At 41.7% G+C, this 543743-nt stretch overlaps 12 protein-coding genes across 24 annotated transcripts; 6 read left to right on the forward strand and 6 right to left on the reverse strand.

The window, feature by feature from the left end:
• Positions 1 to 2149: 2149 nt before the first annotated feature.
• LOC132329967 (adhesion G protein-coupled receptor A3-like) lies at positions 2150 to 257397 on the reverse strand. Its single transcript, XM_059851706.1, has 19 exons — positions 257137 to 257397; positions 214107 to 214178; positions 161335 to 161406; positions 157471 to 157542; positions 149710 to 149781; positions 148791 to 148954; positions 132895 to 133108; positions 122207 to 122371; positions 118600 to 118798; positions 117218 to 117367; positions 114475 to 114636; positions 111940 to 112152; positions 51191 to 51398; positions 50056 to 50264; positions 41788 to 41915; positions 40757 to 40880; positions 33998 to 34143; positions 8707 to 8802; positions 2150 to 5575 (listed from the first exon to the last, which is right to left on the reverse strand). The coding sequence occupies exons 1-19, from the start codon at positions 257355 to 257357 to the stop codon at positions 4354 to 4356; spliced, it is 3909 nt and encodes a 1302-aa protein (XP_059707689.1). The 5' UTR covers positions 257358 to 257397; the 3' UTR covers positions 2150 to 4353.
• A 54061-nt stretch (positions 257398 to 311458) lies between these two features.
• On the reverse strand, positions 311459 to 367446 carry LOC132330206 (gamma-aminobutyric acid receptor subunit pi-like). The gene is made up of 9 exons (XM_059852284.1): positions 367342 to 367446; positions 358740 to 358984; positions 345229 to 345332; positions 333496 to 333895; positions 332793 to 332875; positions 328249 to 328386; positions 318682 to 318834; positions 317615 to 317808; positions 311459 to 312099 (listed from the first exon to the last, which is right to left on the reverse strand). The coding sequence occupies exons 1-9, from the start codon at positions 367444 to 367446 to the stop codon at positions 311785 to 311787; spliced, it is 1737 nt and encodes a 578-aa protein (XP_059708267.1). The 3' UTR covers positions 311459 to 311784.
• A 15586-nt stretch (positions 367447 to 383032) lies between these two features.
• Positions 383033 to 415302, forward strand: ENTPD1 (ectonucleoside triphosphate diphosphohydrolase 1). Of its 3 annotated transcripts, none has more exons than XM_059851708.1 (11): positions 383046 to 383189; positions 386207 to 386281; positions 404578 to 404711; positions 405104 to 405221; positions 406441 to 406591; positions 407410 to 407569; positions 408201 to 408431; positions 408978 to 409244; positions 410235 to 410354; positions 410537 to 410674; positions 410819 to 415302. In XM_059851708.1, exons 1-11 carry the CDS (start codon positions 383174 to 383176, stop codon positions 411023 to 411025), a joined length of 1617 nt encoding a protein of 538 aa, XP_059707691.1. In that variant the 5' UTR covers positions 383046 to 383173; the 3' UTR covers positions 411026 to 415302. The 3 variants fall into 3 exon arrangements, with proteins under 3 accessions (XP_059707692.1, XP_059707691.1, XP_059707690.1); XM_059851707.1 differs by having other exon boundaries at positions 383048 to 383189; positions 408201 to 408437; positions 408984 to 409244; XM_059851709.1 differs by lacking the exon at positions 386207 to 386281 and having other exon boundaries at positions 383033 to 383189; positions 408201 to 408437; positions 408984 to 409244.
• A 3729-nt stretch (positions 415303 to 419031) lies between these two features.
• CPN1 (carboxypeptidase N subunit 1) lies at positions 419032 to 430297 on the forward strand. Its single transcript, XM_059851710.1, has 9 exons — positions 419032 to 419420; positions 422209 to 422405; positions 423083 to 423238; positions 423680 to 423862; positions 425319 to 425430; positions 426111 to 426250; positions 426546 to 426645; positions 428099 to 428217; positions 430039 to 430297. The coding sequence occupies exons 1-9, from the start codon at positions 419198 to 419200 to the stop codon at positions 430168 to 430170; spliced, it is 1362 nt and encodes a 453-aa protein (XP_059707693.1). The 5' UTR covers positions 419032 to 419197; the 3' UTR covers positions 430171 to 430297.
• Positions 430298 to 433143: 2846 nt separating this feature from the next.
• Positions 433144 to 467035, forward strand: DNMBP (dynamin binding protein). Of its 8 annotated transcripts, none has more exons than XM_059851714.1 (18): positions 433188 to 433242; positions 439994 to 440155; positions 441551 to 441729; positions 443923 to 444045; positions 444596 to 446524; positions 458557 to 458744; positions 459357 to 459456; positions 459965 to 460112; positions 460626 to 460643; positions 461274 to 461473; positions 462549 to 462679; positions 462906 to 463010; positions 463180 to 463308; positions 463744 to 464076; positions 464498 to 464680; positions 464752 to 464950; positions 465048 to 465490; positions 465783 to 467035. In XM_059851714.1, exons 3-18 carry the CDS (start codon positions 441585 to 441587, stop codon positions 465966 to 465968), a joined length of 4560 nt encoding a protein of 1519 aa, XP_059707697.1. In that variant the 5' UTR covers positions 433188 to 433242; positions 439994 to 440155; positions 441551 to 441584; the 3' UTR covers positions 465969 to 467035. The 8 variants fall into 8 exon arrangements, with proteins under 8 accessions (XP_059707698.1, XP_059707697.1, XP_059707696.1 ...); XM_059851713.1 differs by lacking the exon at positions 433188 to 433242 and adding an exon at positions 438498 to 438617; XM_059851715.1 differs by lacking the exon at positions 439994 to 440155 and having other exon boundaries at positions 433144 to 433242.
• A 468-nt stretch (positions 467036 to 467503) lies between these two features.
• ABCC2 (ATP binding cassette subfamily C member 2) lies at positions 467504 to 488392 on the reverse strand. Its single transcript, XM_059851712.1, has 32 exons — positions 485529 to 488392; positions 484800 to 484973; positions 484229 to 484351; positions 483075 to 483209; positions 482549 to 482671; positions 482171 to 482226; positions 481744 to 481975; positions 480935 to 481122; positions 480205 to 480382; positions 479473 to 479727; positions 478925 to 478990; positions 478335 to 478472; positions 477850 to 477996; positions 477497 to 477585; positions 477345 to 477407; positions 477031 to 477157; positions 476688 to 476864; positions 476414 to 476581; positions 475927 to 476113; positions 474956 to 475088; positions 474496 to 474601; positions 474042 to 474261; positions 473419 to 473573; positions 471885 to 472040; positions 471583 to 471782; positions 470827 to 470953; positions 470334 to 470435; positions 470092 to 470235; positions 469686 to 469844; positions 469294 to 469460; positions 468744 to 468938; positions 467504 to 468313 (listed from the first exon to the last, which is right to left on the reverse strand). The coding sequence occupies exons 1-32, from the start codon at positions 485568 to 485570 to the stop codon at positions 468184 to 468186; spliced, it is 4662 nt and encodes a 1553-aa protein (XP_059707695.1). The 5' UTR covers positions 485571 to 488392; the 3' UTR covers positions 467504 to 468183.
• Positions 488393 to 488530: 138 nt separating this feature from the next.
• On the reverse strand, positions 488531 to 493281 carry CUTC (cutC copper transporter). Of its 3 annotated transcripts, XM_059851725.1 has the most exons (9): positions 493197 to 493281; positions 492812 to 492883; positions 492676 to 492735; positions 492344 to 492553; positions 491160 to 491195; positions 490648 to 490781; positions 490036 to 490063; positions 489517 to 489622; positions 488531 to 488958 (listed from the first exon to the last, which is right to left on the reverse strand). In XM_059851725.1, exons 1-9 carry the CDS (start codon positions 493258 to 493260, stop codon positions 488847 to 488849), a joined length of 822 nt encoding a protein of 273 aa, XP_059707708.1. In that variant the 5' UTR covers positions 493261 to 493281; the 3' UTR covers positions 488531 to 488846. The 3 variants fall into 3 exon arrangements, with proteins under 3 accessions (XP_059707708.1, XP_059707709.1, XP_059707710.1); XM_059851726.1 differs by lacking the exon at positions 492676 to 492735; XM_059851727.1 differs by lacking the exon at positions 493197 to 493281 and having other exon boundaries at positions 492344 to 492542; positions 492812 to 492988.
• On the forward strand, positions 493277 to 498066 carry LOC132329974 (cytochrome c oxidase assembly protein COX15 homolog). The gene is made up of 8 exons (XM_059851724.1): positions 493277 to 493549; positions 494069 to 494191; positions 494427 to 494613; positions 495537 to 495704; positions 495934 to 496015; positions 496330 to 496484; positions 497386 to 497499; positions 497762 to 498066. The coding sequence occupies exons 1-8, from the start codon at positions 493332 to 493334 to the stop codon at positions 497891 to 497893; spliced, it is 1179 nt and encodes a 392-aa protein (XP_059707707.1). The 5' UTR covers positions 493277 to 493331; the 3' UTR covers positions 497894 to 498066.
• Positions 498067 to 498164: 98 nt separating this feature from the next.
• Positions 498165 to 499933, forward strand: ATP6V0E2 (ATPase H+ transporting V0 subunit e2). Its single transcript, XM_059851729.1, has 4 exons — positions 498165 to 498370; positions 498450 to 498497; positions 498710 to 498855; positions 499131 to 499933. The coding sequence occupies exons 1-3, from the start codon at positions 498171 to 498173 to the stop codon at positions 498801 to 498803; spliced, it is 342 nt and encodes a 113-aa protein (XP_059707712.1). The 5' UTR covers positions 498165 to 498170; the 3' UTR covers positions 498804 to 498855; positions 499131 to 499933.
• A 554-nt stretch (positions 499934 to 500487) lies between these two features.
• Positions 500488 to 505518, reverse strand: ENTPD7 (ectonucleoside triphosphate diphosphohydrolase 7). 2 transcript variants are annotated; one of them, XM_059851722.1, is made up of 12 exons: positions 505391 to 505518; positions 505147 to 505314; positions 504863 to 505068; positions 504629 to 504779; positions 504152 to 504255; positions 504025 to 504081; positions 503610 to 503758; positions 503367 to 503536; positions 502282 to 502606; positions 502100 to 502185; positions 501829 to 501990; positions 500488 to 501687 (listed from the first exon to the last, which is right to left on the reverse strand). In XM_059851722.1, the coding sequence occupies exons 1-12, from the start codon at positions 505396 to 505398 to the stop codon at positions 501459 to 501461; spliced, it is 1815 nt and encodes a 604-aa protein (XP_059707705.1). In that variant the 5' UTR covers positions 505399 to 505518; the 3' UTR covers positions 500488 to 501458. The 2 variants fall into 2 exon arrangements, with proteins under 2 accessions (XP_059707705.1, XP_059707706.1); XM_059851723.1 differs by having other exon boundaries at positions 503367 to 503533; positions 505391 to 505517.
• A 606-nt stretch (positions 505519 to 506124) lies between these two features.
• SLC25A28 (solute carrier family 25 member 28) lies at positions 506125 to 510018 on the forward strand. The gene is made up of 4 exons (XM_059851728.1): positions 506125 to 506442; positions 506553 to 506781; positions 507558 to 507614; positions 508894 to 510018. The coding sequence occupies exons 1-4, from the start codon at positions 506140 to 506142 to the stop codon at positions 509409 to 509411; spliced, it is 1107 nt and encodes a 368-aa protein (XP_059707711.1). The 5' UTR covers positions 506125 to 506139; the 3' UTR covers positions 509412 to 510018.
• Positions 510019 to 519185: 9167 nt separating this feature from the next.
• Positions 519186 to 521241, reverse strand: NKX2-3 (NK2 homeobox 3). Its single transcript, XM_059851731.1, has 2 exons — positions 520587 to 521241; positions 519186 to 519937 (listed from the first exon to the last, which is right to left on the reverse strand). Exons 1-2 carry the CDS (start codon positions 520927 to 520929, stop codon positions 519297 to 519299), a joined length of 984 nt encoding a protein of 327 aa, XP_059707714.1. The 5' UTR covers positions 520930 to 521241; the 3' UTR covers positions 519186 to 519296.
• Between the last annotated feature and the right edge of the window lie 22502 nt (positions 521242 to 543743).

Raw genomic sequence — 543743 nt, forward strand, 5'->3', positions numbered from 1 at the left:
AAATTGCTCAGCTGAAGTCAGCCAGGCAGCCTTTAAACTCAGCCAATGAATTCTGATTGATCCAGCTGCGTTCTACAGCTTCTTTCTGAATTGGAGGATGCTGCTACAGGAACTTGAATTTATGTTCTGGCAAGGAAGCTGCTGAGCTGCCAACATCTTCATCAGCCTGACATTTCTTTTCATAGGCAGCAAAAACTCAGTGGGAGTACAGGTGGTCTCCTTTTACTTGTTTCCATGCAAAGAAGATCCTATGATAAAAAGGTTACTAGCCTGGTTGTGATGACAACTTTCTTTTTTCCAAATAGTGAAATGTCAGATAATCTCTTCATTGTGAAAAGGCACATAATTTACAGTGGAAGCTACTTCTGAATTTGTGGAGTTGAAATCAGCTTTAGAAGCTTTAACAGTGTCTGCACAAGAGCAATTTCAGATCTTCAGACATGATTTAGTTCCATGTCTTCACACATAACCAACCTGAAGCATCTTTGTGACAGAGCATCCAAAGAGGTTTTCTCCACCTTGGGCTTCTCTAATTGTTAACTAGGTTGTGCTGTTTCACTCATTTCAGCTGACCAGGAACTTTAGGTCAGCTGCCTAATTTTGCCTGGGTTTGTTGGGATTTGGTAGCTGTCTGTAGGCAGTAGGTGTACCTAGTAGATTACTTGGTAGGTGCTTTACAGAGATGGAGGGAGGAGGACTTAAAACTGCTTAAATCCACGTCCATTACATTTTTCTGCCTTCATTGCTTAGTGTTCAAGTGGGGGCTGCCCAATTGCCTGTGTGGTTCATCAAAGGTGGCCTTGACTTTGCATTAAGCACAGACTTTGCTTTGGTTCAGACAGGATGAATGCTTTACAGCCCCAGTGAAGCTCCCGTGGTGGGCTAACACCTGGACAGGGCACTCCCAGGGTAGCTGGCAGGCAGCTGTGTGGTGGAGGAGAGCAGCTGTTTATGGCCACTGACGGTGACTGCTCAGTCCCATCAGCACAGACACAATCAGCAGATTCCTGGGAACAACACATATGACCAGACATGATGTGCAAAAATGTATGCTTTATTTTGACACCCAAATTCATTATATGAGGCTGGGTAGGAAGTTTTCTCATAAACAGCCTATGTGACTTCAAATTCGGTGATGAAAACTGGAATTTCTATATGCAGATAACAACACCACAGCAAGAGCATATTTTTATTCTGGTAGCAGCTATTCAGATTTCTGTTGATTGCATCATTCTCCCAAAATTATCTTTTTTTGGAAGAAATTCCTCTGGATTAATCTCGGACAGAAAGTGAACAGTAAAATCTGTTCAACCATTTTATTATCATCAATGAATCACCAAAACTAAAACTGATTTTAAAATATGTTTCGTGTGTCCGTGAGGAATTTACTAGGACAATATATCTCATACTCTGGTTATTTCATTGACTTTATTTTTATAGGGAAGAAAATCAGGTAAAGTAGTAATGGTTCACTGACTATAATTGACCAAAACCCCACAATAAATCAAAACCAGACTTCCAAAGCATTGAAATGATCTCATTTATCTTAAGGGAAAAAAAAAAGTCAAAAGCATAAAAAGCATTTTGGTCAAATTTGATGTTACAAAACATTTTTATATTTATTTAATATCATGTCTCCTACTCTGTAGATATACTGTAATATTTTCTGAAAAAATAATATGCAAACAGATTATTGCATAACACATCTCTTCCAAATTAACCCAGAAATATTCACTAAAGTAATTTTTAACACAATAAAAAAAGTGTTTTAATATTTTACTTTTGAATTCCAGAGATATTCTGTGGAAAGCAGCACCTATTTATTTTTTGTAAGCCATTATGAAGATGGAATTGGCCTCTCAGACAAAATAACAGAGGTGATTAAAACACAAGCTGAAAAAAGGAGCTTACTGAGTGGATTCTTGCAGAGTGAGTATTTCATCTTGGCTGTGTGTGTGTGTGTGTGTGTGATATTTTTTATAATGGTCTACAGACTTCCTACAATTTTACTGTTACAGAATATACACATACAGAGTGCTGAGACACAGAGAAGTGGATTTCACATTATGTCTATGCTTATTCAGGGTCACTGTCTATGTGGAATGAGTAAAAGTAATATTAAAAGAAAACAATTATGAAACAGAAAATATTTCAGTATGCAAACAAAGAAAAATACTGTATTTTAGTTTAGAGACAGTTCAAGCATATACAGCATATACATAATAAAGCTCAGTGTTTTGTCTTTTTTTTTTTTGTATTAGCTAAAGAAGCAGTCATGAAATTGTTGAATATTGGCTTAAAACTTGACAACCACCTAGTGCATTCTTCTTGCTCACCTTTTAAAAATACACAATCTGAGATGGATACATTGCACTGCTGGAGTTTACAATATATATTTCAAATTTACAAAAATACAGAAAAACAAGATTTCTTGCACTCAGATACTGAGCATTAACCCTTTGAGTACTAATTCCCACCTGCAACACTGCAGAACACATTCATCTGACTTACATGTTTTTATAACATTCTAACAATTATAATTGTCATCTTTATGTACACTATTAGGAAATTTATTCCTACATATTAAAAAAAAAGATTAATAAACTGCTAATAACAGAAAAATATGGAGCTTAAATATAGTGAAGATTTCTGCCACATATACACAGAGAATTGCAGACTGATGGTCTCTCAATGGAATTTTCTATTTCCTCTCTGAAGCAATTACATAAGTCTGTGTGAAGACATCACAGCAAACTTTCTTGTGTGGCTGTACAGAATTGTGCTTTTTCTCTCATTTCTGGATCCAGTGTTCACTTTCCACTGTGGGCATTTTTCTCACGGCTCTATGCTCCCATTCACTTTCTGAAATCTATTATTATTCTGCACCCTTCCTATTTGTAAAAAGCAGTTTTATTTCATATAGGGATCATTCTGATGCAGTTCTGTATTGTGAGTTGGTACTTTGTGTCCAGATGTTCATGGAAACATGAAAAAAATCTTGCCAAGAGCCTTGTTAATAGAGAATGCTACTGACCCTGGAATGCCCTACAATTCAGCAGAAATCATGAACATAAAGAACTTCTCTGAAGGTCAAATTTGCATGAAAGGATTAAGACAATCCGAAATTTGCTAGGGGAGGAAATGGGTTTTCAGAAAGCAAGTGGTGAAATTAATGGATGGATTCTAAGAAGGTGTTTTTAGAAAATTACTGAATTTCCTTTTTCTTGACGACTCTGGACTACATTGATCCTGTAACTAAATGGATAATATCATATATACAGTATCTCTGAACTAGAATAAGCTACTTTAAGAAAATAACTGTAGTCCTCAAAGAGTTAATGATAAAACTGCTCTACCTTAACAGATGTGGAAAGGTTACCGTGGAACAGCTTACAGGTTTGTTTAAAAGGCATACTTTACAAAGAAGTGTAAAATCTGTTGAGACAATTGCTATTACACTGCACAGTGCCACATACGATGAGTAGTGCATGCTCTGTAAAGACATTAGAGTGGACCCTTATCAAAGCTATCATATAACCTTATACAAAGGATTGTGCCACTTGAACTAGTGCAGAGTGATTTTTTTTCCTGTAGATTTATAATGCTCTAGATTAATATCAATAGGGTTTGTCACAGCCTTGTACCACACTTTTTTTTGTTCTTTTTTTTAAACACATGTAACACTATAAAACAGCAAATGGTATATCCTGACATATGTCATGCAAAATACAACCAATACAGCACCAAAGATGTAACAGAGACATTACCTAGCACTTCTCTCCAACAAGAAAAAGGACAGAACAGAGACTGTACATTACATGACTTTACAGGCCATATGCTACAGAAGGTTTTTAGAGGCAGTATCACTTTTGTATATCTAAAAAGCTGCAATTTTATAAAATCCTGTTTATCATTTCTACCATAGCCACTTCTGATTAAAATCCATGGCACAGTAATAATATTTTTCTACAAAAATAAATAAGTAAAAGTTTAAGATGCTGATATGTTTATAAAAAGTGTCTGAAGGTACTACAGAAAAAAAAGTGAAAACAGTGAATGAAAATGATGTTTCTAAAGAAACGTCAATCTGTAAAACAAAAGGATATTGCCTCTCTTATTCAATTTTCTAAACTTCATTTTCTCATTATCTTTCAGAATAATTTTATAACTTTCTTTTAAAAATAATTTCACTTTAAAACTGTCACTATCCCTCTTTCTTTGACACTTACAAAGAAAACGAAAAGCTGCACGATTTACTGATGAGCTACGCAAGCATATCACCATATTTATTTTGGAATAAAAACAAAGATAACGATGGTTTAGGGCAAAAAACACATTATGATGGCCCGTGAACTACACAGTAGTTTCATTTTTCCAAGGGCCAGTTTTGATATTTCCCGTACTATCTGAGCTGTATATCATGGCTTCATGCATGTTTCCCTTGAGAATTCCGTTGTGATTTGTCGTGTTAAATGGCAATGACTGTGTCCGTGGGTGCATTTCAAAGTGAGCTGGGTGGTGCACAGTGTCAGTGTCTGGCATTTTACCACAGCTGTATATGACAGTACTTGCGTCGCTGCTTTCGGGCTGGTTGACGGTGGGGTACGGGTCACTCTTGGAGCAGCAGGCCCGCCTGTGACCTGCCTGGCTCTCGTGTGTGCTGTGGGGACTGTCTGTGTGGGAGCTGTGGATGCTGCCGTCGATGCTCGAGGGGATGTGGTAGGCGTACTCCCTTTCCCCGGCAGACCTGTGCCGACTGAAGTAACGTGGCTTAGTTCTGCTTTTCAGACATCTGTGAATGTGCATGTTGGGTCTGAAGGTTCCCTCACTGTGGACATGAATGTGAGCTTCATCATCAAGCAGCTGATCACAGTGCATTTTTGCACAGCACGGTGTCACGGGCGACAGGCAGTTGACGTGGTTCTGCACTGCTTGCAGGTTAGTGAGTTTGCAGTGGCTGGCTGCTGGGTGATTGAACACAGCTGACTTGTTGGGACACGGAGATTCCTGCAGACAAGGCGCATGAACTTGTGTGTCGCCATTGACGTTGACCTTCGGGCGCACGTTAACTTGCACAGAGTAGGTGTTTCTTTTGGACGGGCAACAGGACCACCAGCAATGCCACACATCATCTCGCTTTGCACAGTGATGGATCAGGATGAAAAGCCCCAAGGTCACACAGAAAGCTCCATAAAGACAGCTAAATATCATATCCAAGAAATGGCCTTGAGACACTGCAAGTGCTCCAAAGGTCCAAGTGGCAGTAAACAGGAACAAAGTGAATGCTGCGGCTCGAAGTTGAGCCTTAAATGAATGCTCATTTTCCAATAAGGAAGAAGAAATCATGGGGCAGGTTGCCTGGGGAACGGACACAGAGTCTGAAATGTGACCATGGCCCATGTCAGTGCTTGGCATTCTCTGCGGATCTTCTGTCTTTTCCTTCAGCTCATACTTGCGTTCGGGATGGCGCTTCAGCTGCACGTACGTGCAGAGGAAGTAAACACAGGTCACCAGCACAATGAATGCCACCGGCCCGTAAAAGGCACCAAGGCTGGGCTCCCAGGCCATCCAGCAACTGAAAACAGTAACAAGAGAGAGTCAAGAACATTCCAGAGCCCACATCAGATGTGATGGACAACTGACTGTTGTCCGACTAGTATGACACAACAGTATCTCAGAAGTTCAGCTTGTGGAGAGAGGGAGCCTGTCTTTAATATTAATTAAGCTGAGGCATAACTTTCTAATTTTTTAATAGAATAGAATATATGGTATAATTTACAGATTATTAAAACTGAAAATTTCCAAGAAATGTAGGTCAGTTTAGACTCCAGAATTGCAGTGAAGTGTAAGAGCATTTATGTCAACCCTTTTTTCTACTATTAAAAATGTCAGCACTAATACTTTGATTAAAAAGCAAATGAAGCATAGTTTACGCACTCTATGTGAGCAATAGGAATGTACAGATTTCAGTGGTTTGTATCAATGAACATTGCTACAAATTCTTAAGCCAGAAGATTGCTCTTCCAGAATTTTCTTCTTGCGAGAGAACAGCCTGAGTACTAAGAGAGGATGAAAAGACTTCCAGTTGAACTGTAACCACTTTGCAGACCTCAGAGATATATGCCATTTCTGAATTCTGCACTGTTTCTAGAGTTCTTGGGAGTTCATCCATGTCAATTTGAATGTCCTCAGAAAAATTAGGGAAACTGATGATCTCTTTGTGATATGTTAGTAGCATAGTATCATTGCAGCATGATCATGGTTTGCTAGGCTTTAAATAATATAACCATAGCTGTTTTAGAGCAGCTTAAAGTAGCTCACAGGCCAGCATGAGTCTGGGAGGACTGTCTTAAGCACAAATGATCTGATCAAACAAACACGGGAGAAGAAAACACTAATGAAATCCTAGATGAAAACTGGCAGAACATGGGTTAGAGGGAGAAGGAATATTTGCCTCTTTTTGACTCTTCTCTGTGATCTGCTTTTAGCCATGGTTACAGACAGATATCTGAGATGGCAGCATATCTTGGTACAGCTGCTGCTAGGTTCTTATACCCCAAATATTGCATGGATTTCTGGAAAGAGGAATAAGTTACTTTATCTCTTGGACTTGGACATGAAGTAATGGGCTTAAACTGCAGCAAGAAAGATCTAAATTAGAATTATTTTTAAAGTTTATTAGCTGTTAGGACAATTAGGATAATACGCTGTTGGAATGAAATGTGGTCTATCCATTACGGGAGCATTTAAAGTACCTCAGATAAATAACTGTCAGGAATGGTTTGGATATAGCTAATTTCCCACTGGGTCAGAAAGACAGACCAGGTGATCTGTCATGATGATTCCAGCTCTAAAAGTGACACTGTGTGACACTTCATATTCATTTAGGCATGTGTGATTAGTTGCAGTTCCTCCAGTTCCAGTGAGGAAACTTCTGATATCAGATCCTTGTCAAGCCAGGAATTATCTGCAAGTTACTATAAAAAGGGCAGAATGACTTTTTTCTCCCAGGCCGAGAACTTCTCAGCTAAATAGAGACAGTCCCACTGGACTTTACAGCAAGAAACTGCAGAATAATGACTTTGAATTTTTAAAATCTGAATCTTAAACTGAAACATACACACATGTATTAATGAACTTAGAAACACTCCAAAGAGTATACAACTTACTGTTAGACAGGCACAAGAAAAGACATTTGTGAAAACATAGGTAAATAACCACCTACATTTAATTGGGTAAGCAGAGAACACAAAGCTAGGTGAATCCTTGAAATACATTTGAACCCTGTGTACTTGATGCCAAGTGGAGAGTAGAATGCTCCCAAGTGGAACAGTCTTATGGGATGCTATTATTTCAAGTAGAATCTCATTGTGGATTACTTACAAAATCTATTTGGTAAAAAAACGTTCAAGTTTGTGCATCTACCTTTACTTTACTAATTCCACAAGAAATGAATAAGGCATATAGCTCACTGTGCTGCCACTGAATTAGGAGCTTTTTACTCAATCTTATAACTATTCCTCATCTGTCCCTTGTTTTCTGTGCACACTGTGGCACCAGGTATTGATTTGCTACATTAACATGATTAAAGATGTATAACCCCAGTAACTGCACCAAAATGAAAAATGTCTCATATTTATGAACACAAATAATAGAGCTTTATAATTTGCTGTTGATTATAAACTGGCTGTTTAATTGGATGAATTTCAATAAGTATACAAATATGTGTTGGGCCTTGGCAGAGCATACAGTTAGCCATGGTATGCCCTGATTTCTTATTGGAATTTAAATTTCAATTACCTATAAAAATGTCTTTAAGGAGCCAGATGCTCACTTATGAACCATTCTCCTTGGTTGCCACTTCTCACGCCCAAAACATAACCAGTTTCAAACGTGTTACAATAGATGCTCAAAGCAGTAACTAAGAGTGATGTCCTCTGGAGTATTAGTGCTGCCAGAGTACTAAAATATCCACTGATGTGCCAGCCACTGCCATGCTGATCTGTTACACACGCTGTGTTTAACTTTGCAGTCCAATTCACTTTCTGCTATGCTTTTATGGAAAGACTAAATGGACTTATGGATACCTCATGCTTCATGCCAAGAATTAGGAATTAATAACAATGTGATGCCTGGTGAGCTTGTGGAGGTCTACTGAACACCTCCCTACACACAAGGACATGAAAGGATTATGACAGGATTGCCAGACATTGTGACTGGAAGATTTCCAGGTGGTGAAAATCCAAAATATTTGGGTTTTAATGGAGGGATGGGAGTGCAGGAAGTGAGGAAGGGATTTTCACTTGTTCTTTTCTTACATCATTATTTTTAAATTGCTTTAAGTTGCCAGAAGGATATCAAATCAAGGCAGATAATGAAATGAAAATATATAAATTAATAATAGCTGCATTAGATATGATATTCGTTAGGTATTTTTAATATGTTTCACTTATTCAGATGTAAATGAAGAGTAATTCTTAAATGAAAGGTGATTGTATTGCCAGTAATGGAGTCAAATTGCTGGAGGTGAAGCAGCAAGCCCCAGATTAAGACATTGTTCTTTCACAGCGAATATTTAATAAAATTTTTTAACAGATACCATCCCAAATTGCATGCCTGTACTCTTTATGAAGTCAGGTACATTTATTTGGATAAGAAACAGAATCTGTTTTCCTTAAAAGTTTTATGATAGTGGTTTATACTTACTATGGTGCATTGCCTTCGATCCCATAATTATTGATATTGGTTGCTGCTGTAATCCCACATATAATGAACGGGACTCCACCACTAATCAGGTAAAATCTGTGGAGAGATAATAACTGCTATTTTAATTTGCCTGGCTTGTAGTTGAAAATACTTTTAAAATAATTGTACCTTCCTGAAGTATTTTAGCAATAAAATATTGCTGAAATATTAAAAAAGTCCTTAAAAACAGAAAAGCAAAGAATGAAGTACTGTCACAATAAGAACTGTACTCTATGTAGCAAAGAGCAGAAAGTTTAATATTTATATGGAGCCACTTTTAACAAACACTCGATTTATAATTTCAGTAAATGTAGCTAGTATTGAAGCAATATGAAAAATAAAACATCATCTAATGCCAGAATCTAAACCCTAAATAAAGTTATTCTTTTCACCTAGATATTTATATTTAATAGTTATTAAATATGCAAGCATTATAAATTAAAAATATTCAGGCAAAGCACCTTTATTCACTTTAACATACAAATGCAACCAGGGAAATTCAGTGAAATCACAGAAACTTTTTCATATCTTCCACATGACAAAAGGAATGAAGGTCAGTTAGCCAAAGAGAAAAGGGGCAGTCCATTTAGTAAAATATTTTGGTTTATTTCTTCATAGGGAAAAATCTGAATAAATCAAAATGATTTTGCATATACCCCATTTTTCTTCATTCTTTCAATACCCAGCCTTGCAAATGCATTAAAATATGAGCATTTTCATAGCTTCAGCAAGATCTGAAAAGTGTTAGTCTTTCTGTAGAGACTTGTATTGTGAGACAGAAAGCAGAGAGTTTTGCACCCCTTTAACTGGTTAAATGCCACTGAACTACTTGGATGCAGCAGCCATTACAAAGCAGGATCACTGGGCTACCTTGAAGTCCCAGATCCCACTGAATTTGGCATCCTTCATGCCTATGTGCAAATTCAGCAAAATGAGCCATCATCACATTTTCCATTTATATAACCCAAACCCAGAACTGTGCCTGGAGCACAGTCTCTGAGGTGGAGAGCACCAGCTCCCATTCCTGCAGCTGGAAGTGTCCATGCTCAGTGGCAAAGGGAAAATCTTCCACTGCACCCAGGAGCTCAGCTGGTTCTCTGAAATCCTGACTCATCTCCTGCCTTGACCAACGCTCCTCTGTCGGCAGGCAAAATGAGTTTCTTTCCAAGCCACTCCCTTGGTGTGGAAACAGTGTGCAGGGATACAGACACTTCCCACTCCCTGCTGCTGTGTCCCACAGGTCCAAGAGGAACCTGGTAACCCATGGGGCACATTCTGATCACAGTCTAGCCACTAGTTTTCTATAAGATATTATAAATCATAGGAAATTTCATGCTCATTGCAAGGTAGGATTTTTACAGAAACAGAGCAATAGTAAGATTAAATAAATCAGCATTTAATTCAAGCCCAGAATTAGTGTTAGAATTTCTTAACCTCTTTTCCCACCTTCTTCCAAAGCAGAATTATGGGTCAGGCCTCAGAAAATTTCATGTTAGTACTTACACTCAATCTTTGTCCTAATGGTCTAAACTGTAAACAGACCAGAGAAAATCATATTTTGCATTCATCAGGAAGCCCTTCAGATTTCATAAATGCAAAGTCACTGAGTATATATTTTTTCTTCAACTTGGCTTATTCTGAAGAGCTCAACTAATTCCAATGAACAAGCTGTCTTCCTACAAAACCCATTCATCCACTACAGTTTAATGATTGTAAATATCTTTTGACTTGAGTATGTTGAATAAGCTAGCTTAATAGCTTTTTATTATTTTTAACAAAGACATTTTCAATGGCATTTTTGAAACCCAGGAAATTACTAGGGTACAGCAATGAGGCATGGAAAAGCTAATCCTAATTTATTTAAGAAATAGTAAGGAGCAGAAAAAATAGGAATACAGAAGGAAGTACAGGAAACTGCACTTCAAACTCATTTGAAGTGATTGCACCACAGAATTTACCTAAATTGCAACCTATAATTTCATTTTTTGCAGTGCCGCCACTTTTTACAGATTGGATACATACATATAAATCGATTCTTATCTAAAGTTTCAGACAAGCCAGTATTTGGGTGTTAGATAATCTGCTTCACAGCTCACACTCTCAGGAGGCTGCTGAGCACAACAGTAGCAACAGATGTCCTGGAAGCACTTTAGCCACACAGTGCTGCAGAAATGTGGCAAAATCTGGCCAAAATTGTGTCGTGGCTCAGAGCTAAGAGCAAGAAAATACATCCTAGAAATAACATTAAAGTGAACTCAAATGTTTTGGTGTACCTGAGGTGCACTACACTGATATCCAGCACATCACATTGCACACACACTCCCCTGTCTCACTGGGAGGGAAAAAAAAAGAAAATAGCAAATAGAAATGACAGTGTATACAAATGATTCTTCATTGGGGGGTTCAGGATTCTTGAAGGGCAAAGGGAAATAAAAGCTGTGGAATAGAAGAAAAGTCAGCAAGAGAGGAACAGGATTAAAATAGACCAAATAGAAAATATAATCAAAGATACAGAAGTTAAATTAATTCTAAGAGCAGAAGGGCAAGGTCTTGTCCATTTGTGTGACCTCGTGGATACCTTAAACAGTGCATAAAAAAGAAAAGACCATATTGCAGTCACCAAAGAAAAGACATTGATCGAGAAGCTTCATATACATGTTAGTTGTGAGGAAGTACACTTGAAATTAATAAATTTAGACCAGACTTTTCAAACATTACTTTTTATGCCATCATGAGTTGTTATCAATTTCTTCTTCATGCAGATGAGATAAACCAAATAATTAAAAAAAAAAGCTGCAGTAGAACTGATAGGGCATAAATAAAAATTGACAAAACTGTAGATAACAAATACCTAATTTTCATACTTCTAGAAAACCTTTTATCTAAGAGATTCAAAGGGTTTTTAACAATAATTAATTTAGCCTTACAGCCCTCTGTGTGGCCAATAAGTTGTATTGTTCCTGTTGTACAGATGAGAAAACAAGGAGAGATTATGTGTTCAAGGCCATGCAGGAAATGAGAGTCCTTAACTCCCATCCCATGTTTACACTCAAGGCACCTCTCTATTACTGTACATGAAGACTCTGGGCAAACCAAGGCACCTAGGATTGTGTCTCCAAGCCCAAGAAACCCAACTGCCCCTCTCTCAGTTCAGGCAGGAGCAAGATGAATATAATGCCATCTGATTGATCCCCTGGGAAGGGTGGTGCCTTCCCAGTACTCACTAAGCCTTGGCAATGCCTGACTTGGGCAGGAGCTGGTGTGGGCTCTTCCCTGTGCAGCCCTAATACCAATATTTACTGATATTTGGAATAGCACCACCTGGGCTTGTTCACAGAACAGGTTTTCTAGCCCAGTTAAAGCAGTCCAAGTGTAAGGGTTGTAACTGGAGAGATGCTGGTCCTGCTTCTAATGCTGCTGCAGCCAACATTTGGTGTCTTTCAGCCATACAAGAGGAAAAGTAAGGGGCGATGCTCCTGTCCAGTAATGCTTGTTCACAGAATAAAGGAGTAATAAACCTGTACCAGAAGTGTGAACCTTGTAGACTGAGCAAATACATGCTTTTCAACCTTTTTACCCCCACCCCAAGAATATTTTCCTACTAAAAAAAAAAAAAAATCAATCTTTTTCCTATAATGTTTGCCTACCTTTCATTTCCAATTTCCTCCTATAACTATCTTAGAATTTTAAAGCTTTAAAGGTTTATGTCCTTTGGTTCAGTCAACAGCTTTTTTCTTCCAATTACCTTTTCTACTTCTGAATTGATTTTCTAATTTTTCTCATTATGCCAGTGGGGTGTCTCTTCTTCAAAAGAGAACATGCAGTAACCCAGAGCCAATTTCCTCTGCTTGTGTTACTCTTCTAACATTCAAGAACACAAACAAGTGAGACTCAGGCTACCAGTACTGGAACCCTGGATGCAGCAGCAAGAAGAGCAATGAGACTGTTCTGGTGAAGGCAGTCAGCACAGACAGATTGGCTGTAGTCATGATAACCACGCATGCAAATCTTTAAAGACTAAGAAACGCCAGGGAGAAAATGAAAATTCTTTTTCCAGCTATAATTTTATCTTGACAAGCAGTTAACTTACATAATATTTTCAAATTGTTTTACAGGGAAAACTATAAACTATCAGTGGGATGATTTGGGGCTTTGAAGCAACTGCCAAGCCGTTGCTTCAATAGCCCTTGGGAAGAGGTTTTCAAGTTTGTCCATTGTTGTTGCTGGCCACCCAGGGATGTCCTGATGATTCCTAGCAGGCTTTTACATCAGCATACATTTATTTACTGAAGCTCATTCCATCACATCTTCACTAACATTGTTAACCAAGCTAATTAGATTAAAACCAGCCTGGGAGGCCTCAGCAGGATGCACTCTCACCTCTCAGCTGCAGTGCAGCAACACCTAGGGCCTGAGCACTGGGCTGTGATCTGCAGGAATCACTTTCCTTGAACATTACAGGGAACCCCAAAGTTTCTGCTGCAGAGGCTGCCTGAGACCAGCAAGCACAATATTTTTTATTACATGCACTGGCACAAACACAACCCCCCCCAACAGAGCAGCAGACACTGCTGGAGGAGATGCCCCTTTGTTGACATCCTGCCTTACTGTTCTCCAGCTTCCCTTTGGCAAGAACTCCTCTTGTAAGGCGAACTCGACCACAAAACACTGGGAGCTACAGAGCCAATCTGATAGAAACAGGATAATGTCAGCAGGAGTGACTGCAATGGCCTGCAGGCAGCATCCATCCTGATAACTTAACATACAGTATATTCTGCTAAGTTTATTTTCATAAATGTTGCTCAGTAAGTCAGCAAGTAAAAGGAGAGTTCTACCCAGTGGTAAATTTCTTGTTTGAGTGTCTGGCTCCAATGGTTGAGTGTTTCTAGCCCCAATTTTTTCCAGACTAAGAACCTTGACTCTGAATTTTTCCAAAAAGAGACCAGACCTTGGCTTTATGGGTGCAATGCAAGACTGACTATAAGGGTTTTTTTTCTGCAGAAGTTGGCAAAATGGCAATGTGTCACAAAGTCATTCAAAAGGCTTCAAATAGTCCTTCTGGCAGATACTCCTTGATTAAGATGTACATATATTTAACTTTATTCCTCTCTGCATGCACAAATCTAGAAAGGTACATGTTAGATATATTAAAGAAACCACTGAAGCATTAATTTCTTTTCTGCCTGTTGTATCAAAAAAAAAAAAAAATCTGTTTAGCTCTACTTATGTTTAGGGCATAGTTCATACAGGAAGACTAGCCACTTGCAAAATAAACATCAAAATAAAAGAACAGTCACAGCAAGATGACTTTCCCTTTTCTTTTTCCTTGAGCTTGGATTTGGGTTTAACATCTTTGTGAAAATAATTCATATAGAAAATGGTCATTAACTTCAGAGCTAACCAGATGCCACTGTTCAAGTACCCAGGAGGCAAGCAGACAGATAAGTAGCTGCTCTGTAGAAAGCTGAATTTATGAGCCTGATTTTCAAATTATTCTTCCTGAATCTTTCATGCATCACATCATTTTGTGATCCTTTTTTCTGGGAATTTTGATAAAATAAAAAAATACTTTTAGAAATGACACAATTCTGAGAATATACTTTTCCTTTAAGAAAAAGACCCAACAATTTTAAATCCTATTAACAGGTAGTCTTGACTTACTTACAAACATATTTACAAATACTATGTTTGTTTTTCTCAATGACCTTTTTGAAGAGAAATAACCTATGTTTCCTTCAGTGCTTTTCTCCTGTCTGCGAAGGAGATCTAAGGATGGAGAATACAGATTAAAACAAAACGAAAAAAAGGAATATACTAATAATGTTAAAATAAACTCTACTTTTGTAAGTCAAGCTTTAAATGGTAAATAACAGCAGAAGTAAGGGTTGTGTGAAAACCCTATTTATCACCTTTTATGTGCCACTATTGTTATTCTCTTTAATTGCCCATTCACAGTCCACTTTTTTTCCCCATAAGACATTTCACTCAGCACAGAAGAAACAAAGGTCACTGGACAGTTAGCTATTAATTCATTTTATAGATACCCCTTTTTTCTAGATCTTATTGCAACTTAAGAGCTTTGCAAACATTAATTAATTGTCAAAATGTCCTTCTGAGAACATGTATAATCTTTTCCTTTTAGAGGCAGACAGTAAACCACAGAAAGACGAATCTAAAACATTGATTAAGAAAAGTCTCTGCAGATTTATTTGCTCAGCTTAAGATGTCCAGGCCTCAATTAGACAAAACTATCCTCTGTTTTTTTATTAAAATTGGCCATGAGAATGGAGTTTAAATACCCTTTTTCATCTGTCCTTAAACAGTCATGGAAGCTGGGCAATAAAGTGGGACAATGTTAGTCAGTGTCAGAAGATCTGAAACCTCACCTAACCAACAGCTTCAAACCCAATTGCTTCTTGCCACCACTGAGTCAGGAACGAGGACAGTGACACACTCCATCCACAATCAGGAGGCAAAAAAGGTATTTTTATTACAGTCTCAATATTTATAACCAACATCACTCACCCAGAACCTGAGAGGTTCTCAGTAACACCTGTGACCCAATTGGTTAATTAAGGAACCACCCTTTGGTAAAGACCTTATGAGAAAACAACGTGTTCAAAACACCAGCTGCAGTTTACCATTTGTTTACCATCCTTTCTCTCTGCCTCCCTAAATCTTCCCAGACCCATTAATGGGAAAGCTTATCTGGCTTCCTCTCTCTCTGACCAGACTGTCGTAGCCAGAGCTCCTCTGCTGCGAGCCCACTGCCCTGGGTATTCCCTCATTCACTCTGTGTCTCTGCCCTTCCACCCAGGGCAGACCCTGCCTCCTGCTCTGCCAGGCAGGGTGAAGTTTAGGTCCTGCTGGTGGAGGCAGCCAAGAGTGAAGTGATTTACATTCACCTTCCTTGATTAACACCCTCCATGGAGAGCGTGGCCATTATGACTTATCCAGAATTTTGCAGATGAAAAGGAATTTACAGGCTGACAGTACAGTTGCAGTTTGCTTTACCAGGACCACATGAGACAGTCTAAGCCAGCAGAGAGGACAGAAAAATAAAAATGCATGTAACAAAAAGATAAAAGATTAATTCAAGAACTCAAAAAACCTTCAGAGAAAATTTAGAAGAGAAAGGAGATTGATTTACATAGAGATAACTGTATTGTCTCTCGGTGAACTAGACTAATTGAAGGCCTATTGTATCTAAGAAGCAAGAGACACCTTGACTTTTTTCCATGTTTTATTGGAGAATGCCTTGGGGGCTGTTGGAAATCAGGCAGAGATGATTCTTACAGTGTATTCCATGCTGTAGTTTAGCTCTATTGACTTCTATTCCTGCTTATTTTAGTGAATAAATAACTTAAGTCAGGGTAAGTAGGAATCCATCCTGAATGCACTTGTAAAGGGAAGAAGTAAGTAAAATATTAAGCACCATGTTGATGAGAAAGAAAATATATTTATTAGTATATCTTAAAGATTCACTATTTGAAAAATTCAAAGGTATGATGCTTATAGAGAGAACACTGTTTATGGTAATGCTTGGGGAGAAATCATGGGAGGAGAAATAACACTTATGCTTTGAGTATTTTTTATTTACACAATTATTATATCCCTAGAGAACAAAGCAGCCCTTTCAATTCTGTTTCCACAGTTAATTTCTAGCAGTAAAATGGCTGATACCCTTGTTTGGAGGGATTCATTGCTAGCTCATTTTTCCAGGTGTTTGACTACTCTGGCATGGAGCTGCTAGCTGAAATCACTTTGCAGTTCCAGTCTACTGAATCAAACACAACTGCTTCAGTGAGCATTGCAGTACACCTCTAGAAAGTCAATTACCACCAGGATGTCCTTCTGCCTTTCAAAGGGGAGGAAAGAACCATTAACTATCAACCCCCATCAAGACAAGAAATGTTGATGGCAGCCTATATGTGACAATAGCATTTTATATAATATGAAAGTGAAATGAAAAGTAAAGCATGTAAAAATAATAAGTGCTGAACTCCTATATTGTCACATATTTAATACTCAGATCACTTTTTATTAGTATCAATGTCCTATGACTGTCAGAAGAACCACCTTGCATTTTAAACAGAAAATATGGATTTCTTTGGTTTTACTTGAGTTAGTATTTCATTAAGGCTGCCAAAGGAACCAAATAAAATTATTATCATGAGGATATATATTATAATTTGGTTTGACTGTGAAAGTCACTGACAAGGGGTTCTGGTCTATGTTCTCCTATGACTAAATTTTTAAATCATATTTTTAAAAAGGAATTTATGTCAATCCCATATTTTATTATGGCAGTGACCAGCATAACTTCCTGAATTCCCCTGTGTTTCATGCATTTTAAATTTTTGACACTCACTTTCCTTTTAGGCAATGGGTTTTTTTCTCAAGAAGAATGTTATATCTTCTGCAGTAATTTTTAAAAAGTTTAAGCAGACCATTCAAGTCCTTGTTTTAAAATGATGTAATTCTCAGATGACCTGAAAATACAGTATTTTTAACTTTCACAGGACGAGAAGCTTTGAGAGTTGATTCAGAGGTTATTTATTCACTACTTTGTATATTTTTGGATTTAGCTATGAAGTATATTTTTTGTATTAAAAAAGATATTCTGAAGCACTAATTTTTATTATGAGTTATACTGCCAAATTAGAGCTAAATAATTTCAATTGCATGAGATTCACTGGTAACATAGGAAAAATACTCTCAGTTTTCTTTTAACTCTTTCACTGTACACACAATCATTCAGAAAATATTAATGACCAAACAATCAATGTCACAAAGATGGGGACTTTAATGGTAGACCCAGCAGCTTTGCTCTTAGATTTGCTCAGCTGAGCATGTGTGCAAACAGACAATGAAAACAGAATACAGGAACTCATGAGAAATAGCTCTGGAGAGACCATTCTAATTCTAGTCTTCAAATTCATGTATTCTTTTCCTTTTTCTCTGATATAAGTCAATGATCTTATATGAAGGGCAAGATCTTTGCCCAAAGTGCCAGGGGGAGGTAAAATTGTTTACAAGAAAGTGAAAAATATGAGAAACACTTCAAATATGTGCGTTTCCAAAGAAGCTTCATTGTTAATTTGCACATTTTTGGCGTGCCTTGTATCTTTTGATGCAAAATTAAGCCCCTGTTCCAGAGGGCAGGTGACAAAGAATCTTAGCTTTCTAAGCTGAACTTTTATGTGGAAAAAACTGAAATCTGATTTTCTACAAATTTTAAGTTTGTCTTTGGTGTTTAAAACATTGCAAAGTCCCTTTGAGATCTTTCCCACAGTTGTGCCATCCCTCTGTCACTTCAGCCCTCCTTTATGTCGAGGTATTTATCTTCATTATTCACCTGCCCAGGCAGCCATGTGGAACCTAGAGAAGTTTAATGATCTCTATCGACCTCAGACCAACTACAGCCGAGTTATTAGACACGAAAAGTCTCAATGACAGACACATCCTTAAACAAACTGTTCCTTTAACGAGATCAAATAAAAATAAGAACAAATTTCCATTTTTCCATTACAGATGGAGGTGAAATGTGAAAATGTGAGCTTTAATGGTTCAAAGCTTAGCAAAAAGGAATCTTAAATTCAGTCTTCAAAAATATCCTGCTTTTCTATATTAATATCACTATTTTTATTTTAGTTTATTAATTCCTGAATGATGAATGTTGGTGTAACTACTTACAGAAAGAATATAGTAGTGAGAAAGCTAAAATGCGTATTTATCTCTTCAGCTGGCTCTGAAACATTTCAAGCATCTTTTACAGCCTGTTTGATTGATACAAGCCATTAAAGTAATCAGTTTAGGAAATTTAATGTTGCCCCGGGAAATCTGCCATTTCTGCAAAAAACCCCAAACTGTCCTTCTTCAATGGAAATGAAAATTACAGCTTCAGACATAATTGTATGTAAAACTGCTGAGTGCATCAGCTGGTTTCTCTCACATAGCAGTGACTGGGTTGTTACTATTTGAGTCCTCTCAGAAAGACTTTAAAATTACACACATTACAGCCACTGTGCAACAGACATATTTTTAATATTTGATAAAGTCATATTTGATAGGTTGGTATGTCCTCATAAAGTGTTTTCCTATGAAGTGCACAGAACAATGGTAAATTTAATTCTTTTAGATTTGTTCAGCATACTCTATGCATATTCTTAAATGAAACCCATACACCATACTCAAGACATATTTAGACTGTGTACAGAAAATATATAGAAGTATCTCTTTTGGCTTTTACATATTAATACTTCAAAGTATTAAAGCATTCTTACTATTTCTGAGAATTTTACTAATAAGGTAATAAATGCCTCATCTTCAAAGTATTGTTAGTGATCAGGAACTACATCCCCAAATTTAAACATTTAGTGTTTCAAGCTTCTTCTTTTACAATTTACAAATCTCTTTACAATTTACAATTGTGAAGTTTACAATTATGTGCAAATCACAATTTACTGCTACCTTCCATTTAGTTAGGTAATTTGGTTTATTTTCAACTGCATGTATCTAAAATCTAATCACACAGCTATAGCAAGATGTATCCTCAGGCAAAGTGAGAGGACAAACAGTCTTGTTTAAGACATGAAGAAACCACACACTAAATAAAAATAATATAATTTGGATTATTAAATCTTCCTGGTCTACAAGAAGAATTCAGTCACAAACCCAGAGGGCCATTTAAAATTGAAGAGCATTTATACAGAAGATCCATGGAAACCACAAAACCCTTTCTCCTGATTCTTTTCAGCTACCAAGCTTTCAGCTATCAAACCCACATCTTTTGAGAAGACATCAAACAGTTTCCCAAAAGGAATTTTTTCAGACATGAAAAGCATAGATGCAGGTTTCGAATTCCTCTAAAGACCTCTGTGGTAAAGGAAGGGACCTTGTGTTTTAATTTGGTTCCTATTTTAAAATATTTTGATTTTTTTTAAATAGTTCTAGTATTTTTAGGGTTTGCCACAGGTCATAAATTGAGGAGGGAGCATCTCTTAAAGTTAAGAAAAAGTAGTAGACATGATGTTCATTCACACTGATGCTGCTTTCAATCATAGAGAAAACCATCTGGAAGCAGTCAGATAAAGCCAGCACAAGGCACAGACGTTAAAATCCTAAAATATAACCTCAGTGCTTTGACACAGAGATCCTGAAGGCACACATTTTTGCTTTATTTACCAAGACTGCACAAGGCAACATTGCAAATAAATGATTATGTACAAGGTGCCTGTGTAAGTTAGACATGTACCTTTTTAGTTTGGGGTTGTTTTTCTTTCTACCCTTGTATTGTCTTTGTTCACAATTACTTCCTGAGGAAAAAAAAATCTTAGTCCTTATACAGAGCAGCAGGGCAGAATACAATGTTTCCCTCAACAATTAAATTGCAGTCCACAAAGACTACAGTCTGAAAATTTATGCATCAGAAATCTAAAATGTGAGGCTGCAAAATATAGGTCAGGTGAAAAATTCAAAATACAAAGATAAAACATTTCAATTTTTTTTAATCATAATTTTTTCTGCATCTCTCTTGCATAATCACTTCTAAATCTTAAGTTTATTTTCCTTTTCAGAATAAGAAGACATAGCAAAAAAGTTGTCCTCTTCCATGAATGAAAATCCAGGTAGCAGTTGGAACATGCAACTATTCTACATGCAACCACTACTTACACCTTCATAAACTAATACAAAGAGAAAATAGTGGAAATCCAAAATCCATTTATTTGATTAATTGTGAATAACTTCTCTCCTTGACTTTTTTTGGTGGTATTCCAACATTTTTAAGCATATTTCATTACCTCCTATCTTTTTTCCCTCAGGAATCCTTAGTTATGACAGCTTTGCTTCCACGTATTCCAATTTGTAACATATTCCTGAATTTTGATGGGATTGGGTGATTTTTTTGTCATTTATTTTCAGGCCATTTCATCTTTGTGGTCCATCCAATATGAATGCTAAAAGGATACAGAGTCAGAACAAGAGGAAGAAGTCCTTGCGGATTTTCAAAACTGACCTAGGTGAGAACCTCAGCTCACTTTTAAGTTGGATCTGCTTTGAAAGGAGAGTAAAACTTGATGGTTTACAGATGTTTCTGCCAATCTTATTTTTTCATGACAATATAATTAACTTATTATTCATTGTTATCTTTTCAGGCTTATGAGAGTCCATCCATACCAGCTGTCAATGCTGAGAGAAGGCTCCTTTCAACCACTGCTCTTCTGGTATATATGAATATGTAATTTGAAACATATGTACTACTCAAAGTGGACTAATTCACAGGTGAATGAGCATAGCTTGAAATTTCCTAAATTTTCAAATTTATTCTGAATATTTTTCAATAGAAACATATTTCAAATATTTTCAAACCTCAAATATACTTGCAATATAAATTTTCAAATAAATTCTGAGTCCTTAAAAAATAAGAATAAAGTCTGACTTCTTTAGAACAGTGCAATGCATTATCAAAATATAACCAAGATAGGAGACAATGAAACTCAGAAGGAGACCCTGCTCCTCATCCCACCAACAATGCTGACACCTGTGGCTGTAGCCAGCCAAGAACAGCTGAAACCAAGGAGAAATTTATGCTATGTATGAACCCCATTATTGTGTTTAATGGGTTTTTAATCCATTACTTATCCAAGTGCCTTATCTTCACTTGCTTCCATCAAACTCCATGTGACATGCAGACTTGCTCAATTTTGTACTACACAACTGCATTATTCTTTTTCAGAAACTAATCTACCCTGTAAGAACCTTAGCGAAATTTCATCCCTGAAGTTTTCAAAAAGGAAAAAGCCAACTTTTTTGGTTTTTTGTGGAGAAAATATCACATTAGGATTTATGCAATGTTATCCATTTCTACAACTTCGAATTTTTCATCTTGACAGATATGCAGGTAGCCAAGAACTTAAAATTTAGCAAGAAGCTTTTATTAAATGTAACAAGCAGCAGGGAAGCATTAGAACATGCTGAAAATAACTTATTTTTTAGATGGTTTTAAGACTTCTGGCTTCTTTCTGGAACACTTTCTCTTTCACAGTCCATAGGACGTAATTCAATCTGCTAATCTAGAGGCAGCAAGGAGTATTCTTTTTAAATTTTTATATTAGAAAAAAATATTATGGATTAGCCTGCTGTTAACCCATAGAAAGTACTGTTCAATTAATGACTTGACTCCACAAAACTATGCAGATTTATTGACAAAAATTCAGGTTGACATTTTGTCCTTAATTCACCCTATTAAAAAGTAAGAAACAAAGGTACAATTGTATGAGTTCATGAATGTCAACCCTGATTTTTAACTTCAATGTTGTGGGGTTTTGCCGTTGTCAGTCTTCGTATTACTAAGGTGAGCTATGGAAAATCTTTTATGTGTGATGATGGCACGAACATTTGCTTTTCCCTATTTTTTAAAAGCTGACATACACAGAAATCTATTTCTGGTGATCCCTATCCCAGATTTTAACCTGAAGCAAAAAGAAAGGTTTTCCATCATTTATAAAAAGGTCAAAAGTAAGTTTTAAAAAAAATCAGAGGGCTTTTTTGAGCTTTCAACCGGAAGTGATCATGAAACTGAAAGAAAAGGAAAAGCAGGGATAGAGTTATTTTTATAAACATTAATCAATAAATATTAAACAACAAAAGCTATAGAAACTATGTGTCATTTCCATAAAGTTATGAACATGGAAAAAATAGATTTGAAAAGGAATAAACAGCCATCTTCACAAAACTGTAAGAGCACCTCATTGCTCAGTTTTCTGGGTCAAAAGGCTCCCCAGCTTTGCTAGGTACAATAATTATTTATTTAGCAATGCCAGAACCTCAGAAGGAAATGTTCTCTCTAGTTGGAAAACACTCTCTTAGAAGCATGAAGAGAGAATATGGATAATTGGTTGCTTCTGCAACATCTCTAATGGAAGACTGAGATGCACAAGTAGACAAGTTTAACACTATTCTTGTATGACAAATAACTTGAGTATGATAATCCACATTAAACAGCAAAAAATGCCTTACCTATAAGTAATAGCCAGCATGGGTTAGCTATTCTGCAAATAACAGAGGTTGTGATTTGCCCACAATTCCTGCTCCTTATCTTTTGGATTAATGAGAAAGAGCTTTAGAGACATTAGGAATTCCAGATATGGAATTCCAGTGTGGAAATGAACTCTCCCTGTAAAGGTACCTTTTTTTTTCTGGCAAGGTCTGCAAGTTCATCCAATACGAAGAAGCGGCAAGATTGTGTGACTGACCACTCAGGACTTTTTTTTTGACATTGCTCACAAATATTGAAAAGTAAACACAAATGGTCTTCTGTAATCATAGTTGTCTTACCTCATAATTAGTAGCTAAAACAATACTAGGTATCTCTTTTTATCAATAGATAAATAAGTCAGGTATCTCGTGTGCTCAAGTTTTCTTTCACAGAAAACCTCACCAATGTTCACTCTCTGATGAATTTAAAATCCTGGATGATTCTCTGAGTACTAAGTGTAATCCAATAATAATGGCATTACCCCTTTGTCTGAATGAGTACTCAATCAATACAGGCATGAAGCTTAACCTGGACATTCTATTTTACTAAGGTATATTAGATATTATATATTGAAATTATTTAAATCTGCATCATTAAAATTACAGAATATTTACCAAACTTTATTTTTAAGTAGCAATGAGCAGTATTTTCAACCTATGAACCAAAATATTCTTGTGACTAAATATGTGTAACTCCCACTGAAAATCCAATGTGAGTGCATGTGTTTCAGAGCAGAAGGTGGCCTAATTTTATGTTATGTTTTATATAGTAAGGTGGTACCTGAATAAAAATACCTGCAGGATCAGCAGCCAGTTTCTACAAGACTCATAACATTTCCAAACACTGAAGGCATATTTGGAACACATTAGTTTCAAAGTCTCTTCTGTCAGAATTTGCTTGCATAATGAAACACAGGAGTTTCTTATGAGACCAATGAGACTGTAGAAATTCAGCAGCAAATAAGGGTTGAAAAATGGAAATATTGTTAGGAAAAATCCTTGGTTTACTAGTAACAGAATTGTAGGGCAGGAATGAACATCAGGAGATCATCTTGTCCACTCAAAAGCTCTGAGTCAGGGTCACAGTAAACGTCTGTCATGACTGGCTTGGCCTTTTCTAATCTATGTTAACAAATTGCTTGGGACAGAGTTCCCACAGCCTTCCAGGGAACCTGTTTTAATTGTCAACTATTTTCACAGGTTGAAATATTTTCCTAATATTAACCTATTTACCCCTTGCTGCAATTTAAGCTTATTATTTGTTGCATGATTTTCACTTTAATGCCTTTTCATTTGGAATTTTCAATGAACATTAACTTGAGTCAACCACATTTCCAGTGATGGGTTTCAAGTACTTAGGATGTACAATGTCAGGAAGATCAGTGGAACTTTATGTATAATTTTCCATGGTGTCTCAACTCAAAACCAAGTGAATTAATCTAATGCAGCTTTTCCTCCCAAGACTTTTAAGCCCTCCTTCCAAACAGACATAAACCAGAGATTATCACACATATTTGACAGGAAGTATGCATAGAATAAGCCAGGTCTAAAACTGGATTTGCAGCAATTATACATAAATATGCTCCAACATATTTAATGTAATATGCATATCTGTGGACTTCACCAAATTTGTTTGTCCAAGGAATATAATTTAATTTCCTTGAATTTTACCATTCATTAATAAAGAAAAATACTATGAAACATTAAAATTTAAAATTCTGTATTTTAAATTCTGTATTAACATTTAAAATTCTGTATTTAAAACTATCACTGCTAATATATATACATATGTGCATAAAATATATATATTTGTGTTTTATTGCTAGTTTATTTTAAGATAAGCCATATTTTAAGATAAACATTTTTTGTTTCAGCATTTAGTTTTGGAATCTGATAATATCTTTTAGCCAAAATTACTTTATGGAAAAATGGCAATGTATTGGTAAATGCAGCACCTACTATGTCCTATACCACACTATAATTTAAATGCACAGTGATTGTGCTCTACTGCAGATATTATCAGACTATTTATTGCACAATCCTATATTACACTAGCTGGCTGCCTGCAGCCATTTCTGTGACATTGCAGTTTATCAGTCTGCACAACATACTTCATAAATCTTTATGACTTATGTTTTCTTGCAACATCAGGGCTTTCATTACAGTTAAGCTGGATGTATACAGGTGCCTACTTAAGACAAGTGTCCTGTAACAAACTTTAAGTCCTAGCTTCCTCACAGAAAAATTTTTGTAAGAAAGAATTTGTATCTAATGTGACTAATTTTTCTCACTAATTAATGAGTACAATCATCTACTATTAAAAGTCAGATATTCTTTTCTGTAATTGTGGTGGATATAATTTCATGCAGATGGGAATGCTTAGTTCTTTGTCCATACAATTAAAATAAGCATACTTGAAAAGATCTTATGCATTTATCTTTACAGCATTTTTGCATAATCAAGTTTAATCTGTATGACACCAGAGAATCTTATGAGAAAATATTTAGTTCTTTCAAATCTGATAAAGTTCCCTATAAAGCCCCCATTGGAGTCTGAATATATTATCTTCTAAAAATCCTTGAACTTGTAAAATTTCCAATCAGCATTTTACATTTTGCCTGGAGCAGCATATCAAAGCATGGAGCATTTTATCAAGCTCACCCACCCTCTAACTTACCCTCTACAATTATGTATATGAGTAGCTCAAGTGCTAAAAGCTACTGAGGCAAGGGACAGTGTGACAAGAATTCTGAATTTCCAGGAAATACCTAGATGTGAACTCAGGATAAAAGCAGCTGAAAATTCAATCTAGTACACAGTTCTGCAGATCAGCGTGTTGCAGTTCAAGCCTTTCAAAGCTGAAAATATCATAGAATTAATTTCTGAAAGCTTGCAATCACCATAACTACATAACTCATGTAGTTAAAATTTCTATACCAAACCCATCATTTCCTCATTAAATGCCCAGGTATCACTCAGGTGTGGTAATTTTCTTTTTTTTGGCTATATTGGTCAATAGCCATAGCATAGAAGAGTTTCAGTTGAATGAGTCTAAGTGACTTGCTATGCTGTTAAATACCTTGCTTACATAGTGTAACATATGTTTCTTCTGCAATAATCATAACCCATTTCTTTTCATCTATACTAAGTAGCTCAGACACTGTTCTTTAAAAAAAGAGGATAAAACTTCACCTTTTACCTCAATATCTCTCAAAGATTTGGTATTATTATATTTCTATTCTGAGCAGTGCCAACATCATGTGCACCTTGCCTGTACCTTAGCCAATGAAGTTATGACAGCTACAAAATCCTTTTTCTACCTTGATTTTGACATGCTCCAGAAATCAGTTCACATCAAGGAGGATCCTGTCCTCTGGGGATCATTCACTTTAAGTATTTGGTAATGCATTCAAATTGACTTAAAGCATTTGCTAGTGCTTTCAGGTCAGTTTTGAAGAATAGTATTACCAACTTCTCCATGAGAAGGAACTTTTGGAATTTTGATTCATAAGCCAGATGAAGTGGAACTACAAGCAAAGCAGAGGGCTCTGTTACCCTCTTTGTGTTAGTGGCTCCACAAGTCAATCACTCACACTGAAGGTGGAGCAAAAAAGCTCTGATCACTTCTCCTGTTTGATGAAGAGTTGGCAGGAAAATTCCTCCATGCTCTGGCACCATACCCTGGCAATCCAGTGCTGTCAGCAATGAATATTTATATGGCCTATGCAAAGTGCAACAACTTTCTCAGGATACCAATGACAATATATTGCTATTCCATACTACTCCATATTCCAGTGGACCTCCATACTCTTTTAATATTTTCATTTTACTGGAAATTTTCTTGTGTAGAACAATTAATCTAAACCTGAATTAAATGTTGTCTGTGACCAAAGATAATTTTATCCCCATGTGATGGAAATAAAATTGCCTTCAAGTTGAAATTCAGTAAAAAGAATTAATGAAAATGTTTCTCTCATCACAATGTTATACCCTTTTCCACTGCAGACCTTTCAGTTACATCCTTGACTCCATCTGAACGTATATCAGCATTTAAGACTGATCATGCTAAATAGCACATAATATCAGTGTGTTCTTGAAGCATCAAAACAAATTCCAAGTACCCTTAGGTTCTGTCTCTGCTTTTAATTTGTGATATACAGACTTAAACTTCTTGTTTTGTTTTTAAGCTTCTCTTTTTCATTATCTCTAGCTTTTATACCTCAAGGGGCAGAATTGTTCTGCTTGCTCTCGCTAGGGTTCCTTCCAGCATTTTAATTCTTTTTGTTTGAGTGGGATTTTTGGTTGATTTTGTTTGGTTGGTTTGGGGTGGTTTTTTTTGTTTGTTTTTTTCAGAACTTGCCTAAGTTGGTGGGCTGATAAGACAGACCACAATCTGCCTACAATGATCAGCATTTCTGTATTACTTGTGTTGTGTCATCTTTGAATGACAGTTACTAAAACTGTCTTCAGAAGCAATGTAGCAATGTTCAAAATATTAGCTCTATAATTAAATCAAACTAAATTTTCAAAAAGGCTGTTACCTTTAGATTATTTTAATATCCAATATAATGATACAATAATTTATTTTAATGTTGTGAATATAAGCCTTACTTTGGTGAATAAAATGAACACAATAGCTGGAAGGGAAACATGGCTTTTCTTACATTCAATTATAATTTATTAAATGCAAAAAATTTAGAAAGGCTATATTGCTGAAATAGCTTTTCTCCTTCCTGGGAATATGACAAATATTGAAACAAGAAACATGGGAATAGTGTTTTGCAGATAGTATCTAAGAAATATCACTACATTCTCTTTAAGGTCCTTCCCAACCCAAGCTATTTGATAAAAACGGTGTTACACACTTTGTTTTTAGTAACTTACAGTATGGAGGTGATAAGCAGCCTTGAGAATACATGATTGCAAAAATTTACTGCACAATTTTAAAATTATCTAATAATTTACATTTCTATTCTTCCCATATCTAAAATAAGAAATGTTGATTACAATATCAGAAATGTGAGATAAACCTCCTGATGAATGACCCTACCCACATCAAAATATTCTGTCCTGTAAGCAAAGGATACAATCAAGTACTTAAATTATAGCCAACTTCCTGGAGCAGATTCTCAGAGAGACTGTTGGCTCACCATGCCATGGTTCACCCAGCTGGTGAAAACCTTACTTGGAGGGAGACATCATTTTCACTTCCTCTGCAATGACCCAATTGGGTCTATGCTAATAGTAAAGAGTGAACTAGAGAGATCTCCTCAAGGCTCCTGAGAATTCTGCCCTGTGGCAGTTCCCATTTAATTCAACATACTCAAACCACAGAGAATTTTTAAGAAAAAGACAGATGATCCCTTGGGATAATCAGGTCTAAATTTATATTTTATAGAGGAAGTTTGATATGTTCTCTGTGGGAAGGAAAGATGGGCTTTCACGGATCAAAATTCTATGAGTTAATTTTTAAGAGCATATCATGAAGAAGAAAACAATGGATTGCAAATGATACTTTACATCTGACCTCTTTCTCTCTCCCTCTCTCTCAATCACTGTTCTGTACCAGAAGAAATGGATTCATGAGAGCCAGCACTAATGAAAAATGCACTAGAACTTAACTGCATTTCAGAGCTACTGGTGTCAAGGGGACAAGTAATGTCTCTGTCTGTCACAATGTAAATTATTTTGCTTCATGTGATTCAGTCTGAAGATTCAGAAAATGGCATGGCCAAAAATATAGCATATTTGCCAAACTTGATGTTTAACAAAGTATTTCTAAGGGTAGCCAAATGTTGATCCCCCATTACACTGCTATCACGCTGCAATAAATTGTAGGCAGCTTGTTACAAATGATAGGGGACATTGACAAAGATCATTTTCTGAAGACCCTTTCAGCCTCAGGAATATTAGAAAGCACTTTTTTTATTCTAGGGTTTTTCTCTGGACATAATCATTATTTAAAAACTAAATATAAGAAGTCTTTGGTCTTTATAACTGGAATTTTTTTAGTATCTCCATTATGGTGCAAAAATATCACGTGGCAGTTTCTAATGACATAATGCAGATTGCTGTCTGCAACTCATATTCAAGACACAGCCTGCTTTATTGTTAACTTACTCAGTAAAAATTTCCCTATAATCAATTTGTGACAGAAGTCAACATTTCCTGCCAGGCTCTCTCAGGACTCTCTCAGCAGTGAGGCAAACACAGCAACAGATCCATTTGCCCCCATGTGTTGGTTTCCAGCTTGTCAGATCAAGCAGCTAAATGTTCATCCTGAGAAAAGCAGGGCTAACGCTGTGAACAAAGCACTAAGTGGGTGCCATGACCCCTGTGGAATCATGCAAGTCTGTAAAATCCCCTCTCTGCAAGGCAAGAGCCTCATCACAGCACTAGTCGACAATAACAGAAGGAGAGGATTTTCTTGTATTTGAAAGTTTTGTGTGCTTTCTCCATTTTGCAGTGAAAGGATTTAGCATAATTCAGTGTCTCAAAGATACTTAGCTACTGTTTACCTGGGTGCTGCTGATTAATGTTTAGGTAGCTGAGAGAAATCATGAGCTTGGGAACGAACATGAAGAGCTGCTGCCACACTCCCAAGGAGAGGGGGAGGATGCAAGGGCAGCACCACCACACCTTGCAGGAGCTCAGGGGGCAGCCTGTTAGTCACCACTAGACCACAAACACAGCTCACTTGGAAGACCCTTTTCATTGCTGCTTTTAAGACATTGCTCTGTACTCTGGAAGCATATGTGTGATATACAGAAACTTGCCCATAAGCAACCTCACATAGAAGAGCAGACACCCAGACACATATCTGCCTGTAGACATCCATTAGCAGATTAGAAGAGTTTGACCAAACTGCCCCCATTCTCAACGATGTACTTCAAGCTCTCCTCTGTGTGCAGGTTTAAAGGACAGTTAAGACATTTCAAAATATGTGAAATAGGAAATCAGCTTTCTCATTCTAAAATTATTCTTAACTCTTCAAGTTATTTAAGGTTAAAAATAGTAAGAGGAGGGAATGGAAGCCAGTGATATTGACTGTAGGTACTCTGTGTGTGCTGCTGAAAACTGCTTCAATTTGCCTCAGTTATGATTTTTTTAGCTATAGTACTAAGGCTACAACTTTGAATACAAAGCAAAGGGCACAATCCATTCTGAAATTGCTGCTAAACCTAGATATACATAAGGTAGATTTTCTAACAGCCTCACAATTTTAAAAAGAACATTTTAAAAAGCTTATCAAAATATGTTACATAAAAAATAAGATGAAGTTCAACAGAGACAGTGACATCAACTGTTATCTGTTTTGCTGTTACTTCTGCAACCTTATTTATGCCCATCAATATTTTTTCATGACAGATATGGGATATTGGACTCTGTAATCTTGCCATATTAGTTATCTTGCAAGACATTCTTTGAATAAAAGAGGTGGGAGAACATTAGGAGATATATTTGTACCTAACCTTGAGATAAAACTTAATTATCTGTCTCCTTATCACCAATCTCTGGCCCAGCTAGCAGCTTATTTATTTTTTATTTTAAATGTTTAGAATGCAATTGTGCTCACTAGTTATCTTATTAAAAATGAAAGCAATCTGATTTTTTTTCCTGACACTCTAGGAAGAAATGATTTTACAGAATATCTTTCAGAAGTATTTTCTGCTGGTCTGTACTTCTGTCTAATCTGTATGGGCACAGAGCATCACATGAAAAATGCATGCACATAGCAGGCACAAAACCTAACACTACCTGTGCCTCAGCTTGGGCTGATAAGAAGTTCTGTACTTTGCAGTAATAGCTGAATCTTGCCTGCCCCTTTGCCTTTGCTGGCAAAATCTGCCTTCAGATGAGTCAGAAGCTAAACTCTGCCAGGTTTAACAAATGTCCACAGAGGATGAACAGATAGAATTATTTATTTCTATTAAGAATACCACAGAGTATATTTTACAGGAAGTAATTTCATTATCTGTTGAAGTGCTAAGGTTCAGAATTTCAATACACAAAACTCAATGATGCATTAATTTGATCCACCTCATTAGCATCCAGGCACATTTTGAGAAAAATTGAGCCAGAATTGTTACAGTTGGTTCCAGTCATCAAAGTGATAGGCCCTCGGGGGTTTAACTCTGTAATTAACAGATAATATATATTTCATGAATAATATAGAGAATAAAATATATATACTCTATGATGTACAGTGTACATAATGTATCTCATAATACATGATTAACATATAAAAAGAGGCAATATTTAAAATCATATTGCCATGAAGTCAAATTAGACTGCACAAATGTTCCAAATTTGATCACTATCTAGAAGAGAGAAAACTTATAAAGAACCACAGCTTTACATAATAGGGTACTTATTGCTACAAAGAAAAGTAGGAGAAAAAGATCAAGGGCACCTCATTTGTCTTGCTTCTGCAAATGAATATGCAAACAGCAGGCAGAGAAACCACAGCAACTCTTACAAGCCTACATCCTTTTCTCCTAACAGGTAAGGTCTCCTTTCAGATATTCTATGCTATTTATTTTCACTATTTCAGTTACTCTTTAGAATGGACCAAGCTTTGTGAAAAAAATGTGGTGAGACAATTTTTATGATTTCTTGGTAAATTCCACATGATAGATTTATGTACTGATTTTTGGCATTAGATCCCACTTCCTGACTCACAAAAGGTACCTCTATGTCTCCTGCAGCAAGGGCATATATAAGGAATACAAAACCACTCACATGTGAACTGGAAACACACTCTATCAAATACAACCTTTACCAAAGAAGACTGAAGGACAACAGCTGAGCACAGAGTTCTTGCCAAACACATTCACATATCTGTATTGCATACTGCTCTAAGTCTATAGAGAAGGATCACTGAAAAACCACCTCTTGTTTAAAAGTGTCTCATAGACTGTACCATTGGCTTCCTGTCACTGACACTCCTGACATATAAAAAAGCCTAACTCCATCTCCATTGGAATAAACTTTATACTATTTAGTTATCTACTGATGTCAAATGGAGACAAATTAACACCCCCTCACCCAAACTCAGATGTTTTCCCTTAAGTACCTGAGGAACAATATGTAAAAAGGCTGGCATTGACTTATAGACACATGAACACTGACTAGTTAAAACATTTCTTATAAATTACTGCCTTGAAATGTAAGCATCCTTAATGGATTTTATGGAAATATTATGACAAAGAATAATTCAGACTTAAATTTTATTAAAATCAGGAAAGGTAAAATGCCCCCCAAAATGATCATTATCATTCTGAAAGAAAAAACAACTACTGAGTTTAGCCTTTTCTTGCTTAAAGTGATTCTTAATTTTACATACACTATGCCTGTTTTCTACATGAAGTGAAACTGATCCTTACTATTTTGAATCTAGTGCTCACCATTGTGAAATTGCATTAGACATTTCAGTGCCTGTGTCTCTAAGATACATGGTGCCCTGTGGGAGAAAAATAGCTTAGAATAATTTTACTTAGCTATTAAACAATTATACCCATGTTCTCTTACAGCTAGAAGGTGGTTTATCATTTCTATTGCTAAACTTAAAATAGCTACTATTTATTTTCACTGTCTGGGAACCTCAACATGACTGGTACAACAAAGATTCTAATTAGAGTCATCTTTCCTCTAACCTGACTGTCTATTGTTTTCCAACTCAAAGGAGATTTGAATTTGAAGAACATACACTATGCTGGGTCTATGTAACTTGTAACAATTTTCTACCTTAATAGTCACATTGCACCATTTGAAAATTGGCAATTATTCATTTTGCCATGAGCTGGTAAGTGAAGGAGTGAAATTCTCATCTCTGAAGAATGGTGTAGTAAATCATGGACTGGCAAAGTCAGGCACTCTCAGTGAAAGACTACCCTCTTGCTTACACCTAACAAAGCTGAGGATCAATACGGCACTCCTTCTCATCACAACACACATTTTATGTTAACTTTAATCAATTTCATCTCTAGAAATTAAGTGTTTTAAAAAGAAGAAAACTGGCTAGTTTTCTAACTAAAATCCTGTTAGTAAAAATCTGACTCTGAAGAATCAGACAGAAGAACTCAATTCCTCCTCCTACAAACTTTTAACAAGCTGTGACACCATCACACAGTCATCTATAAATGCTACTTGCTAAAAAAAAAAAAAAAACACAAAAATTTTGTGTTTAAAATAAAACAATCTACATCTGTTTTAAAGAATACACTGTGGATTTTTTTTTTTTTCACAGAAAATACATAAAAGGTGGAATTGGTATTTCCTGACCTCCACTATAAAACTGAGGTCTTTATGCTAAATTGACCATTCAGACTTGTCCATGATCTGTGGGAAATGAGAGGCACCTCCATAAGACAATTCCTCCTGCCCTCACACAAACATTCAAGATGGACAGGAGGAATTGTTCTCTAGAAGTTCTTTTCCTGCCTCCCTCCTGTATCTGTATAGGGACAATATATAACTTTGGCTAATATGTAATTTTTTGATAGCTAAGCTTAAAAAGGATGAATTAATCTTCTCATGCCTTCGCCTTGAAATCCTGGTTTTGTGGTAAGGTTTTGCCACAGTTTAATTCTTTTTTTCTTGTGCAGACTGACTATTTTGGCTTGCAGTTTCAGCATCTCGGAGGCATCTGGCAAGAACTCCCACTGTCTTACACCTGCAATGCCATCAGAGACACGTTTGAGTCTGCTCCAGAGAGAGCTGACAGGCAGTGCAGACTCCCAGTGGCTCCTGTACAGCATCACATCTCTGGTGGGCACGGAGGAAGGTTGCTATCAGGATATCAGGCTTTCAATACAAGTGTGGGCAAGAAGCAGAGCAGAAGAGATAAAGGTAAAGCACAGTGACTGGTGATTAAATAAGGCTTGGAATCAAGCCAGTTTCTGGTTTGGGGGATTTTTTTTTTTTCCCTCCATAAGACATCAACAGAAACATTTTCAATTCTTCCTGTTCAGATAAAGGTATCTGAACTTAGCCAATACAAGCTCTGCATATTTCCATCTTCTGAGTGGAGTTAACTATCAGCACACAATAAATATTCAGATTTTTGTACACACCTAGGTGGGTCAATGCTGTATGGATGCTATTTATAGTCTATAAAAAGTAAAAAATACAGAAATAAGAACGAGAGTTTGCTTATAATTAATATTTTCTAGGATGAAATTAAAAAAATAATGTAACTAATATTCTATACCTGAGTAGAGGTTGCTTTGGATAAGAAGGTTGGTCACTGTTTTGGCAAGGCTGAGGTTTTTTTGTGACTTGCTTATAAATATTCCTGGCAGTTACTCCAATCCATAGCATAGTAGAGAGTGTAGAATAATGCAGTACAATGCCAACCTAAAAAAAGAGTGGACAAATAAACAACTCAATACATGCATCAGTAAAATAAGAGTTTTATAAGAATCTTACTTCATAAGGAAACAGGCAATTTTTTAAAAATTGAATTTATAAATGCATCTAACAGCTGCATTTAAAACCAGTTATTTAATCCACTATAGACAGTATTATCTGCAACACCAGAAGCAATGTTAGGAAATAGAGATGTAAAAACATTTGTTTTCTAAGAACCTGTTTAATGAAAACATTTTACACCTGGATTTAAAGTGATGTGACTCAGTTTGTGTTGCACTCTTTCTCTTGCATGAGAATGCAATGAGAGGCCAGAATTTTTGCTTGCTATTATGCTATTTCCTTCAACTTTTCAGGAATATCCTGCAGTAGTTCCCACTCTGCTATGCACAGGCAAGGCTGACTTCTGGAAATGGCATCAGTGCTATTTGCACTGATAAATCCAGATTATTTTCAGACATATTTTAAGAAAATTATAAACCTGTCTACAGAATTTAAAAAAAATGACAACTCTTGGCATCTCCCCTTAAAAAGAATTATAAATGCTAATAATGTTATTATCACTTTTCCCCAAGAAACTGGTGTGTTTATCATTGAAAGGAAAACAAAGTACAAACACCTCTAAAATGCTAACATCTTTGTTATTTTAGTAATTGTTATTCATTACTATGGAAGCAGTAATTGGAATTTTATCCAATCTCCAGTGCTTTATTACATCAGCTAAGTCTGCATCTGATTATATAAAATGAGGTTACCTTTGAAGCAATAACCTGACATTTTGCAGTGACAAGTAAAATATTGCTATAATTGGAAAGAACATAAAAGTTTAAGGAATACAGAGAATTGCTGAATAAAGCTAACACAAATCTATTATAATGATTTATATGATTTATTTATAATGATTTATAATGATCTATTATAATGATTTTTGAACCAGTGTTCATTTTTGCTCCACTTAAAACAAAATAATTGATGGGTAAAGAAAAAAAAATTTCTATGCATTTTGTTTCTGTTTAGTATTATAGCTCAAAACTTGAAGGTAGCAGCAAATATCACCAACAAAAAACCCTTTGTAATTTTCTCTGGGACCTGTTTGTCACATTAGACAAGGGAGGATAAAGCCTTCATCACTGCTGCTGCTTGAGGTAAAAGAAGCAGAAATAAGAGAATGAGACAATTGTGTATTATGAGCTGGCAGATGCTGCCAGCTCAGGGACTGGTGCTGTCTGGACTTGGTTCTCAGGCAGCTTGCAGGGTTTCTGTAGGGATGCCCTGAACAGAACCATGAGCAGGGAGGGGAGGCAGGAGGATAAGAAAGAGGGAAGAAAAAGAAGGCAGAAATAATGAGACAGAACTGAAAAAAAAAATCTAGATCTTTAGCTCCTAACCTCTTTCTCATTTCAGCACAGCCCTGCTGCTATATAACTCTGTTTTTCACACAGGTATGTGCAACAATAGGAACAGTTGAAATGAATTCCAGGTCAAAAGGCACCTACATGAGAAATTCTGAAAACACATATGACCATATAGATGGAAATCATCAGCCACTTAAATGAATGTAACACCAAAAATAGTACAACAAAACAATTTTATTGAACTTTCAAGCAGGCAACTGAAATGACTGAAAACATCACGGCCATGCCACACCTGCATCACATTGATCACATTGCTGTTTTTCACAGTGTGCTCAGGTTTCAGTAACTGAGTTACTTCTGCTACATGGAGAAATTGAACAAACATGGAGGAGGCAAAATGTTACCATCCTCTGTACTAACTCTTTAATGATCGGATTTCAGTGATTAGGACAAAACAAAACAAAAAACCCAAATCCCCAACCATTTGCATTTTTTGCTTGAAGGAAACAAGGATTTATCCTGAAGATACAGGACCTCCTTATGACTAACAGATTTGACATGACGCAGCAGAGGTGCGGAATTTGGAAGGGTGCACTGAGCTGTTACACTGAATTCTAGAATTTTTGCTTTTATTCATCCACTCATAACTAGTAAAGGAAGGCTTGTCGCACTCCCCATTGGAAGTTCAGTGTTTCAAAGTGCTGGGTTGTGCTCTCTGCCTCTTCCCTCCCCTTGGCTCCCCACTGATATCAGTTATGTCACAGAGATGCATCGTCCTCTTTGCTGTGCTTGGGGACTGTGACTGCAAGTTCTTTTGTCCCCTCCAGTGGGATCACCTCCTGTTAACTCTCTCAGGCCAGGAAGACACCTGGGCCCTACAGCAGAAATACATGAGATAGCAGCTCATGACACAGGAGGGAAGGATGAGGCTCAACAGGAAGACCAACGTGGCTTTGTTCAGTAAATTTTTCTTGACTCTCTTAGTAAATGCAAACTTGAGGTTATACATGAAAGGTCCAGGGTACAAATTTAGCTTTGTGCATCTTGTTACTGGATTGCTACCTCTGTAAAGCTTCAGAGGCCAAAAACTATATACAAATTAAATACCAAAGTGGTAACTTACAACTATTTCCAGTATTAGCAGAACTTTTGTCTTTCACATAAAATTGTATGGACAGGGTTGAGTTTTCCACACAGAATAAAGGCTTATGATTGGAAATACTGAACTGATGACCCCTATGTTTAAGAAGGTATTCCACTGATGGGCCAAATGGTACAGAAAAAACTGCCAGAATATATGCATTGAAAAGAGCACTGTACCTAAAGCTCTTTAATAACCACAGTTATATGGTAAAAATTTTCTTGTTTTCTTGGATTCATTTTTAACACGTCCTGTGTTCTCAGAACTCTTATCTTTGGGAATAAGCACTAGCCTTTTGAATAGAAGATTATACTTTTCTTCAGTAAGAAGATGCTGTCTGTTTGTGCTCCTTCAATAAATTTCAGTACCCTAGAGATAAGTTAAGTTCCATATGATGCAGTTACCATGGTAATGACCAGAATACACATTTATGCAAAGCATTTTGGCACAAGAGGGTCTCTTGATCAGCTTTAAGTTGCACACAATTTTCTTTATTTTCCCCAAATTTTTAATTTAATTTCTTTTATTTCCTAATTGTAATCATATTTCAGATAAGATTGTACTTCTTAATTCAGTTTTATTTAAAAAAGGACACAGATATGTGTGAACATTCTGATTAAATTTTTAATCCTGCAACAAAAATTATTCTTTTCTGTGAGATGAAGGGGCTCAGGAATTTCTCTGCAGTCTGTAACACTGAAGGAGGTGAATATTTCATAATCTTTAAACATTTAGCATTAGCAAAACCCCATGCTCCCTTCACAAATCTGTTAGTCAGCTTTCTGAGTTGAACTTGTAGGCTGCTGGCTAGTATGGAATGAGCATTGCCTTTCTTGCTGAAGATCTACTGCCTTACAAAAACAAATTCACAAGCAGCTTCACATATGACATTCATCAGGGAGAAGATGATCTGAGCCCTGCCAAAGCTTACATGGAAGCTTTTATTTTATAAACCATATAGAGGTTCCAGGAGATGTGATTGGAGTGATCATGCAATAAAAAAAATAAGATTCTGTCTCTCTCCATAACTTTTCTGCCTCCTGAATCTTGGGTCATGAAGTCCATTCTTCATGCTTCAACATGTTTAACTGATGATTTCATCCCCTAGCATCCATAAATTCATGACTCCCATCCTTTCCTCTAAAGCAGAAGCCACAAAACAGAAATCTTTGAGTACAGAATTGATGCCTCCCACACATGGGGAGTGATCCAATAAGAGTTGTGCCTCCTTCTCTCTCATTCTTTACATGAAAGGAGTGAGCTTCCTTCTGCCTTCTGAAGCAAACTAATCTGAGGCTGGGAGATGGAAGGGCTCACTGGCTGGCTCAAGCCCCTTTCTGGTAGTGTACTGCCCCTGATTTATCCCTGCTGCTCCTAAGACAACCTCTGACTGGCATTAAAGATTTTGCCAGTAAACTCAAGAGTCTGGATTCCACAGCAGCCAACATTCAGTGACACTCAGAATGAGATTCAAGGGAAATCTAAAGAGCCTGTAGATTCATTCACTCAGGAAATGTGCGGAGATGCAATCAACTCTTCTAGACCAACATTTTAACATCAGGATTTCTGTAAATCATAGACACTGTAGAGCACACATGCAAGCGAAAGGTCCATACAAAATCCTCTCTGAAACAGATATGCAGGTTTAAAAGGGAATTTTAGGCTTTTAGATTCCACATAAAAATAAATGTCTGATCATTTCTGAAAAGACTTTTTTTGTGTGACTGTTTCACCTTGAAGGGGATTTGAAAGTTCTTCCAGCTATCACAGAAAATGGGCCTATTTCCATAGCATTAATTCCTGATGTTTAAGACTAACCTGTAACTACACATTTATAGACAGAAGGTGATCCAAATAAAGCTAATTTAGAACCACCTTTTTAGGTTAAATTTAAAGGATAAAAGTTAACTTAGTCTATTATTTCACATTGATAAGTATGCCGCAGTGATTTTTTTCGTGGAAGTTTTAGGGATAGTCACAATAGGAAAGGGGGTGGTTGACTGGCTTTTATGCAACATTTCAGTGATTAGGACAAAAGATACTTGCACTTGCAATCTTCCTCTATGCACTCGGGAAATAAAAAGTGAAAATTGCATTGCTGCAGGTTGAAGTTGTGCTTTGAATTTTAGCAGAATGAAGAATACCTCTGGAATGGCAACTGATGGTGTTACACCTGTGGTATAAGTAACATTTTAGTGCTGCTTGAAGCAGTTACATTTTCACAAATACATTTTAAGCCCCAGTATCAGAGCTTTGGCACGTTGGATATTAAAGCATGGACTAATTGTCTCAGGGTTATCACAGGACACAGGCAGTGGGACTCAGAATTTTGAAAACCTTGCTGTCAGAAAGCAAGAAAGGATCTGGGGCTGGGTATGATGTTCTCAAAGTGAACAGTTTTTCAGCCTCTGTTAGCAGCTATTGGAGCCTTGTCTTAGATTCTTGGACCATTTCCTCCATTAGCTCTGTCTAATCACATCAGACAATTTCTACCAGGAAAGAGACGACAGTCTTTGTCACTTGTGTCTTTCCTATACTGTATCTACTGATGATATTATCAGGTAAATAAATAACTTAATGAAACTGGTCAGCAGACATATAGGGATGGTTCAATTCAGTTTCTCTAAGTGTGCACATTTCTCAGCTGCTCAGGATCTGGCCCTACCCCACAGCAAGAGACAGATGCCACTGATAATGCACTTTATTAAGATACCCCTGTAGTTTATGTGCTACTTATAAAAGGCTATTAATAAGACATTTATCTCAATCAATTTTTCATTATAGCTGTTAATACCACGTTGCTACCATGCAAGCTGCAAAGTAAATAATCAGACAACGACTGAAACAACAGATGGTCATTTGTGACCATGTAATTACATGGCCATGGCTGCCCTACAAACTAATCTGCTACTATCACTTGCAAACTGCAGACAAAGACAATAGTAAGTGATATTTCAAATTGCTAGAGCTTACAAATTAATTATGACACAATACACTAGATATTGTGAGATATTTCTCTCAATCTAATGGACAATTTTGTTATTTAAATGAGTATTATGTAATACACTTAGGTAGAGTTCCCAGGTAGAACATCACAGTGCTTTCAGACCCACATGTGCTGTTTACTGATGGTCATGCACAAGTATACACAAAAGGCTTCCAAAGCACCTCACTGAACACTGTAAGAGTCATAACTCTTACACTAATTGTGCAAGCTTTGCAGTGACTCTGCTGTTGGCTCCTGACTTGCTATTTTCACCCATTCAAGGCATTCTGAAGAACTGGATTTAGTGACAGGCAAAAAATTCAGGAGAACATTGGCTAAACAAATGCTTTACTACAGGAAAATACCAACACCATTCATGAGCCCTGGTGCACTTCTACAAAATCTGAGAGGAAGAAATGTTCAAGGCAAACAAATTGCAACACGCCCTCAACAGACACTACAGAAGATGGCTGAAATGACTCTCTTTACACATTGGACAGACTCAGCCTTTCCATTCAGAGCAGCTGAATCCAGCCCTGTCTGTGCATCTCACCACACCATTGCCCCGAAAATGCTGAGGCAAGAGATGTGAAACAGTCCAGCAGTGCAAACAAGGGTCCATAAATTACAAGTATGCTGGTCTGCAGTGTCTCCTTATGGATCATCCAGTGAAGCCCGGGCCACCCCCAGGCAAACAGTGTATGTATTGCAAAAGTCAAGCAGCAACTTTAGCCCCACACATTCAATCCAAAATATAGGAAGGACAGAAGTATAGAAGCATTCTGGATTTGTAGTTTTCAACTATCCTGTACAGCAGAGAAATATCAAGATTTTCAATGCTTTTCTTTAAAAAAACCAAAACAACAAGAATGAGGCAATCTGAGCCTCAGAGAAGTTAATGCATTGATCACCCTCTGTGAGAAACCAAATGACATATGACAACCAAACACTCAACATTCCCAGTGCTGGCCTTGAAAAGGTATGCTTATAATAGTTTATTTTGAAAAACTTAGGATCCGGGAACAATATAAGAAAAGAAGGAGAACTGCCAATATTATGTTAAGAACTCATATGCAAGTTTCAATTCCATTAGTAAGAATTACTGAGACAAATACTTACAGCTTGACATATAATTGGATATTTAATGCGATTGATTCCACCAGCAAAAACAGCAAATGTGAGAGCAGTATGGAAACAAAAGTTGAGAAGCATGTGCCATCCTTTTCTGCTTATTCGGATTGTGCTGTTGAAAAAAAAGTCACATTTTAAAATTAAAACCCCTAACATATGTATTATAAAGATTACTATTCAGGAAAAACAATTTGATAGAATAAAATTCTCAGATTCTTGAATACGTATGTTGCAATCTACCCATAGGACAGAGTCTGATCTACAAAGCATTGAAATAAATTTTAAAGAAGGTAAAATAAATGGTAAAAATCATAAAATTCTACTGATTTAAAGTTTCCTCTACCAAATCAAGCATTTAAAGTAGAGAACTAAAAGCAAAAGGCTTATTGCATAGCTTCACATATGCAGAACTTTAACAAGACATCTCTAAAGGACTAAATGGAAGCTGAAGATCAGAAGACATTGCATTACCTTCACATAATTAATATTTAGCAGCTTCTACAGCACAATACATTCCTACTCATTTAAATTGCTAATGGTCTTTCACCAGAAGTATGTAGTTAAAATGGCATTTATATTAATTTTTCATATCAAAGAAAACACAAGTTTTCTAAACCCAAAATTTAAAAGACAAAGAAAGTTCCTTTAATCCAGTGACAGTTACCAGTCTTCCAACCAAACTTGGTCTTAAAAGTCATTCTGGGAACTGTAGCTGACCAAAGGGCTGCTCGACAGGAATTTGCCAGAAAGCACCTTAATAGTGCTCATGGTTTTATATGTCGAGTTAGAAATCTTAGGAAAAGTGTACAGAAAATGTAAACATATATGTCAGGAAAGCTCAGAAACAGCTTAGAAGAGGTTGAAATAAACTTGGTTTTGATTTCTCTGGTGTAAATCACAGTGCTGCTGTTATTATCCAACAGTAACTCAAACAATTTTAATTTATCTTTACAGTAAGGTTTATAAAAATTCAAGTGTCATGCCGACCATGTAATATGTGCTTAAAATGGCATTCTTACCTGTGATGGACAATGTAGGTGATAATGGAAGCAAACAGGCACAACAACATAACTGCAGTACATGCATAAACCACAGGGTGCAGAAACTCCCCTGGGTACTGGGGGAAAGACAGCACTGTCTTAAAATCCTGTGGAAAGAGCAAAATGATTTAACATTGTTAGGCATGTGTGGAACTGGGACTTCATTCCAATACGTCCTGTCATTTCTAGCTGTTCCCTTTCAAAGGCAGGAAAAAAAAGATGAACTTTTAATGTAGATACAGTTCATGAATTTGCAATAACAAGACTGCTCCTTCCTCATCTGCATACAGTTTGTTAGACAGAAATTAACCTTTTTGTACAAGAAGACATATCCTAATTAAAAAAAAAGGTCTGAAAAAATACACAGAATATTCCATTTTCCCAGCATTAGCAGTATCTGGTCCTTCTGATAACATGAACTTTATGAGTGTATTTTACTAAGATATTAAGAACAAAATTTCAAATCACCATAAAGGTCTCCAAATGGCATATATATGGCTGCAGAAGAACCATTCAAAGTACGAAATAACCGTGAGAATACACCCCAATTATAAACTGACTCAAATATAATTACCAGTTAATACAACTCCTGTAACCCAGTGACCTTCACATAGTTGGAAGTACTCTACTCCCTATAGTAATTCAAAAGTAACTTGGACAGCTATATTAACAGTAGAGGAAAGATCCATGTGTTCCTTTTGAACATGTTACTGCCTAGTGACACAATTCTTCGTGAAAAACAATGAAAAAACTATCCATATCTTTGTAAAATTAACCTTATCAAATTCCCGTTCTAAATTACATATTTAGGAGAGCTAAATCTGGAGGTGTGATGGATGGAAAGCAAGAGGAGCCCATTACATAAAACAGGATGTCTTCAGACTGTCTGAATTAAATTTGGACTACCTGAACTACAGCAAACATTACATTCCCTGTAATAATGCATTAAGTCACATTTGCTTGTGGCACTACATTCCTGCACACAGATACTAAAATTTATACACAAAACCTATCACCTGAGTGCAAACACAATGTCACCTACATGCCACTTCCCATGTGCAGAGGCACTAGCTCTGCACATAAAAATGAATATACATCCCAGCAGACAAAGCTGAAATCTGAAATAGTACCGAATATGACAATCCAGCAAATTCTAACATTTAAAATATTGGCAAACATTTAAAATACTTTTTTCTTATTTGTCAGTTTTAGGTTCCCTTAGAAGATTCAATACATTACGTTCCAGAGGTGAAATCTGCCCTTAGGAAACTGGGACTGTAATGCTAATACCTCTGTTTAATTGCATTTGCATGCAGAGAGCTGATTTCTAGCACCATTATTTAATGAATATGAATTTGTCCACGTACAAGCAGATAATGTTCGTGAGTATATGCAATTACTAAATGGTGAGAATTTAGTTTACCTTCTAAAATGATCCTCTCAAGTAACTGATGCTCTGGTAGTTATTATTTTCCTTCATTATTAGCTTTAAAGTTTCTAAGATTGATGTACCAGTTTCTCCAGATGCATATGAATGTCAGTTCTAAACAGAGCAGCTCACAACATATATAAAAAGGACCATCAAAATGAAAAAATAACATACTAACAAAATGCCAACTGTATCTTAGCACGTCCCATTTCTCTTCAGGTACTTCCTCAGCTTGCATGTTAAACCTCAGTTAAACCTGCTCTGTCACTCCTGTCCTTCACACAAGTTTTCTCTCTGCCCTGCCCAGTTCCCCCACACCCAGGGTGAGAGGTGGAGTCACTTCTCATGGAGGAACTCAACTTATGCTCTCTCATCTAGAGGGGTCAGTTCTTGCTACTCTTCCCTCAATCACAAATGGAAAAGAAGAGGAAAAGAACTCTGTCTTTTGATGTGCCAGTTTTCTAACATGACAGACCTAGGCTCTTAAGGCCTTCTCATTCTTGTTTTCTTCCAGTGTGCAGGAATAAGCACTCAGGATATCATGACTTTGTAACTTTCAAATAATTCCTTAAAAGTCTGTTGGTTCAGAACTGTCTTTGAATGTCCACTCAAACACCCTTTTTCACCCTGATCATCTTTTTCTCCCATGTTTTTATTTGCATCATCTCCCCATTAATTCTTTTATAGAGTAAGTCTCTCAAGGTAGATGAATGAGTATTTAACAGGAACATTCAATACAATTTTAGCTCATGCTAAGAGTAATAATGCAAACAACTGGACAATTTAAACAGAAATACTCTGCTGAAAGTGATAAAACATTTACTTCTAGCTCTTACTGATGTATATTTTCATATACTATAGTACAGTTTGCCATAAATTTAGGTACACAATTTCTCTGCATTCAGAAATGTGTTACTGTAACTACACAGTAGTAACAGCACAGTTATTTAAAGAAATAAGAAAGCTGGATATCACTGTGAAAAGCTAAAGTTGTGAAAAAGGAAGCACAGTGAAGTTACACATTTGAAATGTGTAGTTACACATTTAAAAAAAATGAAAGCAATTTTACTTGAGTACCATTACTGTGTACTAAAGAACTAGCTTTTAATAGTGTAAATGCAAGGTTCAACATCTCCCTGTGTTTGATCATCAGTATAAAGGCAAATGCCAAGTGTCCTACAGGAATACAATCATTTTGCCTGCAGAAGAATGAAGAACAATCAGCATCTTAAAGCTAATTCCATTTTTAAGTACGAGTTTTATCTCTTATCTAATTTTCTACAGTAAATAAATGGCTAAATTTTGAGTATGAAAATCATTAATGCCAAAGTAGAATACCCTTTTTAGAAGTTTGGTGTATTGAAAACTGATTTCATTATAGATATGTAACAGATGTATCTTGTCTGCTCTCTGATGATAATTAAACCTTATTGATCCACCAACTTCCCTTGAGTAATCTTCTGGGGAAGACAATATGCAGAGAAGAAGCATTTTTTAAAATGCTGTATGCAAAGCAGCAAAATTGTATGTTACATTTTAAAAAGTTAGGTGTGATTTTATTTCCTAGAGGGGATTAAAATCATTATGATATTGAAAAATCACAGTAATTATCCCAAGAAAATGAATACTTAAAACACTTTGACCATTACAAGCTGGTGTCTACAGCTACAAGGCCCATTAGTTGTTGTCTAATTAGACACTGTCATTCATTCACCCTTTTAAGGTGGTGTGAAACAAACCAAGACAGTGGTGAGCTCTTGGGGCACCTAAGGTGAATCCCATATTGGGCCATATTACCAAGATTGCACACAGCAGAGGGAAATTATTATTCCCTTCTATTCACCACTTGTAATAGTTGTGTCCTGTTTTGGGCACTTCAGTACAAGAATGACATTGCTGATTTGAAAGGAGCCCAGTAGAAGCCACCAAGACAATAAAATGTCCCAAGGCCTGGATTCCAGGCCTTTAATTTCCATCTATCTTCCAAGAGTTGGCATATTTTACTGAGTTTTACAATCTAAATCCATTTACCTGCTGGCTGAAGTTGCACCATGATGAATGCAAGATCCATTAAGCCAACAGAAAGGAAGAACAGAAAGAAAGAGCTTGAGCCAGAGATCTGATTTGTGATAAAATCACTGCCTTTTGGAGGAGACAAGCCTGGAATTTTGAGCCCAGTACCAAGCCAGTTTATGCTTGGTACACGGAAGGAAAAAGAAATTAAAAGCAGATCTTGCTCTTAAGAGTACTCTAATTCCAAGGCTTTGTGCAAAAGAATGTCAGTCAGGAATATTCTTTAAAAAGTAGCCTTTTCTGGGGGCTGGAGTCAATATTGTCCATATGGGCTCAGCATTCTCTGATGAGCATGAGCATTACATGAGAAGAGAGCACTGCATGCCAGCTGAGGACTGAAGTGAGGAGCATGTGCCTCCTTGCAGGCTCTTCACGCTGGGAAATATCTATACATGTACAGACTAATCTAATTCCAGGGAATTCTGCAGTTCCCACTACAACAAATGTTAATTTTACATATAGCAGTTAAACTTTCCGGATCACTTTCACCATCTTTGGTGCATAAACTCTGCTAAGGTTTATGCTATAGGTGTTTAACTTCGTGTTTGAACATTAAAAAAGACTTGAAATGTTCATTCTTAAGCCTCTTGTTTGATTTTTCAAAGTACAGAGCAATGTTTCCACAACCTGTTATGAGAAAACCCTGTGTTCTCTATGGGGAAAAGTCAAATACTGTAATTATGTCAACCTTCTAAATGACATCTCTGTAATACTTCCCCGACTCATGAATTAATTTCTCAAAAGGCTTAGACAGGCTGCTCAATTTGCAGAAGACCTGAAAGATGGAAGTTTAGAATTCTGTGTTCAGAGCTGAACAGGCTTAAGAAATTCTGCAGTTGTCTCCAGTACCAATGAAAATGTTGGAAAAGTAGCTTTTTCCATACCAGATTGGAAAGACTACAAAGACTGGGGGGATGCTTGCAAAACAAGAGAAAAATGCCCTAACTCTTACTGTGATCCATTCCTAGTATCCTGCCTCTTCTCAGTTTCTCATTCACACCATTTTCCAAGGTTTGCTTCCAGAGCAGTTTCAAATATGCTCTGGTTTTGTCAGCTCAGTCTCCCCAGCCCTAATTATCTCATACAAGCATCCACTGAATGTATGCTACTTCTACAAATAATTACTCCTTATGCACATAAAGCAAACCCAAAAACCCAACAAAACCCACACCTATGTTGGTTGGAATAACATGACAAAGTGTGACAAAACAGGAAAGGAGCTGCTTATGATTTTATGTTGATTTAACCTACTTTTAGGATTACAATTAGAAGTGCTAAGAATATTTATTAATCCATTTTATGTTAATTGGGAAGTATAATACTTAGATTTAATAATTTTATTTGTGTTTATTTGGCAGATTTGAGGAAATTACTATTGACAAAGCAGTCTAAGGGGGAAAGGAAATGCTGCATACAATTACAGTAATATCCATCACTATTGAATTTCTATTGTGTTCTAAGAAAAATTAAAGGAAGAACAGAGGACAATGTATGCCAAAAACATATTTAGCAAATTTTGAAATTCATTGTTGCTATTGGATATTTTTGTCATCTCCTGAAGAGTTATTACTCAGATATAGAGGTCTCTGGATTGGTCATAACATACACACACATTGTCCTGAAAAATTAAAATCCTTGTTCACACAACAGCATAAACATTCAGTATTTAAGAAGCAAATACTTATCATTAGCTATGACAAAGGTTCAAAGTATATAAATTCATGATTTTACTCTAAAATAGAAAATCATATTGCAGAGTTCAGGACCCTAGAGGCTTTGGATGCCTCCAAAAGAAACTGGAGCGTAATGAACTCTCTTCCTCTATAGATAACAGAAGAAAAGACAAAATAGAGGACTAGTCTGAGCACACAGTACATGAAGTAAAATACAAGAATATAGTGTGGGAGTGAGATCACCTTATTTTACTCTCACCTCTAGGACATACTATTCAAAACCTGATCAGAAAAAGATAAGGCTCTGTTATGTCTGACTATTATTTGCCAGCCCAACCCAGAGCAAAGTGAAAGTGTGAGGCCACGTGAGGAAGGAGCATGTACCTCCTTCCCAACCCAACCTCCAAACTAAACTTTCTCTCTCACTGACATCACTTGAACAACTGTCACAGAGAGAAATCAAAGGGCTCTACATGACTCCTCTCACTTGAAGTATGCTCATGCTTATTAATTATCAATCGTAGTTGATAAATCCTTGATTGCTGCCTTTCCAAAAAAAGGACTCTAGAAAACATTTATTTTAACCCTTTTATGTTACATAGGCATCAACAACTTCTATGAAAGCACCTTAGGAAACTTTGTCTTACTATTTAAAAAGATGCCAAACCAGAATATGTGCTGTGCTAACCATAAAATGGACAGCTGGATTGACTGAGGCTTCTGTTTCAGCAGGATGTACACAATTCTGATGGCAATGTAGAGCTTTAGTGCTGCTTTTTAGTTTACAGATACTACGTCAGTTTTCTGCAATGATCCCAAACCATAATAATCAATTATGAATTTTTGTTGTTTAACAGATTAGAGAATTACAGATTAATGGCATGTATCATGATATTGTAGCTGATTTCGTTAGCTATTTACCATATGCCAGGTATTGTGAATTTGCTGATGGTTTGTTAGTGTTTTAAAATACATTAGGCATATAGATATAAATTCTTAAGGTACACATAAGCAATTTATACTGTTTATTTTATAAATTAATAACAATGCAGAACAATGAAGTATTTTTCATTTCTGGTACGAGAACTGAACTGCCCAGAAAAGTATAGTTTCTATCAAATCAAATAATCCTTGACTTTATGCCATAAAACAGTGATTAAGAAATAATACTTGAATGAAAATGTTTGGGCATAATGAAGCTTTCTATTATCTGTTTAGAAAGACAATGACTGGAAAGTGGATTTGTGTGTGTGCATATTTATATATGTATATTTTAAAATCACTTGTCATCCTTTTCCTTAAAAGTTACTATGAAACTTGAGCTAAGAACCATATCCCATTGTTTAGTACCATAGAAATTGCAAAGCAAGGGTGATTCCAAGATTCTACTTTCTTGTCTTGCACAGATAAAATTGGAAGATGCACACATGCAATAAAGCACAGTCAAATGCTCATAACCAAACAAACACAAGGCCTAAAGCAGAATTACATACCAGATACAAAAGCTCCAGTCAAAAGTGCCTTTACAGTTGTAGAAAAACCCATCTCCTACATTTTATAAGAGATATGAGCTTTACAACCCAAAAATTGACTGCAGCTCTTGTATCAGTATTCAACTCTTCAAACAAAAGAAACTGTGGAATTGGTTGATTGCAAACTGTTAGTTAACATTTAGTAACTGCTCAAAGTTTAAGAGCAACATGCTGAACTCAAGCAATTGAAGAAGAAGGAAGCCATTTTGGGTGTGGCACCTGCAAAGTCAACAGGTGCTTTCTTTAATTTAGAAAAACACCCTCAAAGCAAAATTATGATTCACATTCTGGGAAACAAGAGACTGGGGGAAAAGGGAGCTCACAGGAGCTGTAGAAAACGAGGTTTATTTGATGTAATCAAATCTGAGGAACAGCTCTTAAATTCTGAACAATTCTATAGTGGGTAAAAAAAATCTTTAACTAAGTCTCAGAGAAACCAGTTCTTCCAAAGTGGACGATAATATCTGCATTTAACTCGTGGGCAGCAGAGCTTTGTGCTATGATTGGCTGCCATCTGGGCTCCATCTGACAGCAGCAGATTGGTATTCTCTGCACACGTCCTCGCAATTCCTGTCGCCTGTGTTTGCTGTCCCTTACACATACACACAATACACTATTTACTCAACTATAAACATTTCTGAAATGTACACAAGCAGCATCTACAGTGCAATCGTGCATCAGCATTCAAGAGCAATCTAGTATTAATAGTACACACAACTACTCTTTTTACATCTGGTTTATAATAAATATTTTTAAGGGTGCAAAGATCTTCTAAAGCTTAGAAACCTTTCAATTTCTTGTTCCCTTTCCTCTAGTCCCTGAATAATAACAGTGCATAATTTTTTTGCTTTCACTAAGGTAACTTTCTGTTAAGCAGGTTAGTTAAATAACTGCAATGGGAACTGTAAGTGTGACTGAGAGCAGAGCAAAGCAGCTGATGTGCTAGCACTGCACAGGAATATTTTCCTTCACAAACAGCAATTTCGTAAGTAGGCTATCAGCATTGGTGCACGAACCAAAACTCCCACAGAATCAACAAGGACAGCTCTGTCCATACTTAAAAGAGCAGAAGATGTTATTCCTCTCCATTTATTAAATGATTCAACATTGCGGTATGCCTGCAACTAATTAGTATGATCAACACAGTGCAGGGCAGGAACAAAAGCAGACCAGCCTCTGAGATGTGCTGATGTAAAAGCACACAGGAGTATACATTTTTAAACCCTGACATATAATTCATAACCATTATGTACTAATCATTCCTTGATGGAACTTTCATTTATAGGACTGAAGTTAATGTCATTACTGATTAGGCCTGTCTCAGGATATTAAAACTGACCACCAGGTTTATTCACTTGCTAGCAGTTTAGTAACTTACTTTCTTTTAGACTGTTTTATACTAAACATTATAAAACCACAGAATGACAGCTACTGACAAATCAGAATGAAACGGATGCATGTAAATAAAACATAAATGCATGGCAAAAGAGAGAGAGAGAGAGAGAGAAATATAGGTATATTTGCTAAGTCATATACTTACCATTAGCACTGCAAAGTTACTGAAGTGTGTACTCTGAATGGTGGTAATATTGCCTGCAGAACTAATTATGTGGCACCCTTCTCCCCACCAGCCTCCATGTCCATCTAGAAGGTCAAAATCCCAGAAGGCTGCAATGGGGTCTGTACCCCGTGCAAAGTGCCTCAATCCTATAGTAAGAGGGCTGGTGAGGTTTCCAAAACTGCACCCATCTGCAAAAGGAAAAAACTGAATCAGAGAGACGGAGTGGAAAACCCTTTAGTGATGAATGCTCTGCAAAGAGTCCAGATACACTAAACTAGGGGGAAAAAAAGCCACTGGACATAAAATCTTAATGGTCAAAATCAAAGGTAGTGCTCACATCGGAGAAGTTTGCAATGTTATAAATAAATCTGAGCATTTCAAAAATGTATTGTGTCAAAATGATCTAATCATTCCTCACAAAAGAGACCTTTTTTATTGTTTCAGATCCTTCATTTATGACCACTATTACACTATTGCCCATGTAACTGCAGAAACGGCTCAGTTTCATGGCACGATTATTAGCTGAGACAATTCTGCACTTTGAAAGTAAGATTCAAAGATTTCAAAATGTTAATAGAAATAAGAGCACTATCCAGGGTCGGACAAAATTAGTAAAATTGCACAGGAGAGTAATTAATCAAAACACTGATTCACTAGCACATACAATGTATGTCATTTAGATAAAAGTCTTTAACAACACCTGTTTTACATCCATCGCATCAGAAACTATACTGCTGAGTATCGATACATGCAACAGGGCACTACTCCCACTCCAAAAGCCTTATTTTTACCAGTGCCTAGGACATTAACATTGCAACTGTAAAGAGTAAAACAAGGATCCTTCCGATAGCTTTAGGAAGCGAGCATCTGTAACAACACAGCCAACAAACAGTAGCCCAGGATTTGCATTCTAGTTGTAGCACAAGGGCATTTCTTTATTTGCAGGACAATCTGAATAAAATCGTGCAGACAGGAACAATTGCAAACATTGTACTAAAGGCAGAGACTGTTTGCAGCCCCCCAGCACACTGCACACTCAACCCCTCTAGTCTCTGCACAATCAAGTATACCGTAGCTTTTAGATGAAAGAAAACAATGCAGAACAGCTTCTCACCTATTTTAGCAAAAACAGCTGGTGTGGCAACCGTCCTACGTTTCCCATCATCGGCGAGGTTTGATGAGTTTCCTGTGCTAGGAAAGAGTTTTCCATTCCGAAAGACAATAAACTGTAGCTTGCAAGTGGAGTTATCAACAGATTGCCAGGCTGAAGACTGAGAGAAGACAGACTGTGGCAAATGAACTGAAGCTACTGCTACAGCATTCTGTACAATGAGAAAAAAAAAGAAACATTTAAAATGCAAATCACAACAGGGTTGCTTTCATGATGTTTTAAACTCCTGTACAAGAAATGTATGCTGCCTTCCTTTTCCAACAGTCTGGAAGCAACCAAAGAAGCACGGGCTGTAACCATGGGAATAGGATTGGTACAGTGCATATTAAACGGGAAAACGTTTTGATTGAATGTGAGAGTCTATATGGTCAAGCTCCCTGCTGCAGAGGTGAGAATGGTTCTTACCGTGCCTGCTAGAGGGTCCATCAACACTGCAGATCTGATTTAAAGAGACAACCTCTACCAGGTTTTCTCCTTCACTTAAAATAGAATCAGACAACTTACATTAAAACATTTCTCCGAAAGGGTACTTAAAGGGTATAAAAATAATTTTATTATTAAAACAAATTACATCTGCAGAGAACTGCAAGTGCAGTAAACAACACAGTTTAGGAATATGTTTTTCTTGCTTCATATAAGGAAAATCAGTTAACTATGTTCTAGTCATTCAGGATTAAAAAATATTACAAACACTAATGTAAAAGAAGCAAACAAGACAACACTGGGAGAAAAGGAATAAAGACTGTCAGATCACTATAATGTCTTTGAGTCTGTGTTACATATCCTTTTACAAGCAGATAAATCCCTTACAGCAGAGATATAAAATACACCAAACATTCTATTTTGACGACTTCACTCATCAATAATTTTTTTCCTACCAAAGTAGCAAACTAATCATTAAAGACAGAGATATTTACAAGGAATAACAAATGATGAGCAATGGAAAAATAAACAGGGAGTCTGTCCTGAGCCTTGATGTGAAAAGTGTATGTATTTAAAAACAAACAAACTACAAAATGTTCTAATTTGCATTTCCCCCAAGGGCAGAGTATGGCTCTGTGCACATAATTTACATAGATTATCACAGTTTGCTCATAGCACATGTGCACTACCTATTTCAGAAGTAAAACCATGATCTTCACAACAATAGAAAGAAACATGACATTTAAAATACATCCATGTGCTGCGAAAAATGCACGTGAAAGATAAAAGGTGTAACAGAGATCAGCAAACTAAAATGAGTATGAGAAGCATCTAGTGACCACATTATAAATATGGAAGGAAGGCATGAGTAGTCTGTGATGTCATTTGAATGCTTAAATAAAGAGATGAAGACTTCTGTACACCATTTTCCTTTTGCTATGTATATTTTAGGAAGGTTTTCAGATTTTAACAGTAAAACTGCAAAAACGTCCTTTTAAAAATAATAAAAATAAATATTCAATCTAGGCAATGCTGCTCATTAAAAGTACTGAGAAAAAAAGAGCAAATAGCAACAGAACATTTCTACATTAGAATTTTAAATTATTATGAAGGCTTTAATTGGTATTAACTGAGCTAAACATCAAGCACTCATCCTGAGATTGTTTCTACTGTCTAATTCACTAAAGCTGTTATAATTGGCTTTATTTCATGCTTCTGAAAAAGACATGTTTTACACTATGATATCCCAAGTATCTGCATATGCTGAACCTCTGATGATACCATTTTGGCCTTAAATTGCTGTCAAAAAGTATGCACAGAGTTTTTTAAAAGTGTCATTTACCAAACCCCAGATCACTGTTGAGGACTTATGTGGAGACGTACAGATGTGTAAGAGAGGTTACAGTGCAATTAACTTTATATTTTTGCTGGATTTTTATTATTATCCTGTGCTGGAAAAAGCAACAATGATGACATATTAAATTACACTAATTACTCATTATACACAAAAAGAGAAATAGAGAAGCATATGAATAAGCTTATGATAATGAAACTGACAGCTTAAGGCACTGGGTTAAGCAACAGTGTGCTATGACTTGACAAAAGCAGCCCTACACAAACCAGAGAAAACAGCAGGTTTACAGCACTTTTGCTAAGAGGGCAAATCATCTAATTTATTGTGGTTCTCTAATTGCTTCTGCATTGGGATTACTGATACCAATAGGAAAAAGAAATGGTGCAGACAGAGCTTGCCTGTAGGACTGGGGAGGTGCGGAGTGGAAGCTGCTCCCACCTGAAGCACAGGGAGCTGGAGCTGGTGGCAGTGACTGAGCAGGACCAGCTGCCCCCAGCCCTTCCCTTCCCTCCCCACCAGTGCCCAAGCAGGGCTGGGCAGGACCAGCTGCCCCCAGCTCTTCCCTGCCCACAGAGACCCTTCAGCACCCAGCAGGGAGGGAGGAACGTGCCCACGGTGCCCCAGCCTTACCCACAGCCTGCAGCTTCACATCACAGGGCCAAGGTCGAAGGCAGGGAAGAAAAGCTGCACACAGCCCACTGTGGAATTAGTGTGGACTGGTTGCACTGCTTGGGCTGACTGAGCAAATCTCAAACATGCAGCAACATCAAATGACACATTTACAGAAAACGTTTTCCTGATCAGACTTCAGGAGAGCGTTTTTCCCTTGTTGTCTGCTCAAAATGAATATGAATACCCATAACACAAACTACTTAATAAACTTCACTGAATTGCCTTCAGCCACTTCCTGGAGTACAGTTTTATTGTGAATTCTGCCCACTTATACTACTTGTTACTTCAATTATTTTTGCGTACAGACAGTCTGGTGGAGTGAAGGAAAAAGGGACAGGGTATTCCTTAACTGGACAAATGTACACATAAAGTCAAACTACTTGCTGCACATCAAATATTTGCTTAGCAATTCCTCAAAATTAAACACCCAACTGTCTGCTACAGTGACGTGCCTGCCAACAAGATCCTGTAGTAGGATATTAATGAAAAATGCACATAGTGAGAAGGCCCACACATTCACGGTGCTGTTTAAAAATATGAATAAATACATTCTTTTCATCTGAGACGTGAGAGAATTTCCAATAGTACTACTTATTATTCACATGGGAGGGAGAATCTGAGCACTGAGGTGGTTCCTATTATTGTGGTAGAGGATGGAGGGAACCCAGCTTAAGGTTCAGTCTTATATTCTGCTAATCTGGTGTGAAGTGAAGCATAAGTCAGTTCCCCACTCTTGCCTCAGTTTCCCTCTCACTTAAGTTATTTGCAAAATTATGGCATTTATTTTGCCCTGTAAAATGCTCCAGAGTTCAGAGACTAAATATAATTTAGGAACACATATTACTAAAACCAATGACAACAACATCAAGCTTTGAGGGAATTATTGTACTTCAGATGCTTCAAAATTCACATAAATCATCTCATTAAATTTTTTTTATTTGGTCACCATATCATCACACCACATGGAAACTAAAGTATCTGAGCATGCTAGTGGCAAGAAGCTGCCTGCACCTCTGAGAAGAGAGAAAGAGCAATGCAGACCCACCACAGGAGCAGCAGCCTGACAGTGACAGCATTAGCACCTCATATTTTCCTGGAAAAGCTTACAGTTTGTGTCAGCATTTCACCAGTCAGGATTTAGACATTCTGTGAGTGTTTTCAAAACAGAATGTCAATAATCCCATCACGACTCCATTTCAGTTTCAGTCCTATTAACTGGATTGTACTGGCATTGATTAGGAAAAGGGAATCCTGAACACAGTGTAGATTCTTCTAAGGAGCATCTTTCTTCTGGAAAATGCTTGTCTTTAAAATGAAAACTATTCATGGACATCCACCCATTTGCACACAAATATGATAGAAATTCTGCAATTTTCAAACCCTGTGAAGTGTCTTCCATGCCATCTGCCCAGATATCTGAAAATCTGCTGTGTGACCTGCAGTCAGGGAAAGAGGATTTATCAGCTCTAAACCAGCTCTTAGGATTTTCTGGGAGGCCTCCTAGTCCTCCTGGCTCCTAGGACTCCTTGGAATCTGGTCAACTTTCCAAAAAGCAGAATGAAAGTTTGTTTTAAACACTCTGAAGCATAATTTGGACAGTATGGTGTTATAAGTACTTTTGAAGTTTTGAGCTTTGTTTCCATTTTAGACCTATTTTTGTGTGCAATTTTTCAAAATATCTGAGGCACCAAAACAGAACCAATAAATCTGACTGTATTCTAAAAATTTTAAATTTGAATTTAAAAGTCTCATTCTAAAGGAGAAATGGTCCTCAGGATATTGGGAGCTACAGACTCTTGCAACTCATGCATGTGTGGGCCTTATTAAAAATGTTTTAAGGGAAAAATGAGAGATTTAAAGTGAAGTTTTTCCCTAGGCAGTTTTATTCTGGTAGCAGTCCACTTCTTATAACGAATGTTAGCATTTACAAGCAGTTTTTAAGTGTTTAGGAAAGACAGCCTCTTGCCTTAGGTGACTTTGTGATATGTTGGCCCTTCTATTTTCATAATTCCTTCAAGAGACCCATTTACTCTTGAAACTTTGCTTTCCCATTACAGTGTTCAACTTGTCTAAAATTTAGCATAATACTGAGAGACCATACTCATTATCAAGAAACCTACTTGGTAACCACTGTGGAAGGACAAAAATCAAACAATTTTCGGTAACTCTTCCTTGAGCATGCCTTGGTTCTAGATTGACTTTTGAGCTCAGGCACAGTATTTCTGTTTAAAATAAAATATATTTCACAGGAAACCATCCAATTCTTAGTCCTCAGAACAGTCTTAAGGCATATTTTTTCCAGTCAGCAATTTCCTTAACTCAAAACCCAGCACCTTAACAACAGGCCAGAGGAAGTCTGGAGGGGGAAAAAAAAGAGTAAATGAAGTCACCTAAACCTGGAGAGAACTGGAAAAGCAGCTTCACTGTTCCCAGATTTCCAAGAATCTGATAAAGTGGTGTAGAGATTCAGAAGCAAGACACCATATATTAAATTATTAAAGCTATACGGGCGCTGCCACAATAGCCACAAGCTAAATAAAGTCACAGTTAAAAAAGCAGAAATGAAGCTCTGTAGGTAATAGCTGTATTATTAAATACGTACTCAGTTAACACTGTGGTCATCATAATAAAATCAAGCTAATAAATTATTTATACATATATAATAGATTGTATTTAGTTCCTCAAATAAGACAGCAGATCCTTAGAAGCAATGGAAGATTTCAGCTTGTGGTTTATGTTAAAGATTTAGTTGTTAACAAATAGAAAGAGGCACAATTGTGTTTTCCAACTGCCTCTCCTGGTAGGTATTTAACCAACACTCCTTTGGAATTATCTCAGCACAAAATATATGAGATAAGGATAGGCATTTGGCCCAGTTCTGTGAGGCTTTAGGTAGTCTGTGCATGAGTTCTGATCTCTTTTTCTGGCATGAAAAGTATCAACAAAAAGGCCCCAAAATTCAGACCAGGTGGGAATATACCAAATAAAGGGTTTGTAAAAGTAATGAAAACAATGCCAGTTTGAAAATGCTTATACAAGAAAATCAACTTGCCAGGTGCTAAAAGAAACAGGATTTTGTTTTTTATTTTTTAATGGGATGATACCAAACAAGGAAAGTGGGAGTTCCCCCACCATGCTAACTTACCTACATAACCTTGCTCCTAATTTTTCATAGTTTAACTGTGCTTTCTGGAGTGCTGTTTAAACACAAGTCTGGAAAGGCTCAGGCATGACTAGCAGGTGAAAAGCAAAGTTTCTATAGATTCCCAGGATGAAACGAAGCAATACTTCCAAAAATGCAACATGAAATCACTTGGCTGCTGAGACAAAATTGCTAAGCATGTTGGGATTATTATGTGATACAGCCATTATGTAGTAATTCTGCAGTGTGCATCCATCTCAATTTTTGGAAAACTAAGTACAGAGTCCAAGATATCTTTGTTCCAGACAGGCATAAAAGGTGGTTTGACGCACAGTGAAAATGTGGCATAAATTGTAAATACATGCAAATTGCATCAAAAGATACAAAAAAAAAAAAAAATCTTAAAGTTCTTCCTAATTAATAATAAAAGGTTTTCTGGAAAATCTGTTTCTATAAAAACAGATACAGCAAACAATACTGAAATTTTAGAAAAGCTGATAATGTAAAATAATCTGAAAATCTGATTGTCAGTAGCCCTTTTTCAACAAAAGTAAAACCCAAAAGTCTCCAATTTATGATTTTATATTACATATTTGAACATCTTGCAGACTTTTTAAGAGAAGGAAAATATGTGCAAATCTACAAGCAACAGCTGACCTGTTAATGAGCTATTGTGAAGGAAAAAGTGACCAAAAAAAAAAAAAAAAGAAATTAAAGTAAAAGACCATGAAGGGAGACAGAGTAGGTTTACCAAAGGTGAATAATGCCAGACCCAAATGATTATTCTCCTCACTAAGTTTTTTTCCAGATAGAGCAATACAATTCACCTGATTTCTTTTGAGACATTAAGAACTAGCAGCAATTAGTTTCAGGTGAATAAGGAACAAGCTACAATTTCTAATACAATGATTTACTTTGAGAGGAGAAGACAGGCTGGAGTGAATATATCCAAAGTTTGTATCAAAATCAGCTTAAAGACTTCCAATTTTTGTTTGATGACCTTGAAACAAAGAGTAATGTCATCTAAGACAATGTTCTAAATCATGTTTTACATAATTATAATGAGATTGTCTATTATGAGCTGGTGAAACAAGCCACTTTGGAAAGCAGAAGAGAAGGACAAGGATGTGAAAGCCCTGGTTGATCACAGAATGACTCAGAGCTTCTATGATTTAACAATTAAAAAAAAGGACTACAAATACAATCCAGAACACACAAGATGACTCATTTCCATGTAAATATTCCAATTTTAAAGGCCTAATCAGAAATATAATAAACAATTTTGATCTTCTAGGCTGAGGAAAAGTCAGCCTAGTCCAGAATAGAATGGATGTAGAGGATGGTTATTAGGGTCACCCTTAGAATGAATAATTTCTTTCACAAGTGGAAAATAAAGGAGCTCAGCTTTGCTAGCCTGGCAAAATGAAAGCCATGTAAGCAAATGGCCAGCATGAGCACAAGGACAAATAGGACATTAGCCAAGAGCAAAAATGCAGACTTAAAATATGCAAATATTTCCTAGCCTTTATAACAGAGAGGGTGGGATAATTTTTTTGTGTCCATAATGCCTATACTCGAGGGAGTATTTGAAAGCTCTATGACAGAATTACAAAATGAAGTTAGAAAGGTTTGATTTATTGCTCTGTTTTACAAGAAGTGTTTAAAATTCCTTCTAAGAACTCATGAATTTCCTGAATAAAGGAATTTTTGAACATTCTACTTACATCCACAATATACAACTAACAGAGCTCATAAAAATCTCACTAAGAAGAAAAGAAGACTATACAGACATGGTAGGAAAAAAGTATGTTAAAAAAAGTGTGAAAATTTTTTTTTTTTTTTTTTTTGAGAAACAAGGTTTTTTGAAAACACGCTGGACACATGTAAGAGCTGCAGGCAACAAACTTTTTCAGGCAGCAATAAATTACTGCTTCAATTTAGGGTCCACAACTGACTTGCCATATTGCAAAAAGGTATGCCACAGAATGCATCAAATTCACCTTCCTGGGAATGCAAGAGTTCTTAAGGGTGGCCTCTGTGTTTTCAACTAGAATTTATTGGGGTTTTGGGGAAGATCACTGAAGTCTTCAAGGATTTTAGACTCACTCCAACATTCACACTATGAGCTGTGGACCTACAGAGACTCACTGCAGCTTCATTTTTGAAAAGGATGGCTTCTGGCAATGCACTTTACAGGAAAACTCATCCTCTCAGGAGTCTGGTTCACTGGGCCTTTCAGGGGTGAATTAGCTCCTAGAATTGCTGCACTTTCCTCTAGACAGCCTGTGATGGAGGAGTATTTTTCCTTTTTATTTGGAAGCTGAATTAATCTTCAGGCTTTAAACGTACGAATTTTTTCTGGAAAGATCATAAGAATATTCAAGTTTATTACATTGATACTGTTGCAGATGCATTCAGAGGATGGGATGGACTTCTGCTAGAGTTTTAAAATATAAAGGCAATGAAAAAATTTCATGAGCTCTCCATGTGGAACTTTCAGCTACACAATTGCAAAGCCATCTCCATGGATCTTAGGTGGGACATCATAATTATACAGAATACCTAACTAACCAAAATATCTTCTACAGCTCATTGACAACCAAATTCAATTACACATAAATATCACCACTTTAGAAAAAGGAATCATGTGAATTCTGACTTAACTGGCATACATAAGTTTTTTTGCCGTGGTAACTTTTAATTTATTTTTACCTAGGTGAATTGTGTTAATGTAGGCCTCACAATGGTATTTCTGCATAGCTTTGTAATTATCATTTATAACAAAATATTATGAATGAGAACAAAGAGAATGTTTCCCAACAGTCAGACAAAAAGTGTTACCAAACTTATTTTTCAAGTTGGAGAAGGACAATTTAATTAAAAAAGAAGATGGGCTACTCAGTAGCTTCTGTGCATGACAAAATTGATTTAGTACTAAACAAAATTCATATGCATTTTAGTGGAGTGTAAGACATACCATTACAGATATGACTTTTCTAAAGACTTAGGTAATTTGTATAGACACATTTATGAGTAGAGAGTGATGCAACCATTAGGTAATAAAGTAATCCAAAACTGAATTCAATGACGGAATATTGCAATGATTTAATCATACTATAGGACATGATGATAGGACTTTTGATTTCACTGATGTGATATTCACAGCTAGATAAATAGTAGTTCATCTAGTAATAAAAGTGGGAATATTGTGAAAAAGCTTAGTTCCTAAATTTTTAATAAAGTATTTTAATATCATTTTCCTGAGGCAAAGTGAGCTTCTACATTGCCTATGATGTACAGAAGTCCAAGTGTTTTTCTGATGCTGCCTTTTCATAAAGATGACTGCAATGAAATGCTGACATTGCTGCTTGATGACTACTGAAACATTGTCCCTCTCTGACACTGGAGGAAAGCTGAAACTGCTGAAAATAATTTTAGCATTTTGGATCTTTTAGAAAGCGAATTTAAAATTTCCACACCATGAAATGCTTCAATATTCTGATTTTGAAACATTTGGATATTATCATCAAGAATGACCTCTGTTGCCTATAATCATTAAACAATTCAGACCCAACATTCCTCTTGCACACATTTCTAGTGGCAGATGCAAAATCACTACACTCCTTTGCTTTCTTATATAGAGACAGTTAAGGATGAGAAAAAGAAAAGCAGAAGATGCCTTTTCCTTTAGTTCCTCTTTATGCACAGTCACACCTCCCTTCCCTCAGTTACAGGATACAAGTTCACTATCCTCACAATAATCAAGAAATTGTGCCTCCTCAAGAGGAGCAAATATGATTTCCTCCCTCCTGTTCCAAAACTAATTTTTCAATTTTGAAAAACTGATATATATTTTATTTCCAATTTGCCAAAACAATAATTTGCTCTCTGAGTTTCAGCCATGTAGCCAATTTACCAGTACAGTCATAAAGCACAAGTCATAAAAAGGAATGCAAAAAAAAGGAAGTGAAGTGAGTACAGTCACATCAGCAAGAGAGAGGCTCTGTGTCACTGAGGAATTTGCATTTGGATGAAAGTACTCAAGGGCCTTGAGCTGCATGGAGCTAAAGCACATTTGTATCAGTGATGGCAAGTGACATTTTCAGAGAATTCTGGTAACTGAGATGTTGAGTGTGAAGGAGAAGGACACACTCCACTGCTGCCAGTGCCCGAAGCCATCAGTACTGCTACTCCCCAAAGCTCCCATGTAGAATCCCATACTCTGCTCTGGAAGTCTCATACACATTTTCAGGATTCTGATGCACCCAGTGTGGACACAAAATACAAGATACTGAGCTCAGTATGACAGTGAAATGTTAGACAAAATTTCACCTCTGAAATTCAGTTCTGGCCAAATACCATGCATGCTGATACATCCACAGGCACATTGTGTCTGTAGCTCCTGTGAAAATCTGTTGTGTTGGTCCTTTAGCTCAGCCAGAAAACATTCAGAGCCAAAGAGAATTTGGCCAGAAAAGATTCAGAGCCAAAGAGAACACTTTTACCTCCAGCTGAATCACTCTCACTGTACTCATCACAGACCACTAGTTTATGTGGGCACACTTCTGTTCTAATAAGAGCTTAGGGACCACCTATCTTGACTGGTTCTGCTATGTTTTTCTAAGAGTTTTGTCACAAAATTATGGGAAAATCAAAAATATTTGCTAGCCTTATTCACAGTAACATCCAAATCCAACCACAATGGAAGTGAAGTCTGAGAAACCTTCCATAGGACCAGATCTCCAGCAACCTACAGATCACTGTATACAGTCCTGTTAGTTTAAGAATGTTGGAAGAAACTCACCTCTTATTTATTAATCTTTTGCAGATGCTAAGAAAACACCTAGGCATCTGTGAAATTTTTGTTTGTTACCACATAAATAATCACTTGACATAGTCTGTCATTTAAGTTCTAAAAGCTGACTGAATTAAAATCTTAATCCTTTAGTCAAATCAGGTTTTGTAGCTCAGCTGCTTGTGAAATAGTGATAATGTTCCCTTGATTAAGACTAAAATATTGCACACATTATCAGTACTTGTCACCTCTCATCACTTGAAAACTCCTAGTTTAAACTGGGTGAGAATGGTGTAATATTTCTGGGGCAGTGTGTACTCCATCACTCTCAGTCAAGTGAGTCCCTTGGATTTCAGACACCAAAAGTCACTTGATAATTCTTAAACAGTGACTGAATCCAGGTGAGGTCTGAACTAAGCCCAGGAGGAGAATCTCCTCATTCCCATTCAATGACTGTTGAGAATGAGGATTCCAATATAATACAAGAGATTTGTGATATAAGAGATGCCCTTAAATACTCAGACAGGTGCTAACCCAGCTAAAGTTACATGGGATGAGACCTACACAGTAATAACTAAGAACTCAGCTCAGTCTTCTTTCCCCATTTCTTAGATCAAAAAGAGGGAAAAGTAATGATCTTAATTCTTCCAAATATATAGCTGCTTCCAGTTTTTAGTGTACTACAGGACTGAACAGGAAAACATAGCCTTTTTGTCTTGCTCATGGCTTTTGAATTAATAGTTTCAAGTATTAGTGCTGCAGGGCTTGCATACTGAAAAAGCAACAGCAACATGTTCATTAAAATAGTGGTGCATATTCCATGAAGTGTTCACTTTTAAAGTCTTGTAAATTAATTATATAGGCACCAAGTTTTCAATTTAATCAGTAGAAAAATTAATTGGTTTACATTGTTATATTGTAAGTATTCACAATGGTTTGAATATTCTTGGTCTTTCCCTCTTGCTCTACTGATTTTCTAATCTTTTTCCATAAAGGTCAATTCTTCTGGCATCAGTATATTTAATGTGTTCAAACATTTTTACCAGAGGCCTTTATTTTAAAGGACTTTATTTTACCAGTCAGGCACATCAACAGTGTGTATAGCTCAGAGATTCTCAAGGCCTTCCCCTGCCACATTTGATGGATTTTTTTTTAATGTGTTATCACTCTTGCTGAATCACTTCCAGTCTCCTATTAAACTGATATGCCTTTATTTTGGACAGTAGCAATGTTCATTTTATAACATAAAAACTTAATATGTTCACCATTTCACAGCCTTTTCCTTCTGGACTTCCCAGCTTTACTTTGTGCATTAAATCAGATGGGAGTACTTTGGTGAATCCTACACATGCACTTCTGGACTTTTACTACTGCTATACCAGATGCTGACAGGAGTACCTGAGAGTATGAATTAATTATTTAAAGCAAGGATCTGAAAGAAATGTGCTCAAGTAGGAAAAGGGGGATTAAAAAAAATGGTTACAGAAAAAAGCTGAGTCTCTCATGCCAAGTGAAGGACTAACATCATGTACAAAATTAATAACTAACATTATTAGCTGAAAGACATTTTTAAAAGCTGGCAGAGTCCCAGGCTGTCTATCTCAGCAATGAGAAAGACAATTATCATCAGGAGTTCTGAGTCCTGGAAGCTCTATAGATCCACAATGAAATGGAAACACTGATGCCAAGGGCACAGACTCTACTTAAATTTGTATTCTCATTCTTCTCTATTATGTAACATAAAGAAAAAGTGTTTATCTAGTAATTAGGAGAGTCTACAAAAGAGTAATTCACAAACTAACAAGTGGATTTCGATCCTCTTTTCCCAACTACAACTAGAGTTATTGTCTTTTGTTTCTTTCACATAGGACACATTACCTGAAAAGCAAAGGTCTTCTCTTAAGCACAGCACTAAGTGAATATCTCAGCTTTAACACAATGAAATAACTACAGTTAAGGTCCTATTTTCTTCCACAAATAAATACGAAAATAAAAACTGATTGGCTATTTTGTGCTCTTCTGCCACCCTAAATTCTTATAATCCAGCATTTCTTCAATTGATGCACATAAAAAATGCAGTGACAGTCATAAGTAACAAAACCATATTCACTGGTTATAGATATCTTACTGTCTGTCTTTTAATTTTATCACCTTGTTGGGGCTCTTTGAGGGCCCCACCAAAAGTATATTCTCCATACAGTTTTGATATCTAGCTTTTTAGATACACTTTTAAAATGTCCTTGTTGAAAAGCAATAAGCCAGAAATGATGCAGTATACATATATCTGAACAAAGCATTTTCTTAGTCTGTAACACCAACGTGGAGAATTCGAGATACTTGTACTTGCTAAGCCATGGTCTATTCAGCAACATTGTGTTAGCATTACTCACCAAGTGGAATTAAAAACTGCACTACAGTTACCATGACAACCAGCTGTCTCCCACATACAGCATCAGTTTGAATTTGTGCAGGCCATTTCTAACAATGATTTAAGTCAACAAATTCGGCATTACCCTAAGGTAAAAATCTGGTTTAAGAACAAATAAATATTTTTGGTTTCATAATATTACTTATCTCACTACATTAATTCCAAGTAGGACTTGGGAGATTTTCAGAGAGCTGCAGTGACTTTTCTTCAAAATTAAAGGTGAATAGTAATCTTCTGCTCAATACAAAGTTGAGGACCATTAAAATCCCCTGAACATGCAGGAAGCGTATGGAGAAGAGACACTGCAACATTCATAGAAGAGCTTGTGAAGAAAATGCATTTGAATATTTATTTAATCATTTTCTAAAATTTACATTTGAATGATGCTGTTGATTACCTTGGGTAATATCACTAACATCATCAGTGTACACTCGCTGTACAGATTCTTACTAGAAAAGAAAGCTTAACGCATGTTCATCAAAAGTATCAACCAGCAATTCTCCACTGGGAAAATAACCTGAAACTTGGAATATCATTTCTGGGCAATTCTAAAATAAATACCTTTTCTAGTAAACTACTGGATTTGCTGGGTTTAGTTGGTTATTAGATTGGTTTTGCTTTTATTTTCAATAATCAATTTACATGGAAAGAGAAGCCTCAGTTGCTTTTGAAATAGCCAAGCAACATGAAGTAACAGGAATGCATCATATTTACAATGTCTGGTACAACTTCACACAGTTGCATGTCTGGTCATCAGCGTGAAGGAGCCACCTGGCTACTTCAGATCCTTTTGATTGCCAGGTATTCTTGCAGTAAATGGTCAGATTTGACTGTGGTTTTTCAGCTTGGTGAAAAGGAGGGTCTGGGGAGACCCTATGCTTTCTATAGGCACCTGAAAGGTGCTTGGATGAAGAAGGCTGGTCTCTTCTGCCAAGCAATAAGTTAAAAGATAAGGCAAAATGGCATCAGCCAGGGGAGGTTTAAATTGGATATCAGAAAAAATGCCTTCACAGAAAGGTTGTCAAGCACTGGAACAGGCTGCCCAGGGAAGTGGTTGTGTCACCATCCCTGGAGGTATTTAAGAGACATGTTAGGTGTGGCTGTTAAAGATATGGTTCAGTAATGGAATTGACAGTGCTTGCTTAATGGCTCAACTCAATGATTTTTGAGCCCTTATCCAACCAAAATTATTCTTTATTTCCATGATTGTCATTGGATAAACACATAATGGCAATGATGAACGGATCTGCTTTGGAACAGGAGAGTTCTGAGGGAAAACAGGAACCTCCACAACAACATAAAACACATTTCACAATTGTGCATTTGTACACTGACAGTGGGGACACAGAGAGCAACCTAAATGCTTAAAAATAGGTGGCTAAGCTGTTAAAAATGTAATATATAGTCAAACTAAAGGTAACAAATGAATAACACTACTTTTTATTCAAGCAACGAAAAAAAATCAAAGACAGAAAAAATAGAGTCTGTATTTACTAAAGATACTGTAAATATTGCATACTGAACTACACACATATTAATGATACATTATACACTCATTTTTGTGGGAGGAAGTGCCACAAGAAAACATTACTGCAGATTTCCCATTTGGTATATGGTATAGCACTTGTTGCATTACAGACCTTAAAAACACTTCAGGAAAGAAAAATGATCAAATAAGTTGAAAAATCAAAACATTCAGAGGCTGTAAGGAATCTAATGATATGAAAAACATTCTTAATCTGCAATTGAGGATTTTTGAACCCTAAACCTCAGGAAAATACATGCAATAAAAAGTTTTAGTTTTAATATAATGCTTTTAGTTTTAAATTTCATTTATGGGAGAATGCTGGTCAGAGGACAAAGTCAGAAAAATAACTATAATCATAATATAATATCTAAGAGATTGAGGAAGGAAATAGCACAGACATTCATTCAGCCCTGGATCACTGTGGACACATTTGTTATCAGTGACAGGCAATGTGAAATCAAGCACAGACTGAAATCAAACCCTTCTTTAAGGTTACACTAAACTGAACTGACAGGAACACTACATGCAAGAAAGAAAAAGAAATGGATTTTCTATACAGCACTTCGATCTTCAACAATGGGAGCACATAACGTTTAAATGTTAAAACAGAAAACTACAAGGGAGAAAAGAGGTAGAAAGCAAGAGAAGGAATAAAACATAACCTGGGGCTCCAAATCCACAAACTCAGACAGGAACAATTATTTTTTTACCTGCAAAAAGGCGGCAAAGGTAAATGGCAATGGGAAAACAATTTACTGAATTGTTACTGAATTTCAACAGATTTGTAATAACCCATTAACTCCTAGATTAAGCTGTAGTGTAATATCATAAAATAAAATTCAAATTAAAAGTAAATCAAGATGATAATATAGGCAGATGTGAATCATTTTGCCTTGAAGCTGCATCTATACTCTTGTGTTGAAGATGCCTTAATAGGGTTCAAGTAGCATTGCTAACATTAATGATATTTTCTTGTTACATTTCAAAAAAGTATTTACAGCACAGTTTTAAAAAAATATGGTTCTATGGTTATAAATTCAGGCAAAAGGTCTTTCAGGTAGCAATTTAAGAAAAATTATTCTGTTTCACAGCTGCATTCCTCTAAAATAGGTCTCACCCAAATTTTTGAATAAACTCGTCATACATATGCTTCTTGAATACAGTTGACTTACAGGTGTGTCTGTATTAAAATTTTAGATTAGATTGGGAAAACTGGTCTGATATTCTGGAATTATTTTCATTCTATCACATGCATATCTGAAAACCAATTTTCCAATTTTCTGATGACATCTCTACTGCCATGATTCCACAAAGCCCTCTCACAGTGCACAACACGGATTCCGTTCCAATGAAACAGCCACAAAATGCAACTGATGAGTTACATGGGAGAGGACAAAACCTAATCTGAAACAACTTCAAATACACAATACTGCTGTTGGATTCTCAGTTACACTCCACAGATTTGGACCTGTTGCATTGCATTGCCTTTTAAAGTGGATTAAACAGTTCTCACTTTTTACAAATTCCTTCTCCTTCTGTGATTCAGGCCTCTCCTGGTTCTCTTCCCAAGACTGGTTGTTATCTGTTTATTCCTAAGCCTCAAAACCAACTAAAATGGAGCTCTTTCTCTTCCCTACAGTCTAACCCTCTTTTTCTCCTTCTTCATGAAATTGTGGATAGCTCTGCAATAGTAACAATAATTTCAGCCTGCACATACCATTGGACTAATTGTGGCAGCTTACAACAGGTAACCTCACCTATTGTCTCACTGAAGGACAGCCAGCTGAACCAGAATTGAATGGCTTTTTCAAATTAAAGGAATCCACAAACCTAAATCGAGATGAGAATCTTCATCTCCAGACATTCACTGCTATCAGTAAATCCCCTTGAAACAGATGTCAATCAGGCAATTAAAACCTGATGAAAAAGATAGGAGGAAGAAAGAGGGAGAAGCGGGAAACAAGGAACCTGTGGTTCCCCAGATGATTACAGGGACAGCTGATGTGAACTTGCAAATGATTTTATTAGAATAATGGCATACTGGCACAAAATCTTGCACCTTTCATATTCAAGTGACTAATGCAACACTAGCTTGTTGAAGAAAACTGCCCCCATTTGTGGAGTCCTGAAATGTGCTGTGACTGCTACATTTATCCATATGTGGAAGAACTCACATGGGGGAAGGGAACACAAGCTTGCCACTCTCCAGAAGTAGCCTCGTGCTCTGGCTCTAAGTATCTGCAGGACAGAGTTTGAAAAGGCCAGGTTAAAAGCTGGAGCAAATCAGGGAAAGCAGCTTCACTCTGTAACTCCTGAATCAGGTCTGCAAAAAGCCAGAAAACACAGCTCAACAAGAAGGAAATACCATTAATTTATTTGCTTGATAAGGAGGGGAAAGCTAATGCCTGGCTTGCCAGTATTTTTTCACCTCGTAGGAAAGTCCTAGGATTTGTTTCTGAGACCTAAGTGCACTTCAGCCACCCTTTTTAAATCCAACAACTGAAGAGACTTGGGATAACTTAAGTTTTTTTCATCACTCTCTTTCCATCACTATTTTTATAGCAGTTTTGGCAAGCAGAGATTTGGATTACATGCTTTTTATCTAGAGAGGCTGGCATTTCCTCTCTGAATATAAATATTCTAACAATAATATGTTGCTATTTCCATTGCTGATTAGCTGCTGAAGGTAGACAGAGTAACTCAATTTTACAATCAGTCCCATATTCCTTAGAAACACTGACCTTTTTAATGTTTTAAAGTATCTGTTTATTTCATCACATTTTAATCTAATCCTGAAATATATTTTCCTCTGAAGCAAGGGAAAGGCAGTAATTTAAAATGAACATTTTGAAAGACATTTTGATGTCTGACTAGTTAGAGGATTGAATCAATGAACTGAAAAACTAAAAATGATTATTTTCTTCTGAGCAGTTAACCTCTTTTCAGATATACATAAAGGAATTGATACAATTTTGATTGGCATTTCCAGTCATACAGTGAAAATAAGATTTCCTGTTATGGAGATAATCAAATAGGATATTTCTAGAAAAGGCTGACTGTAGCAATTAAGCCAATTCAAAGGTTGTGTTTGAGATAGGTGAGTACATAATGAACTGAGAGTTCCTGAGAGAAGCCCATAATTATGTAAGGTGGGGAGAAGTGGACTGAGAGATTGAATCTGCAGGCAAGAGTTATTGTATGCACCAATTTGAATATGTAAAGCAAAACTACAGAATTTATTATATTGGAGAATTTCACAGATGATTTGGAACAGAATGTTATAAGGGTACAAAGGGTTTTAAAATGTGCATGACTTTTTTTTCCCCTGCTTAGGCTTCTATGTCCATTTTTCATTCATGATTTTAAGAAAATATACCAGAATTTGAAAGATTCTGCATAAATAAGGCATACGCAAAATGCATTTTGCAGTAACTTGATATCCTGCTGAAAATATATCATAAGCCTTAGTCAAGTAATATAGCTGGATTTGCTCTGGCAGAGTCCACTTCAAAAAAACCTTTAATTTTGTAGTTTGATGTACAGCACACATCCTTTTCCTCGGGTGTGTAGGAGAGTTTGCAATTTCACACCGTGAACATTAATTATCACTTGCTGTACATACCTTGTAGAAATAAACCCATCTAACAAAACATACAGAAAGAGTGCAAGTCAGTATCTGCCTTTTTCTCTACAGAAAGAGAGAGCATGTGCTCTTCATGCAGGAAATATTGATAAATGGCACCTCAATGATACCAACAGTTCAAGAAAGAATGCAGCAGATCATCAGCCACTCCACTCCACACTGCTATGCAGATTTACAGCAGTTCAGGGTGTGCTGCAGTCTCTTCTCTGCATCCCAGTGAACATATGGGAGTCAGTAAAAATACTGCGTGATTTCAAATCAAGACTCTGTGTTTTCATTTGTTGTATTTTTCAGCAGCCAGCAGGATTGCTTATACTAAACATTGAAGGTCTTTCCTGGCTTATCAATGAAAAACTTAACACTGGTATTGGAACAGGCAGAAGCACTGAATGTAGGCCAAAGTTTGTCTAATATAGAATCATTTATTGCTGAAAGCCAACTTTCTTCGCTTTGACAAAGCAGTGATGGAGAGGATGTCTACATAAAGCATGACAGGCTAGAGAATAGATTTATTATGTTTGTTTCAAACCAGAAGAACCTGCAGTATGTGTCCTTTTGCTCACATGGTAAATGACCAATTGATTTTCTTGTCTCTGTTCAGCAGTAAATAACCTCATAAACATGGCAAGGTAAGGGCAGACATCCAAAAAGTCCCAGTTTTGTGCAGCTATTTGTGTCTACCAGGTATCAGAGGCACACCACGAAAAGCTGAAACAAATCAGGAGCGCAGGCTTTCTTTCACCAGGGTACAAAATGTCTCTAATATGATATAACTTGACTTTGAAATTGTTTTTCCACAGATCTGAAAGGGTCATTTTCATGTAATTACACTCTGTCGTATTTGATACACACATTAACTCTGCAAACTTCTGAACTGGCATTACATCCATTCACTGCAGATCACACCAGTGTTTGCCCAGTGTTACAGAGGTTCAGGCCCTTTGGTAAATTCCTAATCCCACCATCCTGTAGCTCCACAAGTCCAACAGCTGAAATTCATCAAGAAACCCTCATACACTCTGAATTTAAGTTGAAAGTTTAAACCCACAGTTTTAAAGTCCTTTCTTAAAACCTATGATCCTGACAACAAGCTACATACAGTTCACCAGCTCTTTAACAGTGGACCACTTAAAAGGGGAAACTGCTTCTATACTTATATGTTGTTTCACAATTCTCTGATTTTCTGAAAACATGAATCAAAAGGATCACCACTGTCATGAGAATAAACAATATTGAAGTTCCAACCAAAGGGTAGATGTCAGAGAAAAATTTTCCCCTCTGCTCTGTGAAGAGTATTTAATGTGTTGCATGGAGAATTATATGACAAGAGATAAAAGAGAGAGATCATCTCTATGGAAACAGTGTGGTCTACATCATCAGTAATGGATAGCACAGAAATGAGCTATCCAAATGTTACAAGGCAGTCCAGTAATATAATTATTTGAACTAGTGCCTACATAACCAAAATGGAACTATAAAATGGTTCACACATATTGCCTGAGAGATTTTACCAGCCTTAACCACCAGAGATGTGATTAAACCTTTAATTGTTTTGGCCTTGCAGTGCGCAAAGTCCTTGAAGTTCCTTCACTATACTCTCCATTTCAACAATTAGAATTAAACTGCTATAGCATAATTTTTCACAGATTAATGTTGCAAATTTAGCACAGTCTTAGTAAGTGACCAGCTAAGTTCAGCCTTAAATCATGAGTCTTTGAAATAAAATTACACTCAAAAAACCTCAAACCAAAATGGTCTACGCTAAAATGCCATTTTTAAAATTTTAATCATGCTTATTCATCATGCAATTTTTTTGTTTGGTACCATTATTTCTGATTTTTTTTATTTTTTTTCAGTCCAGATGTAGTACAGCAAGAGACAGAGACAACTGGCTTTTACTTGTGCATCACTGGACTTGTACAGTAGGGTCCAGTCAGTCCAAACTAAAACAAATCCATTGAAGAAAGCAGTGTAAGAAGTGGTCTAATCTGTGCTGTTAAAAAAATTAGGTTTTGATTTAAATACACAAACTCATACATTAAAGTACATCATAACTGGTAAGGGCTTAATTCAGAAAAAAAAAAAAAACCTTTTTCATTAGCACAGTTTCAAAATGTTGCACAAGACCACGTTAACTGGTCCTTATTTTTATAAAGAAAAGGTAATGTACCTGAAAATTGGGATGAGTTAGAAAAACAGAACTGGAAAAAGTTCACCCAGCAGACAGAAGTTGGACTAGGCAAACTCATGGAGAAAATAAGAGCTGAGAACAGACAAAGTATATTCAATTACAGTCTTTGGCTGCATTAATTTTGGTCTTGTCCCTGAATCACTTCTGTCTGGCTGCTGCATTCAGGGCTGGGTTCTATAACTGATACAATGCATAATGGTTTTATAGCCCCCAGCAAAGATGCTGATTATAGTGTGCACAATTATCTTAAATCCATTCCAAAATTTAGCATGACTAAATTTTACTTTAAATGTTAACTACATTATTCTCTTTTTGTTTAGCTACATCAAACATTTTTACAGGTCTGCAGCTTTGGGATAATGCTACTTTGGCATGCCAAGCATTACAGCTTTTACCCTTCCTTGTGTTTGTGTGGAGGTCTAATGAATTTATATATTGACAGATTTTATTAAAACAAACAAAGCAGAAGAAATCCTGACTACACGGAAGTGCACATGAATTTTACTTTGACTTCACTAAGACTAGTATTTAACTCATTCTTCTGTTTCTCGAGGTTTAAGAATGCTGTTTCATAGTTATCTTTCTTCTAATGTGAGTTCAAAACACATTTTTCATGTTTGAAAACATCTCTGTTGTGTACAATGATGAGTTGATATGAAGTTATTGGAACATTATTTCTTTGTACATAAAATAATTACTGTATTTTTTTCTGAAAAAGTCTGAATGCCTCTGTTTATATTTTACATCTGATGGTAAAGTTGAGCTATATGCACCTCAGATATGTTTCACAGTCTCTTGCACAATTCACTCCAGACTGCATAGGAGTGATACACACATGACAAAATAGATTTTTTGGAACCTCCAAATAAGAATACTGTGCATTGGGGAAAATTATACTCTTAGTACAACTGAAAATTTTCTTGTCAAATTAATGGCTTAAGTGTTTCCATTCTAAAATTTATGATGAATTAAAAAGCATTTTATGAAACACACAGCATTCAAAACAAGGAAAATAACAGTGTGAAAAATCATGTTCAAACCTTCCATCAAATCTAGTAATTAGCTCCATAAATTTGGCAGTTTTTAACAAAAATTGTAAAGCTGACCATCACTAAGAGAAATATCTTCTACTACACTACTGATGAGTACTTGGCATCCAGGAGTTCTCAGTTGTACTGAAGCATAGAATGGGTATTTGGAAAAGTTCAATTGCTTGAATTTCAACAGCAAAATTTTGGAAAAAAACAAAACTCTGAGCTGCAGCTCTATACCTTGTTTCAAGAACCTCTAAATTGACACCCACACAGATATCTGCTGCTTAAAAATACAAAACTCTATTAAACCAAATTCTATTTAAGGCCCACATGAGATGCAGTTTGACTTTGCCTAAGTTTGCCCATCACATTTACTTCATGCCAAATTAATGGCCACAGACTGGATTCAAAGCTTTGCAGATGCAGATTCAGACCTGTATTTATGCTATGATTTGAATTTATCCAATAGGCTGTATGAAATAAGCAGTAAGTTGCATTGGGAACTGGTGCTTTCTAAGGGTACTAAATTTATAACATCTGGGTCAGAAAGAATCATCTGTGTGTCTTAGGTCTTTCTGTATGTGGTATTTTTTTCAACAATTGCTTTTAAACAAATTTTAGTAGGAAAAGTGGATGCCATGAAACATTTTTGCTTCTATTACTTTTACTGTTACTTATATGAGTTTTTAAGTTTTTATTATAGTTTCTATGGATGTACCTAATTGAGATGGTACTTGCAGGTCACACTTTGTGGCTTTCATGAAGCAGCATAACTAAAGTAGTCCCCAGCTGTCTGAGAGACAACAGTTATAGCACCTACATGGGATTTTAATCAGGCAGGGTGGCAGGTAGTCTGCTATGTGCTTGACCAGTCATCCTCTGCCTACACCCACCTTAAAAGAGAGGGTCTGGTTTCTGACAGACTCTCCACACCAGGTACCCTGCACAGCCCTGGAACTCAACACTGTCAGCACTTCTGCAGGCAAAAGCAAGCTAGAGGCCTCAAAAGTGGTGCAGGATAAATAGCAATCTCAAACTTTCCCAGGCTTAAGCAAAGATGAAGGTTTTCATACTTTGAAAAAACTCACATCCCATATACATATATCCTTAAAAGACCAATACCTGATTTAATAAAAATTTTTCTAGCTTATTTCTGCCAGAAACGTGTCACTGGCTTCAGTCAGCAATTGTTAAGCAAAGACCTACTCCAACATCCACTGTGTGCAAGCTTTGGATCAGGAAGAATTTAATATGAACAGGATTTTGTAGATAGTTAAATCGTCAGTACCCAGACCTGCCTTGAAGCATATAAAATCAAATTATTTGCATTCCTGAGCAGCCAAAATGTATGTATTTAAAATGGACTTCGGTGCACAGACCTGATAATAATGGTGATGTTCATTGAATAAGTATGTGTTGTATTACAAGTGCCTCAAAACATCACTAGCACACTTCCATCAAGTAAGAGAGTATCTTATTTGCTTATGGTATATTTAAATTATTAATATAATTGTTACCTCCCTGGTTGTACTTCAGATGTCATTTTGAGGAATGAACACTAAGTTTATATAATAAATTTATAATCAAATTAAATAATGTTTCATGATAAACGTAATTACCAATATTCAGCCATCATTCAGCAAATGTTAGCTGTGATAAACAAACTCAGCAAACATAGCTGTTTTAAAAAGTAATTTTCATTCTGCTCAGTACCAAAAATTGAAATTTCTGATCTTGGTTACTTAGCTACTAGTAAGAGCCAGCTGCATCCAGAGGGGCATTAGTGTTAAAACAACCTTTTTACTTGATATGTGACTGGCAGATAAAATCCTAATTGAACACACTGACATGTCTTTCCCTTCATGCAGTATGATTTTGTGAAAAAGCATAGTATATAAACTACTGTGGCTTTCAGCATACTCCAGTAGCATTTCTCACACTATTTTAGTCAAGTGATGAGCTGTAATTTATGCAAACTGACTGCAGATATTTTTCATCTGCTATTTGGATCATTATGATATTCACTAATGAATACAAATACTGAATAACAGGAAATAAGCCTTACCTCACTGGGGCTTTTTTTCAGATTTTATTAATAAGATGAGAAGTATTCTATTCATTTCTTTGATCAAATCATTATTTTGGGCATGATGGTGAACAACAGCTTTTATGGCTGGGATCATGAGGTATTAGATATATAAAAATACTCAAATACCTTAAGAATAGGTGCATGATTGAAGAAAAGAACCATGTTACCAAAAACAAGATACAAATCAATCATATAGCCAATCTGAACCACCATGCAATAACACAAGGAATGAAGGCATAGCAGGATCATTTTCTTCCATATATATTTACACATATACATACACTTTAAACAATGCTTTGACCTGGATTTTAACTCAGAACTGGAAACTAGCTTAGACTTATAGATAAAATTGTTTTGGAAAATACATGATCTGTATGGAAGAATAATCAGTTTAATGCTGATTTACCAGACCTTTCTCAGCAATGCAGCCAAACTCAGTAACTTCCTGAAACTGAGTAAAAGGTGAAAAGACATAGCTGAGGGTGTAAATATATGGATTATGGATCAGGAATTCCTTGCTGCTTCACAAAAACCACAATTTTTTTTTTCTGCAGATTGGTTCTCAAGATGGAAGGACAATATCACACTGTGAATATGCCAAGCCTGGTATTTTGTAAGCTCATGTGCTTTATGGCAAAGAATATGATTTTGCCAATTTGTTTGCATATTATGCTGAGGTTTTGTGTGTTGATGTACCTAATTACTCCCACAGAAATAACAAAAACATCTCTAGCAATTAATCTCATTAGAAACAGCTGCATTCATATACTACAAATAATATCACAATGGTAGAATTATGCTCTTTTAAAATGTTAATAGAGAAGAGAAATGACAGGTGGAAGTAAGTGATGTGCTTGGCCAGCAATGCTGGCCTTTGCTTATCGACAAAAGCAAAGTCAGAGATCAAAGCATCAATTTCAAGCTGTGGATTTCGCCATGTTCTCTTTACTAGCAGGAAACAAAGCCAGTTGAATTTTGGAACTTCTGCTTACTGGATATTTTGGCATTTCAAAAATTCTCCATCACAGGAGTTATGTTTTCTTCCTTTTTTGGGGATCACCCAAACTAAACAGCGTTCAGAGCAGCTATAAATTGTATGAAGATGAAAAAGTTCAGGACAAGATGCAGAAAAAGCAATGATGAAATGGCTGCTCAAGTGAGAACAAATGCACAGTTCAAATGTGGAGTTGACAGAAATGATATAATTGTGAAGAGCCAGAAAGCCAATCTACAAATGGATCTTTATGGTGGCAGTTTTAATCCTGCTCCTTATCTTCAGTGCTCACATGGAGTAGCTGTTAAAGAAATACATGAAGCACCTCATGATGAAAACTCCCAAACAATTCCAAAAGCACAGAGAGAGAAGACAGAAGCCAAACTTCAGATTTACATCATTTTGTTACATCATCTCTCAGCTACAAGGGAACAAAGTGTCCAACCTTTCCTGGGGGCAGGGAATCAGTAATTTTTCTCCAATCTCCTAGCAACACTTAAAACCCCCTCAAATTTCTGCTGCTCAAAGATAGAACAACTATTATGAAATTAGAATTCTGCGAAAAAAATCGAATTCACATAGAAGACTCTGAGTAACCAAACTAATTAGTTAATTTGAAATCCCCCAACTTCTATATATAAATAAGGAAAATTAACAACCACTTTTTTCCCAAGGACATGATACAGTGCTTTCATGGGGACTAGCAGTGTATACATGGTAATATGAGAGGAAGAGTTTATGCATTTCATTTCCAGGGGACCTTAATGCAATTTAGGACCCATTTACAAGATACCACTCTTACACAAGGTAAGTGCAGCTTAAATGTGATTTCAAGATGCCAGGTCTACAGTACTGTGCAAAAGTAGTTATGAGGCTGGATTTCAGAATGAATTCACAGTTTGTCTACACCATTTGACTCATTAGAGGATTTTTGAGGCAAGCACTATAGGGAGACTCAGACAAGCTCCTGGGCATTTGGCCAGGCAGTGTGCCTACCTGCCTCACAAGAGTCCAACCGTCTTCCTGCTTACATTCCAAGACAGCAACTCTGGCACTGGCAGTCAGAGCAGAACAGTTAGAATAACACTGCTTTTACAAAGCACAGGATAAGGAAATCTGTGCTAAGTACCAGAATTCTATTGATACCTCAAGCAGAAATATCCCCAAAATATGTCCTGATATTCAAGACACTAAACCATAGGTTTAGAAAAAGCAAAAAATAATCCTAAAGGTGAAAGAAGACCACAAGCTCTTTGTGGGATTCGGTCTGAGAAGGATGTATGTACTCTAATGCAGGAATGTGCAAAGAAAATTCTAGAATGACTGTATAATAATAATACTAATTGTGCTTTGCAGAGCAAGGCTTATACTCTTGCAATTCACACTTTTGACTGGAGAGAATTTGCAACTTGCAATCTCATATTTAACCAAAGTCAGGCAAAGTAATGCAGACCCCTATATACTGCTATCTAAAGAAAACCACTAGCAACAGCATTTGAGCAAAAAAAATAAAATCATACAAATTTGGCTCAGGACAAACTAAATTAAATTTAGTTTGTATACTCTGAAAACAAGAGTAGCACAAATAGAGACAGAAAACATTTCCTCACCTGACAAAAAAGTGATCAAGTAGGAATGTAAAATTTCTGTTACAGAATTTCTATATGTCTAATACAATGGCTTCCCTTGAAATCTTGCACTTGTCAGAGAGCATAACTTTATGTAATTATTTTAATTACTGTAGTTGATCTTACAGCAACAATCAAAAAGTTTGTATTATGTATTCTGAAGTTAAATTATTTACATCACTTTACTAAGTTTTGCCACATTAGCAAGCAGGGCCATGTAAATTGCTTTATAGAAATATTTATCTTTCATGAATTCATGGATTTGTTCAGCTTCCCAGTGAATTCATTTACAATCAGAGGCAACAAGAACTGAATATTGTAGTAAACTCTAGCAAAAGAAAAATTTATTGTTAATAAAAGAACACTTTTAACCCCTATAGCATTTTCTATTCAAATATTTGAAAGCACTTCATTAACATTTTACATAAACATACAAGATAGCAATTATCTCTTAATTGCTCAGAACAGAGTCTCAAAGAAATCAGGTTATTTAAGAATCATCATGCAGGAAGTGGTGTGCAGGCAAAAATACAACCCAGCTCACCCATGTCCTGGTCTGAAGCCTTTTGCAAAAGATCACATTTGTATTATCCTGTGCCTTGTCTTAACTAAACAGCTGAGGCTCCCAAACCCACCTACCCACAAAGCTCTCTACAGGAGCCATGAGAACTGCTGCTCCATCACTCCATATCTTCTCTACATCCAGTCTCTGATCCACCTTTGTGGCCCCCTGCCGACTTGCAACGCCCGTGTTGTCCCTGCTCTGGAGAGCTACACCTGGGAGCAGCATTCCAGCTGTGTTCCTACCACTTCTGGGGGACTGTGGGAGGCAGACAGCCTGCACTACCAAGCTGGGGCGTTCATGGTCTCTCATACAGTCCATGATCCTGGTCCTGCTGGAGTGCTGAGCACAGTCCTTCTACAAGCCTCTTTGGGGCCGTGGCTTACCAGACAATGGAAAATTAAAAAGGCAAATGCAACTAATGCTATGAAATAGCACCAGTATTCAAGCACTAAACATCACACCTTCTTCACAGAATAGCACAGAACGGGCCCCAAGGCTGTTTGTATGTGAAAGGCTGAAAACTTCTACTCTCTTAATTGTCATAGTAGAATTGAGTGATATTTCCGTCATTGATCTTTTAACTGAACATAGATCAAAGACCACCTTCAGTCCCCATACCCTGGAAGCTTGGACTGAATCTGCAAGAACTATCAAATATGAATGCAGATCTGAAGGAAAATGGATGATTACATAGATACTTTATAGAAGCTTCCACTCAGTTCCAGAAGTTTGGGAACACATACCCTCTTACCCCTTTGCTGTCCACCAATGTCTACCCACAGTCCAGCACTGTTTGTTAGTGTTGCTTAAACCAGAATGTTAAAATGTTATGAAATGAGAATTAAAAGAAGTCATAACATATGAGACGGAAAAACATCTAAATATTTACTAGGTATTTTTAATACACAGATATTTTGTTAAGTCTAACATATTTTCAGAATTATTTGTATCATATGACATTTTGCCTCAAAAGGCTCTAAAATGCCAAAAGAAAGGCAAACTTTATCTGAAACTCTGGTGTAAAAGTCTATGTTTTAATTCAACAACTACCTTTTTGAATGTAGAAGTAAGTATGAAGACTCCTACAGAACGTGGTATGAATTTGTAATGGCAGGATGGCCTCTAATGCAAACAAAACAACATAAAATTCCCCAACATAAAATTATTTTTAGTAACTCCTTGTAGATGAAGAACCAAGGGAGTGGAGAATGGTAGCACTCAAGACATTCAAGACCTCTATAAAATTGAAGTGCATGCTTTGTATTTACTATCTAATGAAAGAACAGTAACCAAAAAAATCTACATAGCTTCTTCTCTGATGAGATGCGCTAGATATTGATTATGGGATGCCGCTGGTATCCTTCCTGAACAGTAAGTTTTGTGTTGAGAGATTTTCACAGACTAAATAACAATATAAAGTGACTTACCTGTTATTATGTAACAAGCCCCCAAACCCTCGTTGCTACAGAGACCTGTAATTCTTAGGAAGCACTTCAGAAAAACAAGTAATGAAGGCAGTAAAAAGTAAGTCTCTACACCACAGTAAAATCTTACATATTGGTTTCAGAGAGATTAAATAAAACCATATATAAACTACAAAAAAAGTCCCTTTATGAGCTTATAAAACAGATGTTTACACTCCACAGACTATTTTTTGGAAAGATACTACCACTGATATAACCAAATAAATAATTGTGAATGCCTATAACAAACGTATGATATGCACATGACCACATAGAAATTTTTGAGTTAATTTTCTGTTGAGAAATTTCATTTTCAAGTAAGTATTTAGAAGCAAACTCTACACAGCCTTGCAAGGCAAAGTAAATTAGCTCTACATACTGCAGAGTAAAAGGAGAGAGCAAATTCCTCCCCTAGGCTTCCCAGCAGCAGCAGAGCAGCCATTCTGCAATCATTACTGTGGTCCACCGGCAGAGCAGCCACAGCTGTTACACATTACCCTGAGCAGGAACCTCGGACAGGAGATTCCTGTGATCAAAGGTTTAATGGGCACCTTCCCTCCCCCTTGAACTCATTAACTCCTTCTCCTCGCTGTTATAGGGCAGGGAACACTTGGAACAAGAAATTTCTTGTGGACAAGAAATGCAGATTTCATTGCATGCTAAGCAATGGCAAAAAATCTGTATGTACTGTCATGTGCATAAAGAGGAAATTTGCCTTTTAAGCAGCATCTTTAGTCCACATAATCTTCATTTTCCCTTTATTTTTCTGTATAGTTAAAAATAGTTTTTGATGTCTACATGCTTTTTGTTTTCTATATTCCAGCCATGTATTTGAAATGTGCTCTCAATAAATGGAATATTTAGCTAATCTTATTGCTAATCTGCACAAGCATTTCATACCCAATTCTATTCAAAATTTCCGTCAACAAAGCAGTTCTCTTTCAGATTTCAAGCCTATTTTTCAATTTCTAAGAGTTTCCAATAATTTCATACCCTATACTCAGACTTTTTCTAGCTGATCTTGTAATTTCTAAGTATCTTGGAAAATTTTGAGTTGCCACCCTTTTATCAGTATTGGGCATGCCCTTAGAAGAGTAATGTTCTTTTTTCTCATTCAGGCTTCTATACTTTTTCTTCCTCCTGTCATAAATGCTGTACTCAAAACATCGATCATGACATACTTCCCAGTCATTTAGCACAGTTCACTCAAGTCACTAGGTTTAGTTTATGAGCTCAGATTTTATTCTTTTAAATAAAAGGTAGTATCAATCTACCATTATATATAGTACTGTGATAGAGTGTCCTCTCCTCAAGCTATGAAACACTACTTAAGAAAGGACATACAAGTAAAAAATGGAGGCAGAGATGCAGCTGTGATGAATATATTCTCCTGCTATTCTAGAACAGGTGAGAGTTAGGACCTAACACAGACCATTACCCTTGGGTAAAGATAAAACCAAATTAAAAATGAGCCAATGCCACGGCAGGGATCAGTGATACATCCAATGCAGGCAGCAGGTGAAGAACCTGAGCAACTAACAAAAACAGCCAAAAGCTAGGAAGTGGGAATGATGGCAAACCAACTACCCTAATGCTGTTATGTAAGCAGTGGAGGATGTGGATTGTCTGACAAGCTCTTCTGGAAATAGCCTCGGACAGATAAACAAGGGGGTTAGTACTGGTCAGGACTGCTGTTGCAGTTCCTACTTGTACAGAGAACTTGGTCAAGAGCCAAGAGATTAAGTGAAAGTTGCCTTAAAACAGAGTTCTCAAATACTACAAAAGGAAAGAATTGCCACAGTGCATTAAGAACAATAACATTCCAAAACCAGACTTTAACAAATTGAGGAAACAAAAGACAGGATCTCCTGGGCAAACCGTCAAGGTTTCGTTCCTGAAAAAATCCTCAAAACTGAAACCTAGTTCTGGAGGCAGAAAAATAACTCATTCCAAACAGGAAGATAAAAATGAAGTGTATGAAGACACTTAAGAGTCTAAATTGAGATCTCTGACTGATTGACATTTAAAAAAGGAATAGTACCAAGAGTGTAAACAATACCACCTATAAAGGAATTTTATCTATTCCTTAGGGAGATAAGTAACGACAAGTAAGGTGCATTAAGCAAATCACGAAAACATTAAAAGTTGCAAGCAAAAGAGGCATGAAAGGTCCTTTCATTGCAACAAAAAAGTGAATCACTAATAACAGAGAAGTCCGAAACAATTTGGAAATTTTTTCTTTTCTCTTCAGAAAGCAAGCACTGGGGAATATTTTAATAAAATGGATATCAGAGTAGACAATAAAAAAGAGTGGAAGGGAAAGAATAAAACCATATTTAGATTTGCATTTCCACAGGACTTAGCAATCTGCTAGAGCTGTCATCAGCTAACACAAGATTTTTATCTGTTAGGCCTGACAACATTTGGAAAAGAGGGAGGGTTAGAATTAAGACAGCAAAACCAGTACTTGCCCTTCATTTCCCTCCTTCTTATATGCATCTTGGGATTCACAGAATGGTTGACTAAACTGGGATATCTGAAAATTTACTTTAAAAAAAATTATTCAAAAATCAATTTCCAAGCACCTGGGGATAACATGATAATAAACAGACAACACAGATTTGCCAGCAAGAAATCATATTAAACCATCCTAATTTAATTTTTTTGGTCAGAGTAACTAGACTAGTGGATAAGAATGAAGAAATGTTTGCAATGTATCTTAACCTAAGCACATAAGAGATATACAATTTTGCTGAAAGTGCTAAAATATGAGCTCACATGGGCTCAAAATAAGGAATGCAAAAAGCAGATTTTGACAGAAGATTACAGCAGAGAAGATTTTTGCTTGGATTCCAGAAGGCTTGACTGGGTCAGTCAATCCTACATATTGTCATGAATAAGACATAAAAGACATTGATATTCTAAATAATTTAAGAGCAGCTTATTCTGATTATTTTGATAAGTTCTGGAACAACAAGTGAAAAATTTCAGGAAAGGAAACACTATCAGAGTTTAAAAGAAAACATTCAAGCATGAAAGTGAGATGTGTGAAAGCGGTTAATTCAACAGAAACAGAAAATTGTAAAATTTTGAATAAAGCATATGTCTGAAATTTAAAGAAGTGGAGCTGTTGTCAAAATATTTGAAGGTCTTTGTTTAAGAAATTGCAGAGGGCCTGTATCAGACAAACATTAAAAAGCCTTTAGTTCTATTTAGGCTTATTAGATAATCTGATGACTTCAAGACATCTCAGCATCTTCACCCAAAGCTCTCTCAGGTCTTCATTAAAAGGACCTAACATTATTCTGTTAACCTTTACAAATTATCTCTGATTTTGAACATAAACAGACCTACCATTTTATAGCCATCCTTCTATTGAAAGAATAAACTATCTGTATTCTCACCATAAAATATTTCATCCACTCAAAAAATAAATTCAATTTATCCCAGTTGCAGTGTAGGCGTTTACAAATTTGTGGCAGCTTGTGCACAAGTCTGCTCTAGAACAAAAAGCCTAACAAAATCAGAAGCAAAGATTATATTGTTTCAATATTTTAATAAATTAGTTACAGCTCCATAGAATATCCATGTTTTAGGAGGCATGTTCCACATAATGTTGTATAGCCTGCACATGGGAAAATGGCTTATACAACATCGTTACTTTGCCAAAATAATGGACTAGTTTCAATACAGACAATTCATTTCTAATGAAGACCTTCCATTCACATCAAATTTATGTATTTCCTGGCTACATTTCATAATCTTACAGGTCTATCTTTCAAACAGTGACTTAGCCCAAAACAGTCCATGCCTCACTTTCACACTGCACAGGAAAGAGGTAACAGGGAGAGGAGCATTATTCCTACAAGGTAACACCCCAATCAACCATTTCTGAATAGCTAGTAAATACACTTTATTTCAGAAGCTTTATAACTCCTTTATTGCAAACCCCATTTTTATCAAAACCTAAAATATTTGCCTTTAAGAGGATAATAGATATATTTATATTATTTTTACTCAAGGAAGTAGCATTATTTAACAAGTGGTATTTTAAAAAAGGATCTTTGTCAACTCTTGAAAATATCTTCATAGGATTAGCTGTGCACTGGCTACCTTTTATGTTCTTAACCACTATAAAGTACTGCTTGGGTCTTTGATTACATTTCTGATAGGAAGCATCCTATAGGCATTCTGAGTTGTTCAAAGGCATGTCCTTGCCTCACTGGACTGAGATTAGAAAATAATTTTTTTAGCTAAAAACCCCAAATTTTTTCTCTGGCTCCTTGTGACAGGATATTTAGTTTTGGTGCTAACTTCATTCAATTTTTTTTTATATATTTAAATGAAAACTGTGTTTGAATATCTATGTTTAATAATTATGACAGAGAAGCAGCAAAAAATTCTTCTGAAGGTACATATCCCTGTGAAAAATGCAGCACAAGACCTAGACCTTGCCAAAACATAGTGTCTCTGTTCTAGCTAGCAAACAAGTCTGGGAATTAAGGAGAGATCCACTGGACAGACAAATTCTCTTATTACCGAAAAAGACAACAGAATACAGAAATTAAAGTTCCTTAACTTGAGATAACAAGAAAGCAAAAGATAATTGAGAAGAAACTCTGCAACATCCACACAATTTGGCAGTTAGGGTACATTTTAACAAATCTTGAACTCAACCGATGTTCCCATCATACCATATGGGTCTCATAGCTGGAAATTCACCAGCAGTGCCAACAGATGTCAAAAAGCTTTCAAAGTAACAGAGTTAGAAAAGATTGTATGTATTAACTTAAATCAATGTATAAACATGCCAAAATTTCCAAGTTCATGAGCTTTCTCTCTTCTCCCTGCACTTGCCCTAAAGACTGTGAAAGTATTCTGAAGCCCACATAAAAAATGAGGCCTGGCTATTTTCCATTGCAGGGCAGGAAAAAGAAGATGCAACATGCTAAATTAAATCCTCTCTAAATGAGAGTTCTTGGAATAGAAAAAAGAAAGAAGGGGATTTAGCAGCACCATTTAAAAAACAACACAAAATCAACAGTACAGTGGTGGCATAACCTCAGTTCCCTAAGCCGCATTTGATTCTGTGGGAAAGATTAAATGGAACAAAAATGTTGCATAAACACTAACATTACATTAGGGGAATCTGAACTTTTCAACCTTTCCAACAAATCTTTCTGAAGAGGGGTGTATTCAGGCTGTGAAAAAAAGCACTGATTTCTCTCTTTTTTGGCAAACATCCAGCAATGTTCCTCTTCATTCTTCATAAATGTTCCCTCCATCCATGCCATGCAGAGAAAACACATTCTGACCACTTTACTGGCCTCAGATGGAAGGGAATGGATTTGTCACCAAGTGAAAGAAGATAGAAACAGTCCATCTCTCCAATCTGTTCATTAAAATGTGTCTTGTTGGCTACCATGAGAAAATATGGGAAGTTTGCCTGAAATAATATTATTTCTAAAGAGAGGATTTTTGTTTACTGCATAAATTATGTGAAAGTAAAATGTAAGTGAGATACAGTGATTAATCTAAAGTCATTAATTCTTTGGCACTTCTCTTTAGAATGGAAAAAAATATCTGTCATAATAAAATAACAAAAATAAATAATAAAATATATAATAAATATTTTTAAAAAATCTATAAATATAATATATACATATAATAAAATACAATGAGGGAAATACCTGCCTACATGGAAAATCAACACCTAAGTCATTGCAGTGGTTTTATTTTTCCCCTTCTTCTGTGAAATGATTGTGCTATATTCTCAAGCAAATGAGATAAACACCAATTATCAGGGGAATTTTTATTTAGAACAAATGGATGCCTTTTGTTAGCAGTCTTCTGTATATGGGACACTTGAGGTTTAGAATTTGTCAGTATTACAGAGTGGAAGACAATATGGTCAATAAGTAAAGTCTTCCAGTATCAAAATCTACATTTTACTCAAACAACTAAAGTACCTTTTATTAAATAATCAGTTATACAGAATGAAGAAATTGTGATCTTCTTTTTTCCTTTTAGATACAACTTAGAAGATTCAGCAGATGACCATTGGAGAGAACATTAAGGCTCTACTCTACATGAAGCACAATTTCTAGTAACAACTTCTAGGTAAGAGTTTTAGATATTGTTTACTGGGACACCTTTCCTGGTACAAAAGACTGTCAGAGCATTCTAACCACATATACATAACTTATGGCCTACCAGAGTGAAATGCAGTACTTTGCAGTTGCTTCTAAAATGAATTTGTCACAGGGTATAAAGGAAAACTTAGTCCACTTTTATAGAATAGCAATTGTGTTTGACAAAATGATGAAGCAACCATGTATCTGATACAAAACACATCACTTTCATAAAAGGCAAGCTAGAGAACTAAGAGCATTCCACCTTTATAAAAGCAATATTAGTGCTGCGAGTCAAGAGAAATAAAATATGAAGAGAGCTCATTTTGTCTCTTCCCTCTGGGAAGAGACACAGGTAAAAAGCCAATAACCCAAGTTTCATCACCTGATGAATTATGTCAACACTACTGAGTCAACATATTTCAACACATGGACTACAGAGCCCTGAGAATCTGTGGACTAATTTCAAGAGGTCTATGAAAAAGTGTTAAGAAAAACCTAATCATAGATACTGTATGTGATCAGTGGAAGTTTCTAATTTGGTTGATTTCACCAATGAAACTCTACTAATGTCCCAGGAACAAGAACCACTGAACAATCGCTGGTACTTGAACCTGAAGGATCACACAGGATTGTATATTGATGCTTCTACATTAAATTACATTAATTTCTGAATGAGCAACCAGTAAAGTAAATAAGTTAGCCCATGCTTTTCATTTTCTGATCTACTGAAGGAGAGCTGCAGTGCACTCTAAAAGTATCTCTAACATGCTACCCAAATAAAATCACATAGATTAGACAAAAGAGTAGGACCTCAGCTGCAAACAAATCATAGTGAAATATCAGTGGAGTAAGCAGTAACTCTTACCTACAATAGACCATGACAGCAATGTTCCTTAACCATGAAGCTGTTCAGGAAGATATTTGGCAAGAGTCAAGACTATGTATAAATTTTTATACTTTTCCTGTCATCATACTTACATATATAGATGTTTAAGTGGGTATATACCCGGGTTTTATGTATATATACATACACACACACATATATATACATATACATTTTGAAAGATATTCAGTAAAACATCTCAGGGAGAGCTACACAAAAGCAAGATAATTTCTGCAGAACTCTGGAATCAGTGTATCACTGAATCTTTACCATATATTATATCAGAAAGTAAGTGTAGCTACTTCAAATCCAGTGCAGCTATTTTGCAGTATTTGAAAGATTATTTTTAGCTACTTATGTTAAGTAGTCATTTCCAGGAGCCTACAAGAATTACACAATTATTTATGATTTAACATCTTGTTGATAGTCTTAAATTAATTTCTCACACAGGATCACTATAAGATTTAATTCCTAAAATAAGGAAAAATAAAGTATGTATGAGAGGCAGCTCCTTTGACACGCTTGTAAATAGTCATGACAGAACTAAGGCAGTGCATATCATGCCTTTCAGTCAAGTATCACAAAAGATGCTGAGTATCAGATCTTAAGTATACTATTGTGGCAGAATATGCACTACGCAATACTGAAAGTGCTGTAATTTTCATTAGCAACAATAAGACTTTCTGAACTCTCCTAATTGTCTATTCTGGTAAAGTTTCTCAGCTGTCATGTACTAAAACTCATTTAACATCTGAATTTCACAGAAGTCCAGTGTTCCACTATATTTTCTAGTTGAGCTGTTAATAGTACAAAAAAGTACAGCAGTATGCCTGGCAGCTACAGATAAAGCTCATGGTTTAAAGTTTTGTTTAAGTTACAATTCTGCCTTTTTCTCTAAGAAGAAAGCTCCTAACAACAACTCATTCTAAGGTGTTCCCCTAGTTAAGACTGCACAAGAAAACCCAGAGCTGGAGAAATGTTCTGGGACACTTTCTCTTCAGACCTGCCCTGTATAAACATCCTTTCCCAAGCCCTTGCTTTTAGCCACTGCCAAAGACTACACAACAGATTGATTGGTCTTTAGTCTCTGTGTTCTTCATCCTTCAGTGATGTGTCCCAGGCTCAGGATCATTAATTAAGGATGAGATTTATACAGTTGAAACACTTCAACAAGTATCTTTACAGAGGCCTTGGAAATTCATGGGCTAACACCTACATGGAGAAATGAGAACAGGACACTTAAAAGATCTCTCTCCTCCCACAGTGTATGTACAAGGTATGGCTCTCAAGACATTCAGGAGGATATTCTGTTGTGAAGGAGCTGAGGCTGCTTTCACTTAGGTTGTTATGGTTTCACTGTCAGCCCTGTCCAGTGTAGATAAACATGCCCAGAGCATGTCTGGGACACTCAGGCATGTTCCCAGTTGATAGACATCATTATAGGGCTCTGGACTGCATTTGAGGAAGGATGTAGATATAAACACAGTATCTGTTAAATAATTTCTGAGTGAAATATGGATGTGGAAACCATATGCAAAAATTGCAAAGAAGATAGCAGGTAGATTTAATTTTTTGGAAGAAAACTAACATTGGTATATTTAGTCTATGGCATTAAACATAAAGCCTTTATTTCTTTTGCTCTTACTGACAACCTGTTACTGCCTTGATTGCAATTTCATTCCCTAGACACAGAACACCATGCTCCAGTCAGCAGTATTTTTACAAAAGTGCTTGGAGTCCAGGAAAAAGTTCAGCTTCTAGCTACATTTAAAATGTGTGTATGCCTGCACTTGACTTTCTCATCATTGACTTCTGCAGCTCTCTCTTTTGAAGACTTGATCAGTCTGAACCTCCAGGTAAATATAGTATGCATTTAACTTCTAACCATTCAAATATGTGACTGAAGGTCAAGCCTATTAGACTTGCTTCAACTCATACCAATTATCCTCTCTATTGAAGGTGATGTAACTATGATTCCAGCTAATTAAGTCCGTAATATTGAGATAGAGTGCTTAATAAGGCTCAACACAGGCAAATCAAGTTAACTCTGTCAATCTTCTTTGCTTTAATGCATTTTGTTATACAAACATTCCAGCAGCCTAAGATTTGCAGATTTGCATTTGGATGCTTTTTTTTCTGATAGAGACAGGCACATTTGCTCCTCCTGTGGTAAAATATCCTTCAGTGTCATTCAATGGCATTGAACTAAATATATCCTAATATTGGAAAAGGCAAAGCCTATTTTACATTCCAGAGAAAATTTATCACCTGTAAATGAGAAAACCAGAGAAATATCCTGCAAGCAGCATCTGGTTAATAACTGCAAACAGAGAAATATCTATTCAGTCATTCCTAGCAATCAGTACTAATTTTTACTGTCTCCGCATAGCTGTAGATAATCACATTCCTGTTAATTTACAGCTATGTTCTAATCCTTAATTTAAAGCTCTACTGAGATTTTTCTTTTAGTACCTGAACAATCATTTGACAATGTGTGAAGTGGCAGAAGAACTGTAGTAAACCTGAGACCTAGGTTTTGTCCAAGGATGCATATTCAAGGTAGGAAAGCAAGGAAAATTCCTAACTAAAAGGGCATCCAAACATTGCCTCCATTGGAGGGTAGCTGGTCACACCTTAGCCTGTCGTCATGCAATCCTCCTCCATCCTCCTGGTCTCTAGACACATCCTCTGAAAGGAAATAGATGCTGACGTTTGGAAAAGCTGGGAATGCTTTTTGTTTCTTTCATGGGATAATTAGGAAAATTCCTGTACGTTGTCTTTGTTTCAAAGCACAGGAATGAGCAGAGCCAACTTACTGAGGCAGCTGCCAACAGCCTCAGCTCTGCTTGGGATGCACATCAGAGGTGAGCTGGACCACAGCATCAATCTGTGTCTTATAACCCTGCCAGAGTTCTAAAGCTGGACTACACTACATTGTAAGTTACAGTTAAAGCTTTTTGAGATTGAAATGGAAACTTGGAATTAGGAAACAAATTCAGAATAAGCCTCGATTTAATATTCAGTGTAAACACAGAGATGGTAGTTTTAATCTTTGCCAATGGAACCTCCACTGGTATAAACTGATTAATTTCCAGTATATGCAAGTTAGATTTGCGACTAAAAATCTGCAATGAACCTACATCTTACACTGGAAATTCTCTTCACATAAAAAGTATTAATTTAAACATCATTAGGAAAGTATTGGCAGATATTTTCATGATGTCTGCACAACAGTAGTAATGTTAAATATTTGTATTCTGGTAATTTCTAACTGACAAGGCAGGACCTCATGCTGTCTTGCCCATTAGGGATGTTATTTAGCTGATGTAAAAGATGAAATTATATATAGAATAAATATAAATGAACAAATATAAAAGGATTATACCTTCTAAACATAAATATACTTCTCCAGCGGCCTTCAGTTAAAGTACAAGGAGTGCAAAACCCTTCTATCAAGATTTCTTTGCCAAATTAGCATTCAGCCCTTGCCACTAGGACAGTGCCATTAATTACTCTTGGACACACAACAAAGACAACAGGTGCTTGTAAGGAAGGTCATACTAAAGGCTTCCCATGGAACTAAGGAGCAATTGTTACAATAGTGCAAAGCAATATACAGCCCTGAAAAATGTATGTCTTGAAAAATTAGTGATGCTTCTAAAGAAGGGAAAATTAGCCAGCATTCCCAAGAATATCTTAGGCTTTTAGATTAAATGTACTGTGAAAAACATATAAGCAAAATGTGACAAGCTGATTGAACTCCAGGAACTGAAACTATTTTTTACAGATATCTCAACTTTGACTTTAACTGGCTTTAAGCACAATTTTATGTACAGAAGACAAACTAAAGAAGCAGAACACCTCCCTGATTTCCTAAGCACTGAGACTAGGTAATGACAGCACCAACTACTACATAGTATGGGCTGCTAAAATTCTAACATTACTTCAATCTCTGAGTGTAAAAAAGAAAAAAAAAAGCAGAGAGATTGTCTTATAACAAGTAAATAAACCTCTTCTCCTTTATATACAAAATAACATCCTTACAACTGTGTCTGCTACCCTCCTCCAGGCAAACCACTTCTAAAAACATTAATATTAAAATTTGAAGTTCAGTTGAACTGATTTCAGCAGATAAGTATTTTTAAAAGTAAAATATTCTTGTCCTAATTTAGATGAGTTTCTAAGTCTGAACCAAAGCCTTACACCTTTCCTCAAGGCCCCCGGGACTCCTGAGGTGGGAGAGCCACCAAAAAACTTCAAGTCTATCATGTGGAAAAGTACAGATGTCCTTACAGAAGGAGCCCTTATTAAGATCTGGTAAACCCTTCTTCATTTGAAATTTTGATCATTCTGTGAATTAATGTGATTCAGGTCACAGCAAAGGAAATCAAAGGAGCTGTGATGGTAGCAATGGAAAAATACAGACTTGAAGAGTAAATGATGTGACCCAAGACTCACATTCTGTGGTAACATTTGTCTTAATTATTTTCTCTTGTGGTACAATCCCACTTTTTAAGAGGATAATATTTAAGGTTCCTGTTCTTTAATACAAGAGTGCAAGCACAGCAGTGATCCATAGACATTTCTTTGATTTATCTACCATACTATTGAAGTTCTTGCTCTGGGCATTTAAAATAACCATGATAAAGTCATGATCAATATGTGTTTTTATCTTTCACGTCTATATCAATATTAAACTTCTGGTTTTATGCAGTGATAGTGATCCCCAAAGTATTATTTTTAGTGAAATATTAAGATATTTTTAAAAAATCTGTAAGAAGACTGACATAGTGTATATATCACAAAAGATCCATAAAAAAACATATTTAGGATTTCACTCTCTTTCACTGGGATAGTAAATGGTAACTAATTCTCTCAGTAGAGTAAAAGACATGTAAGTTTAACTGAATGTATACTAAATATTCAATTCCTGTAGAAAAGATGTGAAAGGTACCATCAGAATTTATAAATCAGTGTCTGTACATCTTGTCAATTAAAAAACCCCCAAGGATAAAAATAATACTTATTAGCCTCCCAGAGGTATTTTGAGAGTAGGTGGTTAACCTTTACAGAAGGTGTTAATAATTAATGTACTATTATGTGCTCACTTAGCATATATAATCACCACACACATCTGAGGAGGTTTGTCCACTGGAAAAATAGATTTATTTTTATACTTAATGGAAGGTTACATGAAAGCAGGCAAAAGCATGAGCACCTATTTAATGAAAATTTGAAGTAACTCCAATAAAGACTTGAATTGCAAGTCAGTGATTCCCCCTACCTATTTCATTTTAATCCCCTTTTAAAGCACATTCTACAAGAAAGAAAACTCTTGCTCCTGTGGGAGATAAGTGTAAGAGCAAAAATGGAACAGATCCTGGAAACATTAAAATTAATGATGTCTGAAAAATTGTTATGGTTAAAAACCTTGAGCCTGACAGTTTTAATTCAAAGCTCACAAAAACTGAGAAACAGTTAAATAAACTGAAGGACCAGATGGTCTCAGCCTTTAGGGAATTCACTACAGACAGATAAATTGGGAAACAAGAGTCAACAGTCAGAAACTAAAGATATTCTGAAGTGTTTTGAAGGGTCTGATTTCTGAAGACAAACTTGAGAAGATAATTTTTCTAAAGAAAAGCTAAAAATAAACAGTATTCCTGAAGACTGTTTTTCTAAGAGATTTTTCAACACTTACATTCCAGAAGGTTCAGATTGGGTATCTCTATGCCCAAGTTCAGATCACTGAAATTAAGTTCAGATCACTGAAATTAATGATTTCCTAAGAACAAACACCAATACTTACATCTAGAATAACAGAATGGTCAGGGTTAGAAGGTATCTTACATTTCTGTTGTATATCACTTGTATTTCTATGACCTATAATCATTCTTAAAATTCTTTTGAATTTATGAAGCAGGAATTAAAAAAAACAAACCCAAATCCCTTGATCTTTGCCTTAATACCATAGACTGAGGAGGGAAGGGAAAGGGGGAGGAGGAATGTCCTTGCTGCTTGAGTATCTCTCATTTAGTCATCAGTTCACTGGAAGCAACTTGCACCTTAAAGATCATCAAGGTCCAACCCCTTTGCCATGGGCAGGGATGAAATTTTTCAAAGGAGAAGGAAAATTTCCTCCCTCTTTGTTTGGACTTGTAACTTTTAATTGTTTAATAAATAACTTGAAGTGATAAGTAATCAGAGAGCCAAGTAAAAGGATTGAAAGACTGAAGATCTAAATTAATTGCACAGGAATTAATTACCCCAACCTCTTTAGCCTTTGTGGCTTTCACAAGAGAAAATAATTTCTTTCCAAATTTGTCTGCTAGAAATGTAATTATTCAGGAATTTTCATGGTTACAGTACCAGACTGAATCTAGATTTAAAAGTAGTAGTCAAGCATCTTAATTACCCAGCCTTTCAATCAATGCTTCACACAGATTTATTTACATGCTTTTGTTTAGTTCTTACTGTTCATTTGTACCCACAAACATAACACAGTATCACAAGTAGATCTGGAAACCATACTGTCCCTCTTGACAAAAAAAAAAAAAAAAAAAAGAACAAAGATGAAAAGGATATGAAAACTGAATTGCCACATCAGTCTTTAGGGGTCTCTCTTTAGGTCAAAACTTAATATATTCAGACAAATAATAATTGCTGGTTCCTTCTTCCCTTATCCCAGTATCTTTCTCAAAATTCTTTGTACATTATGGCAAATGTTGAAGCATTAAAATTTCAAGCTTTTGAAAAAGCCATGGAATTAATCTACACATGTGGAAGAAAGAGTAGCAGTAAAATTTCCTGCTCTGACTTTCTAGCTGCTCACCATGTGAAAGAAGGTAAGGCATATTTTTATTAGTATTATATAAAGATTTCACATCAAATCTATGCCAACTACAACAGAAAAGAAATTATTTACATAGAAGTTAAGAAAATAGTAATGCTTTTTTTTCTGGGAACAGACTTCAATCTTATTTGCATCTCAATTACTCACACCTTTCAGAACTTACACTTTTGATACATCATTTACAGGCTAACAATTGCAAGCATATTTTAAAGTCTCAACTCCTACTTTCTGTTATTGTAGACTAATTTTCTGTAAGTAGGCTTGAAAGCAGCCATCTGCCATCAGACTGGTCTAGGCCATGGACAGAAATATACAATTTCACAGTAACAGATCTGCTCACCCCCGAGTCCATAGATTCTTAATATGGAAAGGTGACTATTTCTAGAGACTAACAGCAGTGATAAATATCTCACTTCTCTTACAACAAAAGGACAGATTTATTTCTCTGATAAGAATTGGTAACATTGAGGCTTTAAGAGAGGTTGTATTTTCCTTTATGATTTTGTCCATCACTTGGCCTTATTCATAGTAAATCTTTTTGATCCTCCTAAGGTCAATATGGAATACATCAGTCATACCAAATAAATAATTATTTATTTCAGCCTCCCCATTAAAATCAGTCTCGTGAACATTTCAGAAAAAACCTAAAAGCTCAGATTACATCTAACAAGAATAATGACACAGCAGATCTCTATTTTCTACAATCTACAGAAGTAAGAAAAGCAGAGAGCCCTTTCATTGAGTTACTGCTCCCTCTTCATGCCAAAATTAACAGAGCAAAGGTGGGCACACCTTCCTTAATCACAGTCCTTTCCAGAAAAGGACCTGTGGTCTACAATCCTGGTAACATGAGTCACTTCCCCCATGTACCACACTGTCAGTAATCAGGAAAAGTTTCTCTTTGGCTGACTCATATGACTATCTAACAATTGGAAGTTATTAGTCTGATATGAACTAACTTTTGTTAAAGAAAAGTGGAAAATTAAGCAAGTGCTGATTAGTATAGTTCACCACAATTAAATTGAATCATTGCAAATAATCAGAGATCAAAGATCCTACAGAAGGATTATTAAATTAAAAACTCATAATAATGAAGAACTATTCTATTGTTTAAATATAAAACTCTGGGAGACATGATAGAGAAGCTGGATAAAACCTATGTCAGTAGTAGTCATTATTTTAATTTAGGTATTTATAAAAGTTCATGGAGCAGTTGCTGAGCTATTTTTACATGGTTTGTATTACACATATTTAAATAACAGAAGAACTTTGCCAAGGAAAAAGGTTCTATGGCAATCAACAATATAAACAATGTCTAGCTCAATGTGCACTACTTATCACTTTTTTCCAATTATCTAATTTAGTTATTTTCTAATTATCTGTCTAGCTGTTACAGGGATGGTCTCCAAGGAGTTTGTCTAATGATCATTCATTGAATTTCTTTAATTTGAAGGAAAATAATTAGTGCTTTCACAACAAAAACATCAGTGATGTGAAGGCAAACAGGTGAATACTAAATACATGAATTGAAGCCTGCTTGGTTAACGTTGTACATAACACAGGAGTAATATTTTGATTGGTTTTCCAAGTTTGCTGCAAAAATTTCAGTAGAAGCTGAAGAAGTTTCTGCAGCTGTGAAGCCTGAAGGTTTTACCTCAACATTGTTATCTTGACTGAAATCTTAGACGGTCATGGAAAAAAGTAAATTGATAAAGATTTCCAAAAGCACACCAATTTAATTTAATTTTTTTAAATTAGTACCAAAATATACTTTTTATATGGCTCTTAACTCTCAAATTCTATCAGAACATGTGGGAATATTACTTTCTATCTCTTGAAACCCTTCCCAGGAATTCCTGGTAAGGTGTGTTACTGGTAAACGTCCACAATCATTCCTTCCCATTATGCTAGACATGCATATTGTGAGTTATAATTTCTGATAAAACTGAGGCTCCAAGTCAATATTTCTATAAAATTTCTATAACAGCATTAGTAGTACACTCTTAACTATTTTGCTAGGGCATTGTACTACTCCTCTCCCAAACATCTAAAATCAGGATGGCATCCTATTGCCCTGAAATAGTGAGGACCTTTGCTTTTTATTAGAAGCCAGCTTTTAACCTACCTTTTACCAGACCTTGTTAAACAATAATTGATATTTTGACAAAGCATTATCCAATAACTTAACTAATAAAATTCTCCTCCCTTTTTCACAATGTTGTGTGTTACTGATGGGTAAAAACTTTTTAAAGTAAAAGGTAAAAAAGGTAGAAAAAACCCACTAAATTGCATCTCCATTACTCCAAGCTTACATGAGATTTACCAGGGCAAAAATGGACCCATCCCCTCGAGGCAGAATGCTTCCCTTGTGTCCTTTAAGCAATTTTTCTCTCAGCATCAATCTGTTTTCAATTCACTTGACAAAACCACTTTTCACTGTTTTGCATGCATTATGCAGTGAATGTACAATTTTAAAAGCATACATACATTTCTGAGTAGAATGCTAATAAAGATATTGCTGTGTTGAGAGCTAATTTCATTATTTTTCAAAGCTACTGGTCATTTATTGTAATACCTGACCCTGTACACTTTCAACATTTTAGTAACATTTTCCATGTTATGCTGACCTTTGTCAATGTCTTCTATTGGGCTACCTTTGTAATGGAACTCGTGACAAGAATTTGTCCCCAGCAATGTGAATTAGGTTTTCACTGTATTTTTCAAAAAAAAAAAAAGAATAATAGTATCAATACTGAGTATATGCTTCCCTAATTCCTGTCCTTTGAAAACTGAGATCAGAGACAGTGCAATATATTCTGCCACCTGAAAAAACTTTGTTGGCTTCTTTGAAGTTAAAGAAAAACATAGATTTTTTTAGACATATCTATTGGCTAAACATTTCTTTCTTCAACTTGTTTGCTTATAGTTTCATCAAGCAGGTGCATAGACTGCCCCTGTTATTGCTGTGACAAATGTAATTTGGAATATTTGTAAAAAATCTTATCTAAAGCAAGTAATGTAAGCATCACCATCAATATTCATAAAGGTTTAAAATGATAGCTATGTTTTGATGAGGAGTCCCAGAGAGAAGTCACATCTGTCAGTTATCACCATTAACTAAATTTTTCTGAGCTACACTGCTTTGGAGAGTAGCTGCAAGAGCAGAGACCATATGAAACCACTGGGTCTTAGTAAAAAAACTTTCCCAGTAACAATACATTTTTTATTTTGATTGTGTGCTAATTAAATATAGAAAGAAAAAAAAAATCAAATTGCCTGCTTTTTCTCCAGCAAACAGACATATTCTTAAATTTATCAAATACAATCATGATATAGAGTCTGCCTACTATTTTGTACAGTATTATATTTGTTTTGCATTTTGCTCGGAGAATCATGGGAAGATTATTCAAACAATTAAAGCTAACTGGAATAATTCAGTATTATTTATCTTATTACTTATCATGTCCAAAATTCCCACTGGGTGTTTTTTCTTTTTTAGATTTTAATCGAAGAATATAACATTCAAAATTATTTTAACTTTAGGCAATCATAACACTCATTTTTACAGCTACTGCAAATAAAATTCCTCTACCAAATATTCAGTTAGGATTAACAAAAATACCCAAAAAAGGCCTCAATAACAGACTTTTAAAACCCTTCTCCAGTGTGAGCAGCACAGGACTTAAGAGATGACATTCTACCTTTATATGATAATAAAACACCAATTTCTTGAAAATCTGCACAGTAAAAGTGGACCTGTGTATTCAGTCCCTACCCAGACCTCCTCTCTAGTGAGTTTTCCTGCCTTTTACAGAATGGCAGTCACCTTTTCTGCAGAGCCTAAGCAGAGGCATCACAAGCAGCCAAAGGGCAAGATGTGCCTGACAGCTTCTTTTACCAAGAGAAGAGAAAGGATAAAAAATTCAAAAATAGCCCAAAAGAGCTAAATACCAGCTGAAGTGATAAGCAGGGCATTAGGACATCATTGGAAAAAAACCAAATTGCCTGATCAGTTTCTCATGTACTGCCTTCCTCTAGAGGAATCAGAATCAATGGAAAAACTAAATCCTAAAAAAAAAAAAGGACATAAAGAACACCACAGTAAAAGAAAGGGAAATAAAAATGTCGTAGAAGAAACTGAAAAATTAGTGGAAGAGAAATAGGTGAAAACAGATCTGATTGTCTTAATTTGTAGTGACTATTGAAGGCTTGCTCATTTATTAAGCAAATTCCTCATGGCCAAGGCTTCAGGTGGTCTGACTTAAGTTCAAAAGAATTCTTAAGCAAGGATCTAAAGAAGAAAAAAACAACCCATATATTATTCTCTTAAAAAACTAATTTTTCAAAGACAATGTAGCATTTAGAAAAGAAAGAGGATGGCACTACAACAGCATTAGAGCGCATGAAATTCACAGAGTAGCTGATCCTAAAACAAATTGTAACTCCTTCATAGAGGGCTCTTTTAGTAGGGATTTGTGTGTATTATTGCTCTGGGAAGCCAATCAGAAAGAAAATGGCCTGTCATGCCAATAATGACTGAATCAGGATTTACTACTGTCACATTCCTGTACTTGGACTGGTAATGGGTACAGCTACGATGGATTCTCTCCTCTGACTCATCCTATTCTGCAAGCCTCACAACCTGTTGGAATACAAGAAATTCCAAGTTTGTCTGAACACAGTTAGGTATTACAAACCTGAAAATGCAGACATTTGTTTCAAAGAGTATGAGATTTGTGAATCCTTACAAAACAGCCACAGAGCCTGCAAAGCTTCCTGTGATTAGGCAGTAAGGAGCAGGATTTATTCCAACAAACAATCTGACTGAATCAGCTCTAAGCAATTATCTTGCTGCTTAAGGGTTATAATGTGCTTGTACTACAAAATATGTACTCAGGAGCCAATACTATAGGAAAATATAAACAGAGATAAGATGAATAAAGCAGCTGGCTGTCTTGACATGCTCCTCAACAGATTTATGAAAGCGTTATATACCTGAGGCTCCTCACAGAGAAGTTTTCCTTCATTCAGCTTCATTCAAGGTTTGCATGCTTGTTTACTTTATGGAGAGAAAATCTGAGGAATTAATTTGTAAATTTACTAAATTTTAGCTTGTGTTTTGCCTGGGTTGCCTGCATGACCCTGTTATGTAATGTAACTGCAGTAAATTTATATTTACTGCATTTTCACATTGTTGCCATTCATAGCTCACAAAAAATCAACCCTGGACTATTTTCTTTTATCCTTTCATGGTATTTCTTAAAATTAATGTTAATACAAGGGAGCAAGGGACTGTAAAAGGGCCTGCTAAAACAGCTACTATTACATAACAGTTTGAAACTGTTGATAATGACATCCCAAAGATGTTACTGCCAAGCAAATCACCCTGAGCATGTGTTTAGGCTCTGAAGCTTCACCAGTAATTCTGCACATTGCATTTTGCAAATGTCCACTTCAGGTTGTTAAGTAGCTTTTTGAGCTGTAGTGATGCCATGGGACAAAAAGCATACAGCACTTTTCAGTAAGCAGTTCCACAGTGAAAACTGACTACATACTAATTTCTTACTGGGACAATGACAGGACAGTCCTTCCTGCATGGATTAACAGATGAAAACATGACTAGCAGGAATAACAAGGTGAGATGGAGAAAGAGGAAAAGGAAAAATATATTTTTAATACTGATTAAGCAAAGAAAGACAAAGTTGTTCCACATGGCAGAAGTATTGTAGAATGAGCCTCTGACACTCCACAGGAAAATCTTAGGGAAAATCTGGAGAGTGTACCTGTGTTAAGAATAATCAAGATCACTTGCCTGTGTAAGTGATGATCAAGAAAAGTTAGAACAAGTTATTAAAAGTCTTAAAGTTAATGAACTGTACTTAGGCATTCCTGTTGATACCTTCCTTCATAACTAAGTGGCCTTAATTCAATTTAGCTGAATTAATTTCTAAATTAATTCAATTCAGCTGAACTGAGTCAAAACTACTTTGATTCTGGATAAGGGTGCCTACTTAGAGTTTCACTTAAACACTTTCAAAACTCATTCAGATTAATTTTTCTCTGTGTCTGCATGTAGGAAAAACCTTTAAACTGATTACAAAGGGAACTGAAGAAATCACGCATAGAGTGCCACTAGAAACTTATTTCCAAGATAATAACTTCAGCAGCTCAGAGCTTATTACTTTTTACATTTTTTGACACTATTTCAATTTTGATGCATTATTTTAATATCTACATGTTGACACCTACAGACGAGAGAGGCTTGTGCTCTTTCAAACCCTTCCAACTGCTAAAATGGAGTTCATATCATTAGTTCTTGTTTGTAAATAATCATGGCATGCTTTCACAGCAGCACAGAAGAACCTACTAGCAAAGATAATGGCAGCAGGAGAAAAAGAGTTTTAGTCCTAGAAGAATTTTCCTGCACTTTTTTTCTTCTTTCTAGTTGCATGAAGACATCACCATAGCTGTATGTGAAATCTGTAGCCTGTTCCTTTCTGGCACTGATGATGTTTAATTTAGTGTCCTAAAGTTTTGAACCACACTCCAGTATCTGTTCACTGAGCTGAATAAACATCTCCTCCCTGACTCTTCAGGTTACATAACAGTTTCACATGACACATCTGCACATTTTGCCTACAGAAGGTATATTTCATTTTTGATTCTCCTACCCATTTCCTAGTTGCAGAAGACCCATTTCATTTTAAAGGAAGCTTATTCTCAGGTCCTAATAATTATTAAAAATCCCATTACCCATTGGACTGAAATATAAGGCAAAACAGATTTACTGTTGTAGCACTTTCAAGGATACTGAGAAATCAGCAAATACATGGTAGCTTATGTTGACTGTACAAATGTCCTGAAAACAGAAAGCATATTGAAAGAAAATCAGCATTATCTATGTATCTTATTCTTCTTAGTGGCAGTAGTGGTGTAGAAGAAACAGAATTACCAGGGCAATTGCAGGTAGAGAAACTGGTACTAGCATAAACCTGAACAAATATGTTACCACATATCAAAGATTAGTAGATGATTACAAAAAGCAACTGGTTACCAGTTTGTGATTGTAGTGTCTGAGTTATCTTATTTTTGCTAATGGTTGAAGTTTGAGTTATATTAGAGTATACCTGAGTTTAATGCTAAATGAAAAAGGTAACATACTCGTGCTTTTTAAATGAAAATAAATAATAGTGCCCTAGTCACTTTATGTTTGGTTTTTTGGGTTTTTTTTTAAAGTGCTAAAAATGGGATAAGATGTTTTCAGGAATACACATACTGTTAGCCAAAATAAATATAGACTTCAGTGCAGTGATTTCATTGGGATTATACAAGGGTAAATCAGGCCCAAACAGTACAGCAGTAGGCTTTCTGAGTATTTATTGCAGAAAGTAAATTATCAATAGATTGTAACATTCACTGCTGGTTTTCAACTATGTCTAGAATGATTTTCCACATATTAATGAATTCCCAAGAGCCAACACACTGAGAAGAACTGTAGCAAAAGGTACCCAGTCGTCTGATTCTCTTTGAATGTTCCTTCCTTACAGAAATTCTTGTAGTTGCACTGTGGAGGAAAGCTTTGTGCTGAAGCTTGATGCTCCCCTCTGATTGGATTTGTTATTTGACAGAATTAAAATAAACTCAAAGGGTAAAATGAACTTTAAATATATTACATACATTCTGACATATACTGTCCATAGTCATTTATTTACTACAGACTTCACTAAAAAGAGGCATGAAATTTCTGAAAAGTAAGGATTAAAATATAGATGCCAAATCAGTGAAGTACTCTGAAAGTGCACAAGACTGAAAACCATAGTTCTGGTGAACAGGAGTTTTATAATAGTTTGGAATACATATTTAATTCTATTTTATGTGGAAATTAGGAGATTACACATTTAAATGATCAGTACCACTTAAATAGTGTGTTTGATATTCGGTGGCATTTCTGTAGATGACTGCTATCATCAGAAGTGCAGTGATAAAGGCTGAAGAACCACAACATAGCTGTAAATAACCCTCCAGTTCAATGACTCTGATAATTACATGCAACTTTGCTAGACTATATTTAGTAAGAGTTTTGAACCTGTTAAGACACTTTACACAGTACTGATCAAACAGAGCTTATGAAACACAGGAGACTTTCTGCAATAAAAAGTCACAGAAATCCAGTTTTTTTTCTTCAAGTGTCAAGTCCAAAGATTACTCTTTTCCTTTAAAATAGCAGCATATGCTGCTCAGTGAAGCATACACTACACAGCTGTTACATCGACTGTACGACCTGGACATATCCAATTAGCCATTGTGGTTTTTAGTTCTGGTTCATCAGAGTTCTGGTCTGAAGGGCTTTAACCTACATTTAGGAGAAGAATTGTTATCTTGTCTATCCTAATTTATAGCCTACAGCCTGTTTTGAGCTAAAACAATTGGCCAATTTATTTTTCCTCTTTTTTTCTTCTTGGCAGTAATGCAGGGTGTATGAAAAAAATTCAGTACAAGGATAAATGGCAGAAAAACTCCAGGACTGTAGTGTGATATTGTATAAGTATGTATTCCCATGCCCACAGAGAGGATGTGGACTTTTTAACAATTATCATCACTCCTGTTCTCAGGTTGGTACACGTGCATTCTTGGCACATTAAGAAAAATAACTATTTCTACATAGAATAACAAACATAATATAGCTTAGTGAACACATAAATCCAGTGTGGTTGGATAAGACCTAAACCATTAAGATGCTTTAGACCATTAAGACTATAAGACCTAAGCCATTAAGATGTATGAAAAGTTGAGACAATTTTTTTCCCAAAAAAGGAACCAATTTCCTGTATTGACCATCTTCTGGATACAGTCTGATACTGAGGAAATCCATGAGGCATACAAGGTGCATATAAGAGAGATGTACCACTACATTTCCATTTCTATATATACTTCAGTCCCAAAGCTTCCAACCTACTAGACTCCTACCAGAGGTAAGAAACAAGTCAAAATGGAATTATAGACTGACCCTTTGCAGCTTTTCCTATATCCCTAAATTCAACACTTTTCACTAGCATTTGAAAAAACAACAGATTCAAGATTCCTACTGAAGCACTGAACATTTCTAGCTATTTTAAGAACAATTGTAACTTTTGATTAGTATTGTTTTAAATTATGTTTTAGTTACTCATTGATGCCAAGAGAAGAAAGCAGTAAAAGGTCTGGATTAAGAGTTCAGACCCATTTGTTTTTCTCAAATTCATTAAGGAAATCCCTCTTTATTTCATCATGAAGTTTTCCCAGAAACAAAAGAAAGCTGTGTATGAGTTTCATTCACTAAACAAGATCATGAAGCCAATGAACTTCACAAAGAATGACTGTCCATGTACGAAGTCAAACAATGAATATCTGTGTAGAAGTCCTTTCTCTGTAAAGCAGAGCTTATATGTTTCATTACAAACTAAGCTGGTTAGTTAAACTCACTGTTAAAAATAGTGAGTTCCTTCCCTGATGATTTGGAAACTCAATTAAGACCTGTAAGTTCCTTCACTTTCTGGGACATTATGGGAGCACAATAACAATAATTTAGAACAATGAACTAACTCTTATATAGAACTATGAAAGTTAAAAAATGGGATTCTTATAACTCACAGTCAGGAAATAATGGCATTATAACATCTGTACTATATTCAATTATAGTTCAACAAATTTACAAGCTTTCCTTGATATATTTGATATATAGTATGCCAAACATACATAAATCAATAATGCAGAAAGAGCTCACAGCATAAACATGAATCAGCATATCAACATTAATTTAGCTAAAAAATAAATTTTTCATTGAGATGGGCTCAAGAAATCCTATGCACAACTTTGAGAGATGCCCTCTGGGACAGTAGTCATGGGGTTTTACATGCTATTTTCAAAGTGTAGCACATGACAGTCTAAAATGACAGACAAGAATGAATCATTATAGTCACACTAAGTCTCCGAGTATCACAAGTCTTGTCAAAGTTTTTTTTGTTAAAAAAAGCCCAAGTAAACAACTTACTCCTCCTCCCTCACCACGAAAATCTCTCCCTCTTCCCACACACTCCAACACTAGATGTTATAGCAGGGAATGATCTCATGAGAACTGTAAACTCAGGAAATTGATTCTAGTAAGTTTACTACTTCTGAAACACCCCTCTGCCCCTTGCCTCACTCTCTTCACTTTATTTTCCCACTGTACTATTTTTAGGAGATATTTTCAAAGTTCAGAAAATAGATTAAACTCAAATACCTACTAGGCACCATAAACATGTATTATTACCTGTCCATGTGCACTATCCTTCCAGAACAACTGTTGCTAACCCCATATTCACAGAAAGCAGGATTCCAGTGCTCAAAACCATGAAAGAGAAACATGGAATTGTTAAGTTTGGAAAAGGCCTCTAAAAATCACCCAGTCCAACAGTTAATGCAGCAGTGCCATGTTCACTGCTAAACCATTTCCCAAAATGATGTGCACATGTTTTTTGAGCTGTTTTTGAAAGTCTTGAACACATTTTTTGAGTCACTTGGGTGACTTCACCACTTCCCTGGACAGCCTGTTCAATGCCTAACAACCCTTTCCATAGGGAAATTTTTCCTAATATCCAATCTAAACCTCCCCTAACACAACTTCAGGCCATTCCTTCAGGTCAATTGTATAAACATCTGTGTATGTGCACATATGCTCCTAGATGACTACCAATTTATCACTCTTTTCATACAGTAAAAATTGCAAGAATTTTACATTGGGTTTTAAAATAATTTTAAAATTAAATCTTACAGAAAAATTAATCTATGTATTTTAAGTGAACACCACTTTAATACATCAACAACAACTACTGCAAGATTTTTTACTTAACTGAATTTTATATCTATTTTTAGGGACAAGGCAGACTATACAAAGTACTTCTGAATTCACCATGACACAGAACACATCTCACAATTTCTACAAAGAGGTAACAGTCAATTAAATACGGAAATATTAAATCCTGCAATCCAAAAAAGAAATGTTAGAGATTTCTACAAGTATGTTTTTTTTCTTTTTTGGAACTAAAAAAGAAATCAAGGGTGAACTTCTTCTCCCAGCTAAGCCCACCAAAACCACAGAAACAACACCACCCAATTAAATAATTTCTTCAGCAAGCAACAGGGCAATATTGGCAGAAATATTTTAACTGAAATTTCAGTTCCTGTGTCACAAAGACAGCTCTGAACTGTTCTAGTCCTTCCATGAATCAACTTGCTGGTATAGTTGTCTCTTCATCAGTCACTTTTGAAGAGGTATTCTACCTAATTACTCCCCTAGGTCTACACTGTGCAAAAAACACAGAGATAACACACCCACTTCCTGGAAAACTTCCACTACATACTCAAAAATGATTGTCTGGAGATACACACATGTATGCATATCCTTGGGAAAGCCCCTACAACACAGCAGTTACAGCGCCCTAACTCCTACACAAAAAAACCACTCAGATTAATTCCTCTACACACATAAAACCAAAACCCACTCAAAAATCTTTGATACATGACCTCATACACTGCTGCATCTTTCTGAAAAGAAGTCCCAGCCCATGGGGTCACTTTGATGAGGAGAAAGGCTCTACCCTTGTGTGAGCACCTTTATACCACGTACAGGGTTTGACTCCTCCAAAGCAGTCTCCTCACCTGTGTGGAGGTGACTTTTGACCATTCCCTCAGATTATCACATACAGCTGGGGACTAAAATGTCAGGAAACAATCAAGAATTTCTAGGAAAAGAATCCACATTCAAGAAAAAAAATCCAGCCATATCACCTCCTAATAATCAATCTATTTTAGTGAACTCTTTGTTACCACTGGTCTATTTGAGGACCAATATAAGCCAGCAAACCAACACTGAAAAAAAACCAAAAAAAAAAAAGGAAGGAAGAAAGGAAGAAAGAGCTTCTAAACACACTTCCACAGTTACTAAAATTATCAGTTTAGAAATTGGAAATGCCTTCTCTAAAATAAGCAACAATCAATTACCTAAGCAACCATGCAGTGGAAAAGATTTTGAGAAACAAAATGTAATTACTTATTGGATACTGATGCATGTTCTATTATGTAGCATCAATCATCCTCTGGGAAAATAAAACAAACATTAAAAAGAAGAGTTTAGAAAAGAACAGTTGCAAATACTTAACTTATATAGGGAGTTCTATAAAAATGTTAAAAGTTTTTTTTTATACCATGAGAAAATGATGGGCATTTTATTTTATATAATGAGAAAATTAGGGGGTTAGGTCCTCAAAAATCAATGCAGAACTGGAACTTGCATTTGCAATCAGCATTTTACGTGGTCATTATTACATTTGTACCATCAAGTTAACATAAAATATGTTCCATCAACTGATGCTCTGTGTTATTAATTGTTATGGTGTAAATGGGGTTTTGTTATGTGGTTTATCTTAATTAGTGTACAAACTACTATTTAACAGCAGAATGCACATGAAGGAGTCTGATAGTTTATAACAAGGAAACTAATCTTATAATGCCCTTTGGGAAATCCCAAAGATAACTCTTCTGTAACAAGAGCAATGGAGCTGAAAATCAGAAGTCTGTTTTTCACTCAGCCATTGTGGATTAGAGAGTGGCAGCACATCTCCTAGATATATATTGACAGCATACATAAAAACAGTAATATTCCTGTGTCCAGGAACAGAAGTTTGTTTCACAAGAAAGCAAATGTGATTTCAAATAACACAATTTTACATCAAGTACAAGTTGCTAATTCTCCCAGTCTCTTTGTCCATGTATTTATTAACTTCAAGCTATTCATATTTCTTTTTACTTCTTCAGACATACAAGTTTGGGCTCCAAATTGTACATAGCATTAAGGGAGAATGACTAAATGGCTAGATGGTAAAATACATGATAAGCCAATACAAGAATTAGAGAAACACTTCTGTATACCTAAGATAATTGACATTTTTCACACATGCTTTAATAATATTTGGGCACTGTTCCATTTTTCTCAATCTTCAGAAAGATCTGTAAGTGCAGGATGAACATCCATATTATAAAAGGCCACAGAAGCACGTACAGAGAAAAGAAAAAAGAAGATGTATTGAACACAGAACACCAAACTACAAACCTTGCAGGTGTCATACTAGGCATAAATACATGAAGTCATTATTTGAGAAGGAATAGTAGTAAGTGGTGTCAAAATAAAAATGTGATTTGAACATACTGGAAAGAAAAAGAGAGTTACAGTTTTTCTTGACTGGTTTTGATTTTGAAATTAAACCCTCTAATTACCTGAACGACAGATATTTCAACTTTTTCCACAGCTAGTACTCAGTGTATAATCTGAACCCACCTGCAAGCAAATTAATACTTCCATAGAAAATACTAGTTTATATATTAGACTGCTAAATGTTTTTACTTATTTTTAATTTTATTTTAAAACAAGTATTCCATGGCTGTAATAAGACTGATACCAACAGCTATTTTTCGATAACCCTTAGACATTATGTCTAAGAATAAGGACAAATATTAAAAAATCCTTTTTTGAATGCAAAAACTAGAATGAAGGTAATTATTTAGAATATTGAATAAATAGATATTGTATGTCTGGATATGTTCTAAATCACTACTAAAACCACTACAGGATTAAATTAAAACTATATATAAAAGATCTTTCAAAAGTAGAATAAATGTATAAGGATGAAGGAGGTAAAATATAACAAACTTGAAAATGCCTACATCACATTAAGCTATAGCTTTGTGATAGTACCCACGTAATCACAGAGAAAAGGGAAATACAGTCTTAGATTAGTTATTGTAAAATCCATTTATAAATTTACACCCAAGCAAACTCTCTTGTAAGTTACCAGGACAGATTTTTCAAATAATATCATTATCCAAGAGAGGAAGAGTAAAATGCTTTGGGCACTAAGACATGGAAAGAAAATTGAGAAAATAGAAAAATGGGCAAAAAGTTTTTCCCAAAGGGAAGGGAAGAGGACAAATTCTGATGTATAACATCATATGCCTTGGTCTGGATGTTTAATCTTTGCAAAATGTATTGAAACAAAATGGGCTTTGACATTAGGTATTCCAACACTCTGCCTAGTGTTACTCTGTAATATGCCATACATATAAAACTGAGAAACTAAGTTTTGTTTGCTGGTGTCCTGCTTACTTGGCAGTTTTTTCTTTATTGTATGTTTTCTGCAGTTGTGAAAATTAGAGCATGAGAAAAAAAGGAAAAACTAGAATCTTGTTCTAATGTGTATGATACAACATACTCAAAGTTCATCATATTTGATGAGGAAAGTGCTGCAATAATCTCTAAAAAGCAATGTGTGTTGGGAAATTAGAGGCCATCACAATGGAAATGATGATATAACATAATTCATGCTCCATTTATGATGTCTATCAACCTACTGGATATTACATGCTAGAAAAAAAATACAGAATTATCCTAACAATATACTGTGACATACTGTAGGATAAAAGTACTTTGTTGACTATGTTGGATGGTATTTTCTTAATATGATGTATGTAGGTATTGAATATTAACATGAATGTTCTCAACAAAAGACTGAAAAGTATTTGTTTTTAATGTAGCATGGAATGAAAGAAGATCTGGAGTGGGGAACATTTAGTCTGGTAGACTGAACCAGAAAAATCAATAATAGCTATTTTCTGTGCAAATTACAGAAAGTATAAGCATTTTGTATTACATTTTCCACAAATTCTATACACTATATGAATTCTGAATTTTGTGAGTTGATCTTTATGCACTGAAAAACATCTGTACACATGCATTCTGAAACTGGGAAAAGGTATCCTAAAATGGATGAGCAACCTCGTGATATCAGTAACAATAATTTTTCCATTCACAATTCCTTTTTGGATTTTCAAGTCTGTGTTTTATCCTACTCTCATCACTTGGTGGAAATCTTTAAGTTCTTTTCTCCATTCCTGGGAACTTTTACCTGTGAATTTACCATTATGTATACATTACATCTATGCTCTGACAATCAAAATTTATTTTATGCAAGACAAAACCTTTTCTTACACAGATTGTATATTTTCCAGTACGTATCCGAGACAACAATATTTCTAAAATTGTTTAATATTTTGTCAGTGCACTTTAGAATTTGTTTTTGTGGTTAGCATGTCTGGTACCAATTTAACTTTTACCATTTCTTCATATGGACACTACCTGTAATACAACCTGACAAATCTAAAGGTCAGTCTGGTTCAGGGCATAGAAGAAATAAACAGAACTGAAAAGTTGAATGGAATGCATGGAGACTATCTTGAAGAACTCAGAAGTCAGACATTACATGTGAAATACACATTACTGAAATTTTTAAACCTCACTTCCAACTCATTTGTGTGTCAGGAGAACACTTAAGATAGGAATAGACTTCTCATTTGACAAGCAGTTTCAATGAAGCTGAAAGTGTTAATTATGTTAAGGAAATCCTTCAAAGTTGAAGCAGAAATACCAAACTTACAGTCTACCATAAACTGCACATTTTGTTCCATGGTACAGGAAGTTTAAAGGTTCATTCTGTACTGAAGGAATTTTACTGAGTCAGAGACTGTACAGGTGATTATCTTTGCACACTGAAGGTATTTTGCAGAATCTGGTTGGAACAGAGATCAGGTTCCAAGTATGCATCAGGTCTGGTATCAAACAAGAACCAGACACTGGATTTGTGCTGAATGGCACTAAAATTCCACCAACTATTCTCACATTGTCTGAGTTCAAATGTACAGCAGCCTGGTTGGTGTGTGATCATCACTTCATTATTGTGATATCCTCAGACCACAGACAGCTCATGGGTCAGAGCTGTGCCTCAGGAGCATTCCTGAGAAGATCTCAGTCTGGGGACCCAGGGTGGGAGGATCCCATTAAAGCTTCTTAAACAGAGAGGAAAACAACCAGTGTGTCAAAATACTGTAACAAAAATTCAGAATATATATTTGCCCTTTTTTCCCCCACCCAGTAGAGTCCAGTCAGGCAGCAAAAGCCCCCTGCTAATAGCAAAAATGGGATCTAAGAGAAGGCATTTGAGTCTAAGTCCTACCACACGAAACTTCTGATCTGATCTGCAACAGTGAAAAATTATTCTTTCCAAACTTGCAGGGGGCTACAGAGTGGGAATTAGATTTAAAGATAAAAATTTGTGTATCAAACTGCAATAATATTTTAATTGAGGGTATCTGAAAACGCTGCAAGTTGTTCTATAAACATATTTGAACCATAAGTGGTCATAGATATATTTTAACAGCTATGTCCTGAACTTCTCTGAATGATGACCCTCTTTCCAGTGTCTTTTAAATTATTTAATTTTCAAAGTCTATTCTTTTAAAACTGTTTTTTACTTATTTATTTAACTTTTGATATTTCTTACCCTTTTTGGGGCGTTCCATACCATAACAACCAGATCAGGTTAATTTAAGTACAGAAAACCACTGTCTAAGTATGTATCAATTTCCTACCATTGCCAGGGAAGATCACCATGAATAGCTACAAAAGCTTTGATGGTATTCACAAGAAAGCTTAAGCTCATCACCTATATCAGCCTTCTCCCCTCCACTGCCCACACTTTGCTTCCTGAGGATTCACTTTTTTAATTGATTGGTGAAATTTCTTAACAACAGATAACATAAACAATTGTTTTGCTTAGTGAGCAGATGATTTACAATATTATAAATTTGAAGAGGGCTACATTTTCTAACACAAAAACATATGAATATTCTCTTTTAGCAAGCTTCTAAAGCAAATTTTCACATTTTTATTAGAAGTTATTTAAATTTGTGATTGCTACATCTACTTGGTGATTTTAATTAGATGTTTTTTCTTCTTCATTATTAATCCTATGCTAAATAGAGGAAGACTGTAGAGAGTAATCTCAGCATCTAAGATGAAGTTCTAAAGGTCAGATATAATAAAAGAAGCAATTCTGACCTTAGAACAAATTCTCTATTTTCCTAAACTTTCCACAGCACAATCAAGTAGGTTTACCTCCAATGAGCAAATATAGAAATAATTTTGCTAGTGGATGGTGATAAAGAATCCCATTTTCTGTTATCAGTTACAATTCTATATATCATTCCCTTCAACAGTGAAGAAATGTAATCAATTTCAGAATGAATTAAGGGAGTGGTTAGCCTAAAACTTTCAGAGAGCAGTGAATTAAAACTTCTTGCTTTAAAGGTTTTAAAGTTAGAGGAATAGATCCAGTCTATTCCCCCACCACATTTAAAGCCTGAGTACACCTCCATGTTAAAACCTAAATCAATGTAACAAACATTTAGCTGAGTCTATAATCTCCTGTATCGTGCTCTGCTCTTACAATCTTTCCAAACTCACATACAGGTGAGAGCTGGAGATCCACCTAATAAAGCCACTTCCATCAGAATATATATTACATCCATCAAAGTGGCTTTGCATGGGAATAAGCTGACTTTCTCCTGGCTTCTTTGTACCATCAGTAGAATTTCCCATCTCTGTATTGTATAAAGTCAGGTAGGTTCACACACAAGGAAAGATTTTACTGAGATTATTATGGTGACATTCTGACATTTTAGGAAGGGCCTTCAAATAACTGGTATAATTTACTCTACATATTGATAAATATGCTGATAGAAGAGATGAGAAACTTGAAATTATAGAAGGATTTTTATAAAAGGGGAGATACACTACTGCTTGACCATTCAACTATAAAGAGACTAACTTACTATAAATGTTGGTACTTTCTAAAGAAGTACAAAATATATTGGTAGAGCTAATAAAGAAAGCTTTCCCATTCTTGCAATCCCATATATATTTCTGTATCAATAATACTATCCCATACAATTCAGAGTGTTCCAGGATTTCTTGTTGAAGAAATCTTGTGTCTTTTAGATCTCTGACATTTGGTTTTCACCTTATGGGTGGCAAAGTCATTGCTTTTCAGAGACACCTTTCTTTTTCCTATAGACAGACATGTTAAAAGTGCTCAGAAAAAAAAAAAAATTAACTCTATTAAAGAAAACAAATTTAACATATTTTTCCATTATGGACTCCTTTTAGCAGAAGAGCATGGGAGTACAAAGTATAACTGACTGCATAGTCCATACAGATTAAAATGCACCAAACTTCAATCAAAATATTTTCAAGTTCAATAAACCAGTAATATTATTCAGAGAAGCATCATTTTGTCATAGTAAATAGTTCAAGAAATAAGCCTATTAAACTGAGATTCAGTTGGAGAATAGCTAAAATTCAACACTAATACTTAAATTTAATAACATGCTCAGCCAAATACAAAATTCCATTTCCTGCTAGATCAAAATTTAATTGTTACACTTCATTATTTGATTACAACAGAGTATTCTATTAAAAGGCTTATTTACTATTTTCTTCAGCTACTACCCAAAAATCCAGCAAAACACTCTCCCTCAGCATGAAGTCCAGAAGATAGTGCAGTATTATTTATGAAAGTAAAGGTAAAATACATCTCTGCAATGTAAAACCCCGTGAGAGTGCCTCACTCAAAAAAGTATTTCCAAATTGACTTGAAGAGATTGTTTACACATAGAAAACTTTCCACAACTGGACTCAGAGATAGAAAGAACAAGACATTCACTCATCTCTATTCACATCCTGCATTCTGCCTGATTGTATCAATGGAATATTCATTAGCACAACAAAATATGCCACACTCAATACACCAGTTTAAGCCCACTTACATGCTGAAATTATTAACAAGTTTACAGTGCTAACAACACATAAAATATTCATTTTACAAATCAGTATTCTGCCTAAAGGTGCTACTGAAAACACTAAATAAATAAAATAGATAACTTAAATTCATAATCCTACGGACTTACCCTGGTAGAAGAATTCACCAAAGAGCCATCCAGATTGCCAGTGTTGCACTTGAAATTCAAATACAGATCAGGATTGTGATTCACTTCCCATCTTCCCAAATCAGGAGTCACTGACTTGGAGTTTGCAGATGTTTTCTGGTAGGCAGTGCAAGTCATTCCTGTGAAACTGGATGGCTTGATCATGAAGGCTTCCAGAGCAATATTCCGAGATACCTGTGAAAAAATTGAGAACAGTTGTGACAAACCCATTAACCATACTTGCAGTTGTATGTGCATTGTGTGCCTACTGCATAAGCTCAATAAAGGACTGTGCCTGTATACACACTTACACACAGATATATGTGTGTATATATATTCTCTTGGGGTGAGAAAGAAAACAGAACTAGAATAAAAATAGGATACAGGATTCTACAGCAGCATAGTGGGTTTGCTTCCATCTTTCCTTCTGAGATATATATATATATATACACATATACACAGTTATAGACAGATATAGATCTGTTTCTATCAGTTACACTAGTTATTATTATATCAGTTTTGCAATTCCATCATTACCAGCTTCAATGGAATCTGGAATTAATACAATAGAGTTATAAAGTGAGCTAGCAACACCAGGCTTAAGAACTATTTAAAAAATTAATAAGGATGTGGTTTGTAGCTAAGAAATGAAACAGGAACCTTCTTAGCTATTTAGTGGCTGAGTCTTTTCACACATCTTGTTCCATGAGAGCACTGAACATCACTAAACAGTTCAAGGCAACACCATGTTACAGGTACATTTGTGACCTATCCTTCAGCAAAGTGAAGTGTAGGAGATGGAGACTGCAGCAGGGTGCAGAGATACATCTCTACCCCTAAACTAGCATTTTCATTTCATCACAGGCCTGTGCATGAGACAAACAGCTCTTGTTAAAACAGGTGTACTACCTTAGACTGGTGCCACATTGACAGAACTATATGGTTTCTGCTTCCAGGCACAGATTGTTTCCTGATCTGTGGACCTGGCAGTGCTGGATTAATGGTCGGATTCAATGATCTTAAAGATCTTTGACCATCTAAATGATTCTATGATTCAATGTTATATGGCTGACACAGTTTAAAGAGTTTCTCTTTTTTTTCCTTTGGAATTGTACTAGAAATTTTTGGCTACCTAAGCTATGGGTATTTTATTTGCTGTTTTCTAAAATAAAGAAAGCATATGTGATTTCTGTGAGACAGTTTCCTGGCTGGTCTCCCAAAGGAACAGACATGTTTGGTATTGCATAAGATGACACCAGAAATACTCCGCAGCTTTTGTTTATTTACAAATTGCACTCAACAGTAAATTATTCTCCTACAGAAAACCATAAAATAAAGCATGGCAAAACAGTTAGTGACACATATTGAAGTCTGAGTACCTAGAATTACTCTTTTCAGTAATGTCAGCATGTTCCTGGAGCAGTGAAAGGAAAAAAACCCAACCTTTGCACTTGACATTTAAAAGAAAGGCATGTATAAAACAGCATGTCCTTGCTGTCACATTGCAAAATACTTCTAAAAGTTACATTATTGTCACTACACAGTTAATATAAATAGTTTCACCAAATTCGATTCTTTTATGCAAATTAGAATTAAATAAAAATCTTCCTTTAAATAACAGTCCAATATATTTTTGTCTCTGTTTGAAAGACTGCTTTTCTAAAAACACAAACTAAGGCTATTATGCTATTTGACTTCTTCTATTTCACTTGTCTGTAATTCCTTCTTTTTTTTTTTTTGGTTGATTTTATTTTTATACATTATTCCTGTGATTGTGTCTGTACCTGAGCTCACATTTAAATAGTGGTTTTGTGTAAATGCAGTGGACAATTGAGCAAAGAATAAAGGTTTTTTAAAAGCAAGCAAGCAAACTAACTCAAGGAATGTTAAGGTTTTAAAGTGTTTATCTAAACTCCTAAAAGGATACCTTTCAAGCTTCTGATTCAGATGTATTTCTGCTATTTAGATGTTGAAGCTGACAAGAAGACAATGTCTTAGTTCCAAATGAGAACCTCTCAGTATCCAAGTGACACACTTGTGTAGATGGAGGACAAGGAGCAAAAAAAAAAAATTTCTAACAGGTACAGCTTGCTTCTAAAAAACCTAAAACTATCCCCAAATCGGTAATGTTTAGGACATGATAGACCTTTGTTGATAATCTTCTACATACTTTAAACAATAGTTGCCCAGAAGCTTCTTGGTAAGTCATATTAAAATCCTCCAACTATAAAGGATCTTGTTGTCTTTTATGGTCTGACATGTTGCTGTCAGTCACTCACTCAACTTGGACCTTTCAAAATAAAGCCATAACTATAGTGGCTTTAAAAATAGAAACTGAATTAATAGTAAGAACATTAGAAATATATTGTTGTGGGCACTATATTGTCCCACTAAATAAAACTGATCAAAGAAAACCACTTTTTAATACCGCAGGTTATATTTTAAAAATATTAATGTCTTGCAAATAGAATTCAAGAGAAAAAATCTTACAAAACATTTTTGAATTTTTTGAAATACCTTTGATATCATTTGAATCCTGCTGGTCAGTATTTGACTTGCAATCTGTTCCACACATCGTACAATCCTGGTGCAGGCTTTGTCTTCTTTTTGGGCCATCCACAACACGTGGTCATCCACCAACATTATATTGCTGGCAATCTCAACGAGAGCATCCCCAATCTGGAAGAAGGGAAAAAAAATTAAAAAGGTATTGTCTGTAAAACTCAATAACTAAGAAAAAAACAGATAAAAGTACAAAGGCAGGCACCTTATTTCTCTTGGTAAGCATCACTGAAAGACAGTTTTGATTTTATAAAAAATTTAAATAGATTGAAAAAGAAAAACTACGAAAGGAAAAGTGCAACTCACATCAAGGAAGAGCATTTTAATTAACAACTTTAAAGCTTATCTTCTAGATAAACCAGAAACATTGAGTCATCTCAATAAACAGAATTCCAGAATTATCACCCTCCTCTTAACCTAATTAAAATTGGCCATGCCCTTCTAAAGAACTGCTTCATGTTCAATCAAAGCACCTTGAGGGGGAGGCCTGAGGGGAGGGAAAAAAAAAGAGAGGGAAAATATATTTGAAAGACATCTTTGTTACAGACATAGTGGAGTAAATTTGAGATATTGCTCAGGTGCTGATATAAACTTAGATCATCTCATGAGCCATAGCTTTGGTAGGTTTAATTCACACTTGTGCCTAATCCAAAACAACAGACCTTTGTTCTGCCAGGTGACATTTTACAGATTTTGGTAACTGTGTTTGAAATTGTATTAGTAGTTGCATTTAGAAAGAATGAATATCCCTGTGAATTTTTCTATAATTATTTCAAGCTGGAATAAAAATATTTGCTTTTTAAAATTCAAAAACTTAATTTGAGTAAAATTTCAAAAATAACATGACCACGGTACCAATATATTTGAAGGCAAAGATATGGAAAAGATATACCCAGTTGTCACAAGTAAACTTGAATAAAAAGGTATATAGTATATAGAAGAGAAAAACAACTGAGAAATACTGCTAAACAAAAGTTTAAGAAGCCAAAAAAGTCACACTGATAGAAACAGAAAAATAAGAGAAATACACAGATGATTCAGTGGAAAGGAAAATAGAAATTCAGAAATGGTGAAAAATATTTAAAAGATGGCTGAGGTTATGAAGTTAGTTCTGCATTTTCAATAAAAACAAGATAAATTTCCCATGCATTGCAAAGGAAACAAATAATGAGACTACATGGGAAATTTTATGTGACTGTTCCTGAAATATTTAATCTATTTTTGAGAACATAATTACTAGATAATTCTAGATGGCTTTTGACAATGTGACAGAGTTATTGATAAAATGAATAATAATGAATCACATAAAGAGTCTGGAGTGATTTATGAGAAACTATAAAAGCAAACACCAATCAGCTAGGCAGTAACTTACTGAGGGCAGAACAATAGTCTATAAATATACAAAAGGAGAGAAATAAGAAAAGGAAGTAATTTATACTATAATTAAGTGCATTAATGAAGAGTAAAGTCTTGTCATTGAAAATACAAAAATTTGCACTATTTTGCATGTTCAAATTTCCCAGGTGCTTTTGTACCTTATGAGTGCCAGCTAAGAAATGGGTGCTAGTTGAGAGCTCAATGGATGAGGACTCTATCTAGCAAACTTGAGAGAGAGGTAAAGGAAAAGAGAGAAAAATTAGGAGAAATGTTATAAATTAAGAAAATAAGGTATTACTAAATCAGAGATGTAGATGTAAGTGATGGAGATGGAGATGTTTTGATACAAAAAAAAAGCAGATTAAAACCTATTTGAAAGGTGGAAGAAGTCAATTAAAAGATTAGAGATGGTGCTCAGCTTTAATGGAAAATACATCAGCTGCTAGAAAAACAAAGAGGCTTTATGACAAATCCAGCTGTTTCTTTTGAATGTCAAATTTCTGTTTTGTCACAAAGCAGTAAGATCTTATCAGGATTCTGAGCTGGAATAAAGTTGCAGCTTTGAAACATGATTCTTGGAGAGCACTTAATAATATACTTTAGATCTAGTGTATTATGGTGAAATTGAAGTTGGAGACTTTCTCAAATTGGCACTAAAATGTTAACTGTTACAATTCCCAGAGCCAGAATGGAATGAACATTGCCAAACCAAAAGAAAACATCATGTGGTCAAAAATTACAGTTTATCAAACGTTTATGCAAGCAGTTACTCTGAAAATTAACAGAAAAAAAAAATGAACATTTATGTTCTCTGTAAAAACCTACTTTTCCCATAGGGTTTGCATGATTCTGATTAGATTTTGCTGCAAAAATGGCATACATAATGCTAAAAGTGTCTGTACGAAGTTGCACATAAAGACATTATCTTTTCTTTACAAGTGATACATCATTTCAAAATTCAGTGAAAACCTTCTGATAAAATGGAGAAAACAAAAGAAGCATGTGTGGCTCCAGTGGCCAGCCAGAGTCCATTCTAACACACTAGCCATGATAGAAAACAAACTTAAACAGAAATTTAATTAAATGGCTCATTAAAAAAAGGTTTTATTCCTAAGCAGCAATGCCCTTGTCATCAGCAAAGAAGACTTAGTTTCCTTTTTGGCTCAAAGAGACACATCACAGTTTATGCAGAACATTTGCAATCAGCAATCAGTTTAGAAGCTACTCTTCACTGTGTGCCCGCATACATTAAGAGCAGGGCCATACGAGAAGACTTCACTTGTAAGTGATACTTTTCCTCAGCATAGAGAAGATATCTTACATCTTCAACTTCATCCACGAAGACAATTAACTTTTCCATTATATAAGCCAAATATATTACATCCATTTTATCCGCAAAGAGGGAAGCACCTCTTGTGTAGGCTGTCAGCTGGCGGGAAAACTCCAGCACGGTTGTCAAATTGATGTGCATCTGAAAATACATTAGAATTGTTAGCCTTCATAAATCAGCTACCTTCATTCTCTTTAAAAACTGGAGATCACTTCCATTGGTATAATGCCTGCCATAATTTCACAGGGATTTATGTGCATCAGTATGCCATGGATATACATTTCAGGGGAATATTCAGGCATATGAATGTATTTTCAGCCTTAGGTCTTAGATTTCATTGCTGTTATCTGAAGGCACCACCACAACTGACCAACAAATTTTGAAGATTTTTGTCTACATTTTCTAGACTGTAACTATCTGGCTTCATAAAATATATGAAGCTACTTACCTTGCCTTGCCTCTACCTCTAGACCTTCATGAAAACAACAGTGTCAGCAAGGGTTCCTATACTCAGTGGCACATTGTGGGAAAACAAGAGAAGTTCAGACTGGCTGTGAAGAAAATCTTTCCTGCTGTATGAGTAGTCAGGCATTTGAAATAGTTAACCACAAGAAATTGTGCAGCCTCCATCCTTAGTGGTTATAAAGTCCTGAGTTTCTAAGGCCCTGAGAAGCCCAACGTCACCTCATTGCTTACAGGAGAACAGACAGGATTCTAAACATCTCCCTAATTATTTTATTATCCTGTAATTTCAATGGCTCTCTTAATATATTAATTACTCTTCTTAATGAACCCATTTGAAAACAAACTTTCTGTGGTCTTATCTAGCACTACTACTTATCTAGCACTACTGATACTACCAGGGAAGAAATGGTCAAGGAAACTGAAAGTTGTAAAATCAATATGGCAGTTACACATCTGGGCCATCCTCCACAGTTACATTTTTATCCTCATTAATTTCTATCCATCTACTTTTTCATCTCATTCTTTTACTTATCCATAAGAAACAATTTAAGTATTGCTTTTTTTGAAGACACCAAAAAGGCATTCTAAAGAGGAAAGGAGCTTCAGCTGATGAAATTCTGATGTGGGACTCCACAAGAAATTAACATTTTTCTGGAAAATCACATGAGGGGAAGGAAAGTCAAATGCTGATCACCCTGCCAGCATTACTAATAGTCATCTAGACTCTAAAAAGTATTAAGATAAAAGTAATGCTGTGCATTGTTCCTACTACAGCTTCCAATTATCAAAGAAACAAATGGTTGTCTTTCAAGTAAAGCATTTTGTTAAAAGTCCATCTATCCCAAACAAGTGGCTGAACTGACATTTCTTGCAAGATATTCAACAAGATCAGCACCAGAGAATGTTACCTGACTAAAAGCATGAAGAACTTGAGTTATCTCTTGTGAATAAGGACATTCAGAGTAGTTCTCTTCATCCCAGCGTCCAGTTCGGTTACATTTACGCCACGCCTTTGCCTCCTCTGCGCCATTGTGAAATGCAACAGAGTTAAAAGAATACTGGAGGCAGGGCTGGTAAGCAGTTATCCCAGCCAAAGTTTTGGGCCACCTAGAAACACCATGATAGTAAAAATTAAAATGCAAAAGACAACTTACAACATATACATATACATAGATAAATGTATATGTATATATATCAATATATGACCATATACAACAACAACATAAAGTGGTATATGAGAAAAAAAGGCTATTTTTACTTTTAATTCATTTTATAATCAATTACTTTGTTCCCTTGGAAAATGTCAGAATTATACAGGTTCAAGTCTAGCTGTTCACACATTCATTCTGCATTAATTCCAGGAAGGTGTTTAGTGTTAAGGAAAAAGACACGGTTGGTGTTTTTACTACATTAATATCTGCAGACTGCAAAAAGCAGAGCAGTAAATACATGAAGAAAAAGAAAACCAAAAAACCCCCAAACCCCAAACTCTATTACTAAATGCTCTTAAAACTCAGGGCTCGAAATGTACCTGACAAACTCTGCTTTGCATTTTGACCCACCACTAAAAAGCCTTGAAAAAACAAAAAGTCTCGAATGTCTCAGAAAACAGTGTAGAAGATTTCAGCAGAGATCATGTGTCATCAAGGAGGAAGGAACTAGCCCTCAAAAATTAGCTATTTAGGTATACATGATTGATGTAGTATGATTCCAAAACAGTCTTTGAAAACAAACTAAATCAAGAGCAGCCAGAATTCTTCTATTTAGCTGATTGGTCTGTTATAAAACACACTTTCTGCCAATAGAAAGTGTTTTTCTGCTGCATTCTCTAGAACAGCACAACTGGATCTATTTCTATAGGTACCAAACCTATCGTCATTTACAGCCTAGTGGGGACACAGCAGGATTGGGTAATTGGTAGAAATCTAAGAAAGCCATAAGCATGTCTTCAGCAAGTCAGCAGGTGTGGGAAGGATACGGTTCTTTAATTGCACTGATCTAATGAGTGAACCAAATAAATCACAAAAATATTCTGCCTTTCAATGAAATTACGGCTTGGCAATCAGCCTTTCCTCAAACAAATGTATTAGCTCCTCTAGTTACACAATGCATGTTCAATTGCACATTGTTACACAATATACTGAAAGGTTCTGGACTATAAAAGTTTTCTTCGTTTCAAAGAAAAGCTAAGAAAAATAATTTTATTTTTCACAGTTGTCACTGAAAAAATTCAAGGTGTGATGTAAAAACAGTTGATAAAAAAATGAATCATGAAGAAGCTTTACCAAAAAATCAAACTATGTAAAGTAGTACATAGAGCATATAGTATCATAGAGGACTTTTTCCTCTGGGATGAAATATTATTTTTAGAAAAAATTTGCATTAATGCAATTGGGCCACACTTACTGGCAACTTACTTCAAAAATGAAACTAAAGAGATTGAGCCTAGCATTGTCACAGTGAGCAGAATCCAGCCTTTATGACTAGGAATGATAGCATATAACAAAACTATCATTTGCCTTTCAGAATAACCTTACAGCATTCTATAAAACAACAACAACAACAAAATATATGGTCATGATAGAGAAAACCTCTTAGCAGAAAAGGCCAGTTCATTCTGACTCTCAGTGCCTAATTCTTGCTGCAGTTACACAATTATAAATACCACCTAGGCTGGACCACTGAAATAGCCACACTCCCCTAACAGTTGATGCTTTTTTCCCCTTTCTTTTGCCCAATAAAAGAACAGTTCTTTCTAGTTTTGCCTTTGTGATTCAATCCTTTCTACTTCCATACTTGTTATGTTACCAAAACTTCAAAGACCTTTGTAAGAAAACTTGCTGGTGTGAAAGCTCCATCTCTGAGGATAAACCTTTGAACAATTCCAAGCACTAATGCTGAGTTGGAGCCTCATAAATTCTCTATGATTTTAAATTCATTCTCTCAAATGCCAGAAGAACCTATGGGCTCAGCATCCTTTTGATGTACATTTTAAAAATAAATTTATATGGATTTCTAGGAAGATGATCAATAGGTTGAAAAATGTCCACTCTTGTTCTTTTGATTTATATAAAATGACAAAAATGCCCCTGGTGTTAGTTTGTGCAGCATGAAGATTTATATATATTTATTTATGGAGAAAAGGATGTCATTTTAAGGCAAGAACATGAACTTCATAGAGTTGCCATCTAAAAGATTCAGTATGAGTTTTCTGATACGAAGTATGTATTTTTTTAAAGATCTAATGAAAACCTATTTCAGCATATCCACTATGAAAAAACACAATTCCAGTTATTGTGATGACAAAAAAAAAATCTATAGCTAAGATTGTCAAAGGTCTCTAATGAAATTTAATCCACATATATGCATTGCCTCAGCAATTTTGCCTCAGTGAAAGAGGCAAACTCATTGGTACTGAGGTTAACACATAATAAAATAGCTTTGTAGTAAAGAGAAAACAGATTATTTTAGTAGTTTTTTATTTCCACTTCTTTCTAATTCAATCCTTTACTTTTATTCAAATACAAGAAATAGTACAAAAAGCCTTTGGGCTTTTAAGTTTTAAAGGTAACCTAAAAATAAATAGAGGCTTTCAGGTCAGAAATATTCACAGAAAATTCTGCTATTTAAGAAAGTCTTCCTTCCTCATCTACTTTCCTTTCATTATCTATTCAAGCTGAATTATCATTATAATTCATTTGGTAACAAATTACTGTCTTGATTTCTCAAAGGGATTGCCATCATACATCAGTCTTATTGTCAGGCAGGTTTTGTTTAAGAGCTTTGTGCATACCACTGGTGTATTTTAGAGCTGACTGAAAACAATACCAAATTCCACAGAAATCTTTTCTTCTGGTTAAAATTATTACAATTTTAAAAAGCCCCAGCAGCATATGTAGATAAAAGTCATGATGGAGCAAAAGCTACATTTAGTCTACAGAATCTTGCAGATGGCTAAGATTCAGATAGCAGGAGAGGTACACTTTGTAAGCATGTGCTATATTGGTAGAACTTTGTGTTTTTAAGCTCACCTCATACAATCTATTTATTTTACTAAATATTTTACTTTCTATTTTGATCCTCTTCAGTGAAATATTTTACTAACAGTCTCATGTCATTTGTTACCTCTAATCTCAGCTGAACAAAGCCATGAGAACCAGAACAGCTTTTAAAAAGTAAAGCACTGAAGATTTAATCAGTGCAGTGCTGTCATCTTCTACAAACACCAAGAAAAATTTTGAATCTTCTCTAATTTATCTAATTTCTTAAAAAATTTCCATAATGCATACTGAGGAATTAGAAGATTTCCTGACTTTCACAAACCACTGCTCCTCTTGAAGCACTAGGTCCCATTTCTCATCAAAGTCATACAGTGCTCCTCCTTGCTACCATATTATTTAAAAATGACAACTAAAATAAGTGATTTTTAACTGAGACTGAAGTGTCATGTAAGAATGAATATGGTCTGTACCTCCATTAATATATGAAACACACTCCAAACCCAGAAAGTCATACCTGAAATCTCCCTTGTTGTTAATAATTCTTTCTGCAGGGCAGTAGGGAGCAGCTGTTTCAAGTACCACAATTTCTACTTGTTTAGTGCTATTTCCATAGGAATTCTTGACTAGACACTCCCAATCTCCAGTTGCATCAATGTCAATACTGGATAGGATAAGTTCACTAAAAAAATAAAAGATTCATCATTGTGAACACTTAGTTATACAGATATCAAGTCACTGGTTTTCTGACATTAACTTATTTTTATATGAAAATATCAAAATGGGGTTTTGTCTATGATGTCAGAGGGTCAGACAGTATGAAAGTGGTAGTAAGCTCTTAGCAGCAACAATTTGTATTGACTACTCAGGTAATAACAGGCTATAACACATCACAAATCACAAAAGATTATAAACTGTTTATCAAAGCCCATTCTGCTTTCCCCAGGTGTTACAGAATATTTGGTTTGTTGCCCAACCAAGCACTTGGAAGTCAGAAAGGCATTTCAAGTGGACCACACAACCCAACTACAGAGAATGGGTTTGCCTTCAGCTGTGATTACAGCTCCTGTGGCATTTCAGCACCAGAATCTGGCACTCTGCTATCAGGGGTAGAACATTATTCATTGACTCCAACTCTACAGATGTCATAGACCAAAAATAATGCTAACTACTACATTTTAAGAAGGTAACACATTATATCTTAAATCTGCCATGGGGCTAGAAATAAATTTTGCCACACTTTTAAACAAATTACAGCTTCTGAAAGTAGTTGGGAGAGGAAAAGGAGCAGCATTTATCTGAAATATTTACTTTGCTTTACAGAAATGGCTTGTCTTTGAATATGCCTTGTGGTTTAGACAATTAGAAGTCCTGTGGGAAGAAACACAGTAGGGTGAGAGAGAATGTACATTATACAAATTGAAGGACTGAATAAACAGTTAAAAAATTTATTTCAATTCTGTATTTAAAATAAAACCTAAAAAATTTTACTTGTTGCCTTTAGAACTTTTTTGTAGAGCCTGAAATTTTAAAAGATGATTTTCTCAAGAACCTACTATGGGGCTGCTATCTACGTCCTCAGAAAACAAGTAAACCACAGTAAACAGGTTTTGATTTAAGATAGTTGTTTCAGAATTTCAGATATTTCTCGATAGTCAATGAAATTTATTATTATATAGTAACTTGAAAAATATCATATTATTCCTATTTATGACAGCTTTGAACTCCAAGTGCCTTGTAACCCCCTATTTCATTTTTACAATGAATTCTAACATAGTTTTATAGCAAAAAATATAGAAAAAGCATTACTAGCTGTTCTCAGAGAGTAGCTCAGTATTTTAGTGTCAAAAGAAGCAATTGTTCTCTTAAGAAGTCTCAGGTGAATAGCCCAGTAACAGCAGTCTCAGTTAATTCTTAATACATCTTTTTGCATTCAGGGAGAAGTACTTCAGTGAAATTAGCCAGTTTAACAATGTTTTAATTAAATATTATATTTCATACGTCACAACAATCTCACATCATCCTTATAGACAGTTAAGAAAGATCATCTTCCTAGAGCTATAAAAACAATTATGCATAAAGCTTTTTCACTGAAAGAAAAGGCAGAAGGTACAGTCACTTTTGGCATCAAGATGTGAAGACTTCAAAAATGAATTGAATGTATGACAGTTGTGCTGATCTTCTGATATATTTTCTAGGAAATATCTACAATCATTGTTAACAATTAAAAAAATGATAAAATTGGAAACCATGATGATGGTGATGGTAGTTAAATACCATATTTCAACTTATTATAAATTTAACAAGTAATAAGTATGCAGATAAATAAATATAAAGGGTGTATTTTCCATTTATTTAAACTGCTGAAATGATCTGACATAAATGTATCTGCTTCTTAACAGGTCTCCCCTCAGTAGATGAAATTTCCTAGACTCAGAGACAAATATTTACTGATACACCAGCCTTGTTTCTGATAGAAATGCAATACTTGAACACTGGTTCAAATTATCTCACAAGACAACTCCTCACATTCACACTTTTTATCTTCTATTGCCCTTTCTTCGGATGGTGATAAAAAACAAGCCAGAAAAGATTTATGCAATATAGTGACTAGATTATGAAATTGTCTTCTGAATTGCCATCTGGCCACTGTAAATGATGCATTCATTTATATTCCTCTTGGAATATTTTGATAGCAAGCCCAATGGTGAAACTGTTCATTTACTTACCATCTGGATATGACAAATGATAAATTGATCTTATATCTCTGGAGAATTTGGGGGACTGAATTAAAAAAAAGAAAAAGTATTTTAATACTCAAAGAAAGTAGTCAGTTTGATCCTTTAGCATTCTCTCTGCTTATAATCCTTGGAGAGTTCGACTTCACAGTCCTGGCAGAGGAGGAGGAAGGGGTGGGTCTTTCCTGGGTATAGAATTTTAAAACTCTATTTCACAAAGTGTTCTAGTAGGTCAGTTACATAGCTTAAGTCTTGTCATGGTTGCAGAAGCACGCCCAGGGACTTTCACTCCCAGTCAAAATGCGTTCTTGATCTCTCTCGGCAATGGCAACAAGCCTTGGTTAAAGGCAAGAACCCTCCCATAATCTGAGAACATGGCAGGACTCTGATTTAGCAGCTTGACAAAACCTCAAAAGACTTAAGAGAGGATGGCTCCTTTGGTTGTATTCTTTTCTTGGCTATCCTATCTTACAGGAGCTAACAACCATTGGGCCACAGGTGCCAACACTCTTGCCCCTACTATGCAGCATTCCTAAGGATGGAATATGAGTCAACAAGCATTCCTACGCCCTCTGCATTAGCAATCACATCCCACTCCTCAGCAGTGTGACAGTTGCCACTTTTCTAGGAAATTTTGACTTTCAGGATGAGAAGAAATGGCCTCAAGTTGCAGCAGAGGGAAGGCTTAGATATCAGATATTACAAAAAGGGTAGTCTGCCATTGGAACAGGCTGCCCAGCAGAATTGTGGAATCACCTCCCGGGAAGTGATACTGTGGATGCAGCACCTGGGGATATGGTTTAGTGCTAAATACTTGGACTTGATGATCTTTGAGCATTTTTCAAACGTTAACAATTCTGTGATATTCTATGATGATAAAATGAAGTCAGATATTCATGAGATGGTATCAAGGCTAACTGAATAGGACAACTGCTGCCTGATGAGAAAAGGATGACTAGCAGGCTTTTCTCAACTTTCCCTTTGAAATTACAGTGACCTTCTCATTAAAAACATTGAAAAGAGGAAAGAGAATATACATGATTCTTTTTTGTACTGGGAAATTTCATGCATGGTAGAGTTCCTTTTTACAAGTGTGATGATTGACATATTGAAAAATTAATTAAAATGTACAGCTGATGCAATTGCATGAAAAAGTTGTTCTGATATTCAAGCGAAGCCCGTGGCATTTGTCATTATAAAGAGAGGAGCTGTAATACACACGGAAGCCATAGTCATGTAATCAAGTAACCTATGACAATAGAGTTCTATTTGAGGCATGGTTTTGCATTGCTACAGCTATGCATAACTAATTAGACAATCAGAAGTAGGTCTCATTATGCAAAGTTACTCAGCCATGTCCTGAAGAAGTACTACAGCGACATTTACTGTACGCCCCAGCAGTCATTTGCGTGCCAGGAAACAAAGTAACAAATAAAGAGAGGCTTTAACACCGTGTTTTGATTGGCTTTCCACAAGAAATACTTTAAAGTCTGACTTGAGTTTCTGTAAGATTTAGGAAGAACCAACTGGTCTTCTGGCAGGAAAATAAAAATTATTTACTTTAACTCAGGAGACATTTAGGTTTACTCATATTCTTCTTCAGACAGATAAAAATCTAATGTGTTCCCACAGTTCAGGCAGAAGGTCTGCACAACATGCCTCCAACCCATACCACCTTAAATTATTAATACTAACATGCAATTTAAAAAATGAGTGTTGGTCTCCAGAGTACATTGCTGCTCAGAATACAGCCTTTCACAGGGGACATAAGGTTAAAACAGGGAAAATGAAGAGAGAATCTGTAAATCAAGGCACTTGTCTGAACTCAAATTGCTAGTCTGATCTCTCTGACAAAATTAGTTATTTACCCTTGAAATAAACAGCTTTAGAAAGCTGATGGCCTTTGAAGTAAACTTGTGTCCAGGCAACAGCAAGAAAAAAAGGAAGATGAAAGTTGGTATTCATTTTATGTGAGATGTCTAGCAAGTATTTTCAGGTGTAATCAATTTCTCATACACAGAGGTAATGCAATACACATTTTTTTTTCTTTAGATTGCATATAAAGACAAAGCTTAACTTACCATTTAATACCATCTGTGGGTACCCAAGAAATGTAATCTGTTTTAAACATACTTTTTTCTATAATTTAACTATCGGCTAATTTGTTCACAATCTAGAACAATGACAAGAGTTGGAAAGGACCTAGATTTAATAACAATATATTGACAGAAAATTTAAAAAAACAGAGTGAAAAAAACACAACGATCCAAATAAAAAACCTACTTCCAAAATAAATTAATTTTACAATTTCAAATTATTTGTCAAATGCATATTACTTTGACATGATGCAAATGCAGAAATTAATTATCTAATGAATATTTTATGAGCTTGATGATATATTAGGGTTGGAATACTGACCCGTTTTACTTGCCCACTTGGGAGAAATTTGGAAAGATCCAAAAAGAAGGCAGGACAGCAGCTTTCTACATAAGAACTTCAGGAACAATCTCTATTCTTTCTCAGTATTTGGTGTATCTCTTACAGTGTAAACTTTATTTTATAGTGGCCAGGAGCCACTTAATCACACCACCATAAACAAATATACATGGGGGGGGATTTATCCTGCAGGGAGATAGGGGAGGGGAAAGGAGCTATTTTTATGGAATTCCAGCATATTAATGGGAATATGCCCTACAATACATTCTCAATGTTGAGCAGATTGAAATACATGAAAATTAACAAGTAATTCAGTTGTTGTTTTAATATTATTAACAAGCTTTTCTTTGTGGAAATCGTTTGGTTGACCGGTATTTGGGGTGTTTTACCTGGCACTGGATTCTGGATGTATGTCATAAATGCTCTGATATGCTCACATTTGGTTCACAGATTTACAAACTACTGCCTAGGCTCAGAGAAAATGTATAATTATATCTAACGCTGATGTTGACAGGAAAAGTACTTTAGAAAAAGGCAGCCCTGAGATGTTGACTCCCAACTGCTGCTACAGTGCAGCATGTCCTCAGCTGTGCAGCTGCAGCTGTTTGAAGGGCCACATTAAAATCATTCTGCCCTTAAAAAGTCAAGGCAAAACTTTCTGATTCTCCCTTGTGGGGAGTAAAGTGTCAATTTTTGTTCTTACTACTGAACATTTCAGAGTTGTGGCTGGATAGACCCATATATAGCTGCTGGATATAAGCAGAGATGGAAGCGAGAGGTCAAAATTTAGTGCAAGGCATCTTAATCTGGTCTCAACACCAAAGAAAGTATGTTTTTGTAACATTCTTCAAGGACACCATAAAAATGTTTATATAGTTCTGACTTACTATTTTTCTAAGGTGTTTTAATTCTAGCAGCCAAAATACTTGCATATATTTTTGTGAAAATACCTATTTTTCAATCATGTTTCAATAAGCACTTACCCAAATTAAGACTACAGGTTTTATGACACAGCACAACTCTTAGGTAATGGTCTATTACTTTAATGACAGAGGGCATCATGGTTGCTGCTTTTGCTTTTCATTGTATCAGTCTCTCCACAGGTTATATTTTAAAATATTCCCCACTCCAATTAGTAATTAAACTGTCATTGATTTTATTCAGCTAATTGAAATATTTTTAGATGAAAGACCTAAGTTTAATTAATCTTCCAAATTAATTCACATGAAGGTACTCTTAATCTCACATAATGAAATCCTTACCCTGGGCATTTAATAATATTCTGCAATAATTTAAAATATTATCTTCCTATCTGATATATGAGAAGATTCCTGCTGAAGTCACATCTGTCAGTAGTCCTTTTCTGCCTCCAGTGCCTGAAATGAGTTGTATACCATTGCCTACAGTGTTTAAAGTGACCTCAAAATAATACAGAAATATTGATTTACAATTTAAACTGTTATTTTGCTTCATTTGTTCCTAACTCTTTGACAGCTAAAGGTCAAACTGGGTCAATTAGGTAAAGCAAAAATGTCATCATAGAACAATTTCTGCTTATCTCCCTGGATTTCTCCCTATGACCCATAGCTGCTCATCTCCAAAACTCTCATGCAGCAGAACACAAAGTGATTATAAAATATCTGCTTTTCTGAGTCGTTACTTGGATTCGCTCTAATCTTGTTACTCTTGTGCAATCTCCAATATTCTGCCATGATTAGGTACATATCTGAACTTTCAGTCAAGTATCCAACCTACCAAAATCCTTATCAGGGATTTTCATACTGTTTTTTTTTACCTAGGACCAGTTCAAACCACTGCTGCTTGCTTCATGTCTTTTCCAGATGTATTCCTGCCCAAACTGTTAACAAAGTTTAGGGATCATCTGGGTCATTACATCCTTTGAATTTCTGCCTTTTACACAGAGGTCCTGGAAGCCTTTTGTTCCTTCTCATAGGAAGTGTCTGCCTATAAGTGCCTGGATCTCAAACTTGCCATGATACCACCTGTCTACTCCTGGAATCAATTTCCTTTCTCTAATCATTTCTAAAACAATCTTTATTCTTCAAGTGAAACTGCCTCAATCAAACTCCTCATTCTTTGCTAATATCTGCAGTGATAATTTCAAACAGTAAAAAAAAATTAATTGGACTCAACCTCCTGTTTGGATAACGTAAATTATGATCAAAACTTTTAACTCACAACATTTAATTTGAATTTTTTTTTGTACCTTCGCTATTACAAGTGGACCCTGATTTGAAATTCTTCCTTTCTTCTGCACATTTTTGAGATTTTCCACATAATCATATACCTCTCATCTCAAACACTACTAATTATTTCATTATTTACTTGTCAGTGGCTACTGTCACAATGCAAAGAAGCACTTAGAGGATTTTAAACAGATTCTTAAGCTTAATATATTTTTTAAATTAAAAATCCCACAAAATAAAGTGGCTTTGTCAACCATTTTAGAAGAGTGAGATACTTAGGACAGAGTATAACAGAAAAACACAATTTTCAGAGGATCAAAATTCAGTCCTCAGAGACTGTATTTCCAGTGGCAAATCCATCTACACAACAAAAATTACATCTGAAAATAACTTTTGATCCTAGCACCTGTTAGCCTAGATTTAGTTGAGAGCATGTTGTTTTCTCCAGCTGTAGCTCTCCTTTTTATGGGTTCTTAACTTTCTTCACAGTTTAATGTTTTCAGAAGGAGCACTTGTGGACTGTAGTGGTCCCAGAGCAGCTATTACAGCTGCCGGGGCATAAGCACTGTTAAACACTCTGCACAAGTATTTGCAGAACAGAAATAAAAAGACTTCCAAATTGTCATTATATTCCTTGTGGTAAATAACAAAGTTCTTGAAAATTAAGGTATCTCTGCCACTGTAGAGTTTCTTGGTTCATAGAACTAAAAGAGTTTCCTTTTCTAGTTTAATATTCTAATAACTGTCCTGCTAGCTTCTCCAAACACTGAAAGGGAAGAGTGGGGAAGCTGGGAAAGATGCTGTGCTGCAGAGAATCCTACATGACCTTCCTTCTATGTGGCTTCAGGGATATCAGAGAACCAGAATGTGTTGAGTTAGAACTGCTGCTTATTATTAAACCGATATAATATTCCAGGCTAAAGAAATTAGGCTGTCTTCATGGAAGCATCATTAACAAATTCAGCTAGATCCATTCACAAATGATAGGAAATTAGTCCCACATCATATGTATATTTTCATATATGACTATGACATTTATACACAGGCATAATGACAGAAAATTAAACACCAGCAGCATCAAATATTATTATCATTGGCAAGAAATGGTAAATGCAAGCTAGCAGCAGAATTGAAAACACCTTTTCAAGATCTCCTGTAAGGGAATACTCCTTGCCAAGAAAAATGTCACGGACCGGAATACAGTTCAAAACTTTAGTTTAATTATTGTAACAAAAACATTTATTTTAGTTTATTCTGCTTTATCATAGGAGACAAAAAAATACACATTTGGATATTTTATCCTTCTACTGTTCCAGTTAATAAAACAGAGGGGTTTAGCATGATATTTGTGTTGTAAATCCATGTCCAGAAATATCTGGAATTACCCAATAAAACAACCGCCTAAAAATGTTTGAATAAGCAGCTTTTGGAACATGACTACACCTCTTTGTTCAAAACCAGCTATAGAAATCTTTAAATTGCTAAGTAGCACAGGCCAAAGTCTGTCCTTTAGTGCAATTACAGAAAGCCACAGACAGTGGACATTTGGTGTAAAAACAAGGTATGCAAAGGCAAAATATGATACTGTAAGAACTGATTTCAAGTTACCTTCATTTTTAGTCCAAATCATATACTTAACATTTGATAGCCTCAGGGAGGCATAGCCTTTCTGATGTTTCAGTGCCTTGTACAGCCATGATTTAGCCTTAAGATCTATCACAAATTAGTGTGTAATAGCATGTAACAAGCATATTAATACATGCTATTGTAACATGTAACAAGCATGCTAATATATATTATTTCAAATTTTTTAATAATAATTATATAAATTAGGATATAGTATACATGGTCATAAAGATGGGCTTAATATTAAGAAATGCTGAAGATAATTTTAACAATCAGAACATGGCAAATCTTTTCTTATGTTCAACAATACATGTCTTTACATTTAAAAAAATTGACTTTAAAATAGTGCAGTTTTTAAAAGTAGGTTTGAAAGTATATCTTTAAGAAGGTAATTCTGATCAGCACCTAGATCAAGGCAGAGGCACAGCTGCTTGAGTAGTAGCATTTTTGCCTGGATAAGGATTATGCTCTATGGTCAATGCCCTTCTATCTTATGAAGTGTCATGTACAGTGCAAATAAATGAGGAATTAAAATGTTGCATGTTTTAAACAGCTGTTTAAGGACTTAGAGTTTTATTCAAAAATATTTTGTCTTATTTTAACAGTCTGTATCACATAACTTGGCAAGTCAGAGTATTTTTCCAGGCTATAACAGCAAATGTGATGATGTACTTTAAGAACATTTTTTTCTGAATAGAGGTGGATACTGCACATTCCAGTGCATACTGCACCATCAGCATCAAGGTCACCTCTTAAATGGCACAGTAAACGAGGTAGGCAGGAGATCAACCATCCTTGTTTAAATATGCTATGGTAGACAATGGTTTTTATTTTATAGTCTGGCAAAAAAGAAGTAATGTAAGGTAAAAATCAGTCAAGCTACTTACAGCTTTTTAAAAAAGATAGCTATTTTGGAAACAATTTTAGACTATTTATTTTGGTTTATTAATATGCTTTAAAAATTACTTATACAGTGCAAAATATAATTCAGTTGAAAAACATAATGAGGTGATTAAGAGCATGTATTTTAATTTTTATATAATGGAAATAGGAAGAACATGCTTTAATTTAAGTGACTTGGCAGTTACATAATAGCTCATGCACGTGGCATTACTGTACTAATTGGTCTAATGGTCCTTTTCATTGATATTAGAAGAAAGCCAAGAGCTCTGAGAACAGGTCAGATCTATGCCTCTAGATCTACAGGACTCCAAAAGGGGTCAAATAATCAGTGGGTAGATGAAATTAATAAAGCCAAAAGTCCCTAGTGGACAGGATTTAATTTGACTCCACTCATAACTTCTATTTGATTGTTCAAGAAGCATTTCAGGTCAATTATATTAATAGAAACTGTTTGAGTGAAAAGATGTTAATGATTATCCAGAGCTAATTAGCATAGTTATTTTCACTCCATCTTCTACAAAGAGAAAGGCAGAAGATGCACACAGAATCAGACTCTCTTTTTGATCAGTGATGGAAACTGGCAGAGGACAAAAGGATGTGTGCAACAACTTAGCAGCTTTCAGTGACAAGCCAATACTCTGTGATAAAACCCAAAAATAAACACTGAAATTTATAATTTATTAAATAATGTTTAACAGGAAAACTGAAGCAAAACTGGAACATTACAGTCACTGCCAAATATTTAGTTTTTGCTTCTTTTATGTAAGCCTACTCTACTTCATTCCTCTTGCACTTTTCACATCAGCAAATGCATCTGTAGATCTCTGTATCTCTCAAGCACACAGGCACAGAGATGGTAAAAGTCACAGAAAATTGAGAAATATCTAATAAGAAACAAAAATGAGATTATTTAATTAAAGGTCCATCTTCACAAGTCCATCACTCAGACTTCTAGATGGTGTCATGAAGCTTGGCTTCACTCATGCTACTGAAGCGTTTCTTCTTTTTTTTTGTTTTTTCATGTTTCTTCTCATGGTTTACTGGATAAGAAACTGTTTTTATCTGGTTCAAACCCATATCTGATCAAACCTGGATACTTAGACACAAAAAGTACAATTCGGAACCACAGCCAACCGTAGCCATGAAAAATCCCTCCCTCTGTGCTCAGATTCAAGCACGCAATTGAGTCCCTTCAAATTAAACAACTCCTGATGCCCGTTTTAATGAGGCTTGTTGCAAGTGTCAGATCTGCTCCCCCTGCCTGCAAGCCTGATATGCCAAGAGGTGTGTGTTACCGTGTGATTAGGCAGCAGTCATGGATGATGCTGTCCTCCACGAAGACGCCGCTCTCCTCATCGGTTTCGATCAGGCGCCCCGCGTGGTACCACTGCACCTGGGTGCTGTTGTCCACGTAAGTTGCAGTGCACTGGAAAGGCAAGCGGTCTCCATGGAAAACCACTTGTCTTTGTGATGGGATCAGCTCAAAGAGAGGAAGTTCCAGAGGCCCAGCTGCAGGGAAAGCAAAACCAAAAAAAAAGGAGGAAAGCAAAGTCACAATTAATTCCTCTCTTATGAATATTGTAACATGAACTAATTGTATACTATTCTAGCTTCTTGTATCTTCATGTGAAAATGCTAACATAAGAGATATGACCACTTACTACCCATTGCAGTCTGATCATGTTGTGAGTTCTAGAGATCACTTTTTTCCCACTGGTGTGAGCCCAGACAAACACAGGATTATCAGAAAACAAGTTTCATAAAACAGGTCACAATATGGTTGAGGTTGGAAGGGATCTTTTGAGATGCTCCAACCCAGCTCCCTTCTCAAGGCAGGATGCTTTACTATACAAGTGTACAGAATAAAAAAGTGAGTCTTCCAATTAGAGAAAAAATACAGCTATTAATATAGATTCAGTTAACATTTACAAGACCCCTCCAGTGTCAGTAGAGGAAATGCCCACTTTGCTCCAGAACAAAACTTTCTGCATAGAGAGCCTAAGCTACTTCATATGCCTGGGATTTGGATAATAAGAAGACTAATAATAGTTAAACTTTCCTCTTAAGTTCAACTGTCCCCATGACTTTTCATTTCCTCTTCCTTCTGCCAATTCCACAAGTCATCTCTACTCTCTTGATAATTACTTAACATTAAATATTTATCTAAGTAGCTCTTTTTATCTATTTAAAGATGAATACTTTTTACCATATTTTTTAAATGAACTTTATCTCTCGAAGCTCTCTCCCAGAAACACCCCAATAATGAGAATACTGCACATTCTAAGCAGGCTATTACAAAAAACAGCTCTTTTAATCACAAATCCAAATGCCTAAACACAGTTCAAACAAAAAAAGGAAGTAAGGAAGGTATGTACATTTTTGGCTCTGATGAAAGTCTGCTATTTCATAGGTGTGAGAGTGACTGAAGGTTATTTTTCTCAGTCCTGAAGTCTCATGAACATCGTGCACAGGAGCTCCTACAATAGAGCCTTTTCATCTCAGGATCCAGCACCAAATCAATTCACTGAGCCTGGATTGCTTTTTAACCTCAATCTGCAATCTCACCTTAGACAAAAGACCTATAGTCTTGCACCTTGGTTATCATTCTACTTTGATGAGGAAAGAGATTTTTAAAGCTAGATCTTATCCCTTCTTTTTCTTCTGTTTTCATTTAAAGGCCTCTCATCATTAATATCAATCCATCCTACAGAGTTGTCAGCTGAAAGGTCACCCTTCCACCATTTGCACCACTAGTAACTACCTCAAACATCTATTTTTCTGACAAGTACCTTTTTTTTTTTTCCATTTCACTGCTTGCCATTTTATCTTCCTTAAACTTGCTCCTCAAAATCCTCCATTGCCCATAACAAATACAGATGAACTTAGCCATGCCTATCCAGGTTGCAAGCCATAATCACTGGTTCTACAACTGCTAAAATTTGTGGACAGCCAATAGCGTGCTTCCTCTTACTCAGTATTCCACCCTAACACACTTCTTTATGTCATTCAGGGGCTGTCTTTGGAGCTCTTATTAAATTGTGAGAAGCTGGACTTACAAACCCAGCTTTGGGCCCCTGTTACAATTTTGTTAAACAGTAAACTCATCACCTGCTTTGAGTAAACAGTGAGAGCAATCACTTCTACTTTTATCCAAGGAATGCTGGCCAGCACAGCATGAAAAATTGGTACAACTGAATATGTGCTACTGCTCTTTGGGAGAAGCACACAGAGGATTAAGGGACTAGCAGCTCTCTACTGAAATGTTTAAGTCTGCTTTGACTGTAAAGTGCAGCCTTCAGAAAGCAATCCTTACCTGTGCACACATCCTGTAATTTACCTTTTGATTGCAGCTGTTATATGGAGACAATGATGTGATACTAAAAATTCCTTGAAATATACACAGTATCTTTATATGACTTTTGGCTTCTAATTAAGAGAAGAGAAGGTAAACCAGATTAATGCCTCATTCCTAATAGCTGCATCCTTGGTCTCAGTCATTTATATTAAACGTCTTTAACGAGCAGATGGAAAGAATCTCTCTCTCCAAAAAGTTGTGATTTTTGTGTTGCATTATGAAGTCAATTATAGAATATAAGGAAATATATGGGATACAAATTTATCCATAAATTAATTAAATGACTACCAAAATGTAGAAAAATTAAGCATACTGTGACACATATGACAGCAATAGATACTTCTCACAGAAACAAAATATTTCCCATCCATACAGTAGTTTTTAACTGAGCATGGTGTATCTGGTGGAATGGTTTTGGTCACACAGTGAGTTACACACTGTGTCAAGAGGCTATGAAGTAGGAAGAGTGTGAACTAGAATATCAATATCTTTAAGTCAAGTTAAATAACCTCCTGAGCATATGGATGAAGTGTAACACCATCACTCTGAATTTATCTCTCTCTTGAGCGTTGGTGTCCAAGGCTCCCCCATAACCATTTGTTGTTCAGCCTTGGGGATCACCAAACCCAGAAATGCAGTGGGAATGAGGTCTTCTCTACAGGTTTTGTCAGTTGATGATCAGAAGTGAACAAAAACTTTACTTCAGCATGCCAACAAATTATCAGTCCTATCAAGAGTGTATTCATTTTCTTTTTCTTTGCAAATCATTTTAAGTGCCAACAAAGATGCAAAATTAATTAAACATACCCTTGGAATTAAACATACCATTATGCTAGGATATCTTCCTGACCAACTTTGAGAATGTACCTATTTGGGTTGGCTAAACTGAAAAATAATGCTGAAAACTCATTTTCAAATTAAAAATAATAAAATTGCTATGGATTATGACATTTGTAGACCATGGAAGGTAAACATAAGTACTCCTGGAAAACATCTGCTTTTAATCTCTGTGATGTTCACATAAAAACATTAATACCAGAGCTAATCTTCAGTTGTTTTCCAGGGATAGTAATGGTTTAAATGTCTGAGGCTGGTTCTGCAACCATTACTCATGCAGAAGTTCCAGTTAACTTCTGTGACACAGCTCACAGTTATGAGGATTAATCACACCAATAAGAGTTTCAGAATTATGACCAATACCTTTTATCCCAAAAGGCTATAAAATTATTGTAGTTACATCAGCATCAGCTGGAAATACTTATTTTAAATCCATAATCCAACAACCTTTCAAATTCAGAATAAAAATAAAAGTATTTATTAACATACACACATCATCAAGCTTGACTTTGAGAATAAATTAAGTAAGAAATTCTGAAAGTATTTGGAATTATTTTGGTATTGATTTGACAGCACTTTAAATATAACAGCTCTGGCAAGCATAGTCCTATACAGTTGATTTTTTTCTTTGATTATGTGAGTAATAAAGACTAAATCAGAATTACTAAATATATATGAACTCTGATGCTCATATTCATGCATATGTGTGTGTGTATGGCACACACAACAGCCTCATAAAATCAAAATGTTTACTATTATGTGTTGAGAAGGGAGGGAGTGATTTACAGGGAATTTATTTACTTTTTACACACATGAAAAATATTCCAAGATGCTCCTTCCAAGACAATTCACTGTGCCGCCCTCGATCTTGGAGCCAGCACCCCTATCTGCAAATGAGAGGTGTGACTCCCCTCAGGCATTCAGATCAAGAGCTGATGGAGTGTTTTACAGTCTTTACCTGTCTTGTCTCTCCAGTCAGCACTAATCCATGATTGCAGCAGAGCACCACAGGAATCACTGATTGCAGCATGAATCTAAAGGTCTAACCCATCATTACAGTAATTACATCTTTTTCGTTATCTTTCACTTCTCAGCAGAAAAGGGTTTTGTTGACTGAAGGCCAGACTCTCTCTGCCATCTACTCTTGTATTTCAGATTAGATCTAGACTAGAATACTGAGGACATACAGAAAAGGAATCAGGTTACACAAAATCCACAGAAATTAATATGATCACTTGTGTCCTTTTCCAATAGAGTATATTCCTGCATATTTTAATGCACACAGTGCTCCAAGATGTTGAAAAAGAAAATAGAAATTATTTTAAAAACAATTAGCAAAAATAGAAAAATAGCAATGTGCACTGAAGCTCTACAGAAATGTTGCAATGCATATGCCCTTAATATACTTATAGAAGAATTTGCGTCACACACATATGCACACATCATGTATTTCCTGGTTTTCCTTACAATTCAGTTCTTGAGATTTTAAAAGTATTCCAGCTTTCCATCAAACTTTGGCCTTCTATTTTGTTTTAAAAGTTGGAAAGGAGAAGAGTATGAAGGAAATACTGCTGTTTCTTCACATACATGGAACAAAAATGCTTATAAAAAAGATAAAAGAAGTGTATATTTACCCATATTTTAGTTACATTTTTAAGTACCATATTACTATCTTTAGGTAATATTCAATTCCAATGAGTGCACTCTACTGTCTTCTGGGAGAACGACTAAAAGCAAACCTGTAAGTACAAAACCTGGCCCATGCAACAGATCTGTCTAAACACTACAGAAAGTTGGCTAGTCATTAACCAACATGACCAGCACAAGGTAGTGGAGAAACTGTCCTACTTCCAGCCAGCTTTGTTGCATTTCCTGCTGCATAACCTTTAATCTGGGCACCTCAGCTCTACAGGTCAACAGCTGCTAAGTGCATAAACCTGTACTACACCAGCACCTTCTGCTGTTCAGTCTACCAGAAACAGTTTTCTGCTATACATTTCTGGTCCTCATTAAATGGCTTTGTTTGCTATCAACAGTTTTCCCATAACCAGAAATAGGAAAATCCACAGGTTTCTCCAGGCCGTCCTCTCATCGGCTCAGCACTACACTGCTCACGTCTCAGGATACACCTTTGACTTCAGTTTATTGGTAGAAAATTCAGTTTTCTACAGTGTACCACAAGCTTCTGGGACAGAAATAAAGCCAGAGGTTGGCATTTTGCTTCTTGTTAATCACTTGATTTATTGTATTGCCAATGGGCTTTTTATTTGAACTGAGTGTGCCTACAGAGTGCGGCACATCCTGCTGACAAAAGTGTGAGTTAGAGCTCTAATATTTGTATACAGTCTCAGTGGGAAAGAAATGTGCATGGAAAGCACAGTGGGGGGAAGCTGGAAGTGAGGACAAAGCAAAGGAACCAATCCAAGAAAAAGGACAGATGAAAATGAGGAAAAACAAATTGAAATACATTAGTTAAAAATCTGAATTGCTGACAGTGCAAATTACATCTGATATTTACCAAATGGTACTGGAGAAAAGAGCGTGATCTGAATTGCTCCAAGAGCCAGCTCTGCCAAAAAGGGAGGTGCCAGCACACCAACACCAGTTTCTGTGTTGCAAAATTTGCTGGCAGTAAGGAAGCGGGTCACAGACCACACCACGTGCCAAGGAAGTCAAGAATGAATACAGAACTGAGGCCAAGCTTCAGTTTTAATAAAAGCTGTGCCTGGCTCCAATTTAAACATAATATCAAGAAAATACAGATGCCAACATGTATTAACAGCAGAATAAGGTAAGTCTCCTGGGCTTGGGACAAGAAAGTTTTGTATCACATTCATTTACTACTCACTGCAGGAAAAGCAGAGCTTTTGTTCATGTAATAGCTTCTTATTTCCACCAGCTTCATAACGCTGGCATGGCAAGAGACAGTCCACACCATTTTATCAGGCCCTTTCCCTCTCATACATGCTTTTCAAACAGGAATATCAAGCAGTGCTTTTCCTTTGGTTGGTTTGTTGTTGGGGGTTTTTTTCTTCCCAGCATCTTCTCATTAAATTATGGGGTTATGCTTCTTTTGTAATGCTAAGTGTTGCACTGAAATGGTAGCCACTAACCACAGAGCAAGATTTCTGATATGCATGCTGTTCTACCTAAATCTACAAGATCTTTATTGCGACTTTACTCCTGCAAACTTCTATAAAGCCATCAAAGGAGATCAGCAGAAATAGTAAACAGGATTTCTCATAAGTTAGAAGGACAGTGAGCCCAGGCTGTCACAGTCCATTGCTGCTGGTGCTGCAGTTACCTGTGTAGCTGACCTCATAGAGGTATTCCTCTGACACAGAACAGAAACTAAAATTCAGGGCAAACATGCCAAGATGAGCTACAATCATAGCTTTGAATGAGTCTTCAAGACTCACTTGGATTATATAACTAATCTGATTTATTTACTTAAAGTAATTTACAGCTAGATGGAAAATAAGAAAGGCTGAGCTGGGGAATGTACAATTCAAATCTAGTCACTTTTGGCAAATCCAAGTAATACAGGTTTCATCCATCACTCAGCAGATGGATGACATTTCCAGCCATGACAAAGTTATTTACCCTGTCTTAGTCTACCGGAGTTTCCTCCAGATTCCCAAGTCCCAGTAAAATTAATTTTTCTTTTTGCACCAGTTCTAAGGACTGATGTGTCTTAAGAGGGAGCACAAGAAAAAGCCCTTTCTTATTTACTGGTGATAGCAGTGATTTACTTGATAGGAAATCAAGTGGCAGTGAAAAACAGAGGTAACCAGTTTCACTTATTTAATAACATTTCATTTATTTAATATAAATGTCAAATACCATAACATATTAATTTGAAAAATGTTAAGTTACTTGAAAGATTTCCACAATATGAAATTCAAGGTTTTGTTCCAGTTAAACAATTTAAAAATTGCATTGGCTTGCACTGGCATAAAAATCGAAAAGAATAGGCAAACAGTTTTGCATCACTGATTTCTTTCCTATCAAATAAAACTGCTGCAACTTTTCAATTTTTTATTTTCAAATTGTCCCAGAACACTACTTCAGAAGCTGGGGAGCATTTGATTATTTGCCATATGCTGAAATTGACATATTGACAGCTATGGTACTGGAAGATTCATCAACACAAATTTCTTCCTGGCACCAGCCAGAAACCCACTGTTGAAAAGCTGATTTTGATTACTCAAATTACCCTTATGGCAACTGAACTGGCTGGCTCATGGCTTTGCATACTTATTACAGCTTGCAGTTAATAAAAATGGCTGAGCAGTGGAAAGGTAAAGCACCCAACTCTACAAAATCACAGATTCATAGAATGGTTTGGGCTGGAATGGACCTTTAAATGCCCCCTTTAAACTGCCCCTGGAATGAGCATGGACATTTGCTCCCTAGGTTTGGTTAGAGTCCCACCCAACTTGACCTGGAATATTTCCAGGAGTGGGGCATGCACCACATCTCTGGGTAGCCCATTGCCAGTGTCTCACCACCCTTATTGTAAAAACCTTCTTCTTTATATTTAATGTAAATAGATCCTCTTTTAGTTTAAAAGCATTACTCCTAATTCTATTGCTACAGCCTCTACTAAAGAGTCTGTCTCCATTTTTCTTATAAACTCTCTCTAGGTAAGAAAGGATGCACTGAGGTCTTGGAACCTTCACCTCTGCAGCTGAGCAACCTCAACTCCCTCAGCCTTTCCTCACAGGAAAGATGTTCCATGTCTTCAATCACCCTTGTGGCTCTCCTCTGGACCCACTCCAGCAGGTCCAACAGGTATAATCAAATACACTGATTAGTTTTATCTAACTGGAAAGTGCAGTGGTAGCACTCATCTTTCCAAACCTTAAACCTTTCTTAATTTCAAATCATAACTCTACACTCAGATCACAGAAAGATGGTGACAGGAATGTCCCAACAGTGTCAGTGATTGTCCCTAATTGCCCAGAGTCCAGAAGGCTGCAGGAGTTCTCATCTACACCAAAAAAAAAAAAAAAAAAAAAAAAAAAAAAAAAAAAAAAAAAAATTTAAAAAAAAATTTTAAAAAATTTTAAAAATTCTTAAAAGAAATGCTGAACAAGCGACAGTTCTGTTGAAGTATTAAATTTTTCCATTCCAAGCTCCTTTCAGCCCAGCTGACAGTGTCAGATGCTCTCAACAGCCATTTTTATACAAACAAAAAAGAAAGTGCTGTATGTTGATATGTGCCATAAGAATGTGAAATGCCACTATGGTATAGTCCACCTAATTGAAAGAGAGATTATTAGGATGAAAGCTTTATGGGGAATTTTGCTAGGATAACAATTAAAATTAATTACAGCAAACCCTAATAATCATTGTTATTGGACAATATTAACATAAGTTTGTTAAAAAGCTTATATAATTTTACCCAGAAATCACCAGTATAAAATTTAACCCTAGTGTTTTAATGTTCATGTTACCATAATAAATAAAGAATATATCTTCAGAGATAATCAATGGGTTGTAGTCAAGACTGTTTTAACATTGTTTGGTTCATAAGCAACTGGCTTTTGAATATGGCCAGCCAAGTGCTCAAGGGCAGGAGTTTGAAGATTAAAAAGGCCTCATTTCACTGCTATTCTCACTCCACTTTGGTTAAATTTTCCTTCCGTCATTTTGCATTGTCAAAATAATGTAGAAAATAAGACACAAGTGTACATTAAAAACCTCTAATGCAGTTTATAAGAGTAAGCTTTGGTAAAAACCCCAAAATGGGCACATTTCCTATGTATCTAAATCAGCAAGATTTCAGGGATGAAAATGTTTCTTTAGATGAGTTTTCATGTGTGAGCAAAAATGCAACAAAATATGTTGTAGTCAGATGTCATCCTCAAATGAACATTTTAATATTTCTGCTATTTCACATTCATAAGGTTTAACTGTTAGTAATTTTGTGCCCTCAATCTTGCAGCAGTGTTCTACACTGCCACTAAGGAAGTTAGATAATAATGTGTAATATTAAATTTAGGACAACATAGTCCTTTTCCCCCCATTTTGAAACTGATCATATTAGATGAGAAATCTAGAATTTGGAGACAAAAGGTTAAAGCATTGTTCATTTCATACTACCAAATGATAGTATGGAAACCAACTTTGATATACAAATGGCCTCTTAGCTCTAACATAAAATGAACTTTCCCCTTATATCTTTAAAATACCAAAATATACAGTTATATTATCTGATTTATGTACATTCTGTTATTATGCATATTTTCTTATTAAAGAAAATCCTGAATTGCTAACATTGTAAAACGAAAGTAATTGAAAGAGGATTTAAATACTGCTAATTGTATCACTATCCCTATCTTGCAAAACCTAATCCTGTGAAAGGTTATTAGTGTGAATATTCCTATTTTAACATAATTAGACATACTCATGTGATTAGGCACTCCCTGTAGAATTAGAGCTGAAGTCTTGATCCTGCATACTGGAAGACAATGATGCTCTGCATGAATGCAGCAAACTACCTGTGGACTGCCAAGAAACTGCAGGACTGAAATCTAAATCTGGATAATTAATCCATCATTCCTCCTGCTTGAAGTTTTGAGTTTAGCCAGTTAGTACATCCTGAAACCCCCCCACATTTAAATATTTACACTGAGTTAAAGCAGTAAGAATGACTTGTAAATTAAAAAATAAATGATTGAAACAATAATATCAAACCTGTCCCTAAGTTTAAGTAACAAATGCTACCAAAAATATGTTTTGTGTACACTGAAAAAAATATAGGAAGAAAAAATACTCCTTGGTAATTTTAAGACAGTGATTTTTCTTGCAATACATTTTACATAGAAAAGGAAACTTTCAACAATAATCTATGTGCAAATATATATATTTATAATTTCAAGACTTGAATGGGAATGCAGATATTTAATTTTTGGCACCACATGAAAAAAGCAATTTCAAATCTCACTTCTTAACCATATCCCTAACACAAGATAGTTAACAGTATTCTTAAAAACTGATACAGATCAAGGCTGATTGTATTCCGTTGATTTCAGCTTAAATCTAAATGTTGAAAAAGTTCTTTCAAAGACAAGATTCCCAAGTATCTAGTTTTTTCCCTCTTCAGCATTTTAAAAGTACATATTTCTTTCAAAATTCTTATTATTGGACAGTGGATACTAACTTACTCTCCTAGGAATGATGGGGAAACAATGTGCAATTGCATCAGGTAAAATTATAAAGACATTTCAACAAATACAGCATCTAAAACAACACTATTCCATCATTGCTGAGAAAGCATTTAATGCCACACTATTTTAAGAATCTATGTCAGGGCAAAAGAAAGCTGCTTCAAAAAAATAAAAGTATTTTATAGAGGAAGTGTAGAAAAGAAAATGTCCTATTTTTTCCCCAATGGTATTACTCCAATTGATTTAAAATGTCTTGAATGTTTCAAATTTTTTTTTTTTGTATTTTAGGTAAGTTTGCAAAAAAATTTAAAATTGCTTATAAAAATAGACTAGGGAGCGGCATGTGGCCTGAGAGAAAGATATCCTAAGGTTCTCCTGATATTTCAGCATGAGAAATGCAGATTAGAAAAGGTGACAGTAGATAGCTAATGAAGAAAGTAAAATCGAATCTTAAAACAGGCAAGAAATCTCTAACAACACAAGTAGAATGAATGCATAAAGCACATAATTGTGTTTTTTTCTTTTTTTGCTTAGCACAAGTTTTAATGTGAGCAGGTATGGAGCATCAGAGCAAAAAGCACCTACATTTTAGCCTGACTCTGCTCCTTTGGGGGAACAGATACTCTGATTCTCTGTGAAGTGAAGCAAACTACAGAAGACAAGGTGCTGGTTAAGTACAAACAATTCCCTAACAAGTTTATCTCCTCCCTTCCAATAAATTATTCACATTTTCTATGAAACATTTAAAGAATTTTATTGCAGAATACAGAGGTCAGAAAAGGATTTACTTCTTTGACTTTTACTCCTCCCTTTGAAGTGTCCATCCTAAGTAGGGAGTCTATCATTCCCCAACCCCACATTTCAATAATATTTTGTGAGTCAGAACTTGCTAATTTCATTCATGAGTTAACACTTTAGACTAAGGTAGTTTACAGAATTCAGAGATTCAGTCTCATCTCTATTTCTATTAGGATGGATTTTTATTCTACTGCAGTGTTAACACTTTTCTCAGCAGACAGCCCCCTAGGGCATGGCAGCAGCCTCACCACACAGATCCTACATAGACAAAACCCCAGTTCCATTTTGAGTGCTCACTCCTTGCCATCCCTGGTGAAAGTCCAAACGGACTATGAAAGCTCTTAGTGAATTATGAACCAACAAAAAGAATTTCTCACTGTAAGTTTGATGTAAATACTCACAGTTCTATGGATCACAGCCAACAGGTGCACCACCCGTGGACAGAACACACATTCTGGCACAACACATTCTTTCAAAATAATTGACTGGAATAACCCCTCTGTGAAACGCCCTACAGTTAATTTTCATGAATGTGAAGCACACAGAGCAACAATTCAAATCCAGCCTCTGGGTACTCCACCTCTGAAAAATGGCTCCTGTGACTCAGGAAGTATTTATGGTAGATGAGATGGTACCTAAAACCAGATGCTATCTCACCCATGTCAATACAAGAAGGGAAAATTACTCATCTGAGATATATGTCTCGTAATTTGCTGTTGGTCTGTGCTTTCCAAGTTCCATTTCTACCATATTTTCTCCTGAGACCGTGTCCTCAACGAATGTATCTAACATTTGTGCTTATAAGTGTTTCCTTTATCTTTGGAGTTTCTTTGCTGAGGATGGTATAAGGAGATGTATTAATACTAGCTTTTTTAATTGTCTCCCTTTCCTAGTTGTAATTATTGCAACAGCATGGGTTTTTCAGAGATGTGCAGACTATAGGTGAATGAATAACCCTGTATCTTAGAACTTCTTGTAACTCTTGTCCTACAGTCCTGTGTTGAAGCAGCTCAACACGGAAAGAGATTTTCTCCCATTCAATTCAACACAGATAATAAGGAAGTGGGAAAGAGAAACATTCAATGCAGAAGCATAATGAAGAGAGAAGCAATCGATTTGTTTCTTCCAAGGAAAAGACCTGTGCATAGCTTTACATCAACATAGAGAAAAAGGGCAAACACAGTTTTTGGAGATTACCTTTAGCCAGCGTCTCATATGGGGAGTCAGATGCAAAGAGCCAGAGCAAGGTCTGCTCAGGTGGCCAGAGAGCCACCCAGCAGTGTTTAAGATTGTTTCATGGGGCAAGATTGCTTTATGGGGCTTTCTGGCAGACTGCCTCACAGCACGGCTCAGAAAGGTAAGGGCAGCTACAGGAAAGGTGTCCTGCAGCAGAACGAGCTTGCCTGAAAGTGCTGTGATGCACTGATGTGAATGCATGCACAGCAAACCATCTGGCTGAGTAGAGTAAAATCACTTGAAACCAATGTAGACTCTTCTGTGCATTTAGATTTCCTGAGAACCAAGATACTACCTCTAGTTCTTTGAACCTGTCTGCTTTATAGGTCCATGCAACCATATCACAACCAAGATTAGAACAGTAGACCACAGAAACCTGAAAAGCAACTGACACCAAAAAAGAACAAAACTTATTTACTAACTGCATGAAAAAATCCATAACAATGAAGAAGAAAAATGCAATTTATTATGTATTAATGCAATAAACTCTAAGCAAAAAAACAGATTTCTCAATATCCTTTTATATTTTCTTTTCAAGCAGTTTCTTTTTTAATTAACAAAAGGGAATAATATGTTCTCAATTACTTATTTATAAACATCAGTAGAGCATATATATATTCAAAACCCAAGGTTTTAATTTGTAGGAGATCTGTATGAGGAACAGCACTCTGTCCCAGAAGAATGAGATAATTTTCTTTGTGGAATAAATAAATAAATAAATAAATACATACATAAATAAATGTCTTAAGGCACCATAAAATTATTTCTGTACTTTGACCTTTGCAATATTTTTTGGTAATATTTAGTAAACATTTTCAGCATTTTAGTCAAAACGTTTATTTAAATATTATTGATATTATGTCAACTACTTTCTAACTTTTAAGTAAGATCTAATTGCAGGTAAAAAGAAAGTCAGCACTTTTGCAAACATCTGTTTTGATGAGTCAATGTTCTTTAGCAGAAAAGCACTCCATCACAGTTATATGTCAATTGTAATTTGCAGAACAACTGGATTTTTACTTATTCATGCCGTTCAGAAACATCAACACAGTTTTGAAACGGAGAAACTAAATACTCATATCTCATTTATCAGTATAAATAATCAGAACCCAGCTTTAAGAGCAACCTTTCATAATCCCCTTAGGACAAAGACACACACAGGTCTTTCCTGAGTGAAGAATTTGGCTTAGAGAATCCATCTCTGCTGCTGATGTGAGCCAGAGAAAATCTCAGACTCCTGTCAGACCTCAGCACTCGTATTTAGGAAAAGTAGAAATTTATAGCACTCGTTTTCAGGAAAATACAATTTTCCTCCTGGAAATTGAGTAACTTGTATTTGGAGTCATGGAGAAAGAGTAACAAGGCACTGCATGAAGCCAATTTCCTAACCCTTTTCAGAAAGATACTCTGTCCATACCATTATGAATTCACCACAGTCCCTCATCATTAAGGCAGAAGACAAGGGCAAAACCACACTTTATCCTCCAACTAGCTTTTCAGCCTTATTTCCAACATTGTGAAGAACTGTTTTATAACCAAACATTTCTGACAGCTGGGGAGTTTTGTTTAAGAAGATTTAAGTAGCTCTTAAAAGCTGTTAGTGAAATATTCAAGCAGAACCCTGGGGAATTCTAAAACTGCGCAGTTACATAGCTCCTAAAACTCCTAAAGCAGGTTTTAAACTGTTTCCAACAGACAACTTACTACTTTGGCTATCATGAGTAACTAGATGTGTGAGAAAGATTTGCCAGGAAGAAATCCAAAAGATTATTTTTTTCTCACCTCAACATATAAATTAAATCTAAAAAGCTGAAACTGCTCCCTGTAGCTATTCAGAGTCCACATATTTTGACTTTTTGGTTCATTCCCTAACTCCCCTGCAAAACTCTTTGCCCATTTCTCTCCTATTTTAATTTTTCCCCTTTCATTCTTCTTATTTTGCCCATCTTGTGACTGTGATATCTCATGACATCTTTTAGCATGTAGAAGGAAGACCAGTGTCTATAAATACCTGACAGTACAGATGATGTTCACATGAAGGAGTTTTTAATTTTTAAGTCATTCAATATTTTCTTTAAGATATGTTTAATTTGATCAGCTCTGTGCATATTTCAACATGTATTATTTATAAATCATCCTCAATAGCTATTATTATTTTGGTGCCAGACAGCCTTCTATTACGCCTAAGCTCAAATTAACTTACTGAAAATGAAATTGCTAAATGTTCTGGGCACTGTGAGCTACCCAGCAGATACTCTGAGCACCATGAAATGCCTGGCAGATATTACAGAGCTGGTGGAAGGCTCAGCAATTATAACCACTGTAAAACTCTGTGGATATTGGAAGCAAAGTCAAGCTACTGGCAGTCATTACAGCCCTTGTCAAGTGTTCTGTGCAAATAGGAATTGTAAATAGGAGTGAGAACTAGATGGGCATTATGAATTCTGTATCAAAGGTTTGATAAGGAGTCCTATTAGGAATTAAATTATGAAATTCTGAGAAAGTGCTTTCATTTCCTCTGTAGAATTCAGAGATCTATATTCGCTTGTTACCTGGAAATACCAGTTAACAGTCCTTAATCACTCTTCTGATCATTCCAGCACTTTTAGAAGAAGTACTTTTCCTGCTGGGAAATGGATCTCTATGAAGATGCCCATGCTGGCTCTCTATAAAATGGGAGCTTAATATTTGAATAGTATTGCAGAATTTCAAATGTTTGGTAACACAGACTCCTGGAAATGTCTCTGCCTTGCACTCACAAGAGCTCATTCCATATTTGCCTCCAGACACCTGCCTGTGTTTCCTTAACAATTCACCTGATGCACCATCGGTAGGTAGTATTCACATCCTTGAACATTTCTTCCATGCTATAAACATCTGTATTTGCTGTTAAAACCGATTCTCTATATCATTCCAGGCAACTTCTGATCTCCCTCCTGCTGTTAATATGTTTGTTACAATGCACATCACTCTTCTTGTGGTTATTAGGAGAAACATGTGACTCTCCTTTTGTTTGCAAAAGACATTAGCAAAGTCACAGTCTCAGCAATTTTCTGTCATTCAAGCATGTCAAAGATTCAAAGATTCTGAAATTCATCAGCCATGTGAAATTAGACTTTTGATTCTGGAACCCACTTGCCTCATGTCAGGCAGTGATCTTTTCTCTGCAGTGTGATACTTTTAAGAATCTCTGGCTTAATCTGCTCATTGCTAGACAATGCCCAGTGTGAAATGAGTTTCCTTTACCTTTTTGCTTTCTCCCTCACACCACATCTATCATGTTTGTTATGGTGGAAAATATACAAAAAACATTTCACTTCTACATCTTCAAATACAGAATTCACCTAACTGAAGCTCACTGTAAGAATTCTATTCATCCCCAGGAAGTGACGATAAAACATACCGAGTCTGAAAGAGGTTGATGAAAATAAAAAATACAAGAATTAAATTTGACATCAATAGCACTCTTTCAGACACATAACTTTAAAGAAATATTATATAAACTCATGTAGGAATCCTCAGTTTCATGAAGAATACAATGTAAAACTAGCATCATAGCTGAATGTTTTATCTCATAATTGCATATTACTGAATACATTGCAGAACAGTGGTGGTTTTGAGATATTAAATAAGAAATTTCTAATTTTTTCTGTTCTCTTTCATTCTCAGGTCTGTCTTCTGTGTCACACACCTGTCAGATTTATTTTTTTTTTCCGTATAGTTTCTGGGGTTTTGATATTTTCTCTGGATTCCACTTCAATTTATAATGCTAAATGAGAGTACAACTCACCACAGATGAGCTGGTTTTCCTTCAGGCTGTAAAGTGACAGCCCATGTAAAGCACTGGGGTAAGCACAAACTGTTTCCTCGGCTATTCGGACTGAAGCGTTTCTGGCCCATTGCAAGACCCATTTCAGGTTACAGTCACAAATCAGTGAATCTGTGTTGAAATGTCTACAAAGGCAAAGAATGACCACAGCTGGTAAACATGCAGTTTCCATGAACATATTTTCTTCTGCTAGATTCAGATTATCTAATTCCAAAGAGAATTTTAGATTAATGCATAACTATGGATGCATGAATTCAAAGATATTCTGAGACAACCAATGCACACTGTCCCACTGTTTATTACTTTCATAATATTATGCAAAAATTCTGGGTTTGGTTCCAGGACAACATCATTGACAACTGAAATAATTTTGAGTCTTGGTTACTGCAGAAATCATACCATAACATACCTAAATTTACTAAAACCCCCTCTAAGTAGAAACATTCAGTATATTCTTTGAAATCTTAGGCAAGTACAATTAATATCAATAACTGGGAAATTTTAGCATAATTCCAGGAAAAATATTTAACATTACTGGTTTTGTGCAATTAGAGGCCTAATAAAATTTAATGCATAAAACCATGGAAAAGTATAAGATTTTAAAGTAAAAAGAAAAAAAAAAAAGGGATTCTAGTCAGGAGAACCAGACTGGGCTGGTCAGGAATGGGGTTGAATTATCAGTGCTATCCATTTTTCTGCAACAGGTAAAGATGGCAGCTCATCAACAGTGAGCCAGACATGGATAACAAAATACTGCAGATTTTATTTTTAGAATGCATCTCTGGAAACAATCCTGCTTGAATTCATATTCAACACTGCTATGTTTATTCTAATGTGCTTCTGAAGTACTTCAGATTACAAACAAAGGAATGATACTCACAGGGCTTTCAGAGCTAGCAGCTCAGAAAAAAGTCCATTCATGAGACTTGAAAAAATATTCCCTGACAAATTCCTGGGGAAAAAAGAAAGCAATTTATTGTTGGTTATAACAAACACAAGAAGAAAAGAAAATTGTTACAGAATATCATTCTCCCAATGCTAATTAAAAAGTTGCTTTCTTGACAATAGTAGAAACATACTTAAATTTGGTACATTGCTTTTTGGTTTTGGTAGGTGACAGTAATATTTAAATCAATTCACACACTCTTACTTGTTTTATTTTAATAGAAGAAATACATACAATTAACTTGGTTTCATATAGAGGAATATTTCAACATATTTAAAAGAATAGAATTTGAGAAAAGAATATTCTAGAATTTGAGTGAAAATATTAATAAAATAATTAGTCAGTGAGACCTATATTGTATTTTTATCGTATAGACAGAATGCCACTTCAAGTTACAGAAACAAAAACAGTGCCTTAATTTAGTAATGTTCCAAAGAATTCAAGCAATTCCTTTAAACAGTCATGAGTTTTCAAAGTGACTACACAAATAGTTTTATTACAAAGGACTTTAGACACACAAATTTTTCCCATCCTTAAATTAGGTCATTTCCATTCTAATTACTGCTCTACTCTTTCTTGTCTTGATGGCTGAATGGCTCAGGCTGAACACTTGCAAGCAGAAGCAATTCACTTTTACATAGTTTAACAGTATTGCTCTGCCACTGCCTTAGTGGTACAAAAATTAAATGCTTAATTGTCAAGTGATAATATCTTTTTCCATACCCATAAACATAAAAATTAGTGCATATCCAAGATTAAAATTTCAGAGCATACGAACTACCTATTTATGAAATACTGATATATCTTCCTTTCTGTCCAGTGCCTGAACACCATGTGTTTGAATTCAAAGTTGGTTACAAAAATTCAGTTATCAGGAAAATTTCAGAGCTCTTCACTGGAGATACGTTGCAGGTATATGAAAAAAAAAAATAGAAGATTGGCAAAAAAAAAAGGTTTTATTACTTTTTCTTTTAAAAGGATGTTGTTATAATTCTTAATTTTACTTCTCTTTTGTCTACAAAGTAAAGAATGTAAGCTAAACTGAAGAGTGACATTCAGATCAGGAGCAATGTGCTTGCAGTGCGAGATCTGTCAAGCTGCAAGGCATCTGAACCAGGTAAAGAACCAAAGTAAGAAAGATGAAACTTGAGAATCCTGCTGAAACCTGTCCAGAAATCTGTGGCTCAATGGATTCAAGTAAGAAGAGAAAATGCTGCTAATTTATAAAGTAGCTTAAGACACTCTTGAAGCAATAACTAATTTCAGTTTTGTATACAACTGAACACTTTAAAATTTCTTGGTAGCTTTAAACGAATTCTGGTAATAGAGTATAAAAATAAACTGGCTCAGCAACAGAAAATGAAATTATTGAGTGATGATGAGATGTGCTCATATAACTGAACTAATTTTTAAGATTTATTTAACAGTGCACCTTTATGCAGTTGTGGTACAAAGCTCTTGGAAGAACTTTCAAGTACCTCTTTAAGTGTGCATATGTCTGAAGGTGAAAATGAATGTTTGCTTGTAGATAGATATTTCTCTACCTTTAATATTTTGGATTTGTCTACAGGAAACTAAAAATATTGAGCATTTCACAGACACATTTAACCTCTTTACTTAAAATTAGATGGACCTACCTATGTGTTTTTTGGATGTGAGGCCTGACAAGGCATATGCTGCAGCAGCTGCAGCAGAAACTGATAACCCTGACATTTACACTGAAGTAAATCAGAAGTGGTTCCAGCAATATGAAAGCAATTCCATGAGTATAAACTGACTGACAGAGGACAGTCAGTAAGTCCTGAAATGATGGATGGGGAAAGCAGTCTGCCCAGTCTTGTCCTTTGCCTTGCCCCCTGCAGTCCAGAAGTTTTCCAATCTGATGCAAATGCCAGGCTCTCCCTTGAACAGCTTGCCAGGCTTCGTATGGCAAAGCAAACAGAGCACAAAGACTGAAGTTTGGTAATTCCTTTTGGACTGAAGGAAAGTTTTATGTCTGGTCAATATTTTAGGAACTGGGGACAAGCTGCAAGTCACATGCACAGTGTACATAGCAGGGTTCAGCAGATGTACCTGAGCACCAGAGGTGCTCTTTGGTGTGGACTGAATCCATGAGCTTTAAGGTCTTACCAAATTCACCAAGACATCAAGCCAGAACTGACCTACACTGCACTAACCTAAAAATTCTTGTGTTCCATTTACAGGAGATGGTAGAATTCCTATAGGATTCCTTTTTACCAAGTGCTGGAGTAATTGAGTTCCTGACAGTGACATCAGCAGAAATCCAGCTATTCAACTTTTCATATTCTTCTGGAAATGACCTGCTTTGAAGTTTCCATACTACTACTGATACTTCGCAGACTAGGATCATGTTCACAGGGCTATGTAAATCAAAATGCAACACATTTCTATGTCCAAGAAACATAATTACAATATTTGGATATTCACCAGTGGAAATAGATTTTTCTTTAACAAAAATTTCAGAAATCTTCTGAAATGACCCAAATAACTCATGTATTTCTGAGCTAATGGAGCATTCTGTAAACACTTATTTTTTAGTGCACATAATTTACATTATATATTAAAATATTGTCAAATATATACTGTTGTAAAATTTCTCCATTTCAGATATCCTAAAACCCCACTCTAGCTTGATTTAGAAGGGTATTTATTCTAAAAATGTCTGCAACATCTTGTTTGCAAGTATTTCAAACATAACAAATTAATGCACTCCAAAGCTCATAGCACTTACTATGCCATTAACTCACTCCATTAATAAAAAGATGTGCTTTCAGTTTTATCAGAGATAAAACATTTCAGTCTTACTTAGAAAGCCCTGAACTTGGTTTTTCATATACCAATACTTGTGCTTTTGCAGAAATTAATAAAGCACTTCTGCCAAAATTTTCAATATAAATGACAAATGCCACAAAACAGTCAAAAAGAGTTACATGTGTCAAAGTACCATTTGAGGCAGAATACAGACAGGAGCAGAAGTATATGAATGTGAAGAATGCTTCCCTCTGAAGAGCAGCATTAAAAAGCAAAAGTCGAATGCAATGCTAACAGATTGATCTGTGCAAAAAAACCCCAAAGTGGGATAGGAGGTGTAAAAAATGACAAGAGAAATACAGAGAGGGCAGGTTACATTCTGTATTTCCTTATTTGCTGAAATGGCACCATACAAAGTGATTAGTTGGTACAATGACATCAAGTCACACAAGATTTTGCAGTATAATATTATCACAAAGCTAACTGCTGCTGATGATTCAGAGACAGGGTGAAGAGTTAACCAGATATAGTTTAATCAAACAATTTGAAGCAATGATAAAATTTGGATTTCAACTTCCAAAGGGAAGAACCTGCAGTAGCTACTTGTTGAAACAGATTTCAGGCTGCAACATTTTGAAACCTGAAAAGATTATTTATGAGGGACTAAATAAATGAAGTCTGGTATATCAGCACAGTGGCATCATCCCAGTATTCCACAGCTCTTAATACTTAGATTAAATATAAACAGAATTAATGTAGATAGCAGCTCCATTACCTAGCTGAAATATATTTGCATACTTAATTCTGGAACAAAGCACTGAAACATTGGGTCCAAAGGAGATTTGGAAGATTTGTTGCATTCCATTATGTCACTCCTAGTTAGAATACATGCACCTCATTACAGCAGAAACACAGCCAAAGGGTAATATATTAGCCAAAAGAGGTAAACTAATATCTTAGAAGATGTAATAAATCTACCCTCGTACTGAGGCACTGCCAGCTGCATTTGTCCTATGACGTCAAAGCATTTTGAAATCATTTTACAGAGTAAAAATCATCAAATCCAAGAAGGTGTAAAAATTAGATCAATCTCAAGGAACATCATCAGAAGTCACTGGCTGCAGGGCCTGTATGAAATTTAAGGCTTCATTAATAATCTTGATTTCAATTTCTGTTTCCTGACCTAGACCTCCTGATTGCAGTGGAGTAAAAGTCTTCTCTACATCATCAAAGGTTGACCATTTCTTGTGGTTTCTGTGTGTCTGTCTGTTTAAAAACAATACCAGATGGTACTACTAATTCATTTTTTCTTTAATCAAGAATTCTGTAGGTTGTCCTGTTCTAAACAAGACTGCACAAAACCACAAAGCCCACTGAAAGGTGTCTACATTATCCCTAAAAGCCCAGGCAACCCTCATCCTTTTAGTGAAGTATTTGAACATGCCCTCCCTGAACTCAGTTTAGATGTATGCATCACATCACTGGGCTAAACCACACTGTGTTAGCTTGGGCCTAGAGCTGATTTTTCAGCTCTAACTCCATTTTTTTTCCCAAACTGAATTAGATTTACAAGATTGAGTGAAACACTGGTGTTATTTTGTTTCACCTGGCATTTGTGCCTGTAAACAGTACAAGAAAATCCCATATTTGTACTTCACAGAAGGCACATGAAAAGATTTATGTCCTTTCTCCTTCCAGTGGACTCACGGCTCTCCCTACTGGTTTTGATAACAGCCTGCAAAGATGCTTCTGTACTTCATCTCTGCTAACATAACACAGGAGAGCTCTAATTACCAAATCAACAACTACATAAATCAACACATATCTATACACCATTATATTTCTCCTTCAGTAAATGGCTGTGAAACCAGTTCCATGTTTAAGAACTTGTCATCTTTTCCTTGTTACAAACACTGATGCTGCACTGAGTAAATGCTTCTCCATAACCTTTCCAGAGAACAGCTTTCTCATACCCCTCAAATGGCAAGTAAACACAATTCAGAGGCATCAGCAGGAACAGAAAGGTGACCTATTGTCTTTTAAACATGTTTAAGAAGTATGGTTCTTTATAAACTTCCACGGCAAACAAACCTACAGTGTTAGAGAAGTACAGGCAGCATCAGTTTGCAGAGCACTAGCAATGACCACTTCTTACACCACAGGCAAATTGAGATCTCAGTCCAAATAATTGCTATCAGCATTAGGACATTATATGAGATTTCTGAGATCAAGGAACATGTGCAGGGGATGTGGGGATGGCAGGGGACAGTTCCTCTTGACTGGGACTGTGGCTGTATTTCTTCACAAAACACTCAGTGACCCAACGAGAGTGGTGGTACTCTTGACTTTGGTGTGGTAAGGAGGACAATCCCTGCAAGGCAGCTCTAGCTTTTGACAGAGCAATCGTGAAATGATTCACTTCAGATGAAAGGATAAGGTAGACTAAACCATTACTAAGCCTCTGATTTCCAAAGGTCAGACTTTTGAAATACTACTACTAATAAAACAAATAAAGTCATTAATAAAGCACTAGGCCACACACACTACAGTGCAGGGTGAACCTATTTATTAGGTCACTGGTAGAAAGCCAATTTTAAACCCAAATAAGAAAAACAGAAGATAGACTAAATGGATTATACAACCAATAGAAGATAGACTAAATGGATTTTACAACCAAATCTTAAATCTTGAAAAAAAATAATTCAAATTTTTAAAAGATCAAAGAACTGGAGAGAAGATAACAGGAAAAGCTTAGCAAAGTGAGAGGAAGACTTTAAAATTTGGAAAGTATGCTAAGACATGATGCAAAAGATGCTTCAACAATACTTCTCTATTATAACTAAGAGATTATTAAAGAGTAGGTATTATATACAGCTTAAATATATCACATTACTATGATTTTTAAGATTAAAGATCTCTTTTTGTGATTACATGATATACTATCTATAGCCACATATTGATTTTTTGCCAATTTCTGATTTGCCATCATTTTTTTCCATTTTTCTTTCTTTCAAAACTCCCTTATAAAATAGAAAGAGGCCAGACTAAGAGGTCTCCAGTTACCAGAATCATAATTTTTTCACTGAAGCATGGACATCATATCCACAAAAGCGTGAAGGACCTGGTGTTAAGTGCATTTACTGTAAAACAAAGTAAGATAATGGACAAGATGGAAAGGAGGGGAGTAAGACATTACTGATGCTCTGCCAAAATGGTCTTCTGAGTGGCTGCATTTAGAGCTTTCAACAATGACTCTGCCTCACAGCATTAAGAGAATGTGACTATGAAATCTGGCAATAACAAAACCAACGTTTGGTCAAAATAAGGAGAACAAGAAGAGATGAACCTTCTTAAACATGAAAGGACTTGTAATTCATTAAATAACATTATTCAAAGTGAAAAAAGTCACTAGAATGCCATGTGGGAGCTACACTTAAGAAATGTCTCATTCAAATTGCTGCTATAAACTGGTGCCTCAGAAGGAAAATGATACAGCGAGATCTGGAAACACAGCCATTTCAAAATGAAAGTTAGACCCACAAAAGGAGTGGATGCAAGAAAATACAAAGTTAATAATGACTGTGTAGAGGGAACTGGTGAGTCTCTATGGTCTTTACAGCTCAGAAAAAAATTGCCAATGCTGGGACAGACACTGGGGCTACCATAAACAGCAGGTATATAGCAAATCTGTCCAAAAAGAAACTGCAATGGTGTGGTTTGCTCAGCCCAGTAACCAGGGCAGTCAGCCTGCACATTGTGCCTTCTCCCAGCATCTCTGGCATCCGTGAAGGGTGTGGAGATACACTGCCACATTCTTTCCTGGGCTTCAGAGAAAAGGGGTGGTACAGCCAAACACTGTCCCAGACCAACTGCTGTGCACTCTCTGGGAATGAACTTCTGTTCTTTGCCACCAAGAGACCTACTAAACTTCTCATTAAGTTTTAAGATGGGGTCTTGTAGATTTGTGAGTGGAAATTTCATATCTTTCTGAGGGAGCATGGATTTGAAGAGTTCCTGTTGAGGCTGTTCCTAGCGATTAGAAACACATTCCATTGAATAACGTGGCTTCTCCATTTTAAATTAAACTTACCTTCCAAGGTAATCTGGCTTTATAGCCACAGTCATGTTCACTGTGCACAACAAAAGCAGAGATAGAAACCCTCAACAGCTGAGCTGGGCTTGTCTAATTTGGCACATCATCTGAGATGAGTAAAAAGAGGGGCAGGTTGCACCTGTTCATTAAGTGCTATCAAGGCTCTTCCCATCATCTGTTCTCATTTGTTTTCATCAGAGAAGACCTGGCATAGTTACTCTCATTAACGGGACCTGTAAGAGTGCCAGACTTCAGCTTTTACCTGGAGTTATCTTGACCTCATGGCCTATCTCTCTAGAAAGATTTCCCTGTTTGTCCAAGGAAATGCCATAACTGGCTGGAAAGGACAAAAAGAGAGTATGAGATTTGTCACATACTATAGGAATGACTATACTATAGGATGCAGTATAGGAATTTATTTCTCATTCAGTAATGAAGACAGAGCTGAATGAAGATACAGGGCCCTCCTGGGCTCAGCCAAATGTCCATTTAAACCAGGATTCTTCCTATGAATTTTCTCTTTACCAGCCAGGAAATTTACAGTCAACTTACTTTAATTGTTTCTTAGACATGCAAACAGAAATTTTATGTTTAGTCTCTTTTTAATGTGGAAATGAAATTTAATTCTTTGCATTTCTGATAGATTTTACAATTGAAATAGAGAAAAAATATTTAAAATATGAACTCATCACAATCAAAGGCTCAGGACAAAACTTTTAGTACAAAACATACAACTTTCTTATAATATAATTTTCTTGCCAACTATACTCAGGTCAGTAATGTGACAGTTGAGACTTCTCTGTTTAACAAAAAACTGGTGTTATACTCACAATTTGTGAAGATTATTAAGTCCAACAAACATTTCTGGTGTTAGGCAACCAATTCTGTTATTTGAGAGATCCCTGAAACAAACCAAAATCCCATGAAAGTTTGAGTCTGTCTTATTTATATACACACCTGCACAGTCACACAAAGCATTTCTATTTTTAATACTTAAGGAGTCAGAGACAAATGAGAAAGAAAACCTTTTCCCATAATGTAACACAACTGAATTAAACAGGTTAAATAACTTTTATATTAAAATTATTGAGCAATATTCCACAAATCATACTGTGACTTCTAACTGCATTAAAATGGGGTTTTATATATATGTAGTAAGTAAAAGCAAAGCAATATTACAAATATACAGAATTTTCCTGATCTGAGTTATTAGCACCTGCAGTTTTTAACTTAGGAAGAATACTATGTATTTTGTTCCATGGAATATTCTGCCAAAACTGAATTTTTCTTTTACTGTTTACCCATGTTTCATCTCATTAACAGCAACCTTTCTTGCTGAAATCACAGAAACCAGAAGGCAATTAATTTTTGAGCTAGTGAGGTCAGTTTTGATAAGCACTTGGCAAGCTCTTAAAAGGGCAATACTGTGGCTTTCTGAGAGCACAAACAGTAAAAGGCATTGCATTCCATAACTTTTGCCTGCAGAAAGTGAAGAAATGTTTTCTGTATAAGCCATAATTGCAACATAGTGTACAGGATGCTTGCAGGAAGGAGACAAAAACAGATATGAGCAACCATATTGGGGTGAAACCAGGAATAATGCCCCTTGGTAGATTAGAGTTTGATTTTTATGTATTTGGTTTTCAAACTTGACCCAAATTTTCCTTCTCACCAAGTATATTTTCTAAAAAATAATTGCAATTACGTAAGGATTTTAAGTGATCACACAGCCAAAAAAAAAGTTAAAATTGATCTGAATGTATTTTTTATTTTAGAATTAGAGGTAGTTTTCTGATCCCTTTACTACATTGTGCAGATTCCATATTTTTCTACTGATACACGAGACCACTAAAGCAACCAAATGGAAGACTAAAGGTTGCAGTTTGGCAAATCCAGTTACTGCTTTCATGGGAACACATTCAATTAGCTGGAAAATGAAGGCAATCTCTTTGGAGTTCACTATGAAGTCGTCTTCTATCAGACAAAGAATATATTGTTGTGCAAGTATATGATGAAATTTCACATTAGAATGAAAATATTTCTTAAATGCTTGTCAAGGATATTAAGTAGAGAACAGCTGAGATAATACTGAGGATACAATATAGGGCATTTATATCATGTTAGCATTATTCTTTAAGTTCTCCTAATAAAAGCTACATTTGAACTCTAAAAATGCAAGTTTAAGACAAATACATATAAAGATGCATCTGCATATCTTTCTATTAGAAGATATAAAAAAAAACCTATCCAGAATTCTTGGTTGGGTAATGCTTTTCTTTTGTCTAGGCAAAGTCTGAACACATATGGAAGAATTGCATCACAATGTGGGGTACAAAATGGGTAGCAAAAGCAGATTTTGTCTATACTAATCAATATAGGTGCATATTTCTTTAAGAGAGGCACACACTAAAATCTTATTTTTACCAAAATGAAAGAATAAACACTATTTTCTCAAAGTTTACTTCAATAGGTGCTATTTTCATAAGAAGTTATATAGCAGTGACTGAAATTTCTGTATTATAAAACATGTTTTCCCAAAAAAAAAAAATTAGCAAAAAAGAAAAGGCAACTTGCTGCACTTTTCCCCAGACAAAGACCTGTTACATTAAGCACAATTCAGTCCATAATGTACAAAACTGGTGTTCCTTTTCAGGACTTAAACATTTAACTTACTAATGCTGACTCACAAAGTTGATGTTAGAGAAAAGAACTCTTCTGTGCTGAGTAACCAAATGCCACAATTTCAGTGATTCATAAATTTTCAATTTCCATTAATTTTGTGTGCACCTTTTTAAGTAAACCCTGGAAACAATTCAGTTTGTCATTCAAATACAAATAATAACAGTTCTCCAAATCATTCACAGAAAACTTTCTGACAGACTGTGGCTTGTCTGTCTGACTTGCCAAAGCCATTTCTCTTGCAGTTGCCCACGTTACATCAGCTTCTGCTTTTCTCAGCATCATTTATATTTTACAAGGGAAATAAAAAGGTGTGAATGTATAGTCTTCAAGTAATTACTGTATTCAGTATTCAACAGGAGCTTACACTATTTATTCCTTTTGCTCTACTGTCTCCTTCCCAACAGTTCCACACTGAAGGAGGGAAGATATTTTCTTGTTTACCATGGAACTGCACAGATTTGCATCAAATGTGGTAGTCCAGCAATTAAACAATTCTGTCTCTAGATTGCTCCCAGAGTTACTTGTTCACATCAGCATATCAGGGATTTTTTGAGATTTGGCATGACAAAACTCAACGTTGCCAACTCTACTGCACTGAAGAGTCTTTTCTTCTCTCTTGTCCAATGCCTGATGGGCTCCCTTCCCTGTATTCCTTACTCCTGGCTGAGCTAAAGGCTCCACCTGTGCAGTCTGTGGATGTGCAGCCCACGACTTGCACAGGTTTCCTGGTTTTCCCACAAGAGGTCAGGGTTGTGTTATTAGAGTGCGCGGCCAAAGCAACGATTAGCGCTCATTTTTATTGTTGCATTCTACTGCTACCCCTGCACACAGAGCCAGGAAGAAAACTTCAAACCTAACGCTCTTATTTATTTGTGTTAAAAATATATACGCTACTCTGGCTTCATCATTATTATGCAACTGGTTCTCTCCCCAAACATGCTAGAACTGGTATTAGAAAACAGAGCTACAGCATGATCAGAGAGAGAAACCTTCTGCAGTGCTCCCAGCACACAGCAGCTCGAGACTACCACACAGCAGAACAGCAGAGGGTTTGTAAAATTATTCTTCTGTTCATTTGCAATCCTTCTCCTCGTCTCAATCTTCGCATCCTGCTAAAATAATCCCTGTTTTCTCATAGGTTTTCTCATAAGACAGCATACACAATGGCTTGAAAAACGCCTGGCATGTGCTGATGGCCTAGTTAGCCAGTGCATGGATATTTGGAAGCTGTCACTTGGAAAATTATAATTAAAAAAGGGTTCATCTCATTTTTCCTCAGGCTGAATACAACTAAGGAGGGTTTGTAGTCCTTGTTAATTAAAAGAAAAATGCCCAGCTGTAGAATCCTACTAACTTAGATATTTTTACCCTCTAAAACATAGTTTAAAAATCAGCCAGTGCTTCTGAAAGTACTGTGAGAACCTTTTCCAAGACAGAATTGCAAGAATGATGGACAGGGAATATACTGTGTAAGATCATGTTTCCTTAGAAAACCATTATAAAAGTAAAAAATATCAAGCAAAGTCAAGGTTGATGGTATGGAAAATGGTAGACAAACTCTACAGTAGGACAAAGCTTCTTTCCTAATAATGTATTTGATAGGGCTGATTTATGATAAAAGTAAAAAAAAAAGTTAGTATAGCACAAACCATTGCTCACACACATCTAAACCGTCTAGTGTTATTTCTGATTAATGTCTACAGTGATATACCATCTGCTTAGTCATTAATTAGGCATGTTTTTTACCTTTGTAGGTGTATTTGTTAAGACACTTACCAGAGATTAAACTGTTGATTTAAATGGAAAAGGTAAAAAAGAAAAGTAAAAAGAAGAAAGAAGGGGAAGAAGGGAAAAAAGGCAAGGTAAATGTAAAAAGCAGAGTGTGTGATTTTCTATTTTACAGCCAGTGCCCTTATTTGATTATTGCTTGGTGGCATATTTGAGTTGCCCAAGGATAGAAATGTCGATACAAACACAATTTTCAGAATAATTCAAATGGAATTAATACTTACAGGCGCTTCAGTTCTGAAAGCCCATAGAAGGCCCCTGGTTCAATTGTGCTGATCAAATTATTCTTCAGATCTCTAGAGAGACATAATAGGAGGAGCAGTTAATTATCATTTTACCTACTTTACCACTGTTATACATGTGGAGTGTGAAATGCAATGCAATTCTAACCTTTATCTGTCTTAGCTTAAAACTAAGGATTTAACTAGTAGCATCAAAAACAGTACATCATCCGCAGTTAATAAAAACATATTTTTCCAAGTAAGATGTTCAAGATTAGATGTTTAAAAAAAATCTGTTTGCTTTAATTCTACTTTTCCTATTTATACTTTTCAAAACAAGCTTACCAGCCATTCTTGCCCCAGGAAAAAATGTTTTAATCAATGAGTGAATGAAATAATTAGTCAGCAAAGCAACAGCCTTTTAGCTTGCTTATTCATTGTACTGTGCACTTTACACTTAATAAATTTCTTGTTTCCACCTGGTGTAGGCAAAGCAGTTGGCATGTGAGACAAACAGACAGGTCAGGTTTCTGTTCTGAAATACAGGCAGGTTCTCCTGTTTGGCAGATTGGTGCTTCATTTTGCACTTGCTGACAATCCAGAGCATTGGCTGTTTTACAGATAAAGAATATTTCACTGGCATTAGTAATCTTGTCGGCTCTTGACACAGAGCTTGGGGCCATGACACTGCTCTCAGCTCAGTCCCCACAGAGATTCACTGCTGAACTGTCTCAAAGACTTTTGCGAGGTGAACCCTGAGGAAATGCCTTCAGTGCAACTAGATAAGCAGGCCTAGGAGACAAATGCTGTAAATTCTTGTAGGCAGTGTTCATCTTCTGACAATTTACAATTCATAGGGAGCAACTGGTGCTCACTAATTTCAGTGCTGATTCTCAGGCTGGCCACTTTCAGAAACTACAGCACATACACTGCTTGACTCTGCCAAAGCATGGATGGATCAACAGACATAGGAATAATCTTATTCATGACTTTTATTTTACTGCAGATAAAATGCACTCTAGCTGAAAGCTTGAGTTCACTACCTGTGATTGGCCTGAATAAGGCAAGATTTCATCCCAAATGTTTATTTCCCAGAAGGATATATTTTATTTTCTAAGTCAAAATCATAAATAAGTATTTCTGCACTTTTCTAGTAATTTTTGCACATCTCTTGAATACAGCTCCAAAAACTTGTGTCTCATACCCATCCTATTATAGCAACAATGTCAAGGAGTGATTTGTCCATAACTAAGATCTGAATTGGACTCTTTAAAGAGTCAAGTTCACCTTTCAGCCTGGAACACTAACAGTCTTTAAGAAGATTTAGGGTTTATTTAAAAATATTTTGAAGGAAGAAGATTTAGGGTTTATTTAAAAATATTTTGTGGTCAAACATTTTCATCTTAATTCCCTGGTATCAGCAGCAGCTACTAGATTTATCTTTATTTGTCTTCATTCACTCAAGAAGTTCTGACCATTTCTTTAACTGTGAGTTTTCCACACTTTATCATAAATAAAAGTGTTTAAACAAAAGTTCTGCACACCTTTCTCCTCAGTCAGCTTGCAAGGATGAGTCATTGTTTGGCAAAAATTAATCTACACAAGTGTTTATTCCTTGGATGATTTAGGGTTTTTGTTCTGTGGGTGAGTCAAAGCCTGATTTTTTTTAACATTGGAATATTCAATACTAAATATTTGTATCTACTCTTTTTGCTCATACAGTATGTTAAATATGTAACTCATCAGGTCAAAGAAGTTATTTAACTTGCAGAAGTAAATCTATATAAAAAGACTGGAAGAATACTCTTTTCATCATGGAACAGCCATATTCTTATAACTCATAAGACAAAGCAAAAACAAATCTCAAGGTTTACAGTGAAGTGTTTACACTTGTAAACAGCTTAAGAGGGATAGTAAATATGCAAATATATGCATTTTAGGCAGGGGAGACTGCCAGTTTTAATAATTAATCTTTATATCAATTACATATATTCTGTGTTAACTGCCAACTCATCTAAATGTTCTGAAATTTGCAATCAGGCAAAGTGATCAGTTCTTGTAGCCAACAGTGGTAACAGCTCAGAACAAACATAAAATAGTCAGGGTAAGTGGCAAACTGTTGACAGGTGAGTTTTAATGAGAGTCAAAATAACCTAGTAGACAAAATGCCTTCCATTTACTGAAATCTTCTATGTTCTCATTTATGGAAACTCTGCCCTGTTTCCCCACAACTTGTAACCACACTGGAAAAACCAGCATAACCCTCAACTATCACCTACAGGGAAAAAAAAGGTCATTTAATGTTAGTAGAAGGTAGACCACCACATGGAAAAGTGTCCATCACTTACACTGTCACAAACAAGACATCTGGCTTCCTTATTTTGGAAATTACACTTAAAATAGGTAGCCCATTTTTGTAAGGATGTTCGAAGAAAATTGTAGATAATTACACTGCCCACAATTCTGGCACTTTCTTAGCAATTAGTATTATTGCATAATGTTTCCACACAATTCTGGCCTAAAAAAATAGGTGTTTCATTCCTTTTGATCCTTTAACACTTCTTTTAATGTGAATAAAGTTAATAAATAAAATTTTTACAACTGCTAAACACCTAAAATTCGTATTTCTGCATTAGGAGATCCCATTTTCTTCCCAGCCACTTGTATTTTTTACTAAATTACTATAATTAAAATATTAAATTAGTTCCTCCCATTTTCTGATTTAGGAAAAAGTTTGTCATATTGAAGCCTTATAGCAATTAGAATTAACTTGCACAGAGCTAAATAAAGAAACCAGAGTTTAAATTTGGTTGTATGTTTACATTTTTTCCCCCAAAAGCTACTGCTGAGGTTTGGCAAAAGGTCATGATCCAATAGAAGCCAAAGAGCAGCCCAGGCTGGACCACACACATGCACTTATAGCAGACAAGTGATTTTATCATCAACCTAAAGCAAGAGAGAAGGGAAAGAACCCCAGTATCATAATATTGAATGACCACAGTGTGACCCAGTTGAAGTCCCAAAAGAAAGCATTTTCTAACTAACAGTTATGATTTTCCATCATTTCTGATGCTGTATTCTAACTTGAAAGTATCTATTCTGAATCTGAACGACGTGTCATTAGTGGTGTGGGAGTATAGACCTGAAAATAAATCAAAACCAAGTGCCATGTACAAGTACAGATAGAGGGAAGCTGCATGAAGTTAGCTATAGTCATAAAAACTGCAGCACTTATAGCCCGGCTGCAGAGCTGCACAAAATCAAAATGGGAAAATATTTATTGAACTATGTTTCCCCTAATATCATCAGAGCTGCTAGATAAACTTCCTGCAGGGTAGTCTGATCTTAACTTGACCTAAATAGGTAGAAGAGCAATAGGGAATGGACTGTGTTATCATTAAAAAACAATCTCAAATGGTTACAGAGGAGACTTTCCTTTTCACCTGCAAGTCTGAACTGACATAAATTACTTACAACCATTAAGCTCTGTCTTCTTATTGGTAGGTATTTGCAAATAATAGGCCCACAGGTAAAAACAATCAAGGATTCCTTTACTAAGAAGCACAAGCTCCTGGAAGTTTATCAATTTACACATTAAGCTTTCAAGGGACTTCTACATTCTTAAGAAGAACCTTAAGAAAAATTGCTGACTTGAGGAGGGGAATTTGTGTTTGAAGCATTCACTCCCTGATGGCTTAGCTGAGACGTAAGTGAAACAAGAGCAACAGGCTACTAATGGGACATCACAAGAACATTTAGTAACTACTCCAGGCCTCTCAGCTACTAGACATCTTCCGTGGTCAAACCCCTGATTATCTGAATGTATTCTTGAGATTCTTGATGCTTCAAGGTCAGTGTGTGCACTTACACAGTACAGAACATAGTGGGGAAAGGTTCACTGAAGTCTAGACAGTCTGTTAACAAAAGAATCACTTTATCTTAAACTGTATTCTGGTGTTTTGTACCAACATCTTTGCCTTCAGACATTGCATATTCTTTCTCCAACTTACAATATAAGTACTGTAGGTATTTTGAATACATATTCATAACAAGAATATTCAACTAATTCCAGTACTTTGTTCAAATTCCTGACATCGATACATCTTTCATAAAAAATTATAGGTTGTACCAAGAGGACATCTGTGTTTAGAAAGCTGTCATTATGGTGCTGCAAACTTTCCAAAAAAGCTCTGAGAAGAGCAATCAGTTGTTGAGCAGATGCCAAACACCAATGAAATATGACTGACTTTCCACATTTTGCATACTACTATGAAACAACAACAACAGCAGACAAAAAAAAATAATAAGGTCACATCTTCCACTTCTTTCTCATGTGAAATATTACAGCTAAACTAAATGTCACCATTGCCCAGGAAATGAATGCACACTTGAGATCTCTGAAGAAAAGATTATGGTCACTGGAGGAGGAAAGAGGCATAGCCAGTGATGACAGACAAGAGTTAGCACCTATTCTGCCATCATGACAGTGACAGTCAGGGCTGTCATGATGGCAGAATACAAGATGTCAGTACTCCTGAATATTGACAATAAAGAAACAAGAATTAGGTTGATATTGCCAAAATGTGTATTGAAGACATTTCAAAGGTACCCATCTGTACAGGAGGCAGTAACTTGCTCTACTCTGCTGGCATAGGTATAATAAAAACTTATTTTCATCTCCATTGCTGGGAAATGCATTGTTGAACAAGCATACCTCATTAAATAGGCAGATTAAGTAACATCAGTTACCTTGTACCATCATCAGTAACTAAATTAACTAAGGTGCTCCCATGGAACTCCACAGCTCATTTGTTATCTTAATTTAAATTTTTTTTTAATTACGAGAGTAGATATTTAACCTAATTTCCAGAATCAGAAAAGTTATGGTTACATCTCAGTTAAGTTCCAAGAGATAAAGACAAAACTCTTTTCAGTTAGAAACATCAGATAATAAACATAAACATGCACAGTAATATGGACAATAATTGTCCAATAATGGTCTGCCTTTCCAGACACAGAGGCTATAGGTCTTTTGTTTGCTTAGCATGCTGATGATGCATTTTCCTTTAATTTCCCCTTTTTAATCCAAGCCATTACTGGCTGGATTCCCTAAAACAATAGACCCTAAGGACTAGACAAAAATATGACTGCTGTCCATTCAAGGTGCAAATGACTGATTGGAGGTTTCAGACCCATCACTTTATGGCAATTATGACATGCAGAACAACAGAAAGGTCATCACACTTTGGTTTTTAATTTAAGGCTGATGACTCATTCCCATCAAATGTGCTGTGGTAATTTGGCAGTTATTTCGTTATTTAGGAACATGTCAAAAAGCGTAAAACAAAGCACTAATAATGGCAGCTGAAACAAAACAGAGAGAGGCTTTATGGTCGTTTGCTTGCTCAAAGAATCCCACAGAATCTTACAAGTTATTTCATTTTCACAGTAATAGTCCTAGAGCAAGAATGTAAGACTCAGGGTATTTGTACTGAAGGAGCAGCATGCCAAGTAAGAAAAAAATGACAAAAAAGCTTGGTGAAACAAGATAAAAAAAAATAGACTAGCAGTACAAATTTGTTGATACATTTGTATAATGTATATGATAGAAAATAACATTTTAAAAGATTAATTAATGCAGTTTCATTCTAAATATAGCACTGACCAACCAGAATATAGGTGCAAAGATGTTTGGCACCTGTCCCTACTTTCAGCATTTTGTTATTGATAGCTCAGATTTAAATGCCTTTTCAAATAAAGAAAAATCATCTACGCTTTCCGGATTCTTCTCCTTTGGAATGTTTTTAAGAAATAAAAATTCAGCATTCTAAACATATGCAACTGTTCCTATATGTTTTCTTTTTTATGCCACAAACCCGGACATATGTGGTGAGATCACATCAGGCACAGAAGCAGATGCTGGGCACTTGTAACCTGGGGACTGAAGACAGAGTGGCTGTGCCCCCCAGCCCCAAGGAGGGGTCACTTGGAGCAGTTGCATGGGGCTAAAACAAGACTGAAAGGTCAGAAGAAATAAATGCTGAGAGCAAATAAAGTGAGTTTCAGTGTCCACAGCTCTGCAATGCCAGCAGAAAATGCCTCCCTGCTGGCAACAAGGCCTTGGTGTACAGTGACAGATCTGGCATTATGCTGATTACAATGGCAGAACTTGTGTCTGTCCATAACTGTGGAGAGACAGGAGGAACACAGAAACCTTTGGTAGCTGCAAAGAGCCAGAGGCTTCCTTAAATTCTGCACCTACTGGGACTTCTCTCTGTATTCATGCCTAGAAGGCAGCTCATCATGGCTTACATTTCTTGACATGTGCCCCACGCCTCTTGCAAAAAAGCTAATTGTTGGGGGAAGAAAGAAAAAAAAAAGAAAAGTAAAATAGTTCAGAGATTAATTCCAGCCTGTGAGAAAACTGTAAAGAAAATTAAAAAGTCAGGGGAAAGTATCCTCAACCTTATTTTTTTAAAATGAAACACACAGACCAAATAAAAAGTAAAACAGACACATAGAAAGTGGGTAAAACACACTTTCTACTGAGAAAGGAGTAGTTATTCCACATTTTGAGACTGCATTGCTTTGGCTGTTACAGATTTCCAGCACTGTGTATTCAACATTCCTAGGTCAAATTTCAAACTCTGGAATTATAGTACAAAAATAGCATGAAACACTGGAAATTTATCCAAAATTTTCAAAAGTGCATCTGAATTAATCTTTCATAATAATATATGGAGATTGAAATTTTTATACCAAATTATCAGAGGTATCAGTGTAATGAAAATGTGTTGTTTTGTTAGATATGAGAACCTTAAAATATACATCCATACGCCCCGTTTGGGTGGGGCTTTTTTTAAGGAAATTTTGATTCTTTTTCTATTACTGTATCAAGATTGAGTTGGAAAACCTCAAGTGATTTGTTATTGAATTTCAATTTGAGATTTCATGGCTTAAAACATCCAAAGAAATGAGGAATGAATTTTAGCCTGAGCTGTAAAGGAAAGATAAGTACCTGCAGATGGCACACAGATTAATCTAGCAGTACTTTTGAGCCAAAACTAAGATAGTTTATTACTCAGTGTAGATCAAGAAAATAGGAATCACCTTTCCTACTATGTTTATTTCATTGTACTGTTTTCATAACAGAGAAGTAGAACACTTCGAAACCCAAGGTGACTTAAAAAAAATCAAGGAGCAACCCCATCTTTCTTCCTTCTTACTTCTCCTTCAGAGTTTCATTAAAAAAGAATCTTAATTAACAATACCACAAAGAACATGGACACTGACCCAGACACTGAGTCCAGGGACCTGCAGTAATTATTCAGCTCCTGATGGGAGACACGAGCAACACTGGGGACAAGGCAACACTGTGGTGATCTCCTCCCATCTCCAGGTCTTCCTATTTACCTGGGAATATGGCAATGCCCAGATACATTCCAGCATCAGAGAGAGGAGGAAGCCCTTTCCAGAATAGGAGGGGGGAAGCAAATATAGAAAGCATCTGAACACTTCATTCAGTCAGTGTTAGAGGCAACATTAATTGCACAGAAATCCTGTCAATTTAAACTGCCAGTAAGTAGTTTAAGGATACCAGGCAAGAATTGCCTATAAGCAGTTTAACTCAGAGGAATTAAATCTTGCTGGAAGACTGGTCTGAGAATCCCTCCCCAGAAGGCCCCATTTTATACAAACTGGGTCTTTGGTAATAACATTGACAAATTTTAGTTTGTCAAAAACCAACCACATGTGCTAATGAGAAGTCATGCAGAATTGTCTTCTGCAGAAATGAGGGTTAATGTGAGCCCTCTGCAGTACCTCCTTCAGTATTTTCAGTGCACAGTTTATAAATTTGCACACTCCTGCAGGTAAATGTCAGAAATTTTAAAATAATTTTTTGCCAAGATTTCATGTAAAATACAGATGAGCAAACTACAGATGAGCTGAAAATAAGACCAGAGGTTCTATGTGAATCTATAATTTCTACCCATTATTTAAACTCTGCCATATTCTTTAAATTCTATACAATGTGTATGTTGAGGTTCTCAAGTAAAAATTATTTTAAAGGAACTAAAAAATCTTATTTCTTCTATCTCAGAACGGCCAATAATTATTTCAAGCCAAAATATATTCTATTATAAATAATAATAAGTTGGCACATACTTAACCTGTTTCTGTTGGTCCCATTTGAAATGTTCTTTTTCAATGATTTTCATGCCTTGTTTCATCACTAGTGTTTTAGGCAAAATCATAGGGTTTAAAATAAATTTTCATTTGCTTATATAAAAGTTTCAGTTATTCAGCCTTAAGATATGCAATGATTATTGAAAAACCAAACAAAAATCAACAAAGACAAAACAGCACACAATAGTAGCTGGGGCCACAGGAACACCCACAGGTCTTCATAGCCTGAAAGAATACCAAAAAAATGGAGGAAACAGGAAAGGAAACAAAAAAAGGATGCAGGGAAAGAAGGTCTATGTTATTGTTGGAGATCATTATTGCTGATGACATGTTTTGTCCAGTGAGGCATCCCTTCCTTATCAATCCTTCTCACCACACAGAGTAACAGAACTTTTCCCAGCTTATTTACTCATACCTTATTTCATGGCAACTCTTCTACTTTCATCACATTGCCTCTCCCTCAGGCCCTCAGAAATAATGCTTTATTTCCACAGGTTTCCCAGGTCAGGCCTGGGATCCAGCTATTCTCTCCCACAAATAATTCAGTTTACTCATCAAACTCTCCTCCAGGCATGGGTGGCACACAAAAGCTGGTGGTGAGATATGAACAGCCCTCTCAACTCCTCCCAGGGCTGTTGGAGCTCTGGGAGAGCTCCATTACTGAGCAAGAATCTGGAAGAAAAGGGACTTTGTGGTGGCCACTTTAACACGTGTATTTATAAATCTGTTCTTGCTACATCTTAAAGGATGACAGCATCTGACACAAATCATGTGTTATCTTAATGACATCACTATATAAAATTTCAGATGGATAAATCATTATGGTGGGCTGACCTTGGCTGACTGCACATCAGACTAAGAGAACTATCTGTGGTCCTAACGGGAAACAGAAGCCGAGATGTTCATAAATTTAATTAAGTGATGTGCTGAAATACAGCTAAACTTTGTTATATAAATTTCAAAAAAAAAAATCCCAGGGAAAAGAAATCATTCATGATTTAGACAGCCCTATAAACTAACTTTACAAGTGAGTTTATTTTATATTCTTGTCACTTATCGTAATATTGAATTTTTATATAGAACATATTTTATATTTTTTCTAATATACAATGCCCTGATAAAACTCTTAATGTTTGTGCTAAGGCAAGAACAATTTTGGTGTCTAATCAACTGTTTCATAAAGTAAAAATTTATACTGCAGGAAAACTATGACTCAACAACAAGAGTTCAACCAAAACTCCAAAGAAACACTGCCAAGTAGTCTTACATACCTGCATTTTAAGAAGCATATAAAAACAATTCCTTGGAATAGCAACTCTTACATCAAATAAATGTATCTAAACCCGTACACCATTAGACTGTTCTGGGTCAGGAATGCAGCTACAGCTGACCCTGAGGAACTGACATTTTATTTAATTGTACAAGTGCTTTGCACTAACAGGAAAGACGCTTTTAATTCTAAATTGACACCAAAAGTGATCTGCAAATTATAACCTTTCATTCCCGCCTGCAGTTGTCTAACACAACTTACTTTCGTTCTGTTTCTAATCAATTCTCTCACTTTTAACCACTAGTAATTTACCCTCTATTTCATTCCCTTTGCTTACATTCCTATCCTCTCAATTTCAAGAAGAAATTCCTGGCTTTTGTCATGTTCTGACTGTTTCCTGTTCATGCAACAACTGTAATAATTTTGAAGAAGTATTTCCACTAAACTATTTCCCTGGGACTACATTTAACAAAAAATAAGTGTCTTATATTCGTTCCTCCCATTTTGAAACATTTTAGTCTTTTACACCTGAAAAGAAACACACCAAGTTTTGCCCTTTTAAAAGGTGGTGAATCCAGTGCCTACTCATAAAACACTTCACAACACTAGACTGGGATCTAAATGTTTTTTAGACAAAAAATAGAAACAGCTTCTTGACATTATTATCCAGCAAAATGAATTATTGAAGTATGATTTATGATCATCACTTGCAAACTGCATTCTTACTAAAAAATGTAATTGTATTAATTCTTCCATAGTCTTCCTATGAAACTCATAGATACTAGGATAATTAATATGATATATAAAGATATATATTATTATTATTATTATTAAAGTCATAATATATTAAATCCTGTATATAAAAGCAAAAATATCTTGATTACATGAGACATATGGAGCATAAAGATAATGAACATTGTACCAGCAAAATACAATAGCATAGAGAACGTTTCAAAGTATTTAAATTACATAATACATACAATTTTAATAATTTTATATAATAACAGTAGTAGTAGCAGTAAATATGTAAGTAATAATTAATAATCAAGTTAAAGTAGATCTTGTATTTCAAATATCTCCTGCATCTCTTAATGAAGGAAATTTGCATAGATGAGGCTTCACTAGTCCTTCATAAACTAAGCTTTATATTACTAAACATCAGTAGGGCTACACTTTGTTATTCCTCAAAAGACTCCAATAGGATGGCCAACAGACTGAACACTAGCTCTGTGATGCTGATTTCAATTCTAGGTAATTGTGAATTAAAGTCCTTTATATCTATTTGTATACCAGCAGAATCCAACTCTTTTTAATAAAAGATGACGGGAGATTTCCCTAAGAGATGGCCTGATGTAAATCCAGCTTGCTGGGAAGCAGGTCACTCCAACTTTCCTATTTTGAATTTAATTTCTATTTCGAAATTTTGAGAGAGAATTCCTGAGAATTATGACTATAACTCACCTCAACAGATTAGCAACAGTTGGCATAGAGCTCCATAAATAATGCACACGTTATTTAAAGAGTCTTCCTTTTTTAGATTATTTTCATTTAGCCAATATTGAGACATAAAATACCTGTTAAATTCATACAAGCAGTATCAGTAAAGAATGCTGGGGCACAGCCAGCCAAGTCGTGTAAAGCATTCACAAACTGGCACACAAACATTGCTGGAACGAAAAGCAGGAGTGGATAATCTCTTCAAATCAATTGCCCTGAATGGCAGAAATAATTTTCAACACTTTCAAGTACTCCAAGCATATCAAACTCAGAAAGGACTTAATGCCTAGCAGGGCCATGACAATATACACTGGTCACCAGAAGCCCAGCAGGGAAAGTGCTGGTCTGGCTCCAAAAAAGCACTTAGACAACTAAAGTAAAACTCGAGTGGAGCATTGGTTCTAAGTCCCAGAGTGCAATTCACAGCCCCCACTTCACCTCCTACGTGTCCCAATGGCTGCAGCTACTTCAGCCTCCGCTTTTCAACTCCCCAAATTTCAGAAAGGGTGCTGGGCATGCCCAACACCTCAGAGCTTGGTGACACACAAGAGCCCTTTTGGGATTCGCAGGCAAGACCTGCAGACCCCATGGCTCTCTGTGGAGCCAGGCAGGCTGAGAGGATGCCATCAGCAAAGCCATGAAAGCAAAGCACAGCCCAGCATCCAAGGGAAAGGCAAAATATGCCATGCAGCATTCCTACAGGAACCAATTACAGCTGGAGAAATGGAAGACAATGTTTTGGTACCATCCTCACCCAGAAGGGATGGAAAACTACATTTGAAATACACACGAGCTAAAGAAACTGGCTGGGGTCTCTGTTCCCTAAAACAGTATTTTTATACGTTATTGAATAACTGTTTACAGCAAAACCCATTATCTCCTTGTTGAAGAAATACCCTTGGCACTCGTCTGCTTCTGTTCTTTTCTTTCTGGCCCCATAAATCTTGAACAGTTGAATACACATTGGCACAGCTCCACTTCAACAAGATCTACATCCTGGTTAAGGCCTTTCCCACAGAGGCAAGTGAATGTGTGATGTGCTCAGGCTGGAGAGGCTGAACCTGAGTCCTTCTCTTCCAAAGCAGATACTCCAGCCAGCAGGCCAGTACAGAAAGCACAGTTACCTTCTTTTATGATCCCATTTCAAATAAAGTATGGAGTCAGTTATGCCTATAAAGAGGAATGGTTTCAGTAGAAGTATTAGGTTGCAAATCCCAGTCCCAGGAAAAAAAATTGTCAGGCTTCAGCACTTCTGACAGGCTCAATGCCCGTTCAGTCCCTCAGCCATGATGGCTGGTTTGGATTCTCTTCTTACAGACCTAATTCTCCCTGCTCGCTGTATAAAGAGCTTAGGCCTCCAAAGAACAGCTGAGAACTACATTTTGAAAGCCATGTATCTGTTCTACACGTGACAGTGCTGAGAAGCACAAAGTCTACTATATCTGGTTGCTGATGGGAGCCTTAGCAACTTCCTCAGCTAGCAAGCTGCTAAATTTTCTGTTTAAGGGCTGCATATATTATTTACTACCCATTTGGCTGGGTTTAGTTTGTTTTTAGCTGTTTTCAGATGGTTTTGAAATAGGCCAAGACAAGAATCAACTTTCTCTTCAATCCAGCAAGAAAACCCAAGCAAGACAGGAGTGGGAAAGCAGGGCAGAGAGCATAATTAATGTGACACTTGCTCCTTTCCAACGCAGAGTGCTAAGGTACATTCTTGGGATTGCAACTCCAATTTCTAAGTAATGGCACAGTGCAATACCCATAAGAAACACCGCAGGCAATATTTCTAAAACCAATTTATCATTTCACAAAAACATGGATCATGAGGCTAAATATGATTTTGTGCTTCTTTTTTCCATATAGAGCACTTTTAAAAGGGTTAATTCTGAAGAACAGCATTTTCCTCTGAAACAATATACACTGTGCACATATTCCACTCTTATCCTTTCCCCTCTGCTGATAAGTGGTGGGAAAGGGCAACTCAGAAAAAATGTCATCCCATATCTGTCTCCCACTCAGCACACACTAACCCAATTCTCAAAAACCTCATCAGTGTTCAGCTCATTAAATTCAACTGAAGGATGAGAAGGAAGCTGCGCCACTAACTGTGCACAGTTTGTGTTTACCAGCAAGAACACTGTATGCAGTGTTGCTCACAACGTACCCTGTAGTTGGGAAGCATTCTTGTTGGCAGCTTTGACAATTTATCTATTCATATTAAAGTGAAAGAGAGGCTGCTTTAAAACTGGTGCTCCTTGCCCTAATGGGAAAAGAAGAATATTAAAAACTATTACAGTGAAATCTCTGTTGCCATCAAAAGGTCGTTGATTCGACAGACAAACAACCTAGTGTTAATGATTTAACAAAACATTTTTCACATAGATTACATGCTCATCCGTCAATATATAGTATTTTTCACATTAAGAAGCTAAAGATAATTTGTTTTTAAAATGTCAATTACGAAAAATTGTGTGAAAATCAAATACAATGCCGAAGTAATTATGGTCTTACCTAGGCAATGTAATTAAGAACACAAAGAAAAGAAATGTTGCCATTATTTGGACACAGACTCATTAACAAGAGGACTGTCCTGAAAGGAAAACAGTCTTGCTGTTAAATTTTTTCAGCAGTCTTTTGATTTGAAAAGATGTATATTACGGTAAGCACATAGGCCCAAATTTCATCATTCACTTGTCACTGTTTTGAGCACGTTCAAGGAAGAGGGAGAGAAGGTAAGAGGCTGATTTTGACTTTGTGAAAGTAACTACACAAACACATCCCTGCCAAATAGTGTATGCAATAAGATAAACATTACACAGTATTTCAATCATCCTAAACTCAAGAAAAATAGAACTCATACAATAATCAAAAGAGTAGAGAGCAGTTAAGACTCTTTCACTTACTTTGAAAATAAGTTTTTCAGCTCAAGAAAAGTGTATTAAAAATAACTTGATTTTGAAATTGTCAGCATATTAAAAAAAAATTATATGCAGACATCTATTGCACAGAGAACCAAAAAATGAGAAGCATATCTCCCTCTCTACCTGCAAGCTCTCCTGATAACTCACAATATTCTATATGGTTTTCAAGAAATTTAAATGTAAATTATTTATTGAAACATTAATAGTCAACAATGAAACTGATAATGGAATTTTTATGCAGGTTTCAAAAATATTTTGCAGATAAAGTCAAAATCTACAAGTTAAAAATCCAGCAAAATCCATCATCATCAGACAAATTGAGTAGTTTTAGGTGCAATTATGTATGTATTTCTCCTTAACTGACAATGACAACACATTTGTTTTGTACGTATGAAATAAAAATGTATTGTATTTATAAAACAGAAAATGTATTTAACTATTCATTTTGTTGCTTTTTAAGTGTTGGCTTGGTGAATGCTGCTATTAAAAAAATATGAGTGTTGGAAATGTTGACAGTTGACAGGTAGGGTTTTTTGGCTTTGTTTTGAATGAAGGCTCCTCTTGTTGAGCTAAATATAGTCACAATAACTTTGACTCTATGCAATGTGTGGGTGACTGATCCAAAACTACATTATATAGGTGGCATGAGTTAAAGTTTTTCCGTGACACAGTACCTACAAGTGCAGAGAACAAAAGAGAATTAGGTAATTCAAAAAGCAATTTTCATATACCAGTAGATTCTGAGAGACTATGTACTGAACTGTGCACCCATTTCAGTAAGGATTTGTACTGTTTCATGGCAAGATATTAGAATTTAAACATTTGTATGGGTGATTAATTTGCCACTTTTGTAATTTTACTGTATCTTCAATGTCAGAGTTTGTCAGAAGTTATAGTATTGCAATTCATCTAGAAATCTGGTAAACATTTAGATTAAGTTGTTACACTTGATTCACTATAGGCTGGGGTAATACAGTACATGTTGACTCTCCAGGACCACAGGGTTACAGAACCACTAGACATGACCAAGTACTGCTATATTCCACTAAGCTGATAAATCTGGCCATTTGCATGTTAAATAAAATATAGAAGATGATATCCAGGGTTGCATCAACTAGAACTAAAAGTATTCTTGTACTTTTGTATATTTTTGGCTGAATCACTGGTTTCCAGGAACAACAACAACAAAAGAAAAGACAGAAAACTCCAGAAGGCCCCAGTCAAGGCTGGAGCTCTTTTGTGCTGTGCAAACACATTTTTTCCTATTCTGGATATATATAGAATGACAGGTCATGAGCTCAGCCACATACAATCATCTGCAGGATCAGCCAAAAATCTTATGTTCCCTGCCCTAAAGAGATCAGAATAAAATTCATCCAAGTTTTGTCACTGACCTCTGAGAGACTGAAGAGAGAATGAAGTCAAAGAAATTCTTGTCTTACAAATATTTCAAACACATCAGAAATACAAGGTAGAAGCTGAAACAAAACTTAAATAATACATGATGTACATAAATTACAGTGTCCCAGATTGCTCTGATGCTGGAGTTCATTTGAAGCTAATTCTATAAACTGTGAGCATTTCTTTGGGCACAGTCTCTTCACGATACTGATCACACCAAAACCCTCCTTCCCAACTAAGGTGCTCATTCTGACTTAACTAATGTATATGTGACACCAGTGTTAAAGATCTGCACAAGATTTATAGGCTACCACAGTGTGAACTCATGCCAGTAGAGTCTTAATTACTTTCAGAAAAATGGGAAAGGTGATGACCATGTTTATTGTTATAACCTCTTCTTCTTTTGAACTAATCAAACACAGCTTAAATAATTTACTGGGAAGACAAAATATCCATAAAAGCTCTACAGGACAGTAATTCCTGATAGAAATATCAGAAATCTGCAGCTTTCTGAGTAGCAGAAAAAGGCTGTCCCATTGCTGGAAAAAACCCACCAAAACAAAAACTCAACAATCCAAACCTGGCATAGGCCAACATTTCTGGTATTTATAAATGTCTGCTGTGTCACCCAGAAAACAGATAACTACTGTGCAGTGTATTAAGATCCTTAGTCCAGCTGGTCCATTTTTCTCTAAGCTTTAAAAACCATTTCAAAAAATACAAAGTATTTTTAATGGATTTCAATGGTCTCTTTCTCCTTTTACACAAAATCACTCAGAAGAAGGATGTTTTCTTAAAAACAATCTGCTATCCAGGTCCACCCTCCCAGGCATGTCCCTTGGAGCTGTTCCCAAACTATCCCCAAAGCACTAGCATTTCAGCAACTGGAATGACAACTTCTTTTTAATTGTTTGAGATCCTGCAGGCTTCTATTTGAGAACAAAGCGTGCACATAAAGCACATTCTATGGCCACAATTCAAGTTCTTTTGAAAATAAATGATATATTGAAAAAATGCTATGTTACAAAAGTGGTCTGACACTGGATGCTCAGCATTACACCAAATCCCAGCCAAGTTCAATTCTCACCCTTGCAACTGGACATACATGAAGGACAATAAAACTTACATAAAGCAGCTTTGCATTATGTGGAACCTAAAGCATTTGGTTGAAGTCTGAAGGGACTTTAACGTGAAGAAAAGATAAAGTTCATTTAGCAACAAACAAATAATGAAACCAACACAAAAGTCTATTTGATGGTTTGGCAGTGATACATTTTCATCTTACAAGAACATGGGAATATCTAATGAAGTACAACAGCAGAACATTTAAAGCTGACAGAAGGAAGTCCTCTAACACAATATGCAATTAACCTACAGTCTCATTACTGAAACGCATCACTGAGGTCAAGAGCTTAGCAAGATTCACTGAAAGAATTAGGAATTATATGCCTCATGAGGACATTCACATACACGTAGCCAGGGCTTCTGAAGACATATTGTAAGAAAAGAAAGGGTTTTGATGACTGATTATTCTTTTCTGAAGATCTGATAATTTTTCTATCTATCTGAGCTAAAATATGACTCAACAACATGGGTAACAAAGCCACTAACTTCAGAAGAGTAGGATGCTCACCTCAGGGTACTGGCAATGGGCAAAATACTGGAGAAATTGCACAAATAGTTTGATTTACAGCACAATGACATAAATTCTTCCAATTAAACCAGTAAAAGCCACAATGCAAAAACTTTCAGAGCACTTTAAAGCAGCCTAACTGCATGTAACTTTGTTACTAATTTAGAGAATTAAACTAAGTAAATTTAAACAATCTGTAAATTAAGTTTGTGTATTTAGAAATAGACAGCATTTTTCCACTCAGCCCTTCAACAACAGCACTGAAGCACAACTCTTCCCTCTTTTGCTTGTTAGTTCTTATCAACCTATCAATTATTAATACTTTTTACATGTCAAATGGCTCAGCTATAATGTAAACTTGATGACAATTGATTTTGTAATTTAAAGCAAGGGTTTGGGATGTTCTTTTTTTCCTTTTTTTTTTTTTTTCCCTCTCAGAGTCAGCAGTCATTTCCCAACCAATACAGAGAATATCACATTTATTAAATTAAGCCTTAGACTTTCAGAAGACTTCACCAAAGGATGTGTTTGTAATCTTCAGTGTTTATTTTACTATGAAACCAACACATTCAGCAATAAGTCAGATTTATTGTGAAAATAAACACATTAGGACCTTATAAATAGCTGCTAGAAAAGTTCCGTACGGTCTGCCAAAAGCCCCAAATGATTGGTTCATGAACTTTTCCTCTGTATGTTCTAATGGCTTGAAAAAATTGTTTATTTTTGACTGGTTATGAATAGATGAGGATTATATTTCATCTACAGTCTCCATTAAAGTATCAGGATTTAGAAAACTTCCAAACTTTTCAGAAACTCCCATTAAAAAAAATAAACTGTTGACAGCAGATATACATAATGGAATGGCAAAGCAGAGTGTTATTTTAAAGCTGCATTTACACAATGAGTTTCTCAATTTACCTAATTATATTCCCCAAAAAGAAAAGAATAAATCATGGCTCAAAGATACTACAAGACTTTACTGGTTTATCTAAGTGCCTATAGCAATTGTTGCAGGATGAGTTAATGCAAAGAACTGCCTACTCCAGCAAGAAGGCTCTTACACTGCCCTGTACCTGCAGCAAATAATCTTTAATTAGCACGGGACCCTTTTGGTGAGAGACTGCACATACACTTACTTGTACATGATCCCTGCATCCTTTGGTATCCAGTGCCGTCCCAAATTAACTCCCTGGGAATGATAACACTTTCCCCATTATCAAGGAGCCAGCACCAATTTCCAAATCACTCAGATCTTTTCAGATCTCCCCAGCACACAGAGACCAAGATGCTGCCTCATAAAACCAGGATGGAGAAGTATTCCTCTAAAATGCAGTCATCTTTCTAAGTATGCAGAAAGATCAAGTCCTCATTCTCAAACCTTAAAAGAGTATCTGCAAAATTATATGGCAGTGTTTCTGTGAGTATGAAACCAGATGTCACTACTTTAATGAAAAGCATATCTGGGTGGACACTGTGTTAGGGAATCTCTTCTCAGTAGTGATAACCAATATTGTAATAACAGGAAGGGCCAGAAAACATTTCAATTTCAGGAAAACTGGAGGCTTGGTATTATTTTCTCATTCAACACTAATAAAAGAAATCACTTTCTTAGTGGTTTTGAAGGAAATAGGAGAATGGCTGAGAGCCCAGCAAGCAGATGTCTTGTGACAGGGAACGGCCATCGTTGCACAATATGGAACGAACATTTGAATCTTGGTGAAGGCCTTGGTCAGTTTTAATTCTCAAAACTGTTCTTTTTTGCAAGTATAAAATAAACACTACCTGGTTCAAGAGAAAACACTGTTAAGTGCCTTAGTAAGGGTACAGCCCTGAGCCCCAGAAAGCCCCTGAGTTTCAGGCACCCCTCCCACTGAAAGCATCACCAATGCATTAAGACAAAAATTTTCAGCTTTGAATTACAGAAAATACCCCTCCCCCTGTTTTTAAAACAAATGTAGGATTCTAATGTCACCTGATATCCATCAGAAATTAGATGACATTCCAGCTGTGGAAAAAAACATGCAGCAGAATTCCTCTTAAGTGAGCAGCATTACCTCCTCCTAAGCAAAAATCTTTTTCTTTTCTATAGTTACTTTTACGTGCTACAGCAGATGTGCCACATTTTGTATTAGTTTCTGCTTGAATGAATAATGGAGACATGAGCACTTGTATAAACAGGGAAAAGTATTTAATGAACATATTGTACATACTAAAGAGGCTGCTTTCTGTTGGAAGCACATAGAATGCATTCTTCCAAGTGCATGAAAATCCCACATTATTGATGCATGAGTTTTCTATGAACTGGGCCAGGCATAAACTTTCAATTGCATTTAAAACATGTAACAAAATGTGAGAATTGGTCATTTCCCCATTTGAAAATAATAAATTTAAAAAAAAATATATATATAAATATCCAACTGCTCGTGGAAAAAAGAAAATTCTAAAGTGACAGTATTGTTTTTACATAATTTTCTCATTAGAGATCATTTGTCTATATTTCCATTTTGAAAATTCTGCCTCCTGGTCCCAGATGAGTGTGTTCCTCTAGAACTGCAATTTGTTTCATTGTGTTCTCATTCATTTTCACTCTCTTCATGAGCAACAGAGACATTTGAAAAACCAAAAGAAAAAGACAGAGTTGGAACCTCGTATTTACAGCATATTTATAGCATTTGGCATGCTGGACACAGTTTTCTGAAAGATATTATTAGATTTGCCAGCAAGCGTCCTCCTGCCTTTTCAGGACCTTGTGGGTTTGATCTACGAAGGCAAATGCTGAGGCTGTAAAAGTCTGGCTGCAGCCAGAGTCTCCAGTGAGCTCTTTGGCTTCCTACACATTAGAAGCACAGGAACTACCAGGCCAGACTAAAAGTCCATCCCGCCAAGAGTCCTGTAGCCAGCTGTGGCCAGCAGTGGAAACACAATAAATGCTTCTGAGGAACAGTGTGACACCTCCCTCATGTTCTCTCCCATGAGCTGGACTCACCATGGGTATTTCATCATCATGTAATCCCTGGGAGGAGACAGCAGCAGGGCCTGACACAGGCATCCCACAGACAGAATGCTGACACCATGGAACAGAGCAGCCTGATGTAATGCCAGGCTGCTTTGGCTTCTGTCAGGGGCCCTGGGAGGTCAGAGGTGTGACAGCAGCCAAAGCAGGTAGAAGCTACATTGCCCCACCAAAATGGTCATCAGCATTTCAGATCTCCCATAAACATGAAGCTGCAAAAGGAGCTTGTCCAGCTCTCCGGTACCGGGTTCATAGATAAGAGCAGCTTTAGCAGCTCTTCAAAGACATTTTTTGCAACCTATTGGCAAGGGCTACCAAAAACAGTGACCGAAATTTGACCCAGTAGTTCGACTCTAGCAAACCAGGTGTTGACATATTTGGGTGACAATTGCTTCTGGATTTCAATCATAGTGAAAAGTGAGGAAATCTTCAAATTGGTTGGTACCCACAATCTGTACAAGATTCCTCAAAAGTCTGTTTGTACAGAGGACAAGTACTTTGATTATTTATAAATAATGCAATTTACTATTATGACAATCTTCCTTCATACAGGAAAGGTACTTCCTCCATTTTTGGCCTTTAATGCACAGCTTTTTCCAAAGGAAAGATGGAGACAGTGATGAACTCTCATCCTCATTTAGGAAACTGACAACTATTTCCCATATGTAAGATCTCGACTGTCACCAACCTCCCAAATATCCTCCTGAGCCAGGTATTTGTTATCCTCCTCATTGACTTCCTAGATCCCTGACACTGAAGTTACTCACTCCAGAATTAAGAGATTCTTCATCAAATTAAAAATAAATGTCACACCTATATTTGTGATGTATTCAACAGCATTTCCTGACTTGCACAAACTAAAGTCTTAAGGTTATAAATTGCCTCTGTTTTGCAAGAGAGTATCTCTAAAACCAGAGAAAAAGCTCAGAAATAATTTTTAATAATTAACTGCCTTTTTTTACTGTAAAGCACATTTATCTTATAGCAGATTCTCTATCAACTGGCTCAACAGGTCTGTATTTCAGATCCCATTCCAGCCACCCTGCCACGAGCAGGGACATTCATCACTCGACCTGGTTGCTTAAAGCCCCATCCCACCTGGCCTTGAATGATTTCAGGGATGGAGCAACCATAACTTCTCTGGGCAGCCTGTGCCAGTGCCTCACTGGCACATAACGAAGAATTTCCTCCTTTTATATAACTTACCCTTTTTAAGTTTAAAGTCATTTTCCTGTGCTCTATCACTACATGCCTTGTAAGAATTCCCTCTCCAGCTTTCTTGCATGCCCCTTTAGGTATTGGAAGATCCTCTAAGAACTCTCCAGAGCCTTCTCTTTTACAGGTATTCATTTTAAGTCTTTAAAGGAAGTTATTAGAATTTTTAATTTGGTTGAGTATTTTTTGGTTTTTTGGGCTTTTTTGTAAGCTGAAAAGATTTCATTGCAGAAAGCTGAAACTAGCTCTACTTTGCTGGTTAATATAAAATTGAAAATATAAGCAAAAAGTTGCTAGATATATCCAAACCATATCCCCATATCCAACATGAATAAGGAAGCAGCATCAGTGTGTGTGTGTATATACATATATATAAAATTCTGAATTAAATCTAACAATATATAAGTCTAAATGTAATTATAAAAATGGATACTTTCTCAAGATGAGAAAAGCTAGCTAGCCTAACTCAGCAAGGAGGTAATTTTTGTTTCCACATCAGTTAAGACACTATTGCAAACATTTAAGAGATACTCTCAACTAAGTTGCATATTTAGGCAAAATGAAATATTGTCAAAAATACAAGATTTTAGGCACAAGAATGATAAACACATGATGTGTAACAAGAGTTTAAATTATTCTCTTTTTTTACCTTTCTCCCCCAAGAACCTCTTTAAATTCATCTCTTCAAACAAATCTCACAAAACTAAAACATTTTTGTATCTCACTTGCCACAGACACATTGGTAGGATAGGAAATTCTTTGAATTAACATCTTGGTGTTGATGGTTGTACATATCAAACTTGCTCATGGCTTGGAAAAACATAACCCTTACCTAATACAACCCATGAAGAGGAAACAAATGCAACCAGAGAGCCCAGCACAGCAACTCTGCCTTCATGATTTCCCTTGAACTGTACTTTGCTCTTTGTTCCTATAACCACTGTTCATTATTTTTGTAAAGAAACTTGCTCTCTATTTTAAAAATCAGTAATATCAAGTATTTATACAACAGGCCTGTAACATTTATCACTGTGACATAGAAAAAGAAGCAAATAGGTTCATCACAGTAACTGATGGGCAGCAAATGAGCTTTGTTTAATTCAGATATTTTATTGGAAGTAGTAGGCTTCAGTGCCTCAGTCATGCAGCAGCAGTGTCTAGGGAATAAACTGCTAGAGGCCAATTAATTAAACAGCTATGAAGTGATAAAATGACCTTTTATTTTCCAAGTATTTATAATTACTTTTTAAAAGACTGAATAATAATATAGTTATATACAAATATATAGAAGATGATCAATTATAAATACTTTCTCATAATAGAAGAGCAGAAAAAATTATCTAAATTTTATATTGCTATCTTTGATAGCCATTTATTGGCTTTCAGCTGAGAGTAAAAGACTGTCATCATCAACTGAATTCAATTTCACACTGAAAAAATTGATCATATTAAAATAAACCTACTGGAAAAAAAAGGCAACATTCATTGTTTCTTTCCAGCCAGCCATAAGAGAAAGGGAAAGGGGGCTCAAACTATTTCTACTTTAATCAATAATGTCTTTAGATGGCATCCTCTGTGCTCCTTACCAACACTGCCCTCTGAAGATACTTCTAGGCTTTCACTCACTCAGAGCCCAAAAGAAAGCCAGCACTTTTTGTTTTATCACACAGAGCTGTGTGACTGCCCATTCTGTGCCCCTTCCACTCAGACCTCCATGAGCACAAACCAGATATACATTTACACACCTCTGAGCTTTTTGTAAATATTGAAAGTAGTAGAATTGTTCTGCTCAAATATATCAGTAACATCAAAACAGATTCAGAATTTAGGCTAGTTAGGAGAGACTGAAGGTTAAATACTGATTGACAAGAAGCTATTAAATTGAAATGTTTTCATTGACAACATCTCATCTCTTTGAGCTGAGCAATCTGAAGTCATGCACCTACAAACAGTAATTCTGCTGTGTCCAAAACCTTAGCAAATAGAAGATTAGAACCATATCAGGAACAGAAAGTGGTTTTCACAGCTAGTGCCTGTAGTGGCTCTGCCTAGGGAGGCACACTCTCAGGCTTGGATCTCTCTTCTTGAATGACACACAATAGTGCAGCACATCTAAGTGCTGCACATCATTTTCCAGAACCAGCTGTCTAAAATCAAAGTCTACACTTCTCAAATAGAATGGCACACTATGCACATCTTCTCAGTTTTATTTAATTTGAAAGGGCCAACCAGGCTTTTCTACAATGGAAAACTGAAAATTTACATTGCAAGCTTGACATTTATCTATTGACTAGTTAATGGGTGTTTTCATAGTAACACCACTAAAAAGTACCAAAAGCATTCAAAGTATTGTGGTTTCAGGCATTTTTCTAAGCTCACATAATAGAGAGGGTTACACCCCGCAGACCTCTGAAATTTTTACAGATGTTCTCACTTCTTTTTATTTAATCAGGCCATGCTTATTACTTAGCAGAAAAGATAATTTGAAAGTATTTTCATGCCTTAATCACATTAGCTGGGTTTCAAATTAATTGCTACCTTTAGGCATTACTATTAGTCACAGGAAACACAGTTTGTTTGGCTTCTCTTTCTTGCTTTTTCAACATGATCCAGTAATATGTATCAAAATATTAGTTTATTAATAAAATTTATAAATATTATAAAACACTTATAAAATTATTTAGCATAAATACATTTAGATCAGTAAAAAGTTAAATGCAAAACCTAACAGGCAGCAGAGTGGATATATGGCACATCTAATGCAAGGTCTGCTGTTGTCACAGATACCGTGACACAGATCTATCACCTTATTCACACATATTTACAGATGTTACTGCTATTTCCTAACTCCATGGTGCTTCTCAGCTTGTTTGTGGACTTAAGAATTTTCTATATTAGTGTACATTTACATAGTAGAATAATTTTTGTATGTCTTTTTCTCATTGAAAACTACCATTTTACATCGTAAAAAATTAATATTTCACTGGTGTTCTTAACAGCCATCATGCACAGTGTTGAGACACCCAGGACTGTACTACAACTATTATTAATCAAAAGAAAACATTGGTAAAGGTTTCTCCATTAACTCCCATTCAGATGTGGCTGAACATGACTTAGACAAGCCATGACACCTGTGGCATTCAGTGCAGAAAACAACACTGCCCTTGGTCTTGACCTTTCATATCTCTGCTGTAATCACAGGAGGAAAACATTTCAAATATGTTTAATTTTTTATTTTAGAAAAGCCAGAGGCAAATTTTAAATCTGAAATTTATAGTACAGATTAAAATCACGGTGGTAGGGAAACTACTGTTTAGTCAAGTTTTTAAAAAGGAAGAAACACAAAGCGTGTTGCATGAATCACTGGACTCTGTAGTTCCTTATATTATCTGAAATCCAATGTGCTGAAGATTATTAAAGCCAAGATACAGAAAACATAACAACCTCAACTGAAAGGCTGCATCCATATAGGGAAAATAGCAGCTGTCCTTCAGTTTGTCTGAAAATGTGCAGGCATAAAATGATTATCTAAAGTGAAAGGAGTTGAATCCAAATTTCCCAAAAGAGGAGTGGACTGGAAGTGAAGGAAGAGTTTTCTAAGTAGAGGTTTAAGAGGAGAAGGTAAATAAACATTACCCAGCTAGCATTAGGTTGTCAACTTTAAACGAGTTAAATCAGTGAGATGCAATAAGTTCGAACCACAGTCAAAAGATTAAAATTCAAAAGCCTGAAATATGCTGTATTACCATAGAGCATAATGAATTCCTATCTGTCACTACCAGGAAATGGGATACAAAGTTGTATAAAGGTCAGGAAGCACAAATCAGTCTAATAGCACTTTTGTAATACTTTCCATATTACATACTATAGAGAATTATTTCCCACACAGTTTTTCTTCTTTACTTTAACAACCCATATATACACAGTTTCCTGACACAATGGAAAACCTGGCATCTACAATACCTCAATAAGATTAGAGCTAATGAATGGCAAAAAAATAAAATGTTTCAATCTCTTAGAAAATTTAGTTCCAGAATAAATTTATAGCTCTGGTTTAGGCTCAATGATAGCTGCCCTCAATGCACACAGATGAGATGGATTGCCATGCTGAGCACTGTATTTAAGGTCTACTTCTATAATTTTTTTCCTGGCTAGTCAGGGAGTACAAATAGTTGTTGAAAAATTCATAAAGATGAGAGAAACAGAAGACAGACAAGAAACACATCAACTATTTTAGCCTGACCATGTCATTGTCTAGAATATTGTCACAAGTGTTCTGACACCTGCGGGTGCACCTGAGGGAGCTGACACTGCAGGGACACACTGAGCCCAGCCAAGATTGGCTTGCACAGAGATCAGTCTGTGTGCAGAAACCTGGCCCATGGGATCAACTGCACAGACACAGACCAAAAGCAAAGCACTTGCCCATCCAGTGCATGCATCCATATTTTTTCCTACCAGAAAAAAATTACAGAGCCATGCAATGTTGCCCTAGTAGTGCATCTTTTCCAAAATGCTCACTTAGGCTTTGGTCACTTCTGAAGTCTTCCATACAGCTGCTCAACCCCCAGTTATGGCATCTGTGGCAATGGTATTTGACACAAAAATAGATAAATACACTAAATACATTACAATTTTACTATATATCAACCTGCATGAAACAAAATAACAAAATACTGGCTGAATTTTACATATGGGGGGGGGGTGGAAGGCCACAAATCACATCTTTGTTTTTTATGTTGACATCGTTTTAACTTCTAAAAGCAATAATGACCATAAAGCAGACCATATAATCTGACCATTGCATTGTCTTCCTCTACTTTTAGAGCTTCAAAATACTAATTTTATTTGAATGGAATTACTTTTTTTAAAGCAATCTCGTAAACTGTTCTCAGGAGCATGTTTCAACACATTTTTTTAAGGGACTACTTAAATATGCATCTCCACTGCTTTACTATTGTGCATGCACACCACAGAGAAAACAACCCTGTACTTCAACTAGTAACCTACTTGCCTTTCTTTCATTTTTGTCAACTGAGAAAAAAAATATATTGAAACCATCATGAGAATTCTAGACTAACAATGACATTACCTTCATCAGCTGAAACACGTCAAGAAATACGGGATACTCCTGTATTTTTTTTGGTACTTACAATCCTTAACTGTGTATCAATTAATGGGCTGTAAAACACACAAAAGTTTTCATACATCAGGAATTCCTGTCCATATGAAAAACAGAATATGTGATATATTTTAAAAGTAAACTGCAGCTTGGTTTCACAGGAAGATTTCCTGGGCAAACATTCACTAGAATGGAAAGACTGGCTATCAAGCAAAATCATCTCTTAGAAAGGATGAGTTTGAATAGGCTGCCACATCCCATCTCCTCTCCTGTAAATATCCACCTGACCTCCATGGCTCATCAAATCCAGTTCAGTCTCTAATCCAGGGCAAAGGGGACAGCAGAGCCTACATGATTGGAAATTTTGGTTAATAAGTGAGACAATGTGTTGTTCATACAAAGAAATCCAGTTCCCTCAAGTTGGATTGGATTGTCCTTGTAGCATCCTTCCCAGGACACTGGTTTTCAGAGGAGCCCATGTGCAGTATTGTACTCATCCCTGTGCACATTTACTTTGTTGTCACCCACCTAAAAATTTATTATCTGACATTTCTGAGCGCTCCCAGGTCAAGCACAGGTCCAGCCCACATTTTGAACTCCAGACTTGTGCCACACAAAACTCTTCTTGTGCTGCTTCTGAATTCACAGCTGTCAAAGGTACACTGCTCTGATCAAACCACGGTGTATTGCAGAAAGAATCTGCAACTCAGATTATCTATGCACAGACAAACAAACCTTGTCCATATTTGAAGGGAGGAGCATTTTCAGGGATTAATAAATTCTACAGGAGTCCCAAAGAAGGAAAAAGGAGGTCAATTGACAAAAGTCTCATATTTAAAATATTTAAAATGGAAAAGGCGGAAAGACAAGAGCAACTATTTCCTCATTTACTTAAACATTCATAGTATGCATTTGAAGTAGTATTTTTTGGAAATGCAGGAAGCAGAATATACCTTTTATGTTAAAAGTAGGAATTTCCATTATAGATAAGACACCAGCCCAGTGAACAGGGTGATTGTTACACTGTTTACTTACAGAAGCAGGGAACCTACCTTAAAGCAATAATTGGAGCCTTTTTTACCTATGTAGGCTTTTAAAAAATTCAAATCCTTTTCCCCAAAATTATTTCAGTTTTTTAAGATATAACTTTCTCAAGGGATGGAAGTACACTGACACTGAAGGGTTATTTCTTTAAGGAATAGGAGGTGGGAGGTTCTCCCTCCAGTTGCAAGGTAACATGACAGATTTCATAAACTGAGGAAATGAGCATAAAATTTAATCTGTTTTCCCATATAAAATACTAATAATGATATATTAACTTACATAACCAAGACTATCCCACAAAGCTTTCCAATTATACTTGGGAAGTATTCTTTGAGATTGACATCATTAATACCAATGAAAGTTAATGTGAATACCACAATGTTCTTTAGTGCATCAACAGAGGAACATTCCCCAAGGGAATTAATGAGGAATACCTATATTTAGCAGCAATGCAAAATAAAATAGTTAGAGTAAAGCTGGCATTACAGCAGCCCTTATTAATGCCAGGAGTTTAGTTTTCTCTAAAGATTGAGCAGAAGAAAAGTAAAGGAGAAACTTTTAATTGTTAACATGGCAACTATACATCTGATTTGGAATACATGATGCTAGGAGAGTTGGCTGCAACAAAACAGAATCAGCAAAAGAATAATGACATACATTGCTTCAGTAAACAATGCTTTCCTGTGGTTTGAGTATGGCTGGAGCAGAAGAATCTTTCAGCAACTTTAGCTAAAACTGAATCTGCATTACATTCATCACCCCACTGGCGACTACAGGAAAACAGGCACACACTTGTTCAGGTCTGAGGTTCTGTGAAGAGACTTTCCCTTCTTTCCCCCTCCTAATTTAGGACAGAATCTTTTCCATTACTTCCAAATGAAATTTGACCACTAAAAAACATAAGATTGTGCAGTGCAAAATCTATCCAAAGTGGTAATTCCACTATCACATGAAGTAACACCAGCAGGTTTTCCTCATTTTCGAGCTGAAAAACCTTTGACTTTTTCTCCCCTGGTACTACAATTAGAAGGTGCATGCAGTGAGGGATAAGAGACGGTGGCTGGGAGCACAAAGGTGGTACAAACTTTGCCACACCCTCTCTTCCCATATGCTTCTCCAATTACATTCTTTTGTGGGTCTGTACATAGAGCTGGCTAGGACTAATTTAAAATTCCTCACTTGAACAATGCATTCCTGCCTGAGCAGTAGACAGCTGCTTCCTTCATTCAGAATATTTTGCAGGAGAGGTTGGATTTGCTTGTAAGTGAACATCTCTCCTAATGTCTGCTATAAATTAACCCATGAGTGCAAATAAAGGGATTTTTTAATTGCATTATGATTGGTGAATTTCCTTGTGAAAAAATGCTACACAGAAAAAAAAATAAAATTAGCCCAATGATAACATTTTAAGCTTATGTATTTCTGGGAATTTTATTAGCAAGTTTAATAATGAGCAGCAGTCTTTGTCAGTGGAAATCTTGCTTCTCGGGAAACCAGGGAAAGGGAAATGGTAGGCGAAAGGGAAATGGTGGGCTGGTGTATTTTATCTATAAAACCATAGCCTCACAGGCATTTACAGGCATTGTTAGACAATATTAACATATTGCATTTTAGATATTACATTCTCTATCATTTATACAGGGAATGCTATTAATCATTTTATTAGATGTGTACCTGAAAGCTGTAGCCAGGCGCTTTTAGTGCTCATATAATCAAAACTTATACAATTAACTTTTAAAGACGTGTTTGACTGCAATGTTTTGAACAGTTAAACAGCTGCTTAAATGGGAAAACATGTAACTTCCTGTTACAGTGGTTCACAAATTCCTGATTTTGTTGCCTTGAATTCAGAGCACTACCCCGACTCTTTAAAAGAAAAAAAATCCAAAGTGAATTATTTCTCAAGATAGGGTCTTTTCTTAAATTTTCACCTTATAAAAATGCTCTGTAACAGAGCATATATAGAAATGAGAAACTATCTTGGCAAGTTAACTGTTCAAATGCCTTTTTGCCAAGGCAATGCAAAAGTGTTCAGGATCATGCCAGTTGATACCAACACAGCTGTGTGGCTCATAGGTAACAAAAAACCCAAACTGGATATAAAGGCACCCACTAAGCAGAAAATATTTAGAATTACAACCTTAGCATGCTACAACAAAGGATATTGCAAGCTTCCTACTCACAATTCCTATTGCAAACAGCTCCGTACATTAAGCATTTGGTGATGTGAGAAAAACAGGACACTGTCTGAGCAAAAACCTTCTGTCTAGCATAGCAAGAAAAATAAATATTTCCCTCAAAACCCCTTAAAACTGTAAGTGAAGCTACTTTTATTACTTATACAGGATGGACTTTATCTTCTGAGTGGCCAAGTATGCACTAGCAAAAAAAAATGAAGAAGTTTTGTAAAAAAATAAATGTTCTCAGACCTTTGTGGAGGACTACGTGGAATATCAAGTCTTTCCTGAATTCTGAGTTATATTTCAATAGATTATAAAACACTGCATACAAACTGGCACAACACACAGTTGAGAGAGTTTGTGACATGCCAAACTCTGGCGTTTCAAAACAGTTAAAAGGCAACCTACTGACATATGACAAATTTCCACAGACAGCAGCAGCTGCATGGCCTGGTGGTTTTTCCACGATTAGCCTCAGTTACAATTTGATGACTGAATTAAGTTATCTGCCAGCACTTCCAGCTGGCACATTACATTACTTCGCGGTGTCATGCTGTTTGTCCGTGGCCAGTATTGTGACATGATAAGCTCCATGTTTACCCTTTTTTAAATCTTGGAACTCCATGCAAAGTACTGATTTCTTTAAGTCATAGCCAATCCAGGCCTTATCAATTCTAGTTTTACATAAATTTCATCAAAATAAACTTAAAAGCAAATTAAATTCTCTCATCCCTCCACACTGTGCTACTGTACTTGGGGAAAAGATGGTCCAAAGATGCAGCTAAATGGTACCTTGGGGGCAAATGAAGTTTCATGATTTTTTTATTTCCTGGCTTTCAGATTGCTGCAAGAACTGAAATAATCCCTGGAAGATGAGTAGAAACTCAAGGTAGCCTCCTGAGAGCATTTTTTGGATGCCACCTAATCACAGTTCCACGAAGACATACAATCCTGTCCCACATCCAGCCTCTCTGTGTCCTGGATTCTAAGCGTTACCCAATGATGCATTTGAAGGATACAAAAAAAAGTATAATATGATCAGAGGCAAGCATATATATAAAGGGACAAAGGTTGTTACTTTGCCTATGCCCACCCTTTTGAAGCCAAGGTGCCCCATTTGCTCCCACAGGCACAAGCAGCCCACCCCTGGTGTCCTGAGTGCAGAGGTGGGACCCTGCAGACAGGTCAGGCTGCAGATCACCTCATCCCAAAGTGACAATGACAAAACTGGCCTGCTTCCCCCCGTTACCATTCAATAGATATCTGCTGTACCAGAAATGGGAGACCTGCAAACCCAGTGTGTTCAAAAGCTGTACTGCCCCTAGTATTGTATTTCCTCCTAAAACACTGAAGTTTGGAACTGCATACGTACAGCTGGCCTCAAATTCCTGAATCTGATTTTAAAAATAGTGATAGAGGAGCAATTCCATTGTCAAGGCTCATTTTGAGACACTGGGAATAACTCACAGTGGTACTTTGACAAACAAGTACTTGTGAAATAACCATTTCTTGTCCTCTCTGGTGTTAAAAGAAAGCTTAAGTGTTTTTCTCTTTACATGCCATTGTACTGTATCTGCACCTTCACAAACACTACCAGGTTTATTGCTGTGAAACCTTACTTAGGACAAAAAAACCCCACAAACTAAAACATGCTTCTTGTTCCACTTCAAAACATTGAAGTTTCCTTTTCTTAAAAGCAGAAACATAATTTCAGGTGAATAACTTCTCAAAAGGTAGAGAAGGAAGCAAGGACAACCTTCCTGAGAAAGCAAATTAATAGAAAGGATGGGACTTTATACAGTTTTATGGGTGTTGACTGGTGTCACCTCATACTTCTGAAAGCGAGGATAAACCATTCATCAACATTTTACTAAACTTACAACTAAGCCACTTTTAGTAGGTTTTGAGATTCTCCTGCAAGATAAGTTTTTTACTCATACACCATTTTTAATGGCATTGACCTTTAGTATTTCCAGTAGTGCATCAAAACTAGGTGGCTGCTACATGGGGTCTCACAGAGAGTCAAAGATCCTCGTCTGCCATGCCACTGAGCTCCAAGGATGAGACACAATTTCTTGCCAAGGATCTGAGCTCCTCTTGCCTGCTCTGAGACTGGCCTCACTTCCCTTGCCCCAATTACAGCAGCAACTCCAATGGAGCACAATAACATTGCTGCCCAGACCCACCACAACACATGAGCACTTCCAAAAGGTTTCCTTCTTTGCAGTTATAATAATTCTGTTTCCCCAGCCCATAATAAAAACTTCTGAAAATAATCAAGGAAAAAAAAATCGTCCTCTTTTCTGAGATCAAAACGATTTTGCAACAGAATTTTGGTTTTGTTATGTGGGTTTTGGGGGGAGGAAGGAGGTGATGGTCTTTCAATTAATGTGAATGTGAGTCTTCCCAGAGCAAGTCAAATGTGTAAGGAATGCAGAACGGAGCCCTTGAGGTATTTGGGGGATGGTGAGGGAACAAAATTAAAAGTGACTGAGGTGCCTCTGTTAAAACCATCCACTTTGTACGCACATGAACATTTACTCATTAAAGATTCATAAGAACTTTATAGTTTTAATGCACATGTGGCCAGTGTTACAGTTCAATAGCCAGAACTCTTAAAAAGGAAACAAAAAAACCCCAAAAAACAAAAAAGGACAAAAAATACAGAACAATAAAAAGAAAGAAGATACTTTTTTTTTTAACTGACTTTCTTTTCAAGGGAGATAAAAACCTCCTTTTTAAACACCAAAGCACAGTCGCTGCCAAAGCCCATCATTCTAAGAAAGGTCTGAACAAATGAAAACCAAATCAATATTTCTGTTGTAATTCATATTCACAACCACTGCCCTTTTCCTACTTGTGCATTCCTGCATTTTCTGGCCCCAAAAAGGGATGAAATAATGTCCCTTTTTTAACAATTAGCAAGATATCTATGAGGAGCACCTTGAATGGCTCCTGAGCTACAAAGGATAATAAGGCAGAAAAATTGAGAAAAGAATTAGGGAAGGGAAAGAAGAGCCCTCTCTGTATTAGGTTGAAGGCTTGAACATGGAAAACTCAGCTGTGGACCTCTGTAGGTCACTCCAGGATCTCACAACTTCAGCAGGATCTACTCACTGTTTAAGAATTAATTGATTTTTTCCTTTATGATCAGTTTTTTAGGTGCAGGTTATACACCAGATTTGCTAGAGGCTGCTGTATTTTGAAGGTGGAGACATCTCTTTCAGAGCAGGCATAACAGGGATGTCTCAGAATTAGGTGATGTTGGCATCTCCCATCCTGTTACTTTATTTTCACTGGAAAGGTGAAAGGCTTTTTGCTGCTCTTTTCTTTTTCATTTTCTTCTGTGGTCAGAAAGACCCACTTGACTTTCCAGGGGTTCCTATATTTCCCCCTTTGCCTGGCAAAAAGCACAGATTTTTATACAGAAGACAGGCAGTCATCAGCAAACCCTCAGCAAACGACCTACCCAAGCTGGTACCAGACTGAGGGAGGACTGAGCTGCATGTATGAGTATGAAAGACATACCTCTGGCATCGTTGTGCAAAAGAAATGTTTTGCAACGAAGCAGCAAATTGTGTAAGCTTTATCCTGCAAAGGAATTACAGGTTTTAGTTTGATTTTTTGCTCCCAAGACACTCCTAAATAATTTTTTCCAATACAACACAGACCATTCACTCATTGCCAGTTTCCCCCTAAGGTGCCCTGCAATGTGTAGCTGAAGCATGTCACTTTTAAGCAATGTGAATTGTTCCTTTTTCCTCCTCACTGTGAGGAGCACATGACTCCTTCTGCAGTATCCACCAGCCATTCCAGGGATAAGGAACATAAAACATGCACATAAACACAGGTGTCCACCAGTGTCCTCAGCCAGGCCTAGCCAGCACTGCCAAGTAATACCACATGCCTGATGGTTTGAGCAGGTCAGAACAATGAATTTTCCTCCTTTTTCAGCACCTCTTTGGTATTCTCCACCTTCCCTGTGGAAGCACCACCATCCCAGCACTTGGTCACATCTGTACAACTCCATACAGCTGATGGATTTGCATCTTCCCAACTCATGTCCACTATGGTACCAACAGAAATTTTCCAACCCTGCTCTCTCCACCTGGATTTGTATTTAATTTCATACTCAATTTTTCCTTCTCTTACATTCATCTTCTTTTTTACCATTTCCAATAATCTTTTTTAGAAGCAGGGACCTCAGCCAGAGAGCTGTAAGTGTTATTATTACAAAGATCACCTTCCTCTCCAGTTCAGCTGAGCAGGCATGGTTCCCTCGTGTTGGTTAATGTGCTGCTTGGCTCAGTGCTGTGACACTTCAGTGCAGCTGAGAAGCTCAGAAGGTATTGCTCTGCAAACCCTGATAAAATAGGCAGTCTTCCTGTACATTCAATTCTAACTCTGTCAAGCTTATGATAATAAATCCAAAGCTAGTGTCCCTTGATTAGTAAAATATTTCATGTTCTGTGTTTGACTTTCATTCCTCAGAACTGTTTGTCAAGAAAGTTCTCTATATCCTTAGATAATTACCTCACTATTGGCCTCAGGAAGATAGAACATTTTTTTTTTTTACCAAATGGCCACATCTGTGCCATGTCAGGCTTAGTTAGAGATTCATAATGGGTACTATGAATCTGCCTACAAATTTTCACACTCACAGTATCTTACAGCTATGCTGAGATTGCCATACACAATAAATATCAGTCTCAAAAGCATGCAACTTAGCAGCAACAGGGAAGACAGGCAAAACACAAATTGGACCAATAAAAGTTTGTTCAATAACACACCTCAAACTCTGACTCAGTATAAGCTTACTTTGCTTCATATTCTAGTCTATTATTAAGTATTCCACAGGATTATACTGTGGAATACTTTATACAATATAAAATTTATTGACATGCTCATGCCGACATCTAACATGTGCAAAGACCATCATGCTGACAGCTTTACTGAAGCCTTCTGGAAGCAGTAAGAGCAATGCCCATTATGACATCTGGATTTCTGAGAAAAAGAAGGGAGCATATTTGATATTTATCAGTATCAAGTATTTGATACATCACCATAAGGAAAATGTCTGGATTCTTAATGGTGGCATTGTGTAGCTTACAGCCATGGTAACCCTTAAAGCATTATTTCTTAACAGTCTTTTACCAAGTAAAATCAATGCGAAAAGGCAGATAATTCTATAATCCAATTATCAATTTTTTTTCACCCAGCTAATGCAGAGTATTTTTCAATTCATTCTGCTAAGATCACCTAATCTGACTTGCTTCCAGTAAAATAATTATTTTAGCAATTAATCCTTGTATTGCTAAGCTCTAATAGGTAATTCAGGACTGAAAGAGAAACTTTTGTGATTCCACAGGACCAAAATCTGACATACAACATTATTTTATTTTTCAGGTTTTTACCTTTGGGTCCACATTTTTATAAATTTTAAGAACAATTATTTTTGGCCTGATTGGCTAGATTCAGAGTTTATTTTGCAAAATTACCCTTTTTTAAGTGACACTAAAATATTGGCATTTCAGGTGAAACTTTTTTATTGTTTTATATTTAGTTCACTGTACAGCTTTTAGATACTCACTTTCAGGCATACTAAGCCACTGATTTGTAACTCCATCATCACAAACACAGACCTGGTAATCAGAATTCTCATACTCAGACCCCAATGAATGCAGTTAGAATTCTTCCATCCATGATTTCATTCACTGGGACTATGTTAATTATGGTCCTGAGCCCTGTAAATATCTTTGAACTCCTTCCCATCACTTTCTTTATCCACATGAATCCAGCAAGGTACTGCAATAAAGACTTTTCCTGGGAATTTTCACAGTTTATATATCATACACACACAAATAATGTACCAAGAGCACTTTGTTTAAAAACTTGCATCTCAGCCAGATGGAAACAGATTACTGAACTGTGCAAGACCCCATCTGAAACAGGGACAAATTTCTGCCAGATTTCAAGCCTGAATATTTCAAATCTTAACATAAGTGTTCAGGGAGGAGAGGGGAATGGATGCAAATCCCAATTTTGCATGATTTCTTTAAAATCTTGGCCAAAGCACATTTATCCTCAGAAAGAACCCATCTGCTTTTTAACGAACCTCTGTAAGAAGTTAACCCCTGGCTTAACCTAAAATGAAGCACGCAATAACCAAAAGATCTGATGAAACTATTCACACCAGAGATTAAAAGCACAGAATTAGAACAAATCTGTACTAAGCTCTAAGAAGAGACTTCTGCTTATGGCAAGAGAAAAAAAAAATCACAAAATTAAACTTTCAACCTTTTAAGTGTTTCATTGGAGAAATAAGTCCACATTTTGTAGATTTTAACGAAAAATTTTATACAAATAATCTTTATGATGCTACATTTGCCTGAAATGGCAACACTGCTATTTTAATGACAATATCTATTCCATGCTAGGAAAATAAAATATACGATTCAATCCAACAGCCATAAAAATAGGGCGTAAAACATATTTCGAAAGACTTCTGTGGTGCAGCAAATTAGATCATTTTTCCTCAAAAAAAAATTTACAACCTGTACTCATCTTTCAACCAAGAAAACCAAGAATGGGTACTCACATTTATAATGGTTCAAATTATCTAAAAAAAATGAAAAAAGAAAAGTAATCCAAAAGTATGGGAGATGTGTAGAAACTGAACTGCTGAGCATTATTCCAAGCAAAAATCATGCAGATCAAATGATTCCTGATGTATTTGTTGCTGATGAAAATCATGTTATACCAAGAATAGAATGGATTCCAGAGAAGTTTCTTTAGGATTAAAAAAAAAAGATAATTCTTTGGTTCTGGCAACAGTTAATCAATTTCACTGTGGCAATCACTAATTAAAGGTTACCTGCAAACAACCTGGAAACAGGCAGCCCAAATCATCAGGCAGTGGTGATTGTATAGGGATATTTTCCTTTGCAGAACTGTAACCTTCCTGTGCAAGGCATGGAAAGCTGAAATCGCTTCCTTTGCCTCCGTCTCTGAGAGCAGAGAAGAGAGCAAAGAGGGGACAGAGGATAAAGACCTGCAGCAGTGCCTCATATTCTGTTTCTATCAGTCCTTTCTCACACTCTTCCCTGAAGTCCTTTCTGTGATGTGGTTAGGATGAAAAAGCAAGAAGCAAGGCAGTCAAATTCAATTTAATTGCATAAAGTCTTCCTTAAAGTTAGGATAAAACTAAATGGGTACACTTCAGTATAACAGTACTAACACCTAGAAATTCCTTGTTTTCAGCAATATAATAAAATGAAATAAATATGTGTTTAGGAAGATACAGGCAAATAAGCCAGAAAATAAAGCTTATGCAATCCCAAATTTAACAAACAAAAAATACACAAAATAGCTGACGTGCAAAAAGAAAGGTCAGTAAAGAACAAAACCAAATTGCTTTGCCTTTTAGCACTGGAGGATGTAGATAGCTTGCTGGGTAATTGGCTGATTGACTGTTCTGCAACTTTCTGGGTGAGTGGTGGAGCAGAGAGGCTGCTTTCCTTCAGGCTCACTGCTGGCATATTGGCACTGATATCATACACACTTGCACATGCGCTCTCTCTTTTAATGTTTTTGAACCCATACTCTCTCGCACAGGAGCCTGAAAATTCAGTGGGAAATGAAAGGTAATTGCACATAGAACCAGCACTGCCAAACTGCCAGTATTGTTCTGATCTATCAATCAGTTCATTCCTATGTGAATTTATCCCAGCAACTGATATAAACAGTGCACTCGTGTAGCTCTAAGTTGGAAATCTACTACTATCTCAATATTGAAACAGGATAATTACCATTTCTACTTTCACTTCAGCCTGACTGAAGCAGGAAAGTGAGCAGCAGCTGCTCCCACAGTTTACGTTTCTAACATTAGCCCAGTTCTAAAGTTTGACAGTAAAATCTGCAACTAGTATAAAAGGTTCATTCAGTCATTCTGCAAGACCAGTAATACTGTGCATGATCCATCTGCTTTTTGCTGGCTCACCACACTTCATTAGGGTTTGTTTTTCATTTATCATCTTTTAAATGTTGAACTACACAATTACTTAATAGGTCATTAGAAAAGTTTTGGTTTCAGAAAATGTGCATTTCATGGAAATCTGACTGAGGATCACAAAATAGTGTAAATGTTGTTTATCCTTCCCAGCAATTTTGTAAATAGTAAGTTATCTTTAAACCCAGTTAATGAAAACAGTATCCACATCTGCTTTTAGATGCAACTAACATGCCAAGAAAATGGGGCAATCAATGGGTCTTCATAGTGTACCACCAGTAGCTTAAACAGCACACTACAGCAACATATGCAAAAACTCTAAAACATGGAAGCATTTAAATAAATAAATAGAAATCACACAGCTAATGCTCTACAGGTCATCAAAAATGCTAGGGCTTTAGCCAGCTGAACCTCAACCTCACTATGATGCACCAGTTATTTAAAAAAATGAATTCCCGGGGTTCATTTAGCAAAAGAAAGCCTGGCACACCCCAAGTTAGATGAGCTGTAGCAAGAGCAGCACCAATGCCATACCTGGACCAGCTTTTGTGTAAGTTGGCTGGAGCCCAGAGCCCCAAGGGTTCACGCTCGCTGCTGGCGTGTGCTCAGCTCCATGTGTCCAGCACACAGCCTCCATAAATTATGGCTCTCCATTCTTTGTAGGCATTAGGCTGAGTTTCACTTCCCAGCCTGTACCTACTTTTTTTTCCTAAAATGCCTGCTAATGAAATAGCTGCTCAGTGGCATGCTGTATTTCTTCAAGAGACATTGGCTGCTCCTGTGAAAGAGTTGAACACTGGGGAACAGCACCTCTATAACAGCACAGAGACACAGGAGAGCCACAAGTGCTGCTGAGACATTAGGTGGGCTGAAGAAATGAAACTTGGCTTTGCTCACCTTTGTGAGCAGTAAACCCTGGTTCTTTTGTTGAGGAATTGTCACGTGAAAAAGCTTTTATAGTTTTGTGGGGAAAATGGACCAGAAGTAAGAAAGAACATAGGACTTCATGCACATTTATGGAGCTGTTTAAATAAGTATTCAGGTATAGAATGCTCAACATAAAAACCAAAGTTCCTGTGTTGTGGTATAACACAGGCAGCACAATAAGAATAAGTAGACAGAATGATAAAAGAACACATACAACAACAAAGGACAGAAATATATCTTTTTTATGATGCAATTCATGCAAAAATAGAGAACTTTTGGGACACTTCAAAGGGAAGAGACCTAAAATGAGAAAACAAGAGTTTAGGACATGCACCCGTTAGCACAGCAACTCAACACAGAGGTTGGAAGACCAGAAATTTCATTATGTAAAGATAAACAATGGAAGAAGTTCTGCATAAAGACCATTTCCATCCAACATGCTACTGGGGACCCCTTACAAATACTTAACCCTCCACCTTTGTGCTAATACTTACTATTTTATAAGACCATTTTTCTATTTTTGTTCTATGTTTTTCCTTTCATTGTCACTGCTTATCAAAGATCTGAGCAAGGCAAGTAGAAAGGTAGGAAATTAATGAATGAAGGAGAAGTTATGTCAGAGCTATTAGCTAAGATGAATTTTCTCATCTAACAGTAATACAGAGTCTGAATACATGAGAAGATAGCTCTACGAAACCAGGGAGCAGCTGCTGTGCAATAACATTGTCAATAGGGAAAAATGAGTGAAATGTCTCACTTCTGTTCCAAGTGAAAGACATTTAATTTAACTTACACAAATAAACTACAAAGTAATCATCACAGACTGCTTCTCAAACACCTGAATGCAAGGAAATCAGGAGAGAAGACCTGTAACAAAATCTCTGTATTTTACCCTCTGTACAGATGACTGAGCTAAGAAAAAGAAGAAAAAGAAAAAAGTTCAATTTACTGAATTCTCAGTTCTCAAGAGGGCAAAAAGAAAAGGAACATCCCCACCCATCCAGCACTCAACCTGAAAATAGGGTCAACAAAAATAAAAATAGGATGGAAAGTAGGAATCAATTCAATGTCCTCAGCAGAAGGCTTTAAATTTTCACTGGGCTTCTTTAAGTAACCATTTGGTCAGCACTGGCTGGTTATGCAAGAACAGAGAAAGCAGCTTTGTACAGATTTCCTAAGCCCTGAAGTCACAGTGAATTTCCCAAGGATATTTATTTACTGCATGTAAAGGGGTGCAGAGGGGTCTTTTCTATATTCGACTGTATCAGTTTGACAACATGAACATCATTTCTGAATGCTAAACTAAGCTGAAATTGTGCTTATCTGAGCATTCAATTAACTAGATTAAAATCAATTTTTTAGACTATAAAGAGAGTACATTGCCATTATGTATTAAATAAATCTTTGCAGATAATAATCTTACTTTTAGATACTTCAGGCATTGTGCCCATAATTTTTTTAAAGATATGTACAATTCATGGTTATTTTCATGATGTCACTAAGAGATTATCATATTTTTGGCTTGCTTAGATGAGGAAAGTGAGTATTACATCACTGTTTATAAATGGTGAACCCTACAAAGAGAAAAGGATTAGTATAAGTTAAAGGATAACAATACTATAAAATCATATGGATAAAAATAGGCTATGAGTACATTTAGATCATGGATAAGAAAAAGTAGAAATAAATATTTGGAGCAGCCTTAAAATATTTGTTCAGTTTGATATTGCTTATGCATGAATATAACTTACTAGAGCTAGAAACTGCAGCTTGTGACATGAATTTTTACATATCCAGAACTGAATCCTCCCAAGGATCTTCCAGGACCAGCAACATGTATTTATTTATTTTTTTATTTGTTTGATGCACAACATGGCTTCAGGAGTTTCCCCTGCTCCTCCTGTTTTGCTAAAAAAGGCTACACGAGGGTGTATTGGATAGTTTACACTGGTAACCTGCTCTAGTCCAGTTCTGAAAAGTCAGTGCCTGTGTTGGTGCACCTTGCTGGCATTTGTCATGGCTGAGGAACCTGTCAGAATGGCTGATCAGGATCTACTGGTTACCGTGGCAAAGACACACAAAAGAAAAAGTAAAAAACCCAACCTGTGGCCCATTACAATTTCTTCCTTTGTGGCACATTATAAGTTTTAGGGGCATTATATTGAACTGAAGTTCCAGTGTCCTTAATGGAGAGCTGGAAAGCTGTTAAAGGACTGGCTCGTTTGTGGTGTATATGATGAGAGGGAGAGCTGAACAAATTTTCTTTTTATCCCTGGAAGTTCAGGCTGGCTGCAACCCATTCTGGTCTTACATTCCTAAATATTTTTGTAAGTTCACATAACTCTATACAGTAGGAAAGCTTAATACAGTATTTAAACTTCACTCAAATGGGAGAATTGTCCCTGGTGAGGCACTCACACTTCTCAGAAATACCTAAAAGCAATTAATGGCACAAAAAGGAAAAAAGCATCAAATTCTCAGTTTAGCTGCTGACATAGTACATAAAACACTGTTTTGTTCTGAGCACAATGTACTTTAAACTGCCCTTTCAGCTGAAAAGCATGTCTTTAAGGTCTTTAAAAAAGTATTAACTTACTTTGCATGAACAAACAAATGGGAGTACTGAATGCAAAAAAATTGGTAAAACACAACTAGTGAAAGTAATAAATGTACCATGTGTCTCAGTACATACATTAGCTGTGAAACTGTGAAACTTTCTTTCATTGGCCATTAATTACAGCATCATGGCAGAAGTGTTACAGTTATGGCTGAGGGTATGCTTTTTAATAAATTTGGCTTTCACAGGCACCTAGAGCTAACATTTTTCCTGATTTAACATCTTTCATATTTTTCATAGACAGAGATTAATTGACTTTAAGAGATTCAAGTTGCCCCTTTGGCAGTTTCCTGGGTTATAAAGGCATGATAAATACATTTTACTTCTGCTTCAACAAGTTTCTTGCATTATGCTAACTCAAGTGGCTTATTTTTAACTTAAACCACTTATTTTTATCAGATGAATCTCATTACCATTGCACATAGCAATTTTATTTCAATTTTTTCAAGTTAACAAGTAAACAAAAATATGCATTTTATTTCAGCACAATGTTTCTCTCTGTATTCTCCTCAGCAAAACACTTTCAAAAGCAGCACATAGTGGAATTTTGTAATTCTTTTTTTTTTTTTTTCCACAGAATATGTGCATAGCTCAGACTATACAAACATCCTCTATAGCTCTCCCAGTCACTTTCCATTTCAAGAACGAGGCAATTTGTGTTAACACAAGACAGCTTATCATGTGCTAAGTCTGCATGCAATTTTCTCGTGAGAACAACCATTTTGTACCTACTTGACACACGCAGCACTACACTACACCCAACTAATCAATTCTGTCTATATTAAGAAGTGGGGAGAAAAACTGTCCACAGCTGTTATATTACATCAGCTTTACTAACTACTTCAGACAACTCATTTTGGGGACTTTTTTTTTCTTTAAACTAAACTGGCATAAACCACAGCCCTTCTTTCCTTTTCAATTCTAGTCTCTTTATTTTTTTTGCCTTCTCAGAGATTATTGGTGAAGCACAAGCGTCCAGAGAACAAGCTGTGCTTTCTGCAGGCATCCCCAGAAGTTTGGAGGGCAGCAAGCTCCCAGGGTCATTGGTACCCTTGGAGCATTTACAGACTAGCATGATATGAATGAGTAATAGCATGTTTTCATCTGAGATCTCCCAGCCTAGTCTACAGACACGCACTTTTGGCAGACAATAACTTACACACACAGGGGGTTTTGTTCTTATAACCAAGCAATTGAGAAATGTCTGTCAATTGATATCAAGTCAGAGGTGGAGACACAAAAAGAAAAGTTATCAGTAGGGCCTAGAAAACTCTTTGGGAGGGAAGGATTGAGTTTGGAGTTTCTCTTTGGATCCTCACTGATACCCAACACCATGATGTTGAGATGCCCCTAGTCAGAACTTGAGGCGTCTCACATTTTATGTGTGGATACTACCAAGTGAGACAACTTTTTGGTATTCTTGACAGTAAACATGTTGAAGACCACGTTGCATCTGAATACAACTAATATACAGTATTTTCTGAAGTTTGAGAGGGTTGTTCCACCAATAGCCTACAGGTGAGATATCAAAACCACACATGGAATAAAAGGATTCAGCTACCAATTCACCTCACAGCTCCCTTCACAAGATTAGCTCAGTTGCTGATGAACTAACACTAATCTTTAACAGCTTGGCTTTCCAGAATGCTTCTTTCTGGCTTCATACAAACTGCTCTAAAACCACATTTCTGTTTTTCCTACTGTTTCAACCAGTCTGTGTTTCTTTATAGAAACACAGCTTGCATCATTCCTAAGTGGCATAGTGCAGCTTTGTCAACCAAAAAAGATTCTATATTTTATGACTATAAAGCAGTTTAAATGAAACACTGGTGCCTATGATAAAAATGGTCCTGTGAAACTGCTGTGTCCCCTGCTGAACATTTTCATTTTGCCATGCTCACATTTCCAACAGAAATCTGTTTTGCAAATAGTTACACTCCAAAGTCCATCGATGCAGCCTGGCAAACCACTGACATCTTAAACAGTGCTGCTATGCCATGTCTGTGCCAGCAGCTGGCAATTTTGTGCCCAAGCTGAAAGCACAGTTCCATGTCAGAAGCAGAGGAAGGTAATCTCAGCAGTGCATTCAGAATGACACAGAGGCCTGTCACCCCACGAGCAACACCTGTGAGGGAAGGCAGCTCTGAGCAGCTCTCAGACCGCACTGCCATGGAACCGTGGAATTAAGAGCAAAGACATGGCCTGGTAGCCCATGCTGTTTCCAGGGGGAAACAAATATACCACAGAACCAGAAAAATTAATATGGCAGTTTAGGAAGCAAAAGAAAACAGGCTTAAGGTATAAAGAAAAGATGACAATCACACTTGGTTCTGGACCCTTGTACCAGGAACAATGGGATTGGTTTACTAACCTGTTTTTCAGAGTTAATTACTGCTATTTTAAAACAGCACTGTAATATCCCAGAGGAAACATCCTCTTTTTCTAAAATTACTGCTTTTTTTTTTTGCATGTTACAGCATAGCAACTCTATAGCAATAGACATACAGGTTATTTTCCTGTTGTCTCATCCTGTAAAATATAATGTATGTGACATCTAATAGTCTGCATTGTGACTTTGTACTGGTAAATAACAAATGAATAGAGGAAAAAAATGCATTACCTTTCTGTCACACTGCATTACAAGTGCTTTGACAGATACTTCATGGTTGTAAGATTTACAGTACGTACAACCTGTTAGAAACAGGGTAATGTAATTTTACTTTTAATTTCTAAATCCTCTGTTTCTGACAGTCATATTAAGAACAGCAAAAGTTTTACAATTCCTGATAAAATGCTAAATGTCTCTTTGATACAGCACACTAGAACATAATGGATTCTGGCGTGAGAGAGTTCGGAGTGGATTTTTTTTTGGTTGGTGGGGTTTTTTTCTTTACTTACTTTTAGGCAGGGCAGTGTAAAAAAATACTCAGCTTTTGCACTACTAAATAAGTAACTTACTGTTACTGTTAGTCATAGGACAGAATAAAGAGATCCATTAAGGGCCAGAGAATTAAAATGAAAAAGCAATTTTTAATTAAGTTTGCCCAGTTTGACTTGTGACATTGATCCTGCCTCTGTTTCTCCTTCTCTGGTTTCTCAAAATTTCTATGCAATGATAGCAAATTAGATACTCTCCTCCTGTGCAATTCATTAAAACACTGCCTGCAGCAAAATAATACTTACTTTGAAAAGCAATTCACCCTGTACTCCTTCACCAACAGTGAGGAACAACACAGGCTTTTCCAAGTCCAGATCCATGACATTTTCCAAGGTTCCTTAGGTCTGCTGTTGCCTCTTGCTGTCTTTACCTGCTTATGGGCAGGTATTTTCAACAAGCATCAGTATCCTCTATCTGCCCTTTTGTATTTGTGCCCATTAAGGTTGCTTCCCGCTCAGGGCAGGAAGGTACATAAATGACATAAGGTAGAAATGTAAAATTATTGGCATTACACAAACACCAATGTACTTTTTCTTGCTTCCTCTTTCCTGATAAGCTGAGATCTACCAGTATCACTAGATTTGGAGATATTAAATAAGCAATACAGATAAAAAACAGAGGTAGAGAAAGATCAAGTGATGAGACAAAAACTGAATGAAAATTTTAAAAAACTCTAAAATAAGACAGTCCTTGATTTCCAATCACTTCTCTCGAATAAAAGCCTTTTCATTCACACATTTTCTTCTTTCTAAATACTCTCTTGTTTAACATCAACATATAAATATTGTATTAACTAACCATTATGTATTTGCTACAGTGTGCATAAAATTCCCTATTCATACAAAGTCCTTTATGATTAAGAATTGTTTTCAAGTAAAAGACATAGAAGATAAAAAGCTGTATTTTTAATTGAATGCAATGCCTAAAATATAATACTTTATCTTTGTCATCAGATAATAACAAATGAAATCTGTCAACAAATAAATATGGTCAGGTAAAAACTTGGACTTGAACAGTCAGAAATAATCAGATAATTCTAGCTAATTAAGTGATGAGGGAGACTTCACATTGTAACATTACATTTTATTTGCAATTACTAAACTTGTGGTTTTGAATGATTTACAAGATATAATTCAAATATTGTAAATGTTAATGAGGAACTCTTGTTTGAGGCTAAAAAAAACCCCTTGGCAGTGAGGAACTGAAGGTACTCATTGGTGCTATGAGGATCATTTTCCTATTTCCTTTCAGTCTCATATCAGGCTCATACCAATCTCACCAATCCATGCCATTAATATTTTAAAATAATAAATTTTTTTTATAGAAAATGTATTTTGTAGAAATTATTTGATTTTATGGAAAAAATACTCTTTTTTTGACACGCATTTAATTATTTTTCTGTAATTCAGTAATACATTACAATCTTCATTGACAGGTACATGAAGTCAGATATTTAAAGAGCACATTTATTTAAGTGAACATCTCTATCTTTTGTCTAGAATAGATCTGACACTGGCATTATTGAGTAACACGACCAAAAATATCACAATGACAAAGAACCAAGCACCAAAGAGAAGCAAAATCCCTGGGCTGCAGCCACCACAAAGATAGACTGGTGTAAGGAGATGAAGGAGCAGTTCCAGGGTGGGTAAGGAATCTGGTGTAAGGAGATGAAGGAGCAGTTCCAGGATGGGTAAGGAATCTGGTGTAAGGAGATGAAGGAGCAGTTCCAGGGTGGGTAAGGAATCTGGTGTAAGGAGATGAAGGAGCAGTTCCAGGATGGGTAAGGAATCTGGTGTAAGGAGATGAAGGAGCAGTTCCAGGATGGGTAAGGAATCTGGTGCTAACCCAGGGATATGATAAAAACCCGGGGTGGGGGGAAGGCTTACAGCAGCTGACCGTGGCATTTACTACCAATGAAAAAATGAGATGGCCTAGGAGGTGTGTGTATTAAGCTCTGAAAAACACAGTCCAATTCACTAGCTTAACACTCATTTTCTTGTTAGAAATTGTTTTTCTCCATGCTCCAGGATGAGCCTTGAAAACCATTCATTTCACAGGAAGCTATTCTAATTTTAGGTGATAAATGATTATTATATGCATAACTATTTTCTTTCCTCTTTCTGATCTGTCCACTACCAGATTCACTGGGTTTGTTTTCCCTTCAGTATTTGTTAAGCTCTTTATCTCCTGAGTAGCTCCAACCCTCCAAACCAATTATCTGCAATAGACATGTCTCTGAATGAACAGGTACCTTCACTTCAGTAATTCATGAATTTTCAAAACTTTGTTTTTTAAGCTCAGTATTTACAAGTGCCTTTGTACAGACCACAGTGCAGGCAAACATATCTATAAATTAATCTGCCAGCTTCATTAGCTGTGTTTAGGACTGACAAAAGGAACTCTCCTGCCTCATGCAAACACTGGCATCATCATAATTAAAAAGACAAACCCTTCCTCTGACACTGAAGCCAAAAGGGTAACTCAAAGTTCAATGACTGCCAAGAGGAACATGAATTGTCTTCAGTATATTTTAGAGTACAGACACAAAGCAGAGTCTTGCTCCTGGAGAAAAATCCTTCCCCATGACTATTCCCATCCTTCTGCATCTAGCAGAATATGATCAATCACTTCAAACAGTAATGCAGCATAATGAGCTTTTGTAAACAATTACAAGCCAACACAGTAAAAAATTTTACATGTAAAACTGCTTGGAATTCCTTAGGTGTCCTAGACATATTACTAAACAAGAAAAAATAATGGTTGCAGGATCTGTACTTTTGTTGTTTGAGAATAAAGAAATAACTTGTTTGCTATCATTATTAACTGGACCTAGAAAATTTACTAAATCCATGCAGGATTTCAAATACAAGAAAGAGTAGCAAGACAACTTCAGATGCTTGAGAGTTTTCTTTCTCAATATCTCTCCAAATACAACAACCAGATAAAATGGAATAGTTTTATTCACACTATGACTATTTACACAACAAACAGCCCTAAGAAACAGATTTTTAGATTGCCCTTTCCTTGAATACCATCACAGCATTTCTCAAAACACTCAGCTCAGTGGCATTTGAGGTCTCCAAGCTTATCAATTTATTTTCTGCTAAAAGTGCTTGCACAAAGTTAAGGGCACACTCCTCAGCTGCAAGATCTTCAAGGGAAAAAAAGCCAAAAATGTTGCACAGCTGGATCCTGGCTGTCAGTCAGAAATATTGTGAGTTCATAATAATCAGTATTTTTCTATTTTTGCAACAATCCAAAAACGAACACATATTCTAAATTTAATCTATGAAGTTTCTAACTTTAAAGATGTCATATGCAATGTGTTGAAAGAAAAATTGTTAACAGTTTCTTTGAGCATATTTCCAATTCTTCACAGTACCTAGGAAAAACATCTGTTTCTTCATGTGTGTGTGCATATGCACATTTCAAATGTATGGGCAGGGAAAAAATGAAGAGGACAGTAATTCAGAAAATTTAAATTGCATGTTAAAAATGTCAAACCTTTATGTTTTACACTTCCATCACTTGAATTTCGCTAAAAAATTCTAAATATCATATTTTTGTAACAACTGCTTAACAGCATGTTTTTTCTATTGTCTAATTTTTTATGCTTGTCTTTTTATTCCTTTTCATCCCTCAACTTAGTTTGTTATCACATCTGTTGCACACCACAACACATAGCTGCAGAATGTCCCACTGAAATCTATTGGAAGCAGCTTTTAGGCACTAAAATCTATTGGAAGCAGCTTTTAGGCAATCTTGCCTGATAATAACTGAGGACAACATGTGGCTGTGCAGCACTGACATGTGATTGGAACTTGATGGTACAGCAGCACTTAATAAAACGACACACAATCTAAGTGAGGCCTGGGAGAGTAAGACTCATGTACAGAGCTAAAAAAAATAAAATCAAAACAAAAAATAAACTCATTGCTAAATTCTAAGAGATATTTTAGTACTATTTTTCTTTGTCTAGAAAATGTAACAAAGCAAATTTCTGTAAAACAGTCACTGCTGCTTATTAGTGCCTGGCATGCTTTTCTTCTGGCTCAACTGGGAAAAATATGTGTAATCTTGCTTAGTGATCTTTCATCCTGATTTCCCAAGGAAACTGCTTATGCAACCATGGTCTGTTTGTGTATGTTTCTTTATTTGTATTTGCTGGTTCCTTCCCAATAGCTTCTGAACCCGTCAGAGGTTCAGTCACTGGGACAAAGGAGCAACAGTCTCAGAGGTATAATGCTCCTGTAAACCTAATGAAAAAGTACATTTGGTTATGAAAGAGAAAGAAAGCAACCTTATACACCCACTTCTGGAAATCCCGAGCAACAATCACTCCCAGAGCACCAGGAGCCCATGGCAGGGAAGCCACGACAGGCTGCCCCAGGGAGGGGGAACGTGGGCAGGGCTGTCCAGGCCACTGTGGGGCACTGGCTGCTGTGCAAAGAAAGAAAATTAGCAGTGTGGATAATTGCTGAAGGACGGATTGTTTCGCACCAGCTGGCACCAGGATGAGGGCAAAAGATTTCTTTTCCTAGTCTGGATCTTGGCTTTAGGTCCAGCACAGCTGGAGCACCTGGCCCAGTCACCTCAGTCTTTGTCCCCAGAACCATCCCATGGACTATGGCTGGCCAAATATCCTCAGGCATAGAAAGCCTTTGCCACAGCTGGCACTAATACTCTCACTGCTGCACACTGAGGGGGAGGGCAATGCTTCACAGCAGCACCCATACCACAAACTGCTGTGACAAGTCATCTGCAAGTAGCTTGGTAACCTGCACTAGCCTATGATTCTTTGGGTAATAGCATGCTCAATCCCATGGCCAGAAAATAAAAATAAATAAAATTAAATAATTCTTAAAGAAGGAAAAAGTCACAGATTTTCCCATGTAATACATAGGTGAGATTTTTGCAATAATTACACCACCAAATTACACAGATAATTCAGTTGTTCAGATCCCTCCAAATATTTCAGTAAATGAGAATTTTCAGATTGCTGAGACTTACTTGAAAGGGCTACTTCACTCTTTCATGGCTTGGAAAGCCCAATTTTCCTTTCTTTTATGGAACCCAGAGCATAGGCAAAACTTATTTAAATCTCTGTTATAACTCCTGCTGTTCTGGGAAGGCAGAACACTGACTGCAGACAGGGAAGGAACTGAAAGTGAAATCATTACAAGCTGTCAAGTCTTTGCCCTCAGCTTCAGACCCAAAGTGAATTCTCAGCCTCCTGAGCGTGAAGCCAGCCATCTCCCCAGGGTGTATCACAGAAATGGGTTCAAGGTGTGCATTCTCATTTAAAGAATTTATGGCCTGTAGATCTCTTCTGGTTAAATTCCACATAGCTCTTCATATTTTAACAAATAATTCCTTCACCACACTTGCTTCAAAAAAAGCTTATTTATATTCTTAACTACACTTCTGATTTATTCCAACTCAAGGACCACATAACTGGACAGCATATAATATCTGTATAAAACAAAAGTTTACAGAAAACTTTTGTTCTCTCACAGTATGTAAGTTATGATCTTCACTTCTAAATGCTTCTGGTCTCTGCAGGGTAAGCTCAGAGGCACAGGGGCACATCATGATCCAGATGCCATGTCACATGTGTGAGCCAACCTTTCCAAACCAGAGCATGGCAATTTCTTAATTTGAGAAAACTGTAGCTGTGGAGAGGGATTGCCACCTCTACAGATCACTCACGAGTCATTGTTCATACACATACATAAAACTGAAAGTCCACTTTTGGGAGTCAGTGTTTTTCAAAGCATTTTTACAAAATGCCCAGTAAAAATAGAAGTATTTCATACATGTCTTTTGATCACTATTTTTAATAGAAATTATTACATTTCATTTTTTAATATTAATGGATTATTGTTAAATAGAGTACTATCTTTAAATTATTAAACAAACATATTTTTTCCTGGTTTCTTGGGTCTATGCTCTGAAAATGTCACATCAGGTTTCCTATAGCAGCAACACAGTTTGAGAAAATCTGAAATGCTAACCTTGTTATTTTTATGTTATGGTTGAAAAAAATTGCAATTTTCTGAAAAAAATTTGAAAAATATTCAATGTATAATATTAGAATTCTACAATAGCCTTTGTTTTAGAGAAACCAGTTTTGTCTTACTCTTAGAATGGACAGTTAAGGGGTAAATAACTTTTCTTGGTTTGCTTGATAGAATGAAAGTCCCACTTGGAGACAGCTCTCAGTGAGGGACCTCACTTGTGTAACATGCTCTTGAGAAATCACCAGAACCTGAGAAGACTGACACCTCTGTAATTCAATTCCTGTTGTGACATGCATTGAAAAACAAAATAATAGGGGGAAAGTTGTCACTCACTTATTGGAGTAGGGCTTCAAACCATTCTTTACCCAAAATAGGGTTTAAGCACTCCAGAACAGGCAAGAGCCAGAATACGCAAGTCCTTCAATTCCACCTGAAATTTTACTTCTCTAATCTTTTTGAGTTTGACATTGAATGACTTCATTTCCCATGTAAGCTTACACTCTTCTAGCTCATGATCTCATGGTAACCATAAAAAAACCCAGAAAACTGACTTACATGATTCTTTCCTCTATGGCACTCATGTTACTTTTTCTTCTGAACAGGACCACAAGGAGTGCAAAGCCAAATTAAATGAGTAATTCTCAACTCCAGTATGTTCCTAAGCACCTAGCCTTGTAACTTAACATTATTTTAAGGGAAGTTGGATTTTCCTGCTACAGTCCTTCCTTTCAGGCAAGAAATGAAAGTTCTTGGTCCACTTTGATAAGTCACAAACATCAAAAGCAGTTGCTGCCACAGTTCTCCATTTTGAGCTCCTGAAGTACTGCTCTGAATCAGGTTCTGTCCAAAAGGCAAAGCTGGGGAAACCTTTGTCCAAGAGCTAGGAGCACTCATCCAGCTGTAATTCATTCACACTCACCTCCTAGTAGACTATTCCAGCTGTTCCTGCCCCTACAGCTGAAACTGGGATTGCACAGATATTGATAAGAAGCATATGGGCCCTGAGTGGCCCCAAATGCAACAGAAACAGAGCAGCTGAATCATGAGAATGTCATCACTTGAATTCCAGTCTTCAATTCACAGACCACTCATGGATTTTGTATTAACATCATAGTCAAACAGAATTATAAACAGAGGAGATGATACTCATTTCATCTGTACTGTTGTGAAAAATCAGTACAGGAAAATAAAATGGTTAGGATTGTGATGGCACTTGAGGCTACGCACCTAAGGCAGTTTTCCTGTTTTCTCACTGCTCTTAGTTTTGTTTGTAATGTCTTTCCAGGTTGAAGTATTTCTCTCACTATTTAACTAATAAAATTCTTAAAACTACATGCTCAGTATAATTCTCCAATGTAAATAAAACCTTAAAAAAAAAACCCAGAGGAAATGTTTTCCTTTAGTTCTAAACACTACATTACTTACATTTACTTACATTAGATGAGAATTTAACTTGCTAATTTACTTTGCAATAAATTTGTAATTCTATTCTGTGCTCTAAATTGTTTTGTCTAAAATATTTGTAGACTTCTTTACAAACCTCATATCATTATTAATCCTAATATTAAACCAGTTAGTAAATAATACCTCACTCTCCATTCCATACTACTTAATATTCTATATCATTTAATACATTAATATTTAACATTAATGAAAGCATTTGATACAAGTATGACTGTATGCAGAGACAATGTAATGTTACTTAGCATAAATGTTCTGACAGTCACTTTACCCAAATCCTTCAAAGGGATGGCTGAAGACCTTGAAATAAGTTGTTTATTTTTTAACCACATTTAGGATACTCAAACAACTCAGTATGGTACAGTTACCCACTTTATTCCACAACCATGAACAGCATGCATATCATATATCATACTATGATATGATACTCAAAATATTAGCTACAGTTGATTTTAATACATAATTTCTTTGCATATGGAAATATTCTTACCCCACAGAATACATTCATGAATGTAGCAACAATTTTATATCAACAGTTCTACATAACAAAGCTACTCTTTCAAAGCAGTATAAAGGTAATTTAGCTTAAGCTGCAGGAGATATTGTAAGGCAGGCATGACATAATTACTAATTTTAGATGTACTGGTACCAGAAGTTGCCTATAGATATAAAACAATAGCTTTTAAGGCTTGTTCACAATTATTCTCAAATGACTGACCTATATAGACAGAAAGTAGTGTTATTATAGTGTAGCTATTACTGCTTATTTATTTCCATTGAAGTTATTTATTTCCATTGAAGCAGCTAACTCATTAGCTGCTCCTGAGCTCCTCCTCCCCCTTCAAATACTGGCTAGAAATACGTGGCCATGGAGCTTTGTCAAAGTCATTGTGGCTCCTTTGATAAATGCTGTCCAAGTTGTTGGTGTTATAATTAAAATATTGAAAAAAAATAAATTATATCGATCTAAAATAGAAGTACTGGAGACCAATGAGTTAAATAATCCAAACTACATGTCAGGTATATTAGTGTTACCATTACATATAGCAGTCTTTGCTGTGATAGTGCACATAGTGTAGCACAAGGCTTTGACTGGATGTTTATTTTAGCTCCAAATTGATGGCAGTGCTTTCCTGCATGTTCCACATCCATCCCCATGCACTCATTTTTATGCTGTTTCTTAACCTGATGACTGCCTAGAAACTCTACTGTGCAATACAGCTCAGAACATCTCAACTTCCTTATCTGATGTTTGTTTCTATATTTGAAGAACAAAGACTTTTAATTGAAGTTGGAGCAAGGCTGATCAGTTACTCACAGTCTCTCCAGGGATCTCAGCCCGAAGAAAGAGCCATTCTTCAGCCCCAAGATCTTGTTGTTACTCAGAATCCTACAAGAAGTCGGGAAATAATCTGGTTAATAGAACATGATAATTCCACTGATCTAAAACACAGAATTATAGTAAGTGACTGCCTTGTAAAATACTAATCACAAAATTTACCACTTCATTTGCATTTTCCCATCATAGCCGTAAATAAAGATTACCATTTCCCAAAGTGTGTGGTTTCTTCTTTATTAAATAAGAGCACTGTCAATAAATATGTCAAGAAACAAATTTTGACTCCAGCTTGAAAATTCTGACACTGTTAACTGCCCACACTTCACTAGTAGATTCTAAATTAACACTAAGGTACATGTTGGTCTGCAAAAAGGCTGGTAAAGAAAAAGACATGTTAAAAACTCTTCCAGTAGATTAGAGGACAATAAAATCACTTTGCAGTGGCTGCTGTAGCAGGGAAGTACAAACCATCATACCATGGATAGCTCACATATACAGACAAAGTATTTAATTTTCTATAGGAGAGACAAACAAAAAGAGACAAGTCCAAAAATGTTTTCCTGCTGCCACCTCTGCATAGTAGAAATTCAGTAATTAAGCTCTGCCTGACCCATCAGGCACCACCACCATCACACACTTGCAAACTGGCCCTGCACGCAGGCCATTGAAAAAGTTGTTTATTCTTCCTTTTTATGTTAAGGTACTGTGCATTTCACAAGTGATCCTTCCTAGTTTAGTGATTTGCCATCACTCTATGTTCCCAGCTATTTCAGAAGCAATACAATATGAACATGCACTTATACTGAAGATGTTACCTCTTAAAAACTTTTCAATATGCAAAAGAAATGGTTTGTTCTAGAAGCTGGAGAAATTGGGGTTTTAATCTTATGATTATGCAATGTGCATAAAAAACATTTGTCTCTGAAAAAATCTAATTCCAACTGCCTGAGAAATGAGTCTTTTAATGTAACATTTACAATAAATTATACTTCTCTAGTGCACAAAAGTACACTTCAAAATAAGACAAGCAGTTTGCAATAAGAGAGAAAGAAGACAAAAAAATTTCAAAAGAAATTTTATATTCCTAATTAAAAAACTTGAGGTTTTCTGATCAATTTTTTATTTTTGCAAAGTTTTAAAACAATCTGTTACACAAGACAAGATAGTCTTGCTCTTAGTATTTGCCATTGTGTACGAACAGTAAGTTCTTTGTCCCAACCACATAAAATCCCACCTCCAGGTGCAAATGCAAGAACACTGACCCACAGGAAAAAAAATTACTGTGGCAAAGTTAAAATACTGCAATGTAAGAAAGATCTGGAGATTTCTGCAGATCTAAAATTCATAAATAAATGCATATTTTGATGTCAGTTGATGGCCCACTGTGAGCTATCTACATGGAGAAGAGATGATCAAATCTGACCTATCCTACACCATGCCTCTTGTCAATACATGTGTGCAGCACCATCACTCCTCACCCAGAACCAGACAGTGGCACCCACAAGTGGCAATCTGGCATTGGTCATGATCCATACACCCATGCACCTGAAAGCACACAGAACCCTAAGTTTGCAAAAAAAGTCAAATATGCTCCAATATACACACAGTTTATTTCCATCAATTAAGAAACTCTGCATCTCACAAGTTCCTCCTCCTACTTTTCAGGTTAAAAATTGTATGTATAATAATATTATTTATCTAATTTACCAACTCTTCTTTACCATTTTAGCAATACATTTCAGCAGTTACATGATGAAAGACTTGTTTGAAATTCAAAATATCTAAACTAGAAAATGTAAATATATGAAATGCTCTAGTATTTTATTTTCAGTCTTCTATTACTTTATTCTTTTATTCAGCCTGTCATCTGAGGCTGCACAGAACTGGAGTCAGTCAAGAAAAAATGAAGGCCCAAAATTAAAATTGGCTAGGCTTGGAAAAACTAACATAAATTAGTCCACTTCACATTGGGTAATTTTTTTTTAATCTGTTGCTTTAGAGACAGATTATCTTTGAGGTCTGTTACAATGACATTGGATACAAAGATCATATTTGGACCACTCTGCATAGTGTGATTTGCAAAGATATGTTACTTTAAATCTCAAAACTGGCTTAGATACAAGTACTTCTGTCTTTAAAAATTTTCATTGTGCCAATTGTTTTTCCAGGCTTCTATTCATTCTGCCCAGAAAAAGAGAGCAGTCTGAACATTGCTGGCACTCCACGAAAATGCAGCACAAGTCAGGTGGTCTCCTACTCTACCTCCATGTCCTGTTCTGTACAGCTCTACACATGTAGATTGAAACCAGCATCATTAAACCACATAAATCAGCTCCTATTAACTAAAGAGAACTACCAAACTAGAAATAAATCACAAGATTAAGCAGATCATTTAGTGCATAAATGGAATACTCAGTAAACACAGCTCATGATTCTTCAATAATGCTATCTCATTCATTTTTGTGAAAGATAAACTGAGTCTTGAAAAATGTGACACTACAACAGTAAAAAAAAAAAACCAACAAGACTTAGCTATGTAGATTTCTAAATGAAACCCTTCAAATCTTTATACCAGAGTTTCACAGAGACTTTCACACAGAGATCAGGTTTCAAAAATTAAGTTTCCTTCAGGGTTTCCTCTTCTCTACAGTGCCAACTTAAATTCAAGTTTTATAAACAAAGTAACATGGGTATCATAGTTAAAATATGATTCTTTTTATGTTCAGAAATGCAGCTTTAGAGAATCCTAACATTCCAGTACAGTCCCTAAGGAAAACAACATCCTTTCTGACAATTCATACAAGTCATCTTCATTTCATTTAGCTGGGTGGTACTGCTACATGGGAAGAATCCACCTGTTTTTAATTAGTTTTAGTGATGTACAAAAACTCACAACAGGCTGTTATCAAGAAGGATTTGGGTTGCACTGAAGATCAATTCTGTGAATAAAATGAACAACTTCACTGGCAAACATAAATCCCATTATTTTTCATATAGTAGTAAATCACTTACTAAAATTTTGATGCAACTTGTAACATCCTTCCCTTCTGAGAATATTTGCTGTGGGGATGAGGATGGAAGGGAGGAAAGTTTTGGTTACAATGTTCAAAATCCTGACAAAGAAATGAGGCTAAACTACAGAAAATAAAAACTCTTTTAAAATAATTAATGCCAGGAAAAATTGTGGCTCTTACTCTTGATGCTGGAATTACACTGATTAATTTTTGTACATTATTTCTTCAGACAAGTAACAGAGTGGACACAAAATATGTCAAGTATGGCAAACATAGGTAAGCTTCTCTTTTCCCTCGAATACAGCCACCTCCTTACAGGGAAATGCTTCTAATTAAAGAAGCATTGGAACCTGTGGAAATTTTGCAGTGATAAGCATCCTTTTCTTGTACTTACAGATGCAATGGTTTGGTGAATAAGCACATTTTTAAAAAGTGTCATTCATGTATTTTATTTTGGAAAGCTAATAACAAATTTATAACTGTCAGATCTAACAGAAACTGACTCATTCTAATCAAACTACAAATAGATGCTGCATTTTTTAAAAATAAACCAGCACCATGCACCCACTTCTCTCATTTTATCCATCCAGAGCATTTTCACTTGGTTGCTTTTTGGGATTTTTTTTTCTGATGTGTTAGTGAATCACAGTGATGAATCTCACTATACACTGCAACTAAGCAGCTGGTTTAAATAATTATCAGTTTCTAGCCATGTGCTAAGAATCTCACATTCTAAATATTTTATTCCAGCAGAAGAAACATTGTGAAAAACGAGCACACTTTATTTCAGTGATCGTATTTTCCAAAACTAAAATCCACTTAAAGAAGATTTTTTTGTTTTGGTTTGAGTTTTAGCAGGGGTTGTATTGGTTGATTGGTTGGGTTTTTGGTTGGTTTTTTTGGTGGTGGCAGTGGGTTTTTTTCCTTTGTTTAATTTTTTTGGTTTTGTTAAGGAAGAAATTTCCCAGAGAAGCCTTCTAATAAGCATTTATTTTAAAGCAGTTTGCAAAGTGTCTTTGCACAATATATTAATGATTTAAGCCCAAGCAACTGAAAATCCAAATCAAGGTACTTTCAGTCCCAGCTCTGACAGGATACAACTAAAATAGTGCTGGGGAGCAATTTACTTGTCAGTAGCACTCTGCTGATCAGACATGTTACGAACCACTTTGTTTCTGCAGTTGACCCTCTGAAATCTTATGTCCCTGCTACTCCTTCTCCCAAGACACTCTGGGGAACAGTTTACCCCAGGGAGGCTGTTCAGAAGATATTAACACCAGGTCTGTCCTTTCCTGGCCCTGTGGAGCCCTGCAGCACAGTTCCTGTCCTGAAGGGATATCATTCAGACACCCTCTCTGCCTTGCACTGACAGCCTAAAGCATTTATCCATGCATGGAGTTTCTGGCACAAATGTACTGCCCTGGGGGGCTGCAGCACAATTTCATTAACCCAGCACTGCAAACAAACCAACCAACCAACCTCATTACACACCAGGACCAAAATCATGCCAAGGAGATGCCAACAATGGAGAAGCATGGACAGTCCATGAGCCATTGCTTCCACTCTCCCCTGGACACCCTTGCTTTACAGGACAGACACATCTAAAAGAATAAATTGTTCTAATGGATAAAAGTAATTCTTCTGATTTTCCTTCCAATTCCTCCATTTGAATTAAACAAGTCACAATTCACAGTTTGCTTTAAAGGATGCTGTGATTTTTGGTTTTGTGAAACCATAGAAAGTACAGGATGATGTGACACTGTGCAACAGAGTCTCATTCAAGTATAAAAAATGCCCAGCATAAGAGAACTTGCTATAGTATTTTAAAAGCATCAAACAAAGAGCTCTCAATCATAATGCAAACAAACTTCAACTTCCTATAACCTCTCAGAGAAAAATCTTTTTAGTAAGCCTCCAGAGTCAATGACATTACAGAGTAAACAAATTCCACAGCTGAGGCTTCTTCAGTGGGATGGTGCTGCATCCCACCCAATAAAACCTAAAGCCTGTGAGCTCACACAGCAGTGCACCCACAGAGAAAGCACAGCTCAGATAATCAAATCCATGGAGGACAAGGCATGTGGATGAAGACTGCTACTCCCAAATGCCTAGTGAACACAGAAGGAAGTGTGACCCATTAATGAAAATATGTATTTCCTCTGATAATACTCACAGGGGAAAATACACAAAAACCACAAGCAAAAAACTCCCACCCAAACTTAATGAAAAATCAGTAAAATGTCAACTTTCACCTGATTTTCTGCTGAGCAGCCCAAAAGCTGGTAGAGATCAAGCTTAAGCCAGGCCTGTGTCTAGGCTGATAGAACATGTCTAGAAAACTGAAATCTCCAGAATCCTTCCTTTAAGCCCCACTCACTGAGTACAGCTGAAGGGACACTCAAGTGCTACAGGAAACACACCCCAGACCCCCAGCCACACCTGCCCCTGCTGTGCACTTCCCCTTAATCCCTATTCAGTTTTCCACTTCTCAAGTAGAAAGGTGTGCTAGGCAGCATCCATGAGAATTTGATAAAAGACAGAAAACCTGGTCCACTAGGACTGTACATCAGGAAGGACTGTGTTCTGTTCCGTTCTGTTCAGAAATTGTGTTTTGAGTCCTGCAACTTAACATCAAGCAACTTGAAGTATCTTTTATTTCAAAACAACAATTTAAGTACAAATAGTAGTTAATCGTTTTTCATGGAAGTCTGATAACAGCTGACATATTGATGTTTAGGAAGTTCATTCTCTTTATATGTGGTATGTGGTTAGATACAAAGGGAGTGTGAGCAGACATCCTGTGAAACTCCCTGTAACATTGGTAGGGAAAATTAATTTCTATGAGAAATTCAGTCTTATTCTATCAGAATAAGACTGGAATAATTTGTATAAAACAAATGTAAAATAACAAAAAAAAAATTAACATTTTAAAATCCTTCTTGGTACACCAGACTATTGTTTATTTCCCACAACATCCATAATTCATTGAAAGCTGCACCACAGAAACAAATTAAGGAGTTTGCCCATAAACATGGCAGAAATAGAAAAATAGATTTAGAAAAAGATACCTGCTTCTTGTGCCACACAGAGAGAGAGATACATGGAGCTATCATAAAATACAGCTACTGACTGCACTTTTTTCTATTCCTCTCCCAAGTGAAAACCACAGCCTAACTATTGAGCTACTACCTAAGACTTCAACAGATAATATTAGAACTATACAGACAGACTGGGAGGGAAGTCACAGAACAATAACAAAACTGATTGAACAAGTGAAAAGAGAAAAAGGACTGAAAACACTACTGACAGCTCATGAGATGAATGGGGTGTGGTGAACATCTACATAGTCTGATACCCAAACACAAGGAAGGAAAAGTTGTAAAGATATGGGGAGTTTTCATTAATTTATTACATATCTGTATCTGTGTACAGCAATTCAGTGCCTGCCTCTCTTTCTGACTTTGAGAACATCGAAACTTAAAAGAGCATAAAGCTAAATTATCAGAAGGTAAAGAGGCATATAATGGCCTAAAGTGACACCTCTCTTCCTGAAGGGGATTGTGGCCCATTGTATTGTCTTTTCAAACTAAACAAAGTGTGTGGTCAGCATTCTTAAACAGAATGATACAAAAATCCTGTAGAAAGCAATAAAACCCAGTCTCTCAGCATCTCCAACTCCAGATGGTTTCGTCATCATCATTCATGTAGACCAGCTTTTGTTAAACCCATTCACTTGCAGCAATATCAAGCAGAAGTGAAAACAGAAAAATACTCCAAAAAGTGCCTACTATTGTACATAGTATGTTCATATGGCAGAAACAACCCCCAAACAGCTACAGTCAAAGAGCTGCAGTAACAGTGTGCTAATTATCATTCTAATTTGTACAGTACCAGCAGTACAGCAGCTTCCAGATCTTGCCACTATTTGATGATAACAAAAGAAAGCATAAGCATCAAGAAATTTCCGTTTAGGTAATCAGTCATTTAAATGGAAGTCCTTCCAAAAGTGCCAATTAACACTAATAGTCTGTCATAAATTTAATGGAATGTGGGAGAAACTGTAGTATGAAAACAGAACATTGTTTTTCTGGAAAAACACTGTTCAATAGCCCCACTTTCAGTAATTTAAAGTATAAGGCAAAACTCTCATTCTTTTGTCTTTGGTGTTCATACTGGTGGCTTTTCATCAAGAGATCTCTTGGATGATATAAGGGACTGCTAGGTCACACTCAAAATACCAAACACAGAGAATTATTGTATTAATTACCACATCAACTGATTTAATTAGGTAAAGTCCTATTCAAGAGCTTTTTTTTTTGTAAGCAACATCACAATTCAAGCAGTAAAACAAAATATCATCACTGGCAGGATGCACAACTCATCTCTCCCCAGTACTGGTTCAGTGGCATTAATGTATCAACAAAAGGAAGCAGCAAGGTCACTCTCAAATAGAAATTTTAATATGATTTCCTAACAGTGGGGGAGTTAAAAGAGTTTTCAGCTTTTGAACAAGCCCACTCCACTACAGAATGATATTAATTAACTGAACAGGACAAGTAGCAGTAGGAATCAAAGCATTGCTAATAGGACTGCAAGTACTTCTGAAAAGAAATGTGCTTGTCTATTTTATGGCTTTTGTCAAGCATTAGAGGATTTCTGAACTAGATGATCCTATTAAGTAAAACTTTTTTTTCCCCACAAGAACTTGAGGTCTAAAGGTTATTTCTAAAGATCACTGAACACCCGAGGTGTCATACAGGATTCTATTCTACAGAATACAAGTTTAATCAACTGTATTCAAGAAAGTCAGCACCTGGAAAACTTACATCATGAGTGGATGATTGTAGAAAAAGGTTTGACAATAGCAATATAGCACTGGAATAGTAAACTGGAATTATGCAGTGATATTTCCTAAATCACATACTGCTGAACTGAATATAAAATATAAGGATATAATGAATGTGATAAATCATTACTATTTTACTACAACATGGACACTTATAACACCATTCAGCTGTCTAGATAAAACTTGCTTTTACAAGATTTGAACTTGAGTGCATGTCATTTTTTTTCAAAAATTAGTTAAAAAACCCACATGATGTTTTGATAAGACAGAATTTTCACTACATCTTTAGAAGAGAGAACTTTATCTAAGTGAACTTTTGGACTGTATCACTATATCTACCGTGTGCATGGTCTTTACTTGAGACATAGTTATGCATGTTTAACTTCCTGTGATGGGTCTTACTGAGTCTAGCAGAATTATTTACATGAATTAAATTTGTCATGTGCATAAGTTTCTGAAGATCAAAGATCCTATTGTCAACATTTTCTTTGGAGAAAGAGAGGAATCATTCAAAGCTCTCTCTACAATGAAAAGGAAATCCTTATGTCTGACCTTGCAATAAAACACTATTTCTAAAAGCATGTGTAGCCAACTGGTGACAGCATGGGTCTGCATGCCCTGGTGTTCTTGTGTTGCCTTTGACTCACTGCACATCCTTCTATCAATATGTATTTAAAATCCATTTGTAGTGGGGAAAATGAGATTCATACAGAATATTAAAAAAATAGTTCTCCATTGAGTAAGCCTGTGCAACACACAAATGGATTTACTGAAGTGATTGTCTACAGGAGGATTAGCTTTTGACATGGTTTTCATTCAACTCAGTTGATGCTGTGGGAAGATTACATTCTATGTTTGTTTCTCATTCACACTTTTATAAAATTCCCCAGCAGCAATGGTGCAAACACCACCAGGAGGTGCAGAGAGGCTGAGAGAACAAGGCACTGGAGCAATGTGCAGACTGAGCATTTCAGCACACTCAGCACCAACCAGACAGAGAAGAGCTGAGAAACGTCTTTATCCTATAGGACATGAATTTTTACACCCATTGCAGTGGGAATAAGAAGAAACCACTTCAAAATGGTTTCTGCAAGTGATTCACCATGGTGATTCATGGCAAGGTCAGCATTACCATTCCTCTCTCCTGGGCTGACACTCCACTGCTCAGCCAATTGATTACAAGCACCCCAAAATGCCTTACACCTCCACAGGTGGGCCAAATCTGTTTTTTACACTACTTACAATATGGTCAGAAGGCTTTGTTCTGTAAGTACACTTTGAATTTTTAAGTTCAAGGACTTTAACAAGACTACCAAATAAATAAGTAACATTTAATTTAAAATTGTATAAGAAAGAATTCACCTTTCCTAATTCAGATTTTACTATAACTTACTTCTAAGTCACTTTGTACAAAGAGTAAAATTTCCTGAGTCACTATTCCTTTTTTATTACACTTCTTATATTACCTTTTTTTTCCTTTGTAAGATCTTTTCAGCACTTCTCATATTCAGCTTGCTGCTCTTCTCTTACATCCTGAAACACTCATTTAGCTTTCCCCAGTTTTGCTAATCTTTTATGTATTTCTAAAAGAGCATTATAAAGTTTTGGTATTATTTCTGAAAGCTATGCTCAGAATTGTCTTCAAAATGCTCATGTCTCTCAGTTACTAAAATAGTTAAGCAGTAACAATTGCTGACTATAAATCCAGAAAAATACAGAAAAGTTTCAATTGTAGTAATTTATTTTGACTTTGCCACAAATTGGTTTGTTGTTTTTATAATGTTTAAAGCTTAACTTACAGGTTCTGCTGGGACTGTAATTGTATTCTGTGAAAGAGCTATCTGCAGTAATATTTTTTTAATGACAATGTACACCTTCTGATAATTCACTGAAATACAAAATTCATTGTACATCCTTTGGGTAATACAGATGAAAACTGAAAGCCTGAAAAAACACTTGTTCTGGCATCATTAAATAATTCCTTGCTGAATTTGAAAAGAAAATCTTTTCTCATAGGAATATATTTAAAGAGCTTGGTTAGGAAATCTAAATTGTTTTTTCTATTTTGCCTCAACCAGTAAGATTACATGTCAGAATGGTCCCCAGCCATCCATTTGGTGTCAAAGACTGAGAGGAACAGGGTTTTAGGTGTTAATAAGGAGTGACAAAGAAGTTTTTCTAAGGCACTTCAGACAGCTACTGATACACACTTTAGCTGAGTGACAGCCCAAAGTTTTAAACAGTTAGGGATTATTCTTATTTCATTCTGAGGGCAAGTGAACCCAACACAATGCATACAGTCCATCATACAAGTTTATAGTTCTTTCTGGAGGTTCTTCAAGTCTGCAAAACGGTTTAAAAAACAGATTTGGGTTAGTGTCCATTTGAGGGAGAAAATGCAGGATGACAGATAATTTGATTCTCCCAATCATCTGGATTGGAAGGGACCTCCTGAGGTCATCCAGGCCCATCTCCTGCCTCAAGCAGACCCAGGTAGATCAGAGAACTGCTCAGAGTGGTAAAATAGGGGCACTTTTGTGTAATTGTGTAATCCACAATACAATTTTGTAGATTGTGTAATCTACAATAGCTGTTGTAGATAATTTTGGCCTTGAGCACCACTTAAAAAATTGACTAAACAGCTTGAACAATCCCTAAAAATTCGAAATTTAGACAGCACAGAGATCATCTGCTCTACACTTACAGCACAGATCAGACATTTATGCAAGAGAATTGTCACAGTGTCAGACTAAGAAACTCCAAACATGAGGATGCAGACCTTGAGCTTTTCCAGAAACTCCTTTTGCTTTACCAACATGGGTCCCTAACTAAACAATTAATAATTAATTATTGTAAGCAGAAGACTCCACTTACTTGGTTGAAAGTATTAATTTTAAGCCTAAGCAATATCCTCTTGTCTCACCACTCAGAGATTTTGCACTGGTGAGTGGAAATGTGGTTACCTTAAGAAAATGGGCTTTAAGAAAACTCTCCTAGGACATTTGAGAAGGCAGTTTTCACCCTATGTGATGAATGTAACACAGCAATTATCTCCAAGTCCATCTACTTCCCAGCTTCCAAGCTAAAGTGGTCAATGAGGGTCTCAGTTGTGATTTGTCTTTTTTTAATCTCAGTCTCAAATGCTGCATCTATCAGCTCAGGTACTTAAAATTATCTTCCTAAGGCTGTGTTGTTCAATATTTGATGTTCTTTCCATTTTAACTATAGCTGCAATCCCTGAAATAAAGCTTTCAGCACAACTGTTCAAAACACTGGTATAAATAATAGAAAGACATCTACCATTTGATTCAACTTCCATTACACAACTCACTTCTCCCTACCTTGCTTTGTATCTGTTTCTTTCACATCAGTCAACGTTCAGCTCACTCAACCACCTTTTGTTTGATACTCGATTGCAAATATTCAGCTTTACCTCACAGTGTGCATTTCTGCCAAATGGCTCCTAAAACATTTAGTTATACAATAACTGTAGCTGAATGCATTACTTTTAAAATAATAAACTCTGGCAGCAATATCCACAAGGAATTCCAGAGCCTTTGCAGGGAATCACATCCTGAAATGATCACAGCTATGTCAAATGAAGCTCGGTTATTCATAATGGTTTCTCAATTCATTTCTTTCAGAGGTTTAAAAAGTTTTCCTAAACTAATGATGACAGAATAATTTACTCTTTTTTTCAGAAGTGTCTTCAGATCCTTGAATAAATAATGAGAGTGATAGCACCTTTCAGGGATGCCTGAAATGACATGAAAGGATAAGTAAGACCAGTCACACTTATTTATTTTTTAAAAACAGAGACTGTCTTCAGAAAGAATTGAAGAAATAAAAGGCACAAAAGAAATAAAAGCAGGGTTAGGGAAGAGATAGCTATGAATACTAATGAAGAAAAACAACTAAAGAAAAGTAAGATCAAGATTATATTTTCTGGTACACATATAATTACAAGCTATTTACTAAACTGATCTACAAGGGATACACAATTTTTGTTCTTTAGAAAATCAGTACAACCTGCTTGAAGAAGAATGACAAAAAAATACTCTGTCCTTAAACAATTCCTAAAAAAAATACCTTCGACATTCATTCTTCGGGCAAGCCCCTGTCAGACTAATGGGCAGTTGGGTGTACCAGTGTGGAAGATCCATCATCCATCAAAGACAAGAAAGCACAGGGCACAACAGACAATTCTTGTAACAGCCAAAATCAGCATGGGCACCCATCTGTCTCTTTTCCAGTGAAATTTCATTTCAACATTTTATAACCGCACTTCATGCAACACGCATAGCTGTTATTTCTTTGCTGCTCATACACTTATTACTTTGTGCTCCCTGAGTTGACATAGGAGATGGTTAAGATACAGAATTTAGGGCAGCAAGTTGCTGGTACAAGTATTTCACACTATTACTGCATTTTGACTGAAACTGTGCAACAGATCTTAAAGACTACCAAGTGCCAGCCAGATGATAAAAAAACTCCTTAACCTGTACTAGAAAAAAATAAACAGTGACATACATTCTCTAGATTATCAAATAAGATTTCCAACATTAAACCTGAATATTTCAACAACGTTTTGATCAGTTTCACCCTCATAATATGAAAGACTAAACTAAGAGCAAACATAATTTTCCTTCAAACTTCATTTAAATATCTATTTCTGCTCTGTTTCTGGTACTGAATGAAGCTAACTTTGGTATTCCTTGCTGGTTAGGTCCCTTTCTCTAAAATTTATTTACTTCCCTCCACCAGACTCCAAATTCTTATAGAATATCAGCAAGGCACTGAAATATAGACACTGCACCAGAAATTAGCCCTAGTAAATGCCACAGAATATTTAGAAGGCATTAGAAGTCCTTCTTTACCAAGTTTTCTGAAAGCTTTGTGTATTAAAGATTAGGTAAAAGCAGGAGTTTTATTTCCAAAAATAAACTCTTTCAACTCTTTCAACAAACCCCAATACATACTTTAAATATATCTCTTCACTGTAATCTCTGTATTAGGCACTTTTAGACTAAACAGAGACATTTCCATTCCGAGTCCTTCACATAAGCCAAGCATTCTGACATAATTGCTTCAGTGCAAAATCAATTATATTCAGCATAGACTAGGGAAAATATTAATAAGAATGGCTCAATATCCTAATTATGTATGATTCTGGTCTTACCAATTTGAATATTTATATATATTTGTATAATAGTAGATTACCTTAAAGAATTTCATGGCAAGATAAGCACACACACTCCCATAAGAAAAATATACCTGAACTGACACTTAACACATCCTCATCGGTTGTTTACCTACAGCAATATTATCTAATGTGTCATGCTCTGATTTGCTTTCTCTTTCATTTCAAAAATGCTTCTATACCTAGAAAATGCATCTTATTACACAATGACAGCTCTGGGATTAGTTTTTGAGGGATTTGGCACTTTTTAAAGTCTCCATCTCTGAGAAGTCTGGTTACCAACTTTCTTTAAAACAAAAAGTTTCTAGATACTGTGGACACAAAACCAACAACAAAAAATGAAGAAAAAAAACTGACCCAAGGGTACCATCTGGGCACACTAGAGGAATCCTTTAACCATCCCTGAGTCACAACTTCTGCAATGCTTCCTTGCTACCCTTCAAAGTCTGACACGCTAAGTCCTCTGCTGCAGCAGACCCTGGAGTCCCAAAATGCAGTGATTGGCCTGGCAGAGCAGGGACCCTCACACTCCCCTGCCACAGCACTTACCCTTGCAGGACACCCCATTTTGCCCCCCTGGAGCCCACAGCAAACCTTTGGCATTGCCATCTGTTTTGAGAAGGGGAGGAGGTCAGGGTTCCCCAAGCAGCTCAGCGGGACGCGGCACAGCCCCCGCGTGCACAGGACAGGGAGAAGGCTGCTGGTGACTGAGCCCACAGGCACGGGACAGTCAAGCTCACCCAGAGCTCCTTCCAGGCACCAGCAAGTCAGAAGGAGAGTAAGAATTTGGGAATCTCACCAAGCAGCTTCATTTTGAGCGCCCATGGCTCCCTGAGGGCTCTTTTCACAGCAAAATATTCCGACTGTCAGCCCTGAAGCACTCCTTAACTAAAAGCTATAGAGTTGCTGCTGAATAATCTGATACTCAACTCAAGCATGCCTTAAGAATCCTATACTAAATAAAGAGGAAAATCTGTTTTCTAGATGCTGTTTTTACATTTCTATCCATAAATTTACTTCATCTCAGAATTACAGATGCTGGAGGTATACCACTCAGACATGTTTCTTTCACCAGACTAACCAGTCCTAGAGAGGGGATGTGTTACCTTTCAGACACTGCTGTGCAGACACTCAGACATTATCTTATGATTCAGCAGAGGCAAGATAAGTGGAATTTTAAATTGCTTTTGATGTTTCTTACATCTACAGTAATGAATGACACAACAGCTATCTTTTGTGATACATGTACATCTGAAGATCATTATCATGCTGTATGTACTGAAAAAATTTTATTAAATGTTAAAGTACTACCTAAAGCAGTTTCGTATAGGCAAGACCAAAAGGGAATTGCAGAAAAGCAAAAGGCAGTATCTTCTGTGTCCTTTTATATTGCTACAACACACATACTAGAGGATGTATAAATATATTGTTTCTTACTCTGAAAGGTATATTCCTTGGCAAATAGAATTTTTATAACCTCTTTCTAAGGGAACAGATTTTCAGATATTTGAAACAGCAAACTGTTTTATGAATTACCCTAAGTTTCAAAGGTTATTTTTCATTGCAAAGCCTTCTCTCACTGGTTGTAGCCGAACAAAACCAAGACTGTATTTACTGTGCAATAATCTTTCTTGATAATAGCACAGGACACGAATAAACACAGAATTTCAAGCTCCCTTTGCTTCCAGTGCAAAATAAAATAGGTATTGAGAACAGTTAGATCAGAAGCAAAGGAATAATGGAAAATATATTTAAACTTTCACACAGACTTTAAGACCAAAGAAAAAATCCAGAGGGATCTAGTAGAAGCAAAAATGAGATGAACTTCATTAGGTCCCCACCACTGAAAGCTCTAGTGTTCTTTGTTTTATAAAGCACATCTGAGTATTCTCTACCCTTAAAACTACACCCATTTCTCTAAGTACTATTATTTCACAGAAAGTGAATCAAAGTACCAGAAAGAGAATTATCCATGTGGCTTTGGACTTCTGGGTGAGTTGGCAACAAAATCAAATTTCCGGCGTCTCGGGCTACAACTCTGAGCAAGCAACTCTCCCTCCCACTTCACTGGTTTCAACCTGAGAATTGGGATGAATAAGAATTGCATTGCTGAGAAATACCAGGAGAACAAAAACTGTGAGCAACAATTAGCTGAGATACATGAGTCAACTTCAGACAGCTGAAGAAAACTCCAGCTGCATTGTTTAGGCAAAGCTAATTTCACCCCTAAGACTGAGCTTCTTATTAAATCACTGAGTATGAAAACCTTCATACAAGCACATATTCATTTTACAGATTCCATTAAATCAGTTGGGTCTCAGCAAAGCACAACTACCTCACCTCTCTGGGATCGCCCTCCTGGTGCTTTTCTGTTAATGTGAAACAGGTAAAACATTACGTTCAGCTGTGAAACCCATCTGAGCAGAAGGGCAGTGCAAGCAGTGGTTCCTCCCAGGGATACCCAGAGCCCAGGGAAAGGATAGGAAGGGGACCTTCTGAGCAGAGACAGAAAACCTCCAAGCAAAGTCTGAGTTTACTGCATGCCACCACTGAACATGAAAAAAGAAAAAAAAATCACACATCTTTGTGAGAGGTATACTCAAGAATTTTCTCAGAGAAAATATACCTCAGAGAATAACACTGTCAATGCCAGAGAACAAGAATTCTGCAGGTCTCTTTGGAAAACCAAGAGCTTCTTTATGTTGTCAAATCCTAAGGAACACTACATAATGCCTTTAAGGGGCATTCCTAGTTGGAACCAGTATGATTTGATAGAAATTCAGGGACAAAAAGGCACAATTTGATCAAACAAGATTAAAAGAATTAGAATATGGTACACAGAGTATTGACTTTGCAAAGTCAAGCTGCAAAGCCTGAAATCATTTCCACTTAGCAGATGCAGTGTACCAAGACTTAAAATCCAGTACAAGAAAGTCTGGCTACTGATCCACAGGGTTCACCAAAAACTTAAAGGCATCAGCAAGCAACTCCTGCCTCAGAACACATCTCCAGAACTCCATCAAGATGTCAGATGTCTGCTGTACTCTCAGCTCCCTCTACAGTGTAGAGAATAAATCAAAAAGATTGCTGGACTCCTTGGCACCTTTACAGAGTGCTGTAAGTACCTGGGTTAGAAAGAAAGATTTTGACTGTCAAAATTTCTTTACGTTTAATCTCCATACATATTTGAAGGGCAGAAGTTTTGAAAATTTACAGCCATTCTTGTAGATTAAGATGACAACTGAACCCAGCCATTCCATTTCACAAGTGTCACAGCTCACAGCAGTGACAGAGCTGCATTCAAAACTGGTGAAGGAAGGGTTAAATCAGTTGTCACTTAGTGAAATTGTGACATTGACTTTCATGTAGATACTTGGCTACCAAGGGCAATGAAAAACTGTGGTGGCATTCAGTGACCTTTCCTCCACACCTAATGCTGCCTGACAGAAAGACTTAACTTAGTCTGTCAATTATAAATTGCCACTCTGCTCTCACTCTGATCAACTAAATCATCCGAGATATTAAAAACAAAACCTCCCCTATACCTGCCTTGGCAATAAATCTCATGAAAACATTCATTGTTGGGTAAGTTTTTGAGCTTGCACCAATCTTTTACAGCTGTGATAAATCACTGTTACTACAGCTTGTGTGACTGCAAATTTATCTTAAAGGAGAAGAAATCACATTTCCAGTTATGGCTTGTACTACAAAATAAAATGGTTACTCTTGTAAACCTTTTAAAGGCTATTTCTAGAGCCAATTTCAGAACTTTAAGGACCTACTGCTGGCCTTAGAGCCTGAAATCAGATACTTGCACAGCTATAGCATCTGTTTAAGTTCAGCTGAGAAGAAAGAGGGGAGGAGGAGAATAATATTAATAAAATAGCAAAGTTAATGCATAACAACTTCCTGAAACGACTTGGAGTTGAACTCAGTAAGAGAGTCAACTACCAACCTCATTTGGAGAATGTCAACAGAATATAAAAACCACTGAGGATGCAGTTAACATCACCTGACCCAGCAACACAAGTGTCTTCAACATTTTATAGATTTCACCAAAAACACTGATTCTGTCTATAAAAATTAGTACTTTTCAGAATGCCAAACCTGGAGTTCTAGTTCCTTCGATTTATCTCTATTTTATAGGTTTGCAAAGCTTGTGACATTATTAAAGCAAGTCCCAACATCCTCTTGCATGTGAGTATAGAACAACTATCCTAGGGCTGCTCTGTACATTGTACTTTGCTTTATTTTGAGACACTTCTTTCATCTTAGGAATTATTAATGTTTTTATACATGTACAGATTGAAAAGAGTACTTTTAAAAGAGGTTTAAAAAACACAAGACAGTCCTCATACCTGAGCCTGACACTTTCAATCGTGTTAAATTGTACTGATCTAATACTGGAGTCTCACTGAAATCTAGATCAGTTTAGAAATCTCTTTACACATTTCTAGGCAATTGCTCACCACAATAAACTCTTTGCTCAGAGATAAAATATTCTCAGTGTACCCATTTTACCAATGTAGAATATCTACATATAAGCTTTGGAAACCATCATCAGGATAAGCTCAGCTCAGCACCTGAGGGAGGTCTCTCATTTCATCTACGTGAAATGTGGAAATGAGGTCCTGGACTACAGGCAGCAGCCAGAAGAGGGCAAGGGAAGAAGATCCAAGACAGAGGCACTGAGGCAAATAACAGGATTAGACTGAAATTATAAAAGTGAATTCACTTTTTATCATGTTCTCACACTTTTTAGATTTAAGTATTCTCTGCAGAGATGCCCAAGAGACAGATGTTTAATGAATGCCCCAGCAAGTTTCACCATACTCACCACAGTCAAATAAAGAACAGATGTACTAACCTTACAAGAGGTACCTCACTTTAACTACTTGATCACCCTTCTTCTAAAGCATCCATGGTTGCAATTTTATCCTAATGATACACCAGAACTATAAAAACCTCCTTGGCCTGAAATCTGGATCATCTCACTCCCATCTGTAAATCATCAGTTAACCACTGACTAATCAGCAGTTACATGCTTTAGGTAGCAATTTATTTCATAATTTTGAAAAAATATATACAAAATTATTGTGGGCTTTAAGAGGCATGCAGGAATAAGATTAACAGATTTCTTATTTAGCTTGAATATTACTTAAATGACGCTGTCTGTATCAACAAGCTTATACAGTATATGTGACACTAGTTTATTTATATCTCTTTAAGTTTGCCACCAGATTTTATAAGCTGTATTAGCCCAAGACATGTAACATTCATAAGACAAGTAAAATTTCTGGCCACATAGTTTATATTCCATAATTTTGCAGCTGCATAGTTCAGAAAGAATGAGTAGCGAAAATAACTACAAACCACAACTAGCCTCACTCATTCCCAAATGCATTATCACTTCAAGAAGTGAAAATTCCAATATTTTACTTTCTAACATGCCTTAAAAAAAAGAAAAAATACAGCCCACTAAGTGTGCATTCCAAGTGGACTTGGTTCTTCTCAACATTCTCTCTGTTCCCAGAGAGGGCTATCAATAGTTTGATAAGCCCAAAATAAAGGTAGAACTCTTTGCCCTACTGCTTTGGAATGTTAAGCCTGTAAAACAGGCAAAGTATTTTATATACTTACAGGTGGTTTTGATTCTATAATAAAAGGAATTTAAATTCCTAAATCCTACAGTGTTATTATGAAACTTTAAGACAGTTTGCTGAACTTCAACAATGTGCCTTTATCTTTAAATTCTTTCAGATTTCCTACTATGTTTAAAGAGAAAGAACTTTCATAAGGCTGATTAAAATTTTCCTAAGCTATACAGTTTCATAAATATGTATTCATGAAGAAAGAAGAGCTCTTGAACTTGAGATGGGCAGCTTTTGAATCCAGAAATTCAATTTCCTCAGAGAATATCCGAAAGCCACATTACAGGAAGCTATGGTTCCTGACTTAGGGGGAGTGGAGGGAAGGAAAAAGTAAAATAACAAAATGTGCAGCTGACCTGAACCTGCCAAAAAAATCAAAATAAATATTACCCTGCATACATTGTCCCGAGCACATGTTGCATTATAAACAGCAGCTGGCAGGCACCAATAAATAAAAAGGGTATGAACTTTGTTTAATATGTCTACACTTAGCAAATTATCAAAACAAAACCAGCAGCATAAGCTATTCTATCAGCATTCATAAGGGTTCTCTTGCATTTTCCTTACATTTCAAATTCATTTCTGATTGCTTCTGCTAGTAAACAATACACAAATATAGGAATTATCCTAATGATAATATTGTACATTGACAAGTCTGTCTCTACCATGGGAAGTACTGCAGACTTTAAAGACATTGCTTAAAGTCTATCCTCAGTAAACTTGTTACTCCAAAGCATCAAGTAATGTACCTGCAACCCTTTTAATCTACTCCAGTGTAAACTCATGTTCTCATTGTACATTTCTTGTTCCAAATTTCCTTTTAAAGCATTATATTATCTGCTCTGACGGTGTCACTCTCTGCATTCAGCTATAGTTTATACAAGTATACCAATTTGGCTTTCATATCAACTAAACTTACTGCTTTGTCAAGGTGTTTCTATTTCAACCAAAAAACTTGGTCTCTGTGGATGGAACTTGGTTTTATTTATTTTATTGCAGTGGTAAACACTTTTGAAAATAGTATTTTTCATAAGTTGTACATGTGCCATACTTAAATTTCACCTCCTTTACTTTAACTCCATTCCAATTTCACTAAAAGCCCCCTCTTAAGTTTACTGCTCTTTATATCCTGTCAATGCATTTGTTTGCTCTTTATGTCGATGTATCCATGTACTCCCTCTTTGCTTCCTGGGATGATGTCTATATTCAGTAACCAAAGTTCAGAGTATTGCGTTTTTCCAGGTTCATTCAAATATTATTTGAGCAGCACGGAAAAGGAAAAACAGAAGCCTGGTCTTTCATAATTAACTGATTAAGAAAAATTATTTAAATGGTTGTTGTTGTGTACAACAAGAAACATTGCTACCTTACAAAAATGCATGTATTAAAAGACATCAAAGTAAAAATTGTGGGGTTTATTCCAGGAGTGCCCAACAGGCAAATAGTGATTTTTCATCAGAACTTAGTAGATACAACTGCAAAATGCAAAGAGTGGACAAAATCCTGACAATCTTTATTCCTGCCAAGGATAACATTTGGCCCTACCTCTTCTCTCCTGAGAAATAAAATAAAAATGCACTTTTTCTGGGTTCAATGCATAAGTATGTAATAAAAATATTAGAAATAATGATTTATGGTAATTACTCGTGTAAAAAAACTACCCTGCCACTAAAGTATTTTAAAATGTTCTTCATTTAATTCTCTTCTCTTCTAACATACACAGTTAAAATCCATGTTCTACAACTACATGAAAATAAAATTCAAGATGATTTCGATATATCAAAGAGGTTTCTTATTTCTTTATACTTGGAATCTCTCTTTGAAGGTTAATTCATTGGAACTATTGGTTTGCTTCTGGGAATCATTTTTTCTGGTCTCCAGAATTTCAAAATATTATTACTGTAATTAACATGTATTTGAAGACTTGATATTGCTGCATTGCTTTCAAAGTCCTCCAAATACCTTGTACCAATCAAGTTATTCATGGAATAAAATGACAGAGGCAAACCTAGGACCATCCAACAGTTATCACATATAAATCCACCTTAAAAAGTTATGACTTTAGTTTTTCTGTAAGAACTGCAGAACTGAAGCAGTACTTAAAAATCCTTGATAATTTTAGCATCTTTGGCCTCCCCATCTACTTCTCAGATCATTTATGGAACCCAGCACATCTTCATGGTACTTCATAAATAAACAATAATGACAACTTTTCATGCAGAAACACTTGAATCACCAGACCATATTTGTTCACATCCATCACATTCCTATCCTTAACTGACACTGAGGACTGTCCCTGTAATCTTTAATTCATAACTCACCATCTGAAGACATCACTGTCACTCCCCTTATGTTTATTTTCCTCATCAGAACCTCTGTCTCCAGATCAACATCTTGATGCAGAGAAGGAAGCTACTTTTTCCAGCTTAGATTCAGACAGGCAGGAATGGACATCAAAGCTGACCAAATCTCACCAAAATGGGATGTGATCCCAGCTTTCTCTGAAGTTGAGAACAACTAGCCAGCAAGCACATGAACTGAAGAGGAACTTCACAAAAGCCAAGCAGTGCACAAGTATTTTTCTTAAGTGTGTTACACATATTCTAAGGCACAATTACTAAGCACTCCTGTGGCTGCCTGGTTTACTTTTAGGCTTACCTTGTTGCAGGTAGTAGGCCAGACTTACTGTGGCTGGTGCCAGCTACAGCTAGAAATCCATCTAGAAATGTTAGGTTACAGCTAAAACCACTCCAACAGAAAAAGAAAAAAACATGGGAAAAAATTCCCTTCCTGCCATCTTCTGCAAAATATAATTCTTTTAGAAACAAATACATCAGCTCTTCTTCCAAGCTAAGGAAACCTTGCAAGAAAAATAGATTTGACAACATAAAAAAATTAACGTATTTATTTGAAGTTGATCCATTTAGAATGTTTAACCCTAAAGATAAAGGGCCTACTTCAATGGGGCCCCACAGGGCTGGTTGAAAACCAATAGTTCACTTTTGAAACTCAAGTCTGAGACCCATGTCCCCATGGCTTAAGAAAACAGGGACAAATCTAATCCCCTGAATTCTGACCTGGAGCAGTACAAGACTTGGGTTATCTGATGACATAATGTTGCTCACAATCATTTTTTTTTAATAGAAAGATTTTTAAACTGTATTTTTCAGTTCAAATGCTCCAGGTATCTTATATCTGACATAACATGATGTTAAAAGTCACTGTAGTAAATCAACCTAATGTGAATGAAACTGTCTTAAGAATCAGAAAAAGGCAGAAATTCAGAAGTTAACAAAAGTCTTAAATAACAGCTGTGATGAAGCTGTTCCTTTATTTGCTGTTCCTTCTTACCCACACAGCTTTTTAGTTTACGTCCTGTTCATCAGCTGAAGTAATAGCAAATGACAATATTGCAAGATACAAAGTAAAGCAATTTGAAAATAGAACCTGTTCCTACCTTTTCAAATACCTTAATGACTTCAAAATGCACTACCCATAAAACTGGCAAACAAAAATTACTTAGCTAAATTTTTTTAACACTTCTGAATGACTCTCACTGCTGCTATTTCGTACTAAATTCAACGAAACTTTCGGTGAATATTTCACAGGTGATCCCAGCAAACAGACAAAATCATTCCACCCTGGCACTACAAGATGTAGAATTAGTTCACCTTCATGAGCTCACTCATGCCATAGACAGACAAAAATACTACACACACAGACACAGGGCTACCAAGATGTGGCACCTTGACCTTGGCTGGACACCAGGTGCTCACCAAGCCACTCCATCCCTCCCCTTCCCAGGTGGACAGGGGAGAGAAAATAAGATGGAAAATGACTCATAGGTTGAGATAAGGTACTTCACTGAAGCAAAAGTGAAAGTTCGTGCATGCAGAAGAAGAGGGGGAAAAAAAGGTTTATTCCCTACTTCCCACCAAGTGATGTTCAGCCACTACCTGGGAAGCAGGGCTTCCATGGTAACAGTTGCTCCAGAAAGCAAACAATGCAAATAACAAATGCTCCCCTTTCTCCTCTTTTCCTTAGATTTTATATCTGAGCTGACGTCACATAGTATAGAACATCCCTTTGGGTAATTTGGGTCAGCTGTCCCAGTTGTGCCCCCTCCCAGGATCTTGCCCACCCCTGCCTCCTGATGGGGGAATGTTGGCGAGTCAGTGACAATGCTGTGCCAGCCCTGCTCAGCAGCAGCCAAAACACTGAGGTGTTCTCAACACCTTTCTAGATACCAATGCAAAGCACAGCACTGGGAGAGCTGCCATGGGAAAATGAACTCCACCTCAGCCAGACCCCACACAAAGGAACACTGAGGAGTGTTGTGTACGAAGATAACACAGAATCCCTCTGAATTTCTGAACTTATATATAAAACCATGTCAAGTAATCTTCAAGTACATGTAACAGGGCTGTGAGTCTGCCAGGGCTCTGAAGATGTGCCTAGTAGTACCTTTGCTCCCAGACAGAACTCAAGTTCTCTCTACTATGGAAGACAAACCAGGAGTAAGAAGGGGTTAATGTAGGCCTCCCCATGTCATTGCTTTCATACAATTAGAGGGAGAATTTGATTGAGGTATTTTTTGCTGTTTAACAATTGTTTTTTGAAAATTAATTGTGTTTCATTTTACCAAAATCTCCACCACTGCTTCTGGTCTTTTGACAACCCCCAGGGTGTCCCCATGCTGGTGTCTCGATGGGTTCAGGACATGAGTGTGCTTTGAATGGAATCCTGTTCATTCCCCCTCCTGTGCTTTGGTTTGTGGCACAACGCTGCCTCCAAGCATGCTGATGGGATTTCTTGTGGGAGAAATCAAGTTCAAGCTCTGCTCCAGGAATGCGTCTAATGCCTTTCAGAAGGAGAGGAGCACTCAGTCTGCAAGACCAGACTAGAGACAGCCTGAAATTAAATACAAACATACATTTCCCTTCATACCCAAATGTTGTCTTAGATAACAATAAGTTCTAACATCATTATAGTGCAAGGATTTCATATCACCAGAGCTTCATACCTCCTCCATGTTTCGCACAGGCAGCTCCTCTAAGCACTGACTATTCCTGGTCCTTGCAGCAACAATCTGACTCCTCTATCTCCAAATCCCACCAATCCACTCTTTTATACCACTTGTTCTTACTGGCTACAGTGTGGCCTGTTAAGATCAGGCCTGCTTCTAGTCTTTAGTAATTGGTCCAGCTGCAACACATTGGGGGATAAGATTACCTTCTATACCACCTTCATTTACCCATACTGTATCCCCCTACACCCAAAGTATGTCAAAAGGAGTTATACAGCAGCATTTAATACTCCAGAAAACTCTCTGGGATGGACAGTCACTCCTCATCACCACCTCCTCTACCCCACAGACCCAGAGCACTGGCTGTGTTGGAGCCCTGAACAAATGCCCTGGTCAGCCAGGCACCTGCTCACCATCTGCCCTCCTGCTGGCTGACAGGTACCTGGAGACCCCAGGTGAATGGCCAGCTTTACCACAGGCAAAATCTCCAGGCAGAATAAGGCACCATGCCTTCTGGCCCTCAAACATCATCACAGCATCTTCTGTGATGAGGACAAGGAAATACTTCCTTCTGATCACCATCACCCTCATCCCAGGGGATGTCAGATGAAAATTCATGGGGATGTCAAATGAAAATACAGAAAATAAACACAGGAGAAGCTCAATTAATTTACTTGCAGATTACTGAGAGTCCATACTTGGCTGGAGTGCCTTGGAAATATTGAAAACCCATGACAGGTGACCTCCCCCAAACCCCACCCTCTCACACCTCTGCCACAAGCCCCACAGACCCATCATTCAGTCAGGCCTGGAAAAACCATGCAGGGATGCTTTTATCATCAGAAGGTACTGCTATTTGATCACATTATCTGTGACCTCTTACACATAAAAAGAAGAAATTCTTTGGTATTTCCATTACAATATATGCAAGAAACCCAGCACGACCATTCTTCTTTGTACCACTGTAATGGGAGAAAACGGCAATGACATGACAGGTAGATGTGAAAATGCAGTAAGACTGAAAGGAAGTATAGATTATCATTAAGCCCTACCTCTGACAACTAAAGAGGTATCCAGTATTTACCTGAAGGATGGTGCTCCACTGTATCGACAATGGCCATCTGAATCTGTACAATATTTAGCAGTTTACTGCTTTCCTACAAGCTATGCATCACCACCTCTCCCTCTATTTTTTCTTTTTGTTTCCTATCATCTCAAAAATAATAATCCTGCAACCTAAATTCATACTTTTCAAATTACTGAAATCAGAGACAAATTTGTGTAGAGGACCAACATTCTGACTCCCTAAGGTGCTTTGTTTTTCAAGGCTTTTTAACTATTCCTAAATATTGAATGTCATTTATTAACAACATCAACATGTGTCTTAACAGAACCAAAAATTACAGAGTTAGCTATCAAAGTACAACATCTATCATTTGTATCATAAATAAAACAAAATTTTCACTCGCTTTCAACTACACTTTATGAACAACAAATACTACAGATAGAAGTATAACTTTAGCTTTAGATAAGACCACAGATTTTGGTAAATGCTAAAATTAAGCCAATGTGCACATTGTGTAGAGTTCTCAAACCAGAAAGGAAATACTGTAGTATTGCATTTCTGTCACAGACTATACATTTCTGACAGTAAACTTAAATATTGTATTTTGATTATCTTTAAAAATAGCAAAGCTAGGAACATTCTTTTATAAAATGGATCTTGACTTGGATGCTGAACCAATTACAAAGAGCTGATTTCTCACTATAGAAAATGGGAATTTATCTCTCTCCTAAACATGATTAAAATGAATCAAGTACCGTGCTATCATCTTGCACAAAAGGAACTATTGATGTATTTCTGTCAGACTGGTACGAGCAAGTTTCCCCATTCTATATTCATTAAAGTAAAGTAAGATCTTAGTCACCTTGAAAGAACACAGAACATGTTCTGCACTCTCTGTTCTTGACAAAAATCCCAGAAACTGCAACTATCACTCTCACCAAGCTCATAATGTAAGTGCTTAAATATACAATTGATGTGTCCTGGGAAGAATTAAATTCAGAAAAAGCTTGTTTCAAGTCATTCAATATCCTTTTATTTTATTAGAAATCCCCAAAGTATAACTTTTGCTGCTCATGTGCCAGCTCCTATCGTCAGTTTGTGTTTTCTCAGCTTGGCTATTGTCAAGATTTATTGACAATAACATTTGGACACATACTCCATCAAAATGCTGTATAAATACATACTGTATTAAGTAAGTTTTGCAATCTTTGATCACACATGCTGAACCATAAGCCCTTTCCATACAGACCTCATTAATGGTGCCACAAGCTGATGTGACTTTAAAAAGTTTTTCCTGTGAAAATGGTACCTGTTTGCAGAAATGGGTGGCAGCAATAATTTTTCCAATGCCAGAGAACCAGGATAGCATCTGGAGAGACTACACATGAAGTGAAGAGCTCTGAACAGTGGAAGGGAGCAGCAGCCTCCTTTAATGCCTGCAGCATGGATGCCATAAAAACATTTCAAGATCCTGCTACCGAATTCTGGCAAAGGACTTTGCTCTTGAATACTTTTATAATGGTTTGCACATTGTCTTAGAAAGCCAGTTTTAAGTTACAGAGGAGAAAAAAGCTTGCTGGCTTCAAGTGTTATAAATGTTTTGTGGGGGTTTTATTTTTTTCATTTTTAAACATAACCTTTCCCCCCAGCATATGCATCGTATCTCAATTTAATTCCAAATTATTAGTAGCTGTTTTACACAGCAGAAAGCTGAAATCTAGCTGCATCGTGAAACCCCCTCCCTATATTTTTACTTTACAAACTGAAACAGCAGTAATTTAATTGTCTAGAAAGCATTTGCGATTAAAGAACTGCCAGCATTAAGATTTCTCCTTTAATACCTTGGATTACTCCTGTGGCATTAGAAGCCTGGTATAATATAATGTATATATTCATACCTGTTACACAAGAGATCATCCATCAATAATACAAAAATAATTCCAGATTACATAAGAATTTACTAGAATTTACCAGTGAATCTTCAGGGTGATTTATATGTTCTTTTAAACAATTGTCATTTCAGTAAGTAAAATACACTAATTTTGCACACATGTGATGTAACTGTAGGTTCTCCAACTAGCTGTAAGCTTTATTGAAAGTGATATGGAAAAAACAGACATCTAACTTGTTCAGCCTGTGTTTATAAATTGTAACATACTACTTTCATTGTTGCATAAATTATTTTTAAAAGTACTAAGAAAGTCTAAGAGGAAATCTTTTTAATACGGCTAAAAGGTCGCATTTCCTAGTACAGGAAAGAAACAGTGCCAAATTACAGAAATAACTTTTTTTTTTTAAATTTAAAATACAAGGTACAGAAGAAGACCTTCAAAAACAGTAGCTACTGAAACATTAAACTTAATGAGTAACTTAAAGATCAAAGGATGGTAACATTCAAATCACAAAGCTCTTCATGACTTTCATCTCTGCAATAAAGCTGCTATACACTGACTTAGAGCTATACTGGGTTTTAGTAGAATCCCCTTTACCAGCAACCACCACTCAATAAAAAAAGCAGCAACAGACAGGGAAAGCAAAAATACAGTTCATTATAAAAGAATATAGACACAGTGAATATCTTTAAACTGCAATTTCTTATGCTAATATCTTTTTTGTAGTCAGTATGTTTTAGGCAAGGATTAAATTTGATGGAGAAACTGAATTAGTTGTGCACCATCAAATAATAAACAAACACCATTAAAATCACTGGGTTTGACATCTCAAGAGTTAAATTAGAGCCAGAGTATTTGGCAGAACTCAAAGCAGAACTATTCACAGATGAAGTACACCTGGTGAATATGTTTGCCAGTGTCAAGCCAAAAGACACTTGGAAACTATCCAGTGTTGAGTACTTCCAAATACACAGTGTACTACTGTACAGTCAACAACACTGTTTTGATACTAGCAGGATTCCACTTCTGTTAGAAACAATGAGTCACACGTTTACAAGTACTTCACTAGACTGGCAGCTTCTACCATACAGAAAGAAACATTGCAGAGATTGCCTTGGTATTTCTATGCCCAAAACCACTGAAATCATTGGTTTGGTTGTATTCACACAAGCACATACTAGAAGTAGATTTTCACCAGGTCATTTATTTTAATGCCCAGAAGAGACAATGTGATCACAAAGCCAAGAACCCCTCCCAGTAATAAACATGTCAAACCAGTACCTTGTTGAAATTTTACAATACTCAGTCTTAATTTAAGAAGGTAAAAATTTTACCTTCTTTAAAAAGTTTCCATTACAGTTCCTATGTCTTCCAAAGGTTAATTACTCCCACGTAGATTTTCATTTGCATTCTTATTCTGAATTCATTTGGTTTGAATTCTCAATCACTGTTTCCCAAATTAAAATATCTTCAACATCAGGCATCTTTTTTTTTTTCTGATGATCAGAAAAATGATCAAAAAACTCAACCTCAAACAAGTAAAACAGATTTATGAGAACACATTCAAGGATACAGCATGGATTTTGTAGTTCTTAAATCATGCTTGAAACTAAAATGTCACACCTTTTTCTGGTCATCTTTTTCTCGGTAGCATCAAACAAAAGTAACATTCCTTAATTCTGCTTTTTATTCCTCACTTTTGGATCCAGGATGATGTTATCACTGCACTTTTAGTAATATCACACCAGGAACAGATGTTTAACTGATTATGCACCATTATAATTAACTGCTTTTCAGTGACACAAGTTTGGAACTGTTTTCTGGAACATGCAAGTGCAAACTATTTTCTTTATTCTGGACCTATGACAACATTCTTGGCCATGTAAAAATGAACGCTGATCTATCGAGTCCAGCTTGCCAAGTGATCCGTGTAACTCCACAGAGCTACCCCAGGCTCTAATCATTTCACCTGACCTGAGAACTTGCTGTGCTCCATCTGGATCGTGCATAAATACAGCAACAACCCATCAGGAGCAGCTCAGACAGGAATCCTTGTAACTCTCTCCTGTCTCTGACAGTGGTCAGGAGAAGATATGTGAATACAAAAACCACAGCAAGAAGCTCTGCAGCTAACCTACTTTTAATTTCCTATGAAACTTCAATAACTTGTTTCCTCTTCAGTCCCATAATATGGAAAACAGTGCATAATGTTCCTTATTTACTTTTAACAGACTTTAGAGGCTTTTAGGATAAAAGCCCCTCAGCTACTCCTCACACACAAGCTTTCCCACAACTCTGCATATTTCTATACCTTTCCTTGTCCTGTTATGCCATTTTGAGATGGAAGAATCAGAGCTGTGTCAGAGTCAGTGTCCAAGATGCAGGTGCACCACTGTGGGCTTACACAGCAGGAACAAGATGTATTATTCTGTCATGAATGCTGACTACTCTGAGATTTCCTCTTCACAGGGTGTATCCTGCCTCCAGAGCAGGAGCTAGCAAGTGCCTTGTTCACAGCCAATCTAAGGGTAAGCTAAGTTAAAATGTTTCAAACACCCATTTTCATATAAGAGTTATGAGTGCTGAATTTAATCTGGATTTTATAGGACCCTTTTCCTGGTCACTTAACTTTACAGAAAATCACAGAAAATCAGAGGAGGGAAAGACTTGGACAGTTAATGGAATATTCATAAGTTCAAGTCATCAACTAATATTTTTACCCCCCCCCATTCATTTAAACACTAGAAAACTAACCTTAATAAAATATTACCTGTTCAGTGATCTCTACATCTTTTTCAGCAGAGTAACTGCTATTAAATACAACACAAAAACAGACAAAAAATATTACTTTAACACAAGACTTGCAAGCTCAAAGTGAGCACACAATCCCCCATAGGCACTCGGGGCTGGGGAACCCATCAGGACCCCACAGCATCCTCCACTGCTGCAGGACAGCCTTCAGCTCTCACTCAGTGTCCACAACAGGCACATTTCTCCAGACCTGTACAAAGAACTTGGCAGAAGAGATCTGCCTCTGATGACTGGGCAGGATGTCCTCTGTGCAGTCTGTAAATCTCCAAACCAAGCAAGCAGACTGATACACGGAGGAAATTATGTAAATTTTAAGCATTTTGCCCTGCTGTAAAAAGCATTCATTTGATGGGGTATAAGCACGTGATAAATCTGTCCCTAAATATCTTGTTTTTCAGGGTTAATCTGGCAGACAACAGGCACCCTGAATAGTCAAAACTGGCAAAGGCTTTCCTGCTGAAGGCACAAGGAGAGAACTCTCCTACTCCTCAGTTACTGGAAGGTGGCTCCCATCATTCACAAGTTAAAAAACAAACCTGAAACACCCTCTCCCCAAAAAAGCACAGCCAAGACAGGCAGCAGTACAGCACAAAATCAGGAAAATGGTGCAGAACAAAGCAAAAAATAAAGAGTAAAAGCCCAGAGACAGGGATGAATCACAGGTTTTGTGGCCAGACGTTCAGAGATCAGCTTCATGCAAGTCCCACAGAAATAATGGGGAGAGGCTATACCAAGGAGGGAGCATTACAGAGGGACTTCTAGACTGGCTAAGAAGTAAAACCCTGAATAAAATAAAATCGCCAATGTTTTTATCTTTGCTTCCCCCTAGTCAAAAAATTCAGGCTCAAAATCAGAATTTTTCCACTTCCAGTTTCATTCATCTTCTCCCAGTCTCAGATAAATAGTGTTGTGGCCAATATCCAGTAAATAACAAAATCTACTCAACTTCTTTCAGTATATAATAACTATAAATACAGTGAAAGACAAAAGCGAAGCATAACTCAGTGTTATCAACCAGGCAGAGTCATGCTGCAGTGGAACAAATACAGTGCCAGCCTCCATTACCAAAGAAACTTATTTTTAACAGCTGAAAAATGAAATTAAATAGGACCAATGACCAGAACTCTACAGCTTCTGAAGGCATTTACCTCCTCCAAAACCTTTTTTCACTGGCATGCTGTTATTGCAATTTAGCAGGTTTTTTCTTGGTCAGATCATCTCCCTCTCTGCTTTCTGCATTGCCAACAACTAAACAAAGCACAAAATACTGGCCCCAACACACAAGGAAAATTGAAGATGCTCTTATTGTTCAGGAATACAGAGGGAAACAGGAAAATCTATCAATCTGACACAAGAAAACTAGGCCAACCAATCAGAAAGCTGACTTTGAACTTTTATTCATTTTTCCTTAATCCAAAATTTTAAGAGCAGGAATAGAGCTTCTTTTATTTTTCCTAGAAGACCAAAGCATTCTCCCATGGATTGAGTTAAATATAATGATTTTGTTACAGAAAGAAATTTTATCACTGTTGCCTCTTCACAGTGTTGAAAACAGAAGAAAGCATACTATTAGTAGAATAAACTGACTTTAATTACATTGTGACATTTCATCACCCCCTTACCTTTCAGCTTACTGAGAGTGACTAACAGAAAATAAGAGAAAAGCAGAGAGACACCAAGTGCCCTGCTGAAGACCAAACCTGGTCCATTCTCCCAGGTTTGAGAACCATATCAGCACTGACTGAAACAAACCAGAATTTGGAAATAACAAAAGCAGGATGGTTCCTTGCCAGTAGGCAGTTGAGCTATGGTACTTCTTGCCATGAGATGCTCCAAGTGCAGGGAACTGTCATGGGATCTGCAGGGGGGCTGGATCAGGCTGTGGAAAACCAATCCATTTTGGGAAATCAAATGCACAGGAACTACAACTCTGAGATGTGATGCAGACAACAAGGTTCTTTTGGAAAATATCACAATGTTACTCTACTGTAGGCACCTGCTTTAAAAATGTTTAGTCTGGAGACAAGACACTGGGATAATCCATGGCTCTTCAGCCAGGTCCAGGACAGCTATATGTATTTTTATTAATGGTCTAGACTGGAGAAAATGAAAAGCTGTGTAACCATAAAAATTTTAAAAGTCCATTTATCATATCTTTATGTATTTGAGAACAATATTATTAATGGATCATTCACGCAAAACAGCAAAGCATCAAGTTAAAACAGCCAGGAAACCCAGCTGCCACAGTTCTTCCCACTAAAGCTTCTTCCAAAGCTTTATTACCTATTCCCATTTCAGAAAGGAAACACCAGCCAACCAAAAAGCCTAACAGATTAACTAATCATATGGAAAGACTGGCTCAACATGTAATTCAGTGCCACCATTTTGACAGAAACGTTCAGAGAAAAAAAACCAAACCAACTTGACTTAAGTGCTATTAAATAAATGATTACTTGAGGGATTTTATTTGTTTAAAACAATCACTCCACTTCGGCTAAAGAAGTACTTTGGAAAGATAGCATTAAAAAATTATTTGCTCTAATCTTTTCCAAACTAAGGCTTGGCATCTGATTAGATGCCCTCTTCATTACCAAATAGCTTAGTAACCAAGTATTCCATTTGTAACGTAGTCACAATAACAACACCAGAATAGTTGACCTGAGTTCTGCAAAGGTAACTACAGGAAACAAAAATTTAAACAGCATTTAATTACACAGAGAGTCAGGCAACAAACTCCCTGAGTCTTATTAAAAATATATGAAAATATATGGAGGGTATTTTCATATGAAGCAATTTCATCCAATTAGCAATACTGCTGTATTACTTATTTAAAAAAGAGATGTTGTCCTAGTCAGCAAGTTACTGTTCAACTGTGTAAAGCTGTTATGAAGGTCATTTCATACATCAACTCCCTAATGGACTTGTTATTAAATATAGGCACAAATTAATTAATTAGAATTGTTTTTAAAATAAAAGCTTATTAGAAACAAATTTATAATGATAATCAATAATCATGAATAACTTTACAGCAGTAACTTCATTTACTATAAATTCAGAAGATTATAATTTATTATATTTATTTAGCTCTGGGTTATTTTTTTGCTTCATCAATCTGTGTTGCTGACTCTTTATATTGTTATTTATAACTTTTAATTGTGCAGAAAGGGAAGAGAATTATGTATAGTACAACAATAAATGATAAAACATGTTTTTCCCCCACATTTTGTCTTAGGAATTTCTTTTTTCATCCTTTTATTGTAGAAGGGAAAGACAAAGGAAAGTGTTAGAAAATTCACTTTCTCTTATTCTGCAAATCTCTTTATTTTAAACAGAAAAAGAAGCAAAGACACCAGAACCAGAACATCTGCTAGAGCTCTATAAGGTCTAGCAAGTATAGGAATATGCCAGGTAACTTTTAATTTAACAAGAACAACATCTGGCATTACTTTTGTACACGTTAAGACATAAAAATAAATTCCATACATCTACGGTTGACGTCGAGCCACTTTCTGATGTTCATATCTCAAATGTTGTCCTCTTCTGTTCTTCCCCAAGTATACTTGGGCTCGACAAAAAACAGGTCCTCAAACCCTAAAACCTTTATGTGACTCTCCCAGCACTGGTGCTAAAGAAAGGAAAGGAAAGCAAAGGAAAGCATGATTCACAGAAAAAGAACCTGTAAAACCACAAGTGATGCCTTACTGCTCCCACTGGACAGACTTAATATCCTTACCAGTCTCCCAACATTAGAGGAAAGAAGTATTTGACTTCCCTCCACAAGACCCTTACATGATACAGCCCAGGCAAAGAGCAGATTAACTTCCCAAGAGCCTGTTGTTCACCAAACATGGAGGGATAAAGAAACAAACCTCAGATATTATTCTCACATGCACCAGCAGTTTAACAGCTACCTGAATATCTGGTGTCGTAACTCCCACAGCTTGACTGTGTTTTCTAAAAACCACAAGTTAAAAGTTGTGATACCATACTCTGAAGAGTTACATGAAGCATAATGTGACCAAATTTTGCTTTTCTCCCTTTACCACCTCGCTATAGGTGAGATGCTGTGTGACTGCATCAGGGACTCCAGTAAAACAAAACTCTAATGATGAAAACGTTGGTACAGAATTCATGAATGCCTTTCCAATAAAAAAGCCTTATAATGATGACATCAATTACTGAGAGATGAACATGTTGTTTTATTCCAGTGGAGAGCAGGCTTCCATTTATGCATTTTGACTGCTTCCTTTCCTGCATCCCAGTGCAGTATGGATAGAAAAACGTGTCTTTTCCAAAATTAGCACATATTTGTCAACTGTTACCTCAGCTGACAAATAGCCATATTTCTCAGCCATAGCAGAAAACAGTTCATTAACCTGATCTAATTCAAGATAAAGATTTATGATAATGATGTGAATAATACTAGCTGTGTCACAGAAAAAACGGATACAGCCCCTTAAGCTTAGATTTGCTAATGCAAACTTTAGTTTTATAGCTCAAGAACTGCATGGAGAGTAGCAAGAAAATTTAAGATTTCATCTTTACCACTACAATTATCTGTGTTACACAAATTTCACTGTTTTTCATGGGCAGTTGCAATACTGTTTGAATGCTGCCACAAAGGTGTAGAGAAAACTGGAAATTAGGCTTTTCTCTTCTAAACAATATGCAATGCTGAGGATGGAAAACAACTTTGATCATTGTGGCTCTTCCCTCTGATCAGCAGTGGCATGTCTGGTGGGTCAATATAAAATCACTGCTTGACACTACCACATTCAGACCTCTCTACTCCACTAGCTGCAGTTTTAATGATAAGATCTAAGGAGGGAGAGTTAGAGATAAAAAGATTTTTCTTGTTTCTAAGTTGTCTAATAGGATCAACTCCATCTGCCTGGCCCCAATTCCAGGCACGGCTGAACTCCAGGACTTAATTCAGATCTCTCTAAGGACCCATGTCCTCGCTTATTTCAGTTCCACTCAACGAGTTCAGAAGAGAAGGGTAAAATGAGTCAAGGATCAAAGGTGATGAGGGAAGATGTAATAGAGGGTTTTAGAAAAGCAAAAGGAACTGGGAAGTCATGCAAGACTAAAGAAGTGGCGGAGACCGTGAGCTGAAAGCAGAGGCTGCAGCACGCAGCAGTGAAATCACAGAGATGGGCACAGAAGTGCAGCACAGCAGAGGACCAAGAGCAGAGCTGATGAGGAGGGAGATGGGTTTTTACTTCTTTAGAAATGCACTGGCAGTCTGCAATTCATATAACCAGTGGACAAAAACAAGATGCAGATGAGAAGAAAAAAACAGGCAGGAGTATCAGCAATAGCAGGAGTTAAAAAGGAAAGTGTAGAATTGAAAGATTCTGGGAATGCGACAGATGGGACAAAGTAAAGAGGATGGACCATGGAAAACAAAGCATCTTTCTTAGCAGTGCGAAGTTCCCCAGATAGGACACACGTTAATATATAAAAATTCATGAGTTAGGAGTTCACAGGAGTTAAGAGTGCTGGCAAATTTTATTCCTCAGAATTGATAATACTTTTGTTTTGCTTCTCCCTCTCTCTTAAATGCTTGTAGGTTTCCTGTTGTGTCAGATTGTGCCAGGACATTTCCTTAGAGAAATCTTACCTGACACTTCAGTATAGCTCCTGTGAAAATTCTATGAAAACTAATCCAGTAATAAATGTGTTGCTCACCAACACATTATGATCTCCTTCCACCCCTCCTCTCTCAAAGAAATTGGTACCATGCACATTAATTTATAATGCAAATATAAACACAAATGTTGCCAGGGAACTATGAATATACGATAATGTTATGTTCAATTCTTCCATTATGTTTTTCTTCACATTTTCCAGGCTTGATTTTGTTATTACTAGCTTTAACCTTATTTTCCATTTTATGATGCCGTTTTTTCTTTTCTCAAGTCACAGTGCACATAAAACCTTAACCCTTGCAATTAATACTTTTGATTACAAAACATGAGTTCTCTGGGACAGGCAATCTCAAACATAAAGAAAAAGGTTTTATGAAGAGACATCATCTTGATTGCTATTAATTCTTCAATAAACAAGGAGAATCATAAATGTTCATAATTTAGAGACCTTGACTTAAGGTTACTTAATGATACCTTAATAACAAAGAAAATCCATTAAACCTCATTGTGTGTGGTACCAAGCCTGCAGTAGAAATGCTAAAAACACAGACCAGTGTCCTTCCATCCTCATAAGTTTTGATGAATAGCTACTCAGCAAAGGCTAGCATAAAACACAAGTTTAAAATAATTTGCTTATTTATGCACAGCTATCAACAAATCCAGATTCTATATGATCTAGGAATCAATATCAGGTTTTTGCAAAGACTTACAGGTCTGTGAGCATAATACCCATAAACCCCGAGTGCTTGTGTTGTTGGCAGAACTGTTTATGCATTTGACAAACTGCTGTTCTGATAAGATGATATCCAACTAAGTACAGAAAAGAAACTGTCAACAACTCTGCAAGACTGGAACAGAAATTGCAAAACCAGAGCTTTCATGACTAACCATAACTTCAGAATAGTCTCAAATCAGTCCCAGGCATGAAAACACAGTTGGAACTGATTTTAAGAGAAGGGTGAAGAATGGCATGTTGCCACAAGAATAAGACAAAGCCTAAACTGTGTTCCCTGTATTACATAATTGCTAAAGTAGAGGAAAAAATGTTAATATTATAGATAATACAGAAGTTTCAGCCAAATTATATTTGACAAGTCTAGAACTAGACAGCAAACTTTTAACTGATAGAAAATAATCACAGTTGACTGGATAAGTACATACTCAAAACTGTTCATGGTTTGTATGCTTTTATTGCTGTGAGAGTTTGGATATTGCATTAGAAACACGTAAAAGGAGGAAGCTTAGAATCAATAGGCTATTTTTCCACAAAAATGTAAATCAAATGGCATAAATAGCAATTCTTTAAAACATGCATCAATATTATTGAAGAGTGAAATCCAAGCTCATGAAAGACCTGGCTCTCAGATGTACATGAACAAAGGGTGTAGGGTGCAGATATACAAATGTGTATTTCCTATTGGCTGCTAGGGCAGAAGTTATGCCTTGGTAAAGGTACTCTGCCCTTTAACTTACAGATTTATGGCAGCTCTGTATTATAAAACCAAGGCAAAAGACATCAGTGAGGAAAGTAGGGATGGATAAGCTGGAACACGGCTGAATCCAATAGCGGCAAAATTTGTGATGACAGAGGGTCTCAAATTGGAAGAAACCTTTCCCAAAAACATAGTTTTTCTTTGGCTGTTTCTACCCAGAAAGTTTCTGAGTCTGTTTTAACAGCAAAGTAATAAATGGGCTTCTAGGATCACAGGGGTTAATGTGATTCTGTTGCTAGAAAGCATCTATCATTTAAATATTTGTGATTTTAAAACACTGAGGATGCAGAAAAAGGACAACATACATAAAATTCTAAACCTTTGGAATTTCCTTTTACTAACACTTTTTAGACCCCTTCTTTTTGGACCTTTCCACTTTCAGCTCTCTCCTAACCACTTCACTACTCCCCACTCTTCACCTCACCTCGTATTTTATTATACTGCCAGGATATTTAGAAGGGGACAAGAAAAGAAAAATATACTTTGAGAAATGTTCCAGAAGCCTTAAAACAAAACTTAAAAAAAACTTAAAGAAAAAAAAAAAAAAGAAAAAAAAAAAGAAAAAAAAGGCATCACATTTTCAAATCTTTTAAGAGCAATCCATTTTAAGGGGTGACAGTACATTTTAAGGGCCAGCAACTCATGCAGCTTCATATAAAGGCAGATTCCATATGCACAAATCACCTTCTCCCTGGCACCAATTCACTGCAAGAGATGCAAATACATACACTTCAGAAACTAATTTCTGCTGCACATATCTTCAGATCAATAAAATGAAATAGATTTAATGAATATTAGGTGAACACACCAAAAAAAAAGATAAGAGAGCCAATAAGATCTACTAAATCTCTTCCTGTCTAAGGCAAACAAGGTCAGTAGCCAGACAACTGAGAAATTATACTGTACCATAAAACCTCAGCTTCATTTAGAACTTCTCAATAGGTATCAGAGTATATACTTACATGATAAAACTCCCTTCCCACATGCATCACTCTCCCCCTGGCTATCCTCACCAGCTTATTTTTACCTCTGGAATGAAACTAAGTGAATGATCACAATACAGCAAATTTCCTAGTATGCAACAAAAATAGGATTTGATTTCTACATTAAATTACCAAATTAATGAACTGTTCGATACTGTGAAATAATTTTATCTGCTTCCAGATATTCTTATCCCATTCTCTTACACAAACTGCTTTCCTCAAAAAATGTTACACCCGAGGATGTAAAAGCACCAGGATGATATATGGCACACTTAACTCTAGGCCTTGACAGTTTAATAATAATAGAGGAAGAAACTGCAGGATGATTCATGTATCTTTAAAAAGTTATGGTATATGGTCACTATTAAAGTAGCATTTACTGTATTTTGAACATTATTTGCTATGAGAGTTCTATTTTCCATAGCAGAAGTTTTTTCACACTCTTCTTGGGTTACCACTTCCAAAGATGCCAAATGTGTCAGTTTCATCCAAATAAAGTCATCTTTTGCAAGTGGTCACACTACTAGTACTTTTCAGGTGCAGGTACATCCTCGTCAGAAAAAAACAAAAAGAAAATAAAATATGATATGGCCACTCTAGATTAATATATAAAATGTATTATCAAGGAGAATTAGACTAACATTTGAGTAATATTTGAAGACTTTTCATCACTAGAACCTTTATCTACTCCATTCTTTGCTCTCCCCAACCATCTGTCCCAGACCTTCCAAGTTTTTGGTGTATTTTATGTAGGCTTCCCAATTGAGGAGTTTCTTCCACAAACTGTTTTTTCCTTTTTCTTTATTTAAGAGTTTCAGAGAAAGCATGTATAAATATGTATATACATATAAATAATGGAGCAGGAAACCTGTTTCTTTTTCTTTTTTTCCTGCCACTTTGAGTGAACACAGTAAACTAACCAAGGTGAAAATGTTTGCAAAAACCTTTATAACAAGAATCACCCTACCTTCTTTAATAATCCTCTTATTTACAAATTAGCAACACTATGTTAGGTCTCAAATCAATAGAGAAGAATATGTGAGTTTCAAGATGTGGAAATAAAACTACTGAATATTATTTTCTGTTCAGTCTTTCTTCAACTCTCTGTTTGCTTTGGCTAGCTTAAGCGCTGAACTCTTTGGGACATAACATTTTTGTGATCTATTTTTAAAACAAGATGCTTATATCAAATAAACCATATTGATATAACCTAAACTGAATATAGGCAGGTAAAAGATCAGACTAGACATGAAAAAAACACAGTAATATAATAACTCCGAAAAAATTTCAGTGAACATGATATAAATGAATGCGACATAAAAGTAATTTTGGGACAGAGAAAAGTGGGGCAATGCTGCTTTCAGAATAGTATTTAATGTTTGTGAAGTGCTTTGAAAATTAACATCCTTCATACATGTTATGGCTATGGATTACCATTGGAGTCATGGAGCCTTACTCTGAAATTGAGAATATGAGGAATTTGAGACAACCTCCAATTCAAAGTCAGAAGAAAGGCTTAGACACAAAAAGTATGAAGAATCCTATATGATAAAGAATTTATATAAGCCATACACTACCATAAATTTTCTTCATTTCTATTATGACAATTTAAAATTACACCTTTCAATAGGTGTATCTGTGGGTAAAATTTGTAAAAATATCAACCATTGGTATACATCTTAGACTTTCTTTTGAATTGAGGGAGGAAAAAAAAAAGTGGTGCTACTATCAGAAACTTATGGCATTTATAACTTCAAAGTATATTCTGCCCAGTGATACCAAGTGACACATATTGAACTGAGAACTCCCAAGATTCAAAGCATGAAGTTTTTAACACCACTTGACATGAAAGAAAAAGGTATGTAAGTAACCCACCAATATACTGTCCAGCAGAGAATCCAATCTCCTAATTCCAAAAATTTCAAACTGCAGAAGTTTCATACTGTAAAAGGCAGCAAAAAACCTTCTCCACATGGCCCAAATTTCAGCAACTCAGTCAAAAAGTTTACAACTAATTTTCCATCAACATAGAAGAGACAGAAGATTGCAAACAGTCTTGTTCCCTAGAGTTCCATTTTAACAATCCAATTACACTGATTAAGAAAAATGTGAAATATTGGTTTCATACAATAATACCAAAGTATTCAACCACAGAGTCTAAAATGAGAAAACTACATTATCCTGAAGTGATATGACTCCTTCTTGTTGGGTCTACACTTCAATGCCTGCTGAGAGTGAAATGGTGAGAGTAGATCCCATAAATTAGTGATTCAACAGCTGTATTCTTCATGGAAAAAAAAAAAAAATTCCCTTTCTCCACTCTGTCCCAAAATACAAAGCAAGAGATGCATGCTGCAAATCCATAAGGACTGGAATCACTTTTAACAAGAGACGTGCAAATACTTTGTGAAGCTACAGCTAAGTTTTTACTTTTGATCCACAACAAGTTCATGAATCCTGTTTCCAAAGCAGTAAAATACTAAATAAAGACAGTGAAACAGAGTCCAGAACAAGGGGGGTTTTTGTTTGGTTTGTGTTTTAAAATAAAATAAAGAGGAGAGAATAGGTGCTTTATCAGCTTATATTTTGATTTTATTTCTAGTGTGATTATCATTGGGAGCATTTAGACAGTACTGAATAGCTGTAGTGTTCAAATGATTTCAAAGAAACTCTGTAGACTTCCTCACCTCATAATCTGAAAATAATTGGTTCAAACATGTCAAGAATAAGCATTTCTTCAGTGACTTCACCCTAGTTTGTAGTCACCGTGTGTGATTGTGTCAGTATTCCTAGAAGCAATAGTTCAGTACATATATACCATAGAGCCTAAACTGTCAAACTCAGACAAGACCCACAGTCACTTAGGTGAAAGAACCTAAGCCACCAAACTCAAGCTTCAATTAAGCTACCAAATCATAACTTCTAAATTTGCTGATAATACCATTACTCAGCATGTAAATGAGATGTTACATATCTGAATGGCTTCAGAGATAAAGCAGAGGTAATTCTCTTCCATCTCTGCAGAGCAGTTACCAGAGTTTGGCTTTGATCTTGCCTTCCAAAAGATCATAGCATTAAGGAAATAGCCTCCCTATATAATGAATAATATCCCCCAAACCCCACAAAATGTTTATTACATTGTTTCATTACAGTATTATTGCATCTGAACATATACTCTTTTATTCACCTCTATATTTCTTAATTGTTAAAGCAATCCAAAAGGTTATGTTCCATATGTTAAAGCTCTCTTTCTCTCTGTGGGCCCATAAAACTGAATGGAAGCAGACAGCATCTACCAGAATATTCTCTTTTGCCTGTATCTCTTATTCAGCTACAAAAACAAATGTAAGAGCACTAATACTTGAGCTCATTATCATAATTTTCTACAGCTGGCCAAATCCCACAAGTGTAAGTTAATTCATAAAAACCAGTTTCACCTGGAAAATCTTTGACATATTCAATCAAATTTTCACCTGTATGTTCTAGCTACTGAAAACTTCTAATACAGATTTTAATTTTTTTTTCTTTTTTATCTTAAATATTTAACCTTAAATTTACTTCTGGGAAAGAAAAAAAATTCTCAAAAATGAGACAGGAGACTGTGAGAAGAAAAGGGAGACGTGATACATAGTACTATACTTGTCCATATGAAATAAAAAAAAAAAAAAAACCCAAAATGTATCTTTTGTATCAACTAGGGCCAGCTAATCAGCTCTCAGGTCAAGAGGTATTTAAGTTTAAAAAAAAACTAGCACAGTACCTTGCTAAAGAGTTTTGAGCAAGCGTTACCTGAAATGAATGTGTTTTGGTTGATAGGATCAAGTTTGCTACTGGTGCCTTAAATCATATGTATAAGCGAGCAAATCCTCCCACCTACCACTTCAAACACACCACCTCCCCTGTTCATCTTTTCTCACTTCTGTTTCCAATTCAATTTCTTTTCACTGCAGTGAATACATACTTCTGTTGATCTCATGGTCAGCTGGATTCCTTGACTGGTACTTACCTCAGCAAAAGTTTCTTGAAAACCTAAATAAGACTCTGAGAGTCAATGCTTAAGAGGAAAAACCTTTGCAGACATGCTGAGTGTGAGAGTTTCTATAGCTCTTTAACCAGGAGGAAAAAATAGTTCCTGCCTCCCCAAGACGTTGACATTTTATAATTCTGGTGAGTTCCACCTCTAACTACAAAGCCAGTTATGCAAACTGTAGAAGTAGCAGTGAATTTATCACTGAGGGTAAAGTTTATGTTGGTAAGTAATGTAATATTCCAAACCAGCCTATTAAAATTTAGGAGGAAGTGCAATTATTGTCTCTTGTATAGAAGCAGAAGTTTCCTAAATAAATAATCAGCATACAGATAATCAGCATCAAGTCACCCAACAGTTATAGCTAAAACTGAACTGGAGCATACACAGCACATCTGTACATTTACAAGCACAAGCTCCCCAGATGTTATGAATTACTGTCTTTACCAGTTGCCTCCTGAAAGTGTTGACTTAAAGAAAATGCACTGAACAGTGGAGATGTTCATAGCAGGAATTGTCAACAGAACTAAATTCAAGAGTAAAAGATCTGTTGATATGTGTATGATCTAAAGGGTAAGTGTCACAGAGCTATTACTGCTTGGGTGCATTACAGGGACATTACTTTCAGCTGTACTTGAGGAAACACTCACAGAAAGTTCTACTACCTTACTTTCAACATACTACTTATTCAGTTTAGCTATGTGCAACAGGCAACAAAGTATCACAACCTAATTCCTAGTTAAAAAAAAAAAAACCAACAAAAAACCCCGAACACCATACCCCGAGTCATTTCAAATTACCAGACAACTCTGAATTATATTGGAGATTTGAGAGTTTCATACCGTTGTATAGGAACTCATCTTAAAAAAGGAGATATCAAATTCCAAACTTTATTTAGAGGAGAGGAGAGAGAAAGGGAAAACTGTTAATGACACAGCACTCCAGGAGGCAGTTCAGCATTACCGATATCATTCATTTACTGCCGGACAGGGCGAGCCCGTCCCGTCGCTGGCGGAGAGGTACACCAGAGAGCTCCATCAGTTCTGCTTCCACTGACATTTCCCAAACCGCCACCCGCAGCAGCGTGCAATTTACACCAGGGAGAGCCCAGCTCCCCCACTTCGACCCGAACGCCAGCAGGAGTTTCCCAACCGAACACGAAAAAAAAAAAAAAAAATAAACAAACCCCCCCAAACTCTCACAGACTTTTTAAAAGCAGGGTCGGGGCTGCAGCGGGCACGGAGCTGTTCTGCGGACTCCGGAGCGGCGGGCGGGGGTCCCCTCGAGCCCCGCGCCTCCCCCGCACCCCCGCCCGCGCCAGGTGCGCGCCGCCCGCGGGCCGTACTCACAGGGACACGGTGCGGTTGGGCAGCACGGCGGGCTGCAAAGTTTCCACCAAGTCTCCGCCGGTGCAGACCACTTTGATGCGGAGGGCCGGGCGGCCGGGCCCCTTGGCGCGCTCGGCGGCGCAGAGGCAGCGGTCCACGATGAGGTCGGGGCAGTTCCTGCTGCCCCCGCAGAGCCCCAGCGCGGCGGCCAGCAGGCAGAGGCGGGGGCACAGCCCGCGCATGCTGAGCCAGCGAGCGGGAGCCGCCGGCTGCCGCGCCGCGCATGGCACGCGCCCGTCCGCGCCGCTCCGCGGGCCCCTCCACGCCTCCCGCGCCCACCCCGCCCCGCCTCTCTCGCTGCGGCCGGCTCCGCTCCGAGGGACCCCCCCCTTCCTCCTCCTCCTCCTCCTCCTTTCTCTGAGGAGCCGCCGCTCCTTTCCTGCCGCAGCCCGTGCGGCCGCGGCGCTGGGCGGACCCCGCGGCGCTCAGCGGGCCCCCCCTCCCGCCGCCGCTCACGGGGCGCGCCCCCCCCCGGGCCCGGCAGCCGCGGCCCCGGAGCGCCCGGAGCGCCGCTACCTGCGCTCGGTGCCCCGCCGCGCTGCCAGCCCCCGGCCGGGGTCCGCGCCCTGGGGGAAACCGGACAGATGCGCCAAGGACGCGCCGCAGACCGAAGAGGCGCGGCCAGCCCGGGCACAGGGCACGAAATCGGTGGCTGGGAGAATCGTGTGGGTCGGGAACGTAGTTTTGCAAATAGCCACCTTTGGTACCGCTCTTGAGAAGCACGTGTGCTAAGTGCTGTTCGCACCTATGGCTGTGGGAAAGGAGCTTCGGGACTTGGGCAAGGGTCGGTGTAGACCAAGAGACAGGACAGTCCAGCCACTGCCACCGGGAAGGGTCCCTGCGGTTAGCTGACTTCAGACACCTCAGATAATGCTGCGAACATGACCTAAAGCAAAGGTTTGATCAGTAGTCAAAGACACTTCATCATCCAGGTCAACAAGCACGTTTCTTTTCTACTTGTATTTCTCTGTCATTTATGGCACTCAGTGGCTTGGAGCATTCTCAATAGTATTTTGTGATCTGACTAGTAACTTCCAGAGTAGATTTTCAGCATTAACTTCAAGCTACCCTGTTGGGGGTTCTTGCTGGAAGTGAACGAAAAAATTCCACATTGTAACAGCAACTTCCATTTTTAATGGCCCTTTACTAAAAGAACAGGTTCCTTGCCTTCACTGACTGGGTGGAGACTCAGAAGGCACATCTTCACTGCAGGATCCAGGCCAAAGTTAGTAATAGTCAGCCATAGCTATAAAGCTATTTTAAGAAATTACTTGGGTTTTATAAAATAATATTTTATTATAGCCCCTTAGGGAAGATTTGTCTTGCACATTTACAGTGCCTGTTATCACTGTTCTAATACCTAATTGGAGCCTTTAGGCACTATAGTAGTAATAAGTGATAGAAAGGGTAGTGGCCTTGTGAAATCCAAGGGTAATAGGAAATTTTTCAGGAACAATCTTTTTCTGCACAGTGGTTGATTTAAAGAATCATAAATATTACAACCTCTGCTCTTTTATTTTTAAAAGCAAAGTTGTGTAAGGCTTACTGACAGGCAACAAAATGGATTGTATTTCATGAAAACCACTCAACATTGCTATGGCTGCATGATGTTATTTATCATAAAGAAACACAATGTATTTAATTTTGAAAATGCTCTTATAGCTTTGAAAAATTCTGTTTCATCCACACTGTTTTTGAAAGTGCAAGGGAAGAATATGTATTTATTAAGATGGTAGCATAGATTTTGTTCAGAGTTAACCTTGCTGAGAAGAAGTGAAATTTTTCAGTCAAACTCAGCCCTTAAACATATGCTACCAGATTTTTAATGTTTTTTCCTACCTCACTGATGCTGAAAGTTTTTTATTTTAGATGATTTAAAAGCACAGATGATGTTTCCTGCCCTGAGATCTCACAGTCTAAACAATTCTCCAGTCAATTAAAAAAGGACTGGAGCACCTAGAGAGCTCAATGCTGCTTCAGTTGTCACCAGCCAGCACAGCAGAACATTTAATGCTGGCAGTAGCTAGTCATTTTCACAGACTCTGGAAGATACAACTTCCACCCACTCATGATATGCAAACAATTTAAATTTTCTCATGTCTTAGGACAGCATTTCAATCCTAGATCCCCTTGTAAGAAGGGAAGAAAGAAACTTGTGGCACTTTGACTTGAAAAGCAGCCAACATTGCACTGTGTTTGGGTTCCAAAGTGCCAGTTTTAGGCAAACTGTGTGCCTGCAGCTTGGGTGCCACCTTTGGACACTGACACAGCAGATAGCATGGAGAGGTCATGAGCTCCTTAGCTGGGGGTTGGTGCATGCAAAGATAGAATTATGAGTTTATTTTGAAGTCAGAGATACTTGGAGAATTTAGGTGTCAGTGCTGTTAAAGAGAACATAGACATTTTTCTAATTCATATTTGAACTTATGCCCTTCAATTTCTCCTGAATCTTTCTAAATCTAGATCAAAGTTATTGCCCACCTATATTGAAAGGATACACTTAAGGATATCTCTCCTTAGAGTTTTCTCTCTTGGTTTGATCAGAAATAAAAATGGGATATGTGCTGGTCTACTTTTTCACACAAAGCCAAACAGGATCTTAAGAAACACTTGAGAAGTCCTAAAATGCCAAGTTCTGATTACATGAAGTTTCTGGCTGACAGAAACAAGACCAGAAACATGAAAAAATTTTCTAATTTTAACATTTATTTACAGTTAAATTCTTGCTTTAGTTATTTGATTAAATCATAGAATGTTTTCTTAGATCAAGGAAGTAAGAACTAAATGTACCTATTTTCTTTATATTTTTATTTCCAAGGATCAAAAGCTTGAAGCTTTTTAGTAGATCTATCTGTATATCCACACACCAGGACCTTATTACAGTACTTGAGACAAATTTATCCTGTGGCTAAATGTGTAAATGTTAAAAGGGATTGTAAATTAATTTAGGAATATAATGCTTAAATAATGTTAGTCTGAATGAATATGAGCAACATAAAAAGGAATCAAAGGTCAGAGATACAGGTGATTCACTGATCTACAGGTTTGCATTTCATTTAGATCACGTTCCCAAGCAGCAGCACCTGCTTAGCATCACAGGATATTACACAGCAATTAAATAACAAGAATGTGTTATACAATAATAGGAAATATGGGGAGGCAGAATGTAAATAAGTGAATTTGAATTTTGTCAGGATTTTAAAATTGCATGTTAGTATTGGAACAGAGCCATGGAAACTTGAATAACCACAAACAGATTTTGGTCACGGCTTTTGTTTCATTTCTTATCCAGAAGTTGGCATTCTATCAGCCCTCTAATTCCTTGAACATTGACTCTTTATTGATAGTAGTAAAACAATGCATCCTTTACTCCATTCCCTCCATCACCTCAGTATCCCATCACTTTTATTCCATCATGACTGTATCTCATGCTACTCATCACATCAGCATAGCACAAGGGTCTGGAAGCCTTTGCAACAGAATGATTAAAAAAACTGACCAAGAAATTATTTGATGTAGAAAAAAGATAGATAAAGTAACTGAGAGAAAAACAATCCAGAGTGTGTTTCCACTGGGATGCTTGAAATCCTATAAAAAGATATTATTTAAAAGGTGATAGAGGAAAGACAGAAGAATGGACAAAAATATGCAGTACAACATTCATGTAGAAAGGACCCAAGAATTTTTACCTTCACAAATAATGAACTAATAATACATCAGTATTAGAGGTGTCATAGTCCTGGTCCATAAATGTAAGGCACTGGTGATATCAAAACACAGAGAATAAAACAACAGAAGCAAAGTTGTTCAGGTTTGCTACCAATCACTAGGATAACTGGATATAACTGAGTGCAGAAACAGACTCTCAGCAAAACCATCCTGGTGTTATTTAACAGACTGAGTAATCTCTTAAGGAAATGTGGAAACTGAGTCATCCAGAACTGGAGTAATTAGAGTAGGGAATCATATACTGGAGGAACAATGCTGTGTTAGAAAGAACTGACAAAACAGGATTTCCATATCTGCTATTCTGCATCAGCACAATCAGAAACACTTCTGTACTGGTTTTATATTAAGAAATTGTACTGTAAGAAACCTTCAAATATCATTGCATTGCTTCCCTACTGCTTACATTTCTTCAGCATATTCACATTTATATATAATATCTGAAATCAAAAGGGGTTTGAGCACTTCAGTCCTCACAGGGCACCAGGTTTCCAAAAAGTTGCATTGAACCATTCATTGAAGTATGGAAGTCCTTGAAGTTAGAGACCTCTAATAAAAAAATGCGGCTTTATTTGATCTTATCAGAGACCAGTGTAAAATTCTGATCAAAACTAAGACTATTGCTCTGAAATCACAAGCATATAATAATAAGCTATCAGTGGGGAGGGGAATAATTATCACCAAAATATCAACAGAGAAATAAATGATATTTGAAGGGAAAAAATTCAAGTGTTTGATATTTCTCAATACTGAGGCAAGTTTTCCTCCACTGAATACTTCAGGGTTATTGCCAAATAATACAGAGTCTCCTTCCCCCAGGAAAATCATACCTACAAGGCAGTACATGTCAGTGTAAATTTCTGATGACCACCAAATACAGCTCCAGCTGTTGCCAGGTCTCTCTGCTGCTTCAGAGAATATATTGTAATTGTTCTGAAATCCTGTTGATGGCACATATATTTTAATGTTCTAGCCTTCATCTCTTCATGCTGTTTTATTTACTTGTGCAGTAGCAGAATAACAGCACTTTTGAATGGTCAGCCAAAGGAGAAGCAGCTTTTTTTTTTCACTTTGTACCTTCTAAGGTCTCACAAGGGGCAAGGTTCAGGCTGCAAAACTGCACTGAAAATTGAAATGCTGTCCTGCAGAAGTCAGAGCAGAAAGTGCAGAAGGGATGGCAGCTGCCTTCTGTCCCACAGACCCAGGCATCTATTCCTGCAGGAATGCAGGGCTTTCAGGAGCCACCGTCTTTCTCACACACGTGGTTCCAAGATACACTGGGAGGACATATTTTTGGATGTTGATATACACATGCCAGTGCTTCTCAGTGTTTTTCATTCCTAAGACACATGAGAATTTTGACTGATTTACCAGCATGCCTTGCATCAGGGAAAAAGGGAGAGAAAAAAGAAAAATGTAGCACCCTGAAAACAGACTTTTTTCAGGTAGAGAGGTATTTCAAGTTTTACTTTCCTATCATAGAAAAATATTTTTTCTCTCTATCATCTCCCTGCATTAAGAAGGTCAAATGAAACTTTTCCACACTTTCCTGAATTATAAAGATCTCTTAATGCCCTCCTCTGTGCTTCTAGAGGTGTCAGATTAGTCACTCTCTTCACTGCAGATGAGACAAAATGATAAGTGGATATTCTAAAGTCAGAAGATGGCAAAGGTCAGATATGAGTAGCAAAAGTAACATGTACTTGTGCCCATGACAGAGGGGTTAGAACTGAATGATCTTTAGAATCCCTCCCAACCATAACCCTTCTATGATTGCATGATTCTGTAACTTCATTAATGGACCTTAAATACACTTTATAGCAGTCACTAATGGAGTTTAGGGTTGTAATGGGATCAGATAATGCCAGGATGATTTCTGTCTGACAGAAGCTCTGGACATCACCTGGTCCAAGTTCCAAATTAAACCAGCTGCAAAAGTACATTTGGTTGCCCAGGGCTTGTCCAGTGGCATTTTGAATCACTGCACTGAAGAGGATTTCCCTTTAGTTTGGCCGTCCTTGCAGCAAAGGTCTGGTTTTTCCTTTGCTCTTAGAATAATTTTCCTTGCTGCAGATTGTCTCTATTCCCTCTTCTGCTTTTGCTGTGGACCTCTGAAAAAAAGTTTTTCTTTCCCATCTGCTCTCTAAGTACCCATGAGATAATTGAAGATCCTCCCTTTAAAACCCTCCCTTGGCCTCCTCTTCCCCAGGCAGAACAAGCCCTTCTCTTTCCTTTATAAGTCAGGTGTGGCAGCCCCCCAGCAGTCTTACTGATGCTCCAACAAGGTAAAACCAGTTTATCAATGCATTTTTCTGCATGACTCTCCCATCTTGTGACAATATATGGATGGTGCAAAATCAAAGTAGTTATTGCTTTATTATTTCCCTTATTAATCAACTTAATGGTGAGGATTTCCAGCAAGCTGACGGGTTATGTGCTATCATTCAGGCAGTGAATTAATAAGACATAATAACCTAACTCATATTTCATTGCTTGGGAGTTTATTCCCTTGTAGCAAAAGAGGAAAATAGTGATTTATAATCTGAAAGACAATGATTGAAATAAGAATCTCATGATACAAGAAATGCTTAAAATAGACAAAATGTTGCTTTGCCTGCTACATTTCATCCCTATCACTCACTTACATGGAATCCAATCAGAATGCCAACAGTAGCCTGAGAGAGAAGGTTCCATGAATAGCTAGTGATTCCAATTACTTACTAACTTGTGTTTAAATGGCCAATTCCCTGTATTTACAGGGAAAAAAAAAATCCAAATACTAAATGAGAACTTTTTACTTATATGAACACACATGATTTAAAAAACAAACTATGCAATGGCTTGAACTACTTTTGTAGAGGATTTAAGTGAAGTCACATTTTGTGGCCAAGATAGAAAGGCCATTGGTAGAAACACTACCATGAAGAGCCAACAAATTCAATTATCGCTAACAGTTGTGCAACATTCTGCTAATATCAATAATCCTGCAGTTCAGATAAACTCTAACACACTTCCATCTTTTTCCTGAATTCCTTCTGTAAAAACAATTTTTTGTCCCTGTTGCCTTACAAGCAGAAAGTTGCATCTATTATTTTCTGTCCCCTTATTCCCACTTTAATTTCATTTCCCACTTCAAGACACTTGAAATTGTTGTGTCATTTACTATTATGTATTGTTTCCTTATAAATCCTTTGGAGAGCTCATATCGTCCTCTAACTTAAAAGTGTTTTAGAAACTGATTTTCTCTTCTGCCAGGTAGATGCCTTCTTCCCTCTGTTTCTAATGTCTTTAGATTTGCCAGTAATTCTGGACTTTTCCTGTGCATTCTTAGTGGTCATCATGTTTTCTAAGACATCAGGCCCATTTATGTCATCTGTATTAGTCCTTTTGGAAAGAAAAACCTTCAGTGTTAAATTGAAGTGCTGCGTAACTAAAGTACCATATACTGCAACAGCAGTGAATGTCAATAAAGAAAACATTTTAAAGCAGTAGAATTACAGGAACGCAAAATAAAAATTATATGTATTTGCAAATCTTACTTGCTGTTAAGAGTAGCAGAAGTGAGTCAAGGAAATATTAGTGCTTTTAAAGGGCCTCACCTGCTTCTGAATCTTATGGTATCAGGCCTGAAAGCAGAGAATGTAGCTGCTTCCTTAAAACTTAGAAATGCCAATGTCCAAAAAGCCTATTGTGAAAAGAATTATTTTTGAAATCCTTTTAAAACTAATTTTCTTTATGCTTTTCTCGTAATTTGTACTGTTTTCCCAGTCTTTCCTAACCTCCTCTCTTAATATGGAAGCACAATTGGAATACTGAGTCACACTCCAGAATGGCAGCAATTGGTGTGTATGTGGTGTTAATTGAGTTGGGAGACATTCCTTACCAGATGGATATGGATGCTTGTGAATGCATAATGGCCCTTTAAGAAGCTTAAGAGAAAAGTATGAAACCTTTTACAAGCAGCATTCCAAAGCAGGACTGCCAAAAGCAAGTGCACATAAATAGCTCTGATAATTGGAGCCGTGTTCCTGCGCTCAATCCTGCAGCAGAGCAGGGCTGCTGACCACACACCATGGCTGGATTAGCCACCTGGGCTGGGCTGGTACTCAAGTTGCCCTCATCTGCTACCAAATACCAGAAATTCAGGGTTGTCCTCTCAGCCAGAGCTTTGGTATTCGTATGTCACTGAACATAACTCCCCACTTTCTGCACACAAGTGGATTTTCAGATCCTGCACTTCTTTTAACACAGCTGCAGGCTGGTGCAAAGACCTGGCCCCACTAGGTTCACATCTCCTCCAGGCACAGCAAGTCCTGTCCCCAAATCAAAATAAAGGGGGAAGATGATATTAAATCCATCAGAACAGAGGTGACTCAAGGAACTGACACCTGAATTTTACATTCTTCTGAATCTATGTTGCAATGGCAGTTTTGATGAGACTCTGCTGAAGAGCCATCTACGTAATACTACTCATTATCTATTTTCTTTATCTGAATTTTAAAAAACATGTGTATGGCATATGTTTCTCATCGTTAACTATGACCTTTGTTTATTTATAGTTTTAGAACCTCTGACTACTGCCAGACACTATTAAAAATAAACATTTTAATTGTTTTCATGTTTTATCCTCCTGTCCCCTTTCCACCCAAATCTGACAGGATGAAACATTGTTTTTGCTTGGGATATATCTGCTTCTGCTGCAACAAAAAAAAGGGCTAGAAGGAAGTTGTATACATATTATCAAAATAGTTTTATATTCAACAGCCTGGAAACAAAGCAAGTGCGATCTCCCAGCCCTCTTTACCATAAATCTCCCCATTCCCAGGCTCTGCCTTCAGCTGAGGGTGCAGAAATGACAACTGAATTGCTCTTCCGCCTTTAGCTCAGCCAAACCTAGCTCTTTCTTCCCAGCAACAGGGCCACAATGTGAGAGGCCATCTTCATTTCCCACATAAACAAGTAGCTGGACTGTTCAGTGAAAGGTGGGTTTTTGTTCCACAGGCCTATAAAGAGCTTCTGCACCAAAAATTAATTGCTCTAACAACTTTACGCTTTTTGGGTTTGTTTGCTTTTTGCCATTTGTGTTTTTGTCTGTTTTGGTTTGGGGTTTTTTTGCACAGGTTTAAGCATTTGATTACAGACCAAGTACAAAGAGGTAAAATAGGATAAAATACCAGAGAAAAGTTAAACCACAACTTTTTTCAGTCTTTCTGATCAGCTGGCTTTTGTGGTCCATTACACAGACCAATCTTTTTTGTTTTGGGGGTACAAAGCCCCATGTTCAGGGAATCTTCTTGGCACCATGCATATTACTGAATGGCGTCCATCACTTTAACAGCATTGCAGAGCCTAAATCTCTTAGGCGAGATGCTGAGAAAAAGGATAATTAAAGGTGCTAATTAAAGGTGCTTCTAACCCTCCTGCAGTATTATCTGCAGTTCTGGGTATACATACCAGAAGAAGCAAGTTCTTTTTTTTTGATACCTGATATACCTTCTTTTCTGGAGTGTTCTACTTTCTCAGCCAACAGCAATTACCAGAGTTGGAGAGAAACTGACTCTCCAACTGACTCTCCAGAACTGATTTGGCTGAATCAGTTTCCTAGTTTGAAAAAGGACTGTGTCACAGTTTTCCTTTATTCCATTTGCCTTTCTTTGAAATTAAATCTCCTTAGGCAAAGCCATTCTTAGTAGGTGTGCCTGGCACAAGGGACCCCAAACAGCTGGGTGTAGTTTTTGCCAAGCAGGATAGGAGCAGTATCACATAACATAACATGCTCAGAATCTAAAAACAAAGGACACCAAAGAACCCTCTCATCTTTGGGAGAAAGGAAAAAAAGCTTAAAAAAGGACAAAGGATGTAGCTAACCTTCATGCTCCGTTCCTGTGAAGGTTCCCAGCTCTTCCTTCTTCTGACTTTCATTGTTATGATGAGGTAAAATATCTCCATAGTTAAAAGGACCAGGTGAAGGAAAAACAGACATACATATTTAGGGACAGCCTGTCAGGTGAATCAGCACAGTTCTGATAAAAAGAGGCTACTAAAATGCATCTTCTCTGTAAAGATTAATCTTATTCTTCCCAGACAAAAAGGGCATAAAAATATTCTCAGCCCTTGGTAAAAACTAATGATTAGTGAGTCTGCCTGGGGCAGTGGAGGTGTCCAGAGAAGTGGGGAATGGAAGTTTTTGCATTGCTCCTGGCATGTCTGTGAAACAGGTAGAAAACAGGGAGGGAACAGTTAAAAACAGAGTCATCACATGTTCTTTCTTTGCCCACCTTTTCTTTGGTTAGGATGATTACTGGTCTTTGAACATAAATTCCTTGTGAATATATTCATTTATTTCTTTGATCTTTTTCTGCTCTCTGTGTTAGATTCCTTCATTCAAACCGGCTGCAAGTGGAATTTCTGATTCCTCCTCTAACTGTCTCCAGCTGTATCTTGATGACAGAAATGAAATCAGCCTTCCTTGCAGGTAGGGAACCCAAAGTCCATGGCCTAAATGAGAGGTCTGTGCTTGAGAGATGTGTTCCTCCATCCTATCCCAACAGGTGCCACTGCACCTTGTGCCTCATTCCCTCCAGGCACAGCAGTTACACTGTGCTGATGGAGCCAGAGACCTGCCCATGATGACTGAGAAGTGACAGTCACACCTCAAGGGGAAGGGTGATGGAAAATCTGACTGCAGAGGTTTCCAGCCCGTGGTAACCTCAGTTCCACTGTGCTTGGGAACTGCTGCTATCTTGAGGTAACAGAAAAGCTGTTACCTCAACATAGGTACCTGCTTTCAATTTCCAGAGAAACTGTGAAAATCAGGTGTCTTCATGTGCAGATGCTACTGTTCACAGTCCCTGTCCCAAAAGCACTGAGTGGAGGTACTGACCCATGTACAGCTGGAAAACCAGTGAGGCTCAATGCAGCCTCCTCATTCCCTGTTCACAGATGAGCAAAGCTCTGCTTTTGTCTCCTGACTATACCACCGTAATTTACAATCCCAATTCATAACCCAGAATTACTACTGAGTATTTAAATCACCCAGGCAAATAAAGTATTCCTAAGTTATGGTATAATTTAAATTAGTGACAGTATTTCCACTGAACTTGCATAGCCAGACTTTCACCCACTAAATCTTGCCAAAATTAATAATCAGCCATAATAAATAATCACTTATTAGTAATCAGGGACTTCACTGATGCCCTGACAGCCTGATCTTTTGCATAAGAGGGTTTCCTGAATTGTGCCCAAAATAGAAATAAAATACCACAGCCATTCAGAAAAATAGATATCCAAATTGGATATGGATTTTTGGTACTGGAAATCTACTTCAGTCTTTACTAAAATCATCCTAAAGGTAATTACTGCCATTTCTATATAATCTGCATCTTGTCTCCATGAGACATTTGCTTCGTTTATCAGACATAATTGTTTATCAATTGGAAAAAAACACCTTTAGCTTGAAGATGATAAAGTAAAGGGATTAAACTTGTTCAGGTTTTGCAGTAAGTTTTACATCCTCTTCTCATTCTTATGATTCCTGTTCTGACCATCCCAAAATTTTCTTGCAGGAATCAGGAATCTGATATTCAAGCAGCTACACACAAGTTGATACTGCTCCTCCTTGAAACCACACATTTCCAGGAACTGTGGTGCAAGTTTGTAGCAAACTGGGTAAAGAGATTAAGCAGATTTTATAGAAGTAAACCTTAGGGGAAAACAAAAACAAACGAAAAAAAGAGAAAGAAAAAGAAAAAAAAGGAAAAAAACATGCAAAAAAAAAAACTCTGAAAGCTTAAACCAAAATTAGGCTATTGTAATGATACTTCACTGTGCTTTATTGAACAAGGTAGGCAAATTCTATTTCAGTTCATTCTATCAAAAAAAAAAAAAAATACTGAGTGACATTAAATATTATCTATTCTAGAAAATTTATCAAGTGGAAGAGGAAAAAAAGAGTCTCAGACATTGTTCAACTATAAAATAAGATTTCTCATTTAAATCAAAATCTGATAGTCTTGTGATGCTTCTAACTCCATTGCAGTTAGAATCATGTAACTGAAGTAAACAATTAGATGCCCAGACTCTAGTTTTGTGTGTTTGGGGAGGGGCCTAATATTTGTCAGAAGCCTAAGAAAGTATTATTGGATGTTTAATACTTCAATTCTCATTAGTTGCAAATAAATCAATTAGTTATGAACAGCTCTGACTGTCCTTGTAAACAGCCTGAAAGCTACACATACTGATTTTCAGAGCCAGGGTAAAAGTTCTGCTTTATTTATAGAGGTGGAGAGAGACAAGGATATCCTTTGGACTACTGCAGCTCAAAACTCAAAAAGAGTTTCCTGCTTCCAACTGTGTCACTAGGAAACAGGAAAATCAAAAAAGAATATTTACCAAAAAAATATTCCTCTAGTTTGTATATATTATATCAAACTGCTATTACTGCTGGCCATGAGAAAAAAAGCTTAACAGCTAGTCTTTCTTGACTTTAGGCTATTTATTATCATAGATTTACACTTCTGAAATCATAGTTAACAGCAGAATTCCTCTGTGTTCGAAGCACATTTATAGTCTAGGAATAGCTATTGCCAGAGGAAACAAGCAAGAGGGTCAGGGGACAAGCAAATTAAAAACAAACCCAAAATAACCCAAGGATGTACTGCTTTGTAAATATAAACTTATTTTCAATGTTGTTTTTGCAAAAAGGATGTCTATATTGGATCAATAATAATGTATTCATTGAAACTTACAGGAATCCATGAGATATTTATTTTCACGTGAAACAAAGCCCTGAAATCCATGAAGGTGACAAGGAGACTTAATAATGCATTCCCCACCCCCCAATGTGTGTGTTAATCCTGATTAATCCCAATTTTAATGATATTTTACAGCCTGAATTTTTTAAGTTGTTACCACAACAAACAGAAAATACTTAGCATGGCTGCCAAATTGATCTAATCCTGCACTCTAAGTCAAACAAAATAGTAGTAGTCAGTGTTTTCTTCTGCTAGAGGAAAAAACCTCCTAGCTACCTTTTTCTGAAGATGCACATCTGTATTAAAGCTCTTTAGGAGGGTCACCCTCTTGCTTGTTTTTTCAGCATAAGCCATGCACATGGTATCAGATGGTTTTCAGAAATCCTTTCATTCCATCTTTCCAAAGGGTCCCACAGTATAAATGCCCGTGGATGTTGGTGAACACCATACACATTTCCATACACATGGAAAGAGGAGTCTTATGAAGAGCTGTGGAAATGTGCAGTATTCTTAAAGCAAACAAGACAAGCAAACAAACAAATAATACAACTTCACCCCACAAAACCAACAGCAAACCACAAACCAACCCTCCCTGTGAAATACCACAATACATAACACAAAAAAAAAATACATAACACAAAAAAAACAGTAAAAAAATCAGTATTGTCATTTGCAGGAAGCCGGGGCCAGAAAAAAATAAATTAAGAAAACATTGCTTAGCTGAGGCCTGATCTGCAAGGTTCATAGAGCATTGGAAAAAGTCATTATACAGAACATGTCAGTCAAGAAAGCAGCTCTCTTGTAGTCTCAGTTTCAGCAACAAGTACTTTGCCCCTGCAAGGGTGTCAGATAAGCTCATCTCAGCTGCAAGTGCTGCATGGAGTCACAGCATTGCAGCTTTTCTGCATTTCTCAGTTTGTCCTCTGTAAAGGCCTAACCTTTCATGTTTCAAACAGATCTTCAAAGGCATGTTACTGCCATCAATATTGAGACCAAGTTTCACCCCATGGCTTGATTCTCCTGCCCAGGCTTTCAGTCTGGTACAGAAAAGTATGATCTCAAATAAGTCAATGATCCAACCTTCTTTGAATGGAGTAAGTAAACAGTACTTCCTTATCAGGCCATGCTAGGTAGAAAACAGCTTTGTTTGACATTTATAATTATTGGATACCTAAGTAAACTAATGGTTGGCTGGGAATGCTGATCATGAATAAGTTCAAATATTGTCATAGCTGATAAAACTTTTAGATGGTTGTATGGCTAAATTCTGCTACAATAACAGCTGACCTTAAATAAGCATGCATTTTTTAATAATCTCTTCATCTAATGTCCGTTTCCTCCTCAGCCCAAGTACTTGTACATTTCAGAGAATGGTTTAAGCATTAGGAATGTGTTTTGAAGCCAATTGTCTTGGGTTTATTTTCATTCTTAAAAAAACCTACACAAAACCAAAAGAAACTACCACTTTTAAAGGGGATAACTTCAATGTATTACTTCTCCTCTTGTATAATGGACATTTTTGCTGAAGTACTGAAAATCAAGTCAGTGGTGACTTTGTTGATATCCCAACAGCCTGAGAAATGTCTTGCAAGACTCTGAGGTTGAAAAGCAGGGACTGGGCTGGCAAAGGTCTGCGTTGGGCACCCTCTGCTTCAGCAGAGTTGCACTGAAAGGCAGAGCATAAAACAGCACAAGGTTGTCCTCCTGGGTTGTTCCAGCCTGTTCCCCAACATGAAACACAACATCCAGCATATGCAAGAATTTCCCTTACACCTACCAAGAGACTTTTAGAATTTAATAAGCTTCCACAGAAATTCATAGGTGCATTTCCCCACACCATTTAAGAATCTATTAAAGAGTAAAATTTGAAATTGATCCAGCACTCAATTTAAAAGTAAGTGAAATAAAATGGGAGGAGTAAGTTTTAGAACTTGCATATTTTTCCTCAGTGCTCTTAAAGTAGTTACAAAAGTGAGAAAAAACCATCAAGAATTGTAATTAAGCCTTTCTTCTCCCTTTTATGTTTTCTGTGATCATTTGAAAGACAGGGTCCATAGAAAGATAAATCCTTTTTCCCTTTTATCTACATAACCTGAACAATCAGGCTTTGCCTTAACTCACATATTTTAATAAATTTGTGTTTATGTTATTTTAAATTGGTGGGCTTGTATACAGTGTGTGTATACCAAACACATGCTACAACTGCATAGTGGAGGCTTTGCTGTCAATTATCAAAATTCTGCAGGCTGATTATGCAAGCTGGAGACATCTGATGCTCCTGTTCATAAGAATTTCTTCACAGGATTAGCCAGGAACAGCTCAGAGAGACCCAAACAGCTCTAGCACATTTAATATTCAGGCAGCAACTTTGTGAAGTTCCTATCTGTGTAATGTCCCAAGGCAGCCTGGTGTTCTGCTGGTTACCAGAAATTTCTTTTAGAAAGGGGAAGGAAAAAAACTACACTCTGGAAGCCAGAGAAGCAAATGGAAGTTAGTGCTCACAGGGCCCTCAATGGGAATTAAAATAAATGCTCCCTGTCATTCCACTTACAACAAGGACTTAAAGTCTGGAAGTAAATCAGCAAGAAAAGCTTGTCCTTTCCCTATCTTTTTACTTTTTGCTCCTTCTTACCAAAATGAATGATTTCTGAGTATCTAAATTGGTCTGAAGAAAGAAAATATTTATAATACATGGGGTGTTTATAATAAAATAGGATTAGTGAATATTTAAACATATAAATCACAAATGCACAGTAACTATGACACACATGGTCTCCCTTACTTGTATCCAGAGATTTCCTCAGTGCTGTGACAGGTAGGATAAGACAGATTCCTGCTGTCCCCAACCCACTTATTTACTAATGTAAACATTAGAAAACTTGCCCTTGTTTTACTCTGATGGTAAATAGCTTCATAAGCCCACCAGCTACACAGAGATCATCTTTTTAGATTAGATTACATTCCAAAAAGTTATTTTGCGGGACCCAATTTTCCACCTTTTCTTTTTCTTTTAATAGAGTAACCTTTTAAAGACACTCAAATCAAGACTATTTGAACACCAGCAAAATCAAAATCTAGCCATCATAATTTCAGTTCACATTGCCCTTCACCATTATATCTGCTTGCACTAGGCTTCCTTGAATTTGTGCAGGATATGAAAAGAGAAAGCTTTGTGGTACCAGCTGAAAGTAGTTAACTGTTGGTGTAAGAAAATAAATTTTATTCCAAAAGAAATTTAGGACTGGAGTTCATGCTGTTGTAGAATCACTGGGAAATCCAAAAGGGTCAGACTGAGCTCTTCTCCAGCTTGTCCTCTTACTTTCCATGTCACTCAGAGGATGCATATGCTATTGTATCTCACCTCTGTCCATTCTCCAGGCCAGACTCTTAACACTAACACATAAAACATCAAAAACCCAGGAGTTATAACTCTGTAAATTCACTAGCTTCAGAGAGGTGATACTATACTATATTATTTATTATTATTATTATTATTATTATTATTATTATTATTATTATTATTATTATTATTATTATTATTACTACTATTACTATTACTATTATATTTTATTGATGGTATCATACATTTAGGATATTATGATGAAAATACTTTACCAAGAAACAACTGGTCAATTTAGATATGTAAACCTCTACACTATACCCTTCTCAAAATAGGTTAAGGGAGTTGTTAAATAAATGAAGGATGAAAAATAAAATTGCTTTGCTTTGTTAATTCTTTGCAGCAATTACTTTGGAGGATATGCATTCAGATGTTTAACAGATAAATGTATTAAAGCACCTCAACAGGACTTGGAAGAGCTGCAATCTATCCCTGGCTTGCTAGGAAACCTTGCCACAGAGCCTTCTGCATCTATTACTCAGTTCTCTTAGAGATCAAATTCCTATTAATCACTTTGAAATTTACTAGAAAAAATACATAAAATAGTTAATTCTATTGCATACTTCATGAGTTTAATGCTAATCCTTCTTTCAGTTTGCATATAAAGTTCTCATTGATCTCAGCAGCAGCAGGATCAAGGCTTCTGGAAACAATTTTGGAAAGCTAAGGATTTTTTCTGACACCCAGGTAGAAAAGTTTCCGAAGAGCTGACGTAGGAAAGGCCAGATGGAAATTTGTCAATGGCTCTTTCTACATGAGTTGTAAGATTGAGGTAGTAGATGGAGCAGGGCAGTGGATTTATTTTGTTTGGTGGTTTGTTTTCTTTTTAAATACATTGCTCTATTGGTGCAGAAGATTCACAATTTTACTTCTTCTTATCCAGTGTCAACCAGCTGTAAGAGATAGCAACTACTTAACCTCCTCTCCTTTAGGATCCTGAAAGTTAATATTTTACTTGTTGTCTGCCAGCTCATTTTAAAGCCAAACTCATTTTAAATTTTAAAGTCAATTGATTTCAGAAGCCAGCAGTGATACTTCATTCTATCCTTGGTAATTGGTTGCAAGGCTGTACAAACTACAGCTTGTTCTACACTGTGAAAATGTCAACACTTTTTTTAATTTTGATCTGGTGTTTGCATAATAGTCCAATGAAAATCCTACCTCCCTTATCAACAAAGTCTGCACTTTCCTTTTGTGGTATAGCACAGTTGGTCCATCCTGCTTCTCAGTGACAAACCCCACAACTTTCCAAGAAATAAAGCCTACTTATAAATTAGTTTGGTTTTCCTTTGGTTAAGCAGTAGAAGGACAAAACTTGAAGATGCAAATTAAAAATATCTGAAAAAATAATACAGACTAGAATTAAATTCTTGGAGCTGTTTGACTCCTGGGACGTGCAGGTATCTCCTGACAGTCATTGGTGGCACTACAGAAATTGTTAAAGCCTTTGGACATGTCAATAACAGTCAGTTTTATAACAAAGACATAGGTGGGAAAAGCAGGATGGGAAAGAGAAATCATTCAAACTACTTTCTGCTCATTCCAGCAGCTCTCCCTGCTCATGACCGATGGATCTTTAAAATGTCTTGTTTAAATATCCTCTAATTTATTTTTTTTTTAAAAAAGAGTTGTCAGCTGGCCACAGACCACACATTCCAGAACTGAAGTAGAAAGGAATGTGAATGGGTGGGTGGGGGAGAGGAAGGAAATCAGATTTAGTATTGAAAACAAGACTAAACTGAGAAGCAATGATGTGCACTCAAGCAGTTGCAGTGTGCAAGACTATTTCTGTTTAGAGTACCTCACGTTCAGAAAAAGAAGTGGTGAACAGCTAGTTATGTATTTACACTCACAGCATTGTAGGTTCAGCTGTTATCTTAGCCATGATCATTTCTTCTGCTCATCTTTCTGTGAGCAGATGTCAGCATTTTCTCTCCAAAGTGAAGGTAACTGCTGTGGAGGTTACTGCTCAGAGCGCTGCATATCTCTTCTGCAATCAGTACATTAAAGCAAAATCTAGAAAGTGTTACATAAAAATTTTCCAGTAGAGGCTGAATGCATATTAGATGCTGTTAAATGTCAGTTAGCAATATAGTGTGCATTCTACTGCATGAGCTATCACTGGAGGCAATGCCTTTCACCATCAATCTAAAAATGGTTGTGGTGATAAGATAAAGCTAATACTTACATGTGTACGTCTGGATACAGGGCTGCCTTTTATTTACATGGGGAAACAAATGGTCTCAGCACGTGTGTATACTTCAGAGAAGCAAAGAGAAATCTCTCTTCCAGTCCTTGCAGCGTGACTGGGTTTGTTCTCATTAAGAAATGACCCTACAGCACATGCCAGTGAAATCACATTGATTTTTAATTCAGTCAAAAAGGCAGTACTTGTCTTTCAGAATGCAGATATTTTTGCAGACATAGACAATACTAGACTAGTTACCTAGGGACTTATGGAAAATGAAATGTCCTTTAAAATGTGTATTAAGTACCACAGAGAGCATGTAATTGTAATGACTCACAGCTATTGCTGTGATAACTCCACAGTGCCATTAGATGAAGAAAAAGAGTTGATAGTGTTCTGGCACATCTTGAGAGAATGAACACACATATGTTCAGATTGCTGTTATTATTACCCTAACTATCACTCTAGGGCAGAGTAGCCATAGCCATTTTGTGCTAATCATTGTACAAAACACACATACAAATCTTTAAAAAGAGCAACTATCTTAGGTAGAAAAAAAAGGCATCAAGAAAAAATTTAAAGGCAGTGAAGCAGAAAGACATAAAGTACAAGGATGACAAGACAACTCATCACTGCAAGGTGGTTGTTTCAGGACACCACCAACATAATTATTTTCAAGTACCTATTTTTTGTGAGACAAGAGAGAAGCAGCAAATGACTTGTCACCTGCCGTACTTTATGGGACAAATGGAGATGCATTTGCCTTTTGTGAGACCTCCTCTGGAACCTGCAAAAGTGTCTTGTCACCGATGTTGAAGATTATCCTGAGGATAATCAAGGGAAAAGATCCCATTTCATGAGAACAGATTATAAGATTTTGATTTTTGCCTAACAAAATGTGGGAGGTTATAATTGCTGTTATAAATATATTGTGGATAATTGCTCAAGGGGAGAGTATTACAATACTGGGCAATGTTGGTGTAGAAATAAATAGTTGCAGCATTGATGTGCAGTCTCTAGCCATGAATGAAGAGAAATTCTGAAATACTTCCCCAAAACTTCCCAAATTTTGTTGGAGCCTGAACAAATTCTTTTCAAGATTGCATTCAATCTATTTTATATAACATGACTTCTATAGCAATATAGCTGCCAATATAATAATCCAAAGTACCTTCCCTTCACTTCTTGTGGTTTGTTTATTGGTCCAGTTTTAGTTGGCTGAGGTTGGGTGAAATGAAGTCCCTAATCTCTTTTTCTTAGGTATATAGAATTTTATCATCATAGGAACAGCAGGAAAACTATATTGCAATTAAACACAAGCAGGCATCAGCCACTAAAATCAGTGTGGCTCCATGGGAAATAAATATCTGCTTACATGGATTAAAGTGTCATTCAGGATTACAGATTACAGTCTCCAACATGTTTATAGGAGAAAAAAAAGCTCACAATATATCCTGCACTTCCATGGAATTACTGAGGCTAATGTTAGGCTTCCACAGACAGTAAGTCATCATTTTTCCTCGTGAATGAATGGGTTATATATGATTAATGAAGCTTACAGATGACCCACAATCCATGTTACATAACACAAGGTCCCAGTGATTGACAAAATCAATCATTTGACTTGTCTTCATTACTGCTAATAGGTTTATAACCACCTTCAAAAGATATGAAGTCATAAGCCATAAATTTTCAGCTTAATGATTTCAGAACAAATATTTACCCTTGCCCTCCAAACAGGCAAGTTTATCATTTAGTACATTCGTTAGTGTTTTTCTCTGCTATGTAATTTTTATACCTCAGCTTTTACACTTTCTCCTAATTTTTAGGAGCCTATAATAAATGCCATTTCAAGAATCATGCTGCATACTTTTACCATGAAAATTTTATTTTAAACAAATTCTAAAACAAATAATAAATTAAAAAACTTGGTTACTCAAGTTGTTATTTCATTTTCTTCTGATGTCATGAATAACTGTAGGTACCTAACAAACAAAGCTGCAGATAACAATAAAGTAAATCTTACTTCATATTTCCAGCAGTGCAGAAGTAATCCTATACCTTTTAATCACTTGAAATAAGGTTTTAATTATTATTCCATGGGAACAAAAATTACTGAGATAAAAAAACTCTTATAATTTTTTAGGTATGAGACTATTCAGATCAAAATTAATTACTTGTGTTCAGAAGGTGGTTGTGTTTTGTTCTTTGGTTTTGGTTTGTGTCTCTGTTCTATTAATGATCAGCTAGAGAAGTGAATTTCTTGCTCTAGATGATTCACTTACCAAGAACCCTGACTTATTTGTGCTGAGGCAGCTAGGAGTTTTTCTTACAACTGTAGGAGAAAAAGAAAGTGGCTACAGGGAAAAATAAAAGCTAATAAAGAAAGAATGCATGGAGTGGAAGAGGATATTTTGGAGAAAACACCAGATGATTCATTGATGGTGTTTACTGGTCAATGTTCATTTCTGCAATGGAGGCTGGTTCCCTGCTTCACTCACTGACCTGAAGGGTTTCATTGGTCTGACATTTATGACACTGAGGTGCTCAAAAGGCAGGTTCTGAGGCTGAACTCTCAACTCCACATAATGACAATGACCCAGATGGCATCACAGTGGACAGCTTATCCCTTGTCCCATGTGTTACAAGGCCTCTGTGAGTGGATTTTTGAGTTGATAAACCAAGCTGTGTTTTACAATTGCTAATTCTTCCCTATTTTACTGTTGATTCATTTATGAAATTTATCCATGTGCTCCTCTGCCAGACTGAATCCAACTTCTAAAGAAAAGTGATTTCAGTTTCTGGGATCTGCACGAAAACATTAGAAATTTTAGTTTAATACTGTTTTCCCTTTCATAACCTCTGCTTATTAGATATTTTTGGCATGTTTTGGGTCAATTCTGTTACAGCTTATGACCAAGATAATTCATTAAGTCCAGAGGAAGAATTTTTAATTAAACATTGGGTAGTACATCTTAGGGAAGCCTCTCTGAGGGTGCCCCCTGTTAACAGAGATGTTTTATTTCTGGGTGGATTGTTAGTCACTTTTTCATTTGGATGTTTACTTTTCAGATTGAAATTCAGAAGAGGAACTTTGAGAGCATGGCTCAGCCTGAGTAACAAACTGAACACAAAATGGATGTTTCCTTCCCCTGAGTTTTGGATTTAAAAGACACAGCATATGATTGATGGAATTATTGACCAAGCACAGTGGCTCAAAAAAACTTTAAAAACCCCAAAACTTGTCTTTTAACTTTCTGTTAGTTCAATGTTTTTCTAGGGAATGGCAACTTTTCACCCAGAGTTTCATTATGAATCTACTTGTCCCAAACCTATTACTTGATTGATGTGTCTGTGACATCTGTTGATGTTCTACATCAGAACCCTCTGCCAGCTCTCCAGCTGCTTGAAATGCTATTAAACATTGTTGAATGTAATGCAGAGAAAGAAAAAGAAGAAAAAAGTAAGAGTTAAGTCATATATGAAGAAATATTTTTGGGAGATTTCTGAATTATGCAAAATTCTCAAGGAAATGGTGTCTTAATGTCCAGGAATGGTTTTTTTACCCCTCTCTGACATATACAGTTTATTACTTTAATGCTGTGCTTTGCTGGCCTTTTTTTTAAACTCAGTGAGAAATTTCTCTTAAGATTCTCACCATTAGCAAGTGAGAGGTTGGAGGGGTGTTGATAGCAAGCAGGCTTGCAGAGGCCACTTGTGCCTCCTGATGTCTGATAAACAGCCTCCAACCAGCTCCAGGAGCCTTTTCCAGTAATGCCCACATGAAATAAGTTACAACAGAGATAAGGAATGTTGAGCACTAGCATCAGTGTGTTGAGGAAAAAAAAAACAAAAACAAACAAACAAACAAAAAAAAGCCCAACCAAAAACAAAACAAAAAAAAAAACCAAACCCAAATAAACCAGAACAAACTGGGTTCTAAAGAGAGAAATAGCAAAAGCACTTGACAGAGTAAAGAATTTACTGATTAGTCTTATAATTTATCCACAATCCTTTTCAAGTTATCAGGGAAGTGACAGCTGGAAAATGAACTTAGGTGTTAGATCTCTGTCAGATCATGAAGGAAATGCTTGCCTTGAACACAGCACAGCCCTGCAGTATCCCATTAGATCCAGCCAAGCTTTCCCTATATACTCATACTCTGGATATCCTTTATGTTTGGATACTGCCAGTTTTTAAGAGAAAAATAAATCTCCATGAATCAACAAAGCAATTAGATACAGCAAGGGGTAAAATTAATTTTAATGAATTTAAATCATCACTGATTTGCAAACCATCAGGGCTCTTACAATCCTGCATAAAATGCTGTCAGAAAAGGCTATGCATCACAAAGGGCAAAAGCCATTTTGCATTTGCTGAGGAAATGCTTCCAAATGGCAGAGACTGTGGATGCCCTTCTGTGCATGAAAATAAGTCTGAAGACTGGATCTCATATAGGAGAATGCCAAAATAGCCATACAGCAAAACATGTTTTGCAAGAGCTCCAAGTTGTGGTTTAACTGTTGTAATTGTATGGAGTTTTGTTTGAGACCTTGGTCTCTTGTGTCCTGTGAGTACATGAGAGTCTCTGCTCAGACCAGTGCCTGGTCCTGATCTGAACAGTGAGGTTTGAAATTGTGGGCTCAGACAGTGCTGGGATAAGACTGAGTTAGATACTGGGATCATAAAATTAAATAGTGAAAAACAAGTTAAAATATCATAATCTTAGATTACAATTATTATTGACTCGCAATCATGAGTTTGATTAGTTCTGATTACTCTAGAACTTAAGAGATAGAGTGAATAAAGAACATCATAACTGATACAGAGCAAGAAATGGTCTTTTGCCTATTATAGTCTTCAATACTCTTGAAAAAAATAAATAAAATATATGGCTTTTACCCCTAATCAAGACAGATTAGATTTCTGTTATTGAGATAAAATGTAATAAATCTCAGCACATACCTATTATGCAAGTTCTGGAGGCCTTGCATGCTTTTATATGTTAAACATCCACCTTTCCATTTTTATGGGAACTATGCCTCTGCCCTAGTAATGAAAAAATGCCACTTCCTTGGGGATAGGAAGAACTGAGAAAAAGTAAAGTGTCTGGTTAGATGCTGTCACTAGCACCTAACCCTCACTGGGGAACTTTGCAGTCCCTTTTTTCACTTAACAGTGAGTTACAAGGCTCATTTGGTTGTTAGGACACAAATGCAGCTTTCTGCCTGGATGTCCAAGATGCCTTCATTTCCCTAATGAGACTTTAGTTGATGTCTGCTTTTCTCAGTTCTTTCTCTTCTGAAATCAAATTTTTAGCAGCAAAATGTAGCATAATGCACTCATAGGAAATTACATTGTTTTATGAATCATTAAGTGAGAATGGCAGAGATTGAGGTTCATTAACAGAGACAGCAATTGCCTCTGACAGAAAATATTTACAACTCTACTGAGTGGCAACAAGCTGAAGGAAAAAGAATCCCAATAACCCTCTGTCAATTTCTTGCAAGCAGAGGCACCAGCCTGGCCTCAGTCCATGTGTCCTTCCTGAGTGCAGGCAGGGAGGCAATGACCCTTTAGCACAAGTGCAGTGGGGGTGGCAGTGGGCAGAGGGGTGACTGGGCAAAGTCAAAGCCATGGCTTTGTTTCACACCCACAGTGATCTGCAGAGTCAGAGCAGAGCTGAGGAGAAAAGCTTTTGTCCTCCTACTGCTTATTCCTGACACTCTTGAAGGCACTATTAAGGCTTATTGCATGAAAATCTCCTTCCTAAATGTTCATTTGACTGGTCATTGTAAATTAGGACCCCAGAATCCCTTTCAAAGAGCAGTATATCTGAGTTTCCACTAACAGGTTTTTAAATACCCATTTGGAAATAGTCTTCATTATTTATGTTAACCATTCCTGCTGAGAAGAAAAACACACATTATGGATGCAATATATTTAAAATACTATGGAGTAGATCTGTTTTAAAAACATCCTTTATAGGATATGAAACTATACATTTTAGATGAAGTTACAAATAGAAACTTTCAAAAATCAAACAGCCAAAATTGCTATAGAATTTATCTATCTATATAACAATTTTTAATTATAAAACAATTTTTTTTTATTCTTGCAATCTTATCCATGAAGTAAAATCCAAACAACAACCAAAAAATCTGAAACCTATGCGCATCATTTTCCATTGGAGATCTGTTGTATGTCTTACTTAGTTTTAGTTACTTTAGTTATTTTTTTAAGCCATCATTTCATTCTCCTCTTGTGATAACTGCCCAAGGATCATCTCTGTGAGTAAGCCAAATGGGTAACTTAAATCAGAACAATGGCAGAGAGGGCAAGGTGAACAGTGAAACTGCTACTGCAGCAAAAGGGAGATTTTTGCATGCCAAGTGGTAATATGTAAGGTTCTGTAGCAGATCCAATGCCTTCAAAAATGGGCCACAAAAAAGGGGTCACATTAACATCTTTTATGAGTGTTAAAAACAGGTCATGCATAAGTCATTGCATATGAAGTCTTGTTGCCAGATGTCAGAGGGAAGGAAGGTGGCAAAGCATGGTGTTTATGTGGGATTCAGCCATAAAGACAGGTCTATCCAAAACACCTGCAAAGTCTGATACTTCCAAACAGCTCCTTAAGAGATATTTTTCTCTACTGCCTTTTAAAGTCGATTGATGACATACAAATCTGACATACCTTCTGAATAAGCATCAGGGCAGACTATACACCAGGTAATTTGTGTAACTTATTTAATAATACAAACCCACCCAGAGTGCAAATGAAGAGAAGGTAAGACTATAGGATTCAAAAACTTCTGGCTACTATAAGATTTGAAAGCCAAACTTTAGGTATGCAGAATTTTAATAAATTGCTTTTCTGCCAGACAGTGAAAAAAAATGTTTGCTCTTTTTAATGCCCTGTAAGCTGAACTTCATAAACTACCTTTAGTTATGTGAATTATAGTTCCCACGTGATTTAAGCACTTCTGGGTCTTAGCCAATAGCACTAAAGGTGTTTAGTCTCTCTAACCTGCAAACACCAGAATGCAGCCCAGAAGATCCAACAATGAACAAGGATGAGGTTCAGGACCTTGTATATTCACACAAGTGCCTTGATTTTACCAGGATTTTTTGCAAGCAGTAGACCTAGTGCACCCCATCTTCCTTAGGCCTTTCTGTCCTTTAGTCTTACACTTCCTGACCTTTCCCACTATTCTAGCTTGCCTTCTCACTTCTGCTTCTGCATCACCCTCTCCAATTCCCACCATCTCTCTGGGAGTACCCCAGCTCTCTGCACCTTCTTGACTCCTGTCTCCTCAAGAAGCAATTTATGCTGCAGCTCTTTCTGATACATCAGCCAGGTTTTTGCCTCACTGGTGTGTGCCAGAAAGACCAGAATGGTGCTGAGCCTTGCACTATATGATTTTCCAATGTGGAGGTACTAACTTAAATGTCCTTTTAATGCAGGGACTATCCAGTTTTCACAAAACTCACTGAAACATTTTAAGTCTGAACATTTTCTTTTTACCTTAACATGTTTGAAATCAGACAACAGATTCCAAAGTTTTTTAGAAAAACAGACAGAAGGAATACATAAAGCATCATCCCATCCAGAAACAAAACTAAAAAAAAAAAAAAAAATAAAGAAAGGATATCCAGATTTCAATTCCTCCTCCCTATAAAGCTCTGCTGGGGTGAGTTGCAAGTATTCAAACCAAGGATATTCTTTGGAAACTCATTGTCCCATCCATCATTAGTGAATGAAGTTTCTGAATTTAATTCTGGACCTGAAGGAGAGAGAGAATGCTAAGGCAGGAGTGTTTTCACCACCCACAAATATCTTCTAATTGAGAGAGCTCAGCTCATGGCACCAGGGTGATAAGTAAGCATATATGGTTTGAAAGTATTGTCAGTGAGATGGATGAGCAGTTCAATGAGACTAATAAACATTTCATATTGTCATTAGAGTTAAGTGTGACAGATGTAGATTGGACTAATGCTAGTTTTCACTCTATGTTAACATTAATTAGATGGACAACCTATTGGTGTAGTAGCACTAATACAGTCACAATTAATAAATAAGATTCTGATTCAGGGCTGTCACTTAGCTTTTGACTTGGAAAAAAACTACCAATAACTTCAGTAACAGTGTAAAGGAAGAACTAAATAAAGTACAAAGAAGATGCAGGTTTCCCTTCTCCTACTCAGTGAGTGTCTAAATCTCTAGGAAAGGGATACTCAAGAAATGAAGTATCTTTTTGCTTCTCCTGAATCTGTGAAAACCCTTCTCTGTGATGTCTGCATATTTTAAAGAAGAGCAAGAGCCAGAAAGAAGCAGATAGGTTTGCTGTAAATCCTGGGGAGGAAAAAAGATGTTTAATAATGTATAAAGATCTGTTAGTTCCCAGTGGTTTGGATCTCTGAATACAAGTTTCTCTGGAGGCTCCTTGTACAGCAGGTACCTCAGTTAGCTTTAACAATACAGTCCCATCCACCTCAATGCCAAACAAGGAGGGTGTGAGGAGTTGAGAGAAGGGCTTTCCTAAGTGAATCGGGGACCTTCATGTATCCCTGCTTTGTTTCTCGTGTCTAGAGACAAAAGACTTTGTCTCTCCATGTGTAGATTATTCTGATGTAGAAGAGATCAAAATTATTATTCTGTCAGTCACTAGGTTCAGGATTTTTTGTTAAGTTATAACTCAATTTAATAAAAGTTTTGAAAGTGCTTATTTCAGCAAAAGTATTGGATCTCCCCTCTGATGGAATGGCAGCATTTAATGTCTCTACATGCTGAGCAGTAGTCAATGTTTAATCATGTACTAAGCCAGTAAATACTGTTAAATTCCCTTACATTTACTATTTCATATATGCTTGATTGAAATGTCCCATGTTCTAAAATAGAAATCATTAGTGAATCTGTTAGCTCCTCTGACCTTAATAATGTGTAACCAGAATTAATTATCACATTGAAGTATTTGCTTTAACTTGCCATTAAGTGATTATTGCAGAGCAAGAATGCAGAATCTCAGTGAATTAATCAGTGACCTATATTTTCTGGTGCTTCTGCTTGAATTTAGCCTTGGTCAGAATGACGGAAGATCTGTCCAATTGCATTCCTGTTAAATGTTCTCAGCTGAACAAGTCTGGTTACTGTCAGCCAGCGAATAAAGGAGTGCATTCTTCACAATGCTGTCACACATGGATTGTTATATTGATGGGAACTTTTAATTCATTCAGCTGTGTCCACACCAGAGTCCCCCCAAAGTCTGTGTAGGAAGCAGGACACTGCTGTCTGCAAGCAACGAGAGGTTTGCTGCTGACTATGCTGGAAGCAAGTTTGAAACATAAATTATTAATCTACTTTTACTTTAGAGCCTTCAGCAATGAGAAAGTTGTTTTTCTTCAAACCCTTTTGAATACTGTGATAGGCACCAGTAATTCAGCAGTTTAGAATCAATGTGCTGCAGCAATTTACTTATACCATGATGTATGCCCAGGAGGATGGAAAAAGTGATATAACCTCATGGCAAATGGCAGATTCTGACAATAAACAAAAGTGTTATGGTTATTTTGAGAGAGAACTTTTTCCTCGCCCTTATTTAAATATGCAACCTAAATAATTTTTAAATAAAAAACACTGAACTAGTATGGAATTAATACTATATAAATATATTTCCCTCCAGCAGAAAATGAAAAAAAATCTTCAATAGTGAAATGCATTTTGAATAGTGAAGTATAACATTTAAGATGAAATAACCATTCATTTGGACCCATGTTGTGTTTGAAAAGGAAAAAGGATGTGGGAAGAATTAAACAGGTTGTAAAAGTGTAGACTACATATCAAGGTGAGAAATTCTAAAACAAATATGTACTGCTGGTTGTCTGACCAATATACTGCAGAGTTACTGATAAAGAGAGGACAAACCCATAGATTTTTAAATATAGATCATAGATGCAAGGATGGAGAATAAAATGGACAGGCTGAGGCTGAAATGGAAAAATTGAAGGTCAGGTTTAGAGGAGCAAGAAAAGTGATTTTTCTTCTTTTGCTTATTGATCTGGAACAAGAAAATGTATTATTTGAGACCATCTGGCAAAGTGGGGTGATACCATTTTTCTAATAGGATTACTAACCTAATGAGCAAGGCTTTGATTTCATTTTGAAATGCCAGCACACACATGCCCACAGTGTGGGAGACAAACAGGAGTTAGAAATCTGTGTATGGCCACATAGCTCAGTGTTTCTGGGAGCATAAAGCCACAGTACTGTGATGGAAAGACACAAGCCTTATATCTAAAACCTGAAGCAAGATGAAATTAGGATTCAGTCAGGGAACTGGCAGATAAAATCTCTCAGGAGGGTACCCTGAAGGACCAAAGGCCCAGGAGATCTGACAGATCTTTGAGGACAATCTCTTTAATGCAGAACAGAGGATCCTGAAGGAAGGAAGCCAAGGGTGTCTGGTAAAGGAGACGAGGAACTCCTGAGTGGGCTCCAACACAACAAGAACATACAGGGAGCAAACATGGGACAGGCTACCCAGAAGAAGTGCAGAAATATATACTGGGCATGCAGGGCCAGAAGCAGGCAGGCCAAATATCCACCAGGATCAAAACTGGTTAGGAATGTGGAGGGCAGCAAGGAAGACTCATACAGAGTCACTGGAACGAGAGGAAGCCTAAGGAAAATGAAGCTGCTTTGTCCTAGTGACAAAGGATGCAGAAAAATCTGAACTGCTCAGCACCTTCTGTGTGTCAGCCTTCACTGCCAAGGTTTTCTCTTGGACCTTCCAGCCCTAACTGGCTTTCAGCAGAGTTCCTACAGAAAATAAAACCTGAGTGGTGGATCACTTGAGCCAACTGAACAGAACACAAGTCTGTGAAGCTGGTAGGACACATCCAGGGTGCTGAGGGAGCTGGTTGCCATGGCCACAGGGTGAATTTCTGTCATCTTTGGCAGCTTGTGGCAGTCAGGGAGATCCCTGGTGATGGGATAAAAGAAGATGTCACTCACATTTGAGAAGAGAGAGAAGGGGAAACTACAGGCCTGCTGTCCTATACTTGTTCATTGCTGCTGAGCAAAAAGTCAATTTAAAGTTTAATCAAACTATCTTTGCTTTTTAGGAGTTAAAATTAAATCAGTGTTTTCTTTCATAGACTGCATGTGAGAAAACCCTTCCACCAAGTGAATTCTGCCTTCAAAGTCTCAGTAGAAACATTTCAACATTCTGCACACTAACACAGAATTAATTCTCATCTCCTATGTTCATATACAACAGCCAAATATTTGAGCATCTTGCACACTGGAACACATACTAATTGGACAAAACAGTCATCTTTTTCCTGCAGATACTGAAAAAAGCCATTGAGTAAAACAGAGTGCAGAATGAAGAAAGAAGTTTGTCTCCTCAGAGCATACAGTTTACACACTATATATTTTTACCTTTTTCCCCAGCAAGTCTGTTTTCTATTTCGCTTCATACTTATCGGGTTTGTTGAAACAGCTGTATCTTCCCAACACAGTATGAGTGAAGATCACAAATAATATTTGTACAGCAATTTTTAACTACTGTACAAAGAGAAATAATCTCCCTCTTAATTGTCTTTTTCTTCCTATATGCAGAGTACATTCTTTATTTTTTAAAAGTGGTGATGACACTCTGAAAGCCCACCAGAGTGAAAATGTACATCTTCCATTATTAATTGTGTGAAGAGCCATACTTGCACTGATTTTTCTTGCACTTTAAAGTATAAAAAGCTCTTCTTGCTTTATAACAAAGCACTTGGTACCATCATTTCTGCAAATCTGGGCATATCTTCCACTAACTGGAGTGCCTGGAACAAAGAGCAGCTGAGATGGGTCAAAACTCTCAAGAACCACCTCGGACTCAGTCTTGTTTTTAGTCATGGTCACTACAGATACTTTGGAATTGGTGCCACGTGAGAGTTATTATTCTAGCAATTCATACTCTCAGCTTTCATGTATCTATGGTTTAGAGACTTCCTGAGTTGGAGGTTGCATCACTAAAATTGTGCTTCATAGCTTTGGTGTTTTCTTTCCTCACTGTATTAATTACTTTATAAACCCTTTAAAAAGTTTACAATTACTAAGTGCAGCAATGATGAGTTCCAAAGTTAGCTCCTCACACATAATACTTCTGTATTCAGAACTTCCTCAAGATCCTTTTTCTATAAGCACCAATGCAAAAAGATTAATTTAAATCTTTTTCTCTCATACTTATTTATTTTTTGTCTACATGAGATGCCTGCATTCATTACTCCTTGCCATCCTTCCCACATCTCCAGCAAATGTGCTGCCTTGTCACCATTCCCAGCTGGGTTATATAATACTGTTATTATACTTTTTGCCTGTTGGTATGGAATTTCAGTCCGCAGGGATGATGCATAACTGATGGACAAATTTTAAAGACATGCCACTTTTGTTACTTCATATACTATGTACACATCCCTGACATGAGCCACTGCTATCATGGTAATACTTCCATGCATACAGTATTTCACACAGATGACAGAGGCCTACTAATCAAAATAACATCTATTCTAAGGATGAAAACCCACTGAAATCCATTTGCACATTTCCTGTTAACATCAGTGAATTATGCAAAGAAGTAATTATTTTATGGCCTTTGATATAGAAACAGACATAATTGCTTTCTGGGAGTAATTTAAAGCTTCTCTCTACTACCAAAGTAATGCAGGGTCCTACCTGGCAGCATGGGACACTGGTTTGCTTTTTGCAGCCTCTGATGTAGAAGGGAATATTTTATATGGGTTGAAAGGGACTGCACAAGCTAATGAAAGGGAAAACGGGGAAAACTGTGAAGCCCATCGAGGATTACTAAACAGATAGATCTGATATCTGCTTCAGAAAGGCCCTGAGCTGCAAGCAGCTAGAGACTCTGAGGGGGAAATGTCCCATATGCTTCCCTTGTCTGACATTGTGTTCTGGGCATCTGCTTTCCCTGGGCAGTGTGAGACAGCTGTGGAACCTTGATCTGACCTAACGCAACTGCCCCCCTGTCCAAGGATTCAGTGACAACCTGAAAAAAAGGCCAATTAGTTTCTAAAACACAAACAGTTGTATAAAATATGACTTCAAATCCGACTAGCAGGTAAAGTGTGGTTTTGGGGGACTCTAAGTGGTGGTTATAGTTACTTTGAGTTTGCAAATACATCTGATTTATTTATTTGCATATTTTTGCATCTTTCCATCCCAAGCTTGCTTCCACAGACTTCCATTGTCCCCTAACTTTTTCCAGGAACACGATGCTTTCACAGTTGTAGAAAAAGAATTTACAGTTGGGCTAATGCCAGATGGAGCTTGGAAAGTCCCGAGTCTTAAACATCTGTTCTTTTAAAGTAAAATTGGATATATTTTCAGCTTAATGAGCTGAAAGATAGATTTGTGATAGATTTGTAGTACCTTTCACAATATGAAAATCGAGAGTGTATCTGATGAGCAGGTGCTGGAACTCAATCTTTTTGATTCCAAATTCCCATCAGAATAGTGGGAAAATATCTTAATAAGATGGAAAGATATCTGTGAGAGGATGAAGAAATTCAAACCTGTTCTGTACTCTGCATTTATAACTGAATACATCAAAGGGTTACCTAAATGTAAATTTAATCTCACAAAAGCTAATGAACATGATTGTAGCTGTTCTGCAGATGGGTGGAAGGCTTGTGCTGTGAGTGGGATGTATGTTAAAAATCCCAGCTGTTGCTTCCGTATTTCACATGAGACTATAAAAGGTTATGAAAAACTAAGTCTGTTCTAGCTTCAGTGTGTATGTGTATTTACTTTTCCAACTGAAGGGTTATGTGACAGTTCAGTGCTCATTTTGTGGAAACCTGTGGCTGTAGCAGAAGGAAGAATTGGAAAATAAAATTTTCATAGAGGAAAGTAACTTAGTAGAGTTTAATTAATTTAGGTCCCCAGCTTATGGGTAAAGAAAAGGATTGGATTCAAGAAGGGATGTGTCATGTGTCTTTATGATATCTGATATGTCACTTGTGTACACTTCTATTTATTTGTGTAAACATTCATTCATTTGATTCAGAACTTCTTTAGACAAACACGTGGCTCATCATACGTACTAACAGTTTTGTGCTTGACTTAATGAATTCACACAGATTTGGTTCTCTCTTTAAGTAAATAACTTGTGATGTTTCTAAGAAATGCCACATCTGCACTGAAGATCTGAAAATCACGTAACAGGATACAATTTTTGCACCAGAAGTGCAGCTGAGGGACTTGGTCTAAAACCTGTCTAAAGTGTTAGCCATAGAAATACATCCTTATAAGCTTTCTTTCATGGCTTTTTTTTCCCAAATTCATTTGACATTTCTGTTATCTGATGGAGAAGGTATAGTCTTTCCCAAATACTTTAAGCAAGTGCTGTACAAACATAATATTCTTTGTAGCTGCTTGTCTGCAACACAAAAGTGTCAGCTACAAAATAAGTTTAATCTAGCTGACAAGAATCCACTCCAGACCGCTATAACATATTTAAACAAAGCAGTTTTAAAACACACAGAGAACAAAACATACCTCTGTTTAGGGCCTCATACACACATTTTGAATTATTTTTATACATAAGAAGAAATTTTTCAGTTGCACTGGAAAATGTTACTTTAAACAAACACCAAAAACCCCCAAGAGTGCTGCCCCAGAAATACTTCACTTGATATTTTAGACATGTATAAGAAAATTCAGGATTTCATGTAATGCTGTACAAAATATTACTGTTCTGTTTGTGTCATGCTGTCTGGCTTGTGGCTGATCCTCAGAAGATATAACCATTCATAGCTCTCCAGTACCCATGGATGTCAGGGCATTGGGTGCTACTCAACAACAGAATGAGAAAGTGTCTGCACCTTACAGCCCCCAGAAAGTGACATCAACTTTCTGCTAAATTGATGTTACACAATATGTTAAAAAGGAGACAACTATAGATGCATTTAATAAATTATCTCTTCATAGAACTCTGAAGAGTTCTATAAATTGTTTTGAAATGTATAATCCTGGTGACAGGCAGAAACTGAAGTGAAGCTCAACAAAAACTCAATGTAAGAAGTTGCAGCAAAAAATGGTGCTGATTCTCAGATGGTTTACATTCTGAATTTTATTCACAATAAGCATATAAACTAAATTTTAAATAAAACATACCTTAGCAATTAAGAGACCTAACTTGAGCTACAGATGACATTATTTGCGAATCTAAACGAATAAGGAGAATTTTTCACTGAACATCTAAACCCTAGGCCCATTCCCATTATGCCCAGGAGCCAGCACATCTATTTGAGTTTAGTTTGAGGAAGCTGATTTGTCTTTTTTCTTGTGAAGAAAAAATAAACAAGGATCCCTATAGGTGTGTGCAACCCATATGATCCCAGGGCACTTTCTTCCTCTGCACGTTGCTTTGTCTCTGCTGCTTTGTCTCTGCTGTGATACTCCCACTGTGTGCTTTGCTCTCTGCTTGCCCTGCTTGTACTCCCTTGCTTCCCAGGCAAGGAAGGGAGTCCAGCTCAGAGCATCCTCTAGTCCAGCCTTGAATTTTTCCAAGGATGGAGCACCCACCACCTCTCTGGGCAACCTTGCCAAGGTTTCACCGCTCTTCTCATAAAAAAAATTTCTTCCTTTTATCTAGTCTGGATCTGCCCTTTTTAGTTTAACACCATTATCCTTGGTCCTATTTCAGCAGGCCATATTAAAAATCTGTCCCTGTCTTTCCTATAATCCTCCTTTAGTTATTGGAAGGAAATATCTAGATATTATATAGGAAGAAAGATTTAAGATAAAGCTTTGCTCCTCTGTCTTCATGCAACTCAGTACACTGAAGCTCAGATTTCAGTCTCCTCCAAGGAAAACAGGCCAGAAAAGGAGCTACTCTGGGCTGCAGGATAATTGCTCCCAGGAAGGAAGGACAGAGCAGAGACAGGTTGGAACATTTCTTATGCGTCTGCTTCTGTAGTACAAATAAACATAAACAGAAAAAATAACAACAAGAGGAAGTAAAACCAAAATGAAAAACTCTTACAAACTTTTCTTCCCCTGGGGAGGCACTCAGTGAACGAACAACATAAGACAGAAGTGGGCATGCTGGATTTTTCACACCCCCCTCATTGTGGCTCAGAAAGGATCTTCTAAAGTTATGAGCCCAAGCATGGTATAGGACACCATACAGAAAATAACAGAGGATAAACAGCTTCCTGCCTGTATAACTGCATTTCGCTGCCAATTTTGTACTGGATAGTTATACACAGATGCTGCAAGAATTTGGCCCCTCAACCAGTTTTTTGTAACAACTGAAGAATTAGATCAACTTCTGCACTGTGCCATAAAATGAACAATGACAGTTGTAATACTGTATCTTACAGATTCTTCCATGTGTTCATTTTTTTTTGAGCAATGAATGTAAATATTAAAATGCTGTGATATTTTTAAACTTGGCTTTAGAATACTGGAGTGGCTCTGTGGGAAAATAATTTGTCCCTGGCTGTGTAACAATCACTTTCCACCAGTCAAAGCTCAGGCTACAATCTGTTTCTAATTAATCAGGAAGACAAGACAGGGCGAGTCTTGTACTGAGACAATATCATCCATAGTGCACTGACTGTAAAGCAGGCCAGATGAGGATGTGTTTAGTGCACTAAAAGGAACAATCCAATTATCAGTTTAGTGCTCGAGTCTTAAATTCTTCTGAAATAAGGATGCACATTAAAACATCGCAAATTATCTGGATACAGTGAAACCATGTAATATAAAACAGTGAAGCCTAGGCCAAACCTGAATATTTAGAACATCAAGATAAAATTTCTAATTCTTCCAGAAGCCCTGCAGAGTACAGGAAATTCAAAAATGTTGACACTCTAACACCTTTTTCAAGGCTAGATGTTTGACAATTCACCTTCAATAATTCTTAGAGCTGACAAGAGTGAAAATCATTTTTACAATGTATGGAGTAAAATATGTAAGGCTCCAAAATATAATGAAAATAAAGAATTTTTTTAAAAAATAGCTTGTGAAAGCCACTTCTATTTTTTAGCCAGCAGTAGTTCTTAGCTGCTGAATAGAGCTCTCTCTTGCAAGCCTTACTGACACAGATGGTTCATCTAAAGTAAGGGGAAGCATTCATCTACCAGCTATGTGCAGGGGCAGATCATAAGAGAGAAAAATGGTTTACTTTAGAAAATGGGAGTAATGGAAAGTCTGTCCATGTTCACTTTCATTTTGCTCTTGTTCCTTTTATTTCTGATGTAAGGAGCATTGTAGTGAGTGCTGTGTGTCATTGCTCTTTGGGATGCTGGAAATAGAATAGGAATTGTTCCAGCAACAGAGCTTAGAAATTATAGTGAGTGTGTTTGTGAAAGAGGAGTTATGTCTGTTTATTATTCTGTCTTCTTTTGAAGAAGAACAGAGCTGTCCTATAATCTCTTAAAGTTAAACTATTTTCAAGCTCTTTCCAGAAAAGTATTTCTGATTTTATTGTAAATATGAAGTCCAGGGTACTGTGTCTGTACTTAACACAAAATAATGGTCTGTTATTTCTAGATGGAGAAAGTAGTGAAATAAGCTGTGGGCTTGTTTAATTTCTGTCTCTGCTATAACTCAGCAGTATCTGACAAAGTGATATTCTGAGTGCATGGGTTTAGCTGAGTGGTTGATATTACATTGCAGATTAAAATCACAGATGACAGGAAGACTTACAGGTTTGCTCTGTGTACCAGCAACAGCCAGAGACTTCAGCTGACTTTTACATATTAAGCAGTTCTTGTGAGTGGGTGGGCTTTGTGGGCAGAAACTCTCCCAGGGCAGAGATCTCACTTGATAATCTGGCTCCGGATATAAAATGTTAGCCATTGGAAACTTAATCCAGCAAGGGACTTTTCATTTTCTCTCTAGCCTTCCATCTGTAAAGCACATACCCTTTTCCTCCCATCCCTCATGGTCTCACTTCATATCAGCATAATTCAAAAAACAGATTTGTTGCATATTTGTTTTGCAAGATTCCCATAATTGATGTGAGCACATGAACAATAGATATCTTAATTAGGCCACTCTGATCTGTCTAAAGCTTTGGTCTGCACTAACTTCCCATTTTGCTGCACTCTGACCAGAATTAGTCTCTCTTTTCTTTTGGGAAAGGAATTTTTGTGGAAATCCTCATTGCACTGACATTTTTTGTGGAAATCCTCATTGCATTGCAAGATAGTTTTATGCTGTGGGATTTTAGTACTTGTCCCTCAGCCTCTGGTGCAAGGTACCTAGTCCTCACTGGACCTATAAAAGTGTGAAGAACAGTAATAGTAATTCAGTGGGGAAAAGTACTTGTATCTGAACAAGGCAAGTAAAACCATAATAAAGTCTGCTGAGGCTAAACTAAATAACATGAGTCATTTCTCAGCAAGGACTCTGTGATGTACTCTGGGCTTGGGGATGCTCAGGCCAAGAAAGCTTGTTGAAAATACCTGGGCTCAGAACTGTTGCAAGGCAAACCTTTACTGAATATATCATGAGTTAAAAAACCAGCAAGACAAAGCAGCAGCATCAAGCAATGCAAACCAAGGGAGCAGAATGATGACTGATATGTGTCCTCAGCAGGCATTCTCAGCTATGGTAATGGAGGTTCATGAAAATACTTTGGTCACCTGGGGCTGGATTTTTGGTTTTCAGCTTCTAAACTCAATTAAAATAGAATAAAAATAGGAGGAAGTATGGCCCCGTTGCTCTGATTCTGGCAGCTGACAGCACAGCCAGCAAGGAGAGGAGGGAGCAGACAGGTCACACCAGGCTGTGTCACACAGCCCGGTGCCATGGGGGTGCAGGAGCTCTGGCTTTGGTCTGCAACATTCTGGACAGGGACAGAGTTAAATGTGTTTGCTACCTCTGAAAAGCTTGCCTGTTTCAGAAACTGATGGTATCAAGTAACAAGAACCCATTGCAAACCAAAAGATTTATGCCACTTACATTTTATACACAATTCCTAAATATATTTTTATGGCTGCTGTAATTAAATACAAATATAATAAATATTTTCCTTTAAATTAGGAGATTTTTTTAATCAGAATTACCTGTCCTTCTGATGTATGTGCAATAAAATTAATTAATATTGACTGTAAACTTTGTATTGAAGATAAAGTTTTAAAAAAAAACAACTAATGCAGGACAGTTTATGGGTTTGTATTTGACAGGGGGGGGGGATAGTGCAGTAAAACAGGTGCCTCTCTGAATGGCTAATGAGACCAATAACAAGGAAACAACAGCTCCACAGAATCCTGCCAAATAAAAATAACATAGAACTCTAACACTGTACAAGAAGCTCACTGTGAAAAAAAAAATTCTGTGCTTTGTATAGGAATTGAACTGAGTATCTGCAGCTTGAACTTTAGTTATGTGGACAACCAGACCTGAAATAGCACCAACAGGCAAGTGCACAAGGGGTGGGTGCTTTATATTTATGGATTTATCACACATGTGACTTTGTCTTTTTTGTTGAGAGAGTAGAATTGAGGAAGAAAAACAACGTATGAGGACACAACATGAAGATATTTTGGGTTATTCTTATCTTTATCAGGCATTTTCTGTGGGCCTCAAGGCACAGATAAACTTCAGCAGCACTGCTGTGACTGCCCAGTAACAAACAGAAGGTTATTTGAGATAGTGGAAATATTTTAAGGAGAGAAACTCTGTGACATCTTCTTTCCACCCACATTAACTATACTCCTGTGTCAGCTAATTTGTGGAAAATTATAGACACCAAGTGCTGGGTAAATTTTTCCCAGATTTATGGATTTAAAGTCATACCTCAGCATTAAAACAAATTTATACATGTCCTTGAAATTAACCTTATCTTTAAAATTTATCAGTAGTATACTTAAAAAAACAAAGTGATTCTGTAAATTCATTAGGTTGTACTGGTATGAGTACTCCTATGTATGATAATCTGTTGTATATGTAAATAGAAAAGAGATTTCATAGCTTATTTTTACTCTGTCCTTTAAAGTAGAGATAAAAAGTAATCATTTCAGGGATTCTGAATTCACTCACTGAGGCCCAAGGACATCCTGTGATGTGCTATCATTGCCTTTCTTGAAAATGGGAAAACCATAGTAGATTCTGGTGTCTTCTCAATAAAGTTTCTGACCAAACACGGTAGGGATTCCATAATGCAAAAAGAAAATAACACGTCTGCAATTATTCTGTAATGAATTCATCATGAGCATTATAGGCTAAAATCTCACTTTTCAGTGTGAATCAATTGTACCTGCTCCTAAAGACCACACACACCCTGCAGGCTGGTGTTTAAGCACACTGCAAATAGCATTTTTGGTCTGCATGTGAAATAGTCCAGCTAGAGGAGAAGTGACACGATGCCTTGAGTCCTCCTTATGGGCACACAACAGTGAATCACTCGGAGACTGAGCTCTGAGCTGGATTCCTGCAAGCCTTTGTAAGCACTGATGATGGGCTGCGTGCAGAGCACCCATTGTGGACTCCTTTGCAGGAAAGCTGAACAGTAATGCCATGTGAAAACCCACAGACCTAGGGGGTAATGTCCCATTGAACTGAATGACATCACAAACATGATTAGTACCCACACCACATAAAGCCATCAAGACAGTGGTCATTTAGGAAAACCAGAAGTTAGCCAATTCTGCCAAATTTTCAAGTTCTTATTTTTGATTATGGCAGGTTATTAAAATATTTTGAGAGTCTCTAAATTATTTCATGAGGATCATATATCTATGAAACATGCTATAATTAGATGTTCATGTCTAATTGCAGAAGAGAGAATGTGTTAAACCTATGGATGTGCAGACTCTCAAAGGGGTGCCTTAGCTCATATCCCCTCACCTTTTGATGCAAGGCTACCTGGATTTTCCAATCCAGCAGCAAACATCACTGCATTTTGGCTCATCCTTTTCAAGTTCCAAAGGCTAAATCCAAGGAATTAATGTGAAACTTTGCCTTAATGATATTTCTGCCAGCCTGAGCAGGTCCAAGAAATGGAAAGATTTCATATGTTCCAAGCTCAAGCAGGCAGGAATATACACTTCCTCTAGATGCTCAGTTAGAAAGCTTTTGCTTTATCTTCAGTTACACATGCAGAGTTGCCCAAATGCTACTTCCCAATGTCTATCAAAATTGAAAAAATGCCTCACAGGTCTGATTTCCTCTGTGAGTTAATTAGCATTTGGAGACTAACAGACACTTAGCAGTGGAACACAATACTGGGATAAAAAACAACTATTTCTTTTGGCACAGAGGCAAAGAATGACAGAAGCTGAGTATGTAAGAATGATAAGTAGTATTTCAACTACTACTAATAAAATCGGGTAAAAGACAGACAACAAAAGAGTTTCAGAACCAGTGGGATGTGTAGCACTCACTCTCCATGTCCACAGATTCATGTGCCATAATTAAAAAGTGATAAACCCAGGTCTATGAGGCTCTCTGTTGAGAACATTTCACATTCAGAGGTGCATTTGGGGAATAAATTCAGAGCAAGCCATGCATGGAAGTCTTCAGGGCATGCAGAATAATTTACAGTAGGGTTGTCCTCATGCCAGTCTCTGCACATGGGCAAAAATGGTGCTAAGCCCATCTTCCTCAGTTGTGTTTAGATGCAATTAGTAGGTAATCCTCACATGCCTAGTCTTGTTTTACAAACCTCATTACTACTAAAACAGGTTTCAGATCAGGAAAATGTTGTGCTACTCTCACTCCTGACTGCCATCATTTGTAACTCAATACGCAAATTACAAGTAGTGGAAAAAAACATCTCCCTAAATACTGAAGGATGTTCAAATTTATGTTCTCAAATCACTGCTATCCATCTGGAAAACAATTAAAACCTGATCTGTACATCAGACATATTTAGTAACATCTGTTTGTTGCAGACATTTCAGATCCTAAGAAGTTTCGGCAAGAGTTTGCTCACACACATTAACACACTCTTTTCCCATTGGTTAATTTACCTGGAGGCTTGAGAGTCTGACAAAACTTCAACTGAAGTCAAACAAAAATGTTTCATTACCTCCATTGGAAAATTAATCAGGTACTTGGTCTGCAAACAACATGGATCTAGACATAATCAGTCAGATTTTTCTTCAAATTGCTATTTACTGTGTCCTGTGACTAACTTTCAAATTACTTGAGAAACAATATTTGAAAAGATTGTGATATAATAAGGCAGACTATTGACATTTTTTTGGAATGTTATTGAGCTCAGTGGTTTTCAATTAAGACTATGATCTACACCAGCTCAGTAAATACACTGAGCCACATACATTAGGGGATTATTTAAGTAGAATGCAGTGAACACCCCATAGGAAGGGTCCTCTTAACACCAAAATGGAGAAATATTTGCATGTGGGCAGAAAGTACATTTTAAACTCACATTACTGTTCATCTTTAAATAAAGCATCTAAGCACAGGAAGGTGTGCAGCAAGGCCAAAAACCTTCTAGCTAACATCTGAGAAAAGGCCTATGGAAAGATATTGCAGGGATACTTGTGGTCTGGGACTGAATTGCATAGGCCCTTTCTTTCCTTTCCTTGAAGCTTTCCCTAGCTGGATAAAGCAAAAAAGCAGGGAGATAACACAAAATGAAGACAATTAAGAAGTATAGAGCCAAAACAAACAAAAAAAAAATTATATATATATATGTATATATATATATATATATATATGTACACACACACACATCAGAGCTGTACTTAAGAAGAAAAACATATCTGAACTTTTAGGCAGAATAACTGTATTTTGTTTATTTGTGTTGGAGCATTTTGTGTTACTTCTCTGGCAGACATCTCACGACTGTAAGTCTTGGGGAAAGGCTGAGAGAAAGAGGATGCTGTGGGGATTTCAGTCTAACTGATTTATAATTTTTGTTATGCTGCTTGGTTAGAGGATCATGTGTTATTTTTTCCAAATGACAAGCTGCAGAAGCAGGTGATATTTTTCTCTGAGTTTCAATATTGACAGTTTAATACTTTTTGTTGTTAATTATTCAATTTACAGTATTAAAACATAAATAAACCCCTACCAACAACAAACAACTATGGATTGTATGCAATTGATCCCATTTGGTAAGTTCAAGTTTGGAGATGGATGCATGTTACACTGCAGCTAACTAAGTGGTCAGGGAGAGGGCTGCACTCAACAACAATCCCATCTTTCCACAGGCCTTTTCTCAGATGTTAGCTACAAGGCTTCAGGTCCTGCTTCACACCTGATCACAGAAATTACTTCCCTTGATAAAAATAAAGTTGAAAAAAAAAAAAACAACCTTTATTCTAATGGTTCATTTTCCATTCAACTCACATGCAACTCATATATCAGGGTTGAAGAAAGGGAGAGGAAAGAACTGGAGATTGGTAGCCAATACATAAACGTAATTAAAAGTCTTTTTGCCATATTTGGAAAGATTAAATATAGCTCAATAATCTTAATTCTGTAGGGTCTCAAACAGTGATAACAGCTGAATGGCTTCTTTTCAAACTCTTTAAATTTTAACTCTGTACTTCCAGAGGCATTATCAGTATTAGATACTGGTTTTACTAGCAAACTAAACCAGCAAGGTAGCACTTTACTTCTTTAACCTGGCAATAGACTCAGGCTCAGTTCTCTCAGTTGCAGGATTTCAGGAACATTTGCATGTGGGCAGAAAGTACATTTTAAAGTTCCATTACTGTTCATCTTCAAATCTAAGCACAGGAATCAGCCTTCAATCCTCTACTTCGACAGAATTCCCCAAAGTGCATCACATAGAGCTTTTTAAGTCTTTGAAAAGTCAGCGTTAAAAACATACATCTTAAAAAGATCTCAAATGTGAAAAAATGACATATGTATTGTTAAATACAGGACTGTTGGAAAGTTCCATAGACAAAATAACTTACTGATGAAGAGATCCCCAAAACAATCCCATGAATAGCTGCAATCTCTGTGTCAGTGTAGAGCAGGATTTTGCAAACCTTCATTCAGTCATTTATTCCCTATCCTCCAGCTGTGATAACTCTGAAAAGGATTGAATTCACATGGTACTGAATAGTTCTCTGTCCTATAGAAATGTCTGTGGGTTATCTGAAGCAATACAATTACAGTCATTGCAATGAGGAAATAACTTTGTGGTTCTTTATGCACAAATGAACTTTAACTGTAAAACATGCATTGCATTTTTTATTGTCATTGGAGAAAAGAAAATCAGCATTTACAAATGCTTGTTATGAATGCAGACCTAGCTGCTGCTGTTTTTAGTTTCATTTTCCCTAATTTAAAAAATCTGAGCTGAATCGCAACAAGACTTTACCAACAAGGTGTAAAAGGGGCATAATCAGTCATATACCCTTTGCTTTTAGTTTTATTGCAGAAACCCACCCTGATTTTTTTTAAACATATATGATAGTCTGAAGTCTATTCAGGATTTCTGTATTTTTCTTGCTTACATTCTCCTCAGAGGTCCAAAATTGCCCGGGTGAGCCCTCGTGCAGGCTATTCAAAGCAGCAGGAGACATTCTAGCTGTTGTGCTGATACCCCACCTGCAGAAAAGTGGTTGTCACTCAGAAGCAGGTGATTAAGAATTGGTTGAAAAGTCGAATCCAGGAAGTGCATACACTAGTGGTCCTTTCTTTTAATGTCAAATCATTGCAAATCATTGGAGGCAAGTTGGCTTAGCAACAGCTTTCAGAGCCTGGCTCTTTATGAATAGTAAAAATATTTAGCAGTAAACAATAAAAGCTATTCAAAACTTTCAGGAGATTAAATCATTAGCTGAATAGCAATTGCCAACAAATAGAGATCTACATTGTACCTGTAATCAGCTCAGGCTTTCAGGGACAGCCAAAATAAGAATACAAGCCAAAACAAAAAAGAGAATATTCAAAAATATGCACATCCATAGCAATTTACAGCTTCTTGTTCCCTCAGATAGTGGAGCTAGAGGAGAAACTATTTACAGTTCGTTTGCTAGCTCTGGTTGTGCTGGTGCAGTTAAAGACAAACCAAGACAGAAACATTGAATATAAATTCTTTGTTGTGACCTATAAAAAACAACCCATTGCTCTTTGATATTTTCAGTAGTGAAATGATTCAGATCACTCTTGCAGGCTGAGGCATCAAACAGAGAAAATGTTATGATGACTTCTTGTGAAAAGCAATCATCTCTTTCCACTGAAGTAGAAAAACTAGAGATTTTTGGAACATTTCATTTAAACTTGCCTTAAAAACAAGGTAGCTTTCTATTGCATAATAGTTTGCATATAATTATTTTATGTAGTATATACTCATGTTTGTTAGCCATACACATCCAAAAAGCTGTGATTCAGAGCTCATAAGGACAAACTGTCTGCTTCGGATTATTACCTTTTTCTATTAAGAAATATTGAAAATTATCTTCAGTATATGACTTATCACATGTCTTTGTGCCTGCCCTTGCCCTGACAATAAAGGTCATCATAGAGACAAAGAAAGGAGGATGGGAGGATATCCCAAAATCCAGTGCTCCTCCCTTTTCTGTAATCCAGGAGAGTAGGATGCCCAAAGTCCTACTCAAAATCTGTTCTCTTAATTAAAGAGTAATATGTAAGTGCTGACAATAGTTTGGTTTATTAGACAGATCTCTTTTATGTGAAATGTAAAGGACACCAACAGAGCTGGGACTGTCACTGAAGTCTCAGAAAATCTCAAGCCAGTGCTCTGTGACACTACAGTGCTCCTTTTGCTGGTTTGTCAGTGGGAAGTAAAATCTATAGAAAATCAAACCTTCAGACTCCTCTTTTGTTCATCTTACACCTCAACAAATGCAAAGGCAATCAGACAAGGAAATTGTGGTGTTCTGGGATGGGATTGTCTCTCCCCTTTCTTACTGCAGTAGCCCCATTTTAGGTAGAAAGTTCTCTTGGAAATAGGTGAAATAGATTGATACTTTTCAAAGTGTCATTTTATAGAGCTCTCATTACACTTCTGCCAGTTTTCCTCCAGGCATTTAGAAACTGAGAGATTGTTGCTAACATCATTTTTTCCCTCAGCCAAACCCGACTGCATTTGCCAGGCAGCAAAGGAAGCAGCATGTTACCAGCTCTCAGGTCATGCTTTACACACATTTGTATCTGTAATACTTGCTAGATCTTAAGGGCAAAACTGTTCTCCTGTCTGCAATGCAGTGTTTTAGCTGCAGTGCAGATCATTTATAGCTATGCTCCCCGTCCAAGTCTCAGAGAGGTCAGCTGTGATTTTGTGAACATCCCTCTGCAATTTCTTTCCACATTTTAGTGTCTCTTTCACAATCAGTGTGATTAGAGGGTGTATGTGGCCTTTCTGTCTCTGCTGGCTTGCTGCTGACCTGCTGGCTCTGTCTCTGCTTTTTCCTAGGACTCCTTAATGCACACTCCTTGCTGACCCTCCAGACACTCTCCCAGCCTAAGCAGCTGCAAGGGTGACCTGTGCTCTCTGACTCCACTCCTTCAGTATGTTTTGGATATCAAATAATTCATCTTTTATTCTCTATTACACCTTTGGATCCCACGCTATAACTAAACATATGAGGCCAGAAATGAGCTTCTCTCCTGACAGCTGGGACAGGGCTGCCCAGGGTTCCTTCATTTTTTACCTGTCATGTTGAGGAGTGCAGGGACAGCAGGGACCTGGATGGAAATCCTTAGAATAGCAGTGACACCTTACTTCCTTGTAACATGGTGCTTTCAGATAAACTGTACATGAGAAAACTGATCTTTTTTGTGTGTTTTCTAACTTTGATTTCATCCCTTTCTTCTGTAAGAAATTGAAAGTGTAAACCTATGTCTAAAATGGTGGAAGACAGGTTTTCCTTAATCAGAGTCCTAGCAAACATGAGCCATTTTTCCCCACATGAAAACAGACATGGTGAGGCAGGGATGCCGTTTTTCCCTCTGCTCACCTTCTCAACTTTTTTCCAAAAGGCCACTCTGATGAGGAGCCCCTCTCTGCACATGGACCTGCAGGAGCCCTGTTTATTACTTGGTTTGATGTTTGACCTGACCATTGATGCACAAAATTAAAAAGCAGTGTCTAAAGTGCAGAAGGAATCCATTAATAAAATCGTGCCTTTTCAGGACAAATTTGTACAACTCATGTACAGACATATATAGATACATGTACACAGGCACATTAGACATAGATAAATACATTTACACAGGCACAAAGAGTGAGAATCCTTTTGCAATCCATCCCAATCACTGCTGTTCAATACAAGAAGCACGACTCTCCCCCTCCAGGCAGTTTTGGTATGTGCTGATAAAAGATGGCCACACAAGTTCTAGAAAAAGTGCAATAGTGGGGAATCAGAGTCAGAGAGATTTCTTCCATGAGCAGGCTGGACCAGAGCTAGATGCTGCATTGCACCAACTAAAAGACAATGCCTTCCTTCTGCCTGAATTTACCCTGTGCTTCACCACTTCAGACAAGGAAAGAGTCTGCAAACATCCAGGAGTATAACCATCACTTATTCTGCGTTCTAGTGCTGCATGCACAGCACAGTTTCATCACCTTTAAAGACTGGTGATCCAAAAAATGGAAAAACTGCACCCATATATCAACTAACTTTTAAAAGGCTTATTTTTATCCATGATATCAGCACTGCTTTAATAAAACTTTACAAATGTCAGGTATTTTCTGATATATCATGCTCCCTGAAGTGAACTCTGTGATCAAATGCTTTGCTAAAAATCTCATTGGCAGCACTAAGTTTTTATTAAATTCTTGTCTAAAGATCAACTAATAAATTTTTTTGTGAATACTTAGACATGGGGGATGTTTCAATCATTGGAAATTGATCATTGAAGCTATATATTATTGGGTATTTTTCATGCCTGGTTAAAAATGCAACTGATATTGGAATAAATTGCTGTTCTTGCAATTTTTTAAGTTTTCCAGCACTCAGTCATAGGTGCTAGGAAATCAGTTCCTGTAAATGCTAACTTCAACAGATTGAGAACATAAACTTAACATACAAAATAGTGGGAGCCCAGACACAAAGCTCATTGTGAAATGACTTCAGCCAATACTACAGAAAGCTTTCTAAAACACAGAGAAAAATCTGGAATCAAAACCTTGAGCTCGTATTTTGCACATGGTGCAGTAAGAAGAGCAATCTATTTAGTGAAAAATCCCAGAAAATATATTACAAAGAGACCTTTTATTAATGTCAACAAAGAGAGGAGAAAATTCTGCTGAATTCTACCAAAATGTTCAAAACAGAACCAAAAGAACATAAGCTGAGAGCACCCTCTTCTGATCACTACTTTGTTCTTCAAGTTCTAGGTAAAATACCTTCTGCATAAGTTGTAAAATTCCACTGACCTGCTCTTTATCAGAATCACAAATACATCATCTGCTCAGGAGATGAATACAATAAATTTGTTTCAGCTACCAACTGATATTTTTACTTTAGTTGTTCTTTTTTTTTTTTTTAAATTGTGCAAACTTGAAGCCAGTTCTTCCACTAACTCTTCTCCCTTGTATTTTCCAGTTTGATTTCCATAAGGCCACCCAGGGCCAGAGGTGCAAGGGACAGGCTTTTTGTCTAATTCATGCCACCAAGAGAGATTTAAATTCAGGTAAAAAAAAAAATCTGATTCTAGAAGAGCGTGTTTACAAAGATTTATAAAGATGAAAGAAGGAGCAGAGGATGGGGGGAAAGTAAGAGCAAGAGGAATATTAGGGACATAAATATTTTTCTATAGCTGTACCAGCACTGTTTTCATGGTATTCTCAAAAGACCAAGCTGAAGAAGTAAATTCTAAACTCCACTGCAATTCAGAGGGAAAAAAAGGAAAGAGAGCATTCCCTCTGACCTTGTACCTCACTTTCAGTCTCTGAGGAGTGGAGGAGAGAAGTGACTCATGAATATTAGAGCTAATGAAGCTTGATTTTCTCCAGATTTTTGGTTAGGTGTTGATTGACTCTCACGTCTGGAAGATGTAAATTGGGACTGAAGCTTGTTCTGCCTTCGAGACGTTTCGATGTGCCCTCTTCAGTGTGTATTCTCTGGGATTTAAAAAGACTCCAGCTCTTGCTGCAGTGTTTTGCTCAGTGGGCACTTCTCAGGTGTCTCTCTGACCTGGACATCTATTTACATAAATCCTGTAGGAATGTCGTGTCTCTGAGATTTCTGTCCCTTTATGATATTTCATAAAAATAAAACAGTAGGTTCAAAAAATTAGCTAGTATGGACTAGTGGGCAGATATATATTGAGACATCTAACTTGGATTAATTCTCTGAAGATTTTCACTAGAGAGCCCTTGATAGGCAGAGGTGTGGAGAGTGGTTCCCCTTGGTGTAGGGAGTGATTCAAACCAGAAGTGAAGCCCAAAGAGGCAAAGGGAGTGATCAGCCATGCCAGTAGCTCCCTGCAGTGCAGATGAGGCATTTCAGGGTGAGTGATCCCATCTCAGCAGGAGAGGCTGATGGACCAGCACACGCTCCCAGCATCACACAGATTGGAATCCAATAGAAATGAAATTGGAAGATACAGGCACAATCCTATTATGTGATAAGGAAATCGGGGTGGATAGAGACAGCACAGAGATAAGAGGGTCATGAAAACTAACGGAGCAATTTGGATCTGAGAAAGTGGATGCACTATTAACCAGATGCACTCAGCCTCACTGGATTGCCAGATGAGGCTTGTCCTTGTCAAAATACAATAAATTGGCTGCTGCAGCTTTCTCCACATTTAAAGTTCTGGCATGAACCACTTTAGACAAACATAGATTGATGGCTGAAGCATACACAGGAATGACACAGGACCAGGATGATGCTGAAATATCATTAAAATTGATGATTTTGGCTTGTTCGTCTGTCATCTTTAGTACAGCATGGCAGTGCATCTGGAGACCTGACATTATCACAGAACAATGTAGAGCCTTCTGGGAAGGGAAATGCTAGAGCTGGAAAAAAGGCATGTGCAGACATGCAAAACATCCAGGAACAGCTTTTGATCCTGCTGGTAAAGAGCTGTGTTGTAATTCCAGGTGTCTGACAGGAATGAAATCCAGCTCAGGCTATTGTGGGCACTTGCTTACAGAAACAGAAACCTGCAGCTGGGCTGTGAAACAAAGGGTCAGGCACTGTCCAAGTCCCCTTAAAAGGTAATGTGTGGCAACCCAAGGCAAATGCAACTTTGAGTTACTGGCCCAGAAGTGATAATTTAGAAATTGGGAATTCAGGTTATTAGAGTAGAATTAAAGGAGCTGGCTCTTCTTCCTTTTGGCTTTTTACGGGCCTTAAAGATGACAGAATACCAGCTGGAGCTGTATAGTAGGAATGATCAACCAAAGAAAATATTTACCATTACCCAGCATCTGGAATGTGCTGGTAAGGACAGCAACAGAATAAGGAATTTGCATTTTTTAGTCTGGCCATTTGTAACACCTGAAATAAGAAAACGGCATATGTAAGAATATGTGGGTTTGAAATGGTGCAGGGTCAGCCAGGTAGTTGGCATCCCTAAGGAGTCCTGTATGGAAATTATGGAAGTCTCCAGAGCTATCAGTTCCCATTATCAGGCTTCACAAAATGTGGACTAGCACTATATGAAAAGGATGTTCAGTAGAATTAAAATTATCCTGGGGCATAGGAAGCCTCAGACTTCAAAGTTTATAGTTATTTGCACATCATACTTTAGTTTTTTCTTTTAATAAAAAAAATTTACAAGGCTCTCAGAATCTTTCATTATGAAAGAACCTCAAAAAGTAATGATACTTGAGCCCAATGCTTAAACAAAGGTGATAAAAGGGAAAGATAAAATAATGCTCAATATCTTATCTTCCTGATAAAGAAGCAGAGAGCGAGGTTTCATTTATATTTGCCTAGTTAAAAAACTTTTTCAGACTTAATCTGCTATATTATTATTTTGAGGTCAACACAGTCAGTTCTGTTCTCCAAAATGCACTTAAGGGTTATCAAGGTAAGCAAGGATTGGATTGGACCCCTGCAGGCAACTCATATTGAGCATAGGGTGGAAGCTTTTCCTACAGATCTTTTCTTCACAAGCATGGAAACACCACCAAAAAAAACCCCAAAAAACCCCCCAAAAATGGCAGTTGTATTCATTAGATATCCAAAATACACTGTGAATGGAAAGCACTTTGATTAGGACTGACTTATAAACATGCACAGCATGGTCCAGCACATGAGTCAAATGGATCAGCATTCAAATGCCCCTAATGAACAGATGGTTCCTGTAGAAGAGATTAATGCAGCATTTTTGGTCACCTTGTACTGGCACTCTTTCCAAGCAGGTGCTCGATAAATAACAAAACTGGGACATAGAAAAGGAGGAGACAATCCCTTCTTCTCTCTTTTCCAAGAATACATGAGTGCATGCAATGCCAGCTTTGCCCATGGCCAATCTCACATGTTTGGTACTGTTCCTGAGATGCAACACCCATAACTTTAACATGAGGACCAGGGACACTAACAAGCTGAGGATGTCAACATGTAATTCAGGATTGAACTCCATTTTATACTCTCATGATAATTTTTTCTAATTTTGTCAGCTTGTTCTGCATCCAAAGTGGCCAAGCCCCAACTAGAACCAGAGCTGCTATTCTAAATCCATTTCTGATCTGATTTTAAAACAGAAAGACTAAAATCCTTGCCTTTAGGAGAAATCAAATAAAGCTACCATCAAACCCTTTCACTGTCTAGGTTCCAAACCTACCTGCTACAGCAAGGAAAACAACAGTAGTGGAGATATTTGTGTGTTTTTACAGGTGAAGTTATCCAGTGGTTAAATCTGGATTAAACTTCAGAGCAGAATTTCAAAAAGAATCAGGGTCATGGTTTGTGCACACATGTGATGGTGCTAAAATCTTCTGGGGTTTCTTGTCTTCGACAGTTTTGTCTGTGTTTGATCTGGAATAGGAAAATAGGGTCCATTCCAATTTGGAAAGAAACCCAGAACCCAAATTTTATGAGTAAACTCACAACATGAGACTGAAATGCCCCCAAATACCCCCTTATCCTTTCTGAGGATGGAAAGTTTGACAGTCAGATGGGACCAGGAAGAAAGATGTCTCCAGATGGAAAATGATGAAAAGCTGAATTTGGCAATACTATAAAAGTGGACCCCTGGTTTGAATTATAAAGTTATAGAAAAAGTGATGGCAAATCCATTACAGAGTTTGAAATTATGTCCAGCTTAGCTGTTTTAAGCACTGTCAAGCACCCACTACTCTACAAGAAGAATTCACTCTAGTTTTCAGCTCTCAGGTTGAGATGGCTTATTCTTGCAGGGACTTATTAATCCACCCAGAAGACTCTCACAGCTCATCTTCCAACCTTTGCAACCAGCCCTCTTTCAAGGGAAATTTTCTTGACTGAAACTGGCTTTTAAAATTATCTTGGTCTTTGTGAAACTGTTAGCAGTGTGCCAGTGAACTACCTGAGAACATCTATTTAGGATTCGTAAATCTTTATAGGGAAAATGTTAATAGAGCCACTATTCTGCCTGCCTTGAAATATTGAGGTGCTTTGATTTGAAACATTATAACCTGCAGGAGAAAACCTTGACAGAAGGTTGGAAAGTTCATGCTTTAAACACAAGGTTTTGCATTCATGAAGTTGCTCTGTGGACTGGCAGAATATGTTGAATTTCAGCTGCTAAAATGGTGGAAACAACAATCAGGGCTTGAGAAGCCTGAACTTCAGTGTCAGAAATAGTCCACCTGACAATGCTGTCCTGCCTGACCTTAACTAATCTGCCACTACAAACTTGACCTAGTTACCACCGTACAAATGTCAGCTTGTAGCAGCTTTCCCCTAGAGCCCTCCCTAACCAGCATTTGCCGTTCACATTTGCTCGTTCGGTGATGAAGAGCAGTTAATGAGCTCCATCTACTGCTGCACGGAGTGAATTGTTCCAGCAGCTCCAGTTCCCCAGCACCTCCCCAGGCTGCCCGGGGAGAGGTGTTCCAGCTCTGCTGCACCACGCCACTGCCAAGGGCTCTAAGCACCGCATTCACCTCTCTCTATTTCTTGGTCTGTTTTTCTGTCATCAGTTTTACTGTACGTGGGCTTTCTTTAATCTATAATCTTTTTAGGTAATTTCATTTTGAATTACAGGGTGACAACGTGGGGCACCTTTTGTTCTTTTTTTTAATGTATTTTTCCATGAAAAAGGCATGACAGTTCTCTTAAAATTAGCACAAAAACCCAATGAGGCTTACAAAGCAGGAAAAATTTTTAAGTTACTGTTGCAGTCTTACCAAACAAGGCCACTGTGCTGAAAATGGGTACTCAGATCAACAGATGGATGCTCTTCTCTTATGCTTGCCATATGTGTTGACTGATGGCAAGTATTCAGATGGGATATTTAGTTGTTCATGTCTTAAAATAAATTATCTGATAGTGACTTAAAATGCCTTCTTAGCTTATGAGAGGGATAATGAATGCCTGATCTAAAATATCACCTTCCTTAGTATTTCCCTCTTGATTTAGGTGAACTATCTCAAATACTCTCAAAGTATCACAACTGGAACCACAGTAGGCAGGCTGCAGGAGATACTTAACTGAACACAGGTGAATCAGAAGAACACCAGATAACTGATGAAGAGGAAAGGTAGCAAGTGTGAATACCTTCAAATGCCTTAAATCTAAAAAATAATAAAATACTGTATCTGATTAAATATCTCAGCATAGGATTTTCTTTTCATAATACTTTTCCATTTAATAAGAAAACAATATCAAAGATCTTACTAAGGTAAAAGTGTTTTTCTAGGCTGCACAATGCTTAAACAGCTATGTGATGGCTGCTGAATCAATTAAAAGACCAGGCTTGGAGACATTGCCCAAAGGAAGGAAAGTTATTCCTCAGGCTGGCTGCTGCTTTCAGATCCATGGAAAGCAGGGCACGTCCTGCTGGGAGCAAAGCAAACTGCAGGAGGATGCATCATCAGCTCCTGTTGTAATCCCCTTCACCTGCCTCGGGTCCCTCACTGCACATCTGCCTCAAGTCTCAAACTCCAACATTTCTGAATTATGAGTCTGATTGGAAAACATTAAAATCAAACCAAGAAACTCAACTGTCAACCAGAAAACGGTTGCCAGATGTCCAAGGTATTTTTATCAGCTATGAAACCAATGTAATTTTCATTCCCTCAGCCTCAACTTTGGCCCCTGATCTTAGCACTGAAGGAGGCTTCCCCCTCTCTAACTTTCCTCTGAGTTGTAGCATTCAGTGAATTGTTCATGAATGCTCCTCACTCAGGGGAGCCTTTAAAACTAACTCCAAGGGATTTGGGAGTTTCTAGAGACAGAAGCTGTGTTTGAACAGGATAATTCAAATGACCTTCTTCATTCTTCATACACCACACTGGAAATCCGTTGGGAATATCTTTTACAATAAATTCACATTTTTATTTTTGAAATTAGCAATTAATGCAGAATTATGCAAAGCAAAATAATGAATAATCTGGCTGTGCAGTCAATTCTTTCATGAAAACATGGGGGACTTCATTGTATAACACTACTTAAAATTAGCACATCAGTGGAGAAACAGACCCTGTTTTCAGCTAGTGCATTGTCAATAAAAATTCTCAGGCTTTCAACAGCTTTTAAAAACAATATTTAAGGTGAATTGTCTCCAAATTAATTGGAAGCTAAAAAACTCTAAACACTTTATGCTTGCAGTTAACGTTAATCAAATTTAGTGTTAACATGACAGGAAACTGAAAATATTCAGGAACAATGTAAACTTCAAATTTAAGAAAAGTACAAAGATTTAATATTTGTCTTCTCTGAATTTTATGGGAGTAAGAATTGGAAAGAGTCCAGTTTTGGAATTGGAAACTGAGAGTCCAGTTTTACACCTCCAAGAAAAAATGTCATACAGCCTGTTCCTGATAAAGGCTTTCAGGTTAAATATGCAGCAGCAGAATGTTAAATGAAAGAATAGATTTTTTTATTGTTATTGTTGCTCATTAACACAAGCAGCCCTAATTTGATTTCTTGAATGTAATTACTTTCATATGAAAGCCAGAATAGCCACAAGGTACCAAGAGCCACTAGACTGTTCTTGAAGTTGCATGGTCCCAATAAGCTTTGCAAAAGGCATTACTAGTAACAGCAGAGAAAGACATTTTCAGACATCAGCCCTTAGAAAATAAAAATACAGAGGGGATTTTAGTGACCTAATAATTGTCTACCAGTGTGCTGTGATTTTTATGGATTTAGATGGGAGCAAGGGCAAATCTGTCTCACACTGGTATTTTACACTTTCTTCCTTCATGGAATGATGTTGTTCACAGGCAGCACCCTGGTGATCAGGTGTGTCCAACTCTACCCACGTTAGGGGAGCTTTTCAATGCATTTGCCTCTGTGCAGTGAGTCTGATCATCAGAAATACACAGTGCATAAAAGCACATGCACACATTTATACCTATATATACAAAAGATACATACATTATGGTCAGGAAAAAGGTATAAAAATAAGCACCTTTCAACTTCCCATGCTTGCAGTGCAGGAGACAGGCTTGTAGCATCTGTCAGTGAAGTAACAACTTGGAAAGACTGTTGTGGTTTTTCATCACCTGTAACCATTCTCTCATGGGGGTCATCATTTCACCTGTGTAAAATTTCTCCTATCTTAAAGAGCTATCACACATACAGGGGTTTTTTTTCTATTCAAGAAGTTTTCCACCTTTATGGGAAAATTTTTTAACTGCATGTAGTTCAAGGGGATTTACTAAGCTGAAAATTAAGCATATCAAATTTTTCCTCTACATAGTAGTTACACAGGTAGTTGTGACTGAGCAGAGTACAGAGCATAAATGTCAGGATAAATTACCATTTTCCATTAAGGATTGGTGAACAACTAAATCCTCACTCAGAGAAATACATCTCTCTGGATTTAAACCTTTTGGCTCCAGTCCATTTCTGTAGTCTGCCCTGCACTTGCTGAGAAAAGCCACTGGTGACTATGGGAGTTGTGTCTAAAGATGTAGAGGGATCTTAATACATATTTGTGACCTTACAAAGATGAGCAGGTTATTTGTTTGTGTTGGTAGCTCGTGTCTTCAGAACTGTTTCTTGCTACACAGCAAAACCACTTTGATCTGCAATTAAACATTTTCTTATATAATCTGGAAAATGTATGCATAATTGACAAAACTAGAAGGAACTGAGCACAGAAAGCAGTAAAGGAAAACAACATTTCATTTCATTTTTACATTTATTCAATGGAGTTCAGAAACAAGTATAATAAAACTCTGATTTTACAAAGTTGAGCATTAAATATTAAAAAAAGGACTTACTGGCCTTTGATAAGTAGTTTGGGACATGCATACTAATACAAAGCCAGTTTTGGATGACAAACATTTAAATGCATAAAAGTGACTTAACAAAATTTTCAGACACACTTGAGAAGGTGGCATGTCCTTTTACATCCCTTTATCCAAATGTAATTTCTCCATTCTTCCACAACTTACCCTCCCATGTCCTCTTTCTAAACTTTAAACTAATATTGCAAAATAAAATATTTAGAAATACAAATAATACACCCAATAAAGTACATTAATTATGATGAATGACAACGGGAAAGAGAATCTGGCGTAGTTGTCTATGTGGTAAGGGTTTTTAACATGGAAGCAGTCAAAGATACAGAAAAGTCTTTTCATTACTGACATTGCTGAACTACACCCACTGTGTTGATTTCTCTCCCCTTTTCTGTCACTGCTGGTTTGTTTGCTTTCGTTTGAATCGGCCTTGTTCGTATGGTCAGGGGCACTGCAACTGTTTGTCACTGCTGCCAGGACTCCATTCTTCTCTTCTTCTTCATCATCATCATCAATAATCTGATAGGGAACACAACAGCAGGTACTTCAGTGCATGTTTCATCACCTGTTTATTTAGAGCTGCAGCAAATGGGATTTCTCTTCTGACTCCTCCTCAGTCTCACTCCTCGACTTCAAGGACAAGCACTTGCAGGCACCAGGCAGTTCCTTTCAGCTCTCAAAGCCTCCATTTATGGGGAAAGCATTGACCTAAGCAATGCTATACAGCAAAAACTTTTGAAGCACTGTCAAGCAAATCTGGATTTGTCCAAATATGGACAAAGAACTTTACTTAAGATAGCAGCAAATCCCTGAGAGGCACAACAGTAAACTGTCTTCTGCTCAGGGCAAATACTGGCAAAGCTTAGTGCCCAGGCACTAAGTGTGAAGGCAAAGCCCCAGCCTGGAGATGGAGAGGGTGGGGAGCTGCCAGACCAGCCAGCTGAGGTGGCTGCACCCGAAATCAAGCACCCCAGGATACAAGATGCTCTCCTTGTGTGTAACTGGCTACCTCATTCTGGTGCTTTATAATAAAAATCAAGTGACTTTAAAAATAAAGAGGGAGAAGCCCCAACCACAGCTGACTTAATAATCACAGCTTGTGATACTTTCTGTCAAGTCCTGAAACCCATGCTCTAAGTTCAAAGTTATGCTAGGGTTAAGAATATTTCTATGTGCTTCACTGCATCAAAACAGGTCTTTGGGGAATGTTGTATAAGCCTTCTGGTGGGTTTTGTTTCTCTGATTAGAAATGGCTCAGAGCCATAAAGTTCATGTATGAAATTTTCACCCTTTGAAGTCAGTGGGTTTTCTGCTACTGACTCAGAGGACACAGGATTAGACATCAGCTGCAGCTTCAGCTCTAAAACTTCCTTGGAATTTCTGGGTTATTCAGTTTGGCTTGGGATATTGCAGAGACACCAACAGAAACAAGCTACAAAAGACTGGCTCAAATTTTGTATCTAAACTAAACCTTATTATGTATACTTTGAGGAGGGATCATTTTAATTCAGGTAGACATATATATAATTTTTATTTTCTCATGATAGTTTTATCACCCCCGAATCAATAGGAGGCATAAATGTAAGACAAGTCTAAAAAAAAATATTTGTGAAGTGTAGAAGGCAGAATCTCTTTTTTCTGGCCAACTTGCTTTTTTCCATTTGCATCATGAAAAGAAACAGTTTACACAAGGACAAACTTTCGAAAGGTTAAGATATACATCCCCATGTGCAGCCAGACAAAAAGCTCATTTAGGTATACCCCAGCTATTAAAGTCAAAGAGAGCCAATTAAGCCACCTAAGTGGTCTCCATGCCAGTACAGAATTGCTCTTCTGCCCAGGGTGCATGTGTACAGCACAAGCCTGTCTTCTTCATCTAAAATTACTGACACCCTTGAAAATTACAGTGGAGTCTGAACAATGTCCTCAAACTGCTGTGAGTCAGTGAAGCAGAACAAATGGCAGTAGAAAAGGGATTAATGCAGCTTTCCATTTTCAATTAAAAAAAAAAAAGGGGGGGATATTTTATTTGAGAGATAAACATAGCTCAACACACATATCATCCTAAAAATACAATGACCAAAAAAAAACCTTGGTCATCCTCCACATGCCCCCCCCACACCTCTGTGAAAAGCTGGGACAAAAATCTGCCTATAAAGCATTAAGAGGATCAATCCATAAAACTCCAGTCTGAACCTTAAATAATCCCCAAGGTAGTACTAAAATTCAAACCTCAAGTTTTCACTTGAGGCCTGACTGTTATAAATATCTCTCTCTTCTGCTTCAAAAAGTCCAGGCAGCTGAGGGGAGTGCTGGGGATGGCAGAGGAGCCTTTGTCAGCAGTGCCTGGCACTTGAAATGAGGCACCGGAGCAACAGCCTAATGAATGCTCTCAGCACTTCAAAGGTTAATAAAATAAAGGAACCTGACAGAAGAGTTCCGACTTTTTTCCCCTGCTTCCATTTTTCATTATGACATCTGCACTTCAAAACCTTCAGGATTTGGGGCATTGCTCAGCTTAAGAGTCTATTTTTCTCTCAGGTGGGGCTGGCTATCGGTTGTTCTGAATTAGTTTTATTTCAGAGCATGAAAGGACATTGTGTACGTGCCACTTCTCCCTCCTCACAAGGGCGTGTGAGCGATTCCCAGGAGGCTGATGTGTTATGAGGCTGCTCTTGACTCCTTTCAGCTCCCCAAGGGGCAGTTCTCACTTGAGCAGAAAATACCGTAAGCAGGGCATATGTACAGGATTCGATCTGCAGTACAACAAGGCAGGGCTCTTGCAAAGCAGAGGGAGTTTACAGCCAAAGTGCTGTATCACATAGCTTGGAAAGGAGAGAGCTGGTCTAGAGAACCATACCTGCTAATTTATAAAAAGCTGCAGTCTTATAGAGTGGATTTATCAAGGGACTTTTCCAGACTGTTATGAAGAACTGAGCATGATGAAAGACTGAGCTGGTTTACACTGTATCAAAAAAAGAAATTGTGCTGTGAGTGTTCAGCTGTGGCTCCAGTTTTAAATGTCATACTAGGTCTTTTTCTGGATGCCAGCTGTCAATGAGGAAATGGCAGCTGGCACTAAGGAGGGCTCTGTTTAGATACCAAATCAGTACCATCCAGGAAAGATGCTGCACATCACCCAAAAAGCACCGTCTATGACACCTAATAGTGGGGCTGCTGTTTACACTGAGTGAAGTGTTTGCTGGCATCCAAGAGCCAAAAGAACTGGAGGAAAGTTGTCACTTTCACTGGGTAATAAAGCTGCTCAAGCTTAAAAATATTTCAACCCAGAGTGTTGCACACCTGGAGCTTATGTGGTGCTCATAAAGACTGCATGAGGCTTACACAGAAATACCACAGAGGCTGAACATCACACTTACAAAATCATTTTCAGTTTTCAAACTATTCTCCATTCTGCCTTAACGGTGGAGGTTTAGGTAAAAGACAAGGAACGTTTCTGTGTTTTGCAAGAGGACACAATTAATGCCTTTGTACAAAACAGAAGAAACTCAGGAGAGGCAACCTCTCCTTTGAAGCAGCCTCCTGTTCTGGAGCTGATGTGAATGGCACACTCTGCCTGACCTCCCTTGCAGCAGGTGGTTCCTCTGCTTTTACCATTAGCTTTGAAGGTGTCTCTCTGGGTCCTTCACATGATGTGAAGCATTGCAGGAGCATGGATATGACGAGCTCTTTCACCAGTTTATGTTCTAAACTGGAGATCTCAGGGGCTTCAGAAGGGTTTGATACGCCTGTGCCCAACTTCTTCAAAGAGCAAAGCGGGAAGCAAGTGAGTAAACGAATTCCTATACAAGACAGAGGGTGACATTTCCATTTCACCTCCTACATTTATTTACATAATTCTGAGTGCAAATTTTCTATCAGCTCACATACGGGAATAACAAACTGGGATGTGAGATTTCCAATTAACCTGTGTCCACAAGAGAATATGATAATGAGGACAACACATTCACAGTGACGATACTCACACATAAATTGCTAAGTACCTGCTAGACAGTGACATGAGATTTTAGCTGGTATTTTTGTCCTTGTGATGCTTTTGTTTTTATAACAAGAAATGAGAAATACAAGTCAGGTGTGCTCTCCATGACACCCAGATCAGTAAGCGGTGCTTGCCCTTGGCTATAGCAGGAAAAGGACATGACAAGCATTTTCCTTATTCTACAGAGAGGCAAGCTGATCTAGGACCAAACTGGTCCTTCTCTTATACCCCTAGCTTTGTGTGGGCAAGAAGTACACTTGGCTTGCTTGCTCACTCCTGATGCCCAGCAGAAGGCAGGAAACAAGCTTGAAGTGAAAGACTATTTCTTTTGGTCATTAAGTTCATCACAAAACTTTCCTTTCTCATTTTACGGCTGCACCTCCACATACTTCCATGCACATTTTTGAAGTTCCCATGTCTACCCCATCTGCAAGCATGAGTACCTGCTCCAGATGAAAGGGAATCTGACAGAGGCAGGTGAAGGCAAGGACAACATAAGTGCCCTTCACAGATCCAAAGATGCTTAATCATCCAAGCACTGAAACACTTTACTTTCTTACCCGCACCTCCAAGCAGCTTTTTTTTCCTGTACACTATGAGCAAAATGACAACCACTTACTTCACAAGATGGATATGCTCACAGGGAATTGTCACTGCTGTTACCTTGCCAATAAAAATTACTTGTAAGCTTTCCACTCAAATCCTCACTCGAAATGAGTGTTTGCCCATTTGCAGACAATCCCCAACAGACGTTCTCTCATAAAACCCGCTGGGGTGCCTCAGCTTTGTGTCCATTTTGCAGTCATTCTCCACACACCTAGACCCAACAACAGCTTTTAACATATTCTTGTGCATTTGCAGAACCTCTCTTTCATCCAAACAGCCAAAATCTCATATTAATTGATGAACTATCTAGACATAACCCCCCCACCCACGTATTGCCTGATTTTCAAAAGGTTTTGAAGCTCCTCCACTTAAGCTCAATATCCTGTTTCTTGAGTATATTGAGGAGCTTTGCTTAGGCATTTGTGATGCTCTGTTCTAATTTGGCTTAAACAGTTAACAATCTTTCTGCTTCTGGACATTTATCCCTACAGCACTCAACCAAACTTCTTTCTGCCTTTTTTTTTTTTCTTCCTGTTATTCTCATTTTCCATGTTTTACTTTTTTCTATTAATCCAGAAATTTCATAAGCTGCTTAAAATTTTCTTTATCATGCATATTAGGTTCAGTTCCATAATTAAAAGCTGCAAGACAATCATCTTTCAGCTTCCTTGTGATTTATTTTTCCTTGCTTATGAAAGCACCGCTATACACTGGAGATGGAAGATGTGACAAAACCTCTTCATGAACCTGTCCTCATTATTTCAGCAACCATCAGACTCAAAAAATACTTATGTTGATTTCATCCATTTTTATTTTAAGTATATTTCACAGTATTTCAGAGTTTTGAGAAACTCTTTAGAGCCACAAAAGCACTGTGATAATAAAGATGCAGAAGGGAAAATGGATCCCAGTCTGACTTCAGGTGCAGCTGTTGAAGGAGGTGAGAGCAGGAAGCTACAGGGACCTGATACACCCAGCACATGAAGACATCTGCCAGGAGACTGACTCATGTTCCATGCATGTGCAGGTTCCATAAATGGAATGCTATAAACTCTTTTTTTTTGCATATTGCAGTAGGATCAAGTCACCAAGCTCGGCCCAGTTTTTGAACTGTGAGTAAATGTTACTGCCTGGGAGACAAGAAGTGCCTGTGATTTTGGTGAGACATCCAGAACATTTTATAAGTGGCCATAAAGCCCATACCAAAAGAGAGAAGGATGAGTACTTCAGTGTGTTTGGTCTCTTCCGGAAAAGCTCCAGGTATACAAATATTTCTTTCTTTTTCTCAAGATTATTATGTTTCCCTGCCCTAATTCTAAAAAAGAAACTACCTTAAATACATTTACCATTAGTGCTAAGATAATTCATTCTTTTTAGCAAATGCAATTTAAATCCAGTTTGTAGGACAACACCAAATAATTAATTTACCTTTGGAAGCTCCTTTGAGCTGAGTTGGTGCAGAGTGCAGAAATGAGTCACAGCATACTCTAACAATGCTCCAAAGATGAAGCTGAAGCAGATACCAAGGTACACATCAATTGCCTTAATAAAGCAATTAGCATTTGGGAGTGAAGTCCTGGCTCCCATCATCAGTGTTGTCATGGTAAGGACTGTGGTGACACCTGTGGAATGGAAAAATATATGTTCTAGTATAACACAGGTGGCACTGAGAACCTCTGCTGCAAGGGCCCTACTGCAGGAGCGTTCTCCCTGGACCTGAAACTCCTAGGATACCACAGCATTTAATGGGTCATGTTTTAGGAAGAAGACTTTAAAATTAACTTGTGACTCTTAAGTTAAATGCTTAAAAAGAGTAACAGAAAATGTTAGCAAAGCTGAGAAGACTAGAAATTAAAATGAGAGAGATTTTGGTGTCACAGAATGTATAATTATGATTAACACATTATTATTGCAAATCTATGCAAAAGGTCCCTTTAAAATATTCAGATATCGTTTTTCTCAGTGTAGTTGCCCACTGGCCTCATTCAATGTGAAATCCTTCTTTATTCCCTGTTCTGTAGGAGTATTTTTTCCATCCCACCTGCAGCCTGATCAAACCTGATTTGCATTCTTTCCCTTTCAGAATATCCTTTCTTTGAAATTAATTATATTTAATCTCTTATAATTCTCTTGTTATTCATGTGTTAATTAGTATGTATCGTGAGACCTCACAAAAGCCTCACAATTGTCTGTGCATGCCATGTATTTGAATATGTTTAAATTATTTCCAAAATGACAGTTTTTTGCTTTGCTTTCAGTGGCCTCCCCTGCCTGTAAGTCTCCTTCCTGTAGCTGCCAAAGGCACTTTTCTTAGTTAAAGAAGAGCAAGGCTTTAAGGGGAATCCACACGATGCACTGAGTATGGCAAACCCAAAAAGTAATTCCATAAACTCAGAAGTGTTTGCAACTTCAGGACGTGGAGGCCAAGTACGTGCAATAGAGAAGGAGTCTCAATGATCCAGCCCCTGGTTTGGGATGGTTTATCAGCTTCTCACCTATGCAGATTCTGGCTGGAACCGATGACTGGCTTATCCAAAATGACACCCAGGAGAGCACAACCAGAAGGACTGATGGTACATATGTCTCTAATATGAAGTATAAGATGTTTCTCTTGAGTTCAAAATGAAACACAAGTTTGGGGTAACGTCCTGTGGAAGGAGCAGGGAAAAAATCATTGTGAAGGTGCAATTCTTGAAAAGATCCTTGAAATGACAACCTGTGTTACTTTGATGTGCTACAGTATGGAAAAAGCTTAACAAACAAGCTTGTAAAAATTAAACATGGCACTGAAAAATTCATATTGAAGACTCTGAACTGAAGGAAACAATCAAATATGCAACATTTAGTCACCATATCCAGAGTTTTATTAGAGACACCTTGAACTGGAAATTAAATGAGGATTAGTGAAGGAAAAAAAAAATCCATCAATGCATGATATGTTTCATCATATAACAAGGCAAGAAAATTTGAAATCATCTATGGATTTAGCTTCTGCTATTCATAACAATGAGGGAGCTACTGTACAAACTAGAGCAGTAAGGACTGTCATTTCATGAAGGCGTCATGCGTTCTTACTTTTAACTATCTCACATATCCAGTTTGTTTTTCTTTTCATTTACTATTGCTCAAGATGTGGATTGAGGGTACCTGCTCTGAAATTGCTGACCCACCTTTCACATTGCACTTAAACCCAAGCAGTACCTTTGCATCCTCATCATCTATTTTTCCTCTGTATTAGTGCATTAGAGTGCTTGTGTTGCTCTGAGCAGTGTCACTGTTGTGGCTCAAACTATTTACTTTTAAATCAGTGAATTCCAGATAATGAACTTTTGGCATCACAGAGTCAAATACAGAACTGTGTTTCATGAGGGGACAGCACACTCATAAGCAAAGCCTGAATTTCTTACCCAGCTCCCTAACTGAGCAAAAATTGGCTATGCTGAAGCACCCAACCTGAAATTGTTACCAGTTCACCGCAGTATGGGAAAACAAAATCTTGCTTTTTAAATGGGCAGAAAAGACTTCTTGTTCTGAAGTTCCAGGTTACAAATTAAATGTTATTAAGCTTTTACAAAACCATTTTAACATTTGCATGCCAGTGCAATATCAGTGAGAGACTAATGCTCTGTAGTCCAACAGCTTTGGCTTCCGCTATTTTAATACAAAACCGATTCTCTGGCACCAATATCTGCTTCCAGTGCTGCCTGCTGTGAGTCAGGACAGAAGTACACAACAGTGAATTCACTTCAGCAACAGCAATTTAGGCGCAGACAGGCTATTTGTGCATCCCTCAGGTGTGCTGTGAGACACAAAGATGAGCACTTCTAAAAGCCTGAAGTGCAAGCAATGGATGCCAAGAAATGTCTTATTGATCCCAGATGAGAAAATGGATGGCTAAATTTCAATTTTTAAAAGCATTGTATATATTGCATCAAGAGAACAATAACAGGATTTTTAAAACAGAAAGAATTGCATTATGTAGTCTGACCCTAATCACAAGCCAATGAATTTCCTTAATCATCCCTTGCTTTGAACTAAATAATTTTGGTTGGAATAGAGCCCACCTTTCACACAGACATGAAGACTTAGTCTGATAATTCTGTTTGCTAAGAATCAATGTCTAATTTCTAAAATTAACTTGTTTTCAGTTTTCTGCCACATTGAGCATCTCTTCCCTACTAAACTAAATAGTCCTCTGGTAGTCAGTTCTTTCTCCTTCCAAAGGAAAAAATACACTGTATTTTTTAGGGTTTTTCTTTGTAAATTCAGTATATTGAAATCCTCAAGCATGCAACTGAAAGAAAGGGTACAAACATTAAATTATCTCCATGAGGCAAGAGGTACAAACATGTTTTACACCATTATCACATTTTTATGTGAAAAGAGGGACATTATACCAGCGTACCTCTACCAAGGCTGTGACTTTTACCAATACAGTTGTTTCAATAAACGTCATTTTGCTCAGCAAAACTGATTTTAAGTGTATGGAGACCACAGTAAAGCACTCAGAAGTCAGGGAGTGAAAAACTTACAGGTGACTGTGCGACCTTACTTTCTCTGTCTGCGCCCTCCGTGCTCTGAAAGGAGCGCAGTGCAAAGGGAAAGCTCTGAGTCTGTTCTACCAAAGGCTGCAGCACAAAGCACTTGCAGGGAAAGAGACCAGATACTCCACAAAAGCTGTTTGTGTTGTGCTTCTGTGCTGACCACAGGGAAGGATGTGCCCAGCAAAGGGGAGTGAAGAGACCAGACCATCCTTCCTGCAGAGTGCCACAGGCACCTGGGGATTTCCTGTGGTTCGGCCTCAGAAGAACTTGTTGTTAAGAAGGAAAACTCTGAAACAGCCACACATTAACACCCTCTCCTTGTTACTGCTACAACTGTATCTCTATTTACCTCAGTATAAAAGTTAAGTGCATACATGTGAAGTTAGTTCAAAATATCAGATTTAAAAGCCACAGTTCACAATTTCCAAGTTTAGACAAGTCCTTTGAATATTCTGGTGTTATTATTTTTTCTGATGCCAGAAATTTCTGAAGTAATGTGAACAAAGAGAAATAGAGATGTAACAGCTTATAGCTGAGTGGCTTTTTGGGGAACAAAAAAGAGACATTTCTCTAACCTTAAGGCTTTCTTCTTGCCAGAATCCAAAGACGTATCATGGACATGATAATAATAGTGTCAGCATTTCTCTAAAGGGTTCAGAAGAGCTTTTATAATGGAAATTTTGAAGCAACCTATATATAGAAATCATCAGAGCTCCTCCTGTAATAAACTGAAGGAATCAGTAGTCGAGAAAAAGTATTCAGTGCACAATTATCATGCTAAAGAAATGAGCAATGGGATAAAATGAAGATAGGGAAATATTGCAGTCCCTTTTTCATCTACACCACACATGTACCAAAAGTTATCATCTTTAAAAAGAACAGATTTGCTGTTCCTGTTGCATGAGCTGCATATGAGAGAGCAATGCTGTATCTCATTGCCTTTGACTGGCACATCTGAGACCATGGTGCCATCAGCCAGAACAAAATTGAAACAGGTTCATGAAATCCTAGCCCTGACTTTACTAGAGTTAACTCAAGAACAGCTCAAATTAACTTCTCAAAACTGTCAAGTTTGCCACTTGCTTGACAACAAAACACTTTCATTAAAATGAAAATATGTTTTTTCTTTCAAGTTTCTGGCCCATGATGAATGTCACCTCAGTGTGAGACTGCTCTGATTTAAATTTGTTAACATGATAGAAATAATTTCTGTGCAGAAAACTGACTGCAGCAAAGGCACAGCATTAGCACTTATCAAAGTATTGAACTGCTTTGTGTAACAGTTTCTCAGATGAACCTGAACTTAAATGACTGTGAATATTTACACTCTAAACACACCTCAAGGTGAGGTATCCTACTTAATGACCCCACAGCAAAAGAACATTCAGCTGAGTAATGCAGGCTTTATAGAATTTATGAGAGAGCAGAAGTACAGAAGTAGACAGTAGCTCTAACTTGTAGATGAAGAACGAATCCAAACAGCAGATGACAGTCTCCATACCTCTCTAACCCTCTCTACTGCTAAGTACCCTAAAAATGAGAAGGTCCACATCACCACTGTTGTTAAAGCATCATAAAATTTATACCTGGACAGGCTTTTCTCAGTAGCTGAGCAGGCCTAGGCCTAGGTATCAGTCAGATCTTTCTGAAGGCAATAAAAACTGACTTATGTCATTTTATAACTTGGCATTGAAGTTTGGCTTTTGGCTTTTAAAATTATACCCTAATTTACAGTTCTGATTATCAGACACTTTGTATAGACTTGCCACTGATTATTCTATCAACAATGACTGTTGCTGCACTGCTTGAGAAATTCATAAACCTAAACAAGCTTCCTGTTCACCCTAGGTCATTCATTTTCTGATTATCCCATTTTTCTCTGGCATCTGTTCCCAGCTGATGGCAGAATGCTGCATCTTTGATCTTTTCTGCAGCATTTCTGACCAGTGAATGGTCCCAGCAGAGGTAACTAAGAAAGGACTGATTCTCTATAAATACTGGCAGCAGTTCCTAATTTCCACTCTAAGTGTTTTGGGATGGGACCATCTTCCCCACAACCACTTCCTGTGGACTTTCTGCTGAACTCTACTCCAGTAAAAGACTGCTCCACATCACTCTTTATGCAAGAAGCACTTTGGTGCCCTGCACAGAGGTGTGCAGCCAGGCACAAAGAGCATCCTTTTCTCTCTCATGAATTATTTATGCTCACCCCTTGGGTGTCTGCTAAAATGTGTGATGTACAATTCACACAAGCACGTCAGTGTAGTTCTACCAACGCATCATCTCCTCCTCATCTTGCCTCTTTTAAGGGCAGAGGACAGGAGAGCCTAAAATAGATTTTACTGGCTTAACTATACACTGAAAATGTAGTTTTCAGTATGCAATTTTGTTATTGCTTGTTTACAATGAACATAAGCAGTGAGCAATCAGAATGTCCCCACTTTTACACAATAAATAAGTTCTGCAACTGAAATGCAATTCTCTGACAGCTGCAGGATGCTAAAGGTGGCAATAAAAATTGCTAATATATTATTACAGCTTCTTTGCCCCTCCCTCAGAGAAAAAACAAATCTTCTGTCCTTCATAGCCCAGATCTTAGAAACTACCCCTTTTCTTACTTGCTTTTCAGAGGCAAACTAAAGGAAATGGAAGTTCAGGCTGGGCTTCTCAACAAGTGTTTCATCTTCATGAAAATGCTTTACAAAAAATAAGGTTGAAATTCAGATTTCCTAAGAATGAAACAAACCCTTTCATGTAGTGTATATATGTACATCTATTTAGCCATTTAGCTTACCTAACAAAACAACAACAACAAGACCAGAAAAAAAAATTATGCCACCAAAAGTTTTCCAAGTGTTGAGGCTTTTTTATGTCTATGATATAAAGAACTTCAGAGAGGTTAATAAAAGAATGCTTCCTAATATCCCTGATATTCCTTCCATTCATTGCATTTCCAAATGAGTTTATGCTACTGTAACTTTTTCAAAATTTCCAAAACTGTTTTCTTTCTAAACTCTTCTACATTGCAGAATTATCTCAGAAACAACTCATGATGGAAAACATCAGCTCAAGTGGAAAAAGCTTGTTTACAAAGAGGGAAGCTATGACTTTAGAGAAGTAAATTGAACATAACATGATAATAGATAGATAGGCATAGGTAATTATTTAAATCTTCAGTGAGGCTGATGGAAGACTCACCAGTCTGATTATTACTGAATACCCCTGGGATTCTTTGTGAGCCCTATATGGCAAAGAATGTGCTCTCAGAAGTAGCAACTGGAGAGCAATTACAAACAATAAAAGAACAGATAAAGGGAAGGGGGAAGTTATTCCATACCTCAAAAGGAAAAGTACTGAAAAACCTAGAAAAATTTGATTATTAACTAAATAATCTCCCAAGCCTTGGGAAATTGCATATAAGCCTGTAGGAAAAAGCAAGCAGTGCTTCTATTTAGAAAGAGACCATGACTGATGAACAGACAGCCTTATACAAACTTTATATCATCTATATGTATATATATATATATATTGTATACACTTTGATTTCAGATCACTAATTATAAATGAGAGCAGCTGCTCACTGGCTTGGCTGTGACATCCCCCTGAGAAGCTGACAACCTGCAGTGGCCAGGGGACCACAGAGCTTCAGCCCTGCACAGCCACACAAGGGCTGAGGGCCCTCTAGCCCAAGGAGGCTAAAGCAGGATTTGAGACAGACATCAAAACCCTGGCAGCGACTGCAGACAAGAACAGCAGCCAGCTCCTTCTGCAGCCTTTTTAACAGAGCAAATATCTTGTCTTTGTGCATCAAGGAGCAGAGATTTAATTTATGTTTCTGTCTCTTCTTTCCTTCTGTTCTGCCAAAATAATACCATTTGAATATGCCAGTTTGTTGACTTGGTATTTTCCAAGTGGGGACGTGCACCGAGAGCCCTGCCTGCCTGCAGGGCTGAAGACTCAGCATTAGACTAGACCTGAGCAAGCTGAGCCTCTTCACTCCTGCTTCTGCCAAGGACTTGACAGGAGGGCTGAGCAGTGGGTGCAAGACTTAAGGAAAGATGATGGAAAAAAAAAAACCTATCAACAGCCAATTATAATGAAAATTTAAATTATGTTTTTAATTCTTTCTCTGACTAAAACTGGAAATTAAGATTAATTAGCTATTGCTTGCTGTGAAAATAGAAGCATTTATCAAGTGGGAACACATAGGGTCTGTCCTGTGCCCAAAATTATTCCCTAACATGATGACATACCATGAGTGTGTTAGGAGTGGAATCAGCATGTTGGAGAACCGGACTGGAGTTCAAAAATATCTCACCAACTATTATAACCAAAGTAAAACAAGGGAATTCAACAAGTATGAAGTCCTGCACTCAGATGGGAGTCACCAGCTCCCACAGCTCAGGGAACATGTGGTTACAGGGAAAAAAAGGAGCCAGAGAACTAAGAGGAATCACTAGCTGAACAAGGTCAAAAATGCATGATAATTTTCTGCAAGAAAGGCAAATGTCAGCCTAGAATGCATAAAGAGGAACAGATTTCATGGAACACATTAAGTAAACCCTTCCATCCTCAGAGGATATCTGATGGGAACCCATTTTTGGGTGCTGCATATCAGCAAAGAGATGAAAATTCAGTGGGTGAACAATAGCAAAGACAGTACATCTAGAAAATTGCTTATATGAATTAAAAAAGAGGAAAATTGTTGGTCTGAGAAAAGATATATCAGACTTGATACAGTGAAAAGGCTGCTGAAAAAGAGCAGGACATTTGTCTTCAATATCCACATAATGGGTTTGAAATGCAGCAAGGGAGATCAAGATTAGACATGAGGAAAATATGCGTGTAATAAACACCAGGAAAAAAATCATCTAGGGAGGCTGTGAAGCAGACACTTTGGAGGCTTGTCTGACTTACTCCTAGAAACATCTGTCAGGAAGCAGGCTGCAGATATAGATGACCTTGCCTTGTGACACAAGAATAGATTAAATGAATTTTTAAAACGTATTTCAGCCTTATTTCTATGATTATTTATACAAAAAGCTACACTGTAACAGTTCTTCATTGCTTTTATGTTTTTCCAGTGAGAAAAGCAAGCTTTTTATATTAGTATTTATTACTCTGAGAATGCAGGTGGTGTTGGCTGGACAGCTAAAATAAAACCCAGCAGCCACTGATGCAGATAATTTGGTTTGAGAGTCCAAGAGTTTATCAGTGTACATGAATGAGGACTAAAGTTAAAGACATGTAGGAAATGGTTCTAACAATTAAATTACCCATGCCCAAAATGAAATTGTTCTGTACCAAAACAAAATCAACACCAAACCCCAGCCAGAAACCTAGCTAACATTATTCAAAGTGACTTACTATTATGTGATTACAGTAATGTGATTACTATTATGTGATACATGCTGTCCTACAAACAAGATTAATCCTCAGTGTCCTTTTCTTAAATTTACTGAAGTTACTTATGCAGGAATTTTGCTGACTGCATTTTAAATTTGGCTCTGTCAGTGGCTGCACGTGAACTTGGGTTTTGCACTGCTGTACAATATTTCACTTGCACAGCAGCTGTACTGCCTGTTCGTGTTCACAGAGTATCAAACCCTGATTGCTTTTTTTGCTGTGCTAGGAAATACTGCACACAGCTCTTCTCTCATAACTTTAGCTCTAGCCCTTTGAATTGTACTGGTTATAAATAGCTGTTATTTATAATGTTATTGTTATTTATAAGCTACCCTCATATCTATTAAAGGTAATGAGGAAATGCAAAACATCATTTTTTATTTCAAAATTGATTACACAGCTCCATAATCTGGTAGCTTTTTTCTTTTAATATGGCTTACAGTAGGCACTGCTTTCCAAAATAACTGTAGAAAATAGCACCTAGTTCAGAATGACTCAGTAGAAAATTAAGGGGATTCGGAGATTAAATTTTAAAAGCACTGCACAGCACTTGATAACATGGCTGTCATGAATAGGAGAACTGGAACAAGCAGGTGTGACAAATTTTAATTGAATTAATTTGTGCGTCTTAAAACATATAATTAAAACAAAAAGTGGCTTTTGACTTCATACGTATGATTCCTGCCAAGACAAAGGGAGGAAAACAGCATCATTTACTGGAAGAAGAGCACAGTTCATCTGACTATACCTCTTCAACTCTCAATGGAAACAGGTTTTAGTCAATTTAGTTAAAAAACAAACAAAACCAAAAACCAACCAACCAAAACAAACAAACAAAACAACCAAACTTTTTATGTCTTTAAACTCCCGATTCTGTGATAGAATGTGATAGGAATTAAGCAGATTTCCTCTTCCACTTTCCTGTATGGTGAACAGGTCCTAATACCCTTCTGAGCAGAATAGCAGTAAAGGATTACTCTTTGATTGAACCTGATGCTGCTTACTCAGAAGCTGTAAAGAGGAAGGCAAGCAGATGTCACTTACATAAGTAGCAAGAAACTCTGTGATCCTCGAGCCTGCTGGTACGTATTTAATTTATACTTTTACATCCATTTAGAGAACTTCAATTTTTTAGCCTGAATTAATACCTGAAATTAGATCACAAGTTTCTCTGTGTTGTGTTATTAAAGCAGAAATACCCGATAATGGAATAGAGAAAGTATACTTCTGTGATTCAGAATTAGAAACATGTCCTCTGGCGAAACTGAAGTTTTGAAGGATGTGTGTGTCTTGATTTAAAGATCACACCCTTGTGGGGGTGTGCTGACTTGAGCAGAAGAGAAACTGGGTAACCAGTGAAGAGCAGTAATGAAGAACCTGAGAGTAACTCAAAGAACAAAAAGGTTTGGCAGGTCTTGAACTCTCTGCAATCCCTTTCAAAATCTCTGGAAAATAATCAAGAGCACTCCGTTCCCTGAGGTTAAGTCCTGCAGTCAGAGGAAACTTTCTACAGCAGTTTCCTAAGCCTGGCAGAGGAGGAGGTCTGTGGAAAGGCTCCTGACCCTTCCCTGGGCACAGGAACCTCAGGTCAAGCAATCTCCTTCCTGCTGCCCACAGGCTGGGCAGAGGCTGCCACACAAACAGAGCAACTCCTACAAGCAGTAGCCATGAAACTCAAATTCCTGAAGCTGTGAAAGCACACAGCATATTTTTGGAATTTCCACAGATGAACAGAGCCTTTTGACTTGCCTTGTAAAGCCAGAATGACTGATTTGAGCTGGGTACCCCGAGGTCCCTGGTCTGTCTCCAATCTAAATGCCCAGTTGCATGCTCCTCTTCCTTCACAAGAGCTCTCCCTGACACATGGAAGGAGCAGTAGATTCTTGTTTATAATTATTTAGATAATGTGTGGCTTCCAAGAAAATGCTCAGTCTTTATATTAGCTTGGTCTCTGCTTGTAACTTGAAAAGTATTTATGGCTTCAAGAATGTAATCATTAGAACAGGAAAACTGTCATCCTAACAGAAAACAGTGTGCTCAGGTCCTTAAGCTGCTCTGTTTCCAAAGCCATAGTTCAAACTGCACCCAGAAAGTGTTCTAGGGTGTTTTTACCTGTCTCATACACAGCTTCAGTTACAGAGGTAAAGTGGTCTTCTACTGTGTACTGTGCCAGCTGGAGTGTGTCCAAACCTCGAACTGAATCATTTCCTCTGGTCCAGTAAAACATGACATCATTGATGTTATAACCCCCTGTAGTGAGACACAAGCCAACAACTGGGTTTATTTTGCACAATAATTAATTTGTGTCGAGCACACTTATGGTTCAGCTGTTTCTTATTTCTGGAAGTGCAATTAGACATAAACAATGATGGGTTTTGGCAGATTGCAATGCCTGTTCACAACAAAATTTCCAATACCATGCCAAGTCTTGTAAGTTAAAAGCCGATGTTTTTGGAGGTGGTCTTTTTATATCTTCTATTTCAGGATAAATGACAAACTAATAAAATAGATTGGTACCACCTGGTATTCTAAAGGCAAAAGCCATTAGGCTCTAAGGAAATAGAGCTTTTATGAATTACTGCACTTGCCAGCATTTTGACTGGACGTGAAATGTGCCGTGTGTTGCATCCCAAGATGCAGTTCCTCAGTGCAGTGTGTTGGTCCTCATTCCCATAGACATGAAGGGATGGGGAGAGCAGCACAGCTGCTGCTCACTGCTGCTGTGCTCCAACCTGAGCTTGAATCATCACTCGGGACAAGGTTTTGGCTGAGGAGCTCGGAACCTTGCCAAGGACACCAGCTTAGAGCTGATGTTTGTGCAGGCGCCACAGCATGGCATGCTTCAGGGGCCCCAGGAGGTTCCCTCTTAACCTTCAAGCAGTAATTAGGAGCTGGATGAATCATCTATCAGAAGGCAACTGTGTTTTGCACACACTTGTCAATGTGCAGCACAATCACAGCTAAAATACCTCTGTAGCTTTTCCCCATTATATAAAAGGCAGCCACTTTACAGACTAGTGTATATGATTAATTCAAGATTATGTTAATGTAATTTACATGTTAACAGGGAGCATTTGAACATCTTTTTTCTTTAGCTTACTTAGATCAATCATTCTTGCATTTGACAGATTTATATTGTGCAAGTTAATAGCTCAGCTTAGGGAACAGAAACATGAGCTGATGATTATTTTTAGACTTTAGTCAACTGTAAGTAAATTACAGTGAGACAATAATGCAATACATTGCACAAGGGTATATGCTGCAAAAAGAACAAAGCTCTAAAATCACAGAAAAAAGAGATGTATTAAAGCAAAAAACAAAAGTGCCTTTTAATATTTTTAAGTTGTTGGGGTTTTTTTCTTGCAATGACAAAACAAAACTGATTTATCCAGCCATCTCATGCAGGATAAGTGGATGAGTTCTAAAATATTATTGTAAGGAAACACTGAGCTGGGTATCTTTTAAATGACAATTTCACCTTAAAATTTTTTCTCTGCTCATTCTTTAAATGTAAATTTTGTTTTCACTATCACTGGCAGTTATATGAAAAGGTATCATGGCCTGGAATCTCTGCTCACATTATCACGTTTATAGCAATTAAAGCCAAAACAATTTTGTGTCAAAAGACTAAGCCAAAAGCATATGCGTCCAAGCTAAGTTTTCAATTCCCTATAACCACATTCTGGGAAATTTCCCAGATTTGTGAGATGTAGAATAGAAGTAACATTTTCTATAAACAAACGATTGCATTATCCTTAGTCAAAACAAGGAGGTTCATATAACCAGGTTTTATGCATGATTCCGGCCATGGATTTGTTTTACTTCCTTTCAGTATAAATGAACTGCAGACATTTAAATAAAGTCGAAAGAACTAGAGTGTACCACAGTAAATTCCTTTTGGTTTTTATAAGATATTCTGCCTTCCAAGTTGTGTGAGACAGGAGAAGTTCTTGGTGCCCACATGAATGATAACAAGCATATTTTGAAACAGAAGTTATTTAGCTTTTGTTCCAAAATATTCTCATTAGTGGAACAATTAGTAAGTTTGGGTGATCCTTCCTTGAAAATTCTTTGAGTATAATAATTCCAAAACTCTTAAGAAGAATTTTTACTGAGAGAGCCTTCTCAATAGTCAGTAAAGTTAAATAGTACAGGGCTCCCTCTGTGCAAAGTTGTTCTTTATTCAAGGGATTAACATTTTACTAATTATAAAACATTTCAAAAGTTTAGAGACAAAATCCTTAAGCCCATGTTATTTGGCTTTTACAAGTAATCTCTATTCTCTTTATGTGACACTGAGTTTTTATCCTAGCTAATTCCTCAAGCCCAGAATGTCTCATTCCTGTACATTGTTGATAGAGTATGAGCTGCTAATGTCAATAGGGTTAACTACAGGAATAGTAAATTTGGGATTAAACATTCATAATGCCTAATACAAATTAGCTTCTTTACCCTTCTGTTGCTAATTTTAATTTTCACTGATTGTCAAGCACAAGTTAAGTGCCTTCACATGGCTCTTCACTGAATGAACGGTAAAGGACAAGTTCAAAAATAAATAAAATTTCAGAGATGGGCCCAAGACATGAATATGTATTTGGACTGGGGGTCTTTGTGAGGGAAATGTGAGGACAAACCCTTCAGCCCAGCAAGGATGAATGGTGGTGTTCCCTGCCACATGGCAGAGAGCAGGAACCCCCCCTTGGCAGCACCAACCAAGGCACGAACCCTCCGCTCTCCCAAATACAGAACTCATATCAAGAGACTCAGAGTGCCAAGACTGTTTCCTAACAAATGCCATCATTACCTTCTAAAGTGTTGCAATAAGGGGAGAAAAATACAATAACATATTGGCCAAAATGTGTTTTGCTATGTAGAAAGTACAAGTCAATTAAAGTTACTAACTAGCAAGAGCAGAAAAGAATGTTGGAAAGGTCACTGGGGATGCTTTATGGTGTAAAGCCATTACTCCATAGTATCATGACATCTTTTTCCTTATATTAATAATCACCTAATAAAAGCCTAACTCGTTGTTTCAGTTCAAATATTTGCTATAGATTTTACATTTTATTTACAAGCACCTATATTTGTGCAGATGCGTGTGCACGTCTGCATTCACAACTCTTAAACCCAGGTAATGGTCTTGGCAAGCAGTATGCCAGAAGGATGATAACATTTGTCATCTATAAATTAACATAGCTTATCACATGGGGAAACAAACCCCATTTCCAGCCTACCCAAAAGAAAGGACTGCAGTGCATTGATGAGGAAAGGCCACAGCCCAAGGCACGCTCTTTCCTTTTTGTATTTGCTGCTTCCATCTGTTTTCCTCAAAACTAAACACCAATGTAATGGGAGCATTTGTTGTGGCACGACTGGGTTTTCCCCTCGGACAGGAGACACTTGTGTGCTGTTGAAAAAGCAGATGGAATCAATCTGAAAAAAGCTTGGTTCTAATTATATGGGGAATTCTCCTTTTTATTTTTTAATCCTGTCAAACAAATTGTAAATTCCTGTGGGACATATATTTCATTCTGGAACTAGAGAAAATACTAAATGACTCATTAGGCAGTGCTGTTGATTTAAATCTATATACATTGATTTACCAATATGCTCTTCCAAAGGAAAATAAAGACAAATCCCAATTCCAATTCAACTCACTGTTTGTTAAACAGATCTCATAATGCTGGTTGTTCTAGAGGGATGCCTGTGTGAAGAAGGTTTTGGGTTAATTTCCTTTGTGTCTCTGTCTAAAATGAAACTTTGTGGCAATCTGATTGGTCATTAATGACAAGAGATGAACAACACACACTTCTGAAAAGATACAGAATAAAGCTTAACAAGTACAGGAAAGCCTTCCAAAAGATTTTGAGCATGTATTGACATATATTTTAAATATATATTTTCATCTTACAGAGCTGGTTTTTCTTCTATGTTATCCCATGCAAAAAATATTTTCTAGAGTCTTGTCATATGAATAATAACAAACATTTAACTAAAAAAGTACATGTTTGTGTGTTTACAAAGTAACCATGCCTACAAAGTATTAGAGAACCTATTTCCAGGAAAATATAAGGATATTGATTGATAAAATGAAAAAAATGTATTTACTCTTGTTCATCAATTGATCACATCTTTTACCAGGGCACTGACACAGAAACAATGAAATAAGTCAGAGCAGGATCTGAAATGGTAAATTATTAAATATGAACTACATGCCTTACAAATAAGCCTCATTCTGATTTCTATCTTCCCTAAAGGAATTTTATCTCAGGAAAAAATTACATACTCTCTGAAAGGGAAAAAAAAAATTATCTTATCTGTGCTAAGAAAATGCCTGCTCACAGAACTCCCTCTGAAAACCAAGACAGTAACTGCAGGATGTACAGTAAAACCAAGCCTGTGAGAATCTCCCAGGATTTTGCTCAATCATTAATTAGCACTGCAGCAGTTCAGTACTGCCATGCTATTTTCAGTGATGTCATGTGCACATATGTGCACACATCTTTGCACACAGATCCCACTGTAACTCAGCAGGGACTGGCCACATAATGTCCCTTCCGTTGTATGAAAATTCCAGCCACTCTGGTAATATCTAGCAGAAATAGATCACAGATATCTTTCTAATTGTATAAAAAAACAAGGATTAAATGTCTTACAGCTCTCCAGTTGCAAAGTACATGTCTGCTTATCCATTGGATATTTAGTCAGATCCATGCTGCATGAAACAGTTGTGGTGATCCTTGGGGAAAAAAAAGTTTTCTAAGTATTAATGGGAGAAAAATGTTCATTAGTAAAAAAAAAAAATGCCATGTATCCTTCTTGATATAATATTTTCAGCCTAATATCTATTGTGAGGGGGAAAAAATCTATTATTTACTGGTATCTAATGTACAAGAGTAATACAATCCCAAACAGAAACCACAGCAGAATAGCTGAGTTCAGTGTCAGTCTAAAAAGGCCACCCTTTGCTCCCTTCTCACTTAGAGTGCACATTTTCCTTTGTTATTTGCAATACATTTTAAGAATTTGTTATATTTATCAAAACCTTTTACAAAGGGTAATTCACAATAAATCATGCAAGTCCATCATCACAGCTTGTTTTCCCCTGTGATGGCTTCACTGCAAACTGGAATGGCAACATGCAATTCCTGTGTTTGGCCTGCATGAAAGCAAAAGGGTCTGCTTAGGGAAGATCTATTACTAAATTTAAGAATTTATTCATATTGATCAAGAATATTATGTATTCATAAAATACAAGACCCTACTTTAACAAACAGACCCATTTTCTTAAGCAGAACCTGGGAAGTTTAAAACATAAGTAGACACAATCATAAAGGCTGATAGGTGGTATTTACATACCTTATAGCATACAAGACTGTTCCATTAGGGTAGATCCTTATAAGACGATTCTCAACAGTGACATCATGAAGAAAAGACTTTTTTGAATCAACTATAAAGGTATCTGGTACCCAAAGCATTTCCACAAGTCGACCATCTAAGCTCAAGCTCTTATTACCATCAAAACAAAGCCTCTCATCAGTCCATCGCTGCCTGAGGAATATGGTAGCTGTGTAGTCCTGAAAGAGAAAATCAAAATTATCATACAAAGGGAGCCTGTGTGTATTCACTTTTACAGAAGTATATGGAAACAGCTGCTGGGCACAAACTATGATTCTCCATGTCCCTGGCACTCCAAGAGCAGCTGTACTGAATTCTGCCAAATTTTCTAGCACTCCATGTGAGGTTGGTAGATTTTGTTCTAATGGTCATTTACAGTAAAAGCTGCTGGCCTTAGTCTGGGGCTATGAATCAGCTGAAGTCATCAGAGCTTTGTAAGCAGATAATCTGGCTCTGTAAACCTCGAAGTTTTAGAATGATTAATGTAAGTGGTTCCAAATCTCATTTTGTTCACATAAGCTAATAAATAAAGAATTTTTTAAGAGCACATGGCAAAAAGTTGAATAAATTCATATAGGTAAAAGAAGTTAGTGAAACAGGAAAGGAATCTTTCAGCACAATTTCTCCTTTTAGCATCACAAAGGAAACGGTACCAAATTTATCAGGACCTTGAACTCAGCACTCAGTCCAATTCCCCTTCAATTTAGATATGCCTCGCAGTCCTACATTAAGATCACATTATTTCCCAACACTTTTCAAACAACTTTTGATTTTATGCTGTGTTTTTATCAATATTATAAATTCACCTGAACTTCTGACTTTACTTCCCCTTTCTAAATAGTAACTAATAATTACTAATTACTAATACACTCATAATTAATATCTGATTAATTATTTTTTCTTTTTATTTCTGTGTACCAATGGAGGATCTTTAAGTAGAAAAGTACATTCCATCTCATAGTTTATTCAAGAACAAATGATACAAATTAAATGAAACACAGCTGGAATAAATTAATGTGTGACAGCAAGAACAGAAGAGGAAAAACAGCCTGAGTTCAGCTGTATCTAATCATAGGGAGAGTGGCTTCAAAGGCACATGAATACATCTTCATTTTTATGAAATGCATAACAATTTAGACATTTCAGCTGGAAAATAAGAACTGGTCCACATGCTTCTCATTAAGATTAATACTCAGTAGCAGCTTTCTGTTTGTATCTGTGAGAGGTGGGATTTACAGCTGCATTTCCATGCTTATTATGGTGTTATAAACACTATGTGTTGTGAAAAAGAGAATTCCACCTCCTAACCCACACGGACTTCACAAGGAGACAAGCCCAAAGTTGTACTGCCAGCAGCTGTAAGCACATGACATCAGCTTATCAACAAGCAAAAAAATGACTGCAAAAACTACTTTACCATATTTATTTCTGATATGGTATCAATGCTTGCAATATCCATACTCATTCCAACTGACACAGGACCATCTGCAAAAAAAAAAAAGAGAAAGTCAGAATGTAGCTCATAATTCTTTAATATTCAGTGTTCATGAGAACTGTCTACAAAATTTTTCCTCTTTTTTCCCTAAATGTTTAGAAGCTCTCTTAAATATTCCTTGAACTCAGATTATGCCAGAGTTCTCACATTCTTAACCAAAATGTCATATTTCTGAGCTAAAACTATTTTAGTTTTCAGAAACCAGCCTTATTTCTTAAATACTTCCTGGTTTATATTATTTTTTCCCCTCAAAAAAAAAGCACCAGGGAACATGTTACTCAATAAGGTGTGGAAGGCACAATCCCCATGGTACCTCACACTCTTCTGCTCTGAGGTGCAGAGCAGGGGAAAGATTTCTTCCAGTTGCAACATCTGGTCCATCAGATGTGGGTGAAGTAGGAAGTTTCACCTGGCAGTGTCACGTGGTTAATATCCAGATGGGACAGCTGAGTGACTTCCATTTAAGAATGTAAGGTATATATTGTATCATTGCAATTTAATATCTTGCCTTTGACCACTAGCAGGAAACTTGTGATTTAAATACCTGCATTTATAAAGGAAAACTTGTCATAAGCTGAAGGCTTATTCAGTGTAGTTAAACACCTTACCTAAGCAGTTGTTATTGTAATGTCAGTGCACTTCAATTCCCATTCCTCCTGAATGTGCATTTCACACTGTTGGAAGGAAGATCACCAGCTGTGCATTTTAAAATGCAGAATTTTTGCAGAGCTTTGATGAAAACTAAACATTATTCTTGGTTGAATATGTGCAGAATAATTAACAGAGTGCTTGTACAAAGAAAGTAATATTAAATTAGTGCATCTTTCCAAGTAATTGAGAAGAAGAGAACATAGCACTGAGAAATGCAGAAATACCTTAGGTAAGATCTCTGCAGCTGGTAGTGCCCCTATCTCACAGGCAAATCATTGAAAGCCCTTCTTGGCTCCTTGCAATACATTTTGTAAAAATCTCCTATATGGCCCCAAATGGCACCCAGAGGAACATGGAGTCCAACTCCACCCTCCTGAATAACAGTAAAGAAAAAATGTGTCATTTTAAGACAAGTAAGTTTATTAGTATTATTTTTCCCCAAAATATTTTCTGTTTTTAATGCACGTGTTAAAATCATTACACATCTGTCACTCCTGAAAAAAAATCTTTAAGTCCTTTTTTCTGGACTCAGTTGAAAGTTTAAATATAAGGCTCCAGCTTAAAACAGGACTGCAGGTTTGCAGCCTGCCCTGCTGCTAATATGCATGTTTATCATATGCTACTAAATTATACATTGGGTTTAGAAACTATTGTTCATATATTGAAAGAAGACTTTGGAGCTTAACTTTGAAACAAAATTGATGAAAAACTCTCAGATCATTGACAGCTTCTTCTTCTGTTTTTTCCCACTCTTTTCATGTTTTGATACTCCATGAATAAATTCTTTTTTTTTTTCCTCCAGGATTAAAAGCTCAACCCCTAAGAAACTCAACCCAGCTACTGGGGTACAATAATTACTACTTATACTTACCATTGTACTATATCATAATTGCAAGGTACAATATTGCCAGCCTCAAAAGATATGTCAGACCCTCAAAAGCCATTGAATTTTTTAAAAAATTTTATTTATAATCCATATTCTGGGGTTTTTTATTTCTTTCTAGAGATTCCCATGTGGGACTGTACCAGAGCATATTATTGCCAACTCTCACATGATCATCTGGGGAGAACCCCATCCAGCAAAGCACATGTTTAATGATGGACCATCCCAAGGAGAGGACAATGCAGTGCTCAGATGATTTTGCACGAATCATGGCTGGGAATAATCAGACTCTTCCTATTCTATCATGATTTATTATCACCTGATTCTTGCCCAGCAAGGTGATACAGATTAGGGAAAATGTCCATTAGCAGCACTTCAGTATCATCAGTGCCAGGTTGTTACACATATGAGGGGAAAAGCTGACTTTCCAGAAAGATTACTGAAATTAAGCAGGGGTTAATTTCTCTGGAATCAGACAAACAGGGCTTTGTAGATCCTTTCTTTCTTTCCTGCTGAAGTATTTTTCAAAATATTACTGAGTAACACAACAGCACTGCAGTGTTGGGTGACTCCCAAGCACCACAAGACATCTAGCTCAGGTTGAGACGTACTTCAAGCTCAAACTGGCTGAACACAGACCTGCCTTGGGGCTCAAGTGTCAAGGAGTGGCAGGACAAAACCATCCTGCTCCACTCACCCCAGCCAACAGCTCTCACTGCCCAGGTGCACCCAGCCTGCCCAGCCCAGCACCCACAAAAACTCAGCACAAAATTCCATCACCCCAGATACAGCACCATGCTGAATGGGAGGAGGTGAAAAACAAATTATGGAAAGGATCTTTATTAACACAATACAAGATGCTGAGAAGAGCTTTGCTCCAGCAGTTAATTAAATCAGAACAACATTAAGAGTTAAATGCTGATTTCTTTTTTGCATGTGAGGATAAATGTTTATTTAGTAAGGCACCATAATTGTAAAGTACTAATAACAGAATGAGTCTGCTCATAATTATTCACCAGGGCTTCCTCTGAACTTCCTCTGAAAGGTCTCCTGTTGACAGTGTCAAAAACTGGGCAGCAAACCAGATGAGGCAGTCAGTTCCTACATTTCCATATGTTTGGCAGAAGTTCTATGTATAATGACAACATCAGAAGAAATATACCGATCTTCAGAAGAAAACTGAAGTCGCTCTGTCCTGCAGAGGGAATTTCTGAAGGAAATCTTCAAAGCATAGCAGAGCATGGCCAAAGGGAGTGCCTTGTTACAGCACTGGCTGTGCAGCCCAAGCAACACACGTTTCAATTTTACTGCAATTTATGTAAACTGCTCCTCTATGCCCTCTACAGATATTCTCAGTGATCCCAAATGGGAAAGCAGCCAGGAGAGTGGCAGAGAGCATACCTAAAAATTAAGTTTGGATCACTCACAGCAATGATCCTGGTCTGTAGCAGTAAAATAAACCACCACTGTGTCACATGTATACCTACTACTGCAATAGATTAGCACTATCAAAAACTTTCAGTGCTGAGCTGTTAGCATGAGCCCTTTTTCATTTAGTTTCAGAAAACTCAAAACAATTCTGACATTCAGAAAGGCCTCAAAAGGCTTTTCAGAAGACTGTCTCTTCTTTTCAGCAAGACTGGATAAAATACTGCAAGTAAACAGAAAATTAAAAGGAAAATTATCTCTAGAATAATTCATTATAGCTTCCTAAAAATCTCATTCTGTCCCTCTGACTGCCAGCTTTGCTTTGGAGTATTACAGAATTCTTACATAATGCTTAGATTTTTTTTTTTCAGTGCATTTAACTTCCTGCCACAAGACATCTTTCTTGACAAATAGTTACACGAAGAAAGTGGACAGGTTAAGACAGGCCTTCTGACAGATCTCAACTGTAATTCTTGATTTGAAGGCATCAGAAGACAGACCCATTTCTAGCAAGAATCAGTTTCAATCCTATTTGTTTACATCAATAATTTTTAGACATTGATGTTGCTTTGCTGGTACAGTTTGTGGACAAGACAAAAATTGGTGGGGACCATGTTAACAACAGCTTGTTAAATCATTTGTCAAAACCCCCATGCCTCCATACAGCCAAATGCAAGCAATTAATGTGGGGACAAATAAGACAGGCAGCACACACAGGACAGGAAACCATCTTGGCAAGCAGTGCCTTTGAGAAGGATTTAGAGGCTGTCACAGATAATCATTTTAACATGCTCTTTCCATCTTATGCTTTGGCAGCAGCATTATTCCAGTGGGGAGTAACGCACAGAATCAGGTGATCTTACAATCTATTCTGTACTGGCAAGACTGTTATGACTTTGACAAGATTCGTCATGAGTGTGCAAGAGCCGTCACAAGTGTGCAAGGGCGGGCACGAGTGTGCAAGAGCTGTTCCAAGTGTGTGAGAGTGGGTGCGAGTGTGCAAGAGCTGTAACGAGTGTGCAAGGTGGGCGCGAGTGTGCAAGAGCTGTCACGAGTGTGGCAAGGGGGGGCACATGTGTGTAAAGAGAGCTATGAGTGTGCAAGGGGCGTGAGTGTGCAAGGGAGCGAGTGTGCAAGAGTTGTCCAAATTGTGCAGGGGGGGGCAAGTGTGGAAGGCGCCCGAGAGCGTGCAAAGGTGGGCAGGAGTATGCAAGAGCCATCACAAGTGTGCAAGGGGGGACGCGAGTGTGAAAGAGCGGGTGCGAGCGTGCAAGAGTGCTAGAGATACTGCATTTATCACATGGGGGCGCTATATAATGCATTTATCACATGCGGCGCTATATACTGCATTTATCACATAGAGGCGCAATAACACATGGGGCGCTATATACTGTATTTATCACATGGGGCGCTATAGATACTGCATTTATCACATCTGGCGCTTTATACTGCATTTATCACATGGGGCGCTATCTACAGCATTTATCACATGGGGTGATATATTGCAATTATTACATGGGGCAACATATTGCATTTATCACATGGGGTGCTATAGATACTGCAATTATCGCATGGGGCGCTATGTACTGCATTCATCACATGGGGGCGCTCTAAATGGTGCATTTATCACATGGAGGTGCTATGTACTGCATTTATCACATGGGGGCACTCTAGATACTTCATTTATCGCATGGGGCACTATATACTGCATTTACCACATGGAGGCGCTATAGATACTGCAATTATCACATGGCGTGCTATATACTGCATTCATCATATGGAGGGCGCTCTAAATGGTGCATTTATCACATGGTGGTGCTATGTACTGCATTTATCACATGGGGCGCCATATTGCACTTATTATATGGGGTGATATATTGCATTTATTACATGGTGCGACATATTGCACTTATTTCATGGGGCGATATATCGCAATTATTACATGGGGCGATATATTGCAATTATTACATGGGGCGATATATTGCAATTATTACATGGGTCGATATATTACACTTATTACATGGGGCTATATATTGCAATTATTACATGGGGCAACATATTGCATTTACCACATGGGGTGCTATAGATTCTGCAATTATTGCATGGGGTGCTATATGCTGCATTCAACACATGGGGGCACTCTAAATGGTGCATTTATCACATGGGGGCTATATTGCACTTATTATATGGGCAATATATTGCATTTATTACATGGGGCGATATATTGCACTTATTTCTTGGGGCAATATATCACATGTATTACATGGGGCAATATATCGCAATTATAACATGGGACGCTATAGATACTGCATTTGCTGCATGGGGGCACTATATACTGCATTAGTCACATGGGGGTCCTATGTACTGCATTTGTCGCATGGGGCACTATATACAGCATTTATCACATGGGGGCGCTCTAGACACTGCATTGTCGCATGGGGTGCTATATTGCAATTATTACATGGGGCAAGGTATCGCACTTATTACATGGGGCGATATATTGCAATTATTACATGGGACGATATATACTGTATTTGTCACATGGGGTGCTATTGATACTGCTTTATCACATGGGGCTCTATATACTGCATTTATCACATGGGCATATATAAATGCATTTATTACATGGGGTGATATATTGCAATTATTACGGGGCATTATATTGCACTTATTACATGGAGCAATATATGGTTTTTATTACATGGGGCGATATATTGCACTTATTACATGGGCACAATATATTCCAATTATTACATGAGGCAATATATCACACTTACTACATGGGGTGATATATACTGTATTTAGCTCATGGGGGTGCTATAGATACTTCATTTATCCCATGGGGGCACTATATTGTTCATTTATCCCATGGGGGCGCTATCTACAGCGGGCGCAAGTGTGCAAGAGCCATCAGGAGTGTGCAAAGGGGGAGCTAGTGTGCAAAGGGGGCAGGAGTGTGCAAGGGGGGTGCGAGTGTGCAAGAGCCGTTGTGAGTGTGCAAGAAGTCAGAAAGGTGACTCGTCCAATGTCAGAAAATGCATGCAGTAGTTAGTTGTGCACATTGTTTGGCAAAGCAAAGCAAGATGCCAGTCTATGGAAGCTGGAGACAACAGGAAATTTCAAACAAATTGATCTTTTTACTATCCGAACATAACCACTGTTTGTAATTTAGAGTCTCTGGAGCTCAGCCTCTGGAGGAGCTGGAGAGGCAGGGGAGAACCCTGCAAAAACCAAAACCCAAACTGTCCTGCATGCAGGACCCTGGGTTTGGTGGCAATCAGATGCTCTTTGTGTCTTACGGGAAAGGAAGGAAAATCCCCATTGCCATGCGTATGCTGAAGTTTATGTATTCTGGCCTTTTTGCTTTTCTCTAAAGGATTAGATATTGGCTAGCTGGGACTTAAAATAGTCTTTAGATGATGTTTATTTGGTATTTCTTTCTCGTGTACCCTGCAAGTTTGCCTCACTAAACCGAAGGGTGTTAGACACAGCTAACATTCTGATGTCTCATTTGTACACTTCTGAAGACTAAAATATCTTCATCTAATTAAACTTACAGAACTTAATATAAACAACATTTGAGGGAAAAAAACCCACGATGACAGGTCTTAGACGGAAGGTTGGACCTAAAAACTTTTTGCTTTAATTTAAAACTTAAGTCTATGAAACGTATTACTCATTATGAAGTGAAGGAAAATAATCTTTTAAATGTGATTTAGAATAACTGATTTAAGCATGACACTTTTCTGTAGCACTTGAAAGCAGCTTCCATATTCAAATATACTTAGCTGTGACCTTTTCTTAGTATCTCTCTTTTTAATTAGAACACTTAAATTATCACATTCAATCACAGAACAAAATCTATTTGTATAAAATTATTTACAAGATTTTATGCATCTCTTAACAAGCCTAGGAACCTAATCCAAGGCTCACTGAAGTCTGCAGGAATTGCTCATTAATTCAGAGAGTTTGGCACAGCACAAAAAGTTATAAAATTGATCTACATGGTTCCAGCATAAAACCTGAGGTGGAAATCAACTTGTACTGCTGAGATAAAGTATCAGGGTAATGTAGCACATTTAAGGGAAATAACTGTTGATTTTTAAATCCCTTATGCCAGCTTTTCTATGGAAGTATTCCATATATATCTGTAAGGGAAGGATAGATATTATTATATTGAGGAGTAATATCTACTAACACTATTATAGGAGCATTTCATATTCCAGTCCAAAGAATTACTAAAATCATTCCAGATCAGGTGTTTGGGGTTTTTTGATTCTTAATTGCACCTATCTGCTTAATTTATAAAGACTTGCTTGATGAACCAGTTCAAAGAGGAACATTGAAGTGCTATAGATAAGAGAACATCTTAATAGCAACATTAAGAAGAGGGCAGAGTTAAATAACCAGTCCAGCTGAGATTCCTCTGTGCTAACAGTGTCTGCAGTACCCTCACAATGTGGCAACTGGTACGTGCCACCCAACATGGACAAACATAGAACACTCAGCCAGTTTTATCTGTCTGCACCTCTGACACACTAAGGCTGGCTTCAACTAATCCAACTTTGGGCACCCAATTTAGGTGCTTAGAGATGGGAAGGACAGTCTGCATTACACAAAAATGGCAACGTTTGTGCAGCCAGGGTCTGGAGGGGTGACTGTGCAAGAGGAGATGTAAGGTGAGATAAATCCAGAATTAAAATATAGGAAAGCAGGAGATTCACTCCATGCAAGAAGAGAAGACAGTTTTTATGTTGTTATGCAGTCATTGGACTCAAATTAAAGAGATCTTCATATTCCCCTTGCTCATGACAGTACCCGAGCTGGGGTACGTCGTTGAGATGTTTCCAGGCATCTGCCAGTCCTAGCACAAAGACCAAACACAAATTAATAAGCAAATGGAGGGCTTATTAAACAAAAAAAATTATGAGCTGCCATAAATCTTACTTATCTAGTAAATATTTCTGGTTTTTCTGGCTTTAGGAGAAAGGAACTGTCATTTTATGAACATTTGTTTATACCTTTCTTTTTAGGACTAAAATCCCATTTTGTTAAATATTAAGGAGCTCAGTGCCACTTGAGTAAAGCCAGTTACCAAGAACAGACACAAGGTACACCAGCTGCAGGCAAAAAAAAACACCATATAAACCAGGGAACTATTACATGGAAAGCTAGCATAGCTGAGGTCACAGAGTAAATCACTTCCACAGGTTTGTGAAGCTGAGGATTTAAGTGGTTTGCCAGCTCTGCTTCTGAGAAGAGCAATAGCTTCTCCTCAGCCTGACCCTCATGCAAAGTGTTGCCCACCTTGCCAGAAACAGAGAGGGGTCAGGACTACCTGATACCACTCCCCAGCCCAAGCATACCCTCCTCTATAACAGGGAAAGTGATCCCCAATGATCTCACAAAAAGCTACAGGCTCAAAATCAGGAGAAGCATTGCCTGAGTCATCCTAACTCAAATTATCCCTACAAAGAAAGTAATTTCTCGCAAAACCATCAACCCTGCATTTAGAAGTGGCATCAATAAAATGTATTTTTTTGAGAGTGTCATCTCATTCCTTCAGCACTGGAGCTAATAAAGATCCACCAAAGGTTTCTGAGGCAGAGTTTGCATGCCTGAGCTGTAGTGAGCATTTGCAGCAATGCTGGCGCTGTCTGGAGGTGTGAGACTGGCTTTGGGTGTGACAGACCCAATCTGTGCCTGAGCCCCCCTAGGATTTCTAGGCACATCCAGAGAGCCCTTAACATCCCTCTGAACAAAATACCCAGACAAAAAAAATAACTATAGCCTTGCTGCTATACAACAGCTGAGGAAAAAGATGGAGAAAAGGGAGATTTGTAACTCAAATATGCTTTACGGTAGCTCTTAATTGCTATTACAGGATTTTGAAATGAGACTCTGTTGTCTCATCCCAAGCACACTCATCATGGCAGTGCCTACATATCTCTAGTAATATCATGAAGTAATGAATAAAATATATTAATGGCCACTGAACACAGTTATCCTACATTATGCATCATCTCCAATGAGGAAGGGTTGGTTTACTTATTAAAGCTACTTTTATTTCGCTGTCAGTCTCCTTAGAGCATTAAATATTTTATAGCAGTTTCATCAGCTAAGATAATTACAATAAAAACAAACTGATGAAATAGTTTTCCCCTTTTTCTTCAACCTAAAATACAGGTCTATCCTAAAATTATTATAAATGGATCCAGAAACAGCACATGATGTGGAGCATCCATACTGAACCAGGTATTTGGATGGCAAGAGGTAACAGCATGGTCTTAGAAACTCATTAGTCAATCATTTTATAAGTAGGATATAAAGGGATATAAAATATTTCATTTGCATTCATACCTCTAACATTTCCAAACTTCCAACTTAAGAACTATTGCCTAGAAATTCACACTACAAGTTCATTTCCTGACAGACACATGGCGCTGAGCCTCTTTTCAACATTCAGAATATTTTCTTCTTCAGTGTTCTGCACTTTCTCCAGGACAAGTTCTTCATGCCACTTCATAACTCCTCAGTACTTCTGATACATCCAATAGCCTGACTCCAATAAGAAGGTTTTTCACTGAGATTTCAGGAGTCTGACTGCACTGCAGGGCAGTAAAATCAGCCTTGGTGCAGTAGACTATGTGGCTCTTCCAATCTGGTGACCATTGGTTTCTGAAGCAGGGAACTGACTTTTTTGATTCATTTTCTCTTTTCAATTCATTTCCCCCACCCCCACAATTTCAGTAAATCTGTTCAGTGACCTTTAAGACCTGAGGCAAGAATCATTTATTAAATAATTCTCTTGCAAACTTATAGCTGAGGCACATAGTACTTTGCACAGTAACAAGATTTGCCTGTGCTGTTATGAACAGCTTGATATATAAAGCTTTCAAAGCTTTTTATAGTTATTATTTAGGAAAGTAGAGGAAATTACACTTTTAAATAGGTAAGATGTTACAGCTTATTTCATGAAGACACACATATAATGATAGTCAAGTTTTCTAACAGTCTGGAATTTAGCTTGCAAATACTTGGAAAATGCAAGTTTCACCCTGGGCCACAAAAGCTATTAAATTCTATCTTATTATATCACAGAACATATATAATCAGATCAGTGGCTGTCAAATATCAGAGGGAAAAAGCACTGAAAAACCCATTTGCTCTCACTGTTGAATTTTAGATACCACATTATGTTATGACTCAGTCTTATTGAAAGAGCTTTTCTACTTACTATCAAAAAATGGACGTAGATACTTGTTGTACCCTTTTATTATTTTTTGTATTGTTGGAGGTAGAATTTCACTTTTTCCTTCAGCTTCAGGAATTTGCATCGACCTAAAGGGAATTGAAAATAAGGATATTTTAAAAGGACATATTAAAAAAATATATTCAAAAAAATATCAGGTTTCATAATCTGTATTTTCTCTTATTGGAAAAAAAAAGTCTCTTTTATACCTTAAAGTTTATTATTTCTTTATGTACCTTAAAGTCTAAGTCTATTTCTTTTTATACCTTAAAGTCCATTATTTCTTAACATTCCATCTGAGAAACAATCTTCTTTAATACTTTATCTGTAAACAGGGCATATTGGTTATAATCTAGGAATGTGGAAGGGATGCTGGTTGTTTATTTCATCATTTAAAATAAAGCTTCTTTTCACATAATGAAATACATTATATTTAGGTCTCAGAGACAGAAACCAACCTCAGAGACAGTGCATAAAAACACTCTTAAAATCCTGCTTTCACAACACAATTTTTAAACAGGCTACAGAAATAATCCTGTTGAGCAAAATCAGTGAAGCATAATGAGAATTCAAGTACTTCCTCTGCTCAGAAACAGCTACAAATGCAATCCATAGAAGTGATATACAAATAATTGCAAACCCTTTCTGCCTAACCCCAAAGGTGAGCACCCCCAGACCGTGAGCAGGGTGTGCTCTTCAGAAATTACAACACAGATGGTAACAACTACTTGTTCCCAATGATTTGAGAAAGGTGGGCTATGAAAGAGGAAGGTGAGAAGCAAATAATAAATTGCCTTAGTGAGCCCAGCTGGCAGAGGCATTTTCTCTGCCAATGGAGAACAGACACCTATATAAACACCAGGAGAAGGGTCAGGAGATTTTAATCCTTGCTCTGGGAATTACTGGCCCCTAAAAATGATCAGCTCTCCTACAGGAGGTGCAAGAGCTGGGGTGAGTAGCTCCTAGGGATAAGAATCTAAGCATAAATCATTAGGTAAGGGGCTACCAGAGTTTTGTGGTCTCCCTTATAGTGCTAAATCCTCACTGAATTTCTTAGTCTCAGCTCTTTCTGGAGCTGCTCCTGAAAACTCTGCTTTCTCTTCTGCATTATATTTCTGGGTCTCTTGGAGCTTTCCAAAGCTTGATATTTTCATTTTAATTTTGCTGTTTCTGAGAAAGCTTGAGTTGTTTTGTTAAAACACTGGGACACCAGGAATAATCCAGTATCTTAAACTGGAAAAGCTTAAATGCTAAGATGATCTCACTGAATGCACGTGGCCAAATCACACTGTGGTTTTAAATGTGGTGTCCAATGGCATGAAAAGCTGCTATTGCTGTATAATTTTTAATTCACCAGACCCTATTGCCACAGAAGTAGCTGTTTTTCATTAGCTGCCTTATAACACAAATATCTTAGCTATTTAAGTGATCTAATGTTTTTTCCTTTATTTTTTCCCTGTTTTTTATTTCTATATTGCCACAGAATGATGTTGCTACTTAAGTATACCCTTGAGTAATGCCAGCATTGAAATAAGAAAAGTTCCTCCTGTAAGTTTTTTTCTAAAGAAACAAACAGAGTCATGTTGAGTTGAGATGTGACTATAAATAAGAAGGCCAGTTTTATGTTGCATAGAAGTGTTAAAATTGGAAATGCATTTGAATGTAATTAATGTCTTAAATACTGTACTTGGAATAGATATCTCTCTTTTTGTAATTTACATATAAATTTTAGTTAAGTGTTCAGTGAGCTGCATGAGCTTAGTTTCACAGCTTTACTGGATTGTTCTTGAATAAGTTTTACACATTGTGAAATGTTAAAGGAAAACTTGTTTCTTTTCTACTGCTAGGGTATATCATTATTCTGCCAATCAATATGCAATTGCAGAGTGGTCTGGTTCATTGTCATTAACTCTATTTCCCAAAATATATCTTTAAAATTTTTATGGAAGTCCTTCCCTTAAATGTCCTGTGATAATTCATCATTTTCCTAGTTAACCCATGATGTGTAGCCTTACATCACTGGTCTTTCAAGATTTATGGTTAAGTGGGCCTGGGAAAGCTGTTGTGCTGTAATTGAGGCTGTGAATTGAAGAGGCATGGTCCCCTGTGTGCTGTTTGGCCACAAAATCTTAGAGAAGTCTTAGCACAGCAAGCCAACAAGTGAAAGGAAACTGAGGCCTCCTAAATGTGAGTGTGTGCTGTTACCAGCCTGCTGACTTTGGGGACACTCAGAGGCAGATTGTCAGTGGTGAGAGATAAGGAACCTACAGAGGTTCTGTGCCCTGAGCAGTTTGGGGGTTCTGCCTTAAGGGATGGAGCCCTTACAGTGCTCTTTGATTCCTGTGCTCCATTCCCAGCCCAGGCACAGTGAGCTCACAGCTGCACTCCCTCACAAAGGATAAAGCTCAGACTCATTCCACTTCTGCGTCTGCATCTTCTCATCAATGCATCTGAGCTTCTCTTTTAACCAATATTTGTGTCATTATATTTATGTTTCATAGTTAAGGGAAGCTGTTTAAATTCCTCCATTTTCTTAATGTATGTGAAATACCTTGGCATACATTTAAGTCTGGAATTGCCTTGCAACAGGTGTTCCAGCAACTGAGGCGTGAACAGGCTTTTACAGAAAAAAACCTGAGTATATCATTATTTTTCAGCTGCGAATATCTATCTGTTCTGGGCTGTCAATGCATAATAAATGCTTTAACTCATCAGGTTCAATGCCCTCTGGTTGCTTTTATAAAAGCAGATTTTAAATTATTTATTTTTCTAAGTCATTCTTACGTTCAAAAACTGAGAATTTTTATTGGCTAAACTTGAAAGGTACAACAACTGTTTGTTATTTAAGGTACTTTCAAGTTAGTGTCTTAACAGAATGGGGTAACTGGAAGGGAGAAAAGGAACATTTGCCCTCAACAGTAGTATATATCGTTTATTTAGGCATAAGTACAGTCTAGACACATGTAAGAGAATATTTTTTCTGGCTATTTTTTGTCAGAAGATATGTATCCTGAAAGCATGAAAGAGACAGAAACACCTTAGAACGGCAAGAAAATAAACAAAATGCCAGATACAGTTTGAACAAGCTTTTGAAACACTTCCCCCCAGGAAAAAGAGAATAAAAAAAGCTTTTTTGCAGGCAATTCACTGACAGGAGAAGGGCGTACAGATGCAAATAAAGCTGTAATTTCTGATTTCATACCTTTGCTCAATGATATGTGGGTTTATATGGTCTTTGCAGATAAACTGTAGCAAAATCTACATCACTGATTAATTTTCTCTCTGCTTTGAAATGGACAGTACTGTCACCATTTTTTCTTGTTAAATGGTGAGGTTGAAACTAGCATGAAACTAGCATCATGTTACCCAAGCACAAGAACAAACAGGGAAATACCCTAAAAGCTCTTGAGCTCAGGGAAAAAAAAAATAAAAATTAATAGAATTCTGTTTCTGATTCCATAAACCCAGGTTAGCTTTCTTTATGTAAAAATACCCTATTGAAAACAAATGAGAACCCTTCTTCAGACCAAACAGCACACATTTACTTGAGCTGATTCGTGATAATGATAAATTTGCTTCATTTTTTTCATTACTACTTTAAAAAAATCTAGGAAAGCAATCATCCAGGCAACTCCCCAGATACAGATTTTAATAGTAAAAAGGGGGCCATGTTGTGATTGTAATGTAATTTAATGTTAAGTGAAGAAGTGCCATTCAGGCAGGGAGAGATAGAAAAGAAAGAAACAACCCCATACCATTACTGACTGTAAATTATTCAATAAAAGAAACTCTCTTCACATGTTAGGCAGAGCTTTTTGAAGTGGAATATCTAAAGGACCACTTGGCAAAAAAATCCTGGCCCTTGCTTTGGGTGCACCTCAGCCCTTGGGTTTTGTTTAGAAATATTTCTCTGTTTCAGTGCCAAGCAGGACAGTTTTTGTTTTAAACGGCACTTTCACAAACCCCTCCTGATTTGTGCACTGGAAAAATGCACTTTTGTACCCAAGCATCACCTTGTCTGTGAGATAACCAAGGGTCAGAGCTGCTTCTCAGCCTGTGTCTGGATTTGGGTACCACAGACACATCAGCTCAGCGCTGTGCACTTGGACCCAGGCACTCACACAAGTGCTGTGTGTGCATTTACCCCCATGGATGAGCTCAGGAATGAACCCCCTGTGCTTCTGGACACTCACAGCCTGATGAAGCTGTAAGAGGAGTCACAAAGTCTGTCTGATTTTAATGAAATGTGTACCACAGGCTGAGCTCCTGGGGGAATTTTGCCTCCTGGTTATTCAGGTGCTTCTGAAATTGTTGGTCTTTTAGCAGTGTTTTATTATGGCTAAGCCATGAGTCATCCACTCATTACAGCACGGCAAGTCACAGCTGATGAGGAAAGAAGGTGGAATTAGAGCAAATGTGGACAAAGACCCCTCCATAGGAATGGAGAAAGAGGGGGAGGTGGATGCTTTAAACTTATTTTCAGGGGACTGTTCCACCTGTTCCCACTACTAAGAGAAAGCTTTATCTAAATGAGTGTTTGCACACCCACCCCCACCTGAGTTGAAGCTCAGATAGAATCTTACCCTGAGGAACCTACTGTGAGATGAAGTAGGTTAGGCAATTCTAGATAAAGAATTGACTCACAGACTTTAAATACTTCTGATTAAAGTAGAGATGAGAATGTTTAACCTGTCCATGCTTACATTTTCTTATTAGAATTACCTGAAGAATACTTTTGCCCATTTTTATAGAAGGAATATATTTTAAGTACTTCATTTCTGTATTTTTCTGTCATGGCAGCTGTACTGTTAGAAGGGCTATGTGGCCAGAGGGGATCATTTTCACTTTCCAGTGTAATGCAACTCAGATTTCCTAAAGATTTCACGATTTAATAACAAAGAATAAGAAAACAGTTTTTAAAATAGGTAATTCTTTTTAAGATACTCTACTTTTAGTGCACAATGATGATTTTACTATCTCAAGCTTGTAGTAAATCTAGGTGGACTGTGTGCTTCTGTCCTAGGGCAAGGCACTATGCTCCAGACAAGGACCATGTGCCCATCTGAATTTGTTAAGCAAATCTGATACAATACTCACTTTTTACCCAGAAATCCTTTATTTGAGGGTTCATATGCTTCATAAATTCCATTCTTTTTCTCCTTCATCAATATTTCCAATTAAAAAATCTGTTGATCAAGGCAGCTGAGATTCATGAAGCTCAGTCCTGTGTTTCTGTTAATATCCAGGTTCTTTAATTTTTTTAAGAGGCAAGATTCAAAAGCCAAGAAGATTTTACTTTGTTACCTTGTCAGATATGTCTCTAATTATAAGTAAGTTGATTACAAACCAACTGAAATAATAATATATTGAAGAAATAATATTTTTAGCAAATACATCTTACCTATAGAGCAGCAATAGAAGAAGGGCTCTGAGACTGCAGCACTTAAGACTGCACATTGTCACAAATTCTTTCAGAAGTTCTTGTAGCTCCTAAAAAACAAAAGGTGCAGAGTTAATGTTTCACAGCACATATGCATTTCTAATACATGAATTTTTCCAAAAGTTTTAAACACTAAAGATACTGTATCTTGAATAGCTTCTTCCAATGTATTAGTAAATATCTACATCAATTTAAAAAAAAAAAAACTCAAAACTTAAAAAAAAAAAAAAAAAGAGGTAGAATCAGGATTAATTTAACTAACCAACAGAAGCTGCATTCCAGTATATTACAGCTCTTTCATTTTAGCCTCTGTCCTTTAAATATTAGGAAAAGTAATTGCTGTGAAAAATAATGTAATCCTGCGCAGGAGAATTGCAAACACTGAGTTTTGTCTCTGCTATTCATGCTTGAGAGTACATCTCTGGTATATCAGTGTCCTTTCTAAAGGGACAATACATGACTCCTTCCTAGAACACAGAGCTATTTAAGAGCAACCTCTCTGGTATATGCATTGCATCAATACCACTGGTACATAACTTTGGTCACCTTTGTGTTAATGAGAAAAAATTAAATTTAAGGCTTCTATGCCTAACAATTTAAAAATTCCTCTGTATATAAATCAAATATAACCATCCACACTCATCAGAATGTTTGGCTGAGGCAAGATGTCTTTTCTGAATGGGATTTCTTTGCTTTTGTCAGTATGATTCACATCCACAACGATTATTTTAAGAAATCTGTCAGCTCTGTAATCCATTTCTGGATGAAAAGAGTATCAATCCATAGTGTAATGCAGTCATGCAACAGATCTGACACGCACAGACTGTGCACACTTTTGCTGTATTTCAGCAGAGTACACAAACCTTATTTGTAAGACTTGCTTCAAAACTCTAAAAAACCCCTACATGTCACAAATGCTACTTACACAGAATCTGCAAGACAATTGTTAAATGTTAATAAATGCAAATGAAATATCATTTTTAGGTTTCAGGAAGGGACAATCAAATCTATTTTCAGTGTCCAGAATGAGTTTTGCAGGAGTATTTTGCATTTTAATTTCCCAGTAAATTGCTAATAGTAAAGAACTTCAAGTTTTGCAGCCTGAAACTTAGTTTCACCGTTCTTTAGTGACCAATGCAAAGTGCCAGAAAGCTTTTTAAAAACCAAAGTAATTTTTCTTTCAGTCTACAGCTCTAGAAAGAGCAAAACTAGTGGTATTTACCTAAATTAATGTCATGTGAATGGGATATGACTTTTATGTAACACTGAAGTGACAAAATAACTTGTTAATGTCTCCACAGAAAAAGGAAAACCATTTCAATGGCTTTTTAAACGAGCAAACATTCTCAACATCTTGGCTACTTTAAGCATACACCAGCCTGGTAAATATTAATGTCAAAATAAATCATACACTCCTCCTGACTTCCACAGAAAATCATGCATGAGACATTAAGAGAGCTGGTGATAGGAAAAAACAGCACAAATGAGCAGATGGTGTTGTCAGAACATTGCTCTCTACATGCTGATTCTGTAGCACTCCTGGTGCAGATCGTGGGATCTTTTTGCGTATCTCCTTTTGGGTTTGGATGCTTTCTACATTCATTATCTTTCTCTCACAGGAAAATATGCTAAAAATAAAAAGCCTCTTACTGACTTTATAAGTACTTCAAAAAGCTGCTTTTATATTTAGCCTTTGAATTGCTACTATGAGTTCCTAATATGACTGAAGATCCTTTATAAAGAGATTAAGGAAAGCTATGGATATTTCTGTACTTGTTTGGGTTTCATTTTTACAGTACTGAAGATGAAAAGGAGTGGGCTTATTACTGATTTCTTTCTAAAACAACTGGTTTACCTTCAGCTCTCAACCAACGTCCAAAGTAGCAATTTTATGGGAGGGTGGAGTGGAGAATTTTGGTCTTTTACACATCAAAGGTCAAATCCATCCTGTGGTACATGGATTACTTTTGTATGTTTAGGAAAAGAGAGCATGGAGGTAACAGAAGGGAGAAGATCTCTTACTTCTGTGCAAGAAACATGAATCAAGAGATCTAATTGCCACGTCAGCTGGCTTGCCCTCACTGCAAAGGGACACTGCATGCCAGCCAAGGAATAGAACTGGGTAACTCCAGGAGTCCTAAGCTCTTTCACAGATAATACTTAAGTTGGATATATAAATCTGCTCCATGTGTGTACATGCTTGCATGCACGCACACGTTTTCCCTGCTGCCCCTTTCTTAGGGGGCTTGTTGAGCTGGTTTGCTCTGCTGAAAAGCCTCTTGGCATGTTTGCATATCTGGACCTTTCCAGCCACACATTTCTTTATCAAATGCTACACATTCAGAGCAAGGTTCCTTCCTGCATGCATGTATGTATGGAACTACTGGTATTTAACCCTGGTTCAGCAGAACCCATAATATTTTCCTCCCCCCCTAGAAAAATAAGCATAACCTGTTTTCTGCACAGAATATTGAGCCATTTGGTTTAACTAGGCAGACTGCATGCTGTCCAGATTATTGTGCATATATTGACACATCTTGTTCTAAACATTTAATTGAGGTGAAGGTAACAAATCTGCCCCAGATTCTCATATGATGAGACAACATATTTCTACTTTTATTCAGATCAGATTAAGACTGTAAAATGTCATCCAATATTTTGACATTTCTCATGGGAATTCAGTTATTTATTATCTTCAGCATGACAGGAAAAGTGAATTATGCAAGTTTCACAAACCTTTGAGGCTGAAATGGGGTGAGGCAGACAGCCGGCAGAGGTAGTAGAAATATCCAAAGATTTCACTGGAAGTGGATTTTGTGTGAATGAATTAAAGGATAAGATGCCTATTATGTTGGAGTACCTTATGCAGAAGTGGATGCATGAGAATGACTAGAAATTATTAGATAATACACTTTGTCATATGGTAGTGGCCATATGCCTGAATTCCCATGGCTGCTACTGCAGGCATCTAAAACTGCACGTAGAATTATCTTAAAATAAAAAGCAGATGGTGGGTTTCAGAGTATAAACTGAATTAACATTACAGTTGCATTTTACTTCCACATCCAAACTGTTGAATGACAGTGTCTTTAAGTGCTTGACTGAAAGGCAGAGAGAAACTCAGGAGGGATTCACCCAGAGTGCCAGAGAAGTAAAGCTGCCTTTCCTGCTTGGGATTCTCTGCTTGCATTGTCTATTAGAACTGCAAATTAACCTGTGTGTTTATCTGTTCTTGACTTCATCCTGTTTGTTAGATCAAAATGAACCAGTTGGAGGGGAAATGATGGAACGCTGGAAACAGTAAGGACTCCATGGGAGAAAGGGAGAGGGTATATGGAAGGCAGTCTCAAGATGAGATTTGGAGGTAGAGGGCATATACCCCTTGGGTCAGTTGGGGTCAGCTGTCCCAGCTGTGTCCCCCCACAGTTTCTTTTGCAACACCAGCCTCCTCACTGGTGGGATGGTAGAAGAAGCACAAAAAGCCTTGACCCTGTGCAAGCTCTGCTCAGCAGTAATGAAAACATCCCTGAAATACCAACACTTGTGTTTGCAGCACAAATCCATTCTAGCCACTGAAGAAAATTTACTCTACTTCAGCCAAAACCACCATAGCTTGGAAAAGTCAAATGCAAATGACAGACTGACAGTAGCCACTGACAAAGCACTTGGTGCAATAAAGTGCCATGGGATCAGTCTTTGGGTTAATCTGGATGCCTGCCTATAATGGCTGCAGTTTCATGGTACTTCCTAACACTCCCCAAAAGAGAAAGAAATGCAAAATTTTCACACAGTCAAATATTTTTTTCATGTTAGGATTAATACTGCAGAGACTGCAGCTTGAGTGAAAAGGAGGGGGTTTTTAATGCAACAAATTAAAAAGAAGGAATAAAACCTAGTGGCAGCAAAACTCCAAGTCTAACTGGGGAATTGACTGATGAAAGTGGACAAATGCATGTGTCTGCATCCTATTACAAGGGGCACCCTCTCATGTGGCTGACAACTGGCTTTTGGCACACCAGCTAGCTTGTTTTTAAACCCTAGGCACATCTGATCTTGCCTACCATGGGCAAAACCATGCAAGTCTCCTTGGGCAAGTAATCAGAGTTGGATGTACTTGGCCCACAGAAAGTAGCTGTCTTGTCATGTTTCCTCTGCAGACAGGCAGCACAGGGGCCATCTGTTATGACAGTGTCATGTCAGCAGCAGAAGGGCTCTCAGGCCTCCACTGCTCCTGTGTCTGGCAATAGTTCAAAGTGAAAACACTGGAGTCCAGTTACGCTATGATCTTCTGATCAATAGTTGTCACATGTGCCAGGCAAGAGAAGTGTCATTTTCTCAATGAAAAACTTAGGAAATTGCTCCAGTCTGAAAGCATCTTCTCAAGTTTTGTACCCTGAGATGTTTTTGTCAAAGATATTTTTCAGCAACAGAAGCTCATTCTATTAAATAAGTAGAATGAATTTAAGATTCACCAGAAATTAAAACTGCTTCTCTGGTATAGCCAAATGAGCTTTAATTGAAGCTTCATAATTAGAAATTGTTTATATAGGTATAAGCATTACATGAGAGCCTTTAAAATTATCTCAAACAAATCAGCATGACAAATACATTTATTTTAAAAAAATGACCATAGCATGATTTCAGACAACATAAGCAGCACCTCAGTGATTTACTTCAATGTCCCAAATAATGTACAAGTTTATGTGTAAAATCACTGTCCACAAAATACACTGGAAGGTCAGAATAAAAGTCAAACAAATCTATTGTTACAGCCTTAAAATTTTTAGTATCAGCACTTGTAGCCACCAAAGGAGTAGGGACAAGCAGTATGCTGCTAATACTTACATAATTAAGTGTATGAGAGACATTTGGTGCCCTGGATTGAGGTCTTTATTTCTCACCAAGTTCCCTGTATTATCAATTTCATGAACATCAAAGCCTTAGAGTAAGTTACATAACCCATGATAGGATTATTTTATATGTTTATCTGCTGTTGTTTTCACTCTGTGCATTTTAAATACACTACATATTGTGGATTAGCTGCAAAATAACTGGCAAGGATGCTGTTAGCATTATACTGTTTTTCTGGAAAATTAATTTCAGATTTATAAAAACCGGGTGCTTAGGATGACAATACAATTCTAGGAGTTACCTTCATGGAGCAAGTGCCAGATGTCCTGCTCCCAACCAGCCTAACACTGAACTGAAAGGTTTCAGCAATGTACAGAAATGGATGCAGTAATAAACATTCACAGAATAGATATAAGAAATGAACATGTTCATGAGACTGCTTAAATGTAGTGCTCATTATAAGCTCTGCTTATATCTACTGAGAAATCTACAGAAAATGTGCCCCACAGGATATTTTCTAGTTTTAAAAGGCAGAGAACTAAGAAACTTATCCCACCTTGTTCCTAAATATGAATTTAGATAGCTGACACCCAAAAGTCTGGCATATTCGTGGTGTCTGAGTCATGGCTGATGATTACTGCCATTTGTAATTACCCAAAGAAATCAGAGGTTTATGGGGTTATTAATGGTTGGGTTTATGTGCACACAGACTTTACAAAATTTTTTGCTCTGTGTATCTCAGTTCTGCTATCTGGGCAGCTGGACCTCTACATAAGTCTGCAAATGTCTGAGTCCTCTTGTACCAAAATCCAAATCTCAAATCTGAGACCTTTACTGGCTTTTTAAGGTGCTTGTCAACACTCCAAGGTCCTCCCACAGACAAGTGGGGATTACCTTCTGCCACACCAGCTTTACAGTCAGAGCTCACTGCCCACCCATGTGGCTTCAATAGGCCCTCAGTCTGTGTGCAATTTAAAGAATGAATGTATTTGAGTTGGGTCAGAGAGGCAGGTAACCTTCAGAGGCTGCAACTGATGGATGAAATCTCAAAGGCACCTTTGGGAAGGTTCTGACTGGGCAGGAAGGTGCAAACACTGATGGCTTGGGTGGTCTACCATCAACCATCTGAGCCTTGACAGCTGCCTGAGTGAGCACTTTGGGTCACCAGGATTTTATAGGGCACCCACAAGCGTGGGCTGAAGGCAGACACAGCGTTCCTGCAGCACTGAAACCTTCGCTATTTACACAGACCAGGAAAAAGAATGTGGTTTTATTGTTTATAGCAAAATGGAGACAGTTTTGCCTGGGCACTATCAGCCTAGATAGGATTAAGATAAATAGTTGAAAACCCAAAAAGTTGGACAGGATATGCTGGCTCAGATTAAGAAAATAACAACTTGATTTGGAAAGACAAATTAAATCCTGTCTTTGTTGTGCCAGTTTAAATCACTGTTCCTATGAGAGTTAGCAGACCTAGAATCTTCCAGCCATTAACCTGGGGCCAAGTCTCCCCACATTGACCATGATGACTGTGAGCTCCGCTCAGCAGGCTCATGTTGTAGAAACTATCCAGGACCCAGCTAATGCTCCTGCAGCTTCCCTCCATGCAGCCTCTGGCCTGGGAGAATGAGGGACATCTCACTCTGTCCCTTTTACCCTGTGAGGGAAAAACAAGGGCCCCGCAGGAGCAGATTAGGGTCAGTCATATCCATCTTCTCTCCTCAGTGAATGTTGTGCAATGTGCCTTTGCAATTTATGACAGAAAACAGCCCCTTGGTCTGCAATTCATTTTCTTTTCAGTTGCAAGTTCTTGTAAGTTTGGGAGCAAAGTGTAAGAAGGAAGGGAATATTCCCCAGCTGAGCCCCTTATTTTCCATCCAAGTTATGAATTTGAATCATAGACTTTTCTGGGTTTGATTATTGTTATGCATATCTGAAACCTTCCACAGAAAACTTTATTTTTCTTAGTCATCAAATATCTACTTCTCAGTTTGGGTCCAAGGTCTTAGACTCAAATTCCTTAGGGAATTGTTAAGTGTCTGTAACCAGGTGATTTACAAACTAACCATTACGAGCAGTACAGCAGGATGAAAGACGGAGAAGGAGAAAATCAGTTTTCATAGCAATTTCAGCTTTTTTAAAATCTATTAAGCTTTTGTATTCAAAATTACCCAGTACAAATAAAATTAAAATTACTCAGTAGAATTACATATTTTTGTAAATAATAATCACAGGATATAATGCTTTTAATTGTACAGCCATGCAAAAATGTGAATGTTGTCCAAGTTGAGTGTCCTGGGCTCAGCTGTAAGCTTTTGTACCTGCTAAGGTTGAGGTCAGAGGAGTTATTCCAACTGAGTTATGCAGCTGAGCTCAAACTAAGCAGGAATTTGGTCTAAGAGGAAATCACACAAGGGGCTTTGAAAGCAAGAGGCATTTTCCCAATAAAATATATACTTCCTATTTTTCCACAGCTACCACGTGGGAAGATCAGTTAAATCTGTAAGTGTGTGCCTGTTGCAGGATCTTCCTTTTCCTTCAGCACAAACTGCTTTAGCTTTTTCCTATGCCAGGTTACTAGAATTACCCGGAGTGTTCAAGATGGAGCACAACCTTTAAGAATCCTGTTCATAAAGTTTGAATAGCCATTGAAATTGTGTGTATAGGAATTTTTTTTAATATTTAGAAAAAAGAGCCTCCTAGAGAAATAAAATGTTTTCTTTAAATTCAAGTATTCCCTTTCTTCATTACTCAGTGCTCAATAACAGGTTTAATCAATGTGATCTATTTTAAATTTTGTACACCTTTTAAGTACTAGTGCATTGTTCATCTCTGTATTCATTTGAGGTGAGATGCAGATTTGATGAGGAATAGGGGTGGAAAATGGGAGCTGGCTCTTACATTATCTCTCTTGGAGAAGTTTCTCCACGTGCCACTCACTGTTTTTAAAAGCAAGAATTTGCAGCTTTTTAAGGGAGACACGCACATCTTCGATGTGACTTATTAATGGAAATTTGAGTCATTCTGAGTTATTTTAATCCAGCAGCATAATGATACCTCAGACAAGAAACACTAATTTAAAAAAAAAAAAAAAAAGCAATTTAAAAGCCAACAGAGCCGAGGGGAAGGGATGGGGAGGGAGAGAGCGGTGCAGGGCCCGCAGCCGGCGGGAGGGAGCCCGGTGCCCGAGGCGGGCGCGCCTTACCTGGAGCGCGGCGGGCGGAGGAGCCGCTGCTGGCAGCCTGGCAGCCGGCCCAGCTCTGCGCCCGCCAAGGGTTCGAGCCCGCCCACGGCCGGGCGGGGGCGGCACTCCCGATGGATGCTCCCCTGCTGCTGCTCGCTCAAGCCCCCGCAGGAGGCTCTAAGCGCTGTCCCTTCCCTGCCGCTCCTCCTTTGCTTAATCTTGCTTGAACCCCTTTTCAGTTTCAAGCGTGTCCGGGGGAAAGGATGCTAGACAGAGAAGTGGTGAAGGATCCCTGACAAACAAAAGTCGGGGCAGCGCTTCCCATGGCTTCTATTTCTGCCATACCTCTGTAACAATGCTTGCATGACATTTTCCGCTGATTGCCTCGGTTTTTCTTCTTGCAATTGTCACACCCCAGCTACCCCGGGTAGAAACTTTCACCCTTGTTCTCTGCTTGATGTGGAAATGTTCTGGGTGCCTTTGAGCAGCATTGTTCAAGTCTTTCCAGAAGTGCAAGGTGGTAGTTTTGCAGATGTTGTTTTCCTGTCTGCCCTCACACTTCAGGACCTGTTGGCAGTTTTTGGAGAGATGAAGGTGGCACTTTCTCTGGGGAAACACCGTTCTACAAAATTCAGGATAAGGGGAACCACTTAGGGAATGTGATTACCAACAAAGGTTGCATTAGGAAAAACCATTTCAGACAGAATTCAACATCTGCCATCAGAAATCATTTCCTGTGACGACAATACTGTGGATGAGAGGGATAAACAGGAGCACACCAAACCCTTCCTGATGCTGTCACCAGTAGTAAAATATGGCGGTACTGGAGCAAGGTGTGAAGCAGAGGAAAGAAGATGATTTTGACTATTTCAGTTTCAAATCCTGGTGCTGTTTTATGGGATTAAAGAGTTCATAACTTTTGAGGAAAGCAAAGGCTGAGAGGTCTCTATCCTGTATCTTCTAGCAGTAAAAGCCCTGTTTTTCTTCCTAGAACATGCTAGTCTCAGCTCATGTCAGAAGTAAGCATGTTTTGTTTGCTTTTTCACAGAATTGTAGAACTATAATTGGAAAAGACCAAAAAGACCTTAAAAGGTCATCAAGTTGGAGAAGACCTTAGACAGTCATCAAGTCCAACCCCCTGCCCTGGGCAGGGACATCATCTGCTGTATGAGGTTGCTCAGAGCTCCATCCAGCCTGGCCTAGGACACTTCCAGGGATGGGGCATCCAAAGCTTCTCTGGGCAACCTGTGCCAATGTTTCACCAATGCCATAAAAATGTCATCTTTATCTAGTCTGAATCTACCTCCTTTCAGTTTAAAACCTTTATCCCTTGTCCTTTTTCTTAACTTTAGCTTAAAGCTAGTTACAGACGTGTTGCCCTAAGAGGCTATTTGATGTCACTTGTCTGCTGTGACTACACTGGAACAGGTTGGAGAACATGGGAAGATCTAAGGCTCAGGCAGGAGAGGAAAACACATCTCTACATGGCAAAAAATGGAGCAGATTTCTTTACTGTTGCTTGCCTTTCTATTGTTATTGCTAAAGCTGTTATTTGTTACTGCATCTGTTGGAGGAAGAAATTAAAGAAATGCAAAAACCATTCTTTCCTGCACATGTTGGATGTTGATCCAATTAAAAGTCGAGAATATGTGCTGAGTGTGCCTGCTCTGGGACAGTTCTTCCCCCCATATCTCATTTGAACAGTCTGTCTAGCTGCATAAAATGTGTAGTGTTATCTTCCATCCATCGGTCAAGCAGAAAGAAGCTGGAAACCCAGTGGGAAAAAAATCCCTGGCTGTTTCTATTGCAGAGCAGCTGTAAGTGGGAGAATAAGCAAGTTAGGTCTCATGTGGCCTATTGTAGCATTAGAACTGAGAAAACAGCTTTAAAGTAAATTCTGTAAGCGACTGGCACAGAAACAGTGCTGATTGTTATTCCAAATAGAACTCCAAGCATAAGTTTAGCTAATGCACGATATCAGAAATCCTCAAATTTCTAGGGATCTCTTCCTATTTACACCTTAAAAACCTTTGTCAAGTTCCCACTAATTGCGGGTCATAATTTAATCAAATGAAAATATTCTGTTTGAAAACACAAAGCTTCAGTGTGATGTTGCCTGTTTCAGTTCACAGTGCCCAGCTGGAGAACATTAAATTCCCACTTAAAGACCTTCTTTTTCAGCACCTGTCTGCATTTCAGGGCTCTAAGGCAGCTGTGCTGCATTTGAAAGTCTGGGACAGGACATATTCTTCTCTTCTTACCAGAGCCCTTGAGCAGCAGTGGTCATTGGGATTTCAGATCACCTGAAGCAACACCTGGGCTGTGACTGCTGGAACAAGCAAGTAAATGACAACACTCAGAATTAATTGCTGTGGCCTGTAATGTTAAGGCTGTCAGCAAAACCTGTTAACATAAACTAAAACTTATGCTGGTCTATTGTAAAGCTTGTACTGGTCCTTCAGAGTGCCAATGGTTCTTTGTTTATTAATTTTCTCCTGGGGCTGTGGCAGCCTCAGCAAGGGGTGTGCTAGTTCAGGAGCAACTGGCTGGTATGAGTCTGTCCCCATGCACAAACCTGCCCTGCCACCTCAAGAGTCAGCCCTTGTCCCCTTTGTGCTCCCTGCAGCAGTGGCACCTCTGAGGCACCAAACCACGTCCTGCTCTTAAGCTACTCCCATAAGGGAACAGCTCAGTTATTAACCCAAAGCTTGAGTCTTTCAATAGAGCCATTCATCAGCTGGGCAAATCAGCTGACTCCATCCTCAGGCTGGTAGAGAGTAATGAAATTGTTTTAGAGAACAGCTTGCAGAAAATATTCCTTGAACACAAAAATCTAGATGCCCACAGTGAGAAATGATTTAACTCCTCTGTGCACTTAGTCCTCTGCATCTGTATTGGAGCCCATGTTGGGTAAGTTGGGTTTTTTAGTAGATTTTCCTTACATTTTGTAACCTCAGAGGGTGGTTGTAACATTTGCAGCACTGATTAAACAGCACTGTAATCTGTAATGGTTTTCAGCAGCTGTAATGCCAAGAGTAAAAGAAAACACATTGAGCTTTTGGTATTCCAAGGATTCCTGGAGGTATGTTAAATTCTGATCAGCAGTCTGGGTGTGAGATTTTTGTTTTGATGCTTGAATTGCTTGTCCAATAACACATAACCCTTACAAATAAACCAGCATTAGCATTACCACTTAAGTAATATATTGATACATGAAATGGGGTGCAGAATAAATCAAAATGTCCCCATTTTTAACTTGATTACATTCACACTTATTAGATCTTATTTTGGACATATTAAAGTAATTGGAAATGCTTGGAATGCTAATCAAAAGAGTACTGCATTTATTCAAAGGAATAAATGCAGTATTGAGTGAGGACCTGAAAATTGGACCAAATAGTTTAATATGTATCTAAGCAAAAGGCAAAGAAAGAGTGAGAAAACATCCACTGGTCTGTTGTATTGATTTAATTTTTCCCATTTTAATGAAGCAACAGGTGAGGCTAATGTTTAGGGCTTTTAAAATCCGCTAGGAGTAGAGTATTGATTTGAAATTACTGTAACAATTCTATTTCATTAATCTGTGTCCCAGAGGATGTAATTGAAAGAATGAAACTAGCACCATAAAATGTGTTCCACCTTTAGAATTCTTTAGGAAATAAAGTTTTCTGATTACTGTAAATTGTGTGAAGCAGAGGATGAATCAATTAGCATTCTAATCCAAGGTCTACTTTCTAATAGAAATGTTTGTCCATGAAAGTCTACTTTCTTATACTGAATGAATAGTTGATTTTAAATTATTGTAATAATTCTCAGTGACCTGGAGGCTACATACTCTGCAGCTCTTACAGATTATTTGAGTGGAAAATAATGAGCATGTAAAATAGCTCCAATTTAAGGTTGCCTTTTATTTTTGCATCCTGTCACCCAGTCAAACAACATTACCTGTATCAAGAGCCACACATAAAACATAATTATTATTAAGTATTTCGTGGTTTTATTTTGCTTTAGACCCATCCTGGACTAAAATTTTTTCACCTCTTGGTAAGCCTTCACTTGTCAAGTGAACTTCTTTTCTTATTTCACTGCTTGCTGCTTTTTTCACTGAAGTAACTGAAGCTTAATGAGTTATTTTAATGTTCATCTGGCCTCTGGTAGGATTACTCACACCAAGATCAAGGCATATTCTTGTTGAAATTGAGGTGTCCTACCCTCTGTCAGTCTGAGCACTGTGGCTGTGTTACCTTGAGGATCGCTGCTGCAGCAGCCAGGCTGCACCTTTCACCTGAGCACCTTCAGCTCAGGCTGTGCTCAAGGCACTTCTCACCTTTACTCTTGCCATGGGGTGACTAAGCACTCCAGGAAAAAACCTCCCTGGGAGCAGGGCACCTTCACCTGAAACCACCATTCCTTAAGAGGTTGTTTTGAGAAGCACATATTTTTGGCTGTACCACTTGTCAGTTTATTTTTAACAGCCCGGCTACATTTGTCAGAGCTTTGTTAGCTCTTGCTACACTATTGAATATGTCCAGGTGCTGCCTTTAATGAAGCACTTTTGTTCCCATTATGCCTGCAATAATGTCAATACTCGAGAATTAGATTAAATGGATGAGAGAGCTGAGGGGAAGACAGTGGATTTGATTATCTCGGGTAATTGATTTTCTTTGCATGATGCTGTCAATGTCTGAAAGGCCAGGTGGATTAACTGCCAGGGACGGGCAGGCTTGTGCTAGTCCTGCACCATATACAATTTTCCAGTTTATTTTCAGTAGGGCTGTGGAAATGTGAAAGCCTATGGCTGGGATGTATCCCAGAGTTAAAAAACCCCTTAGTTTGATAAGATTTGGATTTGGGTTTTTTACTCATCCGGAGCATTTACTTTTCACCATGTTCAGCTATGAATAAAAATGCCTTCCAGAGGTGAGCTACTGAGACACCAAGAAGCAGTTTGTACAATGCCCTTGCCACAGGGAGCTGTACAGACATAAATGATGAGTTGTGAGAGTATCACATGTGGGTATTACATGGAGTTAGAAATACATTGGGTGTAGTGGGTAAACCCCGGTTTTAAGCAGGACTCAAAAAAGCTGTGAGGCACCAAGCTCCCTCTAACTGCCCAGCCAAACAAATTTGAGTTGCTGTTGTGTAGTCCTAGAGATAAACCTGAAATGCTGGGAGAAGACTGACTTGTTTTCCTCAAAGAGAAGCTGGTATGGTGAGTGCACCTTTCCCATATTTCCTCAGGAAAGAAGTGGTTCTTGGAAAAGTGCCACTTTCTCCTGTCCATGTTCAGTTTGCCTGAAGATGCCACCAGAGTTCATGAATGTAATTATTATCTTTTCTTCATCAACTCTGTGATATATTAATTCCTGTGTATATCACAGTTTTGTTTCCTAAGCCCTACCTGCTGTGCAATCTGAGCAAGACTAAAATAATTGATAATAGAATACTAAAATTCTGCTTTGATAGAAAAGTTGATTTTTCCAGCCCAAATGAAGTCATGTTGTGCTGGGAACATGTACCACATGGCTACATCTGTTTATGGGTTAGTTTGTGCTGCTATTCTCTATATCAATATATTACATGACATTAGAGAGCCAAAGTTTAGAGACGTTGTAAAGCAAACAAATGTATTTTGTTTGTAAAAGGAAATAATTTATTTTGCTTCTTCCTTGAATTTTAAACACTGCATTCTTTACACAAGAGGGTTTCTGCTAGTTAGGTACTCTTAACCATTTTCAGAGCTTACTGTAGAAATTAAGAAAAAATCTCTTTCTGTAGCTGACTGTGCACTATTGCTCAATCTGACTCCTACTTGTACTAAATGTGAGCTTCAGTGTATTTGTTAAAGTTTACCAGCTACTTATAAATTTTAAAAAAAATTGTCCAGTTTTTATTTCACATTTTAAATTTAGGTGCAAGCATGGAGAAAGTATTTCTAATAGGCACTTGTCAGGCTTTCACTTACTGTAAAATTATACAAGGAGAATAATAGCAAGGGATAAAAATCTCTTAAATTAGGATGTCTTAAATTTAACTAATTAAAATGTAATATCGACTTCTGACTTATACTGTGTATGAACATCATTATGTAGAAATATTAACCCATTAGTATTTATGCCACAAACTGGTGAAGTTAAAATTTCTACAACTCCTTCTAAGTATGTGATGACAATGTTAATTTTTGTTTGGAAATACCTCTTTGTAAGGCTGACATATTTGGAGGAAAAATTTACAGGAAAAAAAAAGGATTTTTTGCACTCACTGCAGGCTAAGTGGCTTTTTCTGGGAGTATTACAAGGGGGGATTGGAAGTATCTGGGTGACATTAGTGGTGTGCATTTTTTAGTGGCTATCTCAGCAGTTCTTTGGAGGACACAAGCAATCCACTCAGCATTAAAAGCCTCCTGTAATTTGCAGTAAGCAGGGACGTAGTCCAGGCAGGGTTGGAGAAACACAGCAGTGGCAAAAATCTCAGATTCCAAAAAAGAAATGGATATCCTGATGTTCTGGCTCTCCTCAGCTAACTCTTGTGTAATAGGTGCAGGTCATGAGTCTCAATGCCTGGGATTTTGACTTTGGAATTGCAGATTACAGAGCTAATTGGTAAGAGAATGAAAGAAATATAGAATATTGAACTAGGTTGTCAGGCCTAAGCCTAAATAGCCATGTCCTAAAAACTTCAAAAGAAGCCAAGAAAGCTATCACATATTAACATATCTGTAATGTGGGTCATGAAAAAGATTTTTTCATGTCCTATTGAAGTCAGAAGTAAAATTCTAATCTGTGCAAGACCAGACCTTAATTTACAGAAAAACTGTTATCTACATTATCCTGGGGGCTAAAAAGTTTTAAATTGCAAAAAGACCATGTGAGAAGTATGTGGTAATGCTCAAATCATTTTTCATTTTCCTCAGGAGTGCATGGGGAGTTGTTTGAATTCAAAAGATATAATGTAATCTTACTGATCTATTAAACTTGAAGAAAAAAAATCTGAGAAAGACAATGCCAAAGGCAGTTAAAGAAGTTATAGATGTATGTAACATGGAAATCTCCTAGCAAAAGTTAATGCAAGTCAACATCAACAGTGGTCTTAAATGCCACATCGATTCAAAATCACACAGAAATTGATGAAATGGGAATGGGTTATCTTCAGTGTCTCTTTTCATGAACTCAGAAAAGAGTTTTGTCCAAATGGTCCTTGGGATGTGAAGTTCTGAGGCCCAGAGCCTCATAAACCTACTGGTTTTTAAAGTGAGTGTGTGTATGTTTAAAGTAGTCCAAATGCTAGTTTTCTTTATTTTGTTTTTGCTGTTGTTCTTACAGTACTGATGCTGCCCTGCATTCTTCTCTTCTGTTCTTTCAATGTATTAGACTGAAGTCCTGATATTTAGGATAGAAATCATCCTTTAATAGTTGAAGTTATGCAATTATTGATCTCCTGGCCTGATTTGAGTAACTTTATGATCAAACAGAGCAATGAAGTTGTACATAGTCATTTTACAATTAAATTATCAGGCTAGAGGAATGCTCTGACCCTGCATTGAAGGAAAAGCCTGGAAATCCAATGAAGTTGGGCAAAATCTTCTACCCTTGCCTCTGGGCCGGCAATAAACAGCTGGAAAATAAGAATTGTGTCTAATATTTTACTTATGAAGGACAGGATTGTGAGAACATCGTTCCTTTATTTGGCCCATGGCTGTAAACTCTGGTGTCTAAAAAGATGTCTGGGCTGATGCTTTTTCCTATGACTGAAGTATCATCAACTATCAACTTTTTAAGGGCCAGGGAAGGTTTGGGATTCTGCCTTTCCTCTGGAGTACAGGGAGCTCATCTCACCTAGGCTAAAACATATCTTCTCTTCCTATATTTGTTTGCATGAAAATTTGGTTAATTCAATATATTTGAAAATAATTATCAAACCTAAGGCAAATTAAGGAACGATCCTTGGCCAATTCCAATGCCTCAAGGAAAAATAGGGAGCTAATAGATATCAGCAAATAAATAACTTTATTTCCTTTAGCAAGTAGATTGAAAACAAATTCAAAGCTGCAGAAATAGTAATTTCAGTTTCAACAGTGAAATAGTAGTTAAGGTTTTGTCAACTCTGCAATGGCAGTATGATTGCACAATGTCTAGAATTAAGTCTGGTAACTTTAATAGCAAAAGTGCTGACGTTTTTGAAGAAGCGTTATGTTTATCTCTGAAGCAAAAAAACTTTCCAGGAATTTTAGTAAAAATGCAAACAAAGAGAAAGTTATCACTTTTTGTGCAGCTGGAATTTAAGAGAAGGGTTACTTTTTGAATTTTAGGAAAACAGTTCTGCAATTGATGTTCTATAGTTTAGTTATTAAAACATATATCAACTTTAAAAAATTAGGCAGCTGTGAGCCTAGAAAATTGAAACTTTGAGGAGTTGAATATGGAAAACTGTCTACTTTCTGTAAATAAAAATGACTTAAACTAGTTCATCTACTGCCATCACATAAAATAGCAAGATTTAAGAAAAACACACTAAGAGTATATAAATATATTTTAGGTTTGGAGTACAACACCAGCATGAAATTAGGTAGGGTTGGCCCAAGCTGCAACTCTAGCTTACTCCGTTCTGCCCGTTTTCTTACTGGCTGCTTATTGCTCACTGAAAGCAAATAAAAATTCCTTTGATCCTTCTCGTTTGGAAGAAGGGCGGTACTTGGTTCCTGCAGAGGGTGGCAGTGTGGTACCATCCTCGCACTCCCACATCCCCTCTGCTGCTCCAGCAGCCTCCTGGCTTTGGGGAGCAAAGGAGCATCATCGTCCTGCCCGCCCCAGCCCGGGCCCGGGGCTCTCTGTGCTCACACACCCATGGGAGAAATCCTGCTCAGGTGAGCTGCATGCAGCAGTACCTGCAAATCACCATTTAAAAAAAAAAAAAAGTAGTGAAAGATTGGCCAAGGCAGGTTCTGTGGGTATTTTCATTATCAGGGATGGTTGGGGTTGGGGATTCCAAGCCAAGAAAAAGATCGGCTGTGTTAGTCTCTAAAGAAAGTGCCTTTGCTGTGGAGCTGGTGGAAAGAAGGTTTTGGTGTCTGGGTAGCCCTCGGTGAGCAGCTGGAGGGCGGCGTGCTGGCACACGGACCCTGCCCATGGCTGGGCAGGGCTCCCAAAACCACCCCCCTCTGGCTGAAATGGTGTGGAATTCATGAATGGAATTCATTCACCTGCAGGAGTGGCACAGGTGACAAGTTACTAAGCAAAGTTGTTTAATGCCTATGGGCTGATGTTGAAAATATGCAGAGCAAGGTAAAACTGGATTCTTTCCCCACAGTATTGGATGCTGAGGTGACAGTGAGACAGATGTTTCAGGCACCAGCTTTATGTAACTACAACTTCCTTGTCTTTAGATATCTCTTATCTAATCAGATGTCTGTGTTGCATAAATAATCCTGCTTGTCTGAGTGTTCAGGTAGCTCAGAGTGAGATTTCTATCTTTGTAAACGCTATAACACTGGCTTAGTTATGCTGTGCAAGCAGTTAACGTGTTGCTAAAACTTTAACTTGGGTTAATTTAATTTTTTTTCTCCCTGTAATAATGAAAAGATTGCCTAAGCTATGTGGAAAATTAAGTCTATTATTTAGATTTTAGTGTCATGTGAAATAAAAATGCTCATTACAGAAACTCCACCACAAAATTAGCTTTATTTCAGAGTAATTTATTTCCATGATAAAATCTCCATGATGTAGTGAAATTAGGTTCTTTTCTAATATATTCTTGTGAGACTTCATATGGAATGAAGTACTACATTTGCACTGTTTATTTTGAAAAGAATTTGAGACAATTATTAATATTGGGAATAGGGAAATTAGTACTATTAACATGAGTAGGGAAAATATGACACAGTGAGTATTAAGGGCTTTGTACAGGTCACCATTGTCAGTCATTTAATGTAAGTGAAATTTCAAGTGTTTTTATAAACCTCATATTCTCATATTGTTTAAACTAATGTAGTGGTGGAATAATTTTTTAAGACAAATATCACCTGGCTGGCTCTGTTTAACCTACATCAAGTGATGTACTTCAGAGCAGGTTGTTGGAGTGAGCTAGACTGAAGCAGCAGCAGACCCAGAGTGTTTCCAGAGCTCCTACAGTACCAGCTTTAACTCAGAAAATGCATCTTCAGGGCAAGAGACTCATGTCCTCCCTGATGCTGCTGTGGTGACCAGCATGGAGGAAAGTCTGCTCCTTTGCCATGGGACTTGCAGCGAGAGCTCATCAGACAGGGTTTACACATCAAAACACCTGGGGAATATTTACATGGGGCCGTTGCTTTGGAAGCAGGCAGTGGCACAAACTAAGGCAGACAATGTCTGGACAGATCCCTCCATGCATTTCTGACCCTTTGGCCTGCTTGCCTGGCTGGCAGTGTGCGGCCTGCAGGGCAGCCCTCAGGCCAGGAGGCTTTTGCCACGTGGAGATGCCCAAGGACACGGGACAAACTGCTCTGGGGATAGTTGAGCTCTGCCAAGCCTGGGATACAGCCACAGTGCAGTAAAGCAGTGAACTGGCACTGCCTGCTGCCCCCAGACCTTCCTGACCAAGAATGAAGGCTGTGTGTGGTGAGGGACACAGGGCCTGGCCAGCACAGCTCGCACCACGGCTCCAGGGTGATGCCTCAGGTTTTAGCTCTTATGTTTTTCTGACTCTATTCTGCTTTAGTGTGTAAGTGCAGGCTTCATATTAGGGGATAGTAAGCTCTCTCCACAGAACAGGTAGACAGAACAGTTCCTTCTCTAGCTGGGGACCCAAGGAGAGCCAGTCCAGATCTCAGGCCCAAGAGCATAAACAGTGGTGGACTGAAGAGAGAAAACAAGCAGGATGAAACTTCATGGGCTAAAGCTGTAATTAGACAATTAGCTCCAATATGCTAATAACAGGCAAAACTTACAAAAGTATGAGACCCTGGGACCTGTCATCCATTTTGTGGCCATTTTGGGTTGTGCTGCCCAAGGTGGATCTATTTGAGGCCTTTTAATAAATACTACTTTATTCATTAGCTCAGTCTAGTCTCTGTTTTAGGTCAGCCTGCACCAGGCACAGCTCTTCATTCTTGCTCAGCCCCTGCAAGGCCCAGTCTCTGAGTTTCTCCCACAAGTCATTTAAATTCTAATGGGACATTGGTTTCTTTCCAAGTAAATGCAAAAATGCTGCTCATATATCACAGTATTCCACTGCAGCAAATGGGCCAGGCCTTTTCTTGTATTTATTTATCTTTTCTACAGAGAAAATAAAAAAGGCCTATATACACCCTGAATTAGAAGACTAAAGAAAGAGACAATCAAAGAAACAGCTTAATCCCAGTTTGTTCAGAGCTTTTTTTTTGTTTGGTTGTTGTTGTTGTTTTCGGGTTTTTTGCTACAGCTAAGAATCTTGATTACAGCAGGGATTTTTCATTTTGTTTTTTATTTTATTTTACACAAATGGTCTCCTAATGAATCTCACTATTTCTAAATGCTTGTTTCAGCAGTGATCTGGGCACAGCTGCCTAGTCTCCCCAGTGGCCAAGTGGCAGCACAGTTGATGCATCAGTGACCTAACATGGTGGCACTCACAGAAGCAGCTGGGCTGCCATTTGTTTTGAGTTTCCAGCTCCAGTCTGAATGACCAGCACTATTTTATTCTTCTGCTAAATTTTGTCTGAAGTCCTAATTTGCTCTTGAAGTCTTTTTTTTTTTTTTGAATTGCAGTTGAGGGCATTAAGATCAGAACTTGGGGAGCAGTGCCTGAGGGATGGCTTGGTCTAGTTGGCATCAGGATTTGGTGTTGCAGGACTTTTGCTCCTTACCTTATCCTTGCCCTTTTTTTTTTTTTAGAGTGTAAAGTAGACCTATAAATGTCTTTATTAAAAGGGTAATTTTGAAGGAAAGACTCAAGGACGATGGTTTATTCCAGAGTAGCTTGGCTGATGGATTCATGAGGATGCTGAAGGTACAGAAGATTACCTGGAAGGGGGTAATGAAATGAGATCAAGAAGGCAAAGGAATAGAGAGCAGAACTGGCTGAGCCTGGAGAGGTGATAATTACTAGTCAGGGCACTTGTCCTTCCTCCCTATAAATTAATGGTTATGTTAAATTGCCTTTATTAAATCAAGCTTAAGGGATGAACCATAAATATCCTACTTCCACTAGAAAACTACCTGGAAAAATCCTGGTGGAGTTATCATTTATTAGGAGACTTATACAGATGTATGTTTAAATAAATAATTTTAATGTAAGTACTGCATTCCTGCATTTTGCTATTCCTGTACTCCAGAGTACAAGCTGGATGGACAATCAATGTTATGGAACTTTTGGATTCATACCTAGGTATGTAAAAAAAAAAAAAAAAGAAAGAGGAAAAAATGGGGGGGGGGGGGGGGGGAATCAAAAGCTGCAATTGTCTTCAAATAAAGAATTAATTACTAGTGAGTATATGAACAATATTCTGGAACTTAAATGAGTGCAGTTTTTCAAATGCTCCCAAATACTCTAATACCTAAAGATTTTAACTGTCATCTTTCTGCAAGTGACAAGTCAAAGTAGCTATTTGTTTTTATGGTAAAACTTACTATATAAGAAATGCAGGCAAACAACATTTTCAGTAATGGGTGTATTATGTAGTAGATCTTCAGCTTGTCATAGATGTCCATTTCTGTTACCATTATTATGTTCCAAAAATAAGTATATTAAATATCTGCAGGATATTTGCTAGGTCTCTGTTATTGGCAGTCATTCAGAGCAGTGATGACAAGTTACTACATAAATTATGCAACCCTAGTAGACAGTATATGCTGTCAAATTTAACTTACTCTTATAGACTACATCTGGAAATAATTTAAAGGAATGTTATTACATTTTTTTTCTAAAGTAAAACAAGTCTTTGCGCTTTAAACTTAGTTTAGCAGCATTTCATTCAGAATTTTGTAGGCATAAAAACACACCAACGGTAAGACACCACACCAATGGAAGACAACAAATCCTCTCCACAGAAAAGAAACAGATTGAAACCTAAGGTGAAAAAGCCTGATGTAAAAATATGAAAGCAGAAAATATTTTTAGGAGAAAAGGAGAAATGAGAGAAGAGAACACTTAAAAGAGAGAAACCAATAGATGGGGGAAGGGTGCAAAGGAAAGTGAAACATTACAAAATCAAAGAAAAAATCTTGCTGAGGCAGGAGCTGAAAGATGGGAATGGGAACTATGCAAAAAATACTAACAGCCTGAGGTTGGCAGGGTTTGTGTTTGTACATGCTCATGTAGCCCACCCAGGCCCCCACCCCCTCCTGAAATTCCAGGAGCTTGAATTTTAAGAGAAAGATTGCTCTGGGAAAATGCATTTTCCTATTTCATACTGCTAGGCAGGCCTGTGTCACAGCAGTAGGTAATGCTTTTCCCTGAATTCCAGACTGTTCTTTGAAACAGAATATAAAAAAAATAGTAATAATGAAAAGCACACCAAGCAAAAGAGAAGCAGAATAGACGAGGGCTAATCTGCCAGCACTCAGAGAAAAAAAAAACAACATTTTTCCTTTCTTTCCACAAAGAACCCTATTGTTCCCATGTTAAGTATTTCATTTTGCCTGCATTTAAACCAAGCTGTCTTAAATTCTGTTTTCCTGCGATGGGAAAGCATGTGCCAGTTACTGCAGCAGTGTTCAGAGGCTCCAGGGAAGAACTGACCTCTGTGATTTCCAGGGCTGTTCAATTTTTCTCAGCCTGCTTAAATTGATTTTTGGTAGAGGAGAGGATGACCTGCCCTTTATGGCTGGAAAATTTCACCACTTGTTCAGCTTGTAAAAATTAGAGTTACATCAGGGAAAGAAGCCTATGAGGAATCTGAGCACTTTGGGAAATGTTGGGTGTAATGATTGTTACCCACATATGTCCTTCTGGTAAATCTTATTAATGAACCTCCAGCATATACACTTTCATATAGCCTTTGTCACTGTGTTGGAACTCAAATTTTCTTTTTTTCTGAACTAGGAAATTTTTGTGTGCATTCTTCACATAGCTAACAAAATCAAGCAAATGCACTATGCAGTGCATTTCCCTGGTAGGGTGTCAAGTCAGGGAGAATCTCTTTCAATATTAGAAGAAATTCTCCTTTATTTAGCAGAAATGAGGATGCTATTAATAAAAGCAAGCTGTTATTAAGAGATGGTTACTCACACAGTGCTTTCAATTATTTCCTCCTACAGACACATTCACTCACACTTGTTACCCAGTGAGGATATGGAGAGGGTTTGCATGCTCCAGTGTTTGCTCAGGCAGTTTGGCATGTTCCTAAGAGAAGAAATGGAGAGAGAAGCATGGCTGGGACTGTCGCTACACAAACATTTTTACCAGGACCAAATAATGTGATTGTTGTTGCCATAGCACTCGTGCACAGCACTTCTGCCTGTGGCTGCAGCCTGAGCACTTCTAAGTTATGAGGAGCATACAAAAAACCCACGGCACCCAGAGAAATTACTTCAGTTGTCTTCAAGTTTAGGTCACCACTTGAAACTTCTGCTCTCTATATTGCAAATTATTTAAAGCAGTGAATGTTGTCCTGAAAGCAAGTGGAAAACTCTGTTTTTATTGAGCCAAGCTCAGTTTGTAAGAATTATGTGCTTAAAATTCCTGTACATCTTCATGTGTCTGTGTAATTTCTTTTGTCATATGGAGTAAAAATTTGTGGGGAGAAAATTGTTCCAGAGTAATACAGTTTAAATGTATTGTAGTTTAGACCATAAGAGGATAAAACATCTGAAATCTCCAAAGTGTACTGACCTGGTATATTTTTACACTGTGTTGCTTGGAGAAGTTCCTTGATGCTAAAAATAATAATTTCTAACACTGTTTTCCATCTCCAAGGTTACTAAATCTTTTTAACCTGAACATAATTAAGATTATACCTACAAAATATATTTTTAGATTTTCTGTGATGCAATGTTCTAGTAGATGCAGCTGAGTTAGAGGAAGTCTGCTCAATAGGAGAGAGAACAGTAGAAGTGAAATCAGTAGTTTCTACAGGCAGTTGTTCTTTCTGTGGCTTTTTGCATGGGTACAAAAATTTTACTTAATGACTCACAGGTCTTCAAAGACCAGCAACCAATTTAGAGAAAAAAACTCCATGTACACCCTTAAGAAATTTGAAATCTGTATTGGATGTCTGAAATATGACATTTTCTAATCAGTTTGAAACTAGAACTATTCACTGGGTTCACTTTTTTTGGTACTATTTTCATGCTCCAGTGTCTTTTAAGAAGTAGATTGACAACAAAAAAAAGATAATTGACCATATGTGCCAGTTAGTTCAGATAATTTCAGAGGGCTAAAAACTTTTTTTCTTTTTCTGCATGCAGTATTTTATTATCTAAGTAAGTAATGGATTGGTGACATGAGCACCTGCTGAAAGCCTGTGATCCACACAACAGAACCACTCTCTTAAAAGCCTGACAGCCAACCTGCAGAGTATTTAAATGAATATCTGCTCACAAATGACAGCCTTTGATTATCCATTCCTCACAGGGCCTTGCTGGGCACAGCAGGGCTGGAGCTCCAAGGGCTGAGTCCAGAGTTCTGGCACAGAACCCTTTCCCAAGGCAGGCTGGTCCTGCTGCAGCTCCACCATCCCTCCCCACCTTAATGTCACCCAAGGCTGTATACAGCTTTTTGCTTCTTTAATACATGTGCTGCCATACAATGAAATTTTGGCTGGAAATATCACCAGGAGAATCTCAGTGGGTGGATAAACCCTTATTCCAAGTGTGGTGAGCACACCTGGGAAAGGGTAGCACCTGACAAGGAGGGTTTTGTCTGCAAATGAGAATGATTTCAGAGCCTGCTCATTTGTAACTGAGATAGTTAAGGTATCTCATTTGTGATGGAAAAAAGAAAAAGAAGAAAAAAAAAAAAGGCATACCACTGTGCCAGAAAGTGTGTTGTGCAAAATCTTTGGAGATGTGACAGTTTCCTTGGAAAAGAAACTTCTGTGCAGGAATTCCTTAAAAAGACAGTCAAGCATATTTGTCTAGTCTTTCCTGAATCTTTTCAGTTGGGTATATTTTTTCAGACCTAAATTTTCCTTTATAGGAAAAGGTATCATAGGTATTCCTGTGAATACCTATTCATATCATTTGGTTCCCTTTGTAACTTTCTTTTTGCCAAAGAATGGCAGGGAGAAATACTGGCATAACTCTCACACATACTAAAATAATGCTGAAAAATATTGAAATTCCCTACTGTAGGAAATAGCTTACTAAATGGAGAGTGAATAGAATTTATTTTATTGGTGCTGTCAGACAGGTCAGAGGTTTGAAGAGTTAATGATTTAATGACTGAATGGGAGAAAGAGGGATATTTAACTTAAGAAAAAATGCTTTCAACTTGAAAAGGCTCAGCCATCTGATGTAGCTGAGAGATGTAGAAAGGCTATTTCTAGAACCAAGATTGTTGGACAAGAATATACTTACACATTTAAGTAGGTGAAGACACTGCTGAGTTTATATGGGGAAAATACTGACAATACAAATGACAGTTCAAACTGGATGCCAAGTTGGAGATGTGTTCATGGGAAAAGTGGATGAAGGATGCTTCCTGCATGCTGAATGATGAAAGCACACATTTTGGTACACAGAGCAGCTCAAGGAGAAAATGTGCTTTGAAACAATCTGCGTATATTTAGTAGGGAGGCAGATCTGTGAGTACGACACAGTGTTGTAGTTAATAGCTCGTAGTCAGTGGTGGAAAAGGGAAAACCACTAAGGGAAATAGAAGGATTGAAAAGCCATTTATACCATGTAGTCAATATGTATGAATTTATGGATCTCAAACCAATCCTCCTTTATAAATTCATGCACAAAGACTGCATTTCATAAATTAAGTCTCTCAATTTAGAATTGAGCATGAAGCTTGACGCAACTAGAACTGACCAATCTTAACCTTTTTCCCAAAAATTTTAAATCAATGCAAAGACTAATAAATAAATAATTGCTTGCTTTAAACATATGATTTCCTATTTTTTTCAGTTAATTCAAAGATAATTTAAATGGGATGAAGAAGACTTTATATAAAGCAAAAGTACTAAATCCTGTGGAAGTAATAAATATCTATCACCACTGAACCTAAGCTTTACTATTTCCTAAAATCTGTGACTTCTTTGAAGTCTCCTTTCTCAGTCTCTTGAAGTGCAAAATTAAAGAGCAGGAAACCTCTTGGAGACTAAATGAAGATGACCCCACTGAAATGCATGTAAAATGAAGTCATGTAAGATGTACGTAAACCCACAGGGAGAAAAATCTGGCAGTGAGAATCCCAAAGCAAGTGTGAAAATATCCAAGAGCTCTCATCTCTATAGATAGTTCTCCATGATGCTCGTGGACTTGCAAAGGCTCAGCACAGACACACAGTGAAGTGAGGTGGGATGTAAAGAGGGCAGAAGGCTTTTACAGTTGAGAAGATTTTGATAAAGAAGTGTAAATAACCAATTCCATTATCTTCCTAAGCAAAGTTTAGGCTTTCTTAGAAGGGAGAACATTTTATGCTTCTAGAACACAGAAAAGCAGGTGGATGATTTATCATGGGTTTATTTATGGCTGTGTTTAACAAACAAATGCAAATCGGAGATGATTGGGGGTTTTAAGATCTCTCCCTTTTTGCCACTGTCTTCAGATAGTCCTTCTGGATGGACACAGTCAAATTCTCTTCTAATAATAATTGAGTGACATCTGATGGACAATGCATCACCATGCTGCTGCTGGTTTCCTCTGTGGATGCTCACTTAATAAAGACCGAATCACTTAACAGAGGGTGAGTGGGTAGTCAAGCTGAATTCCGACATTTAAAAAGCATTTATTTTAAAGTTATTCTTTTTCATTTTACGTATGTTTTCCACGTTATGTCTACTTTTATTCTTTTGAAGAAATACTGAGTGACAATCTGGTCTAAATATGTGCAGTTCATTTTTTGGAAATATTTGCTTTGAGATGGTTTGTATATTTATTTTTGCCTTAACTACCAAGGTGCTGCATGATAAATTCAGATTGGTCAAAAAAACACTGAAATGAGCTGGTAATAAAATGATTTCCTTTCTTCAGCTTTAAGGCAGCAGTTATTCAAGGCCCATATCCATGCTGCTAATTCACATTTTCTTATTTTCTGTCTTTAATTTGTCAAGTTTGGGAGGTACCCTGTGTCTTAGATGGGGCAACTGGCACTCACTATCTTCCCTTACCAATTCATGATGTAGTTATCACTTATTGTTTTGACACTCCCTATTGGTTTTTTTTCTTGTTATATCCTCTTAAAACCTTGAGGATATTTTTTCTGTGTTTTCCTTCCCTTTTTCTTTCTTCTACTGGAATACCTTTTCATAAAACTCAACTATTTCTTTTTATAGAGCTCCTTTCTCTTCTAGATGTTGGTGACCCCATAATATTAAACATCAGACTAAAGGTGTCATTAGTTGCTCCCATGGGCTTCCTACCCTGGGAGCATTGGAATGTTGGAAATTTTCGCTTCAGTGAGCCATTATTAGGGATTTTCTGCTGTTCCTGCCAGATAAAATACTAGGAAGATACAAAGAGATACAAACTGTAAGAATAAAAGATAAAGACCTGAAAATACCACTAGCACTTGTGCATTTGCTAAAAACCTATGATAGCAGCTATGCCTAGCTCTGTTTGCCGTTGCTTGGAAGGAAAAACAAGAGCTTTGCTGCCAGCAGGGAAGTACCCATGTCCTGGATAAACACAATGACTAACAATCTGAGCAGCAGACTTGTGGGGCAGGGTGCTGCTTATGATTGGGACTGTGACAGTTTTGTTAAAATTACCCAGCAAAATGAAGACTCTGTAAATTTGGTTTATCATATTTAGAGTGACATGGGTAAAGTACCAAGTGCATGAAATAACCTGAACAGAAAGAGCAACTGGTGTTTTGTTAACCAGTTAATGAGCAGTAACATGTTCCTTTTCAGGACATACTTTTTTTTTTTTTAACATTAATTTGTAGAGCATAAAAAGAGTCATTGTTTTTACTTGTAGTATGTTAACATGTCTTTGTAAGGTTAAATGAAGTTAGTAATATAATCTTTAATGATATTATGAGACCTGTGTTGAATGTCCATTGAACCTATAGAATAAGGCACTGCAAGCATATTAAAGAGTTTCACCTAATAGATAATTTGCTAATGAATATGTAAACTAGGTGGGCAGTTTAAGATATTAGAGAGTGGGGCTTTGGTACTGCTCCTTTCAAATCACGTGTCAGTGCCCTTCATTCATACCAAGGCTGAGCATAGGAGTTGTCTGCATGTTTTGATGAAGTTTTGTGATTTTTAAACAGTAAGTGTGTTAACTTATTTCATTTATTGTGTAAAAATACAGTTTTTCTTCAATAGAAAAACAAACCTAGGAGAATAACTAGAAAATTGATTCACCTCTACAAAGGCACAGGAACCTTTTTTGCCAGTTTCAATGAGCATCATTAATTCTGTGTTATCAGTTTTGTAGAAATCATACAAACACAGTTGAACAGTTGCTCTGTAGAAGTCATTGAGCACTATTATTCCTATATCACAAAAATAATAAACAAAGTTAGGCAAATCTCTATGCAGGGACCAAACCCACAGCCCTAGTGTTTTCAGTACCATGCTCTAAGCAGCTGAGCCAATCTCAAAGTGATAAAGGTGATATACAGGTTTTGGGTGACAATGCCTGGGAATAGTGGTATAAGTACAGCATAGGGACCTTTTCTGAAATGGCAATTACAAATATTTAAACCAAGACAAGGAAGTAAGATGATGGAAAGGAACTTAAATGCTTTTAATAGATAGTACATTTCATAAGTTTAAGGCTAAAGAGTAATACTTGTTTGCAGCAAGATGAAGCTGAACATCATCTCATCTTTTTACCTAAATACCAAAAGCAGATTATTTTTGTTTTCCAAGAACTGCAGTCTTAAAAGGTAATGTTCAGTGCACACAGATAGAGTATAGATCATTGCTTGTTTGTCTGTTTCCTCAAGAGTCATCCAAAAGGTTTGCTTTACACAAAGGAAGTGTTTGGGGAATCTAAATTAAGCACTTGAACTTCAACTATGCAGAGCTACCCGGAGATGTGGGGAGGACTTGGCCTACTGTGTTGTGAAAACTGTCAAGTCTGAGGTGATTGCAATGTGGGATGAGTGGGCCAAGGAGCTGGAAGCTGTAAAAAAAAAAAAGAATTTGGCACCAGGAATGGTTTTGGTTATGTGTCCTTTTTTAATGCCTGGCCTCTCTTCTCTGCCTTTCTTTCCAGAAGGAAGCTGTCCTAATCTCTCGGATTACTGTCCCTTTGCAGAGCATTCTGCTCCTTCTGGTCCCAGCACCTTCATATGTTCACTGTTTTTCTGAAGAGCTTCATCTTTTATGGTGTTTCTGAGATGCTGGGGAAGGAGGCCTGTGTGCCTTTGCTGTCCCTTTTCCCAGGACTGATGGCTGCTCAGTGGTGACACGAGCCAGCACACTGGGACTAAATGCCTGGGAAGGCCCAAGGACTGTTCAGTCTATCCCTCACTCAATGTTTGCATTTCTTGAAGCTGCCACTCCCCCCATCACTTAAACATACAGAGTGATAAGTTGTAATGTAAACACATACCCTCAGACCCCTAAGCAAACACTGACTTCAGTATTGTTGAGCCTAGGGATGGGATGGCCTGTTTTCATTTAAAATATTTCAGATTCTTTCATACCAATTCTTTCTGTAGAAACAAGCTACTTGTGCATCTAATGCCTATAGGTTTGTTTTCAGGCTTCCTGACTCTCTTTTCCTCTGGATGTTTCCTTCACCCATCCCAAAGAAGAGAGGTTCTGGCCCTGGATTCCAGCATTATTATTTCAATCCCATCTCCTGTTTTCTGAATATGATGCTAATCTTCAGTCACTCTTGCTCCTTTCCTTAGTCCCAAAATCAGCATAGCTCATCTGCAAAATAGCAAATTCTAGAGATCTAGGAAGTTGCATAATTTTAGCCAGAAACCAACACACACACAACTTGTGTAAACTTAGAGCAAAATGTCTGTAAATAAGTTTTTACTGTGGCTAGGAAGAATATGGATGTTTAAGATGTGTTTTGTTCCTCCAGATTTGCTCAGGATGCTCAGTTTTGTCCTGGGAGTAGAAAACTGGCACTCTGGGTTTTTTGCTGTTCTTACCCTCTGCTCAAGATGTGTGGAAACTACATCCTGAGTTCTCTGGTTTCCTCTTTTTATTTGTGCTTCAAGCTTCCTCCTCAGCTGTCTGGAGCCTTATCTGAGTACAAATGCTGGCCTCTGGCCTCCCTCTGGGCTGCTCTCTTTTTTCCTCATTTTGTTTTCTTATGGAAATGACTTCGACAAGGAATCTGCTGTTGCCTTCTGCTGGTTTTCGTATTGCAGGCAGAGGTTTGCCCGAAGGCAGGAGGATCAGCAGACAGAACCAACCTGCTCTAGCAAACGTGGATCTGATCTGACCCTCTGTGGAAGGGGAACTCTGCATCTCATGTCACATGAAGCTACAAAGGCCACTCTTCCCTTTGGGTTGTGATAGAGGATGGGGAAAGTTTCCTCACTGTCTCTTGCACCTAAACTGAATGGCTGCAGGAGATGTAATGCCACCATTCCCTGACCTTGCAGCTGTGGAATACCACTCACAAGTGTATCAGTCCATCAGTTAGAGTAGATCATCCTACTACAGAGCACAGAAATCTGTTCCCTGTGGCTCTGTGAATGACCTGGATATTTTTAGGTGTAGTAGACCATCACTGTTCACAGCAATTCTTCCCCACAGGGCCTTCGTGTTCCAGGTAACAACTTCCTCTTGTGTGAAACACTGCTGGGTGCTTCATGGTCACTGACTGATAATGTATCATTCTTCCCCATACAAGTTTCATGTGTCTCAGTTTGAAAGTGAACTTTCCTAAGGGAAAAAAATAAACAAAAGCCTGTCACTGGCAGACTGCTATAAAAAAGCTTATTGTGATTTGTCAGGTGCATTTAAAGGACTTGAAATACACGACTCTGGGCATCCTAAGAGCTGTTCAACATGGTGTGAAATCATATCTATTTTTCTCTTGTAAATATCTTCCACTTGTTAAATTTGGGGAATTTGGACTTCTCAGCTCATAGGTGAGCTCAGTTGAGTTTATTGAATTTCTGCCTGCAGAGACAATGAGTCTAACCAGGCATTTGAAAAACCAGTCCTAAATTCCAGCTATTTTTTTAAACTACTGCTCGGTTGAGTTAATTTATTCAATGTATGTCATTTTTGTATATATTTGATTTATTTCCTGTGATGATACTCTGCCAGCAACTATTCTTTAGGGAAGTCAATGTGTCAGCTGGCACATAAGGACTCACACTTTTTCCAAGGTTTTGGGGTTTTTTATTTAAATGTATTTCTTACTGATACATCTGTGCATTTATTACATCTGTACATCTGTGATATTTATTACAGGGAATAGTTTTAAATTTTTATTTATTAACTAAGCATTGCATCAACTGCACTCCTATTTAAAAAAAAAAAAAAACCTGATGTTCAAGGTGACCAACAAAATTACTTCTGCCATGCCAAACCATCTAAATATGTTGCTGACTTATCCCTGGAAGTAAGATCTGTTCTCTCTTGCACTTCCCAGGCCAATTTTTCTCATTAAGATGACACTCAGTGTCTACCTTCATCTCATGAAACACTCCTCCTTGAGCTTTTGAACCAACAGTGACATCACTTATCACACTAATCACTAAAACCTAAATTATCACAGAATGACTAGGTTGAAAGAGACCTTTAAGATCATCATGTCCAGCCCATGCCCTAACACCTCAACTAAACCATGGCGCTGAGTGCCATAGCCAGTCTTTTTTAGAACACATCCAGGGATGGTGACTCCACCACCTCCCTGGGCAGGCCCTTCCAGAACTTTATCACTCATCCCGTGAAAAACTTTTTCCTAGCACCCAATTGACATTTCCCTTGGTGCAGTTTGAGACTGTGTCCTCTGGTTCTGTCAGCTGCTGCCTGGAAAACCCCCACCTGAATACAACCACCTTTCAGGAAGTTGTAGAGAGTGATAAGGTCATGTATATTGTTTTATTTCATTGATCCTTATTTTCCTGATCCCAGGAAGATTACAAATGGGAGTGTTGCCTTATCAGCTGGAGTAATACAGGCCAGGTCAATGTTTGTTTGTGAAGGAGAAGGAACTGATCATTATTTATGATGGGCTGCAGTAACGAAAGGGATTTGAAACCCCATGTCCAGAAGTCGTTCTCCAGGTCCTAGCATCAGGATCCTGCTTTTCCTGTCTCTCCTAGGGGCAAGAACTCTGGAAGCTGGTGGTAGGCACAGAGCTGGATGGTGCCCAGCCACAGAGAGAAAGAAAAAGTGGCAGCTCTGAGAGGGGAGCAGGCTCTGGCACAGGCAGGGCAGAGCAGCTGGCTGCACCTTCTGGTGGCCTGTGCTCCAGGTGACTTCTGCCCCTGGGTGACCAGTAGGGAAGGTGCTGGGAAGCTGAGGTCCACTTCTCTGAAAAGAAAGTGAAAGAGACAGGTTGGTTTACAACTTCCTTTGCAGTGGGAGGCTGACAGCTCTGTTGACAGTAGTGTGGAGACACTTGTGGTTCCTGGAATGGGACTGAATGTCATAAGCTATGGAGAAAAGTTGCTGGGACCCCTCCGGCACAACCCTGTATTTCTTATTTGTTGTGAGTCAGGATTAAAAAGTGATGGAGGGTAGGATCCCTTCAGGCCTTCCAGGCAAGAAGTCTAAAATTGGCTCTTTCACAAAGTTTCCCAGGAGATGCAGCCAGAGGTGTGAGTTCATTCTATGGGACAGGTAGGTGCAGGAAATTACTTTTTAGCAGTTATTGCAACTTTGGCTCCTTTCATTATTTGGTTGAGGTTTTTTCCTGTGGGCTGGACCTCAGATCTAGAAACAAGGAAGGTCATCTCTTCTCTGGACACTACCTTTCATGTACCTCGCTGGTGTGGAGGGTATCTTCTCAGTCTCGTGCGACTTAAGAAAAAACAAAAACCACAAAAAAGCCCTACTCTAACAAAATACTTTCTCTCCGTAGCCACGATGCCCTTCTGCTCCCCGAGCCAGGGATGCAGTCCAGCTCCAGCGCCCTGGTTCCCTCGGGTAGCCCCGGGCACGCACCGCTGCCCCCGGCCGTGCGGGACCCTCCGGCCCGGTGGAGAAGTCCGAGGCGCTGGTAACGTGGCAGCTCTGAGGCGATCCGTGCTCTGAGAAAAACGGGAGGTCAGCCTGCAAGTTACACGGATTGAGTCATGTAGAGTTAAGCTAACCCCTCCCACAGCTATGGACCACTAAAGCGCCCGTTTTCATGAGCACCTCTCACTAAGGCAGCTCGGAGCCGGCAGAGGCTGAGAGAGGAAGGAGGGGGGAGCGCGGGAGGAGGGAGCGAGCACCGGCACTGATGGACGAGCCAAAGGGTAAGGACAGAAGCGAACCGCCGCTCTCCGAAGGCAGCCCTCATCCCCGGCCAGGGGCGCGGGGCTCGGCTGGGAGCCCCCAGGGTGGCGGCATCCCCCGGCCGGCGCTCGGGGGAGGCTGTGCATATTCATGAGGAGCTCCTTCGGGATGTGCCAGTCAGGAGGGAGCTGCGGCTGCGGCATCCCCGAGCGGCGCGTCCCTCCCTCCGCGCCCGCGGAGCGGTGCCGGCGGTGGGCGAGGGTTCCGCGGCGGGGGCTTGCCGGGGTGGGCGCAGCCTTGCCGCAGTCCGCCCCCGGCTGACATCATCTTCCAGCCCCTGGACTCCTGGTCGCTCCTGAAGGGACAATGCCGAGTTGTGACTGGGGAGCCCGGGCCGGGGGCCGCGGCTGCTAGGGGGGAGCCGGCGGTGGCCGCGGGCCGGCGGTCCCCGGGCGGGAGCGGAGGCTCCGCTCCGGCGGCTGCCAGGAGTTTGTCCGCGTCAGTGCGAGGGATCCCCTCCCCGCGGAGGGCAGGAGCCCGCGGCCAGTCCCGGCTGCCGCCAGCGCTGTCCCCGGGCCGGCGCCGCGCTCCGAGGGCGAAGGGGGCGGGAAGGGCAGAGCAAAACTCGGTGGAAGTGTTGGCTGTCAGGAGACCTCGGTGGCAAGCAATGGGTCTGGGGAGGGAAGCCGTGCGGTGCTGGGTGCGAGGGGCTCTCGGTGCCTGGGCTCGGAAGAGGAGGATTCCCCACCCGGCAGCCTGGCAGCCCTCTGGCCTTAACTGCGGTCCTGAGGAGCGGGGCAGGGACCCGGCAATAGCTGCAGATGCTTATTGCACCGTGATTTTTCTACAAGATACATGTCTTGTACTTGGGTTTGCCTTTTATAATCAGCTGACACGGTGCACGTAGCAGCACTAGTCACAACGTTTGGCAGAAACATTTCCTAGTTTAGTATCAGCTTTTTTCTATCTGGGTGCCTTACCCGCTGTTTACAGCGCCTTCTGCAACACGGTCCGTCTTTCCGTGCTGCTGACAGCACTGCGCTCTGTGCGGGGCTTTCAAACACAAAGCAGGAACTCAGACAAATACACAAGAGGCAGTAAACAGGGAAAATATTTGGGCAGATAGTTTCTTATTCAGCACCAGGTGGAAGTCTCTCATTTATCATTGTTATGACAACGGGGAAACAAAATGTGATTTCTTTTTTCCCCCTAGAATAAACAAAATGTTAAACTGGACCTTTCCAATGTTTTATCTTCATAGAATGTGATAAATGGGATTTGAGGGGAAGGAGCATTTTCTCAGTCTGACATACATCAAAATTTAAAGCAAAGACTGGCAGAAGGAGAAGGTTAGCTCATTAGTTTATGCAGTCATGAGTGAAGCTGGAAATATTTGGAGATAATTTGCCTCTTTTGAGGAGGGAGATAAGAATAGCTTTGAAACCAGTCTTTTAAAAGTTTCATTCCAAAAATGAAATATAATGCTTGAACAGAGATGTCTTTTCTAGTGGATGAGAAATCACAGAGAAGAAACTTGGATAATAAGAACTGATTTAGGAAAAACGACCACGTAAGCCTTCTTTTAGAAAGTGGAATTTTAAAGAGACAGAAGGAAACTAAAGGAAACTGACAGTGCTGAAGCCAATTGCAGATGAGGCAATGATGGTTCCATAACAGGCTGACCCACAGAGTATGCAAGTATTGCAAGACCCTATAGAAAATTAGTGCAATAAGTAGAAAGGAATTGCATTTCATCTGTGTGGGAAAAGAAAACACCACTCTGTTTTTGAGAATGCCTCTCGCAGTACCTTTTCCAGAGGCAGCAGTCAATGGGCTCAACACGGGGCAGCCTGGGACAGGTGGTTTTCATCAAGTAATAGGAAGGTTCCACCTTGAAATGAGGCACAAATGCACACCAAGGGCATGTCCTTTCATCAGAAAGGAATTATTAAGAAGTGTTTCAGTAAGACACCTGTTTCCTGTGAGCCATGTCCACAGGGACTGTAATAAGTTCCTTTGGAACACTGCTCTTCAGTTTTAGGTAGTTTGTTTTCAAACACTGACACTGACAGCTCTGCTTTGAAAGTGGCTAAAATGGTCAAAAAATAAATTCTGTTTGGGATGTTACACAGCAACAGGTTGTATCATTGATCACTGAATACTTTCTCATGCAGAAAGCATGACAACCTTAAAAATACATGTTACTGGAAGATACATGGGTGTGCTTCAGTCTGGCAAGAGCACGACACTGATCTCATGTAGACAGCAGTGAAAAGAAATAAACCTTATTAAATTTATCTATTTTAACATAAAAGGTACTTATATAGTAACTGATTTAGAGGTCTCCATATACACAGAGATTAATTAATAACCATCTGATGACTGCTCTCTATAGATCATTCCAGCATGGAACAGTAATAAAGCAAAATCGGACAGGGAGAAAAAAAGGAAAGGAATGTGAATGGAAAAATCACATGTTTAAAGGAGACATATTGAGCAGCACATCAAAACCAAGAATGAAGATGACTTTGATTTGTTCATTCAAGCAGTGAAGGGAACAAATAGAAGTTAAAACAACTAAATGAAAAGGAAATGGAGAAAGAGGAAGTGGAGAACATCTGATGGAAAACATAGACTCTGAATTGGGGAAGATTATTTAGAGAAAGTAAAGATGTCAGGGGAAAAATCTAAATTTATTAGGGCCAGGCACATTTCAAAGGAGGCATTTAGTATGCCTTAGGAACAAAATAATGAGTATAGATCAATTGTAAGATCATTATGGAGGTGGACAGGGCAAGATTTTAATGACAATGCAATGACAAAACCAGAAAAGTGTTGGCTAAATGGTTTTCCAAAATTGGGGGAGGAGGGGAGGCAATGAATTTTGATATGAAGGAATATTCCATGGATGTTCATGGAAGTAGTTTGTTTTGTAGATTAATGTTTTAATAAAGTCAATAAAGTTTAGCAACAATTTGAAATGAAATGTGCCTAATACTTACAGAGAAGATCTATAAGGAATAATGTTCATTTTCAGCAAGCTGGAGCACTATGGATATCTCTGACAATGGGAAGAATGCTATTGTTCATCCAATATCTCAGCAGTATGATGGTGGGTATCCTGGAGAGCTACTGCCAATATAGTCTGACATTACATATATAAATATAAAGTCTTTATATAAATATAAGTCTTTATATAAAGTCTTGTATAAATTACTGGGAAAATCTCCTCAGTAACCAAGTGTCAATGGCTAGTTTGATTATATTCTTTTGGTTTTGTAGAAAATAAAACTTATCAAGGTAACTTTCAGTATAATATTGTAGAAATGGGTAACATTGTCAAAATGGATAACAGAATGAAAGCATCAAAAAGGAAATTACTCATCCCAGACAGAAGCAAACTTAGGAGTTCATGTGGCCCCCTCAAGTGAGCAGATTGGTCTGCATCCTAGGATGGAGGTAGTCCCACTTACAAGAGTCTGCAGCAAGAACTTCAAGGAATATGTTTCTTTTGGGTTTGGAACTTGGCTAGAGAATGCACTTAAAAGAAGGAGTGGTGGGAAGTATTTCAAGTACTGGTAGATCTTTTAATCTGTCTTTGCTTTCTTGAAGGCTCTTTTGTTTACACAGCAAGTCAGCTGACTTAAAAAAATAGCTGTCACACAAGCCTGGTGTGATTCCCATTCGGAAAAAAAAAACAGGCTGCATTTTGTCTTATGCATGTGAACACTCATTGAAGTTCTAGGAAAAAAACTAAGTATTCTTAAAAGCTGAGTGGCTGTTGAATAAACCTGGGCTGTAAGTTAAGGGACTTCCAAAGCCTGACTCTCTGGATAGTTAAGAACCACCACACAAAAGGGGAACTGGAAGAACTGAATTCCCTGGCTGGTATTGGACAGCCATGGTCTGGATTATAAGTGTAGGACTGGGAAGGCACTGATCCTTTACTTTCCAACTAATTATTTGCACTTGTTTTATTTTCCAGAGGAAAAAAATGTGGTTGAAAATATTAAATATGAATACCTTCCATGTTTAAACTTCTTCACAATAGATACACTTCCAATGTTGTTCTGATTGCAAAAGTCTCCCTATGACTCTCTAGCAAAGAATGAACTAATGGATTAAGACCTGGGTAACAATAGACCTCAAAAATAGATATCAAAGGAAATAATCATGAAACAGCTGTGTTTTCAGAGGTATTCTGCAAGAGGCTTGATGGCATTAGACATTTCCAATAATGATCTAAAAAGCATAAAATCACTGCTGATTTGCAGATGGACTTTGTCAATGCTGGGAGGACCAGTACAAATACCAATTAAGTCAGAGGAAAAAGTCTAAAGAAGCCAAGAGTGGTTGGAAAGATAAAGAGCAAATAAAAGGCTTTAAGCCAAGCTTGTAAAAGCACAGCTAATGTGACTTTGTGAGAAAATTGGACATTCAAGTACTGAATAGACCAGAGAGATTTCCAGACAATGTTGTTCAGAAAGAAATGTGTAGAGGTGTGTGCATGTATATGTATGTCTATAAATGGATATATGTCTGGGACAGCCATAACTCAGAGGTTTTGGGTTCTTCATTACCATGGAGGGAGAAGGTTGTCCTCTAGTCAGCCTTATTGTGACCACTGCAATCTGTTTGCCCCTTGACGTGTAATTACCAGAAACATACAGAATGCCCTTGAGGAATTTCTAGAGGAGAAAGAATAAATTTAAGAGCCTGAACACCTGAAAAGCAAAGGGTTACAGAAGCTATAATAATTTATAATCTTTTTGGTTTTACCTAAGTTGCAAAACTGGCATCGTGTGGTGCAGAAGTATCAAGCTTAGTTACACTCCTTCTTCTCCTAAGATATCTTTCCACCTGTGGGTTTGAGAGCAGCAGGAAATGAAACTTTTGGATTAATACCCTCTGGGTAGGTATTTTATACCTTCTTACTAGCCCAGTGCCCAATAACTGTCATCCCCACAGAGCAGGATGTGGTTGGAAGTGTGCTGAGACAGAAGCTGAGTTCTCAGCTTAGAAATTATCTGTTCAAGGTAGTTAAGATTTGGTTAGAGACAGAAGTGTTTGGGCTGAACTTTGGGATGAAGTAGGTGATACTGAAATTACTTTGGAGGGCCACCTCCTAAGGGATTAGTTTGTTGCTTGAGGCTGATCAAATTTAAATTGTAACATTTTGGATCATGTTCACAAGAGAAGCACCCCAGCTGGTTTTCTGAAAGCCGAGTTAGATGGGGATTACTTATAAAACTCTATTATTATTTTGTCATCTAGGTGTGAGAACTGGCTTTAAGTTCCAACTCACTGGAAACCTCCCTCTGAGCAGAACTGAAGGTTTGTGGCAGGCATTTCCATCAGAATCTCTTAGTCATAGAGCTGTTGCCAGAATGCTCACAATGGAGAACAGCAGAGCCTAAGGGCACACTTCTACTTTTTATCACTTCATTTAAATCTTGCTGCTGAAAGAGAAAAGACCTGTCCTTGTCTCTAGCCTTGTTCTTTTTATTCTGTGATAACTTTCAGTTTGTCCAACTTGAAAGTCAACACCGGCCCAAGTGAGAGAACAGAAGGAAGGTAAGGGTAAAAGTCACTTTCACGAAAGTTATTGGGAGGTGCAGGAGGAAAATCTGAACTGCAACACAAGGAGAGACACGAAACAAGCCCTGTGCTCTGAAACGCTGCATTAGCAGCACAAATTAAGAAAAGAGGAAAAGTGTGAGAGACCAGATGGAAGAGAACAGAGTCAGCTAAGTGCACACTGAACAAATTCATCTGCTCACATCATCTCATGCATTCGCTGCCCCCAAATGTGAAAAATGCTACAAAGATCTGTTTCCCAGGCTGCTCTTTGGGCTCCTTGTCTCTCTGTCCCTAGTACTGCACTGTCAGTTCAGACTCAAGGGTGATGCAGGCAGTGTAATGGTCAGTGCTGTCACTATCCTGTTGGTGCTTAGCCACCACCAGCAATGCCTCAACTCTGCACATTGTGGTTCTTGTCTGAAACCTTTGGGGCCCATATTTGTCCATTCCAGCTCGGGAAGAGCTTTCAGTCAGGATCTGCTGAGCCACTTCACTATATTCTTTTACATTGCCTTTCAAATTCCCCTTGTGCTGTCAACACAGGGATTAAGTTTCTAGTATGAGGAGCCACGCATCCATTAGTCTGACCTGTGCTGTTCTATGCTCCCTTGTGACCTTCACCCAGCTGAATACTACATCTCTTCTGAATATAAAGTAACCCTTACAGGGTAACTGACTGACTGACAGGCTGGGACTTGCACCTTTAAGCAAATGTTTTTATGTTGCTTAAGTAGAAGTTAAAGGCTCTTAGTTTGATTTGTATTCTCCCCTTTGATTTCTATTCTCCTCCTGAGAATCTTGGCCCTGATCACAAATCATGGTGAGTGCCAGAATGTTCTTGATGGAGAGGATGCAAAGAAAAAGGAGCTATTTTTACAAAGGAATGAGATGTCGTTTGTTTTTTATTAACTGTCTGCAAAAACCTCTCAGCCAAAGCTCAAACCATCCCTGGCCTTTGAGCTCTGTGTGCTGACTGGAAAAGGTGAGTCAGCAGCTCAGGACTCAGAAATCACTTCAGCCTCTCAGCTGGTTCACAGCACTGTCACAATCTGGTTGTAGGACTCCTGAGACAGAGAAGAGACAGGAGGGGCTGGTTCAGCTGCTGTGGTTTCTGATGTTCACCAGAAGCCCCACTGCAGCTGGGGGCAGGCAAGGCAGCAGCATCTCCACCCTCCTCCCTGGGCTTAGCAAGAAGAGGTAGACTCCTCTAAGAGTGAGGGATGGAGGGAATTTGGAGTCCCTTCAGTACAGCTGATGGATGGAAACACCCAGAGTGCATGGCAGAGCCCAGGAAGCAGGCATGCAGTGGGAGGAAAGGTGGAGCTGCTTTGTGGAGGGAGGGTTTGGTTGTGGGGACAGGTAATGGAATGGGATTTGTTCCTCTGTTGAGATCTGTCCCTCCCTGCTCTTTGCCAGAATGGGAGTGGGCAGCTCCTGCCAGAGAGAACATCTGCTCTTTGCCACAATCAGCCCCTAGCTGCTGGCTCCAGATTCTTTTGGGAAATGTACTGGAAATCTGCAATTTTGTCTTTAATTGAATGTGCCAAATAAGTTGATCTAAAGCTTCTATATATTTAGTCTCACTTCACTGAAATAATGTAGGAAGCTTACTGTTTGTCAGCTTTGTTTGAGACTGCAGTAAACATGAACACAGGGGAAGCCAAAAGAACTTTATTCTGGTAAATCTAGTGGTCAGGCTCTTGTTTACAATACTTAGAAATACTGCTGTGACCAAAAGCATGAAAGCCATACAGAAAAGAAGGAAAGAATGCTCCAGCATGGTTCTTTAGAATTTACTCTGTCATTAACTAAAGAGAATTAGGGCCATATTTGAAAGGTGGAACTATGGCATAGGACAGAGGTAGGATAGTCCCGTTTTGTGGCAGAGCAAACAGAGCAGTTAAGCAAACTGTGAAACTAAACCCCTGCAGTTCATCTTAAAAATAGTGGTTAACAATAGAACCTGGCCCCATGCTATGCACTCCTTGTTAAAGACAGTAATTTCACAGTTGCTTTTTAGGTTACAAAGCGTGTCTCAGCTACAGAGACCAGTAATTTCTCTACCAATTTAAGAATCTTCAGTCCTGTGGCCACTTGGCACCTAAGAATGTTAACTGGATCCCATAGGCCTTCCTGGGAATAGATGTCCTTCTGTAAATAGGGATTTGGAGAACTTCTTTTGCCTCTCTGTTTCTCAGGAGATTGTAACAATAAATTTACACATCTCAGGAATTTTTGGTGTGCTGTAGCAGTTAGTCTTTAGTTTATTGGCATCTTTATAATGTAGTAATGAATTCTTTTAACTCTGCTGTTTTCTCCTTCCTCCGTCCCTGAAGTCTGCAGGAAGGAGACACAGGGAATGCCTTCATTCCTCCATGGGACTCTGATGCCTTTGTTACCCTTTTCAAGACTGTTTCTTCTAACCTAAATGACATTTTCAATTTCTATTCCCTGTTTTTAAAGTTGTGGCAGAACTGCATAGAAATTGTAGCATGAGTCATGTGTGTACTCTTCTGGACCATTAATCTCCAAATTGTTGTTAGTCTGGCAGAACATCAGAGAATATATCAAAATGATGGAAGATGAATTTAAGAGTAGCTGTAACTAAGTGTGCTGCTCTTTCCCTGGACCTTGGGAATTCTGCCTCTTGCAGGAGAGAGTGTGCTGCAACCCCTGGTCCATGAAAGCTACCCAGACAAGTGGGTGAGGTGGTCCACAGGGCAGAGCACTGGGATGTCTGCTGCTCTCTTATGCCTTTTCATCAACTAGGGTAATAAGGCTAATGGTGCTGACCTCTGTAAACTCCATGGCAATATATGGGCAAAAAGCACTGTGTCAAATTTAAGTGTTATGAGTTGTTATTAGGGAAAGGCTGACAAAACTATGATGGAGCCTCCAGCATTACCTGTTCTGTATTAGTTTCCTGTATGATGTGGGCAGACAGCACTGCTGAGAGCTGGAGTCAGCTGTGAAAGCCACAGAGCCAAGGGGAGCCTGGCAATACTGGGAAAGTAGTGAGAGAGTCCTGGCCTTGCTTGGTGTCTATGTGCTGGGAGAAGGCTGGATTCATAAGAATGTGACATGAGAAAATGTGAGTGCAAAAAGCCTCCTTGGGGGTGCTGGGGTTCTGCTCTGGGATAACTGCAGCTGTCCTGTCTCACAGGAGCTTTATGGGAGAAGCTGAGGTTAATGCCAGCCTTGCCCTGCAAGCCTGGCTATAGGAACAGTACCAAGTCTTGGCTACACTGGTGACAATGGTCTCACCCTGTACTGTCACAGGCAGCTGCTCGGCAGGTGACAGGCTGAAAACAGCTCCAGCTCTAACATTGCTGGTGAATCTTGGTTAAAAACTGTTTTAAATCCTCAGTGGTGGGCCTGGTAGTGACACTCAGGGACAGGCTTCAGTGTTGCTCTGCAGGATTTCAGCATCCTCTAACTTCCCAATCTGCCACTGCTGCTGTGCTCGTGCTGTGCCACGAGCTCCGAGCAGGAGACCTGGCTGCATCTGAGCAGCAGAACTGCATGGTAACCACAGCAGCCCTAAAACCTACTTCCTTTGCTGCTGTCATAACCTAACCAAACCAAGGAGACCCTTTCCCAGCTGCAATGATGGCCCGTGAAAACACACTGTGCATAAGGCAGGCATGCAGGAGGTGCATCCTGGAGGTGCAGGAATACTCCAGCAGGCCTGGAGGAAATGTGAATGGAAATATGTGTGTGAGAGAGAGAAGAAGCAACAGATCAAAGAGTAACCGAATGGTCTGTATTGATAACCAAGGATGTAACTGACTGCACTAAAACTGGGTAAGTGCTGAAAAATGTGTTTGCAACAGGTCTGACTGCCTGTGCCCTGATAAGCCTCACATGAATGGCGTGTCAGGAAAAGGCCTGGGTGCTGATAAAGTGTAGACTAGTCCTTGGGGAACAAAACTGCTCAAATAACAGAGGGATCACAATAAACTCAGAGCACATCCTCTGTGCAAGTTGTCCTTCTCTCAGGGCAAGCAGACAGACAGTGGGATCTAAGGTACCCAAAGTGAAGGGGGGAAAAAGGCACTGAGCAGCCACCTGTTCTAGACAAAAGGGCTTTCCAGGCAAAAGGATCACCCTGTGGTAATCATTAACTCCTGAAGATGGCAAAAGACCCGCTCAAGAATTTGTAGCTTGTCACTGAAGAGGAACCCAAGAGGTGCCGTGAGGATTTGGCACTTGGCACACTGGGTCTCATCTCACAGAGGATCCTGCTGGAGCACCTCAGTGAGCTTGGTGCCTGTGAGTATGGGGGGAGTGAGGAAGAGTGGGTAAGAAAATGGGACCAGAACGATTTTTCAAAACGAACATTGTCTTCCTGTTTCGTAAGGTCACGTGCTGTTGCTGCATTAATTTGCTGTATCATAGCTACATTACAAACTTCTCCATTCTTAAACAAAGCTTTCACATCTTTTTTCATTTATAACTGCTAAGACCATCAGAGTTTAAGAAGCTTTTGTTTTGATGTGATCAGGGTAGCAAAAATATAATCAGGCCTAAGTTGAGCTGTAAGAGACTCTAAGGGCTGAAAAATACTGGATAAAAATATCAGACAAAACAGGAGGGCAAGGAAAATTCTCAGATGCTTTCAGTGATAGCAAGTGCAAAACTGAAACTATTCCCAAGTACTTTGACTTCACTGTTCCACCCAAAGCAAGTTGACTTCCCACATGCCTGCGTAAAGGATGAGCAGGTCACGGCCCAGGAAGAGACCTACTGCTGAGAGTCCTCTGAATAAAACTGCTGTGGGAGCCCAGCCAGTTCATAAATGGATTTAAGGCTAGGGTTCCCACATCTACTCTGAGGAGACAGCCCCCAAGAGCTACTGTACAGCTCCTCTTTCTCCTTCAGCTGCTGGCCTTTATTTCCATATTTCACATCTCTTTAAGTGAGCCCCATCTCTTTGGGATCAAATCCTGCTTTCAATTAGTGTTGTTTGCCTTATGAGCATCTGAAGTTTGAGGTTTTTTTCTCTTGTTTGTCTTTTTCTGAGTTTAATTGTTTCCTGTATAAAATGGTGATTTCCATAGATACCTTGGACATCATTTATCACTCCTTCCTGGCCATACAGTTCTCCCCAATGAATTACACAACAGTTTGCCATATCTGCTTGAGACCTTGGTTTCTTCATCCATATCACTGCTATACTGAGCATTTTAACACTGTTGTTCTAACATGTCATCTTGATAAGCTGCCTTGTTCTCTTTACACAGCTTCAATCCACATGATGGAACTCTTGTCCAGCCAGTTTTAAGTTCAAACATGGTACATTGCATGTCTATTTTAGGGTTTTGTACTGATAATTGTTGGAAACTTTAGCTCAGCTTTTCTCTGCTATGGGTAACTGTTAAACAGAACAGTGTTTTGTTATTTTTGTTCCCCTCCTCCCCCCCGCCCCCTTGAGAAATGTTATCAAAGAACAAAGTCTGGCAAAGTATTCAGGATTGGTATGCTCCTAAATGAGAGCTGAGATAGCAATGACGTTGTTCTTTCAGACAGCTCCAGCGTGAGTTTTCTCCCTTTATCCTGTCTCCACCTTGTCCCGGAGGAAAGCATTTGTCCTGGATTGCAGAGGTAGATGATAATGTGAGTCACTGCTTGGTATTTAGTGGTGAGAAATTAGAGCACTATCAGTCTCCCCAAATCCTAACAGAAACAAAGAAAAATCTGGACACGGTCTAAGTTAGTGCTTTCTTGGGTGTATTTTGCTCTTATCAGGCTATTCAATGCACAAGTGGGGCTGTTCTGCTGATTCAGCATCACAAGAAATTATGCCAGGGCAGCTCCAGGCCACACTTAAGGAATTACAAAGGGGACCATTAGAGTCACAAGTTTTCTCCTTAGCTGATTTATAAATGGATTTGTTTTCTTTCTTGCTCATTTGTCCCAGAGCTGTTAATAAATAACCTTTTCAATGTCCCTGCTCCTGCAGAAGATGTGAGAAAAATATGTGCTCATGTGAACTTGCTGCAAGCTCTGCAGCTGGGCTGGAGATCCTGTGGCTGGAAGGTTGGCTCTGGCTTGAGCTTGGTACCTCCCATCCCAAGCCAGAGGGAGAATGGTGCTGAAAGAGGCTGGGAAACACAGTGGCTCCAGGCAAGCAGCAGGCATGTAGCTCCTTTTTGCAGGGGGCCAGGGTTTCTGGACAGAAGGGTGGGCTGGTGTGACTGTCCCCCTGTACCTGTGCTACCTTATCCAAAATATTTCATGTTTGTATTTTGAAATATTTGAGGCAAGAATAGTGGGGAGAGGGAAGATTAATGGAAATACACAAATTGAAGGCCAAAATATGGCTTGATTATAAATGGGTGTCTTTCCCTGAGCCTCATTCTTCTTTCAGGATTCACTGCACATCAAAGTAATAAGTAATCTGAACTTTAGAGATTAATAGCACCCCGTGCCAGCCCATTCATGCAGCAAAACTCCTTTGCTGTTTTGTTACATGTCAGCTTGAGACTCCAGCCTTTTCAAAGTGCTCCTCTGACCACGAAAATTTGGATTCATATTTACCTTATTACCTTTGTAGCTTCCAAGAAGTATTTTTTCTCTTATGCTCAGGAACTTTGTCAAGGTCTGTGCCCTGCAATAGCCTTTGATCCCATGTTTCTTACCATTGGTTGTCACAAAAAAATACCACAGGGTAATTTGTTTCCTGCTATTTGAAATGGAAATTGTAGCAGCATGAGGAACAGTGAATTATATTCATGCCAAATATCATGAGCTGAATTCTCCTCATGGTTTGTGGGAATCCTAGTTATTAAAGCTGACATCTGAGAAATCAGTATATTTTTCCACAAGGCCTAGACAGTGGATGTGCTCCTCAGCAAGAAAAAGAAACTATTCCAGCTGTTTCTTGTCCTGTGCTCCGCAATGAGGAATGGAGATTTCAGTGCTGACAGCAGAAGGTAGAGGGTGAGTTGGAAGTGTTTAAGCAGAGTGCTGTCTTTTTTTTATGCATGCAGCCCTAGCCCTGGCCTGCTGAAAGGAGGCAGCAGGGCTCCTGCCCTGCCTGAATAGCAAGGGGTCTTTGCTTCTTCTGCTGGGATTAGTTGCAAAGGGAAGGTGCCTACAGTGTTCTCTGCTGCAAATGCATGCTACGCATGTTAAGGGAGGAAGAACTCACTGGGCACCTTATAGGACTGAGAAATGCTCATCTAAGACAGCAAACAGATGTGCTGGAAATCACAATACCAAGGTGTGGCACAACCTGGCTATAGGCAAAATCCCAGGCACGGTTAGGCACTGCAGCATGTGGGACTGCTGTGGAATGGGCATCGCCCCTGGGGGCCTTGCCAGTGGCTCTGCTGACTCTGCACCAACTTGGAACAGTGTTTGTGTGTCTGTGATCAGTCTCCAATGGTTTTTGGTCCTGAATGGGAAGTGAAACTTCAGGAGAAATGCTGGTTGCTTTTGTGTGCAGAAATCGTCGGGCAGCACAGGCAGCTGGCTGACATGTGGCACTTTGGGCAGCTGTGCTGTTTGTTTTGGAAAGCAGGGAAGTGAGCCCCTGAAAGCAGCAATGTTATTCAACACACAAGGTGATCCCAGGAGTCTACAGTTCAGAGAAAAACATCCTTGAGGTGTGGTGAGAGGCTTGGTGGCCTCAGCCCCTCCAGGGCAGGGCAGGCTGCCAGTGCAGAGGGCTCACAGGAAAGCTGGGGACGGCTGGGGCTGTGTTTTGCCACCACTGGGAGTCAAAGCGTGCTGGGTGCAGAGCAAGCTGTGGGTGAAGGGGCGTTTGGATCTCTTTCCTCTGCGGTCATTCCCCACCAGAACCTCCTGTGCGGCGTTGCAGCATTTACAAAGCTCAGGACTTTTTGTTCTCCAGGAAGTTTCTGAACTTGCTGGCCCAACGTGGGTGTTGAAGGGGGGAGTGGTTGTTCTGGAGGCTGTTTCCTCTCTTTTTTTCATAATAAGTTGTACATCCCCCTCATGTGTGGGTGGTTGATGGGACACAGGAAAGGGTGGGCCGTACTGGGCTGGTGATGTGACTCACACATCGCCCATCTTCCAGTGTAAGCAGTGGTCCTGCCGTCTTCAGCAGCAACATGATTAAATATTTGTACACAATAGCTGCCCGGGGCTGAACTGGGAGCAAGAGACCAAAGCAATTGAAGATCAGTGCCTGTCACCAGCCAGGATGCTGGGGACTGAGACAGCATGGTTTTTATGTAGGGACAAGAAAAGCTGATATAATGGTGGATTTTAGTGAAAGACAAGGCAATTTCTCAGAACTAAGGGTGGCCATCTCGCAATTTACTTTGCAGTTACAATACATTACTTCTAGCTCAAGAGAAATGTGTGTTGACCGCAGTCACAAGAGAAAAAGAGGAATTTCTATTAGAGTTTCAAATTATTAATGCACACTTATTCCGTGTCAACAATGTCTAGTAGCTCTTAAAAGAAGTAACATCACAAAATAAAAAATACTTGAGCTGAATCAGCAGAGTAGTTAAAATGTGGAATGCTAATAAGAAGGAGCCTATTCTCTTCTTATTTAATTCCACAAAAGCCATAATCCAGCTGTTGAAAGTTATGTTAATTTAAAAATAATAAAATCTCTTAAAGATGCATATTCAGAGGCAATAAAGGAAGATAAAACTAGTGCAAATTTAAAGCTGGAAAGTATAAAAGATGGTCAGAAGAAGCATAAAGAAAAAAATCATGGCCAGGGAGTTAAGAACAGAAAGAAGAACGTAAGATCTTGAGCCCAAGTGGAAGCCTGGCAGCACCATTGGGCCGTTGCAAGTCTGTGTATTCAAACTATCAACAATGACAAAGCTGAAAGATGTCAGTGCTTGGTGCATCCTTTTTTTTTTTTTTCCAGAAAGACAAACAAATGCCTTCACATCATGTGATAGTCAAGCATATTCAAGCAATAATTCAGCTGGTAAGCTGGGGAGGAGGGGAAGCCCCCTTGAGCTCACTGGATATTTCTTGATGAAACTTCAAGCTTTGTGGATAATGGCAATAAATCTTCTCCAGTTAAAATATAGCTTTGATGGCTAGTAGGAAATTAATGCCAGAGGTTTCCTGTCAGGAAACTAATGTAACTGATAACAGTTTTCTCTTCTGATTTGAAAAACCTCTTTGATGTGAGAATTGGAAATAAAGAAATGGATAGGAGTACAAGTAGGATACAGACTTAAAAGTCCAGTAACCATCATATAAATGTGAAAAAAACTATCTAAAGGTCATTGTGTCAGCAGCATCCTGGCACTTGCTGGTTGTATTTAAGAATATTGAGTATCTGGGTCTGACTGCTGTGATGCAAGCCAGAAAAATATCTTCCTACAGAGAGATTATTTAATGAGCAGGCATTGGGAAAACTTGGTGGGGGCAGTGTATAACACCAGGGAGATGGGCTGTGAGGCCAAGGTGGGAGGGGGTGTCAGTGCCTTGCAGAGAGGGAGGCTGAGCACCATACCCAGCCCTGCACCATGGGAAGGTCTCTGACAGGGGAACCTGCTTTGTGCATGGTGTGTCTGGGCCACTGGGGCTTGTGGCCAGAACCCCTGGACATCACCTCTCCAGCAGTAACTGCACTGCAGGGCCACGGAGCTGCCTGGGCACAAAGCCCCTCTGTGCTGTGGGCAGCTGTGGAGGGGAGAGAAATGTGCTGCCTGCTCCTTTGTATCCATCTCTTGCTCTTATAGCTCAGCTTTTGCTGCCTCCAGCACACAACAGCTCTCCAGGATTTCCACATGTTTTTTTTTTTTTTTTTTTTCCAGGAAAAGAGAGCTCATTCAATGTGTTTTGTGCAATTTCCCAGGGCTGTATCCCAGCCACAACACTAAAAGCAGCAAAAGGATGAGGAACTCCCACACCAAGCAGTGCTGCACACATGGATAGCACCCAGCAGGGTGGTTGCCATGGCTGAATGATGTCTGAACGAAACCTAGGGCTTTGTTGGGCAAAGGAGGGAGCACCTCCCTACAACTCCATCTGTATCCCACAGGGACAGCATATGCACTGCACTGGCTTTGCTGACAGCATAACTTATGAGTGCATTGTCCCATTTTTGCTGATTGCCCTCCTTCTGAACCAAGGAAACGGAACTGGGAGAAAATCCAGGAGCCACCCTCATCCTGAGGTGGGATTGGCTACAACAGTGCTGGCAGACAGAAATGTCATTTGTCTGAAGACAATTAATGAGCCTTCTTTACTCTTCTATTTTTGCAAACTTGACAATTCAATTCCTTCAATCTTTCCTCATAGGTCAAGCTTTTAGGCTTGTGATCTTTCTTGTTCTCCTCTGGAGTTTCTCCAAGTGGTCTACATCTTTCCTGAAAGGCAGTGTCCAAAATTGGTCACAGAACCTCACAGGAAGATTTACCAGCTTTGGATGGAGGGAAAGATTACTATAAACTGCTATAGCTGCAATAACATTTTCTCTGGAAAAGCTACTTAACAGATTGCTCACCACACTGTCCTTGGGTGATGGCTCTTACCTAAATGTCATATTTGCTCTTGTCCTTAAGTGAGTTAGATGTTTTCCCCTGGCTCTCACCCCTTTGTCAAATTTATTTTCAGTTCCAGCCCTATGTGTCAGTGTGCTTTGCCCCCAGCTTGGTGTTGTCTCAGATACAGGCACACTTTATCTTCCAGCTCACTAATGCACAGGTATGTGTGCACATGGGACAGTTCAAGCTGCCAAGCTGTGTAGCCCATATTCATAGGACTCTGTGGGTTTTGAGACATGTAGGGATACATGATTTCAGTATCAAATGTCTCTGAGAGAGAGCATTCAAAAAACCTATTACACTGTTTGGATAATCAGTTTCACTGACACTTCAATGTTTGTACTTCAGCACTTACAAGTATTTCATCTGGAAAAATATAACCCAGTAAATGTGTATTTATTATTCTACATAGCACTGCAAGGAGGGGCAGAGATCACACCAGTATTTAGGCCACAGTTTTTGCCATATGAATAATTAAAACTTGGAGCAGTCTTCCATTCTGTTCCATGTTACAGTTGTAAAAAGTGATGTAAAAGCCTGATCTGGAGCTTGAATTCTAATTTCAGCATGCTGAGTGTCTTGTCCTGATACTTTGAAATAAAGCCCCTTAAACCAAAGCCATTGACTTACTGTATATGTGCTTGTATGTAAATTCTAAGACAAACCTGAGCCTCTTCACAGCCTAAGAAAAGGCTTTTCCAATATGCTGGCCTGAAACAGGTGGTTTACATTACTTTGCAGCAAAGTCTTCCTAGGTAATGTGGATACAAGCATGTTGAAAGGAAAAAGGCAGATGAAGAATGAGTAAGAAGTCAGTTGGGGACAGGGAAAATTTCATAAAAGGGTTGATAAATGAAGCAGTGTGGCTCTTCTGAATGTTTATGCACTCATATTTTTGGTTGTGGTGAGTGAAGACAGGTGGGCTTTTGAGTAATGTGCATCAAACCCTGCATCAGCAACCTCACAGAGTAATCAGTGAGGTAATTTCAGGCAATTCAGCCTGAACAACTTCATGACTACTGAAATCTCATTTTCACTCACCAGGAGGATGATGTGTGTGTCTCCTCTCCACGTTGAACAGCAGCACTGACTGCTCCCATGCCCTTTCCCTACCCTCACTGCCAGCAGAACTCCACAGACTCGAACTCCTGCAGTTAGAAAATGTGCACAGACTGCAACACCAGAGCCCCTCTCTCCTGGGTGGGTTTGCTGAGTTTGCATGAGAGGTTCTGGGTTGACTTAGCACAGCCTGTGCTGGTGGATGACCATGTTTCTGAGGTAGTACAATTCCCCACCTCACTTCATTTAGTCTGGGACTGTATCATCTCCTGTGGAATGGGTTCACTGCTGTGCAAGGCCAGTCTCCTTGCAGCTCTGGTAAGAATGCTCAAGAAAAATATAAGCAAGTAATTCTACATGTAGAGAAGTGATGCTGGACTCTTCAGTTAGACAGAAAAGACAAAAAAAAAAAAAAAAAAAAGAAAGAGAGACAAAAACACAGAAAGAGAAAGACAAAAAAAATCCAGAAAGGATAATTTCTTACAAATAGACTAAAAGAATAAATTCTCTTAGGACTGGGCATTTCAGAAGTTCTGAGATAGGCAGAAGAGAAGGTGGAAGACAGGCAGAGAGAATAGAGTGACAATAAATAAGTTAATGCTGAAAATGGGAATGTTTCTGACCACAGAGAGAAGAGCTGAGAGGATAAAGGTGATGGTGGGAACTGTCTCTGTCAGTGTGGCACTTGTGCAGTGGAAGACAGATGGCCTTGCAGTACAACTTCTTGTGATCCCTCCTGTAGCAGACTGAGCATGAACATCCAAATGAAAGATCAAACATCAGATTTATCTGTTGTGCGAAGTCAGAGCTTACAAAAACATTTGTATTTATTAGAGATGATAGGTCACAGTGAGAACCAAGCATGGCTTGGTCTATGGACAGCATCTTTTCTGCTTGACATTCCTAATTGTCACTCCTTAAACAAGCCTTAGTCTCTGCTTATTGCATGTCTAAAAGCAGCTGGTTACCTGATTCCTTTTAACTTTTGTAAGTCTTGTTTGGTGAGAAGGGAGTTGAGGGTGGGCAGCCTTGGCTGTGAGTGACATCTCCTGGCATGCAGAGGTGCTGTTGATTTAGTGTAGTTTGGCTGGAGGGGCCATTTCCTATTTGTCTTGAGCTCTGGAAGACACAAGTGTCAAATCTGCTTCCTTGCCTTCCCACAGAGCTGCCTCCCACGCTGGTGTGGTCCGTCCTGGTTATTCACTAAGAGCAACAGGGTTTCCACAGCAAAATTGCTGCTACCTGGAGTGGCTGACAACATCCTCCCTGTTCTCTGTCTTGGAGACAGAAAGGATGTTAGATCTGTTCATGTTTTGGGGCCATCACTGGATGGAACCAGTGGTAGCCCCTACAAAAAAGCAAAGAGACCAAAATTGGAAACAGACAGAGATGCCTGAGCAGCTGGGCTGTGCTCCAGCATCTGGAGAGTGCTCAGTGCCCGTGCAGCCGGGCAGGGCTCCAGCATCAAGCAGCTCTGAGCTCTGAGAGGAGAAAAGCAGCATCACTTCTATGCCTACTTATGGCCCTGTGGGGTGTTTTAGTCACTGCACACAGTGGGTAGTGTGAGAGAGAGTAGAGATCTGTCTCTGCTTGGATTCTGACTGGGCACAGGGACAGAAGATCGTGTCTGCTTAATCTTTAGCTGAGGAAAACTGCTAGTAGAAGGAAAACCCTGGGGCCTGGCAATCAGTCAAGTACTGCTCCACTTGGTGGATACTGGGGAGTGTTTGCATGGCATTCAGCAGTTAGAATGTGAAACTCTGAGGAGCTGGAGGAAGTTGCAATAGCTTAATTCTTTAGCCCCTGCAGAACCTAGAATTACACCTAGAGCTGTTGGAGGTAACCAAGTGAACAGAAAAGGGAACTAATTGAAATACTCACCTTTCTGAACAAAGAGCAGGTGAATTTTAACTACATTGAATTTTTTAGATAGATGTGTAGTGTTGTTTTTTGTTTGGATTTTTAAAAATAAGTTTGTCTTTTTTAAACGAGTCTGTCAAGTATTCAAGTCTGTACACTTTGAGTGCTCTTTGGAAGGTTATTACTTTTTTACCTTCTGGATTATGCTTATCACCTTGTACTTTTTCTTGTATAAAACCTTTCAATAAAATGCTTCTTGGTAGCATTAGAGCTCACAGAGATGGATGATCTGGTATGGGACACAGCAATGAGGTCACCTATCGATAAACCCCAGAGTCCTGAAAAGTGCTCATGATACTGAACTAAAATTCAGGCAAAAGTCATATGCAGGGTTAAGAAAATAATGTGCCTTGGCAAAAAAATTTCTGATCTCAGGCCACAGGTGAGATGCAGACAATTATCATTATGTCTCTGCCTTCAGACAAGGGATTTCTAGTTCATAATTGGGATGGTCCATTGCAGTGAGAACAATGCTCCTGCTTTGCTGCCAATGCTGGCACTTTCAGAGTGTGGCTGCTGAAAAGATACAGCAGTCTGACAATACCCATCACAACAGGAAATCTGAAAATCTTAGAACTTGTGCAAAGTCACATATCTTACATTCCTGTGACTGCAAACACGTAACAAATTCGTTCATGGCTGCCTCTGGGCGAGATCTCAGAGGAAGGGTGGAACAATTATGTGGCTATGCTGTGCAACTGGCAGTAGCAGTTTCAGTTTTCAGGCATGCTAACTTCATATCTATACTGTGCAGCTAATTTTAATTATAGCATCTGCTTTAATTCATTTTCTAGGGTTAAAATAATTTTTGTTCAACAGACATGCTCAGTGCTATCATAACCTGAGCCAACTACTCTCTCCAATGAGAAGGAAGGTCTCCCAGCTGTCATGCTCTGCTGTTTCTAATCACTTCAAGCCCTGAGCTCTGGGTGTTTTTGAATAGAGTTGGATAAAATACAATCTTACTTCCTACAGTCTGGTATGTGCACTAGGCTATTTTTTTAAGTTGCATTCTTGGAGATGTTTGCAGGCATGCTGGCTCTCTAATAGGCACGCACAAAATGTGAGCGTTACAAGCTTCCAAATTTCACAGTTAACCTCAGCAGATTTACACAGAGAGAGCTCCAGGTCATTCCCAGTGGGTCAGTATTACATTCCCAATGGGACTGTCTGAGGCATCTTCAAAGCTAGCTCCACTGGCACTTTTAGGTTCCATTTTCTCTAAGAAGGTGAGAAGCTGTTATTTGTCTGTAGTTAGAGATTTCCAGAAGTGTGTTGCTTCTTTTCACTTGGGCTAACTTCTGAGAATAACTTGAGGATTTAGGGTAATTTGTAAGGTCAGGTAACACTATACAGTTCTGGAACCTGAGACTGCCTCTCACATAAAACCAGAGCAGTTAGAAGCTGACCCTGTTCAGAACTTGAATGCTTTTCATATTTGCATGCATGATATGAAGTGCCAGGATGGATTTGGAGCATTAATCGGTGTCTGGAGATCTGGAGACCTCTGGAACACAAGTTCTGGCATACAGGTGCAGAGCAGGTTCTCTCAGAGTGTGATAATAGTTGATGTGGTTTCCTGCACCGAGGTATTGCCATCCTGAATGACTGTAATGTACTTCTAAACATCTCCTGGAGTATTTGTGTAAAAGGAGAAGAGAAACAATTTCCCATGCGAGTCAGATTATCAGTGCTTTGAGTATAGAGCATCACTGTTGGTGGAAATGAATTTCATGCCATAGTGGGAGCACATATGTCCCCTGGAGTTGTTTGTTTTAAATGTTGACTTTACATCAAAGTTATAAATCTGGAAATTATGCTGATACTCTTTCTAGAGCTCCATGTAGGAAGATGGTATTTTATTAAACAGCTGCAAAACTGGCCAAGTCTAAGTTGTGAAATGAGGTTTTGACTGTGGGATTCATGAAAGATTATCCAAAACAGAAAAATGTGAAAGACAGCATCATGCTAGCCACTAACAAGTGCAACTATATGTATATTGGTTCTGAAAGCTCAGATGACATATTGGTTGTGAATGATTTTCATCAGCCATAAGTGGCCTTTTTCAAAGAATTCTATTGCTAACCATGTATAGTAAACCACAAAAATCTTAATTTATTAGATAGGTTATTCCAAATATGCCTGTAACATTTAAGGAATTAGAGTGGTACAAGTTCTGCAAAGTGTGTGATTTATCATACTGCGCCAATTCTGCAAACACAGGCCATTCATAACTTGGTGGGCAAAGATAGATATTCACAGGGGAAAAGGACTACAGGAACATGCCAAAAGACATGCCTTTGGGGTGGGAGGAAAGATGGGCTACTGGGATACTGACATCCTTTTTCTGCTCAAGTCACAGGTACCAAACCAAAGATGTCCTCAACAAGAACGATTCTACTCATCCTGGGATTCCTCTCTACTTTGGCTGTAATTGCTTTAATTGCTGTAGCAGTGACCCAAAACCAGCCACTTCCGAAGAATATTAAGGTATTACAAGCTGGTACCCTTAGAGGAAAACAAGCTGGGGGATTAGGTGTCCATAGTGCTCACAGATATGTTGCTGCCCTTGCTGGCTCTGGCTAACCTCTTTTTCTGGCTCCATGCACCTCAACATCTTGTTTTACATCTTTGTGGTAAAACCAGATGCAGCTTCACAGGGAATCATCTCTTAAGTCACCAGTCCCAGCTTTGCGGATTCTCTGCTCCTGTTTCCTTTGCCAGCAGCTTTGCACTGAAGCTCTGCTGAGAGGAGCAATGGCACACAGTGCCACAGCTGCCAGACAGAGGGGCTGTGTGTGCCTGGTCCCCCAGGGGAGGCCAGCACACAGCGTGTGTGGCTCGGTGCCTCAGGTGCGACATGGGCTCTGCTTTGCCCGCAGTATGGGATCGTGCTGGATGCGGGATCGTCCCACACCAACCTCTACGTGTACGAGTGGCCAGCAGAGAAGGAGAATGACACCGGGGTGGTGAAGCAGGTGGAGGTGTGTAAAGTTGAAGGTAAGAGGAGAAAAAGGAGCTGGGGAAGGGGCATGGGATGAAGAGATAATGTAATAAAAGGGTAAGGGAGGAGAAATCTAGAGGAAGAGACCAAGAGTAGAAACAGCGTTGCACCTGTGAGATAATGCATCTCACTGGCTCCCATGGGGAGCTGTATGTGCCTGACCTTCCTGGGGAAAAAAATGCATCCACTTTTTCCTTTGTTTTGAGGATGCTTGGAATTCATTTCTTTTTGGAAAGAACTACACCAAAGAATGTACTTAAATAAATAAAATGTCTGCATGCACTCTTGCTAAAGTGCTGATGAAAGCAATGAGAGGGGAGAGCATGGTGTGCTCTTTTTCAAGGCTTCTGTGCAAGTTTGTGGCTTCTGCACAGGGCTTGTGGCTCAAGGTTGCTCAACTTACACGTGTCATGGTGCTTTTTTTATTCTATTTAATTGCTGTGGAGATACTGTATGGTTTAGGAAGGCATAAATGAAGCCCAGGAGTGCACACAACAAGGAACAGCACAGACCATCATGGATCACTGCATTCTGAGATGTTGTCAGACCTGCCTGGGGTCTCTTCAGGCCTCTGCAGTGCAGGAGAGATCCCTACTGTTATGAAGCTGCTGTGATAGCTGCTCAGTGCTGCAGCATCCCACATCACGAGCAGCTCACTGAGCATACAGCAAGCTGGAGCAAATGGTGCTTCACTGCTGCATGCAGGCACTGGTCCTGGGGCAGTCCAGGGAACCAGGGGACACATGGCAGAGAGAGACAATGATTTTTTCCTTGGGTTAACATGAGACACAATAGCTGCAGAACACCCACTGTTGTAGTGTGAGTAGAAAGTACACAAACAAATGACAGCATCTGCCCCCGGAGGAGCCAGCATGGAAGGGTCAGGGATTTTCAGGCACAGATCCAGGGTACACCCAGGCAGACTCAGAGAAGAGACTGCAGATGTTCAGGGCATGCGAAAGACATGGCTTGTCTCAGCCCTCATTGCTAGTTCATAGCCTGCTTTGCAGAGAAAGGGTGGCAGATGCTGGGCACTGTGACCACCCACCACGTGCACTGGGCTTAGCTGGTGCTGTAAGATTTCTAAAGCTCCTCAGAAATGGGGTGGTTGAATCCGATTCTGCTGCCTGTGATACGGTTTGACACACCCGCTCATGACAGCATTCTGGGGTTATGCTTGGAGTCTGAACTCTAAAGTGTCTGTACTTCTTGCAGGCCCTGGGATCTCAGGTTACTCCCATGCCACAGAGAAGGCAGGTCCCTCTCTGGCACAGTGCCTACAACAAGCAAAAGAGGTGATTCCCTCAGCACAGCACAAAGAGACACCCGTCTACCTCGGAGCAACTGCTGGCATGCGGCTTCTCAGGTACTGCAGGGTTTGTCCCTTCTCCTGCAGCACTGCACCTGGGAGCACCACGCATGTGCAGTGGGGGCCTCTGGGGAACAGTCCCTGGACACACTGCCAGCTCACACTGTGCCCAGATACCCTCCTCTGCTGCTGACCTCTCTGAGCCCTGAGTCCCCAGATTTCTCCATTGCTTCCCCAACCCTCCATCATCTCCTGCATCCACATGTAGCACAGAGACACCAGGAGATAAGCAGTGCCCAAGCTGATGCCCTGACATCCCCGTAATAAAGGAATGCCCAAACATTCCCACAGTCTGGTATTAGGCCCAGATTTTTGAGACCAAATATGTTGCAACTCCCCATAGAGGGCCATCAGAGGCTAAGGTAATTTTATAATCACAACCTCCTTTAATTTGTGATTTTCAGGAGGGTGACCCAGACCTCTCCTGGCTAGGACAGGGAACTGATCTTTGGTATATATTGCCTGGGAAATCTTCCTGGGGATACCTTCTGGATTTCTTCTCTAATTGTGACAGTAAAGAGGAGTCTCCACAGTGCAATTCCTGTCAGAATACATGTTACAGAACAAGAGCTCTGGTCTCTGCTCCAGGTACCTACCACTCCCAGCTGCAGGGTCGCTAAGTGTCAGAGGTGGTGGCAGCTGTGCTGTCAAGGTGTGACAGAGAGGACCATGGCCAGTTAGAGCTGGATGACTCACATAAATGACTGACCTCTGATCATTGACACTTGGTGGGGAGTTGCAGCCTGCCTACTCAGAATAAAGCACATAGAGAGCTGTCAGCCAGAGTTACTCCATCCTTTCTTCTGTTCATCCAGATTGCAGAATGAAAGTGCAGCGGACAAAGTCTTGTCCTCGGTAGGAAACACACTACGCTCAGCTCCCTTCAACTTCCAGGGTGCCAGAATCATCACTGGTCAGGAAGAAGGAGCCTATGGATGGATCACCATTAACTACCTTCTGGGCAATTTCAAGCAGGTAGCAGATCTATAGCAAGACATTTGAATAATTGGCTTTCGGCACTTTGTAAGTCCTGCCTTGCAAGAAGGTGTCACAGGCACTCTCTTCCCTTGTAAGCCATTTACCAGGGATCAGGAAGCTGCACATCTTGCCTCAGCAGTTGCTGTGAGTACATCCTGATACTTAGTGGTATCAGGATGCACCACTATAATTAGGCCTCAAGCACTGAAATAGAACAACAGCATCTTCAATAATTTTGCTTGGGTACAGCATCCTTCTCATTTCCTGATCTAAAATATTTCTGTTTCTGAAAAGTTTTACTATAGCTCTTTCCTGTTGAGCTTAAAAATCTTCTGAGAGCTGAAACAGTAAGTGGACTGTTTTTTCTCATAACAATAGTATTAAATTCCATATTCTTTGCCCTCCTGCAAACTCTTGGACATGATCCATCTTCTGTATTTACAAGCTTGCATTTTTCTTATGTCTTGTTCCAGCTCTCATCTCATGCCCCCTCCAGGACTTCCCATGTTTCCTGTGTTCTGTGCTTCTGCGTCTCTCCTCATAGTTCTTTCTCTTTTTTTAATTTCTCCAAAATAAATCTTCTCCATGCCTAATATATCTGGTTTACTTTGATTTTTTTTCCCCCAAGTCTGGCTGGAAAAAGATTCTACACTCCCTGAAATCCTTAAGTGAGACATCAGGAGCACTAGACCTTGGAGGAGCCTCCACACAGATTACCTTTGTATCAAAGGACCTCACTTCTGAGTCCCCAGAGAACCAGCTCTACTTCCGTCTCTATGGCAAGGATTACCAAGTGTACACGCACAGCTTTCTCTGCTATGGCAAGGACCAGGCTCTGCAGCAGAAACTGGCCAGGGATCTACAGGCAAGTACATCTACATCTGTAATTGAACAATTCTGGACTCTCCCAGCTTTGGGATACTGGTGCTGTAAAAGTTGCTGCATCCCAGCTCACCTCTTAGTCTGGATTAGGGAAATGTCATTGTTCTCCATAGACACTGGGCATCAGGTGCCCAAAGAGGTGACAGTCGAAACTTTCAAAAGCACTACCAATTTGAGATGCCTTGATTCTTGGGCATGGGGTAGCCAGAGAACTGCATTTAACTGAAGTACTCAGGGGAGGTGACATTTTACCATCTCTGAGAAACCCAAATCAACGGCACAGCTTCACAAACTGTGACTTAAAATAATTTGCCCAGGTCCTACAGGGAGGCTGTGGCAGTACCCACATCTTTCCCTGTACAGCCATTGCCTTAATCCATCCTTATCCCTTTGACCTGAATGTGTGCAGCTGGAAGTGATGTACTGTGACAAGTGTCACCCTTCCTTGTGGCTCTTTCCCACAAGGAAAGAGCCACAAGGTGTTATTCTAGAGCAAAGTATAACAGTTTGGATTGATTTTTACTTTCAGACCATGGAGAACAGCAGTCTACCCGACCCATGCTTTCACAAGGGTTATGAGAGGACTATAGATATTAGTGACTTCTTCAAAAACCCTTGCACATCAGACAAGAAAAAGCAATTACCTTTCAGCCAGCTGTACATAAAGGGAGAGGGAGACTATCAAAAGTGCCGAGAAAACATCCAGAAACTCTTCGACAAAAGCAATTGTCCTTACTCCAGTTGCTCCTTCAATGGGATATACCTACCTCCATTACAAGGGGATTTTGGGGTGAGTCTTCACTCATTCTTCAACCATCGGTGATCCAGAATGTCAGAAGAGCAGAAATTCAGAGTAATGCTAGAGCACATTCTTCATGACTGAGGCAGGAAATCATTTACAAGATGGCTTTTTGGACATGTAACTACAAAAGCAGTGCTGCACTTGCTGTGAGGACAGACATATTAAGAGCTACCCCAGTAAATACTAGCCTAGTAGTACTGCACTGCTCCCATTCTAACACATCTCCTTGGGCTGCTGTGTTTACTCACTTTTTAACCTGTCCAGCACCAGAGGCAGGAGAGCCTGCTAGAGGCAGGAACACAGCTCCTGCAAACCTTGTCTCCTGAGGTCAGTGGTGCCACCAGACCTGAAATTCTCCCAGCAGTGTCTGAATGCTACTGAAACCAGTCAGCTCACCTGTCTGCTTCCCAGACATGATAAGGAGACAGTGTACACTCTGAACACACATTATGTGTGACACCATGCTGACCATCAATCCTATAGCTGCAAAGAGCTGCTCAGTGATTGTGAGGCTTTCCAGGGAACTGCTAATACAATCTTGCCCTGTTCCTAAGCTGCCTCCTACCTATCAGCTACTGGCCATGGTCAGAGATGGGGTTTCTGGACCTTGGATTATATGATGGGGCTCTGTACAATCCTTTCAGGCCATCACCTCTGCTCTTTGTGGTGATATTCGTTGCGCACTCATCTCACTCAGTTGCCAAAATGGGATCATGGTTGTGATGGCAATCAGCATTCACTGTGTGCTACTGGCACAAATAAAGGAGAGAGCTCACAGAAGTTCTTCAGGATATCATAATTCCTACCTCCGTCTCTCAGCAGCTCTGAGCCGTATCCCTCAAAATGACATCACTCTTGAAAACATTCCTGCACTTGTGTGTGTGATGTTGCTTCTTATATGTCTCTATCTATAAACAAACCCATTTTCTTTTGTGGGATTTGTGGCTTAGTCAGATTAAAATAATCTTTCTCCTTCAGGCTTTTTCTGCTTTCTATTTTGTGATGAACTTTTTGAACCTGACCAGTGAACCAAACCCCCTTGCCCTGAACGAAGTGACCAGCGCCATTGAGAGCTTCTGTGCCCAGCCTTGGCAAGAGGTGAGCCATGCTTGTTGCAGTAGACTGGGGCTGCTGATACTTTTCTGTGGGATAAATGGCTGGGATTAATTTCCAGAGCAAGATGGGGAAGATCCCCCCCAGCACCTGCAGTGGATGCTCAGGCACAAGCTGGAGCAATGGGAAGGTGGGTTTAACAGTCTGGTTATTGCCTCCTTCCCTAGGTGAAGACAACCTATCACCACATCAAAGAAAAGTACCTGAGTGAATATTGTTTCTCTGGAGCCTACATCCTCTCTCTCTTGGAAAATGGCTATGAGTTCACTGAAAAAAACTGGCAAACAATCCACTTCCTTGGAAAGGTGTGTTTCGTGGTGGGGAGGGCCCTACCCCAGCAGTTCTCTGCAGCCTCTGCCACACAGCCTGGCCCTTGACCCCAAGGGGTGCCACTGCTCAGGCAATGCCCTAGGCAGGCTCCCAGCACTGATTCTGCTCTTCTGTTTCAGATTGGCAGCAGTGATGCAGGTTGGACCCTGGGCTACATGCTGAACCTGACCAACATGATCCCTGCAGAGGAGCCAGCCGGGCCCCCTCTCTCCCACGGCAGCTACGTGGGGCTGATGGTGCTGTGCTCCCTTGTGCTGGTGTCTGTGCTCCTGTTTGCCTGGCTTCTCTTCCACAAGCCCAAGTGCCTGCAGAAGGGGATTGTTTAGGAAGAACCTGAAGGCGAGAGGAGCCATGTCATCCTGGCTGCTCAGGGCTAGGAGACCCCAGCAGAGCAGGCTGTACTGCAGATCCCTCTCATTGAAGCTTCTGACTGTACAACAAGGGCATTTATTTCTTCTGAATCACACTTGCACTGACAGATGTTGGGACAACAGGCTGGCCACCTTCTCTGCCAAGGACAGACAAGCTAATGTCCCCTCCTTGAATGGGTCGTAATTTCATTCAAGGAAACTTTGCTGCTTGTTGGTTTCTGCCTTGTGCACAGCATTATAAAGAGAAAAGTGGCAGCAATCTTTGGGAGCCAGTGCTCCTGCAAGGGTTATCTCAGGGTCACACATCCCACTGAGCTCTTGGGAGCTGTCACATACAGGGTGATCCTGCTCCTTCTCCGCTGAAGCTGTTCCCAAGAGCCCTTTCTGCACCAGCATGCCTCTGCTCACCTCCCTGCACCCTGAGCTCTAGCAGCCCTACAGCTGGGTACAGCTCTTGCACCAGGTTGGCCCCTGAAGGTGGGTCAGGCTCCCAAATGCCACTCTGGGAAAAGAAGGGATGAGGATGAAGAAACTGAGCATGCTTGTGGTCATCAGCCCTTAGCTGGGCTCTGTCGGCTGTCAGCTCCTTTTGCAGGTGGCAAAATGCCTTTTTCCCACGTCTTCCTGATGTTGTTGCTGGACCAAAGCTGGCTCACTGTGCACTGAGCCATTCCTGTGTCCCTAAGCCACAAGTTCCCAGCCAGGCATTGCTCTTTTTTGTAGGAAGAGCTTGTACTGGCCCGGGTTCCATGGCCAGTAGTGATTGTCTGTGCCTGCAGGGACTCTGGTGTGCCCTCAGGTATAACCCACTAAAGCAATCCAGGGTCACTGTGCTGATAACACAGCAACCTCCAATCTAGGGAAAGTGTTTATTAGTTAATGTTCCTGTAGGCAGCTGGCAGTAGTTAACCAGCATGAGTATGCACAGATTGAACCACTCTTTCCACCAGCAAAATTAGTGAAGATTTGCCTTTCCTTTCCTCACAACACAGGTTTATCCTATGGCCACAAGACCCAGGGCTTGTGAGTGCACATACTGCAGCCCACACAACTAGGACAATGCCACTGATTGAGTTTATGAATCACTTTCTTCCATTTTTCCATTTCTTGGTCCAAAAAAAAGAGGTAAGTCAGAAATCCATTTTTGTAGAAACACTCAGAAACCACTGGTGCCTGTCTACCTCCCACAAAATCTCAGAAATCTCTTCTCCTAATGACCTGTAAATGTGGAGGCAAAAAGAAAGCAGATATTGTAGAGAGGAAGGCATAGCAAAGACACATCTCTTTCCCCAGGCAGAGGTGTAGGCAGTGTGGAGGGGGCCAGGATGTGCAACCTCAACAATGCCTTCTCCTTTAGGCAAGCACAGACACAGAGCTCTCCCAGTCTGTCCCTCTGCATAGTCCAGACTGGAAAATGTCACCCAGTTATTTCTACTTCATGCCTGGAAGTAGAAGCCCTAATATATTGAAGGACCTAAAGGTAAGGGAAAAATCTACCCTAAGATCTTTGGGCAGATCATTGTTCTTCCAAAAACCTGTGTCTTATTTTTGCCCTGAATTAGGTGGCTTCAGCTTCTGTTGGATCTTGTTCTGCCCATTTCCAAAAGACTGAGTAACTCTGCTATTAAAATCCCTTTTTCCTCGGTGGTGCTTGCAAGTTGTCATTATATCATATTAAATAGATTGGTTTTCAGTCTGTAACGTGGTCTCTGCTGACCTCACTTGCAGCTCTCGACTCCACTTCTTTTTAAAGTTTTACATGTTTCTGAAACTTGGACACCAAAGTTTTCATCTATGGTTTCTGGTTTTGATCTATGCTTTATGTTACCCATTCATATATATCTGTCCAAGTCTGTTCCCTTAACAGAAAGTTTTTAGGCTTTTGAGTCCAGCTGGACTGTTGCAGCTTGGTCTTTTTTCCCAGTCATGGTATTTCAGAACAGCCTCTGTCTCACATCCTACATCACTGTCTCTCAATATGAGCCATTTTTTCTTCTGTGTGGCTCCACTGAAACATATATTATTCAAAGAGAATATTGCCCCGAGCAGATTATCCAGTTCAATCTGCAAATGACCTCTCACCAGCCGTGAGGCCGCTGACCAGTTTTTGTTTATCTGCAAATACGCTGTGATGTTGGAATTCAGCTAGGGATGCAGCCTTCCTTCTGTTGTTAGCAGCAAAGATAGGTAGATGAGAGATGAGCAGCAGGTTTTGGCTGGAAGGCATGCAGGAGAAACGTGTGATCAGAGCTGCTTCTGCTGCCCAGAAGCCTCATCTGCAGCACACCCCATCACATGGCACCTTCCATGCAAACGGAGCCCTTGCAGCAGAGCAGAGCCCTGGAGAAGCTCTCCAGGTGAGCTGGTGCATCTGTCCTTCCCATGAACAGCATGGAAACCTGCAGAGTGGCACTTTCTCTCCTAAGACCTCCTTGGGGATCTGGCAGCTGCTCAATTGTGTCCATGATGAGAACTGGCAAATCCATTAGGACAGGTCAGAAATCGATGCAAAACTTCATGTGAAAGTTGGTGTGGAAAGAAAGCTTGCTCCAGTCTGCTCTTCTTATCCCTGCTAAGGATTTATGTAAAAGAAAAACGTCAAATACCTGGGAGAAGAGCTTTTACAATGTTTTGTATCTTTATTGCAAGTCCCATAGATTTTAATACTGTTAGCTCCTGATTCTGGAGCCAGGTGAGCAGCTGACATCTTCAGTTGCTCCTGCTGTCTTAATTATCTCACTTTTTGGTTTGAGTTTTGGGGTTTTTTTAAGCTTTAAATATTACTTGAGTGCAACCAAAAGGGCCCGAACTAAGATAAATGCAAAATATGTTACAATATTTTTAAACCTTATGACTTTTAGACCCCATTCATAAATCAGTCTCTCTAGGACAAGAACTTCTAAGGTGGCAACATGCCAGTTGAGAAGCCTGAGGCTCCAGGAATTGGTTGACTGAAGGCATTCTGTCAGGGCAAGACCATTTCATGTCACTGCCTGGTAGTGAACATTCACAGAACAGCCAATGATTGTTTTCTCTACATTTCTCCTGTTATTGCAGGACTTTATTCATGGAGGTTACTCAAAATCCTTAGTCAAAGAGCTCAAGTTTATGAACATTCATTTCTTTGCTTCTGTGTTGCATCTGATCCAGCTGTATTCAACTCGAATGTGCGTTCCAGAGCCACCCAACATGTACATGAAGACCATTAATGATAGTGGAGGGAGTTTCCAAATATGCCAGTAATAATCTATCATTCCTCTTGTTAATACAGTTGATCTGCCTCATTGATAATTATCTGTGCCTTATTTCTAATTTGATATCTTCTGGCTTTAATTTCTAGACACTTCCTGCTTTACCATTTTGCTTTTCTTGGGTAAAGCATCTTTTAACATCACATGTTCTGTCTATCACATATTTACTCACTATTCAGCTCTGCTGCGCTGCCAAGACTCCAGACCTTGGTCTCTCCTGAAGAGAGAGCTCTCCTGGGCTCCCAGGAAGCTCAGATGTGCTGCAGCAAGGTGGGATGAGCATCTCTGGTTTGGGTTCAAATGTTGATTGGTCCATTTTGGGGGAGGTTCCTTGCAGAGAGAGTTGATCGCTTCGCAGGGTGCAAGAGCAGCCTGGTCTTACTGGGACTGACGACCTCTGTGAGCTCTACTATATCCAGTCGAGTGTCAAGTGTGAGGCAAAGCTATTGGAACTTGTCAGAAGAGAGCCTGGGTACCTGCAGCACCCTCACCTCTTGCAGGAAAACTGCTCCCCACCACAGGCTCCAAGTACCTTAGTACCTTGCCTCTCTTCTGTGCACAGGCTACAGTAGATTTCTCCAGCCCTACAGCAAAGCACAATGGGGCCTCCACCTGGAAGAAAGCTCTCAGAAGCGGGGCCATCACTCTGCACTGGAAGGCTGATTTGAAGTGTTGGCACTGGCCAGGGCTTTCCAGTTTCTCCCAGAACAGTTCTGGGCCAGATGTGTGCCCCTTCATTCTCCACCCCAGTTCTTCCCATGCTCTGTGCCAGACAGGATGTGCAGGCTCTGCAGGGCTGCCAGCTTTGTCACAGGCTCAACAGCCTGTTCAGGAGGGACTGGGGAGAGCACACTGAGGACAGCAGCCCCTGCCACCCAGGCCATGTGTTTTCCTTCCATGGCCCAACCCTGAAGAAATGGATCTTTGTTTTGATGCACACACAAGCCTCTGTATGCTTATCATAATAAAGACTTCTGAACTGACGCCAGAAAGTTTTCATGCTGTTTTCCAGAAGATGGGAGTTTGCCAGTAGTGGAATGGAGCTTCTGGCACTAAACATGGAAAAGTCCTGAGATGTGATTTCCTTTCTTGCCAGTTCCCTCATGCTCTCCTAGGTCAGCTCTGAAGATCCCAGTGGATGGGTAGCATCCCCTCCTGGTACAGAAATGTACTGTGGTCTTTCCCAGGCTCTGGGCACCTCACACCGGTTGCCTCACTCCTGGGAAGGCTGCTAGTGCCCAAACTACATCTTTCTTTGCCTTAGCTTCATCCTGACCTCCTCAAAGCAGTTTGTTCTCCCAAGCTGTGAACTGGACAGAAGCAGTCCTCTCTTCTCATTTTCCCTCTCCCTCCCCCAGACATCCCCACTGGCATCATGCTGGCACTGCAGCCCACCTTCCCAGCCCCGCTAACGGGTGAAGGACAGTGGGCCTGTGCCCCTTGCTCACAGGGCTGCGTGTCTCCGCGTGCAGCCACAGCCATGGCTCTGCCAAGGCAAACAATGCTTGTCACAGTTGTTATTTTTCTTTCAGCATGAATTCCCCACAGTTTGCTCATTCTGATGGCTATTAGCTTGAACTTTCCTCAAATTTTCCAATCTTCCTCTGTTAACAATATGGCCAGAACTAAAGTGAACCCATCAGATGCAGTCTTTCCATGGTCAGTTCCAGCAGAATCAGCTCCTTGCTGCCTGTGCCCATCAGCAATGCAATGATGGGGAGACAGGACCTGCATTCACATTCCTCTCACTCTCACCACAGTGGCACAGACCATTCCTTCTCCCCTTCTTTCTCCCACTGCCTCAAGGTCTCTCAATTTTTGAACATCTGGATGGGGGGTGGGGGAGTGTATGATCCATCCCAGATGTATTAGCCGTATTTTCCAAATGAAGGTTTTATTTACTTCCTTCACTGTTTCTAACATCTTCTATTGTTTGTTTCTGCTTTCATTGGTGTTTTCAAACATGTCAAAATTTATTATTGTCATTTTCCTAGGATGTGTAAAGGCCATGCTAGGTAAGATCAAACAGGCAGCGCATTGGCACTCATCTCTAGCTGTGGCGAGGATTTAGAGGAATAGTCAGGGAAACAGCATAACCCTTTTCTTCTACACATCCGGGGCTTTGGAAATTTGCAATCAAATAATTACTTCAAGATCTCATAACTCTGACTCTGTTCTCTACTAATTCATCTTGTCCTCTTTTGCACTCATTTAACTTTTAGCTTTGATGATGTAATTTCATGGTGTCTTTTGTGCAAAACTCTTTCCTTTTGTATGCTTTAAACCTGCTGCCTAGTGACAGGCTGCCTCCATCCCTGTGTTATGGATAACGCTGACTAACTCTCCAGACCTAGTAGTGTGTGAGATGTGTTCTCCACCCACATGAGATTTTGCCTATGGCTCCTTTTTAGGCTCTAATGCTCTGGCATTTCTTTTTTTACTGTTGTTTCTCATATCAGTGTTGCTTGCCTCCATAGGAAAGTGAGAGTTTTCCTCATGTGTCTCTTGGCAGCACTGCAGATCCAACTCTGCCACTACTGTCCCAGGCTACTGAAAGCAGCCTAGGAAGGGAAAGGGGAGGTGAAACTGGCCAAACATGGGGTTTGCACTATTTTACTATAGCCCTGCCTAGCACTCTCTGGCTGCCAAGTAACACTGGGTAGTGCTGGAAACCTGCCCATGACTCTTTCACATGGCCTTCATTGCTGAAGCCTGGGGAAAGAGCAGCTCCACAGGAACCCAGCAGCCCTGGGAGCAAGGATGTGAAGGAGGTGAAGGCATTTCCCACTGCTGTTGTGGGCTGCTAGCTTTGCAAAATACCACCAGACATGCCTTGCTGTAGAGACAAGAACTGTCCTACCATACCCATTCTCTCCATGCCACAGCTTCTGCTACTTTGCCTTGGTTTCTGGCATGTACTGGGAGAAGCTATCACCTCCAGCACTGACGCTTGTTAGCTAGCTACAGCTGGGTGCAATGCCATTCCTGTTCCTGAACATGTGTTGCTTTCAGACTGGCTGACAAGCAGGGATGGGGGCGGGGGGGAATGGGGCTTACCTAGGGGAAAGTATCAATATGGTTACTGCTATCTCTATGTGTAATATTTTTCTGTTTCTGTTCATGTCTTCAAAAGGGTATTTTTTCAAAAACAGGGGTTGAGGGAACTGTGCAGGTGGGGCAGAAGACCAAGAAGGCAGAGGATCAAGGAGAGACATGACCACTATGATGGTGCTGGGGCAGAAGAATGTTGGATATGGGGAAGTCTGAGTAAGCCAAGTCATAAGCAGGCAATCCATGTGCCTTGACCACCAGCCTGTACTGGTTGCATCAGAGGCTATCAACAGCAGCTAGATGCTATAAACAGGGACTCTTTGGTTTTACCAATGCTCTTCCTCGAAAACTGAGGTAGAAAGACAGCAGCCCAAGCAGATGTGAAGAACAGGTAGTAAAGCACTGGGAAAGAAGCAAGCCTTGACGCAGAAATTAGAGCAATGCAGCACAGATCCACCTCAAGGCTGAAGGGAAAGCAAATGTTTGGCATGGCACTGAGTATCCTGGGCAGCCCATTACTAGTGGCCAAGGGAGCTCCTCTAGAATGGCCCAGATACAGCAGAATAGCATGCTCATGTTACCAAAGGGAGCCTTTCTCTTGGCCTGTCCAGCCGTGATGGTACATTTTTCAGATGTTTGTGTTCATGTTCGGTCTCTGTGTCAGGGTTGTCCTAGTAAATACCTCTGTCAGAGCCACAAGCCTGCTGGAGTTTTAGCCTCCTGGGGCAAGATTGCAAAGCAAGGCTGCCTCTGGCAGTGGGCAGAGAACAGGAACCATGAGGTGTCTGCTGCCCACTGGGATAAGCATGGTAGAGGGGTGGAAAGGAAACAGCTTCCCCTATATCCAGAAACAGTTTGTAATCCTTTGTTAGCAGACAGCAGGACATTTTCATTTGTCGACATGCAGTTAAGCAATGTCCTCCTGCCCAGCGCCTGTCAGAGCTCTTTCTCATGCCGCCTCCCAGAGCAGGGCGGGGTGATACCAGACTTTTCGAGCGGAGCGCTCCGTGATGGTTCCTGCTCAGCAGATGACTCCTGCATCACATCCCACTCTGCTCTTCCCTCCCCCTGAACCGTCCCAGCTCGGCAGTTCGGGCAGCCGGCTGTGGCGAGGGCGATGCAGTCCTTGCACCTCTGTTTGTCCCGGCAGCAATGGGATCGCCGGGTGAGCAGGGCCGGGCAGAGGGGCCGACTGACCCGCGGACTCCGCGGCGGTGTCTCCTCTGTTTCCCCAGGAGATGGGGCAGAAGAGGAGGCGCGGCGCGGAGCCGGGACCGGGACCGGGACCGGACTGCGGGGAGGAGCGGTGGCAGCTGCCCGCGCCGGGCAGGGCTGCGGGAATCATGCGGGCAGCGAGGCCGCCCGGCGCTATCCCCATCCCCCTGGGCTCCTGCCCCACGAGAGGGTGACGGGCAGCCCCCCGCCCGCCGGCCCCCTTTCCTCTCCTTTCCCCCGCCCGCCGCTCCCCGAGCGTTTGGCAGCCCCGACGCCCTCCGCAGCCAGTTTTCCAGCCCTGCGCTTCTTCTGCAGTGACAGCCAGTGGCTGCGGGGCCCTGTTTGCTGTCCAGTTAATAAGTGAGCTGGAGCAGGGGGAAACTTCTCCGCCGGAGGAGAGCGGGCTCGCCGGGGGCCGGCCGGGCGGGCGGGGGGAGCATTCCTGCGCCGCGGGGCCCCGGCGCGCCCCGCTCCCGCCGCCCCCCGCCCGCAGGTGCAGGGGGCTGGCACTCGGCAGCTGGAAAGAGCTGGTTGGAGTTTGCACTTTAAGCTCCCGGCGGGGAGGGAGCCGAGGCTGGGAGCTGGTCCGGGCGCTCGGCGCCGCGGGAGGATGGCGCGGTGGCTGCGGCCCCTCGTGGGAGCCCTGCTCCTGCTCGAGGGGGCGGCCGCCCTCAGCTTCCTCCACCATCGATACGAGGAGCTGGTGCAGGCCCTGTTCCGCGTGCAGAGCCAGTGCCCCTACGTCACCCGCATCTACAGCATCGGCCGCAGCGTCGAGGGCCGGCACCTCTACGTGCTGGAGTTCAGCGACTACCCGGGCATCCACGAGCCCCGTGAGTACGGCGGGAAGGGGACAGCGGCCGCGAGAGGACGGGCGACGTTGGTACTCTGCCTGCCACGCGGCACTGTGGCGCGCTGGGTGGGGGCTATCTCCCTTTCCAGGCAGGACTCCTGGCAATGCCCAGGTTCCAGGCGGCGCGGTCTCCGGCAGGGACCCCGCAGCCAGCCCAGAGACGCGCCCGCCCAGCCCGCACACATGCACCGTGCCATGCATTGTGCTTGCGTGAGCTGCAGCCTGGCCCAGGCGCGTACTTTGGACGGAGCTCTGAGTTTTCAGCTCAAGCTAATGCGAGAACGTAGGCGAGTCCATCCCAGCACCCCACCTGCCCTACCACACTCTCCCTCCCAAAACAGTGTTGTCGAGGCGAGGAGAGCAGCATCCACCCTCTGCCCTGTGCTGTTGGGTAGTGACAGGACAGAAAGTGTTCGGCCTTTCCTCCTGCAAACGGCAAACCCAGGAGGACAGCGAGCGAGGACCCCGGCAGAGGGGGCGCCGGGCTTCTACAGCCCTCTCAGCCCCGTGGGCAGTGCAGCCCCAGGGACAGGCTGGTCTCAGGGATGGCCACCTGCTGCCACGTGGCCCTGTGGAACCTTGGCAGCCATGGCCCCTTGAGCTGCTGCCTGTGCAGCTTGGAGATGCTGCCGAGCCAGACCTTGCTGGCAGCCAGGTGCCCTGGGGGGGCCGAGGAGAGAGCAGCTGCCTCTCTAGGCTGGGGGGCTGCACGCAGGGCTCCCTCGCATCCCTGCCTTGTGTCCCTGAGCTGCAGATAAGGACAGAACTTTCTGCAGGATCTTTTGCCTTTTCAGGTCCTGGTTGATGTGGTTAAACGCAGGGGCTGATTAGTGCAGGCAGCCTAGTCACGTGGAAAACTGCCAGCAGGGCTCCAGGGGTGTGCAGAACCTGTGCCCCCCTCAGAGGAGCAGCCCCCGCAAACCCCACAGCACCCCATGTCTGGCAGCACTGCTCTGGGGGCATACTGCACAGTCCTGTGCCCATAGTATCATTTTCAGGGGTGCCAGGAGGTGAGATGGGAGGCTTCCCACCTTGACTACCTCTGTGACAGCCCTGTTCAGCACTGGGAAATCTGCGTGGCACTGAGGGCGTCTGGGGTACCTCCACAGTGCATCAAGGGCTATTCAAAGCACGGAGCGAGCAAAGGGCACTGGCAGTGCACCACTGGATTTTAGACTTGCAGAACCACATGAAAGCAGATGGAAAGGCTGTAGGAGATGACTCAGACCTACCCTGCCCCAGGCAGGCAGCATGGACATGTGGCCCTGCTTGTAGCATGGGCCACTGTCAGGCTGGCACTTTCAGCTTGTAGCATGAGGAATTTGGGAAACTGTGGATTTCCTTGAAGGGCATGAAAAGTAACTCTGAAAAGCAAGCTCAGAGTCAATGGGCTTACATGCAGTAATTAGAGTTTGTGTGCCCATATGCATAAAGTTTAGGCGTTTGCATACTGAAAAGACTGACAAATCCTGCTACAGACTCAAAGCAGAGAATCCTTGCTGAAACCTTATTTTTTAAAGGCTGCACATATGCCCAAGATTTTTCTGAGTTTTTAATAACTGGATTATCTAACTAAATCAGTTCTTATGTCCCTGAACAAGATCAAAATATGTGGCTCACCTCTGGTGTCTTGCACTGAGACACTGCAATCAAAAATCATGGAAAAGCAAAATCTTTAACTTGAATTAGACCTTTTTTTCAGCAAAGGCACAGGGGCTATTGCAAACAGCAGCTCACAATCTGGGGATGTGATGCCTTTTACCCCAGGATCCTGATAGACATCATACCTGACAGCAGGGCTGCATGCTGCCACTGCAAGTCTGATCCCTGCTGGTGTCCAGAAAGCTCACAGTGCAATGGGAGTCTCAAGATCTGGCAAGCCAGAATTTGTGACACTTTTTTTCCCCGACTCTTTCATGTGACAGTCAGGCTCCCTTTTTAACTTAATTCCCCTGTTGTCTTTCAATCTACCAATGCTGGCTCCAGCCTGCAATGTGACATTTTATTTTCCCACAAGTAACTAACTGCTTTAAAAGGCCTCTGGGAAAGCACAACCTGTCCCTCACATGTCCTGCTTCTCCTTCAGCAAAGCAGCAAGTCCTGTTCCAGGCACTGTCTGCCTGTGGTCTCCGAGTCTGTATTTTGAGACCTTATTTTAGAAAAGCCAGTGGCAAGAGACCTTTTTGGTTATACTGGAGCTGCCTGAGGCACAGTTTGATCCATATTCAGCTCAGCTGCTGAAGGTTTCTCCAGGCTCTTTTCCCTTGAGGGTGAGGAAGGCCTTAACCTTGATCTTGGAGGCAGGTAAAGGAGAGATGCAGACCTGGGAATGGGCCATGCTGGTATGGGGCACTGAGAGCAAATGTAGAAGAGCAGAGGTAGGAGAAGCAGTCTGTCCCCTCCACTGCCACCTACCCCAGAGCTATGAGGCCCTGGAAGCCTGGGGCAGTCCTGCCAGTCCCTGGTCCTTTTGTGCTTTCACCCAAGACCAAACCACCAGCAAATACTCTTCCTGTGTGGTCCAAAGGCCCAAAACAACCTGGAGGAGAGTCTGAGCTGCTCTCAGAGTGTTGTGCAATATGAAGCGGAGCCTGTATGAGGACTGTGCCACTCTCCCTCACTGAGGTTTGCATTTTCCAAGGGAAAGGGTCATTTTAGACCATTTATTGGGTGTCCCTTGGGCTTTCATGGGGCTCCCTGTGGTAGGCGTTTGCTCTTCCCCCCTGTTCCAGCCCTGGCTGATGCCATCACTCTCTTGCTCTCTCCAGTGGAGCCAGAGTTCAAGTATGTTGGGAACATGCACGGGAACGAGGTTCTGGGCCGTGAGCTGCTGCTGCAGCTCTCGGAGTTCCTGTGTGAGGAGTACCGCCGGGGCAACGAGCGGATCACGCGCCTCATCCATGACACGCGCATCCACATCATGCCCTCCATGAACCCCGACGGGTACGAAGTGGCTGCCAAGCAGGTACCAGGCAGTGATCACCTCCTCCAGACGGGTAGGGGCAGAAAGCCCTTCAAATCCCTTTGGGATGCTCTTCACCGCAGCTAGAAGGAGGGGGAATCATTTCTTTTCATGCCCTGCCAAATTTGTCCCCCTAAACTGCTGTTGCTGCTTGTCACCTCCTTACCAAGGGCTCATGCTGTGTGTCCTGTTACAGGTGACCTCAGCAGATGATGGAGAAGACTTCCTATACCTGTCTTGCTCTCCTTAGAAGTTATTTGTTGCAGAAGGGTCACTGCAAATCCCCTGCCCTATACTGGGAAAGTGACAGCTGAATGCCACTGTCATAAGCAAGCAGAGACATGAGAGATGGGGGGGTGGAAATAAGCCCCTTAGTCCTCCTGAAAAAAAAAGCACCCATTTCTTTGTGCTTCTAAGCTTCAGTGAGATATTTGTGGCTCTTTCAGCTAAAGTAAATTGTTTATTTGTCTTGTGGCTTGCTCTGTCACCCTGAAAAGTGAAGATACTGTATTGATTTTCCCTGTCAGTACCAATACTCTTTATTGCCCTGCCAGCAATAACACATGTTGTAACTCATAGGCATTGAAGTGCTTTTACAGTGGCCAGTCTCTGTTTCTCTGATGCCCAACCTGCCTGCACCCGACCTGGACTCATCCCTGTGATGCACCTTTGCCCCACAGGGCCCAGACAGCAACGGGTACTTGACAGGGAGGAATAATGCCAATGGAGTGGACTTGAACCGCAACTTCCCTGACCTCAACACACTCATGTACTACAGCAGGGAAATCAGCGGGCCAAATCACCACATCCCACTGCCTGACAACTGGAAAAGCCAGGTACTAGTCTCGGATACCGTGAGGGCTACAGCATCCTCTTAGAGTGTCTCAGCGTGCAAGCAAATACACTGCCCTTTGGCTTGCACAGTGCTTGATTCCTTCTCTGAGCCTTTTGCCTGCAGAGAAATGATGCAATCCTGGTCCCATATCACAGCTTGCCCCTCTGCCAGGAGAGGCTGACATCACAACCAGCTTGGGGGAGCAGGCTGCAATGCACAGGGCAGAGGAGGTGGCACATGGTGGCTAACACCTGTGCCTCAAGTTTTGGGGTTTAGCTGGGGGAGCTGCTTTGTGTATCAGGGCAGTTGGTGGAGAACAAAGGAAGTTGCAAGAGCTGTAGCAGGCACATTGCAGGACGGGGTCTGGCATGGTCAATCACACCATAGCCTGGCATGGAGCAGCAGCTGGCACAGAGGTCTCTTCTCTCTCTTGTTCTTACAGGTGGAACCAGAGACATTGGCTGTGATCCAGTGGATCAGCAGCTACAACTTTGTGCTCTCAGCCAATCTGCATGGTGGAGCAGTGGTGGCAAATTACCCCTATGACAAGTCCCAGGATCAGCGGTTCAGGAGCCACCGGCGCACGGTCAACACGCCGACCCCTGATGATAAGTTGTTTCAGAAGGTGAGCACGGCCACGTTGGGCAAGGACATTCCCTGGCAGGGTGCAGAGCAAGGGCTGGACAGGAGCTCTGGTCACTGCGTCATGCAGGAGCTGAGCCAAGAAACGTGCTGGAAATAATCATTAGAAGACTACAGCATTTCTGCCAGCCACTGCCTCAGGAGCCCTGTCAGGACAGTCCCGCCCTGTGAGCCGGTCCCACCACCGGGAGAGGCCATGCTTAACCCTCAGGGGCCCCCTCCTTGTCCATGCTTGGTTTTCCCATAACCCAAATACCACTGGTATACTCAATAACAACCTGCTCTTCCAAAGCTGGAAGCTGCACTCAGCTTTGACACACCATCTAAAAATGCATAGGGTTTTTTTTCCTAGAGAGGTGGCTCGGGGCCTGCTGATACCAGGATAAGGGAGGTGGGTGCCCAGCAGGGGCTTATGGATGGCAAAGAACAACTACAACAAACAGCAAGAGCTCCAGGAGCCTAAGCAGTCATCAGGGAATGCATCAGTCTGTGCTGTTGATCCTGTTAGTGCTAGCTGAAGCTCGTGGTTTTTCTTCATTATCCCAGAAAACAATGCCTTCAGTCACTGCTTCCATTAGGAAATACCCAGCACAAGAAAAAAGTCTGCCTCAGAACAGTTAATGAGAAAAATAAGTCCAAGCTGGAGTCCAGCCTTCTCTGGAAGCAGAATCTGCAGGGGCTTGTCAGGACCTCTTGGGATCACGGCTGTGCTTAGACCCAGATGAAAAGAGGCTGCAGTCTGGGCTGTAGGCTAATGATACCCACATGGCCTCAGGACTCAGAAATGTAGAGAAGTAACTGTTTTCCTGCCAACAGAATGATATTACACTGGAATCTGAATCATAATACAAGGGTATAGAGTTTGCCATAGAAAATGCAAATGCCAGTCTCTCTTAAACTGTGTCTTATGCAAAGGACTGGCTTTGGATGCAGCAGCCCAGTTTTAGCCCTGCCTTCATGTCTAAAAATAAACAGTAATCTCAATAAGGGCAACAAACAAGTCGTTGCTAGAACCAGAAGTTGCCCAAACTCTTTCCTAATTGAAATTCCCCCGATATGTATCTGGTATTTGCCAGGACTGATGCTGGTTACTTTTCTTCCTATCTTTTTCCTCTATTAGTGCCATTTGCTGTGTGGGGCCAAGTGTCCCCGCATAGGTCCAGTGCTTTCTGCTCCCTCTCTTTTCAGTATGAGCAGGGCAGAAGCCCTTTTGCCATCAACAAGCTTCCAGCTTGCCAGGTTACTGCTCTTCCTTGTAGTCTTGTAGAGGTCCTGGGCACCTCGTGTTTATTTTGTGGCAGTAAAATGCAGGAACTCTCTCCTGTCTGACTTCCCTCCCATGCTCCTTAGCAAAGGAGGGAGCATGTTTTGTCCAGAGCCAGGCACGTTCTCCAGCCATGTGGGGCTGGAGCGGTGACCACTGGCTGCTCTCCCTCTAGCTGGCCAAGACCTACTCATATGCCCACAGCTGGATGCACCGGGGCTGGAACTGCGGGGACTACTTTGCTGATGGCATCACAAATGGGGCATCCTGGTACTCGCTCAGCAAAGGTAAGGGCTGGGCCGGTGAGCACCCCCCACAGCAAAAAGAGGTGAAGGGATAGACAAGAAACCTCAGGACAGGATGAGCTGGGGAAGGACTATAGCAATAGGATTGTGCCTGTTACTTGACACCATTCTGGTGTTTTGTATCTCAGACCAGGAAATGGCTTGGGAAAGAGACACAGAAAAAGCCAAGGTCTGCAGAGACCTTCATCCTATGTGCTTCTAGACAAAAGAAACATTAATCTGCTAGTGTATTTGAAAATCCTATGGTGTAATTCCGTCAAAACCCAAAACTGTGACCAAAGGGAAGGCAGCTGCTAGTTCCTGAAAAATTTCATTTAAAAAGGTGCAATAAGGAAACTGAAAAATCAACACATAAGACTAGAATAATGATTGAAGAGGAATTGGAAGAGATATATAGGCCCCCTGTGGTACCAAACCACCGTGGGCTTCTGAAAGCAGGTTAATGAATGATCCAGCTGAAAGAGAGAGTTGGCAGCTACAAGGAGAGGGTTGCATAGGTGGAGAAGGCTCTAGTTGCACTGTCATGCAGCGAGGAGGCTGCACCTGTGGTGCAGAGAAGGAGAGTGAGACGGTTCTGGTAAAAGAAAGATGGGCCAGGATGACTGGGACATAGGAATAGGAAGGGAGCCATGCCCTGGCCATAGGGTATTCTTCTCTTCCAGGCATGCAGGACTTCAATTACCTCTACACCAACTGCTTTGAAATCACGCTGGAGCTAAGCTGCAATAAATTTCCCCCTGAGGAGGACCTGGAGAGGCAGTGGATGGCCAACCGGGAGGCCCTTGTTGCTTTCATTGAAGAGGTAAAGGAATGGTCCTGAGACCAACACCCTTCTCCTGCAGATCCCCATGGCCCCTGGTGGTAGGGGACCAGTAGGCACCAGGAGGTGAAGAAAGTTGGTTATGGAGATCATGGGGTGCTCTTGTTGGTGGTCTTTGGGGAAGCTGTTGTGTCCTAGACTAGCTCTGTTGGGGACAGCCAGGATCACCAAGGGTACAGGGAAAGGTAGGGTTGTCCCCAAAGCTCTGCCCTTCTCGGCAATACCCTCTTGAGCAAAGGAGGGGCCTTGACCCATCCATCTGTCTCCCTCCCTGCAGGTTCACCAGGGCATCAAAGGGATGGTGTCAGATGAGAACAACAATGGCATTGCAGGAGCAGTGATTTCTGTCCAGGGAATCAACCATGACATCACCTCTGGTGGGTTGTCGATCTCCTTACGTTTCTGAATATGTGAGTGAAGCTAGCAGGCAAGGCTATACTATGGGAGGCCATCATGGTTTGCTTCCCAAAGATACTAGAGAAATATGACATCACTAGAGAAATATAAGCCTATCCTTATCCTTGACCAGGGTGGGCTTAGGAAAGCCTAGGAAGGACAGAGGTGAGAAGTGGAATGCAAACCTTATTGTAAAGGACTTCAGAAACTCACCTTCTATTTTATCTGGGAGGGACAATTGAGGTGATAATCTACTCAAGCCTCTAAGTATCTGCAAAGAGTTGAAACAGAAGATAGGAAAGAAAAAGATGAAAAAAGAAAGAATAAGATGAAAGACTGGAAGTTCACACCAGACAAGTTTAGAGTGAGAATTAAGTGCCACTTTAATTAAGTTACCCAAGTTGTGGTTTTTTCTCCCTTGCTGGCCAATTTTAACCTCCTTTCCATGAACACCCTCTTCCAAGCAGACCGAACACTACAGACTGCCTGCAGAAAATAGCTGATATTACAGCTCTTCAGAGGTCAGACTCTGAAATCATTGAAGCTCCTCCTGGCTATAGGTCTGTGAGTCTGTAACACTAATATTTGGCACTTACTATGCCAACCTGCATAGGAAAGGGGACTGTGGAAGAAATCGCAGAAGAGCTGGCTGTCAAGGGCCCTCTGAATTCTTCTGTCCAGCTTGGAGCAAGATTTTCCCCAGCACTGGCTCTGATCAGCCACTGCTCCCTCCAGCCAGTTCTCACTGACCTCAAGGATGGATATTTCACAGCCTAACTGCTGACCTGTACCAGGGCTCTACCACATTCAGGTGAAGCTGCACTCCCAGCTCCACTCTGAAGTAATTTGCAATACCTATCCAGTTACATAGATGGGAATATACTCCGATTTCAAAGTAATCCATAGTGTGGTGTTACCTCACTGTTGGTTGTCCCCTGTCCCTAAGCACACCAGAGCACAGTCTGTCACAGTGCTTCTGAGGCTTTCTTATGCAGGGAATCAGAGAGCAGCTGAGCTATTGAGCAACTAAAACCTGCTAACCTAAACGTGGCAAAATTGTGTGTGGTGGGAACTAGATTGTGTTATGCATAAGGAGTCAGACTGGAGCTGTGACTGTCCTTAGGTCTGCTGTCATCTGACTGGTGAGTGCTCAGCTTTGCAGCCCCCTTACACAGGCACAGCCAATGCTGCTGTACAGTCCCCTTTCATTTGGCTTTTACTTGCAGACTGACCTCTCCATGGCACTAATGAGACATCACTTGCAGTATTCCAGTGTGAATCCAGCCTTGAGGTAGCTAGCAGATTTGGAAAAAAAAATCTGGGTTTTGAATGCTACACATCCTAGAGGAAGTAACTCAGCAAGAATTACTGGTATGTCTTATGCTTTGCTCCCTGAGCATCCTGAATGCTTTCTTTTCCTACCTTGTGTTCCAGGTGATATGGGAGATTATTTCCGGCTGCTATTGCCTGGCACTTATACTGTCACAGCCTCTGCAGAGGGATACCAGCCCCTGACAGTCACAACAACAGTGGGCCCAGCTGCACCTTCATTGGTGAGTCAGGCTGCATAGTCACAAGGGTTTCTCAAAATATCTTCACCCCAGGGAGAAAGAAGTGTGGTGGGGGATGTCTATGAGCAGCAGAGAAAGGAGATAGGATGGTAGAGCATTTCCAGTGGCTGTAGATTATCTCTTTTGGCAGACAAGGCTCCACAGCAGTGAACAGAGTGAAGACAATGCCATGTGCCTTTCAATTCCTTACTGAGGCCTTGCAGCTGCACTAGGCTCCCATACCAGCTTCTGTGTCCTTCTGCCTCTTGGCAATGGGAGATCTCCTTGCTGGCTGGGACTGCTGCTCTTCAGCTCTCCCTCCATCGTCTTCACTCTCCAGGGTGAGATGATGTGGAGACAGCCTGAGTTCAGTTATCCCCCCAGCTTTGTGGGTTTCAGCACTCTGTTATCATCTGCATTCTGCCTGGGACCAAACATGTTATCAAACTCACAGCAAGAGGCTGAAGTCTGCCTTTCTTTTTGCTGAGAGCACCAGAGACAAATGGGAACTGAGTGCAAACAAAGAGCAGCCAAGCACCTTCAGGAAATGAAGTGTTCTTGAGACACTGGTGTGTCTCCTACAGCGCCTTTCTGAGGGCTGTCTGGACAGCTAGAAATTGGTTGTAAAAACAGTGGGTGGTGATCCCTGCCCCTGCTGTTGCCTTGTGAACGTGGTGGAACCACAGATGCAGGCTCCTCAAGAGACCAGCAGGACTGCCCCAACGCCCCTCCCGCCATCTGCGGCATCCTGGCACATCATTTGCTTCACTGTATGTAAACTGGTCAGGCTCTGCTGTAAATACACTGTGGTTGTTCTCCCACCTTCCATCGCTTCATCCCACCCCACCCAGCCTCTGAAGTTCTTCCAGAGCTGCCCTCTTCTCAGGATTAGAAGCCTTCTAATTTTCGTACTAAATTTATTTATGGTCAGTTTATGCCTATTTGTTCTTATGCCAATGTTGTGCTTTAAATAGCTCATTTTCTTCCCTGGTGTTTATTCCCTAGTATATTTATAGGGAGCTGTCAAGCCCAGTCCTTTGTTTTGCTAGGTTAAGCACCCAGCTCTTTGGGTTTCCTTTTTAAAACAGATTTTCTTTTTACAGTGTTACTGTAGAAGACTGATTTGTTCCCTGTTGGTCTGATTTTTGCATATCTCCTCTAACAGCAGCCCTCCTGTTCCCATTTCTGCAACACCTCCCATACTCACTCTTCACCCCATCCCTTCCCCAAGAAGCCCATGCAGCCCCATTCCAGTTTCACCTTTCTGTATGGCCTCCCTATTCCCCATTTATCTGATGCTGTGTTTTGCACACTCCTTGTCCCCTTCTCCCTCTTGTACTGCTTGTGTGGCTGTAGTGGATGGAGGTTTCTTCCCCAATATTCTTTTGCCTAGGTCCACTGGAAGGACTGGTTGCTGAAAGACTGATTAAGCTAACAAGATGCAATTGAAAAAGAACTGTCTGTCTTAAACCATCCTTTGTATTAAATACTCACAGAGATGCAAAGCAATGCTATGTGTCCACTCTCTGGTGAGAAAAGGAGAATAAAGGCCATAGCTCAGTCCCTTGCCATTCACAGCTCATCTTCCAAACCATCCTAGGACTTCACTTAGCCGCAGGAGCAACTCTGCATAACAAACATAGTTCATTGTTAGTATATTTTCCACAGGAGGAAAAAAATTTACAGCTGCTTTAAGAACTGATTTCCTTTAACAATGGCTGAGACCTCTTATTGTTTGACTTGGCCCCAGAGTCCGCTTCGAAGGGCAGGTCCGGCAGAGCACATACACTGTGTTGAATGCAGTTATCTTTATTCTTTCTCCAGGTGCATTTCCAGCTCAAACCAGAAGTGGTGAGGAAGCCTGCGGAGCGCAAAGCCTCAGGCACTCGGATGAACAACAAAGCCCTTCAGAAGAAGGTGGTGCCAAGAGCCACCCGCAGGGGGACCCAAAGATAAGGACAGCTCATTTGGCTGAGAGCTGGGGAAGCCGTTTACATGAGGCCTGGCTGATGACTCCAGCCAGTGAACTTTCCAGCAGTTCAGCATGAAACTAGCCCAAATTATTAAACAAGGAAGTATTTAATACCTGAGCAAATTGTGAAGTCATTCACAACAAAGCGAGCCTGGGCTACAGTTCCCTGGGCATTGTGTCTGTCTGTGCTGAGTTCTTCTCCTTCACTGGCTCCATTTCAGAGAGCTCTGCTCCCTTTATTCCTGCACTGTTGCTACAGCCCACATGAAAGGCCACGAGTGTATACCAAGGATGATGAATCCAATCCATGGTGTAAACTGCACTCAGAAAAGGAGCACATGAAAAATAGTCCCCTGGGTGCAAGTGCCATGCTTCACCCTCAGGTAAGGACACTTGAAAAGGCTGCTTTTACTGCTAGGCCTAGAGTTTGAGTTCTGCCTCGGCTTAGGGTTCTGAAAACCACAAAGCCCAGAGCTCCAGGCACACTGCAGCTGCAAAAAGCATCCCAAGGGGAACACAAAACTGCCACAACGTGGCTTCCTCTACTAACCCTAACCGTAGGCAGAAACCGCAGCCTGGGGCTAAGGCTGGTTCCAAGGAAAAAGCCATGGAGGAAGCCATGTTGTGGCGGTTTTGTGCTCCCCTTGGGATGTCTTTTGCAGCTGCAATGTGCCTCGAGTTCTGGGCTTTGTGGTTTTCAAAACCCTAACCCTAGGTGGAACCCTAACCCTAGCAGTAAATCAGCCTTGGGCTGGAAAATGTAGGACCATCTCAATTCCACTCTTCAGGGCAGCGTCAGGGTAGAGAGACTCCTTCCCTAGAACAGGACAACCAGCCCCGGAGGCCACATCAGTCACCCTTACAGGCTGCTGTGGGGTTGGCAGTGCAGCAGAAAAATTAGAGTCTCAGTCACAAGCGTTTCCTCTTCAAAAGGCTTCCTGCAATACACAACCCTCTGGATGTCTCTCTCTCTCTGGGCCGGGATTTGTCTGGTTCATTCTCCTCCCAGCTCTGAATATTTTTGTGTTGAACAATTCGGTAGAGTTCCACTTGGCCGTGGCTGAGCTCTCCACGTGAGAACATGGTTTCTGAGGCAGGATTTCTAAGGACACCCCTCAATGGTGTGCCATGAGCTTTGCCCCCAGTGTTGCAAGAAGGGTAGGCTAAAAAGGGCACAACCTTTGGATGTAACATCTGCCAGAGAGGGATATCTTAGGCTTTTGAAGCTTCAGTCAAGGCAAAAACAGTTGACAGGTTTGTGTCAGAAGACACAGCTGACAGTCAATCCTCCCCATCTTCTCTAGGCCGCTCATGATTTTGTAGACCTCTTCCCCACCTTATGTCCTTCTACCAAGCTGAAGAGTCCCAGCCTACAGTTTTTCATAGTACAGTCACTACAGTGATTACTGTACTTTCACTACAGTCTGTTCCCATGTCTCTGAGCATCTTTACTGCCTGCCTCCAAACCTTCTTCAATTCTCTATTACCCTTTCTGAGGTGAAAGGACCAGAACTGTATGCAGACACTGTAAAACATTTAAACAAAGTGAAGCCAGGCCCAAGAAAGTGAACCAAAATTCTTATAAGCAAAATTGTGAGGATCTTGGGAGAACCAAGAGGGCAGATAGACCTCTGTATGCAATGCCTTTTCATTTCTGTATCTGGCATGGAGGAAGAAGTAAAGGGAAAATACAAATAAGTGAACTCAAAGAAAAATTAAGCAGCTTGGATGGGGATGTCAGCAGAGGAGAGTTGGCCATGGCAGTGACCTGAAAGGCTGTAGGAGGGATTGAGATTATGAAAAACACTTAAAACCTTCTTTGGCAGGCAAGAACAACAGAAATTTTGGGTCAGAGGACATCTAGAGCCCTGTGGCAGGAGCTGGCGTCCGTTCTTTAGCACCAAGAAACCATCTACAAGCATCCACACCTGCAGGGAATAGAGCACCTGTGCAGCTTCAGGCCCCCTGCCCACGGCATCGTGCCAAGGCAGCAGTGTGAGCCCCCACCTCAGGAGAACAGACGGCAATCAGCACCCAGCCTGTGCACGTACTAACACGACTCTGAGAGCCAGCCTGCGATGCGTTTCACTCACCCGCTCCTGGCTGGTTGCAAATCAAGCTGAGATCTGTATGGTTGCTATGGAGAACTGTAGCTAAATGTACAAACAAGTACTAAACAGTGGTAACTGCTCAGGGGGACTTAGAGATTCCGGGCTTTACGTGTTGCTGAGGGATGGTATCCCCTGGGGCATGGAGGCTTTTTTTAGACTGCCAGGAAATCCAGCGCGGGACCTACTATACTTTGTATGCCAGATCCTCTGTGATGCACTAACTGGCCCTCTCCGTCATGGATTTCTGCTGGGGAGCTATTTGTTTTTCTCCATCTTAATGCTTTGGCACGATCTTACAACGTATCTAAGCAGCCAAGGAGGCTGCTAGCGGCAAAGCTGAGACTGCACCAGATGGACAGTGTAGACCCACTCGTCAGCTGCTGCCAAAGCCAAAGCCGAGAAGGGAGCGAGATTCCCACAAGGCAGCAGCGGGGAAGGGGAGCCCCGGCAGTGTGTGCGAGGCGGCAGCGCTCTGTGGAGAAGCAGAAGAGGGTTTGCACAGGCAGCTGCCTGCCGAGCTCCGCGCCGGGCTCCCGGGTGCTCTGCCAGCAGCCTGGCTCGGTGCATGGCGCACGAGTGCCAGGTCCGGCCCGGGGAGGGCTGCACCCCATGGTGGGCACCGGGTGCCGCGGCGGGCTGGCCCCGTGGGCCGCCGGGGGGAATGCCTCGCATCCCGGGGCCGCGCAGTGCTGCACAGGGCGAAGTCCCCACGTCACCGGCGGCCCCGGGCTCCCCAGGCTGCGGGCCAGCCCAGCGGAGCAGCTCCGCCTTCCCAGCGGCACCACGCCGAGCCGGGCCGGGCGGAGGCAGCCGGGCGGCGGGGCGGGCGCTGGGGGCCGGGCCGGCCGGGGCCCGGGCGGGGCTGGGCGGCCGCGGGCGGGCGGAGGCGGGAGCGGGACCCCTAGGGCCGGAGCGGCCGCAACGCCCGGAGCGGGCCGGGAGAAGGTAGGGACCCGCCGGAGCGGCCGGGGGGGAGCCGGGCGCTTCCCCCCTCGCCGCTGCCCGGCTTGGCCGCTGCCCCACCGGCCTCCCCCCATCCCGCGGCCGCCCCCGGCCTGCGCCTCCGCCGGGCCGCGGCCCGGACCCCGCCCCGCCGGCGCCTCCCGCACTCCGCACCGGGCCCCGCTGGCCGCGGGCATGGGCGCTGCCTGTGCCGGGGGCTGCCCTGGGCCGCGCTGGCCGGCGGCGGGTGCCCCTGGCCGAGGTGCTGCGAGCTCGGGTGGGTGCGCTCCCCTCGTGCCAGCCCCGCCAGGGCAGCGTGTGGCCCTCCAGCCCTGCGTGCCCAGGCGGGTGCTCGCTGTGCCCCGTCCCACAGCACACACTCTGCCCTGGGAGCACTTCGGGCACCTGGGCAGCTTGGAGCAGCTGTGCGATACCGCGGGAGCCGCCCATCTGCTCTCCACATTGCACTTTGTGATTTTGGTCTCTCAAGCCGTGCCTGTTCAGGCAGTGCTAACCCGGGTGGTCACCGCCAGGCCGGCAGCCAGCTGATGGTAGCTGTTGTTGCCGGGACAGCTTGTTGCAGGAGAGCACCTGGCCCTTTAGAAATTATGTGGCCGTCCCACAGTGGTTTGGCACCAGGAGTCTGGAGTTTTTGCACCCGTGCGGGTGGCACACGTGGTTGTACATAGAGAGCAGAAGCTCAAGGCTGCAGCACTGTGCCTTTCCCGGATGCTTCTCCGAGGGCATTCCTTCGGTTCAAGGCAGCCTGAAAAGAGAAACTTAAAAGAATTCCCTGTTTGTTTTCACTCTTGCAAACACAAATCCCTCTTGCAACACTGGCAGCCTGGCCCCATTGCCTTGTACTTATCAGAGATGAACTGGAGGTGTCTCCTCCAGTGGCCCTGCCAGGGGATGTAGGCTTGGGTCACCCTCAGAATACCCTGAGAGGCTGCTGCTGCTCCTCTGCTGTCCCTTTGTTGACCTTAAGTGCTACCTCAGCCGATCCTGTCCTTGATGTAATTTGGCCTTTGGGTTCAAACATCACTGCTGCTGTTCCTGCTGTTTGAAATTCTCTGTCCACTTCTGGCCTTTCATTCTCCCTGCTATGGTACCTAGGAATCCTGTAGTTGTGTCATACGCATAAACGTCTGCTTTGACGTTTTTCATGATTCCATAACTTTCAGTTTCTTCTGAAAAGGCTTTCTTTCCCCTTGCCTATGCTTCCACTGAGATTTTATCTCTTCATCTGAAAGAATTCATAGATACAGAATTTGCAGTTTTGCAGATGCTTTGCCAAATACAGCCTCTCTACCGTGCTACAAGACGTCACCATCATCCCCCTCATCTTGACTCACTCTGGCTGTGAGTCGTGCTGGGCAGTGTCTAAATGCGTCCTGCTTGTGTGTGAGGCCTCCATAGCGCCAAGAGTGCCCACGTCTCTGAGCTGGCCTCCGCTTTCTGTTCGTGAGATCCTCTCTTCTGTCAGGGCCAAAGGTTTCAGTTGTCTCTCCAGCTGCTCTGCTTAGAATTAGCAGTGACATTAAAAACTAGTTGAACATACAACAGTTTTAAAGCACTGCTGATAATGGGATGGGAGGAGCTGAGCAGTAGGGGCAGAGGAAAGGAGTGATTCTCAGAGCTTTACAGGGCACCACCTCTGCATGGGAACCTCTTGGCAGTGTGACCTCTTGGGGTTCTGAGTGCAGATGAGGTGTCCCTGCAGTGGGTTACCTCAGACGGACTTTGTCACAGTGGTGATGTAACCTTAGGTGGGACAGCCTGACTCATGCTTACCTCAGCACTTCACTGCCTTAACTGATAATTTCCCCTCAACCTCTAGCAAAAGTATATTTCTAATCACATTACCCAACCCCACTTCTGAGTGACACAGTTTTTACTTTGTCTTATTTGTAGAACTTTTCTGTGGGGAGATGAAATTTATTGCTTCCTTCTCAGAAGCACCTAGGGACTCTGAAAGGAAGAGGTCCAGGTTGCAGCAGAGTCCCTGCTGAGGATTGAGGTTCATTGCAGATACACTACAGGACAGGAATCATGGTGAGCAAAGAACAGAGTTTCCAAGTCAGAATTTCAAGTAATTTCCAAATTTCTGGACTCCCTACGCAGCAGCCAAATCATCATAATGTGCTTCTGTCCAAAAGTTATCTTGAAGAATATTGTTCAGGGTGCAAAATCATGTGCTACAGTGTTAAGGAATGTCCTTGTAGTCCCAGTTCAACTTGTTTTGAATATGTACTCAAGGTGTAATGACTAATTTTGTAATTGTATGCTACTTACTACCTGTAGCCCAGCCACAGGTACTGCACATCAATGGTGATTCTGCTCTTGGGGTTTTGTCTGTTCCTTATTCTCAGTTGTATAATTTTAGCCTGTCTGCAAAACTGGGAAAAGACACAACTATGTACCTTGGGGTGGGAGAAGACAGGACTTTATAACACAGTCTGTAAGGTGTGTGCTGCCACAGCATACAGAATTTGGGAAACTCTGGTCTCCCAAGCTGGTGTTCTGGCCTTTGCATGCTTGGCACCCCACTGCCAGAGATTAAATATCCATCACAGTCATCGCATGTTGTGGCAAGGTGTTCTGCTTTGCATTAAAAATTGATGCTGTGCTCTAGTTTCCAGATAATTTTCATTTGCTTGCCGTCTGGCTCAGCATGAGCTCCTCTTGCTTCCTTGCCACGCCACACTTAACCCACACAAACACCACCAGCCTGCCCTCAGACACATCCTGCAACAGAGCAGGTGAGAACACTGACAGTCAGAGCCCAGCTGGAGAGAAGTAGTGGTTTGAACGACTTGTTTGGTACACGCAGGTGTGGTGGGAGGCCAGAGCTTGCTTAAGCAGCCCTTTTACTTGATAGTCCTGGTTCTTCAGGGGTTGGTGATCCAACCAAAAATGTATTCATATCAATGATTTTTGATATATAAGGTCACAGACAAAGCAAAATAAGCTATTTCTTTTTAGAGTCAGAAGATTCCTCTTCTTCCTGGGAGCTATGTGGCATTAGGAGGTGGAGTGCAGAAGAGCTCTCATGTTTCCCACTTTGTGAAGCTCAGCTGGTGGACTCTGGGATCTGCTGAGACAAGCAGCATGTACCATCAAGAAGCTGCAATGATCAGCATTCCCTGCTGGGAGAAGGCTCCTCTCCTCAGCACCATTGGTTGGGGGTTTGCCCTGCTTGCTGCATTGTCCATTCTGTTGGGATTCACAGGATCAGCTCTGCATTTGCTGGAGCCACAGTCCCTGCATTGGCACCATCTCCAGCTGGGGCCCAGGCAGCCTGGCTCAACGGGGTATTGTTTATTCCACCCAGGAATGTGCAGGCAAGCAGGGACCTCAGGGAACTTTACAGAGCAACATATTCTGCTCTGAGCAGGGAGAGGGAGTGTGGGTGCCCACAGCTCTGAAGGCCAGTGGGAGCAGTCAGGGCATGCTGGTGTGCAGGTAATGTCCTCTCCTAGAAGTGTGAATGAGGACAGTGCGGGCTGTGCATATGCTTTGGGGTATGGAAGAGGGAAGGAGGGCTGTCCAGATTTGGAGAATGCAGGGAGTAACGGAGGAAAAAGGTAGAAATGTCTTAGTATGTAGTTAGTAAGCTTCTGCTCTTGACACAATGGTTTGAGAAGCCAAGCATAACTGCTGGTTCCTCCCACTGTGTGCTGGGTACTAATCCTGCGGCCTAGAGCACAGCAAGAGCTGCAGCAGATCTCTTGTCAAAGCCAGTCCTCCAGCAGCTGAAGGATGCACTGAACTGAGGGGTATCTCTGTCACTGGGGGTGGATTGTGTTTCCAGTGAACAGACACTGAGCTACAATGAGTAGAAGGGGGTATGAAAAGACCTAGGTGAAATGCAAGGTAGTTTTCAATTTTTAAGAAGATCACTGACAGCATTTGTTTAATATTTTTAATATTAATTTCTCTAATCATTTTGTGACAAGATTGTCTTTGTACATTTCTGGGAATATGACCATTCCTGGTCTACTGCTCATGCAGGTTCTAAAGTTCTTACAGAGATTGAGACATCCACTGGACAAGAATCCACTTGTCCCTCTTGTACAAATCCTGCATGCCTGTGGAAGCCCACATGGCATATTTTGGTCTGTTTGGTGAAATGTTAGTTTTTCAGTTACAGTGCAGGCATACTCTCCATAGTCAGTTCTAACAGTGCTATCTCTTGAGTGAGAAGCCGGAATGTATTATTTAGTGGAGAAACAAGTGGCAATAGCACCTGTTAAGTTTGGTTTCCTCGCTGCTTAATTTGTGGCATCCACCGTTACTGTTTTTTATCTCATGGTCTGAGCAGTGCTTTGGGATAGGAGTGGATTAGCTGCCCTCAAACCCTTTAGGTCTCCCTTTTTACTGAGGCTGTTAATACTTATTGTAATCAGCCTAAATGGCCTCTTCACATTGCTGCCTTATCTCTCAAGTGCTTAAAATCCTTGCTTCAGCATCTTTAGTAGTCTTGCCTCCATCTAAGTGATGGTACTTCTAGCAAGTGCCTGACAATTACATTTGATGCTGATGAGTCCGCTATTTGGGATTTCTTACCCTGCACAATTTCAGCTGCAAGAAGAGGAGGGATAGAAGTTGTCAGAGTCTATGTGCAAATGCCGTTTCTTGGCTGACCCAGTTTGTGCTGAAGATCTCAAAACAATATTGTAACAGAGTTAATAGCTATCATTTCATTCTGGTCCCTGCTTCCATCAGCCCACGCTGGACCAGACACACTCCAGAGCTAATAGCAAAATGGGATAAGCAGTCTTCCATGAAGGTAATGTTAGTGTGTGCTGAGCATGCATGCATGTAGACTGGGGGGAGTGATTAATGCCCTGGGAATCCACTCTCTGCCTTGCTGCACAATGCTGTTGTGTCAGGCCCAGAGCTGGGCACCAGGCAGGCTGTGGTCAGGCGCCAGGAACCCGTTACCTGGTTTGTGCAGGATCAGGCAGTGAGACAGAGCCTGTGTGTTCTCTGCAGGGCGAGTTCCTGCTGCGCCACAGCTTCATACTTGCACAGTGAGGCTCTCTTTGGATGCGGGTCTGCTGCTGGGCGGGGGCAGGAGCCGTGCGATCCACAGTCCTGAGCTACCCTAGCCTGAAACCCCAGAGTTTGCTCAGTTGTGGCAGAGTTCTCCCTCCTTCCCTCTGGCAGGCAAGGATCACCCATCCTTGAGGTGAGAGGTGCTTGGCCAGCTGTCAGGAGCCGTGACTCACAGGGGATCACAGGCGGAGCCCTGCTCTCCCTGCAGTCTGCCTTTCCTTCTGGAGCCTCTGTGTGAGCTGTTGCTGAATGCTTGTTTTCTAGGGTGGATCTGGAAGAAGGTCGGGTCCACTATTAAGCCTGAAGAGTTGGACTCAGTAAGTTTCCAGTCTGGAATATGCTGGGAGGCTTCCTTCTCTAGGTGGGGGTTTGTAGAAAATGTTGGCAGGCAGCACTACAGGGAGTAAGACAAGGCCAAGGCCCTGGAAAATGTAATATTTTGTGTTCAATTCATGTCATGGAGCAAGCAAGCTCCATAAGACTGATTCACTACTTGCAAATACAAGGGCATGCTGTCTACACTCCAGTGGAGTCAGGGAGTGATCTTGCTCTTCTTGGTACTGCTGAGGGAACATGAGCCTGTTGGGATTCTTTTTTTGGCAGTTTCAGAAGTTGCTTCACACTTTCTTACAAGTTGCCTCTCAGGGAATGCTTTGGACGTGATTAGGTTAGTGGTTTATTATAACTGTAATTAATATATACATGCTGGAACTATTGCAGACCTGCCTGTCCCTCTCTGTCTTCGTCTCATTGGAAAATCTTGCACATTTTAATGATGAGTCCCCAGAGCTGCAGGTGTGTTAAAGGAAGTGACACTCCTGTTCTCATGGGTGGGATCAGTGGCAAGGCTGTATTCTCAGCACCAGTGACTGTAGCAAAGCCAGGTTTGGGTCTGCAGCCCACTTACTGTAATCTTTGCATACCTCTGCCCATTCTTACATTACACCTTTGACAGAAGACATCCAAGAAATCTCACTGTACTGTCATGTGCTCCTGGAGAAACTACCCCAAGGCAGCAATTATGCCTGCAATATGTTTTTCCCTCTTTGTCCACTGCTGCTGTGAAGGTTGAATATTCAGAGTATGGCAAGGATTCCTGGGAGCCTGAGCTCAGCTGGCAGCCTCTCTGGGGGTGGAGGGCAGCCTGGGTGCCTGCAAGGGGCTGCTGCTGTGCCTGTTGCTGCGGCTCCTGTTCCTATGAGAACATGCAGCAGCATGCCCCAGGCACCCCACCTCAAACAGCAGAAGGATCCTTACTTGTCTTTAGTATTTTTAAGCTAATTGATAGCTCTTCCATCTTTTTCCTTTCTCCACATGGTCATGTTTTTAATACTGTTACTGCTTCTGCCTCAGTGAGTTTCTGCTATCCTGAACTGCAGCTCTTTGTGCTCCTGATTCACTCCAGTCCATTCATCTCTTTTTGGTGGCAGAGTGCTGTCTGCTGCTGGATATTGGGCTCTTTGTTTGTACAGCCAGCACAAAGCTGGTGACAAAGGGACAGCCTGTGTCCCAAGGAGCCCACGTGCGATGGGGAAGGCAGTGGAGAGCAGTAGGAGTGACAGACAGACAGGATGGCAGAGGTGAGGGTGGCCAGGGGCACATCGTGCTGACTGCAGCAGAGGAATGGCTGGGGGCGGGGAAAGACGTGATGAGGAAGCTGTTCCTGCTGAGTACAAACCCGCTTTGTTCCCAGGAGGTGCGCCGGACTGGATAAACAGAATGGTCCCGTCAGCAGAAAGCCTTTCCCTGGATCCCCCACTGGCACTCTCACTGGAAGTTGGCTGCACCTCGTTAGCAGGGACATATTTCTTCTGCCTGTGTTAGCTTCCCCTCTTCCTGACTCTCCGGGGCTCAGGTGGGCTGTGTGTGGCCTTACGGGGAAAGGCTGCCCTTGGCGGGGGGAGGGCGTGTGTTTGTTTTGTGGAGTCGTCGCTGCTCTCTTTCTGCCCTTAGCTGGGCGGGGGGGTTGTCAAGCGGGGCTGACATGGGACGGGTGACAGGGCTGGGCGGCGCTTGGAGCGGGACTGCTCGCTGTGCGCTTGGAGCCGCTCTGGGGAGGGAGGAGAGCGTGTCCCACGGCAGGGAAGGTGTGTCCAAACGGACAGAACGGGGGCTGGTTGTGATGTGGGAGGAAAGCAGCCGGTGCCAAGGGCGCTGGTGGGGAGGACGCCGATGTCCCAGCGTCGCAGAGGGCAGGGCTCTGACAGCACCGAGGAGAGGTGCTGGCAGTGCTGTCCTGTGCCTGTATTTGCAGCGGGTCTGAAAGTGAAAGCAAACTCACTGGTCTGAGGTGAAGGTGAGGAATTCTGGTTGCTTTGGATGGATGAACCTTTCTGTTCCCATCCTGAGGAACTGGGGAGGAGGCAAAGGAGCAGCTTAAGCTGCAGGACTGCTGCTGCCTTGGTGCGCTGTATTTCCTTGACAGTGAAGCTGAAAAGCAGAAATTATACAGAAGGGTGTCCTCAACAGCCACTTCCAGAGTAAGGGGGAATCCAGGACATAGCCCTTGACAAGGAAGTCTTTGCCTTCTTTCAAGTCTCTGGCCAGGAGGAATTTTAGCCTTGGCTCCCAGAACCTTTAATGGGATCTGTACCCTCATCTCAGTCTGACTTCTGCCTCGAGCCATGGTGGAGCCACCCAGGGAATGTCTGAGCCAGGTACCTAGAAGGCAGTAAGAATATTTCCAGTCAGGTCTGAGAATGAGGATGGTGGTATGAGCTTGCCTGAGTGGACTTTGTGCCTCTTCTCTTGCTGGGCCAGAATTGTGGTGCTGGTTCAGCATGCAGTTCCTGTGGCCCTGAGTGGTGGCATGGGGAGGGGCATTCCTGTGCCCATCCTGCCAGAGAATGTGTGGTGGGACATGCAGGTGGGTGGTGCTGGCTGCCCACCAGGCCCTGTCAGGCTGAGCTGTGCCCCACATGTCAGGGAAATGCTGAGCTTCCTCCCCTCCTCTTGCTTCCTTCCTGACGGGAATTCACTTCCAAATTGCTTGCTGCTTGTCCCCCCTCTTGCAACACAAACACATGATCCTACAGGGATAGCTATAGGGGTGGCACAAGGCAGGTTAGACCATGGGGGCTGCATTGCTGCAACCCCTTGGCTCCTGAGGCATGTGGCAAAGGGTTGGCAGGGAGCTCAGGACAGGATCTCCCCACATCTGCCTCTGTGCTCAGGAAGGGCTTTACTTCCTGGGCTTATCTCTGATAATTTCAGGTGTTTCTGGGTGCTGACAAATTTCTCACTGTCTCAGCCTTAGGCACTGACCTGCCTCCAGACCCTGCGCAATGGAGGCTGGCTCCGTGGTGCGGGCAGTCTTTGATTTCTGTCCCAGCGTCTCTGAAGAGCTGCCCCTCTTCGTGGGAGACGTCATCGAGGTGTTGGCTGTAGTGGATGAGTTCTGGCTCCTTGGCAAGAAGGAAGGTGTCACAGGTAAGAGCTAGAAATACTTGCACCTGGGTCTGTCCAAGTGCCAGCTAAATGTGCACTCCATGAACTCGTCTTCCCTTGCTGGGGAAGGACCTGATTTGATTTACTAAATCTTTCATGGGCTTTGATTGAGACTGAGAGTGCAAGTTGCCACTGGTCTCCTGCCAGCTTTGTGTCAACTATTCAGACAAGCTTGTGTGTTGTTTTTTGAGAGAGGTTAGTGGAGAGTCAGTTCTCGAGGAGATAGGAGCTTCACAATGCTGGTTGTTCCAGTCTCTGTAGAGAGACTGCCCATTTCCTGGCTAGTTTATGTGCTGACCTGCTGTGGCAGTGGAAGGGGAGAAAGGAAACGGATGCACACAGAGTGGAAATGCATCCACTCTGGAAACCACTCCAAATGACCTTGTCAGTGGACATAGAACAACAGTGACCATGTGTCCCCCCCAAGCCCTCTGACTCAGCCCCACTTCCTCCTTTCTGCTTCAAAGCATCTTCCTGCCATCAATATCTAGGTGCCTGGAATGGTGTGCAAGTCTCTTAAACTTTTAGGGCGGTGTGAGAAACCTCTGAAGCAGCAGAATGCTCTTAGTGAAACACTAAGAGTCTCATAGTCTCTGTTTAGGCAGCTCTTTCTCATCTTAATCCTGATGTTAAGAAGATGTGTGAGCTTTGGGGAGATGAAAGCCAGGCCACTTCAAAGCATAAGTCTGCCTCTGTCTTCAGCATGAGGGTGGGACTGATTTCATCCCTGGCTGTAGAGATGGGGCTGCTATTGTAGCAGCAGTCTGGTCTCTCCTAACAGCCACAAGCTGTGTACTGTCTGAAACAAAGGTGGACAGGAGCACTTCCCTCCTGTGCTCCATTGGCATTGAATGAGCATGTGCCTGATCCTGCTGCTGCTGAAGTCACTGGGCAAGGATTATGTGTGCAGTTTTCAACAGAGATTTGTCTCCCAGCATAACTGGTGAGGTTGTTATATAGAAGATGAAGCTATTAAGGAATAACAAACAGATATGTGTCGTAGCTCAAAGATAAGAAACATGTTGAAGTCAAACTGAATGTTTTTAATGACCTTTAACTCAAGACCCAATTGCATTCCTGCTTTCCCTTGGAACAGCTGTTGTAGTTTTCTGCCCAGCTTTCTAAGTTAAAGTTATAGGGAATTGAAAAGGCACTTTAGAATAGAGGCTGTGGAGGTGTTGCAGCCTAGTACTAATTACTCTGTGGAATAATTACTGTAACTCCATGTACAGTAATTCCTTTCTTAGAGCATTATGTTTCCATGCAGAAAGCAGGAAACTAAGATAAGGAAAAAAAAAGTTGTTTAAAACTGTGAAGGAAGCAGCAGAGAATAGCAAATGTCAAATTGCTTAAACACAGTGTAAAGCTCTGGGTGTCTAGGATATGGTGTTTCCAGGTTTCATTAGAAAATATTTGGTGACCCAGAGGCAATGCTGGGTGTGGTACTAGCCCATACTTCATCATATCCCTTTGCATCCAATTATATAAGAAAGACATTTTTAGTGGTCTTTGCAGTGGGCTCTGCCATGTCATGTGCTCTCAGGACTGAAATTAGTATCTGATGGGTATCATCTGGTGGCCAACAAATGTGCCATGGTGAAACAGATACTCAGAATGACAGTGGGGAAGGTCCCTGGAGTCCCAGCGGTGCTGAAGCTGTGACAGAGCCTGTGACTCACAGGTGTGGCCATCCCATTCAGAGTGGCAGTCTGAATTCTGTGCTTACACTGCACAGGGGCCAAGCCCTATGGAGGAAGGAGCACCAAGTGGATTTGCCCAGTCAGAAGACACTGCTCCCATGATCCAGCACTACTGGATCCCTTCGTCCTCACCATGGGTCTGAGTTGGGAAGGAAGCAAGTAAGGGCATAGAAAACCCAATATGTCTGTTCCTGGAAGCTCATGGCACAGTCCCAGTAATGCACACAGCCTGTGGTTGCCTGGAGTGAGCTAAGGGCTCAAAGCTTTTTGTTCTCTTTTAGCTCTTAAGTACTTAAAACCCCAGGAATTCCTGGCTCCCAAACTTGTTCTTCTTTCACCGGGCTATTGAGGCACCCAGGGTAACTGGGTATTTTCCTTTAGCAAGAGATGAATAGATCCCAAAATCTGGAAGGAGGGTGGAAATGGTGGTGGGTCACAGGAAAGACTCATTGCTGACAACTCATTCTCCTTTTAGGGCAGTTTCCTAGCAGCTTTGTTGAACCTGTGGATATTCCCCCTTTGAAGCAGGGAGAAAAACTGTTTGTTTGTACCAATGACTTCACATCTCAAGAGCCAGGGAGCTTGTCATTGCAGAGAGGTAATCTGCATTCCCTTCCTTTGCTTTGCACCTCAAAAGCCTCACCTGTCCTTCTGGATGGATGAACCTAGTCACAGCATCCTGCCTAGAGTGACAGAAGAAAGAGGTGACTCTCCTAATTCCTTATGACATGGGTCATGTCAAATTCACCATGGTCCTCTAGGCTTTTGCCATTTGGATACAAGTTTCTCATGATCTGTCATTACTCATGAAACTCCAAAAATTGGCATCACCTGATCACAGTAAATCTACAATTGCCTCTTAACTGACCACTAATCTCCAAATCTTAGACTTGCATTTGGGGGAGAATGAAAGCTTCGATGCACCTGCACGGCTTTGCAGCCAAACTGTGTATTTTAGATGTACAAGAGGCTGCTGATACTTCATGCCTTAATCCCATCCTGTGCTTGTGTGCATCCCCAGCATGCACTGTGCTATAACAGAGTGCCAGTCCTCACCCACTGCCAGGAGGGAACATGGGGAGGCAGGAATAAGAGGTGGGAAGCAATAACGAGAACAGTTTTGAACTGTTGTGTCTCATTCTCTGCAGGAGACTTGGTGATCCTGGGGGGGTCCCTGGCCTCCAGCTGGCTCCAGGGCCGAAGCAGCTGGGGTTCCAAGGGCTTTTTCCCCTCATCATGTGTGAGGGAGCTGTGCCTTTCAGTTCGGAGACGTCAGCTGTCCCAGAGCCCTCTCCTGGAGGTGCCTGCCTACTCCTTGGGTCAAGCCCAGGCCCTGATGGACCTGTCTGCTCAGCTGGAGGAGGAACTGGACTTCAGGGAAGGGGATGTGATCAACATTATTGGTGTCCCAGAGCCCGGCTGGTTTGAGGGTGAGCTCAGAGGCTGCAGGGGCATCTTCCCAGAGGGTTTTGTGGAACTGCTTACTCCTCTGCGAGCACCAGGAACCTCGGTGGATCCAGGGCCCACAGAGACTTGTGACACCAATGGGACAGTAGAGATGCCCCACAAAAATGACAAGGAGCCAGGGAGTACTTATGGTGTTGCCCTCTATCAGTTCCAAGCCCTGGAGTCCAAGGAACTGGATTTTGATGTGGGTGACAGGATTCGGATTGTAGGCATTCTGGAGGATGGCTGGCTGGAGGGGGAGCTGAGAGGAAAACGTGGCATCTTTCCACACAGATTTGTGAGGCTGGAAGCCTCTGAGGCTTGCATGGAAATGGTGCGTGCTGGGGATCTGCAAGGTGGAGGCAGTTGTGGATTGAACATCCATCAAGATTCAGAAACCACTTGCTCTGAAACTCCTCCTTTGCACCAGAAAGACAGGGAAAAGCAGGATGGCTCGGCTGTATATCCTGAGCCTGCCACCATTTTGTCTCACAAGGCAGGGAGGTCAGAGGGTCCTCTTGGCACTGACTTGAGACAGGCCTTTCCCAGCACAGGACACCAAGAGCTGCATCCCGAAGGCACGATGGGCTCGGTCTCCTCTAACCACACAAAGTCAGTCAATGGCATTCTCCCCTCTGCTCAGCCTCCTCCACAGGGCAACAGGCCTGGCCAAGCAGGTGAGCTGGAGCCTGAGGGGAATACTTCAGCCACCCCAGGAAACTCAGAAACTCACTCCCCCCCTAAGCATGATGGAGACAGCCCCACTGTGCCCTTGCATGCACCCCACTTCCCCCAAAATCCTTGCAGGAGCCAAGCGATTTCATCTGCTAATAGCTGGGCAGCATCCGAGCCCCATCAGAGCCAGAGCAGGACCCAGGACCTAGACAATTGGATGGACAGTAAACTGGAGAAGTCCAAGCCCTGTTCCAGCTTAGGAACTGCCCAGGTGAGTCTGGACACACGGGCTGGGAGCTGGGGGGAGTGCTGCCAACTTGCAGTGCAGGGGGACAGCTGCACGGACCTGGACTCCAAACTGACGGAGCAACTGGCCCAGTTTGAGAAGAGCCTGTCAAGTACTGGTGCAGAGCAGGACAAGGTCTCTCGTCACTTCTCCATCTTGGACTACAGCTCTGAGAAGGACATTGTCCGTGGGTCTCCTGAATCTGTGTCCCACTCCAGGCAGGCAGAGAGGAGAAGGGCCCTGAGGCCACCCCCTCCTCGGCCCAGCAGCCTCGTGACAGCCTCTGTGCACGTGCAGGGTGGCCAGGTGCCCAAAGGCAGGGCTCTGTCCTTCTCAGTCAAACCCTCCCGGCCTGCGCCCCGGCCTCCAGCCAGCAACCAGCGGAAAAATGTGGCCCCTGCACAGCTTCAGCCTGGCATCCCAGAGCAGCGGGTGGAGGAGGGATGTGAGGACTTGACACAGGCAGGATCAGCCTCCTCCAGCTCCATCCTGCTGACTAGAATTGGAGAGCTGGAGAGAGATCTGGAGGCATACAGCAAGACCCGTGCTGAGTTAAGCCTGATGCTGGAGGAGCAGCAGGATGAGCTGGTGAGAGCAGAGACCATGGAGAACCTTGATTTCTGTGACTCCAACATTGAGAGCCTCAGCATGGAGCTGCAGGAGTTGAGAGGTGAGTCTACAACAGCGTGGGATGGGGAATGCTTCAGGAGCACAGGTGCCTCTGCTGTTTTACAGACACTGTTGAAGGCAGTCTTTTATACCCTTTAATTCTTGATTTTGATCATTTTGTAAGTACTGTTGCAATATATATCATTGTGATTTTGCCTTGGAGAATCACTATGTCTTTCTCTGGATATCCCTTTGCCCCGATCTTCCTCACCCCCTTTTCCTTCCAACTCTCCCATCTATTCCAGCCCCACCACACATCCAGAGTTTTCATCTCATCTACTCCCAGTATGTCCATGATGGAAAGCAAAACCACTGCTGCTGCAGTTCCAACCTCCCTGCCTCATCCCCTCTTATCTGTAGGGGAGTGAGCACAACTTCAGGGTGGCTTTGCTGGTGGTCCTGCAGTTGAGATTTGAGTTGATACAAGTGCTGTGACTGCTCTCAGCCTGTCAGGACACTGTTTTTCCTATGCTTTCTGCTCTGGGGCTGATACAGACCTGTGGGGATTTGTTATTCATATGAGAAGGGGTGCACAGAAGGGGGCTGAACCTGACCTGGGAGTGGGATGGATTACTGGGCAAAAAGTAAAACCTGCCCCTGTACTCCTGCCATCCATGAAGTCCAGGACAAGAAAATAGGACTATTCTGTTGGTAAAAGCAGCAAAAAGCTTACAATTGTGGCATATCTGTAGCTGAAAATGTGACTTTTGTTCTTGCACCCCAGAAAAAAATTACTCAGAAAAGAGGAATTTCCCATGATTATATCAGCACATTTGGTCTCCGAAACCTGAAGATGCCACATAAAGATCAGTGCTGTTAATTATGTTACACTTGATATTACAGTAGACAAATGGAAAGATGGAATCACACACATCTTCTCCCACAGTTCCTTCCCAGGCTTCTTCTAGGAGCTCTGACACTGCAGTTCTGTTACTGAAACCCACAACATGCAGGAAATGTGGGCACTGCATGTGGGAGATGGAGTGAAATGCCAGCTCCAGCCTGGGAGTTATTCACTCTGACTTCTTTGCCTCCATCCTCCCACTGCTTAATCAGCACTGGGGAGCTCAGGCACTTCACTGCACGATCATGTCAGAGGCAGAGCACATGGGAATGAAGGCTGGTGTGGCTGCACCAGGAAAACAGGGTGACAAACAGCCTTCATGTCAGTGGTGTGCAAAAGGGATGCTTGGAAGGAGGCCTAGAGGATTTGAAGCTAGATGAAATAAGTTGAAGGTAGGAAGAGGAAAGTCTAGGCTGAATCTCAATGGAAATTTTCTGATGGGATGGATCTTGCTGGGAAGTGTCTCCTACTGTCCCAGTGCTTCCTGACAGAGGACTGATCCTGTGGAACTTGTTGGCTCCTGGAACTAGAAGTTTTAGACAAGAACTAATGCACTATCCTGAGGCATTCTCAAGCTAGTATCCTTTCAGTAGTCCTAGGGGATTTTTCTCCCATTCAGGAGACCTCTCTAGCCATGTGATAAAGATGTGTTCTACCCAAGCTCTGCCATGTCCCTTCTGACACATCTGATTGTGGCCAGAGAGCCCAGCTCTGGTGCAGCAGGCAGAACAGTAATTTGGTGTTGCATCAACTCAGCAAAACGTGTTTGTGACATGCCTGAGACATGACCTCTGTCTTACTGTTAGGAACGTGGAGACACTGGAGGCAGAAAAGCTCTCACTAAGATTTGATCAGCAACCAAAGCATAGTCTTATAGGGGAAATAGTTCATAGTGGGGAATCCAGCCCTTCAGTGGATCTTTAGGGAAGCCAAAGGAAGAGTAGAAAATACATGGTTTTCTACAGTAAGTGTTTAAAATCATCAGGTTGCTTTTTTGGTATGTCTTATGAGCACACTGTGGTTTCACTGATCACCAGGCTGGGGCAGGATTAGTGCTTGCCCTCCTGCAGTTGGAGTAGGAGACTCCATTGGTTTTATTTTTGTCTTCTACCAGCTGAGGGCATGGGCTCTGCGTTCCTAACAAGTGTTGCAAGAACCTGAGACATGGATGACATCTACAGACTCTCATGCTCTCTGTCAAGGGCATGCTGTGGTTGTCTCTTGGTTTCTTATAGGAGCTCTGTGTTTGGCATGGAAAATTGGGAATATGTTGTGCCCTGCAGTGAGAAGCATTACTGGAGTGCGTATTTCTCTGGCCTTCTGGAAACTTATTTGGTGTTTTGGCACCAGACTCCATAACCCAAGTAATCCCTTCAAGCCTGTTCCTGTCAGCAGGTGGACCAGCTGTTCCCCCTGGAGCAGGGAATCATGCAGCTATGACTGCATGGCTCTCTGGAGGTACTGGTCTGTCTTGCAGGGAGCAGCTCCTTTCCTGAGCTTCATGTGACTGTGGTGAGGGCTGGGAAGAGGATGGGCTCAGCATCAGGGTTCAGCCAGGGGCAGCCTGAAGGCCTCAGTTTGCCCCAGCAAAGTGTGGAGCAGAACCCAGCCTCTTCTAGACCACATTGTTTCCTCCATGCCATCAGGGGAGGAAAAAAGATCTGGTATAAGATCTGGTATCCCACCTCTGCTCTGTGGCTTCCTGTGGTCTCACACATGCTCTCTTTTCCTTCCCTGAGGACATTGGTCTCAGGGTAGGGCCTCTGCATGCTCCAGTGCCCTCCTCCTCTCTGCCTCAGAGCTGCCTGCGGAGAGGTTTTGGCAAAGCCGTGGAGCCGGTTTGGGCGGTGCCGGCCTGCCCAGCCTGGCTCCCCTCCTCGCTCAGGGCTGGTTACTGATTACTTTGGGCAGCAGGTGGAGGAGGCCAGGGCTGCCAGCGATTGGGCCCCTGCCTTTGCTGGCTGGTTTCAGGAAGCAGCACCTGCGTTTCACTTGGGACGGGAGTGCTGGGGCAGAGTGGAGAAGTGCCGTCAGCCTGGGGTTGGGCTCAGGGTGCAGAGGGTGAGGGGAGCCGGCCCCTGTGCCACACCCCACAGGACTATGTGCACCTGTCCTTAGAGGAGACGCTGCATGGAGGATCCGAGACAGGAGCCGCGGCTCCTCAGCTGGGAATATGAGGATTGTTGTGCTGTACGGAGACGGGACGTGACTGGCGGCAGCGACAGACCCAGGGCGACAAGGAGGCCGTACCCGGACAGCCGAGGAGCAGACAGTGGCTGGGACGGTTCCAGGAGACAGGAGGACATCTCCGTGGACCAACAGAGCAGGAATGGAGACTGCAGAGGTTTTTGGAAGGGGCAGATGCAGTACATGGACTGCAGGAGAGCAGACAATGTTTGGGAAGGCAAAAGACAGGATATAGAGGACAGAAACTACAGGGCGTACGAGAGGGAGGGTGTTCAATATAGAAACTGCAGTTCTGAGATAAGAGGAGGGCGGAACAGAGAGGACAGAGTACCTGGGCAGTACAGGGAGAGAGGAAGGCAGTATGGAGAGGATAGAGGCCTTGGAGATTTTAGGGAGGGGGGAAGGTGGTATCAGGACTACAGAGATCCTAGGGACTACAGTGAGCATGGAAGACATTATAGGAAAAAGGAACTGTGGCACAGGCAAGAGAGGAACTCTGGGGAGTATAGGGAGAGGAGAAGGCAGTATAGAGAGGATGGAGGCAATCAAGTATATAGGGAAGGGGAAAAGTGGTATAGAGATGATGGAGGCCCTAGAGCATATAGAGAGCAGGAAAGGCCACATATAGGTATCAGGGACCAAGTACATGAAGAAGACAGTGAACAGCACAGGAGGTCCAAAGGCCATGTCATGGACCACAGCAGTCCAGACAGAGGTTGTGAAGTTCCTGCATTTGCAGTCAGGTCCTCAGGAGATGGTAGTGTGAACCTGGGCCCAGGTACCTGCTACCCACAGTTCGAGACATGTGTCATTGACTCTGACAGCTGTGGGGAGCTGGAAGGAGAAGCCCCAGGGCCTGGCATGCCAGCCAAGAGCAGCAGTGGAGCAGAGCACTCGAGGGTACGCACGGGCCGGCCCGACTGGAGCCAGGTCTGGGAGCAGGAGGCTGAGGAAGCACACAGGGTGGGCTCTGTGCTGCAGAGAAACAGCTTCTACAGACGGACGGCTCCCAGTGCACTGCGGCACTCAGAGTTTGTGCAGACCAGGAAGAAAAACCCAGGTACACAGGGAAATGGTGGGCAATTCCCTTGGGTGTGCCTTCACCTTGCCCTGGCACCAGGGCAGCACTGGGAGTCTGGTACACGTGGGTGGCCAGCACAGCCAGCCTCTCACAGGAAGGCTCCTCCCTGGGACTTAGTGAAATAGCATCATGGTCGTCACCCTTCCGTGCAGCCTCTGCAAGGGGATTTAGCAGAGGCCCAGGTGGGAGGGAAGCACAGGTGACACAGACTCAAGGCTGTCCTTTCTGTTGCTCCTGCATGGTTTTGGTACACCCTAAAACTTGTGGCCCTGGTTTGTCTGCTCTCTCAGGGCTCAGAGGAGGTTCCTCATGAGGGAGAGGGTGAGATGCTGGGGTTATCCCCACTGCCTCTTTATAACCTAGCATTAATGGATTCTGTAGGAACCAATTCCTGACCCTGAGCATGAGTATGGCAGCTGTTCACAGGCAGCACAAAGCAGGAAATAGAGGAAGCTGTTGAAGTACTCAGACATATGCAGAGAGCAAGTACTCAGAGTTGCATAATTCACCTGGGCAGGAAACCACCTTGCTGGGGGGCTGTCACCGATGGGAATCTCTTGCACTGTCACCCCTCAGTACTGCAGTGGTCCCTTGCCTGTGCTACAACAGTTGCATTCCCTGTATCCTGGGTCCCCAAGCCATCTCCAGGTCTCCAGTCCCATCAAACAGCAGCCTGGAGCTGCAGAATTACCAAAGTGGAGGGTTTAGGCTGTCTTGGTGAAATCATTCCCTTGATGCTGTGGCTGTGTCAGAGTCAGCTGCAGACAGATTTGTGCAGCTTGGCTTGTTGGTGCAAGAATATTGGTGTGGGTTGAGGGGAAGTGGCAGCAGGGTGCTGGGGTCTGGGCAGAGGGACAGAAGGAGCCCTTCTTGATGGACAGGCCTCCATGTGTCTGAAAACTTGTTTGTTCCTGTGCCCTTTCTGCCAGCATCTGTCTCATGTAGCTGTGTGTGTGAAGTCTCCGTGAAGTGGGATTGAAATGGAGAGGAAAACTGCAACAGCCAAAGTGATGTCAAAGCTGGAGGCAGTGACTACTCTGCCTTAGCAAGAAATCTGCCCTCTGGAGATACTTGATTAAGCAGGCTCCAATGGCTGCATTTCTGCACTCTCAGGCCACCCTGTAAGGGTGGGACTTTGCTCAGCTGTGTCCCTGGGGTGAGGAATGCAGTGCCAGGATGTTCAAAGGGCAACGGCAGAGCCAGGAGGAGGCCAGGAACAGAGTGGGATGGGAAATGGTCCACAAAGCCTTAGGAGGCTGGAGCAGTGCTGGCTTCTTCAGCTTTTGCAAGAATTGAAGGGACAGACTGTGATGCCAAGTGAAAGCCTATGCTCTTCAGGATTATAGGATTCTTCTCCACTGTGGCAGGCTCAGGGGCATGGGAGTAGATGTGAGAGGTGCAGGGCAGGATGCTCTCATCATCTGCACCGGTGTCTCACAGCAGAACAGGAGAGATGAAAGCTCCAGGTATTTCAGACACTGTCTGTCCATCCTGTGGCTTTTTTCTGGCTGCAATTGTCTGTTACTTTCCTCCTCTTGCTCTGCTGAGGCACAGTGCTGGACCAGCAACATCTCTCCTTGGCATGCTTTGCTGCTGTAGCTGCCTCAGTGTGAGATCCCACCAGCACCTCCCCAAAAGAGCTCCCATTGTGCTTGGCAGCAGACACCTCCTGTGCAGCTGGCAGGCAAAAGTCAGCTCTGGTTCTCCCTCAGTGTGTGCTCCACGCACCTTTTCTAGTGCTGTTTACTTCTCTAACAGGTTCCTCCTCCATCCACTGAGTAACAGAATTTGGGTCTTTAAAGCCCCAGTAGAGATCATAGAATCATAGAATGGTTTGGGTTGGAAGAGAACTAGAGGGGCATCTAGTTCCAATGCCCCTGCCATGGGCAGGGATGCCACACTCTAGATCAGGTTGCCCAGGGCCCCATCTGGCCTGCCTTGAATACTTCCAAGCCAGTAGAGATGATCTTTTCTGTTTGCAGGGTTATCACACTTCTTACAGATTTCTGTACAGTGTAACTGGGTGACATCTGCTTGGTTTAGAGCACCTCTTCTGGGATAAGACTCAGATGTGACTGCCTGACACATCAACAGGAGGACCCACCTGTCATAGTTTTGCTGCTTCGTCACCATCATTCTTAAAGGTTTTGCATGCTAATGTGTTGCATTTCAGCAGCAACCCCAACCTTTTTCTCCTAAATTAGAGCTTTTTAGTTGATGGATATTCTTCTCGGGCAGGTACTGTAATTAAGCAATTTTTCAGTCTTCAATTCTTTGTAGTGAATTGAGTCTTAAAATACCCATGTCAAAGACTCACAGGAAGGCCTTTAAGTGTTTATTCTTCCTTATGCTCACTCATTTTTCAGTTCAGACTCTTTTAAAACAGTGGACTTCAGAGCTGGGTGAGGCATTCTGGGTGGGTATCAGCACTAGTTTAACTTGCTGTGCTCCTGTGCACTTGTCCAAAACCCCAGTAGTCCTCTGCAACATTCAGAGAACTCCTGTGAAATTTTGTCTGATCAAGCAAAAAAATTACTGCCCAGAATACAGTCCTTCATGTGGCTGTTTCTTGTTCCCATTAATACATTAATGTGTTTGTCTGCATTAAACCTGCATGGTTTGAATAATTCCATCTTATTCAGGGTACCCTGGATCACTCAGTGACTCATATGCCTCATCTTTATTTGTGATCCTGTTGAATTGATCCTCACTTCTCTACATGACAGCAGTGATTTTCCATTTACTCTGTTTTGTGGGATTAACTAAATTCTGTCTCTGGAGAACCTGTTCAGAAATGACTTCTTTTCTGGATAGTCTCCACTCCACTGGCAGTGGATTTTCAAGGTGGTTTTTTGGTTTTTGGTTTTTGTTGTTGTTGTTTTGGGGTTTTTTTTTCTCTTTTTGCTTTTTAGAAAGAAATGAGCAGAAAAATTATTGTATAATTCTACCTTTTTGCCAGGTTTTCCAAAAATCGTACTCTCTCTGCCTGCTTGTGGGATTGTGTCATTGTAGGATTTCCTTTGTCCTGGATGGAAATAAAGGTCCATTATAAAGTAGCATTTTATTTCCTCATTTAAAAGATGAAAACTGAATTCTACCATCCATGGATTTTTCTTGATGTCTTTCTTTTCTCATTTTTCTGTGGTGTGTCTATTATCTGGCTTACTATATTCATTTATATATTTATATTTGCTGTCTTTATTGAAGCACAGATGCAGGACAGATTTTTCATCAGTACTCTTCATGTTTTTTGGATTGTATATTTAAAACATCCTTTTTAAGAACTTTCAGCTTTCATTCTTTGTCCATCAGTAGTTTTACTCACACTTTCATTGATGCCCTGCCTCAGTTTTAGCAGCTTAGCCCTTTTACACCATCATATTACTTCACTTTTTTCTATGTCAGTGGTTGGAATCATCCTCTGGTCACACTGAATGCTATGGGGCTGGTCTGGGCAACCAGAGGTGGTTTGGGGCTATGGTTGTGGTCTTATCTGGCACAGAGGTATCCCAGCCAAGCTCTGCATTAGGCATGTTTGGGACACCAAGCTGCTCCAATGGCTCTGGAGAAGCATCCCCGTTCTGCCCCTCTTCAGCTCCCTGGTGTATTACCAATGTCTGGAGTAAAAGTTTTCACCCCAGCCAGATCCTGCTCCCGGCAGCCAGTTTAGCCTTTTGCTCAGATTAATTATTCCCTGCCCTAGTTTCATCGCCCCCCCTCTCATGGTCGGCAGTGGCTCCTCCTCTCCTGGCCTCCACATACTTCAAATATTTGCAGCTGGTTTGTTTTGTCCTGAGTCACTGCTTGCCTGTGCTGAGCTGTGGGCCCGGGGCCGGGCTTGCCTCGCGGCTGGGAGCAGCTCCGCCGGAGATTCCTGGGATTGTCCTGGGCACTGATGGGCGGCGCGTCCCTCCCCAGGGAGCGTTCGCGCCTGCGGGATGCTGCCAGGTGAGCCCTGAGGAGCAGCAGCTGGGGGGCGAGGCAAACCTTAGGTGAGCCCTGCAGCGTGGGGGACGTGCATCCCGTTGGATCTGTTCTTTGTGGGCCAGCGCTGCTCCCAGAGCAGGGCAGGGAAGACCTCTAATTGTGTGCTCCCACTAGGAGCCTGGGTAATGGCAATTCGAAGTTTTCATTAATTGTAAGAAAGTTGATGACAGCGGCATTTCTCAGATGAGCAGGATGAGCCGTGTGATTGCAATAGCAAACCACAGCCTCCCCAGGAAGGGCCGAGGTGGGAGTGTGCTCTGTCTTCACACCTCATTGCCAGGGCTGGCTTAGGAGCTGCTCTCATGGGTCCAGCAGGGGTACTAGCAAAGCTCAAAAGCAGGTGCTCCTGGGAGGCTCCTCAGACCATCAAACCGAGGAGAAACAGAATCTGAATCTCTGAAAATTGTGGTTGAGAACATTGTTTTGGAAATGTATTTCTGAATGCCTATTTGGCAACTGTGTCATGGGTAAACATGAATTTGTCACTGGATTGGAATTTGTTGGCTTCATTAAAAATACGAGTCATATTCCTGCAGGCCAACAAAGCCCATTCAAGCTGTGGTGTATGTCTTAGCATCTCCAAAGTTGAGGGCATAATGAATCAAATTGAAAGGTAACATCTAAATAGAAAATCTGTGGAGTAAAATGGAGATGTGTTTAAAAAATACTTACTAGGTGACCAAAATCCATAGCTGTGAAATTGGTGGGTTTAGTTAACTGCTTAACAAGCCTCATTTAGGGAGGCTTATTAGATATACAAGAATGTGACAAACAAGAAAAAATAAACTCATTGCAATTAACAGAGATAGTATGAAATGCAAAAAGTGAGAGTTTTTAAATGCATCAGAAACAAACACTAAGTAATACATATGGGTCAGATATAAGAGCCAAATATTACAAATAAATTCTTTATTTGAATATTTTGAGCTGTAAGTGTTTGGAAAGAAGTAGGACAACTTTTGAATTCATAGCTGAAGGAAGATGCTGGACTAGTGATAAACAACAAGAGTTCTAGGAGACTTGACTGAATGTAGCCTTGTTTTTGAAGGAGTCTTAAAATGTTCAGAAAGAGCAAGAAGAACAGAGGAGAATTAATTTTAATGAGTTTTCAAAATCATGCAAATACTGATGCAGTGTAAGTGGGTGGAACTGATGCCCAGCATTGTGCCTGGTCATCCAGGCTGAGCTGATAACTGCTGTGGGCTTAAAATCTGTGCAAGGAAGGATTTAATTTCCCTTCCATAGGCAGGGACTTGAGACTTGCCAAAGAAGGGTGTCATGGAGCTGGCAATCTCACAAGTCTGGTTTGAATCCTTGCCACAGGGTACTTTCTGTAAGGGCCTGACCTAGATTTACTTTGCCTGGGGTTTGCTTGGTGGAGCATGGGGAGCTGCTGCATTTGCCAGCAGTGCTGGGCATCCCCAGCTCTGTTTTGGGGAGCTGGAGCCAAACACATGGTGTGACTGCAGTTTAGCTATGGCTAAGGCTGGGAGCACAGCAGGATTGTTTGGTGATGCAGTAAACTCCCGAGGTGTCCTGTACAAAACTTAACGTGGGGGCATTTTTCCTGGGGCTAAATAGAAAATCCTGTTCTTCGACCAAAGAAAATGTAATCTTTTCCATTTGTCTTCCCAAATGCTGCTGTATGGGTCATTTCTGGCTGTGATTTTGGCTTGTCTTAATTTTCAAGATTCTTCCCAGCCCACCCCATGCAGAAGTATCATCTCACTGCCCACCCCCTCTGGGTTTGACACACCTGTTTGCATTGCAAATTAACACCTTCTTGTTTCTTCCAGGCTGCCTTCCCACTTGAGCTTGCTCTCCTGCAAAACAAATGCCATGCCTTCTTTAAAATAACTCATTTGTTGTTACTTCATTAACTCCCTGAGCCACAAAGATCTGCTGACTGTATTATCTTAGTGTTTAGTTGTCCCTCCTGTACGTTTTTCTGCTCCTATCCCGTTCAGGCTCCCAGTGCTGTGTCTAGGGATATCCCTGTGGGCGTTTGTGGAGGACTTTGCACAGCAGGGCCCAGTCTGCTCTGAAACTTTGCAGGTGCTGTGGAAATGCGAAGAGCAAAACCAGTTAAACCCAGCATCTGCTCGGAGGCCCTCCTTGTGGATTCCTGCTGCATTGGAGTTGATGAAGTTCATCACTGGGGACGGCTGGAAAGCCAAGACAGGCTCTGATGGGGTTAGGCTTAAGGATACTTGCCAGTAGGAATCAGTGAGGCCTTTTCTTCCCAGTGATTGCCTACTAAATGAAGTGCTGGTTGTGTCACTGAATCCTCCTCCATGGAGCTGGTTGTTTTGCCTCTCCCCAGGCTAGATTTCAAGGCAGGGCAGCAGAGATGCCAGCTTAGAGAGACAAATATCTTCCCTCCCACATTGAGGGCATCTTTGTTTCAGCTGGGTTTCCCATTTGCCAGGCTGGCTCTGGGAATGATTTTGAAGTTGTTCTTTCTGCAGAGAGGCACAGTGGTTCGTCCTCAGTTTGGATAGCTCTAAGAACTTGCTGTTTGGTGCTGATGCTCCTGGTTTCTGCCGAGGCTGCTCTGCAATGGGAAGGGCCTAAAGGGCTGGCATGGTTTCAGATAATCATGGGCTGAGTCAGTGTCTCAGCTTGGGTGTCTTTTCTTTCTCAGATTGTTTTGGTGTGAAGACCCCGGCCTGGGGGAGCAGTGGACAGGATGCTTAGGCTGAGGCAGCAATTTTGCCATCCCATGTTTCATGCTGCTGTGCTGGGTACTGCCATCACCCCATGGAGCATGGCTGGGGGCTGCTTGCAGCCTGCCCAGCACCTGGGCAGAAGCGGCTGGGAGCAGGGGAGGGTTCTTAGGGCTGTGCACAGTCGGTACTGTGGTGCCAGGATAATCCCAAGCCCTGCTGCGTGTCCCTGGGATTTAGCAGGGCTGAGCCTCGATTGTCTGACGCTGTTACCAGAGAGGTCAGGGACCTCTGGAAGTGCTTGTCCTGCAAAAACATTCCTAGAAACGTCGGAACTGGGGCATGTCTGCAGCTCTTAAAAAAATTCTGCGGATGGAGGGCAGCTGGGGCTCCAGACGTAGCAGACGGCGCGTTTGTGGAATCAGCCATTGACATGAAATGGGGTACCCGAGGCAGACTGGCGCTGCAAGGGGCTCCGTGCTGCCCTGAAATGGGGGAGCCCCGAGTGTTCCTGGCCTCGGAGGGGTGACCGGGGAGGCGTGGGGGGAGCGCTGTGGCCGCGGTTTCGGTCCGGGGGCGCAGCCTTTAAACGCAGGCAGGTGGGGCAGAGAGCGGCGGGGCCCAGGAATCCGCGGGGGGATGAAAAGTCTCAATGGAAGCGGAGGGGGCTGGGCCGGCCCGGGGCCGCAGGTGGCACAGAAAACCAGGAGGAGAGGCGGCCGCGGGGGTCCGGACGGGGCCGAGGAGCGCGGCCCGCAGCCCCGGGCCCTGCGGGCGGGGCGGCCCTGCCCGGCCGTGCTGGCCGGGCTCCAGCTCCAGGCTTTGCCGGCTGCGGTGCCCGGGGCCCTCCGCGGCCATTGAGATGGAAATGCCCCGGGCCTGGAGAATGGAGACCCTGTTCCCAGCCTGAGGGAGGGGCGGCCGCCATTGCCTAGCGGGGGTTTCCCTGCGTGTCTGCGGCTTCCCGGAGCCGCGGGTGGGAGAGGAGCCAGGCCCCGGCCGGCATCAGGGCAGACCGTGTGGAGCAGGTTTGTTGCCCGCCGTGCCGGTGCCAGGGCTTTGCGGCGCTGCTGCTGCTGCAAGGGTGGGCTGTGGGAGCAGCCGTGTCTCCCTGCAGCCCTCGGGATGGCCTCTCTGGAAGGGCCCTTGGACTCTCAGTAGTGCCGTTTCTCAGTCTCATGGTTACATGTGTAGCAGTGCCGGTGCTATTTGTCTCCTGTCCTTGTATCCTTGCCGGAGCATGCTGATCTCGATTATCTGTCTTGCAGAGATGACTCTCCTGTCCTCCCAGACACCATCCCTTGAGCCATCCTCGGCCACCACTGAGAGTGCAGAGCAGAGGATGCTGGAGAAGAGGACCAAGGTTATTGAGGAACTGCTCCAGACAGAGCGGGACTATATCAGAGACCTGGAGATGTGTGTGGAGAGGATCATGGTACCCCTGCAGCAGGCACAGGTAGGAGCTAGGAAAGGAGGGGACACTGTGGTGCAGCACTGGTGGATTGGGGTGAGAATACTGAGTCCATTCAGTTCTCAGAGGGGACTACGCAGCACGGGAGCCCATAGAGGAAATTAAAGCTATTCCAAGGGGAGGAGACTGGTTCCCACAGTTCCCTGCACTTGTTGCAATAAGCCCATCTGCTTTGAAATCCTGCTGAACGCTCATCCTTGCTGGGAACGAGAGACCTGGCAGCAAGTATCATGCATTGAATTTTTTGGTGCAGGAAAAGTTTCTCTTTGTTTGGTTATACCTTACGTTGATTGACAGGAGAAATAAGATCTGGGGTCTTGGCATGGGGACAGATTTACTGGGAGGAAAAAGAGAAAACCAGGTGAGCAGAGGCAGGGGTGGAATTGCTGGGAAAGAGAAGGACACATAAGGAGTGAGAGTTTTGGTGCACTGAGGACAAGGGAGCATGTACAGGAGTCACTGTGATGAGAGGAGGTTGTACCAGGTGCCTGCTGTGAAGCTGAGGACTGATGGGTTGCAGGGGGGCAATGGGGGGGGGCTGTTGAGTCTAACTGGGACATGTTCCCCATCCACAACATATCTTTTCCCCTTCACCAGATGCAGAACATAGACTTTGAGGGCCTTTTTGGAAACATCCACATGGTAATAAACTTCTCCAAGCAGCTGCTGTCCGCCTTGGAGGCTTCAGATGCCATCGGTATGAGTTCTGCTGTTACCTTTTCTCAGAAGGCTGGGATGGGCATTGCTAGTGGCAGGGCATAACAGTTTAAATGATGGGAGAGGATCAGTGGGTCTGGGCTTTCTCCCTGCTGGTACCCATCACCACTCATCATCAACAGTGAAGCCAAGGAGATCTGTGTTGCCCTAGGGGTCACTGTGCTCAGACACAGTGCCTGTGGCTGTCCATGGCCCTTTGGCCCAAAGTGCTGCCAGCTTGAGGCATTCATGCCTTGGGCTGCCTGTGCCTTTGCTCTGTGGCTCCTGTGACCAATGTCTCCACTGCTACCCCTGGGAGACGTGGATTGATTGAGCTCTCTGTGTTGGAGGGTGATGAGGAGGGGTCCTGCATGCTGTAGTAGAGCTGTTTTCTTGACCTGTGTGTGTGGAATGGGGTCACCAGATGTCTTATCAAGAGGCACACCAGTGTTTATGGAGGCAGCTGGGGACCAGGAGACTCTGAAGTCCTGCTTTGCTGCTGTCTGTAGGACCAGTGTTCCTGACACATCGTGCAGAGCTGGAGAGTGTCTACAGGGTGTATTGCCAGAACCATGATGAGGCCATCGCACTGCTGGAAACCTATGAGAAAGATGAGAAGTTGCAGAAACTACTTTTGGACCTGCTGGATAGCCTCAGGTTTGAGCCTCCTCAGGTGGCAGGGATAGGGGGATCAGTTTCCATCATCCCTGCCCCTCTTCAGCAGTGTTTAGATAGTTCAGGTGGTGACTGGAGAGGGTCTGACGGTGGCACTGTATAGTTGACCAGGTTCTGGGTTAAATGGCCCCCTTACCCAATGCACACATGCTGGGAAACCTGTAGACCCCATTAAAATCTGCATAGAAGCCACCAATGTATAGAGAAGGTGGCATGTCCTGGACTGAGGGCTCCTGGTCCCCAAACCCTTAGCCACCATGGCTGCTGAGGAAGGAGCTGCTTTGCCTGGCTCAGTGAGTGCCAGGCTCCAGCTTAGCTTGTGGAGGTAACTGCCCTGGGAGCCGGCAGTGCCGATGGCTGCTCTGGGAGGACAGGGCTGCCCACTGTCCTGGCAGCCTCACTGGGCAGGGCATAGACACTGGCTGTGGGACTGCACACCTGCCACCCCATTAACCCTTGCTTTTCTTTGCTTTTTGGCACTCTCTGGGCCAGCAGGAGCCTGTACAGTGAATGGTGAGTACTTCCTCATAGTCCCTTCTTGGCTGTCTGTGTTGGTCTGGCCATGCCCTTGTAACTTACGTTCTGCCACAGGCTGGGTGCATGCTGGGCTGCCCTAACAGTGCCTTGTGGAGGAATGACTGGCAGGACAGGGGTGCCTGTGGCATCATTGCAGCAGAGGCAGTGGGTGGGCTGCACAGGTAGGCAGCACAAGTGATGAGGTGAGAGGAAGTCTTGGGCAGGAAACAGAATTTGGGAGCCCTTAGCCCCAAGGAGCCAGAAAAGCCCTGCAGTGACTGCAGTCCTGCAGTCAGTCTGTCCTGCTCTGGGGGACAGATCTGGGCAGTTGGTTGGTGGAACAGCATCTGAAACATGTGGCTCTCTGGCAAGTATGAGGCTGTGCCTATGTGGGATTTCATGGTGGGTCTGGTAATGAAGAGGATCCTGGCTGGGAAGTATCACCTGCTGTGAGTGAGGAGCAGAAACCTGGGGTTGATCTGAGAGCACCAGGAGTTCAGGAGTGCAATGAATTTGGACATAAGGGTGGCTTGATGTAAGGAGTACAGTAGATTTAGAGGCATTGGAGAATATGTGTGGCAGAGCCAGACTGACACCTGGTACATCTCCTTTGTCCCGACTTCCCAGGGGTTGCACAAACTACATTAACCTGGGCTCCTTCCTCATCAAGCCAGTGCAGAGGGTGATGCGGTACCCTCTGCTGCTGATGGAGCTGCTGAGTGCTACCCCTGAGGCTCACCTTGATAAGGCACCGCTCACGGCTGCTGTCCTCGCAGTCAAAGAAATCAACGTCAACATCAACGAGTACAAGCGCCGGAAGGACCTGGGTGAGGAGCTGGGCGGTGCTGGGCACAGAGAGACAGGAGTGGGTGTGCTGAGGTCAGTGTCTGCTGGCCACTGAGCCTTAGCTGGCAACCATGGTCATGGAGGAACTCTCACTGCTTAGGGGAGTTTGGCCCCATCACCTTTGTAAATGCCCTTCAAGCAGCTGCTAGTTGTGAGCAGATTCCCTTCTGCTTCCTCATGTCCAGCCTACCTGGCTCCCCCAGCTCTCCTCATGGATTAGGAGATGTGTTTCTCCCACATCGCTCATGGCCTTCAGGCACCAAAACTAAACACAGTACCCAAGTGTAGCCTCCCTGGGGCTGAACAGAGGGAGAAAATTACTCCCTTTGATACCTGCTGGCCACCCTCCCTGTTTTCCCTTGAAAGTCCACAGTTTGTGCAAATCTGACACTTTAGTCTTTCCTCATAGCCCCACTGAAGCTGAGGTGACAGAGGCTGCATGTAATGATTGCTTGTATTTGCTAAAGAAGCAATATAGACACCTTCTGTAGGATGGGGGACTATTGTACATCATCTCGTGTGTCATCTTATGCTGGCACTATGCATAATCCTGTGGAAGAGCTTGAATGGTTTGTCTACAAACTGTAGGGCATCTCAAGAACCAAACAGGTGACACAGTGCTGGATGGGATGGGAGGTTATGATACAATATTTTACAAGGGCATGCGGTGATAGGGCTAGATAATGGCTTTAAACTGAGAGGATTTCGGTTTAAATTAGATATAAGGAAAAAGCCTTTACAGTGAGGATGGTAAGGCACTGGATCAGGCTGCCTGCAGAAGTTGTGGATGCCCCACCCGAGGAAGTGTGCAAGACCAGTTTGGATGGGGCTTTGAGCAACTTGGTCTAGTAGATGTCCCTGCCCATGGCGGAGGGGTTAGAACTAGATGATTTTTAGGTCACTTCAACCCAAGCCATTCTGTAATGAAATGTGTGGGGTTCTTGGGACCTCAGAGGCTTGGGGAAGAGGAGAACTAACAAAGTGATTGTTGATGAGGCAGTGTAAGACATGGGTGTTTGTGCTTACGAGGGTTTTGATTTCTGTATCACTCTTTAGTGCTAAAGTACAGAAAAGGGGATGAGGATAGCCTCATGGAGAAGATCTCCAAGCTCAACTTCCACTCTATCATCAAGAAATCCAACCGTGTGAGCAGCCATCTCAAGCATCTCACAGGCTTTGCACCCCAGGTACTGTGCATCAGGTGCACTTACACCCTGCAGTGCTTCTCCAGAAGTATCTGCTGTCCCTTCACACGCCTTCCCCTGTCCAGCTCTGATCCAGGCCAGCGAGGCAGAGCTTAGGGTCTAAACCACCCATCTCTGCTGTCCGGCTTGTGGGCAGGATGGCCCCACATCTTGTAGTCTGGGAGGTGCTGAGCCTGCATCACCTCCCTTGAAACACTTTCTCTCACAGCTAAAGGATGAAGCCTTTGAAGAGACTGAGAAGAACTTCCGGATGCAGGAGCGTCTGATCAAGTCCTTCATCCGGGACCTTTCCCTCTACCTGCAGCATGTCCGGGTGAGCAGGTCTGGGTGTGATGCCAAGCCTGTGAGGCTCACCATGCACTGCCCCTCCTGTCTGCATGGTGTGTCCCTGCAGTGCCTCTGGCCACGGCTCCTGCCTCAGCTCTGCTCTGGCTGGGTGGTCTGGGCTGCAAGTGTGGCTCAGCTGTGTCTCCCTGGTGCAGGAGTCAGCTTGTATGAAGGCACTGGCAGCAGGGAGCATGTGGGACCTGTGCACAGAGAAGGGAAGTGGGGACTTGGACCAGTTCCAGAAAGTGAATCGTCTCATCAGCGACCAGCTCTTCTCCAGCTTTGTGAGTGAGGCTTGTGCCCCATTGAGGCCCACCCTGGGTGTCTGCTGCAGATGGGCAGGCCCTGGGAGACTGCAGGGAGGGTAACCTGGGGGAGCTGTGAGCATTCCTGTTTAGCTGTGCCCTCCTGAGAGCTTTGATGCCTGGCAGTTTATGACTGTGCCTGTTAGATACACATTTTTTCAGCCCTGCCTGAAATGCTATAGCTCTTTATGGGAGTGGTTCAGGTACTTTGCATAGAGTTACCCATGCTAGCACAATTATGTAAGATAATAGGATAATTGCTGTTGGAAGGGACCTCTGGACCTCCAGTGGCTGCCACCAGGAAACAGTCACTGTATTGTCCTGGGGAGGCTGTGTGCTGGAGAGTGAGCTGCTGGTGTTCAGGGTAGGAGAGAGCACCTTGTCTCACCTTCTCCTTGCACCTCTGCCCACCAGAAAGAGAGGACAGAGCGGCTGGTGAGCTCGCCCCTGAGCCAGCTGCTCAGCATGTTTGCGGGGCCCCACAAGCTGGTGCAGAAACGCTTCGACAAACTGCTCGACTTCCACAACTGCACCGAGCGAGCGGAGAAGCTGAAGGACAAGCGAACGCTGGAGGAGCTGCAGTCAGCCCGCAACAACTACGAGGCCCTCAATGCGCAGCTGCTGGATGAGCTGCCCCAGTTCCTGCGGTTTGCCAAGGAGCTCTTTGCCAGCTGCGTGCGGGGCTATGCCGAGGCACACTGCGACTTCGTGCGCCTGGCCCTGGAGGAGCTCAAACCCCTGCTGTCGGTGGGTTCACGCACTACAGGCAGCTCCCTGGGCTCAGAGCAGCACTAATCTGTGCAAGATTTGTCCCTGAGCCTCACTGGGACCTGTCACATCGTGGGGGAAGCTGCTACTGCAATTTCAGGCCCCTAGTGACTTGTGGAGAGTTCCTGTGGGATGGTGTTGGGGCGGGGATTGCAGGGTTATGTTGCAGTTGTGTGTAGAAGGCTCTTGGAGCAGTGGTAGAAGAGCATTCACCTGGGAGAATCTCAGGTCACACGTTTGAGGACCACTTAGAGCTGAGTCCAGACAGGACTGCAGACCTGGGCCTGATGCAAGTCACAGGCAGGACTCAGAGCCCCTGCCATGGTCTATGCTGTAGCTCTTGGCCACTTTTCCCATCACCTGTCACCTAACCAGGATCCCAACTATGCTCTGGTTTCAGTTGCTGAAGGTGTCTGGCAGGGAAGGGAACCTCATTGCCATCTTCCAGGATGAGCACAGTCGAGTCCTCCAGCAGCTCCAGGCCTTCACCTTCTTCCCAGAGTCCCAGGCGGCTCCCAAGAAGACTTTTGAAAGGAAAAGCATGGAACGGCAGTCTGCCCGGCGGCAGCCCCTCGTTGGCTTGGTGAGTTCCCTCTGCCTGGTGTCAGGGCTTGCAGAGCCCAGGACAGCCACTCACGCCTTGTTCCTCTGCAGCCGACCCACTTCCTGCAGTCAGATGAAATCCGTGCTGCCCTCCTGGCCCGCTATCCCCCAGAGAGTCTCTTCCAGGCAGAGCGTAATTTCAATGCTGCCCAAGACCTGGATGTCTCCCTGTTGGAAGGAGACATTGTGGGCGTCATCAAGAAGAAGGACCCCATGGGCAGCCAGAATCGCTGGCTCATAGACAATGGGGGTAGGTGGCTGTTCCCTGCCCTTGGTGCTTGCTGTGAGTCTCCTCTTCTGGTCTCCCTGTGCCCCAGTCTGAGCTCCCTTCCTCTCCCTCTCTGCAGTGACGAAAGGCTTTGTGTACAGCTCCTTTCTGAAGCCCTACAACCCCCGCCGCAGCCAGTCGGACGTCTCTGTGGGCAGCCACTCTTCCAACGAGTCGGAGCACAGCAGCTCCTCTCCCCAAAGCAATGCCACCCTGACCTTCAGCCCCAGTGGGGCAGCCGTCACCTTCACTCAGAAACCCCTGCAGGACTCTGTCTCCCCGGCAGATGTGTACCAGTCCCCACTGGAGGTGGACTCCGCCTCTGGGCCCCAGCTTGGCTCTGGTGACAGGACGGCCCCACTGGCTGGTACTGTGACATCTCAGCGCCGCTGCAGCCGCCCCGAGCAGGGCTGCGGCCCCAGCTCTCGCAACGGGCACCTCACCAAAGCACAGCTCAGGCCCACATCCTCGGTGGAGGACAGAGACTCGGGGCTGGAGAACAGCGAGTCAGAGGGCAACCAGGTGAGTCTTCAGCCACCCTCATGGGGCTGAGGATGCCAAGGGCTAACTGCTTTGATTGGCTGGGGACGGAATCATCCTCCTCCCTGACAGTGACCATGATTATGTAGGAGGTGGGGTATGAGATCTTTTCTTCCAACAGCGGAGAACCAGGCTTCAGATGGGGGTAGGCAGAGCCAGGATGGGGCCAGGGCTGTCACTGGGGAGAAGGACAAAAGCCCACACATCCTATGCAGTGTGAGATTAAGGCTGTGTGGTGTGACCATCTAACTGATGCTCTCCCCTTGTCTGACAGGTCTACTACGCTCTCTACACCTTCAAAGGTCGAAACACCAATGAGCTGAGCGTGTCAGCTAACCAGAGACTCAGGATCCTGCAGTTTGAGGATATCACAGGCAATCAGGAGTGGTGGCTGGCTGAGGCCCACGGGAAGCAGGGCTACGTCCCCTCAAGTTACATCCGGAAGACAGAGTACACCTGAAGCCACAGACAGAGCCTGCAGCCCGTGCCTTGTTCCTGCTGGGACTGCTAGGGTCTGGGGGAGGTTGGCCAGCCCTGCAGCCCCCACTGCTCACCCTTAAGGCTATGCCTCTCACGGCTGCAGTGCTCCTGGGCCCCAAACACTGGCTGCCATCATCCCTTTAGGGGACAGAGAAGGGTGGGCTGGCCAGGTAGGCAGGAGCAGGCAGCTTGTGTGAGGGCAGGGGCGAGTTCACCTCTGAGGTGTGTTTGAGACTCCTGTGTCCAGCCAGGAGCAGGGGAACAAAGCCTGAGGCTGTCTCTTGCCCAGAAGGGTAAGGCTTGACTCAGGCTGAGGAGCTGCTGTGGATTTAAATTGTGGAAGGCTAATGCTGAGTTTCTGGAGATTGTCTTTAGTCAAGTAGTATTAAAAGCAACCCAGACTTTGTGAATAATGCTCCGTGTGCAGCAGGAGCCTGGTCTCGCCTCTCTCTGCAGGACTTGAGGTGGGACATTTACACACTGCCTGGGGAAGCAGCTCTGAGGTTTGCTGGGAGTAGTTGAGCCCTAGGCCTGGGATGGATATGGCCTCTGAAAGCCTCACAACAAACCCCCCAGCAGGTGCCTTCTCCCTGTGCTTGGTCTCCCAGAGGCTTGGCCTTTCCAAGGTCTGCCACTGCCAGCAACCACCAGGTTCCCATCTTTCAAGGGAGCCAGAAGCCCAGAACATAATACCCTTGTAAGCACACTACTGGCTGTGCCCAGGACCCATCTTTGCACTGATGTGCCCACCTGCCTGCTCTGGGCTGGAGCAGGGGCGAAAGCAAAGCACAAGCTGTCCTCCAGCCTGTTTTTTGGGGTCTGACCAGAATTGCTTCACCTGTGCTTTCCTGCACAGCATTGGAGAAGGTGCTGACATTCTGGAGCAGCAGGACCATCATCCCTGGGAGGGCTGTGGTGCCTTTTGCTGGGTTGGTGTGTGATACGGCTGCTGCTATGTCCTGAAGGGAAGAGGTTCCCTTCATGGGGCAGTGTTTGTATTCCCTGTACTGCTGCTCTGCAAATAAAGATTTGCCTTTGTGTATAGAAGGTGCCTTTGCAAGTGTTGGGAGACCTGGGAGGAGGGTCTGGCAGGTGCCGCAGCCTTCATGCAGACCCTGCAGGGCCAGGAACATTTATGTTTTGGTGGGATCCACCATTCTAGTGCCTTGGTCTTTGTGCCAGCTGCAGCTCAGGCATGAGGAAACACTCACAGGAACCTTCTATTAAGATGAATTGGTTGCACTGCCCTCTTCCCCCAGCTGTGTGTTACATGACTGGGGCTCCAAGGCAGTAGGGGCTGGTGGGTGAATGTTTGCCCTGCTCTAAGTGGGCACCTGCTCCCTGCCTGAGGAGATCTGGCCCAAGAACAAGGAGTCAAGGGTTTGTCAGCAATAGCCACCATACTTTGTGTGTGCATGGCTATATACAGATGTGTGCCTGCTGCTCTCCAGCTTCTCTCCACCACCACCCCATTTGCAGTCTGGAACCACAGCCCAAAATCAGCCCCACAAGTAGTTGTGATAACCTCAGGGAGAGGCTAATTTATTTGCAATACAATCAAAGGGAGCAGTAGCCACAGGGAAGGCAGGCAGGCAGCCCTGGTTTTGCTACAGAGCAGTGTTCTGCATGAGTAGAGCTGTGCCCCTCGATTTGGACTGCCCAGCTCTGTGTAAACTGTTGGCAGCTCTTTCCACCCAAGCACTAGCCAGGTTTAAAGCTAAACTGAGGCTTACTTACATGCCTTGACATCAGCCTTGTAGTTGGAAGACTACAAATAGTTACAAAAAGTAAATAAATTATAACATTCATTCTTTGATTAAACTGTAAATTTCATTCCATAATGCTAAAGCATCTCTAAGGTAGATTCACCTGGCATGGTGAAGTACAAAAACTAAGACCACCCCCACTGGAGGTCCTGATATCCCTGCCTGGCAGACAGCTTTTCCCCTCTATCCTGGAATAAATTATGCAGCTCCAGACCCTTGTGTGCACAGCAGGCAGGATGTGGTAGTAAGATTAACAGCTCGCTTAAGTCCAGATGGTCAGTCTCTGGACAACCAGAGAAGCCACCCTCTTTGCATCCCCGCTGCAGAGAGGCCAGTTCCTGGGCACCTTGGCTGTGGGAGACACCAGTGCCCGCTGGGTGAGTGGCAGCAGGAGGAGCTGTCTCACAGCCGGCCCCTGCAGCTCTCTGCCTACAGAGCAGTGGTTTCTGCAGCAGTGATGCCGGCGTCCTTTGCCATCGCAGAGAAGATGCCCTGCTTCATGAGCAGCTCCTCGGGGCTGTCGAATTCCACAATCTGCCCGGCATGCAGCACCATCACCCTGGCAGAAGGGAACAAGGCCTCAGCTCCCAGGACCCGAGTGGATAGCACTGCTGGTTCCAGCACTGCGGCCCACCAACCCTCACTCCTCCTGAGCCACTTTATGTGGTTCTCCTCTCAGCAGTGCTGAGGGCACAGCCCTCCTCCCTGTGTTATGGGTGACACACATAAGGTGTCAAGAGCAAATGCTTCTCTGGTCTGTTGCCATAAAGAAGGATCCCAAAAACTGTTTCTCCTGCAAAGGCAGCACTTCTGCATGGGCATCCTTACTATCCTAATGTTCTCTTCACCACTCTGTATTACTGCCCCGGGCTCTGCATCCACCCCTGCCCCTCTGGCTGCATTCTCACTTCTGCTGCTGTCCACCTCTCCCCCCATCCCAGGAGTCCAGATGCCCATTCCCCTTGCCCTGCAGTATTGTCCCATGGTACCTGTTGCTGTCCATGATGGTGTGGAGGCGATGGGCGATAGTAAGGACAGTGCAGTCAGCAAACGCACTCCGGATTGTGGTCTGGATTAAATGATCAGTTTCCAGATCTACGGCTGCTGTTGCTTCATCCAGGATGAGGATCTTGGCTTTGCGGAGAAGGGCCCGAGCCAGGCACACCAGCTGCCTCTGCCCAACACTGGGATGAGATGAAGAGCATGAGGTACTAGACTGACACTAGTGGACATTCTGCAAGCCTACTGCATCTCGCTGCTCTGACCTCAACACTGTCCCTGGCCTTTCCCCACTGACCATCTGCCTCCCTGAGCACCAAGTCCCTCAGCATATTACTCTCTGGGCCACCACAGAAGGGTTGGCTCACACTAGCTCCCTAAGAGCCCTGACTCCTCGTCCATTTTCTTTCATCTTCGCTTCCCAGAAGCTTCTGTGCATCATCCCTGAACAACCACTTTGCTGGAGGCTGCTGTTTCAGGCTGGTCCCTGGGATCTAGAGAAGGGAGGGGAGCTGGGCCTGCATCTGTTCCTCTGCTCACCTCAAGTTCTCCCCTGCCTCGCTCACGAGATGCAGCAGCCTCTCAGGAAGGCCTTGCACATATGTCTTCAAGTGAGCCAGCTCCAGGGCCTTCCAGACTTCCTCGTCTGAGTACTGGTCAAAGGGGTCCAGGTTCATCCGCAAGGTTCCAGTGAAGAGCACAGGGTCCTGCCAGGGACAGCAGTGTGTTCAGCCCCACCACAGCCATTTAGCAGATCCAATGGCTCCTGGCCACATCCTGCTCACACCACTGCCTGCAGCTGGCAAGGGATGTGGTGACAGCCTGCTCACAGGCCTTTGGCACATCCACAGCACCCAGGGACACACTGAGGCCATGCAGTGCCTGCAGGGGCCATGCAGCAGTGGGTTGTGGAAAGGTGGGGATCAGCTCACCTGGGGGATGATGGTGAGGCTGTTGCGCAGGTCGTGGAGGCCGATTGTTGCAATGTCCACATCGTCGATGATGATCTTCCCTCCAGCCGCCTCCAGCACTCGGAACAGGCAGTTGGTCAGGGAGGACTTTCCAGCCCCAGTCCGGCCCACAACCCCAACCTGTGGAAGCAGCTCTTTAGACCAGATAGACAGGGCTATAGAAAACAGGGCAGATGCCCTCCATCTGTGTCTGGTGGGCTTTCCTGCCCTTACCATCACCCAGACTGTTTGCTTTAGTTCCTTTCATGCAGCTCAAGTCCCCAGGAGCCACATCCTATCACCATCCCACCCCAGCACATGCACTGAAGCCGAGAAAAAGAAACAACTTTAACAGAGTCTCTGTAGAGTGTAGTGAGGGAGGAGGCACCTTCTCAGTGCTCCCAATAGTACAGGTGATCCCCTGAAGAACCAGGTCCAGTTCAGGTCGGTAGCGAACTTTGTAGTCAATGAACTGGATCTCGCCTCTGCTGGGCCAGCCACGTGGTGGACGCTTTTTTGTCACCCATGGAGCCTGGGGGAGGGCACAGGAGCATTAGGGGTGTTCACTGTGCAATGCTGACTAGCACCAAGCTGTACAGCAGGTGTTTGCCCAGACCCTGGATCCCTCACCTCATTCTTCACTGTCATGTACTCATGGACCCGCTCCACAGCCACGATGTTGGTCTCCAGCTCCGAAGATGTCCGCACCAGCCAGTTCAGTGTCTGGGTCACCTGCATGGCAGAATCAGAGGGTGCGGAGCTCAGTGGCACCCAGGAAAAAACACCTCCCACTTCAGCCCACCTGGGCATGAGCACACCTGGCCTGGCTCCTAATGCTCCACTGCCAAGACACAGCCCACCTCTCCCCAGTCCTTCAAAAACTTTGCTGCAGCATCTCTGATCCACAGCAGGGCCATCTTCCTCCCCATGGCAGCAAGTATCCCACTCAGACTGGGATGAGTATGTGCTTCGCTGGCTCTATAGCTACTCCCCAGTAATGGGACACTGCAGATAATCCCATTTCCATGGATCAGAGCTGGTGGCAGGGCAGCATCCTGCTGTCAGCCCAGAGCTCCCTGAGACAGCCCTGTCCCGGAAGGAGAAAATGCTTTCAGTGACTCACATTGAGAGCAGAGGAGACAGAAAGACCCACGATGCCACCCTCCAGAGTGCCCTTTGCAATCACTGCCAGAAGTGCAGAGAAGAAGACCACCAGGCTCCCAACGAACTCCAGACGGATGGCCAGCCACCTGCACCAGGAGAGGACAGCTGAAGGGCAGTGAGAGAGGCAGGAAGGCATCTGCCTGTGCCCAACACACAGCCCACCAGTAATAGCACACTGCACCAGCATCCCTCACAGCCAGCCATGAGCCCAGTGCTGTAAGCACTGCACACATTGGTGCATGTACACAGCAGGTCATCTGTGGCCAATTCTACAAGCAGGTTCATTTATGTCAGTCCATGTTTCACACATAACCTCCTGGTAATGCCATGTACCAAAAGAGCCCCAGACATTCAACCCTCAAACACTCAAATCATTTACCAATAAGATTCAAAACCAGAAGGTGCCCGCAACTCCTGCTGGGCCTGGAGGATCACCCTCTTCCCAGAACTCACCAAGAGGACTTCAGCCCTTGACTGCACAGCTCACCCTGCCAGCCTCTGCACACTTTGTAGGGGAGAATACTTTGGCTTTCAAAATCACCCTAAAATGTCCCATTGCCACAGATGGTGCCCCTATCCTAAACTGCCCCAGTACCTACACAGACCCTCAATGCTGAGATCAAAGGACTGCATGATCCCAGGGATCTCTCTCAGGACCCAGAAGCCCCGGCAGAAGTGCTGCAAGGTGTGCTATGGCATAAGTGGTAAAACTCACCTATTTGATACTATCCAGGAATACACACTTTTCTGATTTATGTCCATGGTGATCTCATTTTGCTTCAGGAACCGTTGTTGGTGTCCATAGGCCCGGATCACAGAAAGGCCTGACACGGTCTCACCAAAGTGGGAGTAGATGGGAGACCTGGTGACAGAGTCCAGACGCCTTAGCTGGCGTGACGTGGCGATGTAGAAGCGCTGAAACAAGCAACACGGACTGGTTACCAACACAAAGCCCAGCAGCCACCAAGATACTGCTCTCAGCAGGGCAGAAGCTTCACTCAGGGCCCAGTTACTCACCAGCACAAAACAGTAGAAGATGCTCAAGGGAACAATAACGACAGCAAAAAATGGAGTGGCCAGGCAGATCACAATCAATGTGCTAATGATCCCCATGAAACAGGAGATCCAGCTGCGGAAGGACATGGGAATGGTCTCATCGACTGTGAAGATGTCCTGGAGCATATAAAAAAGTATAGAGAAGCAGTCAGTGACCCCAGAGAGGAGGAGAAGCCCAAAGGCCCCACACACACAAGGTTCCTACACATTCCTGTGATAACACAGTGCCAGACACTTGTAAAAATATCAGATCATCCTGAATTGGTGTTATGGTCACAACCGCATTTAGGGCTACAGTTCTTAGCTTGTGAACAGCTGAGCTAACAGAGAAACTTGAAGGTACACAGTTTGTGGTAATTGGGAGTGGAGCTGCAGCTGAGCCTCATCCCCAATGGGCCACAGCTGTGAAAAACAGGTGACCAGCATGGAAGGTAATGAGACATGGAGTGCCGAACTGCACTGACCAATCACAAAAGGGTAAAGAGGACACACAGGTGTAAAACATGTAAGATGAAGAGTATAAAAAGTTGAGCTAAAAAGCAAGAAGAGCAGATCCTTGCAGCCTTTTGAAGTGAAGTGATGTTATACTGTATGGGCAGACACCTAAAGCCTTCTGATGTTGTATAGTGCCACTCTGTTTGGGCGACTGCTTAAAGCTTTCTGAAATTGTATGGTGATACTTTGTGTATCCTGGCCCTCTCAACTGTGACACTTGCTGTGACAGAAACTTCCTATAATATTTCGCTGTTACAAAGACCAGCTATAAGAACTGCATCTTCATCAGGACCTAGGACACAGGAGCAGTAATTGAAGCAAAAAGAGGGACAGGGCAAACTCCAGGTCCATGCAGGTGCACCCAGGTCTCCAGATGGTCGTCATCCATCTCCTAGCCAGGCACCACATACTCCCTCAACTCAGCATAAACCCAGGCCCATAGGCTTAATTTTAAGAAGAAATTTAATTCTTAAAAATCAAGAGATAGTACCAAAAGAAGAAGTGGAGAAGCAGCACACTTGAAATTACCTGTTTGTATTTTCCCTCCTTTCTTTTTTTTTTTTTTTTTTTGGTTTTTGACCTTCACTTAGAAAAGATTGTAGATTTTGCTGGAAGTCTATAAACAGAAGGACTTCTTATTGTAGGACATGAGCTCAAGGCTCTTACCTCTCTTAGTCATCTACTATGAGCCCTGTTCTGTGTCTCCACATCCTTCTTGTCCAGGTGACTCCAAACAGAACACAGTATCCAGGTGTAAGCTCCTCAGCACTGAGCAGAGGAGGTAACAACTTCCTGTGATTTGCCACACTGTCTTTCTAACGGAGCCCAGGATGTGGTTTGGCTCACGGTCAGCCTTGCATCCCCATGTCCTCCTGGTCCCTTCCTGGCCTTTACCTGGGCTCAGCTGTGCAGTGCTCAACAGGAGCAGGGTTATGCCACTACCCAACGCTCTGCAGATGTGGTGGAACAAACCTTCTCTGCGCTGGGGCTGTTCTCTTACCTTGGCAAACCTATTGATGATGCGGCCGACCGGCGTGGTGTCGAAGAAGCTCATGGGCGCGCGCAGGATGTTGCTGAGCAGCTGCTGGTGCATGACACGGGAGGCTCGCATGGAGCCCCGGGCAGACAGCATGGTTGCAAAGAGCAGGAAGACAGCTGCAAGGAGAGCACGAGGCTGTTACCAGCTCATGGGTGACACTGGCCCCAGGTACCCTTTGGCTTGATGGACACACCAAGCAGTGCCAAGCCAGCAGCTCTACAGCAAGCTGCTGGGATAATCCTACATCCCACCTTCTTGGGAGGCCCCAGCAACTGTGTCCCAGCACAGGGGAGGAACACTAACCCTACTGGAAAGCCTTGGGCCCTAGCACTATGTCTAATCTGATTAAGGAAAATGATCTTAAACTGAGGGGGCAACATAGACTTGGGACAATTTCTGCTGCTTCCAGACTGGCGTGTGTCCACAATTCAGCCAGGAGCTAGAAGGAAGGCAGCAGCAGGCAAATGAACAAAATGCTGGGTCCCCTGCTCCTTACCACACTGCTGGCTGCAGGCCTTGCAAGTCATATCCCTCCTGGACCACACAAACAAGATGAGTGGGAACTGCTGTCCTCCCACACTCACCTTCTGATATCCCCAGTGCCCCAAAGACACCGATGCGCAGGTCCCGCAGCTGCGTGGGGTAGGTCTGGTTCTGGTAGCGCACCGAGTCGTCGGTCCAGTCACTGAGCCACAGGTTGCTCCCCACGTAGGCCACGTATTCTCCAATGTAGCCCATGATGATCCAGAAGGTAAAGCACCAGCCGACAGCACGCAGGTACCGCAGGTACATGGAGAACTTCACCTGTGGACCAATTGAGCCCATCAGACCGCAGGCAATGACAGCAGCACAGCCTTGGGGCTCCACCTTGCTGCCCACAGTGCTCCCCTCCACCACCCCACCCACCACTCCCAGGCAGCTCGGTCTCCTTTGTGTCTCTTGGCTGTGGAAGCCCACACCAGCTTCTCTGAGCCACAGTCAGGGTCTGGCAGCACTTAGCCAGGGCAGCACAGTGCTTCATCCCTCCATCCTCCTCACCCTGCCGGTTTCCACAGCTTCTTTCTCGATCAGTTGCTGTCCCTTCAGCTTCTTTGGGGGCTCCTCCTGGGCCTTCTTCTGGGAACTGGTACGCTTTTTACTAAGGCTGCAGGAAGGTGATGAGTACCATTAGTCACAGGGTGTTGCATTGATCCCAACTGGGGCAGCTTTGAGTGAGCCTTGTGGAAGCACTAGGCATGTGCAACCATAAAATTAAAGCCTCCTTCCCAAAGGCAGAACTAGCCATCAGCACGAGTTTCAGGGAAGACTGCAGAGTAAGGCTGTGGCACACCAGTGTGAGTAAAGGCAAAATCAGATGCTCCTGACCCACAGCAGCTTGTGGTAGGAGCAGGCAGGGAGGCTCCCAGCTGGAACTCCCTGGGAAGCCCCCAGATCCCTCTCTCTGAGGGAGCAGTGCATGTGGCAGGGGAAAGAGCTGAGAGTTCAGGTCATGGCCCACCTGTGACTCAATTTACTCCGATGGATGCTGGCCTCTCGCTTCAGGGTCATTGTCACCACATCTTCAGTGCGCTCCTCCATGCAAGGAGCCACAGCTTCATCAGCCTCCTCTTCACCCCCAGCTAGAGCAACAGCTGCAAGCACAGGGATGAGGGAAGGTAGGGTCAGGCACTGAGGAAAGAGCAGATCCCATACACCACACCTCTGCTCCATGCCGTACCCCAGGCCTAGGCTGTGTCCTACCACCACTTATCACACCTTCTCCAACCTTGCTGCAAGACCAGCACAGCAGGAGGAGGAAGAAATGCATTGTGCTGGAGAGAGAACTGATAGGGGACATAGGGCTAAAGGCCTGCACAGAGGCAATCCCTCCTGCTGACTTCTCCCAGAATCACTGGCCAGACCTCAAGCAGAGATTTATGTTAGCTTAGTAGTGCAAGATCTGGTAGTTCATATTACTCCAGCTCAGAAGCATCTCCTTGAGCAGGTGGAGGTGGGCCCTGTGAAGACATACTGGGAATAGCCCGGCTGCAGCAGGACAACTGGGCTGAGCTCTAACAGCACCCACCTGACCTGACACCACTCCTCCCCATAGCGCTGGGGGACATGATAAAGATGAAATATTATCCAATGGGATGTTTAGAACAAACCAAAGGATCTTTCTGAACCCAGCATCACAAAAACATGAAGCCTGTTGCCACATAAGATTTTGGGACCCATAATAAATGAACTAAAAAGGGAGTAAAAAAGTTAAACAGGTCCTGGGCTGGATGTTCAACATAATGCTTGAATGCAAGTCTTAGTCAGAAGTTATTGTGCTGCTGATTGCCTGAAGCTGAGAAGGATTCACAGCAGCCACCACTGGTGCCTGGGCTGGATAGGACCAGGTCAGGCTGACACATCAGACCTTCATATCCCCAAGATACATGCACAGCCACTCTAACTGCCACAGCCCCACCGTGTTCCCAGTACCTGCAGTATTTTCCTCAGAAACATCCTCCTCCTGATTTCCATACAAGTTCAGGAACTGGGAAAAGGCCCCCTTGTTTGCAAGCAGGGTGCTGTAGGAGCCATGCTCTGACACTGCTCCTGCTGCCAGCACCACAATGTTATCGACCTGGGGCAGGAAACTGATACTGTGCGTCACCAAGATCCGTGTCTGCAACAAAGGAGTTGCAGGGTAGTGATCATCAGAGCGCCCCTCATCCCCAGCCATGGGTCTGCAGGCTCTCCATCTCCCACTTGGGGACTTGTCTGCTTAGCAATGCCCGGCTATGTGGACACAGGGTACCCCTCTGGGGACTCTTGAGGCCTCTCCTGCCTGCTGCAGCCACACGTGAAAGCTGCAGGATTCCTCTCTGTCCCAGGCAAGCAACCTCAGACTTCCTTGGATGGCTAACACCATGCCAGTGCCACTCCTGCCTGGCGGGGGTGTGGGTTGGAGGGAGTGGGTGCTCACCTTCTTTTGCAGCAGCCCTTTTGGCCCCAGCACGTGCTCGAAGAGGTACTTGCCCACGTGGGCATCCACGGCAGAGAGCGGATCATCCAGGATGTAGATGTCTGCGTTGCTGTACACCGCCCGTGCCAGGCTGACCCGCTGCTTCTGGCCCCCACTCAGGTTGATTCCCTGGAAGGAAGGGAAGGATCTCCCTGCAGATGGGGCTGGCACAGGGCAACAGCTCTGACCTCTGCTGAAGGTGCTATCGGAAACCCATGGTGCCCAGGGCTGATACCTTCTCTCCAATCTCTGTCTGGTCACCTGCAGGCAGCAGTTCCAAGTCTGGAAGGAGGGCACAGGCCTTGAGGACCTGCTGATACCTGGCTTCATCCACCTCTGACCCAAAAAGGATGTTGTCTTTCAGTGTGGCATTCTGGATCCAGGCCTGCTGGGGGACATAGGCCAGGGAGCCCTAGAAGGAGAGACAAGAACAGCTACCTGTCAGAGATCAGCCTGAGCACTGACACCTCCTGCAGCCTGTCCTTGCCCGAGCCACCACTCTGGGACAGTCCTACGGTACTTCCCTGCTGAGCTCTCAGGCAGCCCCAAAGCCCTATGGACCAGCTGGCTCCTCTCACCTGGATGTTGATGTGTCCCTTGATATTCTCCATCTCCCCGAGTAGGGCTGACACCAAAGAAGATTTGCCTGAGCCCACAGCTCCCACCACAGCCACCAGGCTCCCAGGTGTGATGTCCAGGGTGACACTGCAAAGACACGAGGGCTGAGGAAGCAGCACTGCCAGGCTACCCATCAGTTCCTGTGTGGGACAGGGCAGTGTCTCCAGGACACTCGTGCCTAGCAGCACTGAGAGGTAGTTGCCCTCCCCAGCTAATAGCACAGAAAGCCTCCCCTGCCCAGCCCTCTGCCCCTGATGTGGTGCAGAGCACTCACTCTCTTATGGCAGCGTCGCCGTCCTGCTCCCAGGCAAAGGTGGCCTCCGAGAAACGCACAGCACTGCCTGCCAGAGAGAGATGTCCCTCAGAGAGGGGAAAGCCCAGGGCTGGGCCAGCCTGAGGCCCACAGGGAGTAATCTGGAGGTTCACCTGCCTGCAATGGGGTTGTGGTGGATAGCTGAGCTGTCCAGGTCTTCTCCACTCAGGTAGCGCTCCAGCCTCACAGTCGACACCCTGGTCTGCCACGGTAGAAAGAGGATGAGGATGGCACATGGGTGTGGGTGGGCTGGCAGGAGCCCCATAAGCAGAGCATCACATCATAGTCCCCACCCAACCTCTGGGCCCCAAACTTGTGTTATGTATGTGAGTCCGGTCCCACCCCAGTGCCAGCAGAGTCCTGTGTGCTGACCCCTGGGGGTCCATCACACACCTGAGCCCCACCTCCTGGTTTGGACAGAGGTCATGGGATCCCCCCATACCCCCTGCCCTAGGTGAGGCCTGACCTGCACCAGGGAGGAGATGACCATGGGCAGTACGGCCATGGGGAAGCGCAGCACATTGAAAAGGGAGATGGCAGTAAAGGCCTTCTGTGCATCCAAGATGTTGTTCTCATCCACAAGCACGTAGACAGCAAAGCTTGCTAAGGAGACCTAGGAGAGATAGAAGGTAAAGCCACCATCAGTGTGTTTGTTGCAGCCCAGACCCTCAAACTATCCAAAGGCCTCAGCAGTGCCGTCGTGCTGGGGACCTGTTCCCCTCTTGCTTCTGTTCTCCTTTGGGCCCCATTTCACCATCCCAATGGGACCCCTTTGCACCACAGCTCTCCTCCCAGCAACCAGAACCATAATCTGTTTCCACCAGCCAGCCCCTTCCTCGCTGCAGAAACACTCCAGCTGAGGTCCCAAATATTTCCCATCCCCTTGGACAGCTGGAGCCCAGCCCCAGCTCACAGGAAGGGACACCCCTCCCCAGAGCTGTTGGCACTCACCAGGAAAGGAGCACATGTGAACACAAAGACAGAGACTGACTGCAGGTAACCAAAGTTCACCAAGTTCTTGAGCTCACGAGCCCGGATGTCATTAATTCGCTTCTCAAAGGAGGGCTCCCAGGCAAAAAGCTTCAGGATCTGCAGGAAGAGCAGGGTGAGCAGATGCTGGTCTCACAGGAATGCCCACCTCCACACCCAGCTCGCTGGAGGCCAGCACCTCCATCACCTGGCTTGCTCAGAAGACCACTTGGCCACTGCATCTCCCCTCTCCTGTCTTACTTACAGCATTTCCCCACTGCACTCCCTCAGTCTCAGCTTACACTGTCAGCTCCTCTGCCACCATGCCACTACCACAGCCATCCAGAAAACCCTCTCTTGGCTCCCAAGTCTTAGTCCAAGTATCCAGAGCTCCTCCCCAGCCAACTTTTCAAAAGATGAGGCAGCTGAGGGAATTGCTGAGACCCAGACAGGGCCCCCAAGCTAGACTAACACTGGTGCTGTAGGGTTATAGAGGGGTGATGCCTCCAGGTACAGTGCACCAAGAAGAGAGGTGCAGCAGCTGCCCAGAGAGCCTCCACTCCACTGCCCACCTTGATTCCATTGAGGATTTCACTCATTATTTTCATACGTTCGTCCTTGTTCTTCATGTTCCTCTCCTACAAAGAGAAAAGCAAGAAATCACCTGAACCAGACAGCAGCTCACCCTTGGAAATACATCTGGGCTGCCACAGGGAACGGAAGGAAGGGCTTCACAGCCCAGAGAAGTCATCCCACAAAGCTGAGCCTCGGTTCCCTGTGGCTCTGGACAAGTTGGGGAAAAACACCACCCTGCTGTCAGGTAGAAGCTAAAGCTTTATCCTGTGGTTGGCAATATCTCATTTTTAGCCTTCAAGACTGTGCCCAGTCTGGTTCAAGTTCAGCTGTGATGGTAGAACAGATCTCACCTATCTCCTACTCATGGCAGCTGATCACTTGTGGCTCAGGCTAGAGGCACCCCCAGCCCAAGCAAGATCAACTTCCTAGGCTGGGAAAGATCAAGAGCATAAAGGCAAAGGGTAGGGAGTGTGGCAAATGAGGGAGGGGAGCAACATTGGGGTGGACATGGGAGACTAGGGAGGATATTGCACCCACCACTGACCTGAATGGTTTTGGCCTTGGAAACCAGGAAGGCATTTATGGGGAGGAGCAGCAACAAGGTTGCAATGCCAGCCAAGACAGAGGGGCCCAGCTCTACCCAGAGGAATACAATGGACAGGATAATTTGCAGGGGGGATGACCACAGCTGGTGAATAAAGTTGGCCAAGTCCATGAACCTCTGGGCATCAGCTGACATCAGATTCACAGTCTCTCCCACTGTGGACTCCTTGCGGGTGGCTCCAGACATAGTGAGTGACTGGAAAGAGAAAGCACAGTCAGCACAAGCCAGTCTGGGAGCAGCCCTGCAGCCAGCAGCATGGCTCAGAGCAGGGAATTAGCAGACCAGGCTGAAACCACTTCTGGGTTTGCTCCTGGTGCCTCTGTACTGGGCACCAGTGCTCTCCTCACTGCCTGCACACATGGAGCCACTAGGTGCAAAGAAAAGCACCCCTATGCAGGAATCCTAGTGGCACCTGCCCCAGGTGTTGCATTACTCTGAAGAGAAAACTCCCTCAGCCCCTGGTAGCTGTCAAACACATGGCTGCAGCACCCAGGTCCCAAGCAGAACTAGGGCTCACACTGTCCTCAGTGTTGGGTGGATGTCCCCCAAACTCTCCCTGCACCTTCTGAGGAGAAAAGTGCACACACCCCAGGTTGATGGAAGAGGTGGATGATTTTATCCACAGCCCAGGTTGGAGAAAGGCAACAGGGATGATGGCAGGACCATACAGACCTTCTTGTAGATGGCAGCGATGAGACTGGCTCGCACATTGATGCCAAGCTGGAAGCACAAGCTGAAGTGTTGCTGCAGGCAGAGGGACTGGATCACTGCTGTCAGGAAGAGCAGGATGGCATACAAATAGCCTTTCCAGGCAAAGGCATTCTCATCTGACACAAAGGCAATCAGCAGCCTGGCAGGGAAAGAAGCTCATGAGACACACACCCTACTGAGTCACACCCAAGCAGGATGTTCCCAGTGAATGCAGGGGGAGCATCCTCACAAGAGTGGTGAGCAAAACCCTGCCCCAGAGAGCTGGCTCGATGGTCAGCAAGCTGGGAACCCTGTTCTGCCACAGACACAGCAAAGGGTCACTAGGGGAAGAGCATCCACAGCACAGAGACTGTGCTGCTCTGCAAAACAAGCCAGGGAGGCCCTGCTGGGCCGAGCTGCACTGACTCTGGGAGGGGCCCAAAGAAGAGCCAGGACTGTCTCCAGGGAGGGAGCAGGGCTGCATAACAGGATGCAAGGGAGCAGGATAACACACATAAGAGCTGGCAGCCAGCTCAGATCAGTTCTTTGTTAAACTGTACCCCAACATATTCTCCCCTTTTTGGTGAGGGCACAAAATGTCCCCAGGGTCTGTGGCTGGGAGAGGCACACATGGAGATGGATACAGTGCACCCACCAGGAGGTGATGGGGCTGGGTGCAAAGTCAGGACAGAGACAGAGAGAAAGGACTCACTTCAGCAGCTGAGGGCTGACAAACACAAGGGCATCATGCACCACCTTGAATGCCACTGCTAGCAGGAGATTCTGCCGGAAGGTCTTGCCCAAGGTTTTCATCAACCAGCCCCTGGGGTAATCCTTGGGAGGGCCTGAGTCCTCATTGTCTCCCTTCTTCTTCTTCTTCTTCTTTGGCTGCTTCTCCTCCTAGAGGAAAGCCCACACAGAAGTGAGGGAGGTGGTTGTGCAGGTGTCCTGCATCTGGAAGGATGCTTCAGGGCAGCACCTCACTGACCCCAGATCAGGTATCCTGAACAAAGCCTTAGCTTTAGCTCCTGTCACACTCCCTTTCACTGATCTCTGTTTATGTCATACACATCCAGGACTAGACCTTCTCCTTGTACCAAAGACAATTGTTAAAACCAAAACCAGCCTGAACCTCTCAGGCCAAAAATCAGGCAAAAATCACGAAGAATCTGAGACCAGGGGTGGTCACGGAATGATGTTCCATCTGACCTCATTGCTGGAAAGTATCTGAGGTAGATAGACAGGAGGGAACTGCTTGTACTGCAGATTAGAGGGTGGTTCCTGTCGTTATGTAAGGCAGAAAGATGGAGACTTTCTTGGTCTCTCAAAATATGAGGCTCTGCCAAGGAAGTGACAGGAAGACCCTGTCATGGTTTCCCCTATCCTTGCCCATGGTCCTGTGGGATCAAAGAAGGGAACACCCAGCAAAGAGGGCTGCAGGGAGGTGAGGTGACCCTACTCCCTGAGACTGGACCTGAATGTCTCAGTCTCATACAAGGCCAAGAGTAGGAATGGATTTACCAGCACCAGGATGTCTTGGCTCTGGGCCTTGCTCATGCTGTTCCCATGGTCTGGGTCACCTTCCTGGCGTCTCTTCTTGCGTTTCCGTTTCTCCAGTTCTGCTCTGGCCTTCTGCAGTGCAGTCTTCATGTTCTTCTCAAAAGCAGTGTAAAGAGCCTTTGTCTTGTCTTTATCTTTCAATTCCCAGACATCCTCTATCTCCAAAGGCTTGCGATAGCCCTTGAAAACCATGCTGTGGGACAAAGAAATCCAATGACACTTGTTGGAGGAGACTCCTTGATGCAAATGCAGAGCCTTCACACCATCCTGGCCCCAAGCTCAGGCTGCACAGGCTGCACCCAATGTGGTGCCTCTTCCAGCCTGCTGCAGGTTCCCCTCAGGCACCCCTGCATTTTGCCAGCCCGACCTCCCTCAGAGCCCTGCTCACCTGCTGTACCATTCAAAGGTGATGGAGCTCAGGAAGGAGGCTGTCACCTCTGGGTTCTGTGGTACAAAGCAAAGGGGGTACTGAGAGATTGTTTATCTGGGGGATGGTTTTGACAAAAGCTGCTTTAGCACCCCCAGCCAATAAGGAGCCTCATAAGTTTCAAACTGTGCCAGCTCCAAACCCAGAAACCTCAGCTCAGAGTTAGCAGCAGCCCACCCTAGACACACACGCAGATGCCCCATGCTCCAGCTCTTGCTGGGCCCTGTACTGAAGTCTTCAGGTCTTCCCAAGGAGCCTGGAGCCTGCAGGGAGTCTGCCCTGCCCCACACAATGCTCAGGATGTGGTGCCCCAAACCCAGTCCCCTGTAGTCCTCATACCTTCTTCCCGATTTCCTTTGTTTCTGGGGCAATATCTGAGAAGCCTGAGACAAAGAAGAGCAGCAGCTGGAGCCCGTAGGAGATGAAGAAAAGGATAAACCGTGGTAGGTCAGGGATTGGTTCCTGCAGAAATGGAAAGCCCAGGGTTATTGCTGGGGATTGTCTCAAGGCCCCTGGTACTCAGAGACAAGATCCATCCCCTGGCTGAGCCCAACAGAGCAGTGCAAAACTCACTCTGAGTCCTGGATCGGTTTCCCTTTGCCACCTCTCCCTGCTTCTCGCCTACCTCCTCCCATAAGTGTTTAAGGGGAGAAATTAGTCCTAGAGAGCTTATACTTCCCCAAAGAGACAGGATGAATTCAAACAGGGATTCCTACTCAGGTCTTTTCTGGTTCCCCACGGTCCTCAGGGTGGCTGGGACCCCAGTGATACCATAGAGAGCTTGTCAAGAGAAGAGTGTGAGGAAGCTTGCTTTGGGAGCAGAGCAAGACCATGTTGAAGCACAGAGCTTCCTGTCAAACCCAACCTGCAGGGCTCTCCGGACGAGTGACTGGAATGGCAGAATCCCACAGAGAAGGGACAGTGTCCAGAAGCAGAAAAGCACCCCCGAATCTCTGCGCAAGCAGCAACGCCGTGCATCCTGCACCAGCAGGACCATAATCTGGGGAAAGAAAATCAGAGCTGCAGGACTCAGTCTGGCTCTAAAAGTGCCTTTGGAGCATGTGTCCTGGGATGCCAGCACATATGATCTGCTGGGATTCACTGCCTTGAATACCCTGAACACACCACCAACCCTTCATAAGCTTCAGAATTAATTCTAGAGGGCAAAGGTTTATTTGCCCTCTATAAGATCAGGTTTGAATGTACCCTGATATTACGGCAGGGCACTATTACTCTTTCTAGCTGTTCTCTCTCCAGATTCTCAGACATGTCAAGACATGAGGGGTCACACCCTGTCTCAGGCACCTTGCCTCCAGACCTGGAACTGAACCTAGATCACATTCCAGCAGTGCAGCCTCTCTGGTGAGTCCCCTTGCCTTATCATCTCACATGGACTCTGCATGTGAAACTAAATGACATGGCAAAATAAGAAGGAAAGCAAATGAAGGCCTTATTTTGCTTTTAAGTGTAGCTCCTGAGCATTTGTTAAGACTGTTAGAATACTCCATGTATCACACAAGATGTCTGTAACTGCCATGCACATATTCCATCAAGCTAATAGCCACTAGATCCTCTTTTGCCAACTTTCTCTTCTGCTTGGGCACCCTGTGGTACTTCCTGGCCCTCTGCCCCAAACTGAGCAGCAATGTAAAGGAAGCTGTTAGACATCAGAGCAGCAAGCCATGGTCTGATGTTCACACTGCAAAATCAGTCCTGTGAAAAGCATATTGCTCCTAGCAAGGTTCTGTCAGAGAGCTCAGCTATACTTGCAGGCATAGAATTATTCCAGTTTTAAGGATAAAGCAGTGAGCACTGTACAACCAGGCACCTGCCCTCAACATATCACCCTCATGCACCACCCACACAGGTTTGGGGCAAGTCCTACCCAATTTTCAGGCCACCCTGTCCTGTGGACACAGCTTCCCTCTGATCTCTGTGCTAGGGAAGCCTGGTTCTGCTTGGTGCTGCACTCTCACCCTGCCCCTGTGGCACACAGCACACTCAGAGCTGAGCCCTTACCCAGGTGGCGATGTACAGGCTGGGGTTTGTGTACTGCACAGCTGGCACAGCGCCCTGCTCCGCGTCTACAAATGCCAGCGCCAGCCCCGCCACTGCCGTCAGTATCAGCAGAGCAGCCAGCACCTGTGGGAAGAGAGGGCCAGACCATTGTGGACACTGGAACTTCTGGGAGACAACAGAGGTCGGCATAAAATACATCCTCACATCCTTTTCAACCCAGGCTTGGCCTGGGGCAGCTTTCAACCCTGCAATGTGCCAGAGCTCCACAGGAGCACTGCCATCATTTTCAGTTTGGAAGATAGCAGCCCACAAGATGAGAGGCCCCAGTATACAACCTGCCCTTCCTCCCAGTGCATCCCTCCCTGTTATGCCCTCTGTCCCAGATTTGCCTCCTGCTAGACTGCCCTTTACATTTCTGTCCTGGATGGTTCCCTATCCCATTGCTCCTTCCCTCCCTCTCTTCTCATCTCTTCATCCCACACCTGACTGTAGCACAGAGTCCTCCCACTCATACCACCAACACCTCAGGCTGCTCCAGCCTGTCGTCTGTGTCCCCTCAGCTCCACTCTACCTGTTTGATGATGTAGAGTTTGGTCACAGAGGATTTCTTGGCTCTGGATTTGCACATGGGCAGAAGCTGCCATGGGGCCAAAATCCAGAAGAAGCCAAGGGGGATCCAGACCAGCACAGTCTGCTGGAAGCACACCGGCAGGTCGGCATCAGGACGAGCAAGGTAGGAATCATTCTGGGGGCAGCAAGGACAGAACACCAAGTCACTTGCAATGGCTTGACTCTCACTTGGCACACAGGACAAGAGCCAACACTCCTATAGGTCCTACCCACCCAGCTCCATGCCATTGCATCCCCCCTTCAACACCCACCCTCCTGGCTGAGCATTTCAGCACTCAGCCAAGGTCCGAGCAATATCCCCATTCCAATCTCTCTGCCTGAATCAGGGATGGCCACCCCTTGCTGGAGCCAAGCCAGCAGAAGCAGCTGAAGCCAAATCATTCTCCAGAAGTCCGTACAGGCTGTCCTGTGTTCCCAGGAAGGCTAAAACAGGACAGAGCTCAGTCAGAGAGGGATCACTGCCTCACTGTCTGGTGAGCACTGAGCAGGCACAGTGTCATGGCACAGCACTGTGTCATGGCACTCCTGGATAAACCCCAGACCCTCTGCCGAGGACTGGCACTTGGGTCTCACTGGCAGGACAGGCTGTGAGCCTTGGAATCCACTGCCCTCCCCTCACAGGGGGTGTCCTACGCTGAGAACAGGCACAGGGGATGAAGCAGTCACTTACCCAGAAGATGGAGCCGCAGAACTTCTCCAGGGCTGCTGACATAGCTCAGAGGAGAGGAAACAGCAGCTCCTTCCTCTCCCTCTGCCCAACTGAGAGCCCTGGGCAGATGCTGGGGCTAAAAGTCCCCCCACACCCTCAAGCGGTCTTGGGACAAAAACTCTGATGACCCACAGTTATTTATTAACTCAGTGCTATTGCACAACCCTACAAACCAAAGCTGTGACCAAAAGGGCTTGGGAAGCTGCACAGGCTCAGGAGAAGGGAGGAGAGGAAGAGACCCAAGGAAGAGACCAAAGGGAGGATACAGGGAAGTCACAGAGTCACTGCAGGACACCACAGCCATTGCTCAGAAACCATAGTTTTCATCGTTTCATAGATCAGCGCACACCAACAGACACAAACTCGTCTGGACCTGCTAAAGACATTACTTCGATGCAACAGACCTCTCTGGTGAGAAGCCTGCTGAATGTCAACAAAAAGTCCAGCAAAGGCTGGTCCCACAGTGGCTGCTGCCACAAGGCAAGGGGGCCTGTGATACCAGCAGTGCCCCTGGCCTGGGAATTTGCAGTGTCTGTCAGCTGAGCTCACCACATGCTGCACTGGTCTTTCTGAGTCTTCAGGATCCAGGTTCCTTTTACTAATTTCCAGTCTGCAGAGCCTGAAGATTTTTCAAATTCCTTCTTTTGCTTCTTTCTTTCCCACATTTCCATGTTGTCTGTGCGTTATGGCAGTTGGCTGACCACAAAACCCAAAGAGACTTTGAATGTTCATGCTAAGGTAGCCCCCAACATCTGAGACAGAAAGAGGATGACTCCCAAGGATACTGATTGCCACTGAAGCCTTGCAGCTTAGGAAGGCCTAGGTGTGACAGGAACACATGGGGACAGTGCTACCAAGGCTAGAATTGGATTTGCTTTATCATGTGTGCTCTTGAAAAAACATAGATAAAAGAGGACAGTGGGGGGACTGCAATTATTGTGCTGTCTCATTGTACACAGAGTTACAAGATAACTCAGAAGTCAAGGGTGACACAATGAGTAATTCCTCAGGAACCATCAATATCAAAGAAAGGCTCAATGTCCAACTCAGTGGTTAATTATTAGCAATTTCTCTGATTAAATCCACATGTTTTTGTAAATAAAACTATCCCTAGTGCTACATCCTCCAGGCCAGAACCAATACACTGTTCATGAGAGCTGTAAACTGATGCAATGAGTAAGAAGTGAATGGAGCAGTCACTCAGCCCTTCTCCATCTGGACTGCTGATTCTTTTTTCTGGCACTGGCACATGTGTCCTCTGGCCTTGCTCAAAACCACTTAAGAGCACTGCTGCCAAGGGGCACACTTGTTTATGACACCTTCCTACATAATGCCCCATCCCATTGCTTATCCCAGTTTTTAGTACAGGTCACAGCTCATCTTCATGGATGAGGCTTTGGTCTCTCACTCAGAGTTGAAGTGCTGCCCTCAGCACAGGATTCCACTTTCTTTGATGTTCCAAGCAAGCATAACCCACTTTCCCTGCCTCATGCTGGGGGCATGCTCCTCCTAAAAACCTTTCAGCTCCCTCCATAAATCTTTCTCCACTAAAATACCCAGAAAACATTCACTGGGTGCAAGGTAATCTAAGTAGCACCTCTTTGGCCAGCAATACCATAGCTTCCCTGTGCTCCCCTCTCTTTATCCATCTGTTATACAGCCTGTTATAGCTTTTCAAAACTAGGTATTGATTCATGCCTGTCTCGCACAGTGTCTGATCCAGAGGTCTCTGCCAGGCAATCAGCCAAACTGCTCCAGCCCTCACTGCTCATATCTTCTCTGAAGAGTTTCTCTGCCTTGTCATGTTCTTACCCCATGTTCAAAGACATGAGGCAGCTTGGTCAGCAGAATACTCTCACCTTAATTTTTGTGATTATGATACTGGTAGCGCAATCTTAACAGGGCAACCAGTATCATAATCACGACCATGACTCATAAAATCTCAACATAAGCCATGAACTCTTATGAACACTCTATTGACCATAATCATAAATTTAATCACTCTTTCCAAATTTGGATTCTTCCTACAGCCTGCCCATCTGTCAGTGATGAAGCAGGCTCTGACACCAGCACTATGCAGTCATTCCCTTCCCAGCTCCTCTGTTAAGAACTTAAGTTCCGAAGGTGTTTTGGGAGACACCAATACCTCTGATGGATCCATGTGAAAAAGTGAATGTACCCTTTAAACTGAAAATACCTAGTCTTGATGATAAGTTTTCAATAATGTGATTCTATTTAAGGTGACAAAGGTGCTGCCACCTTGTCAAGTATCACATTTTTTCCATACCTCCTCCTTACAGGCTGTAAGCTATTGCCAAGATGGGAAATCTGGGAAAACACAGCATTTGCTTCCTGAGGTCCACTCTCTTGGCTGACAGAGGGATTCTCTTCAGCTTTGTCTCTTTTACAGAAGAGCAGGCAGCATGGATAGAGGTGCTTTACTTCTAGGACTCTAATTTTCTAATGCACCACTCTGATACCATTTAAATCTTTCACTGGGTATTTTACAAAGTAACTGAGTCTGAGGCTTCAATACTGACTAGGCAGCAACAATCCAACAGGCACATTCCCCAAATGCTGTCTGGAAAACAAGCAGTTTATGCTTTATGTTTGGACAAGGATCTGGAAACTCTCCTAAAAAAGCAGCTTGTCCTCCCAAGAAATCTCATACACCAACCCCACTTTGAGCACTGAGGTCCCACAGTGGAGCATGGCTCACAGCTTCCTCACCCAATCAGTCAGGTGCTTCTCACTACTTACACCTGCTGCATCACTAATCCCCACCTATGCTGCTGGCTGACCACTGCAGGCCTTGTTTCCCAGCTGTGGCTAAGGTGTTTCCCACCCTGGCATTCTGGATGTGACTGTAGTCTCTGGCACAGCAGGGTCCTAATTCAGGCTATGCAACATAGGTCATGGTCTTACCTGAAAACATAAATAAACTCTAGAAAAGCACAGCAAGAGGGGGGGCAGCTGCAGTGTTTATTTGACAATCACATGCAGTGCTATACAATTCAGTCCCCCTACTTGCTCACCTCCCTTCTTCCCAAATGCCACCCAAGAGCTGCTGCTGCAACATCTGGAAATGAGTCCTTTTATTTAAAATGGCCAACATAAGTTTCCAGGCCAGGGACTTCAGGGGAAGCCAAGGGAAGAGGTGTCAGGCTCCATCACCTAGTGCACATCCTCTGCAGCCTGAGGACGGAAGCAGTGCCCATCAGTCCACGTGCCAGGGCACACCCTGGAGTCTCTGCTCCTGGCCCAGCACGGTGCCCTCCTCTACAGAATGTTCTTGGCAATGGCGTTCAGGGTCCTCACTTTGGCCACGTCTGCCACCTTTATGGAGTACTCGGGGGCAGAGAAGGACGCTCCCATGGCAACGTTCGGATTTCTGTCAGGAAAACCAGTGATTAGTGGTGACCTGCTGGGGACACAGATGAGTAAGATCCACCAAGAAAAATACCCCCATATTTCCCCTAGCTTCAGCACTGGCCAAAGATGGTGCCACCCAAACCTAAGTTGGGATAGTAATAGAAAGAACAACAATCCAAAGAAGTGCAGACCTATGGACAAATATAGCCCATTCCTCACTCAATTTTCAGAAGCACATCTCACTGGCTTGCCAAATCCTATGTGCTTAAGTTAAAAATCTAAGGCAACTACACCACAACCCACCTTCCCAAGTGCCCTCAGAACTCCTAGGGTGACAGTAACAAGAGAAATGCCCCAAGGATCTGATTCTGCATGGAACTCACGTCCACGTGAGGAACACTGCTGGATTCATACACCGCAGAACACAGTACCAGGCACTACGATCCCAAACATAAAAGCACAACTAGCACTCAGGAAGCTGTTTGAAATTTATGCCAGTTCTACAAACGCATGCTCACATTCATTAGCCTTTCCCTCACAGAGTTCTGCTAAAAAATGAACATAAATAATCAGTTACCTGAACTTCATCCCTGAGTCCCGAGCTGAGCGAGCAGAGCAGTGAAACTCAGAAGCAGTGGAGCCTTCCAGAATCCTCTGCAGGTTGCGCTCCGTGATGCCACCTCCTGGTGGGAACAAGCTCGATGTCACACCCCGAGCAGATGACACTATTCCAGACCTGCCACCACCCCGGGACCTCAGCACTAAAGGACAGGAGCCATATACACCGAAGGGAAAAAACAGCCCTTGGGACAACAGAGACACGGTCAAGTGAAAGGGGACGGGAGAAGCCTTGGCTCATGCTCTTCCACAGATCTAGAGCTGTCCCCAAATCCTGAAGGGAGCAATAGCTGCAGGGCTCTGCCCTCCCCAACAGGCTGCATGGCCTTACTCACACCAGCACAGGAGCTGCTTCTCCTGGGCAGCTGGCTCAGAAAGCCAGATCAGAAAGTGGATTCCAGGGCAAGGAATCCAGCACAAGGAGGCTAGCAAGGCAAGACTAAGGATTGCAGGACCTAGTACTGATGACAAACATTACCTGGCACCACCACAATTCTGCCCTTTGCCTGTAAGAAGAGTAACATACATGTCAGTGATATTATTGAGGACCAGATCCACACGTGCATTTGTGAGGCAGCAAAGAAATGCAGCACTTTCCATAAGTTCATGGATGTCACCATGATTTACAATTTGTGTGCTCTCACCCATCTTTTTTGTACTATTCATGTTTTAAAATGAAAAGTGGAAAAGAACTTGCAGTTACAGCTAAGACAACCTGCCACCATTCCCTCCTACCTCTCCATCCCACCTTGCTACCTCACCTATTGCACTTTCCTAAAAGGAACTGCAAGACCCTCAGCAGGGACCCCACTCTGCTGTTTGTGTGGGCTCATCACGCCAGCTGTTAAAACCAACTCCCACCACCCTCCCCAAATCTACAAACAAGAACCCAACCAGTTTTTGCTGTGGGAGACTTCAGGGCCCAGCCTGCATGGACTTGGGGAAATAGATTAAAGCCAAGCAAGAGAGAGAAGGCAAGCACTCCTTGACAGAATTCCCTTCTAGAAATGAGGGATACCATAAAGCAGCTGCCTGCAGGCAGAGCCAGGGAGCAGCCACAGTAACCCAGCGGAGCACAGCAAGCACTCACCTGTTCTGCAAGCCTCTTAATCAAGGACAATCCCTCCAGTGCTGAGCTGTCACAGCCACTTGTCAATACCCTCTCAAAGCCCAGGGAAATCAAGGTCTCCAGTGCCACCAGAGGGTCATGCACCATGTCAAAGGCTGAGGGACCAAAACAGTAGCTCAGCAATCACTCCATTCATTGTGCTCAAGCCCTGTCCCTCAGCCAGCTCCCCCAAAGGCAGCAAAAGGAAGGGTCCTGCTCACACCCTTCATTCCCAGCTCCTGGCTGTAACACTCCCCTTGCAGGAGTGCCAGGGCCCCCATACTCAGCTCCTCAGATACCTCCTCTCTCACAGGGCAATGAGACAGCTCCCAAACCTGAGCCCCCCAGACCTTTTCTCTTTTGGGGAATAGCACAGCCTGCAGAGCTCTCCCCCTCCAAAGAAGATCAAGTTCAGCCCCCTCCCAGCCCCTCCGTCCCTCAGCAGTGGGACACACACTGGCTCCTGCCCAGGGCTGCTGTCCCTGCAAACTCACCGCGGTGAAACGTGACTGGCAGGGGACGGCACACGGCTGCAGAAAGAAGACATGGGGTCAGTCAGGGCTGGTACAGAGTCCTTTGTGCTAGAACCAGAAACACACATGACACAGAAGAGGGCAAAGGCTTCTCAAGCCATTCCTGGGGAGCTCAGAGAGTCCCCATTCTTGCTGGGAACAATGCAGTTCATCCAGGCTTTTTCATGGGAAAGAGTTCTTCTGCCCTATGAGAAAGCAATAAACCTTTGGTTTTACGGGTAACACCAAAATCCCCCATCCTATCTTGAACATGCAGAACCCTTCTGCCCACCACAGATGACTTTCTTGGCAGGAAGGAAGCAGGGAAGTTGTATCATCTACCTGGGGAAAGGCCAGGACCATTGCTCTTAGGAAGCAGGGGAGCTGATTTTGGTAATTTCTTTCAATACCTACAATTTCTGCTCTCAGACCACAGCAAACTTCACCAGAGGTCCTCTACTTACTGAGCAAAGTTTATTTATTTCTACAAAAAGATATCCACCTGCTCCCTGCTAAGACCCTTTTCCTCTGCTGCACTCCTTACATCACATTCCCCTTCGTATGGGAACCTCAGCACCACATCAGCAAGGAAAGGCCCAGGCCTCTTTAGCTTTGGTTGTAGCTCCCAAAAAACATGCAGCAAGAAAGAGAATTTCCTTCTGCATGTTTGTGGTCTGTGTTAACAGTCCCCCACAGCAGCTTCAGTAGCTTTTCATGTGTTCACACCTCTCTCTTGTAATCTTTTCTCCCTGTGTGTGTTAAGAAAGAAAAATGAAGATGAATTGCCAGCTACACACAAGGCCAAAGTCCAGGAGATAAAAATCCTAGACACCTGCAGCAAGGACATAAAGAACAAAGGACAAAGAAAACGAGAGAGAGAATTCAACAGGTCAAAGCAGCTCATCTAAGCCTCCCTACACTTTGCTATTATGTCCCAGGTGACCTCAAACTCAGCGTGAATGGCTTGGGGCTGTGGCCCTCGGCCTGCAAAGTTTCTAAAGTACTTAATGTCTCACAGGTAAGGCAGGAAACCGAAAACGGTGGAAAGAGATGGCAAGATCGCAGAAGAGATGCGCAGATCAAAGCCCTGCGTTCTACGGCATCAGCCGGAGCATCACTAGAACGCCGCCAGGCACAGAGCTCTGCCTGGCAGAGCTCGCCCTCACCCAGCAGCGCCGTGCAGAGCTCGGTGTCGATGCGCCCGTCCTCGGTGAGGGCCCCGAACACCAGCCCGTCAGCGCCGTGCAGCTTGGCCAGGCGGATGTCGGCCTTCATCACCTCCACCTCCCGGTCCGAGTACAGGAAATCCCCGCCGCGGGGCCGGATCATGACGAACACCGGGACCCGCACGCACTGCTTCACCACCTGCAGCAGCCCTGCCGGCGGGACGGGGGCGGCTCAGCGCCGGCCGGGAGCGGCCGCGGCGGGAGCCGAGCAGGACGGAGGGCAGCGCAGGGAGACCGACGGGGAAGGCGGCCCGGGGGCGGGCGCGGCTCACCCATGCTCGGGGTGGTCCCTCCTTCCACGAGGCCCGCGCACAGCTCGATCCGCCCGGCACCTGCGGAGAGGCGCGTCAGAACCGGCCACGCCGCGCCCGCGCCCCCGCCCCCTCCCGCGAGGTTCGCGGGCCTTACCTCCGCGCTCCGCATTGACGGCGGACTCCACCGAGTCCACGCACACCTCCATGAGGAACCCATCGTCCATGCCTGCAGGACGGGAGCGGCGCGGTCATCTCGGGCCGCCCCATGGCGTTCGCCCGGGCCGCGCCGGCCCCGCCGCGGGCCAGCCCCGCTTCCGCCTCAGGCCCCGCCCCCCCGCCCGCGCTTCCGGGCCCGCCCCCTCACGGCCCGGGCCCGCGCCCGCGCCGCCCGTTGGCGCGCGGGCGGGCGGAGGCGCGGGACGCGAGCCGGGCGCGCCCACGCCGGCGCGCGGCGCACGCGAGCCCCGCCCCTTGGGCGCCTCGGCCCCGCCCCCGCCGCCGGGCGGGCCCCGCCCCCGTCCCGCACGCGCCCTCAGCACCTGCGCTGGCGGCGCGCGGGGGTCGCTGCTCTGCGCTGCCGGTCACGCGCCGCGCGATCGTCATGGCGACGCCCGGGCGGGTCCGGAAGTGCTCGTCCCGCGCTTCCGGCGGCGACACTTCCGGGGTGGCTCGGGATGCTGCGAGCGGCGCGCGGCGGGTCCCGGTGGCTGCTGTGGGGGGGGTCCGCACCCTCACCGCCGGCACACGGCCGCCTCCCCTCGCCTCTCCGCTTTCCGCGCCGCCTGCTGCAACAGGCGCCCCAGCCCGCCGTGCCGCCGCCCGCCGTGGGGCGATGGCTGCTGGTCTGCAGCGGTGCCGTGGCCGGTGCCGTGGTGCTGGGCGGCGTCACCAGGTGAGCGCGGCACCCCCAGCCCCGCCGGCAGGGGCGCAGAGCGGGGCCCTGGAGGCAGCCGTCCGTGTGTGCCGTCCAGTCCGCGCAGCCGGTGACCCTCTGCGGCTGTCCGCACACCGAGAGCCGCCCCGAGAGAGCCTGTGAGAGCTCCTCCTGTGCTTTCCCTTCTTGCCTGCAAGGGGACGTGGTGGGACAGGGCTGGGAGTACCGGGGAGACTGTTCATGGTCTGTGGATGCCACTGCGGGGCAACTCTTGCACCTTTATCGTCATTTTAGGTGTGGTCATTCACAGACTCTCTGATCTCCATCCTGTTCCTAGTTGTGAGCTCAAGGATTGTCTGAATAAGGGTTTTAAGAGTTACCATAGAAGCACAGAGTATCCTGACTTAGAAGGGTCCCACAAGGACCATCAAAGTCTCAGCTCCTGGGTTGCTGTGCAGCCCACAGCTCTCGCTTCAGTTCCGTAGATTTGCTGACTGCCAGGAAGTGAGTTGTGCCTGTTCGTGTCTCTGCTCCCAGGCTGACAGAATCAGGCCTTTCTATGGTCGACTGGCACCTGGTGAAGGAGATGAAACCCCCCCAAACGCAGCAGGAGTGGGAAGCCGAGTTCCAGAAGTACCAGCAGTTCCCAGAGTTTAAAATGTGAGTGTGCAAAACTGAAAGGAGGGTGGGCTGAGAGCATCCCTCCTGCGACTGAGCCACTCATGAACCTGTGGTAAGAAGGAAAATGTTTTCTGAAGTTACTGGGAAGGCACACAAAGCCTGCCTGGTGGTTGCTCCTCTGTTCTCCGCCATTCTCTGAGGAAGGCGATCCCATGATGTCCTGCAGAGTTCAGCGGGGGGGCTGTGAAACAGTTGCTTTGTTGTCCCTTAACAGCCTGAACCACGACATGACACTGCCAGAGTTCAAGTTCATCTGGTACATGGAGTACTCGCACCGCATGTGGGGCCGCGCCGTGGGCCTGGCCTACCTGCTGCCCGCCGCCTACTTCTGGCACCGGGGCTGCCTCAGCCCGCCCCTCAAGGGCCGCGTGCTCGCGCTCTGCGCGCTCGTCTGCTTCCAGGTGAGACCGAGCACTGTGACAGCCTCTGAGCTCACTCAGTGACACTGCAGAGCATCCGGTTTTAGCCCCCGAACCAGAGGTGCCTTTCACTGCACCAGTTTGCTCAGAGCTCCATCCAACTTCTCTGGGAAACCTGTTCCAGTGCCCACCACCCTCACTATAGTGGATATTTTTGCCCCCGACGAAGGAGAGGAATGATGAGGAGGACTCCATTGATATCAGAGGCCTAATTAATTTCTTTATTATAGTATATTATTGTATAATGTATTCTATTATTATTCTATATTATATTACATATAATTCTATACTATATTACATTATATTATTCTATACTATTACTCTATACTGTATTACATTATATTATATTACATCTAAACTGAATCTGCCAAGCACCCAACTGCACACCACTGCTCTGACTCTCATGACTGTCAGCCAACGGTCCCGACACACACACACACACATATACACTTGGCCCTGATAGGCCAAGGAAACAAAACACCATCACTCTGGGTAAACAGTCTCCATATTACATTCTACTTTTGCACAAACACAGGCACAGCAAATGAGATAAGAATTGTTTTTCCTTTCTCTGAGGTTCAGAGAATGTGAAACCCAGAAAAATTCTTGGGAAAAATTGTGCCTTGCTTTTTTCTGTGAAAAAAAATGTGGCGACACCTCACAGCACAGAATTTTTTCCCAAAATCTAATCTAAGCCTGCCCTCTGTCAGTTTGATATCTTCTGATTCAGCATAACTAAGACAGTGGGATTCATGATAGCTTGGTGTCAGTGGCGCCACGACAGTGTGTCAGTGCTGGTAGCTAGTTGAAAGTAGAGGAAACAAGTTACTTTGCCCCTAATGTTTATCCCATTTTAGTAGCTGCTGCTGTCCTGTTTGGCTCTGAGCCCTCTCCTGTTTTGTTAGGGGCTGCTGGGATGGTACATGGTGAAGAGTGGTCTGGAAGAGAAGCCAGACTCCTACGACATCCCCCGAGTCAGTCAGTACCGTCTGGCAGCACACCTGGGCTCTGCACTGGTCCTGTACTCTGCCAGCCTCTGGACAGGGCTGTCTTTGCTGCTTCCACAACACAAGGTATGGAGTGCTGTGTCAGGGCAGTGCCAGTTCAGAGGGCTGGGGTGGGATGTGAAGGTAAGGAAAGGATGTGAAGGCTGATGGTGCCTCTCTTGTAGTCTCTGTTCCTGACTCTGATCTAATACTTAGAGTGTTACAAACACCCACTCTGGAAATACCTTGCTTATTTCTTTTTCTTTTTCTTTTCTTTTTTTCTTTTTTTTTTTTTTTTTTTTTTTTTATTTTACAGTTGCCAGAAACCAAACAGCTCCTTCGCTTGAGACAATATGCTCATGGCACTACAGCTCTCATTTTTCTTACTGCACTTTCAGGTAAAGCTCTTTCTGCTGTCCTGTTTGTGACTCATTCCCCTCTGCTTGTTTGGTTTTTTCTTCTGTTCTGTGAGCAACCCTATCCATTCTCTGGGAAAACTGCTGCTGTCAGGGATCTTAAAGTCAAGAACCTCCTCACTGGTCTTTCCTGGGCAGGTGGAGAGTCACCTTCCAGCCTTCCTGTGCTGTGTAATCTCTGTATGTGTTGCTAAAAGAAATTCAGGATCAAGCTGAGCTCTTGAATGAGAGCTGTGCAACCTGGAGTGACACCTTTGTCTACTCTGGTAGTCTCATTTTCTGCTCTGGAATTGCAGGTGCCTTTGTGGCAGGGCTGGATGCTGGCCTTGTGTACAATTCTTTCCCCAAAATGGGGGAGCACTGGATTCCAGATGATCTCCTTGCCTTCTCCCCAGTGTTGAGAAATATCTTTGAGAATCCTACAACTGTACAGTTTGATCACAGGATCTTGGTAAGTGCTGTCTTCCTGATATGTCTGGGCTGCTTCTTGGTTGCCTCCAACAGCCAAGCTGTCTTCTTTGGGCTGTGGTTCTGTCAGTTTGAGTGATTTCCAGGGTGTCCAAAGGGCCTGAGAGTGTCTTACCAGTTTGCTTCTGCAGGAAGAGGAAGTTTAGCATTGTTTTTTATTTTCAGTGTGGCCTTCTTCCTTAAGGAGCTCTTCCTCCTACGCAAGTAACACACTTTGTTTCTCTGATTCTCCTTTTCCATAACATGAGCTACAGTGTGGGGTAGTCCTTACTATTGAAATGTCTGGGAAAGCTGTGTGAACTAAAACTTGGAAATCCTGATATTGAATGCTTCCTGCAGCATTTCTGAACTTGTTTTGCACAGTAGTGCCCTGTGAGTATATCTCAGCTAGTTAGAGCAATCCGGATATTAAATACCACTGGCAGCACTGCGGTGAGCTAAGCTGTGGCTAAGACTAAAAAAAGAAAGATTAAGCTGGATCACCTTGGGTGACCTGCACAGCAAGATTATACTAGTGAACTATAGCTGAATGGTGAAAGTAAGATCAGTTTTCTAGATGACAGCTTCCATCTTCAGTTGTCAAGGTGGCAGCTGGAGAGAGGGCAGACACAATCTCTAATGACTTGAATTAATGAGGAGAAGCTGTTGAAAAGTAAAGCATTCATTTGGAGGAAACTACAAGTCTCTGTAAGTTCAGTAAAATTTCGGGGTTGTTAATCTGATGGTGTGGGAGCTCTAGGATTTGGTCATGGCCATTAATACATTTCTTTAGTTAAATACTGCTCACACAGTTTCTTTTACTGCATGGAAGGCAGTAAAAGGCCACTGCATCCATTTCCCTTGAACTTTCATTGAAGGATGGTTGTTTCCCTTCCCTTCTGTAGGGAATTGCCTCCATCACAGCTGTCACAGCACTGTACTTCTTCTCGAGGAAGATCCCACTCCCTCGAAGGACCAGGATGGCTGTGACTTCCTTACTGGCCGTAGCTTGCATGCAGGTACAGCCCTTATTTTTTTCCTACTCCTTTGTAGCACATTCACACGGCAGACCTGACCCCACTTGGATATATGCTGGCTCCAAGAGTCTGGAGCTGAGAGGTGGAGCTGCCTATACCCCACACCTCACCATACTGCATGCACAGTCTGAATTTTGGGTGGCTCATGGTGTGGCCATGACCCTTTCTAACACCACACGTTGCGCTGGGAATGGTATCCCTGATGCATCCACAACTGCTCTTACCTCTTCTCCCTTCTTGGCAGGTGGGCCTGGGCATTAGCACCCTGCTGCTTTATGTCCCTACGCCTGTGGCTGCTACGCACCAGTCGGGCTCCCTGGCCCTGCTCAGCATGGCGCTGTGGCTCATGAGCGAGCTCCGGAGAGTTCCCAAGTAACGCACCGGCGGGGGAGCCCTTCCGGGGAGCCGCACCGCCGGACGCAGGGGCAGCCCGAGCCCCCGAGCCCCGGGTGCGCAGGGCGATGTGCGCCCAGCCGGGCTGGCGCGGGAGGTCGCGGTGGCGACGGGTGCGAGTGCGAACTTTGTAACATAAAGGAGTTTTGTGAAGCAGCTGTGTCTGGCTGGGTGCTCCTTTGAGGAGCGAACTGCGGAGGGATGCCGGGCCGGGCCGGGCCGAGGCGAGCGGATCCGAGCCGGGCCGAGCGGATCCTCCAATGGGAGCCGACGGCGCCGCCGGCGAGGCGCGCTCCGGGCGCGGATTGGCGGTGTGGCGCGGCAGTGGGCGGGGCACAGTCCGGTGCGGAGCGGCCATGACGGCGCACAGCTTCGCGCTGCCGCTCGTCCTCTTCTCCGCCTTCTGGGGCCTCGTGGGCATCGCCGCCCCCTGGTTCGTGCCCAAGGGGCCGAACCGCGGGTGAGTGGGGGCTCGGGGGTTACCGCGGCCGGGGGTTCTGGAGCTGGGCCTTCCCGTGCTAACGCCGGTGTCTCCGCAGGGTGATCATCACGATGCTGGTCACCACCGCCGTGTGCTGCTACCTCTTGTGAGTACCGCGGGCCGGGCCCGGTACCCTTTCCCCCACCTCCGCTGGCTTCACCGAGACCGGTGGCTGCTGTGCAGCGTCCTCCATGGATGGAGGCTGGTCCCCGGGCTGCGGCCCACCTCCCTCCCGGGCCCATCGCTGCCGGGGCAGCAGCCGCTCCTGGTGCTCTGGTGCTGCCAGGGGGGCTGACGGCGGGTTGCGTCCCTTTGCAGCTGGCTCATCGCCATCCTGGCCCAGGCCAACCCCCTGTTCGGGCCGCAGCTGAAGAACGAGACTATCTGGTACGTGCGCTTCCTCTGGGAGTGAGCAGCCCCTGGGAGCTGGCGCCTCAACAGAGAACCCCATCAAATCCATCACCGTGAGTGGGCAGAGAGCTGGGATGGCAGAAGTCCCTGCTTGCCTGCCTGTATCTGCCTAGGGAGGGAGCTGCAGCTCAGCCCTTGCTGGGCTGGGGGAAATGATTTGGCTTCAGTGCCTGACACTAATGCATGGCTGTGTTGAGCTGATCCCAGTGTGGGGGTGCTGGCTGTGTGCTGGGCCTGAGCAAATCAAGCACTGTAGTTCACAAATTTGTGGGAGCTCCCTCATGAATGCAGTTTGGTGCTAACTTCTCTTCCTTTCTCCCTCCCCCAGCTCTTGTAGCTGTTCCAGCCTCTACCCTCCTGTACCAAACAGCCCCCAGAGGTGCTGGACAGAGGCTGGACCCGCTGCCCAAGCACACCTGGAGCACTGGAGCCTGGACCAATGGATGGCTGGGCCCCCAGGCACGGCAGACAGCATCCCTGGACAAGGGCCTACTAATCCAGCCCTAGGAGTAGCCCCGCTACCAGGGAGAGATCCTTTCAGCTGGCCCAGTGCTGCAGTGACTGGGCACCATCCTGTGAGGGGTCTGTGTGTAGTGCCAGCGGATCCTGTCCCAGCAGTGCTTGTCCTGCCCTCTTGGTGCGTTCAGCCCTAGCCCCTATGTGAAACCCCTGCTCATAGCCCAAGCTGCCCAGCTAGTTCCCCTTCCCTGGTCATTACATTCACTGGCTGCCTGTCTGCATGAGAACACAGGAGCCATTGCATCCTCTGTGGAGTGAGCAGTCCCGTGTGGTGGGGGGTGGTCCCTGCTAAGGCAGATTCTGGCTGTGGGTGGAAGAACAAAGGGTTGACCCTGGAGGAGTGTGCAGACCCCCTTGGGTGTGGTAAGGGAGGTGTTGGGGACTGCTGGCAGGGACGAAAAGAGGGCTGTCTCCCACCTGAGCAGGGAGGCAGCTGCAGTAGTGTTTAGGTATCTCCACCACAAGATGGGTCCAGGTTCTGAGAAGAGCCAAGTAGGGCATTGTGTTTCAGGTTTCCCCTTATTTATTAGATAATTTATCTGTATTTATTTATTTATTTGTCTGTGTCGTTTAACTTGTGTTGTGGAAATAAATCCTTTTTCTAGTAAGTCATACTGGAGGCTGAGTCACTTGCTGCTTTGAGGCTGAGCAAGACTCTTGGCCTTATTCAGAGGCCTTTCCTTTACCCAACACTGCTCCTGCACCATGAGAACAAGGCTGGGATCCTCAGCTGTTGAGCAGGAGGTCAGCAGCACACCGCTGCATGGAGAGTTTTACCCTTGATGCCACCTGTGTGCTCATGCTGTGGGACCAGGGTCACAGGGAGGGAACTGTGTATGCTAGAGGGAGAACTGGGTATTTGCTCAGCCTCTTGCAGCTGTGCTGGGACCATTTCCATGGTGCTGGAGCAGCTCAGCAGCCTCTTTGCCCAGCAGCTAAGAGGTGGGGAGTAAGGTAAAAAGCAGAGACCAACATCTTGGAGGGGCTCTGAGTGGGCAGGCTTTTCCTCTTAGGAAGAGGGCAGCAAAGGATGGAAAGGAACTCCATCATCCCAATGTGGCAGCAGGAAGCAGCAGCAGAGCTGTGCAGCCATGCAGCCACCCAGCCATGCCACCAGCCAGGAGCCATCGCTGCTGGGAGCTGCTCGCTAGGAAATGAGACAGTGCTGAATGGCTCAAGGGGTTTGTTTATTGCTACAGGAATGGGAACAGCTGAGTTCAGTAAAGTGACAAACTTCATTGGACCATCGGTGGGGCTCCAGCCCCAGGGAAGGTTTGTGCCTGTGTGCACAGCTCAGCCCTGGCCTGTCCTGGGGCTGTGAGCTGGGCTGGGCTGAGGTGGCTCTCCCAGGGGCAGGCCCAGCCTGCCCTCATGGAGGAAAGAGCCCACAGGTCCTGACACTAGTGCCTGGCACAGCACAGGGCAGCTGTGCCCAGGAGGGAATGAATGTGTGAAAGGAAGACAGCCTACTTTAAGGGTTGTCTAAAGAATCAATCAGTTAGCCCTCAGGGCTCAGTCTGGGATGTTGGGTTGGACTGTAGGATTGTCCTCAGAGGGAAGACATAGCAAAAAGCAGGACACCCCTTCAGGAATACTCCAAGAGGGATGAGGCTGGGCAGAGCAGCCTGGTGGAACTCATGGTTTACCTTGTTCCTGCAGTAACTTGGCTGGTGCCTGCTGCTCTCCCAGCCCCAGGCTTGTCAGGGCCTGCAGAAGGCCACCCCAGGTGATGAACAACAGCACCTCACCAGGCTGCTCTGCAAACAGCTGGCTGAGTCATGGGGTGGCTCAGTACTTCAGGCCAGAGCCCTGGGTTGCCTCAGTGATAGTGTCCTGTTATCTGAGGGATCTGCCAGGGCTGCAGCCTTGAGCCTGCTGGTGGCAGAGGACTTTGCTCTACACCTGCAGTGAGGCAAAGGCCAGAGGCCAAGGAATGCAAAGATTAGGACTGGGGCAAGGTGGAGAGGAAAGCTCTCATGCCCATAGCTGCCTCAGCCCACGGACTCTGGTTCTGATGCAGAGACGATGGAGTGCAGACTTTGAGATGGTCTTTAAGGAGGAGTCCAAGCTCTCAGAGCCCAGGCTGTCAGCCAGTCCTAGTTCTGCTGGTGCAACTGGATGCTGGGCACCTCTGGCATCACGGCACGCTTCCCTGGCCCAGCGGCACCACCACCTTGTCCAGCCAGAGCAGGGTGTGCTGGGCCAAGCGCAGCTGCCGGCGGTGGATGCGGCGCAGCCGCAGGAGGTAGAGGACGATGGCCAGCGCCACGACCAGGATGCAGGCAAAGAACAGATAGTGGTTGTAGACGAAAGAGAGGCGCAGCCAGGAGGTGTGCGCTTGCCGGATGCTCTCCTGACGGAGATCCCTGTGGAGAGGAATGTCAGGACTGGCCATGAGATGCAGTGGGGTACCACCAGGCTCCGTGCAGAGCTCTCACCCAGTGCAGTTACTGCTGCTCCTCCTCAGCCACCCTTCCCTGTGTGACACCACCCGGCAGCCCATGTACCTGAGCGGCAGAAATCGCGTCTTGTAGAGGATGGCTCCCAGAGTCCACTGCACCTCCCGGTCATACACCAGTTGGGCTGTGCGCAGGCTGGGGTAGTCCAGTGGGAACTGGAAGCCCTCATGAAGGACTTGGTACATCCAGGCTGATTTGAAGCACTGATACCTGTGGACACAGGAGCATCAGCCAGACACTAACAACTGCAGCAGTCCCTTACCCCAGCCAAAGGCCCCCAGGAGGTCCAGCCTTGGCACCTCCCAGCAAGTCCATTTACTTCAGCCGGTGCTGGTCAGCGTGCGCCGAGTAGAGGCCACCACGGAAACGCTGAGTCAGCACCTCCCATCGCTGGCTGCAGTACTCCTGGGGGAAAGAGAAGTTGGGGTTCAGAGCAGAGAAACCACCCTCACTCCCAACCCCAGAAGCAGCCCAGCTCCCCTGGGCTGAGGCAGCACCCACCTGGGCAGCAGAGGTGAAGGTGGGGGCACTGTATTGGCCCCCCAGGCGCAGCACGTCCTCGGTGCAGTAGAAGAACTCTGAGAAGCCGTAAAACTCGCTGTTGCTGAAGTCGATGGGTGCTTTGTAGGTCTCCACCAGGGAGGCATGGCTGCCATTGGACCCTTCCAGGAGGGGCTGCAGCAGCTTTGCACAGGCCTGCCAGTCCCCTCGTCCCCTGATGTACAGGGTTTGGCCACCCCTGACCACCGTGTCCTCCAGCCCCACAGGCAGGCAGGGGTCCAAGAAGGGCATCTTGGGGCTCAGCCCTGTCTGCTGGTTGTGCAGGCTGGAAAACAGTCCAGGAAAAAATGGCAATTGTACAGGGGGTCCTATACCACCTCCCAAGGGCCTAATCTAGCCCTGTCCCACATCCAGATACCCTCTGCACCAGACCAGACTGTGTCCTCTTGTACCCTGCAGAGCTGGTGCCTGCCCTGCCACCTCCTGCTAAGGCTGAACTCACCAGATCTGTCACGCTGGCCTGCAGCTATATGCTCTGAGCACCTGTAGGGTGCAACAAGGCACGGCCCACCCCGCCCAGCTCATGGGGATCTGTGCCTCTGCACAGCCTCTGGGGATCTGGAGGCAGGGGCTGCTCCCGGCACAGGAGTACCTGGGCACCAAGCCTCCACCTCTGGCGACAGCTTCATGTAGTGCTCTTGGAAGGAAAGGAGACAGGAGACAGGACAGCTCGAGGTGGGGATGCAATGGAAAGATGTGCTGAGTGAATCGGTGCTGGAGGAGGGGAAGTCAGAGCAGGAAAAGCCAAAAGCCACTAGGAGGGGCCTCCCTGTAGCCTGTCACAAGGAGAGAAGGAGGAAGGCAGGGAGCTGTGGCACTGATAACACCTGCCAGGCTTCGAGAACAGCAGCAGCCAAGCCCTCTGTGCCAGCCCAGGCACCAGCTGCTACCAGCATGGCTGTGAGAGCTGTTATCACCACAGGCAGCTAGCGAGGCAAATCCAAACGGGAGAGCACAGCATGAAGGAACCAGCACCCCATTTCACAATGCTCAAGTGGGGGCACCATTAGGTGAGGCAGCAATACCGGTTGTGCACATAGGTTTGGTTCAGCATGTGTTCCTCATAGCGCTGCCGGGCAAAATTGCCCCCGAAGCCCAGGAAAGTGTTGACGTAGACACGGTACATGTGGCCAGTGTGCTGCACGTCACAGCCCAGGTTGAACTCTGCCAGAAAGCTCTTAGCAGCCTCGTCCTGCTGACACAGATAGGTCCATGATCAGCAGCAGTCCAGAGAAGGCAGGAGCTGCTCTCGGGGACCAGACACGCACCTGCTGTGGGGAGGAGATGGCTCCGGAGTCGGGCACTTCGTAGGCAATCTGCAGGGAGGCGCCTCCCATGTCAAGGATCCCAACTGTTCGTTTCCGAACCAGAGACTTCCCCTGGTCCCCGAGTGCTATGGTGACCACTGCATCCTCCTCTGCAACCCACAGCAGCATGTCAGCAAGAGGCAGGGCCTGGGGCAGCATCTTTTCCCTTCCACCATCACCCCACAGCTGCCTCAGGGGGCTCCTCCCAAGGGCCAACTGCAAGGATCACCTCCCACGTCCAGGAAAGTTTCACACTTATAACAGAAGCCAGGCACTGCTGCCTACTCCAGAGGTTGATCTTAGCTACAGCACTGGTACAAAGTCCAGTATGCTCTGCTTAGAGCCTCCCAGCTCTTCTACAAGCAGCCAGACTCACCATCCTCGTGATCAAACCGTCCCAGGACAAAGTTGATGCCAATCCACGCGTAGACACCTGCACAAAACAGAAAAGGTCATTACAACATACCAAAGAGGAACAAGCAGTGCTTTGTGGCAGCTCCTACCTTCCTGCTTCCCTGAGATCACTTCTGCGTGTGATTTGGAGAAGAGGAAATCAAACTCCAGGGGCACATTTGTCACCAAGTCTTCAAGGATTGCAGCTTGCTGCCTGCAAGGGTGCAGGAGAGGGATGAATGCTGATGCTGGTGGAGACACCAGGAATCACACCTCACTACAGACCCCGTTCAACCCCACAAGTTCTGCTGCAGCAGCCAGCATGTTTTGGGGATGAAAAACAGATCTGTTTGTTTGAGATCCTCAGTCAAAAGCATCTCCTCTCAGCTCCCTCCCAGCAAGCTCAAACCCTCCTTCTGCATCCCTTGCCACTCGCCCCTAACACGTGCCCTTTCCTTTTTTAATTCCCCCCCACAGGATTCTCGGTTCTCCCGCAAGGTCCAAGAGCAGGCAGCTGTCTTGCACCTCCTCGGGGCTGAGGGGTCCCAGCGCATCCCTGGCTCGCCTGACAAGGGCGGCGAACTCACCGCTCGGGCAGCAGCCGCATGCCCGCCGTGCACAGGATGTACAGCGGTGTCTCCTTGTGCTTCCGCGGCGGGACGTGCGCTGCCGCGAACCGCAGCAGAGGCCGCAGGTACGGGGTCGCCTGCTCGGGGGCTGCCGCGGTCACGGAGATACCTGGCGGGGAAGGCGCCGTCAGCCAGCCCGCCCCGTCCGTGCGGGGGGGCTCGGGCTCGGGGCCGGAGAAGGGCAGCACGCACCAGGTTTAATTTTCTTGACGACGGGGCGGCTGCTCCGGTCCCTCATCTGCTTGATGTCCAGCAGGTCGTGGGGGTTCCCGTTGTGCGGGGGCCAGAAGTAGACGAAAACCCGGGACCCGCTGCTCCCGCAGTCCACCACCACCCCGTAATTAAGGGACGAGTCCTCGGTGTCCGTGGCCGTCAGCTCCTCCGCCCGCGCCAGGTACCTGCGGCAGGGCGGCACGGCGGCTCAGCACCGGCGGCCGGCCGCGACCCCGCTCCTCGGCAGCCCAGTCCCCGCTCACCTCTCGTCCCGCCGGGAGGCGCGGGGCGGCGCGGCCCAGCGGCGGGGCACGGCGGCCGCCAGCAGCAGGAGCAGCCCCAAGAGGAGAGCGAGCCCCAGCAGAGCCGGGCGCTGCCGCGGTCCCGGGCACGGTCCCACCGAGCGCCACGACAGGCAGAAAACGCCGACCCTGAGTGCAGAGACCACCGTTGAGCACCGGCACCGCGCCAGCCCCCGCCCCGAATCCCCGGCCCGGCCGCACTCACCTGGCCATGTGCGCCAGCTGCCGCCCTCCCGCGCATCGCCGCTGCGGGCACCGCCGCCGGCACCGGCGGACACGTCACCGGCCGCCGCCGCCGCCGCGCCCCGCCGGACGGAGCCCCGCCCCCCGCAGCAGGGCGGCCAATCGGCTCCGCCCGCCCTGCTGGAACCACGCCCATGCTGCCCGAAGACCAATCGTACTGGGCGGGACGCGCCCCCCCTCGCGCGGGCGGGGGCGGTGCCCGGCTTCGCCCTTGCTCCCGCGTCCGACCTTCGCCGGGAGGTGGCACGCGCAGGCTTCCAGCCAATCGCGGACGCCCAAATACACAGCACGCTCCGATGTCCGGAGTGGCGGAGTCGCCCGCCAATGGCGGCTCTTCGGCCCCCCGGAGAGGCGGGGCGAGCGGGCCAAAGGTCGCGGGCGCCGCCGCCAATGCGCTGCGCGGTAGGGCGGGGCGCGAAGTTGAGATACCCAATGGGCTGCGAGGGTCGGCAGGGCGGGCAGTCCCCGCGGCCAACGGGCAGCGCGCCCGAACGCGCCAGAAGAAGCGGCCGGCCAGTGGCGGCGCCAGAGCCGCAGCGCCGGCGGCCAATTATCGCGGTGTGCGTGGGCGGTGCGCGGCCGGCGTAGCCAATGGGCGCGCTTCAGGGGCGGGCGGTGGCCGGCGGCGGCCAATGGGGGCCGGGGAGGGGCGGGACGGCGCGGGGCGCGGCGGGCGCGGGCCGGGGCGGCGGCGGCGGCGGCGGCGGCGCGATGGAGCTGGGGGCGGGAGCGGGGGCGGGCGCGGGTCCCGGCGCGCGGGGCGGCGCGGAGTCGGGCCGCGTCTTGCTGCTGCTGATGGGCGGCGGCGGCGCGGGCCGCGCGCGGCGGGGCGGCGCGGAGACGGAGGTGGCGCCGGGTCCCGGTCCTGGCGCGGGGGGCCCCGAGCCGCGCTCCCCGCCCGCCCCCGACTACGAGGCGCTGCCCCAGGGCGCCGCCGTGTCCACGCACATGCTGGCGGGCGCCGTGGCCGGCGTCATGGAGCACTGCGTGATGTACCCTATCGACTGCGTCAAGGTGCCGGCGGCGCGCGGGCGCGGGGAGCGGGGAGGAGGGCCGGGGCGTCACACCGGGAGCCCCGGGCACGGTCTGACGAGCCGCACGGCCGGGCCCGCCCTGTTTTGCAGACGCGGATGCAGAGCCTGCAGCCGGAGCCCGCCGCTCGCTACCGGAATGTGCTGGAGGCCCTGTGGCGCATCGCCCGCACCGAGGGCGTCTGGCGGCCCATGCGCGGCCTGAACATCACCGCCACCGGCGCTGGCCCGGCGCACGCCCTCTACTTCGCCTGCTACGAGAAGTTAAAAAAGACGCTGAGCGACGTTATCCACGCAGGGGGCAATAGCCATGTGGCCAACGGTACCGGCCCCGCCACGCCCTGGTGGGAGCGGGGTGGGAGCGGCAGGTTTGGCGGTAGGGAGGTCCCGCCGCGGGGTCGGGGTGCCGTGGATGTCCTAAAGCCCTGTGCTCTCTCCAGCCATGAGCCAGCCGCACAGTGCCGGGCACGGGGAAGCTCCGCTCCGCGCCTGCCAGAGCTGCTGCCAGGTATCTGGCCTGAAGCAGGTTAGTGGCCCTGGCTCGGAAGGATGCTGGTGGACAGGAGCCGCCTGCAGACAAGCTGGGACTGGCCGTGGCCCCGTGGGTCGGCAGTGCCAGAGCTCGCCCCAGGAGTGCCACATGGTTTCGGAGCCCGTCTCGCCATGGTGCCCATTACTCATCTGGAGGATGCACCACAGTAGGGGGAGCATGGGGCTGAGGGGAGAGCAGGGCACGTTCCGCCCTTGCCAGGCATGCAGCCAGTGCCAGCGGGCTTCTCCGTGGGACTTGGGGACACTCACCATGGGCCTCCCTGCCAGCTGGTGACATTGTCCTGTCCCCCAAGGAGTGGGCACAAATGAGTCCCGGTCACCCCATGGGACATGGCAGCCTGTCACAATCTTCTCCTTCTCTATCTCACTCTGGGTGGGAACCCCTGAGGACCACCCTGCCTTTTGGAAGGGAGATGGAGGCTGCCTTCAGATCTCACCTTTTTCATGGGCCTCCTCCTGTGCCTTGGCCAGGGACTTGGGACTATGGTGAAGTCCCAGGGTCCCTCACCTTTCCCCTCCTCACTTGTGGCAGTTCTTGTTTTGCAGGTGCAGCCGGGTGTGTAGCAACGTTGCTCCACGATGCAGCCATGAACCCTGCTGAAGGTAATGATGGTCCTGGCCTGCCAGGGAGGGGAGAACCAGGGTCTGCCCAAGCCTCTTGGGTCCCCTCTGTAGCACAAAGAGTGCTCTTGTTCTTGCCTGACTGCAGGGCTTTTTTGGGGGCCCGTGGCTCCAGTTAGAGACCCTGGTGGCTGCCTGTTATGGACAGGGTGGGTAGAAGAGATTAACTCGGGAGCAAACCACGCTTTAGGAGGAGCTGTGAGGGAGGGCATGGGCCTTTCATTCAGGAGTTTGGCTGGGAACTGTTACCTGGAGCAGGAGAGAAGGCAGCAGAGATGTGATTGGCACTGCCAAAGTCATTCCAAGTGTGTGGAAGCTGGGCACTGCTAGGGAAGAGGTGGTACAGTCATGGGCCTGTGTTCAAGAGGAAGATTAAAAGAGTGGGGTATAAAAACATGCTAGACAAGTTGGGAGAAGGGAGATCTTGTGAAATGTCTGGAAGATGCTGATTTTGATGAGCCTGGTATATATGAAAAAGGTATAGAGAGTTAGTAATTTTACTGAGTCCATGGAAGTGGTGGGAGAAGGAGAAGCAATGAGGAAAGGCCAGTCTTGAAGGTATTTTTCCCTCTGACAGCTGGAGGGCTTGTGATAGTGCAGGCTCCAGCTGATGTGGGCACAGATCCTTCCTCCCCATTGCATGACAGGGACCCTGAGGATCAGGCAGCTGCCAGACCATTGTCGTGGAGCTTCTCCCTGTCCCACTCCTAGATGTTTTAGGGGGGTTTGGCTCTGAACCTTGCCCACAGTGGCTGCATTTTGAGAGTGGCTAACAGTTCCTGGCTAGTGGGCTCTGCAACGAGCTGTGGATATTCTGGGCTGCAGTGGGGGTGGCAGGGGAGGGACAGTCTTATCCAGATCGAGAGCTGTCTGGGAAATAAGAGACTGGATGCCAGCAGGTTCATCTGACTGAGTGATAGCTCTGCAGCAGTGGATAGGGAAAACACTGGTTGCTCAGGAGCAAGGGTGGATCTGGATTGTAAGCAATGGGATATCAGCATATTCCCTGAGGCTGTGGCATGTGAGTGGCTTCATAGTGCTGATATCTGTGTGACAGTGATGCCTCAGCAGATTTAAACAGCTGGTGTCCTGTCTGGAGACACGTGGGCACCACGTGGTGGTTCGAGTTGTCTCTCTTCAGCTCTTAGGCCAGTTTCACCAAACTCCAAGCAGTTGGAGGAAGCCTGGCTTTGTGTTTACCCTTCTCTCTCCTCTTCCCCTCTGTGCCTGGGTCCTGGCTGCTGCCACCGCCTGTCCCAAGTGGTGAAGCAGAGGATGCAGATGTACAACTCGCCTTACCAGCACGTGATGGACTGTGTACGGGCTGTGTGGCGCAACGAAGGGGCCGGAGCTTTCTACCGCAGCTACACCACCCAGCTCACCATGAACATCCCCTTCCAAGCCATTCACTTCATGACCTATGAGTTCTTGCAAGAGCAGCTCAACCCCCACAGACAGTACAACCCGGGCTCCCACGTGGTCTCTGGAGCCTGCGCAGGGGCCGTCGCTGCTGCTGCCACTACGCCTTTGGACGTTTGCAAAACACTGCTCAACACCCAGGAGTCCCTGGCCTTGAGCTCCAACATCAGCGGACATATCACAGGCATGGCTAATGCCTTCAGGACGGTGTACCAGGTGGGCGGGGTGACCGCCTACTTCAGAGGGGTCCAGGCCAGAGTCATCTTTCAGATGCCCTCGACGGCAATCGCCTGGTCCGTGTACGAGTTCTTCAAATACATCCTTACCAAGCGCCAGGAGGAGCGTCGGGCTGGCAAGTGATGCAGAGCCAAACGCCGTTCCAGACCCGTCTCACATCCCCTCCTGGTGTGTCTTCTGACCCCTCTCCCTTTTGGTTTGGTTTGTGTTGAAGAGAGGGGGCAGCGAAGCCCTCTGGGGTTCAGCAATGCCGTTTTTTGCCTGTGGCTGTGGCAGCCCTGCTCAGGCTGCACAGCTTGCTCTCTGCTGGGCTCCTCCGAGACGTCCCGCTGGGAGCTGCAGCCCAGGTCACGTGCCCTGGCACTTTGGTGGAGCTGTGCTCCCGATTTCCCTTAACCACAGCATCTCACGCAAAACTCAGCCCTGCTCAGAGGGGAAGGTGAATGTGCTTCCCTGCCCCTGGCAGGGCCAAGCTGAGCTCGCAGTCACCAAGGAGGGGGTGACAGCAGGATGCTGGGGGCTTTGTCTGGCTTTTGGCTGAAGCACAGTGCAAGTCTTGGCCGTTGTCTCATAGCACGCACACGTGATGCTGACTGCCCCAGTGGTGGTGGTGGTGGTGGTGGTGGTGGTGGTGGGCGAGGGCGAGGGGAGGATGGCACTTGAGGAGGGAGCCTGTAGGTTTGTTCTTGTTCCTGCTCTTGACACCTCCAATAAAAACAGTTCTGCTCTATCCTCATGTCCCATTCTTACCTCCAGCATGGCCCAGTTGCCAGTACTGTGCCTTTCTGACTGTGCCTGGTGCTGAGCTCTTTTGATGATGCCAGAGCAGTGGAGAGGAGAGCAGTCTGGGGGTGGTGGTGGGAGAAGGGGGCCTCTCTGTCCCAGTCACCCTGGCAGCATGCAGGGATGAGGGTGCCCCCATCCCCTCTGGCTCATGGTCCATTGCCTGCTGCTGGTGTGAGTTGTGACCCTGGAGGAGAAGCTGAGTTTATGTTCCTTGGCAAAGTAGTCCCACACCCTCAGTCTGACTGGGGGTCCTCAGGATGTTTCCAAATTGCTCCAAATGGAGATGTTGGCAGGAGGGGTTGTGTGTCAGGAACAGCGCAGGAATTTGGTGCTGAGTGAGGCTGGTAGGCTTTGTGCACCTCATATAGGAGATTTGGGCTTGGCAGAGCTTTTGCCCTGTAAGTTTGAGTAATTAGACTAGTTTGATGCTTGATGAGCGTCTCAAAATTGCTCAGAGTGCTAATGTCTTTTCCAATCTAGTGGTAATTAGTAGAATAACTTTTTTTTTAACCTGTTAGTTGTCTTGATACCAGTTTATTTTAGGGTCCCAGCCAACTGTGGAGCTGTGAACTGAGCACTAAAGTATTGCCTCATTGTGCTGACCTGCCCAGAGCAGATCTCTGGGTTTCTTGAACAAGGTGCTCATGGGTGATGCCTGAACTCTCTCAGTGCTTTCAGGTGTGGCATGTGTCCCACAGAGGCATGCCCAAAATAATTCCCTGGAGGAAAAGCATTCACAGCTGTGGTATGTGCTGCCAGTGGGTATCTGTGTCGAATCAGAGCTGCTCCAGAGGATCTGCTGGCCTTACCTGCCCAGAAGACTGCTAGAGTGAGCTGTGGCGAGGACAGAGGGAAAAGCTGGAAAAGCTGCTGGGTGAGCAAGGAGGATGTGCTGCCCTCAGTGGCTTTGGCTCCACCACGGCTTGATGAAAGGGACCCCTGCACCGCTGGGGTGCTTGAAACCCTGCCCAGCCCTGCATCTACCTTTCCCTTACACATCTCTCTTTCCCTGGTTCCTCGAGGTGGTGAGGGAAGCTGAATGACCAGCTGTGGGATTTTTGATGGCTGCCTGAAAGGTCTGAGTGTCCCTGGCACAGAGCAGCCACAGCCACTGCTCTGCAGCCTGGGTCCTCTTGGTTGTGTGCAGAGCCATCCTCTGCTTCCTGGCATGGGCTGCAAGCTCCTGGTCCCTGCTTTTTCTGCACAAGCAGAAGGATGAGAAACTCCTCAAAGACACAAAAGCTGCAGAAGGTCAGGAAAATGAAGTTTGCCCACTATTTCAGGAGCTGGGACTTTAAGAAATAGTCTGAGTATTGCAAGATTTGGCAGCCCTGCCGCTCCTCCACCCAAGAGAGAGAAGCAGAGATGGCTGAGAGAGACCAGAGCAGGATTGGGTTGGAGGGCAGGGCACTAGACAGGAGTTTGCAGAAGATGGCTACAATGGGCTTTGCCAGGATGGGTCTGTGCCCAGGAGCTGAAAGCTGTTGGCAGCAGAGCTGCAGCTTTGCCTTTAGCCCTCACCACGCTCTGGGGCAATGACAAACCACATGGAGGGAAAGGCATAAACAGACTGGGGCTGGGGGAAGATTCACACTATTAAGTCCATCAGCTGCTGGAAGAAGCTCTATAAATGTCAGTGGATGAAGACATGATTGAAAGTGTCTCTAGGATGTTTTCCAGGAATAACAACCCACAGAAGTGCTGGGGGAGGGAGTGAGACCCCCAGGAACAGGGAGATGATAAGTCAGCACAGCCCAGAAATGCTGCTATGTGAGCACTTGGCCTAAAGCATTCCCCTGGCAAGGGCACAGCCTTTCTGCTCTCTGGCGCTGTGCCAGCCTAGCCAGCAGCAGCTGGGTGTTTCACAGGGCAGGCAGCAGCAGCCCTGCAGGGAATGGCACTGCCTGCTCTGGGCTTGGCACTGCAGGGACAGTAGGGCTGCCGTGGGGATTCCCAGATATCCCTTGAGCCAGGCCACAATGGACAGGAAAAATGCCATCCTGCTGCCATGTCTGAGCTGAATGCCTGACACAAGCTAAGGCTGGCCGTGGCAGTTTGCTGCTGCTGCTGCCCAGCTCTGCCAGGGTGGGGGTGTTCCCTTGCCAGCCAGACTGGTTCCTCTGGCACCTTTGGCATGACAAGGTGCCTGGAGGCAATGGAGTTACTGGCTGGTTGGGCTGTGCCCGCTGCCTTTCCAAGGTCTGATAATGCCTCTCAGTGTAGCCACGCTGCTCTGGGTCTGTCCTGTGGCCTCCTAGGTATTTGGCTGTGCTTCGAGTGAGATCTCTCCTCCTACAGCCTCTTCTGAGTAAAGAGACTATTTTTGGCTTTCCAGCAAGGAAGCAATGCTCAGCCCAGCACAGTTTTGGAGACAATCCCTTTTCCTTTCACCTCCCTGCAGGATCCCCAGCCACCTCCAGCACGAGCAGGGATTTGCTGCCTTGCCTTCCTGTGTCCAGCTGCCCCTTGAGCCCTGTCCTGGTGTGTTCTGGGTCGGGAGAGCCCCACAGCCCCTGACCAGGCAGACCAAGCACCACTGGCCTGGCCCTACTCCAGGTGACAGGTCCAGGGCTGTGCTATGGCACAAACCCAAATTATTTCAGGCAGCCTGAGGCTGCTGTGCCAGGAGCAGCTCAGGAGCCCCCAGCTGCCTTCCTGGGGTAACTGGAGACAGCTACACTCCTGCAGGTTAAGGGCAGAGCTGGGGCAAGAGAAGCTGGGGGGTGAGGGTTCATCTCACTCAGAGAAAGAAGGGAGGGAGATCTCTCCAGGGTCTGTCCTGTACCTTCAGCTGGGGCCGGTGGGCTCCTGAGCTGCTCCTGCCTTCATGACCCCACACAGGGCACTGGGGTCCCACTGCTCAGAGGGTTTTGTCAGCCCAGCTCGGGGGCAGGCAGGGGGGTAAGAGCACTGCCTTGGAAACCACATCCCAGTGTTCTGGCAGCACCCTGGGCTGCCCTGAGCTTTCTTGCCCCGCAGCCCCTCTGCAGTGGGTGCCTGACAGCTCTGCTCAGTGGGAGGAGGTGGCTGGAGCCCGTGGGGAGCACAGAGATGGGCTCCCAGCCTCCCTCCAGCCCCAGCCCACCCTGGCTCTGGGATTCCTCAGGGCTGTGTCAGACCCCAATAAAGTTGTACAAGTTCTCATGACCTCCCGGCCTTGCAGCAGTGCTAAACACAAGCACTGGGGCTCCTGGACACAGAGCAGACATTGCCTCTGGTGGGCCTGGGAAAGCCCCTCCTGACCCACATCGCTGCTTGGCAGAGGCATCTCCGGGTTGGGCTGGTCCCAGCCTGCCTGGCTCTGTCCAAGAATGGACAGGGAATAGCCTGAAAGGCTATTTCCCTTTCTAGGCAGGGAATATTCCCTGAAAGGTAGAGCTGAGGCTGAAAACCTTGCCTGTCTATAGAGAACCACTAAAAGAAGCAATCCCCTAGGCTGGGCTGGGACAGCTCTGGGCATGTTTGTTCTGATGAGGAGACACTGGGTGAACACCCATACTTAGTGCAGGCTTCTGTGTCAAATTCCCCCAACAAGGGACAGAAAAGTGGCCTCCTGGCTGGAAGTGGGGTGTGGGCAGATGGCCTGTTGCACTGGGGAGGTGACAGAAGTGGGGAAGGAACTGCTCCTGGGCTGGATGGGAGTGGCACAGGGGTGGCAGCAGGAGTCACTCTTGCAAGCATCCTCACATGGGTGAGGTCAGCTCAGCCACGCTGAGACTCTGTAGCTTGGTCTGGGATCATCCTCAAAAGCAGATGAAGCAATGGCTGTTTCAGGGGATTGGTGGAGGCTTGAGCCCTAATCTCCCCGGCCCAGCATGTCTGCAGATACTGCACTGGCGCCAGAGTCAGCCCCAGAGAAAGCCTGCAATGCCCCCCGGGGCAATGCAGCTTTGGGACAGACATAGGAGACTCCTAGCAGGCACTGACCATGCCTGGCACGGCTAGGTGGGTGCCAGGAGGAATGGAAATCCTAGCACCTTTGGATGCCCTGAGCAGTAGACCTGGAGCACCTGGCAGACCTGAGCAGTATGTCACCTGGAGCATTGCCAAGGGCTCTAAAAAAGGTGGGGAACTGGGCCAAAACTGGGCTGTGCTTCAGTGTGGGACACAGCTCCCTCTGGTGAGGATAAAGCTGCGACAGGCACCGGGCGCTGGACGCCTACAGCCATCCTGCCCTTGGGCAAGAACTTGGAGGGAGGGTTCGCCTTAGCTGGAAGCTGCAGGCAGTGTCAGGGCATCAGGAGTTCTAGGGGGCCTCCTGGAATTGGGTGAATTGCATCATTTTGGGGAAAAAAAACAAAAAACAAACAAACAAACAAAAAACAACAACAAAAAAAACCCAAAAAAACAAAAAAAAAAACAGAGCTGAAAATCTGCTGGGTCTCACAGAGACTGGGTGTCCCTGCTCACCTAAAGAACACAGCAAAGCCGCACAGTGGCTAGAGGCTGGGAAAGGACACTGGCTTTGTCCCCAGCTCTCCCCTCGCGGCGGGACACGGCTGGGTGGGTGCCTTTGCAGCGTGCAGGGCCCCCGGGGATGCCGCCCGGTGCAGCAGCTCTCCCGCGGGGGTCGGGATCCCGCAGCTCCCGCAGGGCTGTGCCGTGGGCAGACACCGCCTGCCCAGAGCCCACGGAACCGGCCCAGCCTTCCCGACGTCCGCTCTGTCCTCCTAGCGCGGACGCCACACCCCGCCCCGATGCTCCGCAGCTCCCCAAGCCTTGTCGGGCGACTCGGGCACCCCGAAGCGAGCCAAGCCCCGCTGCAGAAGCTCCGCGGCGCGGGATGGCGGGGACAGAAAGGTGTCTGTCACTCCCTGTCCCCGGGCGCTGGCCGATAGATGGCGGTGGCGGATCTCGCTTGGGGACAGGCACCGGGAGCAAGTGTCCCTGTCCCTGCTAGCAGCCCGGGGGACCTGAGCATCCCGGGCAACACCCGGGACGCCGCTGGACCCGGTATCGCCGGCCTGCAGCAGCCCCGGGCACGGAGAAGGATCGTCCCCGGGGAAGTGTCTGTGGGTTTTATTTATTGCCTAGACGAGAGATAGTGGCATGATGTCACCGGGAAGGGCTCTGGCAGGACACAGGGGCAGCTTTGACATTCAGCAGCACTCTGTTCTGGAGGGGACAAAGATTCAGTCTCCCTTTGTGGACAGGTCACCTGGATCCTTGGTTGAATCAAAGTGAATCCTTCGTGGGTCACCTGGATCCCTAGCGGCAACATTGTGCCTGATCTCACCACTGCAGGAAGAAGAATCAGCTCAAACATGCAGGTCCCCGTCACCCTGCTCAGCCAGGTGTAGTCATCTTGTGATGCAGTGACTCATCCACACAGGGGAGGCAGGTCCCTGCCCCTTGTGCTACAGGCATTTGGTGGGAGAAAGCCTCGCTGGAGACTCCATAACAAAACTACCAATATTTTAATTACCTGATCCATGGCTGGCAACAATTTTCTTGGCACTGGGGAGTTCTTATGTGACAGCCCCATATTGCCGTTGCCACGAGGAGCTTCCAGCATCTCCAACAGCTGAGGGCTCCACAGAGCCCCAGTGGCCAAGCAGCCTTGGCAGCTCCCAGCTCAGGGCTGGGGTGGCTGCAGTGGGAAGCTCTGCAGAGCAGGAGCTGACACTCAAATAGAGGAGCAAGAGCTGGGCACCACACTAGCAAACAGCTGGGTCCCCAGGCTCCCAACCCAGGCAGCAGGATGTGGCTCTGACCACGTTGGAGTAGATGGGACCAGGACTCAGTGATGCCTGCCCAGATCCACAAGCAGCCTGACCAGCCTCACTGGGAGCAGGCATCTCCCTCTTCACCCAGGTGAGATCCTTTCTGATGGCTGCAGGTGGGTGGAGACAGAAGGATGAAGGCTAAGAGGGCGAGGGATGACCTCAGCAGTAGGGAGGGAGAGAGGAAGGGAAAAAAGATGTCAGGAAGGAGAGGAAACCAGAGCGTATCTGTGGTGCTGCAGAAGGAACAGCACTGCTTCTGTGTCATCCTGAGCATAATGGAAAGGCCACAGAAAACCAGAAATAACTGGGCTTTGGATGGAGCCTCCCTAGGAGCCACTGCATGAGACAAGTTCTGCTCATGAGCTCCTTGAACAGGAAACTTGAATAAAAAACACAGCTGGAGCCTGCGGACAGAGTGGGTCTGAGGCCTGGGGGTTAAAACCTAGCTGGCTCAAAAGTCCCTCCTTTACTTTAAATCAGTGCACTTAGAGAATCTCATTTCTGTTTGAAATCAGTCAGCACCTTCACAGCTGGATTCCCAAATAGCAGTAAATCCCTCAATCAACCAGGAAGAAACACACGCCCTCTGCCCCTTGTCCATGGCCATCCTTGTCCCTCCCTCCTTGATGTCCCTCTGGCCATGGCACCACCATGGTGCAGCGGGACCATTTTGAAGGACCCTGTGCCTCTCACCCTGCTGGAGGCACCCCGCTCCAGCCTGGGCTGTGGGGGACAGGGCGCATCATGGGCGGGTGCTGCCTCCAGCACAGCCACGCAGCAACTTCCCTCCATTGTGTCTCCCCTCCCTGGGCAGCCGGTCCAATCTGCAATCTCCCACCATCTCCCTCCCACTGGCCTCTGCCGGCTGTTCCTCCTCTTTGGAGCGTTCCGTTTCCGCCACCCCGCTCTGGGCCCTCCATTACCGCCGTCTCTTTGTGCTGGTCTGTCCTCCCCATCAGCTCAGGAGCTTTGGGCGAGGCTCTGCAGAGGGGTCCCTCCCACTAACCCCTTGCCCTTCCTCCAGTCTGAGCTGGTGGGACAGCTGGGATCTGTCCCAGGAATGGGGCTTGCTATGGTGGACATCTAGAACCTTCCAGCGCCATGAGACATCAGCCTGCGGTCAGGCCTCTCGGAATCCCCCGACTGGGAGCTGTTCCAGCTCTGTGGAGGGAGAGAGGGGTCAGGGTTGTGACCAGGCACAAGTGGAAAGTGCTCTGATGTGGTTGGGTACTGTTGGTGCTGGATCATGCTGGTACTGCCTGGCATCACCTCTTACAACACAGCTGTGAGGTCCCTGGGTGTCCTTTTGCTTTACAGAACAGTCTGTGCTCTAGAGACTGTGCCTACAGACCTGGGCAGCATGTCCCATGCTGGGGCTCTGGTCTTAGCCAGAGGCTCTGGGTGCTGCTGAGATGCAGTGGATTTCTCATCAACTGCCACGTCCTTTGAAGGGATGTATTAAGCTGGGAACTCCTCTCACACACCCTGATTTTGGAGGAGCTTCTGTTGTGGTTACATGCTATTGTGGTTGCATGCTGAAGTATGAACTCACACGAGTCCCCTGTTTTTGCAGACAACAGTCTGGCAGAACATGGAGGAAAATGCAACTCCTTCCTATGGCAGAGACAAATCTCTCCAGCCTGACTGCTGCTGTGAAGAAAGTGCATTACCTTTGTTCTTGGCTATCCTGTTTCTACCCACGAGACCACAGGGCCTTAACCACTCATTTCTGAAAGCCAAGAGCAGGGCCTGGGCTTCCTCTCCTGCGACACCTTACTGCCATCCAGCAAACAATCAGCTGGGCGTGCCGCATCCTCTCCCAGCGCCGGCCCCGTGAAGCCTGCTGGCCTCGGGGCGGCTCGCGGGACAGCGGGGTGCCGGGCTGAGCCACGCTGGCAGCCGGGGCCTGCGGGTTGCCCACTCTGTCCCCGCAGTGGAAAGATTTTCTCCGGTTCCTTTCAAACAGCAAACCCCGAAGGAGCACGTTCACCTTAAATGGTGGGAATGTGCTGCTTAAACCCGGGGTTAGTAACGTCAGCGGTGTTACCTGCTGCTTCTGCGAGGGCAGAGCCTGGTCCTCTGCTCGGGACACAGGGACTGTCACGCAACACACATGGGGAGGTCATGGGGAGGTCATGGGGAGGACACGGTGGGCAGCGCTGGGTCAGGGAGGTGGCATAGCCAGCCCCTGGTCTGCGTCCGTCGCGCCGGCTCCAAGAAGGCTCCGCTGGAAACAACTTAGGAGAGCCAGGGTCGCGGCCGGGCAGATGTGCGGGACGGCAGGGGAGAGCTCCCGGCGCCTTTGGTCCCGCTGCCGCCCGGAGTGCCCCAGACGGCCGCTGCTGCCACGCTGCTCTGCGGGCGTCCGGCTCTCCCCGGCGCGGCTCCGTACCCGGCGGCGGTGCTCGGCAGGACCCGCACAGCAGCGACACGGCCGCGGCGGCGCGGCCGCCACCGCCCCGAGAGCGCCTCGGGGGCGACAGCGGGACCGGGCGGCCCGGGACGGGGCAGGCGGCAGGCGACCCCGCGGCCAGTCCCGCAGGGCTCGGGCTCGGGGGCCTCGGCCGCCCCCTCCCCCTGCGATGGAGCGAAATGGCTGAACATGTAGCAATAATGACCCGGCATTCAGACTGCCCGGCCCGGCCGGCCCTAATCAGCGGCCCGCGGACCCCCCTCCTCTTCCCCTGCGCTCCCAGAATGGGGAACAAAACCCAGCACGTTTCTGCAGCCCCCGCGCATAAAGCGCCGGGCCTGGGCCTCAGTGGGGGGCAAAGCGGCCCGTCAATCTCGGCGCCGGGGCCCCTTTGTCCCTCGCCTCCCTGCCACACCTTTTGTTCCCGAATCCAATAAGCGCCTATTCCCGCTACCTTCCTCGGCGGCTCCTTTCAGCGCCGGCCCGTCGGCCACAATGGGCCCGGCTCTGAGCTACGCGGCCCCATTCAGCGCCCTTGGCACGCTCACAAGCCGGCCGGGCCGCCCTGCCCCGCGGGCACGACGCGGCGACCGCCCCGCCGCCGGGCACGGGCCCCGGCCCCTCCGCCGGGCACCGGCCGCTGGACGAAGGAGGATCGGGCGGCGAGTATTGCACCTGGTTTATTGACTGACTGGGCGAGCTGGCGCTGGCAGTGACCGATACAGAGTAGATAGAGGGGCCGCGGCACTAGCGGGCCCCGCCGTCGGCTTTTTACAAGCAAAGCTGCTCCGCTGGAGCGGCGCGATCGGCTCCGGCCCGCCCGGCCCGCCCGGCCGTCGCGGCGGCGGCGCTTCGCTGCGGGCTCGCGCGGGCCCGTCCTGCCGCGCCGCTCCGCTCCGTCCGTCGCCGGTCTCGCACCGATGCTCGCGGGAGCGCCGGGGTCCCGCCGCGCCGTCCCGCCGCCGCCTCCGCCGCTGGTCCAGGGCGCGTGGCGCGCAGCCGGGCTGCGGTGCGGGTGCTAACGGGGCCGCGGAGCCGCCGGGCCGTCCTGTCGGTCCGCTCCCGACCCTCAGTGCGTGCGGGCTACCAGGCCCGAATGCCCTGCAGTGCGCCCTGGCCGCAAGAAGGCCCCGCCGCCGGCTGGTGCAGCGGCTGGCCGCCGCCGCTGAAACCCCCGAGGCCGCCCACGTTCACGAAGGGGCTGGCGGCCGCCGCCGGGCTGCAGGCGGCTTGCATGGACGCGCCGCCGGTCCCCGCCGGGTAGGTGCAGCCGTAGCCGGGATTGTAGGAGGCTGCGTTGCCGTAGCCGTAGGCGGGGAAGCCATTGTAGGAGTAGGGCCCGTTGTACGCCGAGCTGTAGCCCTGCGACCCGCCGAGGCACGGCTTGCCGTCACGGACCAGCACGGGCACGGCCACCCTGCGCGGCGGCGGCGGGGCCGCGGGGCCGCCCAGCTCCAGCGACTTGTCCTGCCGCTGCCGCTTGCACTTGTAGCGCCGGTTCTGGAACCAGATCTTCACCTGCGTGGAGGTGAGCTTGAGGCTGCTGGCCAGGTGCTCCCGCTCGGGCGCCGACAGGTAACGCTGCTGCTTGAACCGACGCTCCAGCTCGAAGACCTGCGCCTGGGAAAAGAGTACGCGCGGCTTCCTCCGGCTCCGCTGCTTCGGCCTCTCCGTCTCCTCCGCCTTCTCCGCTGCGTCCAGCGGCTTCTTCAAAACACAGCTCTCTGTACGGGGGAACACAGAGGTTATGGGTGCGCCTCGCCGACGCCGGGCGCTCGCTGCTCCCGGCGGGCCCCATCGGCGGACCAGAGCTCCGCGCCCCGGCCGACCCCGCGCGCCCGTCGGGGCACCGCGGTGCGGGCGGGGAGGCAGCGCTGGGACCGGCCGTCTCCGGCACCGCCTGTGTTTGCGAGGGCCCGATTCGGGCGGCGGGACCGGGCACGTTTCCGCACCTCCGGGACGGCTGCGGCGTTACCGCTGCGGCACCGCAAGGAGAGCTTCGGGCCGCGTCGCGCACAGCGCCGGGCACCTGCTCCGCCGCAGCGGGTGCGGATTTGGCCTAACCCGACCCGTTCCTCCCCCTCCGCTACCGAAATTGCAGAGCCCGGGCCTGATCCGGCACCTCCGGACTGGGGCCATGCGGAGGCACTACCCAGGGAGGAGGCGAGCGAGGCGCGGAGGAGGGCGGTTGCAGCCCCGCGATGTGCCTGTCCCAGCTCGACATGGCCAAGGGACGTGGGGCGGGCTACGGCGCCGGGACCTGGGCTTCGCGAGGCGATGCCCGAGGGCTGGGAACGCACCACAGGAAGCCAGCGCGTGGCCCGTCCCGGCGGGACGGTGCAGTGCGGGGAGCGCGGCGGAGCCGATACTCACTTGGGTCTCGGACCGCCGGGTCCAGCTCTTCTCCCGGGCCGGGCGCCTCGCAGGAGCTACGCAGCACGGCGTGAACGTAGCTGTCGGCGGAGATCCGCGCGTCCGCCTGGCTGCCGGGCGCTGCCATGGGGCTCAGGTAGGAGAGCTTTTCCTCCTCCTCTTCCTCCTCGCCGTCGGAGAAGCGGGCGCCGTCGGCGGCCGCCAGCAGGCAGGCAGCGGGGTGGAAGTGGTGCTCCAGGTGGTGCGGGAGCTGGGCCCCATAATGCGGGTCCTGCTGCTGCTCCAGGTTGAGGATGTCTTTGACAGAGAAGGGTGTGGAGGTGACGGGGCTCGGTAACATCATCGGGGCAGCGCAAGCGGCCAGGCAGTCCCGCGGGCCCGGCGGCTCTCGGGCGGCTGCTCGGCGGGGAGCGCCGCGCCCGGTGCGGGGGGAGCGGGCAGCGCCGAGAGACGAGGGGCCGCGCCTGCTTCTGTCTAAGTTGCCTCCATTAGCTCGGCGCTGGGGGTCTGCGTTTTGTTACAGCTTCTGCAGGGACAGCCAAAGGCTCGGGAGCCTCCTCTGCCCCGGGCCGGCACGTCACGGCAAGGAGGGGCCGGGGGCGGCCTCGCCATTGGAGAGAGGGGGAGGCAGAGCCGGCCCCCTGCCCGGCTCCGGCCGCCCGGCCAGAAATAGCAATGTATTAAGGCTGCAGTCGGGGAGGCTGCTTCCCCGCAGAGCGCCCCGCCGGCGCGGCACCCGCCCGGCGGGCGCGGGGACGGTGCGCCGGGGTCGGGGTCCCCGCAGAGAGCCGCGGCAGCCGCCGCCGCCCCCCCAGTGCTAAGCACGCGTAGGTAGGTAGGGACCCCCGCCCGGGCGCGCCCCGCTGGCCCCTGCCCGCATACGGCTCGGTCCGGCCCCGGCAGTGGCCGACATGTGCGGCCCCGCCGGTCCGGCCTCCCCGCCCCACCGGCACGGCCCCGCAAGCGCCTCCCGCGGCCCAGGGCGCGTAGCGGAGGGGAGATTCAGGCGCCTCCGCCACTCCGCACCCGTCCCGCAGCCGACGGCGATCCCGCCGTCCTGGACGGGCCGTAGCCATGCGACGTACACGTAGCCGACCCACTCCGCATCCCCCTGCACCTCCGGTCCCTTCGCCGGTGTCCCCGCAAATACCCCCGCGATCGGCCAATCTGCAGGCCGGCCCAGCTCGCCGCAGCCGGTGCGAAACTCGTTGCACAGGGGAAAGCGCGCTTCGCCCCGCCGGATCGGGCCCCGCAGCCCGCGACCGCCGGGCCCAGTCGGGGCGGACCGGGCCGGGCCGGGTGGGCAGCCCGGGACAGCGGTAACGCGGAGCTAGGTGGGGAGCGCGATACCGCGATCGTCGGTGTTTCCTTTCGTTGTTTTTCGTTTTCTTTCGTTTCGTTTCGTTTTCTTTCGTTTCTCACGCTGGTAACGGGCGGCCAGCGGGTTTCGCGGAGCCACCTCGCCGCCGTGCCGGCGGGTGACGCACCGAAGGAGCCTGCCGAGCTCTTTCGCACTGAGAAGTCCCCGGGCACAAGACTTCGCCGGGCACTGGCCGAGCCCCGCGGTGATGCGGAGGTGCCGCGGCCCCCTGGGGCTCCCCGCGGCTCCCGGACTTTTGCACGGGCTCCGGGCTGCCCCGGCGCGGGGAGCGGGCGCACCGAGGGAGGGGCAGGGGGTCTTTGGTGAGATTTTTCGTTGTGATTAAAATCCTGCTGCCCCGCAGGGCTTGGATCGGCGACGAGGGGAGGCCACCGGAGCCGGGCGCGTACGCCGGGCAGGTGAGTGTCCCGGCTCCGGGCTTCGCGGGGCCTTCCCGGGAGTTTCTGTCATGTTGTTAACGTCCGGCGGCTCCACCGTTCAGCGGCTCTATCGGTGCCCCCGTATCTTCGTTTTTCTGCACGTCCCAGAGACGTATTTACTGGGGGCGCAGCCCGGGACAGCAGCCCGAGTCCCGCGCACTTCGCCGCAGCTCATGTGCAACCGGTCCCGCGGCGGGGCCGGTTCCTGTTCCCCCGGCGCACCGGACCGCTGCCACCACGCAGCTTCAAATGCCTCTCCATATAAATATGACGATTCGGTCTCTTCTCGCCGTTCCCTGTGGGAGACGCCTTCCTGCGGTCCGGACGGTGGACGGGGAAGGGCGGCCGCAGTAAGCAGGCCTGACCGGGGCCCGACTCTGCCCCGTGCCGCCGGTGGGCAGAGAAACTCGGCACTGCGTCGCTGCCGGGACCCGAAAATAATTAGTAACAATTAGCTCCTTATCCGTGTTACACATCCGACACCATCCCGGGCCACTCCTGCCCGCCTCGGGGCCCTGGGCCCGGGAAGTTGCAGGCACGGGCCCGGTGGCAGCGCGGCGAGCGGCCGGGCTCTGCACAGCGCCGCGCTACCCGGGAGCTCCCCTGCGGCCGAGCTTCCCGGCGGGGAGAGCAGCGTCAAGGGCCGGTGCCCTTGGTGGTGGCGGCCATAAGAACTGCTGGGCCACCGCCGATGTCCGCCTGCCCGTCCGTCGGCGGGAGCAGCAGCCGCTGTGCCGAGCGCCGGGGCCGCACCCCGGCAGCGTCTGGCTCATTTGGCGCCATCGCGCTCGCGGCCCGCACAGGGATCCAGGACGGGCCGATCGCCGGGCGCGGCCTGCGGGCTCTGGGAACCTGGGTCGGGCCGAAAAGGGCGCATTGGGATTTCTTCCCGGTGGTACGAAGTGGTTGTCCCGCTGGGACCGACTCATTTGTGCTGCTGTCGGCCACACGGACTGCTCGGGGAACCCACGCCCGACGGAGGGAGCAAGCCGCGGCTGGGCCTTCTCTGGGTCACCTCACCCTCCCTCAGTCTCTGGGTGCGGTAACAGCCCGCGCTTTCACCCCATGCCAGCATGCCCTCTTTAGTGGTGAGTTCGGTGGCGAGTTCCCGGCTGGGAAAGCCGGGGAAGCGGGGAGGTGGTCAGGCCCGACCGTGCCCGTACCGAGGCGGCTGGCGCCGAGGAGCACGACGGGACCGGGGCGAGCGGTGCGGATGTACAGAATCCAGGGGGAGGAAGGAGCAGGGCAGCCCTGGTACCTGCCGGCGGGTCTCAGCCCGGATTGCGGCTGCAGGGCTTTCCCAAGCCGGCTGGGCTGGGGTCACCGAGCTATTAATGGTTATTTTATTTATATCATTAGCGGCGTCCCCTGAGCTCTGTTTACAGCAGGGCCTTGTTGTCCCGGCCGTTCCTGCGCTGTGTTTAGACAGGGGATTATTGTAATGGATGGAGCTCGCCGTGCGGATGCTGCAGCGGAGCTAAGAGAGCCAAGAGCCTCCCCCCGGGCCCGGGGAGCGAGCAGCAGCCCCGCCGCGGCCGTGCACACCGCGGCGGGCGGGCGAGGGAGCGAGCAGCCCGCTCCCGCCCGAGGGCCCCGGCCGCAGGCAGCCCGGTAGCAGCAGCCGCGGCCGGGGGTCTCGCTCGGGGCGATGCTATCAGCACCGGGGCTGCTAATTGCTCCATTAGTCTTGAGGGTGCGGAGTGCTGGAGCCGACCCCGCGCTAATGGCCGTAAACAAACAAACACGCTAATCCAGCCCTGTCTCCAGCCCCTGTGCTCGGGGAGCCAACGGGGCACGGCGGCGGGAGGCGCTGGGCGGGCGGCACCCACCTGCCCGCCGCCCCGGGAGCCCGGCGGCCCGCGGGCTGGGGCCGTAGCCGGAGCGGACCCGCGCCGCCGGGAGCTGCCCCCCGCGCTCAGCTCTATTTACACAGAGCCTGCCCTTGTGTAAACGCTGCGCGCCGTGGTTTATCTCAGGGCCCGTCTGGTTCTCGTTCTCTGTCAGCAGCGCCCGGTGAAGGATGGCCCTTTCCCAGGAGTTCGGTCCTGATTTATGTGAGAACTGCAGCGCGCCGGGGACGCCCCCGCACGGCGGGGCCGACGACGCGCCTCGGAGAGGCGGCGGGTCCCGGGACAGCGACCCGCCGCCGGGGCTGCCGGTGGGGCCGCGTCCCGTGCAGCCCGCACCGGCTCCGCACGGCTCGCTCACCTGCCGGCAGTGGACCCCGCGGTCCTGTCCTGTGCGGCCCGGCACGGCACGGTGCTCCGCCGTTTCCCGGTCTGGCTCTCTTTGCACGCAGCCTCGGCGCCCCTCACGGTGCCCAGCGGGCGCGCCCTGAGGGGCTCCTTGAGGAGCGCGCACGGGGCGGCTCCGCCGCAGCTCCCAGCCCGGACTCACTCCCTGAATGCGCCTGGTCACAGCTCCTGGGGAAAAGGATGGCGTTTTTCCCTGCCGTGCCACTTGCACAGGAATGGCTCTTTTTCACAACACTGAAAATAAACATTGTCTATATTCTTCAGGAGAGGAGAGGGCTTCTACAGGCGGTGGAGCCAGGTCCAGACAGGGGACGCAGCATGCTCACCCAGCAACAGGCTGGCTCCATGTCCCACTGCTGTGTCCCGTCTGTGCCAAGGCAGTACCAGGACCATCCTGTTCACTCGGGTTTGCCACTTGACACCTGCCTGCATCTCTCCGAATCCTCAGAACAGCTGGCTTGGTTTGGCCAAGAACCACCCAACTAATGCCCATTTTATTGAGAAATACATCACTGAAAAGATATGCTTTTCTTCAGTATTTTTTTGCTCCATTGACATTGGCTGATTTACTTTTGCTTCACAGTTCTTGGGGGATGCATGGCTTGGAAATGCATCCCAAAACAAAGCCTCAGTGGGAAATAAATGTGTTTTCTAAAGGTCAGAACCAGACTCTAGAATCCTACACCTATGTTTTTATGGTGGGAGGTTGGTTTGGGGGATACCAGTAGCTGTGTGAAACATTCAGTATTCAGCACTTTGAGGGATAGGAGCAGCAAATGCAAGGGTGCTGCCCATTGCAGCAAGGGGAGCTCAGTAAGCTTGGACACCAAAGGGGAGGTTGCCCAATTGCCCTTGTTTTCAGTGCCAGATGGGCCTCTGAAACTGAGGCTGATGTGCTGAGTTTGGTGAGAGCCAACTTGCAGGAGCAGGTAAAGGTCATCCTTCATCTAAGGCAATGCAGGATAGGAAATGCCAGTGCCAAGGACCCCCTCCTGCCTGCTTTTATTTGGCATCTCTTGTGCACAAAGGATATCCAGGCTTCACAAAGCTACTCTGCTGCACAACACAGCCCCATGACTGTGGACATGTAGAGGGTAGCAAAACACCTCTTCCTCTGGATTAGAAGCTGTCATAAATCACAGTTACTGACTGTGCAATGAGAGGGTCCTCCGTGCAGCCGAAGGAGGACACTGCTGCAGGCACACATACACCACCCTATTGGTGGAGCACACCCCACAGCCTTTCTGGGAGTACCTTCGCTCCATGTCTCAGGAGCCATTGCTGTGTGTTTGTGTCCATGAGGTTGAGAAGCTGAGCTGAAATTCATCCTTCAGCAGAGGCCCAGCACATGGCTTGCTCACCGCTCGCATCCACAGGCCTGCGTACCACTTGCATCCTATAGCGCTTAAGTGGAGCCTAAGTGGACCCTGGGCCTTGTGCTGGCGACCTGCCCAGTGCTGGATTTCAGCTCCGAGCCCAGGCCTGCCGCTCTGATTCATGCACGTAATCCCGCTGAGGTCAGCGGGTTTCATCCTGCTCCCACCACAGCCTGCGGGACAGTTCACACGAGAGTGGCAGGGTCAGGCTCTGTGTTTGCATGTGCCATAGAAAATGGAACTATTAAGATTAAACCAATTAAATTTTAACAGGTCTGGAAAGCGTTTTATTACATAATAAACTGGAGGGATTAACTGTGTCGGGCTTTGCTGTGTGTGTGCTGGAGGAGAGGTTCCTTGCTGTCCGCAGCACTTGGTGTTCCTCTGGGCTGGAGACCTCCCTGCGCTGGGGCTGGGGCTGGCTCGCTGGCAAACACGAGGGGGCTGGGAATGCAGCTGCATGCTGCCTCCTGCTCCTGTCCAGCACTGTCCCCCAAAGCATTCTGGGTGTAATGCTTTTCTTTGCCCAAGCGAAGCATTTTCTAGAAGAAATTTTGCAAATTATATGGTGGCTATTTCTGTGGCTTCCTTAAGGGAGAGGGAAGTCCTCATGCTTCTGTACAGACGTGCTGGTGAGGAGCAAGTGGCTGGGCTGGCTCTGTGCAAGGTGGTGACAGATGTCTCATCTTGGAAGCGGAGCTGATAAGTTACTCTTGTTTAGGGCATCTGCCTGGCAGCCAGTCCCCACTTCTCTCCCTGCTTAATCAAGATTCCTTCGGCTGTTCTCATGCAGATGAAGCCATCCTGGCCATGGCTACCCCGGAGCTGGCAAAGCTGTGAAAGAAATTGTACACAGCTCTGGGTTTGCCAGAGTGGTTTCAGGGAAATTGAGCTGAAAATAGATGCAGGAATCAGCTTTTATGCAGAAATTATGCTGCAGCCTTGGCTGAGCACATACCTAGGGAGGTGCACAGGCCTCTGTGTGGTGGCATTCCTCAACTCTGCTGGCATTTGTCTATGGGGCTGACATTTGCTCTGAGGGGCACCCACAGCCAGTGGTTGTTTCACTGTTTCCCCTTCCCAAATGTGATTTGAGGCGGACCAGCTCAGGAGGATTGAACACAAATATCCTCTGTCATGCAACAACCTGCACTTGGGGGCTAGAGGGGGGAAGATGAGGCCGGGGAAGCTCATAATTTCTATCTCTTCTGGGTAAATATGGGTCAAAAGCCTGATAGGCTCAGCCCAAAGACGTTTTGCACTATCCTTCCAGAGGCCACAACAGTCCAGCTTCCAATGCTCTGGTGGGTTTTCTCTGGAAGTAGAATGGTTGCTGTGGCTGGAGACTGCGGCATGTTCAGTGGCAGTGAAGGCAAACTGCTCCCTGGATGATTACCATGCCTGGAAAGGTTAAAGGCAGAGCATGTGCTTGGCCTGCACATGTCTAATAAATACCCATTCTTTTGTTTTCCTTTGAAATACTTTTGGTATTTAGCCATGGCTGCTCATGTGGTTCCCTCCTGAACCCAGATCCTCACCGACAGCCGCTGTATAAATAGGGCAGCCCTTGTGTCCTGCACACGGGAAGGCAGGTAGGAGATATGAAAGCTTCTGTTAATAGTTTATCTCTGAGTCCGCCTAATGAATTATCCTGGCAATTACTGTGCAGAAATTGTTAGTGTATCCTGATGATTCAGAACTTTCTAACAACAACTCTGGACCAAACTATAAACTGTTTTTCTATCTTGGAGTGGAGACTTAAGAGAGGACTCCTAATTGTTCTCATCCCCTCCGGGGCCATAGCTGGATTATCCCACACAGGCTTCTCTGCAAACTTGTTTTCAGTCTATCAGTGGGCCCTTTGCCAGACCAAAGAGATGGGGAACTGTTTTCCAGATTTAAATCCCTCCCCTCTACCCTTCCACTCCACTTACACCTCTGAGGAAGAGCATGGATTAGAAAGGATTTGCCCTCATGGGGCTTTAGTTTGGGTTTGTGAAGATCTGTCCTTAAAAGCATTGCCTTTTTTGTTTTATCCCTGTGTAAACCTGACTCCCAGCTTTACGCAGGGAACGGGCAGAAGTGAAGTGCTGTGTTGTTCAGAGAGTAGAGATCTCCCATTTCTTTTGAAATACCTGCCTTTAAATGGCATTTCCTCTTGGAGACAATGGCTTAACGTGAAGGACAAGCAGGTGGGGATGGACAAGGGTGGTGTTCCAGGAGCAGGACATGGCTGGACCCCTTCTGCTGTGGTAGCTGTGCTTCAGCCATGCATACAAGAGGCTGGATGGCTCAAAGGCTCAGCCAAAATACGTCCCGTACCAGCACTGACAGGACAACCTGGATCTCTTGATATGGTTCCTGTCTTGTCCCTGTGCTGTTGATGTCCCAGCACGCTGGAGACCATGGGTATCCAGGCATCTCTGGGACGCTCTCCCCCAGGATCCATCCTGCACTGAGAATGACCCGTGCAGCAATGCTGTGTCAGGCCAGCAGTTTGCAGGCTCTGGGGCCATAGCAGAGGTGGTGAGGAGTTTGCATGGGGCCAAAGAAATTCTTCCCTTCTCTCACCGGCATGGCAAAAGGCCACACCACCGGCCATGCCCTGTCCCACTGGAAGCACTGACGCCTGTCTGGCTGCCAGGACACCCCGCCAGCCCCGTCCCAGGCACATTTCCTGCGCCCAGCAGTGGCGAGTGGGCTCTGTGCCGCATCCCAGGGCCGCCTGGGCCCAGGCTCCCTTCTCCAGACATCCCTCCCATCGTGCACCCGTGGTACCCCCGCGGCTCACCCACGTCCGCCCGCGCACCCGCCCTTGCTGACGGTGGGGAAAGTAGGAGCCGTGTCCTTGCGCTGACCTTCATCTGACCTTCCAGTAACGCTCGAGAAACCCTCGGAAAGGCTTTCTCATTGTGCAGCCCCAGGGTTTCCAGGGAATTAGTCAGCAGGCTGGAATTGTGCTCTGTGTATGTGACCCCCCCTTATCCCCCCCTCCTGCCTCTCCCATCCCTGGAGCCGGACCGGTCCAAGAGATATGTTGCCAGGGTGACAGCGAGGTGTGATGGATGGACAGAGAGTGGCTGTGGAGTGGCAGGGCCGCTGGTCAGTAACCCAGGGCTGTGTTTATAAGAAGGAAGAGGCTGTTTCCTGGAGCTAACATAATGCAGCTCTAAAAAAGGCAGGGGAAATACATCATGCGAGGGGAGCGCAGCCCGGGGAGGGGAGGGCCACGGGGAGCTCAGCACCACAGCGAGCCTCCAGGTCAAGGTGCCTTTGACAGGGGCCTTTTTTATAGGCCATTTGCGTGAGAGTTCACTGCTGTTTCTCTGCAGCCCTGACAGCGGCTCAAGGCCCAGCCGGGGTTTGGGGAGGGTCTAATCTAAACTCGCCGATTTCCAGCCCTTCTCCTGCAGGACTCGCTGATTTATTTGTAAAATAAATAATCGACACTGACTATTGTTTTGTGTCTGTGGAGTGACAGTGCCCCGCCCTCGCTGTGGGGCTGTGCCCTACCCCACACTGGACACTCAAGGAGCGGGGAGCTGTGGAAGGACCCTGTTGCTCAGAGAGAGAGGGGCTGAGTTCTCTGCTTCCATCGGTCCCCACCTCACCATGCCCGGGAAGGGGCAATTCTTGGGGCATGGTCCCTGCATGGGCGGGCACCTGGGGCACCACTCACTGTGTTCATTGTGCTGGACTCAGAGCTGGGGCAGCCGTGACCAACTGGAAAGGCAAGGGAATGTCTCACCCTCCTTCCCAAATGCCAGCTGTGGCAGTTTTGCTCCCTTTAGCCACACTGCAGGTGTGTGAGGCTCTTGTGCCCAGCACTGGCATCTCCCCCAGTGTGGAGTCAGGGTGTCTGCAGCCCCACACACCTGCTGCTGCCACAGCAGTGGGGTCATCCCCATGGCTCGTGTCACCTCTGAGCCCTGCAGCCATGCTTCCCCTAATGTCAGCCCTTCTGCTGGACGGTCTGGTGCAGGAGAAGCTGCCGCTCCTGGTGCAGCAGACAAGAGATTTCTCTCCCCAGCTGGCAGTGTGGGAGCTGAATCCCCAAGGTGGTTGGGACCCCAGGGCCTTAATCGTCAAGACTAATCAGAAAGCAGCAGCCTAGAAAACAGACCCTGATTTTTCCCTATCACAAAAAAAAAAAAACCAAAAAACCAACAACTGAAAACCAAACCAACAAACAAACAAAAAAATCCAAAACACAAAAACAAAACCAAAAACCCAACTAAAGTATTTCAGAAAAAAATCTTCATATTAAAAAAAAAAAACAAACAGAAAAAAAAGGATAATTTTGCTGTTGATCCAGCCATTTTCTGAGTGGCATAATTGTTTCTACTACAGCTGAAAAATTATTTAAATGTTGACAATTTTTTTGTCTTTCTTCTTTTACTTTTATTGTTACAACTAACTGGTGGCTGAGGAAGCGAGATTGCATTTAGGGTTTTTCTTTTTTTCTTTTACAAGAATGCTAAAATTTTGTAAAGCTTGGAGTAGGGAATAAAGGATCAGAAGAGAAGAGGAAATCCAGCACGAATGTCAGCCATCATAAAGCAGCTTCAGGGCAGCAGACAAAAAGAGGACAAGGAAAACCTGGAAACACAATGCCTTCAAATTTCGAACAGCTTTCTGCTTTAGAAAACTGAAAGGAAAAAATCAGTTCAAAATATCCCATTGAAAAGTTAAATGAAATTGGTTTCCATAGAATAGTTGTCAATCTAATTATTTTTGAGCTAGAAAATTTTAAGCAATTTTTTTACAGAATAAGTGTAAGTTTTATAATTTCTTTTCTACATCATTAATAATAATTCTGCCTCAATATGATAATAAAAATCATCAATTTACATTTTTCTAGTGAATACATGGGTTTGGTCATGTCTTCACTAGTGTGAGAGTAATTTTTAAGTGGAGTCTTATTTTTGGCTGAGGTTTTTGCTTGTCCCTTTTTTCACTGGAGAAGTGTTCTGTCTTTGATGCTTTCATATTTCCCCTGCTCTAATTCATGCAAATACTGCCACATGCCCAAATTCCTCAATGAGTTCAGTATTAATCAGCAAATAATTTTTTTTTGAACCCAGCCTGTTCACTGTCTAAAGCCACTTTCTAAATAAGTATTTGATGAGTATTTGTATATTTAGTGTTTCATTGTTCTAAGTGACTTTCAACATCAGATTCTCTCACCCACTTTCACTTCAAATTAGCACATTCACAGGCACTTATATATGAATTTGCATTCGCCTCAGATTTTAAAAGGCTGTGTTTGGACATTTGCAAAAAACCACCCAAACCATATTTTGGAGTTATTTGGTTTTGTCTGACATATCCGTCACAGCTGCCAGGGCAGGGAAAGGCAATCCATACTTCTGGAATCCCTTCTGCTGGCTCTCTGGGGCAGCGCTGTCTGTCCAGGGGCAGTTGGATCGCGCTGGTGCCCGAGCAGCCCCATCCCCACTGCAGGGACGTCTAAGATCAGCCGTGAGCACGGGCTGTTTGTTTTTTTTTTTTAACCACTCTTTACTATCCTCTTCATGCCCAGTTCTTGTTGGATTTGTGTCGGCCCTCTGTGGCACCCTGGGACACGCTCTGTCCAGGGAGGAAGCAGGGCTGGGGAGGGGCAGAGGGGGCTTGTCTTTCCAGCACTGCAGATTAAGGCCGCCCGGCTCCTCTGCAAGCCTCCCCAGGTGGCCATGATATTTCTAAAGGACTTGTCCCTGTGCCACAGTAAGCTCATTAGCTAATTCCCTTATTACGCAGCATCAACGGAAGCCTGTGTGTTTAGGCTGCCAGGGAGCCCCTCTCACCTTTCTCCTCTCCCTTCCTCATTACCCCCTTCTCTTTGTTTCAGCTAACAAGGTGGGCTTTTAAAAGTGCCCTTGCCCGGCCATTTGGAGTGTAGGCTCCTCCCTGCCTGGCTGGTCCCAGTGTCGGGGCACCCGCAGGGACAGGGGTGGCCATGGGCAGGACCCCACTCCCCATGGCAGCCAAGTGCTCTCACCTCTGCCCAGGCGGCTCTTTGGGCCCGCTCACCTTCCTGTGTCAATCCCAGGCAAAGGCACTGAGGCACTGATTGAGGTTAAGCGAGGCATGGGGAGATTCCTAGGAAGAAGGTTGTGGCATGAAACAGCCATGGTGGCATGCTGCTCTTTGTGTAGTCACTCTGGGATTTGAGAGGGTCAGGGGGCTCTTGCCCCTTGCCACCTGACCCCAAACCTGTTGAATTCTCACCTGGGGGTGGGGAGCCAGAGCTTGTGGGGCTAAGCCTTTTGGCCTCAAGCATGGAGAGCCTGGGGACCCTCTTCCCTCACTGCCTGCTCCAGGAGAAACCCGGTCACAACCCCTGACTGGGGAAGAGGGATGGAGTGGCAGCCCACCCTCTTCCTTCTGGGGGACCACGCACCACAAAATCCACCTCGCGCCGGCACTTTCCGGCCCTCTGTGAGAATGTACAGTTTGTGGCTCCTTCATTGACTTTGAAGAATGTCCCTTTATTCACAATGTTATTTCCTTTAATCACTATGAGGTTGCAGGAAATCTTCTTGGAAAATTGTCTCAGATTGGCTGGAATTGCTGTACTGTTACAGGGATGGAAAAGTCACTTGAACTTGTTTTCATTTTACCCTAAAAAGTCACTGTCCCCAGAAGGTTCAGATGAATTTGGATAAACATGTGAGTTCTGAGGATGTAGTTGTTGAGTATTTCTTTTCCCTCCCTTTTTTTTTTTTCCCCAAATGAATCTTTGTGGCTTTCCAAGTTCCTGAGCTTTACTCAAGACTAGGGTGCAGAAGTAAAGGAAAAAGGGACCTTTGACATAAGCAGATCATAAACAGACTGAAGACAGGCAAATACATCATAAAGTGACACAACACAAGAGCAGGAATAATGAGCCAGTGACAGCTTTGGCCATCAGCTAAGAGCTGAATCAACCAAATTTTCTACCTGAGGATTTCTGTGCTGCCTGACATAGGAAGGACAAGATGTGCTAAATCTTGGCTTTCACAGGAGTTTAGTCCCATTTCCACATTAAATTCTTGAATTCTTGTGAGTAGTGGCAAAATGTGGTCTAGGTGAGTGTGTGGCTAGATGAGGGCACAGCTGGCTAGGAAAAGGTATTGAAAGGGCAGTTTCCCATTCTCAGTCCTCAGACAGGGCCTGGTCTTGGTTTAGGGATAGTCAGTGCTTTCATCAGTGATTTTCACCTGCAGCACCAGTCTGCAAGAATGATTTTCTTGAGAAGGTGAAGAAACTTGAAATAAACCTGCTGATAAGAACAAATACAAGGCTCTTCTGTGAGTTGGGAAAAATCAACATTGCAGGCACTGGCTGGGGAATGAGTAAGGTTGCTCTGTGGGAAAGTAGCTGGAGGTGACAGTGGAGCCCAAGTGAGAAGAGCAAAATCAGACCAGGACATATGAACAAGGTGTTTGTAAGACACCTGATGTGATCCTGCTGCATTTAAAGAGTGTCAGACTCAGCACTGGATCCCACTTGGGGCTCAGCATTTCAAGTTGCTGTTCTTGGAGAAAGCCCAGGGAAGTACAAGATCAGAAATTCAGAAAACATGACATACTGGAGAAGGCTGAAGGGTAGCTTAGTATCACAACACAAAGACTACAGGGAAATAAGATAAAAGTCTTTAAATGCATAAAGCCCTGCTACAAAGTATGAGATAATGGGCTACTGCTTGTTTTCAGGTGGGTAGAAGAAGCCACAGACTCACCCTGCAATGATTGCGGTAAAAGGGATTAAAACTTGTTTTTCCTGGGAGCCGTCCTCACCACTAGAGGCTTCTTTTAGGAAGAGTTTAGACAAAAGCTCCACCAGGAAGGGTTTGATTTGTCTGGGGGCAGGCAGACAGGCTAGGTGACCTTTCAAGGGCCTTCGAGGCTTATTTTTTATAATTCTGTGAATACAGATACTAAAAAGAGGGAAGATCATTTTGCCTGTGGCCAGTCTATTCAGGACTGGTCCTTGCCAGGTGTGTTTTGCTTCAGCAGTGAAGGTTTCCATTCGGTTGTTGTTGGGATTTTTTGTTGGTTTGGGGTTTTTTTGGGGGGTTTTTTAGTTTGGTTTTTTTGGATTTTTTTTTTGGGGGGGGGGGTTGCGGGGGGGTTGTGGTTTTGGGGTGGTTTTTTGTTTTTGTTTTTTTTTTTTAGTTGGTTGGGTTTTTTTGTTTGGGGGTTTTTTGGTATTTCATTTTTTGGGTTTTCATTTGGTATTATTAATTTGAGGTTTTCCGGTATTTACTCCTAACCATTTTTTTTCCCCATCCAAATTTTCCCCTGTTTCTGTACATCACTCTGCCCCTACTTTTCCTGGAATGGTCATATGCCTTGTGTGACTCCCCAAAGCTCTGTACAGAAAGGCCATTTCTTCCCAACCCCAGTGTGCCACATGTCTAATACACAGTATCCAGGAGCATCCTGGGGCACACCCCATGTCTCTCATGTATTCACTGCTGACAGATTCCTGGTGCTCCAAGCTCTAGCCTCACTCCTGGTTTCAGCCCTTTCTCAAGGCCCCTGCAGGTCGTCTGTGGGCTGGGTGTTTTTCTGTTTCTAAAACAGGAGCAACAACTGTTGTCCCCCTCCATCTGTGGGTTTGCAGATGTCAACTGCCCAGTGTTTATAGTGAGCTTGTGCAATGGGAGTTTTTCTATGTGTATTAGTAACACGATGTATTTTTACTCACGATGTTTAAGATCAGAGTTAGTCATTAGATCACCTATGCTGATTTCCCCGACTGCCTTGTCTTGTTACTCTTTCTGGATCCAGATAACCTGGGGTTTCACTAATGCACAAAAGCATCTGGTCTGGAGGCGCAAGGGAGTTCATGGTTTGGTCTTATTTAATCCCTGACGGTTAATCCACCAGCTAATCAGCATTGCTCAGTAAATGTATGTCGTATTTCTTATGCAGGGTTGTCTGGCTTTTAATTTCCAACCATTGATTCTTGTTCTGCCTTTTTTGGCTAGAATAAAAAGATGTTAGCACATGGTATTTTCTTACTATGAGAGTACTTGTGCATAGCAGTCAAATTTCTTGAGCTTTTTTAAGAAGAAAACAGGTTGAGCTTGATTCTGTCACTGTGGGGTGCATTCTCCTGCAACTATGTCTTTTCTGTGCTTGTTTTCTGCACTCTCATTTCACAGAATAATTTTGGCCTCAGGGACTCTGGCAGTACAGCCCGCTGGTTGGGCCTTGATCCACTGAATTTTGGAAATGTCTGAAGACGCAGATTCCATCACTGCACTCAGTTTTCAAGCCACCTTGTGTCTTCCCCCTTCCAGCCCATACCTCCCCATTCTGTCTGCAGGATGCTGTGGGAAATATGGGGGGGTGGGAATCACATTTACATCTCTCACTTCATCTATATCTTTTAAAGTGGGGCATCAGGCTATTCACAGTATCCCAGGGTTAGCTTCCCATCCTCTGCTGCACAGAGCACTGCCTCACAACTCCCATTTGCTGCACTCCCAGCTCTGGTGCCCAGGACAGCATTTTACCATGTGGTCCCAGCACTGAGCTCACATCCAGTTGCTCACCCTCAGGACCCCAAACCAACCCCTGTCAGAGCCAGCGTCTTTTGTTAGCCCCTGCCACCCAGAGGGATAGCCAACACATCCAGCTTGGCATCCGGCTCAGTCAAAACCCACAAGCAGGTACTCCATCTTTTCCATGACTTGTAGGGCTGCAGCCAGGGTTGGCAGCAGCAAACTGGTGCCAACTCTGAGCTGGCCTGTGCCTGCACTGGGTACCTGGAGACCAGTGCTGACACCATTGCAGCAACATCTCCCTGCTGAGAACAACTTTTGGAAGCTAGTCAGGGCATAGGTAATGGGTGGGCAATCAGTATTTGTTATGACAAATACTAAACCAGAATATTGTTAAGCACCTCACAGATACCCAAGGCTCTGACACCTCACTGCTCCCTGTCTCTTTGAAACCATTGCTTTTGGTCCTGTGGGCAGTTCAAGTCCCTGCTTGAGACACATTCAAACCTCTTTGTTCCCCATTTTCAAGCAGGATTTCCTCAGAAGATCCTAGGAAGAAGCCATGGACTAATAATACCTTCACCATATATGGTGCATTTCATCTTGGCTTTGCAAGCGTGCGTTGCCCTGCATGCCGCGGGTGCATGTTACCCAGCCCGGCACTGCTGCCTGCTGCAGAGGCCCAGGGCTGCAGTACAAAATCAAGTACAGCTTGGCCAGGCTTCTGCTTTTCCTTCCGTGCAATGTCTGCACTGGACAAGTTTGTCCTGTGCAGTGCTGATGACTGGTGGTGCTTACGTGTGCTTTTACAGTAGCATTTCAAAGGGCTGGTTACAAGGAGGTGCATGCACATTTCCTGTATGTCTGGCCAAAAAGCTGGTACTTGAGAGCAGCAGGGAACCCTACAGTCCTGCAGAACATGCCATTTTGATGTTCACAAAAGACAGAGTTTTGTCCAAACCTGGGAAACATCATGGAAGGTACCAGCATTATTTTCCCGCTGCTGGATTTGCTTGGTTTTGTTTCTCATCCTGCCACTCCATGACTGTCCAGCTGGCTTATTCCTGCACAGCATGGGTCCCAGCCCTGTGAGATGTGGTAGCGAGATGTGTCTCATTTGGGATGGGGTCTCAGGTTTAGCCTCGCTCTCTCCTGGCAGCTCTGAGGTGGCCAAAGTGTGAGCAGCTGCTGCAGTGCTGGTGTGATAGGCTGGGGGAGTGCAGGTGTTCAGCTGCAGAGGCCAGGTATGTTCCCAGGTGCCTGCCATGCCATGAGGGGCACCTTTTGCACAGGTCAGCCTCCTTAAACCTGCCCAAACATGCCAGAGACTCTAATGGCCAGGCAGGAGGACAAACCTGGTGCTTCCAGGTCTCCTCTCATGACATCCGCCAAGTCTCCTTCCCGCACTAATCTTGTCCTTCTATCCAAAACAATTATGGAGGGCTTGTTGTTTTTGGCACAGCCCTTTATTTACAAATCCCATCCTGCTTATAGCTCATGGTTTCATTATCCTCTAGATGTTTACAGAGCTTCTTTTCTTAATATTTGTGCCATTATTTTACTAGGGAGCCGGGTGAGACTTTCCAGACAGTAATTGTCCGGCTCATCCTCTCCCCCACCAGCTCTTTCTGCAGAAGTGCACATCTCCCCACTGTCCCTGCCAGCCCAGGGCACCTAGAGGGACAGGGATGGGCAGGACTGTGGGCAGCAGAAAAGGGTTGCCCTGTTCTGAGGTTGCAGGGAGGGATGTGCAGAGGGAACAGCTGCCCTGCTGCACTCCACTGCCCACAGGCCCTTGTTGCTGCACCTGGATCTCTGAAGTCCTCTTGAAACGTTGTGCTACTAATGAGCACCTCCCAGCCCCTGCTCCCCCTGTGCCCCTGCACTCCCCTTTCTCAGGGCACAGCTACCCATCCTGGGCCGGGGCACTATCCCCTCTGCAGGCTTGCAGCTGCGTCCTGGGAAGGCAGACAGTGGCAAACCTGTCGCTGGGATTTTGGGGTCATTAGCATGGTGCAGACGTGGGTCGGCGTGCATGGCTCTGATGCTGGTCCCTGCCCCTGGGCTGTCTGTCACAGGGGCTTGTTTAACCTTCTTTGCAACAATATCACAGTCTTTAATCTGTTTATCCTCATAACCCTGCTATGAGGTGAAGGATAGTTATCCTCATTTCAGAGGTAGGGAACCGGAGGGATTCTTTTCAAATGTAGATCAGTGTGTAATGATGCAGAGATAAAGATTTTAAAAACATGCCTGAGACAACAGCCGTATGGTGTGTAACTGAGCTGTGTTCTGCAAATCCCATTAAGAGCCTCTGCCTTTTTCAGCTGATGTTCTCTTGGGGCAGACCTGACATGGGGAAATGCCACTCAGGCTTCAGCCTCCTGGTCCATGGGTGGGTCCCAGGCAGGGCAGGAGGAGACAGAGCTGAGCTCCTGCCTGACACTCAGTACCCTGGCTGTGCTCTGGGTGCATGGGGCTCCAGGCACTAACACCTGAATTGCATCAGTGAGTGCGTAAGACCCTCGGCTGTGTTTGGGAATGAAACGTAAAGCCTGTTTGTACTGCAAATGTGCAGATAAAAGTGTGAGGTAGGAAATACAAAGGGGTGCTTGTACAGCATCCCTCTGGCTGTGCAACACAGCAGGGCCAACATGCTGAATGAGGAGCAAGCAATGACAGCAAGCTCTTTGCTCTCACTGCTCAGAAAAATGGTACGGACAGCAGATTTGGTTAAAAACCCCAAGCTGTGGTTTCCGTGCCGTGATCCTGACAAGAGGCATTCCTGGCTGCCACGGGGGCCTTTCCTGGTGGCTGGCCAGTGGGGCTGGGTGCAGGTCTCAGGGCTGCTCCTGGGCAATTGTTGCTGTGCTTGTGGGAATGCGGCAGCTGGTGCAGTGAGGAGGTCAGTGCCTTTGTCTTGCTGCGGGGAGTTTATCTCTGCGGATCTTGCCTGCTTTCCTGGGTCAGGCTTTACCTCCGCTGTTATCAGCAAATGCAGGAACAGCCCGCTCCAGAGCTGGGCTGCATAGGAACCTCTCGACCCCCTTGTAGGGGGAGGCAGCACTTTCACATCTCTCCCACGCTAATAGACACCCAGCTGTCTGGCGATGGGATCAGATGTGCCATGGCCTGTGGCAGCTGTTCCTCCTTCACCACTTTGCCCGTGCCATTGCCGTGCACCCCTGCCCTTTGGGATGCAGGCTGCAGTGAAGGAGGAGGCAGCAGAGCTGGCAGGGCTCTCCCTGGCCTCACCTCCCGCTGGGCTCTTCACCACAAACACAAGGGACAAATCCCCAGTGGCAGCACTGATTCTCCCTTCTCTGCTGGCCTGCCCTGTCCCAGTGCACCCTCCCCTTCTCAGCAGCTCCGTCCGGACCCCTCCAGCTGTCTCCACAAACCCAAACCATTAGCATTTCCTGTTCAAACATTTCCAATAAATAAATGGAGACATCATGCCACAAGCCTGCAAGTGACCCAGAGGCGTGTCCAAGGCCGGGATGGACACGACCACCCAGCGCCCGACCCCCTGGCTGGGCGCCAGTCCTGCCTTTGTTTGAATTCCCGGGTGAGTAAGCGCTTGGCTGACGCCAGCTGAAACGCTGCAAGAAATTATTTTTGATATTAAATAAATTGTTTTCAGTAAATCTGCTCCTACACCAAGGTCCTGAAGCTACCCACAGCACTGGGCTCCCTGCAAGAGAGCTGGACTCCCTTTCCTTGGCCTTATCCTGGCTGTACTGGGGGACACACCCTGTCCAGAGGGGTCCAGCTGGGACCGGCTGTGCTGCAGTTGCCTCAGCCCCATGGGCACAGCACCCACAGCTGCCTGGCAGCCTGGGTACGCCATGGCAGAGCAGCTTCCTGCAACACATCCAGTGTCTCCATCCCAACACTTGAGCCAGGCTCACTGGTGAGAGGGCAGAGGCTTGGCCAGGAGGTTTGCTGCCTTATGGAATGGCAGCTATCTCCTCTTGTCAGATGTTCCAAAACCCATTTCCTTGGCTGTGCAGAAGTCTTATGCCTTGACAGAGAAGTGCCTGTCCTTTCCCCTGCTGGTCTTCCACACCCTTAGGAAACCACCTTCAATGCACCATGGTACCAGGTGTCAGTGCCTGAGCAGGTCACAGTGCGTGGGTCAGTCCCCTGACATCTGCCAGCAGGTGCTGATGCAAAAGGAAAAATTAGGGGAAACTCCTGAGTGCCCATGGGAATGAGTAGACACAGAATAGGCAAGCATGGCCATGAGTGGTCCATAAGCCAAGCGAGGATTCCTGGGACTCCAGAACGAATGTGCAAAATGGATTTAGAGAAATAGCAAGCTTCTGGCTTTGCCCAAGAAGCTGCAGTGGCAGGAGAGGTTTGAGCCTGATGAGGTGGGTGGAGATGCTCCTTTTTGGGGTGCACAGACTTTGTCCTTGCTGCCCCGGGTTGTTCTCTGGCTTTGAGCTGGAAGCAAAGATGGACTTGGAGTAAACCAAGTTCTGTCATGATGCAATTAGGAAAACTAACAAAATACCAGGAACATAGCTTTCACTTTTTTTTTTTTTAATATACGTTTTGCTGAAGCCAAAACTTCCTGTAGGAGCATGATGTTTAAAGGAAAAATTTTCCTGTTGAAATTTTCTGAAGCATTTGAAAGGATTGAAATATTCTTTGAAAGACAAGACGTAGATATTCTGCTCCAGAAGCATTCATTCACTGGAGCGTTATGCTCTGGCATTATAAAACTTCAGAAACTGAAATGCAGTGAAGCTACATTTTAAATAAGTTGTTTTATGGAGAAACAATCAAATCTTTCCTGATTTTGATTTCTTTCATTGTAGAGCTCCTGCTTTGCTCAAGGGAATCTCCTGTTTCTCCCACCCACAGGTGAGAGGGGAGGCGGGATGATGTGTCAGGGGGTTGCCACGGGCATGGTGCCCAAGCAGACAACCTCTGAGCACCCAGGTGTGGATCTGCAGCTCAGCAGAGTGGGTACCGATTATTTTTGTGCCAGTGTGTGCAGGCCCTGGCACTCCCTGTCTGTGTGTGCAGTGGAGCTGTGGCGGTGCAGGAGGACAGGAGGTGGGTGCTGCAAGGCAGCGTGGCCGGGAGCCTAGGCTCGGGGGCACCTGCAGGGCACTGCGAGGGCTCGTTCCGGGCTGCTGTCCGGCGCTGGAGCCGCGGCAGGGCGGGAGCAGGGCCCGTCCCGCCCCTGTCGGTGCCCCTCGGCAGGAGCTGCAGCCCCGGCTGTCACCCGGGCCCGATGCCATCAGCGCTCGCAGGCGCTGACAGATGGACTCACGGACCCGGCAAGGGGCTGGCGGGGCCGGAAACTCCTGATCCCTCTTTATCTGTCCCTCAGCCTGCTCTCTCCTCTCCCTGTCATGCTCTGTGTCTCGCCCGGTATCTCACGCTCCTATTGCTGTGCCCTGCCGGCTGCTGGGCTGCCCAGCCTCACAGCGCTCTGCGGCCAGGCACGGGCCCCAGGCTCCCGCAGGCCAGGCACACGGTGCGGTTCTGGACCACCCTCCCCTAGGGTCTGCTGGGCTTGGTGCCTGCAAGCACCACCAGCTCTGAGCGAGGGAGGGCACCACAGATGGCCCCATCCCGTGTCTGCATGCTGAGCATCAGCCGCAGCGGCAGGCGGGTGCCCGGGACAAGGCTCCATGGCTGCTGTGCACCGCAGGCTGGAGTGGGAGGGAAGGCTCAGGCCCGGCTCAGTGTGCTGTGAGGTCAAGGAAACTTGCTGCTGTCTTCCTCAAATATACTGCCTGCTCCTGTGCCAGGGTCCAGTTGGGTACCAGCTCAAAACTAATCCTGAGCATTTCACTTGGCTTTCATGACATCCCCAATCCCCACTGATCCAGTGCAAACCCACTGTCCCAGCTGGGCAGGGTGGCAGTGGAGGGGTCAGGATCCACAGCTAATGTAGCTGCCCCTAAATGCACCGCCAGAGATCAGCTAATCTGATAATTACAGCAACAAAAGCCATTTAGACAAACCATGACCTGACCTCCAGAGCTTGGAATGAAAACATTTTACCCTCCTCTGTCTGGATCCTGCGCTGAGAAAACATCTGTATTTGGAGGATGCTGGGAAAACATCCCCCGCACGGCACCCGCTGGGGACAGCCTCAGCTCTCCTCCATGCCACACACTGCTTGCACCCAGCCTCGGACGGGGATGAGCAGGCTGCTAAACCCTCACTGTGATGCCAGGATTGACAGTGTCCCAGCACTGGGCAGGGCACTCTGGAGAGGATGTGGCAGAGGCCCGAGGGGTGTGAGGGTGAATCTTGCGAGAGGGAGTGAATGGGATGGGGTCAGTGCAGCTCACCCTCATAAAAAGGGCTTTTTTCCAAGACCACATGAGGCTTGATGGTGTGGGGAGGCCATCAGCTGGTCCCCAGTGGTCGCTGTATCCCTGCAGCAGGCTGAGCTCTGCAGGAGCCAGGCTGGCTGTGAGCCCCCCTGCCTCTGGCTCCCAGGAGGAGCTGAGTGCGGGGGGCCCTGTCTGCATGCGTGCCCGGGGGCTTCTTCGCTCTCTGTAAGGTGTGCAAGCTTTCCCACTGAGTGGCAGGTCATTGCTGGCTGTCAGTCCAAGGCAGGAGATGAAGGGAGGGATGCCTCAGGGCTGGCTCCCATGTTCCTCCTGCTTTTACATACGTGTTGGTGGCACCCTTTGTGTAGGCTGAGGAGATGAAAGCTCAGGGCCAGAGGGATCTTGCTAACGCAAAGCCACCCAGCTCGGGGGCCCGACAGCCTGTGCTTTGTCTCTTATTGTCTCATTCTTGCATCTCTTCCCAGCGGAGTCCCACTCCGTGCCGTCAAGGGCACGGGACGCCGGCTGAGCCAGAGGCACCAGGCGCTCTGGCAGGTAACTCCTGCTGGGTCAGCGACCCCGGCCTCGCAGGCACAGGCAGCGGCACAGACGATTTGCACCAGACTGGCAGCACACTGAGCTCACACTGCCCAGGAGCTCCTGAGGAAGGGGAACAGAACGGTGCTGATTTGGGGAAACTGCATTTTTTCCTGCAACAAGCACTGCTTAGCCTGCTCTGGCAGTCCCAAGCAGCAGCTTGGTGCAGCCAGCCTGGCAGGCAGCACCCCTGTGCGTTTGTGACTTCCCTGCTCTGCACTGGGAAAGCACTTGGCCATGTCCCCAAGTATCCCAGTGCTCTTTGGAAAGTGGTAGGATTAGAAACCAGTAAGTGCAGTGAGAGCCTGATAGTCTGGGGACTCCCTAGCACTTCTGTCTGCTCCAGAAATAGGATCTGTCTGTTTTTCCCATTGCAGCATTCCACTTGTGCAGTGCTTTACTCTTTGTGACCAGAAAACATGACTCACCCTGCAGTGGGCTACGCTCAGATCCCTCTGATGCCCTTGTTTTCATCAGCTGCTTCCTTGCCCAGCATCTCTCATTTAGCAGAATCCACTGACCTTGAGAAACCCAAGAGTTCTTCATCCAGTTGAGATGAGAATTAAGATTAGGGCTATGGTTAAGGGTAGGGTTAGATTTAAGGGTAGGGTTAGGGTTAGGATGCCCTGACAGCAGCTTGGCCAGGTCAGGTGTTTACAGAGTTTCACAGCTATTGCAGAGAGCAGACCTCAAGCTCTTTTGGGGTTTCCATGCAGCTTTTTCTCAAGCCGTGAATGAAATTTTGTCCAAGTTGGACTAAAAACATCACCAGGAACAAAGCTTTGGTCTAGCACTGCTGTTTTGCTCCTCTGCCTTTCTCATTATTCTGTTTTCTCTGAAGGCAGAAGTGCTGGCACGCTACTGTGCCGACAGACAGCTCTGCCTCTTCCCCACTCTCATGCTAAGCAGAAAGTGCACTGGGCAGTTCTTCCAGGTGCTGCCCAGAGCCGGGGGAGGCGATGGCTGTGCCCCTGGGCTCCCTCCTGGGCAGCCGGGCTGTGCATCCTTGGGCATGGAAGGGGGCAAGGATCTAAACTGGTTTTCAGTGGGATCTTGGCTGGCTTAACAAAGGAAGCATACAACACCGGTTGTCTGTAAAAGCATTTGGGAACAGCATGGCCTTTCCCGTCCTGTACCCCCGTGTTTCATGTCACGGAGGGTGTGTGGTGTGTGTCATGCTGTCAGAGCTGTTATTCGAGACGTCCTTCGCGTCTCCCTCAAAGTCTTTCCCAGATATACCAGGGCAGATTCTCACAAACTTCAAAAGCTGCTCGAGATAGGTAGCACGTTCCCAGCGGAGACGGTACCGGGAGGCACCGACCCCTCTC

This window comes from Haemorhous mexicanus, chromosome 7, assembly GCF_027477595.1.
Source record: "Haemorhous mexicanus isolate bHaeMex1 chromosome 7, bHaeMex1.pri, whole genome shotgun sequence".
NCBI lineage: Eukaryota > Metazoa > Chordata > Aves > Passeriformes > Fringillidae > Haemorhous > Haemorhous mexicanus.

Excerpts from the sequence above, each read along its gene's own strand:
- LOC132329967 (XM_059851706.1), bottom strand. The coding sequence starts at position 257,357 with ATGCGCGGGCTGTGCCCCCGCCTCTGCCTGCTGGCCGCCGCGCTGGGG. Across the intron at positions 112,153-114,474 it reads GGATTCAAATGATATCAAAG|GTATCTCGGAATATTGCTCT; the intron begins GTATTTCAAAAA and ends ATTTTTTCACAG. Across the intron at positions 8,803-33,997 it reads CCAAAGCAACCTCTACTCAG|ATTTTACCTGATTAGTGGTG; the intron begins GTATAGAATATT and ends ATCTCTCCACAG.
- LOC132330206 (XM_059852284.1), bottom strand. The coding sequence starts at position 367,446 with ATGGTACCACACTGCCACCCTCTGCAGGAACCAAGTACCGCCCTTCTT. Across the intron at positions 333,896-345,228 it reads TCTACGTCCATTTTTTGATA|AACAAAATCTACCAACCTCA; the intron begins GTAAGTAGAAAA and ends AATGACCATTAG. Across the intron at positions 328,387-332,792 it reads TACTTTGCAACTGGAGAGCT|GGGGTTATAACATCAATGAT; the intron begins GTAAGACATTTA and ends GTCTCACTACAG.
- ENTPD1 (XM_059851708.1), top strand. Across the intron at positions 404,712-405,103 it reads CACTTCCGAAGAATATTAAG|TATGGGATCGTGCTGGATGC; the intron begins GTATTACAAGCT and ends CTTTGCCCGCAG. Across the intron at positions 410,355-410,536 it reads GTGCCCAGCCTTGGCAAGAG|GTGAAGACAACCTATCACCA; the intron begins GTGAGCCATGCT and ends CTCCTTCCCTAG.
- CPN1 (XM_059851710.1), top strand. The coding sequence starts at position 419,198 with ATGGCGCGGTGGCTGCGGCCCCTCGTGGGAGCCCTGCTCCTGCTCGAG. Across the intron at positions 423,239-423,679 it reads CTGACAACTGGAAAAGCCAG|GTGGAACCAGAGACATTGGC; the intron begins GTACTAGTCTCG and ends TTGTTCTTACAG. Across the intron at positions 425,431-426,110 it reads CTGGTACTCGCTCAGCAAAG|GCATGCAGGACTTCAATTAC; the intron begins GTAAGGGCTGGG and ends CTTCTCTTCCAG.
- DNMBP (XM_059851715.1), top strand. The coding sequence starts at position 441,585 with ATGGAGGCTGGCTCCGTGGTGCGGGCAGTCTTTGATTTCTGTCCCAGC. Across the intron at positions 444,046-444,595 it reads GAGCTTGTCATTGCAGAGAG|GAGACTTGGTGATCCTGGGG; the intron begins GTAATCTGCATT and ends CATTCTCTGCAG. Across the intron at positions 464,077-464,497 it reads AGCTCAAACCCCTGCTGTCG|TTGCTGAAGGTGTCTGGCAG; the intron begins GTGGGTTCACGC and ends CTCTGGTTTCAG.
- ABCC2 (XM_059851712.1), bottom strand. The coding sequence starts at position 485,570 with ATGTCAGCAGCCCTGGAGAAGTTCTGCGGCTCCATCTTCTGG. Across the intron at positions 480,383-480,934 it reads GTCAGCCCTCAGCTGCTGAA|GCTGCTGATTGCCTTTGTGT; the intron begins GTGAGTCCTTTC and ends TTTCCCTGCCAG. Across the intron at positions 469,461-469,685 it reads GCCTCACCATCATCCCCCAG|GACCCTGTGCTCTTCACTGG; the intron begins GTGAGCTGATCC and ends TGTCCCTGGCAG.
- CUTC (XM_059851725.1), bottom strand. The coding sequence starts at position 493,260 with ATGACGATCGCGCGGCGCGTGACCGGCAGCGCAGAGCAGCGACCCCCG. Across the intron at positions 492,884-493,196 it reads CCCGCGCGCCGCCAGCGCAG|GCATGGACGATGGGTTCCTC; the intron begins GTGCTGAGGGCG and ends CCCGTCCTGCAG. Across the intron at positions 491,196-492,343 it reads GCTCTGCACGGCGCTGCTGG|CCGTGTGCCGTCCCCTGCCA; the intron begins GTGAGGGCGAGC and ends TTCTTTCTGCAG.
- LOC132329974 (XM_059851724.1), top strand. The coding sequence starts at position 493,332 with ATGCTGCGAGCGGCGCGCGGCGGGTCCCGGTGGCTGCTGTGGGGGGGG. Across the intron at positions 494,614-495,536 it reads GCGCGCTCGTCTGCTTCCAG|GGGCTGCTGGGATGGTACAT; the intron begins GTGAGACCGAGC and ends CTGTTTTGTTAG. Across the intron at positions 496,016-496,329 it reads TTTTCTTACTGCACTTTCAG|GTGCCTTTGTGGCAGGGCTG; the intron begins GTAAAGCTCTTT and ends CTGGAATTGCAG.
- ATP6V0E2 (XM_059851729.1), top strand. The coding sequence starts at position 498,171 with ATGGGAGCCGACGGCGCCGCCGGCGAGGCGCGCTCCGGGCGCGGATTG. Across the intron at positions 498,371-498,449 it reads CCCAAGGGGCCGAACCGCGG|GGTGATCATCACGATGCTGG; the intron begins GTGAGTGGGGGC and ends GTGTCTCCGCAG. Across the intron at positions 498,498-498,709 it reads GCCGTGTGCTGCTACCTCTT|CTGGCTCATCGCCATCCTGG; the intron begins GTGAGTACCGCG and ends GTCCCTTTGCAG.
- ENTPD7 (XM_059851722.1), bottom strand. Across the intron at positions 504,256-504,628 it reads ATGCGGCTGCTGCCCGAGCG|GCAGCAAGCTGCAATCCTTG; the intron begins GTGAGTTCGCCG and ends GCACCCTTGCAG. Across the intron at positions 504,082-504,151 it reads GATCTCAGGGAAGCAGGAAG|GTGTCTACGCGTGGATTGGC; the intron begins GTAGGAGCTGCC and ends TGTTTTGTGCAG.
- SLC25A28 (XM_059851728.1), top strand. The coding sequence starts at position 506,140 with ATGGAGCTGGGGGCGGGAGCGGGGGCGGGCGCGGGTCCCGGCGCGCGG. Across the intron at positions 506,443-506,552 it reads ACCCTATCGACTGCGTCAAG|ACGCGGATGCAGAGCCTGCA; the intron begins GTGCCGGCGGCG and ends CCTGTTTTGCAG. Across the intron at positions 506,782-507,557 it reads CAATAGCCATGTGGCCAACG|GTGCAGCCGGGTGTGTAGCA; the intron begins GTACCGGCCCCG and ends CTTGTTTTGCAG.
- NKX2-3 (XM_059851731.1), bottom strand. The coding sequence starts at position 520,929 with ATGATGTTACCGAGCCCCGTCACCTCCACACCCTTCTCTGTCAAAGAC. Across the intron at positions 519,938-520,586 it reads CCCGGCGGTCCGAGACCCAA|AGAGCTGTGTTTTGAAGAAG; the intron begins GTGAGTATCGGC and ends TCCCCCGTACAG.